The sequence below is a fragment of the Podarcis liolepis genome, assembly GCF_965112155.1.
Source record: "Podarcis liolepis genome assembly, chromosome: 1".
NCBI lineage: Eukaryota > Metazoa > Chordata > Lepidosauria > Squamata > Lacertidae > Podarcis > Podarcis liolepis.
The window spans coordinates 35,207,828-35,784,543 of NC_139554.1; the positions used below are offsets into that span (position 1 = coordinate 35,207,828).

Consider the following 576,716-nt stretch of genomic DNA (forward strand, 5'->3'; position numbering starts at 1 on the left):
TAAAAGTTACATGGCAGTATAAAGTCTAGAGTGATAGTAAAATCTCTATAGATGTGAAATCAGTCTTCAAGTTCATGGCCAGGTAGGAGTGCAGTTCAGATGCTTTTCGCAACCTAAAAATTTTCAGGAAACATAAAAAATCATTCAAAAGCAGCAGCTACAGAATGAATATCAATAAAGTCAAAACAAGTATTTCCCTCCCTAGAAACTGACTTATTTCTGCTCATACAATAACTAGGCACTCACACTTCTAGACCATACCATGCTGTAGCCTATTGTTTATCTTTTAGCATCCTCTATTGCTGATAAATCCTCTCTTGGGGTTTGTAAGTTTAACAACCACATGTCAAGAAAAAATATCTATTCAAATGATACCACATTATGAAAACAACAGATAGCAAAGCACAGCCAATGGGAATTTAGAGTTCCACTGGTGGGATTGTAGCCATTTTGAAAGGTTGTACATGCAATCCCAGCTGCACTCCCTTGGACAGGATCCAAAGAGGATTAAAAATTGTTAACTTTGACTAAATTGAGACATATTTTAATTACTAAAGCATTTTAAAATGAAGCTTGGGTTGTAAAATACTAGAGTGGAGGGGGAAACCCAGCCAGATGGGTGTGATATAAATAGTAACACAACCACCAGCACCACAAAAAATTACAGGTTTAACATTTTTCAGATTTAGGAAAAATGAGGATAATGTGTTATTTTCAACCTGTGAAACACTGTTCTAATACTTTATTGAGTTTAAATTGTAATTAACTCTTCCATTTTAAATCAGGGGAACTCAAATGGATTTCACCATGGATGGATTGTGGCCTCATTTTTTACGTAACTATAGGATATTAGTTTAATAGGGCCTGATTCTTCCCAGCACATACTTAGCATCTTCATACAGAAGGGTATAAGACAGTCCTGTTGTCCACCCTCAGTATATGTGTCTAAGTGCACACAGAGACACCTTACTCAACTATTACATGGAAAATGAGGTCTGTGTGTGCTTCTCATCTTTCTAGCCAATCTTTCCCCACTGCTCAATTTAACTGAAGGGAATATGGGAGGCACAAACACAAAACCCTTGCATTCCCTGTAATGACCTGTGAGTGTGTGAGTCTGTGCCTACACACCAAGGGGAGCAATGGGCAGAAACAGAGTATATCCTACTTTTTTACCCCCCTCCTCCCAAAAAAACCCCTACACAAACCCCCTACAGGGTATCTCCACACTTACATTTCGCAACATTTTCTGTTTTTTTAAAGAAATGCTGCATATTTGCAATTCCAAAAATTTAAAAAAGATAAATAAGAATAATGTCCTGCAGATTAGGAAAGGTAGCTTGAAAAATATAAAACAAACATGCTGCAAATAACACTGAGTTTTAAATATTTTGTTTCAGTGTAATACTGAGACATGATCCGATAAAGATGAAAGTGAAGAATTTTGCCAGCAGAGGTTCTTATGAACATTTCTCAGTTATGCCTTTCAGCTGGTATATATATATATATATATGAAGGATATCTTGTTAAAACAACCGTTGAAGGCAAGTCATGTCATATCAGCCCACACACCATCCCCTATGGGGCTCAAATGTTTCAAAGTCTATGTTAATATAATCCTGCTGCACATTTCAACAGGGGGACTGACGTCTTGGTTGTTTTTTCCCTCCCTCCCAGTGACACATAAGGCTTCTATAAGTACCACATTATCTATATGTCTTCCAGAAATGAGGTTAAGGCTGCAGTAAGGATTAAACTGAATCAATTTAGGAAGGATAGCATTGTTAACAAGTACCATAAAATAGCCCAGCAAATTATTCTAATCTCCATTTATCAACTAACAAAAAGCATGTGCTTTTCTCAGTAAAGATTTCAGCAGTATATCTATAGGGCAGGAGCATTTTCCAAAACCCAGGCAACAGTTCAGCAAGGTGCTTGCTACTGCTTTCAGACGCAAGATTTACTATACAATACCATTCACTTCTAGACATGAAGGGGGGGGTAGGGTTCCATATATATATGCATGAGGATCTTTGGCTACCTAAATCTTGTGAATGTGGTTTCTCCTGGCATAAAAAACTTAAGCATAACATGTTGCAGGATGTCCAGAGGCTCTGCTGCATTTCTCCCTATAAAGAGATGCAGAACTGTTTGCAGAGCAAAAGAACTGCCTTACATCTGAACAACAAAAGTAATCTAATAGGCTTAGAGGGAGACTGTACTATATCTGGCATTTTATACAGCAATTTCCGTAACCCTTTAAACCTTTACTGGAGACATACAGAACAATGATGGAACTGCCAGTATTTACAGAGCATAATCGCAGAGTTTTCATCACACCTGACAGACCAATCCAGATTTATAAAGAACTGAGAGGTAAATATAGACACAGGAGTAGAAATATTTCTAGCCAGATGGATGTCCAGGACAATAAAAAAAGTTTTGTGTTTTATTTGAGGTAAGCTAATCAGACCACTTTAAAGGGTTCACATAAAATGGAAACAACTATCTTTCTGATTAACAGCGCTTCAAGGATGTATTTCCCCAACAATTTTGCCCCAAACCAGCAAGAAGAATCCACATGCCAAATCTGGCTTTCCAAAGGTAAGTGACCCTTTGCATCAGGTCCTATCTCTGCAAAGCGACTGTGCAGAGCAATTAACAATTGAACAAAAAAATGCCCACATCAAGCACGAATAGATATGTGCAACGCATACTAGTTTGCACTGAAAGGTCTGTAGGTGCACTTGAAATGGATGGGTGATACGGTCTGAGCCAGGAAACTGATCTGTTTTTGAGGTAAGGGGGTCAAATGCAAGCTCCTCTGTCATCCCATTCCCAGCGAGCACCTTACGCAGTCCAAGCAGGCCACATCCACTATCTCATTATCAGGTGAGCACAAACACAAATGTCCACAGCAAGGTATACATAGACTGGCTCAGTTTAGAAGTATGTGGACCAGTGACTGGGGCAGCTTCCTGGTGGAAGCTACTGTCCCCCCCAACAACTAGGCACAAATGTATTCCTTGCCGACCCTACCTCTGCGGTTTCCATAGCCTATGCAGCCCATTAGGTTCCCCGTCACTTTCTTTCCTGCTTTCCAAAAGTTACCAGCATGGGGAAGAGAAAAACAAATAGCATGGAATGCTAGGAACAGCAGAAGGCACATCTATCAGTTTCCAGTTTGTTAACATATTTATGCTACAAAGTTGTCGTATTTGCAGTGTTGTTGAACTGTGTCATAGAGTTTTGCAGCAGCTTAAAGATAAGCATGCTACAGCAAAAGACTTTATGAGCCAGAACCTACTCTTTTAGGTACATAAAATGTTGTTGATTCTTTTGTTGACAATTTTGTTTTATTTTATTTTTTGTAAATGCTTTGAAATTTGTTTTTTACAATCAAACTGTGTATAAATTTAATGAAATAAATAAAAATAAGTAAGTGGTGAGTATACTCTGCATACAGAGAGGATAATGGTCCATATAGTAATTTGATGCTGCAATCTCTCCCATTACTGAGGTTTTCCCCGCCCTGAAATCATGAATAAATATCCCTTCCCTCTGTATGAAGGGAATATATATCTAGCCAAAAGTGACCATTTAATGCAACTAATGTAGTGGGCCTTGGACCACAAAAATGTATGGCACAATTTATTTGCTAGTATTTAGGATGCTACAAAATACGCTGTTGTTTCTGTTGGCTACAGAGTTCAGTAGCCGGAAGCCACATTTTAGCAAACTACAAAGCAAGACAAGTGTCTGAAATAACAAAATTAGTTGTCTGGTAGACAGTCAATAAAAACCATACACAATGTTTCACTTCCCTACCAAATGTAAAATAAGTAAAAAAGGATATATAGAACTATGAAGTAGCTGAATTCACAAAGCACAGTGAGTATAAAACAGTACTTTTCTGAAATGCTCTCACACTATGTGAAAAATGGCTACTCTTAAGTGCAATGTGAACCAGTGTGTGTGTCCCAGTGTATTTGTGGTTGCTGATCCCCATTAAATAACATACATCCTTTCTTGTACCCAGAATATTTCAAACAAGGCTTAGTTGGATTTTTCCAGGGATGCATCAAATTCTATCTTATATTCAGCAAGGGTGCTTATTCTAAAAAGGATGGTGAAAAGGCTGAAAAAGCTGCTCATGTGAATGCATTGGGTGAAAATCAATGTCACATGAGCAGACTTCCACCTGCATCATGGGGTTTCCTCTCCCTCACCTCCTCTCTGTTGCCCCCCCCCCCCGACCCTGAATCTGCTCTGGGTGGCCTACCAACCATCAGGAAAGCTGCTAGCCATGACAGCTACTGCTCTGCCTCCATAGTTGGAGGCAGTAATACTTCTGAATACTAGTTTCTAGAAACCACAAGAGAGGAAAGTGCTCACAGATTTATTGACAGCTGCACAAGTTATTATAGCTAGAAGGTGGAAGGGGCAAGGTGAATATAAAATGGAATAATGGTATGAAGAGGTGTGGGATATAGCTATTAATGATAAATTAACATGTGCTATAAAGGTAAGACAGAGAATATGCAGGAGAAATTATTCTGAGGAGATATGGAAGGTATTTGTAGAATTTGTACGGTTAAAATGGAAAGGGGTCAAACCATAGCAAGAGGTGCTGAAATTTTGGGAGTCTTGAGTTTGGATAACCTCATAGCAATAAATAAGTCACCCCACAATGAAATCAACTTTTTTGAATAAATTTTACTATGCTTTTTTTCAAAGTCAGATAGTGTAGAAGCCAATTATATAGTATAGGTGTAGTGGTTGGGAGTTATTCGTGCGTAATCCTGCCCCGTTCGGGCGTTAGGTTGCCTGGTTAACCCTTCGGACTGCACAGCCCATCTCCGCGTGGCTGCCCTTAGTCACTCGTAGAATCTGTCTGTGGGCGTTTCTTAAAACGCTGCCAACATAAGAGCTGTTTGACGCCCAATCGTCTCCGAACTCTCACTGCGCGGGAGTCTCCTGCGCAGGGTGGGCGTGGGTAGCGGGGTCCCTGGGCTTTCCTCACTGACTTCCAGAGAAGAGTCCTGGACCCCCTCCACCTCCTCGTCCCGTTGCTCTCCTGGATCTCTGGTGTTACACTTATTTCCTTCCCCTTCTCCCAAGCTGAGTCTCCCCCTGGTGCTGGGACCTTCGCCTGCAGAATCAGAGACCCTCTCCTTCTCCCGTGTCTCTGATGTCAGTTCCCTGACAATAGGTTTAAATATTTCTGGTCCAATGTCTCAAAACCCCCCACAAAACTATACACTAGGTAAATATCACCCTAGACATAGAGCTTCAGTATGCTGATGACAACATAGTGTGTGCACACTCAAAGGAGGACCTCCAAACCATCCTAAATATCTTTGAAGCATACAAAAAGCTTGGCCTATCACTCAACATCCAGAAAACCAAAGTGCTGCACCAACATGCACAAAACAACCCCTCTGCAGTGCCACAATTTCAACTCAATGGTGTAACATTGGAAATTGTTGATCACGTCTCCTACCTGGGCAGTTATCTTTCCACAAGGGCCAACATTGATGCCGAAATTCAGCATCAACTGAGTTCTAAGAGTGCAGCTTTCTCCCGATTGAAGTACAGAGTTTTTGAGGATGGAGACATTTGCAGGGAAACCAAAATGCTTGTTTACAAAGCTATTGTACTCCCAACCTTACTGTATGCTTGTGGAACGTGGACCACTTATAAACGCCATCTCCAGCTCCTTGAAAGATTCCATTAACGGTGTCTCCGAAAAATGTTACACATCACTTGGGAAGACAGGTGAACTAATGCCAGTGTACTGGAAGAAGCAAAGATTACCAGTGTTGAAGCAATGATTCTTCAACATCAACTTTGTTGGACTGGTTATGTTGTTTGGATGCCTGATTATCGTCTTCCAAATCAACTACTTCATTCCCAACTTAAGAGGTTTAAAAATTTTCTTAAGGCAAATCTAAAAAAATGTAGTATAAGCTATGATAACTGAGAAACACTGGCCTGCAAGTGCTCCAATTGGAGAAGTCTTTACCAAAGGTGTCAAGGACTTTGAAGACGCTTAAACTCAGGACCAAAGGGAGAAACGTGCTAAGAGGAAGGAAACCTATGTCCCCACTGTGGAAGGATGTATGAATCCAGAATTAGCTTCCACAGTCACTTACGGACTCACTGTTAAAATCGTGTTTGTGGAAGACAAGATTACTTGGCCACAAGTGATCGCCAAAGAAGAGACATGTTAACACAACCTGTTACCTTGATTTTTTTTACTATGAAAAACCAAGTTAGAAGTTTGCTTTCAGGATGTTTTAATTATTTTTTAATAATAATAATTAAAAATACTGAAGAAGCAGAAGCAGAAGAATGCATTTTCAATGTATTCAGTACCTTACAAAGTAGCACAGGTCCCTGCTCTGAAAAGCTCACAGTTAAATCTGAACTTTCCTCTTATGTTTTGTTCTTGTTTAACATTTTCAAAGGCTTGTTGTAAGGCATGCCTTCGAACTGGGGAGCATAAGGCTCAACTCTGCTTCTGAATATAAATGACTCACAATATTTTATAATATTTGTAACAAAATTCCCTGTGGATTTTTGTTTTTATTCCAAACACATCCTCCCACCAAGGGTTTATGAGAGTGAGTCATAGTTATGTCATGAAAAACCACTTCAGATTTAAATAAGGGAAAATTAATAACTTTTGCCTATTTAAGGTCTAAATATATCACCAGTGCAATCAACTGTTTTGACTACTGATGTGCTGAAATGGTTTTGTTTCAAAATTATTCCATCTCAACTTTAAGTGAAGTATATTAATCCACAGTGTGTGTTGTGAACATCAAAGTTATATGGCATACTGGTGGCCCTTGCAAACAAAGGCTGCAATGTAAGGTAAGGTAAAGGACCCCTGGACAGTTAAGTTCAGTCAAAGGTGACTATGAGGTTGTAGCATTCTTCTCATTTCAGGCTGAGGAAGCCGATGTTTGTCCACAGACAGATTTCCGGGTCATGTGGCCAGCATGACTAAACCGCTTCTGGCGCAACGGAGCACCGTGACAGAAACCAGAGCACACAGAAATGCAGTTTACCTTCCTGTCACAGTGGTACCTATTTATCCACTTGCACTGGTGTGCTTTTGAACTGCTAGGTTGGCAGGAGCTGGGACAGAGCAACGGGAGCTCACCCCATCACAGGGATTCAAACTGCCGACCTTCCAATCAGCAAGCCCCAGAGGCTCAGTGGTTTAGACCACAGCGCCACCTGCTCCCCATGCTGCAGTGTAACCCCACCCCCTAATGGAGGTGCTCTTGTTCAGCAAGCCAGGTGGCTCTCCTCCAGGACATTGTAAGCAGGAAAGGGTTCAAGCAGGACAATTTGCTCTTCCCCTCCTCTCCCCATTACGCCTTTGAATTCCAGTTGATGGGAACTGCAGGTGAGCACAGTGCTACTCAACACATCAAGTATCTCATTGGCAACTAAGCACACTCATCAACCACTGAGCATGTTCGATCCTCCATCAGGCTTTCTGTGGAAGAGTGCCCCCTTTTGGAGTTTTAAAACCTGTCTCTTTTGTTTTCTCACACACACACACACACACACACACACACACACACACACACACACATTGCCCACTCTGGTAAAATACCAATGTGGTGTGTACAACAGTATCTACAAATACAGTAAAGCATAAGGTAGCATCAGAAGAAGGAAAAAATAATCATATAAATGATTGGCTCATCTTGGGTGGTGATGGCAACAAATAAGCAACTGAATAGGCCTGTCAGTATGAAAAAGGCTATGAGAAAGTTACCAGCAAGGATGTCTGCCAAATCTCTGCTGGAAAAATATTCCACAGCGTTGAGATTGGTGGCACAAAATGCTCAACTCCTAGTTGGCGCCAGGCAGATTTTCGAGAATTGAAGGCAGCACATGAATTTTCTGAATATATAAGTTAACAAAATAATGTATTTCCCCGGTTCTTCTGCAAGCTTTGGGGTTCCCCTAACCAAGCTGATACTTCTCCCTTGTTCTTGTTGGCTCTGTTTCTGTTGGCAAGGTGAGGCTGCTTCGTGGCAAGTTTCAAAACCAGTATTTGGGATTTAAAAAACCAGTTTGGGTACCTTAAAATCCTTAACCCAAGATGCTAAGAATCTAACCTGAGGCCTCATGGCCATGGAATGTGCTCTCTCCCTGGAAAAGCTACACCAAACATGCTGCTGGTCTCACTCATTTACATATCAGGCATACCCTGCCATGGCTACATTATGCATGTAGACATACGCATGCTGTTGATGTTGATATACAATACCTTTCCTTAGCAGATATTTATACATTTTTAACAATCTCTTGGTATGCTAATCCATATTCAAATTGCATGTTGCAGCTCTCCGATTACCCTTCTGGTTCATTATATTTACCTGTAAGTCACTGACAGACATTGTTTGCACTGCCATCTGGAATGCATACTGTGGTCTCCAGAACACAAGCCTCAAGCTAGTGGAAACTAACTACATCATGAAAGTGACAGGCACATTAAAAGCGTATTGAATGCTGTCCTGCCTTACCCATACTGACATACAACTACAAAACAGCTTTTACGTGGGTCCTGTAAGATGCTGCAAGCACCGTCCTTCTTCCTATGGCTCAAGGTTAAGTATTGCTGCAAATAACGGATAATAAAACGGGGCAAGAGAATAACAATAAAGAATAGGGAAGGAGATATTTTGTATTACTCTAAATATAAACATGGACAGTGGGAGGAACAGTAATTTCCTGTTTACACTATTTGGGGAACAAAATAATATTCTGGTCTCGATGTGATCTCTCTGGCATTATGCAATAGGAGCATCCGCAGCGACTCTCAAAATCTATTTTGTAGTTATAATGCAGATATAACGCTTGCCTTAAAAAACAACAACCCACCAATAATAAAGGCCTAGTATTTGCATGCTTGGGATCACCTTCAAGTCGAGTTTACTAGCATGTTATCAATAAACAGTACCTATGCACAGCAGCAATCAACACATTCACGCTGATTTTGGCCAGACTGAAAAGCAACTGGCCCGGCAGGAGAAACGGAAGCTTTCCTGCAGTGTGAATAAGAAAATATCAACAACAGATCTCTCTCTGGTTTAATGCACCCTCTCACTCAGCTACAAGTGATCACCAAAGAAGAAGAAGCGGGGGAGATAACATGAGAAGGGGGAGAACCATGTAGACCACAATGTGTGTTGCTCTTAGGAGCTCCTTTTCCCACTTACTGCTCTGATCACTGTTTCTCTTCAGTTCATCACCATTTATTATTTGTAAAACTGCACAAAATACACTAGGGTTTGGGTAACAACATTTTGCTAACACTATCCTCTAAAGCATTCCAAGGTCACTCTGTTCCATCAGAATGTCACCCCTTGCTTCTATGTCAGGAGGTCTTCAATGTTCTTGATATTGGTGCAATCTAAACATGTCAAGTTCTACATCAGATTCCACATAAATCACTTCAATGCCCGCCTCAGTGAAAAACTCCCAAAAGAAGGTTGGAAACTTTTGTCAGTTTTGTGATTTTCAGTACCCCTGATAAGAGCTCCTCCTTATCACCAAAATAGGTTGGCTGAATCCCAGAGACTTATATCCTGTTAGCATGTGTGAAGTATACTTATGGGAGACAAGGTGAGTGTTAGAGCAGATGTGCTTGCTGTGAATATCACCAAAGCTCTAGACTGATAAACTGTGTTAAGATCCAGAAGCACACATGAGCCTGTTTTCAAGGCATGCACAGAACTCTGGAACGTGTGGAGATCACCATTCATTTAAAATAAAGTGTATAATCTGCACGCTCATTCCTTTTACATGCATGGAGCTGTAACATTTAATAAAACAAGTGGGAAGATCCTTGTAAATGGAATTCAGCTAATGTGTCCCTGGCAAATGCTATAGAATTGTTATATGAATTTAATAAAAAAATATTTTAAATGTTTGAAAATAGGTATCACTCAATATCCAATGATAATCACGAAGGTATTATAATAATTAACCCCTTTGGAATGTGGAGAAAGGGGGGGCGCATTAAACTAATATTTTTCCCCCTAACAAATTTAAATTGTGTTCAAAACCAGCCTGATAAAGAGCCTAGACTTTACAAAAGAGCAAATGCACAGCACAAATGTTGCTTAGGTGTATTGCATGGGATGCTGGTGTCTTATCCTGTTCTTCAAACTAACTCTGAACTATTTCACACACCAAGCACAATCCAATTGATGTTCTTGCTGTTCAACATCCATTCATTTAAAAGAGGCTTGCACAGGCTTCGTATGCGCGGTGCTGGAATGAAGAGCGAAGCAGTGGACTGCACTCTTTTGTCTTTATATACGACAAAGGCATGACTGTGAATCTGAGAACAGCTCAGCTGCCATTCTTTTGTGGATGTTTATCTGATGCTATTCCTGTTCTTGCAGATTTCCACACAGCCATTTGTTACAGATGCAGATGCTTGGTCTACATGCATTATTATCCCCAGGGTGATATGCATCAAAACGGCTTCTGTTGGTTTTCACTGGGTCCACCATGTGACATAATTATCAGCAGTAATCAGTCAGCAGTGCAACATCTTTTAAAGCACGCTGCTGTCCCTGAAAGCAAGGATCCTCCCACAGTTAACCATTAAGATGTTATCTGTACGGTGCAAACCTAAAATCACTGCAGATTCGAGGAGGAGCAGGCTTTGGCTGTAAAACAGAGGTGTTTCCCTCATGAGAAAGGAACGTCTTCAACCAGTCTGAGCTATGATGACTGGATTGTTCACCCTTATCATATGTATAGTGGGTGACATTTGTCGTAAACTGCTATGATTAATCATTTCACTGTATCCAACGCAACACAAGTGCAAGGAGGCTTGTGAAAAGACATTTGTGTCAGGGCAATTCCCCCCTGCAGCCCCTGAGCCTCCTGAAATCTACTAAATCTAAAAGCCATGATTCAAAGCAGGTTCCAGATTCTGGGTTAAGGTGAAATTTCATTCATTTAACTATGGGTTAATGTTGATCCAAAGTACTATGCGGTAAAGGAAATTCACTCCAATCAAGGGAGAGGGTGCTGGCGAACAGCACACATCCTCAAAACTGGCTTCCGATTTGTTGAACCAAAGGCTATCATCACATCAGCAATGGCTGCAGAGGTATTTATTGTCAGTCCATTGTTTTCAATGGGGAAAAAGCTAAGAAGCAAACACCTAAGGATGCAATATTTTGACAACTTGTATATTCATTCAAGTGATTCAATTCTCTCCTGGGGTTACACAATATCAGAAGGCATGGAAGAATCACTTGTTTGAAAGTGTCTGTACTTCACATTCTCCCTGAACAAGGAAAGCTTGTCTGTCATGGAAAACACTATTCACATACAGTGGTACCTCGGGTTAAGTACTTAATTCGTTCCGGAGGTCTGTTCTTAACCTGAAACTGTTCTTAACCTGAAGCACCACTTTAGCTTATGGGGCCTCCTGCTGCTGCCGCGCCGCCAAAGCCTGATTTCTGTTCTTATCCTGAAGCAAAGTTCTTAACCTGAAGCACTATTTCTGGCTTAGCGGAGTGTGTAACCTGAAGCGTATGTAACCTGAAGCGTATGTAACCCAAGGTACCACTGTATAGAGAACTATAAGTTCGGACAGAGAAGTAACAGGTAGGCAAATATTAAATCAGCAAAAATTTAAAAAATGTTTTGCTCCAAATCCCTATGGAAAATTTGGATGGATGCCCTAGGAACAATGTCATAAATGTTGTCATAACATCGCTAATGTTATTTATTCATTGACAAGATTTATTCACCGCCTTTAAGCCCTTGCAAGGGTTCCCTTGGTTGTCTATACTCATGCCTAAAAATTAAACAGCAAATAAACAAAATCTAGGATCATAAAAATGAAACGCCAACCAAACTATTAAAATTGGAGCCACCTAATTAAACAATGGTGGTGGGAAAATCAGCACAGACAAAATTTTGCCTGGCAAAATAAAACAGGATTAACAGTGTGTCTAACAGTACAGTGCAATCCTCTACATGTCTACTCATAAGTAAGTTTCAATGAGTTCAATATCGTTACTTCCAGGTAAGTGGGCAGAGGACTGCAGCTGAAACATTGTGAGACAGGCAGCCAAGCAAGTCTCACTGGGATGTAGGATCCATAGGTTGGTGATGCAACCCAAATTGCCACGGCTGAGTCTTCACCAACCATGCCTCCAAATATTGTGGAATACCAAAACGGGTTGTACATGTAAATGCACAAATAATAACTTACATTCGTTTTTTATTTGATAATATGTCATAATTTTAGCTATCAGATAATGAGAGGGAGTCACACATTGCCCAATGTTGTTCCCTTGCAGAAAACAGTCTATAGAACAGGTTCTAAAAACAAAGAAATATTTACCGTATTTTTCAGTGTATAAGACACCCCCATGTATTAGAAGACCCATATTTTTAAAACCCTAAATTAAGAAATCAGTATTTTAAACACCAGAGATCGCCCAAACGTTTTGAACTACTTTTGGGGGAAATTCGTTCAAACTTGTTGAGCTGAGAGAGGCAGGCAAGCAAGGCAGGGCGAGGAGGTGAGTGATAGCTAGCAATAGGGAGCAGGAGCAGGAGCAGGAACCAGAGCCAAGCAGAGCATGAAGATGGCGGACGCCACAGAAGCGGAACAAGCAGTTGAAGCGCTGAACAATATTTTTCCATGTATAAGACGACCCCCTATTTTGGACTACAAAGAGAGAGAGCAAAAAAACATCGTCTTATACATGGAAAAACATAGTAATTGTTTTACTATCTTTCTAAACTATGACCTTTGTCAAAATTAACACCAGATATGGAAAGATCCTCATTTGTGAATAATAATATTCAATTTCTTTTTATTCAATCATCAATACTTCCCCCAAAAAACTAAAAATGTCATCAGCAAGAGTCAACTAGTTTGTAGTTTAATTACATCGCTCTACAAAGATCCAGAATCTCTTTTTAATAAAAATAAACCTTTATAATGTTGAATTCACGTGAAAGCTTTTTTAAAGGATCATATAAGGAAAAGTCAGTATCTGAGCAGTTTTAGGAGAAATGTTCTTGAAATGAATAGAATGATCTACTTTCTTGAGCTCATCCTGTTCTTAAGGAGGCAAGTATGACCGAAGTCATATTATACCAGTGAGGTGATATACTGGATAAATAAATTTTCTCTCAGGAAATTAGTGAAATAGAAAATAATGGGCCCGTGGGCTTCTCTTTTTATTCCTGCCTCTCTGAGCAGGACACTGGCTTAATGAGAAACTGGAATAATGTCATATGAAATATTGCCACCTCTAACTCCATTTACACTGTAGCCCTTTGTAGTAAGCCCCACTGAACAAAGCGGGACTTACTTATGAGTAAACATTCACAGGACTACATTGTTGGTATTTTAAATTTAACACTGGAATCACTGACCAAGAAAATAAAAACAAGGAGTATAGTACCTCTTCCTTTAAGCTCCACTCCTAATCAAAGGAACGGTTTCCCAGTCCCCTCTTAAATTCTGGGGAAAGGGAGGCAGTTTCTATCAGAGTGAGTATTCAAGACCTACTGACAGTACAGCGTTTTTTAAAAAGCATTTTCACAGCTGGGAGCCATGTCACAGGCATCTTACGATATGATGGCGACTTCGTAATACTCAAGGGCAAAAGCAAGAAGACTTCCCCAAAATAGAATAAAACACACACAAGATAAACTAGATTACTCTCAAAGCATTGCTTTTTCATAGAAACTGTGTATTTCCAGTTAACTACCTATCATTTGTAAATTTTGCAAAGTTTGCACCAAAAGAAATGCCCCTTCAATTGTCACAGGATACATCCTGTTTGCAGCTGCTTATGACATGGTATCCAGCTGCGAACGTGCTTCATTCAACAACATGCTGCCTGTAGGGTTTGATTTCTTTCTCTCCCTGTTTGGCAAAGCTGCCTCCTTTCATTGCAAAGGGGAGCAAAAAGGAAAAAGGAACACAGTGTGGGATTGTTCCCTTTTATTAGAGAAGCATTCTCTCTTTGGGATGGGAAAGAATGTTAAACAGCAAAATTAGAATCTTGCATGCAGATTTACACATGTAAAAGGAGGAATGTTGGCAATGAATTAAAAAACCTAGGTGAACCCTCTGTCCTTGGGTAACTGGAGAACTGCGTGCCCTTTCCATAATATTTAAGGATGTTAGGCATCATTTTGGGGGCCCAATTTTCTAACATAACATCCAGCCTGAATATATACAAAGCTTGCTGTAGCTTCCTTTGGTCCTAATAAAAGTATTATCCTTATACTGTCTTCTTATTGTTCACTTATAGGTCAGCTGGGTGCAATTCAAAGTGCAGTGCTAGTAAGACCCTGGACACCCACCGTCTTAACTTCACAGAGCCATCTATACATATAAATTAGCATTTGCAAATTATATGCAAATTTGTGTCATGGGTGTGTGCCCATAGTCCTTTCCATGCCTGAAACCACCCTTGCTTTGATTTTATTTATTTTCTGGCATTTCCCATTGCAAAATCATGAATTATTTCCCCAAAATCAATTTCTCTTACAAGGTCACACTCGGGGGGGGGGGGGGACTAGCTAGGTGGCTTAACCCCACAGGATAACGCCTGCACTTTTTTGATGAGTGATAGCTTGCTAAAACTTCTTTTAGCTTCTGCCACTGGCAGTGTGCAAAAATTCCATAGGCCTATTTCACACTTCACTGAAACTAAGATGAAGTTGTTTTTTTGTAAATCACATTTAATACTGTAAGGGGGTTGGTAGTTAACTCTTATGCAAAACTAGACTTGGAATTATTTTTATATCTTGAAGCAAGATATAAGGTAACACCAAGCAATCGTTCCAACATTTCTTTCCATCTGGTAGCATCTGTTAATATTTGTTTCTTTTTCTTTTATTTCACTGTCCACACCATGTCTACCTGACAGTGATTGCTGTAATTCTTTCTACTGGTACTAGAAAGTTTTCACTTTCCAGAAGCTTAGTACAGTATAGGGTTCACAAAATTTTGTTTCATAACTGGTGAATGCCCTTCATTTTTCACATATGTTTCCCTTGCAGAAAAAGTCAACATGGGAAACAGTACAAATCATATCTGCTAAGAAATTCAGGAAAACTATGCCTACCACCATCTTTTGGGAGTGACTTTGGGAATAAATTCTGCGTCTACACGTCCGGTCTACATGCCCGTCCATATTTTGTCTGTCAGACTTTTTTTAATGTGTGTGGCCACTCGTTTATTTTTGGGCCACCCACTTGACATGCAAAATAAGATGCTAATTTTCATATGACACTCAACATACATATCTTAAGCAAATCTGTGTCTTTTTAGCTAGTGGGTTGGAAGGCCCAATCCACATAGTGAAATAGGCCCAGAAAATCCTCTTGGCACACCTGGATCCTGTCTCTATATTGAAATAATTTCCACATTCTTTTTGTTCAAAATCTGCTTTGCTAATTAATGTATAGGCCGAACCTGGCTGCAGAAAACCCTTGTCTGTTTTGCAAAATTAGATGACTGATTGGTGCCCTTTAGCTTCTTTTGGTTCCCTATCTTTAACCTCCTTACATTTCTTTCCACCTTATTTGTGTTTATAGCCTGACATGGCAGTATGCTGGGAGCAGACAGAGAACTAGACATTCATTCACTTTGGGGTCTGTAAAGCCAATCAGCAACATTACTATCTCCGACTATCTCTGAAATCAGTGTCCCTGTCTGATTATTATGGTGCTTTGTCCCTCCTACTATCCGTCCCTTCTGCCTGTACACAAGGAACTCTTGAACTGGTAGCTCTTAGAATCAACCATAGAAACACAGAATCATCTAGTCCAACCCCCTGCAATGCAGCAATCCCAGCTTAAAGCATCCATCAGAGATGGCCATCCAACCTTTGCTGGAGTGAACATGTTCTATAGTAGAGAAGTCTCTTGTCTTTCAAAGCACAAGCTCTCTTTGTTTTAAGAGAACAGTCTGGGTCAGAAATTTGCTGTTCTGCTCTGATTGGTCAGCAAATCTCACAGAATTTGAACAAGGAGAAAATACTTACAGGAAATAAGTTTCCATAAACAACCTCAAGCATGACCTACAAATGAACTTAATTGTCCACCTTATGAAAATAGGGTTTCAGTCTGCCAATCCTGTTAAATGTGTACAGGATTGCAGCATAAGGCAACCTCCGCTGAAAACAATTAGACTACTTCTGAGTTGATAGTTAGCTGTTAGCCATTATTAGCTAACTCGGTCCTGCTACATTGCACCCACTATGATTAAGCCATGTTAAGGGAGTCTGGGTCTCCGCAACTAGGAGAGTCACTCCCCAGTATCTCAAGATGCAGGGAATGCAGGGAGGAAAGGAAGCACAAATCCTGTTGTGCAAGAGCCACTCTGTTCATGCATGTAGAATTTAATCAGTGGTCTAGGCCAGGGGTCTGCAACCTTTAAGACAAAAAGAGCCACTTGGACCCGTTTCCGAAGGGGAAAAAAACCTGGGAGCCGCAAAACCATTGCGACATTTAAAACAAATATATCTCCAGAGCCGCGATCTGACAGCGGGCGGGAAGGTGACGTCAGGACTAACGCATGCACCGCCCCCATGCGACGTCACAGCCAGTACAGCGCCTGCCACAGTGGGGAGTGTCGAGGCGCATAATGCGCCTCCTCCCCTCGCTAGTATCCGCCCCGGAGCCGCGGTAAAGGTGTAAAAGAGCCACATGCGGCTCCGGAGCCGCGGGTTGCAGACCCCTGGTCTAGAGCAAGGTTTCCTAAACTTGGGTCTCCAGCTGTTTTGGGACTACAATGCCCATTATCCCTGACCACTGGACCTTCTAGCTAGGAATGATGGGAGTTGGAGTCCAACAACAGCTAGAGACCCAAGTTTAGTGAATCCTGCTCTACAGTATAGCCAAGAAGTGCAGCTTGGGATTATTTTTGCTGTTATTTTGAGTGGTCTAAAGGCGCAGGAAGATAGGCAGTTTAGGGTCTGGTGACGATGGGAGTCTGTCTGCAAATTGTATGTAGATTGCCTTCAGTATTGTTACAGAACAAAGTGGGATAGAAATGTACTAAATAATAAATTAATTGACAATATGTTAACAGCTGCACAATCTGCAAGACCAGAAAAATTTTAAACCCATCCAAACACCTATAGAATGTGCAGGAGTTCAGAAAAATTGTGCTATGCTAATAATAGACAAATGAATACAGCAAATTAGGACTCAACCGGAAGACAGAAATCTCATTGTTTTATAGCAAAATCATGGCCAGTAATAAAAATATTTGGAAATGAAACCTGTGAAATGGGACAAGCCCAAAAAATACAAAACTCAAAAGACATTGCTTTCTGGGTTTTTTATGCTACTAGGTAGGGGGAGGGCAATTCTAACTGTAATTCTAACTTTCCTTTTTTCTTTGGAAGGAATTGTTTTCTGAAAGCTTGATAAAACAATGTTACAAAAAGAGAGGCTGACAGACAGGGGCAGCAAGGTTTCTCTGCAGACATTTGCCCAATGCCATCTCTGTACCTCCCTGTGGTCTGGATCACTGAAATGGATAAAGCAATGTCCTCTGGATGAAGACCTCCCTGTGACATTTTGCAGTTGCCTTACTCCTACAGTCAAGTAAGTTCTAGGAGAGGGGGTAGTGGTAGAGAAAAGGAAGGAAGCCTGGAGGTAGTAGCAGGGTTAAACCCCAAAGCAAAGAAAGCCAAAACCGCCTGTTCTGAATTTGGATCTGGCTCCTTCTGGATCAGCGATTTAATCAAATTGGATGGTCAATTAAGATTTGTTTAACTGGATCTTAGCCTTATTTATTGACAGATGTTATATGCTTCTTAATATAAAAATAAATCCCTATGTAGTTTTCATGCTTAGTTTATGCCACAACCCACCTTAGGTTAGTTATAACAAAGTCTAACTGAAAGCAATGCAACCAGAGTCCATTTCACCAAAATTGTTCCATTAGGTGTAATGTAGCCTAATCCCATTTGTTTTCATGGGAAAGACAAATTTGCTGACCAGCATTGTTTAACTGTGGGTGTTTATATTTTAATATTTGTGTAGCTGATTTTTATTCTTTGTAAACTGCTTAAAAGCCTATTTTGGCACTAAGCTGTATAGCACTGAATGAACAACAACAATTTACAGTGAAATCCTACAGATAACTTTACTGGAAGCAATATCAATAAGTTCAATGGGACATTCTCCTTGTTAAATGTGTACAGGATTGCAGCATAAGGCAACCTCCACTGAAAACAATTAGACTACTTCCGAGTAGATAGTTAGCTGTTAGCCTTTATTAGCTTTAGCTGAATTGTGGTTACTGCATGGGCATTTTACATAATTTAAATTTACTACTTTAATCTAATTTCACACTTGAAAATTCAAATGTCATCACAGAAGATCTCTTCATATCCGATCTAAAGCAATTAAAGTAAAACTCATTTATATAAATATTTTATATACTGATTTTTAATAAATGTTCTGTCAATCAGTGCATTTATCAATTAAAAACACTTCAACAAAAGAGTGCCGACCATCGAATGAGACATTTGCACAAATGAATGACAATTCCAGTTGCAGGGGACAAACAATTCAGAGCTGTATTCCAGGTACATTCCCCAATGCAACATCGCGTTACCCATGATGGTTACTAGACCCTTGGATGTGACAATTCAGTGTCTGGAGGACACTTTTGTCCACCACTGTACAAGAGTCCACAGTTCTTTGAATCCAAACTAGATTTTTATGGACAGTTCACAGTTTGCCATTTTTTCACTTGTTGGCATCCATCTGTCTCAAGTGACAATGGACTGCCTCCAGAGGTGAATCGCTGCATTAGTAGCCCCAAACGCCTCTGGAACACGAGCCAGGGAAGAGCGTATGGAGGCCTGGACGAAGAGACCCCCCTCTCAGCCTTGCTGATATGGTCCAAAGGAAAGCAGAGAAATACTTTGACACCAGCTTGGCTGAAGGACTTGCCAGAAGGAGGTGTACAAGGTACTATCCAAGCGTCTTAAGGACTCCACTCCAGATTTGTGTAGTTTACTCCTTAGCCTTTTCTTCTCCCAAATATATCCTGCAAAGCAGGGGAGGTTTAGGATCAGAGTCTTCCTTCTCTTAGATGGGTTGCCTTCCCAGGTTGCTAAGCCCCATCTGCCCCTTGCTTCCCTCTACAGCACGTGCAAAAAACCACCTTCTTAACCATTCAACCCACTATTGGTTTTATCTGCACAATCTGCTAGAGCCTGTTTAACATGCAGGGGAAGTCCCTAACTCACCAAGGCTTTGGGACCCATCGGCTACTTGTACCTGGTTTAGCCTGTCAGTTGAAGCCATTCCCAGGATGTGGTTGTTGTCACATGATGACAGCTTCTAGGAGCCACAGTTGAGAGCTGAGTACAGGGTAGGGACCAACTATCTCAGAAGGAGCATAATGTGTTCCCCACTACCAAGTGATTAATTAATGCTTAGTAATTAGGGACGTGGGTGGCACTATGGTGTAAACCACTGAGCCTTGGGCTTGCTGATCGGAAGGTCAGCAGTTCGAATCCCCGCGACCGGGTGAGCTCCACTTGTTCACGTCAAAGTGCAAGTAGATAAATAGGTAAATGGCGTTTCCGTGCACTGCTCAGGTTTCGCCAGAAGCGGCTTAGTCATGCTGGCCACATGACCCGGAAATCTGTATGCGGACAAACGTCGGCTCCCTCAGCCAGTAAAGCAAGATGAGCGCCGCAACCCCAGAGTCGTTCGCTGCTGGACTTAACTGTCAGGGGTCCTTTACCTTTTTTTTTTAATTCTAAAGTTCTACACTTAATAGTTCTTTATACAACCCCATATTTAATATAACACTGATACCTAAAGGACATCTTCCTCCTCCCCCCACCACTGGTGATCACCCCAGCCCGCTCCACAGCATCTCCCAATCCTTTGGAGTAGATGTGGCGACTGCAAAGGAGAGGAGGAGAAGGGAAAGTGCTGTTCCATGAGTGGAAGCCTGTTCCACTAGCAAACACAATTGGATGCAAGCCTCCAGAATAAATACTATTTGTATTAGGACACAACCTCACATTGACCACTTTTCTTACGGATCACAACACAGTAGGGATATGTTTATCATGCTGATATGCAATAGTTAAAACCGATGCTTAATGTGAAATTTATGTTGCAATTTAATTAAATGATAGTGTTTTATTTCATTGTATTGGCTGTCAAATGTTGCTGCACACAGCTCTGGAATGAGACTTGCTGAAATGTTTATATAGAAATGTTCCAAATGCATGAGGTGGGGAGTTGTTTAGGGTTTTTTGTTGGGGTGGGGTTGTTGCTGTTAATGTTATTAATTTTTTGTATCTTCATTTTAGCTTATTATGACTTATGTAGAAATTAATTAAGTTTGGTTGTGTACTTTCTGATATTTCATTTATGGTTTATGACTACTTTTGTTATGTTTGTAATTTGATCTTGCTCAGAGGACCTTATTTGACATAACTTTTAAATCTGTTGTCATTTTATGCACCCTGTATTACTGTAAGTGATGTATCCTGAAATGTTGGTAAAGCTTTGGAAACTTCAGGTTGTCCATATTTATAATGAAGTGTTTTAGGATAGGTTTGTATATTAGGGAAATAAACTCCACAATGCAAGTCTATATGGAGAAAACAATTATCAAACAACTAGCCTACATCTGAAATACTGCAAGGAGTAGGAGGCAACCAATAAATGACTAAAGCACAAAACAGAAACCTATTAATACAACAGTCCTATAGCAAAATCTGCCAGGCTGAGCAGGTTAGGATCCAACAGATCTCTGGCTGAGCTGGGAGATTTGTGGCACAGCTTCCTTATCCTCAGCTCAGCCAAAGATATGACAGTGTATATCTGCCATCCCAGTTCAGTCAGGACCCAGCTGGATGAGCCAAGTCTGGCGGATCTTAAGATGACACCGAAAGAAGGGTGCTGTTGAAGCATGGTGTGGGTGGGACTAGAGAGAGGGGTATTAGGATGGATCTTATGCCTCTTGTGACATAAGTAAAACTAGCAAAAGGGTGGCGTAACTCAAACACTATTTTAAAGGCTTATTTTCCCTTCTCTAGGCTTAGGCTGACTCAGCCAACCATAACCCTTCTGCTGAGCCGAGTCTGAATCGGATGCAACTTTATACCAGCTTCATCTACTCCAGCTTGCTTTACGCCAGCTTCCTGTTTGTAGGATTGCTCCTAAATTATGCAAATCTTGTGTTAATTTGTCTGCCGCCAGTAACAGTGGTGCAGTGCTGATTTAGCAGCGTTAATTCATCAGGCTTATCCCGTTACACTGTACATCTTATCTTTGGCACTTATTTCTTAGTACATCAAGTTTCATAATATGAAGGCAGAAGGTTGTTTTGCAATCAAACAATGATCATCAAAATCAGATATGGATACATAAATCTGTATTTATCCAAATAGATAAGGACATGCGGACACGCACGTACACACATGCAAACTAACTTAACTATTAGTTGTTTACCAGCTGTATACATGCTTGTAGTCATATCCAGGAAATGTAGTACTCAATGAGACGCTATTGCAATGGGAACTGAACAAGACATGGGATGGAGTTTTGCATGCATTTCCCCACCACTAGGTACATTTTCTGCATGCATTAGCCTGCTCTTGCATCTGATACAGATGACACATGTATAGACCTATTTCTGAGCATAAACTGCAGCAACTGGACTATTGTTAAATTTATTCATGAAATAAAGGAATATTCATCCACGGTGAAAAAGTTAAAAGAAAAAGAAAAACTTGTCTTACTATAAGATATATTTAAACCCAAACTCTATTACATTTTCTTGCTTAGGCCAATATCTGCCTATAATGACTTTCTGCAATACACTTGTAACATTGTCTAGTCACTAACAAATTCAGATACTGTTAGGCAAGGGACAAAGCCAAATGACTGAAAAAGGAAAAGGACTCAACTTCAAATTAACTGTCCTGTAAGGTACATACTAATTAGCTTCAAAGCTATGAAATCCTAGCTAGCATGTTAAGTCTGCTACATGACAGTATAATTTGCCTTCTTAAAGGATTATGCAAATTACAACTCATCATTCCATTACACGACTGAAAAAAGTGACAGCTAATTTATACATAACACACCTTTCAAATCCCTAAGATGTGAAGCACCTGTGCAATATACTTTGCCTAGGTTTTTCTGGGTTTAAGTACTTGTTTACTGCAATATACAGAAGCATACCTAAGAGATTTAATAAAGTCCTAGAGGTTTATTTATTTCCCTTTTAACTTCAAGAGCACAATTCCCAAGTATGAAAACAACATATATCTGCCCCCAATTTCAAAGGTATTTCATTCAAACAGAAGTGTAAGTGTTCAATACATGTTTAACTTCTGAACAGAGGGACAGCACTGACGCCACGAGCCAGGAGAAAGACTCACACAGATTTCAACATACTTCTGGTAGGTAGATTCACAGTAGATTCCGTCATATCTGTAGATTTTCCTACATTCTGATTGGTTGGGCAGAGGATGCTGGACAGTTATTCTGTAGAGGTATCAAAAACAGATATACATGACTAGAGATTCTCTACAGTCAACTGTAATGCAGGACAATTAGTATTTTGAAAGGTACTATTATTATATGTTACATCTATCTCATCTTGTTACAGCAACTACATTATAGCTATATATATATATATATCTACATATATGCTTTCGTAGATTTTCACGGGTACAGGAATGCAGGTTTTGGTGTCTTCGGGTGTCTTCCCGTGTAAGAGTTGGGGTGTCTAGGCGACGTTTCGACGAGGTCTCACTCGTCATCTTCAGGCTGGTGCTTTCGGCTTCTTGTTACTGGAACAGAGCAGGATCTCAGTGTTTGAGTTCCTATAAATACTGTTGATATACCACACCCCCTCAACAGTATTTATAGGAACTCAAACACTGAGATCCTGCTCTGTTCCAGTAACAAGAAGCCGAAAGCACCAGCCTGAAGATGACGAGTGAGACCTCGTCGAAACGTCGCCTAGACACCCCAACTCTTACACGGGAAGACACCCGAAGACACCAAAACCTGCATCTACATATATATATCTACATTATAGGACAAGTTCCACTTCTGGAATGTAGCTCTGAAAGTAAACTAAAATATAATTCTGTATAAGAGAAAATTTCTCTTCTCCTCAAAATAGAGACAAAATGGGACACACATAAAAAAACCCTATTTGGAGTAATTAAACTTTAATGCTCCCCCCCCCCAAATAAAGAACATCACACTTAACTAGCAAAAACTGTCTACATCTGTTAAGGATTCCAATCTGTACCCATGGATGTTCAGAATTATTGAAAACTTTTAAAACTGGGGCTTACCACCTAATTTTATAATCTAGAATTAAGCATTACATTCAATGCTGTTTTTATGTTAAGGAATACAACAAATTGCATGTAATATTCATTTTAGATTTTAACCTTTTTTGGAATAAAATTCCTTTTTGTGATATTGCATAAAACCTATGTAATTAACCTGCAATCTGAGTAATTCCCTTTCATTCCTAATGGGCTACTCTTAATATGCCCATCAGAGGAGAAATCAGCTCAGAAGATTGTCTGTTACCAAAATATTTATTCATATAAAATTACCTGTTAGCTAATGTTTCCAGCCTTAACCTTTATAAAGCACTGTACCTAGATAGCTCAACAAAACTGCTTTTTATATGTATTTATTTTAATAGTAAAATGTGTGACCTGGGTTTCCTAACAACTGTCACATGATTTACTCTAGATGATGGAACTATTATGGAAATGGGAACTATTCTGAATTCAATTTCTATGTATTTTCCTAAAGTTATAACAATGGTCTTATTTCTTTCCCTCTTTTATCCATCTTTCTTTATAAAACTACAATAATAAAATAAACTGCCACCTACAAAAGCAATAGTCTACAGTGATTCATCCACATGAAATTCTTGTGAAACTGCTTGGGAATGATAAGGCATAGCACTAAAATTAACAAAGAAACTGCACTACTCTAATTTGTCAAAAAGTGTTTATTCTCAACATGCTATGGATCATGCAAGCATACTGCAGAATTTAATCAATGAAGAAATCACACCTGGAACCTTCTAAACTTAGTTTTTAAATAGTACCTGCTTTGTATGCCTCTACAATGTCTTATTTGAAGACATTATTTAAGTACACCAAGCGAATCCATTAGCATGGAATCCATAGCACTAAACACTTTTGCTATAATCCCATACCTACCTACCTTGGCGTGAGCTCAACCGAAAGCAATGAGATTTACATCAGAGTAAACATGTACAGGACTTCTGTGTTTGATATTTAATATACACATAAACTATAGCCCTGTATTATAAATTATGAACCAACGCCTGATAATTAGGGGAAGGGTCATAGCTTGATAGTAAAGAACACACTTTGCATGTAGAAGGTCTCAGATTTAATCCCCAGCATCTCTAGAAAGGGTTGGGGAAGATCCCTGCCTGAAACCCTGGATCACTGCTACCTGTCAGTGTAGACAATGCTGAGCTAGTTGGACCAGCGTCTGACTTGGTATAAGGCAGATTCCTATGATTCAATCATAATATACAGATTTTTAGCTGGTTGACTGACCCAACCTAAAGAATGCTCACTAACGGTTCGTCATCCTGGAAAAAATGATAGCTGGGGTGCTGCAGGATTCTGTCCCACGTCTGTTGTTGTTCAACATCTTTATAAACAGCTTGGACGAAGGAATTGAGGGGATGTTCGTCAAATTTGCAGATGACACCAAGCTGGGATTCAAGATGACCTTAACAGATTGGATAACTGGGCCAAAACTAACAAAATGAATTTCAATAGGAACTAATGTAAGCTTCTACACTTAGGCAAGAAGAACCAGCTGCCCCAGTATAAGATGGGGGACACCTGGCTTGCCAATAGTACATGTGAAAAGGACCTAGGGGACTTTGTGGACCACAAGTTAAACATGAGTCAACAGGTGTTATGCAGCAGCAAAAAATGGCTAATGCTGCATCAACAGATATCCTGATCGAGGGAAGTAATAGTACTGCTCTATTCTGTCTTGGTCTGACCACACCTGGTGTCCAGCTCTGGGCACCACTATTTAAGAAGGGTACTGACAAGCTGGAAAGTGTGCAGAGGAGGGCAACCAAGATGATCAAGGGTCTGCAAACCTAACCTTATGAGGAACGGTTGTGGGAGTTGGGTATGTTTAGCCTGGGAAAAAGGAGACAGAGAGGCCATATGATAGCAAACTTCAGATATCTAAAGGGCTGTCACATGGAGGATGGAGAAGCCTGTTTTCTCTTGTTCTGGAGGACTTGAACCAATGGATTCAAGTTACAAGAAAGGAGATTCTAACTAAACATCAAGAAGAAACAAACAAGATGAATTTTAACAGGGAGAAATGTAAAGTATTGCACTTGGGCAAAAAAAATGAGAGGCACAAATACAAGATGGGTGACACCTGGCTTGAGAGCAGTACATGTGAAAAGGATCTAGGAGTCTTGGTTGACCACAAACTTGACATGAGCCAACAGTGTGACGCGGCAGCTAAAAAAGCCAATGCAATTCTGGGCCTCATCAATAGGAGTATAGCATCTAAATCAAGGGAAGTAATAGTGCCACTGTATTTTGCTCTGGTCAGACCTCACCTGGAGTACTGTGTCCAGTTCTGGGCACCACAATTCAAGAAGGACACTGACAAACTGGAACGTGTCCAGAGGAGGGCAACCAAAATGGTCAAAGGCCTGGAAACGATGCCTTATGAGGAACGGCTAAGGGAGCTGGGCATGTTTAGCCTGGAGAAGAGGAGGTTAAGGGGTGATATGATAGCCATGTTCAAATATATAAAAGGATGTCACATAGAGGAGGGAGAAAGGTTGTTTTCTGCTGCTCTAGAGAAGCGGACACGGAGCAATGGAGCCAAACTACAAGAAAGAAGATTCCACCTAAACATTAGGAAGAACTTCCTGACAGTAAGAGCTGTTCAACAGTGGAATTTGCTGCCAAGGAGTGTGGTGGAGTCTCCTCCTTTGGAGGTCTTTAAGCAGAGGCTTGACAACCATATGTCAGGAGTGCTCTGATGGTGTTTCCTGCTTGGCAGGGGGTTGGACTCGATGACCCTTGTGGTCTCTTCCAACTCTATGATTCTATGATTCTCTGATTCTATGATTCTCTGATTCTAAGAACTTTCTGACAGTAAGAGCTGTTCAGCAGTGTAACAGACTCCCTCAGAAGGTGGTTTGCTCTCCTTCAATTAAGGTTTTCAAGCAGAGGCATGAATGCTATAGTTGAGATTCCTGCATTGCAGGGGGTTGGACTAGATGACCTTCAGTGTCCCTTCCAACTCCATAATTCTACGATTCTAGAAGTTACAAAAAAGGAGATTCCAACTAAACATCGGGAAGAACTTTCTGTGCTCAACAGTGGAACAGACTCCCATGAAAGGTGGTGGCCTCTCGTTTCTTGGAGGTTTTTAAGCAGAGGTTGGGTGGTATGATCTAGCTGAGATTCCTGCATTGCAAGAGGTTGTATTAGCTGGCCATTGGGATCTCTTCCAACTCTACAATTCTAGGTGCCAGAAATTAAGAATTATCTAGTAGATGGATTTCAATCAATCCTGTAAATTACAGTGAATCCAGTCAGATAGCAGGTAATCAGCAAGGGGGTTGCTGGTTAGGAATAACAAGCTTTCCCATGTAAGCTCTTTCTTTGGAACCATCTTGCAGACACCCTACCCAAATTAATTTTGATCACTCGTTCTTCAACACGTTATGTTGACATGGAGGGTTGATCTCATATGTTCCATATAAAAACTGATTTTGCCCAAGATCAAACTGTATATTGGCTATTTACTCTGGGTACTGTATATCCCTGTTCCATTTTATGCTTTAAAATTGATTTCTTGTATATATTTTCTCTGAATTGAAAATTAAAGAACTGAATAGCATTCGAGCCTAATCAATTCGCACTGGTTAACTGAAATCACTTTCCACTCGGTTTTGAAATGTTTGTAGAATGAAAATCCTAATTCTCACATAACATTTTTGGCACAACCCCACTGTTGCTTCACTTGTGACAGCAAGAGGTTAATGTTTTTAAAATGTACTATGGAAGAATACAGCTGCAGTCCCTCCCTACAAAATGCTAGCAGCATAACTCAACACCCTGTTAGAATCAAACGAACAAAACCCCACTTAATATTTGTATCTCCCTTGCTATAAGTGTTATATTTTCAATAAAAAATAAAAAATCCTGCCCATTCTATGACCTGCTTCTCTTTTAAAAAAATTATATGCTTTTACTGAAAAGTTTCAGAAGAAGCTTTCAAATACAGCTAGATTTCTCCTCCCACTTTGACATGTCACTTCAACTCAAGATGGACCCATCATATAACTCAAGGTGGAACTTTAAGTGAATTTACATACATGTGAAACATGTAAAGCTATGACTAATTTTAACTCACAGGGCAGAATTTAAATAATTAGTTACAAGAAGTCAAACTAAAGGAAGAAAGGAGGAAAGAGATGGTTAGAGGCAGAGTAGTAAATTGTTCCATTTTTGCAGGTAATCTAAATGCAAACTAGAAGCAACTTATCATGAGAATGGATTTTCCACCATCTGGTCAAATAACAGGGGATTTGTCTAGTGGCAAGCAAAGAATGGAATGATGTGAGAAAGATTAGCGGGCAAGTCCTACAGTTGGCTAAAATGTATTTTGTGCAAACAAGAACAGATGACGCCTTAACAATTACACCTGTCAAAAACTCCAGAAAGCAATCCATCTCTGAACAGCCCAGTTGAAAACAGGCTAGTTCATAACAAAATGAATTTTTTTAAACAATTGCCAGCCATAACAGTTTGATGCATGACAAGCTTAGGAAGTCATGTTCCACGTTCAAGTGAAACCTTAACTAACTGGACCCTGGGTTTTTGTGATAAGTAAGATATTAAACTGGGGAAAATCCTTTTCTGCAGTAATGCAAATAACAGGCAGCCTCTCTGAGGCAAACGAATTCAGAGTTAAACCATAGCTTTTACCTATGCTACCATGCACAGGTATTTTAACATTCTCAGAATGAGAGAAATGGTTTGGGGGCATGTTTCCATGTCTGTGAATATATGTAAAATTCAGCACTGGGTCCCCCCCCCCTTCAGGATATTAGGTCTTACCAGCAACTAGAGAACTCCCTAGAATTTTTCGTGAGTAATAAAATGCAGTATAATTATGTAGGGTTAATGTTTTACCTGGCCTTCAAGAGCTAACCTACTGAATTTCTGCAGAAGAGACATTACCTTTTAGAAGAATATGTGGAATTAGATGAATAAATTATATTTTCCTTTATGTAATCTGTTTTTGTTTTGTTTTGTTTTGTTTTGTTTTGTTTTGTTTTGTTATACAACTGACCAGTTCTACTAACTTATGGGTAAGATCAGGATTTGGAGCCAGAACAGAGTGAAAATGCTGCACATATTCTGAAGGTTGCAGTTGACTGAGCATCCCAAACCAATTTCCTGTCTTTGTCTGGAACAATGGTCTTCATACTGTCCTCCCCAAGCAAAGGGAAAAGTCAGTTTTAAAGCTAAATTAATATTATCAAGAGGGGGTGGTGCATCCTGTTTTGCCATTTGAGGTGAAACAGGAAGTGTCACCCACCCTACTGCAGAAGTAAGATCTCACTATTAATCAGTGCTGGTGTCAATTCTCCAGCAACAGGGCACCTGAGACGGTTGCTCCACCCCTACCTTGTGGTTGGGCCAGGTCTTAATATCAGCTGTAAGCAATGCTTTGAATCTGCACTCCCTTTCAGTGCCAAAATAATAGCCTCCAGTCTTTTGTCCGTGTTAGCTGTGAGAGAAGACAACAGAGGAGCTCGCTCCAAATGCAAAGGGCCCTGTTCAGCACTTCAGGGAAACGTACTGTGCCACCCTCTTTTAGGGGGTAAGGGGTAAGGATGTGACTAGGAAGTGGGAAGCAGTTATTCCCAGCACATTTTTATGTCTGCAGGACCCTGATTCTCCTTCTTCCCCTATACCTGAACGAGCGTCTCCACCCCCATCGTTCAACCCAAACACTGAGGTCCAGTGCTGAGGGCCTTCTGGCAGTTCCCTCACTGCGAGAACCAAAGCTACAGGGAACCAGGCAGAGGGCTTTTTCGGTAGTGGCGCCCGCCCTGTGGAACGCCCTCCCATCAGATGTCAAAGCAATAAACAACTACCTGACATTCAGAAGACATCTTAAGGCAGCCCTGTTCAGGGAAGTTTTTAATGTGTGACATTTTAATGTATTTTTCATCTTTGTTGGAAGCTGCCCAGAGTGGCTGGGGAAACCCAGCCAGGTGGGCGGGGTACAAATCATCATCATCATCATTATTTGTGGACCTGGGTTGTTTCCACCTAAGCATTTCACTTCATTGATATATCTATTGTATTCCAGAATGTATTGGCTCGCCTAAGAGTGCTCAGTTTTGCATCAGGAACCAAACTAAAAATTAAAAAATAGGGCTTTTAGAGATCTATGACCAAGTGGGAGTAATATGGTGTAGCTCATAAAGACTTAGAATTCTGAAATCTTGAGATATTGATCAGAATTCAAATTACTAGTCCCACTAGGAACCCTGTGCAAGGACCTCCGCAAGCACAACGGGGCTTTCCCCCTTTCCCAAGCTCCCCTAAAATTGGCTCAGGGAGAATTTAGGAGAGCCCCCAAAACAGCATGTAAGTGGCAGATGGGGGGATGTCATTCTGTCTGGCAAGCTGAATAGCTTGTGCTGATGGAATTATTTGCATAGATGTTTTAACTTCTTTACACACACAAAAAAATACAGCTCACTATTTCAGTTCACAATTAGAGGACTATGAAACAGGGTACATAGGGAACGTGTCTGTGGCACAGTAGCATGGAAAACATAACCATGCAAAACGTATTTCCAGAATTCAGGACTCTTGTCAGTTTGTTGTAACTTTTAACCTTTTAAGCATTTATGTCGTATGTATCACTCAAACAGGGGCAATCACTTGCTCCTATGGGGGGGATGTTATCACCAGTTGGAAATCTGATGGCCATCACTATTGTGCTTGCCTTTTCCAGCAATGGATAAGCACCAAACTCAATGGCTAAAAATCTTTTATCATCCACTTGGCATTTGTTCCCATTGATCTTGAAGCATTGTTGCCATGCCTGCAGACCATGGCAGTGACAGACAGAGATTTGCACGAATGACTCTTTTCTTCCCCTTCTGAAAGGAGACAGGGGGGTAGCTTTGAGATACTTGCTTGTGTGCCCTGCTTGCTTTCTCTTTCAGAAAAGCTGCAAGGTTGCAGTCAGGTAAATTTTGTGTTCATTAGGAGAGATATGTAGCAAATGACACTCAGTATGCATTTCCATCCATTTGTCTCACATAGAGAAGCCATCCGGGTTTCCTCTGCCTACAGAAATGCATAACTAGCTTGGCAATATTTATATAATTTTAAGTAACAAATTGAACTAAAAATACAGTCTTTACTGGTGGATCATGTGAAAGGCCCATCTAGCAGAGCATCTTGTTTTCCAGTTGCCAACTGAAAGCCCACAAGGAGGGCATGACGGCAACTGCGTTCTTTTGCTTATGTTCCCAGCAACTGGTATGCTGAGGCATGCTGCCACTGATCCCAGGACTAACAGCTATGGATAGCTCTATATTCTGCCAATTTGTCTAAACACCTTTTAAAGCCATCTAAAAGAAAGGATTTTTTCCCCCCTGCTAAAATTAAGAAAGGACGGCTCTTTCTGCTCTCCATTTTTCACCTTTGAAAAAGATTTGCAGACTTTTCTATTCTCCATCTGCTTCCAGAGGATCCATCCGAACAGGACTTTTTCAGCTAGACATTTCTGAAAAGCTAATAATTAAAAAAACCACAACCTGTTCATACCATTAGTGATTCTTCATGAATCCTTGCTTACTTCTAAAAACAAAGGCACCTCTAAACGTAAAGGAAAACCAAAAGACTGAAAGACTTTGCTGTCATCTAAAAATCTATTTTATAAACATACACCTCAAAATACTATTGGGATAATTCAGTTTTTAAAACTGTGTTGTTTTGTTTTATCATATTGTATTGTTAGCTTGCTATTTTTGCCCAGGAGCCACCCAGGGAACCTTTTTTTTATAGGGCACCCTATAAAGAACAGAATAGAAAGAAAGATGGATAGGCAAGGAGGTAGATCTTTGTTCTGATCATGCAAGGTCCTATTATTATCATCACTATTAGTATACCCACTTCTGTCATCAATACTCAAGGCAAATGATAATCCAGTAAAAAACAAATATCTGCAACAATAATGGTCTTGGTAACTGAAACAATATTTCAGACATGTGAATTATAACAATTTGTGAACATTCAAAGGGAGGTTATACTTATTTATTTATTTATTTATTTATTCATACATAAATACAAACATACATACAAGGAGTAAATGAAAGCCATAAAGGCACAACAATAGCAGAGCAAACAATAAACAATTGAACCATTTAAGCAATTATCAATTAAATGAAACACTCAAGTGATAAGCCAGCTAAATAGGCAGAACAAAAATAAGGCATATATAGATATATAGCTGCAGCTGTCATTGCCTTTAGAACTATTAGGGACAAATGTTTAAATCAGCTTGCTGACTTTGCATTTTCTGGGTTTGAATTTTTGCTTTATAGCTTGATTTAGAATTTGAGGAAGACCATAGACCTCTTATAAGACTGTAAAAGGATTTTAGGTAGTCATCCTTTGCTTGCTATTCCAAAGTTCTAAAAGCACTGCCCATTCTTGTTCAAAGCTATTTATTTTTTCTCTTGCCAGACCTATAAAATCTAGGTGATTTTCCTCGAAGTTGCCAGTTTGCTACAGTTTAATGTACTATTCCCTCAAGTGGGTACATTTTTTGTCATTCCCTCTCAGTATTTTGCATTCAAGATTCTTGCTGCTAGATTCATATTAAATAATAATTTATCTCTGTCTTTACATAGGTTTAATAAAAAAAATTGGTCTAGTTGAACAGTGTTTACCAAATTGTTTCTTTTATTAGATACAATTTCCTGGCAGTTTTTCTTTCTTGAGGATGAATGAATCATGGAAATCATGAAATCAGTACTAATACAAGGTAGATCTTGGCCAGGAAAGTCCTGTGATTGTTTTCCCATAATCGAATGCTCTGAAGCATCAACGGACAAAACCTCAATATAAACAATTAACAATGTGGAAAAGATTCTGAAATGTATTAGTAACTTAAGAAATGGAACAAATTGCCTCTTGAAGTTGTAGAATCTCTTCAGAAGGGATACCAGGAAAGAGGATGTAAGTGTATAACTGATTCTCCAGTACAAATTTAGGCTACTTTAGTGCAATGGCTTGAACAAGGCAACTCTTCAATTCTATGACTGCCTGAAAATGAATAGTCATGAGCTCAAAATCCTCTGGATAGCTTAAGATATACTATTTATAACCATGGCCTCCTGGAAAGGGAAGAATAACATTCCTTTCCACACTTGGGGAAGAAATGAAAACCTAAAGAGGTTGTTTATTATTTTCACATCTGTGAATAAATGTGACTAGGCAAAACTAAAAGATACAATTTATGGCAAAACTGCAAGCCGCAATTTGAATTCTTTGACATTTTCCTGGACTACACACCACATTTTAGCTATCTATTGGGAAAATACTGTAACAATGCTGGCATCTCCAGCTAACAATGTTTTTTGTGACACCAAATAGGGATTCATGGGGTTTCCTTGAGGTACAGATTTGGGATATAAGCATACCCCAGTGTTCGGCTAATAACGGAACCTGAGCATAGGCTCAGGTTTTATCCTGACAAGTCCGCTTAGTCCTCATGCAATGCATACATTTAGAGCATCCATTATTGAGGAATTCCTCAGGAGGTGCGGAGAAAACACTTCAGTTCCCAGAAATCAGTCAGCTGAGGCACAGAGCATGCTATCTACCTTATCACAGATAGGAATCATAGAACATAAGATGAATTCTCAGCTTTTGACAGCTTTGCTTCTCTTCCCCTGCAATTTCATCAAGTGGGGGAAAGGAATGGGGAGGGAACCACCAGCAGCAGAGGGTTGGCAAAAGCATAACAGCTTAACCTTGTTTTTTTCTGAACTTCACATAAATGGTGGAATTCAACACAGCGTGGTTATGCGTATGAGGAAGGAGGTCCCTAGTGTTTGAAACTCCCATTGTTCTAGGCGCATTTTGCAACAGGGAATTTCATTAGCACAAGCAGTTTCTGAATTCTGGGCCTAACATTTCAGATTGAAACTGCACAGTGGCAGGAAATGAAGACCTTTTCCTGCCTGCCCACTTCCAGCTGCTCTCTTAAGACTGGAGAAGAGACCCTCTTAAGAATATGGGGGGGGGGCATGGGAAGGACTAGACTAGGCTTCCTCAACCTCAGCCCTCCAGCTATTTTGAGACTACAATTCCCATCATCCCTGACCACTGGTCTTGATAGCTAGGGATCATGGGAGTTGTAGGCCAAAAACATCTGGAGGCCTGACCTGAGGTTGAGGAAGCCTGGACTAGATCATGTGAAAAATGAACATAATGTTTTAGCAGCAGTTCATTCATTTTCAGCTTTGTTTGGGTTTTTTTAAAAAAGTGTGCCTAGACATTCATATCACAGTGTCTAACACTGGGTCCACTTATGTAATGGAACTTTCCAACATCTCCTCCCACTGCATGGCCCCTACAGAGCCTATTTGGGGGCACATGGGGGTGTGCGCAACTGTGCAAGTGGACCTTGTCCTGCACACACAACAATTTAGTTGAATTCCACCCAAACCCTTCAGTAATCGGGGTGGGGAGATAAGCTTCCACTGATAGTTATTCAAAGAGTTCATAAAAACAAGTTAATTACAAATCAAGATAAGGAGCTTCACCCATTACTGAAGGTAAGGGAGCTGGGCTGTGACAATTTGCCTTCATTGCCACCATCTATTACTCTGCTGCACATGTGCACGATCTTCATATGATATGGAACCGTGCACATTCAGTGCTCCTAAGCATGTACAACAGCCTTCACTTTCCAAACATTTCCCCAGATGTGCAGATGCTGAGGTTGAAAGTATGGCAACCATGAAAGGAAAAGCAGTGTAAATTCTGAAACAAATGGTGCACTCGCATATATTTTTTGGAGGAATTATGGACAGATTTATGGTTTGCCAAATAGTGTTGAACTGGTGGATAACTATTTTGCAATACTGAAATACAGTGTTATTTTATATTCAAATAAAAATATAAAAAAATAATATATTATGCCACATGTTGGGATAGAAGGTCACTTCTGCTTGCACCACAACAGCTGAAGGGCAGCAACCACCCATTAAAGTCACCAACTAATTACTACCTGTTGTCTACTACTGCTACTACCGCATTCACAAAGGTTCTTCAGTCCTGAGTACTGCAAAGTATCGTGTATGGAAGTCATGGGGGGGGGGAGATTCAGCATGTACAGAGCATGTTAGTGCAGGGTACATCTGCATGTTTACTTGAATCTTAGTAATTGCAACAGATGAATGTATTCAACATAAACCTATGGAATGTAAAGGTACCTGTCTTTCCTTTACCTTAATCCAGGGGTGGGTAATCTTTCAGGAGTGAAGAACCACATGGGTGGTCAACCTTTTTTCTCTCCTTTCTCCTCCATACATCTATTAATTTCCTCTTTGTCTGTCTCACACACATACATTATCCATTCTCTCTCATATTCATTCTCCCTCTCCCTCCCTCCTGCACAATCATAGAAGCACACATGGCTGCCCCCCAAGCCATCCAGCTTGCTTCCTTTACATTTGAGTACTTCCCTTTCTCCCCCCTTGCTAATATCTTCTAGGCAACCAGCCGCCAATTCACTGCCATTTCAGCACTTGCCCCCCAAGCCTTCTAACGCTCTATGAAGCTTTCTGCAAGTGCCGGAAGAGGCATGGGTAAATGAAGGCCATGCTAGAAGCAGTGTGTGAATCTTGCATGGTTCTGCTGAATTTTAGTGGGCAATTATTTTTGGTTCTAAGAAATATGAACTAGGGTGATCCAAAATACTCTTCAACAGACACATTAATATACTGAGTCTTTCCTGCACAATTTTGCTCCTGTTCTCTAATCTCAGCAGCTATTAATCTATCTAATTGAAGAGTGCTCTTCCAGCCTCCATAGATTCTTTGCCATTTCAGCCTTGCTTTGTTCCTAGCCCTTGTCGTAGTCCTGTGCTGCCAGCCACGGCAGAACTCAGTGGAGGGAGAAACTAGCCAACCAGCCGAGTCTCAGGGGGGTACTTGCCTGGAGGCAGAGCCCGTATGCAAGGTTCAGTTCAGTCCTAAGGTCAGGAGTATCTCAGTTCACATAATCAGACGGTCCGGGGGTCAAGAAAGCCAAGGATCACAGGAAGCAAAACACAGCATGGTCTGGCCAGGAACTACAAATACTATTTCCAGCAACTGACTGAGGCTGGAAATCCTGCTCAAGAAAGTTGGTGCCAGCTGGTTCTTATCAGGATCAAGAAGGCTGATCAGCAGCAGGTGGAGTCACTTTGCCTTTTGCTCCTTCAGGCTCCTGCTCCGCAGGTGAAAAGCTGACTCCTGGCCCATGAGAGCCGTGAACCCAGCTCTACTCTCTCTGTTGCGCACATTCAATAAATTTAAAAAGCCAGGAGCAGCTCAAAGATGCAAACTGACTTCATGAACTGGAATTCTATTCATTGACGTGGGGTGGGGTGGAGATGTACAAGTGCACCCAAACCTTTAAAAGCTTAACTGGTCCTAGAACAGCAAAGGCAAGGAGACCTTTTAGAAGCATGGAACTGGCAGGATCCATATTTCCAATTTGCTGTTCTCTCACCGACTGAGCAGAATTGGGGAACAGATCCAACACTCTTCTTTTCCTGCAGGGACATCTCTTGCAGGTAAAACCGCAACACAGCAGGGAATTTGGGGTTTGTGGGTCGCGCTGAAGGCCTTCAAGGGCTGCTTGCAGCTCATGCGTCATAAGTTGTCCATGTTTACTTTAAAGAAACACATACAAGAACACGTTCCCCATTCAACAAGCTACCTACCATCTCAATATGTTACTGGATCTGTTTTTATAGTGAGTGCCTAAAATAACTTCAAAACAATATCTATTTGGTAATGGAGATTTGTTTCAGGAAAACAAGTAAACATAAACAGGCAGCACTACAAGTAATCCTGACACGTGTACACTATTTATTAAAACAATCACATTTATGGAGTTGGGGAAATGCTCCTGAGAATCAGCTTCTTGAAGTTTGACTTGGGCTGATGCCAGAATGTTTCAGGTTTAGTACTCGGGAGTATTGTTTAGAAGATAAATTGCCTGATATCAGATTTTGGGAAAGGTAGAATTACCATCAAGTCTTGTTGCATAACAATTCATTGGAGAGAACAAACCCTGTATTACTCATTCATGCTTATAATGAAGTAGTAATATGACTTAGGGGGATTTGATTTTAATACAAATTTTAGAAAATGTTGTTCATGTCAAGAGTAATCTACTGTATTACAAGTTTGAGATACAGTTTCAAAAAGATCCAGAGTAATATGTAGTATTTAGTTCTTTTACCATGAAAGAGTGATAGTTTCCACTAATTATAAAATATTTGCACAGATCTTCTATTTTTCACTGAATGAGCATAGCTCAATGGTTCAGTTTGGAGGTACATTTTCTGGTTTCTAAACCACAGTTTGACAGCTAGGAACTAGAGTAGAGACCACAAGCTTCCCCACACTTGCTTGGTGAGTGTGTCAAAATACAGATTTTCTGTTTTTTCACAGTAAGGCTATCAAGATATTGAGAAGACTTGCCACTTTCTTAATAGCACTACCATACACCTGAGTCAAATTTAGTAAGGCAAATGCATAAGATTCTACTGGAAAAACCTGACTAGTTCAATTATTTCAGTTTTATTTTTGTAAGTTTTATTTGTTATGGTTAATAGTTACTTATCTTCTTTATTTAAAGAAAGGATTTTCAATCTAGGTACATAACTGTTTGATCTGAAGATAGTAGTTATTTTTTTCATTGGGTATGCTGACATATTTAATTCATCTGGCTTTTATCTCTTTATGCTTAATTTATGTATCATGCCCAGTTCCCTTGTATTAAACAGTGATGATCAATGGTTACAATCAAGAAATGTGAGATTAACAGAACCTTATTTTGCTGCTACCACACAGAGTGGCAGCAGCAGTGGCAGTGCAGTTCCCCTTTAGGAGGCCTGTCCCCCACTCAATATTTTAATCTCAAAATGGCTTGGACCATCATTCCAGGGTTATTTGGGAAAGGAAACATGGCAGCCGTCACATAAACTAATATAAATGTGACTGGAAATAAATAATAAGAAATCTTCAAATGAGTTGTGTTTACTGTTAAAGATAATACTGTAATACAACAGTTCTCCCTTAGTCACATCAGTGATTCACAACCACACACAAGTTTCTTTACGTTATGGAAAATCACTTGTTACCAGACCTTTAAAAAAAAAGTTCTCTAGTGCATCAGAAATGAAGCTATGCTGATAACAGCTGGAATGAATGAAAGAAACAGAGGGGTGTGGGTTTTATATAGTAGTTATTATAGTGGAGTTTGTCAGAAGCAATATTCGTCTTGCTGTTTGACAGAAAAGACAATTTCCGTGTACATCACACCATAAATGAAATGTAAAAGTAAGCTGGTATTATTCCATGTAATTTCGATTAGTTATGCTGTGTTGTTAAAAATGCTTTTTAAGCAACTCATAGCTTCAGCAATATTTATTGATGTATTCATTTTTTTAAAATCACAGGTGTGAAAAGTCTCAAAAGACAGATATTTAAAACTGTCCCTCTGCATTTTATTCCTTACCAATACATTTTGTAAGGAACAATAACTTCAGCATAACACCAGACAGTTTCTCAATTTCAAAGCCAGTAACAGCTATTAGCCTAATCTACCTAATTGAACAATGGATTTCTTGATGCAAATGTAAATGCCAATTATAACTTCAATAATTCCCCCACATCTTAATGTAAATGTCTAAAATATTTTAAAATACTATTTACATATACTCTGTATATGTAAGTTCAAATTTACAGAAATAGTTGATTATTTTCAGTGCCCATTTTTAACTTTCGTTTAGTTTAAGACTGTGGTTAGGAAACCTGGGAAATTAAATTGTGTCCAACCTACTTTTCTTCTCTGGCAGTGGTGTGAAAATTACATTTCAGGGTTTACAAAATTCAACAGGAATATAAAATTCCACTTAACTACCCCCCACAATATGTTTTATTATTACACCTGCTGTTTTCCACCAGCAACGTAAACTTTAGCAGGAAAAAAAATTCAGGACAGAAATCCTGCGTTGTCCCAGTATGAAGCAATTTCGCTTATATACCCACTGTATCTGCTGTTGAAACGGTTTAATAATAGAAGAGCATGCACTTTCATGTAATTCATAATTAGAAAACGACTACAACTGCATTATTTAAAATCATTCCTTTGTTATCAGCATCAGTTTTAGACAAAAGCAGGGAATCATTTGTGAGCCTTGGCAGACCCAGGCTGTTCAAAGCAATTGCTGTTCAGCATGAAAGCTGCAATGGAGGTCACAGAACAGGTCAGGAGGAAAGATAGTGTATCGATTTCACACCAGGAATAGAGGCGAAGCAAGGGCCCACTGTTGCTGCATGTGATGTATTTCACTACAGTTTAAGGCACATTTCATTCCAATTCAGGAGGGGGGTGGGGAGCAAAGGGCGAGTGGATTTCACACAGAATCATGATGAATTCTGAACTTGTGTATTTCAGTAAATACTGCCTTCCTGACATTAAGTATTTCTATATAACACAGTGAATATAATGGAAATTAGGCTGCAAGCATGTAGCAAACAGGACTAGCGGATAGGGTGTTATATTAAGCCTGCTTCCACAGGTAACAGCACAAAATAAATATCGAAGACAAAACAGACAATTGTTCGAAACTACGAACCTTCTGACACGTGGCAATACTTCGTTCCAATGATCGGCATGTCCTAACACATGTTTGATTGTTTTGAAGTATTTTTACTCTGCTCGTCAGCCAAAAAAGGGGTTTGCAGAGCAGCTTACAAATATCAGTAAGAAGCCAGTCCCTGCACTCAGGTGTACATATTAAAAGTTGTGACAACAACAAAAAAACTAACTGGGAGGCTAAGAGGGAATAGCAAATCTGGACCCAGTTTTTACTTACAGGATTCCTGTAACAATGAGGTAGAAATGGAAGGAGCTCAAGAAGATGAGGGGCCAAAAGTTGCTAGTCTCTCAGCTAAGCCGATGGAAAGATCCTGCCTCTGCTATCGCCTGATGGAATGGATGCTCCAAGTTGACAACAGAGGGAGGAGCCTGATAAAGCAGGTTTTTTTAGCAGAACACTGGACAGCCCATAAATCCCATTTTCCCCCTCCTATAGCCTGATATGCAGACATATCTCAAGAATTTAAGATCAGATCTTTCTTGCACAGGTGGTAAATGTTTGTTAGTTAGTGCAGTCAGTGACTGATTGGTTGAATAGCTTTCTCAAATAATATTTCATACACGAAGCAGCAAACATCGGTTACTTCAGATGTCTTGTAAATACTTTGTCCAGGCTTTCCCTGACCCATAGGATCAGACATTTTTTATATGAACTCCAGTTTTTAGTTGTTTTCATGAACTTTTATACAACTGTTTTGCTGGCTTTATGTTGTCTTTTTGTTTTAACTATACTGTTGCTGTTTTGATTTTGTTTGTGTGTCTGGAAGGCGGTTTGCGGATGGCTGGCGAATGACAGATTGAGATTGAATCCTGACAAGACAGAAGTACTGTTCTTGAGGGACAGGGGGTGGGAAGGTGTGGGGAACTGCCTGGTCCTGAACAGAGTAACCGTGCCCCTGAAAGACCAGGTACACAGCCTGGGAGTCATTTTGGACTCATAGCTGTCCATGGGGGCGCAGGTCAATTCTGTGTCCAGGACAGCCGTTTACCAGCTCCATCTGGTACGCAGGCTGAGACCCTACTTGCCTCAGACTGTCTTGCCAGAGTGGTGCATTCCCTGGTTATCTCTTGCTTGGACTACTGCAGTGCGCTCTACGTGGGGCTACCTTTGAAGCTGACTCGCAAACTACAACTAATCCAGAATGTGGCAGCTAGACTGCTAACTGGGAGTGGTAGCCGGGGCCGTATTAACACCGGTTGTAAAGGATCTTCACTAGCTCCCAGTACATCTCTGAGAACAATTCAAAGTGATGGTGCTTATCTTTAAAATCCTAAACAGCCTCGGTCCAGTACACCTGAAGGAGCATCTCCACCCCCATTGTTCAGCCAGGACACTGAAGTCCAGTGTCGAGGGCCTTCTGGCAGTTCCCTCACTGCGAGAAGCAAAGCTACAAGGAACCAGGCAGAGTGCCTTCTCAGTAGTGGTGCCCTCCCTGTGGAACACATTCCCTTCAATTGTCAAAGAAATAAACAACTATATGACTTTTAGAAGACAACTGAAGGCCGCCCTGTATAGCGAAGTTTTTAAGGATTGATGTTTTTATTATAAAAAAAATTCCTTCCAGTAGCACCTTAAAGACCAACTAAGTTAGTTCTTGGTATGAGCTTTCGTGTGCATGCACACTTCTTCAGATACACTGAAACAGAAGTTGCCAGATCCTTCTATATAGAGAGAAGGTGGGGAGGGGTATTACTCAGAAGGGTAGTGGGAATGGGTGATTGGCAGATAGCTGAGATGAGCCTGTTGACGACTCTTAACGACTGCTTTTTTTTATTATGTTTTCTATATACGTGGTAAGCCGTCCAGATATGTTGTAAGCCACCTAATAACAATAATGATGATAATGATAATTTATGCTGCTTAGAAATTTTTATTATATATTAATCAATTTGTATATATTTTAAACAATACAATCAGTGTTAATAGTCAAAACAGAAACACAATGACATATTTGCGAAACCTTCATAACAGGCTTCCCAAGTTCACATTGAGGTATTTCACTCGTATCCAGAAGCCACCAGTTTAGGGATATGTGACACAGTAATGTACTGACTAGGATCTCTGCGATCTTCAGCCTTCAATAAAATAATTTGCTGAGGTAATTACAGCAATGGGCCTTTCCTGCTCCAGTGATTGAATGATGTAAAAACAAGGCTTTAAAGTTTTTACTACTGTTTGTGAAATATTAGCTTCAGTTGAAAAGGAAATGAGATCAGAGCAACATATTTTCTACTTATGCTGAACTAGCATGGTAATAGTAATAATCTCTCTCTATAGATGCCTAAAAATATTTGCTATTGGGCTGTATAAAACTATTGTAAACAAAAAAGGCAGAGACATTAGCAATTCAGTATGTAATCTGAATTGATCTGAATTTAGCCTACTGAAAATGCCAAATATACATCTCCACTCCGCAAATAAAATTGACACTTCTGACCCTTAAGGCCAGGGAGATGAGCCTGAAATAATAACCATGTTTGCCCATCACACTAATTCAGGGTTTTGGGCGGGCATAGGCAAACTTGGCCCTCCAGATGTTTTTGGCCTACAACTTCCATGATCCCTAGCTAGCAGGAGCAGTGGTCAGGGATGATGGGAATTGTAGTCCCAAAGCATATCGAGGACCAAGTTTGCTATGCCTGGTTTAGGGTGAGATGTACAAATAACAGCAAGCTCAGACTCTCTTGCTCCCTTCTGCATGGACAAGAGAAATTTGGAAGCTTTTCCTTCTGCTTTTAATTGATCAGAATTTGTCAAATTGTCCAGACCCAGATTTGTCAAATTGTGGTTAAGAGTAACCGTAATGAATTTCAACAAGCCAGCTTTAGAAACCATGGTTTACGCAAATGAAAGTACAAGCTTCTAAACTAGTCTCTTGGCAGGGTGGAATTCAAGATTAAGCACCCAAGTCCAAGGCTTACTGTGGGTTGTTGCCACTTTTGCGCATCACCCTAAAGCAGAGTTTAAAATAACATGTTATTGTAGGCAGTGTGGGTGGGTCTCAGTGACACTGCAGTAACCAGAGGGGAGTTGAGCAACACTTCTACTGGTAAGCAGCAGGTCATAGTGCAAACTCATATGTTTGCATTATAATAATAATTTTATTGTTTATACCCCACACCATCTGGCTGGGTTTCCCCAGCATACTCCTGCACCAACAAAAGTTGGTCCAATTAAAAGATAGTTTTAAATAATGGTTGTGTTATTTACCTCTACCTGGTATGTCATACTGAAAACTGGGGGAAGGGCCACAACTCAGTGTTAGAGTACCTGTTTTGAATGAAGGTCCCAGATTCCATCTCTAGGTAAGAATGGAGAAGACCTTTTGCTGTATGAAATCACAGAGTCACTGCCTGCCAATGTCTGCAGTACTGAGCTGAATATCCACATGCTGATTTTGGCACCGATAGGGTATGGGGCAGGGGCAGAACAGGGCAGAACTTGTGTGTATGGTGGCCCGGAATGGAACCCCTGCATTAGTGGGGATTCCCCTGTAAGCCAATTGTCTGACTTGGTATAAGGTCCTATGATCTTATGTGTACACAGAGGAGCAGCTGTATATAGTTTTGCTTTCTTAGAAAACTTGAGCTCTCGAAACCTACTGGTATCTTAGCATAATCCACCCTCCTCGACGTCCTCCATTTTTAAGTGTTTTGCTTTTGAAATTCAAATGAAGTCATGGTTTGTAATCATTGTTTGGAGAGAGAGCTCACACAAATCATAGCTGCTAGTTCAGATATCATGTCAAGCTATGGTTTCTTTGAAAGCAAAAATAACTCATTAAAACGGAGCCCATGAGGAGGAGAAGGCGCACAGGGCTTGTTTAGTTATAGTTTAGTTTAGTTAAGAATGAAATAACGACACAAAACACACATTTCATTTGAAATCAAAGTTACTACAACTCCCATAATTTTCTTACTATTTTCTCCTCTCTCAGAATACCTTTAAATTTGTGATGGAGTAATTCTCGGAACATCACAAAAGAAATAGAAAACGATCATGCAGCAGCACTTGAGCTAATTTATACAAGCCCTTATCTAAAAAAGAAAACTATACCAAGTGGACATGCTTTTAGCGAAAGTCAGGTGGCAAGTGGGCGTGTTCATGGGAATGTAACGCAGTTTCCTTTATGCCTGAAAAAATGAAGTTCAATCAAGTGCACAGCATTAAATTGCAACTTCAGCTGGTAAGATGCTTTTACCAAAACATTCAGCAACAATTTCATTCAAGCGACAATATTTGGGGTAAATGGTGTGAACAGAAACTCTTAGTTCTACACAAGACATTTTCAGATTGGTTTAAAAATACAGTTAACTGCTTTAGAGTCAGTTTAGCCTGTACTTAATGAATATCTGCTACAGGCATAGCTGCCATAAGTAAGTGATCCTCACTCTCGTGCCTGTGTAAGGTTGACAGGCAATTTGGTCCAGGCAATTAATGGCATTTCCTTGAGGAACCTGGAAGACAGATACTCTTTCAACCAGAACAGGACAGAAACTCTTTTCTGTTTCTGGGTGTGCTACTAAGACAAGGGAAGGTTCAAAGTCCTAGCATATTGTTCATAAGTATCATTGTACATCTGACCTTTTCTTTCAAGCAAAGAGACAGGCCCTCATCATTCCAGTTCACAGTAACTGTGTACGGCAAGGGTAGTCAATGTGATGCCTCCCGTAAGTTGTTGCACTACAACCCCAATAATCCTTGACCACTTGGCCATTATGGCCGGGGTTGATGGGAGTCGTAGTTCAGAAACATCTGGTCTAAGTTACGGTGACTCAACTAGGGAGAGCAAATATTTATCATTAAGTCTGGACATGGCATCTCCAAAACTACCTGCCCTATATTTAAGACTTCTGATTATTAAGGTAAAAGCATTCCCTCAATGGCAGCTGCTGAGTTTTGCAGTATTGAAGGCAACTGCGTGGTTTTGTCATTAAAGGAATTAGCAAACCTGTGCAAATACTCATTCTCTTGGTTAGAGTTTTGCCAAGGCTATTGATATACTTTATAATGCCAACTGTGATAATTTCAGCATTCATTTTTATGTATTAAAATGTTTTCCAAAAGTTCAGTGATGTAGAAGTGGAGTTGAGCTTCTGAAGTCAGGCAAATAATTATCTTGACTTTCCCACATGCAATTTGGACAAAGAGAAATTACTTCCCTGATTGTCAAAATAAAAAAATTCCTTCCAGTAGCACCTTAAAGACCAACTAAGTTAGTTCTTGGTATGAGCTTTTGCATGCACACGAAAGCTCATACCAAGAACTAACTTAGTTGGTCTTTAAGGTGCTACTGGAAGGAATTTTTTTATTTTGACTATGGCAGACCAACACGGCTACCTATCTGTTCCCTGATTGTGCTCACTTTGATTTCAGCCCAGGAACAAGCAAGATAGGAAAAACAAGAAAAGAGGGTGATAGGACTACAGTGTATATTTCCAAGATCCCTATGTGATGAGGGAAGTGGAAGGAAGCAATGAACTAGTAAATAAATAGTTGTGCCACTGACCTCCAGCATGACAATAAAAAACAGCGGGTGGAACACCATCTTGTTTATTCCAAGCTTGTCAACAGCCACTTGCCTGGTCACCAGTGGCAACGAATTCTTTGCTCTAGGCAGCCATGAGGGAACCATTTATAAACTGGCACAGAGAGATCTTTCCCCCCCTTTCAGGTAGCCAATTTGTCTCAAAGGAGTAAACTAGCAATGTAGGGATAAACAGGGCAGGCTAGTAATTTTTGAGGACTTACACGCAAGGCTGGTTTATCCCACTGGGGCTTTGGCACTCTGCCTCCTACTGGAACCTCAAGGGGAGTGTGTGCCTTGCATGGCAATCGTCCACACCTTCCTAAGAAAGCCTGTCTCATTCTTTGAAAATCATCAAACAGAAGCATTTATTCATTACTGATATGCCCAAAAATATAGTGCAAATTATTCAGAATATTTGTAACTATAAACTCTCTGTGAAGCATGGGTGAACAAATAATTTAAAATTAAGGGGATCTGTATGCATCAAAAATTATTTTAATTGCCTTTTTCTGCTTTATTGATTCACATTTTTTTTTAATTTTCCTTCATCAACTTTCAACATGATTCACAAATAAGACACTTAGAAAATGAAGAAATGCTCTCTTTACATCTTTCCAAATGTAATTTACATATAAGAACTAGGTTCCAAAAAACCTGGTCTGTCAGTTTATACTTTCTGGGTAGAAACAGAATGGAAAACATGCACTTAAACATTAGCTTTCTCAATTCAAAAGAATATCAACTCATATCTCTATTAGCCGAAGAGATTTTGTCTTCCACGCTGCTCTAAAATAAAACAAGCTAAAGGAAGATGTACAACGAGCAATGCTGAGGAGGAGAATTCTGTTGCTCCAGAGGTAAATATATTCTTTTTCTTTCAGTAAGCCATGATTATTAAAATGTAATGTTGGGGTAGGAACAGCAGAACTTGGGGAATTCTACATCAGCCGTTAGAAAGATAAACATGTTTAGCCAGAAACAAGGAAGAACAGGCCTAGCTCAGGAGCTACCTGAGGCAGGTTTGGGATCTGGGACTAGCCAGGTTGAGTAGCTGGATATGGGAGTAAAGTGAAGGTATGCAAGGTGTAAACTGGTTGGGTTGAGGTTAAAGTACACTTTAGGCTACATTTTTTTCCAAAAAATATGCACAGTCTTTTTATTTTGGAAACATTTCAAAGGCTTAGCGTTCAAAACTTGAAACTATTGAACTGACTAAATAATCCTATGAGCCTCACACTTTATCTTATGTCTCCCTTATTTAATTATGACCACAATAATAAGGAAGGAATTATAATGTACCACATATTTTTCCATGTATCTTGGTATGTTTTATCTCATTTAATGGGTAGGAAATACATATATAAATCAAAGAATCATAGAATTGTAGAGTAGGAAGAGACCCCAAGGTTCATGTTGATTACAGCTTATCCTATTCGGTTTTTTTAAATTGCACAATGAAGAATACCAGATTACTAGAAAACGTTTTAGATGAACATTTAAGAGAAAATATCTGCTTGGCTGCTAAGGCACAAGTAGCAGAATTTTTGAAAAAGAAAAACTATACAGGTATTCTAACATACACACAGACAAAGAGAGAATATTTCTTCTCATTTTGTATCTTAAGTAAGTTTTAAGTACAGCCATTGCTTGACACAAATTCAACTGCAAGTAGAAACTTTCCAGGCTGACGTGCTGGGGCAAAGGAAGGTCACTCTTTAAAGCACATGCTCTCCTGGGAGGAAAACCTGGAAGGATGCTGTTTGAGCAGCAATTTATACTAGGCACAGTAAGTCATTAGATGACAGTCAACATTGCAGGCCTTTGCCACAAGTCTGCCATGATCCTGTTTCTGCAGCTGTGAGGAGTTATCATGCAGGAAAATAGTTCTGAAAATGTAACAGGTCAGAAGGAAAAACTCACAATACAGTATTTTCTCTATAAATGTGCAAAATGATTTTTTTTTAAATGCTGCAACACATTGATACATTAACAAACAGGGCTAAGAAACGAAAACCAGTAATCAAAGCTAATAGGCAAATTCAAGAAATACAAATAATCTTTTTAATAATAAAAAATTGTCAAGATTGACTTGCAACCCATCGATGTAAGTCTCATGCCACTAAATAAAGACATGATCAGGTGAAAGTGATCTATAGCTCACCAAAATTCGGTTTCTGAAAGAGCACAGATCACCGTTGATAGACTATCCCCAAGTAACCTCCTATGTAGATTACTGTGATGCACTGGTGGGGAGACTGCCCTTGAAGATGACTTAGAAATGTCAATTACTGCAGAAAGCAGCTGCTGGAATTTGAACTGGTCCAGCCAAATAGAATCACTTTGACATTGACAATACTTTTGACTGGGCTTCTGAACCCATTCCAAGATTCCAGTGCCTACATTTAAAATCATACATGGTTTGGGACCCTTTGGGAAGGATATGATATATATAAATGATTTGTTAGCTTGACTTTATTACTGCCATGGTGTTTATGACTTAAGTGTGATGGCTGGGCCTTATGTTCTATAAATATGAATATTGCATTTAAATGTATATAATATTTTATTATGATTTATAGGTAACCCTCTCCCCCTGGTACTATTGGTGAAGTATGTTCATAGGCATTTAATCAATGAAATAACTAAAGGAGCACCTCTCTCTCTATCACAGCTTGCCTGAACTTTTTTTATGCTGATTATTGTTTTAGTCTGTTCTGGCATTAGCTGCATGCATTTGTTTTTGCTGTTGTAGATTAATATGTATACTATATGATTTGCTTGGTTGTTTTATCTTATCTGCCCTAATATCTATATAGATAAAGAGTGTGTTACAGATACTTTTGTTAATAGTTAAATAAACAAACTAAAATTAAAGAGAAAATATAATAGATTAGAGAATAAACGTAAAGGAAAACAAGTGCAGGGGAAAAACCCAAAGATACAAAAAGTTGAGTTGTAGCACTTACAAAAAATAAAAAATAAAATCTCCATTGATAGCAAAATAGTAGTTTTTATGTTTCTAACGAGAATATTTTAACAAAAATGCACCTGTAGGGTGAACGTGATGGCAATAAGAAACCTAACAGAGATCCACGAGCCCAGATCCAAATACAGTGGTACCTCGGAAGTCTAATGCCTTGTGAGACAAATGTTTTGGCTCCCGAATGCCGCAAACCCAGAAGTGACTGTTCCAGTTTGTGAAAGTTCTTTGGAACCCGAACGTCTGCCGCATCTTCTGATTGGCTGCAGGAAGCTGCGCCTTAGTTCCAGACTGTTTTGGAAGTTGAACGGACTTCCAGAACTGATTCCGTTTGACTTCCGAAGTACGACTGTAAATACTTTATTATTTGCCACTACTAGGTAAAGGATTACAGAATACCGTTCTTGCCCATTTTTCCTGCCACTGTGTCCTAAACTCTTCATGGTTGTAAAGAACTGACCTGTGCAAGCTTAATACCTGGGTGGTATACAGCAAAGTTTTGCTCAAATTAGACCCACTGAAATTAAGTAACATGACTACAATTGATCCATTAATTTCAAAAAGTCTACTCTTACTTGAGTATTATCCATGGAAACTGGCTTGAAACAGATCATTTTGATTCCAGAACTGTTTGATTCCAGAACTAAGATCCTGCCAGGGAAACTCTCCAACTATCCATGAATGTTTAAGCTTACCCAGAAAGTTCTTCATTGAAATAGGAATATATGGATTGTCTCCAAAGGTGTGCTACATTAAATAACTTTTAAATGATGGCAGGGAATGCTTTACAAAGTGAAATTTAGCATACATGGGTATGTGTGAGAATTCTGCAACATGTCAATTTCTCCACAATTACACATGCTCAGAAGCTGTTGTACACATTGCTCATTGCGGGCAGGATTCAACTAAGTCATTGTGGGTGTGAAACAAGTTCCACTTGTGCAATACTTATTTTCCCTCTCTCCTCCTACTGCATGTCTCCACCCCCCCTAAATCTACTCTCAAGGGGTTGGGGAGCCCACAGAACAGGTTTAGGGGTTGCACAGGGGTAAGAGGGGGAGAGGAAATCCCATTGCATGATTGGACCTCATTTCTGCACACATATCCCACTTGTTTAATTCTGCATAACATAAGGAAAAGTACTGTCCTATGTGAAGGTCATGTATGAATATTTCACCATGCCTTTGGGAAAGAGAAACACAAGGGTTTGGTTGTTCTTTGTCTAACTTACTAACTGCAGTCAAAGTTTCCAAAGGCTAAGCTACCACCTTCCATCAATGGAGGAAGAGAAAGCAAAGCTCAGGGCTCCAATGAGGAAGCCTTGGTAGCTCAACCAAGGCCAGAGTTGGCTTTCCTTACATTCCACTATTCCCAGCCCATTCAGGGCCAAATGTAACAGATAAATTACATTACAAATATCACCAGTTAATGTTTGCCACATAATAAACAAAATGGAAACCTTTCACTTTCAAGATCTGAACACCGAGAACAAAATTCTCATGTCAGGCTTTGCACAGAGACATGCATGCAAAAACAAAAGGCTTCCTGTACAAAACAAATATTAGAGAAAATACATACACATGCCTACATCAGCAGCACATATGCAGATAACCCCTTAAAATTCATTTCAGGCTTGACTTTCAATATTTTTTTAAGCAGCTGCTTGCATATGTGTAACTTGTTGTCCAGAGTGACAGCTGTATTTTCGCCTGTTTTGACATTGAGTCTGATTTGGGTGAATAGCTCATATCCATTAAAGTGCTTTTACAACACTGAATGACTGCCAGAATACTTCCTGATCAATTTTAAAAGCCAGCTAGCTGTCATCATCTAATCGCAACAGCAGAAAACAAATCTCTGGGGAATAAAACAAGATTTTAAAGCTTTTTTAAAAGCATGATATTAATTCTGAAACCTACGAGCTATTTAAATAAGAATCCAAAGCTGCTGGAGCTATATCTATGTAAAATAAAAATAAAAAAGCAGCAGCAAATCTTTCAGCACTTTGGAAAAATCTAAATACTTGTTAATATTGCAAGCATCCTAAAATACCCTTTCTAGTCACCATCTTAATAGTACCATTTCCAGAATACATTTCTGTGTTCATCATTAAACTCAAGTTTCTAAAGTTTTTGACAAAACGAGTGCTTCAACTACACACAAGAGAGTCATGTGTGGGTGCATCTCACACATATTTTCATGTGTGCTGGGGAGGAATGTACATGACTCCATCCCATTATAGTTCCCTTTTTCAGCCCTTGCAAACAGCAGCCAACAAATTAAAGCAAGAGCAGCAAATATTTCTGCAATTAGACACCAATTTTTTTCAACCACACATTAGCAGAGAGATTCATTTTGGTGGTGCCCAGCTATCTCCTGCAACTTGCAAGTGAATTGCACATTCGCCTGGTTTGCACATCACGGTAAGGCAAACTATGGTTTACCAGCACAATGCAAACATGTAGGCTCAGAGATGCTTTGCTCATCCTCAGTCTTTTTCACTCCCATGCCATGTTGAGCTAAACCAAAGCTTGGGCTTAATGTATTGTCCGAACCCAGACTTGCAGTTAAGCGCTCTTCTCACTAACCACAAGCTTTCATCGGTTTGTTCTTCAGATGGGAACGAGGCCAGTGTGAGTCAATTTTTGTGCTGGTAGTTGATTTCACCGCATAAAAGTTTATTTTGTTTCACAACACACAGGTTTCCAAGGACAATTATAAAGATCAAATTGAATTTATCAAGTTTATCTGCAGAAAATTGACCTGACAAACAGCACTATGATAAGTAGAGTCAGTCTGGTATAGTGGTAAGAGTGCTGTACTTGGACCTGGGAGACCAGGGTTCAAATCCTGCTCAGTCATGAAGCTCAGTGGGTGACCTTGGGGTAGCCACTCACTCTCGGCCTAACATGCTAGCGGAAAGCTAGCGGAATTACTAAGCACCATTATCAAAAGTGCCTCATTTATTTGCATAGCCTAACGTGAACACCAGCATCTGCTACAGCATGTCCAACTGAGAGTCTTTGAAAGCTATCTGGCAAACTCCAGTAGAATTAGCTGAATCAAGAGTGTTGGTAACAGAAATACTGCCTAAAATTTAGGGTAATTTCTGTGTTCCCCTAAAAACTCCCCACCCGTTTTAAAAACTGTTAACATTGATGGACCCCAACTAAGTGCTACTCAAAGTAGCCACACTGAAAATAATGAACCTAAGTTAGTCACATCCAATAGCTTCAATGGGTCTACTCAGAGTAGAACCAGCATTGAATACCACCTAATATCTTCACAGAATTGTAGAGTTGGAAGGTACCACATGGGTCATCTAGTCTAACCCCAGCAATACAGGAAACACAGCATCTTTATTATTGGAAACATAATCTTATTAACTGGAACATGAATCTCACTGGCATAGAACGTGCCATAAATTTGTACATATGCACAATGGAAGAACTTTTAATATATAATTTGATATATAATAATATTGCAAGTTAAGCAACTAATATTTTTGAACTCTCACCGTCACAAACAGATAATTAATATATGTTTGCACAACACAAACAAAAAGTAAACACAAAGACTGGCTGTAATCCAGAGCCTCTATAGACATGTGAAAAGAGCTTCTAAGTTCTCAGTAAGACATTTGCCTTCTATTAAGTAAGATAGCCTTCCTCCACCCCTTCTGGGTAACATCTCTAACTGCTTTTGAAATTCATTCTTAAGTGGATAGATTGGTGTGCCATTTTTTTATATTATGGCCTCTTAACTTATCTTTGTTATGAATCTTCTATGCTAATTGTGTCTGATTGTGACTTTAAGCTAGTTGCTATCAAGATGGTGCCTTACTAAAATGTATGCTTGTCGCTTTTGCTTTCCCAAAACAGATCTTCCTAAACATATTTGCTTTTCCAAAACAGAAGTTAAAACTACAGGCACACCAACGCTTACAGGAGGATTGCAGTTGCAAGAAGTATTGACTTGTTACTCATTTGTTGCAATAAGTATTGATTTCAATCTTGGAATGCTATGAAAGGGCTTGCATCAATTACACTGTACATCAGGGTCCTGATACAATTTACCTAATAGTTCCTAGGATGCACAGAGCATAACAACCATCTATTATCACACACCTCCCTAACACACGATGACTCCAAGACTTCCTTTCATTTGAACTTTTAAAGGTTATGTGCATATTTTGGTGGGGCATCATAGCCCTACTAAAAAGATAAAATGGAAAGTGTGAGCTAATATTCAACTATTATTTTTTTTTATTTTTTTTATTTATTTATATATTGCATTAGCCATGTGGCCATAGCATGATATACATTAAAAGGACAACATAAAATGGGAGGTGGGGAGGTAAAGGTAGATATCGTCCTGGGCGATTACTTAGAGAAGGGGGGGGGGACTGCTGAGGCTGGAGGAGGACCGTTAAAGGGTCCTTCGGCTCCTCAGATTTGTCCTAACTCGATTGTCCTTGTACAATAAGGCTACTTGGAATTTCGTTCGATTGTGCGGTGTGTCGCCTGCAGCTGTGGTGTTAAGGAAGAAGTTAGTGCCGCTTTCCTCTTCATCACACTAAGCAGGAAGTTAGCTGTCATCTCGGTTATCCAACAATCAGAATCCTGCAAAAAGACTCAACTATTATAATCACCTCTGCTCTAAATTGTCATGTGTATTTTAAAACATTATAAATATGTTAAAAGAGCCCTTAATGACAACAACATGATGGTGGTGAGGTTTCTCTTTTACATTATCTATCTACTCAAACAGAAAATTATTTGGCAACTGTGATAAGGCAGCAAGAGTACAATGACTTTCCTTTAATCGCTCATTAAAATGCTGATTGCCTGTGGAGTGAGCCTGCAGTTATGGTCAAACACCAAGTCCTATTGTGTGGGTAACAGCTTGGGCTGTCCTTGGGCTGGGTGGGGTTGAATCACTGCAAAGTAAACAAACATTCTAATGCTGGAAAATACAAATACGCGGACTCAATAAAGCCCTTAAGTAACTTTTAATTTCGCTGCCTTAGGGAAGCTAATATTGCAGAGCACAAAAGTTCAGAGATAAAGAGACCTACCAGGTGCTGGAATAAACATTTACGGTTTATAGAAGAACAGAACTTGGCACATATGAAATTATTTATTCTAACGTACAAGCTGAGAGGGAAATTAATTTCACATGGCTGTGCTGAAAGGACCATAGGGACACTAAGGGCATTAGCAATCTTTCTACCTCTATGTAAGGTATATGTAACTGCACTTATACAGTCATATTTAGGGGGCACTGAAAGCAGATAATCTGGCTGATATATCATTGCGGAAACTAGATGAGTTCAACACCCCACTTCTGTTGTTTTGGTTGTGTGAGGCTGAACTTCATGCTAGGAATAGATGTCTAAGACCAGCCCCTTTATTTTCTAGGACATTTGCAACTTCCTCTCAATCCCTCATGGCATGCTTGGAATACTTTCTGCAGTGCAGATAAATGATTTTTTGCAATGCAGATCCAAGTAATTGTTGCAAATCTCTTATATGTTATTACCCAAAAGAAGCTTAACTGTGCGTTACCTTCTGCATCTGATTGCCCCTCCCGCCCAACCGAAGAATAATATGCTCAAACACTTATAATAGCAAGTACATGGGCAATGCAAAGTTGGGCAGGTGCCAAGAGGGCTGCCTGATTCTTGTGTAATAACTACTATGAACCAGCACCATTATACAAGCACTTAGCAAAAGGTAGGAGGTTATTAGCAAAGCTGACCAGTGAACTTTTATTAAGGGAAAGAAGGAAAGATATATTAAATTACAGTCTTAAAAACTCTCAAGTACAGGCAACCCCCAATTTGCATGGGGTTACGTTACGAGGCACTGCACATTTAAGCGCAATCGCTTATATTTGAAACACCATTGAAAAAGCCTGCAAACACCCTCTAAACCTCTGGGAACACTTCAAAAACTCTTTTAAAAAAACGGCAACAACTACCAGACTGGCACAAATAGTGGCAATCATTTCCTCCAAACCTCCTTGCTCAAACTCCCAACTCTCCACAGTCCTCAAAGTTTGGTGCAAAGTTTCATGGGATTGTATTTGCAAAGGCTCATGGGATTGTTTGGTGCTGTTTTTGCCCTTTTTGCTCTTCTAGGGCTATTTTTGCAATTTTTTAATTCACTTCCAGGTGTGACGTGATGCGCATGGTCACACATCAATTGGACACATGTCAATGGGGAGTTGCCTGTATCGACTTTAATTAACTAAAACTGCAGTTTTCCAACAAACTTTGAATCTGCATGCCCATGAATAGAAAATTTTGTTTCTTCTAACTCCGGCTTGTTCATGTTCTAAGGAATCGATTCAACCCATAAAGTTAACATGGTATAAGTGAAAACCTCTTAAACACAGAGCATTTTTCATCAGTAAATTCATTCCTTTAAAAGGCAGCGTCCTTCATCAGATACACATTTATGACAGTTTCATCACATAAATGAATGAGAGAAAGGAGTGGGTCGGCTGCGCTCTAGATCAACAGATTTATCCACTAAAACGACGACAAATATGATGCACTGTTTAAATGCACTATGCTTTTATCACATCCGAAGTAATCAGTTAAGAGGTTTTCATATACAGCGCCATACATGGGATGATCTGAATACATTACAGTTAACAATATATTCTCCTGGGTTATTTATGGTTTATGAAGAACCAATGCTTAGAAAAGTTCAATTAAAAATGACTTCAGTACTCCATCGTCTACTTACATCCGGGGGATTCATAGCACAACATCCAAAAATTGGCTACAGTCAACTTATCAGCTTGTACATGTCACTGACTTCATTTGACCTTTGTGGATAAGCTGCATTCATAATCATCATCCTTTATTTGCCTAGAAGCATAGGTCATCATAAAATGTTAGGAAATATATTGTTTCACAAAATAGGATGCTACAACATAATAAAATTCTATAAAACTGGGGAAGGGTAATATATGTTATAGGCTGGCATGACACAGTTGAACCGATCCCAGAACTGTTAGGTCAATTTGCAGTGCAAATTTGTATCTACAACTCTGGCTGGAAAAATTATAGCTCAAAATCCCTTACAACCTCTTCTCCCCTCCTTTCCCCCTAATGTACATGTCCCATGGATTGTTCTTAGTTCTTTGGGGTTTTTTGTTTCATTTTGTTTTTTCATTGCGCATATATATATATATATATATATGAAATGCTGGTGATTTTCATATCCAGATACATTATGGGCATCATAGAGTGCACTTTGTAGAAGAATGCCCTGTGCTTCATTGGTATAAACAATAAAGCTGAGAAGAATTCACAACCATACTTTAAAACATACGAAAGTTAAAATACTAAAACAGATTAAAATTACTTTAACTTTCTAAGCATCGGGGTAGGATTATCGAAACAAGAATGTTTTTAGCAGGTGCCGGAAAAAGTACAGTGGTACCTAGGGTTACATACGCTTCAGGTTACAGACTCCGCTACCCCAGAAATAGTACCTCGGGTTAATAACTTTGCTTCAGGATGAGAACAGAAATTGTGCTCCGGCGGCGCGGCAGCAGCAGGAGCCCCCATTAGCTAAAGTGGTGCTTCAGGTTAGTTTCAGGTTAAGAATGGACCTCCCGAACGGATTAAGTATATAACCAGAGGTACCACTGTACCGTGAAGATGCCTGCTTGATCTCAATAGGCAGGGGGTTTCAAAAGGAGCCTAGGTACACCTTTGGTAACATAGGTGTTTTCTGGCATGATAGGTGTTTGGTAACATAGGTGTTTTCTGCCTGTATAGCCAGAGAAAAAGAGCATGATTGAGATGGCTGGAGATATGCCACTCCCATAACGCCTTCATTTCTCTGACGCATCCACAGAAATGGCAGAACTCCATGCCAGCCTTGGCTTGTTACCAGGGCCACTTCAGGACATTTGTTGTCTGAGGTGAGAGACCCGATGGCTCTTCCCCTCATACCCTATACAGTACAAAGTCAACCAGACTCACAGCAGAATCTTATTTTGATCCTGACGATGCGACAACATTCTCCACTTTACCTGAGGGTGGCAGGTTAGCCTAGGGGACACATGGCAGGCCGCATAGTATACACATTTCTTTCTACTCTCTGCTCCTCAGCATTTGTTGCCTGAGGTGGCTGCCTAACTTTGCCTTGGCAAACTGCTAAATTGTGTTCATAAAGGTGCTATGAAGGTCTTGTATCAAATTTGCTTGTGATAAGAAGATGGGAGGCGTATTTAATGTTAGAAAACACAGAATCAAAATTCAAAATAATCTTGACAGGTTGGAATGGGCTGAAACTACCAATATGATATTCAGCAGAGATGAACATAAAGTCTTGCATTTTTGGTATTAAGAATCAAATGTACAAACTTAGGAAGAGGGGAGTTCTGGCTTGGCAACAGTACAGTGGTACCTCGGGTTACATACGCTTCAGGTTACAGACTCTGCTATCCCAGAAATAGTACCTTGGGTTAAGAACTTTGCTTCAGGATGAGAACAGAAATTGTGCTCTGGCGGCGTGGCAGCAGCAGGAGGCCCCATTAGCTAAAGTGGTACCTCAGGTTAAAAACAGTTTCAGGTTAAGAATGGACCTCCAGAACGAATTAAGTTCTTAACCCGAGGTACCACTGTTAAGCGAAAAGAACCAGGCGTCTTAGTTGATCATAAACTGCACACAAACCAGCATCACAAGAAGCTAGTGTGATCTTAGGCCACATTAACAGAAGCATAATATCCAGAGAAATAATAGTTCCACGCTATTTTGGAACTATCAGGCCGCATCTATCTATCCACGCTACCTATCAGGCCGCATCTGGATTACTCTGTCCCGTTCTGAATACCACATTTTAAGAACGACATTGACAAATTGAGTATGTCTAGAGCACGCCTCTGGAAACCAAGTCCTACAAGGAACGTTTTTAGCTCGAAGATTAAATTGGGACGTGATAGTAGCTTTCGCCACACACAATATGGAGTAGACCTGTTCTCTGTTGTTTCAGGAAAGTAGGTTTTTCTTAAATGTTAGGAGAAACTTAAGTGTAAGAGCTGTTCAACCTTGGAGCCAACTGCCTTGGCAGGTAGTGGAACCTCTTTGCTGGCCAGTCATTTGCCAAGGATGCTGTAGTTTCATTCTGCATTGTAGATCCTTGCTCTGAGTGGAGTGGAGAGGTGCAATTTTGGCCATCCCTTGGGCCTGCACCCTTGCATTGCACGCTGTATGGCAATGAAGGTTTCCACTGGTATAGCTCCATCTCCGCCAGCAGAACAACACTCATGTTGCTTCCCAACGCCCCTCAGCCAGATTTACTGCAGGGTTATACTTGCCTCCCAAATTCTCCTTAAAATTAGGAAAATAAAATTCTAAAAAAGCTTTGAAAACAATATGTTACTAGTGCTAACTCCCACCACATATTTATGTTTTTCTCAGAAATTTTTTTCCTGATTCTAAAGTCTACCAAAAAGATATACTGCACGTGATATATACCTCCAGGATCATAATCTTATGTTATAGCAAAATATTTCACTAGATAAGCATACACAGGAAAATGTAAAAAATATTTGGTTTACCTCATTACTATTAAAATATTATTATTAAATAGTTGTTTGCCTATTGGAACACAACTGATTAAGTTTCATGTTGTTTACAAGTATATTGTTCCCTAAACATCACAGATTATTAGAAAGTTTAAGACCAAGCTCACTGAAAACAAAAAAAGCTCCAAGTGATCTGTTGGCACCATCTTAGAGCTCTTATGATGATTTCTGTATGGCTTGGGCCAAATAATTGCATATTATAAGCAGGATTGCTCAGCTGGTTGTCAGACAGGTCATATTGATTTGTAGGGTCATATTGATTTTTTAATAATACATCTGCCAAGTCAGACTTTCTAAACAAGGGAGGAAAGGACTTTGCTTTAGAACCAGTTTGTCAGGCACATGAGAGGAGGCGGGTGTGTGTGCAAAAAGCCTTCCCCAAATTTACAGGTATTTGTACAGTGGGCCAATTCTAAAGACAGAAGAAGGGTTTCACAACATACCGTATTTTTCGCCCCATAGGACGCACCGCCCCATAGGACGCACCTAGTTTTTTGGGGGGGAAATAAAGGGGGGGAAATGTATTTCCCCCCCAGGCGCGGGAAGCCCGAGCTTCCCCCGACCCCAGCCCCCAGAACAGGCTACTGCCTGCAAGCCTTGTGAGCCGGCAGGACCTACCACTGGGCGTGCAAGGCTTGCGGACATCTGCCCGAAGCATGGGCCGTGCTCCGCAGCGCGCCCCGTGCTTCTGGCTGCAGGCTGCCGCCCCAAGCCTTGCGCGCCCGGCGGGACCTCCCGCCGGGCGCGTGAGGCTTACGGACACCTTCCTGAAGCACGGGGAGTCCTCCGGAGGGGTCGGTGTGCACCGATGCCTCTCGCTCTCCAGGCTTCAGCGAAAGCCTGCATTCGCCCCATAGGGCGCACACACATTTCCCCTTCATTTTTGTAGGGGAAAAAGTGCATCCTATAGGGCGAAAAATACGGTACATATTGCAAGGAGCAACAGAAAAGAAAAAAGCAAGAGAAAGACTTAACAAGCCTATTCTCAAATCCCACTTGCTGAGCCAGATCTCTTCTCTTCTAAAGCACCTTGCACAGAAGGGGAAAATAAATACACAAAAAGCTGTGCTTTTAAAAAACGTATTTATAAAACAGATTAACTGTTCAAAAAAAAAAAAAGTAGTAACAATATAAAGTAACTGTCAATAATAGACAGATAAAATCAGAAAACAAAAAGCATATTCAATTACTTATATGGAAAGCATTTTTTAATAAACACCTTTAGCCGGCATCTAAAACAGTATAGTGAGAGTCCCTGCCTAATGTTAATGGGATACCGCTTCTTATCTTCCACCTGTTCTGCCATTGAGGACTTCTTGGATCATTCTTTGTCTAGCTCCTCCCCCTTGACCTGTACGCACTGAAAGACTGACAACCCTAACAGACACATAACAATTTTTGTAAAAGTGCAAGCTCCGTAGATCGATGCCAACGGGACTCCACCAGCTAAGCGGTAAGAGGCAAGGGGAGGCAGAGTTGGTGGAACAATAGGAAGGAAAAGATCTTAGTTGGAATCTCATGCTTCCTCAAGAGGTTGGTTATGCCTATATATACCAAAAGAGGTGGTATATATAAAAAAACTACCTATGATAGCAATATTTATAGAACCCATCATCTCCTGGAAAACCCCAAGATACTGGTTTGTTTATATTTTTATGTTATGTACGGCTCTGTGATCTTAAGATATACAAATGTAATAAACAATAATAATAACATAACTATAACTGAACATTACCTTAATCATGTGTTAATCAAACAGTAAGAATATTGAAACTCTTAAGGCATTGCACTTCCACACTAGAACACTGTGACTATCATCTCACCACACGATTAACTCAACAGCATCTTACAGCACCTCCTTCAAACACGCTAAGGACAGTTGCCAGCTGTGAAGATTTCTGGAAGGCGGAAGCTCATCATGATAATCTGAGCAGTGCTGGCTTTGATCCGGATGTGGTTCCAGTGGAGTAGATATGGAATCTTCACTGTTTTCATGAACAGAAACTTTAATCCTTGTAGGAAACTTACTAGCACCATATGGAATTATATTATGTGGGGCTTTGTATTAGTTCCTCTTGCATTTTGCATCCTTTTATAGGACGTTATTAGTACACCTATTTAATATTTAGCCATGTTTTATTGTTCACTGGCTTATGTCAGACAGATTTGGGGTGGGGCTGGGGCTGCCTTCAATGACAAGTATCCCACATAGGATACCTACCTGAAAACCGGTAAGTAGTTTTGGCTAAACACTTACAGTATTCTCCACCCACCCCCACCCCCACCCCCGTAACCATTTATAGATTTCTCTCCTGAATCTTTTTCTCCAGTACTTTTTTGTACCACCTCTTCTTATATATTTTTCTTCCTGTTAGATCATTCCTGTTTCTCATCTCTCTGAAGGAGACAAGCTGAGAAGGAACCATCCTACAGAGACTGTCCTCTGCGTCCACTGTTATGTGTGGTGAGACAAGCATAGCCATGAAAAGGGATTTCTCCATTATGGGACCTGGTAACTAAAGTTTTAAATTCTTTGTTTTTTTCCATTTTTTAATTATCTGTATTATGTTTTATATTCTATTTCTGTACACTGCTCAGTTTATTTGTAGAATGGTTGATAAGTTCTTATACAAGCAAGCAAGAAAAGAAACAAACAAACAAACAGTATCTGGAATGCTCTCCACAGGGAAGTTCACCGGGCACCTACTCTGGTGTGTTTTGAGAGCCAGTGTGGTGTAGTGGTTAAGAGCGGTAGTCTCGTAATCTGGGGAACCGGGTTCGTGTCTCCACTCCTCCACATGCAGCTGCTGGGTGACCTTGGGCCAGTCAGACTTCTTTGAAGTCTCTCAGCCCCACTCACCTCACAGAGTGTTTGTTGTGGGGGAGGAAGGGAAAGGAGAATGTGAGCCGCTTTGAGACTCCTTAAAGGGAGTGAAAGGCGGGATATCAAATCCAAACTCTTCTCTTCTTCTCTTCTTTCAGCAGGAAGTCACCGGAACTTGGTTCTGGTACCTCACTGCCCTTTTAAGAGAACAAGGGACACTGTCAGGGAACTGACATCGGAACAGAGTGGAGAGGCTAGGCTCCCAGATTCTGCAGGAGAGGGAATGAGTAAGGGAAGAGAGAGAACGTCCTCTGGGGAAAGAAGTCCCGGTGACACCAGGAAGAAGGGAGAGGCAGAGAGCATCTCAGAGGTGAGGCTCCGAGACTCTTCCAGTGAAGTCAGCGAGGAGAGTGGAGGACCACCGCTAGGCACGCCCACTCTGCGCAGAAGGCTTCCGCGCAGAGAGGCGAGGCGAAGGTTGTCCGTTAAGGAACTCTTATGCTGGAGGAAATTTAGGAGACACCCACTGACGGATTCTGCCAGCGACTGAGCAGCAGCGCAAAAGGGCTGCTCAGCCGGGGAAAGACGCAACCACCCCAAGCAGTTGGGAACGGCTGGAGGTTTACACACAAGCAACCCCAATTCCCATGATAGACGCATTCATGGTGAGTTTCGGCACCTCTTTTTCTAGACAAATAGAACTGGTTTTTGGTGCCAGTCAAAAATATTAGTAAGATAGTAACGCTTTTTAAACACTATTTCAAAAATCTTGGGCTAGAACAGTCAGAGGGAAGATAGGGAAGAGCACTAATAATAATAATAATAATAATAATAATAATAATAATAATAATAATAATAATAATTTATATCCCTCCGATCTGGGCAGCTCCCAATAGAATATTAAAAACATAATAAAACATCAAACATTAAAAACTTCCCTAAACAATGATGCCTTCAGATATCTTTTAAAAGTCAGGTAGTTGTTTACTTCCTTGACATCTGATGTGAGGGTGTTCCACAGAGAGGGCGCCACCACTGAGAAGGCCCTCTGCCTGGTTCCCTGTAGCTTTACTTCTCGCTATGAGGGAACCACCAGAAGGGCCTCAGAGCTGAACAATGGGGGTGCAGATGCTCCTTCAGATATACAGCACTGAGACCATTTAGGGCTTTAAAGGTCAGCACCAACACTCTGAATTGTAGGTAGCCAGTGGTTCCTTGTGCAGTTTGTACAGCTATATGGTGCCCTGCGGTACACACTCTACTCCTTCACATATGGTGCTTTTGATCACAGTATTTTGCCGACTTTCCTCATGGGCTTAGCGGAAAACATTCATTATCCTGATACAAATACTGGTTAATTTTTACTATATGCTTCAATTGTTTCAACGCTGGGTGTGATATATGCTTTGATTTTCCCGAAAAGTCAACGTTATTTATGCTTCCATACTTTGGAAAACAATTACTGTTTAGGGCAAAGAATCTCTGAAGTGTGCATGTAGCAAATTCTGTGGCCAAATTAAAAAGACACAGTAGATGATCTTGAGGGCTTTTTAAGTGCTTTTAAATTAAGAAGAAACTTACATGTTCTGAAAGAAATATTACCAAATTTTAAGAGAGAACAATGCATTGAGACCCAGATCTTGCAATATGTTGTCACTTAATAGAAACATACTTGAATTCTGGTCATTTCCCTCCTCCCCAAATGATACGTACAAAGAGAAACAAATACTGTATAACAGTAAATGCAAAGTGGATGCAAGTAGATAGATATATGTTCTACAAATTTCTCGCAGCACCATCTCATAGGTCAAAACAAGGTCAATCCCCTATCAGACGGGGATCCTTCATTTCAGCCTGGAATACTTGACAAAATATCCCTTTCAAACCAAATGCCACAATATACTGGGTATCTTACTATAGTCCCTTGTTTCTTCTGGTAAGGAAAAGAATAACTCCAATCTTTTCTCAGCTGCTACAAAGCTTATACAGAGGAAATCCTACTAGGATTTCTTTTAAACTAGAATAACTCGCTGAAATATTCAGGGAAAAGAGCTCATGATAACGCTATATTCCTTTCTGAAAGCTTCATTTAGACAACTGCTAGCAGATCCCTTCATGGGCACAGCAAAATCTTAAACTGTCTCTATTTGACTCTGCTTGCCTAAGGCATTAAGTTCAATCCACCATGTCGCACCTCAGTAACTCGACACAGACTAGAAAATTCTTACAGTCAGCTTCCCCAAGGGATTTGTTAAGTTTCACATGCATTTAGTTGTGCAGTTGGCCTGCTCAAATTGATAAACTTGTTGCTCACTGCTTTCTGCTGTACTCCCCCCCCCCTTTATCACCAAGATAATAAATATGGTGAGGGAAAAGCTGTTACTGTGTTTGAAAAAGGCTCATTCAATTAAAAATTATTGCACAAGCATCACTGTTTCTTCCTCCATTCAAGAGGGGGCAATTTATTTTGTATTTGCGACAAAAATACTACTACATTTATGAGCCCAGCAAAGTGAATGGGTGAAACAGAGAGAATGGATTAATGAGTGAATGAACGAATAATAAAGGAAAAGTGCATCAGACAGATTTTTGAGAAGAGGGAATTCCTGTTTTTGTTAGTTTTTTTACAATAGCTCTCCAGCTAATGAAGTACTGAATGTTCTGGGGTATATAAACAGGCTGGCAATTTCTAGACCACTGTGGGAAGACGTGAAAGCCTCTCACATTAGGTTTGTCTTAACATTATCTCAGGGGAAAACTACATTATATTTAAATATACAGAACTGCATCTCAGATGGGTATTTATTTCTGTTTTTTACTTAAAATAAGGGAAAGCAACGTGGATTAGGACTTAATTATACGAAGAGGTTTGAGCATTCCCTAACCAGAGTGATCCCACCAAAAAAACCCCCACTCACATTGGTGCCAACGGGAGTTTTTCATTTTTTCCCCTTTTACTATTTGACACTTGGGGTGCTTTTATGGGGGAGAATCACTGTAGTCGCAGCCTCAGTTGGCAACCCCATGCTTACTTTTATTGGATTCTTTTAAAATCTCATGCAGGTCTATACACAATTTATTTAAATGCAGCATATAGCTATTCAGTCAACAGCTGCACCCCACTGGTCTAGGGAACAGAGTTCCTGCTTAGTACCTTCTTGCACACTGTTTCTTCTCACAATATAGAAAAGTTAAAACAAAGTGCAGCTATAATTCAGGGAAATGACACTGAGCCAACAAATGCATACATACAAAGCTGGTTCTGATATATAGCATAGTTTGGCACTCAGACGTTCTACTGAATTCATTGGGTTCACTCCCCTGAAAGTGTGTATAGGATTGCAACCTTCATTTGGAAGCAAGCAGGGTGTGTGGGGGAAGGAACGTGAGAAAGTGTAACATGCTGCTATAATTGAACAGCAAAGTGGGAGAAGTTAATTTTCCATTTCAAACATTTTTTGGTGATTGTCTTAACTTGCTCTGATCAGATATATACCAATAAAAAATGAGGGATCAGCATTTAGAGACTGTCATCCAGCTGTACAGAAAAGCAAACAGGCTCTGTATCGACAACCGCCAATTATTTATTTATTATTTATATCTCTATCCCTATCCCATCTCCCACTCAGAATATGACCCCCTATGTAACACCACTTAATCCATTTGATTTAAGTTGCCCATCGCTCTTACAGATTTGAAAGGCGGGCACACATTTCCCTTTCTCTTTCATTTCCAATCCCTTTGACTTCAAGATAATTACAGCAAGGCTCAAGTAAAAGATATTGAGGATTTGGGTAATAATAGGGCCATATCTTGGGAGAAGTGCACAGGCTATATAGATTCATTTTCAGCAAAGGCACTACCACCAACCATTTAAGCTAAGCCATCAAAGATATCCATGCTTTCGACTCTTCATTTCCTTCATGCAGATAATGCCGTTACCAAGTTAAAAGAAATAATCCAACTTTTGCTCACAAATGTAGGTCTTCTCTAAGAGCTAAGCAACAGCAGCACTAGAAGTTCACTCACCACTGCCTGTAAACCAATAAATGTGAATTATCTAAAGGAAGTTATCTCTCACATTGAATGTATTTTCCCCATTCAAAACCCAAAACACTTAGTCAGACGTGTTACGAACAAAGTACATGCTACTTAAATCGTGAAATCCTCTAAGAGACACATTATATTACACATTGCAAGGGTAATAAATGCTTCATGTAAATTGTGAAGAGGTAGGCAAACTATGCCAGAGCTGGTGTTTCAAAACATTCCAATTCTGACTTTCCAATACATTTCAAATAGCTCTGTCAATGTTTGCTCTTCAAACATGAGAACCTTTATTTTATGACAAGGAAATTCTCAAACACTGGCTGGAAGTGTTCCAAGTCCATTGTTTCACAATGCAGTTAAGACACACTGCTAACTTTCCAAGACGCCCCCAACTATGTTTGTAAGTAAGAGTCTTTTAAATGTGTTCCTATGTAATATATAAAGGCTGTATGCAGTGCAGTTGTTTTAAGACTTTTATTAGATGTGCAGTAAGACCTGCACCAGCAGCTGATACTTGCAGGTGGCTGAGGAAAAGACTGACCATGGCTGCCCTCCCCAACATCTGCCTTTTGCTGCTGCCAGCCTCCTCTAGAGTTAAGGATAATGGGAGCTGGCTTTATGTCATCTAGCCTGCTAAGCGTGCTCCTCCCCTCTGAACTGTATTTAAGCCAGGCTCGTTGGCATGCAAATACACCAGTATCAGAAACTTTATTATCAGTTAACGATTGCTTTGTTTTTTATCTATGTACTTAATTTTTGTAATACTGAATTTATTCTGTGTTTGTTAAATTGTTGTTGTTTTCTGAATTCAACTGACATGCTCCATATTTTGTATAGTATTCTAAGGTTCTGTAGTAAGTCACTTTGGACACAGCCCATTGTGGAAAAGCAGCATATAAGTAAACCTAAGCAATAATTAATTAATCAAAATAGAAAAAAACAAAGTCAAAAAATAAACTTAGAAATAACATTAAAACATAAAGTATGATAATTGCTTATCAACTTTCAGACAACCAAGTATGATTAGGATAATGTTAGAAGACAAATTTTGATCATAGCACAAGGCATGGTTTTCTTATTAATTTGCCCATAATATTTCTATATTTCTGTGGATTGGATATATTTTTGTAACAAAACATTTTAGCGACCAATAGCGACCAATTAGTATGCATATTTGTTTAAGAAATACGATAAACACAATCTGGAAAACTTGAGTTAAATTAATGATTTAAACCAAGTATCTTCATGTGGTGACTAAAATAATGATTTAGATCATGTTGACTAGAATAAATCCACTCTGTGCAGTCACCTTGATTAAAATTTATCAACATAATAAAAAGCATAACAATGATTAAAATTTAGTGTTTCACTTAAAAATTTGGCAGCTTGAAACAACTTCACGTTTGTGTCTTAGCACACATTTTGGGACAAGATTTGAATGAATGCAAGATTCACGTTGCATGTTTCTCAGTTGTACTTTCTGCATCCGTCAAGTAGCGGCAGGCTCATGGCCATAAATCACTGGGGAAGAGAAGGAGGGTGTGTTTCAACAGCAACAGACATGCAAATTACAAGTTAAAAATTATGTACATCAGTACCACTGAAGCAAATTTGTTACTTTTGCTTAGTGTAATTGAGTATGCGTGTTCTACTCTGAACTATTCCACTTCCTGCAGAAATCCGGTGGTTATTGGCAAAGAGCAAAGCATTATCAGCAAGAGAAATATCTGAGTGTATATAGGATGTGTGGCTAGGGAATTATGACTTAAGACCATGAGGGACGAACTAGCAACCATTCAGGTTAACGAACCTTGAATGCAGTACCACAACATAGCAGGAGAGAAATTTTGTTTTAATTAAAGCCAAGATTCACAGGAAGGCACACTCTAAACGAAATGCTAGATTATTTAAAGAACCTTGAGCATGTGAATGTAGAGATGAGCAATCCTGCTTAAATGCAACTTAAATGGACATATTACTAGTGTAGAAAAGGCATTACATCTATGCTACACTTTTTCTCTGTCATAACATTAAAAAAAATGTAAATATTTTGTAGTTTTGTGCTTCTGTCCTTTCATTTTTTTATTTTTTCCACTTATGAATGATAGCCTGTTTTATCAAATAAATCAGCCATAAGAGAAGAAACCTGGAAAAGTTTTAAGAATGTAATGCGATTCCTCCCCTTTTTGTATTGTTAATTTTAATTATGCATTGTAGAAATAAATACCTAAGTGGCAAGAAAGGTACCAGCAGGCAGCCAGCAAGAAGGCAGAGCAGCAGGAGGGGGAACAGCACTTGTACACCTGCTCTGCTCACTTTAAATAAATAAGGCAGTCAAGAAAATTTGGCAATTTCTGAATGACATTCACTTTCTGGAGTTTACCTATTTTTTAAGGAAGGACACAAAAAAAAGAGGAAAGGAAATGATTGCACAAAAATTGTGAGATTTCCTGGGAACTGATTGCTTTTGAATATCTGGCCACTTAATTTAAGTCACTTGCACAGAAGCAGAGACTTTCTGAAAATGTGGTGCTTTGCTACTCGAGCATTAAAGGATTAAGAGGTTCCCCCTCCTCTTTTTTGGAAGCCTAATTTTAAAGGGATGTTTAGTCAGATTAGGCCATGGCATACTGAGTGTGTGTGTGTGTGTGTGTGTGTGTGTGTGTAATTTTGTGGATGTTAGACATTTATAAAGATTGATTCTCTCATTTGCTTCACTTTGTTCTTGTAAGTCAAACCGATACTTGCAATTTATTAAAAATAGCATGTGTCAAAGGTATTTTGTTATGTTCAGACCAAATGGGATAGGGGCTGGGGTAAGGGCTAGAAGTATCACTGCCACAGAAATCTGGGTTACTGAAATAAAGGAAAAGTGGTTCTTCAGGAGTGGTCCTGTAGGAGATACTTGTTGCAGGCATATTTCATGTGTTTCAACAGGTTAACTTGTATGAACTTCTTAAAATAAGTCTCTCTTACGAACTTAATGCACAACTTAGAAATCAAAGAGCGTTTTGTTGGTAAAGAATAATCAAAATGCTTGGCCAAATTGACAAGGCAAGCATCTTCGGGAACAGTCCTAAATTAAAAGGAAGAAGCCTATTTCAATTCCTTGTCTGTGAGGTAAAGAACTAATAGCTTCAAACTGAATATGAATACAGTCATATCTTGAAAGTCAAACAGCTTAGTTCCTGGACGTTTTGGCTCCCGAATGTCACAAACCCAGAAATGGCTGTTCCAGTTTACAAACTATTTTTGGAAGCCGAACGTCTGACTAGGCTTCTGATTGGCTGCAGGAGCTTCCTGCAGCCAATCAGAAGCCACACTTCGGTTTTTGAACTTTTTGGAAGTTGAACTGACTTCCGGAAGGGATTCAGTTCGACTTCCAAGGTACGACTGTACAACTTTGATAGGAAATATGAAAAAGGTTTATAAATAGTACACCTGCAAAATTCCAGAACAGTCTCTCTGCAGCACATTGTGATATCAAGGAATCTCTTAAATATAAGTCAGCTAGAAAATTCATCCCTTCCACTGCAGCATCCCACAACACAATGTAAACCGTTCAGGAAGGCCATTTAAGCCTCTAAAAGGGCTTTTTGGGAGTACAGGGGGCTATGGTTGAGAAGGAAAGATTAACTGCACAAGTGGCCTTCAGCTCACACAACCCTTGTACCTAACCCAGTATTATTGTAAATTAATCATTAATATAAAGCACTTTAAAATTCAATTTCAATATGACAGATGTAACCATGTGACCATGCCCTAACTCTCCAACTGGAATTAATAGGATGCAAAAGTGTTAATTGTGGATCAAGAGCAGACTACATGATACCTTGATACACATATGCTTTGCACATGAGGAACAGCCATTCCACACTTTTTCCACAAAAAGCTGAAACTAAATCTGTGTTGTGCAAAGACCCAGACCTGAAAATCTACCATTTGTGCAGATAAGAGAACTGATTTTTTAAAAATCCAAGGCTGAGGCATATTTTATGTGCTGGACTGATTAGAAGGTGCTTTGGCAGACGCAGGTACAGTGAAGCTGGGGTTTGGTGGGTGGGCATTGTACACACAGTTAACAAATAAAATAAGGCACAAGACACCAGTGCTGGGATCAAAGAAGGCCACAACTTTATTGATTACAGATGTACGCAAGTTTTGGTACTGGGTGGACAGCAGGAGTTGACCACTGTCAGGGGTCACCCTACAATGTGCATCATATCTGGGAGTCACCCCCCGCTGACCACTGGTAGTGGGTGCTAAGGCCCTTCTGCCCCTGAGTTGGGAGCCTGGAGAGGAAGCATCTCCCCAGGCTCCTCTAAGTGGATAACCCTTTCTGGCAGGATGGGGCCAACCCCCTACCCACCTGGATCCAACCCAATGCCTCATCTGCCAGAAAGTTGGGACAATTGCTGTGAGGTAGGCAAAACCCACAGATGGGCCCAATTAGTCCTGGCCCCAAATATGGTGACTGATTACATCCTACTAACTGAGCAAGCCTACTAACCACCTTACCCCATTAATGGCCATCATAAAGGGTGGGCGGGGAATTCAGTGAAGACTGCCTATCTGTCACTCCATGTGGCTGGCTTAAAAAGCCAGGGAGCAGACCACCCCAAAGCCACACCCCTCTGCTTGCTCATGATTGGCTCTGGAAGCCTTTGAGCATTTCCCAACTTCCAATGCAACAGAAGAGGCCAAGAATGGCCCCTCCTTCCGCACTATAGCTGAGAAGGAGGAAGAAACCCCAGCCCACCATAGCCAAGCCACAAGCTGAACTCCCTGCAATGCTATGGGCAACGGGTATTCCCAGAGTGACTCAGTTCACACTTAGTGTGAATGAGGAAACAAGCAGGTCTCAGCTGCTTTGCTTCTTCCCAATCGTTTTGCTACTGCACTTTGCTAAATTAAACCATGGTTTGGCTTAGAGCTTAATCTGAACTGAGGCTTGTGGTTTGCTCTCCAGACAAATCATGAGCTGCATCGAAGATTTGTGAACTAGGTCTTTCTCTCTTAATGAGGATGTGAGGACAGCGTCTGGTATCTGTGCTATTGTTTATAATGTTTTCCCCCACAGGAGATTAGTTGCATATGAGATATGTTGATCATGGCCATTCATAGGTAGTTTTCACAAGTTTCTTTCATCTACAGTCCCAAGATTCATAGCCTTTCACATAGCAGATCAACTTACTTACTTAAAGTAGCATTTCATATCACAACAAATACAACAAAAGTCTTCCAAATCACCTTCTCACAAATAGAAAAATGTTGATGAAAACGACTTGTTGCGTTTTCTTTCTGAACCTTTGCTTCTAACTTGGTTGTTTTTTTAAAACAACAACATTATTCTAAACCAGCAGTACTGTTAATACACTGCATTGTGGGGAGCATTCCTTTATTCTGATGTCATGCTCAAAGCCTTCCTTCTCAGAAGACTTCTTTTGTGTACTTACAACCAAGAAGCACCAAAAGAGAATTCAGAACAAGCAGAGTTATAAATGCCCAATTTAGTAAAAAAAAATTTCATTTAGTGAAGACAGTAGAGAGAGAAAGACAACTTTATTTTTTAGATGTGATCAGTTAATATCGTCCAATTAAAAGTAAATACTTCCCCCGAAGTTTAAAAGTATTGTGTTTATTTTCACACATTAGTTGGATTTGAAATTCTTTGCATTATTGTACTGTATCACAAGGAAGTCAGCTATCGTTTCATGAAAGACTTTTTCATTCCTGACTGGCATCTTCTCAATAGTAGGGGCCCAGGCACACCGCTCTCTTCCAAGCAAACCTTTCTACTCTTGAACAGTACTGCATTCATAACTTACTTTCAGCTCTGCAGGGCAGCAGCACCACGGAAAAACTACTCCATCTAAAAAAGTTACATCATTGCAAACAAGTACTTGGCCTAGGTAGATGAATGCCTCATGCACTTTTCACACACAAAACACATCCAGAAATCCCTACCGCAGACACTCGTTTCTACAACCATGTGTTATCACAGATAGTCATTTTCCTGCTATTCACATTTTGATACGACTCCAGCCCTGTTTTAGGGCTGCTATAAGAAAATATTTTAAGGCCGAAACGAATTAAATGGGGGAGGGGAATCAGTTTGGAACAAAAGTACAGAACTACAGTGGTACCTCGGATTAAGTACTTAATTCGTTCCGGAGGTCTGTTCTTAACCTGAAACTGTTCTTAACCTGAAGCACCACTTTAGCTAATGGGGCCTCTTGATGCTGCTGCGCTGCCAGAGCACAATTTCTGTTCATATCCTGAAGCAAAGTTCTTAACCTGAAGCACTATTTCTGGGTTAGCAGAGTCTGTAACCTGAAGCGTATGTAACCTGAGGTACCACTGTATTAGTGTGCTCCAACACCAGGGGAAGGAATTCAGCGCCACACTCCTCCGATCATTCCATCAACGCAAGGATTTTGGCTTGACAAAAGGAATGATCACTCTCTCCTGCTCACAACATGCTGTTTCAGTGGTTCTCTCAGGCCTCCCAGAGCCAATGGTAAAGGGGCACATGGGGGGGGGATGAGGAGAGGAAATCCTCACTGCACAAGTGGAAGTCCTTGCACAGGGCTTCTGCTGATGGGATTAATTAGCTGAATCCCACTCTGGGGTTCTAGACTTGATTCTGAAACATTAGGCCTTAATGAGTAATATCACATAGCTGAGCCAGGAACTTGGCAGGTGGTTCCAAGCAAATTACTAGCTCTGGGAACAGTAATCATTAATTGCACTGGGCTATTGTGGGAATGAAGAAGATAGATGTTACAGGCAATGCTAAAAATGTATATATATTTTTATGGTGCATTTTTAATAATATTGTGTTTCCAACTGTCTGATGAGCTGCACATGAAACAAACTTTGTCCTTTAACTGAGAAAATATTTTAATTGTGGTGGTAGTGGGGAAATCACTCACTATACAAGATTAGACTTAACGGCTCATCAGTTTAATTTTATGAATCCTGAGGTGCTAACCCAATAATCTAGACTACTAGCAACTGAGTGACGACAATAAATGTTGACATATTTTGTCCCCCAATGTAACCTTTTGGAAATAATTTAACTCCTTTTTTAGAACTTTATATTAATCCTATAGTATTCACTTTAGTTTTTTCCATTTTTTAAAAAACACTCAACCTCAGTGTTGTCCGTGCTATTTTTAAAGCATGGAAGTTTCACAAAATGGTTTGAGCCCTGGGGCGTTTCAAATTGAAGACATTCCTTTAAAAAAAATCATTTTAAGTTTCAACTCTGGCCTACCTGCCCAGAGGATATGCTCAGTATTACCATGCCACAGATGTAGGTTAAATTTCCAGTCTGTCTCTAGCCTCTCAGGCTGGCACAACCTGGGGTGAGAGGGACGACTCTTGTTATCATACAGACACCACTTCAACTGATTAAGGAGAAGCACTGATAGGTTCCAAAGAGATTCCCATCCTCCACGCCAAGGAGTCTGCCTCTTTGAGCATGGCAAAAGGTTAAAGCAGGTTGAGATGGAGTATATCCTCAGGGCTCCATCAGGGACATGAAAGACAACCCAAGAAAGCATGTTATATTACAACAAAGACATCAAATAATTTGAGTTGGTTAGCTACTTTCTGGGTCTCCAAATTTCATCAGCCATTTAAAATGTCTACTGCATTTATTTCCTTCCTTCTTCCAAAGCTGGAAGCAGAGCGATCCTTGGGGACGTTAATAAAAGCTGTATTTAAAACCAGAAGTGTAGGACCAGGATGCTGATGAATTCACATAATGGATGAAAAATCCGCCCTTCTTAAATTGAACTGAAACTAGAAACTCCAGGTAAAAATTCTAACAAGAAGATGCTCCTCGTTTCATCACAGCACACTTTTAGCAGTTTCTTTAGCACTCTAAAAGCTGGTATATCAAATCAATCTACAGTACAAGAGTTTAATATTTAACCATTCAAAGCTTTTAGCACAAATCAGTTGTGCATCCTCTACTGTTCTGACCCATTCTAGGATGTTACAGTTCTGTATTAGCCTGTATGCTCTCTGTCATCACATTTGCCTGAAACAGAACCAAGTGGCTGTCACAGAGCAGCTCTGCCTACATTGCCAGGCGGAGCAAAGGCAATACATGCAATTCAAGACTCCAGACCTATTAACATCTTGTCAAAACTGCTCACTCAGAATCAGGTAGCATACTGAGTAAAGCTCAGAAGCAAGCAAGCCAATTCCTGGTACACCTGTTCACTATACAGACTGACTCCTGGTCTAGCTGTAGCCAAAACTTCCTTGCTGCTTCTCTTATTTACCTGCCTTGCCACATCTGCCTGAGTCTATTGATCACCAAAACTAGCATCTTTATTTTGGGTGTCTCTGTCTCATGAAGACTGGCAGGTGATTCCATATTGTCTACTGGATTATCTTTGATCTTGCTTGATCTTACTACTACTTCTGCACAAGGTACCAACTTCTGCTCAGAGTACCTTGATATATGCCTTTCTTCTTGGACAGACCTGCCAGTTTCTGATTTGACCAGAGTTTTCACTGTTTCCACACATAAACACATTTTGATTTGAGACAGTACAATTCTCAAATAGTGCCCGACCCTTTAACTGTACTTTAAGCATGAATCAGTGTCCATATTTCAAAGTTCTTGGTCTGCATGCTGCAGAGGAAAGAAAAACGGGTGGAGAGGGATGAGTGTGGATGTAGATCAGACAAGCAAGTCAAAAGACTGTGATGTGGTTCCATAGCAACAACCAGTCAAGTGCCTTTCCTCCTCATAAGGGCTAGCACAAGACACTGTGCCACCTGAAGCAGACAGCTCCACCGCTGAGCTCCTGCCAATCCTCCTCCTCTCCCCCACCACTTGCTTTTAAATAGAAAGGCATTCTGATCAAAGTTGTTCTTAGACAGTGGGACAAGCACCATTGTCACTTTTGCAAGGCAGCAAAAATCCTCTTTTAAATGTCATTGAAAGAACTTCTAGCTAGCCACAGAAAAGTAGGGCAACCAAAATGGTCAAAGGCCTGGAAACGATGCCTTATGAGGAACGGCTAAGGGAGCTGGGCATGTTTAGCCTGGAGAAGAGGAGGTTAAGGGGTGATATGATAGCCATGTTCAAATATATAAAAGGATGTCACATAGAGGAGGGAGAAAGGTTGTTTTCTGCTGCTCCAGAGAAGCGGACACGGAGCAATGGAGCCAAACTACAAGAAAGAAGATTCCACCTAAACATTAGGAAGAACTTCCTGACAGTAAGAGCTGTTCGACAGTGGAATTTGCTGCCAAGGAGTGTGGTGGAGTCTCCTTCTTTGGAGGTCTTTAAGCAGAGGCTTGACAACCATATGTCAGGAGTGCTCTGATGGTGTTTCCTGCTTGGCAGGGGGTTGGACTCGATGGCCCTTGTGGTCTCTTCCAACTCTATGATTCTATGATTCTAAGTAGTGGTGGTGGCGCCATTCTCTCAGGCATAGGAATGAGGCTGGTACTCTAGAGAGTCCCACAAGAGATGGCTGGGTGGTGGCAACAAGAGATGGATTGGTGTGCCCGTCAGTGAGACAAACAAGCTAATCTGCTGCTGCCTGCCCCCCTGTCTGTGCCAATTGGCTCAGTTTGCCAAATGAAAGCAAAATATGAGACAGCAGCAAACAAGAAGCATTATTCCCAATAAGCGAGATACATGAATAGAAACTGCTTTGCAGTCATCCACTGGGATATATACCAGTGTAATCTCTCTTAAAGCAGTCATGAACAAAACGGATGAAGTACTGAGGTCTGTGGAAGGCGACTGGGATGGCAGAATGACAGGAGAACACTTGTGGACTGTCACAGAACCACAGCCAAACAGCAGCAGAATGGGTGCAAATGTACTGTTACTTCAAAAACCAGTGGGGTTTACATTTTGTGCAGGGAGAATCACACAACTGCATATTGTATGAATCTGCTTTGAAACTGACCCATGATGGCTGTAATGACAGAAAGACTGTCATTTTATAGCCCAGCCGCTAAGTGGTTACTTGATGCTGAGGACAAACCACAACAGAAATCTGTAAGGGCCTTGTGAATATCCGCAATTATCCCTATTTATTAAGCTGTTGCTAGAATCAGAATGCTGAAGTAGACAAACAACTGGTTGTCAAAGAAGACAGTTCTGAGAGAATGGGAAGGGGCGGGTGTGGTAATGGCTGAGGTCTGCACCATTACATGGTTCCACACAGACATTTAAAGCACATGACTTCCCCCACAGAATCCTAGGGACTGCAGTTTCACCCTTAAAAAACTACAATTCTCAGCACTCTTAACAAACTACAGCTCCCATGATTCTTTGGGGGGAAGTCATGTGCTTTAAATCTGCACTGGATGTGTTTTAAGCATCTGGTGTGGCTTCACCCAAATACCTCCCCAAGGCCAAAGCTACCACAGATTCGAGCTTTAAAGCGGCTACCATACACTACATGAGAGAGAGAGAAAGATTTATTTCCCATTGCCAAAGAGCAACTACAATAGTCTCTTGTTGAGGCTCACAGCGACAGTGATTAGAAATATCTGCTTCTCTTTGAAACCCAAAGATCATGCTTTGGGGTGGGGCTGGATTTTGCCAAGGTGAAACTCAGACCTCAGAACCCATATCCTGGAAAGCAGAGACACTGCCTTACCACCACTTTAGCACGAATTCTTATTCTTGCCATCTGTGCAGTAACAAAATGAAAGGGAGAAAAAGACATTCTGGTAGAATGGCTGCACAGTGACAGTGGGGGTATAAACTGGAACCGGTGGTTGTGTGAAAATCACTGCTTGTTTAGGGCTGTTGTGCTGATAATAAATGGCTTTGGGGCAAAACATTCTCATCTATATATACACCTCTATCAGAAAAGAGCAAAACAGGCCAGGGTGTTAATAATGTGAAATATATATACTGCTAAAAATTAAATTGAAATACTATTTTCTAAATACCTTCCCACACATAAGTGGCCTATTTTTTTCTCTCCCTCAAGACAGTATCAGTTTATTTCAAATTTAGAGATACTGGCCTTGATTCAAATTCATGGCAGTTATAGAAACCAATGTTCCATGGCTTGATTCAGGTGGCAAGCATTAAATCTTTTTCCTGCTGTCATGCAACAACAACTTTAATACAAATTAGCACTGCCAAACTCAGTTTTCTGAGCTCCAAAGTCCTTGATGCTACTCCCTGAATTTTATTCATTCTTTCACACGGATTGTGCTCTTTTGAAATTGTTGTAGCTGACAACAACAAGAAGAACAACAACAAAACCCACCTTTTAATAACAATGGATTCTGCACTATAATTCACCATGCTGGAAAAAATTTAACAGGCAATCTTCATTATTTTAGCTGAGGTAAAACTCAATCAAAACCATGCACCGTAATTTCTTATTTGGAAATTGGTTTTCTCAGAGTCAGATCCTCTCCTCAGCCTGATTGTTTACACTGCCTCCAACCTGTCAGTCAATAATGATTTCATAAATTTCATGCTACCAAGTCAGCTTTCATGTCAACTTCTCTTTGGGCTTTTCGGCACAATCCGTCAAAGTATGTTCCAAACTCATTTTAACCTTTGAATGATATTCCCATAAGACCATTTTCAGTGACAATAGTGTAATATCTGATTTGCACACAACAGATGGGGGATGGTAGCCCTACTGCTGTGCCTGTTCCATTAAAAAAAACAAAAACCTGGCTAGAGGGGCACTTGTACACATGAAATGGGGAGCACATAAGATCTATTTTATTTATTTAATATCTTAAATTTGTATACAGTGATATATTGGGTTAAGAACTTAATTCGTTCTGGAGGTCCGTTCTTAACCTAAAACTGTTCTTAACCTGAGGTACCACTTTAGCTAATGGGGCCTGCTGCGCCACTGCTGCACGATTTCTGCTCTCATCTTGAAGCAAAATTCTTAACCCGAGGTACTATTTCTGGGTTAGCGGAGTCTGTAACCTGAAGCATCTGTGTGTGTAACCTGAAGTGTGTGTAAACTGATGTACCACTGTACTGCTTTTCATCCGAAGATCTCAGGGTGAATCATAGCATAAAAATACAAAATTAAAATAAAGTATACATAACAAAAACAAGAAAACAAAACAAACCAGTAACACACACCGCTCCCACAAGCACATTTAAAAGCACATAGAATGTTAATCAGCTAAAGTCCTGGTTAAAGAGAAACTATTTCACCCGGTGCCTCAAAATGTATAATGATGGTGGCCAGGCGAGCCTCCCTGGGGAGAGCATTCCAGAAACAGGGAGCCACTGCAGAAAAAGCCTGTTATTGTGTTGCCACCCTCTGGACCTCATGTGGAGCTGGCACACACAGAAGAACCTCAGACGATCGCAGGGTCCGGGTCAGTTCATATGGGAAAATATGATCCTTGAGGTCTTGAACAGCTTATGGCTCTTAGGTCAAAACCAGCACTTTAAGTTTAGTTCAGAAAGGGTGCAACCTAAGCAGAGCCCAGCACATGCTGAAGCCTTCTATGAAACTGGTACCCATGATTTTGAGAGATGATGAGCAGACAGATCAAATATAGCTCCAATGCTAGGTGGGGTTGGAGAGGAGGCACGGTTTCAATTCCCCCACCATACACCAAATTGGGAAGACCTGCTTTTAAACTCTTGAATATTTTACCAGAACAATCTCGCACTGTGCGGAGAGTGGGGTGGCGGTGCAACACTGGTGTCTGAAGCGGAATTTGTGTTTCCTGGAGGGGGGCTTGTGAGTGAGGTGTGCCTGAGCTGAAATGAAGGGAGGGTCAGCAACACTCCTTGGTTGGCTTGACCCAATGGAGCAGTGACAAAGCCTGAAGTGGAACTAGCGGTTTGGTAGAACTGACCAGCTGCTAACGGTGTGTGTGTGTGTGTGTGTGTGTGTGTGTGTGTGAAGAGGTGTGACTCCATGCGAGGTGGGAGGCCTGTGTGACTTAGGTGCTACAGGGAGTTTAAAGTCACCCAGGAGCCCAGGTGCAAGACAACCGGACAGAAGGGGTGGCCAAAGTGATCCAGAGTGTGGATGGGCAGTAAAGGGGCTTGGACTGCAAAGAGATGGAGTGTCTCCCAATTCTTGGACACCTAAGCTTTAGTTTCCTTTATACAGCATCCATGTTCCTTACTACATCGAGTGAAACTGGAAGAAATATATTATCCATCGTAAGCATTTCTTCCTTTTGTCTTTTTTTAAAATATCAATTAGTCATTTCTTCAGCAGTAACACATTTGAAAAATGTCAATTTTAAAACACATGCTCAGGGATAACAGTTCATTTTTCACCCCCTCTGCTTTTTGTGTGGAAAGAGAACAGGAAGTATTTTTACAATATTCAAAAAGCCACAAGCATCTAGGCACATAATCTTATTTCGGTTTTTTAAAAACCCACAAAATCAACTTAATAAAACACTTCTCCTGTTATTAACTTAATGAAACACTTCTCCTGTTTTCAAAGTACCAGGTTAGGCTATGTGGCTGAGTATTTTAGCCCATCTTTCCCTGTACTTCCTACTCAGACAGACAGAGGCTCTTCCAGGATCTGAGGTGAAAAGAAATCAAGCTGGACATGCCAGGCATTTAGGCTTGGACTTTGAGCATGCCAAACATGTGCCACCCCTCAACTAAGGATCTTTCCCAAATCCTTGTTAGATATTCATGACTATTCAATTTTGAAGGCAGAAACTGGTGGTGCTCTCTCAAAGAAGCACAACTGCTCCTTCCACTCTCTCTCACATGTTGTTTTGGACTGGGGGCAAAGAAAAAACTTGTATCACCTAGATGTCAAGGCAAAAGTAATGAATACAGGGTGGAAGGTGAAATAAATGTTTGTTTCATAAACTCATGTGTTACCAAGTCTCCTAGGTGGTGAAAATGGTTAGCTATCCTTTAGTAGCAGGTACATACAACATATTAGAGTAAAATGGTTTTCAGACATGCACTTCTGTGTTCAATGTACAACAACATCTAGAGACTGTTCTGAAAGTAAGTTTGACTGAAATCAATGAGGCCTAATTCCAAATAAAATGGATAGCATTGAGCTGCATGATGGTCACAATGCTGCACTCATTTTAACACTTCTGTGATTTTTCTGAAGCCCTGCGCATGAATTCAGACGCATCTGTTTACCTTGGCCTTGGACACATGATATATTTTTAGGACCCACCCTATTCTTTTGACTGTATTTGTTTTAAGCTGATTTTAATCCTACATTTTAAATTCTTGTAGCCTGTCTTGTGGTGTAGGTTGGGCAAGAAATCAAATAAATAATATGAAGCAACTGAAGTTTATGGGGAACTCCGTAAATCTCAAATAGATAGCTTGAATGTTGAACTATCATAGTGTTAGCTCATCCACAGATATTAACACTTTAAAGAGAGTGCCTTTGCTTTAAACTTGATCTCACTAGTTAACAAATATATCAAAGTTATTCTAATTTTCTTTCGCCTACCATTGGGATCAGACCTCAAAAGCAATTGACTGGATTGACATCATCTGTTTTCGTTTTATTCCATATATATCAATACAAATTTTGACTATTATGGGCAAAATGCTGTAAGCGTCTCAAAATGCATCTCAATCACATTTTATATTTTTGGGATACTCCTCACAATTTAAAAGCAACAGTGTGATGGCCTGTTCACACATTCTAAATGCTGCAGGATATACAACCTTATTCTGGGGTGGGGAAAATGAATTTCCACACTGCTGACTCCCTTTTTTTTATTTAAGGCAGAATTATATGCTTTCCAGAGCATGAAAGGGGGGAAATGTTTGCAACCCAATCCTAACCATATTTATTAGGAAGTAAATTTCAGTGACACCAATGAGATTTATGTCCAAATAAATTTGTTTGGAACTGCACCCTTAGTCTAACAAACACAAGGGAGCTGAAATCAACTACTCTGAAGATGATTCTGAAGAAGCCTTGTCATTTTCATCTCAGCAATGAAGCCAGCTAAAATCTCAAGGTGAAGTAAGAAATCTCATTGCTGGAGGGGTAGGTGTGAAACTGACAATTGACTTCTGTAGACTTAATCAACTGTCAGGGAAATGAATCACACATTTTTTTTCTCTGTGAAATTATTGTATTTTGGGTGTAATGTTTTTTAAAAATATATGCAACCTCAAGAGAAACTGTCTACATCCCATGCATCAATTGAGAAAGAGTTGAGCATTTATCTCTCTCTAAAGTGACCACCTGGAAAAGACCTGAACTGAGCAGCAAGATACAAGTTTAAGCCAGGTATGTCATACACTGAGCATTGCCTTCCTTCCTGATTGGTGTGCTTACAATCTGAGGTTCCTGTATGCTTTTAGAAGGAGACACAATTTGTGGGAAATAAGAAATAATAAATAATTTAGCAAGCTCTAATTCATATGAATTTAACTGAAAATCTATCACAAGTTTTACCCTCTGAAGCAACAGAAAATAAATTTGGCCCATCAACTATGCAACAACTCTTAAAATATTCAAACATAGCTGTCATATTGCCTCTTCTTCAGGCTAATCATAATCAACTCTTTTAACCTTCCATCATACAACCATTCCCAGGCCCCAACCATCTCTGTTGCCTTTCTCTGCACACATTCCATTTTGTTGGTATATGTCTTAATCTACAGCACCATCAACTAGGAACATTTGTTTGAAATGGGAAGAAGTTTAGTCTCGGCTGTTGGAAAGTTCCAAATATTCAGTGAGGCTGAACACCACTTGATGCAAAGTTTGGTAAAAATTAGCAAGCAGTTTTCAGAGAGGTATGGTCCTAAATCTATGAATCTTTGTGGCCTCTGCTGCCTCACAAATCAATTCCGCAGCTGCTCAACCCATCATCTGAGAATACTAGCCAACTCTCTTTTGTTAAGATGAGTATTCCGACCAGTTTTAATTTGAGTGCTTGAAAAACAGTAGCTTGAAGAACATCCTCCAACATTTTTTTTCTTTAGCGTTTTCAAAACAGTTGGTCAATATTTTATTATTTTTTGTTCAGATCCTTCTGTTGCTGTGGTGCAGAAGGTTTCTTCTTTAAAAGGCGGAATGCAGTATTGTAAAAAATGTCAATGTTGTTGTAAATTGACTGTTCTTCTTATTGAAAATGACAATTAAAAAAAACATTTTAAAGGGAGTGAAATGGCTGTCAGCGCCAAGTATCCACTACGATAGCTACCTTTGTGAGTGCTATACTATTCCATTCCACAATGGCCTGAGACTCATCAGAAAACCATCTAACACTCCTGATAGGGCTGAAAATTCACATGTCCAAGACTATGACTTGGAACATCTTTTGTGTCCTTGGATTCTGATGTGCCAGACCGAAGGGGTTGGCTTTAAAGCCCAATCATGTAATTAGGGCTGATAACTAAGGGCTTCACTAAGCAAGGAACCCACCTTCAGTCAAACATTGCTCAGTTTCCAAACTATGTGATAACAACAGGCTCCTCAAAGTGCATTTCCATTTGGTGATCCATTTGGCACAGTGAGATGCTATAGTTTCACTGCCACTTCCTGTGTTGCTCAAACAAATCGAACAAAATAAAAGAGAAATTGAATTCTGAAAAAAAAAAAATTCTCTCCTCTGATGTTTCTGCCTCTTGCAGACTTGAGAATAAGCATAGGAATCATTTGGAGGGCAGCTCTCTCTTCAGCCACTCAGCCCTAAATTCCTTGACAGGTAATTCTTCACAGAATAAACTATTCACTCTAACCCATGAAGAGCAAAAGCAGAAAGTTTGGATAGGAAGTTTTATTCCACTGCCTTATAATCTATACGCATATATTTTCTGTGGAAGAAGATATCACCCTCCTTTAACTTCCCAGACTACAAGCTTTCAAGATAATGCCTTTCATTTGGCCACTCCACATACTGTGGTTCTAAACCTATGGTGGAATAATTGACCTCTGACATTATATCTGGGTCTAGTGAGGAAGTCGTGAATCAAACACCCTTTGATGGGGAAGGCCTTCTTCAGCACTCAATGTGAAAACACAGCAGAAATGATTTAAAAAGAATAAATCCTTTCAACAATCAGGTTTTTTTTCTAAATAAGCCTTTTACAACCTCCTGTAAAAGTTTTGGACTATAACTACCATCATCCTTGATCATTGGCCATACTGGGTGAGGCTGACAGAAGTTGTACTCTAGAACATCTGGACAGGACAAGGTTGCTCTAACCTGCACATATGCTCATTTGCTTTTAATACGAGCTTTCCATTCCCAAACAGCATCAGACCCTTTTACATTCACTTGTACCTCAGATACTCCAAGACTAAGCCTCTTCTTAGTCTCAGTCCTTCTAGAAGTTTCAGGCAGCTGCTCACAACATCTGGAAAATGTAAGTTTCTATTTCCATCTCTCTTATCAGTGCTAGGATGTGATGATGCTTAAGAAGTGGTTCAGGGCAGGATAATCTACAGCAGAAAGAAAACTGTCGGCTACTTAACTTTCATGATACTACTGCTGAAGTATCAAAATTTAGAACAAGAGGGAAATCCCAGTTGTCAGTCTGTGAATAGAAATATTGAGGAAAGGTTGGAGTTCAGAACCTTTAAACAAAAGACTTTTCTTCCTGTTCCGGCAAGCAGAACAGAAGATTCACAAGCGACTGAAATTAACCCCAAGAGGCTGAGCTAGCGGAGACGACTGGTCAGTTTTCAGTAAAATGTGCTGGCCTCCAATAACTGCATAGGTTTTCAGATTCCACATAAGTTCTTCGGCGAAGGATACCAAATTGTGCTGTTGAAGTGGGAATTTCTAAGAAGGAAGCAAAACCAAATGCAAGAATGCTATCCAGAGCTAGCAAAAAACGGAACACCACTTTCAGATACCTCAGCATCACATCCTAATACCACTAAATAATTAATTTAAATACATTTGTTTACCTAACCTTATAGCCCATTTATAGGCTTTTGATGCAGTTTACAACCATAGCTACTTCTGCCATGAAACTATCATATGCAGTACAATAATTAAAACAAACAATTCTACGCCTAAGAACAAGGCAGCACTACCAGAAGACGATAATACAGCCTTGTCAATGTTAATACACCACCACCAAGTATCTGCCAGTGCAAATACCAGAACAAGATGAGTCCATGCGTTTATGTCACAGCTAAAAACCTTTTTGACTTGCAGGATAGCTAGCACCTCTTTCTGAACTTCCTTAATGATATATATGTACAGTTGTGATGAAATCAGGCAATATTTGGACATGTGGTAGTCCTTGTTTATATAAAATGATGAGGCCATAAAGATCCAGTACAAGGTGTTGCCTGGCCTGCTAATATGATTGATATATGGACAAAAAAGCATACTTGAGAAAAAATACAAATATCTGAGATATGTATTATGTATCTGTGATATGTATTCTCTCTCAGCTGAAAACTATCTGGCTTTTTTGTTCAGGAAAGCAGCCTTTTAATAACAGAATACTCAGTTTCCTGTCCTACAGTTCAACAATTGCAAACTAATGTATAGTCTAAGTCCCCTATAAATCATGTTCTCATTTATGCCGCCACATACAGTATTTTCCCCCCTTGCCTCACAATGAAAGCAGAGAGGATGTCTATTAAGCCTATTTGTTCATGTTAAGTAATTTCACACAGAAAATAGGAACTGACCAAGACATAAAACTGAGCTGGAAGATTCTTGGCCAGAAAGGGGTATGGGATAGCTACAATGCTGCAAAATCAGCTTATACCCAACAGTTTACATATATTTATAGTCCAAAACCACACATTTGACAGTCACAGAAAAGACATCACATTGGTGCCTGAGCTTGAGGTAACTCATGTTCAAGATGGTGCAGTGGTAAGGGTGCTTTAAAGCAATTTCCTCAATACACAACAAATGCTAGTATGGATCCTTAAACTGAGAGGTGGAGATGGGATAATAGCTCAGTAGTATAACATATGCTTTCCTTGTAGAATAAGACAGAGGCAGACAGAAACCGTGGAGAACCACTGCCAGTAGTGATCTTAGGTAGGTCAGGCGTCTGACTCCACAATTTCATATATTCCTATATGAAATTTCATTTCATATATTCCTAATCTTGCACAATTTTCAGTCTTGGAGACTTGCAGCATTGCACTTGGACTCAAATCAATGTTGTCTTTTAACGCTATCAAAGCAACCAATTCACTGGTTGGTGGTTTACTGTAGTTATTTCTTATCAAGGCATCTTCTACATAAGATTACAGATAATGTGAAGGGTGAGATTTTAAAAAATATTTCTCTAATACTGCACTGATGGTGTTACACTGAATTGCGGGGGAAGTATAAAACAATAGGTACATTGCAACCCTCATCTTCTCCTTTGCCACAAGACCACCACGGGATCAGTGATACTCATTGAAATCACTGAGTAAAAACACTTGGGGAAAGTTTTATGCCAGACCTGCCTGCACAACTTGTTACCCATCAAAGCACATCAAATCAACCATGGAGAGCGAGTCACCAAGGGCACAGAATACCACCTGGTTTTGCAGGGTGCCTGGAACTGCAAAAATAAGGCAGCTGTTAAGGAACGGGCAGGCCACAATATATTGCCAGTGGGCGAAGTTGGCAGGCTACAGATTATGCAGCCTGTTGAATGTAAATAGCTTCTCCGGGGCTGTATGTCATGTTGCATAATTAAGTGATTGTCTTAAGCAGGGTTAGATCCAAGATTTGGGGAACCCCAGGCAAGAAGCTATTAACCAGTAGGAATAGGGGAGAGAGAGCAAAAAAAACCAACCCTGCAAGAAGTATCACCAGAATCCTTGGGACACGCTCTCACTCCACGTGCAGGTAACTCCTGCCTATAACATACACCTTGACCTTCCAGGTAAGAATAATATCATGCTTGGATCAGGGAGCCTTTTACCAAATGAAGGCCTTACTGGGCTAGAAAAAGGACTGGCCAGCCAGAATCTGTGTGAAATATGATGCCTATGCTTGCACTTAATGCCAGAAAGGCATCTGTGATGTACTGTGGGTTAGTGACATGTTGACAAGCTGGAATTAGTTGAACTAGAAGGGCTGTGAAGAATTGGCAGAACTTGAAAGGAACTGTAAGGGAAAAACTGTCCTGGCTGCCACTCAGACCACAACAGCGGGGCTCTTTATTGACATCAAGGAAGGGATCTATATTGATGCAGAGTAGAAAGCACATGCACAGCAACAGGTAGTAAGTCACAACAGCCTCAATGCTCAGGCACTCCCCATCTAATCCAGAGCACCCATATCTTGGGAGTGAGAAGTACCTGCCTCCTTCAGCCTCCATTTCCTGCTTGCAGACATGCACACACCCCATTTCACCTTCCTCTTCTGTCTCTGCCACTCCATGCCTGAGCCCAGCGATGCCTCAAGGCTCATGATAAAAAGGATGTGAGAGTGTTATGGAGGGTGTGATGGGGTAGTGGAACATTGCCACTGGATGGCCTGAGATTCAAGAAAAATGGTAAGTGAAATTAATACTGTGGCCTTCGTTTGATATTACAAGCTTCCACTTTCACAGAAATGCATGTCTTATGTAAACAAACATAGCACTTAGATACGAGCCCATTTTGAAGGATGGCCACATTTTTCTTAAGGAAATGCAAAACAGATACGCTCACCTTTTAAATGTGAATTGAATCAAATCTCTCCCTGTTCCAACACCTATCACAGACTGCAACATTCAGTATCTACAAAGTGAATGGGGTTTCTTCCAAAGCAGACACACTTCTAACTTTCAACATAATGCCACCCACATTTGACTGTAACAGTGCTAGACTGGACAAGACAATTGTGTCATACTACACTGTAAGCTGCACATAACTCTGGTAAGTGTGATGTGGCCACACCTGCAGTTTTCCTTAAAGACATTTCCTCTGCAACCATTCTTATGTAATGGTTCAAAAACTATTTGGCTGTAATCATGCATTATTAGTACAGCCTTCCTTAAATAAACCTTTAGCCCCTGTGGGACCGACAAAAACCAACTTTTTGGAAAACAACAAATGCAAACTGCATTAAAAAGTATTTGTTTTTAATTCCAAGATAGATTACATGTTTAAAATGTGCTTGACTCACCTATCGTTAGAAATACATTTTTGATTTATCTCTTTTTTAAAATGTTTACTAGCAACATTTATTTTTTTTAAAGGCCAGGAAATTGGCATTTATTGATTCTGAAGAGCTATGTACCTGAAAACTAGATAATCAGTTCTATTTTATTGAACTTTTCATCCTGAAAAATTCCAGTGTAAATGTAAAGAGAACATTACAATTTTAAAAAAATTATTGCCCGAAGCCCTTATCAATCACATTTTATGCACCTATCTTCTTCCCACAAAGAATATCATGTAGTTACAAGCTTAGAATTCTTCAAATGAGTTCAAGCTCTTCAAATGTATTTGTTGTTTTTATTTATTCTTATGTTAACTGGAATCTATTACATGAATGTTTAATATTTAACCATGTATCTTGCCTTCTTTCATCACAAGATTCAAGACATTACTGAAGTTTCACATCAAGGAAACTTCTCTAGCAAAAATGGCACATAAATGCCAAATGTAAAGTTAAACCATGTTTGATGCTAGAAAATTACCGTGGCAAAATACAAATCTACAGTAAAATGAATACATTTTAAAACAGACTTACTAGCCAGCAAAATATGGCAACAATTTGAGTGCAAGCTCCTCAAAGCATGAAATTATTTATGCCTCTCTAGAGAGTGTGTTCTCACTGGATACTACTACAACTTGAACAGTAAATTTGAGCCAGTTCAGTCCCAGCCAAATGAAAATCCCAGTTAATGAGTTTGGGTTTAGCTTTAATAACTAGGTAAAATGCAACATTTAAGAACCAGATTAGCACTTAAATTATAGTGATCTTATAGCCGTGGCATTTTATCACACATTGTACGTATCCCTATCATTATTTTTCCCCTGTTCCATATGGTTTTCTATGGTGATCAAACTCTGTGCGCTAGGTCTATGGAAGGGGGAAAGAAGTAAAGCAAGCTCTTCAAGCATAAATGTCAAGCTGAGATTCCCATCTTCCTCTCTGCAGTTCTTATTCACCCATCCTCACCTTGAGTCACTCCTCCTCCACATCATCTTATCACCACCTATCTTCTCTGTCCACTTCCACTACTTGTGAACATGTCTATAACCTGCAAGTAAATCTACAAATATATTGTCCAGAGTCTCATTAAAAACTCTCTCATCTACAAAAGTGCCAACATAAAATCTGCATTGCTCATGAGCGACTAGATTGTGTCTGTGTGTTTTAATGACTTACTCACTCAGAATTTCTAATAAGTATCAGTGAAATGATTACTGAGCAGTATCTCTGGATCATGCTCCACTTGACTCCATGTTAGCTGGCCTGTGGCTGGAGTATGTATTAGTAATATTCTACACAGCAGAAGTGTCCAATCTGAAGGTTAGGCTCTGGTTCAGAAACATCTACAGTGATCACTAACTTCTAGCACTTGTGAAAATTACGGCAGGGACTTCACAATAGTGCACAAAGGCATTGCATTCATCTCCAAACCAGGTATATTATAGGAGGTGCCAGACTCTCCTTCCCCCACAAGGGATAAATTAACAAAAAATGTCAAAGTACTCATTACATTTTCATGTGGTATGGATTACATCAACTGCTGTACTGAACTAATTTAGTTAACATGAATTTGCTCATAACTTTGGTACCATAAGACACAGGTTCTGTGTAAAAAGTGTGCAGCTGAAACCAAGCCAGGTACTCTGATCTCATTCCATATATGACACACAGCTCTCTATCGCTCTCACTTGTTTATAATGTTAATTATTTTACCTTTCTTTGTAGAGATTGTGTGTGTGTGTGATATAAAGAATGAGACAGGAGTATGAGTCTTACTTTCAGTCTCAACCTGTCCCACCTGACATCATATAGGGTGTCAGGTGTAAGTAGATGTGGCTTGGCTGAAATGGAATTCCTAGTCAACTGAAGATTGTGGTAGCCTGAGGGTTCTCTCCACACCCACCCACACCCCCGGTGCTCTATATGAGTAAAGGTGTCCCATATGCCAAAATGGGCCCAGGGTGGAAAATGAAATGAATCTGGGCATACCTGGACCTCTACCCAATGACAGGGGGACCAGTCAGCCGCTTTCTGTTTAGAGCACTCCTTCCAGCAGTTCCATCGATCCAAAATAAATATATGTGATGTGTATGTAATAATCACAGGAACAGGAGGTTTTAGAAAGTTCAATGTATATGTAAACATGTAATCAAGTGCAAATGCTGCCTACAACCATTTATTTCAGTGTACCACACATCTGAAATATATTGCCTATTAAAAATAATGCTGTAGGCTTCCACGCTTCCTGGTGCATTTGGATACAGATCAAGTTTACACCCAAGTTATTCATCCAACAGAAGTGATACATATGAAGATTGCTTTAACACAAGTATCCCTGGTTGAAGAAGCATTTGAGACGGGAGAAAGCAAGTGGCCCTTGTGAGTGTGGATGATGCAAGTATTACACCAATAGGCAGATGGTGCTCTGCTGCCTTTAAAAACTACTGCTGCCTTTGAATTAGTTCAGTGGAGAGGTATTGCTGTTTGTTACCTATCTGATGTTTATTGCTCTTTCCTTCTTGGCAGGTTTGCCTCACTCGATTTGGATACACATCTGTGGTCATTCTACCCTATTCTGGGCACAATGGAGGGCAAGTTGCTGCAGTGTGGGACCATAGCTGCAAATGAGTAGATGGGCATCTCTTCACTGGATGGGCAAAAGTGGCATGATGTGAGTTGTTGTCTACCCTTTGCTAGTTGCTTTCCACACTAGTGTCCAACATCTTGCTTTTACACCTTAAGGAGAATGATTTGGTTCAGCAGATTGAATTGTCCTTGAGCCACACTATTCAGCAGGATTTGGAATGGGTGAGAGCTTGGGTGCCTCAGCTCTTGGCTGTGATTCCAGGAACACCTGCTCCCTGTCCTGCAGGTTTTTTCCCACCTGGCCTGTGAAGATGGGGCCCTGAGTGACTCCAGCTACTTAAAAAAAAATCACTGTAACTTATCTATGGTCATACTACCCACAGCCTCCAAAATATAAATCAACAAGAGAAGCTTGACATCTATAGCTGAAAATCAAAGTCAAAAACTATCTGTTGGGATAATGTGTCCTCATATAATGCCCTTCTCCTGTGTTATTTGTGTTGCTAACTATAGCTCTTGCATATATAATCCCATTATACTTTTCTAAATCAGCGTTTTGAGAAATGGTTTTGAACCATTAATATATTTTCCTGGTTAAAATTCTTTGAGATGTTCTTAACAAGAGTCTTAGATAATGAATTTGGGCAAACTCTGGAACAGTCTTTACAGTATTATCATTCTCATTAATTTTCAGAACTACCCACTGTGTTGAGATGATTGTCATGGGCCTAAGACTTCAATTTGGCTAAATATTTTTGCATATATTTCAACATATAAGTAACTAACAGATGTTTAAATATCAAGTAGGCACCCTGGAAATGGTTAAATATTTACTATCATGCTATAATTTATTTTGCTGAACTCATCTTCACCTCACTTTTTCTGCCTTTAAAACATTCCTTTACTGTGCTCATCAACAGTAGACAAAAAGCTTTCATACGATGACAAAACATACTGGATTTAGTAAATACAGCTGTGTTAAAATCTATATATATAAAGATTCTAGAAATATGGAACATACCACAAATAAAAAATAAAAACAAATGGAAATGCTTAATGCACAGCAGTTATATAAACTTCAGACTACGTAAAATATTTCTAATTATTTGCATAAGATCTTTCAAACTTATGATTTCTTAAGGCTAGATGTTTGTTTTCTCTTAGACATGCAACCATTTCTAAAATTATTAGAAGCTGCAGTACTCAAAATAATATTACTTTTGAAAGTTAACACTGACAATATGCACAATCCCACTTTAGTTCTACTTTTAAAAAATGCCTTTTTGTTATCTTTGAAGACTGCTTGTTTCCAATTGTTTCCTCCTTTAGCATCCTCATATCAGAGCAATAAGTATTTCATTACTGGTTTATCTGTCCAGAGGCTTGAGAAGCAGTAACAATTAACCCTCCCTTCACAGTGATTGATACAGGCTTTGCTTTCAATTTGTTCCACTACACAGATCATGAAATTCAGAATGCGATCATCCTTATTGACCTGTACCTTCAAACACATTGCTACAATGAGATGAAAGTAATTATTTAAAAAAGGAACACAGAACTATTCAATGCTAAAACAAGGCCTTCAAAAATCTTCTCTGATGACAGTCTAAGAAACTGGCAATATCAAGAAATGAAATCTAAAGATGGATCTCTTTCTCAGTCTAGCAGTACTCACATTGGATGAAAGAATACTTTATTATCACCATCACTCAGCAATCTAACTCCTCCACCAACAAGGTACCAAGTGGACTGCAGGAAGATGGGAACGCCTGTGCAGAGCAGTTACTTAATACAAATCTTTCCAATTCCAACATAATGTCTTGATCCAAACACATGGTCCTAATCCACAGAATGACTTCCATTTAAATTAAGCTTATGTGCAACTGACTTTCTCTGGATGGGGGCCATTCAGCCCAACCTGTATGTTAAAACACACGATACCCTTTCCCTTTCCATTTACTAGAAAGCTGTCCAGCAGCAAATGAAAGGGTGACATGGAACGTATGCTGTCATTACTCTTATATTCCACCTTCCCTTAAGACAGTGTACATAACTATCCCCATCACTTTTATATTCACAACAGCACTTTGAGGTGGTTAGGCTAAGAGATAGTGATTGACCCAAGGTCACCCAGTGAGCTTGAAAGCTGACTACCTGGCTACCACAACGTTGCTCTTCCCCAGTTGGGAATGGGGGGCAGGGGGGTAAGTGCAGCAATAAGCCGTCAGTGACTACGTGCTCTGCAAAACCACCCACCCCAAACCCACCTGCTTAAGGGGAGGAATCCCAACCTTCCTCCTGCTGCTGCTGCTGCCTTGCTTGTTCACAGACCCCTTTCTAATTGGGGCCAATTATACCTCGTCTCTCCATTAAGGGTTTGAGGTGACTTGCAAGAAAAGTTAAGATTAATGTGTAATTTTATACTGAAGGGTATGGAGAACATATCCATACCTCACTAGTAATCACAGAGCTTGTCTGCAGAAGGTTCCATGTAAGAATGATCCAGTAAGGATCATAGCAGGCAACGTGGAAGACCTCTCTGCCTGAGAAACTGAAGAGCCCCTGCGCATCCACGTAGATTGAGGTACACAGGCAAATAGCCTGGAATTGAGTACAAGGCAGATACCCAAGACTCCAATCCTAAGCAGAATTACTCAGTAAATATACTGAGTTCAGTGAGATTTACTTCTGCGTAAACAAGCTTAGGATTGCACCACTGAAAAGCAACAGATTTTACATACTCAAATTCTAATCCAAGGAATGTTGCTCATGCAAATATAAAAATGAATAGGAACTATAATTTTAAAAATTTTGTAAAATGTCACGTTTTGTATTTAATATAAGGATTAATGTGAAAGAAGCTAGAGCTGAAAATGGCATAGAATGATACTCTTTGAAGGCCCTGAATCACAAAATAGTGATGAAGATGAACCAATACTGCATGGATTAGTAATGAATTATTTTGAACTAGAATCATGGACAAGCACAAAGGGGAGGTAAAAACTAGCCATTACTCAGAAGATGACCCACAGATAAAGTGGGGGGTGGGGAGAGTTAAAATGTGAAAAAATGTAAAGTAGGCTAGTACTGGAGTATTGTTACACCTTAAGCAACATTCTATTTATGTTTTTGGTGTATTGTACATTACGAGGCATTCACACAGTATAATCCACAAGTGCCTGGGTGACAGTAGGGTTAAATCAGGCAGCTTCTATGCAAACCAGCATAAAACAACAACACAACATTAGCTGTCAAAGGAAGTCTTTGTAGGCTTAAAATCATAACAAAGGGAGTTCTGTTGATATACTTAACTTTATAAGAAAGTACATTGTCAATAGTTTTAATTTTTATAATTCCACTAACTCCCATTGGAGGGGGGAAAAGAGCTACTACCAAATTAGTATAGAAATTATTATTTTTTCTTTAACTCAGGGGATGGGGAGTTAAAACTAATTGTAAGGGGATGGGAAAAAGGAAAGTAAGAAAGAGCTATTCACAGAAATTCCTGAGATTCTTATGAACAGACTGTTTAAATGAAGAGCACTTTAATCAGTAGAGGAATCCTCACGTTCCTAATGTCTTGCTGTGCATTCTGCAGGTTAGAGTAGCAGCTGGTAGAGGTCATATATCTTTTGTGAGCATCCCAAAAAGGCTCACTGCCAGACTGTTAAATTATGAATAAGCAATGAACAAAAGAATGCAGATACGGTACTGACAAGATAATCCAAGCAAATTTATCTATGACAAATTTCACAGGATTAACAAATTACATTTACACAGAACAATAAAAATCTGCAAAAAAAGGAAAAAGAAAAGAAAAGAAGATGAGCCTACTTTACCTTAACATCAGGAAAGAAAGAAAAAAAATCAAAAAGTGATTTCACAGCAGGTATTTAAATTATAACATTACTTAAAAAATAAAGACATGTGCAGCACATTCCTATGTATATTTACTTGGAAATAAGTCCAACTGTGTTTAATGGAACCTAGTATGGGGAAGCTATTTTTTCTCTTAAACAGAGTGTAACAAATAAAGTGCACAGAATGCTTCATCAGATAAAGTTTATCTATCTATTATTTGTTTCATACTGTATAACACTTAAATTATTAGTGTTCCTCATAACTAAAATTAAGTTAGAAGCGCCAACAGCATTGTATGGCAAAAAAGAGAAAAACCAGAACTGTTACTTTATCGTCTTTTATTTATTTCTTCTGTCAGTACAACCAACGTTAAACAGGAAAGCTTTAGCTATGAAAAAATAAATTCTAGCTGCCTTCCCCAGAAGTAAAAAATAATAATACTTTTTTAAGGCTACCAAATACAGAATACAAATTAGAGAAGCATCTTAGTCGTTTCAATTTCTTTTCATAGATTGCCAACACTGGATTTGTTAAAAGTTACTGCAGACACTACTTGCAAAGGAATTGTTTGATCCTGAATTGTTTGATCCTGAAAAGTTTGCCTTGCTGGAAATGGACGCAATAATGCAAGGATCTGGGAAAGGTGTTCTGGGAAAGATGTTCACCCCACTTCAGTTGCAGTTGTTTGCATGGTTGCTTATGACTGATTACACCAGATGTAGAGGCACATTCAGATGTGTATTCAGTTGAAAGTACTGAAGTGAAGACAAGACAACATCAGCATTTGGGTATGGATCTAGATAAATATCTAATTTATTACCATGGTTCTTGATCTAAGAAACAACACAGTACAGTACGGATCTTCCAATCTTCAGCATGGGGAGGAATATATGATATAACACACACACAACATTGAACAATAAAGTATCTATTTAGTCCAGAATTCTGTTGCAATCAATGGCCATGCATATGCTTCCAGGATATTAAGGCAACAGGAACTCCAGTTGTACAGTATGACCATAGCAACTAGAATACAAAGGTATACTCAGATTACGGTTGCAGCTGGCTACAATTAAGCACCAATAAGTCTTCATGCTAATTGGATTCCACCCTTAACTGGTATCTTGTCTTTAAAACTTGTATACCATTATTCCATCATACAAATGCAGAATTCAAGCCAGAATATGACAACCTGGATTCTAAATAGATTAACCACTTCCTGCAACAGAATTTGGGCACTGAAACCCACTGCAATTAGTGGACTTACATGAAGTTAGATCTGAGTTTGATTTTGGCTATTATGTGGAAGTAATTTTCATTTATATCAATAGGACACACTTCTGTGGTGTGTGTGTGTGTGTGTGTGTGTGTGTATACTGTACAAAAGTAGTTTGATTCAGAAAGGGTGTTACATAAGGAAAGCCCAGCATAAAAGCAGTCTATGAAACGGGCACTCGTTATTTTGAGGGATGGTGAGCACACAGATCAAATATGGCTCCAATGCTCGGGAGCAATTTCAATTTCCCACCACACAGAAAATTGGGAAGATCTGCTTTTAAACTCTAGAGTATTCGACCAGAACAATTTTTAAGCGCCTGGGAAAAGCAAAGTTAAACCAGACAGCTTATGTTAGTGCTTAATTTTTTATCTCTAATGTGTCATTTATTTCTAGCGGGATTTCAGCATAGCTTGTTTTCTCTGCGTTGTGCATATCACACAAACTCCCTGGCTCTCGTTCATACACAATGGGTTCACTGAAACCAACAGTTCTTACTTTAGTAATGACAAGCCCCACTGATTTCAAAAGATCTGCTTTAAGTATAACTGAGTCTTGATCCAACATAGTTTCTGCAATCCTGAATAGCATTTCCTTACAGTAAATAACTGGTGCACTGAGTGCCATATGTACATCTGAGCCCCCATGGAACTCAGATTACAGCAATCCACTTTAAATTACAGAATTTATCAACTATCCCTTCCCCTACTGATTTATATACAGTGGTACCTCGCAAGACGAATGCCTCGCAAGACAAAAAACTCGCTAGACGAAAGGGTTTTTTGTTTTTTGAGCTGCTTCGCAAGAAGATTTTCCCTATGGGCTTGCTTCGCAAGACGGAAACATCTTGCAAGTTTGTTTCCTTTTTCTTAACACCGTTAATACAGTTGCGACTTGACTTCGAAGAGCAACTCATAGAACGCGGTGTGGTAGCCTTTTTTGAGGTTTTTAAAGACTGGTGATTTTTGAAGCTTTTCCAAAACTTTCCTGACACCGTGCTTCGCAAGACGAAAAAAATTGCAAGACGACAAAACTCGCGGAACGAATTAATTTTGTCTTGCGAGGCACCACTGTACTGGTATAAACTAAAACTACTTGCTTTTATTTCAAATATTTTCTCTTTACAAGAGGATACATGTTCTTGCATATTCACTTTTTAAAGTAATATCTTTAAAATATATATTAATGTAAAGATCTACCGTATTTACTTGAGTCTAATGCGCCATCGAATCTAATGCGCACCTTAATTTTTGCAACATAATTTGGCCAAAAAAGGTGAGCATTAGATTCAAGTAAATACAGTAATAAAAATAATCCTCTTCAGCACAAGTAAATGTTGCTTACATAGCAAACATGTTTCTTACAAAGTAACCATGAAACATTATGGTTATTAAAGTGAACATCCAGTCAACTAAAATGCTTTTAATATAAACTTTGTATCTTCAAATAATAGCATTTGAATGCAATTATTTCATTTATGCTGCCAAAATGTAGGGTAGGAAACAAAGTGATTGGGTGTCATACCAGAAACATATGCTTTGTTAAATATTAAAGACAGTGAAAAAAATATATGAAGAATGCAAATATATTGACATTAAAATTAATTTGGCAGGTTTATGGTCCTCTCTGTTTCCTACAAACAAAGCATTAATTCATTAATACCAGTTTTCAGAATCTCTTTGTGAACCTGTAGTTTATACAGAACTGAAGCATAGCAGCCAATTCTGTATCCAGTGATACTTTTCACAAATAGGATCAGCCACTTTGTGCCATTATGAAGGTTAAGGGATAAACAACACACTCTACAAAAGTCCTTTTTTTATCCCACAGCCAATATTGTAAACATTCAGTCGTTCAGCCCTTTCCACTGACCTCCACCTTGACCTATAAAGACTATTACCTACAAGTGGTTGAGTATTTTGTGTTTCTCTACAATGCTGCAAGCCTATTCTTTCCTTGGGGAAAAAAAGACTTTTATTCCAAAACTTAGCAAATTATACAGTTATGCTGAAATGGCATTCAAACTTAAAAGGGTAATTCTACAACAAACTGTATCATTTAAGCTAGTGCACCAGAAACGTGAACTTTAATCCAAGTGAGATTCAAAAGCTTAAGCGGCATGAATAGACAAGGGTGTGAAATGAAGCAATGAAAACCTCTGGTTTATATAAAGTACAATGTCAATGTTGCGTTCTCGTTCTCAAGCATATATTAACCATTACCAGCAATTTGAATGACAAATCTGTACTTTTCAATTTACACAAATACACAATTCCACAAAAGCCACAATTTTAGCAAGTTGGGGGAGCCTCCAATCCTCTGTTTAAGTCTTCCTTTCCTTGTTCAGAAACTGAACAGTGTTTATTAAGTTGTTGCAGCAGAATACAGGCTTCCCTGCACAAGCTAGTGTATCTGATGTGATTATTAGCTCTCCTGCTCTCAAGTAGAGGACCTAATATATCTCCAGATCCCTTGCCCAGCATTGCAGAATTAGCCACCGGTTGGAACATAACCAGAGAAGAGACTGTCTCTTCTCTAGATGCAAAAACCTAGCAGGCCTCTATATAAAGCATTAGTAAACTGATTGGTCTCTATAATCCTGCCAAGCGCTAAAGAGATTTTTAAAAATAAAATAAACTTTAGGGAAGATTATTCACAATAAATGAAATATATACTACAAATAGTGGACAACAATTTATTTTCTTCAGGATTTTGAAACTGTAAAGGCAACCTAACCTTCTACTGATATGATTGTGATTTTTTTTTCATGTAAAGGGACCTACCAGCCCTACAAATAAGTTCACATAATCACTGACCTCCAAAAATATTAGTCACTTGCTATGGATACATATGCAGATTTTTAAAGCACCGGGGGCGGGGGGGTAGGGAACCTCATTGGTTAAAAATACAGGTTACTAAAACCAAGCTGTTCCACAATTTACATTTTTTTAATTTGAAAAAAAAGCCCAAAAGAAACAAGATTTTTAAAATATTGATGTAACATCAAAGGATCACAAAGATAGATAGATAGACAGACAGACAGACAGACAGACAGACAGACAGACAGATAGATAGATAGATAGATAGATATATCAAGCCCAGCAATGCATATGAGTGTTTCACTTATCATTCCCCTTCACTGTATCTAACTGATTAAAGATAAATAATGTTTTTTTCCAAATTTGCTCCTATTTACAGCAAAACTATTTGGGAATTTTCAGGTAAGTATCTACATCTCTCCTCTCATCCTTTAATTTGACAAGGTTTAATTGTGAGGTCTCAGTGTCTGAAAAGGGGATTCAAGCAAGAGATGGTTTATGAGGAATAGCAACAGAATTCTCCCATACCATGAAATAGTACAGTCTACAGCCCTCTAACACCATATAGAAACAATTAATTCATAAGGGAGCTGCTGCAAACGTGATCAGCTATTTTATTTATTAAAATATATATGAATTGCTTTTTTGCCCACGAGGCCCTCTTCAGTGAAATACAAGATAACAAAATATAAGGCAGCAATTTAAATATAACAAACCATTATTAAAACAAAAGCAGAATTTAAAACCCATCAAAAGCCATGTAAAATAAAACAATTTTTAGCTGGGGCCAGCATGACCTTCCTCTGGTGCTACCACAAAAAAGGCCCTACCTAGTCTCTAGTGGGAAATACAGTAAGGTTTCTGATAAATATCAAAAGCACTGATTAGACTCACATGAGAGGAGGGACTTCAGACATCCTTCTCCCATATTGGTTAGACCTTTGTTCAAATGGGCACAATTCAGATAACATTAGGGTGGCACCATGGTAAACCTCTCATTGGTGCCATGCTTTTCATAAAAGCCAATAAATGGGGAAAAAACAGAAGGTAAGTATTTTATTTATGGGGAATAAACGTGGACCCAGTCTGTGTGCTGTATATTTTTGTTGAAACCTCAATTTTTAATACCTTGATTACGGTGAAGTTCACCTTCTGCATAAATGTATGCATGCCTGCAGCCAATATATATATTTCCCTACCCCTAGCTGCATATGAACTGGGTATTATGATAGTCATACACAATGGATACAACTACATTTTGGGTTGGGAGGATAAAATGAGATTGTGGTGATGCTACCTTGAGCACCCTAGGAGAAAAGGCAGGATTTACATATGATTAACTGTATTTTGATTTATTTAGTCTCAGATTTGTATACAATATTACTGAAGAAACATACATTATATCTAGAGGGTGGGAAATGTAAATAGTAGGTCACATGGTAACAAAATGCAAAAAATATAGTGTGTAAAAAGTTTAATTGTATATAAAATAAACACAGGGACTTCACAGCAGCTGTAATTGATAACACAACACAAACATCCTAGCTAAGTGAATGAACACCAGCAGTTGGATAAAAGCCCAGTATCTCAATTCAATCCAGAGGTGATATAACTGAACTTCTTGCTAAGTTGTAATTCAGCAATTTCACACAGTAATACCTCTTCAAGGTTTCGTTCTTCAAGAACAACCACTTTAAGATCAGCAATTACAGGTCCTGGGAAATGTTCCCCTGCTGGGGGTTTCAGTTGAATCCAAACAGTACCAGGTCTAATTGTTTTCTGTTGAAGAGGCATAGCAGTGAACAGAGAAAATAGTACAAGTTGATTCCCCGGTCCTATGTCATGCCACTAACTGGGGACAATTAGTACTCCATCTTCCTACAAGGAATATTAACTTTCCAGTAAGCATCCATTAAATTTGATCAAAATATCCCTCATCTTGGCTTCCCTCATCTTAACTTCTCTCCCTCACGACCAGATACTTTCTCATTTAACCAAATCAATTAATTTTCTGTATATTTATTTCAGTTTGATTTATAATGATTTGTAATGATTTTCAGCCCTAAAATGTGCCCCCAAAACTGTTTACCTAAGAAAGCAAAACCATGCAATTCAACGTTATCCAACAACGAAACCTTCTAATCAAAACAGAATTAAAACCTTCCATCATATATTTAAAAACCACATAAAACCTAGTCTTCACGTTATTAGTGGCTGCCAGATTAGTTATTGCCCATTATTGCAAGTCTCCTGACACTTTACCATTTGAGGCATGGCTCTCCAATGTCTGGAGCATCACTTTGTTGGAACGCTTGACCAGACACAGTGGTCTGGGGAGAGGCTAAATCTGACAATTTTGATGCAGATTGGTTTCCCTTCCTTGAATATATTAACAGGGAGGGATCTTCCCATATCCCTTTGGCTTCTCATTCTTCATTAAGGTTGGGCTATTTAAATAGCATCTGATATTCAGTGAAGTATGATTGCAATTTGGTATACCGGTTTGCTGTTGTTATTTCAGTCTGCAACACTGTATTACTTTGTTATTGGCTGCTTGCTTTTTTTGGTGTCTGTATGTTTTTGTATGTCACAAAAATTCAATGAAAAGTTGGAATGCATACATTGAAAACCTGTAAAATCCACATGGAATAAGAACACTTTTGCTGCCTACCTAAGTGTCATCAGAGACGGAACTAGTCTCACCTGTGGGGGGAGGGGAGAATTCCACAATCAGGGAGCTGCCCCCACACCCACCTTGCATATCTATGGTTGGTGAGACTTATAACGTGCAGTTTCCATTCAAACGCACATTTTGGCGCCAAGCCCAGTGAGGCTGAAAGGGGAGCTGCTGGGTGTCCCACCCATGGTTGCAGGGGGAAAGAAAATGGCGCTTTGGACCAAGCCACGGCTGTGTTATTTAATAAACGCCACTTCCTAGAGCCCCAGGTAAGCGGAGATTATTTTCTGCCCTGTGCAGACAGAATTCGGTTGATCCAGACCACAAGTAGGCCTCTTCTGTCTAATACTGTAATGTGCCCTAAACAGGAATGTGAGAGTTCTGTTTTTAATGACTCTTACTTTGTGAATAATTTACTCCTGTATTCGTTTTAATCACTGATGTAACTGCATTGCTTATCTTTTGTTATACATTGCCCTGGACTCTGTTCAAGGGAGGATAAGTCATAAACAAAATAAATGATGATAATGATAATATTATGATAACAACAAAACAAACTTAAATCATTCTTTCTATTTAAAAAAAAGGTAGAGAATCCTGAAGTAGCTCTAAAGAACTCTGGGTGCCTCTGATCATCGGTTAGATTAAATAAGGAATTTATTCACGCAGTATCATAGAAGTTTTGCTCTATGCAAAAATGGAACAAATGTGAACTTTCATAAGAAAATTAAATCTCTTCCTTTAAATGAACCAGCACTCCATCTTTTTTAAAAGTTCCGTTACAAATTTGAGTTTAAATGCATACACAGTGGCTGCAGCAAACAAGAATTTTGAAATCAACCGTATGAAAGAAGTAAAATATAGGAAGCTAAAGAACAAAAATGTGATATATGTAAACAGTTTATTCCTACCAAACGTGTGCACTCAATTAGTTATGGCTTTTCTTTAACGACAACAGAGCTTAAATGTATAGTCCCAGCAAGAGGGCCTATATTTTTCATGTTTAAAAGAAGACGCTATTCCCAGTATAGTGTATATTTCAGTGTAATGCACACCATATCATAAATTATTAACAAATACTTTCACTCAAAGTCCTGTTAAAATAAAGGGCACAGGAGGACTATTCATTCAAAAGCACTTTATATATTGTGAAACTACTGATCATACTGGTCACAAAACAATGTTGCAGTCACATCTGATACAGCAGCTTTCATATCCATACGGTGTTATCCTCCTGCAAATTTATATGGTATTACAACAAATTATGATTACCCTATCAAGGTCTTTAGGCATCAATAGTTCAAGCATCTCATTCTAACTATAAGCAATCTATATCAAAGCAAAAGGTGTTACAAAATATCCTATTCTATACGGGTTACATTTCATTTTAATTATCAGTTTTAAGCCCTTATCAACTATTAAGTATCCAGTTGTATTTTGCAAATACTTAAGAAAAGTACTGATGAGCTCTACTGAATTTGTTGCTATTTAGTTCCAAGGGAATGGGTTATAAAACAGCAACTTGTGGTATAATATTCAGATTGATTGACCATAGGCGAAAGTCTCATGTGTTATCATACATGCAAAATATTCCACTGGAGCACCTCATGCTTATCCCCTCCTCCACACTTGAAATTAGATGGATATAATCAAAACGGCTCCTAACCAACACTAACATCAAAAAACTTTCCATTATGCAATGGACAATTTTCTTATATCAATGTTGGCTAAAAAGAAGTCTAAACGTTAACTAACAGGTGAAAAGTAATTTCTAATTATTGTGCATCTAGCAGTTCACAGTCTACTAATAAAATGGCTCCATCACATACAGAATTTTACCAAAATTACTGTGAAGGATATGAAATTCCAGGGCAAATTAAAATATTTCAGGATATAGACTTTCCTACATGCAAACCACCAGTTTTAAAAACTACATAGGGCATAATAGTTTTACAATTTTACTTTTCTAATAAAACATTGACAGTATTTTTATTTGCTTAACAAAATGTATATATAGCTCAATTGCAGCAAAACCTCTAAGCATTTTATAAAACAATAGGTTACACTTAAAGCAGATGGATGGAAGCAGTGGCAAAACGATATTCCAGCAATGCCTATGTTTGAAGTGGCTCTGCTTTATAATTTAATAATGAAGCAGAACACCAAATTCTTAAAAGGTAAAAGTATTATTATAGCAACCGAGCAAGAAACTTCAAAGGAAGTTTAACTTGCTCACCATCTCACACCATGATGCCATGAAATAGCTTAGGATCTAGCATGCAACTTGCCCATAGGGAATTTTTATTCCCAGGTGGGATGCTAACTACTATATTCCAATATGCCCTGAAATTTCTGTATCAAGATTTAAAAACAACAACCACATGCTATATAGCTGTAACTTTTTTTGTTATAGAACCTTGGGATATGAAAAATACAGACAAAAACCTGTATGATTAAATCTCATTAGCTGCTAAAATCACATACTATATGTTGATCAATGCTCATACAAATAGTATGTGAACCCAAGTATGAATGCAGTAAACAAAATATATAGGCAGCATGTTTCAAAATGTGCAACTGCTAATCCATAAATCAGGAATCAGAGATATTGTGGCAATGTGGGAGGTTCTATTTAATAAAGGTCATTATAACTCCTAGCTCTAGAGCTATATGATCTAATATCCTCTCTGGTACCTCTATGATATGCCCATGCATTACTGTTCTTGTTGACAGTCTGTTGCCTTGGAAATATTTCATTATTTCAGTTTTTCCATTTGTAGACCCTTGGCCTTGTGATATGAAGGCCACCCTATTTCATATTTTCGATTATCATTTAAGCAATCTTCTGGAGCTATTTATATAAAAGCAAGTGTTAGACAATGCATATCATCATTTATCACTGCTGTGTTTAAGCATATACTCTAGCAAGAAATATAAAAAAATGAAGGGAGCTTTTTTTTAGTCTTTACTTTACAGCATAACACAGTGATATGCTTTACAAATCACTGTTGGCATATCACATGCATTACAATTGTGTGAATTTAACATCCTTGGTCATTTCCACAGGGCTGGATAATCCTAGGTTCTTTTGAATCATTTTCTGCCTATAAGACTGTAGAAGTAAATGCAACAAGTTCAATAACTTTTTCTCAAATAATGACCAAAAAATGTTGAAAATTATCCATAGTTACTAAATAACAAAGAATTTATTCTTTGTTTTTTTAAAAAAATCTCTAGCTCACCAATTATAATATCCTGATATTTGTGAATATTGGACTTTTGCATAATGAATTCATTTTTAATATCTTAGCAGCAGAGTCCTAACCACACTTACGAGTAAACCCTACTGATTGTGAAGGGACTTACTTCCAAGCAAGTGTGCATTAAACTGAGGCTTACCCTACAGTTCTTTACACGGAGACCTCCTTATTTCAGTGGCGTGAGCAGCCCAATTCTATTCGTGTAAGTAGCACTATCTCCAGTGGAGCTTCCAGTTAAGCGTGGATTGATAAAACTGCAGCATTGATGCATATAACAATGTGCAGGATGAGGTCGTACAGTTTCAGAGAAACTGGACTTTAGCTTCTGCATGCAAAACCCAAGTAAAGTATGGACTGTGTACTAAGAAAATACTATGCATTTGCTTAATTGAAAACAACTGCATTTTTAACTTATCTTACATTAAGAGCCAATAGCCTGACATATCATATCTTAAGCAGAGCCTCTCCCCCCACTGCAAAGAAACAACTCAGGTTCCCTTAAATCCTAAAATAGCTGGAGCGCCGTACACAGTGACAACAAGTTAAGCCTCAAGGCATAAAACAATGTTGTGGACACTAGGCCAAGCTTTGGGTTATTGGCGTTTCATGCATGTAGGCTACTTCCCTTGCTGGAATTATTACTCCTCCCACTCCCTACAGGATATAACTACTCTGATCCAACCTTTAAGATGACAGCATCAGAGCTGAACAAGAATATGCTATTAAAGGGCATTAAATTAAATACAGTATATCCTCCTACAACTTCAATCAGAATTTCAGACCAAGTGTTATTTAGTACAGCTCTCAAGTGGAGCAGAATAACAAATCGCACACTTTGATTTACCTTCTCCGAATGCCAAATGGAGACAGGTGATAAAGAAAGCACTCATGCACAGGCTATGAAGTTTTCCCTAGAAATTAATTCTATCTTCAAGATTCCTATCTTGAAAAAAAATCCCAAAATGGCACACAAATATGCCTCTGCTGGAGAGATTACTGAAGCTGTCCCGGCAAATACACTTCTTACTAATATAGTACTAGGCTCATAAAGGGGGGGGGAGAGAACAGGACTCTCTGGTAAGGGGGGTGCTTGAAAGGATGACAGCATATATTGGTATTTATGTGTTGGCTTTCCCTCCTCTCAAATGTACAACTCTATGTGCAGGAAACCAGCATGCTGCTAAAGACATTATTAGTAATACACAAATGCTTTTACAGTCACTGGAGGGAAAACACAGAATTTTCATAGCTAAAGAGAAGTAAAGGGACGTTAAACCTCTGATTTCCATAAATTTCAACAAGATGATGTATTTCCATCATGAGCATATCCAAATATAGCTTGAGGTACAAGATGCAACAGCTTATACTATGAACAAAGCACTAAGTACAGAATGAACAAAAGCAGAATGTTTGTATTTAAACCTATTTAGAAAATAATATGAAATCGGCTCAATTCCAAGCACTAGCTCAGCTGATACAGATGGCACCCTCAAATACCCATTTTAATCCAAGGAACGGACATATTTACATTTATACTCTCCTGATAAGTACACATTTTTTAAGCCAAATGGTACATTGTATCAGCATAAAGCAACAACTACAATTCTTCACATTCACCTGATCAATCATTATGCATCCCATAATATCCATAGACATTTTTAAAAGCAACTCAGGGGGGCGGTTTTCATTTTATATCTCAAATGGGAACCTTCCTCAGCAAGCAGAACTGGAAAATCAAAGGGAGCAAAAGAGGAAACCATTATGTACTATGGTCTACTATGGTCTCCATTTGGTCATATAGGATTGAAACGATGCTCTGCAGATTTTTCAAAGCATTGTTCAGTAACATCAGGTGAACTTGTAAACTTTGCAATATGTTGCTTAGTGGAGGAGGTACCGTGGAAGCTGTCCTTCCTTGCAGTGGTGGGTGCTATCATTCCACAACTATTCTGCTCTGAGTAACCAAGCCTCTCAGTACCCATGGCAACCTCTATACCATTCCCAATTGTCCTCCCTGGATTCCCTGCATCAGCACCCCTCCACCTTCCCTTGTGCAGGAATTGTTCTGCATAAAGAGAAGTGATGAGTCTCAACCCTGGCTGGAATTCACACCTTATGCTCCAGAAGCCCTGTCCCTGTTTCTAGGAAGGCTGATTGTTCTTACCCAAAACGTGCTCTGCACATGCTCAGAAACAACAGACTCAAGGCTAAAACTTTATGAGCTCGGACAAAACCTATCAACATGCTCTTGCGGAAAGGTCATGGGTGGCTTGCCCTGAAAGCTCACCTGCTTTCAAAGGTCTTTCATACCTCAATTAGCCCACTCATTCCTTGTTTCCAGTGGCTCAGCCACACGCACCCGTTACTTTCCAAACGGGGCTGCCCCATGTGCCCATTAATTTTCATTGGGCCGGGAATTCCCTTGTCCATCGAGAGGGAGCCCTTCTCTAAAGACACACTTTACTTGGAGACTCGGATGACAGCTGCGCAGACATGTCACCGACAATACGCGGAGCCGACCAGCAACGGCAGTAAAAGTATATGGGAAGAAGCGGGAAGGGGGGGGAAGAGAGCGCGCGACGCAAACAGGAGTGTGGAGACTTGCAAAGGCGAGCCTACTTCTAGCCTCGGCCGCCACAGCAAACTCTGCCAGAGCATCTCCCCTGACCGCGCATTAGAGCAAACAACTTCGACAGACTAAACGCCAACCTCGGGATTGGTTCCGCGCCCCCCACAAAAAAAAACCCGCGGGAGGAGAGAGAAGGGCTAAGCGGAATTGTCGCCAGGCGCCTCCGACTAAAGTTGCCCCAGCAGTTGCGAAGAAGAGCCCGGCCAGTTCCGTTTCGGCCTAGCCGCACCAGCCCAGCCGGCCCTTCGACGAGGCAACGCTGGGCCTGGCGAAAGCTCCCCGCCTCTCCCCCTTCCGCCCCGCCGCCGCCTCCTCCTCCTCCTCGCCGAGACCATCCAGCCGAAAAGTTGCCTCCCGGGAATTCCGCCTCACTCCCCCTTCCTTCCTTCCTTCCTTCCCTCCCTCCCGCCAAACACCGACTCCTGCAATGTGCGGGGAGGCGCAGGATCGCTGCTGCTGCCGCTGCCAGACTAGCCAAGTGTGCTGCTGTGTCTGTGTGAGGAGCAGCAGCAGCAGACAAATATGCATGCACCAAGAGGAACTCCCGAGCAGCGCGAGCGGGGCTTTGCAGGCTGAGAGTCGCCGCCGCCGCCGCCGCCGCCTGCCTGCCTCTCCTCTCCTCCTCCTCCTCCTCCACCGCCAACCCCCTCCCTCCGCTTCTCCTTTTCCCGGGCATGGAAGCCGACCAAACCAGACCCGAGGCTGCAAGCGGCGGCGGCGGCGCCCCAGACGCAGGCAGGCGCTGCCGCCTCAGGTTCAATACAGAGAAAGTGTTACCGTTCTCGCCTGGAAGGATCCTGCTGAAAGCTTGGCTTGGTGGGCGCCATCTTCCTGGGCTTTTTTTTTTCCTTTCCTTTCCCCCTCTCTCCCCTTTCCTCTCTCTCTCTCTCTCTCTCCCTTACTTTTCCCCCTCCTGGTGTGTGGTGTTGTGTCTAGCAGGAGCGGCGGCGGCGGCGGCAATGGCCCTGCTCAGGCAGGCAGGCTGAGGAAAAGTACGGAGGCCAATGCATTGCGGGCTCCCGCTCCCCGGCGCAGCGGTCCTGGCGCAGGTTGTTGCTTCGCTGCTCGGCTCGCTCGCTAGCGCCGCTGGGGCCCGGGCCGCCGCCGTCCAGAAGCCGACGAGCCTCCGAGAGAGCCCAGGCTCCGCCGCCTCCGAAGGCATGTCAGGCGCGGCGACGAGCGGCCGGCCGCGGCTGGCGGAGAAAGGCGCGCAGCCCCGGCGGGCACCCCGGCCACTGGCATCGCCCGGCAGGTGTGGGAGAGAGAGAGAGAGAGAGAGCCCGCGGGACCGGCTCAAGCACGGAGCCAGGCCATGGCCAGGGGAGGGGGGCGGGAAAGTGAGAAGTCAGGGCTCCCCGCGCTTGGCCGCTGTGAAAGTATTTCTGGGCATTTTCCAGCTGCTGCTCCGCCGGCTCCGACCGCTCTGACTCCTTGCGTGCAAAGGGACGCGAGAGCCTCCGCTGCCGGCGCAACAACGCCACTCAGTTGCAGTTTCGCAGACTTTCCTTCTCTGGAGCAGCGCAGGCGGCGGCGGCAGCAGGAGAGGGAGACAGAGAGGGAGGCTGGAGAGCCGCAGACAGGCACTCGCTTGGCGGCTGGGAACGGATTCTGGCAACAGGCTGCGCGCATTCGCGGAATGGCAGGGTCAAAAGAAGGGATAGGAAGAGTGTACTTTGCATGGTACATAGTGCACACGTTATATCTGTGTGTGTGCACTACTTACATGCATATGCACATGCAGAGGGGGGTGTTATTCGTGTGCACAGATCTGGGTGCCTATGCGTCTATTAGCATACGTGCGTGTCTTTATGTACACAGCATGTGCGCGTGTGTGTGCACGGAGGATGGAATGACATCTTTCAGCTACGCAGGCTGGCTGCACATGCGTCTGACTCTTGTCCTCCGTCCAACTACCGTAATACTACGGAGCGGACGCGAGACTGCGCGGAAATGGGTGCAAAAGCAATCCATCGCGAGGTACAGTTTACCGTATTTCTCGTGGCACAGCGATCGCCCGGCCTCCTAGGGAAAGTTCACACTCTGTGCTTAATACGGACTGCTATTGTGTCAGTTTATAAACTTGAAAAGGAAATGTGTGAAATAAAGGGTGGGAGTGAGCATAGTTGAGGAAATGGTGTGGTTATTTTTAATTTTTTTTAAGTTAAGAGCCCGAGGGAGGGGGCACTTGTCGAATGCATTTTCCGAATGTCAGCTGAAAAGCAGTTCCATGTCAGTAATGTGTTAAGCCCCCTGCTTTTGTTCCTGGAGTAACAAAAAGTTAAGTTTTCAAGCAAAAGCAGGGCAATCAGACCATTTAAAATCTAAGGTGTTCCAGCTGGATTTTGAAGGCAATTAAAAGGAATGCAACTAATCCACACATGCGTAGGTAAGAGGATGGCTGCATAAGGAGTTTGCAAAGTGCTGGAAAGTTTGGCTGCAGGGCGCAGCCAGTGACCCCAAAAATACGATCTCTGCCACAGGAGGCAGCGGGTTTGACCTGCCTGACGTCCCTCAGGACTCCGAGAAGCAGATTCAACCAGCCTGAGTAGCTTGCATCCTGGAACTCTACAAACTGCTTCTGTCTCTCCCCCCGAAACACTATTCATTCACCTTCTTCTGATTCAAACCCATCAGAAGGAGTCCTTCCTTTGCATTACGGCACACAAAAATCATTAGAGATAAACAGTTGTAAGGAAGTACATCTGCGTAGAAAGGGACCTGCTAATTATTTTGTCACAGAATATAAATGCTGTTCCTATAAACTCAGGTTTGGAGGATTCTGATCTTACAGGATTCCATGGAGGCATTCTGAACACCCTTTAACTTCCCCTATCCTACTAAAAAGCAATAAAGTTAACAGGTGTCATTTGGGTTTTGTAATGAGTGTGGAAGAAGTAGCAATACCCTCCTTATTGGAACAATTTCACAGAATCACATGGAAGAGTATTTTTAATAGCTCAAATGAAAGAATACAACTTGCTTTTCATCTGCATGTGCAGAGTTAATATTCTGAACTTTTTAAGGGTTTTATTTTACTGTGCATTTTGAAAGGGAAGAATCTTGGAATATAAATTTGAATTGCAAAAGAATGAACCTATACTAACTAAATTAAGCTCTTGGAAGTAGGTCCCACACAGTATAATAGGACTAATTCCCACGAAAGTGTGCGTAGGACTGCAGCCTTACAGTGCAGTCCTCATCGTGTCTACTCAGAAGTAAATCCTTATAAATTCAATGAGGCTTACTCCCAGGTAAATAGGCATCAGCTGGGATAAATAGCTGCAGGTTAGAGGTAACTATATCCCTTTAACTCCTTACAGCTTAGGCAATTTTACATTTTAATACTATAAACTGATATGGTGCATATATTCTTTCCAATGCATAATAATTTCTCAGGAAGTATCTTGCACTTGTGTAAAAATTAATCTGCTATTTCTGACCCCTGACTTGCCCCTTCAGAGGCAAAACTATTTTGATTCTTACACTGTGCTTCCTATTTAAAGAGGTTTCCTCTGTAATTTTAAGAATTCTCCAAGTGACAAAAAATTGTAATTCGGAAACCAAGGAAGGCTAGAGCTACACCAACTTTTATCTATCTTTTATATCTGTCACGCAGCACTTACTTTATATAAAGAATTCCTGTGTTTGCTTTAAGCAAAACAACACTGATTCTGAATTTCAGACATTCACAGGCTCTGAGCATGCTTTAGCGTCTCTTGAGATGACTTCAAGAATCTCAGGAGTTTATCCTAAATGTGCAGAAGTATCAGCATCACACAGTTTACTAAAAGCAAACTGTGTTCCCCAAACTTGGCCCTAACAGCTGTCTGTCTCAATAATGATGGACAGAGTGGGGTCATAGTCTAAACTTTAATGGTTGAAATATAAACATTGGTGGTTCTAAAGAGTTCCCAAACCAGTGAACTTCAAAATTTAAGTTTAAAGTATGAGTTGTTTATGTTTGCACACATCCTTGAGCTTCTCATCTAATATTTCATTTATTGTGACACTTAACAGTTGGAGCAACTTAGAAGGCACCAAAAAGAATAAAATAATGTTGCAGGGTGCAGTCTAAAATTAGTCTCTTGCTCCCTTTTTATCATTGCATCTTTGCTGTGATCTTCTAGTGACAAAGAAAAGCAAACAAAAGCATTATTGTTTATTAGGAAAAAAGGACTGGAATGCCATTTAATTATAGGTCCTGTTGACATTACCACCTGTCTGTGAATGGTTGAGGGAGAGTGAAAAGGTGAGCAAGGTCCTTAAACTTCACTATGACTTATTGCCTAAGCCAACTTGGTTATGTTTCCTTCCTAAAGGAGCTGTCTGTGAACCTCAGAAATTTGCATTAGAATGCATTTCAGTTGAATACTCCACAGTGCTGAGCCCGCTTAAGGTTTCCTGATAGATTTTCCCCTAGTAACAGGTGACATGCTAATACTGTTGTAATAAAAGTGTGGAATTGCAAAGGGTGAAACGCCAAGTGAAAACTCTATCTTGTTCAATTGAAAACAAATTATCAATCCCCGTAGGGTGATCAATTATACCTCTTGGCTGCCATGCTGTGGGGTTTGCACAAGGCATTGACATTGAGAAATCCCTACTTGAGGAAGGAGGCTAAGCAGACAGGATCCCAAACTTTGCAGCAGGAGTGGGAGGAAGATCCTCAGCCCTTGAGCTGCCATGAATCTCACTTTCCCCCTTTTTTGTTATTGTTGCTTTCGAAGCTCCAGGAACATTTCTGGGCACCGCTTTTAAAAGATCCTTTTTTGTTTTAAGTGTCTGGGTACCCCCCTCAAAAAGAAAAAGCAAGCAAGACGTGATTTCTTAAAATTTAAAAACAAACGAGCACAGAAAGACACACAAGACACGCAGAAAAACAAGTGAGGAAGCCTAATCCACACGCACACTTTGGGGGCTGTGTACTTACCGTTGTTGGTAGGAAGTGATGCCCTGGACGTTTTGCGGGTTCCCGTTGGCTGCGGAACTGGCTCTCCCCATGCCCGGACCGGCCGGCACTCCTCCCGCCGCCCCGCCGGCCGCAGCTGCAGTCACCTGCACGCTGAAATCCGGGAAGATCCGGATCATCCCCGCGGCTCAGCACCCAGCGAGTGTCGGCGAAGAGGTACAGCAGCAGCTCCTCTCCCTCCGGCGGCTGCAGCAGCAGAGCCAGGCACACTGCAATCCCATTAGTGAGCGGCGGCCACTGGGAGGGAGGCACGGCGCTTTGATCTGAGCGGCTGGGCTGAGATTGAGTTGAGGCGGGCGGGGGGGGGGCTGGGAGTGAAAAGCGGGGTGGGGGGGAGAGAAGGAGAGGGAAGGTATTTTCACCAATCTGCAAACATGCAACGTGTCAGGATTCGGCGGGAAGGGAAGGCTGCAAAAATTTAAAAATGGGGGGGGGGGGGAATCAAGAAGGGAAATCTCTACAGTCCAGGAACGAGGAATCCGAGCGGAGAAGGGACAGCGCAGAGAGAGAGAGGAGGGAGCGCGCGATTACTTTCGCGTGGCCGTGAAAATGATGGGCAGCAAATATTGCCTCCCGCTCCTCTCTTCCTCCTCCGCCCCCCAAACGCAAAAGTCTTGGAGGGTTTCCTCTGTTGCTCAAGAAAGACGCTGACCGCAGAGCGATGGGCCAGAACCAAGAGGGCTGGGGCGGGGGAGAGAAAGAAGTGGCGGCGAGGAGAATAGCCCCCTCTCAAAAAAAAGAAAGAAAAGACGAGTGGAGGAGGAAGCAGCCTGCCGTTAGCTCAAGTTCTTGGGAACTAGCGTTGCTTTCCCCCTCCCTCCCTCTCTCCTCTTCTTCTTCTCCTCCTCTCCCCCCCCCCCGCCGCCTTCTGTCTTTGCTCTCTATGAAGGGCTGATTTGCACCCAGGAGAAAACGCGCGGCTTTTGTGCAACGGCAGAGTTGCTTCTCTATTATAGGGAAGTGACTCTCCTGCCCTCCTAGTGTGCGCCACTGTTATTGCTACTCAAACTTGGGAAGGTGGGGTGGGTGTGCGCGCCGGCGCGCGCGCGCCTGCCTGCCTCTTGCCTAGCTGCCTGCTGGACGCACCGGTCCGCGTTGTCGCTTCTGCCAACATATCAATTATACCTCTCGGCGCGGCGCAAAGAAAGGCCTGGCCAAACGCAAGGAGCCCGGTGACGAGCGAGGCAGCTTGCTGCTTGGGCTGCCTGCAGCCGTGACGGAGCCCGCCGCCGTCCCCTTAACCCGGGCCGATCCACACCAGCCACTGGACACGGGCACTTCTCTGCATGCCGGGCAGCCTCAGTGACTCACGTAGGCATCCTACACCGGGACAAAGAAAAGTTCCGCGTTTTTGGACACCGCCAAGGAGTTTGGGGCTTTGGCGAAAGAGTGCGAGTGCAAAGTCAAATTCCTCTTCCCGCCCCCTGAAAGCTTGTTCTGGTTTGCCGCTTTGCAGACAAAAAACTCACGCCACAAATCGCAGCGGGCCGGGGGGGGGGGGACTGATTGAATGGCGGGTTGCCCGGCCGGCGCCGCGCGCGGAGCTTTCGCAAAGGCGCTTTAGGGGGCAGCACCTCTGGAATGCGCCGCGCTCGCAGCCCCACGCTTCGTGCCTTTCCCACTCTGCCCTTCGCGGGGAGCCAAGGGATGTCAAAGGGAGAAAGGTCCTCCTCGCAAAGCTGCGGAGAGACTCCCCTGGCGTTGACCAGAAGCACTGCAGTCCCGGGTCTTTCTCCGAGCCCTTCCGTTTTCTTCCTTCCTTCCTTCTCTGCGCTTGCACTTTGCTTAGCCCATTCAGTCCATCCGTGCAATTGTGCCAAAGCATTTGCACGGAGAAGGAAGACTATCCACACGGACGGTCATTTGGGGAAGTCTTGTTTCGCCCAAGCAGGCGGGATTTGATTTATTTGATTTATTTTTATTGTCTGCGTGCACAATCTGTGGCTCCTGGCCGGTCAGTCTGTGCATATCGCTGGAGTAGAGTTGTTTTAGTTTACTCGCCCACGCAACGCTTGTGGTAGCTAATTTTCTCTCTAATTGCCAAATGTGTGCCTGCTGTTTCCAGGAGAGGAGATCACAACTTGTGTGCTCCCCGCCTACCCAGTCCTCCTGCTGTGAGCTAAGCCATGGTTTGGTTTAGCATGTGGTCTGAACTTTGGCACGTGATTTAGATAAACCATCTTTACGTCCAAGAACAAACTTTGATTAGAGTTGGTGGTTTTTCAAGGAGCCCAAGCTTGAACAAAACAATGAGCCAAACTATGGTTAATGATAGAAAATATAGACATTGTTTATATTTATTTGTTTTAAGGAAAGCTAAACAAGTCACTTCAGAGTCTTGAATGAGAATGGGGCAATGGAAGTGTTTGATTTTGCAGACACATGCCTATCCAATGTGGAAACTCCCATTTACAGTAGCATTACCATTGCAGATGGGAGTTTTTGGCCAAGGTAACCTGGATGCTTGTAAATTTTATTGCAATTTGCCATAAAACTTCTCTCAAAAACATTTTTGTATTTCATGCTTTAGTGTAAAGTAATAAGAACAAACATTCAGCAAGACACAATTCTCCTAGGAATGCACCACCTCAGATCTTCATGGGAGGGGAAGCTATATGTTTGTATATTCCCCACATTTCAGTTGTGGGAAATCTGAGAGTCATGAGAATCTGAGTTGGTACCTTCAACTGATGCATTTGTCTTTCAGCCTATGCACATTTCTTCTCTTGCACTGCACTCCTTCCTAATTTTCACCAGAACTCATGTGCAATGGTCTGTATCCAAAGACCCATTTTGGTTTAAAGAATGAACTTCTATTGACAATAATAACAATAAATTAATAAATTTAATTCTCTCCAACTGCTAGGCAAAGCTACCTAATTTGGCTGTTGTTTCCCTAGTGCTCCACCTAAAATGAATCTGTGCCTTTGTTTATACAAGGACTACTTCAAGTATCTTGTTTCCTGTTGCCCATCTATAAAAAAACCCTGTATGTTTTGCCTCAGGATAGAGGACAGACTTTGGTAACAGCTGGCTTTTGTGTTTGCAAACCTCAGTGCAACTTGATACCCAAACAGCACCTAATACAGCTTCATTTGAATGTCTGCTGCCTCATCCCTCATTCCAGCCTAACACACTTACAAGATGTAGACTTTGGCTGTGTATACATCACCATTTACTGTGGCTCCTGTGGGCTCTCACGGTTGGTGTCTGAAGCCATGTTCACATGATGTTAACCACAGTGCAGTCGTTTCTTAAGAAACGCTGCTGTTTGATGCACTTTCCCTCAAACCAGCCTCCATCCAATTTGAAAACATAAGCCACATTCACTTCACAGTTAAACTGAGACAGCTGTTGCACACGCACAGATGACAGCTTTGTGGATAAGAGTCCAGAAGCTGCAGATCCAGAGAAACCAAATAAGCAATGCACAGGTGCAAACATCCCCACCCACTCTCTGGTGTTTACAGCAATATAAAAATGCAGCTTAAAATGCCAGGGTGGAGTGGAGTGGAGACAACCTCACTGTGTTTTCAGCCACTAATGTGTGCATAGCCAGAGATGGCTTCATCACCTCTCCCCTGCCCCTACAGCCCCACATTTGCTCAGTTTACCATCTAGACTGAAGAAGAGTTATGGTGAACTCGAAAGCTTGCATAGGATGCTGTGACATTTTGATTGTCAAATGAAGGTATTGCCCTGGAGTGGATTTTTTAATTGTGCCTGTGAGCCATCTGAGGCCCTTTGTCATGTGCCCCCTTCATGACAGGTTCAGAGGGTGGCAACATGAGAACGGGTCTTTTCTGCAGTGGCTCCCCATTTATGGAATACTTTCCCCAGGGAGTCTTGCCTGGCACCTTCATTACATATCTTTAGGCACCATCCAAAAACATTTCCCTTCTCCTAGGCCTTTGGCTAAGTAAACAATCTATGTCCTTTTAAACTGGAGGGGGCATTGTGTTTGTTTGTATTATGTATTTTTGTGTTTTTATATTGTAAATTACCCTGTGATCCTTGGATAAAGGCCAGTATGGAAATTTAATTTAGACTCATAATGGTGTTTTCTTACTGTGCTAGGGTGATTTACAAATAATAGGAGAGGCAGGATAGGATATTATTATTATTGTTGTTGTTGTTGTTATATATTTATTTATTTCCCACCTTTTCCCCTGTTGGGGCTCAAGGCAACTTACAGATAAAATCAAGAACTGCTAAAACATAGAAAACTTAATCATTGAAATATAGTTAGATATTGATTTAAAACAATATGCATATATAAAATCAGTTTTAAACATACCAGTAATTCCAGTGAAAGCAGCACAGCACCAGACATTTGATTAAAGGCAGTCAATTCTCCAAAGCCTGATGGAACAAGAAAGGAAGGACAGCAAAGAGGGAGCCAGTCTAGCTTCTCTAGGGAAGGAGTTCCAATGTCTGGGAGTGGCCACCGAGAAGGCCTTTTCCTGTGTCCCCACCAAACATGTGTGTGAGGGTAGTGGGACCTAGAGAAGCGCCTCCCCCAAAGATCTCAAAACCTAGGCAGGTTCATATGAGGGAACACAACTAAGCAGATAGCTTAGAATTAAGGGTTTTATAGGTGATAACTAGCACTTTGAATTGTGCCTGGAAACAAACTGATAGCCAGTCGAGCTGTTCTAGCACGGGAATTGTATGTTCTCCATAGGATAGAATAGGATGTAATGATAGAATGGAGTTTTTTAAGGGAGCTATCCAAACCCAACTTCGTTGGGCTGAGCAGAGTTTGTAGTAGTCAGATCTCAGGTTGAGCCTGGCCTTAGCCAGAACTATGCTGGGTAAAGTCTCTCATTCCAGCTCAGCTCAAGGGTGTAGCTACGATTTTGTTGGGGGGGGGCAGGACTTCTTGGAGGGCAGAACCAACCTGATTGGTCAGTCAGTTAAGTATTTCTATTGTTTTACTTGATCGGGGGAGCAGCTGCCCCCCTGCCCCCCCTTGACTATGCCCATGGCTCAGCTGGAGATATGCTGGCTGAAATTCTCCATCCCAGTGCAGACAGGGTAAGTCTCCAAAAGTGGCATTCCATTGGAGGGGCGTGATGGGGGAGCGGAAGATGTACCCTATTCCAAACTCTGTTGAGCTGAGTGATGTGGCCTAGCAACCTAGCAAAAGCTAACCCTGCAAGAAGGGTGGTGTAAGTCAAACTCAATTCTAAAGGCTCATTTCTCCCCTGGCAGGCTCAACCGGCAGCAGCCCTGCTCCTGAACAGAGTTTGGAACAGGGCTAAATTATACCAGCATCTATTACGCAGGTTGAGTGCTCACTGGAAGAACAGATCCTGAAGCTGAGGCTCCAATACTTTGGCCACCTCATGAGAAGAGAAGACTCCCTGGAAAAGACCCTGATGTTGGGAAAGATGGAGGGCACAAGGAGAAGGGGACGACAGAGGACGAGATGGTTGGATACTGTTCTCGAAGATACCAGCATGAGTTTGACCAAACTGCGGGAGGCAGTGGAAGACAGGAGTGCCTGGCATGCTCTGGTCCATGGGGTCACGAAGAGTCGGACACGACTAAACGACTAAACAACAACATTACGCAGGCTTCCTTTAGTTTGGATTCTTCTGCCCGACTTTGTCCTGGAAGAAAAGAGCTTTGAGAGAAACTTTTCAGTTGTCAACATTCATTCTTTTCCTAGGCATCCCTCTTAGATTCAGGTACTGCTGACAAAACTAAAGATATTATATTGAGTTGCATGCTCTCCTCCCTGAGACTTCCTTATGGAGAATTTAGAACGGCATCTGCCAGTCTAAACAGACAGCGGAAGAGGAAAACATAGTAAGTTGTGCTTTTCTCTTGTTTCTTATGTAATGTTGGGGTGGGGAAGAAACAACTTGTGTTTGAGGAATACACAAGCTGTCTCTGCATCTGGAGCCTTTACATCAGAAGAACTGCAGAGAAAGAAAGTACAACCTACCCTTCTGGTTCCTTGGAATGTTCAAAGCCATCGCAGTGGAGATGTTTTGCTCATGCAAAACGGCCCGCTTGTGCAGGTGACAGTCACGTTGGGTTTTAGTTTAATCTTGCTTTGTCTCCTTTAGGCATGGGCAAATATATCCTTTTCGGTTTCTCTCCGTTACCCGTTTCCCCAGTGTTAAATGCAGTTCTCCACATTTCCACATCAGTTTGCAATTGGGGAAAAAAAAAGTTCCAATGAATATTCGTCAGCATCTTAGCGTGAATTTTTCCTAATATACACATTTTTGCAAAACAATTTTCCCCAATGTAATGCATTTTGGCATGCTATTTTCACCAATGTATATGCATTTTATTTTATTTTTTGCACTTTACGTGGCTGAAGAAATGCACTGCAAAATTTAGAGAACTGTGAATTTCAAACAATGGCTGTGCTTCCATTTGTGTACTGAAAGCACAAATTATTAGGTGTGAACTGATTCAGATTTCTGCCCCCACCCCCAGTCTCCCCTTTGTGTCACCAGAAGGAACTTTCTGAGGTCCACCTGCTCTTCCTGGACTTTAGGTCCTTTGCAATTCTAATTCTAAGCAGGGCCTTTTTTCCAGCCGGAACTCACCAGAGCACAGTTCTGGCACCTCTCAGGTGGGCACTATGCCAATATAAAAGAACAAGGGAGGTGTTCATGGTGAGTTCAGGAACCTCTTTTTCTGGAAACATAGTACTGGTTCTAAGACACAAAGAGGACCCTAGCCCATTTTCTAGTCTGAACTTGGCCCAATTAACATAAATCTAAATAATTGGCTAGAACAGGTATAGAATGACTTGTTCTTCCCTTAGCAATTAGAATCATCTCTTTAAAGCAAGTGTGTTTGTGGGGGGGGGTTAATTCTGCACCCGCAGTGAGGGTGGGTGCAAGCTGTTCAGAAGCTTTGTGGATGCCAACGAAACGCCCCCAAGGTGCTATTGCATCCAGAGACACCACAGCAGCAAACCCCTAGGAAAAATTTTGACCCTCAGACTTTTCAACAGCTTTGATAGGAGCATAATCTTTCTTGGTCAAGGTTCCAGATATTGCTTACTGTGAAATAGGCATTCTAAATGTAGCATTATAAACCATCTCAAAAGGGCTAAGCAGAGATTTCTAACTGGCAAATATCTTGATCCCCATTGTAGCACACTAAAGGGCATTGTGTCGATGATAGGCCAAACTAGAGCGCACATTTTTTCCTCATGCAGCTCTGTAACAAGAAATCAATAATATCCTTTTTTATTTTTACTTTAACAGGGATTTTTTTTTGTTCTAAACCAAATTAAGATAAATAATTCAACATTAAACAGAGTCTGCATTCAAATCCTTTGTATTAAATAGCATGTGTGTTTGCATTCCACTTTAATACAAAATGCTTTGGACTACCACTGATACCAAGAGATATGAAACTAGTTAGTCCCCACATGTTGCACATAAAAAGAATTCATAATGAGCATCCATGGGATGTAGAATGGATCCCATGCGTTAGCTGAAGACCTCATAACGTAAGAGCCGAGAAGCCTAAGTGAATTATGACTGTCTCTTTCCTCACAAGTAGGATTAATTTTCTATCCCACTTATATTCATTATCTATCCTGTTCATACCATAGGGACACCAATTGTTTCAGTGTTAAATATAAAGTCTTCGCAGAAAAATATGGGATAGCTAGCTAATCATCCCCATCCCCCCGCCCCCGTTCACTAACCAAAATGCTACTCAAATTCCATGTCTCATGAACGATATCAAATAGAGACATTCACAAGTAGTTTAAACCAGTTTATTTTCTCTCTAATTGACATCTTTTATAAGTCTCCTAACGATATCAATAGGAATTCTGCATGCAGATCAAGAAGTGTATATAGCCTTTAGAGAGCAGGTCAATAAATGGCTGGAGGAATGATTAAAGACTTCTTAACAGCACCCTTCCTTTTCCTTAGGAAGCTGTACAAGAACGGCATGAATATAGGGTTGAATAAAAAGAATAATGCTGGAAGGAATTATATATATATATCTCCTGCCTTTCCAACAACTTCCAAGGTGTATCAGGATAAAACCCAGTCAAAACCTCAAAGACCGCCTCTCCCCGTATGAACCAACCTGGATCCTGAGATCATCATATGAGGCCCTTCTTAATGTGTGTTTCCAGGCACTGAGGTTGTCTGCAAGGGATTCCCACACTGCAGGTTTGAGGTTGCCAGCCGTCATATCATGTTTGCAGACATCTTTATTATGGAGAGCTGGTTTGCCAACAGGCCTGGGGCTTGAAGCCAGCCCCCTGTAAATCACATCCCTGGGGATCCTGCCATGTTCCATTCTTTGTAGATGACCAAGTCAGCATAGACGTTGCTGAGACGAAGTGTGAACATTCTGGGAATGTGGGCTTGGAATAGCACATCATTGCTTGAGATTCTGTCCTGCCATTTGATGCCCCACGTCTTCCTGACACAGCACCTATGGAAGACATTGAGCCACCGCTCCTGGTTGGTGCAAGTTGCCCACTGCTCACTTCCATAAAGCAGGGTGCTCAACACACAAGCCTGGTAGACCTTCATCTTGGTATTGGTTGTTAGCATCACATTCTCCCATACCCTTTTGGAAAGGTGAGCCATTGCCATTGCTGCCTTACCAATACGCTTGTCCAGCTTAGCATCAATGAAAAGGTTGCTGGCTATGGTGGAGCCCAGGTAGACAAAACATCTGGTCCCCAAAGCTGATGCATGAAGTTCAGGTGATGTCCTGACCCAATATGTTGGTCTTTGTCAAGATGATGGTGAGGCTGAATGCCTAGCAGGCTTGGGCAAAACAGTTGATGGGTCTCTGTAGAACTTCTTTGGAGTGTGCTGTCAAGGCTGCATCATCTGCAAACAACATCTTGCAGATAAAAACCTGCCACACTTTTGTCTTGGCATGGCAAGATAGATATCCTGTATCTAACAGCTCAGGTTGAATGCCTACATCCATTTATTGACTTTTCATTTACATGTGATGCTCTGTAGCTCAGCTGAACAAGATTGCCATGGAAATCTAATTAATTAATAATAGAAAAAAAATTAAAAAATAGAAGTTTAATAAATGCATAAATATTATTAGGGTGGCATCTTACAGAAGCTAATGGGAATTTGCTCTTGACCGAAACGTACAAAATCTATGGGGTTCATAATTCATTGATTGCCTTCAATTATTGAAATGCAAAATGTGGACTAGAAAAAAAGAGAGGTGTGTGCGTGTGGATCTGATAATCTATGGCAGCAGGAAGGGAAATGAAATTAATACTGTATGGAAGCTACAGGTATCTTAGACTGGAACAGTAAGATCATCAGCCTTCCCCAACCTCATACCCTACAGATGTTGTTGGACTCCCAGCAGCACCAACCAACCTGGCCAGTGATGATAGAAGCTCTAGTCAAAAACACCCTTAGGAAGCCTGGTTGGGGAAGGGTAACCTAAGTTCTCTTCACTTGTTATTTATAGCAGTTTCTGGAAAACACAAGTGAAGAGAGTGCTATTGTGCTCATTCCCTGCTTGTGGCCTTCTCGTGGGCATCTAGCTGGCCAGTGTGGGAATAAGATACTGAACTAGATGAGACTTTGGTTCAATCTAGCAGAGCTGTCCTTAGGAAAATGTAGTTTTCTGCAATTTTCTGTGCCAGTCTCTGACTGAAAATGGCTATCTCTTTTTCCCCCTACACACATGACACCTTGATTACAACCTCAGCTACGAGTGAAGAAGGGGAGGTGGTGAAGTCAGAGAAAGGCCTGTCCATTGGCCAAAATGAAAATAAACATGCTTGGCAACAATCTGGCTTGTTGAACTTTAAGAAACATTTGCAGCCATCCTGGCCTCATTAACTCTCTGCTGCTCAGTCTTACAGCAAATATTGATAGCCTGCTTTTCTATATAAAATGCCCAAGGCAGCTAGCAAAATCATTTTCCAGAGGCAGCCTGTTGAAGCAAAAACAAAGTGGTGTGGTATCTTATAGATTAACACATGTAACATTGCGTACGTGCCCACGGACTTTTATCAGTCTTTTATTACAACAACAACAACAACAACAACAACAACAACAATTTATTTATACCCCGCCCATCTGGCTGGGCTTCCCCAGACACTCTGGGCGGCTTTCAACAAAATATTAAAATACAGTAATGCATCAAACATTAAAAGCTTCCTTAAATCTTGCTTTCCCCCACACTCAAAGTGGCTTATAAATAACATGGAGATAGAAAAAGCTAAAAACATAGGGAAAAAATCATTAAAAACGTAATCAAACACTAATAGAATTAAAACTCGCTCAGTGTCTTTGGGTGTCTTTGTAAAAAGATCTATCAAAAATAGAAATAATAACAATAAAAACATCACAGCAGCAGCTCTTTCCTTCAAAACAGTTGCTTCCTAATAGCCTGTTGGAATAAGAAGGTCTTCACCTGCCAGTGGAAGGACAACAAGGAGTAAGCCAGTTGTTTCAACAAAATCATTGTGCATGTTTGAATATTCTCCCATACAGAAAAAATAAAATGAAATGCCTGTAGCATACAAAATTAGCATACAGGGGAAATGTTCAGCCTAGCATTCTTCCCGACACGCTAGGAAGGAATATGATAGAAACACTAACATCTCAATCCAGTGATTTTCTGGGTACATGGAGGCGCATGGAGTTTTCTCACTTACAACCGTGTTTCTGTTCACTGAAACAGAAAGGACAACTTCACACTCACCCATCCCTGTTCTTGAATAGAGCTGTCCCTCTATAGAAATGGTGGCTTCGAGACTGAATTACCACAGTGCACTCTATGCAGGCTTTCCTCATGCTTGACCCAGAAACTGCAGTTAACGCAGAAGGCTGTGCCACAATTGCTCAGAGATCTGCACCAATTGCCCATTTATTAGCAGACCGTGTTCAAGGTCTTACTATTAGTAAATAAAGTCCTTAACAGCTTGGGTCTAGTTTACTTGCAAGATCAATATACCCACTGACTACTTCAATCTGACACTGTTACAGATGCCATATAATGCACTTATAAGAAATCAGTATTTTAGTGTCTCCACACCTATACGTTGGAACTCCCTGCCTATTGATATCAGGCAGCTGCCTTCTCTGTATTCTTTTTGGCACCTGCACAAAACATTTCTGTCTAGGCAAGCCTATTCGGAGATGTAGATGCTAGATGTACAGTGGTGCCTCGCAAGACAAAAAGAATCCGTTCTGTGATTCTCTTTGTCTAGCGGTTTTTTCGTCTTGCGAAGCAAGCCCATTGACGGATTAGCGCTATTAGCAGCTTTTAGAGGCTTATCGGCTTATTGGATCAGCTGATAAGCGGCTTAGCGGCTTAGAAAAGGGGGGGAAGGGGAAAAACCCGCAGGAACTCGCAATACATTTTGGTCTTGCGAAGCAAGCCCATAGGAGATTCGTTTTGCGAAGCACTTCCAAAACGGAAAACTCTTTCGTCTAGCGAGTTTTCCGTCTTGCGAGGCATTCGTCTTGCGGGGCACCACTGTACTTTAATTCCTTTTAGCTGCAGTTGATTTCAACCATCTTTTGAATATGTTAATTTCCTGTTTTTAACTTTTGCTTATCAATGATTTAATGTATCTTTTCATAGGGTTGACTGACCGAACCCAATAGTACAGTGGTACCTCTGGTTACAAACTTAATCCGTTTTGGAGGTCTGTTCGTAACCGGAAACCACTTGTAACATGAGGTGCGCTTTTGCTAATGGTGCCTCCCACTGCTGCCACGCCACCGAAGCGCGACTTCGTGGGGCAAAGTTCGCAACAATGGGCATCTACTTCCGGGTTAGGGGAGCGCGTAACCTGAAGCATTCATAAGGGGGACGGTACATAACACAAGGTACCACTGTACAGTGTGGTACCTTTGGTTACAGACGCTTCAGGTTACAGACACTTCAGGTTACAGGCTCCGCTAACCCGGAAGTAGTACCTCGGGTTAAGAACTTTGCTTCAGGATGAGAACAGAAATTGTGCGGCAGCGGTGCAGCGGCAGTGGGAGGCCCCATTAGCTACAGTGGTACCTCAGGTTAAGAATGGACCTCCAGAATGAATTAAGTTTTTAACCCGAGGTACCACTGTACTCATTAATGGTTCCTTGTCATCCTGGAAAAAAGTGACAAGTGGGGAGCAACAGGGTTCTGTCCTGGGCCCGTTGTTGTTCAATGTCTTTATAAATGCCTTGGATGAAGGAATTGAGGGGATTGTTGTCAAATTTGCAGATGACACCAAACTGGGAGGGGTAGCCAGAAGACAGAAGAAGAATTCAAAATGACCTTAACAGATTGGAGAACTGGGCACAAATCAACAAAATGAATTTCAATAGGGACAAATGTAAAGTTCTTCACTTAGGCAAGAAGAACCAGATGCACAAATATAGGATAGGGGATACCTGGCTTAGTAGGAGTACATGTGAAAAGGATCTAGGGGTCTTAGTCGACCTCAAGCTTAACATGAGTCAGCAGTGTGATGCAGCAGTAAAAAAAGCTAATGCTATTCTAGGCTGCATCAACAGAAGTTTAGTGTCTAGAACAAGGGAAGTAATAGTACCACTCTATTCTGCCTTGGTCAGAACACATCTGGGATACTGTGTCCAATTCTGGGTACCACGGTTTAAGCAGAATGTTGACAATCTGGAACATGTGCAGAGGAGGGCAACCGAGATGATCAAGGACCTGGAAACAGCCTATGAGGAGTGCTTGAAGGAGCTGGGTATGTTTAGCCTGGAAAAGGGGAGACTGGGAGGAGATACAAAAATCATCTTCAAATATCTTAAGGGCTGTCACATGGAGGAGGGAGCATGCTTGTTTTCTCCTGCTCAGGAGGGTATGACTTGAACCAATGACCTCAAGTTGCAAGAAAGGAGATTCCGCCTAAACATTTGAAAAAACTTTCTGACAGTAAGAGCTGTTCAGCAGTGGACAGACTCCCATGAGAGGGGGTGGACTCTTCCTTAGAAGTTTTTAAACAGAGGTTGGATGGCCATGTGTCATGCATGCTTTAGCTGAGATTCCTGCATTGCAGGGGTTGGACTAGATGACCCTTGGGTCCCTTCCAACTCTAAGATTCTATGATTCTATAATATTTTGTAAACCACTTAGAGGTTCTTTTACAATCAAGCAGTATAATAACTTTGTTAAATAAATGGAGCAGTGTTCATCTCCTTTCTGGGCATACATTGAGGAGTTCCATGTATGTGTTGGAACACACACGGGCATGAGGATCAGAATGCAAATGTTAGATTCCACCTTTCAGATTTTTTTTTTTACACAGTTGTTATCGTATTACAGGATTTTCTGCAAATTGTTTCATCTGAGCTCAAAGCATTTCTAATAATGTAATGTATTTTCTTACAATGCACCATATTGCATCCAAAGTCTTATGGGGAAAAACTCAGTGATGCTAAAAAAATTTTTTTTAACGCATACACCCACACCCACAGGTTGTGTAATATAATAACACTTAATATTTATACATTATATTATCACAATTATATGTGGTATCTTTATATTAACTGCCAGTGAACTTCTATTCCTTTCTCTCACAAGTGAAAGAAAATCTCTTCTCTAGAAATTCATTTCCATTTACTTAAAGTTAAATGGTTTGACTTTGAATTTTCATTATCTGCTGTTGGAAGGAGCCTGTGACAGATACTAGAGAGAATGCCTCAAACCTTCATTGTATCATCTAATTTTTGCTTCACTTTAGTCAGATATCATTTAGGTGGAAAGTGAAACAGTATTCATAGAGCAGGATGAGATAGAACAAAATAGAACAGAAATAAATACAAGGCTGTGATCCCATATACACTTACCTTAGAGCAGGGGTCGCCAATGTGGTGCCCTGCAGATGCTGTTGGAATATGATTCCCATCACTCCTAGCAAGTATGGCCAAATATCAGGGATGATGGGAATTGTAGTTCAGCAATTCTCATGAGGGCATGTTCGGTATGCCAATGTTAGAATAAGTCACCTTGAACACAAAGCAGTACTTCCAAGTAGACATGTATGGAATTGCACCATGTAGACAGGATATATAAAATCCTTTTTCGCCATAACATTAGGATTTTTTAAATGATTATTTTTTATTATATTTTTTTGCCACTAAGATGATTGGCCTAATTTCATATACATGGAAAATAATTTAAAGGATTGTGGTGTTTATAGATTGTGGTGGGCCTCCTCCCTGAGAGGTCCAGAGGGTGGCAACACGAGAATGGGCCTTTCTGGAGTGGCTCCCCAGTTGTGGAAAGCTCTCCCCAAAGAGGCTCACCTGTGCCTTCATTAGATATCTTTAGACACCAAGCAAAAACATTTCTCTTCAATTAGTTCTTGGGCTGATTCACATTCTATGGCCTTCTAAATGTGTTTTTGAAAGCAGGGTAATTGGTTTGATGTTATTTTTCTTTTATTATATATTTTGTGTTATCATTTTGTATTTTTATGTTGTGAACCACACTGTGATCTTTGGATAAATTTAATTAAACAACAACAACAATACAGTTTGTATTGTGTGTTATTACTGGATGTGGATTACTAAATATCTGATGAGTCTTGTTGCTCCCCTATCCTGCAGTGACTTTATGCAAATCCAGATGTGGCACTACAGATCCTCCCTGGTGGCTCCTGACGATGCTCTTACATTTGTATTACATAGAGCAGGGGTCGGCAAACTAAGGTCCGCGGGCCGGATCAGGCCCAATTGCCTTCAGGATCCGGCCCGTGGACTGTCCATGGATTGGCGTGGGGATTCTGTTCGTTTGGACTGCGCCATTTCCCCCCTGCTCCATTCCATCCCCCCCCCTCTCCCTCACACACACTGTGGCGGCGCCTCCTCCCTCCCTCCTCCTGGCTTCTCCCCGCCCTGCCTAGAGGAGGAAGGGGGCTGGGCTGAGCTGGCTGAGCACCATTTTAAGCAGCCCCTCTCCGGAGCCAGCCCTTTCACACCGCTCATCTTCCCTCCGCCTCTGCCCTCGTGCTCCTGTGGGCCAGAGAGCGGAACGGACAAGCTCACTCTGCCTACCTTCAAGCAGCAGCAGTGGTGGTGGTGGCAGCCCCGGCAGCCCCTAGGAAGGTAAGCTCTGGGGCTGGGGGTGGGGAGGAGGACTACTTGCCTCCCTTGCCTCTTCATCCAGCTCCCCCCCCTCGGTGCCACCTCTCCGGCCTGCCACAAGGTCTGAGGGACAGTGGACCGGCCCACGGCAAAAAAAAATGGCCGACCACTGACATAAAGAGATATTCACTACCCTGGTAGCCTACAGTTGAGGAGCATTCAACAATGTAAATTATAAAGGAAGGAAGGAAGGAAGGAAGGAAGGAAGGAAGGAAGGAAGGAAGGAAGGAAGGAAGGAAGCTTGTAAAATAGATGACAAAATGCAGCTAATGACGAGGTTGCAAAATTATCATTCTGTTATTGTTTAAGATTTAAATACTGCCAACAACACAGTAGACAGCGGCATGAATTAGAACATACATAGTTAGAAATTGAATGAATTTCTCTTTAGTGTTGAATCAGAAAAGGCCTATACCTCACCATCTATTTTTATTATATGTATTGCATTATTCATATTAACAATTGATTCCCGTTCATGAGTAAAAGTAGCATCTTGGGTAAGTTGGCATGCTGCTGCAAACTTTGGACAATGCTTCTTAAATCTTCAGCTCTGTGTATACTTTTGCGGAAGTTAATTCCATTAAATTGACAGTGTTTGCTGTGCTTTAGACTGCCATGTATAGCTACTGATGTATCAGGTGAGTCTCAAGGCATGGTAGAATTCCATTAGCAATTCTGGGAACCACTGAATTGAGGGCTGAGGCATTTTTTATTTTTTTTTAATGATATCTCAACACACTCACATTAGTGCCAGGAACTAAAATGACTTTGCTTAAGTACAATTAATTGGAAGTAAATTCCATTTAAATTATAATAGAACTTGCTTCCAAATATTTAGAAAACGGTTGTAATGGAAATGCCCTTCAAGGACAAATTATATGATTATTATTTTTTAAACTATTTAATTCACATTATACTAGTATTATAATTTGCTTGGGTAGACTATTACCATTAACTGTGTAGCTTTGTTCTGCAAAAGATTTGGACTTGGGGATAAAATGAGCTTAAAGAGTATACTTTAAATATTCTGAAACTGTCCCACTGACTTCAGTGGCACACTGTTTTCAATTAGGTTGCTGATTGTGTTGGCCAACTTACTTAGTCCTCCCTTGAGTTAATAGAAACGGCCTACAAAAGGGACGCAGGTGGCGCTGTGGGTAAAACCGCAGTGCCTAGGACTTGCCGATCGTATGGTCGGCGGTTCGAATCCCCGCAGCGGGGTGAGCTCCCGTCGTTCGGTCCCAGCTGCTGCCCACCTAGCAGTTCGAAAGCACCCTTAAGTGCAAGTAGATAAATAGGTACCGCTTTATAGCGGGAAGGTAAACGGCGTTTCCGTGTGCTGCGCTGGTGCCAGCTCGCCAGAGCAGCTTTGTCACGCTGGCCACGTGACCCGGAAGTGTCCTCGGACGGCGCCGGCTCCCGGCCTCTAGAGTGAGATGAGCGCACAACCCTAGAGTCGGACACGACTGGCCTTCGGGCAGGGGTACCTTTACCTTTTTACAAAAGGGATAGCTCATACGATATGACTTTCATGAGGGTTATCAAGGAAACAATGTGCCTCAGTGTGCCTAACAGTAGGGCTGGCCCTATGCTTTGGGAGCGAGGGAGGAAATCTGTGCAAACACAAAGCCATACTTTCAAATCTCTTGTGCAATTCCGCACTATTTGCAGACAGTGTTCCCCATCTGTTCCCCGTCTGCACCATTTTAGAAAACTACTTTATTGTGTGATGTCAGCCAATAAAGGACCATCAATAAACACAAGGCTGTAGGCAGTTCAGTTTTGTTAAGCGGTAGCATCTCTGAGGTCAGACTAAACTCTCCAATAAGTGTGTGGAGGGAAGGAAGGACTATACACTGAATTCCCACGATACACTGTGTGACTGCACTGCTTTGGCTGTTCCCTCACCCACAAAGACTTACGCTGTGATCTGGCTCTAGTCATATCTGGTTATGCGAGATTAATTAGGGCAGAATATAGATGAGGATGCACATTCAGATGTGCATACCAAAAGTAATGCAGGCCAGATGGATGACAGCCACATGTGGATACACATCTGGATCTGGATTTGCATCTTAGTATTGTCCATCTGTACTGGATTACCTGCAAAGGAATGTGCATGCAGATGCTCTTCCAAATGGATGTCCACATTCACATTCTGGCCAAAGAAGTCAGCTGTCTGCAACTGGACTGAGGCGAGAAAGCAACAGCCTGGTTCCCCCAGCATCTGCCTCACTGAAAAAAGTTTAGCACAGTTTCACGAAGGATTATGAAAAAACGCTCATAAGAGGCTTCCGTTGTGCAAGGAACGAAAATATTTGTGAAATGTGCCCACTCTTTCAGCTCACCTTGTCGGGATTGTATAGTTTGTGAATCTTAGTTTATATTCATCATAATATTAATCCATAATAAATAGCATTATATATAACGCCCCCATTTTATTGTTTTATAGTTTGATTTTAATTATATATAGTGATTGCTTACAGCTTTAAGCAACAAATTTGAGTTGATTGACAATAAGTTATTACAAAACCATTTACAGTAAAACCCCAATAGAACAAATAGCTAAAGTAATCCATTACCTTCATCAATTCATATGAAATATTCTTAACTTTAATTCTTCTAGCATAGCATTTCCAGTCAATAAATTTTAGATGAGCCTTAAGGAGAAAAGTATATTTATTTGAAATTAAAACTGAGATTTTCAGTAAGTAAAGAGGTAAAACCTAAGAGTCTACTACCACAAGTTGGCAGGGTTGAATGAAAATGGATGGGGGCAGTTTTCATGAACATTATAACTCCTTGTAAAAAGTGCTTGCTCTTTCACTGATGGAGAGGGTTGTAAATTGTTTTAATTGATTTTAATATTGTATTTTTTTATATTGTTGCAAACTGCCCTAGTACCTTATGGTGAATGACAAGTAAAAAATCCAATATAATGTTGTTGTCGTTGCTGCTGCTGTTGTTATTAAACAGGGGCAAAAGTGTTTCGGCACTGTTCCTTCCCTGGCATGCAAGTGAGAGCGGTGCTTTCTGGCTTTCAATTAATGAGCTGTGTGATGTCAGCCACATAGCCGAACATCATGTTTGCAATGTGATCCCTGAATGGTTGGGATTATATTACAGTGGTGCCCTGCAAGACGAATGCCTCGCAAGACGGAAAACCCGCTAGACAAAAGGGTTTTCCGTTTTGGAGGTGCTTCGCAAAACGAATTTCCTATGGGCTTGCTTCACAAGATGAAAATGTCTTGCGAGTTCCTGCGGGTTTTCCCCCCTTCCCCCCCTTTTCCCAAGCCGCTAAGCCGCTTATCAGCTGATCCTAAGCCGCTAAGCCGCTTAACAGCTGATCCACTAAGCCGCTTATCAGCTGATCCGCTAAGCTGCTAAACCGCTTATCAGCTGATCTGCTAAATCCGCTAAGCCGCTAATAGCGCTAATCCACTAAGGCACTAATGGGCTTGCTTCGCAAGACGAAAAAACCGCAAGACGAAGAGACTCGCGGAACGGATTCTTTTCGTCTTGCGAGGCATCACTGTATCAGGTTGTTGAACTCCCCCCCCCCTAAAGGTAGTAGTGAGCAGATCAGCAAAACGAAACAAACAGTGGCAACTTGGTGTTGAACAAGTGGCAAATAAGGTGATGTAAGGAAGTGGCTTGTGAAGTTTTCCATGCCTCACAAAAGACCTCCCTTTTACAATAAAATGTTTGCTTGGGAACATTCAGCACAACCATATTATTAGCTTCCGTGTAAGGTAGAGAAAGATAATGTTTGCTAAGATTTCACTCACCCCTGTACTCTTTGAAAAGTGCCTCTAGTATAACTTCTGCCTAGATAGCCATCAAATACTGGCTGAATGGATCTCTGTTTAATGTCCTTTCCAAAGTTTAGCACTTGTGAAAACATATTTACCCCTAGGCTGAAGTATAAAGACAGTGGAAATCAGCTAAGCTCAGGTAAGGGGATAGAATCCACAGTCTTTTAGCCTGTAGGCTAGACTGTCTTCACATTACTTAATCAGACAATACATTTTTGAGCTCTCTGTATTAACTCGTGGTGAAAATGATTCACTGCCCCCGTCAGAGAACAACAACCCTTAACACTTCTTCCCACTGTTAAAGGAACTCGGAGATTTATTCAGCTAATAGCATAAGGACATACACTGAGAGGGAAAGGGTACCATTAAGAGGCACATTTTTTCTCACGTCTCTGACTTCATGAAATCATTCCTCAGGACCATCTGTATCTATTTCATTGCAGGAGCCAAACCAATGGATTCAAGTTCCAAGAAAGGAGATTCTGACTAAACATTAGGAAGAACTTTCTGATGGTAAGAGCTGTCTGACAGTGGAATGGTCTTCCTTGGAAGGTGGTGGACTTTCTTCCCTTGGATGTTTTTTAAGCAGAGGTTGGATGGTCATCTGTCATGGATGTTTTAGTTGAGATTCCTGCATCGCAAATAGTTGAACTAGATTGTCAGCATTTTCTTTCTCCCGTTGCTGGATATGTGATCGTTACATCTCATGTCTGTGTTTACTTTCCAGGCTTGGAAAGTGTGAGAACAGAAGTCAGTCCTATCTCTTCTGCTGTATTGTACTTTTGTACTTTTTACTTTCTCTCTCTCTCTTGGAGAAGATGTGAGAAGACGCCACAATTGCTTTGTCCTGTACATATTGCTTAATAAATTACTTAGAATGCCACACCTAAGCTCCACATGGTTTCTGCTATACAGTGGTACCTCGGGTTACATACGCTTCAGGTTACATACGCTTCAGGTTACAGACTCCACTAACCCAGAAATAGTGCTTCAGGTTAAGAACTTTGCTTCAGGATGAGAACAGAAATCGTGCTCTGGTGGCGCGGTGGCAGCAGGAGGCCCCATTAGCTAAAGTGGTGCTTCAGGTTAAGAACAGTTTCAGGTTAAGTACGGACCTCCGGAACGAATTAAGTACTTAACCTGAGGTACCACTGTACTCTGCTGTGCACTGTACTCTGTGTGCACATATCTCTGGATATGTGTCGCTGGTGTGCACCGGGATTGAAGATTTATGTATGGCAGCCTATGTCGGCAGTGTTGTTTTTGCCAATTTCCCTCAGAAAACGTCCAATTTCTTTGCAATTTTGCCATTATGTCAACCCTAACCTAGCATTCATTTATTTTTGTTAGATTTTAATCCAGTGTTTTCCTCTCATCTTATTCTCACACAAACTCTGAGAGTTAATAAGGCTAGGAGACACTGGATTGTATCCAGGGCTGTAGCTCCACTGATGCAATGAACTTCTGTGCATGCAATGGAGCTTCCACTTCCTCTCCTGCTCCCCCCACCCCAGCATGCCCTCAAAGCCACCTCTGAAGAGTTGTGGCTTCCTCTAGAGGGGAGTTGCATCTGCTAGTTGCATCAGCAGAACTGAGCACACGGAACATTGAATAAAACCCATTGTCTGGCTCAAGGTCATTCAGGGAGTTTCATGAAGAGGGTTTTGAACCTGGGCTGCCTCCACCAGCCCTAGTTGAACACTCCAAATACTGCAGTATACTGGCTCATGACATGCACCCTCCTAGAATGCATTTGTTCTCTCATTATTTCTCCATGAGAGTAGAGGACACAAAGTGTTTGGTGCTGAATTGAAAAATGAACCGTGTGGCATGGGAGTATCATGTTTGGCAACACACTTTGTTTCCATGGACTTGGCAGCCCTACAGCAATTGCAATTAGGGACTATGTTGGTCTGTGTCTGGTTTCTGCTCCATCTTTCTTCTCTGGAGCAGTTGCAAAACTGATGCACAGCCACTCCAGGGTTGCTCACGGATATCCTGCCATATTCCATCCCTCAATCTCAGGAGGACGGTAACCTTCATCCACTTTCGTTTGCTCTCTATTTGTTTTACGAGGAAAGCAGCCAGAGTTGGCCATACATTGAGCTACATAAAATATGGCAAATGAGATAGTTCTGAACTTTACCTGATAACATCAGTTTCTATTCATGTAGCTATTCCAGGGTACTTATGACTCATTGCAATTCTACAGGAGCCACGGGAAAAGGACATAATATTCTAATTTTGAGCACAAAAAGCCTATCCATCACAGAGATATATGAAACCAGAATTTTTGGAGGTCTTGGAGAAGCTGATTTACCAGAGTTTCATACTCTGGTAAATGACTTTCCTCCTCTTATTGTTTGGCAATTGTCCAGACCACAAGTGTTCTCCTGCTATAGTCACTAGGAGGCAGAATACTGTTTCTGTGTTGTGTGTGCCGAAAAAGGAGGCAAACTCTGCTGTCTGACTTGCTGCTCAGCCTTTGAGTATGAGCAACTTCAGTTCCAAAGAGCTACCACTGGTCCATTGCAGTCTCTTTCCATGTGCCTAGGAGTCTCTGGACCCCAAGCTAAGAAGCATCAGGAAACTGATTTATTCTTTTCTTACTCTAGCTGTAGGGCTTAGGGCTGATCTGAAACTAAACTTTAACTTGGCGATGTTGTTTGTTGGTTACAAATCTGCACACCTCTCCCCACCTTGGTTCAGCTGCTAATGGAGAGCAGAAATTCCCATGTTGTGCTGTCTAAACCCACAATTACCTTCGCTCAGTTTCTTCTGTGGCTTTTTATAGGCACAATGATCAAACCATTTCCCCTTTCCAGCACTATGCTGAGGAGCTGGAGTGTTGTGTTTAGACCCTCCAGATGTTGCTGCACTCAAATCCCATTATCTCCTAATCAATTACTATGCTGGCTGGGAATGATGGGAGCTGTGATCCAACAACATTGAAAGGGCACACATTTCTCCCTGTCCATACACTCCACCAAGCATGCATGTAACCACAGAGGTGTGATATTCAAGATCTTTGGACCAGTATCATAGTGCATCACACAGAAGGTGCATTATACTTGGAGGAATTAGGAGGAACCACTGAGTCCCAATCGGGGTTCAAAAGAAAGTTGCTTGTCACTACAAACACCAATATGGCATTAAAATATAAAATGGTCCATGCTATGTCTCAACAAAATGCAAGAAACGTGTTTTTATTGTTATAAACATCAAAATGGCATTAAAGAGTTTGAATCACCCGGACACAATGATTACAGAATAACAACATGGTTATTTCAAGTATGACATATGCAAGTTTCACAAGTCCACTTTGCCTGGACCAACCACTGACGCTTGGCTTGTTTCCTTGACAAAGAGAGTCAGGGGTGGGGAATCTTACTGTTGCCATATAAGAAATGGTGAATGGTGCTAGGGATATGGCAGGCTGCCAAGGAGGTGCAGGTGCATCAGGGAAAGCTTGACTGAAAATAGCATGGGTTTGGACCACAGAAGGGCAGAAAAGACAGCAAAGTTGAATAGGCAAATGGAGGCGATAGAGGGAAGTTGAAAGATTGAAATGTGAACAGTTTCCTGTTCTGAGCAGTAAAGAATGAGTGTGTTTCCTGAATTTTGCAGTGACTTAGGAGTCTGAGGTCACGACCATTTAGTGCAAGCCTTGAAGAGATTAAGGACGAGACTTTGGATGTAAACCACAACCTACCTTTCAATATTTGCAGATGGTTCTCTATCCTAACATAAAACTAAAGAATTCCGAGGGGCAACCTGAGTTCCTTTGAACCCTCCCAATATGCTTCTCCAATGTTTGTTTGTTTGTTTCATGTATATCCTGCACCTCTTTCCAGATAGCTTTGAAGGACAACATATGGCTTCATGTCCCTTTAAAGTTCCTGATAAATTCAAGGAAAAACAACAAACATGGCAACAAGACCAGGTATTCAAGTAGAGTAGGAAAGGATTGGTCCTTGAGGACAGAAGTTTAAAAACTTGTGATCCTGAGTGGAGGACAAACCTGAGACAAAACAATGAACTAGGGTTGGTCAGGTGCTGAAGGAGGGAGGGGTTTGCCCTATCCGAGTGGACATGCTAAATAGCGTGAGATATGATTATACATGTGTCCTGCCACAGAGCAAAGAGGGCCGTCTTAGGGAGATCCAAGGTGAGGGTTGTGGGCCCATCAAGCAAAGCATTCCTGATCCAAATTGTATTTGGCAAGATAGCTAGGTGCAAAACATTGGTGGAGGATCCTGTTCTTGAGGAATGCAGTTAGGTTACCAGTGGAGGCAGTGCTCATTGGAAAAGAGGGCTAAATAGAGTTGTGTGCTTGTGCTGGCAAATAACAAAAAGATTAGGTGCAGAGCCAGGCATTATCATTTATCTGGAGTGTCTGGCCCCTTCCAGTCACTGAGGACAAGTTTGTTTCCTTATAATGAGGGCAGCTGGTGTAGGCCAAGGACTGCTTCCTCCCTACACTTCTCAAAGCCTCCCAATTTTCGCAGCCATCTGTAGAACGAAACCAAGGAGCCAAGGAGTTTGAGGATGAAACCAACCTGGGCAACTGGGTACCAAATCCCCCTAGAGGAGCTTTTTACATAACACCTATCAAGTTGCAAATGGGTGTTTGGAACCAGTTTCTCTCTCCACAACTAAAGTGCCCACCTGCCCCAAAAATATCTAGAAATATACAGCACTGTATAAATGATATGACTGATTTATAAGTTCCTCTTAATGGGTTCATAATTCTCGCATACTTCAATAAATACAAATGGCGATCTGATTGAAACTAGACTTTTAAAAAAGAAAAAGAAAGAGAGGCTCAAACAGAATTGGGTTCTTGAAATTAATTACCTTCTCCTAAATATTGCAATTGGCTTCTCTTGGAGGAACACATTTTCGTCTTTGCAACAGAAGTGATAAATGAAGAACCTCATCAATCTACCTCTTTACCCTTGGAATGGAACTTCTCTCTATATGCATACAAATCTTTTTCTCTTCTTCATCTGCTTTTTGCTGCACAGAACAAAATATCATTATCAGGGGTGGGGGGAGGACAGATTTTGCATGGAATGCAGTCAAAGATCCAGGTGTTGAATGATTTTGGTTAAGGCCTATATGGTAAAATGCTGTTCCATCAAGCCAGGGATGGGGAACCTGCAGTCCTTCAGATATGTTTGTTTTTTTTAAAAAAAGAAAGCAGTAGTGACTGAAGAGGGTCTGGTGGGGGAAGGAGGATGTAAATTAATCACTCTCCAGTCCTTAAATGTGGATACTATTGTTGTTTGAATTGCTGCTCTATAAAGTTTCTGCAGTGGCAAAATGCAAAGAGAAAGAGAGGTGCTACACTCAGGGAGCGGGATAAACTGTGACTCCTGAATTTTCCTTGAAGCAATAAGGCTTTGGCGGAATGTTAATATAAAATGTGCAGATGCTGCTGCTGCTACTGTGCAGTTTATAATATAACAAATGGGTCCCTCCAACAAAATGTTGCAGTGCAGCCCTGGGATTTGTGTTATCTGAGCCTGTGTAAGGGGACTGAAAAACAAGCTAGTCTCAAAGATGGAAGTTCCTGCTCTGATGTGAGTCTTAGTTCATGGTATTGTTAGTATTTTCATTGATCACATATAAAAGTGCAGCCAGTCTGCATGCAAGTCACTGGATCATGTGGCTTCTGCCTGCAGTTGATTGCTTGATCTGACTTGAGAGGAACTTAAGTACATTGACATTTGCTTCAGCTTGAGAGATATGGAGGACTTTTAACTGGGAATCCAAACTTGCCTCATCCTCACCTTTGAACTGCAATATTAACAGTAAACAACATTGCGAGGCTCCTGTGTGCTGCTTTCTTACATCACCTCTGACCTGCAATTGTGGTATATCAGTGAAATACATTAAAGGGTTGTGGGGTGCTACTCTGTCAGCAAGCTGTGGATAAAAGTAACTGGGCTGTTGCACTCTCTCAACTTCAGACCAGCCCTTCATTAGCGTACAGTCTAATACCACTGGACGACACTGCAGGATTGTTAAAAGCAGCTCAAAGCCTGGCCAGCATTTTGCAATGTAAAGCACACTGCAATCTCTGAGTCACAGCCACTTCAAACATACAGTAAGGAGTAGGAACTGTGTTTGCTTTGTGCTTTCTGATCCCTTATATACCGGCTCAATCACTGATATCAGCTGTAGATACTTGGTTGGTTGTCCCCAGAGTTAGTGAGGCTCACTCAGCATCAACATGAAACGGAGCCTTCAGCCTGAAACTGAGATTCAGCTGGTACCTCCTGTATTGACTTTCAAGTGTTTGCTGAAGAATTTGCTTTGCCACCACTGGTTTGTACAGATTTTGTTTTTCAACATGTTCCATAATAGTCAGCTGGTAATCTGTTTTATTTTTTTGTATTGTCCTTATTGTGTTTTAATTGGTGCAAACTGCTTTTGTTTGTTTTTTTAATGAAATTGCAATATACAGATATCTTGATAAATAAATAAATAAATTCTAAATAATCAGGGTAGGGGTTAACATGCTTTGAAATAAGAACCAGGTTATAAACAGCAGAATTCTTGGCTTTGCTGCTACCTTTTTGGGGTCTCTTTGGAGAAAGGTAGGAGGTGAGGCATCTCCCACTTCAATATCTGGGAACATTTTAAAAGGGTTTCTTAATGTGAACCAGAAAGTAATCTATTGAGGCAATGAGGTGATTCATTCAATATTCCCTTAAAAAACAAACAAACAGAACCCTTCTGTGTGTTCCTCCTTCTCATCCAATGCCATATCCCATGGAGAAGGAAGCAAGCCAGCCAGCAAGTTGCAGGACCACGGATAGCTCCAAGTGAGCAACTTGTTTCAATAAAAGTTGAGAGCTGAGGAAGCCTGAGAGCTCCTGCTCTCAGACAGCCTCTTTCAGTCTCCACCCCCTTGTGACTAGTTCTAGATGACCAAACCTCTGGCCTGAAGATTGGCACTCCTCTTCCATTCCCTGCCTGGTGTGTGTGCCCTGTGTCACTGGACAGGTGATGTCCTGGGGGAGGCATTTGGTTCCTCAGGCAGAAATGCCCATGGAGTTCAAGGGTCTGGCCCTACAGATAAAGGAGAGGTTTTTTTGTAGGTGGCTGATGTTCTGCAGCCTCACTTGTCTCCTGATCTCCAGCCATAGGCTGGCTACTTAGCTGGAAAGTTGGCAGCCTCTGATTACCTTTTTATTCCTGCTGGACTCTGGGGTCATGACACCCTCTTTCTGCCCTTTCCAACCACTGAATTCCCCCCACCCAGCTCTCAGTCTCCCCCATCCTGGATCATGGAACATTCCAGGCCATTAAGTTCTTATGGGGCTGTTTTCAGACTCCCCCCCACACCAAGTATGCTTGTTTCATACTTGTGTATATCTTAGGTTCTCTTGAGTCTGCAGATACCTTCCTCTTACGTGTAGATGTTGTGGATAATGATGGGCACTTTTTCCTGAACTTCAGAAATAGAATATAAGATTATATATTATTATTTCTGCTTTAACAATGGCCACTTCAGTTAAGGAGCTCTACAATATCACCAGTATTTAATTATGGGCTTTTAAAGGGACAGGACTGAACCTTTTCATTCTCTTTGTGGGTTTAAATTAGGCGTAAGCAGAGTTTAGATAAATAATTCACATTGTTTGTCTGCAGAGGTGTAGAGATCACCCCTTGGGAAAAGGCAATATGTAGGAATTACATTAGCCATATGTCCTGCTGTACTGCAGACTGGTTATGCATGACAATCCCAGTAGTGCAATCACCTACTGAGAAATTTACTGTCATCCTATAACCATTTAATATGCTAATTAGTTATTTGCTTGTCTATGGCCTTCTCTAGCCAGCAAAGTGGTGGTGAGATTGGCTTTCTAAGCACTGCAAGAGTGGAAGTGGTCAAAGCAGCAGTACTGCACTGGCAACAGCCCCATGTCATCAAATGTTCCAGACATGGTACATAGCATTGAATGGTGAGGATGCATCTCATGTATGCAACATTCTACAGGCATATCAGCCATCATTGGACATTGGTCTATATTTATGTACCTGATTTGTGAAATGTAGCGAATGGGCTGTAGGATATGGATCCATCTCTGAAGCTGTTTTGGGCCCTGCTAGTACTCTAAAGAACATTTTTCATATGTGAAGTTTACATTGCTTTTGAGCCGAATAATTATGTAAGCATTTTATAATTAATGCTGCTGAGAATACACAAAAGACACATTTCTAATGTCAAAGTGTGCTTAGATTAATGTAGGTTTCACATTCACATAAGTCGATTTGAACTCAGTGGGGCTTCATTCTGAATAGACTATCTGATCTACTAGGCAGTTTACTTGAATTTAAGCTGATTTTATCTCCATTGACTTGAACGTGATTTCTGCCCAGTCATAATCCCTTTTAATAGCAAGGTGCGGAAAGGATTGCAGCCCAAAGGACCATTGAGAAGTGTGAAGTGTCACTGTGCTCAAGAAAGCTTGAGAGTTACAGAAGTACAACAACAACAAAAAACAAGCCTAGGAGGTCGAAAAGAGCAGGCTCAGTAGCTACAGAATTTATAGGGACAGTTGGGCAGAGGGATGGAACATGGGGTGCAAAAGAGGGACAGAGGCATTGCTAGGTTCATGGGGCACTGGCTCAAGACAAAAAAAATTGCATAAAATATGCATGCTAACTTTTATGTATAGATGCCTCTGGGGAATGAAAATGGTTGTGTGGTTTGGATCTTGCCAGTGCTGCAATTTGAAGGTCACCCAGTAAAAAGGAGGTGGTGGGGGGGGGGATAAAGAAGGAAAGGACAGGAGATCTGGGCCCAACCACAAAAGATCTGGAGGGATGAGTGGAATGCCCTGCCTGTGGGGAGTGATGGCCTAAAACCTTAGCTGGGGATACGGTTTGTTGGAACTGTTTCACTTGTATCTCACTAGACTCTTTCTCAAATACCATCCATTAATTACTAAAGAGAAATTTGTTATAAACATTTTATTCCCATAGCAAATTGCATTCCTAATAAGTGCCTTAACAATTGTTTATTCTGAATTAACATTCTGTATATTCTCTTTCCTACAGGCCATTGATTAAAGTGTCAAATAAAACCAAATGTTTCACTAAGTCCTGGGGTAATTTGCTATAGACTTCCCAAATCCCCATAGACTTCTCCAATGTAGTATATGTTACTAGCACCTAGAATTTACAAATATATATCAGATTCCATTGCTATATTCTTAGCCAAGGTGTGTGATTATTTACAGCTGAATACGTTACTAAATTTTAACGCCTAATCCTATGGATTGATTTAAATTGCAGAATCTTAATTATGGGAAAGGAATCAGCTCCAAATAGCCTAGACAATACGGGGGATTTGTCCATCCAATGCAAAATTCGCCTGGGTTGTGGCTGGCATATTTCATATGAAACTTCTTTGGGTCTAAAAGCTTATTTGGGGCTAAAAAGGCCCTCTCAAAGCTCAGGGTCAAGGGTAGCATTAGCATTAAAGATAGCTGTCCTTCCACTGGCAGACTCAAATTCTTGTACCAGATATGAATAAACCTTTGCAGTGGCATTTGGATTTTTAAGCCGGTTCCTCCAAGCTACTGCCTCAGCACAGCGGCCATTAGTACCAGCCCATGAATATAATTCACAGCGCAACCCTCAGTGCAATTACTCTGGAGCAAATCCTATTGAGTGGAATGGACGGACTCCTAGAAACAGTGTAGGACTGTGACCTTAGTTTCCTTTCTTTGTCTGAAATGCTGACCATTTAGGTATACAGATAGCTAACTTTACAAAGCAATTAGTACCACTGCAAAAAAATAAAATAAATGATCTGTTTGTTTTTAGTAATTTATCATGGTTCAACACACAATCTTGCAAGCAGTTACAAAAAAATTTAAATTACAACTTTGTTACTGTGGAATGAGGAAGTCAACTTGTTTAAATAAACCATGCAAACCCTTTTGCTGTTGGCTTGTTCACTTATTTAGACACACACACGCACACAGAGTTACCTTTCTGTGAGCATACTTCCCCCCACTCTCCTCCCTGCACTGTTTCCTCCCTGAAACAACTCTTTGCCCTCAACTATTCCCATGCGCAGTATATGGCGCTTTTAGAGACAGATACCAGCTTGAGGGGGTTTTCAGCAGGAAATGGCACCAGGAGGAGGGCCAATGCTTCTCCCCACAAATTTGACAGTTTTCTCCGCACATCCTCTAACAGCCAGTCAGCATTCTGCATCCAGCAAGCACACTCATTCCTGATTGGGCTATTTGGGGGGATTTCCCCTCCTTAGCACACCCTCCCCCTAAAAGTGTTTTGTACTTCTGCAAACTTCACTGTGGACCTGCTAACACCTCTCCCTTCCTTGTACGTGAATGGTGCTGTTTTGTCTACATAAGGAGTGACAATTGGATAATTGGTATATAGGATTTATTGCCTGCACGAAGCTTGGATTGTTCCTTTCTATGTAATTGGGTGGAATTACACAGGGTGCCTTATTGTGAGGTCTCCGACTTGCAGTCTATCTTTGCTTTCATCAGGGGATGGGGGGGAGTAGGGAAGAAACTCCAGGAAGCAATTTTTCCCCCTAGTCTTCCAGCACCAGCATCTCATTTACTAAAAGTGATGACCCAGGGCGATGCCATTAAACTTACATTTCAAAAATAGCTTTTTTAAACCCTATGAACAATGGAGTAAATTTATAGAAAGATAGTCTCAACTGTGGAGATAAAAACAGTGGCCTGGAATCAGATATAATCGATATAGCATATAAAATGCATATGAATAAACTGATAGAATATATAGTGAAATGGCTATTATTCAGTCCTTGCAGGGACTAGATTAGGAAATGATTGAGGGCATGCATATCCTGGAAGTATGTGGAGTTTAAGCTACTTGTCTGGTATCTCCAAAGCTGCCTTAAAAATGTCAAGAGGTCACAGAACTTGCACACAGCCCCACCTTCCATTACAGACCTGAACTATTAGCTAAACTTTGTGTCGCATCTGATGTGCACATAAAGCAGCATAATCACTTTAATCATACTTTATTTATTTTGGGGTGTATACTCCATGGTCGCTGTTTTGAGGGAGATATATCCAAATGTATCTCAGACTTGTTTGGAACTCAAAAGCCTTGAGCTATGTGCCTTCTAGATCCCAGCTTCCTAGGTCATAGGCAAGTATCCTAAGAATCTTGAAATACTGTGAATCAATGAATAAGGTGGTCCCAAGCATCTTTACTGTATGTGGTGCATGCTACCTTTGTGATGCCCCAGTTGATATTTACAAAGAGGTCATGAAGAGTGATTTACTTAGTATGAAGCCTCAGATAGATGTATCAACACTTCTTTGCTTAGTTGTTCTTGACTCTTCCTTCCTTGGACTCTATTCAGGAGTCAGAAGAAGTCTGGTTCTTTGACTTGACATTGTCTTGCTTACTTTACAGTCCTGAGAAAACCAGCTAAAAATGTTTTGGTGTAGTAAACCATTAAACCATCTATAATTTGGGGAATTACATGTGGCAAAAGAACATAAAAATATATGCTAATAGCCTAAAGAACAGAAGAGAACAAAACAGAAAAAAGAAAAGAAAAGAACCAGCTCTGGTCATAGCCTATGAGAAATATATTTACATAAGCATACATTAAAATACATTATAATATAAACAAAGATAGTAAAGGTAAAGGGACCCCTGACCATTAGGTGACCAACTCTGGGGTTGCGGCGCTCATCTCACTTTATTGGCCGAGGGAGCCGGCGTACAGCTCCCTCCCGTGTGGCCAGCATGACAAACCTGCTTCTGGCGAACCAGAACAGCACATGGAAACGCTATTTACCTTCCTGCCGGAGCGGTACCTATTTATCTACTTGCACTTTGATGTGCTTTCAAACTGCTAGGTTGGCAGGAGCAGGGACCAAGCAACGGGAGCTCACCCCATCGCGGGGATTCGAACCGCCGACCTTCTGATCGGCAAGTCCTAGGCTCTGTGGTTTAACCCACAGCGCCACCCGCGTCCATAAACAAAGATACTTTCACATAAAAGCACGTGTGAGTCATTAAAAAACCACAAAGCAACCCTCTGCTCCCCATAACAACAGTAAAAAAGATTCAGTGGAATGCTAACAACATATAATATCACCATCATTTATCAAAATGAGGAAAAAGGTAAGTTTTTACCTGGTGCCAAAAAGATATCAGCAAAGGTGGGAGGCAGACGTCACCGAGGGGAGCATTCTCCCTCTAGCTGAAGAGCAGGGAAAGGCGCGTGTGCCCTTTGCTGTTTTTTGCCAGGCAGCAAAATATGTCAGGCCAGCCTTGAATTTCAGTTTTGCCATTGGAATCAAAGGGCTGCCAATATGTTTAACTTTTGCTGATGATGCTCTTAAACTTTAAGGCGCCATATGACCCTTAGCCTAAGACTAAGACTATTTTTGCTGCAACAGATTATCATTCCTACTTCTCTAGGATGCCATTCTTTGTAAGGGCTCCACCCTGCTCACCACCACTATAACCAGCTTTGGCTTGTTATGGTTGGTCTTGCGCCCAATGTAGAAACACATGAAGAGGACACCTATGGAAACATCATTCATTTGCATCACTTTTGGCAGTCAAATAGATTTGGAAACTTTCTTGAATTATCAAGGGAGGGGTGGCTCCTGGGGATGGGGAGGCTAATGCAGTAGCAGCGAGGATATTGACAGGAGTGAGGGGAAGGGAGGTGGGCGGGCGATACCAACCAATGAACTGGACCCACCCTCTGCCCTGCCCATGCAAATTCTCCACCGGACCCACTCTCTGCCCATGCAGTGTGGAGGAGAAGGAATTATAGAATTGTACAGTTGGGACCCTGAGGATCATCTAGTCCAGGCATGGCCAAACTTGACCCTCCAGCTGTTTTGGGACTACAACTCCCATCATTCCCTAGCTAACAGGAGCAGTGGTCAGGGATGATGGGAACTGTAGTCCCAAAACAGCTGGAGGGCCTGATTCTAGTCCAACCACCTGTGATGCAAGAATATGCAGCTGTCACATATGGGGTTTGAATGTGTGACCTTGCTGTTATTAGCACCACGCTCTAACTAACTGAGCTATCCAGTTGGTCATGAACTCAAATACAGGACAAAAGGCATCCCATTTGAAGTCCAAATGGGACAGGGAACACTCCCCCCCCCCAAACAGAATAATCTCATTTTTCTATGGTAGGGACCGGTGTCATCCCTATCTTGAATTCTGTGGGGTTTGCTCTCAAGTAAGTATGGTTACGATTTCAGCCTTACTCATAGACATTTGACTACTTTTTGTTTTCCTGTAAAACAATCTGTTGATTCTGTTTAAGGATAATAATATTCTCACATCTAGGATATTCATATACATTCCCAAAGATGTTCTGTCATAAATACCAATAGGCCTTCACACCTCCAGTGTTTCCCTCAACAAGAAAAATGCATTTTTGTATTCCAGTCTAATTAAAACATATGGTGAACGATCAAGTTCTGAGGTAAAAAGCTGAGTAGTTATGTTGGACTTCCATGTGGGAAAATGCGGCAGGAGAGTTGTTGGGCATTTCCAAATCAATTAACCCTCTGTGGGTGATAGCTGCCCCTCAGAAATACAGTCAGTGACATACAAAATGGCTGAACCCTTTTGGGCAGACGTTAGCCACAAGCCTGCAATCCTGTCCCACCCAACTTCCGCTTGGTTTGAGAACATCAGTTTAAATTACATTTTCAGGAAGAAGGTCACCTGAACCTATTTAATTTCCAGTGCTTGCAGCATTTTTCATCTCACTTATACTTTGGGAATAAAACTCTTATTCCAGCTGCAAAATTTTACATTAGCCAAGGGAATAAGCATGAGGTATAAATCTGCTTAGATTCCAATAATTTATCCTCTGAGGCACCCAATGGATGGTGAGACTGGCCACCTAGCTTGAGGTAATGTTTAAACAGAACTGTTCCACATATTACACAAACAGTTACAGCTGCAAGTAAGACATAAATTAAAGTCATAACCAAAATAACCACAGGACTATTTTCTAAATCAGAGCAATTATGGCAATTTTCTGGAAACTGGTTTCAAGTTAAATAATGTCATCTGCCATGGTTATCGGATTCTTCTTTCTCATCTAGACTTCTTGTTGATGTCATTGGTACTATGTAAGTCAGCTAGTTTTTGTCTTCTCAGCCTTCCTATAATAGGTGCACATTTCTTTCAAACTATAGTATGGAAATAATTTTCCTACTACATTTTGGGCTGTTGAATCTGCAGCTTGGTGAAGAGGCACATAATCCCATCACCACAAAGTAGAGCTTTACACTTTGGTCTTAAAAACAAAACAAAACTGGATCGTGGATTAATTTACCCTTTGTTGAAGGGATTGATTTTGATCCAAAATTATCATTGGTTTTTTTTTAAAATAAAAATAAAAATTATTTAATTTTTATAAGGGTTTTATGCAATGTGTTTTTTTTCTAAATAAAAGGTTTAGGGGTACTCTCATTTTCCTAATCATATTGAAATACTGCCCCTCAATGTGGCCAAACTTAGATTCACAAAATGTTTAGGGGTATGTGTACCCCTGCGTCCCCCCAGAAAAAGCACTGGTTTTATGTTAAGAGGTATCTGCTAATTTGTCAGACTACTTTAGTCAGCTCAGGATTGCCTGTGATAAGGTGGCAACTTCCGAGACTGTTGTTTCTATTTCAAAATATCCCGGTGATTAGAGGAACGGCAATTTTTAAGGATTGGCAAAAAACCCTTTCCAAATTTATTTGGCAGGGGAAAAGAGCAAGAATTAAATTCAAATTACTCACAGATCGAAGGGATAGAGGAGGATTCGCTGTCCCGAATCTGAAATTATACTATGAAGCCTCGTGCCTTTGCTGGATCAAAGAATGGATTGTCTTGAAAAACACAGATTTGTTAGATTTAGAGGGATTTAACACCAGATTCGGTTGGCACGCATATCTGTGGCATAATAAAGGCTTTTCTAACCACATCATCAGAGGATCGTTGCTCGAGGTATGGGACAGAAATAAAAGACTTATTGGGGGGGAAACACCCCCTGGTGGCTTTCACCAATTGACATCTTAACAATCAAAAAACTAAACATGGAAAGTGAAAGATGGACCTACAAAGACCTCCTGGTAAGATCAGAAAAAGGATGGAAAGTCAGAACATATGAAGAGTTAAAGGATAAATTAACAGGATGGCTACAATTTCACCAAATTAATGCCTTATGGAACGAAGATAAAAAAAATAGGGATGAATGAAAAAAAGTCCAGATATCAGGTTGAAATATTAGACGGTAATTCCAAACTTCTATCCAAAATGTATAACCAACTGTTAGAATGGGATACTAAGGACGAAGAGATAAAGGAAGTTATGGTCAAATGGGCAATAGATCTTGGATACAACCTAGAGTATGACAGTTGGGTGAAACTTTGGAACAAGGGTATGAAATTCACAGCATGTGTTGGACTCCAAGAAAATATGGAAAAAATGATGTACCGATGGCACATCACACCTGTGAAATTGGAAAAAATGTATAAGACCCAAGACAAAAAATGCTGGAAATGCAAAACTAAAGAGGGTAATTTCCACCACATGTGGTGGACCTGTGAAGAAGTGAAAAGGTTTTGGGGACTCATATATGATGAATTAAAAAAAATATTGAAATACACTTTCCCCCCCAAACCCAAAGCTTTTCTCTTGGGAATGATCGGAGAAGAGATTAAGAAAGAAGACCAAACATTGTTCCAATACGCAACGGTAGCTGCCAGGATATTGTTAGCGCAAAATTGGAAAACCCCTAATATCTCAACTGTTGTTGTTGTTTAGTCGTTTAGTCGTGTCCGACTCTTCGTGACCCCATGGACCAGAGCACGCCAGGCACTTCTGTCCTCCACTGCCTCCCGCAGTTTGATCAAACTCATGCTAGTAGCTTCAAGAACACCATCCAACCATCTCATTCTCTGTCGTCCCCTTCTCCTTGTGCCCTCCATCTTTCCCAACATCAGGGTCTTTTCCAGGGAGTCTTCTCTTCTCATGAGGTGGCCAAAGTATTGGAGCCTCAGCTTCACGATCTGTCCTTCCAGTGAGCGCTCAGGGCTGATTTCCTTCAGAATGGAGAGGTTTGATCTTCTTGCAGTCCATGGGACTCTCAAGAGTCTCCTCCAGCACCATAATTCAAAAGCATCAATTCTTCGGCGATCAGCCTTCTTTATGGTCCAGCTCTCACTTCCATACATCATTACTGGGAAAACCATGGCTTTTACTATACGGACCTTTGTTGGCAAGGTGATGTCTCTGCTTTTTAAGATGTTGTCTAGGTTTGCCATCGCCTTTCTCCCAAGGAGCAGGCGTCTTTTAATTTCGTGACTGCTGTCACCATCTGCACTGATCATGGAGCCCAAGAAAGTAAAATCTCTCACTGCCTCCATTTCTTCCCCATCTATTTGCCAGGAGGTGATGGGCCCAGTGGCCATGATCTTCGTTTTTTTTGATGTTGAGCTTCAGACCATATTTTGCGCTCTCCTCTTTCACCCTCAATAAAAGGTTCTTTAATTCCTCTTCACTTTCTGCCATCAAGGTTGTGTCATCTGCATATCTGAGGTTGTTGATATTTCTTCCGGCAATCTTAATTCCGGCTTGGGATTCATCCAGCCCAGCCTTTCGCATGATGAATTCTGCATATAAGTTAAATAAGCAGGGAGACAATATACAGCCTTACCGTACTCCTTTCCCAATTTGGAACCAATCAGTTGTTCCATATCCAGTTCTAACTGTAGCTTCTTGTCCCACATAGAGATTTCGCAGGAGACAGATGAGGTGATCAGGCACTCCCATTTCTTTAAGAACTTGCCATAGTTTGCTGTGGTCAACACAGTCAAAGGCTTTTGCATAGTCAATGAAGCAGAAGTAGATGTCTTTCTGGAACTCTCTAGCTTTCTCCATAATCCAGCGCATGTTTGCAATTTGGTCTCTGGTTCCTCTGCCTCTTCTAAATCCAGCTTGCACTTCTGGGAGTTCTCGGTCCACATACTGCTTGAGCCTTCCTTGTAGAATTTTAAGCATAACCTTGCTAGCATGTGAAATGAGTGCAATTGTGCGGTAGTTGGAGCATTCTTTGGCACTGCCTTTCTTTGGGATTGGGATGTAGACTGATCTTCTCCAATCCTCTGGCCACTGCTGAGTTTTCCAAACTTGCTGGCATATTGAGTGTAGCACCTTAACAGCATCATCTTTTAAAATTTTAAACAGTTCAGCTGGAATACCATCACTTCCACTGGCCTTGTTATTTGCAGTGCTTTCTAAGGCCCATTTGACTTCACTCTCCAGGATGTCTGGCTCAAGGTCAGCAACCACACTACCTGGGGTGTACGAGACATCCATATCTTTCTGGTATAATTCCTCTGTGTATTCTTGCCACCTCTTCTTGATGTCTTCTGCTTCAGTTAGATCTTTACCACTTTTGTCCTTTATTATGGTAATCTTTGTACGAAATGTTCCTTTCATATTTCCGATTTTCTTGAACAGATCTCTGGTTCTTCCCATTCTGTTGCTTTCCTCTATTTCTTTGCATTGCTCGTTTAAGAAGGCCTTCTTGTCTCTCCTTGCTATTCTTTGGAAATCTGCATTCAATTTCCTGTATCTTTCACTGTCTCCCTCGCATTTTGCTTGCCTTCTCTCCCCCGCTATTTGTAAGGCCTCGTTGGACAGCCACTTTGCTTTCTTGCATTTCTTTTTCATTGGGATGGTTTTAGTTGCTACCTCCTGTATAATGTTGCGAGCCTCCACCCATAGTTCTTCAGGCACTCTGTCCAGCAAATCTAAATCCTTAAACCTGTTCCTCACTTCCACTGTGTATTCATAAGGGATTTGGTTTAGATTGTATCTTACCTGTCCAGTGGTTTTTCCTACTTTCTTCAGTTTAAGCTTGAATTTTGCTATAAGGAGCTGATGATCTGAGCCACAGTCAGCTCCAGGTCTTGTTTTTGCTGACTGTATAGAGCTTCTCCATCTTTGGCTGCAGAGAATATAATCAATCTGATTTCGATGTTGCCCATCTGGGGATGTCCATGTGTAGAGTCGTCTCTTGTGTTGTTGGAAAAGCGTGTTTGTGATGACCAGCTTGTTCTCTTGACAGAACTCTATTAGCCTTTGCCCTGCTTCATTTTGATCTCCAAGGCCAAACTTGCCAGTTGTTCCTTTTATCTCTTGATTCCCTACTTTAGCATTCCAATCCCCTATAATGAGCAGAACATCCTTCTTTGGTGTTACGTCTATAAGGTCTTGTAAGTCTTCATAGAATTGGTCAATTTCAGTTTCTTCAGCACCAGTAGTTGGTGCATAAACTTGGATTACTGTGATGTTAAAAGGTCTGCCTTGGATTCGTATCGAGATCATTCTATCATTTTTGAGACTGCATCCCAGTACAGCTTTCGCCACTCTTTTGTTGACTATGAGGGCCACTCCATTTCTCTTACGGGTTTCTTGCCCACAGTAGTAGATATGATAGTCATCCGAACTGAATTCGCCCATTCCCGTCCATTTTAGCTCACTGATGCCCAGGATGTCAATATTTATTCTTGCCATCTCATTTTTGACCACATCCAACTTACCCAGGTTCATGGTTCTTACATTCCAGGTTCCTATGCAATATTTTTCTTTACAGCATTGGACTTTCCTTTCGCTTCCATGCATATCCACAACTGAGCGTCCTTTCGGCTTTGGCCCAGCCGCTTCATCAGCTCTGGATCTACTTGTACTTGTCCTCCGCTCTTCCCCAGTAGCATGTTGGACACCTTCCGACCTGAGGGGCTCATCTTCCAGCGTCATAACTTTTATATGCCTGTTGTCTTTGTCCATGGAGTTTTCTTGGCAGGGATACTGGAGTGGCTTGCCGGTTCCTACTCCAGGTGGATCACGTTTGGTCAAAACTCTCCACTATGACCTGTTCATCTTGGGTGCCCTGCTCGGCGTAGTTCATAGCTTCTCTGAGTTCTTCAAGCCCCTTCGCCACGGCAAGGCAGTGATCCATGAAGGGGATCTCAACTGTTAGAGATTGGCAAATTAAATTATTTGAGTATATAGAATTAGCAAAGATGACACAAAAAATCAGACATCAAAAAGGTATAAAGTTTATTAACGATTGGAACAAATTTATAACATACATTGAAGCAAATTTAGGAAATATTAAAATCACAGTAGGTGTAACATAAAGCCTGCGATGTACAGATGTTGTAAAATGAAACTGCAGAAAGGAACCTTGGTTATATAGTCCAAAACCGAGATGGAGGGAAGTCAATTAGTGTTATGTTATGAATTAGTGTTGGTTTGTTTTGTGTTGGTTTTCTTTTTGTATGTGCTGTTTTGCTTTCTTTGTATGCTTTTTATGTTTTAGGTTTGTTTCTGTTTGGTCAAAAGAATTCAATAAAAAGACATTATAAAAAAAAGGATTGCCTGTGATAAGGTGGTATCTTCAGTGGTGTTGTCACACTAAGAAAACAATTATGATAGAAGCTCCGCATTTCATGAATTAGGAGAAAGCCAATAATGGGTGTCAACAATAGAAAGCGTGAAAGGATAATCAGAGAGTTGCTTTGATTCATCATGGGAAATTGATATGTGCAACTAATGCAGATGCGCACTAAAAGATGTGATTCTCCCATTGCATCCCAATGCTTTCTACATTCCGAGGGCAGCCCGGAAGGGTTGAGCGCCATGAGAGAGGCAGGAACATCTCCTTCTTTTTAAATCTAAGGGCTTATCCACACTTAAATCTTGCCCTGTTCTTTCCAGGTCTGTGCTTTAAATCCCCACCTCTGAGTGTGTTCAGGGGGAGGGGTGGCTTTCCCTGCTAAAACCTGCTCTTTTAGGCCAGAAGGTTTGAGGCCTAGTTTTCCAAATGTCACTCCTCATTGGCATGACACTCCTCCAACTGTCACTTCCTTATTGAGAATGCCTGCTGGAAGGAGAAAACGAGGTGCAAAGAGCCAGAAGAGCATTATTGGGACTCAAAATTCCTCTAAAACAAAGAATCGGCAGAGAGCCAATGCCATCTTCCCTGACTCAGAAACAGAGCAGGTTGAGGAAGCCAATAAAACAGAGCAAATAGAACAAACACTGAGTAACAATGTTAGGGGAACCTCACCCCCCCTTAAGGAGGATGACAATGACACGACCCCCCTCCTCCCAGAAAAAGCTAATCCGTCCAAGAGGGCAAGAGCAGGAGCAGGAGGGATTCCTCCCACTCCTAACGCTGACCCACCCATGCCTCTAGAACAAGATATCAGAGGAGCCTGCTTTCAACCGATTCCAGATACGCTCCCCTACCAAGAGATTTGCATGTTGTCTGCAGAAACTATGGTTCTGGTTCTCCAAAGACTGAATGAAATCCTCACCAAAATAGTTAACATTGAGAAACAATTGGATACTAGTTCCTCCCCTTTAAATGCCCAAGGGCTTAAAAGGATGATAAGAAATGACTTTGTTAACAACTCACCAACTCAAACTATGGATGAAGTGAGGTCCTGTCAAGTCTTACAAGCGAACCAGATAATGCTTGAGATTCACCGATACACTCATAGATGGATGAACCGCAGACAAATTACTATGTCCTTGTCTCAGCTCCTGAATTACCATTACCGAAATGTAGATCTAGAAAATTTCCACCTCCTGCCTACCTTGAGAAACACCACGCGTGTATTTATGACCTTTAGGTCATCAGCCCTCCCATCTCGACTCATGGAGATAAAGGATACTCTATGGTGGTTCCATTCTCTCCGCCCAGTGAGGGTATTTAAGGACGAAACAAGGAGGCAATTGGTCCCTTGTATAGAGTCAAAGCTAATGCGGATAAAGGAAACCAAGCTCAACACTAGAAACACTAATTGCCCAAAGGAAGAAAAGAACCCTGTAAGCCTAGAATTACAAGACCTGAAGAAGAGGCTAATGTGTATAAAGACTGAGATTTCTACCCAAAATACAAGGACAACAGAGCCTAGAGCACAATATTTAAAGATGGCCAACAGCTCTTTATCCCATAGAAAGACATCAGTGCAACTCCCTGTTCCCTTTTCAAATGACACCGAATTAGATGAGGAATTTGGCGCCTCCAACATTTCTATGGCAACAACACCTAAAGAACTCTATGTTGCTGACAATCTAGAGATATCCAGCACCAAATCTACATCTGGACCTTTGCCTAATGTTCCAAAAACTTATCAGAATGATCAACCTTCTCTACTGTACTCCTGGCGAGACAGGATGGACAGATCTTCCGTATTCAAAGCTGGCTCTTTGTTAGCCAGTGATCCACATTTTATAGCACATACTTCATTAATACTCCCACAGCCACAGATAGAACCAACAATCCTCCAATCAACCCAGCAGGGAGAGGGGGACTGACAGTTAACGAAACACCATGGGACTGTCCTCCCTGCTTGGGGTGCGGTTGGTTGGGTTTTATCTTCTAGGGATACTTACCCTATCAAACCTCCACCCACCTCTTCCCCAAACCATTTTGACCCAGGAGTCCTGGCCCAAGGATGATTTGTTATTGAGGGGATGTTACCCCTCTGTTGGGGAGGCTAGTATGGGGTCTGGGATTTCCACTATTGAAGGGCTAGGGAGGAATGGCAGTGGGGCTAGAAATCTCTATCGGCGAAGGGTTTCGAGATGCAGTGATCCTCGAACCCCTTCCAATCTATGCCCCATCCCAAGGGATGAGGGTAGGGAGAGCAAGGATTACCCACCTCCATCATTAGTGCTGTGCAATGCCAGGTCCATAGGCAACAAAACCGCCACCATACGTGACTTTTTTGTCTCACAGGGGATTGACCTGGCTTGAGTGACGGAGACCTGGGTACGGGAAGGCGAAGTAGTCTCCCTACATGAGATAACACCACCAGGTTTCTCTGTCCTCCATCAATCGCAGACTGTGGGTCGGGGGGGGGGAGTAGCGTTGTTAATCCGGGAGGATTGCTCTTTCAGAGCTCTGCCATCACCGGTGATCTCCGGCATTGAATGTGTTGGTCTCGTGTGGGGCACCAAGGAGAGCTTGGCTGTCTGGCTGGTGTACCGACCACCCAGCACACCGGCAGCCACCCTGTCAGACCTGCTGGAGGTGGTGGCAGGCTGGGCCTTGGAGTTCCCAAGCCTACTGGTTTTGGGAGACTTCAACGTCCATGCCAATGCCGCTCCCTCCTCACAGGCTCTGGACCTAGTGACTTCCATGGCAACACTAGGGCTCTCCCAGTTTGTTTTGGGTCCCACTCATCAAGCAGGCCACACGCTGGATCTGATCTTTGGGGCTGGCATAGATGTGATCATGCTCCCCCCTGTGGAAGTGCCATGGTCTGATCACTATGCTCTGAAAGCCAAGATTGACTTCCCGCTCCTCCCCTGCTCGGGTGGCGAACCTATTTGGGCTCGTCCGTGAAAACTGATGGATCCTGATAGATTCCGACAAGCCTTGCGGGACCCTGCTCCTCATGGCGACTCATTAGATGACCTTGTTGAGGACTGGAATAACCAGCTCTTGGCAGCCATTGATGAGATCGCACCTAAGCGCCCTCTGTGACCCCGTCGAAACCGGGCCCCTTGGTTTACTGAGGAGCTCCAGAAAATGAAGCGGGATCTCAGACGGCTAGAGCGAGTATGGCAACGGACTCGTGATGGAGCCTCAAGAACATCTTATAGGACGCTTATGAAAGCCTATGAGATGGCTATGAAAGCTGCTAAGAAATCTTACTTTGCAGCTTCCATTGCATCCGCTAGCTCTGGCTCGGCACAACTTTTTAGAATAATTAGATCAATAACGTCCTTAGGAGGACAACCAAATTTAAGCACAAATTCGACCCACAGCTGTGAGGCATTTGTGAGCTTTTTTGCGGAAAAAGTCCTGTTGCTCCGCCGTGACCTCCCTGCCAATTTAGATACAGTGACTGAACTGGAGGCCCCTCGACTGACTTCAGGTCCAGTGTTGGACCATTTCGATCGAATACTCCCTGCTGATGTGGATAGATTCCTCCAAGTTGGTAGGCCCACCACCTGCCTCCTTGATCCGTGCCCATCTTGGCTGATTAGGGAGTGTCCAGATGTTGCGCGGACCCCCCTGGTTGAAATTATCCATTTGTCCCTTGACACGGGGACATTCCCAGGGGAACTGAAGGAAGCAGTGGTATGTCCACTCTTAAGGAAAACTTCATTAGATCCCTTAAAGGTAAAGGTAAAGGTACCCCTGCCCGTACGGGCCAGTCTTGCCAGACTCTAGGGTTGTGCGCCCATCTCACTCAAGAGGCCGTGGGCCAGCGCTGTCCGAAGACACTTCCGGGTCACGTGGCCAGCGTGACATCGCTGCTCTGGCGAACCGGAGCCGCACACGGAAACGCCGTTTACCTTCCCGCTGGTAAGCGGTCCCTATTTATCTACTTGCACCCGGAGGTGCTTTCGAACTGCTAGGTTGGCAGACGCTGGGACCGAACGACGGGAGCGCACCCCGCCGCAGGGATTCGAACCGCCGACCTTTCGATCGGCAAGCCCTAGGCGCTGAGGCTTTTACCCACAGCGCCACCTGCGTCCCATTAGATCCCTTAGACCTATCCAATTACCGCCCAGTTTCAAATCTTCCATATCTGGGTAAGGTAATTGAGAGAGCGGTTGCTGAACAGCTTGGTAGGTTTCTGGAGGAAACATCGGCTTTAGATCCATTTCAGTCCGGTTTCCGTCCTGGTTTTGGGACCGAGACGGCTCTGGTTGCCCTAACAGACAATCTCCGTAGACAGCTGGATCGAGGCAGGTCAGGACTGGTGATCCTTTTAGATTTGTCAGCAGCCTTTGACATGGTCGATCATGATTTTCTAGACCACCGCCTCGCAGACGTGGGGATACAGGGCATAGCCCATAACTGGCTGTGCTCTTTTATCTCTGGTCGGGGACAGAGGGTGGCACTAGGGAGGGAAATGTCGTCACGCCGCTCCTTGGTGTGTGGAGTGCGCAGGGCACAATCCTCTCCCCAATGCTTTTTAACATCTTTATGCGCCCCCTTGCCCAGATTATCCGGAGCTTTGGGCTGGGTTGTCACCAATATGCTGATGACACTCAGCTCTATCTGCTGATGGATAGCCACACCAACTCGGCCCCGAACGCACTGACGAGATGCTTGGAAGCTGTGGCTGGATGGTTTCGTGGCAGCCGATTGAAACTAAATCCTTCGAAGACAGAGGTCCTGTGGCTGGGTCGGGATGGCATGGGGATGAGGGACCAACTCTCTTCTCTTGCGGGGGCCCAATTAGTGCCATTGCCTTCCGTTAAGAGTTTGGGTGTAATCTTTGACGCCTCTCTTTCCATGGAGGCGCAAGTTACAGCAACAGCCAAGGCGACATTTTTCCACCTTCGCCGCATCAAGCAGTTGGTCCCTTACCTTTCCCGCCCCGACCTGGCCACAGTGATCCATGCGACGGTCATCTCCAGGCTTGACTACTGTAATTCGCTCTATGTGGGGCTGCCCTTGAAGCTGTCCCAGAAACTCCAGCGGGTGCAGAATGCTGCAGCGAGGCTCCTCACGGGGTGTCTGCCATGGGAGCATATTCACCCAGTGCTTTTCAAGCTGCACTGGCTCCCGGTGGAGTACAGGATCAGATTTAAGGTGCTGCTTTTGACCTTTAAAACCCTTCACGGCCTAGGACCCTCGTACTTACGGGACCGCCTCTCCCAGTATGCCCCACGGAGAGCCTCAAGGTCCATAAATAGCAACACCCTAGTGGTCCTGGGCCCTAAGGAAATTAGATTGGCTTCAACCAGAGCCAGGGCCTTTTCAACTCTGGCTCTGGTCTGGTGGAACGCTCTGCCTCATGAGACCAGGGCCCTGCAGGATCTGATTTCTTTCCGCAGGGCCTGTAAGACAGAGTTGTTCCGCCTGCCCTTTGGCTTGGAGCCAATTTGATTCCCTCCCTCTCTTTCTTTTTTCTTTTGCTTCTCCTCCTGCGATGAGGCTACATTTTAATATTTTAATGTTTCAATATTTTAATGTTGTATTTTTAATTTTGTTTTTAAGTTGTAATCATTTAACTTGTTTTTATTATTGCTTGTAAGCCGCTCTGAGCCCGGCCTTGGCTGGGGAGGGCAGGGTATAAATAAAAATTATTATTATTATAGAGGCCTCTACTGAACTTGATGGAAACATGATAGTTACACATCCCCATCTAGATACATGAAACATTTGCAACAGGCATGACTGCCAGTGAACGGCTAGTCTTTGATTGTGTACAGAGCACATGCTACTCAGCCCTAAGGACACTTCTAAACTGTCACTATTTTTACCTGAGATTCAGTCACATACAGTGGTGCCCCGCAAGACGAATGCCTCGCAAGACGGAAAACCCGCTAGACGAAAGCGTTTTCCATTTTTCAATGCGCTTCGCAGGACAAATTTCCCTATGGGCTTGCTTCGCAAGACAAAAATGTCTTGCGAGTCTTGAGATTTTTTTCCGCTCCCCCCCCTTTTTTCTAAGCCGCTAAGCCTTTAATAGCCTTTTAGCAGCTAAGCCGCTAAGCCGCTAAGCCTTTAATAGCCGCTAAACCGCTAATAGCGCTAATCCGCTAAGTCACTAATAGGGTTGCTTCGCAAGACGAAAAAACCGCTAGACGAAGATACTCGCAGAACGGATTAATTTTGTCTTGCGAGGCACCACTGTACTACCAAATTCAGATTGCCCAATTAAAGTTGATTTGACGCACTTGCACAACAAACCCATTCCTCTACCTTAGACTTTTTGCAATAAGGAAAGGAGGATACCAGTTCTGTGATACAGTTTCCCTTCTATCAAATCAGAATGAATGCTCAATAACTAAGCAACATCTTCTAACTTCCCTGTAAACTTTTTCCAACCCAATCAGGATGAATATTCAATTAAACAAGTTGTCTCAAAGGACAAAGGACATCCAAGGACAGAAACATGTCTGAGTTTCGCAGAATCTCTCTGTGTATGTGTGTGCACTTTCCTCTTCTATTTCTCCATATGTACCCTTCAAATAACACAAATAGGAACCGATTGGTTGCACCTTCTCTCTCCATTGCAGCTCCATTCGTGTTCATTTCCACCTTCATGCTCTCTCTCTAGGCCCCAGCCCCACCCTTTGGCTTATTTTATTATTATTCCCCTGAGCAGCTGATCTCCCTCAAACACACAGTTGAAGGAAAAGTGAGTCCCAGAGGGCTGATCTGGAGAACATCAATGAGTCTGCAGCATCTATGAGGCTGCAAGTTCTTCACCACTGTTTGAAAGTAAAATATGAACCACAGCTGAAATAGATCAGTTATGACCATTTGAAGATCCTAAAATATGTTTAACATGTAAAAATGTAGGTGTGTGACACTGGCCTTTTAGTTTTTTAATGTGATTTCACTAGGGTTTTATGATGTATGTGGGTGTGGGAGGAAATGAGAAGAGAGACCCTAACCAGCTGGAAGACTGACAGTAGAAAGAAGTGAGAGGCAGAATTCCTTTCTTTGCAGGTCTGCTTTGTTACAGAACATTCTCACTGCTTTTCTTGCAAATCTTGAGAGAGGTCAGAGAAGAAGAACAAATTTGACCCCTGGAAATAATCTCTTTCATCTGCCTTGCTCGGCAAAGGACACACTTGTCTTGCAAATGGAGCCGTTTGACAATCATTGGTCCACGAATCTGGTTAAACTTAATCTTTGGTGCTAACAACAAGTGCACTTTTGACCTCCCTACGGTGCAGTAGAGATACAGTGCCAGAAAAAGGTCAAAGAGAAGTAGCTAACAACCTTTCCCTTTGGCCAACCCCAGAACCTGAAGGTTGGTCATGCAGGAGTTGACTTTTATAAATTCATTCAAGGCAAGTTATGTAGCACCAGAGAGACTTGTGGCAATCATGTACTACACTGAAGTTTTGTGCCCAATACGAAGTTTTAAAATCTATTCCTAAATGTTTATATTGCCCATCTCACACAATATCCTCATTCTCATGTATGGTTAATGTTGTTGTTGTTGTTGTTGTTGTTGTTGTTGTTGTTGTTGTTGTTGTTGTTGTTGTTGTTGTTCTGTTTCTGTCTGTTTCTTCAGATAGTCTAGACCATAACCCTCCAAACAGCTGAAGTCCACCATGTTATTTTCTCACCCCTAATATACCCAACCAATCACTGCAATCTGAAGGAGAGGGTCTTCTGCAGATACCATCGCATCAAGACACCCATTCCATATTACATAAGAATTGGGTCTTGGAGTCTCCCATTGCCCTGGCTATCTCTTGGGTCTCTCCTTAAGATCTTTATTTTCCAACAAGTCATTGGAGATATTTTAAAATCATCATCATCATCATCATCATCATCATCATCATCATCTCAGTTTGTACCTCAGTTGACTTGAAATTGTTTTTAAGTAGGTTTTTAATTGTTTAACTTTTTATTATTAAATTACTTTAAAAAAATCACTTCAGGATGTTTCATGGGAAGTAATTCACAAATGAAATGAAATAAATAATAAAATCACCATTAGCAAACATTTTATAAGTCTTTGAGCTTATCTGTCTGTGTCTGCAAAAGGCAATGTGCAACACTGAAGAAACTGGTAGAAAAATAAATATATAAATACATGTTCAGCTGCTGCAATTTCTCATACATGCTTTGATACATATTCTGTGTTCCCTCAAGGGTTTCCCCATTCATCTTAATGGAGGAAATAGATTTAGACACACTTTTCCTTTCCACACACAAATATGTCTCCCCATTGACTATAAAGAACCCTAAATTCTGGGTCTGGGCAACATTTTGTAGAATAAGCAAAATAAATAAAATTAATATTTTCAGAAGCTACCCAGAAGTGGCAGCCAAATTAATAAACTGAATAATAGGGCTATGCAAAAGCCTTGACAAGGCACAAATCAATACAAATTGACCAGCATTGGAGGTATTTGGTGTGCTTCAGAATCCAAAGTGATCCACATATACCTGACCTGTCCTGAATATTCAGAACTACCTGAGAGGTCTGAAAGAGGTTTTTTTTAAAAAAAAGAACAAACATTTCCCGTCCAATTTTGTGTATTTTTGTACCTCTCTCCATATATGGTAAACATCAAGGAGAGTGGAGGGAAAGGATGCCATTTTGAAACCCATTCTTCTAGCTTCCAGTCAAAGAACGTCCTCCCACCAGATGTCAAAGAGAATAACAACTACCAGGCTTTTAGAAGACATCTGAAGGCAGCCCTGTTTAGGGAAGCTTTTAATGTTTGATGTATTACAGTATTTTAATATTTTTTTGGAAGCCGCCCAGAGTGGCTGGGGAAGCCCAGCCAGATGGGTGGGGTCTAAATAATAAATGATGATGATGATGATGATGATGATGATGATGAAAGCTTTTACCAAGGCTCTCCTTTTCTTGCTGCCAATCACTGTTTTGTGGGAGGAGGTGAGGGACTGTATCAAAGCTGCTCTTTGCTCTTTGTCTGGCAGAAGCAGTGACAGTACTCTCAGGGGCTCTGTGGCTCCAAGAGGTGCCCTACCTGCTACTCAGCATGCATGGACAAGTCTTTGCCTCCTACTACAATGTTGTCCTGATTAAGTGCAACATTCTATTAATGCCCCACAGAATTAAATGGGAGCCCTTAGAGAGTGTGCTCATAAGCAGAGGCTAAATCGTTTTCTGCCCTGGTGACATCAGCCATCAAGAAGAATATCTTCTAGAAGTACACCCCATCCTAGGTTCTTTTTCCTGGTCATACTAGAGTATCATGGAATAATGCAAACTATTTTTTTTATAATACATATGCTAACTATAGAACAGATTTGTAGTCAGTTTTGCAATTCTAGTGGAACTTAAAAATCTCTGTTGCTCTAAACCAAGAATTCTCTCATAATTTGAACATGGAATTAGGTATCTATGCAATACTATTTGATGGACTGCTGCTTTTTGGGAGGTGTGTGTCCTGGTGTGAAAGCTTAGCATCATTCAATATCTATATTGAAGCCAACCTCCACTGGACTTTGCCCTGCAAAAAAAGGATAGAAAGAGCTGTGCTTTTATTACTCACCTTGGCAGATTTACTATTTAACTGACGTAACTGCAATTGGGATAATACATTTGTGTCTATTTTAGGATGGGTGACATAATATGCATGCAATTCCTGCTGATGCTGGAACAGCTTTTTTAACTAGAATAACTCTGGAAGAGAATAATTCATAGGATCATAGAATTGTAGAGTTGGAAGGGATCCCACTGGTCTTCTAGTTCAACCCCCTGCAATGCAGAAATCTCAACAGGTGGTTCCCCATCCAATTCGACACCATATCGGACCTTGCTTACCTTTGCAAATGCGCTGGCGGTTTTATTGCTGCACCACTAGGAATATGGCTTGAAGCTGCAGCTACACATCAAAAGCTCTAGTGAAATATATACATATAACACTTATATACTCCTATTCCTATATGATTTTTAGGCAGCCTGATTAAAAATCAATAAGGCAACGTACTTTAATTCAATTTGCTTTGCGTCCATGTCAATGGAACTTTCTGACATTATAAAGTCCTAAGATATTTCATCCCTGAGTTTCTTTGGAATAAGGCTGGAGGAAAAAAATGTGACAACTGTATGAAACAATTGAATAATATTCTTGTCAATCTAGTTTCTATTCTATCTAGGTTGGTGGGAAGAAGTGCGTTCTGTGCTACAACCATGAACTTTGTTGAAATTCAATGTGAAGAGTTATTTAGACAGCAGTTCTGTAGTCCTTGTGGGGCAGAGGGAGTGGGACATCCTGGGGGCCATAGGGCAGGACTAGATCTACCCCTCGAGAGCTCTGTCTCTGCTGATACTGAAGCCTCCTTTTCTGATGCACCCAGTTTCTCCAATGCCCTGACCCAATGGATGTAAAAACTCCAGTGTTGCCAGGGCCAAAAGTAGGTCGTGATGCGTGTTCCGTGAAGTTGCTTGGATCTGAAGGCTCCAGAATAATGTATGAAGCAACCCACTGCTGACTGCAATCCCATTCTCTTTGTGAGAGATCAGAAGTCACTTGTTTCCCTGTCCGATATCTCAAATCGAAAAGAACTGAATATAGCAGAGCTTACAAACACTTCTGTCCTGAGGAGACAGTACTGTACTGGGTGAGCTTTAAATCGATTGATTTATGGGTAATAGATAATGCCAAAAATGAAGATTAATCGCCCATAATTAACTACTGTTTCTGTTCCATCTTTATTTACCCAGTGACAGTATAATCCTATTCACAAAAGTAAGTCCCACTATATTCAGTGACAGAGCCGGCCCTAACATTAGACAGAGTGAGACAATCCACTCAGCCAGCAGTTGCTGGAAGGATCCAGCTGTTGCTCCTGAACCTCCTGGGCATTCCCACTGTTGCCACAGGACCTCTCCTGGACCCTTCAACCGGCCTACTGTTTCAGGTGCAATGTGGGGTGCTATCCTGGCACTAGTGCTGAAGTAAGATTCATTTGCCAGTCCAGATGGCTTCTAGTTGTGGAATGGGGAAGGGGCGCAATCTTGTCCACCTCAGGCGGAAAATGTCTTGGGCAAGCCCTGTCCAGTGAAGCTTACTCCCTCGTAAATGTCTTTAGGATTGCCTCTTATTTCTAAACCTTAATGTCATGGGCACATTTCTTTCAAAACATTTGACATGCATTTAGGAAGCACAAATCTGGTAAGAATTGTGTTACCATGCACAATCTTTCTAGTTGTATATTCCACCTTTCATTCAAGCTGGAGTGTTGAAAAGGTTTGCAACAGAAAAATATTGCACAAGGTAAAAAGGTAAAGGACCTCTGGATGGTCAAGTCCAGTCACAGGCGACTATGGGGTTGCGGCGCTCATCTTGCTTTCAGGCTGAGGGAGCCACTGTTTGTCCACAGACAGCTTTCCTGGTCATGTGGCCAGCATAACTAAACCACTTCAGGTGCAACGGGACACCATGATGGAAACCAGAGCACACAGAAACGCCGTTTACTCTCCCACCGCAGCAGTACCTATTTATCTACTTGCACTGGCATGCTTTCAAACTGCTAGGTTGGCAGGAGCTGGGACAGAGCAATGGGAGCTCACCCCATTGCGGGGATTTGAACCACCGACCTCTTGATCGACAAGCCCAAGAGGCTCAGTTGTTTAGACTCTAGGGGCTCCAGGTGCTTACCCAGGGTTTGATTTTCTCAGAAAGAGGGACAGTGGAAACTTTATGATATCTTTATGATATATGGCTTATTTACATTTATATACAACCTGAGCCTATGATGGAGGGGCTCACAGTGTTAACACTCTAAGAAGGTCTAGCTTTCCCCATTGATATAGTCTTGTATTCCAGCAGAAATCAATCATGTCTCTCTTTCACAGGCTTCTGCCTGCCGTCTGCTTCTATCCTTTAGCTCTCACACACAACTCTAGCTTTTTTCCAGTTGAGGGAGGCAGGACCCATTTGTTCTTTGGCACAGAGCTACTTCCTTTTTCACCTTAATGACCCATGCAGTTCAAAAGTACGTCAAAGTGCAAGTAGATAAATAGGTACCACTCCGGCGGGAAGGTAAACGACGTTTCTGTGCACTGCTCTGTTTCACCACATGAACCGGAAGCTGTACGCCGGCTCCCTCGGCCAGTAAAACAAGATGAGCACCGCAACCGCAGAGTCGTTCGCAACTGGACCTTATGGTCAGGGGTCCCTTTACCCTTTACCTTTAAGGCATACAGCCTAACTCCCCCAGCTGCAAACTCACAACTACACACACACACACACACGTGTGTGTGTGTGTGTGTGTATATAGTTGTGAGTTTATATTTTATATATATATATAATATTCAGTACTTGAACAGACCTTTACTCAAAATTCTGCTTGAGATATGTAACTAATCAAGGCATGTTGACAGATGATGAACTATATCACTAATTGTGCTGCTAAGTAGCAAAACGATCTCTACTCACCTTGTAAGGTACAGTACATATCACAATGTTTGGACTGAGATGACATGCTAATAGAGGATAACTGTGATGACTAGATAAAAATTTAAAACAGCACCTTTTCCGTCAATTTCTCAGCTTGATGTTTCACATTTGCGGTGCAGATGTAATGATTTATTCCAAGAAATCCATAACCTTAAGATTTGCACATTGCCATTTTCAGTCTCATTCTCTTCACATGCTGGTTCTTCATTAGTGTATGACTTTTAAGAATTTATGTTGATTTAGATTGCTTAGGCATTGCGTGCATCTGAATTTTTAGTATCACAGTACTTCTGGCAAATTTTCCCTTTGTCCCTTTGCCATCTATTTTGCTATGTTGTTGCTTTTGAGTAGTTCAGATAATGGTTTAAAGTGAAGTACATAAGAACATGAAAAGAGCCTGGGGGATCGGGCCAATGGCCGATCTAGTCCAGTATCCTGTTCTCAAAGTAACAGACTGGATGCCTATGGGTACCAGCAAGGAGCAAGCAAGCAATTGTTTCTGCGTTGTTCAGCTAAAGACAGAGGTACAACCCCATGGAATTGACTATATTTATTCATTAGTGTTTTCTGATTTGTGGAGGGCACAGACTACTTCTTCTTCTTCTTCTTCTTCTTCTTCTTCTTCTTCTTCTTCTTCTTCTTCTTCTTCTTCTTATTTCAGTTTGAGTCACTTCCCATAAAAGTCACAAAATAACTTAAAATCCAATTGGAACATAGGAAATATCTTATATGGATTCAGACCACCTAGCTTAGTCAACACAGCATTGTGAAGAAAAAAAATTCCTCCATATTTGTTAATTGACGTTTGGGACAATGCTGGTTTACATTCTAGAGAAAGTTGGAATCTCTGAACTCAATGGAGCTTAGATGCTTTGTAAACTTTTCTCATTTGATCCCAAAGAGATTAAGGAGAGCTGTCCTAAACAGCTTCTCTCAGAGGTCCGCAGTGGTCTGGGTCACTTCCAGCTCTTTAGGCCCCTTAGCTATAATGAAAACATTATTTTAGAACCCTTTAATATGACAGCACCCATATTAACCCCCCAAAATTAGACTTCTACTAAATCACATGTCCTATTTGCTCACTCGAGGTGGAACAGATTATGGAGCTGTAGGACTATAAGCCTCCTCAACCCCCAGAGGTCCCTCTCCACAAAAGGCCCTGTATATATGCCAGCCCATAAGATGCTGTACTTCATGCCCTTAATGGGAGGGATTAGGGGATGAGGGAAACAGGTGGCCCTGTTTGGAACTGCAGGCAACCAGACTTCAAATGGTAGTATGATCAACAGGGCCTTCCTGCAGGAATTCAGGACAGTATATGGAGAGGCTGTCTTTCTCAAAGCTGAGTCCAAGCCATTCAGGGCTGTATACATTAAAGTTAGCACCTTGAATACGGCTTGGTGAAAAACAAGCAGCCAGAGCAGATGCTTCAGAAGTGGTGTTATATGCTTATCGGCAAATGAAATAGTCCGAACCCATACTGCGACACTCTGTCCTGGTTGTAGTTTCTGCACTGTTTTCAAGTCAAGCTGGGAGCTTACCAAAGCAAGGATTACAGTTCCTGTCTAGGAATGGCTATAGCTACTGAACCAGCTCGTGGTGAAAGTAGCCACTGGACACCCAGCAACAAATTAGAATCAAGGAGTACCCCAGACTACATACATGAGCCTTCAGGTGGAGAGCAATGCCATCCTGTACATGCTGCCTGCCTAATTCATAGACTTAGGTCTATGGGGGTCTGAAATACAGGCCGCAGCAGTTCTGCCCTGGCTGGGCTTGCTGAATGCAAGTCATTATGAAACAATTGTTGTTGTTTAGTCGTTTAGTCGTTTCTGACTCTTCGTGACCCCATGGACCAGAGCACGCCAGGCACTCCTGTCTTCCACTGCCTCCCGCAGTTTGGTCAAACTCATGCTGGTAGCTTCGAGAACACTGTCCAACCATCTTGTCCTCTGTCGTCCCCTTCTCCTTGTGCCCTCCATCTTTCCCAACATCAGGGTCTTTTCCAGGGCGTCTTCTCTTCTCATGAGGTGGCCAAAGTATTGGAGCCTCAGCTTCAGGATCTGTCCTTCCAGTGAGCACTCAGGGCCGATTTCCTTAAGAATGGATAGGTCCATGGGACTCTCAAGAGTCTCCTCCAGCACCATAATATGAAACAATAGACAGTAGTTATCACCTCAAGAGGAATATCCCCAGGTCTGTGCAAAACAGAGGTTACCAAGGTGATGGGGAGGGTTGTGAGGTGACAGGAAGGAAGCTTGGGTTTACTGGTGAAGAAGAAAGCAAGCAGCTAGAACTCCACAGGGGGAAGGGGGAAAGCTGAAGGGCATAACCATCTTGCCAGGATGGGAAAGAGGTACGGGAAAGGTGTTCAGGATGCTGTAGTCTGTGTTGCTGTGGGGAAGAATGTAATGCTGTGAACTCCCTCCCTGCCCATGGAAAACTCTAGGTGGATATAGGTGCAAAATAAACCATATATTTTAAAACACCATGACTGCTGGCCAGGGCTTCTTTTTCTCGAAAAAGAGGTGCCAAAGCTGGAACTCACAAAAGAGGTTCCGGTGAGTTTTGGCTGAAAAAAAGCCCTGCCTGTGGCAGAGATTGGGGTGGCATATAACAGTATGCTAATAACATTATGTATGGCCTATACCTTTTAAGACTTAAAGGATGGAAGCAAGGATACAAGGCAAGGCTAGTCAGCTGAATTTTAAGTATAGCTTACATGTTCATTAAGAGTCTAAAATGCCAAAAATTAAAATGCCAAACTGTAACATTTCCGTGAGGAAAAAAGTGTATGATTGTATAAAACTTTCCGACTACAATGAAAGTCTAAACGAAATATAATTATTATTGTCGGTTTATCACCTCAAACATGTTGTTGTAAATGTCATTATATCAGATGAGTCTGGTAACAGTTTTCCATTTTGTACTTTATTTGACAAGGTGATTCATTGTCTAGTGCAGTTTAAGATGTCAGGCCTTCTGGAAGGAAATGAGCGGTGCTGATTCACATGTGACTATTTCTCTATTGAAATATATGATTAAGGAAGGCTTATTATTTAGAAATGGGCCTTACCCAACTGGCCTGAAATATGAGTGTTTTTACTTTATTGGACTATAATTTATCATAACAGCATCCATGGTAGCTGCATACGTTTCCTATCCCCTATGGGATTCCTACTTCAGACAACCAAAGTGTCAGAGTAGAGATAATTTTAATACTGCTCCCCCATAGCATGCCAGGTAATTGGAATGATTTGTTTCTTGCTGATCACATCAGTTCTTCCAACAGCATACAAAAGTACCTAATAGCTTAGTATTTAGTAACAGAATGGTAGTTCCTTTACATGTCAACCAAACATTTTACTTTGAAGTGTGCTCTATTGATTTCACCAGAATTAACCTATGGATATTAACTTCATTTTATTTTTTAATATTTTTTTTGTAATGCTCACATCCAGAAAATCAACAATAATGTTAGCCTTTATAATGTTGGATGGGTCAGAATATGAACTCTGGAGAAGTTTCTGGGAACTTTGCCTAGATCTTATACACCTGACCTTCCAACATTATCAAGATATGTATGTCTCATCTATATCTAGAGGAGCCCATAGTATCTTGAACTCTGAAGTATGAGAATAAACATTTCCTTTTGAACTGAACAAATATTTGATGCCTATTATCATTGTAATAATTATTCAGGGCAAAGCTGTGGCACTTTTCTCTCTATGTTCCTGCTCAGAATTGACCCTTTCTATGTGGCCTTTGTTTTATCCTCTTAATCCTCATTCCCAACTGTAACAAAGCTGTATGTATGTACATGACTGTGTTTGCCTTTTGCTCATTTGCTATTTCCCATTCCTCTCTCCATTGTTTTCCACATTCTGTTTCATATTGTAAGCTCTTTAGAAGCTCCTAGAGAACTGTCTCTGCCTATATAACTTTGTAAGGGTCCAGGTATGCTGAGAGGGAGAGGAGTGGTGGGGAGGTCAGCATGGTGTGGGCACTGTGGTGGAGCCAACCTGCCACAGCAGACTCTGCACCCACACTGTGCCAACCTTCCCCACTGTCTCATTCCCCTCAGTTACCAGCAGTAACCTCCGTGTGGGTAAGCCAGTTAAGTAATGCTGCACCACCTGGTTCCACCCCACCAGATGCTACTACAGAACAGACAATACCGATCTAAATGGAGAAATAGTCCGACTTTTAACATGACAACCTCCTTGTTTCCTATATGTGGCCATATTGTTGAGGAAGAGAATTGGTTTCCATTGCCACACTTTTGGCTGCTTTCATAGCTCAGCTGCTTATGTAGTTCCATCCACAGTCCCACCAGGCTTTCTGATCCTGCCATTCGCCATGGCAGTGAAAACCCACAGATTAATTACATGTCATGGAAAGGACTGCGGTATCTTTGTTCATCCCTTCTAAATTCACAACTAGTCCATTTCACTGCAGTGGGGCTATGAAAAAAATGGTGAATGACAGATCAGCCTTAAGTAACCTTTCATTAATTTCAATACTTTTTCGTATCCGTCATGTTATGATAGGGAAAAAAGGTTCAAACTTATTCCACAAAAGTGTCTCTTTGGAAGATCCCCCACATGCCCATTTTTAAAGAGAAATACAGTGGTACCTCGTAATTCGTTCTGGAGGTCTGTTCTTAACCTGAAACTGTTCTTAACATAAAGAACCACTTTAGCTAATGGGGCCTCCTGCTGCCGCCATGCCACCAGAGCACGATTTCTGTTCTCATCCTGAAGCAAAGTTCTTAACCTGAAGCACTATTTCTGGGTTAGCGGAGTCTGTAACCTGAAGCGTATGTAACCTGAAGCATATGTAACCCAAAGTACCACTGTAGATCAAATTCTGCAAGCTACCAGTCTAGGGCCTAGTCGAGCACCCTATACTAAAACGAATACCACATAAATAAAGGCATAAAAATATTTTAAGAATGACTCCAGTGAGAGTTCATCTTGCATGGTCAATTTTACACCTTACTCAAATACTTGGCCCTTGTGAGAAAATCTGTCATCTTCTTTACTCTCCAGGAACTTATGCCAAAATCAAAATGCCCATGATACATTTTGCAGTACATTTGTGTAGCTGACATTTAAAGTAGGAGAAAGAATGATGACTGGTAAAAAGGTAAAGGACCCCTGACAGTTAAGTCCAGTCGTGGACGACTCTGGGGTTGCGGCGCTCATATCGCTCTATAGGCCGAGGGAACTGGCGTTTGTCCGCAGACAGCTTCCGGGTCATGTGGCCAGCATGACTAAGCTGCTTCTGGCGAACCAGAGCAGCACATGGAAACAGTGTTTACCTTCCCGCCAGAGCGGTACCTATTTATCTACTTGCACTTTGATGTGCTTTCAAGCTGCTAGGTGGGCAGGAGCTGGGACCGAACAATGGGAGCTCACTCCATCGTGGGGATTTGAACCGCCGACCTTCTGATCGGCAAGCCCTGGGCTCTGTGGTTTAGTGGTACGGAATGATGACTGGTATGAACCCAATGTTCCACCTCCAGACTTTATCCCTCCTGTGTGCATGCATCACAGATGGTTTTACATGAAACTCAATAATAGAAAACAGTATCCTTCACACTGGAAAAGTGGAACAAGTAAGACAGTTCACTCTTGAGTAAGTTAATGAATGATGAGCTTCATTCGTATCATTATTCTATAATGACAACAGCAGCAAATAATGTTCATGTGAAGTGAGTGTAGGGCCTGCAATTTCCCCCCACAAATGGGAACAACAGCAGCCTCAGCATGTTTGTAATTGAGTCAGATGAAACAGCACCAGGATTGGGGAGAAAAAGCTAAATGGCTCCTCCCTCAATGGTGCTATACCAATTAAGAAAGCACTTCTTCAAACTACTTTGAATGAGGGAAAATTGATGACAGATCTCCCTATTGTGTTGAAGAGGATATAGTAGAGTTGGAAAAGATTCAGGAAAAGGGCAATCAAAATGGTTAGGGGAATGGAGTAACTTCCTTATGAGGAAAGGTTGTGGCGTTTGAGACTTTTTAGTTTAGAGAAAAGCTGAGCAAAGCTGACGTGGTAGAAGTTTATAAAATTGTATGGCATGAAGAAAGTGGATAACATTGTACTCCCTCTCTCGTAACACTAGCGTTCATGGAAATCCGGTGAAGTTGAGCGTTAGAGGATTGATGACAAACAAATGAAAATAACTATGGGCCTCGCTCCCACAGGAGGCTGTGATGGCCTGCAACTTGGATGGCTTTAGGAGACAAATTCATGGAGGACCAGGCTATCAGTGGCTACTCGCCACAATGCTACCCTCTATCTCCACTGTCAAAGGCATCATGCCTCTGAATTCCAGTTGCTGGGAATCACAAGTGGAAAGAGGGCTGTTGCTCTCATGTCCAGTTTGCAAGCTTTCCACAGGCATCTGGTCAGTCACTGTGAGAACAGGATGCTGGACTAGATGGGTAATTGGCCTGATCCAGATTCTTCTTATGCCTGTTTGGTCCAATATGTCACATATCCTAAGACCCCCTCATCTGCTCCTTCTTAACTTTGCGTCTGCACAATGGTGCCTGCAAATTGTTATAGCTCTGCATCTAGACATTAAATGTCATATGGGGACTTAAGGGCCAGGTATTGCCTTTGTATACAATGGAGGAAAAGAAAGCAGAACAAAGGCTAACTGGGGAAGTTGGATTCCCTTTTGGAGGAACAGATTTGTGTTCACTGTTGCATCCAGAGTTGCAAACAAGTCGGTGTGCGCTACCTGAAGCAAAGTGTACCGTTGTAAACTGTGGTTGCAAAAAGCTGTTAAAAGTAAAATAAAAATAAATAGCAGGGCAGCCTGATATTTACTGGCACAGAACACAGATAAAAATATTCTTTTGTAATCAGATTAGCACATGAAAACAGTCCCTGTGCATAAGGGGGAAACACTTCTAAAAGACTTCTAGTGAGATATTGCCAAACGCAGCACTAATCAATTGGGACTGGCATGAATGTGAGAACCTAAGGGGACTAAGGGGCATTCTTTGATTCTTGCCACAATGTCAGCAGCTGGAAAATGCATCTCTTGTGTCCTGTTTGCCATGTTAAAAAACAATCCACTTTGGATTAAGTGCAATAGTCTCATCATCATAATACAAACAATAGTTAGAACACATTTGATTGCACTATTAGGACAATTAGGATGCAAGGATATTTTTGTGATTAATATCCAGTGGTGCCAGTTATTTATCATATGTGCAGAGAAAATCAACCTGGTGTATATTATTTTCGAAGCATATATAGATGCTTTCTGGCTCAAAGCAGCCCCTCCCCAACCACATTTCTAAAATGGCAAGCTTTGTATTGGTATTTGAAGCCAAATGACATTATTTTCCTCAGGGCTCAATACAAGGCAGGGCTCAATCCACCTTTCTGGGACCTTTTGTAAAAGCCTGGGGCCAGACTTGGACCATGCCAACTAAACAGCAAAGCTGAAAGGTGATCTGAGGACGCACAAACATATTTTCACTCCACCCTTTTACCACATGATAAACCCTTGCAAGCTGACAGGTTTCTGCTGGTTGCTTTCATGGACATAAGAAATCTCTGACATTTCTACCATCAACAGTGGCCAAACCTGCATCAGAAATGGCACTTCGGCACGAAAGGAGCTGTCCTGTTTTAGCTGAACCCATGAGGGTTGCAACAGTAGGAAACCATTTTGCCGCCTTAGTTTCAAGTATGAACAAGTAGCAGACTTGACCCATATTTGAGGTAATGCTGCTAAGGTTTAAAGAAGGGACTGATGTAAGTGGTGAGAGAAGAGAGAGGCAGGTCTTCTAAGGCCATCATTTCTGGACGGATCCACCCGTTTTAGTTAATTGATCAGCACAGGGGTTAGAACAAAAGAAGTTCCCTAAAGGATTCAGGAGCCCCTACCCTGTTCTCCCACCCTCAAAATGTTTTTCAGGATCTTATTTAGTCAGCACTAGTAGAAGGTATCTTCCTCCATGGGGCTGAAAATGCCTCCAAGTGGGTTTGGAAATTTTGGAACAAGGGATCAACACATGGTGATGTTAAGTACTATATATATAACTATATATATATACTATATAACATGGTGATGTGTATATAGTACATTTTCTACGTTCCTGCAACTAATAAACATTCCAGCACTGAACATTAACCCTAATGTGATGTACATATTTATATATTCTTCATTTTCTAGCAGCAAGATCTCTGGTCTCCATCATATCTGCATCTTAAAGGCCAGTGGGGTGTAGTAGTTCTAGCTATTCTAGGACCTGGGAGTCCAGGGTTCGGATCCCCACTCAGCCATGACAGGTGACCTTGGGCCAGTCACATTCTCTCAGCCTAACCTATCTCACAGGGTTGGTGTTGGGATAACCATGAGGAGAAGGAGAATGGGAACCATGTATACCACCATGAACTCCTTGGAGGAAAGGCGAGATAGAAATGCAATAACAATAATAAATAAAACAACTTTTTTTGAATGCAATGGCCAAGATCTTCAGTGTTTGGTCTGCACATAGACTTAGGTGTCCTCATTATACATTCTTATATTGCCTAAACAGAACTGACCAGGACTGTATAAGTAAATAGATACCTATTAGAAACTGTATGCATTGCTTGCTTTTAAACAGGATTCAGGTAAATGAGAGCCAATTCCAAATTTTTCCCAGTAAACTACATTTATTATGCCAGTTCTAATTATCATGCAATCTAGTGGTTTTAAGGCTTATGTTTTCCACACCACTGGGCATCACAAACATTAAAGCATTTTATACTGTAATTATACATCAATGTTTACACTTGGTTATACATATATACAGAAATTATTCACACCTTGCTATTTCCTTCCTTCAAACCAACATAATTTTACTATGAAAGCAGCTTTTTAATAAATGTTATAAGAAATACAGCAAGGCACAATTTTTAAAAATGTGGGGTTTTTTCTGATTACCACCTCAAGAAGCATTGTAGAAAACCAAAATGTTGTACTTAATTCAGTAGAATGTTAACAGTTCTTAATATACAACACTGTGTAGTTGTTTCTTGAAGTGTTGCATAGATTAATCTTGTAAAATTAAAATGAAAGGATGCATTTGTATTTCTTTTGTGTAACTTCCACTGTGTTGATTCAAGAGCACGAGGGACTTTTCCTTTCGCTGCAATCAAACAAAATTCCCATTCTATAACATAAAATACTTTCAATAAACAATATGCATTATACACATAAAATATCAAATTTAATACATAAAATAGGATAATAACTGACATTTACAATTAAGAAATGGTGATCCAGAATAATAATACATTCTGTGGAACTGCAAAATCATTTTAAAAAAACCAAAAAGTTTGTGGCTGAAAAGAAAATACAGAGACATACAAATTTGGAAGCGTAAGTTGTTAAGAGGTAGCTTGGGAAAGAAATCCATATGAAAGCAAATGGTTTTGTTACAAAGCAAAAGTGAAAATTGAAACAAGACCAGCATATGCATCCTGGTCACAAAACCAACATGGACAGATCACAGTTGGAAGGAAAATTTATCTTGGGAGTCAAGTGTAACAAAAGGCAGTGATACAATGGAATTAGAGGTCATCCCAGAGTTTAGAGGATGAGCCTGCACTTGAAATGCAGCCAAGTTTCTAAAAGAAAAAGAAAAAGGTAATAGCAGGTTACATGAAGTACATTTTCATTTACAAAACACAAGCCTGTTTCAGACCAACCAAAAATAGCTACTCCATGACCTCATACCAATGTACTTATATGCAAAAAAACAAGAAATGACAGGATACAAGCAACAATTTTTCACAGCCTGAGGTTTAAGTCACTATCAGAGAGATGTCTTTTTATTGATGTAGAAACCTCATTGATTTTTATAAAACAAGATTTAGTTTCAAAAGGCACAGGGGAAATAATCAAGCCTGACCTTTTCCCTCCATCCTGTCCTTTCAGGTGCCTGTGAACTTACCTTCTCTGCCTTTTGCAAGTGTACCAATCAATAGGAATGCACGACTCAATAAAGGCCAACCAACCAAAATAATCTCCAGCCCTAAACCCATTACATGGAAGTAAGTCCCATTAAAATCAGGGGAACTTACTTCCAAGTAATCTGTTTAGGCTTGGGGTGTAAGTAGGTTACACGAACTATTTAAGTTATCATTTATAGTTCCCTGAAGAATAAAACAAGCGAGTCAACAAAGTGAGAGGACTCACACAAACAGTTTGTAAATATAAGATGCTGCATTAATATATCGTGAGAGAAATGAGTGCTTTTTCATTAAGTAGAACTTTCATGGCCTGGAGTTTAGGGTTAACCTATGCAACAAAGAGTCAAAGCTTATGATGAGGATTATGAAGAAATAACTGTCAGAATACAGCTAAGAGATTAGTACAAAGTACCTCTCTCAAGCATTTCCGAGGTGGCACTCCAGGCTTGCATTATATGCCTTCCAAATTAAGTGGAAATAGCTGCTTCTATCCAGGTACCTTCAGCTTTGATCTTATTTGCTGTAACTGACCTCTCTATCTTTTATAGAAAATGGTGCACAAAATTGTAAAAAAAAAAAAGCAAAGCAAAGCACAGGCATGTGGTTTGAACTGGAACCTAATGCATCATTGGGAAGTTTGTAGCATGCCTGTTCTTAAAACTTGTAGTAGTGGGCTTTCAATTAAAAAAGCCTCACTCTAGGACTCTATGCATTTCAAACATCTAAACTTACATCGATATCAGGGAATTAAAAAACAACAACTGGTGGGCTAGTTGTGACTAACATGCATAAATTAACTTCAGTGGGTCTGAGTACAACTCAGTCGGGTACTACCCAGTATTTCTGCCTGGAATCAGGCATCCTGGAACAAATTTGCTGTGATATGTGATTGTCTGAGGATACAGGAAAACCCCCCACATATGAACCGGAATCAGTCACCCAAGAGGATGATCTTTGAGTGGGATCCGGCTTATGCAAATGCTCCATATGTACAAATGGTGGCCAGTTCTAGCACTGTTGCAGGAAAAGAGGGGTCTCTACCACAGGGAAGGGGAGATGGCTCAGTGGAAGAGCACATTCTTGCATGTAGAAGGCTCCACCTTCAATCTGTGGCATCTCCAGCTCAAAAGATGAAGTAGCAGGCAATGGGAAAGACTTCTGCCAGAGTCAGAGGAAACCATGCTAGACAAAGGGGCACAAATATTCTGACTCGGTATAAGGCATGTTCCTTAAAAAATTCTACAGGTGGGGAGGGTCATGGGTCATACTCAACGCAACAACAGAAGAGTGTGAGATCTCATCTGCTTTGTATATTTATTCTTTGGAAGCTTTCACCTCCATGAGGAAATTAAAAACAACAACAGCAGTGCAGTATTAAACCACACCAGATGACAGGATAGAATTATCACTCCTGATATAGAACTTTTCAAAGCTGCTATTACTTTTGCTTAATGGTCAATTTTATAGCACGGTGCTAAAAGAATGAGATTACAACTTAGATACATTCAGTGGCAAAACAGATTTGCTCACAACAGCTTTATTCTGGCTTGCAGCTGGAGCAAAAATCATGTGAAATTAGTTGAGCTACGTTGGTAAATATGCATACTGTCACCTTTGCGAACTGAGTTTATTTTTAGGGTACACATATACCATAGATAATTTTTTCTCTTAAGTATCACAGCTCCACATAAAATCACACATTTTAATGAGCTTAGCAGCACAGGTGCTCCAGGAGGAAAAAAAATGGTGTTTGCCATTTATCTTTCAAATTAAATAATGTGTTTTTAAATAGTAACTTTTTTCATAATACACTTATGGGAACAACATTTATCTGTCACATTTTAAGAGATGTATTAGTAATAAATGTAAATTACCTTTGGAAAATCAGTAATTAGGCTCATCAAAAAAATAAACAATCTGCCACCAAAAAGATAATCTTTAGCATAGTTAAGTATAATAACTGTTATTTGAATAAGTTAACAAATTAGGATAGATTGCCTCTAATTCATTTCCCATAGCATGAGAGATGAAGTTAAAGTATCGACTAAGCTCTTACAGTGGGGGGAAGGGACTTCTAGAATCCATTGAAAATACAGATACCAGAGCCTTTGGCAGAGAGTTTCCTTTCACTGTAACATAAACAGTACTCTGACCCAGAGTTCCCCAGCAAAATGCGCCTGGACTTCCACACATAAAGCCATCTTGAGGCTGCAATCCCACAAACAAGGGCAGTCTTAGTGATCTGCAAGTGTTGTTGAATTATGACTCCAAGTATTCCTGAACACTGGCAGTGATGGCTTGGGCTGATGAGGTTCTTAGTTCAACAATATCTGGAGGGCAGTATGTTGGCTAACCTTGCTATACAGACTAACCTGGGAGTATGCCCCATTGAACTCAGTGGGTCTTACTCTGAGTGAACAGGCAACGGTAGTTCACTTGAATGTTAACGTTATGCTGCTCACGCCTTTGCACAATTCACACAAGCGGGTGTTTTCAGAGGTTGAGCTGGCCTTAGCAGTGACTGCACTGTCTCTTAATCTCAGGAGTTCACAAGCAGTTGCCGTGTTGGAATTTCTCCAGAATAAATGGTGCTTGTGTAAAAACTGCAAAACTGTTTTCGCTACACAGAGTGTTGTTAAAATACAGTGTGAATAAATAGTAGTGTTCTGATCACAGATAATGAGGTGGAAAAATGGGCCCATGGGATGGTACTTTGTCAATGCTGGATAGCACAAGAAATGAAATAAGTTCACAGGAGCAGAGGTTGCACTGGAAATACCAATTTTCTATGGACATGTTCCCCAATCCAGCTCAAATTGCACTTTAAAAGGCATTTATGAAATACTAAATTCAAATGGGGGTGCACATCAGGATGTGTATCCCAATGAAAGAAATTTAATGCATATAAAATATCCTCCTTTAGATGTACATGTAGTTTATGCTCAGAGTTCCTGAACCAGCAAGTAATCCACACAGGGAACTCCGAAGCTGGACTAGGGCATATAACATAGATTTATCATCAAAACACTGTCTATCTTTGCAGAAACAAATGATAAAAAGAGAAACCTGTGTTTGTCTTTGGCAGGGAAAAAAGAATCACAGAGACCTGTGGCACTTCAAAAATCATTATGTTTATTGTGACATAAGCTTTTGTAGTCCAAGAAATATTAAACCACAATAACAATAGAATCAGATTACATATGTCTACTCAAAAAATAAGCCTGTTGAGTTAAATGAGGCTTATTCCCAAACAAGCATGTATAGGATTGTAGCCCAGAGGTACTAGTCCTTAAACTGCCGCAGACTCTTTCAACACAATCCTTTGCAGAGTTAGGCCAATGAAATTAATATTCCTCTCTGCATTTGATCAGGGCTTTACTTGATTCCACTGTGGTAGAGTGTTATGTATATATCCCGTGTTACAGAAATGGTAAACATTGTAGTTCTGTTGGAACTCTCATGAAATTGCTGTGAGTGCTTCTCCCTTAACTGTGTCATCCTCCTGTTGTTTCTACAGCTCAGGGCAATGGGGGTGCAGGATCACATCATACTTGGGCACCTGCGAAAGATACCACTATCCTCTTCCAAGCTGCCCATACAGTACTTCAATAGAGAAGGGTGATTTTTCTATTTCAGTAGGGCAGTTTGCATTCCCATATAGCAATCACCGGAAAGGAATAGCTTTAGATAGTGCATTTGCATGTGCTGTTCCTTTCTCCTGTCTTACATGTTTTCTCCAGGCATTTAAGAAACTGGCTAATCTAATGTGTGTGACAGAGCAGAGAACAGTAACAAGTGTACAGTGGTGCCTCGCAAGAAGAAATTAATTCGTTCCGTGAGTTTTTCCGTCTAGCGAATTTTTTGTCTTGCGAAGCACGGTGTCGGAAAAGTTTTGGAAAAGCTCCAAAAATCACCAAAAACCTCAAAAAAGGCTACCACACCCCGTTCTATGAGTTGCTCCTCAAAGTCAAGTCACAACTGTATTAACGGTGTTAAGAAAAAGGAAACAAACTTGCAAGACGTTTTCGTCTTGCGAAGCAAGCCCATAGGGAAATTCGTCTTGCGAAGCAGTTCAAAAACCGCAAAACCCTTTCGTCTAGCGAGTTTTCCGTCTTGCGAGGCATTCGTCTTGCGGGGCACCACTGTACTTGCTGAGTTGCAGAGTGCTTCCACTTATGTAGGCTTCCTGTGTGATGTGGAACCCTGCTTTTTACAGTGATCTACATCACACAGGAAGCCTCCAAGTTACAGGAAACACTCCAACATAGACAGCCACAATCCAACTCACAGATGGGGATGGGGATGAGGGTGGGGGCCTAGTGCACTCATTGCTGTCCCCTGCCCTCCGCAAATGTGTTAAGCCATTTTCCTGAATGCCTACAGAAGGCTGTAGTGAGTTGAGTAACCTAGAACCAAGAGAGCAAGTGGAGATCCTCTCATCTTAACTTTCCTTCCCCATCAACAGAGGCAGGATCAGCTATATTCACCCTCATGTTGTGGACTAGTTTGCTGTCTCTCAGCAGAGTTACCCAGATAGGAAGCAAAGGGCTGTTGAGGAAAGCCCAGAATATACTAGGTGTAACACTCAGTTTCTCCCATCTTCCTTTTCCCCAACATAGTGGGACAGTATTGCATCTCTTTTGAATCTGCTTCCACTGATAACTGCTGCATTGCAGAAAGAAGATTGCTACTGATTTCTCTTGGATTCATTGGGTAATTTTGCATAGTACAAATATCTGAGGAAATGCAACCAAGAAGTCTGAATCACACAAGGGCTAGTTCTTTCTTTCTTTCTTTTTTGAGCACAGATTGAGCCAAAGTACAAAATGAATGCTGTTCACATCAGCTGAAAATAGTATTTAACTAGCTGCTTTTCACAGGGAAGGAAATATGTGAAGTGATCAGCTAGGGATCAGCTCCTGCTTTTGTGAATCTTGACAAATAAAGGTAGTGATTTGAACGCATATTTGCCATTCTCAGCTGATGCTTGTTTATCTGAGTCTGTATCTGTATCTTAAACATAAAAGAAGTGGCCTGGAATGGTTTTTAATTCAAGAGACACAATGCTATGATCTACTCGAAAACTCTGAAAGGCCACACATTTCCTGCTTCATCATAGTCATGTCAGCAATAAGCAAAGCTCGTAGTGTTTAGTACCTACCTCTTTATGAAACAACGTGTGTGTCCATGGAGGAATACATTCTACCTCTGTGTATTTATGTGCCTTTCTTTGTGAAGATGCAGGAGGTTTTCTTCACGTGTAAGAGTTTTAGTGTCCTGGTGCAAAACATCCTTCTCTTTCAAGTGATCAGGCGTTAATTGAATGGCTTCAGCTGAGGCCTTTATAGAGGAAGCAAAACCTTCTTCAGACCTTGCGATCCCAAGTGGCTCTCCGAGATGATTTTCTTTAGAGTTATTTGGTAAGGAATTCAAGACTGGACATTCATTAGGGATGTCCAGACTCAAAGATTCACTAGCATAACTTAAATTATCTGATATCATCTGGCTAAGAGAGCCAGGCATGCTGATGTCCATCTCCTCACTTAAGAAAGAAAAGCCACTACATTCAGCAGATGTTTTAGGTTCATCTATTAAATCCAGGGCTTCGTATTTTACTTCCACTTCACTGTCAGGAAGATATCCCTGCTGTTCCACTCGTTCATCTTCAGGACAGGCTTCAAAAAAGCATTCAATATTTTCTGCAAAGTCTAGAGGGACTGGAGTGCTGGTCTTTTCTTCAACATATTTAGTTACCTCCCCACAGTCACTGTCATGAGAAGAAAGTGAGAGGTACGAATAAAAATCACCTTTTCTAAGTTGAATGGGCCTGTGAGAATGTTCTAGAACCTTTTCCCTGATCTGGGCTAATGAATGTGGAACAGCTGGTTGTTCACTTTCAGGCTGAGACTTGTTCTTTAAGGCTGTTGAGGCCATGTCAATTATCTCCATCACAAAGTTGTGCACTGAACAATCCTCCTCATTTCTTTTATCAAAAGCAGCAGTTTCACAGCTACAACAGGAATCACTACAGCCAGCTGATACATTTCCTTCTGCTTCATTTGATTTTAAAGATGCACAGCAATCTCCACCATGTTCACTAATTCCTGTTCTGCTTTGTTGATCATTTGGTAGCGATTTTGGTAATGCCATATCTGAACCTTTCATATCCGAGTCAAATTCTGTAAAAGGTTTTATAATAGAATGGCCTTCAAACTGAGTATGTTTTTTATATTCTTTCTGAGAGCTGGATATTTTTGACAATTGAGCTGGCTCTTTACCATCCATATGTGAATCATCCGAACTATCAGTAAATGCTTCACAGATACAACATTCATTTTCACTTCCTTTACTAAGTGGGCTAACATTCATGGCAGCAGTTGAAATTTGAATATGTTCTTCCTTTGGACTTTCTTGAGTAATAGTAACATTTCCATTCTCCATGTCATCCACAAAGTGATCTTTGGAAACTTGAAAGCCATCATTTTTCATTTGCCTTTTTGTCCCTGACTCATCATGGCTCTCTGATGTGTTCTTACTGTTGCCATTATTTTTTGAAAGCTTGCGTATGGAATCATTCAAGAATTTTTCAATGCTCAATGAATCTTTTGCTTTCAAAGTCTCATTACTTCTTAAATTCTTACAGCCCTGGATTTCATCATCCAGATTGCACTTTCTCTTCTCCTTTGTCAGATTAAATTTTGGTCTGATCCAAGTGTAGAGTTCATTCTTTATGTAGTCAAGTCCTGAAATTAAATTGCAGTCTTCATAAATATCCTCATCAGTTGCAATACTAGAATCATCATCTTCATCTTTAATGCCTAGCTCTTCCTCAGTCAAGGTGAGAGTAGAACTTGATAGCAAATCACTATCATCTTCATCATCAGTGCAAGCGGAGGTACAGGAAACATTAACAATCATGCTAACGTTGACATCGCTCTCATCAGCTACCGACCGACTGAGGTGTTTTCTGAATGATGCATTTGAATCTGGTGCTTTATTTCTGTGCAGTACAATATCTTCAGAGCACAAAGACAGGTCATCACTGCTGCTTAGCTCAGTGAGAGAAGCCGGCGAATCTTCATTGATAGAGGACGCAATATCCAATGACAACTGGCCAGCCAAGGACATTCTTTGAGAAGTGCTTTGGAGTGTGATATCGGAGATGCTACGCTTTATTTTTTGGTCTAAAGGGCTCTGGATATTTTCTAGACGATTCAGAAGGTCTAAGGTCCTTTTGCTAAGTTCCCCAACTGAATCACTACTTCCACTTAGGTCTCCAGAGCCATTGCAACTAAAAAGATCTTCATTGCTTTTGTAGGGTGTTAGACAACTCTCCAAGGATGTGCTACGATGAAGCCCATCTCCACTTCTAAAAACAGTGGGGCCAAACAACTCATTTGTCACCGAAAGGGAGTCTAAAGAAGAGCTATGAGATAAAGTTGGGCACAGCTTTGCATTTGTTGGGTCGCTCAGTTTCTTCAAATCCTCCACAAATTCACAGTGTTTGGGGTCTCCATCATCCAAGTTGGTTGAGAAAGCAATCTCATCTGTAGATACAAGTGGCTTGAACTCTAAAGGTTGATGTTCCGATTTCAAGGGGACTTTATCAAAATAAAAGCCATGAAGCAAACTACCCTGCTTATGTGCTTTTTCTGAGTTTGATTGTTTCATTATCATTGGTAGCTTGAATTTGGAACCCTGAAGGTAAGAATAGTCATAAAATGTAAAGACATTGTGTTTTGCTTGTTGCAACTCTTCTGAAGCCTCAGAACCCTGATGGGCGATGCTGCCCAGGCTTTTAGCTCTGTCGCTGGACTTTGACTGGGAAGTATTTAAGAAATTAAAATGGATCTCCCCATCCGCTTGCTTTAAATTTTGTTTTATCACATCAACTATATTCCCTAACTGGGAATCTGAAATGCTAGTCACAGAATTACCCTGCTTTCTATCAGTATCATTTTGCAAATGGACATCAGGATTTGGGATAGCTTCTGCCTCACTTCCATTGACTGTTTTATTCTGACTGTCAGAATGCCTACTTACATTTCCACTGTGATACATATAATTCTGTGGGCTTGTCAAAGTGGTCCTGCCCATTAGTTCTGGCAAATTTTTGGTTGGTGACAAGAAAGAGTTCTTATTCACATGCTTCTTTAACGTGTCCAAGTGTGTAAGTGTGGAGGATTTGGATGTCTTTTTCATTAGAGATATATGATTTTCCCCTGATAGCTCTACATTGTGAAGGCTGTACACTTGGTAGACTTGTGGACCTGGAGATGCTGTAATGCTTGGGCTGCTGAGGCAATTTTCATGTACAGTGGGATTTTCCTCCTGTTTGGGACAGTCATTATTACCACATGCTTCATAGGGAGAGTTCAGTTTTGTGTCATCTTGCTTCAGTTCTTGATCAAGCTCATTGAATTCCTCATTAACGCTAATCAACGTATTACTTATATCCATTTCATCCCATTCTAGTGCATCTTCATTTGTGCCATTCAGCTCCATTAAGCTTGGATCGATAACATTCAGGGATTCCTGTTAAAAACAGTGAAATAGAATAATCAGTTAAATCACAAACAGTACATCCCACCTCCATAACTGAAAGTCAATACATAGTTCCTTACTCCTTGTAAAAAGCTCATTTCTCATCAGTTTTGCTATGCTGCATAAAACAAGAGATAAATTACTGAAATACAATAAATAACAGTAAAGAGCAATAGGAAAAGTTCAGAGTGTGGACATAGAAAAGCCCATTCAGATTTTATCTTAGCTATGAAGTTCACTGGGCATTGGGCTGCTAAACTAGAAATCTAGCAATAGTGGTGAGTTCAACAGAATCCCTCATACCTGCTTAACCAAGGATGAACCACATTAAAAACAGCAGTTCCTTCTTTCTCTAGAATCTAGGGATCACCATGCACCATGCATCTCGTCTAAGCTTCAGCCTATTCTGTCTCGTCCAATTAATGGTTCCCAAACTCAAGGTGCTGGTATTGGATCTGGTGAGGTGCCAATCTGCAGTGTATTTCAAGGACTCAACTGTCTGTCCCCCCACCCATAGCCACAAACAGGATCAGCACCACAAACTCCTCAGGAAACTGGTGCTAGTTTTAGGATGCCTTGGATTATCTGTGTAGAAGACAAGATGAGGTGGGGGTTTTTTTTGGTTACAATTGCAGCTGGAGAGCCAAGGTTAAACTTCCCCTACTGCAGGCTGTGGTCCCACTCAATGCCCCTCCAACCCAGTATGCTTCAAAGTGATAAATTTAGTGCCATATCTAGTTTGGCTTTTAGAGACAGGGAGTGACTATTCTAACTATAACCATATAACAATCTGACAATGACAGAGGAGACTGTACAATCATGCTCAAATACTAGGCCGGTACTGAACAGTCAACCCAATGTATAACCTACATGTTTTTGGTTTGTAATACAATATGGTGGTAATAGTACAATGCTTCTCATGGCAACCATGATGTCCTGAGCAACACCACACTAAAAGAGGAAGTCTCAGCATGATTGCTGATGTCCTGAGATATGTGGCCACCTCTGTCAGTTTAGCCAGGAAGTCTGTCACCCCTCAGGCAGTGACAAAATGCCAGGCGGCACTCACCGCAGGGCCTGAAGCACACCCAAGCCACACATCTCTCCTGGGAGTGACGCGGTGGCTTGGGCACCTGCAGGCTCCATGCTGCCCAAATGGTCTGCCTGCCGCCTCCCCATCAGCTGTAGGGCGGCTGAGTGGGAGGAGGCAGGCAGACTCCTTGGAGGCCCCACGGAGCATCCTGCCCCAGCTTGCCCTGCCCCGCAGGTGGTTGGTCCCGCCCCTGGGCACAGGGCATGTGCGCCACCCAATCGGCTTGCTCCGCCACTGCAGAGGTGTCTTCAAGGGATTTGCCAGCCAAGGCACCAGAAACATCCTGCTAAGCTATCAGGAAAGCACCTGGCATTACCTTAGCATCTGCTTTGCATTGCATGTGGAAGTTCTTCAGTTCAACCCCGTTTCTAGGCTGGGCTAGGAATGTTGCCTACCTGAAACCCTGGAGAGCTTCTGCTAGTCAATTTGGACAGTACTGACTTATATGGACCTACTGTCTGACTCAGAATAAGCAGGTCTCTGTGGCTAATGCACCATCCTGTTATCTGCCCTTGACAAAGGAACTACACCAGGTTTCTAACACAAAACACCAAATTCAGAGTGTTCTGTATTATGTGGGCGGGTCCAGATATAAACTGAGACAGACCCGTGGTTGTGAGGGAGGCATGAAAATCATAAGCCACTCCCAACAAGGGACCTTAGCGTGGATGAGATTCCTGAGGACACCCAACCTGGGCGTTAATGTTCATCTGTTATACAAGTCAACAGCTCCTTTGTATAGAGTATACCCAACTCTGCTGAATTTTTATATGAATTTCCATTTGTTTGCTTGCTGATAAAAGCAGTATTAATGACTGGTTAGTATGACTAATGAATGTGAAAGACTTTAGTTGTAAAAGCAATCCATCAGTCGTCTAATCAAATACTACATTAATTTCATATATTGCCTGTGCTGACATTGCTCTGGGAAACTGCTGAATAATGAAGCAAGACGGTAGGGGAAAAATTGTTGCCTTCCTATGAAATTGTCGGTTTTATGTATACAACATTTAAAGCTAATCTGACGAAGCCTCCCCCTCTTTTTTTAAGATGTATATTCAACTGTGAAAGAAAAGAAGATAGGCATTGGGGGGGGGGACTTTTCAAAGGATGTGGTGCAATGCAATAGAAAAGATGGGAAGTTGCTCCTATCCAATTTCCCTATCTGACCTTTTAACTGGACACTTTGCAGTAGTTGGGACTGCATGACACATGAGATGTCTTCTAATTCTGGGATACTGGAATTCTATTGTTTAGTGAAGCAAAGCTCCAAAGGGCTCTAAGTTCTTAAACCTTCTACATAAAACCTCCATGCATACAGAGACATCACTGAAGTTTTCTCCATATTTCAAAGTGCATACCAAGAGTAACTAATGTCTTCTTTAAGATTTGAAGGGACAGAAAACTAGCTACAGACTCCATAATTTTGTGAACCTGCAGAACCCACCCGCTTCTTAAATATAAAATGCTTGTCACTTTCTGGCAAGGAAGATAACATTCCTGCTGTAAATCAGCTTTTGCCTGCTTCATTTATTCTGTACATCATGCAGATTCCACAGCAGAACAGAAACAATGACATAACCTCAACTCATTTATTTTAATTGTGGGATCACTTATTTCAAAACTTACTTCTTGTCACTTAACTGCTCAGAGTTTCACATGGGAAATTAATTAATTTCAGTAGCTCTACCCTGAGTAAAAATTAGTTGAACACCACCCACTGGGTTGTAGGTCCCAGGATCTGCTGAAAGAAAGGTTTTCCTCCTTCTGCAGCCAGCTGAAAATTTTCTCCATAGTGTTGAGCAAAGCAGGGGCTTCCAGAATGGTGTGGCAGGTTGCAGGTGGGACAAGGAATAGGTAAAAACTTCCTCTTCATGTAATATTCCAATAAAGATGCTTTTATGTCTTGACAGAACAGACCTGTAGCATAAGCACCTCATATGCTTTTACAGGACAATTAACAAAGAGTTTTGGTGGTTGGAGCAACTACCTTTTCTTTCGCTTACACTAGTTGACAGCTCTGAACGACTGGATAAACCATTGTGGAAATGAAGCAAAATGAATGAAAGAAGCCATCCCCCACTTCTAAGAATGTATGAACCACAATGAAAAACAAAAATGATTTTGTATTTGAAAAATGCCAGCATGCCAGTTACTTCTTCTGAGGGAAGTAATCATGTTTACAGTGCCCGTTTCACCTCTGCAGCCCTCATGTTTTTGTTCTAAATGGGTCTCCTTGTGTTGCAGCCAAACAGAGAGCTATCCTCTTTGCACAACACCTACACCTCATCATTAATAAGCAGCAACAACTGTAAAAGGACATTCACGCTGCAACATTTTTGGGTCCACAAATGTGTATAAATACAGCGCTTTACTATGGCTCTCTAGAGGCAAGAGCAATTAGATTCATATACTTACTGTAATTAAAGTTAAAGCAGAAGCTAATTAGCAATGTTGTGTTTACTTTTCTTTAAAGAAAATAAAGATCCTAGAGTCAGACACACAATATATATATTTTTAAATTTAATGATTGCAGGTACCCACAACAATAATTCAGTCCTTATATTAGTTTCTTCGCTTGTTCATAGCCCTTCCTAGCATCTGTTGGTAGAAAATGTGATGGAAATCACTCTAGCTTTAAAGGGAAGTAGAGGAGTCATTTTTATGCTGTGAGATACGACAAGGTATATGTTCTCCATTTCCCCCCTAAATCAATTTTCTTATTGAAAATAATTAGCCTTTTGAGCTCATGACAAAGCATGGCTCCAAACTTGTATTGAGCTTTAAGACAGGACAGTGGTCTGTCTAGGGCAGGGGTCTGCAACCTTTAAGACAAAAAGAGCCACTTGGACCCGTTTCCGAAGAAAAAAAAAACACCTGGGAGCCGCAAAACCATTGTGACATTTAAAGCATGCGCGCCGCTGCCCTCTGATCTGACAGCGGGCGGGAAGGTGACGTTGGGACGGTGCGTGACTAACGCACGCACCGTCCCCATGCGACATCACAGCCAGTACAGCGCCCGCCACAGTGGGGAGTGTCGGGGCGCACAATGCACCTCCTCCCCTCGCTAGTATCCGCCCCGGAGCCGCAGCAAAGGTGTAAAAGAGCCACATGCGGCTCCGGAGCCGCAGGTTGCAGACCCCTGGTCTAGGGTCAGTGTTGTCTGTACTATACTAGTTAGGTTTCAGACAGGAGTCTTTCCTAGTCCAAGGATTAAGCTTTGGGCTTCCTTCATCCTAAGTATGTGTTCCACCCCCAAACTATACCCACATCCTTGTGAAAGGTCAATTAAGAATGCTAGGGTCAGATGTCTGTAAACATAGTTGGATAGCACCATCAACCACAGCAGGGTGTCCACAACCCATGTGGTCTCAGTAAAGGATCTGATTTTGTGCAACTAATAGTGATCCTTCATCCATTGCATTGAGGCACATCTTATAATAAGAAACACAAAGATAAAAGGGCATTTGAGCAGCAACTGGAAATGCTGTGATGTTCAATATGCAAACCTAAGGAAGAGAAAATCCCATTTCCTTGTCTATTTGGAAAGAATTTGATGGGCCATTAGCTGGGTTCCCTGTTCCATTGATTGTCCGTCCCCCACTCCTCAACATCCCCAATATCCACAGTTGAAAAAGCAAAGGCAGCTTAATTTTCAACTTATATTTCTTTCACATGAATCAAGAGAAAACCTGGGACATTAAAACACCATTTATAGTATTGTAACCAGTGCTGGAGGAAGGGTAAGGTTATCAGACGTCCACGTTCCCCGGGGACAGTCCCCGGATTTACAAATCAGTCCCCTGACAAAATCCATCTATTTAATAGGAAGTTGAAAAGTGTCCCTGGATTCATTGAAAAAAATCTGGTAACCTTAAGGAAGAGGGTGTGGGGTGTATGGTCTGCCCCGGGTGTCATCACTGAGGGGGGAGGTGACAAAATGACAAAAATATGAGTTTTAAATAATAATAATAATAATAAAAATTTGGGTTCATGAAACTTTTTAGTTCAGTCAACAAATGTAATGAAATGCGGCTGGCACTGGGTTCCACACTGCGGGGGCCAGCACTTACTGCGGGGCCTGCAGCGTGCCCAAGCCATGTGTCTCTCCTGGGAGTGATGTGGAGGAGGAGGAGTTGGGATTGGATATCCCGCTTTATCACTACCCTAAGGAGTCTCAAAGCGGCTAACATTCTCCTTTCCCTTCCTCCCCCACAACAAACACTCTGTGAGGTGAGTGGGGCTGAGAGACTTCAAAGAAGTGTGACTGGCCCAAGGTCACCCAGCAGCTGCATGTGGAGGAGCGGAGACGTGAACTCGGTTCACCAGATTACGAGACTACCGCTCTTAACCACTACACCACACTTGTGTGGTGGTCTGGGCGCCTGCAGGCTCCGCAGTGTGGGGCTTGTGTCTGCTCACCGCCTCTTTCTCAGCTGCTCTCCAGCTGAGGGGGAGGTGGCGGAGAGGCTTGATGCAGTGCGCCCTGCCCCCATGGGTGGCTCACCCCACCCCCAGCTGCAGGACGCACGTGCCGCACTGGGCACCCAAGCGGCTAGCTACACCACTGATTGTAACCCCCATTGACTAAAACACAGCAACCCACATCTGGCTAAAATGGAAGAATAGGGAGCTTCCTGTTTGATTGCAGAATTTGTTTGATACTGCTGTAAACTGATTTTTCAGGGGCACATGGAGCTGTACAGGAAAGGTATGGGTAGAAAACCCTTTTTGCATGAAAAGAACTCTGCTCATGCTTCTCTGATTCCAACTAGTAATTTCTTGCAAGATACAGTTTGTCACCAGAATGATTCATTCCAGGGCTCCAAGCATAAAGGTCTGAACTGGGAATTATGTGGCGCGATGACAAAATCAATTTATCCATCTACTACCCTTTTTGGATCCTAGCCCATGTCAGAGACTCATTTGGTTAAGCTTTAAAGCCCCTTGCAAATGTTCAAGGGAAGGAACTTTCATAATTGCCTACTGCAGAAAAAAACACCACACATGGGTGTACTGTTTAAAATTTTGGTCACTTAAACAATTCAAAGAAAACTTCACAATTTCCACAAATTGCGTGGGGCGTACCCATTTAAGTAAGTACTGGGTCTTAAGCACTGTTAACACTCTGACTTCAAAAAAGGAAGGACTGTGGAAAACAGTGGTTACTTTCTGGTCTATCACATTTTAAATCACTTTAAGTGACAATCACTGGTTTACGCGTCAAATCGTATAGGAAGAGGGGATTTATTTGTGTTGATAACATCTGGAAACACAGCACATTTTATTGGAAGTTGCTTTTGCTGCTCTATAGTTTGCTTTTCATCTGTCAAGGGGTTACATGACAGGTATGTATGCGTTTGTGTGTTCAAGCTTCAATGTCATTTTGGTCTCAACATTGCTTCAGGTGCAATATATTCATTCCCCCTTCTAAACAAGTACAATAAAGGATATTCACAGGAAGAAAATGCAACAACAAAAAACAACCACCACCAAACAAGATAGCTAGATGTGCCTTAAAAACACATTTATGAATGACCAGTTGTTCAAGAATGTGAAGGGGGTATATCGTATTCAAATGTGTATCCTATCAACAGGTAGGTAGCCGTGTTGGTCTGTCGTAGTCGAAATAAAATAATAATAATAAAAATTCTTCCAGTAGCACCTTAGAGACCAACTAAGTTTGTTATTGGTATGAACTTATATCTGAAGAAGTGTGCATGCACACGAAAGCTCATACCAATAACAAACTTAGTTGGTCTCTAAGGTGCTACTGGAAGGATTTTTAAAATTTTTAAATTTTGTTTATCCTATCAACAGCAATGCAACACGTAAATATCCTCACACGGGGATGGATTCAGACTTTGCTTTCTGTGAAAATAAAAATCTACAAAGGAGCCTGCTTATGTACCCCAATCTCCTTGGTGGAACAAAAGAGGGTCAGTTGTATGACTAAGATAGTATTCTGAGGCCAGTTATCATAGTTCTTTCTTTTTCCATGTTATCTTAATTACCTTGTAAGCCTGAAGGCAGAGCCATATTGCTTGTTTCAGGTGCTTGCCGTATTGCTTATAGAAACTGCTTGTATATATATTTTTTAAGGTTGCCTTCCATCTTGCAATTGCTCTAAGTGTGCTCTAAGTGTGGAACTGCAAAATATAGGGGCCAGGAGCTAACACTACTTATGAAAAAAAACTGACGAGCAACAAGAGCTTGGGCTTGAATACATCCCTCTGCTTGCAAGCAAGTGATTTTGGTCATAGAAATGACCAAAATCGCACAGCAGTTCCAGCACTTCAACCCCCAATGCTATAATTGTAGCGAAACACACACACACACACACACACACACACACACACACACACACACACACGGCCTATGAGGTGCAATATGTCTATAGCAAATGAGGCACTAACAGCTAATAGCAACAGGGGAGACAAATATCAGTATTAATGGCACTGATACAATTTCCCACTATCTAAGTGTATCAGGTCTGTGTGTGCACTAAATGCGATGTATTTTTGTACAATCTGTAGCATTCTGGCGATATGTTCATGGCTCCTAGTTCCACGATGAATTACAGCGTTTCCCCCCCCTAATAGTAATAATAACAGTACTACTACTAATAATTTTGAACTGCAAAATTTCGGCATCTTTCAACATTGCTGAGTAAACTGACTGCATAAGCGATGACTCCATAAACTTTAGGAACTCATTTATTATGTTGCTAGATCAGACACTGCATTTATTCACACAGTGCATCTATAAAACTGAGCTTTCATTAGAGTCATGGGGAGGCCCAAGCCTCTTTCTCTTCACTTGAGAAGGTGAAGCTCAAGAAGATAATTAAGCATGAAACAATGAGGAGGCTTGCTGGGTAAGCAGTAGTGTGAAAACAGTTACTCCTCACAAAAGAGGGGAAATTAGCTGGCTGGATAAAAGAGGAAGTGTCAGACTGGAAGACTGGAAGGAGGACTCTGCCAGCATAAGCGGGGAGAGCTCGATGCATCATTAATGCCATTTTTTTAACACAAGCTCCACAGCTGTCCAAGTCCAAACACATTCAAATGCCACACATTCAGAGAAATGAATATGCCGGGTTGAAATTATTTCCCTTAAACTTCCCATGTTCATCTTTCACTCGTTGCAGCCAACTGCCAAATGTAGCAGGCTCTCAGTGGAGCATCTTTGTTTACAGAGTCAGTGCAAACAGAGCCTTCTAAAGAGATTCAGTGTCCTCATTATATTATAACAAACACATCATTTTTTTACATTGTAAACACCAATATTTCCAGGAACAGAAAGTTTGGTTTGATTTTGATGCTTTCAAACTGTGCAGTTTCATTTGTGATGTGCTGTTTCCTTTCAAAACTTCCCTTCTCCAGAACAGTGTTCCCTGAAGCAGCCAGGGTTTTTTTTTCTTTTTTTGGCAGAGGTTCAGGTGCACACAGTGCCAAAAGAAATAGAATAAACAAACACTGCTTAATGCAGCTGGCTAGGTAATTTACATATTACTGCACACCAAATATGGAGACCTGAATATGGATTAGAACTCCTGTGATGATACAAATGCTGTATAGATAAAGAAAATGAAAAATTCTACATAACCATCAATTTACCTTTCTCGGGAGTGACATTTTTCTGTGAAATATATATAGAAACACATAGGCACATTAAAATATATATGGGGAAATAGGTAAACTGTAGATGTTTCTGTATATGCTTATGTCAGTCCATCCATCTAATTACACACACACACACACACACACACACACACTTAGGCAACAATACACAATTCTTATTTAGGCATCCTCTCTCAAAAGTGTCTTTTTTCCATAGACAAATGCTAAAGTGCAAAGAAAATAAATATCAAATTAGCTAACATATGCTGGACTGTTTTGGCATATTATAATGTCACAATAATTCTAAGTGTTTACTTGATGCAAACTTAGCTAGATGCTAAGATGTCCTACTATGCTAGGCAATGGAAGTGAAAATACAGGAACCATTTACTCATGTTTTAGTACACTGGTATCTGCTTTCAGAAGTAAGAGCTTCAAAGTATCCTCAATTTTGTTGTTTATGTTTAAACATACTGTGAGCATACCCCTTGGCACAGATTAAAATCAAAACTGAAGTTATACAACTGAGATCAATAGAACTCACTCCAAAGCAAGTGTGTGGGAAGGTAGCAGTTTTTCTAGCAAAATTCAAAATCAGAGACATTCAAAACTGTAATTCAAAACAGTTAAACTGAAAATTAGAACCTATGACCTTTTATGCAGGTATTGCTATCTAACGGACTCTCTCACAGTATTAACAAACAATAGACTACAAAAACAGAGACTCCTACAGTCTAAATAAATGCAGTGAAGTCTCATTTATAGATAAATCATTGTCAGCATTATAGAGAAATGTCATTGTTATTTAGGCTGCAATCCTAACCCCACTTATCTAGGAGTAAATACATTAGAATTCAATAGGATTTAGTTCTGAGTAGACTTGGTCAGAACTGTGCTGTTAATTTAGTATATGTGTGTATATATAGATATATAAATTGAATCAATTTTATCTTCCTGCTTATTTAAAAATGTAACACCCTGTACTGTTTTCTCCATAAAAACTGAAAGTAACAGGTATACCAATGGGATAATTCAGCATTTTAAATCCAGTTAGGATTAACAATAATTGGTGAAACTGGTACACCTGCATCAGGACCACCGGACACCTTCATCTGCCCCACCTGCAACAAAACATCTCTCTCTCATATCGGTCTCTACAGCCATAGCAGGCGCTGTAACTCTCCAATGGTTTGACTTAGCCCCAAAGGTGCACTCTTCTTCCATTGTCTCCCAAGACAGACAGATGCCAACAAAATATACTTAAAATGTGGGATAGTAGTCATTGCAGTAGTAGCAGTAGTCAAAGGTTTAAAATAAGGTCACAAAAAGGTAAATGAAAAGAATTCAAACATTTTATAGACAAACATTCTGATCCAGAATGATATATAAATTAATAGAAAAAAGTTTCTTGTGGATCAACTCTACTGTGGGCAAAACAGGGTTCTGAGGTTAGAAAGAAACCGCTCTCTCATATTTAAAGTGTTTCTTTGCCCCTCCCTGAAAAAATCCTGTGGACACACATGCTCGCGGAAGGCTTATATCAAGTATCTGGTATTAATGAAACATAAATGGAGCAAGTAATTTCCACAGGATGCTGACTGTGTTTTCTTTCCTGGTTTTCACACCAGCTTGCAGAATGAGGTCTATAGTAAATTCTTATGCTACTTCTTTTGCCATTTGTTCTTGCCTCACAAAATAATTATTTAGTTCACAATTAGGCCATTTCAGATGCCAAGTGCTGTTAGTATTGAGTGGTGATGTGTATCAAAACAACAATGTGATAACTTCTGCATCATTCTTCTATAGGTGATTTTTCAACATGTGTAATGAGCATCATGCTATTGATTATTTTTTTAAGGCATTTCACCAATGGGAAAGGCAGAGAACAAGGACACTTCATTGAGGGCCAACTTTATGAACAACTGTTTTCTTTCCCTAAAAGTGTCAGGGAAGCACAAAAGAAGAAGTGGATGAGGATATCAGCTTAGCAGGAATGCAGCATTTTAGCACATTTTTGTTTCCAGGTTTGCTTTCCATTCATTAAAAAGAATCTGGATTTTTTCCCAACCTCCTCTCAAATGGTACTTTCAGCAACCTCTTTGACTCCTAAGAATAAGCATCCAAGAAAAAGGCTTCTGGAAAGCAAATGCTTGGTGTTTTGTTTTTTTTAAAGTGAGCTGTCTCACCACTGTAGATTTTTCCAAGTTCTTACAACTCTAATTAAAATGTGGTAATTGGTTATGTTACCTCAATTACCATGATGCATGGACATTGATGCAGAGTGACACCAATTGAATCCCTTGGGTGTTATACCCTAAGGCCATCCCATTTATTGTGGCCTTATTATTTTCAATTATGTGGCTGGATGTACAGCATACTTTCAAAGCCAATGCACATGGGAATTGAGCTGGACACATAGTACAGTGTACTTACAGAAGCGTTCGGCAGCAGAGGAAAATTTGCATGATGGAAAGGAAGCATTTCTCAAATCCACATGAATAATCTAAGTCAGAAATATTGCAGAGAGCCAGGAACAGACTTCAATCAGGCAGGCATCCCAAACCTAAATTACAGTGGTGCCCCGCAAGAAGAATGCCTCGCAAGACAAAAAACTCGCTAGACGAAAGGTTTTTCCGTTCGCGATTTGCCTCGCAAGACGAATTTCCCCTATGGGCTTGCTTCGCAAGACGAAAACGTCTCGCGACTTTTTTTTCTTTGACTAAAAACAAAGACATGTTTTGTTTATAAAGTTAATTTATTTTCCCTTAAATTTTTGAACTGCTCTTTACAGTATGTGTGACTTTAAAGAGCAGTTAATAAACTGTTGTTGTACCAAATTTGGCTTTGTTTGGACTTTTTTTGACCATAGGAACGCATTAATTGATTTTCAATGCATTCCTATGGGATTTCGTGCTTCGCAAGACGAAAAATTCGCTAAACAACAAAAATTGCGGAACGAATTAATTTCGTCTTGCGGGGCACCACTGTATACCAACTCAAAATGTGGCAACTAACAGCTTCTTCAGTTGTGGGGGGGGGGGGAACAGTGGCCTCTTATATGTGACAGATTTCAAGGCAAGGACAGTGAAATCACAGATAATGAATTGAAAAGAACAACAGCCTGTCTTTTGGAAGAGCTGTTTTGCCTAAACCCTCATTTGTAGCCCTGGCAATTCTGCTTATATGAGCAGCTTCTACAAGGAGAAGGTTTTTCCTGGGAATGGAGCGGGGCCAGGGGAAACCACTCAGACCTGGGTCTAGAAAGCATTGATCAAGTGGAAAACTGCTTGGACCTGAGCTTCCTAGGTATGGGACAAGCAGAACTGTGGACGAGCTGTCAATCTTTTTGTTGGCAGCTGTGACCATGAGTGTATTTTTACTAGCTTAGGTTGGTTAACCAACTGCTTCTGTTCCTAGGGATGAATACTATGGTTACATCCAAACTGGATGACTATAACAAGCACTAAACAGGGCCGCCTTTGAAAAGGGTCTGGACACTTCTGCTGGGACAGAATTTGGGTAGAGCCGCTACTAGGAGAACATTACACCAAAACCACATCCATGCCATACATTTAAAGCACTATTATACAGCTTTCCCACCATGGCTTTCCCCAATGAATTCTGGGAACTTTAGTTTGTTTAGGATACTGATAGCTGTTAGGCGAGCCCTATTTCCCTCTCTGAGTTACAGTTCCCAAAGTTCCCTGGGAAGAAGGATTGATTGTTAAACCACTCCTGGAATTCCATTTCAGTCTGAATTATTCACAAATCCTTTTCACTTAATCAAATGAATGAATTAAATGAAATAAACTTTATGCAAATAGACTTGACACATGACTGGATGGGGAAAGTGTATTGGGGATTGCTCTAGAATTTTAAGGAAAAACCACAGCAATTCACTGCCAGATTTCATATTGACATACACCGACACTTTGAGAAACAATCTTCTGCTATCAGTCCTAGAGAAACTTTATGTTTTGGGGGAAACTGTGGATATTGTAAAAAGGCAGCAAAAAGTTCTTTTAAAAGGCTACTAAAAATATATATCTCCAAGCTCTTTACAAATAATTTCAACATAACCCCCGATCATTAATAATAGGTTGCCATTAGGGACCAAGAAAAGGAAAATGGTCAAAGGAAAATGTTGATAGATGTATTAAAAGAACAGAAGATGGAAGCAACTCCTGAACTTCCGTAACACATCTAATCAACCAGGCAAGCATTTGCACTGTCAATGACTCTTGCCAACACCGAGTCTGATGCCATCAGAGATGTAAACACATCCCATTTGTTTTCATATATTACAGTATATTGTGGACAACCTCAAATAAAAAAAAACTATATACTTGTTTCCCGGGGATACCATTCATGTGCCAAGACTGGCACACCATCAAGTGCAGAGAGATAGGCAAAGAAGAGAAAGCAATCTTGGGATCGGCCCAAGAAATGACTACACAGGAACTGAATGAAAGGAAATGTTGTAGCATGCCAGCTTGGAATTGGGAGACGGCAGGGGAGGGAGAGAAAAAGAATGCAAGAGAGACTAGCTAATTTCAGTTCCAACTACAGCATCCTGATTCTAAGAACTCTTTTTATCATCTAAGAAAATGGTAGATTTGGAAACTAGCCCTGTTTTCATATGGAATGCATATGTTCGTAGTAAGAGGCCTCCCCAAAATGAAAAATAAAACCTATATGGAGAGTTCTTAATGGCTGCCATTTCTCACCAGTTGCATTCCCTACCAGGTGAAATGTAATTCAGTCCAGCAAAGAAGTCTAGGTTACCCCAGGCAAAGTGGGAACAAAGCAGTGTGGAGCTTGTGAAGTTCTCTGGCATCCTGACATCAAGAAAACACACAGTGCTTTTACACTCCCCCTACCTCACCTCCCGATCGATTCCGATCCAAATAGAGCCACAAGACTACTTCACTCCTGCTGCAAGAGCAGCACTAGCCTTTAATTAGCACGTAGCAGCTTATTTAGAGGAACTGCAGCTAAACCCAGCAGCAGCAGCTCGCATGGCAAAGATGAGAGTAGCTCCGGCTGCAGTGGCGCTTTTACACGTGTGTTCAGCAGCCTGCAGAGCTTTTTCACAGTTGTCACTTGCCTCTGCTTCAGGCAAAAGAGAACAGTCGGCACCAGAAGGTGAAAAAGTGAGAGCACAACACAAGAAAAACAATACAGCTTTTTGCCAACTGCTGCTATTTTAAGAGGAATAAAGCTTCTGGATCAGATGGGCAGTCTCTGCACCACTACCCTGTAAAGAAAGGACCAGGGCAAGGTCCTGATTTGGCTCTAATAGAGGGATGGGGCCCAACAAAGGCACCAACACCCTGTGGTGTTCTATTTATGTCATGAGCTCCTTTAGGAATGCTGCTAAAAAGCGAGACACTTTTCAATCTGTCTGTTGCAAGCAATGTCAGAATTCCACAGGTCTTCAACGAAAGGTTGGACGAGCATGTATTGAGGATGCTTTAAATATTGGATAGCTTGTCTCAGGACAGGCTGAAGTAGATTACATGTGGAACAATTCCAACTTTAATATTTTGAACCCATACAAAACACTTATTTCCATAATAAAAAAATTCCTTCCAATAGCTCCTTAGAGACCAACTAATTTTGTTATTGGTATGAGCTTTCGTGTGCATGCACACTTCTTCAGGTACCATTATTTCCATAGTACTTATTCCATGCTCTCTAACTTTGTTTGGCAATAAGGTTGGAATTGATGGGCTAAAGCACATAGATGCAGACTAGTGCTGGACAAACGGGATGTTCAGAATAAGTCCAGGGGCTGCTTTATAGAGATCTAGACAAATGATTGAAGTGTATCATATTACAAACAACAATACATGTTTTGGTCTAATTCAGAAAACCACTGACTACCCTTATCTGCCATTTATTTCAATTCCACAAAATCCATTCAGTGCCTTAAAAGGGTCAGAATCTATGTGTTTAAAAACAGAACTCGAGTTTGTGCAACGTGTTCATAGCCCATTAATCAGTTGGTTCCATTGACAGGATCATTATATGTTTGGGGAGAAAGGTTCAGAAGCACCTTCAGTGAAGATATCAAGAGGAACAAGGAAGGATTTTAAGGTGCTGGGAAAATGCCCCACGTGAATGCATTGGAAGGGAAGGAACATCAAGTAGGTGTCACTTACGGAATGCTTTGCCAACTTCTTCTGCAGTCTAGTTTGCCACTGGACAGCTTGCATGACGATGGCTTCCCACCTCCTTTCAAGATTTACAATTATCAGCTGCATTGACTGGTGATCTGCGTTCAGGTTACAGGTATCCTGGTCATTAAGGAGGTGCTGGCACAAACGCAACACTGAGCCCACGCCTCGGCGTCTCTGTTTAATTTCGCAGCAGAGGGACTGTGGACAGAAGAATGGTCAGTGTCAATGCACTTTATAAGTATAAGTATAGGTATAAGTATAAGTATAAGAATTCAGCAGTCACTTGCAGAGTCCAGTGTTGTTGCTGCTTTAAGAATATTATGCAACACCATACCTTATAGCAGGGGTTCCAAAACTGTGGTCCATGGAGCACCAGTTCATGAACTTCATTCAGGTGCTCTGCAGCGCATGAGCATTCAAATTCATATTTGTATTTGTACTGCTTATTTATTATCACCCCTCCCCCCAAAAAGCCCCTCCATGAACAAACCAGGTAGGCAGTCAAGAGCCCCAGCACTTCCCTAATTCAACAAACAAACAAACAAACAAACAAACAAACAAACAAACAAACAAACAGGATGAGAACTAAACGGCCTCGGCCCTGTATACCTGAAGGAGCGTCTCCACCCCCATCGTTCAGCCTGGACACTGAGACCCAGCGCCGAGGGCCTTCTGGCAGTTCCCTCATTGTGAAAAGTGAGATTACAGGGAACCAGACATAGGGCCTTCTTGGTAGTGGCACCCGCCCTGTGGAACGCCTTCCCTTCATATGTGAAGGAAATAAGTAGCTATCTTATCTTTAAAAGACATCTGAAGGCAGCCCTGTTTAGGGAAGTTTTTAATATTTAATGCTGTATTGTTTTTAACATTTGATTGGAAGCCGCCCAGAGTGGCTGGGGAAACTCAGCCAGATGGGCGGGGTATAAATAAATTATTATTATTATTATTATTATTATTATTATTATTATTATTATTATTATTATTATTATTATTAATCCCTCTCCTCTCCCAATTTTCTCACAATGTGCAACAGCCCAGATTTAGCCTTCCTACAAAGAGAAGTTAACACTGCAGCCAATGCCAGAGCAGGAAAAGACAGCAAAATCAATGCAACAGCAAATGTATCTTCCTACACCACTACCACACACACACACACACACACTTTCCAGCAGACAGCAAAGCAAGCCAAGAGGAAGCCCCAGCACTTCTTCCCTTCCCCCTTTCCAAAAGGCAAGTTGTCAAACGTATTGAATGCCAAAAATACAAGTGTCTAAAAATAAAATAAAATCTGAGCCCCCTCTTGAGCTTGAGGCTCCAGGCCAAATGGTCTTCCCCACCCCTGATAAGTCCTCTCCATATGAAACACATATAGTACTGAAATTTAGAAACTATCAGTAGAATTTACCAAGACACCTTTTTAAAATCAACACCGCAAACATATAGGAATATTGAAACACTACCATATATAAAAGACAAAGGGTTGGCAAAACATGGGCCATATTAGGATCAACCAAGGTTCACAAGGCAGGGTACCAGCTTTTGAATTACCGGTACATGCAACTCTTCCCTGGTCTGAGTGTTTGTAGGCTCTAATAAAGGTATGATTTCAGCACTTCCACAACTCTCTGAATTTTGGTATAACGGGCCAGCAAAACTTTTGAACAGTTCCATATGTTATAGATTTAAATATTTTGAAGTTGATTGCATCGGAAAGATGTGGGATAACAGAGACATTTCAACTTGTAATTGAACCAAGGAAACATTTTCTTTCTTTCTTACAGTTTTCACACACCCGTGTCCCTCTGTTGCAAAAAAAGAACACAAGAAGAGCCCTGCTGGAACAATCCAAAACGCTATCTAGTTCATCATCCGTGTCATGGGCCCTTTGGCTCCATCAGGATCTGGCATGGTTTGGCAGCTCAAGATGAAGACGGTGGAGAAGCAGGTGGAGGGCTGGAAGTGTGGCAACCAGGGATGGAGGTGGGAGGTCCTCCCTGCTAACTGTTGGAACATTTTTGTAGCTTCCATTAAAATATGAACCTCTTGGCCTACTCATGTACCTTAGAATCTGGATTTTTGGACCTTATGCTTGCTGCTGAGCCTGAATAAAGATCTCTTTCTTACTTGCAAGTTGCATTTTGTTTTTGTTGTGTTTTGGGACCTGACAATCCTGTTCTTACAGTGACCAGCCAGATGTTTATAGAGAGTCCAAAAGGAGGACCTTAGTTCAGCAGTGTTTGCCCCACTTGTGACCCCCCCCAGCAACAGGTAGCCAACAATGGAGGTAGAACAAAGCCACCATGACGAGTAGCTAGTTCTCTTTATTCTGATCTGTCTGCCCTATGGTTTCCTTTGTTTCTGTGCTGTTCTGAGCAAATCTGCAGTCAACATTACAGTGTGTTAAGTGCTTTTTGAAGAGAGACACCAAAGGGAAAATGCCACCACAAGTGTCTAGGAAGATGTATTCTTCAGCCTAGCCCCCCTCCCCTGCTCCCACACACTGTGTTTCCTTCACTGAGTTGCTGTGGATCTAGTATCTTCTACCATATTAGAGCACGGAAGACTTCTTCACATTCAGGAGCTTACTAGGCAATTTAAATTGTGCACCGTGAAAACATCTGTTTCTCTCTGCAGGATGCTACAGATGAAAGTACATAACCCCATGAGAAAAATCTAAGCTATCACCCTAGCATTTTAGGTTTCCTTTTAGGGAAAATTTGGTAGCAGCGGGATGGGGGTAGGGAATTACAGTTAATAAGAAAAGCCTTGTGAAAAATATCTGAGCTGTTTAGAGATGCTGGTAACTGAAAAACATGGACTTCTTTAGGTGCAACCTCATAACTGACACTGCTGTTTCCAAGAGGAAAAGCTAAATATTGCCATTGTTTAAAAATAATAGTAAGATTGCACTTAAATACATTTTCTGCATAAGAAAAGTAGCTCTCCCTCTGAAAGTTTTCTGTTTCCTAACCAGTGGAAAGCTGAATTCCTAAAGCAAAACAATGGTGTTAATGTCTAATATCTATATGTATACATACCTTTTTATGCCTTTGGGTAAAGGGGAAGTTGATTGTTAAACTGAAAGTCTTCAACAACAAAAATATGATTATATCCATAATATAGCTGGATTGCTTACTAATCAGCTTGCACTTCCACAATTTGAGTGTTCTAGCAGTTAACAGATTGCTTATTAATGAACAAGGGTAAACAAGACAATGCAATCTCATTTAAAATGGGTGTTTTAATGCCTAAAAGTATTTGTGTTCAAAATGTTAATCCCAATAAGATGTCATTAGAAGATGTCTTAAAATGATTAAGTGCATTTCATTGTAAAGTAACACTGCACAGTTTATCAGCAGGTGGACATTTTATACAGATGTTCTACTTATTAATAAAATGTGTCCTATAACTGTTTCAATTGCCTAACTCTTATAATAGCCAAAATCCCATTATTTCTGGAATGAGGGAACACTCTCCCCTTAATATCTCTGAATTTTAAGTAAGTTGAATGATAAATTTCAAAACCACTATTTATGCCAAAATATACCCACAAACTATTATTCAATTTATAGCTGGAATGCATTTTCTAATGTTTCTTAAACCTGCCTGTATTTACTTTCCTGAAGTGTATTGCTAAAAATTCTCCAGGAACACAAAGGTAATATCAAAGGTAGAAGCGACTGCAACTTCCTCATTCAGCATTTTACATCACAAATTTGCATACTAGCAAATCAAATGTTGCTTCAACCAATGAAACGTTGGCGATACTTCCAAGCTCCCCAATCAACACATGCAAGGCTGCCCCATTCTTCCTAATTTTTCTGCCTTGCACAGAGCTGTGTTCACTTCAGAACTGAAAATGTTGCTAAAACCTTACTGAGACTGGGACCTCCTGACCTGTAACAAAGCTGCTTGAGGGGATTGTGGGCAAGGGGTTCATAAATGGTTCCAACAAGTGATTTTTTCTGGGGGGGGGAATACAGGGGTTCGCATACCCCTAAACATTTCGTGAATCTAAGTTTGGCCTCACTGAGGGGCAATATTTCAATATGAATAGGAAAATGAGAGTACCCCTAAACATTTTTTTAAAAGAAAAAAAGCACTGGTTCCAACCAACCAATGCTGTCCATCATCAGCTTCTACTGTGAGTCTTTTCAGAATCAGACACTGGAGAGGTAGAGATGCGCCTGAGTAAAAAAGTTGCATTCTCACCTGGACATTAGAAGATTTAATATAGAGGTAAATTTCTGTAAGACTGCAGCCTAAGGCTGTTTCATAGTCTCTAATAGACTGGTCCCTGTACGAAGTCTAGAAATGATTTTTTAGGAGACTGGACAGTGCAGTTAGAAAACCAGGATGTATAGGTTCCATACTAATTCCATGTTCTTTTATGACCAGTTATCTTGATAACATCTACATCTATAAAACTGACTGTTAATGAAAGCTTTCCATAAGATTCTTGAGCATGTTTCTAATTCTTCCTGCTGGCTTGGTGAGCCCCATGTATTAAAAATTACTGTAGATGCACTCTGTAAATGATGAAAAAATAAAGTTTTCCATTAGAGACTTGAAAAGAACAACTAGCAATAAGTTATCTCTCATAATAATAATACGACCAAATGCCACATACTAGAAGTGAATGATGGCTTATAATCTTCTAAAGAAAACACTGACAAATCTGGCTGTTTTTTTAAACTGATTCCAAACTTAAAAGAAAATGTTGCCTAAAATAATCGCTGAGCTCAGTTTCTGGTGGTGGAACCTAATCTATATAAAGCTAAATATTCTATAAGCATGCAGTGAAGTGCAAAAAACAGCCACTGAAAAATGACATGATTAAATGGCACAACATGCAATCATTTGCTTTCAATTATATCAATGTATCTTCTTCCTTCCGAGGAGTCAGGCAGAAATATTGTTTTTTAAATGCCTCTATTAAATTGGGCACCAATAATAAAATAGATGAGAGTCCTAATAAGCTCATTTGCGTAACATACATCATACACTACAAAACTATTCTCTCCAAACAGCTTTGCTCCTACATTTGTCTCCTGATTGTCATCCATCTTGCCTATATTACAAGGGTGTTTTTAAAGGCATACTGCTGCTTTCATGGCCATTCATTGGAAACCCTTTGTACAACTTTCCTGATTAACCTTAGTGAGGATCTTTGATGCTAATTATGGGTGGGGGGGGGAGTTTGGATATAATACACTTGCCGTCAGATTTTATTAGGGTGACGGTCGAAGGAAAATCTCAGACTGACATTTTGGAAATATCATCTAATTGCAAGTCAGAAACATAGAATGACAGTTTAAAATAGATTATGAGTTCTTTCAAAATAGGGCACTGGTTCCCTTCATTTAAAAACAATACCTTTTATACTATTATCCACCCAATTGCTGCAATGAGCATCTCCCTTGCCAAGATTCCTTTTTAAGAGTGTGGCATCTCACTGACAAGTTTGGAAATGGCATGTGACATTTATTATTAAAAATATCCACACTTCTAATCAAGAACTTATTTTCCTTTTCACTCTACTTACATGTGAAAAATACAAGTGCCATCAAACAAATTTCTTTTAAGTACGTTTCGATTGTTTAGGAAATTCTGCTTGACTCATTGGTATGCAACCTGACTGACTTTGGCATAACTACTCCTGTCAAATTATGGGCTTTGAAATATACATACAAATACATTATCTTTAAATTACTTGAAAACAATTAAATTTCTCGCCTTGCTAGCCAATGAGTAGCACCTGTATTTATTCCAGCTTGACTCCAGCAGTACAGTATAATAAATAAGTCAAATAATAAGCGCAGAATTTATGCCTCTTTACATGTTTTTTGCCTATAAAGCTATGATTATCTAAGCATGACATTTTTTAATTTCTTGGTGCCACTCCTTATGCTGGGTTAAGAACTTTAAAAAATGTTTGTTCTTTTAAAAATGTGGTTCAGGGTGCTGCTATTTAATCCCTGTCCCTGTGTAATTAGTAATGCATAGTATACTTCTTTTCCTAAATTAAAAACACTATTAAAATTCCAGTCATATAAAACAATATGAAAATTAAGTTATTCTGAAAGGAAATTATAATAGGTTACAGATTGCTTATATCATTACTGAAATGCTGGCATCTATCACAATGCCTCCCTGGAATAAAAAATGTGGGTTTGGCAATAATCTCTTAAAACATAGCCATTATTTTAAAGCTTCTGCTATCCCAAGTCGAAACTAGCTGGCAGATACAGGAAGATTTTAGGAGAATGGAAAGTATTGGGGTAAGGGATTAAAACAACAACAACTATTTAGATCCATCTTACTACTTGATAAACAAATTGTATGTATTGTTCTACCAGGTGTAACATTCCAGTTTTCTCCACAGGTTTCTTTTTATAAAATTAATATTTGGTAGGCACCTTCATTGTACTGTTTTTGATATCTGCAAAAAAACTTTTTTGTTTAAACAAGCTGGGTGGCACTGTGGGTTAAACCACAGAGCCTAGGACTTGCTGATCAGAAGGTTGGCGGTTTGAATCCCCGCGACGGGCTGAGCTCCTGTTGCTTGGTCCCTGCTCCTGCCAACCTAGCAGTTCGAAAGCACGCCAAAAAGTGCAAGTAGATAAATAGGTACCACTCCGGCGGGTAGGTAAACGGCCTTTCCGTGTGCTGCTCTGGTTCACCAGAAGCGGCTTAGTCATGCTGGCCACATGACCCGGAAGCTGTACGCGGCTCCCTCGGCTAGTAAAGCGAGATGAGCACCGCAACCCCAGAGTCAGCCATGACTGGACCTAACGGTCAGGGGTCCCTTTATCTTTACCTACTCAAGACATGTAATTTCATTATGTACATTTGCTTTACAACTGTTGATTTTATCTATTTTTAAATTTGTGTCTTCTTGTTTTTAAATTTTGACTCTAACAGTATGTTCTTATGGATACTTTTCATTGTTTTATGAGGTTTTTCTGATTAAACAGTCTATAAAACTTGTTAAATAAAAAATAAAAATAAAATTATGTTCCTCTCACCACATGACAGGACAATATAGACAAATGGGTTGCTTAGTGACTAGAGTAACTACTTAACAATCTGTCATCTTTAAACCCCATAGCATTGCTCAGTAAGCAATCTCACATTGACATAACTGCTATAATATGTAATTTCAAAATTTGAAATGCTTGAATCTTCTTGATTCAGAGAAAAGTGAATTTTATTTCAAATATTTGTGCATGATTGCAAGTGACCATAAACGCCTTGCCTTGCTTTGAAGATATTGTTGGAGAGCTCACCAGGCATGTTATCAAGATTCCCTGATTCTGGGAGTCAACTGGAAATAAGAGACTGGAGATCACTAAACAGTTTCTACTTTTTCATGAGAGGGCTAGAGAAAGGAGCCTCCAGTCAAAGAGTTTATTAGTAGGAACTGCAGGCTATTACTGTGTAGAGTTCAGTGACCCTTTCCCTTACCTGAAACCTTTTGGAGATGGCAGGATGTGACCTTCATCTAGAAGCAAACATGCAACTGTTGACTGGTTCGCCACTCCCATTGTTCTCAGCAGCCTGTACCATTAACAGGAGCATTTAACTAGTCCACAACCACATATGGTGCTGGTTGAAGCATCTCCTGCCTTCACTGCAGCCCTCCAACTCTCTCTCTCTCTGTGTGTGTTGATGTTCAATCTGCCTGCTCAATGGGACCAGATGCCCTCAGCAGGGTAGAGTGAGGTGTTATCAACATACCAGTGATGAGGCAATCCAAATCTCCAGATGACTTTTCCTTATGATTCCATGTTGATGTTAAATATCATGGCGGGGAGTGGGGGGAACATGAACTCTTGTGGTTTCCCATAAGCTAGTGGCCATGAGAGATGTCCTGCCCTTCCCACACCATAGTCTGAAAACACTTGTCCAGGAAATACCAGAATCATTGTAAAACCAAGCTTTCCATGCTCAGCCCAGACAAGTGATCCAGAAGAATACGACAACTGCTGAGAGGTCCAGGAGAACTAAAAAAGTAGTAGTCCCTGTGACCATCCTCTGACTGAAGGAGTGTCTCCACCCCCATCGTTCAGCCCAGACACTGAGGTCCACCTCCGAAGGCCTTCTGGTGGTTCCCTCACTGCGAGATGTGAGGTTATAGGGAACCAGGCAGAGGGCCTTCTCGGTAGTGGTGCCTGCCCTGTGGAACACCTTCTCATCAAGGAAATAAAACAACTGTCTGACTTTTAGAAGACATCTGAAGGCAGCCCTGTTTAGGGAAGTTTTTAATATTTGATGTTTTATTCTGTTTTTGATCTGTTTTTAATTAGGAGCCACTCAGAGTGGTTGGGGAAACCCACCTGGATGGGCGGGGTATAAATAATAATGATAATGATACTGATAATGATAATTGTCATCCACTAGAGCAACCAAGGCTCCTTCTGTCCTAAGACCAGGCCTAAAACCAGACTTGAATGGATTGAAATAATAGGCATCATCCCAAACCACCTGGAGCTGAGATGCTACCACTTATCCCAGCACTGTGTATTATGAGTGGCAGGCAGAAGGGTCTTTCACTTCATCAGTTGCCTTATTAATTCAATAATTGCTTTACCCTTTATTTCCACAGCACGTTATAGTAAGGTTTCCAGATTTTTTTCAATGAATCTGGGGACACTTTTCAACTTCAATGGATTTTGTATGGGGACTGATTTGTAAATCTGGGGACTGTCCCCCCCAGATGCTACATTATAGCATCTAAATCTAAATCATTACCTGGTTGGGGGGGGACATTTGGTTGGCTGAGATAGCTTTGGATCCAAGGAATCCCAGCCTTTCCCCTGTTCTAACTCAACCTGCCCACAAACTTGCTGCTGACCCGCTTTCTCTCCCCCCCCCCCGCCCGCCCGCTATCAGCATTGGAATCTGTTGGGCCAGGGCATTGGAGGTTTCTCTGACCCGACATTAGATACCTGTGCCTGACATTGGAGAGGGAGACCCTGATATATTGTATGGTCCCTGGGGCAGCTTCCCAGGAGCCTTAGCATTGCAGCCTTAACCTTCAGAATGTCATAGGAACTTTTTTGGGGGGCGGGTTGCATGCACTGCACGCTCATATATTGTGATGTGTGCTGATTCTTGTTGCTAGTGCTAAAAGATAAAACTTTTAGTGATAAAATTTTTTAATGATAAAACTTTATAGCATATAGTTTATTATTGCTGCATCCTGATTTATTAGTTTACTGCTTACTTTTGATCTGTTTATATGATTAGACTATAGGGACAATTAGGTCTAAAAATGAATGTGCAGGGATGCTTTTGCAGTTGGGTGGTCAGCCAGCTGTGATTCATTTAAAGAGTCTCAGGGCCACTTCAAATGCTACATGTTAGTGAAGAACATGGGTAGGCAAACTAAGGCTCGGGGGCCGGATCCGGCCCAATCGCCTTCTAAATCCGGCCCGCAGACAGTCTTGGAACCAGTGTGTTTTTACATGAGTAGAATGTGTCTTTTTATTTAAAATGCATCTCTGGGTTATTTGTGGGACATAGGAATTCGTTCATACCCCCCACATAGTCCGGCCCCCCACAAGGTCTGAGAGACAGTGGACCGCCCCCCTGCTGAAAAAGTTTGCTGACCCCTGGTGAAGAAGGAAGTCTGGGAAACCATAGACAGACATGCAAGAGTGACAGTCATGAATGCACCCATATTTTCCTGCTGCTTTTTTGTACTTGTTAAGTTTTAAAAACTGTTTTTAATATTGTATTTTACAATATTGTAACCCACCCTGGGACTTCAGAGTGAAGGGTGGGCAATAAACAACAACAATAAAGACAACAAAAATGAACCTGCTTTAAGTCTACGATGTGCATTTCATCCACCAGATGAAATTATGTGTCTGACAACAAGGGAGAAAGCCTTGTCAGTGCTGGCATTCCTATTGCGGAATGATTTCCAATAAGTAAGGGAGGCACCAATTCTTTTATAATTTAGGAGGCCAGTGAAAACCAAATTGGTCACTGAGTAGCTCTTAGAGTTTCATAAGTTTATAACTGTGGAGATAAGTGGCCCTTCGCTAACCCTGGTCCCAATCAGTGAAGATCAGAACTACCGTCCTTCCTCCCATCATTCCATTCACCAAATTCCGCAAAAGCCCAAAGAGTCAACCTAGCAAAGCAAGGCATCCAACATTCAGATGGCAAGATAAATTAATATTATGTGACAAGTTATGAGTCTCCCCCCTTAAAGTGATTCATATCTCAGTGTACTGAAAAATTAGGTTTGTGTGATTTAAAACAGAGTGTGTGGTCATGCGTTTGTCTGAAAAAAATGGTTATGTGAATATGCCACAGATGAAGTTAAATTCCACCTCAGTCACCTTCTTTGAAGTCAAGGCATATTGGGGGATTTGATCCAAGTCATACTCAGAGTACACCCAATTAAATTAGCAGACTTAATTGATGTCAGTAGTTCTACTATGAGTATGACTAATGTTGGGTACCATCCACAGTTGTAATCAAGATCCAGATTGGCTACTGTAGCTCTATCCACACTGGCATATTGACTATGGTATAGGAAGCATCGTCTGCGCTGCAACAGTTAACGGAGCAACTTGACTCATATCGCAAAGGGACATCTCAGAGCGCTTGCTTGCTAGATCTGACAGCTCAAAAAGAGGCCATGACTGTATCAAAATATTAGAGCAAAGGTGTTGCCATAGCACAAAGCATAGGAACACAGAGCTGCTTGCTCCCTCCCCCATTTCCCTCTTATGTATGCTAAACTTATGCAACAGTAATTCATGACTTTAGTTCCTAAAATCACACAATGAGTCTTCATTAAGCTGGATGTTGTATACGGAATTCAGCAATGAATACAATGAGACAGTTATAAGGAGTTAAGACGTAAGGCTGGAATTATTCCGATCCTTGTAAATGCTTATGTACAGAAAGATTTATCCGTAAAATTAAGTTCTACGATTGAAAAAAGCAGCGTCTCCATACAAATGTGCCGGAAGTCTTTACAGTGCCCCAGAATTCTTTGTTGTTTTTGCTGCAACACAGACTAACATGGCTACAAATGGAAAGAAATGTGTGCATGGCACACGGGCATAAGACATACACTTGCTTAATATTTTAGTTTACTCTAGAAAAGCAGCCCTAGTACCAATGCTGTGGTGTTGTTGTTGTGGTGTGTGTTTTATTACCTTAAAGTATTGCAGTTGTTTCTCAGCATTCATTGTTCCTTCGCTTTCTTGCCTCAGACAGGAATTGAAGATAAAAAGCTCGGTATCTCTCAGCCACCCTTTCAGCTCTTTGATCCTGACCTCCAGCTGCCTTACCAGGCTTCCGCTTTCAGGCGAAAGCAGGTCACGTGCACCTAGCCCACTGTGTCCTACCATTGTGTCTTGCATCTTCTCTCCTAGGGTTTTCTAATGCAACAGAGAAAGAAACCGTAGATTAATCTTATGTTCCAAAGCATACACACCTGATACCTGACCATCTATATCATTAACTCTATGTAACCAATATTACAATTGCTTTTTATTTACAGTGCAATCCTACACATGTCAACTCAAAAGTAAGTCCTTTGGAGATTAGTGTTTACAAGAAAACAGGTATAGAATTGTAGCTTAAGCATCTTACTTATTCTGGGTGGACACAGGCAACCCCTTAGCTAACATATATAACCTCTTGATAATCCAGTTGTATGAGTCCATAGAGAGAACTAAATTAACATGGGATGAGTACTCTCACTCAAAGGTGGATTGGTCAGGAATATTAGTCTGACCAAGTTTTAGCAAGAATTCTGCACCATATAGGGTGCATTTGTGTGGTCAAATGGTCATTGCAACCTATGCTCTGCTATCTTAATATATGACAAAAGACTTCATTTGGATTTGTCCGACAGATCGTAAGATTCTTTGGATCAGCATAGAATTCCTGCTTTCTCCTTCCCACTGCAGATCCCTGTCACCCCTGAAAGGGCTGGAAGACCTTCCAAAGTGGTGTGGGATGTGCTGTAGGTGGCTGTAGCACTAGGGAACAACAGGCGAAAATTGGGAAACCACACAAGTGCTGTCCCTGCAAAAGCATTTTGTATCTAAGACTGCAATCCTAACCCCCCTGGGACTAAGACTATTGAATTCAATAGGATTTATTTCTGAGTAGACATGGTTGGATTTGGGCTGTTTAAGCCGATAATTTCTTAGCAGCACATATAAACAAGACGTTGCAAATTGTTTAGTGACAATGACTTCACTTGGTTCACTCGGCATTAATCTGAGTTTGATGTAATTGGTGGGGATATGAGCAGGTGGGAGAAGGAATTTTTGGGAGAGGAGTCCTTTCCTTCTGTAGGGCACTTTGGAACTGAGAAGTTGCCATTGGGTTAATATTTTATGTAGCTGCAGTATAATGTATAGTTTAGTTCTGCGCATATAGAATCACTGGAGTCTTTGGTAGTTACTGGCAATTTTGGATTGAGTTGAAATGCTATTACAGTCGTACCTTGGTTGTCAAACGCCCTGGAACTTGGACGTTTCGGCTCCCAAATGCCGCAAACCCAGAAGTGATTGTTTTGGTTTGCAAACGTTCTTTCGGAACCTGAACGTCCGACGGGGCTTCCGCAGCTTCTGACTGGCTGCAGGAGCTTCCTGCAGCCAATCAGAAGCTGCAATTTGGTTTCCGAATGTTTTGGAAGTCGAACGGACTTCCAGAACAGATTTTGTTCGACTTCCAAGGTACAACTGTATTCTCATATGGATGTAGGTTTGTTGCCAACACAGCCCGAAGCAACTGTTTCATTAATGCCATGTTTCTCACTTGGACAGCCAGGCCTTCCTCCTCTCCTCTTCCTCCTCCTGCACACAAGTGGCACCCTCCTCAAATCTGCTCCTAAAGGTTGGGGGAGGAGGGGGAAGTCCTGTCGCACAAGTGGAAATCCTTGCGCTAATGGAATGATTACTTAGTCCCACATTAGATACAAGTCATAGTATTTTGCAGGTATCTCCTCATACTATCCACAGATCCCTGGTTTATGATGTTGAGATGGAAGACATGGGAGTGTAGCAAAGTAGAGTACAGCTGGCACTCACCTTGTGCCAAAGTTGGCTAACTGTGGCCTGGATCATTTTAAAACAGCTGTGTCAAGACAACGATGTTACAAAAGAAAACTTTCATCTTTGCTGTCATTGTATATGCAAAGCAGAGTCTGGCACAGATTTTTTTTGTGTGTGTGTTGTGAGTAAGTGAAGTCTGGTGCAGATTTTATGCACCTGACTGACTATTTTTTTCTTTGCTTACTGTAATAAATTTGTTATTTATTTTGCAGATAAAATTGCTTGCCTTTAGCTGGACTTGGAGCTAGCTTAGATAATAGCTGGAATATGAGGTAAAGGGTCAGTTTTCCTTTGTTTTGTTTTGCCTACAGAGGGAAGAGGTTATGACTGTTACGTGTTGGGGCTGTGCGAGCAATTACTTTGGAACAGGACCTACGTCTGCCAAGGAGGCAGATTCTTATCTGGCTGCATTAATCAATACATCTCTAAAGGATGGCAGGGTTAGGATTAGCTCCGTTCAAGTCAGTGGGATGGCTGTGGACTAAGTGTGTTGATAATTTACAGCCTTAAAATAAGCTTTGAAACACACACTGAATTAAATCAACAGATACTCATCTATTCTAAAGCATTGTGTAAACAGTGTGTTGGGTAGATCATAACAGAGGAAAACAACATATTCTTGGCAACACCCTTCTATTTTGATGGTTCAAATATTGATAATTTGAAGGCTCTCAGTGGAATCCAGCTTTAGCTATTGTTTTTATGCTGTAACAAAAGTAGCAGCAGGAGGTGAAATCAGTGCCCTTGGAGGGTAGGGTCACAAAAAAGAATTTATTGCCACTTTTTTGTTCTGGAACAGTTTGCAATCATAAATTCTTCATAAACAGAATACTTCAGAGAATGGTCCGTCTTCATAAATATACGACAGAGGACATCAATTTCATTTAATTCACAATTTGTGTCAGCACAGCAGATGCCAATGCCTGCCTTGATAGGGTTGTTTAATATGCAATTGAGACAGAGTAATATTCAGCACAGGGGACAAAATTTCACAGATTAAACTGTACGCACCACTGACATTTCATTCTAATGTATTTCCATTCCACACTGTTCACCTTAGATGAAAGTAATATTAAAAACCATATCTCTCTATTTTACCATTGTTAGAAGTTAAAATCCTTGTCTTAAATTTTTTTCCATGCCAATTAAAATGTAATCATGCCAATTAAAACAGTATGCCTAGTGTTGTTAGTTTCTGCACAGTTTTGTAAATTAAATTAAAGAAAACTCAATCAGAAACTTCTTATTATACATGAAATTTCATTTAAGAGGGAAAAAACAACTTTTGGCTAAATGCAGAAATTAATTTGAGAAAGTGGTATAGAATTGCATCTTGATCTTAACATGCAAAAAAAAGAAAGGGCCTTTGAAATCCATTTTAAATGTCAGGGTAATGTTTTATTTATGTTTAAAAAATCTGGTAACTGGGTGATGAAGAAATGTTGATTAGTTGGTCATCCAGCTGATCATCTACGATACAACAGTATGCAGAAGTTCAGCATTGTGCTTGAAGTTAAGTTGATCAAACACTCGACAAGATACCAAAAGAGATGATTCCATATGCCTAGGGGGATTTGAGCCTGAGGGCACTGCCATACTTTCACTTGGCCCGTATTTTTAATGGTTTGTGCACCAATTAATTCCCCCATGTCTGAGAGCTTTTTATACTGGCCTCTGGCTTTGCCATAGGTTTCTTGCGGAAATCCGATCTGGCTAGAGGCACAGAAAATCTGAAGAGAAATTTATCCCTCTTGATAAACATATTTTGGAAGGGCTCGTGAACAGCTTTTTTCAAAGTTTACAAGGGTCTGCTGGCAGGAGGCGGTCTCCTCACTTCTCCTTTCTCTCCACCCCATCCCCTGGCAGTTTTTCATTACGGACTGTTGAACTGCACATTTCTGGTTGATATTGCCTTGGCTTGGACATGGGGTTTTCCTCTCATTCCCCAAATAACCCTGTTGTGGGGAGGGGGGAGAGAAAGTTCACACCTAGCTTCTGATTGTATGACATCTCTGCATAATCACAAAACCTGTCCTGTAAAAAGTAAAAGGACCTGGCATCTGCAGGGAATGAAGCGGGAAGGGAGAAGGAAGGACTAAGCTCAGAGCACCTTTAGCAACCTCTCCTAACAACAAGAAGAGATGAGGCAGCAACAAGTCCTGGAAGCCTAGAGGAGGGTTAGGCAACCTAAGGCCCATGGGCCACAAGTGGCCCACAGGGGTCATTTAACCAGCCCATGAGCTACCCCCGAACCAAGCCGCCCACTCGGCGAGTCCCCCCATGCTGTGTTAAACTGGCGCGGGGACTAGCTCCCACGGCACCAAAAATTGCGTCTGCACATGCGCAGACACTGGAAATCAAAGGCGCACGCGCTAACACGCACACGCAATCCAGCCAACAGAGGGATCTCCACTGGAGTGAACTGGCCCAGGTGAGGTAAACCTTGCTGACCCCTGGCCTAGAACATCCTTAGCAGCCCCTCTTAGCTATACAGTAGCTTCTTTGAGAGCCCCGGGAAGCACAGAGGGCAGAGCAAGGCAGACACTCTCAGAAAAATCAGACAAAGCACAACCCAAGAGCGGGCAAAGAAACATGGGTTTTGTGAAGAGGGCTCCAAGTTAAAAAATATAAAATGTTAATTTTTCAATTTGATTATTGTGCATTTTTTGTTTTCTTCTCTCTCTCTCTCTCTCTCTCTCTCTCTCTTTATTTCCTTTATATAACATACATCTATTCCAGATTTTTTGACAATTTGATTATGTATACTGTAATAATGATCTTAAGTCTAGCAATATCTAATGTAAGATTAGTTTGTTTTTTGTTTGGCTTTTGTATATAATGTTTGTTTAATAAAATATTTTTAAAAAATAGAAAATGCACAAGGCATGGGTCCACTAAACACAGGCAGAATTAGGGCAACACAGCTAGTTTGATTGCACTGGGCATGGAACTTTGGGGTTGCCACAAGTACGATGTAGAATGGAAGGCAAAGGGTGATGGGGTGCTGAATTTTGCCGTCGCACTGGGTGCCAAGTGAGACCCCAAGGTCTGCCACTGCACTAAGCAACAAAAGTCAACATTTTGCTGGCAAGTGTGGATGAACTCAGACTTTCAGGAACCAGCCACCTCCCATGTCACATGGCAAACCCCTTTTGAAATGGAAAGGGCTTCTGTGCACACAGTTCCTTTTGAGGGTATATGTGCGCAAGCTGGAAGTCCACTTCTGTGCAGGCATTACCCTCTCTGAATCAATGCCTTTTTCTAAAAATCACATATTTAGACTAAGGAAGGGATGGGGAACCTATGGCCCTTCGGTTGTTGTTGCACTATGACTACAACTCATTCCTGATCATTGGCCATGTTGGCTCAGTTGATGGGAGCTTAATTCATCAACAGCTGGAGGGACACATGTTGCAATCTTTTTACAGTGTGCTAATCTATTACCTCTATTAAAAATACTCCTTATGCCTGAATAATTATTATTTATTATTTATGCAGGATTCATGACTGTTTATTGTTTAAAATATCACATTCTTCTTATTATTTCACTCGATTATTATTTAAGCAATTTTGGCACCTTTGATTATGAATGAAAACAATTAAGAAAACAAGGATAGTCGAAATAATCTAATGCACAACAATGTTTCTTGCATCATGCATTATTGGAGTCTGGGTAAGAGAATCACTATACTGCATCTTCTCCCAGATTCTTGTATCTCATGTTTGGTTGAGACTGAACTCATCATAGCATGAAATGAATTATGGGAAACTTATTTTGTTGCTTTTGTCAAATACGAGCTGAATACAGCAGAATGAAACTTACCCAGACTGCATTCTTACTCAGATCCAGGACTTCAGATTTGTACTAAATTTGCATATTTGTTTTTCAGCCATCAGTGTGACCTGAAATATGTAGTGACATCCCCACTTTTCATCTTAAGGGTATAGTAAATAGTTAAAGAGTAGATGTCTCTAACATGTACCTTCAGAATAAATTCTATTAACATTCACTCAAGCATGACAGTCAGTGTATATCAGATATACTGTATTAGAGTTGACTTGGTGCATACCCATAATACATGGCATATTTTACTTACATTTTTTTCTGCATTAAAGAACTAAAATTATTAAAGTCAGACAAGAGACAAGCAGGGAATAAAAAAATCAACAGACAAGGGAAAATACTATGTGTGTATTTTTTTTTGTAATAGCATGAGTGGCTTGTTTGAAATGTATGTAGTGAATTGAATGAAAGAGATATTTGTGCTTCAAATTAGAAATCAGGCAGACAGCATACTTCAAGACACAAAAAGTACACACAACCCACGAACAGTAATAAAAATGCAAATACCCCAAGCAGTTCCCATTTTTCATTAATTGAATCCACTTTTTCAAGGAGATCGCTGGGTAGTAAAACACCACTTCTCTTCAAAGCTTCAACTTTACTCAGCAATTCCATCTTTTTGGGGTGTCTGATTGACATTTCTACACTGTACCTCTAAAATGAGAATTAAAAAAAGTTGAGTTAGCTATTGAAAAAGAAAAAAGAGTCAATTAGCATATAATCTGAAAAAGCAAGATGCTTAAAGACGGTGGCAATCTCTTCTGTTAATACTGTATATTGATATGGCTCCTAAGTGATCTTTAACATTAGGCTAACAAAATAATAGTCATTGTCATAGACATGGGCTGGTGAGGGTCTCCTACCTGCATCAACAATCTGCTTCAACAATGTCCTTGGATGCATCAGTTTAGCTTCTCCCTTTCAAATCATGCCAGGGAGAAAATGGCAACTGTTCACTTGCACCAAAGAAAGAAGATGAGGTCAGGGAGGGGCACCTTTGGGACAGGACCTGGATGTTCTCCAGTCCCTTGAAAGCCCAGTATTTGGGGGAAAGCAGATTTCGCCGTACCCCCTAATAAACTTTCCATTTGCAATCTGTTTCCTTGGCTGGAATTCAAAGAGAGACTTTAGCGTGGTATTTCCCAACCTTGTAGCCCTCTAGATATTTTGGACTACAAATTCCATCAACCCTGTGGCTGTGCTGGCTTGGTCTGATGGAAGACATTGTTGAAAACACTGCTTTTCCCCCAGAAAAATAGGTGCTGGTACCCACTGTGAAGTTCTTACAGTAAGTGCCACACTTTTTAACAACAACAAAAGAGGTTCTGGTACTGAATAATAATAATAATAATAATAATAATAATAATAATAATAATAATAATAATAAATTTTATTTATACCCCACCCTCCCCAGCCAAGACCGGGTTCAGGGCGGCTAACACCCAATATAAAAACAAATTGATTGAAATACAACTTAAAAACAAGATTAAAATACAACATTAAAACATTAAAATACAGCCTCATTTCAATGGAAACTCAAATAAAAAACTATTTTGGGGATGAAAACATCAAGTCTTCACCAAGGCTAACTTTCCAGACTGATCCTACATGGGCCAGAAAAAAGCCAGGGAAGTCCCCAAATAGGAGTTCCATCACAGGAGGAGAAAGGAAAAAAGAAGAGGGGGAGGGAATCAAATTGATTCCAAGCTGAAGGCCAGGCGGAACAACTCTGTCTTACAGGCCCTGCAGAAAGAAATCAGATCCTGCAGTGCCCTGGTCTCATGAGATAGAGCGTTCCACCAGGCTGGAGCCAGTGTTGAAAAGGCCCTGGCTCTGGTTGAGGCTAATCTGACTTCCTTAGGGCCTGGGGCCTCTAGGGTGTTGCTATTTATGGATCTTAAGGTCCTCCATAGGGCATACCGGGAGAGGTGGTCCCGTAGGTACGAGGGTCCTAGGCCATGAAGGGCTTTAAAGGCCAAAACCAGCACCTTGAACCTGACCCTGTACTCCACCGGGAGCCAGTGCAGCTGGAAAAGCACTGGGTGAATATGGTCCCATGGCAGAGACCCCGTGAGGAGCCTCGCTGCAGCATTCTGCACCCACGTATGATTTGAATATCTCTTGAAAAAAGCACTGGTTGAAAACGTCAAGAGGGCACCAGATTGTGGAAAGCATTTTGGCCCATAGATCTCATTTCATATAAGAATCTCCCTTTGGAAGTGCTCTGAGATTAACAAATGGTTTGCTAAGTGATACTGTGGATAGGGACGGCTCAGTTGCTGTCTGAGAAAATCAAACCAAAGTTGGTTACAACATGGTACTGATTCTGCCAATCCCAATAAGTGACAGTGGCATATTCCTGCACTGCATTGGGTTGGACTACATGATCCTCAGGGTGCCTTCCAACTCTACAAGTCTATGAAGAACTAGCTGTGCACTTATTTCAATCTTAGGTTTTGTCTGAGAGAATCCAATAAGGGCCTATGACCCCCAAGTGACCCCCCCAGCACAGACCCGCATCATCATCTGCATATAATGGCTCTTGGTTCTATTTCTTGGTCACACTAGAATGTGAGAAAGAGGGAGAATCCAGGAACTGGTTGGTTGGTTGTTTAACACAGTATTATTCAATATCGAGTCCTCAGATTTGTTGGACTACACCTCCTATCATTGCAGATCCCTGATAGGGATGGCGTATGTTGTGGAGTCCCGCAATATTTGGGGGCACAAGGCTGACAAAGGCACATTTTGCTCTGCCTTTCCTACAGGGATAGCAATAAAAGGAAATGCAAAATAGATAGAGAGAAAAACCAAATGCAGAAAATATCTTATATGCAATTGTTTGAAACAAAATAAAACATAAAACATCATCATTAAAAACCACCAGCAGAAAACATTCACAGTAAAACCAACTGCGAAACAAAACAATATAATGAAAGGTAATTAAGAGTCAAAGGCTTTCCTAAGAAAGGAATTGTTTGCCATTTGGCTGAAAGCCAGGAAAGAGGGGACAATTAGCTTCTCTCAGGAGGGAGTTCCACAACCTAAGCAGGGGTTCCAAGATGGCATTCTCCAGATGGACAAACAGGAGAAATGGACAGAACCAAAGGAGGGTCAGGGGCTGCCGCTTGCTGTGAGAGACGGGAGGAAAAAAACACAGCCCTCCTTCTGTGGCTCCCAGTGGCAGTGGCAACATGGGGAGAGCAGGAAGGCTTGCAAAGCCCATCTCAACCTTCTCATTTGCAGTCCACCTGCTGGGGCCAAGGAAAGAAAGCTGATTTGGGGTGATCTGTGAGGGAGGAGGTGGGTTTGGCGTGATCTCTGAGGAGAGGTGATCTCAGACTCATAATACATTGACCACTACAACAAGAAATGGGTGAAGAAAGAGGCTTGCATACTGCAAGGGACCTCTGGGCATTGCAAGAAAGAGCCATAACTCAGCAGTGGAGAAACACATTGCACCCACTCCATGCCCTCTGGGAAGGCCTGAGCTTTCCAGGTCTGGGAGGAAAACAGGTTGCATCCCCTATTAGGTATAGAACTTAATATTTTCACCATAGTACTTAGTAGAAGCTATTATTTGATAGAAAGAAAACATATTTACTCAGGGTCAGGGACACTGTTGCGCTTTGAAGGGACTGAGCAGGGTCACCCCGACAGATTTTTGCTGCCTCAAATGGCATCCACCCCACCCCCAATTGAGGTGCATAGTATCACAAGACTAGGTAAATTATTCTGACACCTGAAGCAGAAAATGCCTCTTCCTAGCAGTAAAAATTTAATGTTGGATGTGGTGCAACACTAAGGAAAAATTTCTCCCCACTCCTACCACGCAACCCCAGACTATCCTGGGTTTTCCCCAACCCTCTGCAGTAGTTTTGGGGATGGCACAGAGGTCACACGGGGAAGAGAAAATCCCATTGTGCCAGCGCTAATCCTTGCACTAGTACAACTATTTAGTTGCAAACACTTCATAAGAAGAATAAAAACATAACAATTTGCTGCTCTTTTCTGACACCCCAAATTAGCTGCCTGGGGTGACCAACTTGCTTTGCCTTGGGATATGGCTAATCCTAGGGCTGGCTTGTTTTATGGTGTGTGTGTGTGTGTGTGTGTGTGTGTGTGTGTGTGTGTGTGTGTGTGTTCCGCTTTTGCCAACAGTCCTGTTAATCACAGCCAGTTTAGTTTGTCTCATAGAACTCCTGTGTGCGCTCTCTCTCTCCCTTTTCCTCACATTTCTTCCTGTTCTATATTTAAAATGGGCTTCAAGAAACTGTGCCAATATGTATTTGAATACTAGTATGAAGCACAATTATCCCAAAAGCATTTAGAAGGCCTACATAAATCACACGTAGCTATTAGCAAATTGCATGCTAAACATTATGCTTCCTTCCCTTGAAACTCATTGAAGTAAGCTACTCCTGTTGCTGTTGCAAGGGAGGGGGGGCGCGGTGTTGAAAAAGGCTAACTCTAACAAAGTCAGACTAGAATAAAGAATGTTTAAAACATGGGCGCTTTTGCCAGATCCATGAACAGTACTCTGACAAAACAAAACAAAACAAAACTACAATTGGAGAGTACTTAACAGAAAACAAGAAAGGTGTGAAATCACTGTTTCAGCTAATAGATCCCCGGCATTTGCATGAATATGTTTGCATATTGTTAGTTTCATATTTTAATCTTTCATTTGCACTGCACATGAACACCATTTATATTTTGCCAACTTCAAATATTAGTCATTTGTGGATCACAGAGCAAAATGTTTTAAATGAGGTGATTTAACGCATTACTCATTATTAATGAACACTGATCAGGTGTTGGTGTATCCAAAATAAGCATGAATATGCATAGCAAGCAAGCAAGGGATTGTCTAGATTTATACCAGGAAGTTGTCTTTCTGATATGTGAAAAGAAACCAGGAGATGTCGTTTCTCATAACGTGCGTTAACAAGAGGCAATCAGGTTTGGAATTATGGGACTGGATCACACAGCAGATAACCGTTTCCCTTGGCTAAAATTGCCAACAAGTACGCTTGTTGGCTCTATATGATTGCCTTTTCAGCTGGAAAGGGTGACTAGAGGAGATTACAATCTGCTTTATGTAATCTGATTTCTATTTAAAGATGATATAGCTGAAAAGGATTTACATAATTATTTCTGTAAGTATGCATAATATCATGGGAAATCCAAGTCCATTTCAGTGAGGCACTGAAACCCAGTTGGTTTTGCTTCTTTTGTGGGGGTTTTTTGTATGTTTTTGTTCTGGAAAGTGGATTAATAGACTAAGGGAGTCCTAGCTGCCTGATACTGTTGTGGACTTGGCTAGTTAATATTTTTCACCTGCGATAGGCTGGGTTCAGCTGCTGTTGACTAAAAAAAAGCATTTTTGGCGACGCTCTTTGAGTTGGAGAAGATCAATAACAGAACAAAATGGCTAGCATATGCTTCCTAACAATAATGTTCTAGTTATCCTAAAGACTTAATACGTATATCATTTAATTTTTCTGCTAAACAAACTGGTTCTGCTATGCAGCGTAGCAGCAAGTCTCGGTGACAGATGCTATGAAAGATGATTACATTAAAAAATAAATAAGTTAGGCTTTCTGTATGCTTTCAGCCTTCCTCACTATGTAACCTACTGTATAAACAGCATGATGAAAGATGGTGATTGATAGAAAATGTATTATACAGTGGCAGGAAGGAAAAGCTGGAGAGAAAAAATCCATTTGATTGCAAGACATACCGGTTACGAAAAGAACAGCAAGTATTTTGTTTCAAGGTACAGAAATTAAAAGCAAAGTTATTTGTGACAATGTGGAGAAAGAGGTTACTGCACTGCTGAGCTGAGGTTCTGATAGCACTATGTGGCCTTGCTAATGTCTGTTGCCTTTCCCTGCCTCCTTCACACTCAGGAAAAATTAGCTACCCACCCTCTATCAGTGCTGCACAACCCTAGTCTAGTAGGACTTCTTTATGCTGTGGTGAGAAGATAATTTAATCTTCATATTCATTCTAGCCTCGGTATTAAGTGAGCAAAGGCTGCTCCATTGTGACAGGCTGTGGATGTTATGATATAGATTGCTGTTCAATAGCTTAAAAAAAAAAAGATTAAGAATTTAAAAAGTCACAGGATTTCCCCTTTCTTTTCTTCCCTCTCACTCCAGCCAACAATGGCTGCAATAAAAAAAAAAGATTAATATTTAATTTTCTACTGCACCTGCCTGAGGGGAGATTTTAATGCCTTAAATGTTTTTCACATTGCAGTTAACTGGATGTATCTATGCACAAACAGATACTTGTTATTGATTTGTGTGGAAAGAAAAAGGCAGCAACAGTATTTGAGTTCAAGAATTTCGACTTCCCCGTTCCCTTACCTCTGCCTCCTCTTCTCCCTCCCCCCTCCCAATACTTTACTTTAATTAAAGAACAGTACCTCATTCATATTGGTTAACTCCACAAAAAGTTTTTTTTTTTAAAAAAAGAAACTCTTTGTGTCAGAATATAATTAAGAAATTTGTAAAAGGTTATCTATAAAAACTTATACGGCCTGCTTCCTGAAGTTTTCTGGTTCTGCTTTTTAAAAGTGTGTGTGTGTGTGTGTGTGTGTGTAAAATCACACCCCAAAATTCTGTCCAAATAGAGACTGGAACAATGCCTTGAAACAGCATTAATTGTCACCATGGAAACCAGAAGAATAAGCCATTTTGAAACTGGCCTAGAAGGCGCTCATTGAGCAACGAAAGCTTTTTCCCCCTGCCTCCCTCAGTGTTAAGAAACGAGATGCCTAGTCACTGAGAGGTCAAAGAAAGAAATCATCGCGTAAGGTTTGGAGGTGCCAGCTTCCTGGCAAACGGTATTAATTATAATAATAATTAATAATAAACATGATCAACTCTATGCCTTCCATAAAGATACTAAGACTTCATTGCATAGGCTTCCCGAAAGAGAAATGTCGCAAAAATGCTCAGGGCCAGGATACATATTCCCTCCCTGGAGTGAAACGTTAGGGCAATATTATGCACCCCTTGCTCCTAAATCTCCCTGGGAATGCTGTTGTAATAAAACTTCAGAAGAGGAAAGGGGGGTGGGGAGAGGAAGGCTGCGCGATGGAATTCAAAATAATGCTCTAAAAGCACACACAGAGATTAAGACATCCATTGTAAGACTTTTGTATGGTGCTTCTGTTGGTTATAGTGAAAAGAGACGAGACATACTGAACACACAGGGATAGAAGAATTAAGCCAATGACCATTTCTCCATTACTGGAAGCAGGATATATATTATTTGGATGGTGCCTCCTCTTTTTGACATTTTATGCATTTACCCAACGCATTTAGCAATTAACTCAGATGCTTTAGGTTTCACTCAGACCTTTATACTTCAAAAGTTTTTAAAGAGTTTCTCCTGCAGGAAAGCAAGTGCCAAACATAAACACACACGCACATATTATTTGAAAAAAACAAAAACCCCCAAAACAAACAACAAACAAACAAACAACTACCCTCATCTCTACTGGCAATAAAAATGTCTGTTTGTGGATGCCATGTGGATACACTCTCTAATTATATTCATAAATGTACATTGCATTAGAGCATACACATGCACGATATTGTGGTCTGTCATCTGTCTACATATACACTCATACTGTGCTTTCTGGCTAGTGTTTGTACGCTTCATGCCTAGGCTTCATGGTGGCCCCTTAGGAAGCCCATGCCTAATGCCATTCATTGATGAACAAAGACTCCCTTTATTCCAAAGTCCAGGGTCCAAAGCTCAGCTGTATACATGCAGAGAGTGAAGGAATCTGCTAGAGGCCAGACTACCCTTCACAACGGCTCTTAGACATTCACCTTTTTCGCAGTACCAAAGCGAGACATTTACAAACAGTCCGGAGGCTTGGTTATATTTCATACACAGTCAATACAAGCGGAGTGTCTGGATGGTGTTCAGCTCCTTGGATTAGTGTTTCGTCTAGACAAATAGCAGCCATTAGTTCTTGCAAACTTCTTGCCTTCTCTTACTATCAATTTATGGCAAATAATTGCACAGGAAAATTATAAAGACTCCTACAGTTGTCCTTGTAAATTAATAATAAGTTTCCTTGATTGGGATAAATTTGCTGCTGAGCCCTGAGAAGAAAAAAAATTATAATAAAAAAGTGCAATGTCATTTAAAATTGCCAGAACTCACACAGCAAATTACATCTGAGGCTAAGAATTCGTTTTCCTCTTCCAGTTTATTCCATTCACATGATCTAAAAATCACATTACTTTGGCCATGTATTGTTAATTGGACATAGATTGCATTATTTTTAATATAAATCAAACTACAAATATTAAAATGAATTGCAAATCCCCTAATAGAAGATCATAAAACAATCTTTTTTTAAAGTATCTCTCATTAATAATTTAATTCCAATTATATCACTCTGAAAACTCGAGGAGACCAGTAACTTATTCCTATTTAGGTTCTCTTTTGAGAACAAATAATAATAAGGACCAAAACAAAACAAAACAAAAAGAAAAACCCACAGCCTTATGTAAATAACCAAAGCTCAGTGATCCTGCTATTTATTGCAAAAATAAATAAATAAATAAAAGAAATGATTTTGTTTCAAGACCAATCCTTCCTGTTTTTCATCTTAGCGCCCCTGCCCCCCCCCCCGGTTATGTCACCAATATAATTCTAGGGAAGAAAAGCTCTTCTGATAACTTGATGGACTCATTTTTATCTATAATAAAATATAAGATTTATACCAATCGCTCTGCTTTTTTGAAAGAAGGTGATCCAACCATTTAAATTTTTACTGTAACTGTAATATCTTTTGTGCCCTTTAATGAGTTTATATTAAATATTTAATACTGTTTAGGGCATATCCAGTACCACCAAAAACAGTTATATTCCCAGCAGTCCCACTGTTTCAGGCAGAAGGCTTGATTGATCCTCCTAGCCTGAATTGAGTAGAATGAAAAGAAGCAGTTGGAAAATAGCTGCAATCATTTAATGCAGATGACCTCTGACAGGCTCACAGCTCTTCTATCTGAGCAGAAATTTGCATGGGGTCTCTGTGCAGAGGAACAATGTAACCTAAATGGTAGACAATCTTTATTCTAATGAAGTGGGTGTCAAGGTCAATGTAAAACTGCAATGATAAATGGTGCACCACTAGGCAAGAGAAGTTGCATAGGCATTGTACTGCTTTCACGTTAATTGAAGGCTGAAAATGCATGGAGCGAAGGCACAGGACTCTTCTCACCATAATGTGTTAATGCAAAAAAATGTTTTCTTCAGAACTCTGGAGCACTGATATGAATCTTATTGCAACAACAGCAGCAGCAGCAGCACAAATAACAGTGGATTTTAGCCAACAGCGGTGGGGGTGGGGGTGGGGGAGAAGGGACAGGAGTTTTATTAGGATTCTTTATTTCTAGACTAACAACTTCAACAATCCACTCAGAGTGCCAAAAGAATAACAAGTCTCCAGACACCTAATGTAATTCCCATGATCCTTTTGCTATTTAGGAGATCTGTCTTTAATTAGTTCCAAACAAGCAGCCTTTTAGACAACTCTTCATTAGATACCATTGCTCCTGAAATAACTGTACCAAAAAAACACAAAAAAACCCCCAGTTGTACTCCAGTGTTATTATTTTCCCCTAGCTTCGAAGTTTCCTTGTTAGTATACAGTTAACATCTCCAGGTGCCTTTTGTTCTGAATAAGAATTAGACCAGTAAAACTGGGTTTTGTTATGCAAAGGGTGGTATGCCTGGAGTGGGAACTAAAGTACAATCTGTTATTGCGGCTTTGTCAAAATGGCAACGCAGCTATAATTATGGCACTTCATCAGTCAATCAAGTAATTTGTAGAAGGCAGTACATTTTGGCCCATAAAAGATGAGAAAGACAGTAAGCCGCTTTTTAAAAACCCTTAACCGCTTGAGCCTGTTAAGGGTATATTATTGTTAGCTAATATGCTCATTAGAAGCCAAAAAATTCAGCTTCTTTTATTCGTACAGGAAATTAAGTTGTACAACTAGATTTACAATATCCTAAAGTTTATGCACTATTTCCAAATGCACGCCACACAAATGTTGAACTATTTAAACTATTTAAACTGTAAAACTATTTAAAAATTGGATCACCACCCCCACTCCATTCACGGAAATGTCCTCCAAATTTTCAAGCTGTTTGTTCATCTGTCAGCTTGAAATACACACATGCAAAAGCAATACTATGGAAGCATATGCATTTCTTAACACAGAGATACATTTCGACCCCATTAGTCTTTAAAGTAGCCCAAATGAGGCCAATAAAAATTGCCTCTGCAAACCACCATGACACATGAAACTGGCCATAAACTTTGAGTATTTACCTGTCTTTATTAACTTAGGCTCTGTTCTTTTCCTACAGGTGTTAATAATGTCATTAATCACTCAATTAATTAGGTTCCAAATATTTATACATTTAACACATATTCTTAGGGTGGCCACTGGAGTCGTGCCCTGCTGTCATTGTTATATAGCAATTTTGCATGTTCAAATCAGTTCACAAATACTACCTTAGAAATTATTACAACACCCCTGCAAGACATGTATCCATTATTATCATCATAGTGTGGAAAGCGGTGGTTAAACTGGGACTGGGTGGGAGATTGCAGCATATCTCAGCAAGGCACTTGAGGACGGATTTGAAAGAGAGATCTCTGAACTCACATTATTACCCCAGCTCTTTTTTCCCCTTTTAAGAATCGGGGAAGTATAACAGAGCTGGAAACCCCGCCCCCATTTCCCCCAATCTAGAATGTATTTACACATGAGTAAACCACATATGTTCCCCTGGCACTTGCCTCTGAGTAAATGCAATTTAATTCCAGCCATTCTGTTCAGTTCCTCAAATTTAGCAAGTTCGATATGGAACAGTGATTTGCATACAGAAATCTATTTCCATGATACTGCAATCAAGAGAATATACTTCTGTATATTTAAAAAAAGTATATTGTATAGAAAAACGTTACTGATGAAACTGTTTAAAAAACTGTACAGCTTCATCTGTGTGTGATTTGTCAGGTCTGAAGCTTTGACGTGCCCAAGGGGCAGACCCCAGCGGGGAGTAGGCTGCAGAGCTAAATAGCTGTGAAAGAAGTCTTAATGTAGGATGGAATTCAAACTAACCTTGACATGACCTCAGGAAAAATATGCAAAAAGTAAAATGAATGCACTCTGCAAGATACATCCTAATTTTGTGGCCAGGCTGGTTAGTTTCACAAACATAACTGAGACTTTAAAAGCAAAATAAGATATGAGGCAAGAAAGGGGACAGGAATTCAGAGTAAAAACTTAAGCAGGCATGATGCGTTACTGTGGAGGCATGTGAGCAATTTGGGAGCAATCCAAATAAAAACCAACACTGAGCAATATTGTTGTCAGCCTGTCTATTCAGGAAAATTGTTTTTTTTAGGTTGAATATAAATGACACAAAGCCAAGATTACATCATTGTGGCTTTTAGCTGAACAAGCCTCACAGACCTACTGGCTGATGGTAGTTATTCAGCAACACGGTTTTTAAATGCTTTCACCCAGCTTTATCACTATAAATACAGATTTTAAGCAAATTCACTTGTACAAATCTACACTCCCGCTTTATTCCGGAGGCTGCCCACTTGAAGCAAATAAACCAACTTTATTTACAGTATAAATGGATATAGTGTTTTGGTTTAGTTTTGATATCTGTATTTGTTCAATGTAAGAGGGAGAGGAAATCTATCCCAGCAGAACAATTATAAATTGTCTATTTGCCTAGATGCGTGGGAATTTTAATTGATCGCTAATTTATGTTGAGATCCGACTTCATGATCTTCAGGAAGACCGTTTTTGTTGCGCTAATAACTAATAAGGACATATTGCCAAAACACCATTTTGATCAGTGGGCTGGTTTGGATCCTTGAGCAAGTCTATATAGATGCTCTGGTGCCCAAGATGGCTCTCATTGTACCCAGCACTGCAAGTACCGCTTCTTGGCAGTGACATATGCATGTGCAGTTAAACAAAGAATGTGCCTCCATGTTGATGTGAATCATTGCCAGGAAGTAGCACCTGTAACCATGGATATGCTAGTTCAAAGGTTACTTCCTCTACGCAGCTCCCCCCTACAGTGCTACTTGCATGGAGCAATTTCAATCATCCGAACAAGCCCAAAGACATGAGACAGTTTAATAATACTTTCATCAGAGGAGACGGACTCATACTTTACCTGCAATGGCACAAACCACAGGTTGTGCTATCACAAGTGGCACAGGCCTGGAGCGTATTCTCATGAGTTTAAAAGGTTTTTATTGCTTTGTAATGCGAATGTAAAACCCATACTGGCCAAACTGTTCCTTCGCATTACAAATCTGTTTTCTTCTTTGCATTACCAATGGTCACACATTCACATAAATGGGGTGAGTGGGGCAAGGAAGGACAGGAAAGGCACAGAGGCAATTTAAAGCTCACATATGAAAACGTTCTCAGAGATTGATCCATTAGATTCCACAAATCTCTGCATTTTGTATTAATTCTCTGCAAATATTACTACCAAAGAATATCACCTCTATTTTCCACCCATTACACAGGCAGATTTTGCATGTTTCAAACACATACACAATATTCCTTATACCTTATTCAAATTGCCTGCATACATTTGCATGGTTTATGCAAATGTATGTATTTCTTAACCTAGCTGCTGTGCGAGAGAAAATATATTTAAATAAGAAATAAAATAAATAATATGTGCATAGGGCATCCTGACCCAAACTGAGCAATAAGCATTTAGGCCTACCCCAAAGAAGCTACGTATTATGTCACATGCAGAGACCACTTGGGAATCATTGCTAACTATGGAAGTCACTTTATCCACAATTCACCTGAGTGGCTTGTAGGTTTTTCAAACAACCTATTCCAATGGAATGCTATGGAATGAGATATTTCTGCTACACTAGCATCTATTTAAAATATTACAATTTTAAGGCTCTTGTGTTTTAAAAAAACAACACCTTGAACTTTTTCTTACCACCAAGATGTTTGCAACTAGGCATCCAGATGTTTGGCTTTCAGTAACATTCATATTTGCAGAAACATGAAACTTTTGAGAAAGAAAATACATGCAATATGGATTATATTAGTGGCTTTTTACCACTGAATTGATATGTTTTCCAAAAGAAGAAAATGTTAAAAGTGAGACACAATATGATGCAGATCTCAACATTATAAAATAATCACAGTGTTTAGTACCAAAAATCTGGTTTCCTGACTTGCTGGAACAGACCCAAAGACAGCAGCACTAGGTACAAGAGTCCTAACACTTTGGGGCGATAACATATTATTTTCCCCTGGCGCTGACAGCCAACCACAGCCCAAGTGATGACATAATAGATTCTTATCTATGCATTGGTGGTGCGATAGATTACATAGACAATCATCGCATGCCTGTTCACATGTGGGGTGGGATTGGTTGTGCAATCTGCTACAACACAAATGCAGTAGGGCAAAATATAAATATTGCCTTCCATCCACCTGTAGAACATTACCAGGCTTCCTCATGACTGTATTTTTCTGCCTATGCCATTAAGAAAATAAAAGCTAGAATTTTCCAATAGTCAATATTGTATGAAAACCAGCATCTATCCCACTCACCCTAAAATGAAGATGTTCATAATCTGGGGATTAAAAAGCAAGCTCATTAATGTTCTTGCAACAGGTTATAATAGGAATGACAACCTGAAAAGACAGCCTGTAATGCAGATCAGTTTCGTGCAAAAGCATTTCTCTCCATCAGATAGAGAGGTGGGGTAAGACTGTATGCATACATGTTGAAGTTGTAAGGAACTGACTCCCCAGGGATGAGTCTTGGTGCCATAAGATAGACCATAGGATAGGAAACAATGGGTGTATATTGAATTGCTGCATCCTATTTGTGCAGCAGGCTTCCTGTTGTGCAAATGGGACACAACCCTTCCTCTCCTCTTCTCTGCAGCCACCCACATGCCCCGAAAATCTGCTCTGGACGGCTAGCCTGTCAGAGAAATTTCAGAAATTATAAAATAAAAACCAACACGTATTGAGAAGGGCTGAGCAAGTGAAGGCTGGAGTGTGAATGCTGTGTTTGCAAGAGAACCACAAGAGAAGGACAAAGTAGCCCATAAGCAGGAGAAACCATTGGAGGAGGAAGGAGATGACAATGAAGGATAAAGGCTGTTGCCATGTCAGAAGGCTGTTGCTATACCACATGACTTAGCCAGACAGAATAGCTGTTACTTCCTCGCTGTCTAAAGCTGGGATGGGGGTGGGCTTAAGTGGCGTCCATTGCAATGATAAGTAAACATCCCTCCAGATGGAACCCACAGATTATTGGGTAAGGTAAAGGTAAAGGAGACCCCTGACCATTAGGTCCAATCGTGGCTGACTCTGGGGTTGCGGTGCTCATCTCGCTTTATTGGCCAAGGGAGTCAGCGTATAGCTTCCGGGTCATGTGGCCAGCATGACTAAGCCGCTTCTGGCGAACCAGAGCAGCGCACGGAAACGCCATTTACCTTCCCGCCGGAGCGGTACCTATTTATCTACTTGCACTTTGACATGCTTTCGAACTGCTAGGTTGGCAGGAGCAGGGACCAAGCAACGGGAACTCACCCTGTCACAGGGATTCAAACCGGCGACCTTCTGATCGGCAAGTCCTAGGCTCTGTGGTTTAACCCACAGTGCCACCCACATCCCGACTGAACTCACAGATTATTATTATCCAGACTGAACCCACAGATTATTGGGTATTGAACCCCAATATGACACCAACAGGGGGAACCTTTGGATCACATGGTGTTTGTGTGGGTGTTTGCAGGAGGGAGGAGAGGAAAGGGAGTCTGCTGGTGAGACACTGAATGTTGCCCATTAAAATTTACTACATCTAGTTAAGAACTGCCAGGTCTGGAATCTGCATGCCAGTTTGGACTCATGATGTGGACTCAGTTCATGTGGACACAATCTGAATTTGCAGCAGATACTCATAATTAGGGCTTAAGGCTGAAACTCATGCACAGGAGCTCATCTTGAGGAGTTTCAAGGTAAGACGATGACAAACTGACAACATGCAATGGCAGGAAAGATTCAGGACAGGACAGATTAAGCATGAAGGCTTCCCAAATGCCAAGCAGAAAGAAGTACTTTATAGGCCAAAATGGAAGAAAGGAAGGAAGAGCTGGAAGACAACTTCAAACTGGAAGAATAGAATTGTAGAGTTGGAAGGGAAGGATGCCAGATTTAAATCTCTGTTGTAGAAGCAGACCCAGATGAGTTCAGCAAGCAGAGGAAGAAATAGTGGTATAGCGAACTCCCCTCAGATTCCAGCAGCTGTACTGCAAACAAGCAACAGCAGTGATTTTAGTTAAATTAGGACTCTCACCCATGGTACATGACATGAGGCAGTTCTGCAGTATTTCAGTACAAAGAATATGCCTAGACTTGCATATGTCACACCATTTTAAGATGACAGGTAAACTAGAAATCAGTATGATTTGTGTCTTAATGCTATACTAATACCATCTGAATATCTTAGTGGAGGCACACCTGTTTCTTTGTTTTAAGTATGCAGTGTGTGTTTGGGCCAAACGAGCAGTGACATAAAACATGTGATTGTATTTAATATATCTAGTTTATTTCTTCTAAATAAAAGCAGGGGCGGAGAGGCCAGGATTGGGGATGTGGTACGTGGGGAATGGAGGTGTAATCTGTCCCCCTCGCTGCAGACCTGATAAATATCCCTCACTCAAAGATGTGATTAGCCCTGGGAGGGAAGCTCCCATTAGCCTCTCCTCCCTCCCATAATGGCTGTTATAATAAAAATAACAGGCATGTTAAATGCACCTTGAAAGTCTCAACTACCTGGGCCCTTTGTGGTTATGCTTCTGACAGGTATAAGAGGTAAGAGAAAACAGATACATCTATGGAGGCAACTAGGAGAATCTGAACATCCATCAGTTGCTCATGTAACATTGATAAAGTTCACAAAACAAACACAACGCATGAGCCAACCAAAGTTAAGCGTTTCAAAGTCCCCATCCCACATTTATTCCAAATGATACGAATTTAAGGACATGATTAACATTCTAATGGAAATCAATGGGACTTCATAGCATTTGATTCTAACGGCACAGTGCCCCAATGGAGGGGGGGGGGAAGGCTGAGAATGATGCTTTTTACTCCAATTTGACAGTTATGAGTCTTTCAATAAGGTTGCAGTCTTAATACTTTCCAGGGAATAAGCCCTATGGAAAACAGTGGGACTTACTTCTAAGTGAGCATGCACAGGATTGTACTCCATTCGTACAGAAAAGCAAAATAGCATCACTCTTCAATCATTTTCCATCCGCTGATCCAACAGTCCCTTAAAATATCGAGATATTTTTGTACTACTGCAAATATTGGGACACCCTTGAGCTTGCTGATGCCTCCGCTTTGTGCTTGGGTTTTGGCTACATAAGGATCAGAACTTACCTGAAACAAAATCGTAATCCCAATCCTATGTGTGTATTGCATACCATGAATACACTGGTTCAAAAGGGCACACCCCCCAGTAACTGCTTAGGATTGCAGTATAAAGCTGAACTATTTTAGATTTTTCAGTAAGGGTTATAGTATAAAGTATTAATATGGCATACATTTAAAAAATGAGAGCAAGATATAAATATTTCAGGAGAATCTACAGTACTTTATACATTAATAGGCCACACTGGTAATACACTGACCCTATTAAATGCAATTTTTCAGGCCAATGGTGATTGGCATTAGATACTGACATTTGAAGAATTGCCATTATATTGATTTTGCTCTTTGCATTTTAAATAATCGGCTGGACAAAGTAACACTGGCAGAAGTTAGCTGTCATTTGGTAAAGCAATTAAGTACTTAAGGGGGGAAAAAGCCAGAATATTGAAACCATTCAGTAATCTTTAAGGACATTACAACTGTAATCAGTTTTGCAGCCCTTAACTTAACAGGCAGATAAATTCCATCAGTAGGAACACAGAGACTGGCTCAAAAGGGACTATAGAGCCTGGAGTGAACATTGCAAATTCCATGATGTTACGCCCACAAAGAAATTCCAGCAGGCAGCAGATGTTTTAATAAATATTGTTGCATTATGGAAGTTTTAAGATTTGAGTAGAATTATACAACACACAATACAAGTAAGAGAGGCCACCTGGTGGTCAAAGGAATCAATTAAACTTGAAAGAGAGATGAGCAAAATATGTTCAGGGCTGATGAATTAAAAACATACAAATATAACCTCAGCTGGAATTCAGGAATCAGCTGGAACTATAAGAAACAAGCTATCCTTAGGAACAGATCCTTCAAGCAGGAGGAAATCAGGCTTGGTGGACAATTAATGCAATAAGCTAAACAAATCCCTAATACAGTAATTAAAGTTTCTTGGGCTGTGCAGACATTTGGCTGATATGTCAGCAGACGAGACAGATGCACATTTAAAGTTAATACAGAATTTCTTAGACCTGGCAGCACCTCCAAAAGGCTCAAAGCAAGCAAAGAAGGTGTGGACACTCTTCACAGCAGTGACATTGAACTGGTTTTGGGATAGAAAAGGGAATTTCACCAGGTGAAGCCTTTCTTATCCCTGTGTGGCAAGCTGCACTTGCAAAAATTCAATTTCTTCACAGGTATTAAAGGTAAACCACCCTCGTTGTCACCATCCAGGTTGAAGCGAGTCGTCATGGAATGAAATATAATCAAACCACATCCATTCTGCTCTCTTTATACAGCTTTGTTATATGTGATATTAGAAAACAAGGACTGTTTGTTCTTTATTTCTTGCTATTGGAATTTTTTGGGGGGAGGGCGGAGATTTATAGACTGCTTAGTCATGAAATTCTCTAAGTGGTAGACACTACAAAATTACCGACAAAACACAGCTAAAATCCACAAAACTTTTTTTTTAAAAAAGTATAAGATTACTAGCAGCAAAACTAAAAAAACAACAACAGAAAAGTAAATAATATATCTGGGTGGGCTTGCTAAAATAAGGAAGTTTTCTGCAGACATCTAAAACAATAGAGTGAGGTTGCCTTCCTAATGGCAAATTGATGTAGATGCTCAGTTTCTCATGCATCCATATTGTCATTATGATGGTTTTCTGGCCGCTATTGTACTATTTAGATATGTTTTTTTATTGCAACTTGGGTCACTTAACTTCTCTGCAGCTGTAGGACTTACCCTTGACTAATTACGCCCTACTGAATCAGGGCCACTCTTTTTCCAACTGGGTCACTCCCAGGCATGATCTCAAAAATATTTCGTTCGGATGTCCCAGTGCTTTGAAGGCCAATCCTTTTGGATGCCAGCTGGGTGATTATATATGTTGTGGAAAAGATAACAAAACTTGCTATAGTAATATGATTGTTAGTATGTGTCCATGATATCATCTACTGTAACAGATGCAAATTTAATTAAAAACAATATTAGTTTTCAGAGTTTCTGGATGAGATATATTTAATGTCTCTGCTACAATGTGTGCAGCGTTTTTCTTAAGGTTTGTGTTATATTTAACGTGGAAGCTGGCTGTTGCATCCTCCTATATAAAGTCAACAGAATTCAGGAAGGATATTTAAATCTGTGTGGAGTAACTGAAGGCTGTCTATAGAGGTTGGGTCATTTTCTATTATTTCTTTACTTCATATACTGTGAATTCTCATGTTAACTTGGAAGAAGACAAATGAAGTGCAGCAGAACAGACTTTTTGGTTGGGCTTTTAAAAAGCACAGCTTGATTAAAGTTTTCTAATGTTGGCTAGTTATTAAGTATTTTGTCATTTGCATCAATTTTGTTACATTTGTATCCATTTACAGGCTACAGCCTGAGCTATTTACTGTCATTTACAAGACATCTTTGTGCACCTTCTCAAATTTGTTGTATGGTATTTCTTAGTTTCTGAAAGTATTTAAAATGAAACAAAACAAAAACCTAACATTTTTAGTTATGGGGGAAATGTATGTTGGGAGTTCTAGATATACATAAATTATATAGACCATAAATCCTCATGAGATTTACACTAACCCTACTTAAATTTTCAGTTTTCTTCTGCTAGAGACTATTGTAGAAGGGGAATTGATTTGAACAGTATGAGTGTGTGTCTATCTAAACACACACACACACACACACACACACACACACACACACACACTGTTCCAACTTTCGCATACTTATCCCTGGCTGAATGGGAAATCAATGCACGCTCCCAATCCAGCTGCTAAGACTCCCATGTATTGCTCTTTTAAAAAGCTGAAATCTTATCAGCTCCTTGGAAAGATCAGGGGTGGGGATCATTTTCTGAAAGAAATTGCTCACCCAGAGTCCCACCTAGAGGTCTAGAGCAGGGGTGACTGCCCCTTTTTGGCCCAAAGGCAGCACTAAGAATCAGCCACCCTTCCCAGGGTTGCTTGCTAGCAGCGGGAATGGCCACCTTTTGCACACATCACATTCATATGCCACACCTACCCATTCATGATACATAAAGCACACCTGGAGACAAACAACACACTCTCCAGGGCCATGGCACCCATGCGGCAAGGTGAGGTTACTGGCTCAGGTGGCAGGATCCACAGGGGCAGCATATCCCAATGTAAATATTTATCCCCCCCCCCCCAGTCCACCCCTGTTCCTGATGTAGATATTCATTCACCCTTTCTTCCCTTGCAGTGAGGGTGACACTATTTTGTGGTTCGCCTCAGGTGTCAAAATGCCTTTGGCTGGCCCTGAAACTCTCACATACACACATGTGGGCACATGCCATACTCAGTCACACAGTGGCCCAGCCCATATATCCCCATTGCAGCTGAGTTGAGAAGACTAAATCTCTCCTCTTAGCTGTTGGTGGTGCAATGGAGAAACCAAGTCCACAGGAGCTCTGTAAAGAGAGGAGAGGTTTAAACAGAAGAGCAATTCTAATCTCTTATTAATTTAAATATTTCCATCCAGTTCAGCCCTGCAATGGTAAAAAAAGTCCCATCTGCTTACCTTGCAAACGCACCCTTCTCTCTTCTGCAACACCATTCTTCTTCCTGTTGCTTTCTGTTCCCTAACCAGTAAGACTGCCTAACAATGGCACCAAGTAAGAGGAAGGAGCGGTGCTTTGCAGAGGGAGAAGAGGACCTGATTTTGGGAAGGGCTGCTGGCCACCTACAGTGGTTTGCCAGGCCAGATCTGGCCCACAGGGACACCGTTTCACCACCCCGATCTAGAGGAGCTTTGGGTAAGATAATCTCTTGTGGTATTGACATTACCAGTTAAAGTTCTAATCAGTGAAACAGTGGCTTCAATAATTATAATAACAATAACCACAGCCACAACCTCGAGAAAGGCAATATTTTCGAAGATCAAAACCCAGTCAGGTCGAAGTAGCTTATCTAATCTGTTAAGTGATGAGAATGAAGCCCACAGCTTATGTTGCAAGGATATGTAGTCTTGCAAGTTGGGGGAAAACCCTACGTGATGTTTCAGATGTCTCAGTTCTCTCAACATTGATACACACATAAAAATACCTTGTGGGAATTCCAGTGGTCATACAGACAGAGTATAAGCAGGGAAGGGAGAAATACGATAACATATTTTGTATAGCTTTTCCTGCCAGTAACATACACTTCTATTTAGGGAGGAAAGCGACAGATAAAATGGCTTAGAGTGTTATTGCTATGCTAGTCGCAGGTAATGGGGGAAACTGAGGACACTTTATGATAATATTTTATGATACTGCTGTTTGTTTTACGGTTATATTTGTTTTTAGTTTTATTGTGATTTATATTTTTTATGTATAAGTCACCTAGAGTTTGATTGTATCATAGAAAGGCAGAATGTAAATCCAAATAAATAAAGCACATGAGCTTTTTATGCCACTGCAAGACACACAGAGTCCATGCCCAGCTAACATTATTCAGCTGATAGCCGATCATGAACCATGAATTCTGCGCAGGTGTAGAGACCATTTTCTTGCTCTTTTGGCACAATGCTAAAAGCAAGCGCCAAGCCAGGAGCATTACAAATATGTGCAAAGGACCTCAGCCCTATTTGTTTATTTGGTATCTGTAGGTTTCAAACAAATGATTTGGTGCTGTAGAAAGTGTGGCCTAGACTTGTACCTGGAAATCAATATGCACACTGGCCTCTTCCAGTTCACACAACATCAGTTTGAAAGGGGTCTATGTGCTTTTTAATGTGTGAAAGTCCCAAACACCTGTCAGCTGGGGAGGAGGTCATGGTTGTGACTAGAGGTAGGGCTAGCCTAGGCATTACAGAGAACCCTTTCAAGTGGTGTGGAACCCACAGGCACGTAATACATTAGTGGTGGGGAGCCCGCTCCACTTGACAGGCCAGACCCTTACCTTCTGACCTCTAGAGGGCCAAATCTGACATTTGGACAGGGCTACCCAGCTGTCAATCACCTGATGTCTGGTGACACTGCACTTTGAAGTCCCAGCTGTCGGGACTTCAAAGCACAGTGCTGGGTAATTGAAAGCCCTTTTGCAAGCAGCCTGGAAGTTTAAAGAGCAACACGGGGCTGTTTGAAAAGGGGCTGGGAACTGGTACATGCAACCAAAGTGATCAGGATTTAATCTCCATTCACCAAGTGCACCAAGGGCTGCATCCTATTGCTTTGGCTATGTGTGTCTGTTCCCAGAAAGGAACAGGTGTGTGTAGCCAAACTGAACAGGACTGAACCTCCCTCTGCATCGTGCTCAGTTTGGCTGCATTGGCCCCAGCAGGAGAACTGGTGTACACAGCCAAAACAGAATCAAACCCTGCTCTCCACTGTCCACCAGCTGATGTCACCTCTCATCAGAATGATGTCAGTTGATTGGAAGGGTGTTGTTTTTAAAATAGCCTTACAGTCCTGATTTGACCCGCTGTTAGGTGAAGATTGGCCCATGGGCTTGAGGATCCTCACCCCTGGAATACATGAATAGGGCTGTAGATGACTCAGTTTCTTGAACCATGTGTCAGAAAGCATATCTGCCACCAGAAATATTAGTTCAATAAGAAGGTATCACTTTTCCTACTTTGTTTTTCTGAGAAAATGAAATATCTTTGAAAACCGATGTGATAAATTACATCTGATGTGTGGTTTTTCTTCTTCATTGCTGAAAATGACATGTTGTGGAGAGGGTCAGACAAATTCATCCTATTACTCAAAAAAGTATTTTGGAGGTTTTTGGTGTGTGTGTTTGTTTTTTTAGCAAGAAGCAATGATAGCAGTTAACCCATTTTCTTTTTTCCTGGATAATATAGTTTACCTTCAACAGCCCAGAGATGGGGCTGCTGAAATAAGAATACACTTTAAAACCACACAAGAAGCCCTGCTGGAATAGCCATCCATTATAGCATCCTCTTGTTTGTTTGAGGGAATTAGACCAATAAAATATGGTGAGTTTCCAATGTCCCTTCTTGGGCAAAGCACTTGAGTGGCTAGTCATGAACCAGATCCAGGTGTTCGTGAAGAAAACCAAATTTCTAGTTCCACTTCAATCAGGGTTAAGGCCCTGTTTTGGCACAGAAACTGCTTTGGTCGCCCTACATGATTACTTCTGTCAGGAGAGAGACAGGGGAAATGTTTCCCTGTTACTTCTCCTCGACCTCTCTGTGGCTTTTGATTTCCATTGACCATGATATGCTACTGGAGCGGCTGTCCAAGTTAGGGGTGAGTGGCCCCACTTTGCATTGATTCCGGTCCTCCTTGGGTGGTTGCTTGGGGAGTGTTCTTCAGCCCTGTGGAGTGGTCAGGTTGCTCACTGGGACAAGGCAGCTTGAACATCAATCCTGACCCAACTGTACTGGCTGCCCATTATTTTCTGGACCCAATTCAAAACGCTGGTTTTTACCTATAAAGCTTTAAATGGCTCAGGATTGCAATACCTTTCCTTCTTTGAACTGGCCCAGATTTTGTGATCACATCCCCTGTGGCCTTCTTTGTGTCTCCTCTGCAAGAGGTCCAGAGGGTGGCAACGTATGAATGGGCCTTATCTGCAGTGGGTTCTTGCTTGTGGCATGCTCTCCTCAGGGACGCTCACTTGGTGCCTTTATTACATATCTTAAGGCATTAGGCAAAAACAGGCTGATCCAGCATATTTCCTGTCTTTCCAACTCACTCATCCATTCTTACTTTTGTTCATCACTCACAGATGTCCACACTTGGGCACAGATTTCTGGATTCAGCACGGCACCAGTCATTATGGTTGAGGGAGGCTGTGAGGAGTGGCCAAAGGTCTTTGATAATTTATTTTTATGACAAATCATGGCCAGCGTTCGCCTGGTATGGAATACTATTTGATGCAAGTATGCACTGTGTTTATGTTAGAAAAACTAACACCATTTAACAGTGTCTTTGTTAGCATTTCTGAATTTAAAAAACATTTTATTTTATTTTTTGCAAAAAGAGATATTCAAATTTGTCCCAGAGAAATGTGCTTTTAACTTGCAGCACACCCTTTTCAATCAGCATTAGAAGCTGAAGTCATATTTTACAAAAAGCTGAAGGCTGCAATTTTTGCCATTTAGGCTAAAAGTTTATTAGCAAACCATAATCACTATCCTGATTGCAATTAAAAAGGCTCCCAAATGGGTCAACATGCTTAAGTGCGATATGCAATCATTTAGATTTTAACATGATGGTTATTACTTATTACCAGGATGCACAATGAGATATTGATTACTTTTAACCTTTAGATCTAAGGATTCAAGAAAGGTCAAGGCAGTAGAGTAGTCTACCTTTCCTGTCTAGTAAACTTATGGCCTTTAACAGAATTCTAATGATTCTAGTTGGCAAGGCAGATCTGAAATTAGTTTATTCTCTTGGCAGACAGGAATTATGACATATTTTTAAAAAGTCTGCGCGGAGAGCATATTTTGTACTTTCTGTTACAAGCCAAGTCATAGAATCATAGAATATTGAAGTTGGACGGGGTCCCAAGGGTCATCTAGTCCAACCCCCTGCAATACAGGAATCTCAGCTAAAGCATCCATGACAGATGGCCATCCAACCTCTGCTTGAAAACCTCCAAGGAAGGAGAGCCCACCACCTCTCATGGGAGCTGTCCTCAAAGCTGTTGAGAGCATATAGAGGCTATGTCATTAATTTCAGCTTCTGTTAGTGTTAACTGTTTTAAACCCATGCTTAGTCAACAGAATAGAGTGTGGGGAACACTTATTTGTAACATTCTTTTTTTTTTCTTTTTTTTTGCAGGGATATAGTTTACACCAGAGATGGGGAACCTGTGGTTCTCCAAATGTTGCTGCATATAACTGCCACCATCCCAGATCATTGGTCATGCTGGTTGGGGCTGATGGGAGTTGGAGTCCAGCAACATCTGGAGGGCCACATGTTCCCAGTTCTGCTACATACACAGACATTAGCCCTCTTCAGGCACCCAAATTCTATGTACTGCATTCTACTGCATTCATGTGAAGGGAGTGACTGCTGGGATGAACCTGCTAGGTCTGTCCCCTTTGAAATTGTCCTCCATCAGCTGATGGGTAACTGTGGAGAGCAGGAAGCCTCCTGTACTTGTGAGTGCTCCCCACAGGAATGTAGCATGGGGGTGCCAGGGGGCTGTGGCCCCGGGCACGCAATTTTTGAGGGGGCACAAACCAGGTCCCCCCCCCCCACAGGTGCCCCCAGCCCGTTGCTGTTCTCTGCTCGCCAATAACCATGCTGGCTGGTCGGGTTCCCCACTGTGTCGGTGTACAGGCAGCTCAGTGTGGCCCCACTTTGCTCTGGTGGGGAGTATAGCACCACAGTGTTGAACCATGCCTTCTCTGGGTGCCAGTAATCAACGCTATGCCACTGGCTCCCCACATGGTTGTTCTAAAATGCAGAGAGATTCCACAACCACAGGAGGCTCCCCAGTTCACCCAGTCACTCAGCTAGTATCCATGAAGTGTGAGTTAGTGTTCTCATTTCCGAAGCCTCCGACCCATGTAATTACAGCACACAGAAGCATCAGAAAACACAGGCGACTATAGTCAGCTCTCAAATGCACAAAAGCATGCACAATTTATGTTGCAATCTTTACCCACTTACCTAGAAGTTAGCCCCATTGAACTCAGTGGGACTTACTTCTCAGGAGGCTGCATAGGATTGCACAGGAGATGAATCAAGCCTAAGAACCGAATATTTTGTATGTGCACTGAAGGCACAAACCTTCAATGATTTTAACCATTTCATACAGCATTTGCTACACAGTTTGTAATCTGGGATGGCGACTAGTCCTGCACTTACACTTTATCCTCCATCCCTCCAATCAGAATAAATAGTCTAATCAAACGAATCTGTCGTATGTACAAGATAAAATAATGTGCCCGATGCTAGTTGAGCTACTGGTATTTCCGCTTTCATTCGTTTCACTAACATTTGGGGTGGCTTCTTGCCCTCAGATCCACAAACCGAACAGAGCTCACACTTCAACTTCAGAAGAATTATGGGCAAGAGAAACATATAACTGTTGTGTTACATTAATTTGCAGAACACTTGGCATTATCACTGCCAAGTAGTCAAATTGTTCCAGGTTGTTCCGGAAGGTTGTTATTAATAGCATGTTTTCTGAGGAAAGTTCTGTCTACTTTTGGAACTGCATTTCTGTTGCCAAGGAAACTCCTCTAAGCACAGCATTCTAGGAGCACACTACTGCTTTTGTTTGGCAGGATCCTATTCATATCATCTAAGTAAGCACTTTACACACACTTCAGCCTGCAGTTTCAAACCTTTAAGTATATTATAGCTGACGGTTTTCCTCTCCCCTTTGCACAGACTTTGCGCCCCCCCCTTTTACTTTCCCTAAATTATTTTAACAACGAAGAGCCCGGTACTACTCCCTCCCCTAAGCGCGTTTTCATTAATATGAATTATAGCTTCATAGCTTACAACATTAGTCTTTTAAGTGTTAATTATCTTTTCACTCAGAAATTAATGTAGTCATTTCCTCCTGACTCCAGCCTACAGTGTTGTTATTGGAGTTCGGAGCAAAACATGTCACTGAATCCTGAGCCAGGATTCTTGTTGTTGTTGTTGTGATTAATCCTGGTCACATGGACTATCTCTGCCAAAAGGAGATCACTGAAGAAAGGTGACAAAGACAGTGATTTCCTGACAGCAAAGAGTAAGACGGGGCTGTCTAGAAGTGATGCAAATGAGGGAAACTTTCACCATGGTTTGTTTGATCCAGGAGGCCGCAGCTCTGCACAGAGCCAGAGCGAAAAGCTCATGGAGCACCAGCACACCCAGAGGAGGAAATGAATGGCATCTTCAGAAGTAAAGCAGTGCCATTTCCCTCAACAATTTGCCCGTGAAAATATAGTCAATCTTATTTCCTCACAAATGATCACCACTGTTAAGCCCTACCCACCAACTTACTATCCTGCTACTGAAAGCTCTGCTTTGAACGAACCATTTAACTCTGCAGTGGTCTAGCCTGTACTGATTAGTAAAGTTTGTGTTTGGTTAAAGATATACAAGAAATAGGCACCTCAGAAATGATTTTAAGGGTGGTGGTGGCAGCTTAAGATGGTCAGACTGCAATTAATGTTGCCTAACTCCAGGTTCATTTGTTTTTACATTATTATTTTTAATGGGAAAATAATAAAGTTATAAGCTAATACACTGCATATTGTTGTGTGCTTCTGACAGTTTCCAAAAGAAATGCAAGAAACACACATAATCTGATGCATGTTTACTCTGTTTACCTATGAGATTCCTCAAGGGAAATGGTTCTTAGGGAAAACAGAATTGCAGGAATTAAGAGCATTTCGTTACACAGATCTCAATTTTCCAAAAAGCAACAGATGTATTTTTGGGTTTTTGTTTTTTAAAAAGCACGTTCCCTCTTTGAAAATCACTATCATTAGAGGCAGGGATGGAGAGAAGAAACCGCTTTCCCCCTTACTCACTAACACCAGCTGCAACATTTAGCTTTTACAACATAAACCACCTATATAGAGCCTTCAAACCACAATCCCCCCCCCCATTAAAGAATTCTGGGCACTGTAGGTTGTTAATGCTTGCTGGGAATTGTAACTCTGTGGCGGATACAGTGCCCAGAATTCTTTGAGCTGGGAAAATGTGCTCTGAATATGCTTTAAAGATGTAGTGTCCATGCAGTTTGTGAAGAAGGCTGGTGGGCAGGTTTATGTGGGAGCAGGCACTCCTTCGGATATATGGGTCTCAAACTATATAGGGCTTTAAAGTCTTCAAAAATATTTTCCCTGATCTAAATCTCTCTTCCCGCCCACCTTCCCCAGCTGCTATTAGTCCCACCTAGGATAAATGGAGGTTCCTGTCCCCCACCCACCTCCAACTTTCCTTAGGAAGCATTCACTTCTGATGAACATTTGAATGCCATTTAGTCAAGTGTATTACCCCCTCTTTGATTGGACAGCCTCGTATTTAAGCTTTCCTGTTGCTAAATCAACACATTTACTCACAAATCATTGCGCCAGGATCAGTATTTCTTGTACCCGCCATGGCACACACATCCTTCTTGAAGATTTAATCAGGGCACATTTTATGCAGTATGTATTTCAAGCACCTTAAATGCTTTTATAATCAACCCTCCAAATGTCAAAGGAGATGCCAACATTTTTATATTTGTAAAGAAATGTTTGGTTAATTTTACTCCCTACATGCTAACAATTTTAACAATCATATCTTACTCAATTTAATGGGGTTTTAATCTAACGCACAATTAATCTTCTGGGGAAAATGTAAGGAATTATCATTAACTTTCTCTGTCTAGTACATTCATTTCTAATCTCCACAGCTCCAATAAACCCTGATTTGCTTAATTTTTGAACACTCCAGGAAGAAATCTTGCATCAATACAGAGGTTTCTATTAAAGGATTAATGAGAGGAGTTTAGACGCTTGGGCCAGATCCTATAAATCCTATGTAGGATAATTATCTGTGGATCTTTAAAGAATGCTTGAGAGATCAGGTCCAGGTATTATAATGACAAAAGAAGGATGAAGCCAAAATGAACCAGGCAGAAACTTAAGGGGGTCCTTGGCATGGTACGACTGATGTCCCTTCAAACTCACATACCCCAATATCCCATGCAGTATTTTGTTTTTCTGCTGCCACCAGTGTTATAGCAGTGGCAGCAACACCACACACCACCATGTGAGCACCTGGCAGAAAGGGCAGTGAGTGGCAGCCCAGGTAAGTTTGGCTGGGAAGGGTCTTTCTGAGTCTCCTGAGCCCCTTGGCCAATGCTTGACCTGGCTGACAGCTGGTGCCAAGCCTGACCAAGCATACTCAAAAGATCTAGATACTCTATTCCTAAAGTAACTTAAAAGTAGGTTAGCTAGAGTGAGGATAACTATGCAACAGGAGTAGAGTTTAAGACTGAAGACAGACACATTTCTTACATTAATATTTCACGCTTCTTTCCATCATGGAACCTGAGCAGACATACTTATAGTTCCTAAGTGGTCCCCCATCCAGGCACTGACCGGACCTACTAGCTTCAGCAAGATAGTGGTCTCTTGTGCCTTCAGAAAATGAGTAAGCTCACAGCATGGTATATGTGCTGACAGCTCCCTTGTATTAGTAGCATCAGGCCATAATATTGAATGATGAAATGTTATTCTTGCCTCTCCTACCTTGCCCACCCATCCAATTGCTATTAATGGAGGCTCCTCCTCCTCTGCCAGCAAGCAAAGTGTCCAGAATCCAGGTGCCTGAGAGGCAAGTTGAATGACCTCCCTCTGCCTCCGCCACCGGCTGCAGGGAGCTTTTGTTTCCTAGGCTGAGGAGGAGATGGTGGTAGCAGTATTGATCAGGCAGCTGAGCAAGTAGGGAGGGTCAAGAATTACATATCAGCATTCAATTCACCGGCACACAAGAGAAAGACATCAATATAAAAAGAAGGTTGACGGAGTATTGACAGCCCTGTGGCTCACTTTCCATACTACGTCAGCCTTTAGCCTAATATCGTATAAACTGAGATTTCAAAATGATTGCAGGTTTGTTTGGAGGCAGAAGGAGGAGAATTCTTCTTTGATATAAGATTACATTAAAGGCTTGAACCAACTGAGAACAAAAAACTACAGCTCTGCTCTATGTCAATTTTACCAAGGCCTCCTATCGTCATCTATCAGGATCAAATCAGGGGAAGAAAGGCTTGGCTTGAATCGGTATGGAATTAGAGAAAAACATCACTGGGGATACATGCTGAACTGTGAATATACAGATAATTTTCTCATACCTAGTTCTGGCATCGCTATATTGTTATTATGCATTTAATGTATGCTCTTGCCTTGCAATGTACTTGTTTTATTATAGATCTTTCCCACTTATAGACTCCTTAGAGGCAAAGATTACTGCTGCCAATAGTGAAAACACAGCAGGTAACCTGGCAGAGGAGGTTTGCTGAGCTAGCTCAGCGGTGCAATTACTTATCAATTCAATAACTAGGAGGAAGATTCTGTAGATTTAAGAAATCTACCCCTAGAAAAGAGAAAGTGCAATGAACTGGTGTCTGTACAGTATAGTTGTTAGTGGAGCAGCATGAATTAAAGCAAGAGAGAAACGGGATTCCAATCTTCCCATGATTTATTTCCTGTAGTTTCTGCACGAGGAACGACCAAATTCAACAGCTCAACATTCAGTCGATGTGGTTCAACACTATGGCACTATACTGTCAATGATATATGCATTCTACACACAATCTGTAAATGGAAACTCAAATTCTGCCTACTCAAATGAGCCCTCATGTGGTGGCAGCTAGCATATACCACATCACTAGAAAGGCTTCTGAAGGAAGAGCCTTTCCATTGTGATATATACCGGCCATCACTACATAGGGATGCCTCCACCAGAAGCATTCACCATGAGACACAGACACAATAAAATCATCCTGTGGTGTCTTTATCACTACTTTACCAAAGGATGTGTGAAATGACCCTAGGAAATTTATTCAGGTATCAACCACATGTTCCTGGGAACTTGTTGAAACCGTTAAAAAACCTATACTTAGGAACATAGGAAGCTGCCTTATATTGAGTCAGACCAGTGGTCCATTGACCTCAGTATTGTCTGCACTGACTGACAGCAGCCAGTTTCAGAAAGAAGTGTCTCCCAACTGAAGCTTGAGAGGCCTCAGGTTAGATCTGAGACAGGCATGCAAAGCAGATGCTTTATCACTGAGCTATGGTCATTCCCGAGGGAAACTGCTAATATTAGAAAACTTAAAAAAAAACACAGGCTGTTATTGTTTTTTGCACCATTGCTTCTTAAAAAGCTAGTTGGAAGTCTATTGTTTCGTTTGGGGGGAAATGTTTCTAGGGCCAAATGAAACCTGGGTGAAGAATTGCTTTCGCCTGGCTCACACATTTTAATTTCCACCACTTTGTTCACTCACAGGAGATAACTACAGTGTGGTGTAGTGGTTAAGAGCGGTAGTCTCGTAATCTGGGGAACCGGGTTCGCGTCTCCACTCTTCCACATGCAGCTGCTGGGTGACCTTGGGCCAGTCAGACTTCTCTGAAGTCTCTCAGCCTCACTCACCTCACAGAGTGTTTGTTGTGGGGGAGGAAGGGAAAGGAGATTGTTAGCCGCTTTGAGACTCCTTCGGGTAGTGGTAAAGCGGGATATCAAATCCAAACTCTTCTTAAATCAACAGTGGACCCAAAGCTTACAGATCTCAGGGCCCTTGCAGACATTATTTTCATTGCGCATTCATGATGGTTTGCTTTCATGATGCTGTTAGGGTGGCCATATGCAATCCAAAGGCAATTTGAGGATGGATTGTTAACGGGGGGGGGGGGGGAACTTACCAGAGAGGGAAAGGATTAAGCACAATCACACACTGCTCTTCCGCAGCTGATTGCAGCCTTTGCAGCTGTACTGCATTCTGGGGTGGGGAAATTATTGGGTTAACTGGTGTGTCATGTAAACTGGTCTGCCTTCAGAATTTGTGGAAAACCACATAACAAAGTTGCCTCTATGAAATGTTGTAATGACCACAGCTTTGTTTCTTTCTCATGTTTCACGTTAAGCTCCATGTCAGCTTCCCCATTTGTACAATGGAACAAGAAGAACAGCTATTCAAGGTTACAAATTATACACACGGGTCAGAACGATGCAAACACGGGAATCCTTATTATACATTGGGTGTAACCACTTACAGCCTTATCTTAGATATAGCTGCTATGGATGGTTGAAGCTTGTTGGTGTGGCACTTGAAGAATGCATACAGTATACCTCGGGTTAAGTACTTAATTCGTTCCAGAGGTCCGTACTTAACCTGAAACTGTTCTTAACCTGAAGCACCACTTTAGCTAATGGGGCCTCCTGCTGCTGCCACGCTGCCAGAGCCCGATTTCTGTTCTCATCCTGAAGCAAAGTTCTTAACCTGAAGCACTATTTCTGGGTTAGTGGAGTCTGTAACCTGAAGCGTATGTAACCTGAAGCGTATGTACCCTGAGGTACCACTGTTACAGATGCTGCAGGTTACAGACGCTTCAGGTTACAGACTCTGCTAACCCAGAAATAGTGCTTCAGGTTAAGAACTTTGCTTCAGGATAAGAACAGAAATTGCGTGGTGGCGGTGCAGCGGCAGCGGGAGGCCCCATTAGCTAAAGTGGTACCTCAGGTTAAAAACAGTTTCAGGTTAAGAACAGACCTCCAGAACGAATTAAGTTCTTAACCCGAGGTACCACTGTATATCTATCTTATCATGCTTTCTTTTTTCTCAATTGCCTCATTTTGTAGAGGGTTTGGACAAAATCCCTATTCTACAAAAGGCAATGGTGTAATATATAGTGCTCAACACTATATATTAAGCTATACTGCTATTTATTTATTTAATAAACTTTATATACCACTTGACTGTAGAAAAAACCTCAAAGTGGTTTACAAGAAAGATAAAGCAATAAAATTATCAGTAAGAAGAATTTACAACTGTAATGTAAAACTTACAGAAGGTTAAAACTGCAATAAAATAGACTAAAACAAATTAAACACCTACAAACTTTATAACCATTTGGGCAGGCTTGCCTGAATAAGAAAGTCTTCAGCAGGTGTCAAAAGGAGTACCGGTATGATGAATCCTGCTATGATGTCCTGTGTCAGTAAAGCAATACTCTTTATGGGTGATCAAATGTACTCATTTGCTCAGTCAATGGTTTCTCAAATCAGACTAAGTGAATAAGCTTTCCTCGGAATTTACTAATGTAGAGAGTGAAATGCTTGTGCATGGATTTTTAATTTTTCTCCGCTGTATAAAAAGTCCACAGAGGAACTGGCACATCTGAACTGGCTTTCCAAATTTCCTGAATGTACAAGTATTTAAGTATTCCGTATAGGAAGTTCTTACAGAAACTAAAAAAGGAATCTTAGAGTTGGACGGGGTCCCAAGGGTCATCTAGTCCAACCCCCTGCAATACAGGAATCTCAGCTAAAGCATCCATGACACATGGCCATCCAACCTCTGTTTAAAGACATCTAAGAAAGGAGAATCGGAATCTCCTTTCTTGCAGCTTGAAGCCATTTCACAGCTTTAAAAGCCTACCTTCCACAGCAGGAGAAAACAAGCAGTCTCCTGTGACAGCCCTTAAGATATTTGAAGATGGCTATCATATTTCCTCTCAGCCTCCTCTTTTCCAGGCTAGACATATCCAGCTCCTTCAAGTGCTCCTCATAAGGCTTAGTTTCCAGACCCTTGATCATCTTGGTTGCCCTCCTCTGTACACGCTCCAGCTTGTCAACATCCTTCTTAAATTGTGGTGCCCAGAACTAGACACAGTATTCCAAGTGTGGTCTGACTAAGGCAGAATAGAGTGATACTATAACTTCCCTTGATATGGACACTATACTTCAGTGATCACAGCCTAGAATAGCATTACCTTTTTTTGCTGGTACATCACACTGTTGTGTGGCTTGTGGTTTTTTATTTTAAAAAAACACTCACGTTTGATTAAATTATATATATAAAAATAAACAGAGAAGAAAGAAAACAACTTCTATTTGACCTTGAGTGTGCCATTTCTTGCATAAGAAATAAAAAAAGGCTAGAGGGTAGTTGTTCCTTGTCGTTATACTGTTGCTGATTCTGTTGTTAGTTATTAATTTTATTTTTTATGATTCACAATCTGCTCTTTGAGATATGCCATATGCTCAAAGCAATTCAAGGATGACAACTGTCAAAATTAGTCCAATAAAAATTGCCTAAATGAGGAAGATTTACTACATCCTGATAAGTCTGTAGAAAGCCCCTCCTCCGCTCTCAAAATGCTCCCCCCCATCTCCACATCACATACAAAAGTCCAGAATGAGAGTTAAAAGTGAAATTATTGCTTTTGAGTAAGTTATCTTAATTTTTTTTTTAAGCAAAAGTTATCAGAAACAGAAAACAGCTCTTTTCCCCCTTTCTCTTTCTTTGTAAGGCACAAGGGGTTGTATCCTACTCAGAGTAGACCCATTGAAATTAATGGCACAAGTTAACTATGTCCATTCACTTCAGCAGGTCTACTCTGAGGTATGGCTAACATTGGCTGCAATCCAAGATTTGCAACCAATGCACAAGTTTACCATTACTGTACTTAATTCATTAAAGGCACATTGTATTAATAAAATAATACTTGCATTATGCAAAGTAGATGGGAAAAATCCTATATCCTGAAACAATAAGCTAAATCAAGGCACCCCCACCCTCGCCTTTACTAACATGGCATGAAAGGTAGATAAAACCAGACGAAAGCTCCAATCAAAACACATTTTCTAAATGCTACTATCATCCCCCCTCTTCATTTTGTTTCAGTCTACTTATGAATGCGGTTTCATCTATTTCTATTCACACCAAAGGCAAATCTTTGTCCTCCCATAGAATTGCACCAAATGGAATGTGATAAAGGGAACTTTCTCACAATTATGATGTTGGTGCAGGCTGTCAGCACAGAGGGGATGGAAATGAGGTTGGGGACAGGGAAGGGAATTCTAATAGACACCATGATATATACAATGAACGCAGGGCTATCCTGTGAGAGAAAGACTTGTCAAACTAATCAGATCTTCTATAGCTAGGTAAAGGCAGTAACGGAAGCGCTAACCTTGTAAAGATGCAGCTGCTGCTCCTCTGACATCATCAGGTCATGGCTGTCTATCACTATGGATTCCATGTCAATCAGCCAATCCCAGAGCTCCTGGTATTCTGAATCAAAGTCCAAAAGGCTGCAGATAAGGAATAAAATGTATTATGCATACTAGGGTATAGCTGTTAAGACCTTGTATTAGAATATAAGATATTCTCAAAAACGCATGATATCCCTAGCTCTGTTGCGGAAGAGATTCTTTATTTCAACAGGATAAATGAGAATTCAACTCCAGTATAAGCCGTGACCTAAATCTCAGCAAACGATACTAGATTCTGTCAACAACAGCAGACATATTTCTCTTCCTTCAAAAACTTTAAAAGAGATGGGAATTACATACAGGGCTGCTTAATGGTTTTTAAAGTGCTAACATATTTAGCAAACTTCTCCGCGATGAGCATTATGTGCTATTATTTGCACCAAAAACACTACTTTCACAGAAAAAAATGACTCAATCCATTTAGCCATTCCTCTGCTGTCTATCTGCCTATCTCTGCAAATATATATCCTACGTTTATTTTCATGCATGAGTAGCTAGCATTTCAACATAACACTTTAAGATAGGCTTGAGTGAATATGGTAAGCCAGTGAGAACCAAGGCCAGATACAGTATTAGACAGGTGTTCCCTACAGACATGTTGGAAACAAAGGTAAGGACAGGAAGTCAAAACAATGAATCCTTGAATAGCCAGCAATCATTAAAATTCAAAGGAGGATCACAACGGTTTCCAAGAAAATAAATCATTAGAATAAGGAGCTTAAAAGGATTAATGTTATTCTCTATTGAAAGCCTAGTGAATAAGTAAAACACTGTGATACAAAAAAAAGAAAAAAGAAAAAAGTAACAGAAGGTGCACACGAAAAAACTGCAGAAATGTCTGAAGAGTGACTCGTAAAAGAAAGAAAAAATCATTTAGACTTGCTAAACTGCTGTCACTCTCCAAACCCTTACCTTTGGCTTTGAAGTACAATTATGAATCTAAGGACCATATGATAGTGTGTAGCATTATCGCTTACCAAAACTAATTAACTTAGTATATTTAGATTTAAATTATGTTATTTGCAGTCCACAAGGGAATCAGTGTATCCTGCAAGCAAAGCAATATTAATACTTGGGATATAAGTATTTGGTGCCATCAATTGATGCTAAACCAGATTAAAACAAAGTCAGCACTCATATAACGCTTCTATTACGATCACACTTAGGGTTAGTTCTGCAATAATGATTGAAGCTATGGGATCATTTGTGATTCAACTCCCATGCATATAAAGTAAAATCTATTCTGGAATGCATCACAGTAATCCAAACAACTAGTTTAAGGTTGAACCCAGATACTGGATTCCTGGTCCATCCAGGTCACAGGATTGCCCTTGAACAAGCTAGATGGGCGAGGCATTGCAAAATAGCAAATCATAGAATTGTAGAATTGGAAGGGACTCTGATAATCATCTAGTCCCCTGCATTGCAGAAATCTCAACTAGAGCATCCATGGCCAACAGATGGCCATCCAACCTCTGCTTAAAAACCTCCAAGGAAGGAGAGTCCACCACCTTCCAAGGGAGTCTAAACAGCTGTTACCATCAGAAAGCTCTTCCTGATGTTTAGTTGGAGTATCCTCTTACGTACAAAGGTAAGAATCACACCTGCTGCCCCACCCACTTTTGCCATCCACCACTAGCACACACAAACCCCAAAAATTGTCCGCAGAACTATTCTCCTATAGAACACAGCAGCATCTAAGACCAATCAAGAAGATGGCAGCAAAAGAGCCCTATTGGCCAAGCTCATAAAGTCATGGCATTTTGAGTAGCATTCTCAATAGCAGACCCACCATTGTGAAACTCCGCCACTCCTTACAAATGCAGACTTAAAATGATCGATGTTAGGGGTGCAACTCAGTGAAAGAGCAGATGTGTTGGCACCTCCAGGTAGGACTGGGAAAGACCCCATCTCAAACCTGGGTGATCCACTGCCAATCAGTGTAGGCATTGCTGAACTAGATGTGCCAATATTCAGACAAGGTATAAATTCCTGTGTTCCGAAAACAATCACTGCAACCATAAAAACTGTGAAGCCAGCGAATGTGGTTTAAGTTTATTTAGTTCCACCAGCCGGATTGCAGGATTGAGTTGTAAGGAATGTATTTTAATTTGGTGGACAGGTAATCATAAATGCAGAGTTGCACACCTAATCCTCTGAATGCAAACATATTTCTTAAGGTGTGGACATTAATTCACTGTATAAAATGAAAATTCATGAGAGTCTTTCTCATGAGAAAATCATCTTGTGAGTACCATTAACAAACAAAAAATTAATGTGGAATTATTTTCACCAGCCAATTGTTCAAGTTTAACATTCTGTATAATTTCTAGTATTGTTATTCAGCTTGCATAATTTCTTTGTTAAAGTGCATATCCCATTTAGAAGTACTAAGGAAAGGCTGCATTCCATCAAAAATAATCCATTCATGGACAGAAAAAAACCCATCCTTTTCTAGTAATCATCTGCTATATCTTTTTTTTATATCATCCTTTTTGAAACCTTCACACAGCATCATATAACTAACCAGAATGATTTCATAAAATGATCAAAGGTCTTTCAATTCCACAAATTTTGATCTTTCTTCACTTTGGTAAGTTGCCCCATGCAAAACTAGATATAAGCTATGCTTATTACCTAAACATTCCTGCAATCAGCTGTTCTTCAAAAAATTGTTATGAAAGAGAGTTGCAAGAAATTAGTTGACTATTAGCCACGTATGGTCTAAACTTCTAGCGATAAATGAAGGCATGAGCGCATGGTCATATGCATAAGCAGGGGACTTTGGACAAAAATTAAGAACTTGGGGGAAATGGCTGTTGGTCTTAAGGACGTGTGCCCATTCACGACCACTAGAGGCTTTGATTCAATTTGCATGCATGCTAAGCATGGCTTAGCATGAATGAACAGAGCAAAGGTAGTAGTTACTGTGCTCTTCCCATGATCCTCCTGCTGCCATCCTACCCAGAATGGCACCTAGATTTATGTCTGAACCTGGGCTTGCAATTTGACTCACTCTAGACAAACTGCAAGCTGTAACCATGTTTTGTTTGTGACTTAATGCTCATGGTTTATCTGGTGAGACAAACCATGAACTCTAGTTCAGATGTAATGCTAAACCCTGTGTAGAGCAGCAGCAGCAGCAGCAGCAGCAGCAAAACCAGGGAGGAGCATGCACAATCTTCACTCTGGGAAACAGCAAACTTGCTTGCTTGCACTAAGCCATGGTTTGGTTTAGCGTTACCTGATGTTACTGGCCACCCCAAACTCTGCCGAGTGGTGTTAGAATATTCTGTTCCACCTTAAGAACAGACGTGTGGAATTGTTGTATGTCACATGTCTGTTTACACTCCAGCACAGCTTGCTGGGAACTTCCATTTGTGTATAGCTTTTGTTTATGCTGCTTGCTTTGGATACGAAGGAGATCAGACATGTTTCCTTTTGTCCTGATGTATGCTGAATAAACTGCTCGTAAATATACTCACACAGCCTCTCCTGCTAATTCTGTTGCGCAGCGTTTCTCTGCTGAGTAGTGTGCCCTAGCTTCTGAAGCTCGGGTAGCAGATTCATGCACCAAGATCTGGAGATCGCCTGGCACATTGGCCGGTGGGCTGGAGCCAGCTGGGGGCCAGCTGGAGCCAGCTTGGTTGCATGCCAACAAGTGGTGCATGAGGTTTCAAGGGGTCTTGACACTCAACTAGGGTCTGTGTTCCTTTGGGGTAAATGAGGTGTGGTGGAGTCTGTCTGCAGTGTCTTTGAAATATGATTTATTTAAACATATTTACATTGGAAGCGTTCAATGGAGAAAGATTTCACAGTATTCATATCTCAGGAGAAACCCGACCTTCACACGGGTGCAGCACTGGAGTCCAAAGAATCTTGCACATTATCTCTGTGCCTCTGTCCCAGCCTGCCAAGATGGTTCTACCCCTGAAGCACTAGCCCCAGCCTTCTCCTTCCCAAAGATCCTTGTCAGGGGAAAAAAAATCCAAGCCTCGTGTAAAACAACACTTTTTTTCCTGTGGGCACAGCCTGCCCCCTCCCCTGTTTTCGTACGTCATGGAAGCTGAAATCCTAAACCTTTCTCTTCCCATGGTAACCATGGGAACTCCTCCCTCTGTCCACCAGACAAAAAAATGTCTTGCCCTGATGATGGTTTTCATTGACGGGTTAATGACTTGCTTCCAGAACCTTTTGCCATTCTTTCCGACCCCTATCCGGGTGAGGTCTTGGCCTGGAAAAAGATGCTTAGCCTTCAATACTTCAAATATTATCTAAACTCTTCCACTTATTATTTTCAAACATTTACTAACTCTGTTACCTGTTGTCTGTAAACTGAGCCTCTGTGAAAGAAAGGGCAGCTTATTAACAACAGACCAACTTCTGATCGTAAGAAGGGAAACAGTGGCATAAAGGAGGCAATATTGTACTGGGAAGAAAAGAATCATACAAAGAGAGAAAAGGCAGCAATCAATTTTTTTAAAATGAGTAAAAGTGGGAAGGAAAACTAGAAGAAATAAAAGTGTTGGCATCAACAAAACAGTAGTGGAAGAAAACATATTGAAAGAACATTTAAAAAGAGAAATGACTGAAATTCCGGAACAATTTCTGTGAGCAAAAAGAAAGAAAGAAATATCTATATATATCTATAGTTGGGGGTGGGGGAAGTAACAAAGTGAAAGACAGCGACATTTGTATAAAAGATATAAAGAAGTGGGCAGAGTATACAAAATTCATTTATTTAGATTTTTGTTCCAACTTTCCACAAAACAGCTCAAGGTATACAGAGTTCTGAAACAAGGTTTTTCACATAACAATACAAAAGAGAGAGAAAGTGGCAGAAAGTTGAGCTGGCCTGAACAATCTATACTTTCCTTATGCTGGGTGAAAATATATGCTGCTACTATACAATGACCAGTGAATTGTATACCAGCTATGCCTGGGAAGAATGGAGGGAAAACACACTTCCAGAAAATGAAAAGGCAGCAGAAAGGCCAGCAGATAAGATTCAGGTATTCCAGGAAAAACCACCAGAACCCACCAATTACATGTCCACATGTCACATGGTTGCACTGGTGCCAATGTACACAAGCTGACCAGAGACTATGTCTGTCACGTTTACATGCTCCAAATGTGGAACCAACACAATCAGGTAGGAACAGTAGGTGGTGCCAATGGAACCCCATGGTGCGCTCTGCTAAAACACCAGCGCATGAGGTGACGTGAATCCCACCATGGGTTCCCCCTTTTCCAATGGAAGAAAGATATGGAATTATGTAGTCGCCATGGGAATCTCATGGTGTGCTCTGTCAAAGTCCAAGCGGACGTTCTCAAACATGCAACTCCTTGGCCACAGCTGCTTCTGCAACTATGTATTATGGCTGTCCTGGTTGACTGCCAGTCACATGTTGACACTTCCCCTTTGTTAATGGCTGCCCACCTCCTTTCCCTGGCTGGTTGCATTGCTCCTTTTCAAGCTGCCCCATCCTCCTTGGTGAATGACTGCCCATGGCTACCCAACAAGCAGGGCTTCCTGCACAGCCCCAGCATTCCCTTCCCTTAGCTTATGCTGGGTTGTCCAGGAGGGCTCCTCCCCTCACTAGTATCCGCCCCGGAGCCGCGGCAAAGGTGTAAAAGAGCCACATGCGGCTCCGGAGCCACGGGTTGCAGACCCGTGCCCTAGTGGAACAGAAACAATCTATGTGGTAAATACAGGTGACTAGGGGTGGCAACAATTCACATCATTGAGGATGTTGTGGAGGACAGAGAGGCAAAGAGCAGGTGTGGTGCCCTTCGTGGCTTCATCTCCCTGTTGGGAATGCCCATCGCTGGTCTGGCATGGAGCTTCTCAGGCTGCCTGGTGTGAGTAGATGGACTTTTCTCAATTGGCTGTATGCAGGTCGGTTTTGTTGGATATGGGGTGGAGCTCCTCATGGTCTGCACAGGAAAATGGGCTGTGTAGAGCAAAGGCAGGTGGAAGAGAGAGCAAGCAACAAACAAACAATGATCAGCAGCTGGAAAACACAGTTCCTGGAGCCAGGTACACACAGGTGGCTGTAACAGAGCAGAGGAAACAGTGAAGGTGGTGCCACCGCTCATAGCCTTCCCTCCCATTGGTGGCAAGGGTTTAGAATAGACCACCTGGCCTTGGCCAATCGAGAGTTCACCTGTATGCAGTGTTAGCCCTCTGTGGAAGGCACTGCTCCCTGCTACTTGACAGGAAGAGCACTAGGAGCAATATAGTTGAGGCAAGACCCAGTTTTCATTTATAGCAATCCAGGATATACATGAGAGGCAATCACAGGGCAGTCATCCTTTGTAGCACACTTCTTCCTCTTCCCTTGTTTACCTGTGTGGGGTGCTCCTGGTACCAGAGTGGGGCTTACCTGTAAGTGGGGCTGAGTGCCTCTCCTGGGTATCAGGAACACTTTTTCTCTCTGTTGGTGGAGGGAATGGGAGTTCCATGAGACAAGAGTATTCATAAAGGAATAAGGAAGAGATGTGAGAAAGTTGCAACAGATATGCATTACAGCAAATGTTCCCCCTTCCCTTGCTCACCTGAGTGTGGTGCTCTGCCTGGCCCATCCAGTTGTTGGAGTGGAGTTTGCTGATAGGCGTTTGCATCTGGTCCAGAGGTGAGGTCCTGTTCTGGTTCTAGGCCAATGACATGACTGTTGTGTGCAAGTCCCTAGGGGCGCTCTTGTCCAAAGTACTCTTTCTTCACAGTTTCCCCTCACCAAAAGTTCCCCCTTGTGAGGAAACAGTGTGAGTGACATGGGGTCAGGGAGATGTAACTCTATAACGCATGCCTTGTCATCTGACCTGTAGTATCCCTATGTGAAGTTTATACACTGGTGGTGGTGTGGTGCAACAGGGACCATATGTTCTGTCATGGTAATGTGTCTGGGGCGAGAGGCAGGAGGGCTATTTATAATCCCACCTCCCTCCACTGAAGTCAATCACTGGAGTTTGGGAATACCACCAAAAGGTGGTATTCAACTAAGTTTTACTCAAAGTACAGTGGTACCCCACAAGACGAACGCCTCAGAAGACGAAAAACTCGCTAGACGAAGGAGTTTTTCGTTTTCTTAGCCGCTTCGCAAGACGCATTTCCCTATGGGCTTGCTTCGCAAAACAAAACTTGCCCCACAAGCTCCGGGGATAGCGGGGAAGCGCAAAGCGTCTTCCCCACTGTCCCCGGACCTCTTTTGAAGCAAGAGGCAGCGGGGAGAAGATCGCTTCTCCCCGTTGCCAGCCCCGCAATCTCCGGGGACAGAGGGGAAGGCACGCGCGCCTTCCCCTCTCTTCCCGGACTCCTTTTGAACCAAGGGGCGGCAACGGGGAGAAGCGATTCTCCCCGCTGCCCCTTCCCTTGCTTTAAAACAGGTCTGGGGACAGAGGAGAAGGTGCGCGCGCCTTCCCCTCTGTCCCCGGAAATTGCGGGGCAGGCAACAGGGAGAAGCAATCTTCTCCCCGCCGCCCCTTGCTTTAAACAGGTCCGGGGACAGAGGGGAAGGCGCGCGGCGCTTCCCCTCTGTCCCCGGACGGTCTCCATAGGAACGCATTGATTGATTTTCAATGCATTCCTATGGGAAACCATGCTTCACAAGACGAAAAACTCGCAAGAAGAAAAAACTTGCGGAACGAATTAATTTCGTCTTGCGAGGCACCACTGTAGATTGAAATGAATAGCTCTTCGTAATGTTTACTAATTTCAGTGGGCCAAGACGCAGTAAATTTTAGCTGAATAGCATCCTAATTATTTTGGGTTTTATAAAGTCTGATGTTTTCCATACGAATTGTTTTTGTGATTTTTAATTGTTTTACTTACATGCATTGTTTAGAGATATTAACCAGGTTTCTTAAAATGTAAAAAACCCCAAAACCCTCACTTGTCTTTTTTTGGCGTTGACACAACTCCTCATCCAAGTGGCACTCTACTTTCCCCCACTAAATCCAGAAACACTAAAACACATTGTGGGCAGTTGTGTTTCAAACAAGAAAGAAAAAGTGCTGTTTTTTTATTGGGCACCATCTATCGTCATTTATTAGCACATATAATTGAATGTATATATAATGCATGTGCTGTTGAGGGAAATGAGAGGCAGATGGGGAAGGTCCTCAACCTGGGAAGGTAGAGCATGTAGCAGAAGGGAAAATCTGATCCTAAACCTCTGCTGCCTTGCAGCCATACTCATTCGTGAGAAAGCCTTTGGGGGTAAACTCAGAGGAACAATCCATATTTGCTGTCATGTGGGACACCTTTGGGAGAAGAAAAGGGTAAGGAGAAAACCCTACACAATTCTGGAGTGGAGTCCCTCCTTCCAGCAACTCCTGCAGCCAAGTTGGTGCCAAAGGTATTCCTTTCCTTTCGACTACAACAGCTAGATGGAGGAGATGAGGTTCTGTTGTCTGGGCAGCCCAAGACCTCCAAACACACTGCCCTGGTTTGCACCCTGGAGAGGTCACGTTGGTGATGCTAATGCAAAACAATGCTGGATGCAACAGTTATGAGTTATAAGCTCAACCTGATTGGCATAAGGTACAAGCGTTACGGGTTGCTTTTGTCAGTAGAAGTGGTCATCAAGCCAGGCAGCCCCAGGTCAATACATTGCTGACCCGCACACAGGTCAGTGACTAATGGAACACAGCCATCGTTAACTGTGAGAGGGAAACACTCAACACTGACATTGCCACTCTGCAGGAGACTAGACTCACATCAAATGGCTGTTTCTGAGAGAAGAACTACACCCTTTTCTGGCAAGGAGGGAATCCATGGCATAGGTTTCACAGTGAGGAACCCTCTTCTGTCTGCGAAAGAACTGCTGACCAAGGGCTCAGAACACTTGCTTTCCTCTGGTCCGGTTAAGATCTTGAGCGTCTGTGCTCCCATTATGTGCTCTGACGTACAGACCGAAGACCAATTCTACGAGGAACTAGGCACATTCTTCTCTATCAAGGCAAAACAGCAAATGTCCTGGAGGCATCCAAGGTCAGGCCAATGACACCAGCTGAACTTGATTGTCATCAGGCTATCAGCCCTGAACTGTGTTCATGTTGCATGGAGCTACCAAGGTGCCGACTGCAACATGGATCAGTCCCTGTTGACAAGCAAGATCCCTCTCCAGCCAAATAGGTTCCAAAGCACAAAGCAGGAAGTGTGGACACGAATCAACACTGCTAGAACAGCCAACTTTGTGAATGTTTCTCCAATTCCGATGAACAGGTACTAGAGAGCCAGTATGGTGTACTGGTTAAGAGCGGTAGACTTGTAATCTGGTGAACCGGGTTCGCGTCTCCGCTCCTCCACATGCAGCTGCTGGGTGACCTTCGGGTAGTCACACTTCTCTGAAGTATCTCAGCCTCACTCACCTCACAGAGTGTTTGTTGTGGGGGAGGAAGGGAAAGGAGATTGCTAGCTGATTTGAGACTCATGAAGGGGAGTGATAAAGCAGGATATCAAATCCAAACTCTTCTTCTTCTACTGAACTTCCCAAGAGACAGCACTGAAGTAAGGTGGAACTACATCAAAGAGGCAACCTACAACACGGTGATGTCCTCCTTTGGCAAAAGAGAGCAGCAGGTCCCTGGCTGGTTTGAGGCTGGCATTAAGGACACAGATCCTGTTATTGCTGCAAAGCATGAGGGCCTTGTGAACTACAAGTGCACACCCTTCAAGAAGTTGCTTGCTGCACTGAGAAAGGCAAGGAGCGATGCATAGAGGATTGCCAGACGATGTGCCAATGACTACTGGCTAAAGATGGACCAGACCATTCAACTCGCTGCTGACAGTGGCAACTTTCACAAAATGTATGTAGGCATGAAGGAAGCCTTCAGGAAAACTGCACCACTGAAAACCTAATCTGGAGAGATTATCACAGACTGCAGCAAGCAGATTAAGTGATGGGAAGAGCACTATCAAGAACTGTACTTGCAGGAAAACATGGTTGCTGACACAGCAGTTGACAGCATCCAGACTTGGAAAAGCTGGGTGCTCCTCCCTTCCTTGACAAGCTGAAGAACGCCATCAACTCCATGGTTATGTGGTTAAGTCTCAGGACAGGACAAAATGCCAACAGCACTGTTAAAAGCCAGCCTCAACTCCTTCCTCGTGACACACCTCCACGGACTTCTCTCGCAGTGTTGGGAAACTGGACACCTTCATTTGCCCCAGCTGCAACAAAATAAATCTCTCCCATATTGGTCTCTACAGCCACAGCAGGCGCTGTAACGCCCCAACAATTTGACTTTACCCTCAAAGGCGCACTCTTCCATTGTCTACCAAAACAGATAGATGCCAACAAAATATACTTAAAATGTGGAATAGTGGTCAGTACAGTAGTGGCAGTAGTCATTGTAGTAGTAGTAGTAGTAGTAGTAGTAGTAGTAGTAGTAGTAGTAGCAGCAGCAGCAGCAGCTGTATTTGGTTTTGAATGTGGAATTTGTAGGGCATTTGTTATATTGATTCCTTTTTGTTTGAGATCTGTCAACGGCTTAGAGATTCATGTTGGAAGATGCAGCGGTATAAAAAATAAATAAATAGCTGAACACCCTCTGTCAGTTTTGAGTGTTAGCTGGCCTGGCCTGCGACTCCGAGGATTTAAAAAGAAAGAGGCAAGCATGTATGTTGGAAACTGAGGAAACGCAAATGCTCAAGGAGGAAACTGCACATATTCACAGTTTCCGTTTTTGTTTTAAAATTATCTTGCTCCCTTGGGGCTGGGGGAATAATTTAAAAGGAAATGCACTTTCGCATACTCAGGATGTTTGCTGAGTTATGTAGCAACCTGTTTTCTTTGTTTATTTCGAGATGGGCCTGTTTTGCTTCCAAAGTGAATGGCTCAGGGGCCCCACTCACTTCACAGTTGCAAGGAAATTATAGGTTGCTGATGAATTGCCTGGTGCTACGAAGCAACATGTCTGGATGAGAGTTTCTCAGGAGCGTCAGATTGGCCACCGATAGAGGGAAAAGTTCTGGAGAAGACAGGCATTTTGTGTGATCCAGGAAAGCAATCCTTGTGGGTTTTTTTTTTATGTCTTTGATAAAATGCTGTTAGAGAACCTTGGGGAATCCAAAGAAATAAAGAGCCAAGGCTGTATATGTACCATACGCAGAAAGTCTGAGGATATTCTGTGCATTCTCCTTGAAATAATGAGCAGTTCTGGTTAGCCTGTCCATACAGTGATCAATTGATGTCGGGCAATGAGTCACAACACATTGATCTTTGTGTGTGTGTGTGTGTGTGTGTGTGTGTGTGTGTGTGTGTATTTGGGAGAGAAAGAATCTTGGCTTAGCAGGAAAAATCCTCCTGAATAACATAGGAGCAAGGAAGAGAAGATAATCTTTTTTAAAAAGATAACAGATCACTGAGAATAAAACAACAAAAAGAATAGTTCCCTACCCATTACTTCCCACTGTGTGAACTTTTGACATATCCGCAAACTCTTCCTTTCGCTTGCTACTGCTGTTGTACTGCTCGCTGTACAGCTTTAAGGACATCTGTTCAACAGCATCTCTTTGTGCTTCCAGATAGCATAGCTGAACCTCAGCCTAGAAAAAGACAACAATAAGAAATAAAATCCTTTGTTTTCATTCACAAGGAATACATGTATAAAGTCGCTGCTTTGGGGCCCAATGAGCACTCAATCCAAAGTTATAATGCATAGTGGTATTAAACATTATCCTAATATTGATTAGGTGGCTCTTTATGCATTAAATTGGTGTAAAATTAAAAGGGCAATATCCTACAAAACACTCCTGATCATCTGATGTGGTATTGTTTAGAATTATTATTATTATTAATTACCCGCCCTTCGCCATAAAATCGGGGAGGTGGGGGTGTTACAACAATTTAAAATACAATATTATTATTTTTAAAAAAAGAAAATTACAAAAAACCACAAAACAGAGTAATCATCAACACCATCAAAAGTTCATACATGCTTATATTATATTTTGATTTCCAATCACCTTGCATTATAAATCTTCAAGACCATTTTCTAAAAGGAGATTCTTGGAAACAAATAGCAATTGGCTTTGGCATAACCCCCACTACACCACAGTGGTGTTTTTTTCTAGGAACAGAGATGCTATCAAGCAGCTATGGTACATGACGATGTCACAGTTCCTGAGAAGAAGGTGACTAATTTGAAAAGAAATGGTACCATAAAGAGTCATTGCTGCTCAAATGACACACACAAAAATAAATAGCTTTAAAAAATAAAGAGTTAAAAATAGTTCAAAACAAAACACAACAATGCACCCTCCCACAAACACATTTAAAAGGCTGTAGACTATTAATCAGCCTAAGGCCTGGTTGAAGAGGAATGTTTTTGCCTGGTGCCTAAAGATGTATATTGAAGGTGCCAGCCGAACCTCCCTGCAGAAAAGGCCCCCTCTGGACCTCTCATGCGCACATAGAAGGGCCTCAGTTGATTATTGCAGAGTTCAGGTGGGTTTATATGGGGAGAGGCAGTCCTTGAGGTAATGCTATCCTGAGCCATATCATCCAGATTTCAGTTATTTCTGGCTTACAATTTACTCAGATTCATTTGTCCCGAGCCAACATATTTTTGCACTGTGGGATTTCTGGCACACACTCAATATCACTTGTCCACAAGTCCTTCCCAATTTGGGTCAAAGGAAGGGCAGACTGAACTCGCAAAGGGGTGTACGTACAAAGACACCCTCTCTACTGAAGTGAATAAGGAAGATTCATGAAAAAAGTTCTGTGTATTATCAGACTGCACATGAGGATTTGAACTGGAGAACACTGTCCTCTGTCCTCCTACAAAACCAGCTACATAGGTAAACACTTTTCTCTTCATCCATTGTTTCAATATTCCAGATATTCCAAATGTACAAAGACACATAACAGGACTCAGCAAAGAGGCAGATTTACAGCAAGGGCTTAGCTTTGAATTGTCCTTCCCAATGGCTTCTTGGAAATACAGAGTATTTGTGGGGACACAGGCAATGTTTATCTTCATTTCAGTGTATATATAATTTTGTTCTGCCCTGGAGAGCTGCTGCCAGTCCATGTAGACAATATTAGGTTACACAGACTAATGCTCAGCCTGTGTTCCCAAGACTTACTTATTCAACCTGTGGAATTTATGTTCTGTTTAGCACTTGCCTAATGCTTCACATGCCATTCTTTCTGCTCAAGTGTTTGTTTGACTAATGGCGTAAATAAAAACAAAGGCATAGCATTCTCACTGCACCAATCAAACCTTCCCAAAGATTACTCAGCAACCTGAACTTTAAGCAAGATGAAGTCGATTAGCGCTGGTGTTTTCTTTTAGACTATTTCCTGGTCAAAAGAATGTGGAATAACATCTGGCTTCAGAACCTATTGAATAAAGTACTTTATCTATTGCAGCTGTGTTGATGAGCTGGATTCTTGAGCTCAGAGCACCAGATGACATGGGGATGGGTTTGGCCATTTGCCGTAACTGCCCCTGGATTGCTGGGAGGACTACAGAAGCGAAGTTGTGCTCAAGAGCACTTTGGGGCCAATATGGTGTTGTTACAACACACTCCACTAAAATGCAAACACGCCAATTAAAATGACAGCAAGCTTCAACTCCCCCCACACACACTCTGTGTCCCTTTTCCCTTGTGTGTAGTGGGGTGTTTTTTTAAAGAGTGTAAGCCTGCTGGCAGGGACTGTCTTTTTTTTAATTGATTGTATGTAAGCCTCTCCAGGAGCCTGAAGAGTGAGGTACAAATTCAACAAATAAATAAATAAAGGGATTCAGAGGTGTAGAACCGACTAAGAACCTAATGGGCTACAAGGCAGGCTGAGAAGGGGCTGTGATTATTCAAAAATGTCCCAAACTGTCCAAAGTTGCAGGCAGCTATGTTGATCTATTGCCACACAGAAATGCAAACACACACACCAAAGAAAAGCGGTACATAGCACAACAACCAATTTATTAGGATCAGCATTTCTGAGATCCTATGTATAGTTTCCAGGGAGTAAGTTCTGCTGAACTCAGTGATGCTTGCTTCTGACTGCAGCATGCAAACCCACTGAGCTTTAACCAAAGGTCTTCAGTCACCTGAAATGCAGTCTTTAGATTTTAATTACAAAATGCAAACAATCATGCAAAGAAGTGTCTCCATTTAAACTGGCAGTGTGAAGAAGGAACCCCGTCAAAAAAAGAAAAAGAAAAAAGAAATAAAAGACTCAACCTCTACTTGATTGCTATTCTCATTCTCTGACTTATGCTAATATGTCACAAGCAAACTTGAAAACTTCATTAGCACCTGATTCAGTTACCAGAGCATGGAAGGTCCCCGCCACATTACCCTGATGCTCTGACAGATGACCTCAATGTCCAGAAGCTGGGCTCCTCTGCATTCCCTGTCCACTTCACCATTGCCTAAAGTAGCAGTTTGTTACATGCAAAGCCTGTGGTAGAGCACAAGCCTTGTATGCAAAAGGTCCCAGGTTCAGTCCCTGGTGTTGTTGTTGTTTAGTCATTTAGTCGTGTCCGACTCTTCGTGACCCCATGGACCAGAGCACGCCAGGCACTTCTGTCTTCCACTGCCTCCCGCAGTTTGGTCAGACTCATGTTTGTAGCTTCGAGAACACTGTCCAACCATCTCGTCCTCTGTCGTCCCCTTCTCCTTGTGCCCTCCATCTTTCCCAACATCAGGGTCTTTTCCAGGGAATCTTCTCTTCTCATGAGGTGACCAAAGTATTAGAGCCTCAGCTTCAGGATCTGTCCTTCCAGTGAGCACTCAGGGCTGATTTCCTTAAGAATGGAGAGGTTTGATCTTCTTGCAGTCCATGGGATTCTCAAGAGTCTCCTCCAAGTACATTCAGGTAAATCTGGAGAAGACCTCTGCCTGAGAACCCTAGAAAACAGCTGCCAATCAGTGAAGGATACTGAGCTAGATGGATAAATGATCTGACTTGGTATCCCACTGTTTCTAAGGCCACAACTTATGCCATCAGCTGCAATGCACACAGAGAATGCGACCTTCTCTTCTATAATAAGGAAACACCTGTGCACATAGGGTTGGCAGCACTGCCCAAGGCTCCAATCGTAACTACAGTTGTTCAGAGATGGTAATATAAATTGGAAGTGATGGCAGTTAGGAACGGGGCCCATATATGTTAAAAGGCACCAGTCCTCACAGTTCCCTTTTAGTTCAAAGTGCTGGTTTTCTTCTCTAAAGCTCTAAATGGTTTAGGATCCCTGTACCTAAAGGGACACCTCTACCATACGAACCTTTCCACACTCTTTGGTCTTCAGAGAGGGGGAGGAGCTGCTATGTGAACATAGGAAGAACCCGAAACAGCCCATTGGATCTGCCTACAGCCAATCTAGTCCAGCATCCTGTTCTCACAGTGCCCAACCACATGCCAGTGCGAAACCTGCAAGCAGGATCTGAGCATAACAGCACTCTCACCTCCTGTGGTTTCCAGCAGCTAGCAGTCAGAAGAATTACTGCCTCCAACTGTGGAGGCAGGGCATAGCAGCCAATAGCCTTTTCCTCCATGAATTTTAATTATAAGCCACATTTCTAGAGAAAGGGATATCCACTCAAGTGTCTTAGACTGTGTGCACGTCCTCCTTTCATCTAAGGTGGGACTGAGGGTCAGAGAGGACAGGGCCCTCTTGGCAGTCAGGTTATGGAATATCTGTTTCTTTGAGACGTTCTCCTAGCTACCTCCTGATATTCTTTCAGGCACCAATTGAAACCTGTATGTACATGTGTGTGTGTGTGTACGCAGGTATGCTTTTCAATAATGTATCCAAAGTTTACATCTGTGGCTTTGATGGTTGCTGCCTGTTTTAAATCATTTGCTGCTGCTGCTCACTACTCTTGCATTTTGTCTTTCTGGGGTTGCCTGCTTGCTTTTCAGCATTTTAACTGGTGTTAGCTGCCTTGTGGCCTCCAATGTGGAGCTGAAAAGCGGGGTAGAAATAAGCCAATAAATAAGCCAATAAATAAATATTTATTTATTTCTCCACAATGTGGAGAACTTGGAAGAAAGAGTGACTCCTGCTGTAGAAGTATGCTATAGAAATAATCAAACCAAATAATATGAGGGTTCCAACATACTTTTAATTTAGTGCAGCATCATTCATTGTCAAGGAATGATGTAACTAATTAAAAGGGTAAGACTATAGATAGATCATGTGTGCATATGAATACACACATGCACATTCCATGGCTGGAACAGACTCATGTCTACAGATTCCAAAAAACTCCATTAATGAGTACAAAGAAAGGAAAATCAGATGCTCCCTTAGCGAGCCAGGTAATTTCTCTTCCGTGGAAAACAAATTAAATTTCTTTCTCAAAGAAGTGTCTCACAAATCACCAGTGTTTATTGGTCTGATAGTTTTGGCTATCTGGCATTGTTCGCAACATACTTTGCGGCTTCTGATTTATGCCTGTCAGAAATACTCTGCATTTGTATTTTAGATATCGTCATTATTATTAACATGTTGTCAGTAGCTGAAAACTTTCCAAAATTAAGTATCTTCTGGAATAAAGTTTTCTATTGCTGTTGTCAATATGCAACTAGCAAATGGCTCTTGCATTCTACAAAAACTGATACATCTTCTTAGCTGCCGGCAGTGCCTCATCCTGAAATAGCTGGAGAGAGTAAGTCTGACACAGGGGACTGATGCTGCCATTTGCATCTGAGAAGACCTGACTGAGATAAATGTTGGAACAGCTACCTTCCATCTTCTCTGGGTCCACGTACATCACTATGCCCTCAGGGAAGGCAGAAGACAAAAAGCCTAAGTCAGGGAGTTCATGTCCTCAGCTCCTGAGAAAACAGTGTTTCTAAATATTTGGTAACGTTTTTTTCTTTTTAGTATATTTTGTAAAATGCCTCAGGGATCTTAGCAACATGGTGGCACATGCTTGCAATCAATCAATCAATCAATCAATCAATCAATCAATAGCTAGCTCCCATAGTATTAGGCCCTGATTGAAGCTTGACTTCTTCTGGATTGGATGATTGGCTTCACATCCCTCCTTCAGAATTTTATAATAATTATATTATTTATATACAGCCCCAATATTCTGAATGATCTGAAAATACTATAACCATTTGGAGGTACACTTATGTCTAAAGAGAGGGCATAACTATTCCTTTAAATGTTTTCTCATATTCAAGGTGTCTTGGACTGTGTGTTTGTTTGTATGTGTCTGAAATTTCATATCTGTGGTGTAGAACTACCTTCTATACATTTTAATCCCCATTCTCTTTTCAAGGTACACACAGTATCTCTCCCCTTTTAACTTTTCTCCTAATCTCTACATTTCTCTCTCTCTAGAAGCGAGGCCTGGAAAATCCAATCAGAAATTGGTTCGCTTTATTTGGTACGAGGTGTAGCTCCCAAACCTTCATCAAGGAAAATTCACCTCAACCAATCAATCTTTCTAAGTTCACAGAAAGCAGGCTACAGTAGTAGTCTAGACCCAAGTGGTCTCAAAGGCAGACTTCATATGTTTCCAGGCCTGAATGTGAAGGAATACATAATGCCTTAGAATTTTCCATTCTGCTACAGACCCACTGGCTGGCTGCTTCTGGCCCCAGTTCAAATGCTGATGCTGACTTTGAAAAACTGGAATATTCTAAAGCCTGCATGCCTTTGGGCAGCTTTCCCTAACCTGATGCCCTCTAATTCTTTGGGATGCCATCATGCCTGACTATTGGTAATGCTGCCTGGGGCTGATGGGAACTGTAGTCCTAAACATCCAGGTTGGAGAAGGCTGCCTTAGGGGCTCCATCCTCCCATGTTTCCCATTCCCTTCCATTTACGATGATGTTCTGCTCTTATTTCTCAAATGTTAGCCTGTAAGGGTGCATAGCTAGGCTTTCTATGTGACTTCCTTTGTAGATTCATCTGACCTTCACACTGAGCATTTTTGGACTGCCAGGTGAAGTCCTGGCCTTTTCAAAGGCTTTCTTTGCTTACTAACTTGCAGCCAGCTGATCGTGGCTATTCTAACTTGTAGATTTTTATGTTGTTGCTCTGCCTGTGTTTTATTGATTGTTTTAATGATGATTGAAGCTTTATTGATGCTCCTTCAGGAATTACAGGCAAAGCGTGGTTTTGGGTGACATCCAAGGGTTCCTATCTACCAGCAGAATGGACTTCTGCTCATGCTGTGGGAATTGTTTTTCCTCTTGTTCCCCTGTCCAGCCCTCATCAGGAGGGCTGAGGGACCCTCATAACAGAAGGGGATTGGGGGGGATGGTACAATGTGGGGGAGAGGAATGGGAACTCTTGTTATGTGTACAGAAGTCAGTTTACATGGCATTGAATGTAACCCATTGTTTGTTCACTGTACCACATGCTATTCCCCCCAAAAAATTTAAGAATTCAACCTATAGGTGCTGAAACAAAATAAACAAAACCTTTAAGATACTGGTGGGGAGGGGAGGGAGAAGATACCTACACTCACCAGAATTCCAGATATCTTCATAATACCTAAATTTGAGTGCAGCATATCATATCATATCATTCATATCAGCATATCATTCTCTATATTTATTGTATGGGAGCTCTTAACCTTATTTTTCTTTTTCTTTTTTGCATCCTAGGACTGCCCAAACATACTTGCTTTGGTACACTTTTGTGGGTTGTTATTTTCCTGCTTCCCCTATAGATGCCAAATCCTTATTTCACTCACTTCCATGAGCTCCAGTGAAAGTACACAACTGCCCTTAGGAAAAATGTCCCATTTTATCATTTTACACTATGTTTTCCCCCCTTCTCTCTCTCCATCAACTATTTTTAAATGTAACTCTTGTGTTCAACTACTGCAAACATTTTCAGCATGCACAAATCCAGGAAGATACGCGCTTCAAACAGATATTTCTGATTTCTATATGCAGTCATCTATCACAGAGCGGCTGTACATAAGACTTCCCTCACCCCCTCCAACAGTTCATGTTCTACTGATATTGCAATTCCAGAGGGGCTTTGAAAACCTCAAGTAGGTATTGATTGGTTTAAATTTCAAAAAAATAAAAATAAATCCTATATTCTTCAGAGGCCACTGTAGGATACAAAAAGTCAAGAAAATTTGCGCTGCCAAAAAAAGAGATGTGAGTAAATCTACTGAAGATGATTTACATTATTATTTTTTTTAAAAAGGGCAAAGATGTTTTAGATCACTCATCAGTCCTATATATTGGTTGGTTAATAAAAATGTTTAGGCAATCAGCATAGCAACAAATGAAATAGTTTGCTCGATGTTGTTCTTTGACAGAGAGGAACATGAAGACTGGATTTTGAGGAGAGCAGCCCATAAGCAGGGAGCCATCGCAGAAAAGGCCGCCTTCTGATCTTCTCACAAAGGAGGCACACAAAGAAGGGCCTCTGGTGATGATTGCAGGGTCTGGGTCATTCCTTATGGGGAGAGGCAGTCCTTGAGATATTATAATCCTGAGCCATTTAAGGCTTCATAGGTTAAAACCAGCACTTTGAATTGAGTCCAGAAACTCACTGCAGCCAGTGCACTTGGGCCAGGGTTGGTGTTATATGCTCAGACCGCCTGGACACTGAATTCTGCACCAGCTGAAGTTTCTGAACCACCTCCAGAGGCAGCCCTATGTATAACATACCGCAGTAGTATAACCTAGAGCAGGCATGTCCAACTCCCAAGAGACTGCGATTTACTCCCATTATTAAAAAAAAAACTGGCAGTGATCTACCCATTGGATTGACCAGAGTTGTTGAGCTTTTTGGGGGGAGCCTGACCTAGAGGTTACCAGAGCATAGACTGCAGATGTTAGGCTATCCCTGTCCAGATAGGGACACCAGCTGAAGCTGATGGAAGGTACTCTGCACTACTGAGGCCACCTGACCCTCAGGTGACAGTATTCACTTCCTGAAGCATTGATCAGAAATAGATGTGGGGGAAATTCACAGCACACCTTCAGATGAGCTACAAGAAGTGCTGCCTGTCAGTAGGCTAGTGACTTGTCCAATCAAGGGGCAGCAATTTTTTGCAACACCCAAAGGAAACTCCCAGAGGGAGGGGGGGTGCTCAGGTTGTTTCCACACTAGAAACTTGTGGTGTCCTGCATACTGTTGGCTGTCACAAATATATGCCACTCCCACCCATGTCAGGCAGGGGCAAAGCTTTCTGTAACATCCAGACCCACTTTAGAAAACATAACTTTCTATACATAAACGATTTGTGTTGTTGAGAGGTCAGCATCCCTGCTGCTGCTGAATTCCTGGCAATTTGCATACCATTAAAGCATTAGCCATAATGTTTGGAAAATTTAATTTTAAAGCTGTGCTGTTAAAAGATGTTTGCTGAATTGTAAGCATCTATGACAGCTGGGAAATTTGTTAACACTCTGATAGTTACACTATTTGTGCCTTAGTCTGGAAGGCAGTAAACAAAATCCCTTTTCACTTTACAACAATGAAGGAGATTTTAATGCAAGAGGAGGTGTTTAAAGACAACAACAATTTTTATCACAGCAATGCAGTGATGAAGGCAGCATGTCTTTTTATTTTCAATATTTCCCATCCATTAAGTTATCACTTTTATGCATTTATTTGCTTATTTTTGGCTCGGGGGTGCAGTTTTGTGTGTGTTAATACATGAGAGAAGGGAAGCACACAATTCTGATATAATTCAAAAAACCATTTTCCTTATTGAATTGTTTTTCTTACTATTCCTCGACCTATCATGTGTGAGTCTAGGTCACCTCCGTGTTATTGCCCTTCTACAATATTCCATCACTTCAGTATGTAGTCATGTACAAAACGAGGAATCAAGAATGAAAGGTGTATAATGAGAAGAAATAGAAGCTTGTTTCTCTTATCTGCCCAGATTACTGCCCATGTCAATGATAAGATTCATAATGGTGAAATGGCTCAGGATGCTTCCAGACTGTAGGATTCACACACCAACAAATCCAGGTGCGAAACTAAAGGTGACCTGAAGCAAACTTGCTCCCCCCCCCCAAAAAAATGGACTTCTTGTGATGAGCAAAGTGAGAGGGAAATGCACTGGAAAGTGTGGGATAACACTTTCTTAATTTAATGTTGTGTAACTTCCCAGCAATAAGAACAGAAAGAATGCTGAATAAACAGCCAGCTTCATCTACCCTCCACGCAAACATTGTGGGAACAAATAATGATGAATGCTCAGTAAACATGTCTGGAAGCAACAGTCCATATACTATCAGTATTACTGAGAAACTGTAGCACTATTTGGGCATTTGACTCAGTTAAGGACAGCATAGGGACGCAGGTGACGCTGTGGTCTAAACCACTGAGCCTCTTGGGTTTGCCGATCAGAAAGTTGGCGGTTCGAATCCCTGCGGCGGGGTGAGCTCCCATTGTTCGGTCCCAGCTCCTGCCAACCTAGCAATTCGAAAGCATGTCAAAGTGCAAGTAGATAAATAGGTACCGCTCTGGCAGGAAGGTAAACGGCGTTTCCGTGCACTGCTCTGGTTTTGCCAGAAGTGGCTCAGTCATGCTGGCCACATGATCCAGAGAAACAGTCTGCGGACAAACGCTGGCTCCCTCGGCCTGTAAAGCGAGATGAGCGCCGCAACCCCAGTCGTCTGCGACTGGACTTAACTGTCAGGGTTCCTTTACCATTTTTTTTTAAAAGGACAACATGGGTATGGGAAATGGAGTAACCCCTCTCTCCACCACTGACACCTAGCCATACAATGCAAACACCTGAATGGAGAGAGGGAGACTTCAAGTGTAGAGACTTCCACACAATCTGGGATCCAACGAAGCCTGTCCGAGAGAAGGCTTCCTTCAGAGATCTGCACTGCTTATTGGGACACCAGGGCTGTACTTGGTGAAGACCGGCTTTCATGTTCTCTTTAATAATGACTAGAAAGCCCAAAGGCAGCTTCTGTGAAACAGCCACCCCCTGGCTAATGGAGGAACGGAAGGAACAAGGTAGGAACAACAAGAATCGCTTTACATATGAATAACAACAATTTAGTTATCAAAACAGTAGCGAACAAGCATGACTTTATACAGTTCTTTTCAAAAAATTTAGCCTCCTACGGTCTTAATAGTCTTTTTCCTGTGGTTCAGGAAAGCACAGCAACACTCTGCCCACTGCCTGTATCCTTATTTCAAAGAGAATCATTCAAGCCGACATCTACCCTGTCAAGAATCTTGACTTTGAGCTGCTAATGCAGAATAAAAATCAATATATATTTTGATCATTTGATGAATATTTACTTCTTTCTTTAGCGCTCGGGGATTTCAAAATGAAAACTGCTGAATCAAGTCATTTTATTTTTCTGTGTTTGTGCCAACACCAATTTACTACCCTCCAGAAAGTTCCTGAACAAGACATCCCAAGTGGCGTACTTGTTGGTTTTCCCTGTCAGTCATAACAGGGTGCCAGCAGGGAGCCATAATCATTTCCCTTTCATACTGTTAGTGCTCCAGAAAGCAGTAGCTTGATTTACTTCCCCAGAAAAAGTAAACTTGTCTTATTTAGACATACTGTAGAATGCTAGAATACTTATTCCTTTCAGGGTGTGCCTGAACTGATACTATCCATTAAAAGTTAAACACTTGGGGTTTTTTTGTGGGGGTTTTTTGATCTCACAAGAAACAGAATTTATAGTTGCGTTTCAACGTAAGGAATTCCTGGGAACACTAAGAAAACAAAAAGCTTTGAAAAGGCATTTTCTGAAAAATGACAGTAAAATTCTAGCCGACTGCTATAATAAGCCCTTAGACTTCGTAGCATTACTGAGTATGAAAATGCATGCTGCTCCAAGAAAGCCTGGCACTTAAGATACTGTGAGTTTTATAAGAAATTTATGCTCATTTTTAATATAATGGATTTTTTTATTTTTTAAAAAAATGCATATCTAAAGTCTACCAAGATCCGGTATTTCCACTTGGGTTTTGTTTTTTTTTAACCCCCAAAATTTGAAATAGAACTAGATTGCTTTAACAAGAACTGTAAATGCAAGCAATTTTGGTCTTGCAAAATAATTTTATACTGACTCAGTAGAAAGGCTTTAAATCAAACAGCATTTCTGTTGGTTCCTTCTTATAAATTAAATAAAAGTGGCAGTAGATGACTTACAGAAGGCTGATATGTGCTAGTACAGTTATGAGATATTATGCAAACATATGTTTTAAATAAAATAAAATATTTAGATTGCTGAATACAAAGGCAATTATGGAACGTCTTTGTTAAATTACATTTTTCATTCCCGCCCCCCCTTCCTCTTTCTTTTGGGAGGGGACCTGGAGATGGGGAGGGGGATTGTCCTGGAAACAGAACCAACAGGAAATGATGCTATATCTAAAACAGCTGGAGACTGTAGCTAATATAAATTTACTTGAAAATAAAAATGCTTTATGCCTCTAGAGACAGGCTGTAACATGCAGTAAAATAAAAGATGAGAATATAAACTTATTGTTAAATCCTTACTTTATGTCTGCATATTGTTCTAAGATGGTATTCACCACCAGAGAAAGAGTTGAGGGCTGGTTTTAAAACTCACACACACAAACACGCACACAACAATTAAATACATGTAAGGAATCTGAGGGAATAAGTCCTTTGCTTACAATAAAAAAAAACTGACAATTTTTACCTCCCTTCATATAGGCCAGTCACTTTAGCAGTGATGGTTATGTGATTCGACGATTATTGCATTATTCTAGATCGTCCAAATCTAACAGAAACCTTCTATAGTTTCACTTTAAGTGAATATTGACTCGGACTTTTCCACTTTACCTAAGAGGTAAAAACAAATGAAAATGACCTTTCTTTTAAAAAATCAATAATTAAGAATCTAAATATTTATTTTTTCTTGTGCCTAATTATGTATCTTTCATTTTTTATTCAGATTCATATTTCCTTGTCTCAAAGCTGAGTTCTGCTAATGGAGACTCCCTAATTATTTTTGTTTAGTATCACAAAATTATTAATTCTTCTAGAAATCTGCAGCCACCACTCCTCATCGTCCCCTTAGCCCAGTCCCCGTGCTTGCTAAACTCTCTTCTTTTACCTTTCTTCCTCCTCTGTTGCTAATCTCCCCAGTCTTTCATTCTTCCTGACATCTACTTTCTCCTATGGGTGAAGGTGAAATTCAATTCTATTAGCATTTAAAACTGAATTTATCATATTTGCACTCTCCAAAATGACATGTGAATCAAAATAAAGCCACCCTTTAATCTGCACTTACTCTATTTTGCGATGCAGTTATCCAACAAATGTTTACAAAAAACGCATATGTTAAGTGAAACTGTGCATAAAAATGAAGATATTCGTGAAAACAACATTCAAAAATGCATTGCATTTGGGGAAATTGTTTGCAAAAATGTGTATATTAGTAAAAAGTGCATATAAAATGTTTTTATTAGGAGTAATTTGTAAAATGCTAATGTTCAGCTCCTCTGAACACATGATGCCCCCTCATGCCCCTCATGTGTGAAGGAGGCTAAGATAAAGTGTACATCCATGTCTTATGACAAATATGGGGGAACAGTTGCTAACAGAGTGCTGTACAGTGGTACCTCTGGTTGCAAATGGGATCCGTTCCAGAGGTCCGGCCAGATCCCAAGGTTTTCACAACCTGAGGATTACTGTTATACACATGTGTGCGGCGGTTGACTGCTTCTGCGCATGCACGCACAGCAAAACATTTCCGGGTTTGCCGCTTTCGCAACCTGGAGTTTACGTTACCCGAGGTTAACGTAACCTGAGGTGCTACTGTATTGTTGAAGCAGCATTGTTTGATCAATGGTGCCTCCAAAAATTTTTACACATCACTTGTGAAGACAGGCAAAATAATGCTAGTGTACTGTAATAAGCAAAGTTCACCAGTGTTGGAGAAATGATTCTTCAACATCAACTTCATTGGATGTTGTTCGGATGCCTGATTATAGTCTTCCAAAGCAACTACTCTATTCCCAACTTAAGAATGGAAAGTGAAATACTGGTGGACAACAAAAGAGGTTCAAAGATGCTCTCAAGGCTAATCTTAAAAATTGTAGTATAAGCATGGATAACTGGGAAACACATAGAACTCTCTGAATTACGATCATCTGCTATTTGCTTTGCTAATCAGTACAGCTCTGTTACTGCTTTATAAAAAAGTTGATTATAATTGATATTTATGGTTGCTTCTCCCGCATACGACAATCACAGTATGTCTTCTACCCAGTGAATAATATTTCACTCTCTGAACCCCATAGTTTACAGGACTCTCTCTAGACCACATCTCCCTACCAGACTCCATGATACGCCACTCTCCTTTTGCTCTAACACAGACCTGAACTCCTTTGGCCACTTATGCCTCTCTTTTGCTTTCTGTACCTAGTACCATTCTCCATTCGTTCTGTTTCATCACAGGCCTTAGGACCCCATCTCTTTGTCAAGGGTGCTGGGATCTGTAAGAGGGAAGCTGCAGTTTCCAGGTTTCTCTGGTGAAAGCCATATTCATTGAACATGCTTTAAATGTATGGTGTGAATCTCCCCCACCCCCACCAAAAAAGGGTCCCCTCTTTTTTCTTCCTACAAAGTCCACCCTCCCTCTGTTTCAGTGTTTCCCGCCTAATCTCTTCAACTCTTTGTGTGGGGTAGAAATAGCACAGCTTTTATTTTCTGAGCAATTTGCACATCAAGGAAGTCTCAAATGCAGATGGTGTAGTGTGGCAACGTCGCCACATGCCCCTGAATCCAGGGAGAAGAGGGGCAATTATTCTGTCCTTACCACCCACATTGGTTGGTCTCATCTGTTCCCAGAAAGAGATGGAAAAAGGGCTGCAAATGATAGGCGTCTAAAATCTTTGCAGTTGACTACTATTTGGCTATTTGCAGTATAGTAGTGCTGCAGAGAGCTTGCTGGGGAGACCATGCATTAAAAAGGGACTCAAAAATAACTTAAACAAGGTTTTAATAACAAAAACTCCTTATACACTAAATACATCAACAACAAACATGACCCAACCACCAACCCACCCCCCAGGGTAATGGGAGAGCTAGGTGCTGCTCCTTATATACTATACCCGATTGCTGACACAGCTTAATCAATACAACTCAGCAGCACCTGCTATGTTTCACAGCTGTAAAGCTGAGTCTCGTTATTTTGCTCTGGCCCTTGTTCTGGCCCCTTAAAGACATACACATCTGGTGGAACAATGATGAACCTTTACAGTTAAAGAGACCATTCAGCAATAGTCAGAGAGGGGGAACAGTCGGAGAGGCGGCTGCAATCAGCCCATGGGTCTTAAGTTCTGTCCTGCTCTAGAATGTAATTGTATGCTTGGCTTTGCTAAAAGGAAAACTGGCACATGGAGCCCTGTCAAAGATCAAGCTTTTTTGAATTGATAAATGACTTTGCACCCCAATCCTATATACTTTTATGTGAAAGTAAGGTCCATTGATTTTATTCTTCCCCATTAAATCTCTCACATTGCTATATATGCAGTAGAGCTCTCATCACCATCAACGCCAATGAAATATTTAACACCCCTCTTGAAACAGCCATTGAGATGGCAACGGACCTAGATTATATTCACATGCCAGTATTATGGCCTTCACCTACTGACTGCGAAAGCTTTCACAGCCCTACTCACTAATTGAACCGACCAATTCTGCAGTGCTGCTGCATGTGATTTGTGATATTATGCCTTTAAGTGTGTTATTTAAGTTTGCAATGCAGTTAATTGAAACCCTACTAGATGCAAATCAAAAGTTTCAGCCTTAATTGAGATATTTTGAAAATTGAACCCATTGCTTCAGGCAGGTGCTACATGAGATTCCATTAATATAGGTAATTAACATTAGCCTCTGCTTTAATTAACATGCACACTTTAATTAGTAAAGCATTAACCAACATTAAAAAATCTGATCTTCATGCATCACAAAACCCGCAAAGTTATGACTTCTATGTTATTTTTTTCCCCCAAGGCTGTAAATCACATAGCACATTGACGGTTTTAAGAAGCATTTTATTCAATAAATAAGTTACTTGAAATCCTTTAAATTTAAATATTTCAAACAGTATTGAACTAAGAATTGTACATTACAGATTTTTATATTAAAAATAGTTTCCTGAGATTAGTTCTGGAAACAGTAAGAAAAAGATAAGGCAAAGTGCTATGTCTTTGTAAGTTATGCTTACATAAATATTTAACTTTTGGGCTATACAGAAATCATCCTACGCTATATTTCCTTTTTTCCTGGTCAATAATTCTGTGTCACTATAAAGCTTGCATAGTTCCCAAACAACAAGAGCTGTTCTGAATTTCATCTTGTAAGAACCCAAACTCACAGCTACTGACTGTACCAATACCTGACAACAACCATGGCAATTCCAAATTCACCTCAAGTAACTCTACAATTGGAAAGAAAGGGGGGGGGAATGCAATCTCTTTACCCACTGAGCTCTAATCATAACATTTAACCCCAGGTAAAAAAACAGAGTCTCGTTTTTGCACATAGTATGAACAATTGCCATTTGTCTAATGGAGAAAAACATACAGTTATCACAGTCCCTGAAACAACCACCTTCTTTGAAAAATGTAATTCTTATGAGGTTGTGAACTCTAAATGCTGTTCTTTTGGAGGTTTCCGATTGCACTGATGCTTTTATAGGTTAGAACAATGCATTCAATGGATCTGCAAAGGTGCTATTCCTTTATCCTCAGCTTTTGTTGATTCATGAAACCTTTTACGGTTTTAAACTTACCTAACTACCTGTTGTTTTCTGATTGTAATCATATTGCATATGTTGCATTTGTTTGTATTCTTAATTACTGTACATTGCCTAGAGAGGCTTGCATGACAGGCAATATATAATGATAAATGTAATACATTTACATTAAATAAATATATTTTTGTTGATATATTGGTTGGGGTATTGTTTAGGGAGGTTTTTTGTGGGGTTGTTGCTATTATTGCTATTAATTTTTTGTATCTTTATTTTAGATCTTACGATTTATGTGGATTTATTGTTCAGTTTCCCCTTCATGGATCACTACCTTGCCATGGCGAAGGGGCTTGAATAACTCAGAGAAGCTATGCACTATGCCAAGCAGGGCACCCAAGATGAACAGGTCATAGTGGAGAGTTTTGACCTGGAGCTGACTGTGGCTCAGATCATCAGCTTCTTATAGCAAAATTCAAGCTTAAACTGAAGAAAGTAGGAGAAGCCACTGGGCCGGTAAGATACAATCTAAACCAAATCCCTTATGAATACACAGTGGAAGTGAGGAACAGGTTTAAGGATTTAGATTTGCTGGACAGAGTGCCTGAAGAGCTATGGGTGGAGGCTCGCAACATTATACAGGAGGCAGCAACTAAAACCATCCCAATGAAAAAGAAATGCAAGAAAGCAAAGTGGCTGTCCAACGAGGCCTTACAAATAGCGGGGGAGAGAAGGCAAGCAAAATGTGCGGGAGATAGTGAAAGATACAGGAAATTGAATGCAGACTTCCAAAGAATAGCAAAGAGAGACAAGAAGGCCTTCTTAAACGAGCAATGCAAAGAAATAGAGGAAAACAACAGAATGGGAAGAACCAGAGATCTGTTTAAGAAAATCGGAAATATGAAAGGAACATTTCGTACAAATATTACCATAATAAAGGACAAAAGTGGTAAGGACCTAACAGAAGCAGAAGACATCAAAAAGAGGTGGCAAGAATACACAGAGGAATTATACCAGAAAGATATGGATGTCTCGTACACCCCAGGTAGTGTGGTTGCTGACCTTGAGCCAGACATCCTGGAGAGTGAAGTCAAATGGGCCTTAGAAAGCACTGCAAATAACAAGGCCAGTGGAAGTGATGGTATTCCAGCTGAACTATTTAAAATTTTAAAAGATGATGCTGTTAAGGTGCTACACTCAATATGCCAGCAAGTTTGGAAAACCCAGCAGTGGCCAGAGGATTGGAGAAGATCAGTCTACATCCCAATCCCAAAGAAGGGCAGTGCCAAAGAATGCTCCAACTACTGCACAATTGCACTCATTTCACACGCTAGCAAGGTTATGCTTAAAATTCTACAAGGAAGGCTCAAGCAGTATGTGGACCGAGAACTCCCAGAAGTGCAAGCTGGATTTAGAAGATGCAGAGGAACCAGAGACCAAATTGCAAACATGCGCTGGATTATGGAGAAAGCTAGAGAGTTCCAGAAAGACATCTACTTCTGCTTCATTGACTATGCAAAAGCCTTTGACTGTGTCAACCACAGCAAACTATGGCAAGTTCTTAAAGAAATGGGAGTGCCTGATCACCTCATCTGTCTCCTGAGAAATCTCTATGTGGGACAAGAAGCTACAGTTAGAACTGAATATGGAACAACCGATTGGTTCAAAATTGGGAAAGGAGTACGACAAGGCTGTATATTGTCTCCCTTCTTATTTAACTTATATGCAGAATTCATCATGCGAAAGGCTGGGCTGGATGAATCCGAAGCCAGAATTAAGATTGCCGGAAGAAATATCAACAACCTCAGATATGCAGATGACACAACCTTGATGGCAGAAAGTGAGGAGGAATTAAATAACCTTTTATTGAGGGTGAAAGAGGAGAGCACAAAATATGGTCTGAAGCTCAACATCAAAAAAACGAAGATCATGGCCACTGGTCCCATCACCTCCTGGCAAATAGAAGGGGAAGAAATGGAGGCAGTAAGAGATTTTACTTTCTTGGGCTCCATGATCACTGCAGATGGTGACAGCAGTCACGAAATTAAAAGACGCCTGCTTCTTGGGAGAAAAGCGATGACAAACCTAGACAGCATCTTAAAAAGCAGAGACATCACCTTGCCAACAAAGGTCCGTATAGTAAAAGCTATGGTTTTCCCAGTAGTGATGCATGGAAGTGAGAGCTGGACCATAAAGAAGGCTGATTGCCAAAGAATTGATGCTTTTGAATTATGGTGCTGGAGGAGACTCTTGAGAGTCCCATGGACTGCAAGAAGATCAAACGTATCCATTCTTAAGAAAATCAGCCCTGAGTGCTCACTGGAAGGACAGATCGTGAAGTTGAGGCTCCAATACTTTGGCCACCTCATGAGAAGAGAAGACTCCCTGGAAAAGACCCTGATGTTGGGAAAGATGGAGGACATAAGGAGAAGGGGACGACAGAGGATGAGATGGTTGGATGGTGTTCTTGAAGCTACCAGCATGAGTTTGATCTGTGGGAAGCAGTGGAGGACAGAAGTGCCTGGCGTGCTCTGGTCCATGGAGTCACGAAGAGTCAGACATGACTAAACGACTAAACAACAACAATTGTTCAGTTTAGTTGTGTATGTTATAATGTTTTATCTCTCGTTCATGACGACTTTTGTTGTGTTGGAATTATGCATGTTTTCACGTCGTAAGATGGTTTGAGTATGGTTTCAACTATGAAATGGCAGTATACAAATAAAAGTATCTCTGTGTGTATAAATATAATTTTTTTTTTAAATGTCAATTTAGAGAACACCAGTGCAAATCCATTCTTGCATCTGAGCTATTTAACTGGCTGGTAACCACAAAATACAACTGCCCAGTGCATGCTCAACTGAAAAGGAAACACACAAATTGGTGTTACGTGTGAGTCAGTCCCTTGGAAAAAGACACCAGATGATTATTCTGCATCCAGTTAAGTGGAACCCTGGAGGCTAGATTTCATATAGAGCTTGAAGGAACAGCACCTGCTAAAGCAAGAGGCAACAACATGCATGGACTGAGAGCAGAACTACTCTTTGATTTAAGTCCCTGGAGGTACCAAGTCAATTTCCCCTCTGAAACACACATTTCAGGGGGTGGGGGGAAGACCCACAGAAGAGAAGCAAAGAAGAAAGGCCTGATTTACTACCAAAAGGATTGTCTCCAGGGCAAAATGTCTTCAATGCACATGGTGAAATTAGTATGTCGGGCTAAGTTCTACATTATTTGGGGGCTGTGCTTTTTGCTGGATTTCATATTCACAGTGCACACGCACACATGCACATACATAAACCTGCACACCAATGAGATCTACAAAACTGCCAGTTTTTCAAACCCCAACTGCAGTTTGTTAGTATATGTGTTGCTGCAGGATGTTTTGTGAGATGTTGTAAAATGGCGTACAAAACTCAAAACACTGAAAATATTGTCCAGAACAGTTTTCCCAACCAAATTCTTCTGTGAAAGATGGGCTTTATTGTGTAACCTTTTCCTGGTTCTCAGAAGAAATTGCTCCTAGTATTTCTTTGTTTACTGAAATCAGAGCCAAGCATGATTTCCTTTCTTTGATGGGAGGCAAATAAAGTCTTTGACAGGATAAGTAAAGCCTCCCACAATCCCATAACTATAAGCTTTGGGCAAAATAGGATAAATCTGAGGTATACAGCATTCAGGGTTGGCTAGACTTGCAATTATGTTGAGTTGCATCCGTTATCGGCCTAAACTACACCCACATAAAACTTTAAACATGTGTAAAGCATTGCCAGCATGGGATTATCCATGCAGCTGTGAGTGAGCCATGTGTTTTTGAAATTGTAATCCAACTAAAGAACCTGATATTTTGTATCCTGCGAATCTCAATCCTCATTCTGAAGAAAAAGCTACTTTCTAGACCACTTATCTCAGAATTCAATAGTCATCTCTCTTTCCATTATTTCTATTGTTCTATTTTATTTTATTTTGAGGGTCAAAAAGATTCTGATCAACAGCTGGTGGAAACCACAGGGAAGAGTGCTTTTGTGCTTGGGCCCTGCTTGAGGTTTGTTAGGGCAAAATGTTGGACGAAATGGGCTGTTGTTCTTAAATTCTTTCAAAATCCAAATATTCTCAGCAGAAAAACAACAACCTGAAAATGTAGAAATACAGGCATTTGCTCTTACTCTGATGGCACTAACTGGATTTCTGAGACCAAGTTTGAATCTCACTGGCTGCAGAATTTGAGGGGTGGGGTACAGAATAGCAAAATGACTGATTGCTGAAAACAAGTCTTATTGAAATGATCTGCCTGTGATGTCATTCCCAAAATGTATGTATGCATTTGTTTGTTTTCCAGCCCATCCTTTGTCCTGAAGTAGCCCAGGGGCAAATAGCAAAACAATTCAATTCAATATAAACAAACATTGTTTTTTAAAAAAATTAAAAATGCAAAAAGGAGGCACATAAGTACACACAATAGTGCACTAGGGATCAAGATGTAAGTTTTCTGTCCTGGGAAATTTCTACCCTACTATTCCTTGGAAGTCAAAATTGCTTTTGGTTTTAGCAAGTTTATAGTATGATATAATTTGGATGTTGAGGAGAAGCAAATGTTTAAGAAGCTTGAGAATCTCTGGGCTCAAGTGCATATATTTCACAATGAATCCCATTTCTCATTCTACATTACTTACATAATATTGACCTTACTAAAACTATAGGGGCATATACTTCTGAAATCCTCAATTTTCTCTGAATTACCAAAAAAATTCTTCAAATCGCTACTCACTGCCTGTTCCTAGTAGTCACTTTCTGCTATGTTTACAGTATTTGAAAGCTGTCTACATATCCTTCTGCTTTTGTGTTAAGAATATCCAGCTGCTTCAACCTTTCCCGATATGGTCCTTTCACATTTATCCTTTGTTTCCTGGTGCTTAGACCATTCTAGCAACATGGTAGGCTTTTCCTATCCCCACCTTTTTAAAAAAACAACGATACTTTTGAATTGGAGGAAAACACCTTTAAGTAGTAGCACCATGGAAACTGGCATCTCAAAACAACCTACGCAAAATGATTTTTTAAAGAAATGTATCGTCTTTTTTAGTTTCTGCTTTGTGTCTTGTATATTTGATGGGCATGTTGTGCATATGAAGCTGAGACAGAGTTATTGGCTCCGCTAGCCTAGCGCTTCCCACTTGGGATTGACATAGGTCGCCCAAAGTCTCAAAGCTTTTCAAGTCCTTGATTCAATCAACGCTTGAGATTTTTTATTAACCTGAGAGGCAAAGCAGCTTGGAAACATCTTCATGTAAAGTATGGCTTGCATCCAACAATGTTCTTCTGCTGACAGAAGGGACTTTGAACCAGCAGCGGCTTCTGTTGGCAGAATGGGAGGGGGGCGCTGATTTCTGGTGGTTCCCCATCATCTTGCAGTTCCTGCTCCAGAGGATTAGGTGGCCCTTCAGAACAGAGTGGAAGGTGGGAAGAGAGACTTCCAGCAGAGGGGAAATCACAGAAAATGATCTTCTTCCTTGTTTGCTGACATAAGCCCTTACTGGATCAAAGAGCCTTTCATCTGCCAATGGTGTCACCACTGGATGCAACCCTATTCTTCCCCTCTGCACTGAGCAATGGTCCCTCTCCTTGCATGAAGGGAAATATGGCCATAGTTTCTTGCATCAGTTTTGTTTAAAATAAATGGCACTATCTATATTTGGACTGCGCTATCATGACAGCATTTACTTTTCCTTCTTCTCCCACTCAGAAAGACAAGGAATGAAACTGTAAAAACTTAACAGAAACTTTGGAGGCAAATTAAATGTAAGATAAGTTTTGATCATGTATTTCCTCTTCCCAATTTGCATACATAATAGAAAAATGGTAGAGAATAGGTTAAACAGTCTAAAAGGATTTTAACCTTAAATTTGACAGAAGCTAAATGGCTGTGACATTGGGTGCGTCTACTTTATTCCAGCTAGTAATCCACCTTCAAAGTTCCTGTCAGGTAAATGACCTTGTATTTCATTAACTGATAATTAAATGGATTTATTCCACTAACGGTTTTAATTAAAATGCTAGAAATATTGATTACCCCTCTCATCCTTATTCCCCCAGATGAAAAAAAGGTTTTAGGAATGTTTATTTAGAGAAGACAGAGAATTAAATTAGATTGAATCTCTATGAGACCTGAAGACTGGTTCTTTCATTTCTGCTGCTCAAGCAGAAAAAGGTTTCAATTTTTTGATGTTTGATTAATTATTTTGAAATCCATTTATGCTTACCTTGGTGTTTAATTAAAAATGTCATTTTTAGCATAATTAAATTGGCTATCTGTGGAAGACTAACTTCGAACTTATATTTTATTTTTTATATTTGGGGTAAAAGAAACTTTTTACTTATTTGCTTTTGTCGTAAAGATGTCGCCTCATGAATGAAGAAGTACGAAAGGTTGGAGCTTAATTGGATTTTGTACATTTGAATATGCGAATACATATGCTTATGACTAATGCAGGTTTATTTGGCTGTACATTTGGAATTCATCCCATACGCTTTCAGAAACATTAACCTAACAAACATGGAGTATGCTTTTCCAAATATGCTGTATAAATTAATAACACACACATCACTATCTTTGGCAAGCTCGAATATATTTTTACTTGGGCAATGTGCCTTTTACATTAGGGAACCAAATGCAACTTGTATTACTGTCATAGTCCATCTGATCTGTTTTAAAAAGCTGCTTTAGAGTCTCAACAGGCATCAAAACTGATGATGTTAAATTGGACGTTACGATGAAATAACAGGAAAGACAACACAGGTATTTTCCCCCTCACCCAACGCACACACATATCTAAGCACTCACACAGGAATGTAAAGATAATGCACAGAGGCAGATATCCAATGTTTGTCACACACAAAGTAGACCTACCGATATCTGTGGTCTTAAGTCTACCCTGAGTTTAATTTAGTTGGATATCACCTAGAGTTGTCACTAAATATTTATAAAACTTGTTTATTAAGAAGTTCATACCTCCACTTACACAGAAGCCTCACTGAACAGAATAGGACTTACTTTTGAGCGGACATGGTTAGGGCTGTACTGTTAAACATTATTCCTGCATAAGCTAATAATTCATGGAGAGCTACAGTTTATTAACCGAAACCAGAACAACAACAACAAAATCACAGAAGATTCTTCATGAATGTGTTCCAGTCTCTAGAATGCTTCAAATTATCCTCCTCAGAAGCACAATGGAAATAAAATATATATTTGAAAAGATATATTCAGCAAAACACATTGTTAGTGCAGCCTTGTGCGTTCCTTCTCAGATGTAAGCTCTGTGGGGTTCAGAGGGGCTTACTCACAGGTACGTGTGGGTAGATTAGGCATGTGTTCCCATGTATTTTTCTTTATTTCTTATTTTTAAAAATTGGTGGGATTTGCAGGGATACTTGTGATGAGATGACAGACACACTTCAATATCACTGCTTCCCTGTGCACAGCTGCCACTGATTGTGGCTTGTGGGTCTTTACACACTGGCTCTCGGTGAGTCACTGCATTTTAGGCCCCATGCATTTTCTGAGGAGATTTCTGAGTACAGTCAGACACAGCAGACTTGGGCACATATTGTTGCAGTGGTTTATCAGTGGTGGCGGGGGACCCTCCTTTGATGTAGCCGTGCAAATTTACGACGGGCAGTATCACTTTCCCTACACTCGGTTGTAAATAATTATTTGCTGGTAGAGTGGCTCGCCGAATTATGCTGTAAATGGGATACCTTATCACATTCCTTTAATTGAAGCCTGGTGCGCTCTTTAAGTAGGTTAGGAAATTAATATTCTGGCCACCGGTAGCCCTTGGATCAAATCTGTCATCCAAAGGGGTGTTGCCTGGCTTTATAATCCATGGATTATAAAGTTCTCTCTGCAGTAGGTTTTTTAAACAGCTCAGGTGTGGAGTAGCGGGGGGCAGGGGGAGAAGAAGGAAAGAAAGACAAAAGGGAAAGGGAAAAGCAAAGGGAGGTGAGGGGTGTCTTCATTTTTCTTGCCTGGCGCACTGAATTGGTACGCATCTAAGTAGCTGCTCCTGTTCTGGAGGAGCGAAGAGGAACAGGGAAAGAGAAATGGACAAAGTGCAGGAAAGGCTGGTGAATGGCAAGCCTATTTTGGCAGATGGGTGGGTGAGGGCTTGGCTTCCATCTCCTATTCCCACGGGCTTAATTAATTGCTGGCCATGGACTGTTTTTTCATGCTGGACTCCTGTCATGTGAAAGGGGAGAAAGTAAAACGAGGGGGTGGGGAACTACTGAAAGTACTCGGGGAAATTTGGCACCCAGCACACTGCTGGCATTAATAAATGTTAAGTAGTAATAGTTGTTGTAGCAGTTTTAATGGTGAGACATTACAATCTGCCACCTTCCCCATTTCTTTCGGTTTGAGATGCTGAACATATTTGTTTTTCGGAGAGATGTCAAATAATTTACAAACGTATCCATTGCAGAGTTTTTATTGCCAAGTCTCTGAACTTTGAGAAACTAGCCAAGATGAATAACGTTATTTTTTTTAACACTGATGTGACATATTTTAACCTGTCTACATATAAAAGTAGTGCTGTTAACAATGGCAACTTTCTTCAAGTATGCTATGAATCACTGTATTCCTTTTTCCTTTTTGCATGCGCCATTGCCACTATCTTACCTTCAGCGGTTTTGCTAGATTTCAATGAAGATGGAACCAGAGGGCACACATTAGAATTTTATATCAGTTCAAGAAGGGGGAAGAAGAAAGACATATGAAGCTGGAATGACATTCATTGAAGGCTCCCTAGGGAAGATAACACATGTTTTTGTCTTTCACCTGCTAGGCATGCTAAATCAGTGCAATGATAAGCTAATTTATGAAATATATTTCATTGAAACCTGGACATCTTTATTGTTGCTAGTTCAGCTATTACATTTTGGGAAATAATGGAAGTTAAAACAATATTAAAAGACTTGGATTTTTCTTAGGTAATGATTACCATATATCTCTTTCTAAGGCTCTGCCTTTCAGCCTACAAAAATGTATTTTGAAACGATTTAGAATTAGTCAAAAATTGAAATATACATTCATTTCCTATGCAATACTAGTTATGCTGATGCCATTTGTTACCCTATCAAGCAGTGTAAGGCATTCTTGCCAGTAATATTTCTTTATATTTATACATGCTAAAATGCAAAAAAAGGTAACTCTTGGGAGACACTTCCCTGCCACAGGGCTTTGAACTTCAAATCACTCTGCTGCCTAGTATACCTGCCTGGTGGGGCTATGCCATTATGACCCAATGATGCACCAGTTTTGATGGTGTCAACTTCGACCCACAAGTAGATTATGCCGGCAAAACAGCAGTGGTCTATATAACTGGGTCACAAATGCCGGCATCTCTACTTGCAATATGCTGGTGGTACCAAAGCTATTGTTTGACAGGCTATGCAGAGGGAAGATGAAGGCAGAAAAGGCAATGTCACATACGTGGCATCTATTCAGCCACAAGGAAGTCAGGCGCACCCATCAATATACTGAACTTGCAGTTGACAGGCAGCACAGCAGGAGCACACACTCCAGAAGAGCTCGCTGCTTTAGTTGTGTCAGTGCAAGCCACTTAGCATGATGTCGCAGCTATGTTCTTCCATAGGATCCAAGAGAGAGTTATCAAAACAAGAAGCTCAGTGATCTTTCCTGTGTAACAGCACACGGAATTAACATCTCCACTGTTTCATCTAAATCAAGAAGCTGTTTGGTTACACCGGTTACCTTCACAGTCTGAAATCTTATTTAAGGGAAATCGCAAGGCACATGAGATCTCTAGGAGAAACTTGCAGTGTTACAGATAGGCATTCTTGTATCCAATGACAAAAACTGAAAGCAAAGTGAAATTGCATATTTACTTTATAACAAAGCTTGAAACTTTGGGACGTTCTGTAAGTAATTTAGTATGACAAGAGTACTACAATTCCAATACAATCTAATCTTAGAACGCTTAATAAAAACAAAAAACAAAAACACTCTGATACAGATTAGTCCAGAAAAAACATGCATCCTTACATAAAGACTCACCACTTCTATAATAACAATATCCAAAGCTGTTTAAATCCGCAGCAGCAAAAATAACCAAGAGTCTCACGGCACCTCAAAGTCTAATGTTAAGCTTGTTCCATAATAAAACTTGTGAGTCTTTAAGACTCTTTGGTTTTGTTTCGATTTCAACTTTAATACCTTCTGTGAAGGTTAGCAAATAATGGCTTATTCAGGCATCTTCTCTGATATACCCCTTAGCTTAAGTAAACATTACTCACCCTTTATGTTGGGCTGGAGTGAGGATGGGTTAGATTACATCCTAAGGGTTCAGTTCTATCACTTAGGTCCTATTGTAATTAATGAACCTCCGCATATACATGTATGCCTGCGCTATAACTCTCCCATCATGCATGACCCTGTCTGAAATTTGAGATGTCCCCACCGTCACAGGTTAGGCAAGTGGTGGTGGATCATATTTCAAAGGTATATGGGGTCACCACTGAAAAGGCCCTTCCTCAGCTACCCATCAACCACACCTCTCTTATTAATGGAGCAGATAGCAGAACTTATTAGGCTGCTTATAGAGCTTGGGCAGACATACAGGTGCAGGTGCTCCTTCAGGTGATGTGATCCCAAACCATTTAGGGCTTTAAATGCTAAATCTAGCTCTTTAATTTGGGTGTGGCAGCAAACAGGAAGGCAATATAAATTTTACAGAATAGACGCAATATCCTCTGGTTGCTTAGTTCCTGCAAGTTCTTGCTGCTGCACTCTGTACCAATGTGAGTTTCTGAATTGTGATTAAAGGCAGGCCCCCACATACAGCAATTTACAGTAATCTAGCTGTGATATAATGTGTCACGAGAGTACGTGTCACTAAGGCAAGGTCTACTTGTAACTGAAACAGACTTAAAATCCATTGTACCATGTGTGCAAGTCACACATTTCAGGACAAGCAATCAACATTTGCTTCTAGTGGCATTTCAAAAACTGGAAATTACAGTGGTGGGAAGAGTACAAAGATTTTTGTCAATGTGATAACAGTTGCAAAAGAAGGGACATTTCTCAGTGTGCTAGAGTGGGAATGGCAGAATGCAATTGTGATGATTATTCCGGCAGAGAACATATCCACTGCCTTAGTCACCAGAAATTCTTTACCAAAGGTCCAATCCTGTACTCAAGAACTTCGGAGAAAGTCCCATTGAACTCAACAGGGGCCTACTTCTGAACAGGCTTGCATAAAATTGTTCTTGCTTCTCCACAGGCATCTTTAGCATGTTTTTGATAGTAGTAAAACTAGAGTTTTATGGGATAGCAGAAGTCACTGTTGGGGACTGGACTGGTCAATTTACAGAGAGAGTCCATCGTCAATTCTCTATTTTTGTTTCTTCACACTAGATGCATGAAAAAGTCGCATTTGTCTCATACACTCATACACACACACACACACACACACACACACACACACTTTAGATAATCTGGTGTATATTTCCTTGTCACAACAAAACTGTTATCTGCCTCTGAAAGGAGAAAGTGATAATGGAAATAACAGGACCTTTCCAAGACTTTACATGGCTGAATTTCAGCAAATCTCTTTTGGTGACAAAAAACGCCTGATGAAATAAACAAGTAAGAAGAATCTTTGTCAGCTTCCTGAATCATCCAGTGCCTTCTTCAAAACCTCCATACCCCGATAAGGTGGGTATTTAGACAATATCAAGGGCATTTTCACACATGAACCTTCAAGTGAGTTTTGCTTAACTAGTACAGGCAACGACTGATTTGCACAAGGGCTATGTTCTGGACCCCAGAGTACATTGATGGGGCACATGTAAGGTCACCCCACCTGTTATGCCTCATTTTGTGAGTTTTGGGGTCACTTCTGGGTTCAGCGCAATGCACATGTGCACGGTTGCAAACATATCTGACGCATCTAAAACGGTCACTGCCTATACTGTAATATAATTGGTCGCAATGCTCATTCAAATTACAAATGCTTTTCCTTGACTTCCTGTTCTGCTTTTAAATATACACACATTCACATAAAGAGCTCAAAGGACTCAATATAGATTTAAACTTAGAAACATAAGAAGAGCCTTGCTGGATCAGACCACAGATCCAACTAGTCCAGCATCTTGTTCTCACAGTGGCCAACCAGATAATAACTACTAGTACTAGTAAAGGTAAAGGTAAAGGTACCCCTGCCCGTACGGGCCAGTCGTGTCCGACTCTAGGGTTGTGCGCCCATCTCACTTAAGAGGCCGGGGGCCAGCGCTGTCTGGAGACACTTCTGGGTCACGTGGCCAGCGTGACGAAGCTGCACTGGTGAGCCAGCACCAGCGCAGCACACGGAAACGCCGTTCACCTTCCCGCTAGAAAGTGGTACCTATTTATCTACTTACACTTAGGGGTGCTTTCGAACTGCTAGGTGGGCAGGAGCTGGGACCGAAAGACAGGAGCTCACCCCGCCGCGGGGATTCGAACCGCCGACCATACGATCGGCAAGCCCTAGGCGCTGAGGTTTTACCCACAGCGCCACCCGCGTCCCTTCACTAGTAGTAGTATTTTATTTGCCCACTGCCCATCTGACTAGGTTGCCCCAGCCACTCTGGGCAGCTGTCAACAAATATAAAAGCATAATAAAACATCAAACATTAAAAACTTCCCAATACATGACTGCCTTCAGATGTCTTCTAAACAATGTATAGTTATTTATCTCCTTGACATCTGATGGGAGGGCATTCCACAGGGCAGGCGCCACTACCGAGAAGGCCTTCTGCCTGGTTCCCTGTAACCTCACTTCTCGCAATGAGAGAACTGGCAGAAGGCTCCCAGAGCTAGATCTCAGTATACCGGATGAATGATGCCTCTGGGAAGCCCATAAGAAGGACTCAAGCACAACAGCACAGTTCCCAGTCATGTTCCTCAGCCACTAACAGTCAGATACACCACCTCTGATACTGGGGGGTAGTATATAGTCATCATGACTATAGTAGCCATTGGTAGCCATATCCTCCATGACTAATCCCCTTTTAAAGCCATCCAATGTAGCAGCCATCACTACATTTTATGGAGGCTTCACATTTTATGGGAGCTACCTTTGAAGGTGACCCGGAAACTGCAACTAATCCAGAATGCAGCAGCTAGACTGGTGACTGGGGGCAGCTGCCGAGACCACATAACACCAGTCTTGAAAGACCTACATTGGCTCCCAGTATGTTTCCAAGCACAATTCAAAGTGTTGGTGTTGACCTTTAAAGCCCTAAACAGCCTCAGCCCAGTATACCTGAAGGAGTGTCTCCACCCCCATCATTCTGCCCGGACGCCAGTACTGAGGTCCAGTACTGAGGGCCTTCTCGATAGTGGCGCCCACCCTGTGGCACGCCCTCCCATCAGATGTCAAAGAGATCAACAACTAACTGACATTTAGAAGACATCTGAAGGGAAGTTTTTAATGTGTAACATTTGAATATATTTTTAATCTTTGTTGGAAGCCGCCCAGAGTGGTTGGGGAAACCAATCCAGATGGGCGGAGTACAAATAATATATTATTATTATTATATAGTATATCAAGGGTGCTGTTGCTGTTATTGTTGACATCCGTCTGTCTCCAGAGACAATGGAGTGTGCCTCTGGGGGTCAAACTGCTGGAGAATCACAGCGCCTTCTCTTGTGACCTGAAATGGGAATACTTACTAAATAGGGTAATGGGAGGTAAATACATGGAGCATTAATGCTCTGGTCTGGGTTAAAAGGCTCCAGGTTTGAACATCAAAATCTGCATTCACCATTTTGGGGGAGAAACAACTCCTACCCCCCTTTCCTATATTATCTAGGAATGCATCTGCATGATAGCCCTATAATTAATTCCCCCACCTGATAATTTTAGCTTCATAATTGCCCAGAAATGTTATGCTAGTCTTTTAGGGCCACCTGAAGCTCTAATGATTTTAAAAGTAGGTGTCAAAACTAGCTTTTTTAAAACAAAGCAACAACAACAAAAACCTGAACACCACTTTGCAGCCTATGGTTAAATATAAATGAATAAATATTACAGTTCTGTCTCATGAATAATAATGTTTGTACAGTGCAATCCAAGCTATGTCTACTCAGAAGCAAGTGTTGCTGAGTTCAATGGCACCTACGCCCTGCTACATGTGTGCAGGACAGAAACCTTACTCTCTCATACAGTTTTTCTATATTTGCATGTATAGTTTATAAAGAGCCTACCAAGTATGAATGATGTATTTTGCTTCTTCCGGTGAAGCTGTGTCTTGAAAGTGTGTGTTCAATTACTTCCTTTTTTGCCGTAGAGCAATCTAGCAGCCAGACTCTGCTCACCTCATACTTGGGATGTATAGATTCTCCCAGACTACTAAACAATGGGCATGCCATGTACAATCCTAGTCAGGATTGTGTCCTGGTGCATAAATGTGGAAGGAGCAAATAAACAAAATTTAAGCATCTGTTGTGAAAAAAGCCAAAGAATTATATGAAGGAACTGGACTTTCTAGATTTTTTTCTGGAAATTAGGAATATCTATGTCTGGGGCTTTATTGTTGTTAGCCGCCCTGAGCCCGGCTTTGGCTGGGGAGGGCGGGATACAAATAAAATTTATTATTATTATTATTATTCTGGCTTCTGGCATTTGGCTGGGGTGGGGTGTTGAGGGAGAGGAGATACATACAGTGCTCACAATCACTGAGCAGGCTCTAAATAAAGTATGACATTTCTGCACAGCTTGCCAGATGTTGCCATTGCTTTAAAATCTCCTCCAGTTGGTACTTTTCAATAATGTGCTCAGCTTTTATGTCTAAAAATTATTAACAGCTTTTTATGATCTAATTATTTTCCGTATGCACATCAAGGCAGGATGGTATTGACTTCGCCTGACCTTTTAACAGAAAAGGTCTTCTAGTTAAAGGAAACATTTCTCTTTTACAGGAGCACTGTGCAAATATGCTCACAAACATTTTATAGCAAAGATAATAATACCATAGGATTTAGGTTCACTTCTCAGCTGAGAAAGCAAATCTTTTTTAACTGAGATGCTTGGTCTGTATCAACACATTGCACTAAATATCACATTCAAAGCTCGGAGTATTTATAACTAGCAGAGGAGCAAGGAAGATTGTGCAACAACAACAATTGCCATTTGATACTACTGGAGAATTGCAGGAATTGGCAGATGATGTGCAGGAGGTGGAAAATGAAGATTTTCCTATATTTCTGGGTGGCTATGATTCTGCATTTTTCCAAGTTCTGATTTCCTATGGCATTGTATTTATGACTGGTACAAGAGATGCTGGTTGTCACAATAAAAAAAACGGGATCCCCCCCCCCCAATTTTCCATTGACGAGCTGAAATCCTTATTTAATTTAATTATTTTAAAGATTTAGAAATCTGACTTCACAGCCAGAAGCTATCAAAGTGGCATACAATAAGATAAAATGATAAAGAATATGAAATATTAAATTATAAAAAACAATGAAACATTGAAACAATTGCACAATTAAAATTCCATAATATAGCTGGATCACACTTCCAGGAAAGCCTTAAACAAAAAACATATTCAACAGCCACAAAAAGCTGGCTAATTTCATCTGGTAGCAGATTCCTGGGGATTGGAGCTCCAGCACTAAAAATCTGGTTTCTAGTGCATACTAAGCACTCCTCTGGGGCATGAGATACTCTTAGCCGTGACCCATCAGACAAGGATATATGGGATGATGGTATGATTTGTGAGATGGGTATGGGGTTGTTGACATCCATCCATCCATCTCAAGAGACAATGGAGTGTGCCTCCATGGGTGAAGTCAAACTGCTGGAGAATCGCAGCAACTGCTGTGGCTGCAGAGACTGGTAACTTGTAATTGCTGCCTCCCATGCTATTTTTGCTGCAATGGCAGCACTGAAGTGGCTTCTATGGGGTGCAAACACTGGCAAAACTGAGATTTTTGGGTGTTCATATTGAGGTGTGTGTGCTAATTGGTTGCTGAACAATGGAAGTTTACGTGATCCTGAGCGATCCAACCCCCTCCCCCGAAAAGCTCAACAACTTTGGCTCCCCAAAATAGCGCAACAACTTTGGTCAATCCAATGGGTAGATTACTGCCAGTTTGCTTTTTTTATAGTGGGAGTAGATTGCAGTCTCTTGGAAGTTGAACATGCCTGCTATACTACACTGGCAGAAAGTCCCATGAATTTAGCAGGGCTTCCTTTTGACTAGACTTATGTAGGGTTGCACTGTAAGTGCTCAAAAGTTCCAGAAGCAAGGAATCATAGTTACTGGGCAGAAGTCTGTTTCTTCAAAAGATGGACAGTAAATTTACGTTGTTCAAATGGCCAGACTTGGCCCAGCACCATCAACTGATAATCTCTACTTCAGCTCATATCTGTAAGTCCACTTCAACTTTAAAAATATATAATACAGTGTATGAGAGGGTGGGATTTCTATTAACATTGTGAAAAATCCATATATTTCATCTATTCTACCAGCAGCTTTCAAAGTATTGCTGATATACTCTAATTTGAGTAAATAGTAGCCTTGCTTTAAAACAAATTTGACAGTCTTATTTCTAATAGAGAAAATAAATGTAGAGTAAATTAGAAAAAGAATACATGGCTTTGTTGTTTGGGGTTTTTTATTATAAGGCTTTAGAGAGTTCACTAGTAAATCCCATGGTAATATTTGAAAATGGCATTGTAATATTTTGACAGTAATTTCCATGTTTCATTGATGGGCTTTATTTCAGTTTATTGCCATCCACAATGCCCATTAAAAATATAACTCATTGCAACTCACCCCACACACATTTTCATTAAATCTAATCAATATTGCAAAATAGAAAAAAGAAACAGACAGATGCCAAAAAAATGTCAGCACAAGTTTTGCTATTGCCTGAAATAGGATGAAATTATATTAACTTTTAAGTAGAAACAAAAGTTTTCAGCTGATGCAGATAAACATCTATTAGATAAAATGGTTTTTTAAACCAAAAATAAAAAAAATAAAACTCCACCCACCACCCTGAATAAACACAGTCACACAGGCAAGCGGCCCTGTTATTGAATTTAAGTGGAAAATACATGCAGAACTCCAACCAAGATAAAACTAAATGAACAAGATGTAGCAATTGCAATATAATTTTACACATTAATTATGTACTCTTATCATAGTTGTATAACTAGCTGAGAATAACAAAAAGAGCAAGATAGCACCAAAGTTATTTTCCAAAGAGGAAATAAACAAACAAAAAAAATACAGATATGCTAGTTATTAGATTACTAGAATTTTGCCTTGCAGAATAGCTTTCTTGAGGACAAAGATTTTTTAATCATCTCTGTTCTTGGAAAATGATACCCTGTGTCTGGAAGAGTATTGTTGACATTTTCTTTTCTTCTTTAAAGTATCTTAATCCATTATCAGGTTTGACTTGTGTAATGTGTCAGAAACACATCTCCTCATTTAAGTACTTTAATAAGATTGTATCTGTTCACGCAAACAGATTATAAAGCTCGTTCTCACCTATTAGGGCTCCATCCTCTGAAAAAGTTTTACACAGGCCTTGAATTCATGTCGTTTCAAATACCACATTTAGGATGCGTTGGGATGCATAAGGCTCTTTTCTCCTGAAATCTGGACTGCCATTGATATGACAACAGTTTTAAGTTGCACTCTAGATATTACCTATTATTATAATCCCCTACCCTCCAACATTTCACAGGGGCAAGCAGAGGCACATTTATAACACCCATATTCTCAAAACAAATATCACTGTTTGAGCACTACTGAAGATACTACTTCATCCATTGAATTTTGTATTAATTAATTTTGCCACAGCCTGTCACATTAAGGAGGTGTTCTGGTTAAAGATATCCCAGAAGGACACCAGTACTTTACTCAGCTGATAGACTGTTTTCCTGGTGTTGGGTACATTTCTGCATCTTGAGATCCACAGATTAGTGAGGGCATCTGCAATGTAGATGCCAACACATTAACAGGTGCTTGCAATTGCATCCATGTGACTGGGACATGCAGCTGGGCTGGTGTCTTGATTGTGTGAAAACCTCTACATTAGCTGCTGTTCATGTGTAGGTTTCTTTAGCGCGGATGACAGCACTCATATGTGGACATTTGTGTTAATTTATTTGAATTTGATCTTTTTGGATTTTTCAAAAATAAATATCACCAGAATCAACTTATATCCTGTATTTTCCCCTGACAACATTTAAGGTAGCTAACAGATAAAAATAAGAAACGCTAAAAACAAAGAAAAACATAATCATTAAAAACCCCCACTAAATATTGATAAGAGCTAAAACTATATACATATATATAATCTATTAAAACCATATCAATAGCTACAATAAAAGCTGCACTAATTTATCAGGGAGCGGTATGAGAAAATTGGGGTTGCTTGTGGTAAATAGGAACATTTGAAGTCTATGTAACTGAGGTGTTTTCGGACAGGTATTTACTGATGAACAGGACATGTTGCAACTTTTGTAGAGTTCATATTTATTTATACAGTTTCTATCCCATGCTTCCTCCCAAGGAAGTCAAGGGCAGCAAACACCAAAATGTTAAAACAACAGAATTTACTATATTATCGACACATTTTTAATTACTTAAAAAAAAAACATTTTAAAACAATCATGCAGCCTCACAGTTAATAATCGCAAGGTTGACAGGAAGACTATCTTTCAACCATCAGATGTCCTGCAAAACAGGAACGCTTGAAAATTCTTCTTGAAAATTAATAATGATGGCATTCTATTTCACCACCAATAGTATGTGGAAGCCAATATCACAGTGGTTGAGGATAAGTTTTGTATATAGACACTCTTAATGTTTTAGTTCCCAGACTCTCCATTTGCTTCCTATTACGTTACACCAGGCTTCCTCAACCTTGGCCCTCCAGATGTTTTGAGACTACAATTCCCATCATCCCTGACCACTGGTCCTGCTAATTAGGGATCATAAGAGTTGTAGGCCAAAAACATCGGGAGGGCCGAGGTTGGGGAAGCCTGCCTTACACAATGACAGCAGAAGTTTAATTTCTACCGAGGTGGCAGTGGGTACCACTCAGTACTGTTCTATAAGATAATGTGTGAGATACAGGCACAAACACCACCATCCTTTTGGCAAACTTTCTCTTATCAACTTGGAGAAGCATGCATTAGCGTAAAGGTCAGGAATACTTCCTGCACCATTTCAGGTCAATAATAATTTCAATGCCAGCTTGAAATAGAAAGTGAATGTTCCTTAGGCTAAATTTCATGTGATAGAAGGAGCAAAGAATTTGTCACTATTTACAACTGCTTGATGTGGCTACATCTATTAAGTCCTTTGGTCTTCCAGGGAGAAAAGAACAGGTCATTTCCCTCTTCTGAACTCCAAACCCAAGGCCTTACGGTAATTTTAAAAATGTTCTTTAACCTGATTTAATATATTGAGTTGAGATACATTCCATTAGATATAATTAGATCTAGACAGGAAAGGTAGTTCTGAGAAGCTAATGAAATATCATTAAAACTGAATCTAAGATTGTTGATTAGGGTAAAGCTAATCCTGATTAGGATAAACAAGCTGGGTGAGAAAAATCTTATTTCCCCCCTCTTTTAAGGTTGTTTTTTTTAAAAAAAAAATATAAATAAATTATGTGAGAGTAAGAAGCATAAGAAATGGGAAACATTTCAAGATGTTAAAGACCATTTTCTGGTACTCTGAAATTTAGGCACTTCACTGCCCTGTCATTAATATCTGTATTTCCATCTCACAGCAATGGTTGTATGCCCTGCTCCAGAGCTATGTGTACACTGAAGTGTGCACTCAGAATTTCTGCACAGCCAGGCTACCCTTTTCCTGTTTTATGAATAGGGATGACAGCATTTCAGGAGCAAAGTGAATCTGGAAACTTCCATGGGTGGGTACACTCCATTCGCACATCATTTGTGCACATCAAAGTGCCATTGTGAGGGTGGTATATAAAGCACTTGTAGCGTGTTCAATACATTCAAGACACATTATTTTGTAATCCTTTTAACTATCTTATAAGGCAGGGGCTCTCAAACTTTCTAGCATCAGGTTAAAAAATCCAGAGGTTAAAAAAAATTACTGAGGCCTTCCAGACCCCAAAAGACAATTCAAGAAGCAGAGACAGTCACAAAATGGTGGGAGACTGAGGTGGACTTTTGCACAATCTGCTGGCAGTTACAAACATAATTTCCTATTGATATCTAATCCCAGCTTAGAAATAGCTTCTCATTTTTGTTATTCCTTTGTCTATCCACCCCCTTCCCTTCTTCCCATTCATCCTTACACATCTCCAAAAAGAGGAAACACATTACTCCAAAAAAATTAATAAAGATTTGTAAATAAATTGTGCTATTGTTGTAAGCCAAAAATGGCTTATCTTCTGAGTTTATGCCAATAAAACTCAGAGATGTAAGGAGTTAGGAGTCCATCATTGTTTATTGCAAAGCAATAGGTTACAGTCAGATTATTCTGTGAAACTGCACCCATGCCCATTGGTTCAGGCAGTGATATTTATAAGGTTTCAAACCAAAGGATTCAAATTTTCACCAGTCATGTACATCATTACCTCATTTTATGTTTAATACGCATGCGCAATAAGCGCTGGCAATTTCTGCTGATTCAGTTCTGATTCCCATCGTTCTGTTACATTGTGTTAGTATGCATTTTGGGAACCTGTGTTACGTGTAGCCATTTGCACAATGTAGCAACTGTTCTGTTCTAGCTTTAGGCTGTATCTTTGTGATCCACATATTAGCTGTATTCCTCCCCCAGTTGGGGTGGGGGCAGCAACTTGCAAAACCATCAGTTTCATAAAGCAACAGGTTACCATAACTTCTCTATTAGAAGTGCACTGAGGGATTTCCAGGGGTACACATTATCACATTTATTGTGGCCCTTTGGCCCACCACCACACTATGACACAAAAGTGTTTCCTCAGCAGTCAGGGAAGAAAGCTGCTGGGCCCAAAAGTGGACTGACACAATGGGACAGAGTCTTCCTACACTTGAACCTGAAGAGGGCAAGAGGGAGAAGGAACTTACAAAGAGGTACTACAAAGAAGGACAACAAAACCAGAAGAACTTTGTGGCCTACCAGATGTTGCTGAACTCCCATCAGCCCAAGACAGCATGGCCAGTGGTCAGGGATTGATGGGGACTGTAGTCCAGCAACACCTGGAAGGCCATAGGCTCCCCATCTTTGTTCTAGATTTCCCCTTATCTCCTATCTGAATTCCCCAGCGTTGGTCAACTGTTATGTCAATGTCAGTGCATACACTAACAATGGCTTTTTCACTTGGTGCTTATTATTGCTGTTGTTGTTATTTATGAAATTTATATACAGTGGTACCTCAGGTTCTCCTGCCAACCTAGCAGTTCGAAAGCATGTCAAAGTGCAAGTAGATAAATAGGTACTGCTCCGGCGGGAAGGTAAACGGCGTTTCCATGTGCTGCTCAGGTTCGCCAGAAGTGGCTTAGTCATGCTGGCCACATGACATGGAAGCTGTCTGCGGACAAACGCCAGCTCCCTCGGCTTATAGAGCGAGATGAGCGCACAACCCCAGAGTCGGTCATGACTGAACCTAATGGTCAGGGGTCCCTTTACCTTTACCTCAGGTTACATACATTTCAGGTTACAGACTCTGCTAACCCAGAAATTGTACCTCGGGTTAAGAACTTTGCTTCAGGATGAGAGCAGAAATCGGGCTCCGGCGGCGCGGCAGCAGTGGGAGGCCCATTAGCTAAAGTGGTGCTTCAGGTTAAGAACAGTTTCAGGTTAAGAACGGACCTCCGGAACGAGTTAAGTACTTAACCCGAGGTACCACTGTACTGTGCTTCAGCCAAAGATCACTGGGTGGTTTACAACATAAAACCACAAAAATACAAAGTATAATAACAAACCAAAGCAATATTTCCAACATACACAGTTTAAAATACCACAGATTGTTTAATTAGTCCAAGGCCTGAGAGAAGAGGACTGCTTTTGCCTGGTGCTTAAATGTAACAGAGATGCCCCGTGAGCATTCCACAAACGGGGAGCCACTTCAAAAAAGGCCAATTCTTGCGTTGCCGCCCTCCAAACCTCACACAGAGGAGGCATAAAAAGATGGAAGCCAGGTGCTTGCTTCAAACTGGTGATGGGGCTGTATTTTTAACTGGTGATGGGCTTTAAAAAATGTTTGTTTTACTATTTTAATTTCATTGTTTAATGTTTTTATTTGTAGATGGTATTGTTTTAGGTACTGCTTGTAGATAGCATTGAACTTACAGAAACATAGGCTGTAATTATCACTACCCTCCACAACAACAAAAACTGAGAATTATTTTATTAAAACTGCAAGCTTCTAAGGTAGCAGTACTCTTTGGGCCACAAGGTTATTTGTTTTTAGAGGCTAAGATGACCATTATTTTGGAATGTGTTTAAAAAGCAGATTGGCCTGAATTTCCCAAGTTACTTTCATTTTTCAGGATAAAATAATGAAATCTCATTTTTGCTTCAGCCGCCCGCATAGAAACTTTTTGCACAGAAACACAAGTATTTTATATATATAGCCAAGCCAGCATCTTAAAAAAGCTCATTATTATATTGTGTTATGATGCATGGCTTTTTTATATATATAATAAAGTGGCATGTCTAAATGGCAAAAAGCAGGCTTTCTACCAAAAATGTAAAGTCTTTTATATCATTATCTCTTTTTTGCACAGGAGAAAAGCCATTATCGGTTGATATACCAAATATGCATGCTTAGAAATAGAAGCAGATCAATTTAACACAAAATATTCACATATATTTTATATTGCCATAATAGTCAAAGACATTTCATAGGATGTTGGGAACAGAAGTCAGATAAGATTTTCATGAAATTATGCCCTACCCTGCAGAAGAAACTATAGGGACGCTCAACAAAAAATGCAGTAGTTATCTACATATTGCATCTCTGCAGCACAGTGCATAAGGAGTCGGATTTAATCACTTTAAATCTGTCAGTTCTTTTGCTGAACAATTCTGGTATACGATTGTTGCACGATTGTTCAGGAATAATCTACCCTTTGTTTTTGTGATGAATTTTGTGATAGTACTAAACCAGCAACTTGCCTTTCATGCTCTGAGAAACTAGACTTTGCAAACCTGGAGTCAAATTGACAGAGTGGGAACGCATTTTGGCACACTGACATGAAACATCCGATTTGGTGACAGCAGTAAATGAATGTTCATGCTTCCTCTTGGTATGTGGGAATTAGAATCACATGCTAAAACATTGCTTGACTCCTTGCTAGCACCAACTTCCAAAAGAAGGCATTGGTAAGATAACTTATAATAAAAACATCCCATCAGCTTTGCCTCTAACCATGCCATCCAAACTCTTCTGCATTTGTTCCGAAAAGGAACAGACTTTAAGTTGGAACAGGTTACCAGCTTTCTGGATACATAAGCTTTGAACACTTAACAATTAAAATTAAGAATGTGATCCCTCTGTTACAGGGGAAAGAATGGCTGCACAGTTTCACATCCAGCTACATAAGGACATGCATGAGCTATAAGCATGACAAGCTTGTGTGAGTGGCTGGCGTAAGAAGAACAGCTATGCTGTATCATGTGCCAGAAAATCCATGGATTTGAGACACAGTTCACCCAGAAATAAATAAATGATAAATAATCAATTCCTCCCTACTTAAGATACAGAAGCTGAGCTTGTACTGTGTATAGATTGTTGCACCCTAAACTTTGAAGGCTGGTTCTTTTTTTACTGCATCAAACTTGGGTGTGCATGCCACACACCAACACACACACACACACACACACCCCTTCTAAATTATGAACAGCGTATACATTGCGTGTGTGAAATTATTCCCCTTTAAACAAAATTTGGTGGATGAACGGATCAGGGCACCCTTCGTTGTTTATGTTAAAGCAAAAAAAGGGACAGGGAGAAGTGTGCACATAGATCAAACGTACTTGGCAAAGAGAATGTGTGTTTTGTACCCAGAAAGCCAACTGAGAATTGGCTCTGTGAGTCTCTTCAGTTGCTATTCTTGCCTGTGTGGCGAGAAGGAGACACTGAAGGAAATATGGGACACACTATTCAAGTCAGTCAGAAGTAAAGAAGTATATTTCACTCAAGTTTCAAGAATGATTATATATAAACAACAGTTCCAATAGTGTCAGCAATATTTCGGCCTGACTTCCAAGCTAGTTCAAAATAAGCCTCAAGGACCTCTATTCATCCTCTGCCATTTATCCCCTTGAGTGGAAAACCCTCTAGGAGAAAACCAGCAGTTCTATCTCTTGTATCAAATTGGTCTAAGGCACAACGAACCAGAGCAATTAAAAAACAAGCAGGCTTGGAATAAGTGTGGATTTTATTAATACCTTTTTATGCTTTGTTAAATACTGCATACATGTTAAGGTTTCTATCCTGACTGCCATCATGGTAGGTGGAATATATATATATATTTAATTGTATACATATATGGATCTTTTTTCCGCTAGCATAGAAAACACATGACCTGCTTTTTGACTAGGATTCATTCACTGATCAGCCACCCAGCCCAAATTTTAATAGAAAGTCTCTGAATAGCTTATAATCGCAGCTAATATGTACTAATAACAGCTCTGAGGATATGCCTAAGATTATAATATATTAAAAGACCCATCAGCTTTTCAGAAGAACATGTAATTTTATGTTCATTGCTTCTTGGTTTCTGACTCGTGAATTTGGATGGTTGCACCTCAATTTAAAGTTGAATCAAAGCTAATATAATATTAATAAAAACTCCAATAAAAAGTTAAAGTTGTGTTCCCAATAGCATTAATGACCGCTACGGTTATTACCATGAGATAATTGACCTTCCTGAACCTCTTTTCACATGGAAACTTCCACCCAGTACAGCCAATTATTTAACCGTAATGAGTGCTCTATAAGAGATTACTGTTTAACCAGGTATCCTGGCTTCTGAATTCTCTAACAAACGTTGCAATGTATATGTTATACCTTTCTCATTTCCTAAGGAATATTTCCAAGACTTGCTTTCTTTTTTTCCTATGAAGCTGGCACAACTTCATACAATATTAAATACACTAGCGTCTCAAAAAATAAATATGTGGGAATTCCTGTAGCTACATTTTGTGGAAAAGAAATAGAAGGTAAGATGAATGGGAGAGGAAGCCTGAACTTTTGCTTAGAGAAAATGTAAGCTGAGATTATTGGGCGGAAAGATGTCATGGATATTGGTCCAGTTTAACTATTCACCTAGAACAGGGAACCAATTAATCTGGTCCTACATATTTGGATGCAAATCCCCATGTGATGTGTTCAGTTTAAGCACTGAAATCTTGTAGGCTCTATAAACCACAGCTGATTTCACTTATGGGATCAGAATGATATGGCTTGATTTGGATCTCAGTGGTCGTCATAATCCTTGTACTGAAACTCTACCTGGAGCACTCTATCTCGACTCCAAAGTAATTTCCAAATTGAAAGGTGGTTTCTGAGCAGGGCGTTCTCTAACATGACATAAATACAGTATATACAAGTAAACACAAAAATAGTGTGAGTGGTATGCATAACATAACATGTATTTAGACCAGGGTCGGATTTAGGTTTGATGAGGCCCTAAACTACTGAAGGTAGTCCAGCTGTCCTTGATCAACAACAAATTGTCACTGTTTTTTGTGTTGAATATATGCTAATTTATGGACCTAATAGGTATCTAAAGCCATTTGCACATAACAAAACACTGTTGCTCTATATAGGTTTTATTTTATTTGTTTTTTATCTAATAATTTGGAAATGTACATCCAGGTGGTTTTCCCCCCCTTTATTTGTTTTTTATCTAATAATTTGGAAATGTACATCCAGGTGGTTTTTTTCCCTTTAATTTTTTGGGGGGTCCCCAAGAGAGTGGGGCCCTAAGCTATAGCTTGTTTAGCTTATACGTAAATCTGGCACTGATTTAGACACAAGGTGTTTCCAGATTGCTGTTGATTACACAGTTAGAGATGACTTGGTGCTCTTGCGCAACAAATCCATTCCAGCCTCTAGCCTGCAATATCGGACGTTTTGTGATCAGGAAAGTGATGGGAAAATGCACTAGAAAATGTGGGATAATGCTGGCTGGATGCAATGTTACCTAACCTCCCTGCAAGCATATCAGAATGAATGCTCAGGGAACAGTTGCTATTGTCCACGCAGCCTGCAAACTATGTGGAAACAAATCATTATGACAGCTCAATAAACAGGTCGTCTGGAAGCAACCACACTGGATATCAGATACAAGGGCTCTTCGCCTATTTTTTCCTGGGGAAAAATCTCAACCTGACGCGGGTCGTTTAAAAATTGGGGTGAGCAGAAAGGAACAAGTGAACCAGGCTATACCATTTTTATTTGAAAAGTGTAATTTACCAACTCCAAACCAACTTGATATAGACTAGTTTTTACTTTTCTTTTCTTTTCCCTCCTCTTTACTGAGGGGAGGGGCAGAAGGTTGTGTGAGAACTCATGATTTGTACTCATGTGAGATATTTCACATCAGAAAGGAACTTATTAATATTTCTACAATATGTTGAAACTATACTGAAGGTTTGGACAAGGAAAGCAAAAGTTGAAAGAAGTGGAAATCTCAACGAAATCTTAGTGTTAAATGCAGAGAAATTGTGTATCTAATGATTTGTAGACTGTCCTAAAATTCATTGTTTGTCCCCAAACTGAGAATTTAAACTTGCAGTTGACTCTTCAGAGCAAAATTTTCAAAATGGCTGCAGCTAATTTTACCCCACTCTGACAAATAGTAAAATTGGAAAAAAGAATCACAAAACTTACAGATGGCCCCATTGGAAAATGGTCTTTGAAAGGCTTCTTTATTCAGAATGTCATTGAGTAAACTCAGTACTATACCAACAAAGCAAAACAAAAAGTAAGTTTTTTTATTATTTGTATAAAATATATTATTCTTTCCGGCTGTACTGAAATAGTTCCTATTTAATTGCACAGAAACCCTAAGAAGGTTACAGCAGTGAAACATTAAAATTCTAAGGGCAACTAATAACATTAAAACTTTATAGCCCCAGATAGAATAATTTAGACAAAAACAACATGAACATATGTTTTGTGTAATAATAACAAACATTTATAGCTGTCAAGAGAGAAAAACACAGGTTTATGCACACCTTAATGGCGTGCATGGCTGAGCATGAGTATATTTAAAACATAATATATTACAAAATTGACAGCAGGCATGACTCTTCTGGGTACTATGTTAAATCAATGAATAAATTACCAAAAGTGTGCTGTGGCTGTTTGGATGTGTAATTGAGCTTAACGTATGTAGTGTTATTTCAAAAGAAACTGTTCAAGGAGTTTCTAGACCAATCCACTATGCATCTTTTTTAAGCTGTTTGCAAATAGCAATAAATGAAACTGTCTCACAGTAGGAAGGAAGTTTAGTTATATACACATTAGGCAAATGGGGGGAAAAGTTAATTTTAATATGCTTTTCAAGAATTAAAAACAAACTAACAACAGCAACAGTACTTGATGCTTTCCAAAAAAAAAAAAAATAAGCATTTTCATACTGTGATTTAAATTTATTTTAATTAAGGATTATTCTCTATTCCAAAGCACTTATGCCAAAGTAAATCAAGAAGAAATTCACTGAATACATTGCAGGTGTGCCATGTTGAAAACCTTGCAGTAAGGTCAAAACTAAGGCCAAAGTCTATTACATCCCTAAATCCTGGGCATTAAAATATCATCCATTCAATTTAAAAGCATCCTAAGTTTGCAGCAGGGGAGTATTTTATTTTTTAAAGCATTTATATTTTAAAATATGAATTAATAGTTAAACTTGATTTTGCAAAATGAAGCAGCAGGAAACCTAGAAGTACAAAAAACAGCCCATAAATATGGTATCTAGGAAAACAATTTCTGCATACATATTTCCATTTTAAATTACTAAGCAATTCATCTTATTCGCTGAATTCGTTTAATCAGAAAGTGAACACATTTGATATCTTATTTTGGCTATTTTGCTGCCCAGTCTTATTTTTTTGGTTAGCAATGTGGTGATATTTTTAAGTTTGAAACAATGGTAGTTTCAAGTTAGATGAGATATTGAGGCTGAACTGAAGGAGAAATTGAAGCTGTGGGAGGAAGAAAGGAAGGCTAGACCTGTTGGACTTTCTGCTGAATTCTGTTAACAAAAGAAATACCTGGCCCTGCTAAATCTTGATCTTACATTTAGACAAGGAAAGACTAAACGTGTGGGGTGGTCAGTGTCAAGGGATGAGTGCTCTTATGCGCTGGAAAGGAAACATGTGTATCAGTGAAATGATGTAAAATAGGTGGTTGTGAGTAGAAAGGAAGACTTAAATAGGCCCAGGTGGCTTGGTAAACACTTTTTAGAACCTGTTCTATGACATTCTGTTAATAGCTGAAATCTTCAGTAGGCATGTCTGTGCTAAGCTGGACAGTTATTTTATTAAGTCATGCACTGTCTATTTGCCTTGACATTCTTTCCATATTCCTTGCATATGGAAAGGCATGTGTTGGTGTGTGTGTGCTTGGAGTCCAGAGTCTTCCAAGGTATGTCTCATGCCTACGGTGAAAGAATGAGCTGGCAAGGTACAGTGGTACCTCGGTTTTTGAATGCAATACGTTCCGGAAAACCGTTTGAGTTCTGAAACATTCGTAAACCAATAACTCAATACTGAAAACTCAGTATGGAAGCTTTTACTCCTGGGTTTATGGCGTTTGAAAACCGAAATGTTTGTCAACGGAAACGTTCGAAAAGCGAGGTACCACTGTATATGGTAGGAGCTTAAGATGAGGCCAAATGGATGCTAAATAAGTCGTGGAGAGAGTACCTTCTCATTATATTCCTCATATTGAAAAGGGACTGTCATTAATGGAGACCTGGGCCCTTCCCGTTTCCAGCATTAAAAAATCTTTCACCACAAAGTCTACTTGTCAATTCTACCACAGCACAAAAACATTTTGAAGTCTGCCAGATATAAAATTCAGGATGTCCAAATAGATTTTGTCTTCAAACATTGTTTTACCTGTTTTTCCCTTTGTGCCCACCCTGGTGGAGAATAGTTGTGTTTTATGTATTCTGCTGGGAGCAGAACTAAAAGATTCTACAGATAAAAAGGTTGCTATAAGATGTTGTGCTGAAAGACTAAAACAGGCAAGTACTGCAAAAAAAGAAAGAAAGAGAGAAAATATGCTACACAACCCAGCAGAGTATGAAAGTAATTAAAATAGTTTAAAGAGAATGCTAACATGCAGAACCTAAAATTTGCCTTTATCTAACAGTATCTTTGTTCATATCAACGTTCCTTTTGTTCTGTATTACATAGATAGTAATTCTTCAACATCAACCGTAACAGCAAAAATTCAAATACTGAACTACTAATTAAGCACAGTAATATTTATAAGGTGTTAGTTTATTCTGCAGATATGAACACTTAATTTAACACACAAATACAATAAAAGTATGAAATGCTTTTCGTAGGGGGGAGGAGACAACAGAGCAGTGAATAGTGAACCATAGTCAATGGAATGAAGAAATGTTTTTCATTTCCAGAAGTAGCATACTATTTCAATAATATGACAGACACTGTATGCTTGTAAGAGAAAGCTAATTTTTAAAACAAAAATCATGATGGCTGCTGTATAAATATGCATGTAAAGAGTTTTTAAGGCTAATATTTTTTAATGCCTTTTTTTAATTGAATAAAGACACAGTGACTGGTGTGGAACAGAATTGATTCAAGAGATATTTCCTGAACCATTTAAAAAAAAAAAAGGAAAACTCAGTGCCTACTCAGAACAAAACATTTCCCTTTGTTATTGGCTCAGCCATGAAAAACCACAACACAACAATGAACAAATGGATTAAAAATGCCCATTGAGACACATAAATTTGTGACCAGGGTGAAGCTAGCCATTAGAGAAGTAAATTTCTATGGATAAAATTGTCTCTCCAGTTTATTCGTGGGAGAAAATAGATCTGTTTTAAAATAAATAAATCTGTTTTAAAATAAGATGCTCAGGAGAGAGGGAGTACAAAAGACTTCAAAGCTTTCATTCCACCTATTACACAAATTCAAAATACTTAAGCTGATGAGAAAAAGAGCCCCAGAAAGGAATATTCAGGCATATTTACAAACTTCACTTGGCCTTTAAGGTGGCAATCCCATACCTATTTACCAGGGAGTAAACCCTATTGTGCTCAATGGGAATGACTTCTGAGTAGACATGCAGAAGATCACGCTGTTAGCTTGGGAACCTAATATTTAACTAATGCCTATCTACTTTTCACTGCTGTTGGAGTTGTGTCACTTCAGACTGCAGGTGGGAGCCCACATCACTTAAATGGTCTTTCATACAATAATGGGGTGGGGGACCCTTTGACATCCACTAGATAACTGGGGGGGAAATAGCCTTAAATGAATAGTCAGTCATGTGAACCCACGCCTACAATTTGAAATGATTCAGCCCAGCGCCTTCTGGTGACACAGTGTTATAATGCATATACAACACATACAAAAAAAGGACTTTTTCTTTGTCAATGTAGCTGAGTCCATGGGCTCACCAAATCAGTGACATGTTCTATTTATTTATCAAATTTATACCCCACCCTTCCTCCCAAAGGATCTAACTGGTTTCCAGAACCTTCTGGTTATTGAACTTAACAGACTGAACTGTGGAACAAAAATAATAATAACTTTCACTATTGCTATTATTTTCTGGTACACCGCCCTGAAATCCTCATTTGATATTTTAATTAAGTACATACATATTGATACTGGTTTTATCTAATTATCTATTGCAGTTACCATGGCAACACATATTCCCCTGACATAAGGGGTGGAGTTGGGAGTGGGACAAAGTTTGCTGACACTAGACAGCAATTAGTCAGGAGTTGATGCGGTGCTTAATTTGTGTACAGGCTGACTGACAGTGACATAGATCACTTTCTATACTGTGACACTGACAAGCAGCAAAATTACACTCCAACTCACAAGGGTTCTCTGAAAAAAAAAACAAAACTGGTAATTCTCTAAGCTGGGTGTTGATTTTATAAATTTATCTGTACCTCAGCCATGCAGTGAGTGAATTGCTCTCAGTTTGTATATGCTGTGAGGAACTTCAAAAATATTCACACTCCCCACTTTTTAGAAGCTCCCATATAATTAAACTGTTTTCCAGCTTATCTGAAACCCTGAACAATAGACAGCATAGATCCTGTTTTGAAAAAGGTACAAAAGCAAGCACCAGGCACCCAGCTCAGTCAGTAGAGCATGAGACTCTTAATCTCAAGGTTGTGGGTTCAACCCTTGTCCACTTTCCTCAAAGATTGGTCTTTTTGCGATAATGGGGAAATGCACTGATCTAACCTGCCCTGCAAGCAAATCAGAATGAATCCGTATTAAAAGCCAATGTGATCTAATTTCCCTGCAAATAAATCAGGATGGCTGCTCAACAAACAGGTCATATAAAATTGTGCTCTTTCTTTGCGCTCTCTCTCTCTCTCTCTCTCTCTCTCACACACACACACACACTGCTATAACTGAATTGCAGTTTGAAAACTTCCATCTTTCATAGCTTTTGTTCTTGGTAAAGGGGTGAGCTCCTGTTGCTCTGTCCCAGCTCCTGCCAACCTAGCAGTTTGAAAGCACACCAGTGCAAGTAGATGAATAGGTATTGCTATTTATCCAGGGGTCCTTTACCTACCTTTTACCTCTTGGTAAACCATGATGGCTATATTAAACATAACAATGAATTTTAAGCCACTGTTCCCTTTTACTGTATGATGAAAGATTATTATGAGAAATGCTATATCTGTTTCTTTAATTGTACAATTAACCGTGCAACCCTATACGTGTCTACTCAGAAGTAATCCCATCTGAGTTCACTGGCGCTTACTCCCAGGCCAAGTGTGTACAGGATTGCAGCTTTAGTTACAAACCACTGCTGCGATAACTTTCTTTCAACAGGAGATTCAAAACATGAATCTTTAGAGATTAGAAACCTAGAGCTGAAAAGCCCTTTAAATGAACTTAGGAAAAAGCAACATATCTGCTCACGTATATGACATTTCTCTGTATTGATCTGAAGACCCAAATCAATTCACTTGTACTTTTTCAGTATCATAATACTAATCTTAAACATTACAGGAAAAGCAGGGTGGCTCGAACCATCAAGATGCATTAGAATTTCCAACCATAGACTTACAATTTGTAGCTACCATTCAACCTTTCTTTTCCTTTCGGCTTGCTCAGGCATTTCACAACTGCCTCCTCAGACTTTCCAATCAAGTTTTGCTTTTCTGTGTCAGGAATAGGGATTAGTATTTTGGACCTACTTTTACTGTACTGTGAATTAGACTTCTCAGGTAAACATATTAGGAAATTTTTTATATGGTGCAAATTATGTTTTTCACCTCCCTCTCGTAGTATATAAACCCTTCCATTTTATTTAGCAACAAACCCATGTGGATTTTTGACTGTGCAAGCCCACCTCATCATAAAATTTAGTACGTGAATGAGAGTTCATTGGTGTGTCAATGGGAGCTTTGCCCCCAATTTTCTTATGTGAGATTTTCAGTAGCTTTTGCCTTGGAACAAAATTAAACACCTAGAATAAAATTAATCCTAGCTATTGCCTGAATACATCTGGCCCTTCAGATGTTGTTGGACGACAGCTTCCACCATTCCTTATTGTTGTCCATCCTGGCTGGGACCCAAGGGATTGGGGTCCAGCACCATGGTTTCCCTGATCCTGCTTCAGTTATTATTATTATTTACATTTATATCCTACCTTTCCTTCAAGGAACTCAAGGCGGTAGACGTGGTTTTCCTGCTTCCCTAATTTTATCACCACAAGAACCCTGTGAAGTAATTTAGGCTGAAAGACAGTGACTGGCCCATAATAATGTAAATATGGGGGAGTGGAGTTATTGTTTTGTTTTTATTATGTATTTTGGATTGTTTATCTTGTATTTTTATGTTGTGAACCCTGAGATCTGAGGATGAAGGGTGGTATACAAATTCAATAAGTAGAAATTAAAATATAATAAATAACATGTGTAATTTCAAGGAGAACTAAACATTATTCTCTCTCTCTCTCTCTCTCTCTCTCTCTCTCTGTGTGTGTGTGTGTGTGTGTGTGTGTGTGTGTGTTAGTAACTGGGGTTTATTCAAAGAACAGTTTCAGTAAACCTTGATACAGTGGTACTTTGAGTTAAGTACTTAATTAGTTCCAGAGGTCCATTCTTAACCTGAAACTGTTCTTAACCTGAAGCACCACTTTAGCTAATGGTGCCTCCCGCTGCCGCCGCGCTGCCAGAGAATGATTTCTGTTCTCATCCTGAAGTAAAGTTCTTAACCTGAGGTACTATTTCTGGGTTAGTGGAGTCTGTAACCTGAAGCGTCTGTAACCTGAAGTGTCTGTAACCCGAGGTACCACTGTACTACTTTTGTAGCCATAAACTAGCACCCCAGTCCAATGTCTACATTCATATTTAAAGGTCAAGGACAAGGATGCATTGCTATTGCTTAACTATTAAACATGGTTGGAAGAATTCCTATTTTCCACATTGAGTACTTCCTAAACTGTATTTCTAGTTGTGAAAAAGCAAAAACACCTGTCACATAATAAAAGGCATAATAGCATATGCAAAGTCTGAGTTCCTGAATGTGAATGCTTACGATATAGTTCTAAAACTGCCGTTTTCCGCCCTCCCTGTATGCTTATAAAAAAGTCCCCCATGGTAGTGTGGAAAACACTTTTAAAAAGTCCTAGGGGGAAGGTTTCCTAGAGACTTTGAAATCCTTCCTATTTCTGGTTTCTTTGGAGGTTTGTAAAATCAGCTCTCTTCTGCTGTCTCTCAACAAGGTAAAAAAGAAAAAGAAAAATACCCCCTAGATATATTCCTTAGATTTTCTATTATGCTTCACAGGTTTTATACAGTTTCTGAAGTCAGTCTTATTTTTTTATTGTCTTTTTTATTTTGATCACTTTCTCAACCTCCCAAAAAGGGAGAGAATTAATATTTTTGAAACACTTTTGTGGGCATTATCAATTTAAAGGTCATGACTCAGGTACAACGATAAACTGAAATAAAGAAGAATTGCATTAAATTAGGGAGATTATACCTATGGAATTCCTAAATTAAGTAAGGGAAGGGAATTACATATGGAATCACCCTTTTGTCTAAGTTTCATACCTTTTGTCGAAGTTTCATAACTAGCAGAGTAAAATTCTACAATGAAAAGACTAAGAGAGTTTGTGTACTGGTCCAGTAAACGCTTCCGCTGCGCCACCAGCAACAGCTCTCTTTGCAGAGCATTAAGTAAGTCCAGTGCAGAGATTCTTATTGCAGCACAAGCTTCAGAGTCTCAGCAGCAAAGAAATAACGACACAGGGAAGCCTGTCTTTCCAAAGACAGGTTTATTGCAGAAAGATAACAGAAACACCTCCGGAGCTTTCGGACATTTTTGCTTCACGCCCCACAGGCAGAGAAAACAAACACTCTTTATATACTGAGCAACTCGTTAACAACTTAACGAGCTTGACTACTTAAAGTCACATGACATTGCTAACTTGCCAGCGTCTTAGGTTTCACACCCTAACACCCCCTCTCGCTGGCAATACAAAAACAAAATTACTTCAGACCCATTTCTTCACAAAAGTTTTCATGTCGCTGAAACCCAAGTGGTTTTGTAAAACCATCAGCTTGATTTGGATGACTGGGACAGTAATTTAATTTAACAATTCCTGCTTTTACCGTTTGACAAACATTTTGAAAGCGGATATCCAAATGTTTTGTACGACCTTTAAACTGCCCATTTTGTGCTAACTTAAGACACGGTTGATTATCACCCCATACAGTGATTGGAGTGATGGCCTTTTCATACATCTCTTGTGCCAAGCATTTGTAAAATTCTAGATCTCTACATAACTCAGATAAGGCACAGAACTCAGCTTCTGTTGACGACAAAGCAATTAGGTTCTGTTTCTTGGATCTCCACCCAATCAGAGAGTTACCAAATTTTATTACACAGCCAGACACTGATTTTCTATCCTTTAAATTTGCCCAATCACTATCTGCCCAACAAGTAATCTGTGCTTGTCCTTCCGAAGATAATTCAAGGCAAAAATCTTTGGTGTATTGTAAATATCTTAACACTCTTTGAATTCCTTTCCATGCATTTACACTAGGTTTTGAAGCTTCTCTGCTGAGTAAGTTAACAGCGTAAGCAATATCTGGTCTACTCCATTGCGAAAGATGAAGTAAGCTTCCCAGTGCTGACTGAAAGATTTCAGCACGCTTGAATTCAGCACTATCCTTGAACTCATTGTCTTTTACAAAACCCATTTCCATTGGTGTTCTAACACCTGCACACTCCGTCATGTTAAACTTTTTCAACATTTGCAATATCTTGCCTTTTTGATTCAGTAGAAAACTGCCATTTTTGGTCCTATCTATCTGAACACCAAGATAGACCTTCACATCACCAAGACTCTTAACTTTGAAGTGTTTACTTAACTCTTTGGCTAGTTTTTTTACTTGTTCTTGTGTCTTTGAAGTATAAATCAGGTCATCTACATAAACAAGCAAAGATTCTTGAGCATCTCCTGAACTCCTGAAATATAAGCAATTGTCAGCCTTGCTCCTGCTAAAACCAATGCCTACCAAAACGTCATTCAAACACTCATTCCAGTTATGAGCAGATTGCTTGAGTCCATAAATAGATTTGTGTAGTTTCCATACCTGATTTGATTTACCAACTTTCAATCCTGGCGGTAGCTCCATATAGAGCTCTTCAGCCAAGTCTGAATGAAGATAAGCTGTAGAGACATCAAATTGATTCACTTTGAACCCTTTCTGAGCAGCAACTGCTAATAGTGCCCGTAGGGTTTCACTCCTTGAAGTGGGTGCATAGACTTTGGAATAATGTAACCCCTTTCTTTGCGTAAAACCTCGAGCTACAAGCCTTGCTTTGTACTCTGGTTTCCCCATCGCTGTTGTCTTTATCCTGTACACCCACCTACAACTTACTGCCTTGGTACCTTCTGGCAGTTTGGTGATGGAAAACACACCCAGTTCTTTCATAGAATTCAACTCCTTTTGCATGGCCTCACGCCACCTACTGGCCTCCTCCTGGGGTAATTGCTCAACCTCCTCAAAACTTTCAGGTTCACAATTTGCCAAACCAGCCCAAACACTAATAGCTTGGTACCTTTCAGGAGGTTTACCTTTGTTGGTACGCTGAGAACGCCTTAACAGTTCCTGCGATGTTCCTTCAGTTTCCCCCTCTGACCCAGAATCACTAGTCGTCACCTGTTTGTCACTAGTAGTTGAAGAACTTTCTGATTCTGACTTTACACGTCTCTCTTGCTGTACAGGTGAACTTTTAGAGCTAGAGGATTCTGACTTTACAGACTTGGGTGAACTAGGCGATTTCTCACCCTTGTCCTCAGACTCAAATTCCTCAGCCTGTTCTGGAACTAATACCTGCCCTGGGGCCTGAGTTTCATTGTTACTGTTCACCACATCAAATAGTATGTCAGAATTTCCATGAATTTTATTCCAACCATCCTGTTCACAAAATTCCGCACTTCTGCTGATTGTGATTTTCGTTTGATTGCCTTCTACATTCACAAATCTCCAACCTTTTGTGTTTGCTTGATAACCACAGAAAAACATTTCTTTAGACCTAGGATCGCCTTTCCTACGTTGTGCCCTAGGCACCAGCACATAAGCACGACATCCAAAAACTCTTAGATGATCAATTTTTGGTTTTTTCCCAAATAGCATGAAGTAAGGAGTGTTGCCTACTGTGCTATTGTACACTCTGTTAAAAGTATAATTCGCATACAGTGCAGCCTCAGCCCAAAAACGCTGTGGAAGTCCAGAATCAAACAGCAAAGCAGCAATGGCTTCCTGTAATGTTCGAAATTTTCTTTCGGCAACTGCATTCTCCTGTGGTGAATAGGGATTGGTAAGTCTATGAACTATACCTTTCCTTTTTAACCACGTCTCCAGCGTGTGGTTCACATATTCCCCACCACGATCTGATTGTATTTTACGTACCCTGGTGTCAAATTTACATTCGACTTCTTCAATCCAATCCATCAGGATGGAAGCTGCTTGTGATTTTTCTTTCAGAAAGAAAACCCAACTAGCCCTTGAAAAGTCATCCACCAAAATTTGCATAAATCTCGCACCTCCAAGCGATTTGACTGGCATAGGGCCACACACGTCTGTGTGCACAAGTTCAAAGGGTTTCTTGCTTACTCTATCAGATCTAGGATAGTTACATGTCTTAACCTTAGCATGTTTACAAGCACAACAATCCAGAAAATTTGGACAGGGTTTAATGTTACACTCCTCAGCTAAATCTGGCATCTTGCTTACATACTTAAAGCATATATGAGCTAACCTTCTGTGTAGTAGATGTGCACAACCTGTATGAGGAGCCTTATTTACACACTTAGCTTGCACTTCACCTGTTGAACATCTACCTGCTGCTAACTGCTCTTCAACCAAAACAAAAAGCCCATCCTCACAGGGAATTTTAACTAGCTCCTTCCCCTGTTTCGAAATGGTGCACACATCATTTTCAAACTCAACCTTAAAACCATTTTTTACCAGGCATGACACACTCAAAAGTCCATTCTTCATTCCTGGAAGAACAAAAACAGGAAGGTTAGTTTGCAAACAGTTAACATAAATTGTGCCTTTAAGGTTCATTTCTCGTTTACTATTGTCTGCTATAGTCACGGTTTTTGCAACTGGCAATGTCTTGCAGTTCATCAAGCGGCCCCTAGATGTCGCTGGAACTAAACTGTGACTTGCTCCACTGTCAATTATCCACTTCAAGGTTTGTTGGCTCCTTTTAGGACTCTGTTGTGCTGCCATTGCAGATAGTCCCTTATCAGCACCTGCTCCCCCTCTGGATCGTTGATTCTTGTAGTTCTCACGTCGTCTTCCCCTGTAGCTCCGGAAACTGGCCTTGGACTGTTGAAATTCCTGTTGCTTTTCTGGACACTTTGCTATCAAATGAAACCTGCTGCCACATCGAAAACATGACTTGCTGGCCATAGCAGACACTTGTGAGGCTTCCTTACAGCTCTGCCTGCTAGTTTCCCCACGCTGGGAATTATCTGAACATCCAACCCTTGGGGTATTTAAATTATCAATACGTTTTCGATGATGTTGATATTCTTGCTCACACAATCTACCAGTCACATAATTCATATTCAGCTGGTCCTCTGGCAAAACTTGTAAAGTTAGTACTAAGTTTTCAAACCCTGCATGCAGGCTGCTAAGCAGAGTATAAACTTTAATATTTTCAGGAAAATTCACACCTAAAGATGACAGTTGGTTGAAATACTCAGTCATCTGTGACGTGTGTTCAACCACACTATCCTCTGGCTTCAGTTTCAACTCATACAAAGCACGTATAATGTTCACCTTCTCTCCGGGCGTGGCTCTGTGGTGAATTCGCCTAAGAGCTTCCCAAATTTCAAATGCAGACCTTAAATTTTCCACATGAGGTAATTGGGAATCGTCTATCGATACCATCAACATGCATCTAGCTTTAGTGTCCATTTTATCATGTTCCCTGTTCTGAGCATGTGCAGCAGCCTGTTGCTCTGCTGTGGCATCTGCTGCAACAGCCACAAAGGGCTTTCGCCTCTGGACATAGTCAGCCCACACTTCTTTGGTTTCCAACCAGACTTGAGCCCTCTTAGACCACTGCACGTAATTAGCAGAGTTCAACTTTGTAAAGGGAACCTGGAAATTTTCCACTGCCATTCTTGGGGTCTGCTGCTACTCCGTGTGCCCTTGCTTCTCTTTCCCCTTGGGATTTGTCTTACTCACTTTTCAGACGCCTCCAGCCTCCTCTGAAGCCTTTAAGAGCTGGATTTATGACCAAGCTGGTCTTCTCTCATCCAAAAGTTGCTTTCACTTTCTCTGCACACAATACAGCTGTAGAAATGTAGAAGGATCCATAACCTAAGAGAGTTTGTGTACTGGTCCAGTAAACGCTTCCGCTGCGCCACCAGCAACAGCTCTCTTTGCAGAGCATTAAGTAAGTCCAGTGCAGAGATTCTTATTGCAGCACAAGCTTCAGAGTCTCAGCAGCAAAGAAATAACGACACAGGGAAGCCTGTCTTTCCAAAGACAGGTTTATTGCAGAAAGATAACAGAAACACCTCCGGAGCTTTCGGACATTTTTGCTTCACGCCCCACAGGCAGAGAAAACAAACACTCTTTATATACTGAGCAACTCGTTAACAACTTAACGAGCTTGACTACTTAAAGTCACATGACATTGCTAACTTGCCAGCGTCTTAGGTTTCACACCCTAACAAAGACTAGCTACTTAATTCAGATCAATTAGGGCTGCCATTTCAAAAAGTAAAAACCAGGGCATTCTCAAAGTTTTTGAGCTTCCCCCCACCAAAAAAATAAAATAAAATAAAATACAAAATGCCCCCAAAACACGATTTTTCGCTTGACTTGTCTAAGATCCAGGACAAGGCACCACCTTTTGGAAATCCCCTGGATATCAATTCCACCTTTGAAATCCTGGTAGTGTATGGCAGCCCTAGACCAATACAGACAATTTAGCTCACAGCCCTGCTAGTAGGCTCTCATTGTTTACTTGGGGTTGTTAGGTTGCTATGTGTGACTGTGCAGAAGTCACAACTGGCTGAATCCTGCTAACATGGTCTAGACCAGGGCTGGGGAATATGTGGCTCTCCAAAAGTTGTTGGGCTACAATTCCCATCATCCCTGATTATTGGCCATGTTTGGTAGGGCTGATGGGATTTGCAGTACAATGATATCTGAAAGGTTTCTCTGTTTCTTCAGAGTCCCTTCTCCAAGGGATGATCTACATGTAACTCTAAACAAATAATGTCCTGTTGTGTCTTAAATAAATACTAACAGCAGTTGCAGGAGAGCCTAATTTTCAGCAGAACCATGGCATGTAGGGAAGGAAGGTTTAATTCTCCCTCCCTGCTGTGGTCATGATAAAAAGACGCAACAGCAAGATTGGACTACTGCAAAGCACTCTATATGGGATTTCCCTTGCACATGCTCCTGGAAACTTCAGCTATTGCAGAATGCTGCAGCATAGTTGCTTACAGGAGTGAGACCCTGTCAGCATGTAACACCATTCTGTGGGGATTTTAAATGAAATTAATTCTTAGATCTGGTGGACAAAGAAGCTATATTTTTAACACCTCCTTTCTGCTATTCGATTTGGTTTTCAGGATGTGGTGAATTTGGAAAGTGCTTCTGTTTTAATTATGTTTCTCATGGGATAGTATTTACATTATGCAATTGTGCTTTATTTTAATTTCTTGTTGTGAAAATTTGTGGGGTAGATTTGCATGAAGGTCAATGTGCAAATATTTTAAAGAAATACATTAACGCTTGCCTTCCTAATCCTTAACTCAAACTGCTCATTCTTCCTCCAGGTTCCTCTTTGTCAGTCGTTCTTAGTCTTGAATCATTGCCTTTTCCCATTTTGTTTCCAACATTTTAGGACCTGCCGCCAGTGTTCACTCTGCCCTGTGTGAAGTTTTAATCCCAACCCAACTAACAACTTTCCCTCTCCTCACAGAAGATGACCTGCAACCTGTTTAGGTTCCTGAGAAACTGAAGGTTTTTCAACCATAGCATCACAGACATATGGAAGCTTCACCTCTTTAAAAAAAAATAAAAATGTTTTCCTGCTTCCTGTAATAGTGTGTGAATTTTACTTTCTAGAACTAAGTGTTTTGAAATTGACTAGTCCAATTGATTTGGCATCTGCTTTCCTCCTCCTCATTTATGATTCAACATTGCCCAGACTTTGCGTCTATGTTATATTTTAGAGCCTAGTTAACATAGTAGTAGCATTCATATGGAAAGAGGACACTGAGGGAGAACTGTTTAAAGGATAATTAACATGCATTAAGCGTATCGTATTCTGGCTTGCCTCACTCTTACAGATGTGTACATACAACTTGCTCTGCTCTTAGGCTTTCCTCACTACTACAACCAACAACAAAAGAACTGAGTGTGGCGACTGCTAAATTGTTAGGCTTGCATAAAAATGTGAATTTGAAAAAAGAAAGCTAAGGCTGCACTCAAATTCAGTGTAAACAGCAAATAATAATAATAATAATAATAATAATAATAATAATAATAATAATAATAATTTAAAAAATTAAGCCACCAATGTAAATTGTCACCGTTCTCTCAACACAGCTTTAAACAACCAAGATTGTCGTGAAATATTTGCGGTTAGAACAGGGGGTGGGATACCTTAGGCCTAAGGACCAAATGAGGTCCTATTTAACCCTTGGGACTCTCCACAAACCACACCTGCTCCCCAGTTACAACACCTGTACTTAGGTCACACTCCCCAACAGTCCTGCTTCACAAGCTCCTTGAGTGTTTTTGCCTAGCTGGAACATGTCCTTGAATTCTGATTATGTCTTTTGCCTGCTTGGGTGGAAGATAGTGCTATGTATACAAAAGTAAAATATACATTTCAATGCTATGCCCACTTTTTGGCTCTGGTTCCATCTTACCACTGGCAAGTAGTCCCTGGAATGCTGCCCAGAAGGGAACACAGCCCTTGGGTTGCAAAAGGTCCCCCATCTCTGAACGTGAGAAGTTGAATGCCCTCCATAAAGGATAATACATGTCACTCTGTAGAGTAATCAAGAAGAGCTGAAGAAACGACTTCTTTGCGATACAAATTGCAATCTGCATAGAGGAAGAATATGCTAACTCTGGAAACAAGTGTTTTAAATGTCTAGTCAAACGGAATCTACTATCTTTCTGGAACTTCCTGAGATGTATTGATGACATTTACATAATCCGAGCAAGGAAGAAAATGCTTGTCACGTTCCGCTGAGACTTCAGCGACTTCTCCCTCACTATTCATCTGAATCCACAGCAGGTTTGCTTTCTGGACACTACAGCAACTAAGCAATTGGCATATAAATGCCACCTTACACCAGACACATACCCTCCAACATTATTCCAATGAAAATAGGGATGTTCCATTCCATAATAATAACTTTACTATTTATACCCCACACATCTTATTGGGTTGCCCCAGCACTCTGGGCAGCTTCCAACATATATAAAAACATAATAAAACATTAAACATTTTTTTAAAAAAACTTCTCTATACAGGATTGCCTTCAGATGGCTCAGGGGTTGGATAACCCCATACCCTCCAACATTTCTCCAATGAAAATAGGGACATACTAAGGAAAAGTGGGGCATTCTGGGATCAAATCAGGAACTAGGATGGCTTCTCTCAATCAGGGACGTCCCTGGAAAATAGGGACACTTGGTGGGTCTGTAGACAGCTACTAACTAATACACATAGCTGCATGCATTTCCCCAGAGAACACTGAATGATTTATCTTCTATAGTCAGCTAAGGATACTGTGCCTAACAGGTTTATATCAGGCATTCATGAAACAAGAAATCCCCATTCAGTTAAGGGAAGTGACAGCTTGACAAGGACCAACTTGTGGGCAGGGCATGACCAGTCAGTGGTCTACTACAAGGCAGTGGTCTACTGTTGGCCAGACCTATAAACCTGGCATGGGATTTTCCCACTGCAAGGGCCTGACTTTCCTTCATTTGTGTATCAAGAGCTTTGTTTGCTTATTTTTGGAATATACTTTTTATTCATTTTCATCTTTACATGAGAGGTTGCTTTGTGTACATTAGAGCATATGACATGCACAATTACATAAAATAAAAAATAAGCAGTCAGATAAACGTTTCTGAATAGCAAAGTTGAGTTGAAGTATATATACTAAAATTATTACAGTTATTACAGGTTGCTTAGATTGGTGACCATAGAAGTTATAGGAATTTATAGGAACGCAGTGCTGTAAACAAAGAGTAGTGTTCTGCCATATGCCTCATTATTTGTATAGCCAATAAAGCCACACCAGACTGCATTAAAATAGTTGTGTTTCTTTTGACCTCTTACTACTTTTAATTTTTGTTTCAGTTTTCCCCATAATGTTGTTTGCCCAGTTGCATTCTACCATTCCTCCATAGTTAATAATTGTAATGATTTCCATGTCCTAGTAATAATTGTTCTTGCAGTGGTTAATAGATGGTTATGAGTTCTTTGTTTCTAATTTGCAACATATTGTGACTATACATGTTAAGTAGAGCCGTCCTGGGGTCACGGGGACTGTCTGCCTTGTAATCAAAAGTATTTCTGCAAATACATTTCCCCGTAACTTTTCTCTCTTTGGACACCTCCACAACATGTGCTGATATGTCCTTATAGTGGAACATCCTCTGCAACACATGGAAGAACTGTTTGGTTTTCTATACGCTAGGTGTCTAGGGGTTAAGTACCTGCCATGCAATTTTAATGGCTCTTTCTCTGGTTGTTGTCCAGGGGTCATTTACCTTTAACTTTACCTGCCAATATGAATTTGCTACCTATATGGACTGTAGTTTTTGTCCACAGTCTGCTCCATGCCTCAACGGTTCGAATCTGCATGATGAGGTGAGCTCCCATTGCTCTGTCCCAGCTTCTGCCAACCTCGCAGTTCGAAAGCACACCAGTGCAAGTAGATAAAAAGGTATTGCTACAGCGGGAAGATAAACGGCGCTTCTGTGTGCTCTGGCTTCCATCACTGTCCTCCGTGTGCCAGTAGCAGTTTAGTCATGCTGGCCACATGACCCAGAAAGCTGTCTGTGGACAAACGCCAACTCCCTCGGCCTGAAAAGCGAGATGAGCGCCGCAACCCCATAGTTGCCTTTGACTGGACTTAACCGTCCAGGGGTCTTTTACCTATACCTTACCTTACCTTACCATGTCTCTTTTTCATTTTCTAAATCCCAATTCAGATCCCACAACCTTTTCAAATTTTGCTGAGGACAAAATTGTACACCTATAGTAGATTTAGATGAAGTTGATTTTAGTCCTTTTGTTATTATATTTTCTTCCACTATTATTTTTTTCATATTTTCTTAATTGTATTGTGACTTTGTTTTTAACCTCAGAATTTGTTTTAAAGGACCTTAATTGGTAGCCTAATAGCCATGATATTCAAACATTCCCCAACTGAATTTGCATCCCATTAATGGTAAGTGGTCCATCTTTGTAAATATCTTTCAAATAATAGCATTGCTTTTCTTTCCACATATCTATATTATAGGCTCTATATTTATTTTTGAAAATAAATTCTGAAAATTATTCTGAAAATAATGAGACAGAGGCCTTGGACCAGAACCTTTGCCCATTTGTTCAAATCTTGAAAGTTGTGTGAATGGATTTGTAAGCCAATGTAAAGAGTGGATTTTTTTAAAGGTGTTACTTTTATATATAACCATCTATTTCCAAGTTTTCCATTGAGTTGCCTTATTTCCAGACGTTTGGTATGTCATGTTGCTGAGTTGAGGTGTGTCGCAGTAGCTGTTTAAATTTGGGAGTCCCCATCCTCCAACGCTTGGGTAAAGGTACAGCAAAATTTTTTAATATGTGGTCTGTCTGATTGAAATATGAGTTTGTTAAGTTTTCTTTGTCATCTGGACATATGGGCTGGACAGCTTTGCTTGTTTTATCTTCTCCTTCTCTTCCTACCAACCTAAGCACCTGTTGGTGGAGTCTGTCCAATCGGAAGGAAAGGGAGAGGGTGCATTCTATGACAACTAGGTAATGAGGAGCTGGGCCCTGCATCAGAGCGTATCAAAGCAACAGAGAGGTGGCTTGGTATGCAATCTGTCTTGTAAGAGAGCAGGGTCCCTGGTGGGCACTGTAACATGCCTCTGATAGAAACAAGATGCCTATAGACTAAGGTTACCAGACGTCACCGTTTCCCGGGGACAGTCCCTGGATTTACAGTCCCCATACAAAGTCCATTGAAGTTGAAAAGTGTCCCCGGATTCATTGAAAAAAAATCTGGTAACCTTACTGTGGACATCATACTTGCAACTCTAGTGACAGTCATGGTCAACTATTGACACTACTGTTCATGAATTACAAAATTTTGCATGGTATTTTATTTTCTAAAAGAAAACAAAAATAGTCCCCATCCAGCCACTTTTGCAGAAATACTTTCACCATTTTGGATGGTTAACCCGAAGTGTATATTGTGTGTGTGTGTGTGTTTTAAGAGTACAAAAATGTTTTCTCTCCACAGCAAGATTATTCACTTCGCAGCAAGGCTCTGCTTTCCTTCATTAGCACACTGCTAAGGGAGAAGCAGCTTTCATTGCTCCAAATAAAGTCCTCAGCAAATAGATATGGATATCAATACTTTATTTGCAAAGTGCTTGACGTATTCAACACATGCACCATTATGGAAGGCTTTAACTCCAAGCAAAAAAGATTTGTGGCAAAGCATATGACCTTCTCCCCACTACAATGGCCATCCCCTAATTAGGCAATGCATCTGATAGTCATTAACAGGAATGAGATAATGAATCACTTTCTCTCTTCTTTGTTAATTTGCTGTAACCAAGCGGCTAATGGATGTCAGAGCTGAGTGATTGCACTGATTATAGTGATTTATAGTTGCAACAAAACAATTTAAAACCATTCTGATTATTCATGTTAAAGATAGTTTATGTTTTGTTTACTAAATATTTTACATCCTTTTTTCCTGTCCCCCTTGCAGACTTCTGTGTGCAGAGCAAAATAATTCTTTCCGGAATTTTTAAAAAGTTTCAGTCTGGGGATTCTTTCTGTCTTTTTTCCTTTCTGGTATTGTTTCAGAGTAAGACATTTTATTTTGTTTATAGAAAAATTTACCCAGTAGAAATGAAAAGCCTTAGGGTGGAAAGGAAACTTCAGTGGTGCCTAGTTCAAAAGGAGGAGGAAATAAGAGGAAATAAGACAAACTTCAAGCCACTTTACCTTGGGGCTCTCAGTCCCTTCCTCATCCTCTGCAGACACATCAGTAGCAAGTATCTCTGCTTTGATGATACCCAGAGCCCTCAGAATCCAGCTGTGTTGTCGTTTGATTTGCCTCTGTAGTTCCTTCCACTGACTCGCAATCATCTGCAGCATGTCCTTCAGTCCTTCTCGCAGAAAAAAATAAATAAAATGAGAGGGAAACAAATTAAGTCATGCATTCGACTTCATCTTTTAATAACATTATTTATACTAAAGGCAGCAAAGAATTTCCCAGGGGTACAAAAAGAACAAGGTGTTGAGGGGGGGATGAAATCCCCTTGACCTTAACTATTTCATCACACTTTACTGAGAAATCTGAGCTGGAATTCTAACCTATTGATATTGCAAATGACTGGATAGGACCAAAATGTGACACATGTGGCAAAACGTGATCTGCTATAAGTTCTGACTGAAAACAGAAAAATAAAGCAATATATGTTGAAGAAGGGACGTAGGTGGCACTGTGGTGTAAACCACTGAGCCTTGGGCTTGCCGATCGGAAGGTCGGCGGTTTGAATCCCTGCAATGGGGTGAGCTCCTGTTGCTCAGTCCCTTCTCCTGCCCACCTAGCAGTTTGAAAGCACATCAAAGTGCAAGTAGATAAAGAGGTACTGCTCCGGCAGGAAGGTAAACGGCATTTCCGCATTTCCATGCGCTGCTCTGGTTTCGCCAGAAGCGGCTTAGTCATGCTGGTCACATGACCCAGAAAAACTGTCTGCGGACAAACGCTGGCTCCCTCGGCCTGTAAAGCGAGATGAGCGCAGCAACCCCAGAGTCGTTCATGACTGGACTTAACTGTTAGGGGTCCTTTACCTTTACCTTTTATGTTGAAGAAACAAGCGAGAAATTCATACTTCAGCCCTGTTCACTGAACAAAATGCTGTTCCAAATATATATTAGCTATTGCCCTCATTTTCTTTTCACTCTTTTTTTTTTTAAAAAAAAAACAAAACCACAACCATATTTAACAGATATGCAATGACCTATCAGGCTGGTTTTTTGAGACTGATACATTCAGGAAATTATGCAAATCAGCCAACTGGCTTAACATAGCATGAATGTTTTGAGAGAAAAGTCTGTTTCATGTTCTAACAGAGTGTATGCAGGTAGAGAAGTAATAGATGTAAAAACTCAAATAATAATCACACTAAAACCCAGAGGACAACTTCATCTTGGGGGGAGATACCTTTTTCCAACCAGACCAAAATAAAGTCTCAAATTTCTAGGCATCCTATTAAACCATCCTATTAAACTAGTCATGCAAAGTTCCAAAAACATGACAAAAGTTATTATTCATTCTGACTTAAGGCTTTTACTGAAAAGGACAAGCGTAACTAAAGGAAATAATATTCCTAATCTTAAAATCTTTCCTAATAAATACTTTAAAATTGCAGTAAGAATTAGCTTAAATGGCAAAGGAGCATTTAGCAATGCGATTACTCATGCTGACTATGTAAAATATATATATGTGTATAGATATGAAATCCTAATTTATCATCTTAATGTTATTTCCATAGCACCTACATCAAAGAATATGTCAGCGTGAAGTTTTCAGTGATGTAATTTCAATTGAAACTCAGCTGAGCATTGAGACCAAAATAAAATGAACAGACTATTTGCTGGCAGTATTTCATTTTGTAAGTATCACAGCATTGTATGCAGTATATGAAACATTTATAAATCTTGAAGGTCAAACTGATAATGTAAATATTAATAATACATAAGGAAGTGAATATATGCAGTAATTTACAGCAATGCTTCTTTATTCTTTAATAGTCTGGAGACATAAAGACTTGCAATAATTCAGAAGGATTTACCTGATTTGTGAGATACTATAAGATCAAGAAGTTGGCGTCCTTCTTCTACAACAGCTTCCTTCAAAGCACAGTGGCTGTCTACATTCAGCTTAAAACTCTGCAAGGGAAATTATATATATGTATATGTATATATATTTATATATAGACTGAAATGGTAGAGAGGCATTCTAAAGCATACGTACTAAATTACTTGCTATTTTTATCAAGAACCGCAGTGCCATTTACCCAACAGCCACATACATTTGCAATACTGAAAGCTATTGATATTTCAGAACGGAGCTCAAAATGTTTCCATTAGATTAGCAAAGTGCATCTGTGTTGAAACAGCTGACAAATCTAGAAATTCATTAAGTTTTATGAAAACATGTAACCTGTAGGCAATATGTGGAATAACAGTGTCCTATAAAATACACTGAACTGGAGCCATCAGTTCATGAATGCTCTTTTTTCTAAATAAATAAATAAATAAATAAATAAATAAATAAATAAATTCAAATATTGGAGAATGAATGATTTCTATAAATATATGAAGCGTACATTTTTATCCAGTAAATAAAAATATTGCAACAAATTAGTTTTGTTGTTCAGGTTCACGATAGTCCACTATTGTATTTATTTTGGTGGTAATCAATTTCCTTTTGACAACTAGGCATAGGAAGAACAACAAAGGAACTTGAGGAACTCTGTGTGAACTTGTGCACCTCTGAGTATTTGATATATGTCGCACAGCAGTCTTTACAAGGGAAGACCTGCAAAGTTTAATGGAAAGAATCTTACATTTATACATGGAACACAACATACTCATTCTTGCACACTTATAGCACTCAGCCCTGGGGTAAACCCACCCCCTTACGACTCCCTTTCCCTTCCTTTACTCCTAACTTCACTAGAAATGATAGGAACAATCTCTCCACCTGTCAAGGCAGAAAGTCCGGCAAGCTGCCTCGCTCCTACATTCAAAACAGCTGGGCACAGGAGAAGTGGATGGCTAAAAGATTTTTGGAATGTTTTGGAAGGGGCTAAAAATTGTAAGGGACGTGGGTGGCACTGTGGGTTAAACCACAGAGCATAGGACTTGCCGATCAGAAGGTCGGCGGTTCGAATCCCCGGGATGGGGTGAGCTCCCGTTGCTCGGTCCCAGCTCCTGCCCACCTAGCAGTTCGAAAGCACCTCAAAGTGCAAGTAGATAAATAGGTACCACTCCGGCGGGAAGGTAAACAACGTTTCCGTGCACTGCTCTGGTTCGCCAGAAGCGGCTTAGTCATGGTGGCCACATGACCCGGAAGGTGTACGCCAGCTCCCTTGGCCAGGAAAGCGAGATGAGCGCCGCAACCCCAGAGTCGCCCACAACTGGACCTAATGGTCGGGGTCCTTAAAAAATTGTAAAATATGCTGACAGCTAAGGTAAAATGACAAATCCTAGCAATATAATTTTGCAGTGTAATGCCATGCACATTAGTCTCATTGTATATATAAATTTCAGTCAGTGTTTTATTGTGGGCGGTGGGTTGCCTTGGAAGGACTTTCCCCGAAAGGTGGCACAGAAACACTGGAAACAAACAAACAAACAAACAAACAAACAAACAAAGAAAGCCATTTGATATCCAACCACCATATTGATTCTTCACTACAGTATTTCAACTGTACACCAGGGTGAGGATTCACTTTGGACCAGCTGGATGGATGCAAAAGTGCCCACTCCTCCACAGGCCACTTTGGGCAGATGGTTGGGTCGGCCCATGTGGCATCATATGACATCAGAGGAATCTGTGCCTGCTTTCAGCCGTGATTGGCTCCACTTCGGAGCTTCTGAATGGCAATTCCGAGCAGAGCCAATTCCATCATGGCTTGCATTCAGCACTGAATTTAATCTATAGGTGTCTTGTGAAACTTTCAAAGCAATCTGCCTGCTCACCTTTGTCCCCTGGTATGTCAGTGAGGAGTAGGCTGATAAAACACAATTGTGGAATGGCACACAAGGCTCTTGTGCCTTTAAAAGCAGCACAAAGGTTGGCATTTGGGTGGCTACAGTTTGCTGTATCATGTGAGACACTCACTGTCAAATTCTATAAAGAAATTAAAGATGGAAGACCTCTCCCTGTCTTTGTATCATTAGATAACGCTAATGAATGATCATAGAAAGCCCCTCCCGAAGCCTCCAACACAAATTTCATGCTGTGCTATTTATTTATTTTTTATGGCATTCAGTTTGTCATCTAGAAATCTTTTTAAAACAAATATTATATATTTTAGGATCCTAAGGAACCCAATTTAAACATTTTGATCTTCTACAAAGATGCTCACATTTAAAAACCGAGATGGCCCACAAAAATAACTTTTATATATATTATTAGGCAAGTAATGCTAAAACCGGAATGAAAATGAGATGGAGCCAAAAATATAAACTGGGTCAAGCATCCAGAAGATAAGAAGAAGAAAAACATCAATTTTTGTGCAGCTCCTTTTCGTAAAGCTTCACTTTCCATGAAACCTTTTCTGGAAGTTCCTTTCATGAAAGTGAGCTCAGACAATATTTAATTTACTGTTTACTTAAAACAGGCTTGTGTTGAATAGTTTGTAATCATGCACTTCACAAGAGATGTACCATGCGGGTGCCTCATATAGCAAAAGAAAACCTAAAGGGCCCGAGAGTAGGTTGGATAATTTCATGTAATTGAAGCGGAGCATCGATGCAGCTGGATGTGGCGCTGCCTCAAGATGATGGGGATGCGTTTGATAGGAAAATTGGAAAAGATGAGGTATTCTTCTTCATTAGAAAAAATAGACTTGCTGCCCTAGAAAAGATTCATTTAACATAACATATCAAGTATACAATGCAGCTTGATTTACAGGTGCACCTATTAACCAGTAATAATGTTGACTGAAGAAGTAAAATATGATGAATAAAGATGGGCCAAAACTCTGGGGCTTGATTTGCAATTTTACAGTTGCACAGAATTTAGACTTCGGTGTCTTAATTTGCTGCAAAGCACAAATAGCGAAATCTGGCAACAGATTAACCAATAACACATTGGTCTTAAGGGGGAAACTCTTTTCACTAACTGCAAGCATCGTAGCAAACAAGAGCAAAATAGATGGTAGTCAGTGGCACGTTACATTATCTCCATTCAGGTGTGTGTCTTTTTCTTCTTCTGCAGCGCTAAAGCTTGCTGCTTCCCAGAGAAAATAACGCCGACAGACTAGGCAGATCTGGCATCAACAGCACAGTTTTACAAGTAGGAGCATGAGCAGGTGGGCATCTAGGAGCAGTAAAGGTAAAGGTAAGGTAAAGGACCCCTGGACGGTTAAGTCCAGTCAAAGGCGACTATGGGGTTGCAGCGCTCATCTTGCTTTCAAGCCGAGGGAGAATTCCTTCATAATCCAAATGCCTAGCTAAATAAAAATATATGTAGCCTTTTCTTAAATATTGCTGCAGTGTATATATGAAGCTTCCTGCATGCTAATGCTGAGGTCCTATGTCATATTCAACAAAGTGTTAAGCAGATCATTTTGTCAGTCCAAGGATTTCTCCTTGTGCAATAACAACAACAACAACAACAACAACAACAACAACAATAATTTATTTATACCCCTCACATCTGGCTGGGTTTCCCCAGCCACTCTGGACGGCTTCCAACAAAATATTATAATACAATAGTCCTTAGATATCAAAAGCTTCCCTAAACAGGGCTGCTTTCAGATGTCTTCTAAAAGTCAGGTAGTTGTTTATTTCCTTGAGATGTGGTGGGAGGGCGTTCCACAGGGAGGGTGCCATCACTGAGAAGGCCCTCTGCCTGGTTCCCTGTAACTTCACTTCTCGCAGTGAGGGAACCCCCAGAAGGCCCTCGGGCCTGGACCTCAGTGTCTGGTCAGAACAATGCAACAGAACAATCACCTGCTCTCCTCTCCCTGTGCACCTCCTAAATCTGTTCCAGCCCCCCCCCCAACCCTTCAGAGCAGATTTGGAGATGGAACATGCAGGTGGAAGAGACAGGGAACAACCCACTGAGCTAGTGCAATTTTGCAGTTGAATACTGTACTGCCTACTGTTTCTAAGCCAAAGTACATTGTTCTTTTCTTCTTTTCTCAGCCAGCAAAATCTATGGTATACTTAACACAGCATTGGGTGAAGCTGACTGTATCTCTGTCTCTAACACTGGGTATATTGGTAGTTATTGTTTTAATAAAATCCAGACCTTTATGTGGTTATGAATATATTTTGAAAATATTTCAGACAGTATGGTTGCATACTGCAATACTAATAGATGTGTGGTTGTTTGTGTTCTGAATTACACCCAGTGCATGTCATGTTACTAAAACAGCAAAGTGAAGAATAGAAAGGAAGGAAGCATGCTTTGTAAGTCTGTCTTGGACCCATTGCTGTACGGCTTCAGAACTGGTCCTGAGACTGAAACTGCCTTGGTCACCATGGCTGATGACATTTATTGAGAGAGATATGGGGAAACCTTGCTTATTCTCCTTGAACTCTCAGTGGATTTTGACACTGTCGATACTGTTGACCATAGTACCCTTCTGGAGCATCTCAAGTGGTTTGGGGGAGCTGTGCTTCAGTGGTCCCACTCCTACCTCCAGGGATTTCTCCAAAAAGCAGTCATGGGAGGCTACTGCAGCCCCATGGGAGTTGTTGGCAAAGGCTGCTCAAGTCTCTACATGTGTTGTCTACTATGTAAATATTCTGTGTGCAAATGTCAGATGGAATCAGATAGCAATGACGGTCATGCAAGATCCCCCAATTCAAAAAGTCCCACTCCATTTTGAGTACAGCCCTGGCATCTGCACACTTGAGTTTGCCTCTATTTCTAGCCAGCCTTCCCTCAATGGCGGATTTAGGAAAACACTACTGGTTCGGTCACACAGGGTGCCAAGCCTTGGGGGCGCTTCAACTATTATGTCCAACGGAAGGTGAGAAATGTGTGTATGTGTGTGTGTGTGTGTATGTGAGAGAGAGATTCTGACATCACACAGGGCGCTGCCGAAATTTGAGGCACCAAGGTCTGCCGCTACCTAATTTTCCTCCCCCTCCCCAATAAAACTTTTATTTTGAGAAAGTTAACTCATGGCATCAACAAAGAAACTGTGTTTAAGTGCACAATTGCTGGCATTATTTTCCGTTGGGAAGCAGGGATTCTAGAAAAAAAAAACACCACTCACTTTTTCTAGTGTTTAAAATAAAAGTTTGGTTTTTAATCTTTTGAGACAACCTATGTACCTTGTGGGAGGGACGCGGGTGGGGCTGTGGGTTAAACCACAGAGCCTAGGACTTGCCGATCAGAAGGTCGGTGGTTCGAATCCCCGTGACGGGGTGAGCTCCCGTTGCTCAGTCCCTGCTCCTGCCAACCTAGCAGTTCGAAAGCACATCAAAGTGCAAGTAGATAAATAGGTACCGCTCTGGCGGGAAGGTAAACGGTGTTTCCGTGCGCTGCTCTGATTCGCCAGAAGTGGCTTAGTCATGCTGGCCACATGACCCGGAAGCTGTACGCCGGCTCCCTCGGCCAATAAAGCAAGATAAGCGTCGCAACCCCAGAGTCGGCCACGACTGGACCTAATGGTCAGGGGCCCCTTTACCTTTACCCTTTCATGTACTTTGTGAGTCTGTCTATCACTGGGAGTGGGGCAGGCCAGTATATGGAATCCCTTGCTCCTACCTAGAGATGGGAAGGCCTGAAAAAACCCTGGAAAAATTGAAATAAACCAGTCCCCCCCGCCCCGTTTTTCCCAAAGCTGGGTTTTTTTTTGCAGAAAAATGGCGGGGGGACTGGACCTGTGTGGAATAATCAAACTATATCAAACTGTTTTTTTCACTTTTTCCAGGGGGAAAACGGCTTTGGAAAAAGACAGAAAAAATGGTGTGCCCCTCCCCCTGGGATTTTTCCAGGTCTTGCCATCTCTATTCCTACTCTTTTAGATTCTTTCCAGCAAATGCAATGTCTCCAGAAGACTAGAAAATCATTGGGTTGATTAACATAGTTTACTGCTGCAGCAGATATGTGCAGCACATTGTCCCTCCATGTAGATTTATGATTCCTTGTCCCCTCACCCCCTATCAAGATCCTGATTTGCTGCTATTATTCATATTTCTATTCCACACCCCAGGTTCACTTCCACCTGCAGCTTGCTGCTGTTGCTGTGATCCTTTGCCTATTGCTAGTACCGCTCTTTCTTCCTAATAGTATAAAGACTTTCTTTCCTCTCCACTACCTAACTACCTACTTATATCCCTCTCATTCACTCACTCACTCACTCACTCACTCACACACACACACAGCACATAGACAAAGCAAATCTACTCTTTCGGGGGGGGGGGAGAGAATCGTGTAAATTTACCTAAAAATATATGAGCTGTAATCCCTCGCCTTCTCCCCCTGATATGACACCACGGAACTAGCCAGCGCCATCACTGTGCATGTGTTTTAAAACTTGTGATTTCCACAAATCTGTGTTCTGAAATGCTCCAGCCCTGGGAGGGCAGAACAACATGATCGCCCCCCCCCCACCGCTTAACATAGATCAGTTCTGCCACACACACATTAACCCATTCTTCAATAATTATTAAAACAATTTTTTTAGCAGACTTCCCTTGAGGGTTTTTCTATTGTTAGCATTATCCAAAGCAGCTTCTGCCCATGACAATATACTTTACACAGTCTGAAGGTGAAATGAAATCCTTCTTTTAGAAATGTGTTTGGAAAAGTTGTTTCAGATCTCCAAATAAATGAATGCGTACGTCATCATTTAAAAAAATGCAAATAAATGTTTTTTGAAACAGAAATGGGAAAGTTCTTTTGCATTGGCAAAAGAGCAACAAAAACAGGACAAAGCAGGAGTGGGGAACTTTTGACCCTCCATCTGTTGCTGCGCTACATTCTTGACCATTGGCCATGCTGGCTGGGAATGATGGGAGATAGAGTACAATAATATCTGGAGGGTCACAGGTTACTCACAACAGAGGTATAAGTTCTAGTTTGAATCCGAGAAGGCTGAAGGCCTTGGCAAAGCACTGGAAACAGAACTGAATTGTGCAAAAAGTAATTATTTGTAAATTGTGAGAGTGTATAAACTCACAGTGTTTATGGAGATAGTCCTCTTTTGTTCTTTAAAAATATTTAGCTTGCACATATTTGGGTTTGACGCACACACAAAACACACACACACACACACAATTTCCATTCTGTGAGCACTGATATGTTCCTCCTGGGCACTACTGACACCTCTCTTCCCCCAGTTTGATGCTCAACAGTGTGAAGAGGGCATTTGCACATCTTTTTGCTCAAAGAAGAAAGTCCTAACACATGGGTAGGCAAACTAAGGCCTGGGGGCCGGATCCGGCCCAATCTCCTTCTAAATCCGGCCCACGGACGGTCCAGGAATCAGCGTGTTTTTACATGAATAGAATGTGTGCTTTTATTTAAAATGCATCTCTGGGTTTTTTGTGGGGCATAGGAATTCGTTCATTCTCTCCCCCCCCCCAAATATAGTCTGGCCCCCCACAAGGTCTGAGGGACAATGGACCGGCCCCCGGCTGAAAAAGTTTGCTGACCCCTGGACCTAACAGGTGAACACACATGGAACTTTTTCCACAGCAAGATGGCTTGAGACTTAAACCCAGGGCTTGCTGTCGGAAGCTGTGTGAGGAGTGTCATGGGACAGATGATTTGGGGGCAGCCAGGCTTTTGCCATTTCCACTCCTTCAGTTAGTGCCAAATGCAAATACGATATCCAGATCATTTTGTCACTGCCCTTAATGGGAACTTAATTTCTTAGACTTCTGTTTAAACACAGATTAGCGTTTCTGCCAGGCCATGAGCAAATGCAAAGTTGACATTCTAATTAATAAAATATAGATCACAAAGCAATGACTAGTTCTGTCTTCCAATAAAACAATGCCCCTTCATTAACGTTCAGTCCAATCCTATGTATGTGTAATCAAGAAGTAAGTTTCAGAAGGCTAGGTGACAGAAACTTAGTGTGTGCATGTAATTTGGGAATATATAAACCCGCATACCATTCAAACTGAAACTGCAGGTTCCCTGCCCCCACATTATATTAACCCCTTGATTAAACATGTAGGTGACACTTAAACAACTAGCTCTGATCTTTTTTTGGACAGCATTCCTCAATATTAAACTCAGTTTCAAAGGTCCAGCAGAATGAAGAAAGTCTCTGCAGACTATAATGCACATATGGATGTGAACTGGCCACACCAACAGAGGGGGATTGGCCACTGTTTGTGATGCACAAGGCTGTGCGCACCTTGCTTCAGGTAGAGCTTGGAGATTTTGATTGCACTACAAGCCTCCAGGGCCCCTTTGCCTGCAACAACCTTGACAATTACTCTACCGGTGCAAAACTGTGCTGTGATTTTCAATGTACGTTAATGAATCGTCCGGTCACCAACTTTAGCTCAATGACATTCAGAATGATGCCACTATGATGTGCCAGTGTATTGACAACTGAGGAATTATTCAACCCAGGAGGAATAAGACCAGCACAGAGAAAACTCTCACCCCAGTCTCCTAAATCCTGAATTCCTTGAATTGTTTCTTTTCCTGTATGTTGCGGTGTGCTTGCTGACTGTAGCACTGTTAGTGGGCGGTTCCCTAGACTGAATGGATGGGGTTCAACCTGTTGTGGAAGGCGTTGAACTCCTACATGGGAGCAGGTGTGCAGCTTGGGGGCAGAAAGCTAATTGTTGCTGGTCAAATGTTGGGCTGTTACTCGTTCTTTTTACATTGTTGTGGTTTTATGTATTTTAACAAAATATGTAAACTTTTGCTAAAGGTCTAGTAATAAGCTAAATAAAGAGGAAAGGGGGAAATCATTGTCAGCTTCAATCAATAATCTTGTCTTACCAAGTGTGTTTCCAGGTAGAGCTTAAGGCTGTCTGTCTCGGCTTTAGGAGGAGTCCAGTTTTCTGTCGTTTCCATGGCTTCATTCAACCAGTGGATGAATTCGTCTAGCTTGCTTACAAATCCCTTCCACAAAAAGAAAAGGGGGGGGGGGGGCAACGGCATGGCTGTTAGTAAAATGACAATCAGGTAAAAACAATAATTTTATATCTTTATTTTAATTAAAGGAATATGGCACTGCTCTGAACGTAGCAACTAGCTACACTAAAAGAATGTGGCTGTTCTTGCTTATGAAGATGGAAGAAGGTTGGGCATAGCATCTGCCAGCCTGGTTTGCACATCAGACTGAAATTCTGACATTGACAGATCTGTCCATCTCTCAGTCAAGAACTGCCTTCTCCCAGATGTTGGGTTCTAGCCCCAATCTTCCCCAGCCAGCATGGCCAATAGGGTGCTGGCGGGGCACAGGTTCCCCATTCCTTATCCAGCTGTTTGTATTCCATCAAATATTTGAACTCTTTTGCATTTTCTTCCTGCTGGTACAACTGGCTTTAGCTTTGCTGTAGTTTTTCCATTCTCAGTTCTTCTCTGTGTGTGTGTGTGTGTGTGTGTGTGAGAGAGAGAGAGAGAGAGAGAGAGAGAGAGAGAGAGATTTTATGGAATACTTTTGTATTTGCTTTTAAATATGTGGCAAGTTGCTTTAAGGGTTCCTCTAGCTGTAGGATAATGAATAAATTAGCAAAAGCAAATAAAGATACTGTAGAAGCTTCAGTGGGAGAACAAAGGGAAGGTTTTTGCAGAGGTCCTTGTTGCTGAACTTCCCGAGGAAAGTGTTGTGTTTGTAAAAGATTTGAGACAATTGCCCTGATCCAGCCCTGCATGGGTGTAGCTAACATCACCCTTCATGCACATCCTTATAAAATAAGCAGCAGCTGAAACACAGGGAACCACCTTATGCTGAGTCAGACCATTGAGCCTGCTTCCTCAGTATAGCCTACACCACAAAGAGGAAACCTGTGGCCTTCAAGGGTATTGGTCTAGATTTCCTATCAGTCACAGCCATGAGTATGTCCAATGGTCAGGAATGGTGGGGAGTTGTGGTCCAACAAACACTGGAGGGCCAGAGGTTTCCCACCCCTGATGTATACTGACTGGCATCAGCTCTCCATGTCTTCAGACAATTGTGCCCACCCCTCTCCCAGTCCTTCCTGGAGAGGCTAAGGATTGCACTTGTGTCTTCTGTGTGCAAAAACACATGCTCTGCCACTGAACTATGGCAATGTTCCCTCACTAACGCTTTGGATGGGAAACTGAAAGAGGGGACAGACAGATTGAATCGAGCCCCTTCTTCCCCTTCCAAATAATTTGTCAGTGCAACGGTCGCTTCTTTTGCAATGCTACACACATGCGGTCCCAGCCCCTACTGCTTGGCAGAATCACACAAAACACAGCAGCTGTTTTGTGTCTATGGCTCTCGATCTGTGAGCCAAGAGCTGCTTCTCATTGGTGCATATGACTTCTAGATAGATCAGGGGCACGTGATGAGAAGGAAGTACGGTCATAATCTAGGAATGTGAAACCTCTGTGAAATATCCTGCAAAGTTATTCCTAACAATAGCAGTAAAAAGGATAGTTACGTTCAACATATAAATGTTTTATACCGCATGATCTTATTTAAAAACATCCTAACACCAGCAATTTATATCTCATTTTCTTGCATATGTATAGCCACAAAATGACACAATGAAAAACAGTGGCAGAGAATATTTAACCTGTGATATTGAGACATATGCACTAATATGGCACAAAGAGGTGATAAGCGGAACTCATCTGTAAAAAATAATGTAATTGTTCCCCTTGCAACAACACTTTACAAAGCAGCCATGCTTCTGGTAAACAACAGTCAAGGATAAGATAAAATATAGAAGTAGTGGCATAAGAAGAGGTGGCTATCCCTCTTTCCAGAAAAAGGCCCTTTTCTGGTGTAAAGCACAAATCACTATAATCCCACTATTTTTCAGATGATGTCTGTAAAATTTTATGGAGACTGTTCAAAAGAAAACAACTGTAGAGATTGAAAATTATTTAGAATACTAAAAGCCTGACACTGAAAATTACTGTCAGAAGATAGATAACACTGTCCAGTTCCTAAATCTCATTATTCAAGCAGACAGCACCACCTGGAGGCTAAAGTGCAGTATACCAGGTATTGCCAGCAGTTATTTCAGACAAAGGTGTTTTACGATAACACACGATGGAGCATTCTTCTAGTGATCTTCTAGTGCCAATATGGATGGCCTTTCGGCACTTATTACAAACATACCTGTGCTCCCAGGCTCCTGCAGGTACTTATTTTTCAACTGGCTGGTTATTGACTTTAACCCTGCTCTGGGCTTTCAGCTACATTTCATTTATTGTAATTTTAATGTCAATGTTTGTACTTTTAAAATTGCTGCTCGCCACATGATGTGAAAGGTGTTGCAGGAATGCCTTAATAAATAAAACAGAACCCCGCCTCCCCAGTATCAGTCCAACTTTCGCTTGTTCTGGGCCCAGGTGTGGTAAGAGTCAACAACTGATGCTGACTACATCAGAAATACGTGACCTCGGCAAACACAGTAAATTTGGAGCAACTGCTGTTGTTGGTTTCAAAATAGGTATCTCACCTCTGGTCATGCTTGGAATGACAATCATAATTTAAGGGGCAAGCATTGTTGGATGCTAGTATCTGTCTGTCTTGGGAGACAATGGAAAAGTGCACCTTTGGGGGTGAATTGCATTATTTATTTCCAGGTATAGTCTAATAATGACTTCTCTACCCAATGTGGCTGGGTTATGGCTGGGATAGCTCAAGTTGGTAGAGCATGAGACTCTTAATCTCTGGGTCACAGATTCAAGCCCCACATTGTGCAAAAAAATCCTGCATTGTAGGGAATTGGGACAAGATGCCTCTCGTAAAGGTAAAGGGTAAAGGGACCCCTGACCATTAGGTCCAGTCATGACCGACTCTGGGGTTGCGGCGCTCATTTCGCCTTATTGGCCGAGGGAGCCAGCATTCAGCTTCTGGGTCATGTGGCCAGCATGACTAAGCCGCTTCTGGCAAACCAGAACAGCACATGGAAACACCGTTCACCTTCCCGCCAGAGTGGTACCTGTTTATCTACTTGCACTTTGACATGCTTTCAAACTGTTAGGTGGGCAGGAGCAGGGACCGAGCAACGGGAACTCACCCCGTCGTGGGGATTCGAACCGCTGACCTTCTGATCGGCAAGCCCTAGGCTCTGTGGTTTAACCCACAGCGCCACCCGCGTCCCTTAGATGCCTCTCGTACTCCCTTCCAACTCTACAGTTCTTAAATTCTATGATCCAACTGCAACTAAGATCTATTTCTTTGATCTTCCCACTCTATGTGATCAGTGGGCATGAGTCTGTTGCCTCTCCCCATCCCCATTATCATCCCAAAGCCCTACATGGGTTGGTTGCGGCAGTGGAGAGCTTTTTCTAGTCCAGTAAGTTCCCATATGATTTGGAACCCTAGAAAATCAGAGTTCTAAATCATGCAGGGAGCATATCGGAGTGATGCAGACGTTCAGCCCCACAATATCGGAGTGATGCAGACGTTCAGCCCCATGTGGTGGGACTGGTTCAGTGGCTTCACGCCTTTTTGCCTTTGCCTTCTGCCTAATGGTAAACAAGGAGTGGGAAACATCTGAATAGGGCTTAAGTCTACCTGTGACTGAAATAACCACATACTCTTCTCCTTATTTACCCTGTCTCACTTCTCTTCCTGCCTCTGTTCTCTGCATTGCCTCTAGGATTCTCCAATGGTGTGCTGGATGGGGCTGATGGAAGTTATAAAGTCTAAAACATCTGGAGGGCATCAGGTTGGCAAAGGCAGTGGTAACCAGTGTTAGATGTTACAATGGGTGAGAAGGGATCATAGAATTGTAGAGTTGGAAGGGACCATGAGGGTATGTATGTATGTATGTATGTATGTACTTAATATACCACCCTATACCCGCAGATCTTACTTTCTTGGGCTCCATGATCACTGCAGATGGTGACAGCAGTCACGAAATTAAAAGACGCCTGCTTCTTGGGAGAAAAGCAGTGACAAACCTAGACAGCATCTTAAAAAGCAGAGACATCACCTCGCCAACAAAGGTCCGTATAGTTAAAGCTATGGTTTTCCCAGTAGAACGACTAAACAACAACAATACCTGCAGGTCTCAGAGTGGTTCGCAATCTAATCCATCCCTCCTGAAATGAACGAATCTTTCACCCAACGTGAGGCTCAAACCTAAGATTAAGAGTCTCATGCTCTACCAACTGAGCAATCCCTCATACCCCCTGTGAAAATTACCAGAAACAAGCACCTCCAGAATAGAACAAAAATGTATACCAGCTCAGAGGTTGCTCTATGTCCATTATCTACAATTTTTCACTCCACATTCCAAATTTACTTCCATCCCATCCCAAAGTATGTTTATGTTGGACTAGATGCGAGCAATGTTTTGTGGTATTTGAATGGGATGCTGTACTAAGGAATATGACATACGAACTACCCTGCAATACTAAATAATTTGCTAGCTTTTTGTTGGTTATTATTTCCAAAAATTGGAAAAACAACAACCTGAAAAGCGTTGCTTGAGACTTGATTTTGGGAATATCCATAAGAGAGTGCTCAGATTCATATTATTCTCGGCAACAACTAGCTGCGGAAGCCAATAAGCAATGAACATGCATGCCTGGACTGACCCTTAGATTCCAGCCAAAGAGGCCATTAAGAATAGACTGTTCTGATAACAGCTTCCTGTCTTGAATTCCTTCATGTTTTGGTGTGTGTTAGGGATGAGCCGAAAACAGGAAGCCCTTTTCAAAGTGAAAAAACCTCCCTTTCAGTGATTAATCAATTACCTCGTCAAAAGGAGGCAATTGTGTCCCGTCTATAGTTATGTGGCCATACTGACTCTGAGGAATGTGTTTGTGCCCCTGCTCAGCCATTACGCTCAACAGATTCCCCCCCCCCCAAGCTAGTTATTATCTTTCAATTTAATCCACCCCACGTGATAGCTGTGAGGCTAAAAAAAGGGGCGAGGAAGAAATGGGATTACGGCCTTCAATCTGATAAATTAAAAACAATCAAATAGTCTGGAATTATGAAGGCAGCTACAACTAACCAAACCATGGTTGGAATTTGGTATGGTATTTGGTATTTGGTCTGAGCAGTTATGCCTGGGAAATGAATGAATCAATGAACGAATGAATGAATAAAGAAGCTAAAACTGTTTTCGAAATCTAACTGTATTTCCTTAGTTCACGTGTGGCGTTCTGCCTGTTTTTCCTCAAAGGTGTTTCATGACTTCAATCAGGATGCTCTCGTGCTGGTTGAAATTAGTCCCACTGCACTCAACTGAGCTACAGTATTTGGACCTGATTTAAAAACGACAACAGAACAAATCTGTGAAAGAGATGCAGTAGCCCTAGTTGGCCTCAGGAGGGTGCCAAGTAGCCATGTCTGAGAAGGATATTAAATGCAGTAGCAGCAGATGCAAAAGAGTAGAAAACAACCTCCCCTACGTTTTGCTACATCAACTCCCAAGCATCACTGTGGAAAAGCATTAGAAAAATGTGAGATGAGGATTGCCTACAATGTATTTGTGGATCAGCCTTAAATATCTCAATATGCAGCTATTACTCTTAGAGATGTCAGAGAAAACAGAAGCAGAAGGCTACTCCTGTTTGCTTATTTGTCCTATGTCTGGAATGGAAATCAGTCCAGTGAATGCTATTGCTATTTCCTGTGTTTTGGCTTTCAGTCCACAAACAATACAGAATTGATTACATTTCCCCGTCTGTTTGCATTGTGTGTCCTTTGCACTGAAACAAATGGGGTGGAATTACGTAAGGACAACAGGATTTGCATGGTTAATTACATAAGTTATGTCATTTCACCATAGCGGATAGTGAGATGAATAAGGCAGTTTTTGGCAGAAGACAAACTGCAGCGGAACAGAAGCAGCGCTGCATGCAACAAAAACAAAGCAGAATGGAAAACAGTACCTTCTTACATCCCTGATTATGCCAGAGATTGTTCATTATGTTGTACCGTTTACAAAAACTTTATTCTTTCATGGCAGGGATGAATGGATCAGTTTACTTCCAGTTCCTGTCAATTTCATGTGTGTTCCTTCACAAATCTGTCCTGTCCTGTATATACGTGTCTGTCTGTCTCTCTCTCTCTGTGTATACATATCTATATCTATCTATCATCTATCTATCTATCTATCTATCTATCTATCTATCTATCTATCTATCTATCTATCTCTATCATCTATCTATCTATCTATCTATCTATCTATCTATCTATCTATCTATCTATCATCTATCTATCTATCTATCTATCTATCATCGATAGATGATATATAGATAGATAATAGATAGATGATAGAGATAGATAGATAGATAGATCGATAGATAGATAGATAGATAGATAGATGATAGATAGATAGATGATAGATAGATAGATAGATAGATAGATAGATAGATAGATGTATACACACAGAGAGAGACAGACAGACAGACAGACAGACAGACAGACATCGATAGATGATAGCTAGCTAGCTAGCTAGATAGATGATAGATAGATAGATAGATGATTGATAGATAGATAGATAGATGATAGATAGATAGATAGATAGATGATAGATGATAGATGATAGATGATAGATGATAGATGATAGATGATAGATGATAGATGATAGATGATAGATGATAGATGATAGATGATAGATGATAGATGATAGATCAGTGTTTCCCAACCGGTGTTCCGCGGCACACTAGTGTGCCGCGAGACGTTGGCTGGTGTGCCACCACCACAACAGCCGCCGGCCACCTCGGCCCCGCCGCCGCCCCCTCCTCCGCCCGCTATCGCCGCCACCACCACAACAGCCGCCGCCGCCTCAGCTGCCACCGTCCCTCAGTCCCTCGCTTTGCTGCCTCCTTCACCCCCAAAGCTTGGAGGTTCCCCGGCAAGGGGGAGGGAAAAAATTGAAACTTTCACTTTCGTGTGTCCCTCCCGGCGTGACACTGCGCGCTGACGTCACGGGGCTGTAATGGTGGTGAGCCTCGAGATTTTTTTCATCAAACAAGTGTGCCTTTGCCCAAAAAAGGTTGGGGAACACTGTGATAGATGATAGATGATAGATGATAGATGATAGATGATAGATGATAGATGATAGATGATAGATGATAGATGATAGATGATAGATGATAGATGATAGATGATAGATAGAATTTGCATGAAAATTTGTGAATGCACTTGAACTCATATATTTTGATGTATTTTCTCTGGGGTGTATATCATTGGACATATATTGCTGTTAGCTGCTTTGGGCATTTCCATTTTGAAATGGTATAAAAGGGAGGCAAAAATGCATTCATAACTTCTTGACACTCTTGGTACTTGCCCACCCCTCACCAACCTTTGTTTCCCGCTGCAGGAAAAATATAAAAGAAGCAGTACAGATGTAAATGCTGTTAATTTCTTCCTTACCTCCATTTTTTCCCATATAATTTCATAATTATCCTGATCTTGTATATCCTGCATCAGCTGTTGAATTAAAGCCGATTTATTTGTGGCAGACAAGTCATTTATATCGGCGGGCTGAGTGACTGACGGCTTTCGCGGCCTCTCTTCCAGGTATTTTTTGATGCTTGGTGAGGATGTGCAAAGCTCTTCATCTGACAGAATGTCACTAAGAGGCCCCGATTCAATGCTGTCCCCTACCGAGGAGATTATGTCACTCGAAGAGCTGGGTGAAACTCTGCCTAACCTTTTGTGCTTCTTTTTGATCTGATAGGTCGGGAAAAGCTCAGAGTCCGAGTTCATTTCTGAGAGTTCCCAGTCGTCGATGTTTTGAATGGTCTCCGCTTGAGGTTTCTGAGGAAGCAGTTTTGTCAAATTTTCTAATTTCAAAGCTAACACTTCAGTCTGTTTGAGGTGTGAGGGAAGCGCTAAGTATTCGTCGGAACCATACCAGGCATCAGCAGCTTTGCTGTCCGTATTGACGTAGCTGGGTGCAGATGAATGGGCCTTTTTGCCCTGACTTCTGGGAAGAACGGGAGATGAGGACACCGCAGAATCTGAACCCGCTGAAGAGCCACTCACTTGGCTATGAGCAGGTGAAGCAGAGTGATCTCTTTCACTGCAATACTGGCCATTCAGTTCTTGCCGTTTACAAGGATCAGAAGACGCAGAGGTCGAATCACTTTCGGTTCCTTCTATGGACTGCAAGCTACCAAAGGGAATTCCATTTTGCAAAGCAGCGAGGCCTCTTTTCGCCAAATGATTCGTCGGCGCAGCATTGGATCCAATCCTCGATATCCTGCACGATGCCACCTCCTCGGGAATGTCGTGGGACTTTTTGCATCGCAGCTTCTCCCTTCTAGTGCTGTCACTGGGCTTCCCCAGGCCAATGGAATTTTCCTTCAGGTGGTTTTGAATTGTGTACTTGAGATTCTGATCACTTATGTTGTGTAAGCAATCACACGACTGGCTGATGGAAGAGGGGCAGTTGTTGTACGCCGCTTGCAAAGCCAGGCAAAGTTTGGATCTGTCTGGTGGATCCAACAGCGAGGGTGTGCTCCTGCTCATTTCAGTCTTAAACATCAGGGAGATCTGGTTTTTTATATCATTGATCACCATATCTGTTCTAAATATGTCTTCTTTTAGAAACAAACCGCGTTTGGGCAAAGTGGGTTGTGTAGGAGAATCCTCGTTGTAGTCAAAGCAGTCTCTAATTGATCTCTTGGGAGTGGAGTTTTCACTATGAGGATACTGTTGGCTTTTTGCACCGTCGGAGGTTAATGGATCAAGCTCCTGTTTTACTAATTCAAAGACAGTCTTGCCATCAAGTGAGTTCACAGAATCCTCTGGGCCCGATACTTTACAAAGAGGCAAGTTCCCAGAAATATGAGAGAGTGAAAGTTCAGGGGACAGAGTCGATGATGGTTTGTAACTTTGGCCTTCCTCCTGGTGGTCTGTTGACATGGGTAAATGGATTTCTTTTGCATTAATGGTTTCATTGCATTTGGAAGCAATCGAATCAGTTGCTACTGCCAGTAATCCAACACTTCTGATAAGCTCTGGGAAATCTTTTTCCATTTCACTGCAGCTCCAAGACTCAAATGGTTTTACTTTAGCCTGACCGGAGGTCATGTCACCAAGCGCACCAAGAAAGTCTTCGCTGGGGCTGTAGTCAGATAGTTCAAATGCAGTAATTCCACAATCCAGCGACAAGTAATTCTGAGAACATTTGATAGTTAGCTGTCCTGAGTCATCCACTTCTGTTAAAGAGTCAAGGCGGTCCTGTGACAAAACAGAAATAGGAAAGCTTTTAGCGTGGTGTGTGTGCGTTATATGCATGCATGTGTGTGTAAATATAGCATCAATCCTATGAGTTTAACACCGATCCCATGAATCACACATCTTCCCACAAAGCATGAAAAAATACAGACTCAGGGGCAGTTTGCTTCTGTAATCTTTAGAAATAGAACATTACTGAATGTTAACAGAAAGCAGCCTTGCCACATTGCTGTGAAATGGGATTAGACTTGTAGTAGAAATTCAACGTTTTCACTTTAGTTTCTGGCTTTCATTTCTTAAAACGTAAATTTACTAGACATCAAGATTCAGGTCTATTTCACAGGATATGGACATCAATGTTACGCCAGGAAAACAGTACATACATAATTATTATTACTAATAGTCATAAACTGATCTATACACTTCTAAGATGGTTTCTGAGGAGAATATTATCAGCTGATCACCATTCAGGGTCTGCCTATATAAGCTGGGTCTCAGAACCAGTTTCTCATTCTGAGCAACTCATCTAAGAGAGCAACTGAGACTCCTGGTAGCTTGCCTCACTTGCTGTATTCTCCCAACTTAACCTTTGGCACAGCTCTGCCTGTACACTGATGGGCTTGGCTGCTATGGCGCCCTATGTGAGGGCAAAATTTGGCACCCCCACCAGCCCTCGCACTGCCTTCCCTAAGGTGGGCGAGGACGCACCTGGCTTTGGGAAGGAGTCACAAGGGCTCTGGCAGGGTTCTAGACCACTTCTACCACCTTCCCAAAGCTGTGAAAGCAGTAACTAGGCTTTGGGAAGGAGATGGGAGGACTCTAAGACCCTGTCAGGGCCCTCATGCCTCCTTCCCAAAGCCCATCACCTTGATTACTGAGCTCATCTCAGAGTATGCACACCACTCACAAAGCCCTAAATTTGCTCCTGGTATGTGGCTTCTTGGATCTAATTTGTATTTCCCAGAATTTGAATGATCTGGGCCTGACCATATCTTTGCTTCTGCCCTTTGGGCTCTGGTCCATGGGGTCACGAAGAGTCGGACATGACTAAACGACTAAACAACAACAACAAGATCTTAGCAGTGCTTTTTTTCTGGGGGTACACAGGGGTACACATATGCCTAAATAATTTGTGAATCTAAGTTTGGCCTCACTGAGGGGCAATATTTCAATATGAGTAGGAAAATGAGAGTACCCCTAAACATATTTTTTTAAGGAAAAAAGCACTGGATCTTAGAACCTAACACCTAACATAACAAGATTGCTGTCCGAGGCCTGGGACCAGGGCATGGAAAAAAGAGACAGTGGGTAGATAAGAAGCCAGCTGTTCAGCTCCCAAGTCAGAGCTAAAGAACAGGTTATGTTTTCCACCAATGTATCATTTTTAAGCGCACTGTGTGTGGGGACCCTAGATTGTGACTCCATGCCACATCATTCCAGATCACTGGCAATGTGAAGGAGGACGGTGAGATTTGTGGAATGAGATTTGTGGTGAGGAGATAGATCAGACACCATTCACATGACCAGGAGGGGCTCACCTGGCAGGAAACAGCCCCAGCAATAACATCCCATCAAAGGAATCGTTGCCACTTATCAGGAGGAAGAGGGGCGCGGCAGCAGTAAGGTCAGGGTGGTGCAGGAACACCAGCAGAGCCAATATGAAGCACCTCCCAGTTTCATCACACAGTCCTAACCTTGTTGATGCCTTGTTCCTACCTCTCCTAAAAAGCAACGGCGACAGCCCTGTGGCTTTAGTGTGGATCTGACCCCCTACCCACTGACAAACCATTCCCCCACTCCCCCATGCATTTTCTGGTCCTAAGTGAATCAAAAATCTCCCAGAACAGGTCTTCTTATGGCCAAAGGTAGCCATCCAATCAGGCTGGTCTGTGAACAGCTGGTCTGAGGCCCGAGTTGGGAGTCTTGTAAGAAAAAAGTTACAAATTCAAACAGCATACTGTATTTTTCGCCCTATAGGACGCACCGTCCCATAAGGCGCACCTAGTTTTTTGGGGGGGAAATAAAGGGAAAAATTATTTTTCCCCCAGGCGCGGGGCTGGGGCGGGGGAGGCCCGAGCTTCCCCTGACCCCAGCCCCCAAACAGGCAGCTCTCTGCAAGCCGTGGGAGCCCAGCGCTGGTTCCCGCTGCTTGCAGAGAGGTCCGCGAAGCCTGGACGCGCTGATCTCAGCGCGCGCAGGCTTCTGCATGCAGGCAACTCTCCCCAAGCAGCGGGAGCGCTCCCGCTGCTTGCGGAGAGGTCCGCGAAGCCTGGAGAGCGAGAGGGGTCAGTGCACACCGACCCCTCTTGCTCTCCAGGCTTCAGCGAAAGCCTGCATTTCCCCTTCATTTTTGGAGGGAAAAAGGTGCGTCCTATAGGGCGAAAAATACGGTAAGTCTAGCAGACTGGGGGACTGTGCCAGCTTAGCCCTCTGAGGTCTGGGGCAAGTGTACCTGGCTGTGCCCCCCCCCCCCGCTGCATGGGCCTGCATTCAACTAGGAGCTGCAGCACCACAGCATGTGGAATCATGGAAGACAAAAGCCTTTGTGAGCTTTGTTGCCCTTGGGCTAGGCCCAGAATCTTCACAAATGGCTTTTGCAAAGAATGCAATGAATCAGAAAAAAATGAGTATTTGTGTCTGCCAGATCTTGCTCGTATCTGGAAAGTAGGTATGTGGGTTTAGGGACATACTTGGCACAAAAGATCAATTTTTATTCCTCTAGGAAGGTTCATTTTGCCAGTGCTGGCTTAGAGATGCTCCCTGGCAAACTCTCTTTAACCTGCCAGTCACAACCAGATCTGAAGAAGCAGTGGGCAAAAGGCAGGTGTAGACAGGAAACGGAGGTGGGAGAGGAAAGGACTGAGCTTCTGCCTGTCTGCTGGTCTCAATTTCAGAGCCACCCACTCTCTTCAGATCGCCTTCTTCAGTGAGAAGCCATTGTTATTTTTAGCATATTTACTAAGCCTCTGCAAGGAAACTTGCTGAAAAATTGGTAGCTTATAGCAGCAGCAACTAAAATCATTCTGGTAAAATTAAAAAATAATAATGTCAAGGGTCGTAACTAGCTATGCCATGGATAAACTTATTGTACAAAGGGCTTCTGCAAAGCATAGAACAAAGTGTGTGTGAAAACAACTTGGACTTTTAAGTTTGTGCAAGTATTGTGCTCGCAGTTTCCGTGGAATAGAACCAGGCTCTTGTTCATTCGCGAGCCAATGAACTATACAGTGTCAAATCTGAAGATGAGTCTCAGCTCGCCAAACTTTTGCCTGGAGACAGGATTTAAATTTTGGGAACTGAACAAGATACATCTTTGATGTTGTCTTAGGAGTTGATCCTGTCAAACCACAGCATCCTTCTAATTCTGCTCCATGCCAGGGAAAATCCAAATCTCTGACTGCAGCCTTAGGCGGCAGCAATTGGCCCTGCCCACATTCTGCCACTGCAGCAAGGCATTCAGTTAGTTGGGACCAAGCAGGGAAAGTGCATCTTTTAGAATTCCCTGATTAAGAGCTCAGAAAGGGCAGTAGATTGGGGGAAAGGGCCTGTAGCCCTTCAGATGCTTTGGGACTCAAGCTCCCATTGGAAAGGACCCTATGGGTCATCTAGTCTGCAATGCAGGAATATGCAATGCAGGAATATGCAGCTGTCCCATACGGGGATCAAACCTGCAACCTTGGCGTTATCAGCACTATGCTCTAACCAACTATCCATGCCAGGGATGACAGGAGATGAGGTTCCCAGCAACATCTGGAGAGCCACAGGTTCCCTATCCCTGCCTTAGCTGATACTAAGGTGATTCTTACTAAAGTCTTTTGGTAGTATCTTTGGAGGCAGCCCCTTCTGCTTTCTGCACACATCACCCCAGCCAGCACCATGCAAGGGTCACAGAAACACAGCAAGCTGCCTCCTGGTCCATATAGCTCAGCAATAGTTGCATTGGTTGGCTGTGGCTCCCTAGGATTTCAAAAAGGTGGCATTCTCAGTCCTACCTGGAAATCCCAGGGATTGAATCTGGGACCTTCTGCAGGTAAAGCAAATGCACTATCAACCAGCTAATTTAAACATGAAGATTGCCACAAGGAAGCCACCAAGAAGCCCTCCTTTAATTCCCATTGGGCACCCTGTGGCCCTTGTCTGCCAGAGCCACTACACAATCAGATCTCCATCATAACATCTAAAATCTTGCTTTACTTGGCAGCATTTCCAATGATCTATAGTCTCTGCACACAGCCTACATCCCCCCACAAACTCATAACAATATTTTTTTTAAGTTATAATGAAAATTCACCAGCATCTTAGCGTGTGTGTTTCTCCTAACATGCGTAATTTCCTACGTAATTTTTCCTGATACACACTTTTTTTTTGCAAAGCAATTTTCTCCTAATATAATGAATTTGTTTGTGTTATTTTCACTAACATGCATTTATAGGCAAACTTTATCCAACTTTATGCATTTCTGTACATGTCAGTGGAAAATATCACTGCAAAATTCAGTGAAGTGCACATTTTGAAGGGAGGCAGTCTTTCCGTACTCGTATGGAAACTTGATTTAGGTAGAGTGGCCTTTCAGTGATAAGTGGCTTGAGTTTCTCCCCTGTCCTTCGTCTCCACACTGCAGTCGTCAAACTGGCCCTAAGACAACAAGGTCCATCAATAGTGGCAAACTATGCATTGTGGTGGTAAACAGGCAGGAATGGACTGTGCTTGACCCTAAGCACTCCAGGAATTAAGCATATCTAGCTACGGAAGACTGTGGCACAAAACACACTCCATTCCAAATAGATAATACTGATTTAAATGAGACTTAGGGCACCTTTTTTTTTTTTAGGATTGCAGGAGAATTCTGCCAATAAGGCATGTACATTTGTGCAATCATGGGCCAAATATTAGCTGTAAATCTAAAAGATTCTTCCAACAGTGGTGCTAAAGTGAACCGATAACTTTCCACTGGAAAAAAAAAATTATGATGGATGTATTTGGTCTCTTTGCTAATCACATAATGTAAGTCATCCACATGCTCTATGTGTCTTTGGCATGTAGGTTATATAGAGGCATCTGCCTTTAGCTCTGTATTCATTTGGTTTTATCCCTGGCACAGCAGCTTCGAAGCAAACATGACAGACCTACACTTTATTTTTGCTACTTCAGTCATTCTGAATGGATGACTACAGCATTCATTTAAAATTTACTGCATCACACTAAAATTGATTGACAACCCTGGGCAGGAATTAGCTGGAATTGGCTGAACTAAGCACATTTTGCAGTAGTAGCCGAAGTAACTGTATTCGTTCAAATGAGCTTGAAACACAACTAAGGGGTTAGAGTTCAAAAAGTAAATTCTTACATTTACTTGCCATACCTCCTTTGTTTCCTCTGAAAAGGCTTGCAGAATATCAGTCTGCCTGGTGTAATTCCCATTGGCATCCTGCAGTCCCTGTAGAATTCTCTCTCGTAGAACCAGGACAGAAACTCGAAGCTGGTGCCAAAGAAGTTGTACTGTATGGATGTCAACAATCACGTTGACGGAGTAAGACAAGAGCTTCAGGGAAAATTCAGTCTCCAGAAGAGCATGGATTTGTTCAACGTGATCAGAGATATCTTCACATATATCCTGTAAGAAAGGTGGGGGAAGACTATTAGCCAAAGTTATACAGTAATTTGATTTTACATTTTAAATTGCAGATTTAATTTTCATAATCTAAAGATTATATATAGCACTCTGTCTATCTGTCAGGCGGCAGAGGAACCAACCCCCACGGCAGGTTGCCAGGAATGGAAAAGACAAGGAAAGGTTCTTACCATCTGCTTTTTATTCAACATTTACAGAGAGAGGCTTGGGAATGCAGCCTCTTGGAATAATGGCATTGCCCCAAGTGATTCTCCACCCCCTTTTCTCCCACTTCCTCATTCGCCATCTTTTCCCCTATGGGTGGCGCTGAGGGCCCTTTGCTTTTGAGCCCTTTGCACTACTACTTTCAAGGCTCACTGGGTTCTGGGAGAGGGGGGTCTGGAATGCTTTCTAAAGACACTGTGTCCATCAGCTGTTGGCCTCCTGGTGCTTCCTCTTCCTCTCCCATTATTTCCCAACTTTTCCCCTCATCTGCCTCTGAGCTGTGACCTCCCTCAAACCCCTGTTGTAATTCTCAACTATCTTCTTCTCTGGAAGGTCAGGCTGGGGAGGTGGTCTCCACCATTCCTCCTCTGCCCAGTCCTTGATTCTCTCTTTTATGATGCACACATCATCTGAGACCATTTCTGATGCTCCTACAAACTTCCACAAAAGCTATCCTCTTGGCATTGAGAAGGCATTTCCCTATGGGTTGTATTTGAGGGGTGGTGCCTTTGCTTCAAGCATATAATCTGGTTTACTTGACTGAACAATCTGTAGCTATTTGCCCTGTGTACCTGAACTCTGCGGCATATTAGGATCTGGCTTGCAAGACTGATCTACAGCAGAGCAGGGGGGGGGGGACTTTTCCAGTTTAAGGGCCACATTCCTTTCTGGGCAGCCTTCCAGAGGCCACATCCTAGTGGTTGATGGGGACAAAATGGGGCAAAAAGAACAACAAATGTGAATTTTGCTTTTATGCATTAGGCTAGTTTCTATACACGCTGACACGCTCCGCTCCATCCAGGAAAACAAGAGACATTATCAGAATTCAGGGACAAGTTCCATGGGTCATGGGTGGCTGGGAATGTCACCCAGACACAGCTCTGAAGTACTGTAATGTCCAGCTGAAGTTTCTGAACTCTATTCAGAGGAGTATCTATCCTATAGATATATAAAATACCTCTCAGGAAAACTCAGTGTTGTATGTTAAGTAACTTGGTTGGAGGGTAATTTGGACATTACTTCAGAGCTGTGTACATATGTCGGGGTGACATTCCCAGCCACACCTCCTTCCCCATGACTCCACCCCTTACTAGTGCTGCTTTGCACCCTCCTTGAGAGGGCCAGGGTGGTGCAGTGGTTAAGAGCGGTAGATTCGTAATCTGGGGAACCGGGTTCGCTTCCCTGCTCCTCCACATGCAGCTGCTGGGTGACCTTGGGCTAGTCACACTTCTCTGAAGTCCCTCAGCCCAACTCACCACACAGAGTGTTTGTTGTGGGGGAGGAAGGGAAAGGAGAATGTTAGCCGCTTTGAGACTCCTTCAGGTAGTGATAAAGCGGGATATCAAATCCAAACTCTTCTTCTTCTTCCTTGGCTGTTTTCCCCTGGGCTGAAATTTGTCCCTGAATTCTGATAATGCCTCTTGTTTTCCTCGATGGAGTGGAGAGTGTATGGGTGACACTGGAAAGGCTTTGGAAAACCACATACCCCAATAACAGTAACAGTTGCTACTGGCTGTAGGCCTCACTATGTCATACACACAGCAGGAGTCAGCTGGTGTTGCACATTAACAGAACAATCAACAGCCTCAGCCTGCTTTCTCTTGAGTTCTTTCATTGCTTCGAGGGTATGCCAAATATCTCAAATATGACCTGACACCAAGTGAGCATTCTCAAGAATGAAAAGAGGGAAGCAGGAGGCAAAACTTCTATGACATTTCCTATGCAATGTTTAATGGAAGAGCATTTAGGTTCAAAAGGGTAATCTATTTCAAATACAGTACAAAGAAAGCAACAGTTATTTCCAGAAATCAACCAATACCAATGTTGTATCTCAGTCACTACTGGAATCTAACTATAGGGAGAATCTCAGGAACATCTGAGATCATTCTACATGTAATATCATGAATCCAATACACTACATTTAAAAGAGGAATTAACCACCACTGGTCATTGTCACAATATTATGAGTTATGTTATGAGTTTGTAGATGCCAGGCCTCTCTAATCCTTGGATGCAGTAAGGAGAGATGGGACCCAGAAGGAAAGCAGCAGGGAGTGGGGAAGCTTGTTTCTCCCAAAATAAACCATGAACGATAACCACGAACAAACCTTTGCTTCAGATAGGATCAAAGTGGGGGAGTTTGAGCTGTGTGTGCACACTTCATCCACAAGCTAATTTGCTTAGCCATTGTTTTTGGCTTGGAATTGTGTTGAAATGCGGGCACCGTCCCCAAACCTGCTTCTGTTCTCTTCACACACAATTCTGACTTACATAATCCTAACTGTGGGAAGCAGGAAGTGTGTTACCCCAGGGAGATCTTTATATCACTTCCGTTGAGAAAATATCAACCAGCCATCCTGAGACATTCACCTGCAATTTCCCAAACAACTGAGGTGTATGGCAAGCCTAGCCACTGACTATTAAGCAGACATTTTGTCCTTCCTCCAATACTTAACATGTGTCCTTCACAGCAGTCAACTAGTAATCCTATTGCATGGGACGTGGGTGGCGCTGTGGTCTAAGCCATTGAGCTTCTTGGACTTGCCGATCAGAAGGTTGACGGGGTGAGCTCCCATTGCTCTGTCCCAGCTCCTGCCAACCTAGCAGTTTGAAAGCACACCAGTGCAAGTAGATAAATAGGTACTGCTGTGGCAGGAAAGTAAACAGCGTTTCCATGCGCTCTGGTTTCCGTCACGGTGTTCCATTGCACCAGAAGTGGTTTAGTCACGCTGGCCACATTACCTGGAAAGTTGTCTGTGAACAAATGCTGGCTCCCTCAGCCTGAAAGCGAGATGAGTGCTACAACCCCATAGTCGCCTTTGACTGGACTTAACTTTCCAGGGGTCCTCTACCTTTTTTACCTAGTAATCCTATTGCACTGAGGATTTTATATAGATAGATAGATAGATAGATAGATAGATAGATAGATAGATAGATATAAGTTCTTTATTAGAATTATTTTTAGAGCTGATATTGATACTAAGGCATTCCTAAATGAGAAGTAAAAATTATATCACATGCTCCAACCACAGACAGAAAAAACATCCCACATACCACTTAACATCAGGATGCCTGCTATGCAAATAGGGATGTTTTTCACAAAAACAAACAATGAAACGTTAACACCAGATGGGGTTATAAACTGTTAAGGTAGGCAGACCATACAGCTCCATACCCAGTGCCAGATTAAACCCTGTGGAGGCCCCTAGGCAGCTGAAATCTGGAAGGGGAGAGTGAGGGGCTCGTGCATGCACTCTAGTGGAATAGCATTGAACTAAGAAAGCTTGGTTTTAATTATCTTCCAAGATCAAATCAAAATTATTTTGATCTGTTGTCGCTAGGCCCCTAAAAGGAGTGGGGCCCATAGGCTGGTGCCTATTCTGCTTATTTGTTAACCTGGCACTGTTCATACCATTTCACAAGGGGCAATTGAAGTCTGTGCAATTAATGACTCTGAAATAAGGCAGACCAGCATGCCATATGAGAGTCTGGAAGGCCATTTGTGCTGTCATCCCTGTTATCATATTGCAAGAGAGGCCATCAAGAACAGGGTTGTTGTTATTTTTTAAATAGAGCTCTGAAGACTTGAGCACTTTAGTAGACTTGTTTTTATCTAAAACCTAAGTCAGGCACATGCTTACAAAACCATGTGGTTTCCTGCATTGAGTTGATAGGCTGTACAGAAGCATCTTTGAGCATGGAATTTCTCAGAGTGTAGAGGCTGCATCTGTACAAGACCAACTGTCCATTTATCTCCATCCAAAGGACAGCTGATCCAATAAGTTACAGCTGCTACTATCTGTCAGCCAAAGTCGGAGCCCTCCATGTTCATTAAACAAAAATCCAGTATAAACACTGCAGCCTGCAGACTGACAATCTTAAGTGTGTTTACTTGGAAGCAAGTCTCTATGAATTCAATGGGATTGACTCTCAGTTAAGCGTACATAGGAATGCAGCTAGACATTCCTAGGATCTGCTCGAATCTAGCTTTTTCTAACAAGTTTTAAACCGAAACACTGGTAGTGTTTTCCCTAGAGATAGATACAACACGGCTGAGACATATGTGAAGTCTAGTGGGAGATGAAAGGTTCTAGTGCGCCACAGTTAACAACAGTGACAGAAGCAAATGTACTTTGGTTTATGTTCTTTGATCTTGTGGTAAACCCCCTGCAAGAAATAAGCCTTTACTCATTGCATATGACAAGCTTACATGCAAAACAAATTCATGGTTTAAGAGTGTGTCTGCCTTGTTGAAGTTTATTTTAATAATATTATAGATTCCTCCAGGGACTGAAATTCCAGGCTAAACTTAAGAGATATCATAGAACGTTTAAAAAAACACTTTCATTTTCAGATGGAGTTAGAACGCTATAATACCGTTGCTTTACTGACCCAGAGAGAAAAGTTATTAACCCAGTTATCTGTCAGTGAAAATCGGGTTGGTGCTGTTGCTGTATAATAAGGAATTGATTCCTTTCAGAAAATAACAAGAGTAATGCTTAGCACTTGTACAGCAACTTCTGGGTGTTCAAAGCAATTTGTAAATATTACATCAATAATCCCTACAACAGCCCAGTAAAGTTGGTCAGTGTTATTATTCCCATATTGCAAATGGGGAGCTGAAGCCAAGAAACAAGCCCTTTTTCCCAGGGCAAACTAATGGATGGAGTTGGTGGTGGGATTCAGAATCATGTCCACTAATTTTCCATGTGACCATCTGAACCTGTCCAAAGATCAGACCAGCCACATGGCCTTCTGACTGAACACAAAATTATTCTTTCCCACTGGTTATCTTGCCACCAGGCTCCACCCTGAGAAGGAGCCATAATTTACACCAGGGTAGTTCTTAGTGGGGAGAAGTGCTAGGCCCGTCATCAAGCACAGGGAATCATTCGTCCATTGCAATGTACATAGCAAGGCACAAGCCATACGCACAAGGGCTCTGACTGGACGATCTGTGCCCGGGTTTTTCTTGCTAACACAGTTTGTTTGGGTGCAGACTCTCTGCACGTGTTCAGAAAAACACACTCTTTTTGCCTCCACTTTTTGCCATTCACTATTGATTGTTGGGTGGGAAAAGTGATGGTGGCTTACTAAGGCAACATAGTAAGTGTTGATAGAATGGAGATCTGAGCCAGGAGGGGCTTCCCTAGTTCAGTCTATGAGTCACGATGTTACATGTGCTCTTGTCCTTCCTTTTGTCATTATGAGTGTATGGCAAACATGCTGCGACCAGCCACTAGTTAGTAAAACCTGTGATGACAAGTAAGTTTGGTGTGTATGAGCAAGTTGTTTAACGAACACGCTGCGACCACATTCTCATGATCGGAATTGCCTGCCTCTTGTGAAAATGAAACACTTAGTGTCGTTCACATGGCTTGCATTCCAGAGGAACAACATGGAAGGCAGCAGTTATGAGTTACAGGTCTCTGCATCTACTGCAGGCGGTTTCCAACCACCTTAATCCAGCCTTGGGTTAGGACTGCAAGCTAAAATAATCACAGAGAGTGCATAAACTTGCTGGTCAGGCATGATCATAATATCAGTTGCATACAAAATAACAAACTGTGAGAAGCTTTTAAGTGTTTGCTCCAGTGTTGGCTTGTAGGTGTTATTTCCAAAAGGAGAGCCACCAAGGGGTTGGGCAAGCCATCTTCCTATACAAGTAAATCCAATAGAACTAGATAGGCATTCCTTTGGATGTCAGCTGCCCCGAGAGGAAACGTGCCAAGTTGGTGGAATGAGAGATATTTCCGGGTGAGGCAACTATGGCCCTTGAAATAATGAGGTTTCAAGTAACAAACAGAAAATAAAAACCTACTCAAATAAAAATAAATAGCCACACTAGTAAAGAGCAAACTATACATATATACTGGAAGCAACAACAAGTTTGGCAATTTTCTAATCAATATAAATTTAATTCCAATGGGTTGAGAACACTCTTCAACATATTAAGTTATATATGATCCTATAGTCTTTAGAATGCATTAAAACCATACACTATATTTCTAAGGTCAACTCTTGTTTGTGAAAAGGCAAAGAGATTTTGAACGTAAACCTGATTGTTCCCACATTCCATTAATATTGCATTTTAAAATATCTAATGCACAGCAATGTCTCTTTACTGGATTTGTTCTAGACCTACCCTAGTCCCCCCCCCCCAGGTTATTAATTCAAGAAGAATCAATTTTATTCAATTTCTGTACTTGGTAGGTTCACAAACATGCTCTACTCCAGTACAAACATGCCCAGGGAGAAAGGATCACATCAGGCCAACTCTAAATGGCATACTTGACAACTATATGGAAAAGCAACTATAGAATGATCTTAATTTATTAGCAAAGGTCATCCCTCCTTTTACAAACAAAAAAGATAGGGGAAAATATTTTGACTAATAAATTTGATTCTCCCAGTGCAAATCTTGTATTCCAAAGTAAAGTTTCCACTAGTGCATATGTAAGCTTCCCTGGAAATGTAAATAAATACAGGAAGACAATTGTTGGTGGGAATATGGAAGAGAAAGAGTTAAATTTCCCCTTTCCAACTTCATGGTTCTGTGGCTACTCAAGGCTTCTCAGTGGCTGCTGTTTTCAGTAACAAAAACATGCACATTAACTGCATGAATGCAATGCCTTAGTTGTGTGAAATGCATTTACAGTAAATGAAATCATGAAGAAAACATGGGCAGCTTGCAAAGCCACTGACGTATCCAGGTTGAGTGAAATGGTACCCAATGCCTACATATGTGGAACAAACTGCTGCTGGATAAGGCAGTGCCTGCAATATCCACTACTAAGGGTGATTAAATATAAAACTCAAGCCTACTGATATCAAAGGAATAACCATACAATTTCCCCCAAAATAAAATAAGGGTGCAAGTCAATGGAACACAGCCTCTTCTATTAAAATAATTGGCCATTATGAAAATATATATTTCTCTTTTTTACATCTCATTGCCTCTAGACTGTTACTATTTTGCAGGAGGGGTTCAAGTACATACTGGAAACGTAAGCTTGTGCAATGAAAGTGGATTAAAGAGTTCTGTCACTATAGCACAACAAATCCGCTGCTTTTTTTTTAAGGACTTTTTGCAGTTAGGAAAGTGACAGGGAAATGCACTGAAAAGTCTGGGATGGATGAATGGTGAATGGGAATATAATCAGAATGAATGCACAGTCATATAGCAGCCACCCCGCAAAGGAATCAGAATGAACGCTCAGTAAAGAACAGACATAGACTATTGCCTGCACACATCAGAGTAAAGATCCACAAGACATGTATTTATTTAGCATAAAGATCACTGCTGTATACCGACTTGGACCTTTCCAAAGAATACTGTTAGAATTAAAAAGGCATAGCACTCTTATCAAAAACACGAAAGCAGCACTTGGATCTGACAGCAAGCATTTAAGCAAATTATAGTGCTGCTTCCATCCCTTCACACATACCTAATCACACAAATGATCAAAGAGCATGCTGAAGAGTTATCACAGAAGCTTGATGTAAAAGTTATTAAATCAGAAACAACAAATGGGGTGGTGGACCTAGCCTTCAACAAGGTAGTCTAAATATAGAGTAATTAAGCACCTAGACTTGGCAGAAATCACAGCATGCAAAGGAATGAGGTACACTCTTCCAGACCAAAGTAAAAGTTCATAGACATGAAACATGATCCCCACTTAAAAGGTACAGTACAAGAAAGCATTTGCAGAGGCTAAACTCTGAAATCTGGCATTCTTAGATCGTGCCAAAGCCCACGTTTTGTTAATTATTTCCCACTACATCGCGTCCTACCTTAATTGTTTCCAAAGGAGGGTTTTCATTCACCCATTTAGCAGAAAATTCACAGTCCCCCCATTTTTTTTTTCTTCCTCTCGGTCAAAGCAGAGCTAGTAATTCAGGAAACATGCCAATATAAAATCCAGACAAGTCACAGCCAGATCCATTTTCAGTTCTCCGGCAACTGCTTTTGCTTTGCGATGAACAAATTTAAAACATAGCAAATGATTAAAAAAAAAAAAGTTTCTGCACAAGGTTATTTCCCAGATTAAATTAAGGCCTCTTTCCTTCTCCTGAAGTTTCCGAGCTACAATAATGTTTTCTCAGACAAATGGATCTCAGACTGGTAACTCACTAGACACTTGCCGCTTGAAATTAGTTGGGTTATTTTAGTCACTGACATAAGTTCCAGCAGAATGTTAGCTGAGCACCAAGATGGCAAAAGGGAATCTAATATAAGTCGGTCACTTGGTTACAGTACAAAGCTGATAATAAAGTTTCAGATTTGGATATATTTATGGACCTACAAGTACTACATTTCTTTTCTCCCCACCCCCACTAACATGATTTAGGCTGCAGTGCTATGCACACTTACTTGGAAGTAAACCCCTTTGAACTCAGTGGGACTTGCTTCTGAGTAAATGTACAGAAAGAAGCTTGTGCTATTATGCTGCAGTCCTAAACACCCTGGGGTATTTTTTATATATTATTATTATTATTATTATTATTATTATTATTATTATTATTATTACATTTATATTCCACCTTTCCTCCAAGGTGGCACGCATGATTCTCCCTCTTCCCATTTTAACCTCACAACAACCCGGTGAAGTAGATTAGGCTGAGAAACAGTGATTGGCTCAAGTTCACTCAGGGAGCTTCATGGCTGAGTGGGGATTTGAACCCCAGTCTCCCAGGTCTTAGTCTTACACTCTAACCACTGCACCACGCTGGCTCTCTGGGTAAAGTGCTCTTGTAAACCTGGGGATTTACATGAAAAGCCAACTTGCATAGGATTGGGCTACAAGTCTTTAAAAGTTCCAGTGATGTAAAACTAAGGTCAGTAGACTTAAAATCAGATCCTTTAGATTCTTTCAGGACGCGGTCGATCATAAGATCGGAAGAGTTTGTTCACAGCAGACTTGACTTCCCCAGTGCAGTGACTCACAAGAGGGCACTCAAATAATAAATGGACACTCGTGACAGCTGGCTTTTGGAGCAATATGAAATACTGTGGTGAGTTCTGAGTGGGGCAGGAGTGGGAGTTACATATTGCTGGAGAAATCCTCAGCTTAGAAGCTCCTAAAACTTTATTACAAGAGGACCTTGTGGGTGCCCCCAAAGTTAACTCCAATGTGGTACAATTATATTTGTACATACATAAATAGCACAGGGTTGTAGCTAACAGTGTGTCTTTTGATACAGATGGGGCTGCAAGGAACAGAAAGGGCTGTTTGGGCACCATTCCAGCTGCAGCCCCGCGTACCCTCCCACAAGTCTGCTCCAGATGGCCAGATGAGCATGGGAACAGCTTGGGAGGCAGGAGCGCTGACTTGGCCCCACCACTGTGGATGCCCAGGGCTGTGGGTGCCATGCAGCGTGCATAGCCCTGGCACTGGAATTTGTGGGTGTCCATCTCCTCCATGGGGGATTTTGTGGGTGCTTGGGCACCTAGGGCCCCAGGGAGTTGGCACCTATGATGGGAGGAAGTGCATGGATGGATTGCAGGTTAACTGTAAATAATGTGTTGGGATACTGCCAGGGAGACGGAGGCATCAGGCAGGCCCCCAGTCACCTCCGGACAATCACCGGTCTTCCGTGGAACAGCATCAGTCAATTAGTGGCACGAGCCTCAGAGACATTCCAAGACCCGTGCACACCCTTTCAGCAGAGTCTCCACAACGAAAGGATGCGGACAGGAGAGCATGTTTACAGCTTTATTCAACATAGTTCAGAACAAAGGAAAAACATGACTGCTTGCCTCCGTGTCCAGGAAAATAGTCAGAGCAAAAGCTATATACAAAATGGAAGTTCCCAGCAGAGCTGGAAGTAAACAGGCATGTGATACACAACAATCATGCCTGATCCTTTAAGGTGGAACTCAACTATATCCTAACATAATGTAGATAAAAGTACATTGCAGGATAAATGGGGAATAGGCAATAATCGCCTCTCCCTCTTTCTACTCCTGGAAGCCCAGGCTCAGAAAGTTCTCAGAAAGGATGTGCCTAGATCTAACAGTTATAAAGACAGGGTGACAGTAGATATCACAAGCTCGAATTAGATGTAGTTTGTCATATTATATGTACAAGCTTCAGCAAGCTTTGGGTCTGTGCATTGCCTCTCCCCTTCTTCCTCCTTCACAGTTTCCTGGGGGAAATCAAAAGCTTAAGAATATAAGAGCCCTGCTTGGTCAGGTCCATTCTTGCCCTGCATGAGATTCTCACTGTGGCCAACCAGATGGCCATAGGAATCTTGCAGGCAGGACCTGAGTACAACAACACTCTCTCCACTTGCAATTCCTAGCATTCTGCCTTGAACAATGAAGGCAGACCATATGGTCAGTAACCATGGACAGCCTTAGCTTCTGATTATGGTTTGTCTGAAGATGGGAATTGTACAAACTGTTGTGAGTTAACCAACCAGGGTTCCAAATCAGGTCCCATGGCTTGTGATCCTGGTTTCTTAATTAACGATGGTTTGTACAATCTTCAGAATGTGTTCAGAGATAATGGGTCACAATCAGAGACTGATGCCCCAGAAGCCACCCAAGGATGCTGGATTCTGACACTGGCCCTGGTCCACTTTCACATGGTAGTAAAGCATATGGTTGTAACAATGCGCACAATTACAAGCGATCCTTTACCAAACTCTCATTTGTCAAATTACAGGAGACATATAAATGACCCCCATGGGCACCACTATCAAATCACCTCCAGACATTCTTGGACTCCAGCTTCCATTAGCCTCAGCAAGCATGGTCAATGCTCATGGATGGCCAACATTCAGGAATGATGGGAGTTGTACTCTCAGTAACTTCTCAAGGGACACAGGTTGCCCATCCCTGCCCAGGGCTGAGCTGGTGCTAGAGATACAGAAACCTTGGACTGATCTTGTCGTTAAAACTGCAACGTTATTCATTTGTTGGGAAATTGACTGGTGTTTAGGCAACACCGAAAGGAGGAAAAAACACCCTAGCATTAATACTTTTTAAAAAGCAGCACTAAATCAGCTACTGAAGCATCCAGATGAAGTAACTGGAGGGAGTGAACAGCGTGGCTGGCATTGCACACAGTAGACCACCTCAGCATGAATGCGCACACGTGTTTTGAAATCTGAGATTTACAGCAGAACTGTTACTGTAACCGGGGCCGAGTTTCATAATACACCATCTTGATTGTGAGCATTTTTCTACCCTGAACTTTCTAAGTGATATATAGCGATAAAAGTGTAAAACATATTGTTACATGCCACCCTAGTCTCCAAGCGGTGAGAGGTTCTAGTACTTTCTCAGTGCTCTTTTTTCCCCCTTGGAGTGAAGGTCGGCACACTGCGGTGTCTCTAGGATACATGGTTTTATTTACACACATATATAAGCTGAACATAAGATGGAGCAGCTCACAGCATTAACAGATCTCCCAGCTTGGGATTCAGAACAGAACAAGCATGCCTCTATGTCTTGGCCTTTCAGTCTGCTTCCAGCTCAGCTCACACACACAGCTCTGGATTTTGTTCTCTTGTGTAGCAGCTAGGTAAGGGGGGAGAGGAAAGGCCCACCCATTAGCCTAGAGCAGGCATATAGGCAAACACGGCCCTCCAGATGTTTTGGGACTACAACTCCCATGATCCCTAGCTAACAGGACCAGTGGTCAGAGATGAGGGGAATTGTAGTCTCAAAACATCTAGAGAGCCAAGTTTGCCTATGCCTGGCCTAGAGGGGCCCCTGCTGTGCTGGTGGAGGTTCCCTGCAGTGGCGGACTTTGGGCTTTCAAATTTCAGCGGTGCCCTGTGCTACACCAAAATTTGGCGCCCCTGCCTCTCACCTTCCATTGCTGCCACGGCCCCTGCAGTGTCCTCTCGGCTTGGTGCCCAGTGCAGACAAACTGTTCGCGCTTCCCTAAGTCTGCCTCTATTCCCGGCAAAGTTTAGAACTCTGCATGGTTATGAGGAAATCAACCTCTCCGGTGCTGACATTCGTCCTTGCCTCGAGGGCACTAGGACTAACAAAGGAGGTGCAGCAGAGGAGGAAAAGCTTGGTTAGCATGTCTCCGTATGAGAAGAACGCATGTGCACAGCATCAGTTTTAAAGCCAGGCTGCATATGGTGCTAAACACATCACTGCAAGCATCACTATAATATCAGTTAATACCAATTAATATCTATGAGGTGATAGATGACTTTTGCCAAAGCATTGTTGAACAAGTGAGGAGTGAATTCTCCCGGGTGCAAGGGTCCTCTCATGGTATGAAACCACTAGCCCAAACTATCTTTTTATCATTTATCAAAGGAAAATCTGTGGTGATACACTTTGCCTCATGCGTAGTTTGGGCTCTTGGCGATCCATCAGGCTGATTCACAGGCTGTCATTTAAACATATGTATGTTTCAGGAATGTAAAATGTTTGATTAATTAATAGGCTTAAAATATGTTTAATAGCTTCATTTATTATTCGCTTGATAAAAATGAGATGAGAGATGTCTCCACTTTGCTGGGCACAGCAGACTTAGAGGAAGTCATCTATTTCAGGGCTGGCCGAAGACAGTTTGCTGCAAACAATGTTCCCCTCAAGACAAGGTGCAGTATCATAATGATGTTACAATGTAGCCGCACTTATATGTACTATATATGGCTCTGGTCTCCTCACCTCAAAAAAGATGTTATAGAGCTGGAGAAAGTTCAGGAAGGAGCAACCAAAATGACCAAGGGGATGGAGCAACTCCCCTGGGAGAGAAAAGGTACAATATCTGGGGCTTTTTAGTTTAGAGAAAAGGCAAGTGAGAGGGAACATGGTAGAAGTGTATAAAATTATGCATTTTGTGGAGAAAGTGGAAGGAGAGTAAAGTTTTTCCTCTACTTCTCACTATACTAAAATTGCAATAAATATGAATGAAGGGAGATTCAGGTCAGACAAGAGGAAGTACTTCTAAACACAGCATATGGTTTAACTATGGAACTCACTTCCACAAGACGTGATGACCACCTGTTTACATGGAGCTTAGTCAAATCCACAGTGGATAAAGCTGTTAATTGCCACTAATCATGTCCAAAGGTGGTATGCGTCCATTTCTAAACTTCAGCTGCTGGGGAACAACAGTGGAAGAGGCTATTGCCTTCACGTTCTGCTTCTGGGATTCTCATAAGTATTGAGTTGAACACTGAGGGAAAGAAGATGCTTCATTAGATAAGCCTTTGATGTGACCCAACAAGGTTCTTATAAAGGGTTGTAACAAACCCTCACCATGACCAGAAACCTATGTCCTCGCTGTGGAAGGATGTGTGGATCCAGAATTGGCTTCCACTATCACTTACGGACTTATTTTTAAAACCGTGTTTATGGAAGGCAATCTTACTCGGCTACGAGTGATAGCCAAAGAAGATCATTTGCACAAGGCCTCAACTAGAAACCTTGGGTGGAAAGGACAAATGAAAACCTGCAAATATAATATTCTAAACAAAGACTATTCATAATTTCTGCAGCTATGCTTACTTTTTATTTTTTGAAAGCGAGAGAAACCCAGAGCACAGAATAGATTCCATCTGCAGCTTTCAAGTTTGGAATTATGCGTTTTGAGCTCCTCAGTTCTATTATCATAAGATCTGAGCTGACATTTCACATGTATGTTGTAATTGATTAAGTAAAGCCAGATCCCTGTGCTATACCATTTTCATCATTCCTTTTAACAAAGTAAGCTCAGCAAGGCCTGCTGCAAAGAAATTTCATTTTGAAGTCTCGTTTCTAACATTTCTGAGAGATTAAACAGCCAGACAGATATGGCAGTTTAGCTTTTACCCTTAAGGATTTAATCAAGCAATGCTTTAAAGTATGGAGTCTCCTATATAAAAAAAAAAAGGTGAGGAGACAGGCTCAAACTGGTTCCTCCCCACCAATCCTTCTTAAAGCAATGGTCACATTCCAGACATTTCTAGGCACTGTGGTTACATCACTCCAAATGTCCTATATGAAAACAGCTGCTATGTCCCATATTCGTGACCTTTAGGCTTTCTAGATCAAATTATTCAGCTGTCCTTTTCAGACTCTTTGGGTTGCTATGAAATGGAGCCCTGAAGACCAAACTATCCGAGTTTGTGTACGATTCAAAATACCCAGGGTTTGCAGCCAATGTTAAATACTCAGGAGAAATATGCCATCTGCTTGGCACTCAGGACTTCTGAAAAACAGTTGAACATTTTGAAAGGAGTCTGTTTATTTACTTACTATACTTATATCCTGCATTTCTTCCAAGGCAGTCAAGGCAGTATACATAGTTTTCTCCTCTCCTCCCCTTAAAGGTAAAGGGACCCCTGACCATTAGGTCTAGTCATGGCCGACTCTGGGGTTGCGGTGCTCATCTCGCTTTATTGGCCGAGGGAGCCGGCGTACAGCTTCCGGGTCATGTGGCCAGCATGACTAAGCTGCTGAAAACACCGTTTACCTTCCTGCTGGAGCGGTGCCTATTTATCTACCTGCACTTCGGCACACTTTTGAACTGCTAGGTTGGGCAGGAGCAGGGACTGAACAACAGGAGCTCACCCTGTTGCGGGGATTCGAACCGCCAACCTTCTGATTGGCAAGTCTTAGGCTCTGTGGTTTAACCCACAGCACCACCCATGTCCCTTAGCCTCACAATAACTCTGAGGTACACTAGGCTAAGAGAATGTGACTGGCCCAATGTCACCCAATGAGCTTCATTGATTGAATGAGGATTTAAACCAGGATCTCCCTAGTCCATACACTCTAAACATTACATCACCACACAAATGTATACTTGTTCACATAGAATCGTAGAGTTGGACCTGAGGGTCTTCTAGTCCAACCCTCTGCAATATAGGAATCTCAACTAAAGCATGACAGATGGCCATCCAGCCTCTGCTTGAAAACCTTGAGGGAAGAAGAGTCCACCACCTTCTGAGGGAGTCCGTTCCACTGTCAAAACAGCTCTTACTGTCAAAGTGCTTCCTGATGTTTAGTTTGGAATCTCCTTTCTTGTAACTTGAAGCCATTGGTTTGGACCCTACCCTCCGGAGCAGGAGAAAACAAGCTTGCTCCATCTTCCATGTGACGGCCCTTTAGATATTTGAAGATGGCTATTTTATCTCCTCTCAGTCTCCTCTTTACCAGGCTAAACATACCCAATTCCTTCAACCGTTCTCAGTCTATTGTTAACTGCACTGGAAAAAAAGAACACACAAAATGTGTGTCTCAAAAGAAAATGTTTATGCTGTTTGGTGGGACTTTATTTCTCATGTTTCAGACACAGAAGTACAAAATTCCCTGTCTGTAGCACAAATGGAAATTTAATTGTCATAATATTTTTTTTTGTTATTCGTATGATGCACTTTTTACCCAACTAACCAGATATGTCCTGCTCTGCCTAGAGATAGCTTTATGTAGGAAGTGATTAAGATGTTTGAGGTAGTGGAGAGAGATTTAAATTTTTTTAAAAAAATGAATTCACATTTACAGTAGAAGTCAGAGTGATGTGGTAGTTAACATCTAGACTAAGGTCAGGAATACCTGGGTTGAAATCTCCACTCAGCCACGAATCGTGCTGGCTACACAAGGACTGCCATCCTTGTCAGCCTAACTTACCTCAGGGGTTGTTCCTGTGAGGATAAATGAGAGGGGAAAACCACGTATGGCATCATGAGCTCCATGGACGAATGGGGAGATAAACATGTACTTAATAAAATAAGAAGACTGCACAGGTATTGCAGTGGGCAAGGCATTGTGGCGTGACTTTTGCAAGATGTTCTCTAGAAACAGAAAATCCTCTGTACCCTCCTAAAGGCACTAGATGGTGCTGTGATACAGCTGCAATGGAAAACCTGGCTTCATGCATAGCTGTAGAAAACTGCTTTTTCTCCATTACCAATAAAAGAGGCTTAATTCTGTGCATCTAAGAGAGAAAACTGGAGATGCATGTTTTTGATGCAAGCTAAGAAGCAATGGAATTAGTAGCACAAGCCTCCAGGCATTGACTTCGAAGTAGCTCCTTTGATTGCAATCCACGGAGCAAAGAGTTATATAGGAACACTGAAACACACGCTTAAGGTTTAGAGAATCTTCTACAAAGATAGTCTGCTTTGCTGATCAGAGGACTGAAAGTCTATTATATATCTGTTACAACTTCTGTTTCTTGCTATTTATTATTAATACTGGGAGGAATCCAATATTGTGCTATGTTAATTGCTGCATCAGTGCAAAAACGTCAGCTTGCCAGGCAGAACAACCTTCCCTCACTCCCTTGTGCATTGTTCGGGGGGGGGGTGTCCTCTGACCCCCCCCCAGCTGATTTCAGGAAGTAAAAGGGGAAGGATTAGGGAGAAAGCCCTTGAGGTCAAAGCCCTGTAGCATCAGCAGAAGTCCTTGCGCTTCCACTGACAGGACTTGTTTGTTCACTAAAGGACAACCAAAATGATCAAGGGGATGGATGGAGCAGCTTTCCCTGCGAGAGAAACTTGCAGCATTTGGGGTACTTCTTAGTTGAGAGGGAAAAAATGAAAGTAAGAAGTGACACGACAGAATGGGGCATGGAATGGGGAAAAATGGGTATCAAAACTGCCCATATCAAAACCACACCTCTTAAAAAGAGATGGATGAGAAACACTAAGGGCATCCACGGCTGCAGAAACTTCATCCCTTCTACAGCCTTTTAGATGACAGAAAACATGGGGGGGGGGTTAAAAATGGTTTGTGGCGTCATTTTCCCACTCCCCATGTACATAGCCAGGGGGGCAGGGGGTCAGCTGCCTCCCTAAATTAAGTAAGTAAATAAAAATACTTAACTAAATGTAGGATCTGGTCTCTGCCCCAAATTCTTACACTGCTTCCTTTTCAACACTCTTTGCCTGTTGCTAAAACCTCACTAAGCCAGTTTCAGGGTCCATAGTGGACAAAGGATTATTTACTGTGATCACTTGTCCATAAACGTCTGCTATATACTCATTACCAAAAAAATACCAAAGTCTAAAGGAAGAGCTATTTTGCATGATATAACACAGTGGCGCTCAGAGCAACTGCTGAAAGTACTGAGAAAACTTGGGGGGGGGGAGGGATTATTGGAGGGGTAGTAAATGTAATGCATTATCTAATAAGCTGAGCTATATTTTATTTGAAAATATTTTTCTATAACATCAAGTATTTTAAAAAATATCAAGGAGGTGAACAACACAGCACCATCAATATACTTACATCAATAAAACAAAATAGAAATAACAAACCAATGAATTATTAGATTAATAACTCGACTGGACTCTTGGGCCATCTTGTGGTACTATGGAGTGCTGCAATCGCCTTGAGGGAAAAATGAAGTCCTCTCAGTGGTGACTGTCAGCCTATATCTATAAAATAGCTGAGCTAATGCCAGTTTTTCTAGAAAAAGAGGTGACAGAACTCACCAGGAACATCTCCCTTGTTCTCTTCTAATGGCAATGGTGCCCACCTGAGAGGTGTCAGAACTGAGTTCCAGGCAGGAAAAAAAGACCTGACCCTGCCTATATGCTTACTGAGATTTTCAGTCATTTCCAGCATAGTACTGCAAAAGCAACTGTGTTCCAATTTAAGGTTTCTCAAGAAATCAATAGTTTTAAGGTAGAAAGAGACAAGAAGGCAATAGTACCTGGTTCATTCCAAATGAAAAATCTCATTAAGCTGTTTGCCCTAAAGTGTTGGTGTTGAACTTCAAAGCCCTAAACGGCCTCAGCCCTGTATACCTGAAAGAGTGTCTCCACCCCTGTCATTCAGCCCGGACACTGAGGTCCAGCGCCGAGGGCCTTCTGGCGAGCAATGAGGTTACAAGGAACCAGGCAGAGGGCCTTCTTGGTAGTGCTGCTCTTGTGGAACGCCCTCCCATCAGATGTCAAGGAAATAAACACCTGACTTTCAGAAGACATATGAAGGCTGTCTTCAGGGAAGTTTTTAATGGCTGATGTTTCATTGTGTTTTAATTATTTTGTTGTGAGCCAGCCAGAGTAGCTGGGAAAACTCAGTCAGATGGATGGCATATAAATACCCATTGTGCAAACACAAAAAGGCTTGTTCACATGTTACTGGAAGCATGGGGGGGGCACACACCAGCCCCACAGGTTCATCTGATGGGAGCATTTGTGGGTCTGGCCCCAGGCGCCCTTCTCTTTCAGGTTTTGTCTTTGCCTCCATCATCAGTGAAGATGAATCTAAGCCCTGATCCCTGGCAGACAAGATTTATAGAATTAAACCCACTGCTTTGGGTTTTGAACAACAGGAATACTGAAAGGTGTTCTGCAGTTTGGATAGGCATGTCATTATTTTGCTGCATTCTGGCATGCACCCGACCAGCAAGCTAGAAGAGGTATAACATGATACGTCCTCTCAGCCTGCGCTTTCTGTTGTGCTTGGCTGTTTTTTCTGCTCCCATCCACTCCCACTGCAGCAAATTTTCTTCCCAGCATTCATCCTCCCCACTGTTCTTCCCTCAATAGGTGGCACAGGCCCAACAGGAGGAGGGAGGACCTGCTCTGTGAAGCGGCCCAGTCAGCAGAGATGGAGAGAAAGTCATCGGCATCAAAGACACGGTACGCTGGTAAAGGTCAAACTCAGATGAGAAGAGGAGGCAGGCGGGAATTGGCTTGAGGAAGTATCAAGAGTCGAGAAATGTGCACATCAAAGGCAAGCTTTAAATAGCTGCTTGTGGCAAAGAGTTCTACACTAGCTCACTAGGGCATCGCAGCATTTTAAGCATGGCATCACAAAATGAAGGTGGTACCTTTTGGCCGCCGAAAAATGGAAAGAGAAAATAGGGAACCGCAATTAAAAACTCTGCACACTCAAGTGTTATTTAAACACTAGGAAAGTGAGAAATAAGGAAAAAGCAGGAGGAGCTGAACATGCAATATCAAAGGCCAAAGACCTTTTATTTCAAGGGTATAAACTATTGGTTCACTGTGACAACTGCATGCAGGAGACACTGATACAGCTAGAATTGGGCCTTGAGGATGAAGACAAAGACTTCAGATCTTTGAGGGGTCCCGTATGACGGTGTAGAGAGGAGCAGTAATGATGGGGCAGCAGTAAAGACCACAGCATCTTTCTCCTCATGGGGTCAGCTGTGCAACATTACACTTCACTACAAATGATCATTTTATTATTTATTATTTATTATTACTTTTAACATTCATAGTCAGAGATTGTGGGAGTTACAGCCCAACAACAACTTGAGGTAACCAGGTTGGAGGTGCCTGCTATAAAAGAATGATAACACTTTGGTTAATCACTCAGGAACACTTTGCTCTTGAAAGTCCATCAGTGAACATGGTGCTTCACAGAGGAAAGGATGGACTGCAGTCCTCCGGTCGTTGTTCCAACTCCCACTAGCCTCACCCAACAAAGCCAACGGTTGGTGAGTTGTAGTCCAACAACTTATTTTCAGAGGTTCTCCATGCCTGCTTTAGAGTTTCATAGGCAAAAGATATTTTTTTAAAACACCTTTCCATGACCCAAGGAATTTCCCTGTCCACATAATTTAGAAATAGGTGAGAGGAAAAGTGTAAACTGAATGCATTTACATTTATTAAAAAGGAAACCAGAACTTTTGAAGAACAGTCCAAAAATAGGACACAGCAGAAGTGGTTTTTAAAAGAGACATTATTCCCCATACATCTAAGGTGGTGGAAAGAAAGGTGGAAGAAAAAGATTACTCCCAATACAGGTAACATTAAAAACTTTGTTTCCTGTATTGTACATGTCAGTGCATTGTACGTAATCACTCAGCCGCAAGTGTTTGCATCCTCAAAAAGGATTATCTGCCCACGAATACTTTCCTTATTTATCCCTGCCTTAATCTTAAAAGCTCAACTGCTGGCTAAGATTTTGAAGCCATTGAGGAAACTAGATTAGCCTATGGGAGGAGAAAGATAAATTATACCATGTGTATTTGGGTATATATGAGTATACTGTGACTTTAAACACCCACAAAGATTAACTAGGGCAACATTAACCAGTACTAGGATAAACAGAAGAACATTCATGTAAAAAGACAAAAATGTTAGTTATGCTACTAGGCTGCATAAAGGAATGGAAAACTGGAGAAAAATGGCAAAAATAGAAACTATTAATTTAAGGAAAAGTGGGAAGGAGAGTTGGCATGGCTTCGTGATTTTCTTAAAAATGTAGCCCCCAATGACATAATAAATGACATATTTATTGATTTGAGCTTACAGACATATGCTACTAATGAAACATTTCCAAAGTGGAAGTATAATGAAATCAGCAATCATAGCTCTGGATAGTGAGCAAAAACTAAAAGTGCTTACTAGGCTGGGAAACACAGGGCAGTATCCAATCAAGTAGTTTTGAAAAGGTAAAGATTTCCATTTGCACAAATGAAACAAAACCTCTCCGCCCTCCTCTTTTCATGTACCCCTGATACCTCATCATATTTGCTCTGGAGGGTAAGGGGTACACCCAGAGCAGATTTAGGGGACAGGCAGTAAGAAGAAGGGTATGGGAAATTCCACTGAGCAGCTGGAAGTCATTGTGTCAATGGAACTACTTGGCTGGATACCTCCCAAGCAATCTATTTATTTCTTAGCACATTTGACAAGCTTAGCAGTGAACCACACACTGTTTAAAATTATATTTAGGAACACACAAAGTTGCTTAGACAACGTGCACTCCGAATTCATCCTTTGCATCTCCAGACCAACTTAATTTCAACAAGATTAGTATATCAGGTGCCTTCACACACTCTGATCTGAAACACAATTACTCTACAGACAAATTTAGCTGCAGCTTAAAGTTTCAAGCCACAGCTTTGAGTTTCTCATACCTGATGCCATATATAGTGTCAAACAGGAAAATATGGGTGTGGTTAGCTCAAAATGTTCTGGTGAGCCTATTTGGCCCACAGGCTGAAGGCGCTCTACTCTTGCTATTTATCTAAAGCATGTGCTCTGCCAGCAATCACTTGACTTCACCATGGGAATACATCATTTCTGCTACTACTTGCATGCATCGCCTTTGGAGAATGGAGGCCCCACATTTCACAACATTACAACATTTTCACAGATGCCGATGTTGTTCCACATCCAAATTATATACTTGTTCTCTGGCCCTTCAGACCCTGAGACTGTGTCACTGAGAACAATGGTACTGAATCAGTCACAAAATAGGTGGAAATGCTGATGGGAGACAAAAACATTTTAGATCACCCAAGGCTAACTGGCTGCCTAAACACAAATTCCAAAAAGAAACTAGTGAGTCAGCCTGATGCAATGAGACTGGCTGCTTACAGACCATACTTTTGAAGCATATCAAAGCACAGTTCTCCACCTCGAAGAGTGCCCTGAAAACCTCAGTTTTCAAACGTAATCTGTTCTGGAAGACCGTTCGAGTTCTGAAACATTCGAAAACTGAAAACATGCCATGTGGCATGTTCAACTTCCGAGGCGTGTTCGAAAACCAAAGTGTTCGTCAACAGAGACATTTGAAAACCAAGGTACCACTGTAATGTGCTCCTAATATGCTTTAAAGGTTATAATGTAAACACGGCCATTGCTTTCCCTCCTCCATTGCATTTGCTGGCCACTAGACATCTCACAAGGGACGCCAGTGGCGCTGTGGGTTAAACCACAGTGCCTAGGACTTGCCGATCAGAAGGTTGGTGGTTCAAATCCCCGCGACAGGGTGAGCTCCCATTGCTTGGTCCCTGCTCCTGCCAACCTAGCAGTTCGAAAGCACGTCAAAGTGCAAGTAGATAAATAGGTACCGCTCCGGTGGGAAGGTAAACTGTGTTTCTGTGCACTGCTCTGGTTCGCTAGAAGTGGCTTAGTCATGCTGGCCACATGACCTGGAAACTGTACGCCGGCTCCCTCAGCCAAAAAAGTGAGATGAGTGCCGCAACCCCAGAGTCAGCCACGACTGGACCTAATGGTCAGGGGTCCCCTTACCCTTTACCTAGACATCTCACAACAGCAGTGTCTGAGAGCATCCTCTGTATGAAAACTGCATCTGCAGCAGCCCAACTTCCCATGTTCTCATCCAGCAGCATCAGAATGGCATAGCTACACGTATTTTGAGTGATAACTGCAGAGGTGGCTGTAGGCCAATTGCATTTAAGGTCAGAAGGTGTGAAGGCACATGCCATACCAGCGTTGCTGAAACTAGGTGGGTCTGGCTAGTGCCTAGATGGCAGTTCTTGAAGATCCTACTGTGGCTGGAACTAGACAATACATTTCTCATGTGACCATCTTTCCAGTTAAAGACTGGAAAGGAGAGCCATGATCTGAATCAGGGCTGTAGCACATGAGGACAAAGTATTGCCCCTTTCCCCTATGCAGGTTTTCTGCCAAAACTGCCCTCCCCCTGAAGCAGCTATTTACTCTGCCCTTCTATTTTTTTAAAAGCCATTTCCTGCATTTTCCACTTAGTTAATTCGTGGCTGAGATGCGATTCAGACCAGAGAGTGCCAGGATCATGCTCTTAATCACTAGTTTGCAAACTTCTAGATTAATTCACAAAATGCTGTTGGCCTGAGGAGGAGGAGTTGCTGCAATGGCAATGTCTGAACAAGAGCCTGACGCTGGCTCCACATTCCAGGATGATCCCCTCCCCATGCATTCAAATCCAGTTGCTGCATGTAGCAATTAAAAGTGCAGTGTCACCCTCACTTGGCAGGACTCAGCTTCACTTTGCTCACTTGATAGCTTTGGACTCGGACTCCCCTGCAGTCTAGGACAGAGCTGCCAGCCAAGCAGATCAGATTTCAGACTTGCCTTCCAGAGGTGATACTGAGGCTTATGCTCTGTGTGCCTGAAACTCTTCAAATTTAACAACTCTGTATCTGGCTTCCTACACTGTCAGATACCTGCTTGGCAACTCTGGACAAGCCTCTCTCAATTTGTCTTACTAGAAAATTATGCATCTGGCTTGCTGGATCAAAGCCTTCTGCGAAAATTCGCAACCTTGCACAACAGGAACTGTAGAACAGGAGCATGCTGCATGCAGGTCTGCAAACAGGGTGAAACAGAGTGCTAAAACAAATTTGCACATTCAGCACAGGCACTGTGGGCTTAGCTGCACAGTCTCAAAAACCGCCTTGCATGTTGCCTGACACTGTATTTGGGGGGTATAACCCATGTGACATTACCACCGTCTGGATTTTCATCTTAGCTTTCCTGAAAGTAAATCCAGATTTTTGCCTAACCAATAATAATGAAAAAAGGTTTCCTAAAATGATTACATTGCACTGTGACATGCAATGTGCATTTCATATATCACAGTTTTTTGCTTATTCCATTTTTCCTTGTCTCTTTAATCCTCCTGTGCTCCACTGCCCGTGCTCACCTCATTCCTTTTTCATTGTTTCTACTGTTCATTTCTGGGTGCAACTTTCTCTCCTTTCCAGGTGGATTTACCTGCAAGTCCCTTTGCACTCAATGCAGCTTACTTTCGAACAGGAGTGCCTGAGACTTAGTTGCTGGCACCCAAAGCCCCATCTTCTCTCCCTACTTCTCCAGCCTGCAAAAGCATTGCTGCTCACTCTTGTTTCAATGTGTGTCACTAGCCTCCAGCAGCCCAGACCCCTGCTTGCAAGAGACAAAGTTGTGAAGTGTGCAAGGAGGAACAAACACATTTGCCTGGGGAAAGTCCCTTTGCACTCAGTACAGCTTACTTCTGAATAGAAGTGGATCATGTTGTGTTAGTAAGGAATGCAGGCTAGATTTTCCTTTATTCATGGAGGGATTCAGACTGTTGTGAGGGAATGCCCCCTAAAACACATAATGTGACATTACCCCTTCTATGACTGGGTCTCCCAATCTGGCAAAAACTTTACCACCAGAAAGCAACCTATGGCAGATCCACTGGTGCCCATTTCTCTATCTGTGGAGCAACATGAGGTTTCACTGGAGCATAGTAACCATCTAATGATGCCTCAAAAATACCTGGGGTGGGGTGGGGGAATTAAGAGAGTGCATGTGGTTTCCTTATTTCTGGCAGAAACAGGAAGTGTCATTGGGTTTATGGTCTGACGGTGAAGAGTCCATGGGCAAGTATTTAAATTAGCAACAGGACTCTAGATTTGAGAAACAAATAAGTAGGATGTGTAGTCCTGCTACAATGGAATGTGAGGACAGTGAACAACCAGCATTGGTATGGGACTGGGGAATGCTGCACTGAACAAAATGGATTTGGAAAAGGTGAATTTTCAAAGGTGGTGCAGGAAAGCCCTGTGTGTCCCTCCCCACTCACAATTAGATCATTGCTCCAAGCGGCTTCCTATCTGTTAGGTGAGTACAGAAAGAGCTTGGACTCTGTTCAACTGCTCCTTTCCCCGCTGTCTAATGTGCAAGAAGCACTGTGAAGATACACTGATCATATCCCTCACCGCTTAAATGTTAGCTTTCCAACAGTGCAATCCTATAAATGCTCACCCATATGTTCCGTGCTCCCCCCCAAAAAAAAAATGTTTAGGGGCACTCTCATTTTGAATCAAGAAAATCACCATTTTATAGTTCAAATCGGGAAAAATAAGTACAGTAAATGGACAAAAGTACAAAGATTCACAAAGTGTTTAGGGGTATGCGTACCCCTGCATTGTCGTCGTCCCCCCAAAAGCACTGCATATGTTTAATGGGACTTACTTGCAGGTAAGTAAGCATAGGATTGAAAGTTTCATCTCATAACTAGCTAGCTATCCAGCATATACATTAATATATATATATATATATATATATATATATATATATATATATATGCACACATGTGCTTACATGGCTATGTAAGCAAGTAGCTTCTTCCATTGTCTGCCCTCACGCCCCTAAATTCTATTCAGTACAAAAAGAAAACCCTGTTTGTCATGCAGTACAGAACAAATGTCCCTTCAGCTAGGACTATGCTCCCTTTTCCCCTTTCCCTGAGAGTGCCAAAATCATCCCTGGTATATATGGTTACATTCACAGCATTGCAGTGGTCTGACTTCACTTTACACCCAAGAAGTATAGCAAGGCAGGAACTATACAGTTACATTCATTTCTGTGTTCTGCTCAACATCTATAGCACTTTCTATGGTATGTAACAGTTTAACAGAAGCTGTTGCAATCCTTTGCAAATGTTGAATAGCAGTGCATCATTACCCAGGTGTCACTATTTCTGCAACCCATATCTTTGAGGAGAGCAAACATGCTCTAATTGTGTAACACAACTGTTTTCTGGATGCAACAACCTCCAAGTATGGCGAACATTTTGTTGCTATATTAAAACACTGTGCAAGTTAATTAACCCGTCTAATATGGGCTGTTAATAGCTGTTTGGAATGTTGAAGTAATAGCTCTTTGTATTTTGTCGGAATTTGCTGACACAAAACTATCAGCACCAACATCCCCCCCCCCAATTAAAGCTCATCAAAATTATATTGTTGATTTTAATCTGAGGGAGACTGTGTTAACAAGAGAGCTGGGGTAGAGACCTCAGTTTGACTCTCTTAAGTTTGAGGATCTCTTCAAATCCAAACAAAGCTTGGATACCAAATGTTTTCTATTTCTAGTCATCTATGAGGACTTCTATATTTACAGGATTTCTCCATTGCTTTGCCTGATCCAAGTTGCCTACAGTAAAAATGGGTCATTAGTACTTACACATCACTGGTAAGAAGGCAACATAGCACACAAGGGAGCTCTCAAAAACAAGTACTAAAAATTAAATTCCCCATTTCATTTTCTTTGTAAAGTAATATATAATTGGACAAATTATTGTCAAAGCTCCCTGCAGGGATGCTTATCTTCTTTTATTTCTCTAAAGTTCACAGAGGAATTCTCAGGGTATATAAAACAGTCCAGCTATTAGGCAGAAATATAATGACTCTCTTTTACTGTTTTGCTTATATGAAAACTATATCTTGTGGGAGAAAATGCCACAGTTTAACTTTGCTCTGTGTGAAGAAGTACTTTCTTTTGTCTGTCCTTAATATTTCAACATCCTGCTTCATCGAATGGCCCCTAGTCCTTGTGTTAAGAGAGAGGGAGAAGGCATCTCAGAAGCCTTTCTCACATGGTCTTTCAACTGTACACAATGAACATGTGGAGATGAAGCAGGTGTTAGGAAATCTTGCCTCATTCAGGAGAAACTGGCCACTCTCCAGGCACCCGGCTTGATCTCCTATTGACCTCCCTGTCTGCATTCCCGAGCAGGGTACAGGCTAGGTCACGATCGGCGATCCTCCTCAAGCGTGAGAAGAACACACCACTCTTCCCTGCCCCCAGGCAGGGGAAAGAGATAGACAGAAATGTATTTACATGCCTTTATTTCTGTCTTTGCAGCGTTACAGAGAAACGCGTCTGCTCTCTTCAAACTCCAACGGCAGAGAGACAAACTCCACCTCCTGCACTTCCTGTACAGGTCAAATTACACTCTGAGCTAAATCCGGTGCTCAGCACTGTGAATAGACTGTCCCTCTGTTCCCATGGTACAGTCCCAACATTCCCATCATGTTTTGCTTTCCAGCCAGCTGCAGCTCGCTGCCGCATTGCATCCATATCGTAACAGCAGGATCATGCCCACTGTACACGCCCCGGACCTTCATACATTGACTGTGCCTTATGTCCACAGAGCTTACACACATACAGAGTAACAACTCTGCCACTAGGAATTAAGGTAGTAACAACTAGTCAATTGTATCCACCAGTTAAGAAAAAACAAAATTACCATCCTAAACAAAGTTGGGAAATGCCTTTAAAATCAATGAGCCCGCTCAAACGCTTAGCTGCAGTTATTCACTTCAACTGGAATGAAAATAAACCATAAATCTCCAGTGGACTCCAAACATTGTTACATAATTGAAAAACAGCTGTTGTAACAGGATGCTAGATAACCTCTCACTACTTCTTCAAAAAAAAAAAGAGGGTGAGAGCTGGGAAATGGGTCTTCTACTTGCACTTGCAACTGGTGATTATTGGTAGGTTATGCTGGCCTTTTATCTTCCTATTTCTCACAGTGCACATTTTAAAACCTTTTGTGTGAAGATGTCTTCTTTCATGGGAAAAGTATGATTCATTTTTTAAACAAAATAAGTTGGATGCTTGAAAAACTGGGAGGTGGACCATATTCTATTTAATTGTGTAGACAAACAGAAAACCAAGCATAGCTACTTCGCTTTGGGTCGGAAAGCAGAGGCCACATGTAAATTGAGATTTACATATATGTCTTTCTATTGAATTCTCCAAAGAAGCTCATGCACATCACGGAAAGCTTGTAAAGCAGAGGTGGCAGACTGTCTTCACAACATTGGGAAGGTGTGTGAGATGAATACCAATCATCTGTCTGCAGGTTGCTTTCTGTGCAAAGCATTTACTCACACAGAAGTGGTTGTTCTGAGGAAAACCATTTCTATAATTATGACCAGTTACCGAATCCATTATCTGTTCCCGTAACGAAGTGTATTACGTACTCATGTCGGAGTTCTAAGCCTTTTTAAAAAAAATGGTAGTGCTTATTTATTTATTGTGTTATTTTGCTGTATAGAGCCGGACTGACCATTAGGCAGAGTGAGGAAACACGTCAGGCAACAGATGCTAAGGGCAGCCCATTTCCTCAACTGTTCCGCCTGAGCCTCTACCACATGGGTAGGCAATCTAAGGCCCAGGGGCCAGATCTGGCCCAATCGCCTTCTAAATCCGGCCAACAGACGGTACGGGAATCAGGGTGTTTTTACATGAGTAGAATGTGCCGTTTTATTTAAAATGCATCTCTGGGTTATTTGTGGGGTATAGGAATCCGTTCATTCCCCCCCCCCCATATAGTCCGGCCCCCCACAAGGTCTGAGGGACAGTGGACCGGCCCCCTGCTGAAAAAGTTTGCTGACCCTTGCTCTACCACCTTCACCATTCCCATCTGTTGACACCTCAGAACCAGTTTGAAGAGGTTCAGCAAAGGACAGCCACAAGGATGAAGGGGCTGGAGCAATTTCACTATGAGGGAGGGTTGCAGCATTTGGAACTTTTTAGGTCACATGGCAGAAGTTTGTAAGATTATGCATAGCATGGAGAAAGTAGACAAGAGAAAAGTATTTCTCCCTCTCTCATAATACCAGGACTCATGGACATCCAATGAAGCTAAGTGTTGGAAGATTCAGGACAAATAAAAGAAAATACTTCTTCACACTGCCCATAGGTAAACTGTGGAAATCACTCCCACAGAAGGCCAGCAACTTGGATAGCTTTGAAAGAGGATTAGACAAATTCAGGAAAGAGAAGGCTACCAGCCACAATGGCCATGTTTTACCTGCACTGAATACCAGTTGCTGGGAATCACTGGTGGGCAGAGAGCATGCAAGTCCATTTTGCAGGCCTCCCACAGGCACCAGGTTTGCCACTGTGAGAACAAGATGCTGGACTCAATGGAGCACTGACTTGATCCAGCAGGCTTATCGTATGCTATACAGCTGCTCCTGGGGCCCCTAATCGGGCTTGCTGCCTCAGGTGTGGTGGAGGACATGATCCTGTCATAAGTGTTGAAGGAAGATTCAACTGCCTGTCCAGTCTGCTGGAATGTGAAAGGGGCACCATCTGGTCCTTCGCCACAGGTAGCAAAATTATTTGTTCTGGAACTCTTGCTGTACATACACTCAGATGCCAGACTATCGGGGCGAACCTTGGTAATATGGTGCCATGTGCAAGGCCAAAATTTAATGCTCTCTGGCAGGGTTCTAGAGGTCCCAGCTCCTTCCCAAAGCTGGGCAAGCGCTAACTGGGTTTTGGGAAGGAGGTGGGAGGATTCTAGCACCCTTCCAGAACCTTTGCACCTCCTTCCTGAAGCAATCGCTTACTAGGCCTTGGGAAGGAGATGGGGAAGCAACTCCTTGGCCCTGGTGTGAGGGAACCTGTCCTAAATCCACTTCTACAAACTACCAGTCAGTAAAAGACCGAGGAAGGCTGATTAAAAATGTTTCCAAATGATGAGCAGTTTCTTCTCTCTCTCTCTCTCTCTCTCTCTCTCTCTCTCTCTCTCTCTCTTTCTTTCTAGGACATAAACACCCTTAATCAAATTTTCTAATCACTATCACAGTTTTTATCTGCCCTTTCCCATATTAGAGCCTGCCAGCACTGAGCCTGGTATGTACAAGCAGAAGGGCCAAATCCATCAGAATTCAAACTCGAGTTACATGGGAAGAACAACAAGAAGGGTAATGCAGAAGCTAGGTCATGAGGCATACAGGTGGGGTGGAGTCATGGACCTGCCTCATGACACTAGCATCACAGCCACTTCTTCGGGTTGGGCTGGTATGGGACAGTACAGGGCAACAGTGAGACCAGAGCTGCTCAGTTGTATCAGAAGGAATGCTGGATTGGTCTTTCTGGTGCAGGAGGATGGCTCTATCCATCACCACATGTGCCACCACACATGTCCTCATGAAAATTCATTAGCATTTTAATTAGACTATCTCCCAATATACACATTTTATTGACAAATTTGACAAATATACACATTTTGCTAAGCATATTTTCCTGTCTGGAGCCAGAGTCGGGGCAGGTGAGCACCTAGTGTCAGTAACGTTAACTCTTCATTCACAGAAACCAAACCAGTGCAGGCCTAGTGATTACAGCAACCCTTCCCAGTGGGTCTTGGTCCAATGAGGCAGTTGTGAGGACTGCAGGTCCCCGCCTTCCCACCGCTCCCTAAGGCTCCTCTGCTGGTTTCTTCCCTAGTAGCCTAAGGTTCTGGCTTCTTGCCTCTCTTTGCTCTGCCCTCTCCATTTCTCTGTGGGTTCTGGAAGACCAGGGAGGGAGGGGAGCTAGTCACAGCAGGAAGGGGAGATTCCCTGGCTTCTTCAGCAGCCTGCCTCATCTCTGCCTCTTGACCCCTCTCTGCTTCTGCCTCAGAATCTGAACTGCTCTTTGCCACAGCCTCCTCCTTCTCACTAAACCCTGTTGCCTCTTTAGCTTCCGACACCTCCTCCCCCCAGTCTGTTCTCTCTTCTCCCTCTGACCATGTATCATCGTCCCACCACCAATCTCCTGGCTCTGAGCCTTCTTCCCCTGCGGGGTCCCTTGAGGGGGTCCCCAGCTGGTGCCTCCCACCACTCCTTTGCATCCAGCCAATCCATTACATTTCCCTCTTACAATGCATTTGCTTAGGTTACTTTCACTACTACATGCATCTATATGCCTGCTTTACCTCAGCAGATGCATTTGGGTACACATTACCCCCCACATTGCAAAATTCAGAGAGATGTGAATTTTGAAGGATAGCTGTGTTTTGGTTCGCATATTGTTGTTTGAAGAAGAGTTTGGCTTTGATATCCCGCTTTATCACCACCCGAAGGAGTCTCAAAGCGGCTAACATTCTCCTTTCCCTTCCTCCCCCACAACAAACACTCTGTGAGGTGAGTGGGGCTGAGAGACTTCAGAGAAGTGTGACTGGCCCAAGGTCACCCAGCAGCTGCATGTGGAGGAGCGGAGACGCGAACCCGGTTCCCCAGATTACAAGTCTATCGCTCGTGAACTGGTGTAAACTCACATTTCAAGATGACCTGAACCAAATCCCTCCCCCATGCCTAGTGGTACCCTCTCCCTCACACGTAACATGTAGAGAGAAATACTTCTGCTTACTTTCAGCTGCACCAAATGCACATCCACATGCTTGCTTTCCGAGTCCTGCTGCACCGAGTAAGTCAGATCCCTGACCCTTTCTGATGTCATCCGCAGCCATGTCTCAATCTCAGGCAAGTGGAGAACGATTTTCCAGTCAGCTCCCGTGTGAAGTGGAGGGGGCTTTTCATACTGTTGTCCGGAATCAAGATCTTTCATGGCGTCTTCTCCGCCATCTTGCTCGGTGGTGGGAGTCATGTTAATGACCATGGGAGATGCATCTGCAGCTACAGAATCCAGTTCCTGAGACCTGATGGGAGATAGTGCTACTTCCATGGCTAATGTCGGGAGCTCTAGACCATAATTCTTCCTGCTGTGTATACAAAAGAGAAGAAAGGCAATTGTTTTAAAAGTGAAAACTTGGATTATAGGTGTTCTGCCCACTCCACCCAAAATGCACATCAGTTTGGATTGTTAATAATATATCTGCTTAAGCTCAGGAAGCATTCCACCTTAGCCTCAAAAGCATGAAAAGCAGCCCATGTCCACCGCAAGCTAAAAAAAATTAAATTAAATTAAAATTCTGCAGAAACACAACCCCAGTTCAGCACTGAGGATAGCTGCAATCTGCATAAACCTTGCAAATCAAGTAGGTTTCCATACTTTATTTTGTTTCTGCTGGTTGTGAGTTGGCATAAGAATTTATAGACAGCAATACAGCCTCTGACCACTAGAAATTCCCATTAGCACCCCACCCTCCGGTTTCTGATATTACAGTATTCATTGTTTATACATTTTCAAGCACATTTTTATTGCCAAAAGACACATAAACTTGCAAGGGATGTGTAGAGTTAATGAAAACTGAGGTTTTAGTAAAACCTGAGCATAAGTTGAGTTACCAACAGCATGCAAAGCTGGCTTTGGAAAATAAAAGTGAAACAATAAAAAACCCCAAGAGTATAATGGGATGGGAAATGGCTGCCAGTCTGATAGCAAGCAAGAAAGAAAATTTTAGGAGGGGAAACACCCCCCTCTGGTACTGCCATTGCTAATGGTGATCACCAACCCTGCAGAAACATTGGATAATTTATTTTCCCTTTTGAAGAAATTCAATGAAACGGACCCCAATTTCTCTGCCCACAAATACAGTGGGGAATTTTATGGGGCCATTTGCACACAGCTCCAGTGATAGGTAGAGATAAAGGTCATACAGTTTACTCTCCCGTCTTCTTCCCAGTCGAAGACAGCAGTGCAATATTCAGTCGACACATAAATGTTTGGGACTGAGGGCTGAATAGCCTTGCTGTGATGGGCTACGTTTCTATCTGGTCCTTTAAAAAATAATCAGTGTAGTTTTATGCTTCAGCAGTGGAGGGGGGGGCGCCTTCAAAGCACTAAATAAATTCATGGCAAACAGAAATAGCATGTCAGGGTTCTGCTAGGAGAGACAATAGCCTTGTTTCATCCTTCCTTATCACTTTTATTAAAGGTTAGATGCCTGAGCACCTCTATGCTGCAATGAACACTTTATAGCCATAATAAATACATAAATAGCAATAATCACAAACACTTTTTAAAAAATCTCGCATGGGTGTGTATTGCTTATCCTCATGAACATGACTGATATTGCTGTCATTGACATGTCGGCAATCACATTTTGGCAATGAGCACCATTTGTGGAGGAAGAAGTTAGGTTTTTAAAAATAGTCTAAGATACACTGCATCATGCTAGGCAAAAAAAATCAACACTGCTGAAGCTGAAGCTGAACCTCAAGGAAAGGAAACGTGCCACATGCAACAATCAGGCAGCAAACACCTGCACTTTTTATTGTGCTAAAAACTGCTAATCTGGAAAGGTTTTACATGTTCCTAATGTAGTAATGCAACAACTCCCAACACAAAACGTGTGTGTGTGTGTGTGTGTGTGTGTGTGTGTGTGTACTTTATGGTTGTAATATTAAACACACTTTCTTAGGAGTAACTCTCATTGGATTCGGTGGGACTTACTTCTGTGTAAACGTACACAGGATGGAACTATAAGGATGCAATCCTATGCACATACGTCTACTCCAAGAAAGTTTCGTTGAACACACTCAGCGCTTACTTACAAGGAAACATGTCTAGGATTGTGTTGCATATGTGATTTTGACAAGTATGCCACAATGTCCTATCTAATGGTGACAAAAGCAGCCAAATAGTCCCCACTGAGTGTCACGGTTGCATGGTGCCCTTTTGTAATTTGAGAAAACCTTCCCCACTTGAGAACAAAGAACCACACCTATCTTAATTATTATTTGAACCCAGTCTTAACTGTGCCATTTCAATGAATTTTATGAATTTTATTACGGTTCCTAAATTACTCTCAGCAGCATTACATTCTGAATGCTGGATTCTGATTAGGCCCACAAAATTCACCATTGCCAATCTGAGCATTGCTCACAGGCAAACTAATTACTTCCTACTGATCAATATCTAGTACAACCCCAGGAAGCACAACACACAGCACTTGCCCAGTGGCTGTTGTATATAAAACTGAGTCCTTGTGAAACTCTCTAAGCTGATCTCTCTCTCTCTCTCTCTCTCTCTCTCTCTCTCTCTCTCTCTCTCTCTCTCCACCCCCTCTCTCTGTGTACTGTATGTGTATTTCAACAAGCAAAATAACACTTAACCACTAACATACACCTTTAGAGCATGTTTCTGTATAAACACATTAAGGAAACCTCTCCCGGGTTGAAAAGAGAATGTTGGAGGAAGATATTCTGGCGACTCTCATTGGCATGAGTAACTGCTGGTCTGCTTCCTCTCATTGCACTCTTGAGTCTGCACAGCACTCCTCCAGCACTGCAGATACTACTGCTGTCATACTGGCAGCTATTAAAATTAAGACAAATCCTTTCTCCTATTACCCATAACAAAGTCACCATGAATCACTGCCAGTTACCACATATATTCTCTCTCTCTCTCTCTCTCTCTCTCTCTCTCTCTCTCACACACACACACACACACACACACACACACACACACGAAGGCTGAAAGTCTATCACATTTCCACACTGTCAAATTTCTTACAAACATAATCAAAACATCCCAGGCCAGAGCTTTCCAGCCCGTCCCTCCCCGTTCCTTAAAAGCTCACACTTGCTTGCGGCATGTAGAAATCACTGAATAATTGCACCTAATTCACTACATGGTTTCCCAGAAGAACAAAAAGCTGCCCTAATCCAGCTCCCTAGGTACAAAAGGAAAGCAAAGATCTCACACACATTCCCAAGAGAAATGGCATCATCAGGCAGTGTCCTCCCCGGGTTGTCATTCTTCCTACTAATCTAGGAACGCCAGGCTCCTCCTCCCTGTCCTTCTCTTCGTCCACTAGCGTTCTGCTTGGCAGAGCAAGGCAACTGTCGTGTCATCTCTACACCAACCTATAAACCAGGCAGGCAAGATAGCCGAAACAAAATGAGCTTGATGCACGTGGCAAAGTGGGGGGAAAGGCAGGGGACTTGCTGAGAGCCTTATTGCTCTCATGAAGTCAGAAAAGTAGCTAAAATGCCACCACAGGGTTTAAAGAAAAGGTTAACAAATCCAGCTAGGAAATTTTTAGTCTGAGCTAGAGAGTGTTTTGGTCAAGGCTACAGACTGTTCCAGCTGCTATCCGCCCTAATAAACTAAGTGACCACTCAACAGGATAATTCAGCCGTTTCTGGTAGTCTCCTAATGCACTATTATCTCCTGCAGCTAAATGGATTTAAGGATCCATATTGCTCTGCTGAGAGACTGCATTTCCAGAGTCAGAACTCTGCTGACTGATTCACCATTTGTCTGACTCAGTAATAAGGCATTTCCACATATCGCTACTGCATGATAAGGCTGCATTGGAAGTGAATTATACATGATATAAATATATGGCACCTTTAAATAGTGAATAAAACAGTTAGAGGTGTGATATAACCAGTGTAAAAAAGAAAAAGAAAGAAAAGAAAAAGGAAAAGTGGGCATTTCTTAGGATCGCCATACGTCCCGAATTTCCTGGACATACCTGGAATACTGTAGTCGGAAGCAGTGTCCAGGCGAAAATGTCCAGGAACCCATGTCGGCAGTGTTGTTTTTGCTGATTTAAAAAAGCTCAAAACAATTGCAACCCTACATTTCTCCTTCTACATCTTAGAGGACACAGAAGCTTGACAGAGCATTTTTATACCTGCATTTTGGATCTTCACAATCTATCATATATTTAGTTGTGCATCAGATGGTCACAGTCCAATCCATGAGTCTCTGGTATCAGAAGTATCGAATTAAAGGATTACAGCATAGCAACATGCCACAGCTGTTCCATGCTGGCCTATTCACCTACCGAGCTGACCTGGAACACTGGCAGTGCCTGAATGCCCACACCACAGGGGCACACCACAAATACAATGAAAGAAACAGCTGGGCAAATGTCCCTTTAATACAGTGCTCACAAAAACACATCCCGTTCAAACGTAAGGTACAGATGATAACTGCTTTATCTGTGCCTCTTTCTTCCTCCTGGCTTTCTGTGCAGCTAGATGCAAAGCCTTTTATGCAATGTCTGAGATCTGTGCCTCACCCTTAGTGCGTAAGCCAATAGGCTTTGGGAGTTTCTCACAGAACTTGGTCCTCAGATCATGCTGACTCAGCAACCCATCAGTGCACCCATCAGTAACAGTAATTGGTCCATGTCAGACAAAAACTCATTAAGCATGTTAGGGTACAGAGAGGGGACATGTATCAATCAATGTTGTGTCCCCAGGATAGTGTGTTTCCTAATAAGCTCTTAATTCCCTCCCCCCACTGACCCATATTGTTAAAGCCAGCCTCCGTTCATTACGCAGCCATCTGCCAATCATGAAAGCAATTCAGTTTCAATTCCAGAGATCTTAAAAATAAAGGCTGAGGAAAGGTATTTCGTTAACCATGCTCTCTTGCTGAATTTTAAATCAAGTTACGTAACAGCTCATGCTGTTGCGTAAGAGCTGTTCGACAGTGGAATTTGCTGCCAAGGAGTGTGGTGGAGTCTCCTACTTTGGAGGTCTTTAAGCAGAGGCTTGACAACCATATGTCAGGAGTGCTCTGATGGTGTTTCCTGCTTGGCAGGGGGTTGGACTCGATGGCCCTGGTGGTCTCTTCCAACTCTATGATTCTATGATTCTATGCTGGAGGAAACTATTTTTGTCCAGATCGGATCTATCCCTCATTCAGCTGCAATGCAACTAATCTCTTTTCCTCTTTATAAAATCTAAAAAGAAGCTAAACCAGCTAACTTTGATAAAAAGAGGGAGAGAATGAGAAAACCGATCTCTTTATTAGGTAAAACAAAACATTGGTCTGGTTCCTATGTCACGCTAAGCCAAGCCATGGCTTGCCACAAACACGCATGCTGCCAGAGATGAGACCATGGTTACTGTGCTCTTCCTTGGTCAGTCCGCTGCTGTGTAATGCTGAGCTAAGCCATGGTTTACTTTAGCATGCGTCCCCTGGGCAAACCATGAGCTCATGATTAGTATGGAGAGAGCTAAACCACAAGCCTGGATTTGGACGGCATGCAGCTAAGTCGAACTATTGCTTGGGTCAGCACAGCAGCCAGAACAACAGGAGAGGGAAGAACAGCCATGATCTCTTCTCCCAGAGTCCATGTGTTCACATTAACCCATGGTTTGGCTTAGCATGACATGCAAACCAGGTCATTATGCAACATACAGAATATAGAAATAGAGGCTTGGATGGTATTTCCCAGCTTCACAAGGCATAGTTTATGAAGCCAGATATAACTGTCAGGCTTCAGTACTCGTCTGTCACCCCTCTCCTCCTTCACTCAAATGCTGGCTTTGAAACTGCATTCCTCACTTGCACATATATCTGAGTCACTGTTAGGCCTGAACCAGGGTACTCTGCGTGGTCTTCAAATGAGTTTTACTCAAAGCAGACCTACTGAAACAAATAACCCTAACTTAGTCATGTTAATTAATTCCAATGGGTAAACTGAGTGGAAAAAAGTTGAAGACCTCACCCTGTTTTCATCTTTGCTCAACTAACCACGGTAATAAGTCTGAATTATTATGTTTGGTTTGGGCATGATGTGTAATTCTGGTGTAATTCAAGTGTAAAAGGAAATTGAAATTGAATTGTGTATGAGGAGAAGTGTGGGGAGGGGTGACGGAGGAGCTGGCAAACCCTATGCTTGTTCCTGGCTTCATAAACCATGGTTAATGAAGCCAGGAAAGAACACCCAAACCCGGTCATACGGTTGATCCTTAGAATAATCTACCACAGGTACAGAATATTATTTACTGACATGAACATTCCACTACAAAAACCACTTCTTGAGTTGCTATATCGGCTGCTGGATAATAGTGTTGTAGTGAGAAGGACAATAACCGGGGAGTTGTGTGAGAGACCTGGGCGAGAGGCAGCCAGCGGCCAGAGAGGAAGAATCGTGCTTGATTCCTGTTTGCTTCAAAGGCTGGGACTACGGGAGAAGCAAGACCTTATGGGGTGTGAGTGCTGTTTTCACCTTCATCTTAGGCTCAGGTTGTATATATGTGTAAATAAACCATATATCCTACAGACAACACAGTCTCCATTGTCCTTCATTCCAAGGAAACTGAACCCCTGCCAAGCGCATGGAACCTCAGGAATCTCACACCACTCAGAGACTGGGATTGTGTGCAACATTATCTATCTGTAATTTATAGCCAAACACAAAGGAACACCACTACCACCGCAAGATAACTGGGTAAAAAGCAAATTAAATACCATGTATTTTGATATGCAGTTTCAAGAGGAAATTCCATCACATATAGAATCTTAAACATTTTAAGAGTAGTTTAAGCATATCAAGTGATGTGGAATTCATAAACACAGGAGGCAGTGGTGAGTGGGTTGTTAATTTTTATATTCAAGTGAATTCTCATTCTCATATTGAATAATAACTCTTTTTTTATGAAGCGGCTTCAGAATTAAAGAACTTAATTCAGATAATCCTCATCTTCCTGTACTCATTCCTCACAAGCATTCAAGCACAACGACTTATTTAACTGGCTTTTAAAAATCATCATCATCGTTATTATTACTACGAGTTGATTCTGGCCTTATGATGGCCTTCCTATTTTTGTTTATTGCTGTTTTTAAAGTAGGTTTTATGTATGTATGTATGTGAAGAAGATGACTGCTAAATGCTAGTAAATGCAATTTGATCTACCTGGGCAGAAGAACATTTTCAGTTCAAGACTGGATGAGCTAGAGTTTTAGGGGACAAAAGTAAGTTTTCTTACTTATTCATTTTTTAATTTATCCATTTATTAAATTTATATCCTGCCCTTCTTCCCAAAGGAGTTCAGGGCAGTAAACAACAAACAGTAAAACAACAATGATAAAAAAATCTTTAAAACATGACACCAAAAGGAAAGCAGTAGGAGAAAAGGAAGTGTGGGTGACCCCAGGGTGGATATCACAAGAGAAGTCAAGGAAGCTGTGCTGCTCTGCTGCTCCTTTCTGCTCATTTACTCTCTTCACACAAATGGCATGTAATAATAATAACAACAATAATTTATTATTTATACCCCGCCCATCTGTCTGGGTTTCCCAAGCCACTCTGAGCGCCTCCCAACAGAATATTAAAAACACAATAAAACACCAAACATTAAAAACTTCCCTAAACATGGCTTCCTTCAGGTGTCTTCTAAAAGTCAGATAGTTGTTTATTCCTTTGACATCTGGTGGGAGGGTGTTCCACAGGGCAGGTGCCACTACCGAGCAGACCCTCTGCCTTGTTCCCTGTAACCTCACTTCTCGCAGTGAGGGAACAGCCAGAAGGCCCTCGGCGCTGGACCTCAGTGTCCGAGTTGAACTATGGGGGTGGAGGCGCTCCTTCAGGTAAACTGGGCCGAGGCCATTTAGGGCTCTAAAGGTCAGCACCAACCCATGTAAAGAAGACTTTCATGGTGGGTGCCTTTATACACTTCCATATTTTACTTATGTTATTACCCTGATATCCCGCATTTCCTCCAAGGAGTTGAAGGTGGCCTAAGGGGTTCTCCCCGCTTCCTCTTCTATCCTCACAACAACTGTGTGAGGTAATTTAGGTTAAGAGTCTGACTGGCCCAAGGTGCTTCACGGCTGAGTGGGGATTTGAACCCAGATCTCCCAGGTCCTGGTCCAAAACTCTAACCACTTCGCCACACTGGCTCTCATATGATGTCCCTATTGTAATACCCCACAAATGTCCCAGAAAAACTGAGACATCCTGTTTTCCCCATGAGAGCACAGCAGCCATCTTGGGTACCACAATATCTCGTGATTTCATGCTCAAAATGCACATTTTTTAATGCATGAAAGCGCAAAGTGTGTCTTGTGGGCTCCGTGATCTCTCACGTGTCATGTGACTTTCATGGGAGCATGAACAGGAAGTGGCACATCCCAGTTTGGGACTCAATGCGTTGGAGGGTATGCTGTGTGTTGGATTGCCTTGTAGACAGGGCACGTGGTCAAACTATGTAGCCTTTTGGTGTCTTCCAGCTCAATCATTCCAGGAAGGATTTTGATTATTTATACCTCTCCTTGATGACCACCTATGAGAAACCTTTGCCAATCACAAAATGCAAGAGGGCCACAAAGCACAGTTTTAGAGAGTTAAACTGAATGGACCAGGGAGCTTATCTCCCATACCCCTCAGGCAGATGTAAAGTGCAATGTGCAATAGTTGGTGCAAATCTATCATTACAAAAGACACACCACCGTTGGAGGAAAGTGTGTGCATTTTATAACAAGCCAATGGAACCGGAACAGCTGTAATAAAAAGTGATCTGCACAGAATGTGTACTCTGCTGGAAGGCTTTACCGTGAAAAAAGGTTTTAAGTATCAGGGCTCACTCATTTCTCAGGAGAAGAGACCTGTTGAGATGAGAGGATTTCCCATCCATTTCCCCTTGTAACACAAGCTGCTGTTACTCTCTGTGTCTTTCAAAAACAGAGCAATTGGGAAATGGCACAAAGAGAGAGAACAGCTTTAGGCAAGCAAAGACAAATTAGCAGCTTCTCGTGAAATTGACAAGAATACACCATGATTTTTAACAGCTAATTAATTATACCCTGACTTTGTCACCTTCAAGGCTGTGTTGTCCACATTGCCAGTCCAAAACCTTGAGAACCAATTAAACAATTAATGCCGTGGCTTGTTAATATATTATGCCAAGGGTGGGATGACACTCTTTTATTATGTATTTATTTATTTATTTTACAAATGTGTACATCACCCTCAATCTCCAAGAAGTGTTTCAAGAGTGTGAGATTCCTTTCAGCACCAGACTCTGCTTTCTAAACCAGCTTTTTATCTTTTTAAACTTTCAGGCTACAGGAACTGGATGTTGCACACTATAACTGGCTCTTAGGATCTCTCCTGCGCACACACTCAAATTGAAAAATCCACCGGGGTCACCATCTATACATGGGTTTGTGGGTAATCTTGTCATCTGTGCATCCCAGGACCTCCATATACACATCCCAGCAAGTGATCACAGACCCTCCAAGTGTCCCTATTTTCCAGGGACAGGCCTGGATTTACAGAAGCTGTCCCAGTTTCTGATCTGATCCCAGAATATTCTGCTTTTATTTAGGATGTCCCTATTTTCATTGGAGAAAATGTTGGTGAGTATGGAGTTATGCAAAGGAGATAACTATACAACCTTTAAAGGACAGTCCTGTATAGGGGTTTTTAAATGTTTGTGTTTTTATATATGTTGCAATATATAGGTTTATATATGCACAGAGTGGCTGGGGCAACACAGTCAGATGGGTGGGGTATTTATTATTATTATTATTATTATTATTATTATTATTATTATTATTATTATTATTATTTAGGACATCCCTATTTCCATCAGAGAAATGTTGGAGAGTATGTGATCACCAAATTAAAATGAGTATTTTCTTCAAGTAGGAAATGCTTACTGATACACACGAAAATTTATTCAACCAAATCAGTGTTTTAAGGAACAGTTTTCTTGTTCCAGTACAGAAATCTGTGACTGTTTCTACACCACTCCATGAAGCTAAAACAATTTAAGTATATCATCTCAAGGAGCTGGTGGAACAAAACCATATGGCTGTAATGATACAAAGCATTAAATGTAATCAGGCCAAGTTAAATTTCCCTGTCTTCTGTATAGCTCAAGTTATTTAAACAAAAGTAACAGTGGGTGGCTTGAGTCAAATTACATTCACTGTAGGACATCAAATGATACTATAATTAACCACAAGATTTTGTACAGTTCTGGTTTTTCCTTTGAATAAATGATACTAACCAATCTATTGACTTGCACCTATTCGCATTTTTCCTCCCTTGACATCCGGGTGAACTTCATCAGTGACAGGACATCAAGAAAAATTAATCAACCTTGCATAATTAATTAGTTAAACAAGATATCTCAAGTACACTTTGAATGCCCCAGTCATTTAGATTAAACAATATTTTCAGTAAACTGTTCTCACTGTGTTTACAATGGCAAGGGATTATCACACACACAAACCCCCTTTTAATGACCAAGATATCAAGGAATCCTATTTGTGTATTCATGAACTTATGGGCTATATAATAGCTTTCCTCCCCGTTTTGGCATTTTAATGTGCTAAGAAGCAGGCCTACGATGCATCACAGACAGTACCAGATTTACATATAAGCTAAACAAGCTATAGCTTAAGGTCCCACTCTCTTGGGGGCCAGAAAAAAATTCAAAGGGGGAAAAAACCTGCATGTACATTTCCAAAATATAAGATAAAAAAGAAATAAAATGGCTTTAGATACCTATTAGGTCCATAAATTACCATATAGCAGGCTTCCTCAACCTCAGCCCTCCAGGTGTTTTGAGACTACAATTCCCAGCATCCCTAACCACTGGTCCTGCTAGCTAGGGATCATGGGAGTTGTAGGCCAAAAACATCTGGAGGGCTGAAGTTGAGGAAGCCTGCCATATAGCATATATTCAACACAAAAACAGCGACAATTTGTTGTTGACAAAGGACAGCTGGACATATAAAGGGCCCCATTACCTTTAGTAGCTTAGGGCCTCATCAAACCTAATTCCAGCCCTGAGCACAGAGAGCAGGATCGCAGGGAGGCAGAGAGTTGGTGCCCCATGAAGTGATGGCTGGTGCCCACTGGGACCAGAAGGGCAGAATGCTGGGAGTTCAAACAGTAGGTGGAACCAGAGCCAATGGCAGGCATGACCAACTCATTTGAGTTTTGCTTCCATCTTCTCCCCTGGAGGCTGGCTGAAGGCAGAATGAGGTTGGTGGTGCAGTGCCCTATTTGCCCAAATGGGCCAGCTCCCCGGTCCCCTGTGAAATGCCCCTGATTGTTTGTTTATAAGGGTTCTCATTTGTTTATTACTTTCTTGATACGGTACTTCCCCTAGATGGAAAGACAGCCTCTGGTTGATTGAGCAGGTGAGGGAGCAGACCAATCATGGGTCCAAGGGTCAAGAAGGCAGTAGAGGGAAAGGAGGGGCAGATGGGACTTGTCAGCCTTGGAAGGTGGCCCATCTAGGAGAAGGAAAACTCTGATCCTAAACCTTGCTGCCTTGTGGGATATCCTCAGGAGAAGAAAGGGCTAAGGAATACAAGCCCACACAAATCCATGATGGTTGGATGGCACTTTGTACACCACCTTCTGGCAACTCCTGCAACCAAGCTGGTGTGAAACTTATTGGTCTTCTTTCCTTGGACCACATAAGCAAGGCCGAGAGGTAGGTCTTGTTGTCTGGGCAACCAGGACGTCTTTACACACTGCCCAGGCTTACACCCTGGGGAGGTCACTTCAGTGCTGCTAACAAAGCAGTTTGACAATGGAGGTGCACTCCATTGTCTCTTGAAACAGACAGATGCCAGCAAGTTAGGGCCCCTAAAGGTCTTGCTCTGGCCAGTGAGCTCATTTTGGTGCTGATAGCACAGTGGTTTGACTTCTCCCTGGAGACGCACTCACACTTGAGACAGGAGAATGCTAGCAATTCTGATAGCTAATGTGGGGGAAATTGAGGTACTCTTGACATCACTAAAGGGTTATTTTCTATGAAACATATGTCCTAGATTTTTTTAGTCTGCATGGCATGGGCATTTTTAGAAAAGGCTTTTCTCTAAATGAGCAAGCTCCTGTAGTGATGATACTGCTGTTAAAACATGTGAAATGTTTGATCTGCCAAAGTTGAAAAAAAATATCACGCAGAAGAGGGTCATTTTATTTTTGCTTCTTATGTCGGAGGAGAAAATAGTTCTAAAAAATTATGTATAGATTACAAAACATACTTTGTTCTAGCCAAAACTGCATAAGGGAGGAAAAGTCATTTAGCGGAACAAATGTAGCTCACTGGTTGAGCATCTGCTTTGTGTACAGGTCATTGGTTCAGTCCTTGACATCTCTAGGTAGGTAAAGAAAAGTATCCTGTCGGAAACCCTGCAGAACTACTTCCAGTGTAGACAACACTGAGCTAAAAGAACCAATGGTCTTACTTGGTGTGATGTGGCTTCCTATGCAGGCAGTAATGGATGGTTTGTTGACACTGGGTCTACTCACAGACAATAAATTTCACTTATAGCAATCAGCAAGGCTGCACTTGATGCAATGATTCAGCAACTTTCTTCTGATGAATGGATCTAGACACAGAAAGGCTTGCAATGGAAATCAAAACCACCAGAGCACAGGATTGTGCTATCACTCTAAGCCAGGGGTTGCCAACTTTTTGGGACCAGTGGGTCCATTCCAAATTTTGGGAGAGGATGCTGTGAAAGCCATTCCCAAAAAGGTTGCCATGGGGGTGCGACATAACACAAAACTAGAGTACAGTCGTTGCTTCTCTCCACTCTCCCAATGTCCTGCTGGCCCTCATTATGGAGATGCAGCTGTTAATGGCATGAATCCTGCTTTCTCCAATGCCAAGAAGCAAGCTCAGAGCCTGGCAAGGCTGCCTGGGGGTGCCAATGCAGGCTTTCATAGGCACCAGTGACCACAGATGCTGTGTTGGCACTCCTGCTCTAAGTCACCTGTAACCTCTCTCTGCTTCTGAAAGCATATGAGCAACATGTTCTGCGACGGCACCTTATATAGCAACCATGCTGAAGCGTAGCAAAATTAGGTCTGGTCAGTAGCCTGGAATCTCCAGCTATGCCATACTGAGGTTATCACAGAAGATCAAGATCTAAATTTAATTAACAAATAAGCAATTGGAGACTGTGCTCCCTTGTGCCTAACTTGGAGGGAAGAGAACCTCTCTGGCCCATGGACCTAACTAAGCCTGGCAGAGGTCTTAGTTTTTGACCCATGAGGCCATTTCTTCTATGTTTCCTCTCTATTCCATTTCTTAGGAGATGGGGCATTTGATCTGCTTTCTTCCAGATAGAACACTGTACAGTAGTCTTCAAACACATGCTGTTACCTATCTACAGTACCCATCTGCCCACATAGAACACATATGAAATGATTATTATTTTTTTTGCAAGGCATAGTTGAGGCAGGGATAGATGGAGTGCTCCAGAAGGAAATAATTTTTAAAATCTCAACACTGTCCAAAGCAAACAAGATGGCAGCAATGTCTGTGATGGACAAATAAAATGAAAGTGTGCTGCTATGGTCCATGGATGGCTTATTTGTGCACAGTTTAAACAGCCAATGGGAGTAGCGTAAAAAGAAAGCGTATGTCTCATACTTGACGTCTAGAGGAGCTGGCAGTTCCATAAAGGAACAAACTCATATGCACAGCAGCAAATCTGACAGGAAAGCTATTTGTAGATCCAGTTGTAACACCCTGGAAAGAATTTAGTAGTGCCAAAGCAGCTAAAGCTGCTAAAGCAGAAATTGTGTGCACGTTTAACCTGGGAGTGCGGTAAGTCCCACTGAGCTGAATAGGATTTACTTCTGAGCATGCATGCCTGCCTAGGATTGCACCATAAAGGTACAAGGAGTAGAGATCAAGTCCTAGGGAACCAAGGAAGATGTACTTATGAGCAAATATGCTCAAGATTGCACTGCATGTAGATACAGTAATAAATATTGATATTGAAATAATGCTTTCCCCAAATATCCTATTTTTAATATACACATAATACAAACCTTCCATTTGACATTTTAATGATGATCATTTAATCAGTACCTATATTGATGAAGATTTCTATGTCCATTTGCTGATTATTCAGGATGTGTAGAGAACTTGCCCAGGATAATTCCAATGTGGAATGCACATGGTTGATTGTACACAGCAGTTCTTTGCTATGCAATCATCTGGATCGTTTTAGAAGAACTTTTGATGGATACGTTAAAGAATGTAAATGGTACATATCTCAATTTCAGCCATCTTGAAGTTTGCTCTAGACTAGATTCTGCTTAAGCGTGCTCTCCTGTTTCCTAGAGCCTCAAACAGACAGAATGCCACCTTATGGGTGTCTGTCATAGCAAATTATTGTCTCCAATGGAGGTGCCCACAGCCAGCCAGTCAGTAAAAATAGACCCTGCTGCTTCCAAAATGCAAATTCAGAGTGGCAGGATTGGATTTGTCCTTAAGGCACATTCTTTGTAGATCTATGCAACATGACAGAAAATGAGTATAATAGAAAATATATGTAATGCTGGGGAATAAAAATATGAAAAGGGAAGGGAAGAGGGGAGAAAAGTAAATATTCCAGAATAAAGGGCCTATTATTTTAAGAAATGTCTCTTAACAACTAGAGAACTGTGGCTTTTAAGCAGGTTTGCGCTGAGAGAGCTCTATCCCATGCTGAGAAATGAATCTATCCTTTAAAAAAGGGCTGCTAAATGTGACTGCCCAGGGAACACTGACTTCAATATTTTCAACAAAAGAGAGAACAGCATTGCACACGATTAAATTGGTGGATATTCTCATAGAACATTTTCATTGCATTTAAGGCTGCAAATGATAGAATGAAAAATGTCCATTTGACCTAGAAATAAACAGCAGATTCGGTCACTCACCAAGCTGTTTCTCGCGTCCTGCTGTTAACGTCAAAAGCAGCAGAGGCGCCTCTCTGATATATGTATGCTCTGGGATCTGGGAGCTCCAGGGCTGCCTACAGTCAGCTACAAACCTACAGCCATCTTCCATGTGATTGCTGACAAACAATGGCTGGCACAAGCCAGATGCAATTCCATTTCTGGATGAGGAAACAGCAAGCAATGCTTCTCTACTTTGTGGATTCATTTCACAATGCCTCACAATGCAATAACTAGTTGCTTAGGATGTCGGCGGTGAAAGACTACAGTTCTGCCTCAGGCGTGAAAGAAGTTGTATTTCATATACTACATAGCATATAGTGACTACTTATCAAGAAATCATTTTACTGCAGAAAGCTCTAATCTTACACCTGGCTATCCTCTTCCTCTTCCTGCATATACCTCTCTCCCTACCCATCCTGGTTTCTTCTCTCAAGAGTAAAAAACAAAACACAGCAGAAATGTCGTCCCTCATGCAACCCAGCTTATGTCAGAGGGGCTCTGATTCCTGGCTCAGGCTGTGTAAAAAACTATACCTTTACTTTCACTTTTTTTGACAGGCCATAAGTGGGTGGCGCTGTGGGTTAAACCATAGAGCCTAGGGCTTGTCGATCAGAAGGTCGGCAGTTCGAATCCCCGCGATGGGGTGAACTCCCATTGCTTGGTCCCAGCTCCTGCCAACCTAGTAGTTTGAAAGCACGTCAAAGTGCAAGTAGATAAATAGGTACCGCTCCGGCGGGAAGGTAAATGGGATTTCCATGCACTGCTCTGGTTCGCCAGAAGCGGCTTAGTCATGCTGGCCACATGACTCGGAAGCTGTACGCCGGCTCGCTCGGCCAGTAAAGCGAGATGAGCGCCGCAACCCCAGAGTCGGCCATGACTAGATCTAATGGTCAGGGGTCCCTTTACCTTTACCTTTAAGTGGCCTCTCTAGAGTTGATGCAACAAATAAAAGTGGAAATGAGGGGATAGAACTAGGTGTGTGGTAGCAGGGAAGGGGCATGGGGTCAGCAAACTCCTACAGATCCTGAGGTGCATCTATTAGGCAGAAGACAACATAAGAGAGCACAATAGCCCATGCAACGTGTGGGCAGGAGACTGGATCTCTGGTTGGTTTTATTAAGGGTTCATAATACCAAAACAAACCCCCTTTCTAATTTGGATTAGGGCTGCAGCTTGCAATGCTGGGTGAAGGAACTAACCTTTACTCTGTTCTGGCTTCTTGGTGCTGCTATTTGCCCTGTGGGGAAAGATATACAGGTACCCTCAGCACAGCACAACACAACGGCTTTTCTGTGTGCTGCTCTCGTTCGCCAGAAGCGGCTTAGTCATGCTGGCTACATGACCTGGAAGCTGTCTGCGGACAAACGCCAGCTCCCTCGGCCTATAGAGCCAGATGAGCACGCAAGGCCAGAGTCGTCCGCAACTGGACCTAAGAGTCAGGAGTACCTTTACCTTTATAGCACAACACAACCTGAAAATCTTAATCCACCCCTACAAGAAGATATTAGGTGTGAAGATATTCCACTGTCAGGGCCAGCCTAAGCTATTTTGCTGCCTGAGGCAAAGGTCAACATGGTGCCTTTCCCCCATTTCATTTTCCAAGGCTGAATGGACCATTGGCAATGGAGCATTCTCTACCGCACCTGAAGGCAGCAGGCTAGCTTGGAGAGCACTGGATAAGGTGAATGGTTTACAAAGCTCCAGCAACTGGCTACCATTGTTCATTGACCTCCAGCACTCACTGCCTGAGATGGCCACCTCCCTCTGTCTTCACCACTATCTCATCTAGCAGGCCCCAACCCTGGCAGCACACAGATAAATACTTTGGCAACTTGAGTGCTTCATCAGCCATCTGTTCTGTCCCTTGTGCATGAAGCAAATCACCCACCTTTTCTTTAAAGTGACTCATTAACTTAATTTGACCCATAACGTGTTTTAAGAATTAAAAGAAGATTTTATGTGGAGCAGAGACAAATACAGTACAGTCGTACCTTGGTTTTTGAACAGCTTAGTTCTCGAACATTTTGGCTCCCAAATGCCACAGACCCGGAAGTGACTGCTCAGGTTTGCGAACTATTTTTGGAAGCCAAATATCCGACGGGGCTTCTGCGGCTTCCAATTAGCTGCAGGAGCTTTCCGAATGTTTTGGAAGTCAAACAGACTTCCAGAATGGCTTCCGTACAACTTACAAGGTATGTTTAAGGACCAGAGTGTAAATACACCGAAAAGTGTGTATTCCAGCCATCAGAAAATAAACATTTTCCCTAGCTTTCATAGCATTCAATGAAACTGGGAGTCAGACAGCCTGAAACACCAAGTGACACTGAAAACAGATTTCAAATGCTGTGGTCAATTTTAATTTTGTCCTCACCATGGAGACTGAAAGTATTTGTCACAATGCCTTGCTGCACGTAATGCAGCCACTATCTACAGAAACAGAGACAAAACTATATAAGTAAATTGGTATTACAGCAATAGTCTTTTAACACCCAGGCAGACCAAAAGGCCAGGAACAATTTCTGCTAGCAGTGAAGTGGAAAAAGCTAAAAAGCATTTCGATGACAGAAGCTAAAATGGTTTGATTTAATAGCAAGTAACATAAAGATGTGACAGAAACATTCGATCAGCAGTTGGTATTACAGGTGCTATGAGAGCCTCGAGTGGTGGGAGAAATAATCAAGGGGGCAAACGGAAGTGCTAAAAAAATGAGAAATCTCAGAATTCCACTTAGCAGGTAACTTGAGTGAAGTTTAGTTTGTCACGTCTGACTCCTGGTCAAAAGCAAGGCAAGATCTGTTCTAGTAGAAACATTAATGCTTTGAAACAAGACACAGGCATACAGATAAGACTTTCAGGGTGTTCACAGCACTTAGTGCAAGGACTGTGACCCTCCAGATATTTTTGGACTACAAGCTTAACATTTATATGAAGCCACAAGGAGTGGTCATTTGAGGATTTGGAGCACAGCATTATTATTATTATTGTTTATTATTTTTACCCCACCCATCTGGCTGGGTTTCCCCAGTCACTCTGGGAGGCTCCCACCAGAATAATAATAATAATAATAATAATAATAATAATAATAATAATAATATAAAACATCAAACATTTAAAACTTCCCTAAATGGGGCTCCCTTCAGGTGTCTTCTAAAAGTCAGATAGTTGTTTATTTCCTTGACATCTGATGGGAGGATGTTCCACAGGGCAGGTACCGCTACTAAGAAGGCCCTCTGCCTGGTTCCCTGTAACTTCACTTCTCACAATAAAAAAATTCCTTCCAGTAGCACCTTAAAGACCAACTAAGTTAGTTCTTGGTATGAGCTTTCGTGTGCATGCACACTTCTTCAGATATCTGAAGAAGTGTATCTGAAGAAGTGTGCATGCACACGAAAGCTCATACCAAGAACTAACTTAGTTGGTCTTTAAGGTGCTACTGGAAGGAATTTTTTTATTTTGCCTATGGCAGACCAACACGGCTACCTATCTGTAACTTCACTTCTCAAAGTGAGGGAACCTCCAGAAGGCCCTCAGCGCTGGACCTCAGTGTCCGGGCTGAACAATGGGGTTGGAGACACTCCTTCAGGGCCGAGGCCGTTTAGGGCTTTAAAGGTCAGCACCAACACTTTGAATTGTGCTTGGAAATGTACCAGGAGCCAATGTACCGTATTTTTCGCTCTATAGGATGCACCGGATCACAAGACGCACCTAGTTTTTAGAGGGGGAAATCAAGGGGGGGAAATATTCCCTCCCCCCAGCCCCAAAGAGCAAAGAAGCCAAGACAGCGAGTGGGATCTATCCCGTTGGCTGTCTTGGCTTCTGCCATAGCCGTGCAACCTCTCCAGCCGGGAGCTAAACCTCTCCAGCGCGGCTAAAGAAGCCAAGGCAGCGAGCACGATCCATCCCACTCACTGCCTTGGCTTCCTCTTTAGCCTTGCGCAACCTCCCCCGGCTGGAGAGGCTGCGCGTGGCTATGGCAATTCCCCCACCTCCCGCAAAAGCCCACAGGAGCCGCGCACCCTTTAAGGAGCGTGTGGCTCCTGCGGGCTTCTCTATGAGGAGGGAGAAGGGACTGACTGGCCGCGTCAATCCCTTCTCCCTCCTGGGGAAAAGCCCAGAAGAGCCACGTAAAGCTTGTGTGCGGCTCTTGGGGGCTTTTCCTGCCTGCCTCCCCCCCCCCCCGCATTCGCTTCATAGGACGCACAGACTTTCCCCCTTAGTTTTTAAGAGGGGAAAAGTGCGTCCTATGGAGCGAAAAATACAGTAGGTCTCGGTGGCCACTCCCAGTCACCAGTCTAGCTGCCACATTCTGGGTTAGTTGCAGTTTCCAGGTCACCTTCAAAGGTAGCCCCATGTAGGGCGTGTTGCTGTAGTCCAAGCGGGAGATAACTAGAGCATGCACCACTCTGGCGAGACAGTCCTCAGGCAGGTAGGGTCTCAGCCTGTGTACCAGATGGAGCTGGTAGACAGCTGCCCTGGACACAGAATTGACCTGCGCCTCCATGGACAGCTCTGAGTCCAGGATGCACACCTGGTCCTTCAGGGCCACAGTTACTCCATTCAGGACTATCAATATGCCAGTGTCACACAGCTCTATTTCTCCACAGCATCTGAATCAGAAGTAGCTGTACAGGCCCCAGAACAGTGTTCTGGCTACCATGGTGGCCTAGATAAGGATCAGGGATGACAGGAGTTGTATCCCAGCACACATTCCTCCATCACTGATTTGGTAGGTTTAAAGGTAAGGTTCATCACAGAAGATACAGGCAAAACAGATATCCAGAAGATATCGAATGCAGACTTGTGGCTGGGCCCATAAGCCTAAAAGCTGCTAAACCAACAGCATTTAATGGTGCTTAAGTAGCATTACTTACTGCTTAGTGATGTCAGACTCTTTTGGATAACTTCATGAGACCTCACTTGCTAGACACAAATTAGTAATTGTCAAAATGGAAACAAGAGCATAGAAATTCTTCCAAAATAAATTCATCACCAACTAAAAAAAAGTGTTGGGTCATTTAAAAAATTGCAAGTTAAGATAACCTGACAAGTAATTTTTAAATGCTGGCGTCTCCAAGAAACATTTCAGAAATTTATATTTAAACTGAAGGATCATGTTGCCATGTTAGCCATGAACAGTAGATGCAATGCTTCACAATGTAACAGCCTAAGCCTGATAGTCTTACGCGGACGAGAAATGATTAATATGCAGTGAAATAAATTAGAATGACTATAATTTAGACTATAATAAATCTTGCACACTTTTGTGACTTTTTGTTGATTGTGTGATAGAAGTATTGCCTAACAGTGGATTTGAGAGGTTTCTTCTTATGAAAAAAGCATTGCTATTTTTGCCTTTTATGTAATAAGGCAGTACGCATTTTAAATATTAAAACCAATAAATAATTTAGTTTCCCACATAGAATACGTTTCTATCCTTTGCCCTGCTCTTCCTACAGTGTTTTCTGCAATGTCTACTCCATCACATTTTTTTGTGTGCAACAAACAATGCCTCAGAAGGAATGCAGAACTCAGTCAACCTACATGTGGCTTTAACTCCTGCCTTCGAAGGCAGCTTCTCTCCCCCCACCCCTCACCGCAATGTGGGAGACCCTATCTGGATTGCATGTAGTTGCAGGGGGCAAAGCACTTTAGAAACAGATTAGGAGGGGTCCACACCTGCAGTTTGCATTTCAAAAAAAGAAGTCCCATTGAAATATGATTTATTTATGCAAATTCCCAAATTTTTGATACAGTCAACATGAACCTAATGCTGATTCTAGGATTCCATTCTAGCCAGGACAGAACAATATCTAGGGAATGAGACTACATGGAATTGGCGGAAATGACTGGCAGAATCCGAGACCAGGGAGAAGAGTCGGTGGAAGAAGATTGGAAGAAATTTAAAGATTATCTACAGAAATATTGCAAAATTAATGAATCTTAGAATGATGTCAGAATGAAGTTAAGTCGTTTAAGCAGCAATGTTATAAAGGTGTATGTAAAAAATGGATTATTAACAGGTGAGAATCCAAAGTTATAATATATTAAGTTAAAGGATTAAGATAAAAGTAAAGAGGGAAAGAAATTGCTGGATTAACTAACTGAATTGGAATACAAAAAAGGGAGGTGTGAGGTCAGGGAAGCAAGGAAATGAATGTAAGGTGAAAAGATTGATGTATTTTTTAAAGTGTTTTTTATCTTTTTGTATTTTGTATTTCTCTTTTATTCTTATTTCTGTCTTTTTTTCTTTTCTTTTTATTTATGTAATTTTTTCTCTTTGAAACCTTAATAAATATCATTTTTTTTAAAAAAAAACAATCTCTAGGGAATGAGAAGTAGGACAAAAAAGAAGCTAATTGGTTCAATTCTACCTGTGCCTCCCACTACCAACAGCGCCCTTCTCAGGCACAGTACCCCGGCTGTGGAATGGCCTCCCCAGTGTCGCTAAAATTCAGTGTCCACCCACCTCTCATGCTCCATTCTACAACACTGCTTTGGCGCCCCCTGCAGGGTGGCGCCCAGGGTGATTACAGAGGTAACGCTACTGTAAAACCGCCCCTGCTTTCTCCTTGCAACTCACTGCATCATCTGGTTCCACCAACGTACATTTCTAACTGAGCACTAAAATGCAGGCTTTCAAGTAGCTCAGTTCCACATCGTAACTAGTAGATGGTTTTTATTTGTGCTCCACTTGCTACAAATTACCAGCCGCATAATGTATCATGCATTTAGCTACACATTGGTTTGACCTACCTGACACTGATTTCAAGCCTCTTGAAAACAATCATTTGGTAAGAGAATGCAAAAAAAAACCCCAACCCACTTTATATTGCAAAAAAAGTAAGTTAACTATAGTATGTGAACTAAAAACAAAACAAATTAAAGCAGGAAAGTCTTCATGCTAAGAAGGAACATTTTGGTTCAGTAAAAATCAGCTGAAAAGAAACTCAGTATGGAACTCTTATCTGACACCACTGAACTCACCTAAGAATTATCATTATTTATTATTATTTATTGAATTTATATACTGGCCTATACCCGGGAGTCTCAGGGCGGTTCACAGAACAAAATCAAGATATAAAAGCACAAAATACATAATAAAAATGAAAACAACAACCCAATAGCCCCCCCCCCCAAAAAAAACACATTTTAAAAGGGCATAGGATGTAAATAAAATCAAACAAATGCCTGGTTAAAAAGGGATGTTTTTTCCTGGCGCCTAAAGGTGAATAATGAAGGCACCAGGCAAACCTCCCTGGGGAGAGCATTCCACAGATCGGGAGCCACTGCAGAGAAGGCCCGTTCTCATGTTGCCACCCTCTGGACCTCTCAAGGAGGAGGCACACGAAGAAGGGCCTCAGAAGATGATCTCAGGGTCCGGGTAGGTTCATATGGAAAGAGGCAGTCCTTGAGGTATTGCAGTCCTATTTCGGTGTGAGCTCCTGCAGTGAATTGGCAAATAATGTGAAAGCCCCAACCCAATTCAAATCAGAGCTCAGCCATGAAGTTGGTGGCTTTAGGCAAGCCGCACACTCAGTATTCTGCAGTATGGCAATAATACTACTGTTCTAATTTACGGGGGGGGGGGGCGGTTTAGGACCCTATTACGACAATGGTAAATATCATTGTGGTTAGCTGATAGACATTACAAAGGACATTTGAGAATACTTCACCTTCACAAAGAATAGTTCTGAGCTCACCACAGAACAGTATTACACAGTTTCTGAGGGTATGCTATGCCATTTAAGTTTCACAAACCTCTTAGAAGCCATCTTGTCATTATGCTGTACATATAAATTGAACATCAGCAATAATGGCACTTAAAATGAGGCAGGTATATATTCAGCGCTGTTACAGTTAATGCAGACATGGCACATGCCAGTCGTAGAACTTAGCTGCAACAGAACTAGGCATTATTAAAGAACAGAACATTTAGGCTACATTCTGCTTTCTGTACCTATCTGTATTTGTACTGTGGCATCATCTGGTGAATACATTGTACATAGTGCACAGTCAGCATGAGCTGCACACATATATACTGTGAAATACAGAGACAGACAGAGAAAAATCTAACTTTAAAGGCAGAACAAAAAGCTCTAGATGCAGCTGTCTTAAATTTGTTGGGGTTAATTCCTTCCCTAGGGGCAATCATGTCTCCAAATTACATGCAGTTATGCAAGTGGAGTACAATATTTGGTTTTCTGGATCCAGGTCCAGATCACATTGGGCCCAGATTGATCCAAACCAAATCAGAGCTGGATCCATATTCCTGAGTCGGTCCCCAAATCAGATCTGGGAAGGGCCTTTTACAGCCCAAATCTGAATTGTTCCATGCCTAAGCGAAGCCAGTTACAGATAGGTAGCCGTGTTGGTCTGCCATAGTCAAAATAAAAAAATTCCTTCCAGTAGCACCTTAAAGACCAACTAAGTTAGTTCTTGGTATGAGCTTTCGTGTGCATGCACACTTCTTCAGATACACTGAAACAGAAGTTGCCAGATCCTTCTATATAGTGAGAAGGTGGGGAGGGGTATTACTCAGAAGGGTGGTGGGAATGGGAGATTGGCAGATAGCTGAGATGAGCCTGTTGATGACTCTTAACGACTGCAATAGGTCTTACAGGAAAAGGCAAGGGGTGAGAAGGTGAAAAATGGCTTAGTCATGTATAATGAGATAAGAATCCAATGTCTTTGTTCAGACCAGGTCTCTCCATGGTTTTAAGTTTGGTAAGCAAAGCCAGTTCATTTTAATCTATTGACTCTTGTCCTTTGTTTTAATAGTTACACTTGCTTGTACGTGAGACCATATTTTGCTTTTTCTACATCTTTTATTCTGGAGGACTGACAGGACACCAAAACGGCATTCGAAAAATACTTCAAAGATGCTGATGCTGCTCTGAGGAATAAGATTAGGGGAATCCCTGGCTTTGAGCCTGACTGTAATTGTTTGTAGCAAGGATTAAGCCAGACCTTTTGGCCTTTTGACTGTTTCCCTGTTAGAATGAACATATGGTGTGTGAGATTTTCTTGTCTGTGACCCATCTGCCACTGACTCCTCTAATTGCAGGGCTTGCCTTTATCACCTACAGAAACTCCCCAGGGTTCTGGAACATACACAGGCAGAAATATTTGCTTTTCAAACCGAGGTTGTTGACTGGGGCTAATTTAACGCTCTTGAAATTAGTGCGATGCTGAAAATGTATTCTGCATTTTTTTTAATCCACCAGTCTTCATCAGTTAAGATAGAAAAGAAATTGGATCTTAAAATTATTGAATGGGAGATAGAGAGACTGTTCTCATTGATGAGGTGCAGGGTTTCTGATGTGCTTACTTTACTTTTGAGCTGGTTGATAGTGTTTGTTGTACAATGATCTCACCAGTGGTTGGCACTCTGCAGCTTCCCTAGGTGCCCACATGTCAATCAAAGCCCAGAAGAAGACATCATGAAATAACTCCTCCCACTGGGCTTTCTTCATATCAGGAAGTGCAGTCATCTGTGGAGGCTGCAGAGTGCTAGATAAATTTTTACTGGAAGGAAAACTACATACAGCATGCTTGGCCACCTCGGAGCAAGAAGGTAAGCTCAAAAATGTGTCTAACATTCTGAAGAAAATTCTGAGGTACCCTGAGAGCAAGGCAGCAAAATGGGAGCCTCTTTTACAGAAAAAGAAACGGATACAGATTTCCACACAAAGCTACTTGAAATATCCTGTAGGCAAAATGAAATAGCTTCCAAATACAACTTTTGGACACAAAAGAATGATTATCCAAGTGTTTTCTTTCATTCTTTTTTTGAATCATCAGGTTTGTCCATGTTGATAATTTAAAGATGAAACATTTTCCATTTTCTCCTGTGGTGTGCTGAAAGGTTTTCCACAATTTTTAATAAAAATAAATAAAACCCACAAGTCTGAACCCCGTTTTACATGTTTGAATCCTGTGATTTTCTGTTTTATTGGTTTGTACATACTTTAATGCATTTACACATTGCTGTTTTATTTGTTTTAGACTGTGCATTATTGTTTTTAATGTTTTAGTAATATATATATTTGGACTATACACTGCTTAGAGATTTTTAAAACATTAAGTGGTTAATCACACATTAATTTGCCCTTTTTTATACTAGCATTTCATTATCACAAAGCAGGTATACACATTGGGCATTATCTCCCAAGCACTGCTGCTTTGCTATTTCCATTCTTTTCAATGGGATTGAAAGGAGGTCATTTGGAAGCAGAACTTGATGGATTGCCTCCATTATGCTTTAACCCCCCCCCCACAAATAATAATAAAAATACTAAAATCATGAACCCTTTTACTGCTTTTTCATTCTCTCTCACTGCAGCCAAATGTCCTCACACAAGCCCTCAGGGTAAGGAAGAGAGCCATAACAATATATTTTATCTCCAACATGTGTAAGTGGCACAATGACCTGCAGTAAGCTGTGCTTGGAAAGGGCCAATAATCTTATTTCATATTCTCTGAATAGGACTGGATTCCAATGATGTATTTTGCAAATACACCAGAGGATTCAAAATGTACTATGATTATTATGCATTGCAAGAAAAAAAACTATGCAGGGGTACCATTGCAAATTGCAAGCGTCCTGGCAAGGTTTAAAGGTCTGTGTTTTGGATGTATTCAAAATTATAGTGCAATATAGATAAGCATTCCTTATTTCCGTGTGTGTGTGTGTGGGTGAGAGAGAGAGAGAGAGAGAGAGAGAGAGATATCTCATAATAATATAGCCATATTACCAACCCACTTCAAAAGTTATTTCCCCCCTTTTAAGTAAGTGGTTCTGTTCCTTTTGTATGTGTACCCAGTACATAAGCCTAGTTTATTGTTTATAACAACAGGCGCTCAATTTGCCCAGACATTTTGTACACCCCATAGATATATATTTTATATGAGTTTATGGTATAAAAAATGAATCAAAATAAAATAAAATTATGGCATTCCTAAGCACTAGTAACTTTGCTTCAAAAATATTTCGTTCAAAATCACAACTCTGGTATCATCTTACTCATTAATCATTTTACCCTTAAGCAACCAGGTTGCAATGAAATGGAAAGCTTTCTATGCATTCTTTAATTCACTGAATGGAGTACAGAAAGGAGCATGAAAGAAAGGATCTATTCTTAGTTTAAGTTGTCTCTATACTAATGCACAGAGTGTGGGAAACAAGCAGGATGAATTTGAGCTCTTAATACAGGGTGGCAAATATGATCTAATAGGTATTACTTAACCTGGATGGAATGTACAATTTCAGGGTTATAATCTATTCAAAATGAATTGATGAAACAGGAAAGGAGGAGTAGCAGCATTATATGTAAAGGATATGCACACTTGTGAACAGATCCATGACTTGAAGCATGGAAGGCACATTGAGTGTATAAGGGTAAAAAGTGTAGGAGAGGGAAACAACAGTGACCTTACTTTAGGTGTCTGCTGTCCAAGCCAGACTGAACACTTGAATGATGTCTTCCTAGAGCAGATTACCAAACATTCAAAAGGAGAAATATAGTAATCATGGGAGACTTCAGCTACCCCAATATATGTTGGAACTCAAGCTCTGCAAGAAATTCCTCAATTGCCTGATTGACAATTTCATTTCCCTTAAGATGAAATAAGCAATAAGGGGACCATTTATCCTGGACCTGGTCCTCACCAACAGGGAGGTGAGGTTCCAGCTTCCCCCCTCCACTGGATTGATGAAGTGGAAGTACTGGCAATCATGATAATGTCATCTTGGTTTTCATTATACAGAGGAAAAGCTGAGTGTAGTTGGACATGCACTCTGGACTTTAAGAAGGCTGATTTCAAGGAGCTTAAGGACCTACTAAGTGAGAGCCCATGGTCAGAAAAGGGATGGGAGTTTCTTAAAGCAGAAACATTGAAGGCCCAAATGCAGACAATTTAAACAACAAAAAGTGGGAAGCATCTAAAGAAACAAATAGCTGCATAAGGAGATTACATATAAGCTGAAATTTAAGAAGGGCATGTACAAGAAATGGAAGAAAGGGGGAAATTGTGAAACAATAGTATACAGGAGTGGCCAGAAATTGCAGGGAGAAGGTCAGGCATGTCAAAGCTCAGAATGATTTCAGGCTTGCAAGATAGATTTAAAATGATTTTTAAAGAGGTTTCTTTGGCTATGTTTGAAGCAAGAGAAAGAACAAGCAAGACGTTGGTCCACTGCATGAATATGGAGAAATGCTAAACCAATAACCCTTCCCTTCCACAGACCCTATTCTGCATTGGCTCAGTTGGTAGAGAATGAGACTCTTAATCTAAGGGTTGAGGGTTCAAGCCCTACATTGGACAAAAAGATTTGACTAGATGACCCTCGTGGTCTCTTCCAGCTTTATGATTCAATGATAAACCTCTTGTTTTTATGTTATTAGCAGCAGCTAAAATCTCCACTGCTAGTCATTGGAAATCCAGCTTCCCCCCTCCACTGGATTATTGGTTTGGAAGGGTATGGACTATCCCTATCCAGATAGGGGCACAGCTAGGCCACCAACCAAAGCTAATGGAAGGTACTCCAGGCCACTTGAGCCTCAAGCGGCAGCAAAAATACAGAAGTACCCCCAAGTACCCCCTCTCCTTTGGAGGGAGTGTAACCCCATCAAGAGGCGGCAACCTCCCTTCCATCCAGTCTAAGGAGCCACCCACCAGCAATGCCTCAGTCTTATCTGGATTGAGCCTCAGTTTTGTGGCTCTCATCCAGTCCATTTCCGAGTCAAGACAACATCCAGCACATCCACTGCCACATCAGCAGATGTAAAGGAGAAGTAGAGCTGTGTGTCATCAGCATATCATGGACAATGTACTCAAAACTCTAATGTACCAGAGAAGGCTTACTGCAGGGCAAGGGGTGGGGGAGAAACAGATATTTTTTATTCAATTTTGTTGCTTTCTCTATCATTTGTTAATGCTGAATCAAATAGACACCAACCCCCAGTAGTCCAAATAAACATGTGCAGAGGTTATATGTCATTCAAATCTGGTACTATATGGTAAACTACTGAACAGTGCATCTACCTTTCAAGTAGCATTCCCTTTCCCTCTTTAGTTGTGGCTGTTGTTGTTTAGTGTCAATGTAGCTTCGTAAGTCTATGATGCAAGTGCCATCCACTTATTAAGAAACAATAGTCTTCTAAAGAAAGCAAACTGCTAATTTAGCAGGTTTTTAGGACTTGCTGGGTGTGTTTGTCTATTTTACAACGCCATGATTTTAACATTTTTGCACTTTTCAAAGGGTGAAACTTGCTGTATGTATCTTTAAGTTTTATTTTTAAGTCATTTGCTTTCCTGTTCTCTCTGTCACATATTCATTAAAATGGCACTTAATAGCACTTTACATCTGTTCCTATGCTGATGTTGATATTGATGACTCTCGGACTCTCATTTTATAGCCATCTGGCACAAATGAGACACTCAGTCAAATCTTCTGACTATTGATGTAATAGCACCAGATTGAGAGCCTCTTGAGAACAAAACTAGTATAGGGTATGGACAGGCAGACTTGAGCCTTTTGGGATCTACTTTGTCTTGTTTATCCTGAGACTCACCAAAGAGAGTCTGTAGCGAAAGACATGCATTTAGAATAAAGTAAGCTGGAGCCCAGGAATTTTATTATCTGCCCACATTAACACCTCCCCTCCACACATACTTCATATTAGATGTATAATTAAGAAAGATGTTTTGTTGTTGTCATTGTTAAACAACTAGAGAATCAGGAATCCTTGCTGATCTACTTCAAATCAACCAGCAATCTGACAGTAGATCCTAATCTTCCTCCGGTTTAGGGTGCCTGTCAAGACATGATGCTAAACTTGAATCCAATTGTTAGGATGGCCAAGGTGTACATTTACATACTTACCACTAGAACTAGTTTAGAAGACAGGAACATGGGAGGTATTCAATAGTGTATGCGTTCATTGCATCTTTGCAAATAAGCAGCATTTGCAGCTTCAACTCCTGGACTGGAGAGATTCCGAGAATAAAACTTGGACCACCCTCTGTTTCAGCTTTCAGACAATGTATGCAATCTCATCCCATTTAAAGCTTTACAAGGTAATGGACCAGACAAAATAAGTAGGAGCAAGTAGATATTAAGGATCCAAGTGTGACCACTGAATGTTTCAGGAGTAGATATAGTCACCCAAGGGTTTTCTAGAGAATTCTGTAGATCAGATGAGCAAAACAGAACAACTCAAGGAAAGGGGAGAAGATTAAGTAATGAAATTTAATGTACAATTAATGTGCTTAAATCCTTCTGGAATTAATGGGAGTACATAGGAGCCAACTCCTAGGGCCAAGCTCCCTTCAGGTCCCCCAATAAAATATTTGACGGGGCCACACCCCAAAGCTGATGGGCACTGCCATTCAAATGGGGGGGTTGCATGTGATCAGTTATGCAGGGCCCACCCCACTTACCTGACCCCCCCACCAATATTTTATTCAAGTTGGCACCCCTGTGGGAGTATGTTACCTGTGTGATTTCTAGACTGTGCCCAGATGCACTTATGAAATGCAGTTACAAGCAATGATCTTTGCAATGCCTATTTGTATTGCTAATGCTGCACTCAGGGATGGGCAAATTTGTCAATTTCAGTTCTCCAAGTTTCATATTTTTCAAACCTTAAATTCAGTTCTCCACATTTCTGCAACAAATTTACGATTGCTCCTTTAAATATCCTCCTGAAAAGCGTTTTCCCTTAACTTCTCCTAATAAACATTTTTGTATGCAGCTTTTACTAATGAGTATATTTTTGCAAGCAATTCTCTGGAATTTCTTCCTCACAGAGGTACATCTGGCATATTCACTATAGAGCTTTTGGCAAATTCTGAAGATGCATCTCTTTCCCCTGGCCTTTGACATCTGAGAGGTGCGTCTTCAGAGCCCAACCTATTCCTGTGCTTGTAATTTCTTTTAATTGTATTAAATTGTATTAAATTCTGAATTTTAAATTGTGACAGGTAATAAATTTAATACTAATAAAAATAGCAATAATAATAATAGTTCACTGAGCTCCAAGCTAATAACTGAGAAGGGGAAATTTCAAGATGTTCAGATTGTGAGATTCTTGATTTGCAGTGTAAGACAAGCTACTATGGATGGAGAATAAATGTAAGAAATTAGCATGAATCACTTCCAGGTAAGGAGTCAAGAATCAGGTTACAGGAAGTCTGGGCTAAAAGCTCCTTCAGGCAAATGTTAACACCGTCATTAGTTGGAACTAGATACCACAGAATCCTTCTTTTTAAAGCATGTGAACTCCCACTAAGCTCGTGGGAGGTGAGAAATCTACTCAGCAGCTGTTTCTAAAATGAGGACCATGGTTCCATGGGTGAAGAATTCCACGGTTCTCCAAGAAAAATATAGCCTTTGGTTCTTTTGAACACAGGCCAAGTAGAATGGATGGAGGCCTACTGAAGCAAGAGCTTGAAATGAAACCATTGCAACTGCAGACAGATCAAAAGAAAAATACATTAAAAAAGAAAGAAAGAAAAAGAAAGAAAGAAAGAAAAGAAAAATGCTGCAAGTCAAAGGAGGAACTTCCACACAGGCTCTGCACTAATGCTGCTGTTCCAGCTGTGCTGCATTCTTTTGAGCCCAGCCCAGCGCTTTCGGCTACCAAAGACAGAGAGTTTGAGTCATTTCTAGTGGATTGACCACATAGCTGAGACAAATGCATCTGTTTCTGCATGTTTTAAATGTCTCAACTACAGCCTAGGGTCTGCCAAAGGAGGAAACTACTAGGTGCACCAGTCATGATCGGGGCAGCAGATGTGTGAGGTTTTGCTCCACCTTTTCTTCAGCAAGCTAAGCTATATGACCCTACCTCAACTGCATATCTACCTAGTGTTTCTTCTGAAGCAAAATGTCATGGATATCTTTACGGGAAAGCTCAGCGGTGGAGCACTTGCTCTGCATGCAGAAAGCCCCAGGCTTAATCCTTGGCATCTCCAGGCAAGAATGGGAAAGACGCCTGTCTGAAACCCTGCCGAGCCTGTTTCAGACAGCGCAGGCAGTATTAAGCTGGATGGACCCAGAGTCTGACTTTGTATAAGGCAGCTTCCTGTGTTCCTAATTTGAGCCAAACATTGGGACAAGGGTCAAAATGAACAATATATATTCTCAATTTTCCCAAAGGTGTGCAATTGTGGGTATGGAGGAATGATTATGTTTCGTCTGGGTTTTTAAATATCTCTCCTCAGTGCTATTTTTCTAGAAAAAGAGGTGTTGTAACTCACCATGAACGCCTCCCTTGTTCTCTTATACAGTAGTACCTCGGGTTAACAACTTAATTCATTCTGGAGGTCTGTTCTTAACCTGAAACTGTTCTTAACCCGAGGCACCACTTTAGCTAATGGGACCTCCTGCTGCCGCCACGCCGCCAGAGCACAATTTCTGTTCTCATCCTGAAGCAAAGTTCTTAACCTGAAGCACTCTTTCTGGGTTAGCGGGGTCTGTAACCTGATGCGTCTGTAACCTGAAGTGTCTGTAACCCCAGGTACCACTGCAATGGCAATGGCACCCACCTGAGAGGTGCCAGAACTCAGTTCCGGTGATTTCTGGCTGGGGGGGGGGGGAGCCTCATTTATCCTCAAAAGTTCAGTGTGTGTAACAACATGTATGTTTTCCAATATCCTGCTGGGGGGAATTTACAAGGAGGCCACACCGCACCCACTCTCATGTCAAAGAAATGCTTACACGTTTTGTGCAATAACTTTATGTCCAGGGAAATCAGGAAAACCCTCCAGAGGCATCATGGCACCCCTGGGTGCCAGGTTTGGAATCCCTGGGTCTACAAGGATTCCAAAACTTTAATTTTCAGTTTTCTGAAAGCATGAAAAAACACTGCAATACTATATGAAAAATCACTGTGATAGCCATGATGGAGAAACACAATGTGATATTAGCAAAATGTGGGGCGTGTACATTTTACTTTTATTAAACATGTTTAGTGTAATTACCATATTGCTGTTTTGTTCTCTCCCCCAGTCCTGCAGTGGCGTAGCGTGGGGGGTGCAGGGGGTGCCAGCCGCACCGGGCGCAACACCTGGGGGTTAGGGTTAGGGGGCGCAAATCCACGGGTTAGGGGGCGCAAATTACTTGCCTTGCCCCGGGTGCTGACAACCCATGCTACGCCACTGCAGTCCTGTATTTAGAATTAAAGCAGATCACAGTTGGGAAAATAGGAGAGGGAGGGAGGGAGAAAGAGGAAGAGTTTTGTCTGAAAAGAGAGAGGATAAAATATTCATTTGGAAAACATACCATATCTATGCAAAACAGACAGTGTTTGTAACGTCTTGTCTGAGAGACAAGATCCAGACATCGTCTGCTGGGTAGCTTGTTCTAACTTACAAGCTCTTTCTTGGACCTTTGAATGATAAAGGGCTGAGTCAGCCTTGCTAAGATTGAAACTGTCCAGGAAAGAGAAGTATTTCATCATTACATGAAAGAGGAACAAGGTACTTTGGTATTCTCTCCCAGAAGCTGATTAGCCAGACTAAGCCACAGCTGCTGCTAATGTGTGTCTGTGTGTCTGTATGTGCACATGCACATGTATGAATGAGAACAGAGGAAAAACACAGTAGGTGACAACTTTTGAAACAGAGAAAGAGCTGGAATCAGCTGGCACTGGGGCTGTAACCTTAGGAGGAATGCATAAATTCTTAGATGATCTGCTGCCTGGTGAAGGAGTACGTGTTTGCTCCCATTATGGTCTAGAGTGGTACCTCGGTTTAAGAACTTAATCCGTTACAGAAGTCCATTCTTAAACCAGGGCATACTTCCCCTAATGAGGCCTCCTGCTGCCAGTGCCCTTCCACCATTTGGATTCCATTCTTAAGCCAAGGTAAAGTTCACAAACTGGGACACTACTTCCGGTTTTGCAGAGTTCGGAAACCGAACTGTTCTTAAACCGAGGTACCACTGTACTTGTAAATTTGTATATAGCACAAATATTACAAAGGATCACCTGCCATCCAGAGAAAACTAAACACCAGAACTACACACTGCTCAGAGGTTGTGTGGGCATGGCCCTATAACTATGACAGACCCTCTAAGTGTCCCTATTTTCCAGGGACATCCCCAATTTAGAGAAGCCATCACAGTTTCTGATTTGATCCCGAAATGTCCCACTTTTCCTTAAAATGTCCCTGTTTTCATTGGATCAGTTTTGGAAGGTATGGAGTTATCCAACCCCCGAGCTGTCTGAAGGCAATCCTGTATAGGGAAGTTTTAAAAAAAATGTTTAATGTTTTATTATGTTTTTATGTATGTTGGAAGCTGCCCAGAGTGCCTGGGGCAACCCAGTAAGATGTGTGGGGTATAAATAGTAAAATTATCATTATGGAATAGGACGTCTCTATTGTCATCATAGAAATGTTGGAGGGTATGCTATGATTTTGGAATCGCCATATTGTTTCTTTAAAGAACCAAGATGAAGAAGATACTCCCTGCTGAAATCACAGCATTTCAGAAGACCTTTGGGGGAGATCTGCAAGCAAGCTTCAAAAGTCTTTAGACTAATTATTCAGGGAAGTTTGGAGGTGAAAACAGGGAAGAGGTGAAAACATCATTTGGTTGGAAGTTACAAGGACTGGAAGCTAGAATGCAGGTTGACTTCCAGCCACTGCAAGTGGTTTCCACATGATGGAAGCCTGCAAGCCCTGGTAGCAAAACTGATAGGGGAGTTACGAGGGCTTACAGGCATGTAGCACGAGTGGCTCCAATCTCCTTTTAATTCATTCTCACTTTTATTGCTTATTTGCTTTTGTTTTGATTTTATTGATTGTTGGGATCCTGAGTTTGCTGTTGTTGGCAAGGCCATCTTCTGAGTAGAATTCTGCTCCTGTGATGATGATGCTGGAGGAAGAAAATAGATCCATCCAAATCTGTTTTGGAGATTGACCCTCTGAAGCAGCAGGAGAGGTGCAGGGGGAGGGGGAGAATTATCTGCCTCTTCTGTCAGGAGCATCCTGTCCATAAATGGGACTGCAAAATGTTTTAAATAAGTATGTTAATCTCATCTGGCAGATTATAGTCCCATATACAGTGGTACCTCGGGTTACAGACTCTGCTAACCTGGAAGTAGTACCTCAGGTTAAGAACTTTACCTCAGGATGAGAACAGAAATCACGCGCCGGCAGCAGCGGGAGGCCCCATTAACTAAAGTGGAACCTCAGGTTAAGAACAGTTTCAGGTTAAGAACGGACCTCTGGAACGAATTAAGTTCGTAACCAGAGGTACCACTGTAATGAACTGAAGCAGGCCTTAAATTAGCAGTTTGGATCCAAACACAAGTCAGCATGGGCCATAAATCAATGCAGGAGTGGGGGAAAAGGAAGAGGCTCTCCACGACTTTCAGCAGATTGAAAGTAGTTTGGGGTCATACCAAGATCATATGATGCAAGCCAGGAGATCCTATGAAAGACACACTTCACCATGAGCTGACTGCCCAGTTCAGATGCCCTCTCAATGCTTGGAAAAGTGTGCAGGATTGTATGCTGTGTTCCCACCCCTGACATCAACATGCCCATCTAGCCCTGAGCTCTGCATGCTGGCTGGGGTTGATGACATCAAACAACATCTACAGGGTGGCAGGTTCCACCTTTAGTTTGGAGCAAACCAAACTTTGAAAACCATAAACCATAGTTTGCCACAAACTAAAAGCAGAGGTTTATAATTTCCTCCACGTACATGAAGGAAAGGGAAGTTGTAGAGCAACATGTGAACCTCACTGTTGCTAGTTCTCGTAACTGTATTTATTTAAACCTGACTCAGATGATACAGAGGAATACAGTACGCTTTGCTGTTATGGCTAAACTAAGATAAAGGCATCAAACATCCCTAAGGAACAATGTATCTTTAAGGGTAACAGTAAATAGATGTTACATAAAGAATGCTAGTGGAATGAGCTAGAAAATTCCAGTTCTGCTATATATCCTTGCATCTTTTTTTTGTAATTATAATTTTCATTACTGAAGGCCTACAAAACTTGTCTAGCCAAATGACACCCATCAAAATATATGGCTGCTTACATAAAACACCTGCTTTTTGCCAACACTCTGGAATTGCAAAAAACTGGCAGGATAGTCATGTCCCAGGCAGGACAAACTGCATTTGGTCTGGTGAGTCATATGCTTGCAGATTTCCATTTAATAGAAAACAGTTTCTAGCTGGACATGCCCAGTCTAGAGAAGATGACAGTTCTCTGGACCGGTAATCCAAGAAATAAATTCCTAGCAAACAAGTTTTTAAGTTAACAGAGGAAACTGCAAGTTGGCCTCTTATTTCAGAGCATCACTGTGTTGCTTTCATGCTGATAGTTGCCAGATGAAGAGATTAAAGCATTTAGGCAATTTTCGCCTTTCCTTTTAATTAATTGGTTAAAATAATTGATTAAAATAAAACAGTGCTATATCTCAATACAGGTGATATGATGATGATTTTTAAAGAAGATAATTCTCATATAATTCTTTTTTGGGGGGGTGGAGGAGACACACAGAATCTTCTATATATTCATAGTCAACAGATGTGCATCACATAGTTCCATCAGGATAGAATAGCTTTTCCCATCTCAGAGGAAATTCCAATTAAAAACCCACACTTTTAGCTTGTGATTAATTCTACTAATTGTGATAATTAGTCCTTTTGGTTCTGCTAACATATGTTAACTTAATACCTACAAAGACAGGCTGCCATTTCTAGAAATTAGCACATCTTTTATCTTGAGCTTACCTGAATTCTTCTTATTTGGCCGTAGGACTCATAACATTTATTTTAATTAAAATTACTGATAACATTCTTACCAAAGTAAAGGTTGAATAACCACAAATGCACCTCATTCTATAATATTTTTATGCTGTCCTTGTGGCCCCAACAATGACTTTTTAACAAGAACACCTCAAGCTTTACTACTGACCACCTGAGTCTTTCCATGTGTAAAAGAAATTGCCTAAGATCAAATACAGCAGTATGAAGAAGAAAAGTGCTACCTTCAGGACCAGTAAGCGATAGGAAAGGACAGGATATCAGACTTGAGATCATTGTGTAAGACTGTTTGATGGCTGCCAGGCTAATGGCTCCAAATAAGAGCCAGTTATTGTTCAGACCTTGTCATTATGCCCCACCCCAGCAGCAGGCAGCAGCAGGTTAGTTCTAGAAACTTTCTACAGAAAGTGGCCAGCAATCACTTTAAATAAAAACAAATGTTTGTTTTAAAATAGACAGAGAAATTAAAGTACTTGGCTCAATACTGGATATGATATCTTGAAGTTATTTTATCACCAATCTATTAACAACGGGAAGCAGTGCCAAGAGAAAGATAATGCTTGAAAAATGAACGTGAATGTGTAGTGAAGACGATTGGCCATTTTATCACAGTCTTCTATAAAGTTTCTAGTGAATTGAGTCAAATAACTGTCTGTAAGTGTAGTGGCATTACGTAGCAATAAGGTCCTTCATGCAAACATGCAACTGTGCTTTCGGTCTATCAAAGTAGAGATGCAGGAAGCTGCCTTATACTGAACCAGACCATAGGTCTAACTAGTTCAGTATTCTCTACACTGACTTATGTGCTCCTTGTTTACAGAAACCTTTTCCTGCCTTGCCTAGAGATGCCAGAGATTTAATCTGGGATCTTCTGAATGCAAAGCGCATGCCCTACCACTGACCTATGACCCCTGTCCATTTGGCTACAAGGTACTTCACAATGGATGCGCTCTGTCTCTGCTATGGGAACCAAATTTATATTTCTGGAAAATGCAGCTTGCGGGGATTCTGTGGGGATGTTCTGTTTCTGACTATCCCCATCTAGACTTACTTTGCTTAGTAGAATTCCAGTACTAAGTAGCATGCACTGGGCATCCTAGTTAATCCTTCCATCTTGCCTGAAATTATTCTCAGCTTCATAAAACTGGATGTACCCAGATGATGCAGGCTTGCTTTTCTCTAGACAATGTCTGCTACTTGCACGTTTCATGTTTTTCCTCTGTCCCAGAGATGCACATTCACTGCTGTCAATGCCGTGGGACCCAGACAACAAGGGCGCTGCTTCCGAGCAGGTGCATATGCTCTAGGAGCCAATTCTCAAATAATAATTTATTTGCCTGGGGTACATAATCCAGCCAGTAGCCAGACATTCCCAGTCTTGCTAACTCATGCCTTTTTTTGCATAGCTGGTGATCACCCGGTAGACCCCAGAGACTTCCATTCTTAGGACAGTACAATGTCCCTTTTAAAACTGTCACAGTAAATAAAGCACTCCCTGATGTCGTTTTCCTGGTTTAAAAGGACAGATGTATACTTAGACCGTGCCAGAAAATGCTTGGAGGTTACAGTGCAGGCTACCCAATTAAGATCAAAAAGATCCATTACAGATAATGCCAGATGAGGCCTTTGTGCTTATTACGATTATGGAAAACAATTAGCTCTTTCCTACGTTTTCTCGCTTATGCTTTGTATTAGTGTCCTCTTGCACTTTCGGCTGTTTGATCAAACAACAAAACTACCAGCAATGTCTATTCTTTAAAAAATAAGAACTATAATAAGCAAAGCAGAAATGGAGACCACTCCCTAATTCCTAGTGGACATATTGGTCAGCTAAACCAACACGTGTCTGGTATTTTCTTTACTTTTAACAGCAATAGATAAAACAATGACTCATCTAAACATTGGGAGACAATGAATTGCTATATCTCACCCACCCAGGTCCTACTGAAAGCTAAATGAAGCCCATGTTTTGGCTCCCAGAAGAGAGAGAGAGGGAGGGAGGGAGGGGGATGATTACGAAGCAAAAACATTTAGATGCCATCAATAAGGACTCAAAATCATCCTGATGTTAAACACACAACTGACATTCTAAGAGAATGTTTTGTTTTACCATTGGTTAAGAGCCAATTAATACAACCATAGTGTATACTTACTATATTTATGTAAGACTAGCAGTACCAAATGGGAACCTGGCTTTGCTGGCTACTCCTTTACTGCAATTGCAGTGGAAGACTTGCTTTCTTTCCTCTAAGGAGTATACCCAAGATTCACTAAATATTCCCTAAATATATAGGTTCACAACAACACTCTTAGATGGGGGGGGAACCATTCTCCTCCACGGATGGGGAACTTTCATTCCTTATGGTTTATAAGCCATTAAAAAATAGCAGCAGAAAATCCTATTTAAAGTCAACGCAGTGCCAAGTGCTTATTCAGCACTGGTTAGCATTTTTTTTAAAACCTCCTCTCCTCCTATCAAAGCCCACCGGAGGTAAATAATGATTCTGCAAAACCCCCAAAGATTTCCAAAGATTAAGAATATAGATGCTCACTTCTCATTTACAGGCAAGTGGCTGTGGACATTTTAAATATTTTTGAATCCACAACATAGGAATAAGCTATCGCTTCCTCACACGAAACCTATTGGAAAAGGTGCGCCACAAATTAAGGTGTGCAATTTACATACATTGTGGTCCGCTTCCGGAAAGCAGCAAGGTCAGTTACTAATATTTTGGGCTTCGTGAGGCTCTTGTAGGCCTTTGTCTAAGCCTTTCTGCCTGAAAAATTATATTTAGACATGCAGCATCTTTCCTCCAAACCCATCCTCAGGAGGCAAAACTCAGACACTCTAAAAATAGGAGAGCCTCGTACAGATAAGGCAAACAGCAGACACAAATAAGAATAGGCGGATGTTTAACACTCACCATCTCCTGCTCACACCATCCTCTTTTGATGTTTACAGCACAATCTGTAGGATGAAATACTAGGAGGTGCCTTGTTTGACCTGCTGCATGATGCTGTGACATCAGTTCAGATGATGCAGCTCATTATGGGAAAGGCTGCTGTTGCCATGGCAACCGAGATGTGATAGGAATCCTTACTGCATTTCCAGGGGAGCCCAAGACAATACAGAAGGTTTTTTAAAGAGACAGTAAAAAGGAAAGGGAAATGCAAGGGAGTATTGGGAAAGTGCAGTGTCACTGTATTATTTTTTTTAACCTAAGTATCGCAACAATATATTTATTATTCAGGGAAAATATTGCCTGAACATTTCTCTCTGTGTGCAGTTGCAAGCTATGTACATGCATACATATTCAACACATTTTTTTTAAAAAAAGGTTTTTAATTGTATTTTTGATCTATACCAACTGTAATCCACCACATTTTTTTTAATGGAGGAAAACATAAAATCCACACATTAATTTAGCATGGCTTATGAAAATCATCTTCTAAACCTCATACCGTGCATAAGTTGTGCAAGCCAATTTGTGGAACACTGTTTACAGTGTTGAGGGCCCTTAACATGAACCAAGGTCTTTTAAATCCTGCCCTACCCAAATGTGTTCCTAAACTCTGATGCTTCTTCGAAATTCTATTTGCCAGTGTCTGCTTGGTGGGGTGTGTTTGTGTGGAAACTGCAACGTACATTTGCCAGCTATTCTGTGCCAGCTATTTTGCGAAGCTCTTTTAAAAATGGGGGCGAGGGGGGAGAGGAGAAGAAAGCTGTTTTCCCCTCTACAAGATGAGAACTTTCTAGCCAGTCAAGGGATGAAAACAAAAAAAACGCCCCATCATTTCTCAGCTGTAAGCTAACCTGCAATATCATCTGCATGCTGAGTAGCCTGCCTTTCATCTGTCTATCAGACAGACACACAAATGAAGATTCAAGGGAGGCTGCAAGCAATCTGTGTGCCTTCTGGGCCACAGTGGCACAGGCCAAGCAGGAGTACAGTAAACAGACCTTCCTTTTAAATTGTTGTGGTTCATGATTGGTGGGGGGTCGAGGAGTGGGGGGGAGAGAGAGGCCCATTACTTTCAGCACCTGGAGTCTATCTTCCATCTGAACATAGAGGGGAATGCAACTCATACTGGCCGTGTTGTGCACAATTAAAATAGAGCAGTGTGACAATTCACACTTAAACAAAGATGACACATTTCTGGCTCTTTGCCAGCGCTACTTAGATTAGAGAGGTTTTGGCAAAACTGCTTTCCCCATGCATGAAAACCCCCTTTCAACACAACAGAAAAGCTCTGGATTTTGTAGGCTTCATAGGCATATGCCCAAGAGAAAAACAAAAGGTCTAGAGAGCCTCTGAGCCTGAAGGATGCCACATAAGTTCATGCACCAATGTCTACAACCCTTGAGCACTTGTACTCCTGCATACTAAATTTGTGTGTGTCTGTGTGTCCTCAATTTGCAACTAAAATGCAAAGTTTCCAGCATAAGCTTAAAAGAGTAACTTCTCTAGGATTTTCATTACTTGTGAAGTAATGGGGTGGTGCTGTGGTCTAAACCACAGAGCCTAGGGCTTGCCAATTGGAAGGTCGGCAGTTTGAATCCCTGCGACGGGGTGAGCTCCCGTTTCTCAATCCCTGCTCCTGCCGACCTAGCAGTTCGAAAGCATGTCAAAGTACAAGTAGATAAATAGGTACCGCTCCGGCGGGAAGGTAAATGGTGTTTCCGTGCGCTGCTCTGGTATCGCCAGAAGCGGCTTAGTCATGCTGGCCACATGACCTGGAAGCTGTCTGTGGACAAACGCCGGCTCCCTCTGCCAGTAAAGTGAGATGAGCGCCGCGACCCCAGATTCGTTTGTGACTGGACTTAACTGTTAGGGGTCCTTTACCTTTTAAGATGTAAGATTAGGATACATTTAGTAGTCCAGACACATTTAAGAGCACTATCAAGGTATAAGAGAAACTGTTGGGAGCAGATATGATCTTGACAGAATCAGGCTGGACACCTCTGGTGCTGTTTTATGGCCAAAAGCAATGTTGCAGCCAAACTCCTTACATATTGTGTGTGTGTGTGGTTGGTTTGTGGCTATATCTTCCTTTAAAGGTTATAGCCAAAGAACTCAAACCACGTAAGAGCAATTTTCAATTACACAGAAGGATTCTTCTCTACTTTAAATGAACTATGGGCATTGTGGCATGTATAAAATATTGCGTAAAAGTCAGGGACAAAAGAAAATTATTTATGTATTTTCATTTATATCCCACCTTTCCTCCGCAGAGCTCAAGGTGGTGTACATCATTCTCATTTAATGCTCAAAACAACTCCATGAGGTAGGTTCAGCCGAGAGTGTCCTGAATCCCTGGCCTACCTGGCAGCAGATCGGTATGTCAAGCCCCCAGTCCAGGATCAATCCATGTATCCAATTCAAAAGTTCAAAATCCAAAGTTCAGGGTCCAAAATTCAAAGTGAAGCACAGTCCCACAGATATCTTGGAACATCCAAATAGAGATCTTTCAACATGGGCAGTTGACCATACCAGTACCTCAGCCCTGCTGCCCTTTTCTACTTTGCCTGCTGATTGCAGCAGCCGGCCTTAATGAGGCAAGTGACCCTCACCTGATGCAAGCCTACTCCAGCTGAGGAATCACATACCCCCTCCCAGAGCTAGCGAGCCCCACCTGGCCAACTAGTGAACTGGGCTGTGAGCCTTTGCCTGACGCAGCCTCCTGGAGTGCCCTGCCCACTGCTCCCTATGCCTCAGAGCCTGCCATGTTTGTGCTGACAGGGCCCCTGTGGCTCTGCTTATAGATCCTGCTGCTCCGTTTCCTGTGCACTGACCCCCCCCATCCCCTTGTCATCCTCCATCACCCTGTGAGTACTTCCAACACCAACCTCTCCTTCCTTGTCCCAGTACGTCCCAGTCCTGGCTACACCCCTCGTGGGGATCCCTTCTTCCTCTTTCCCCTCCCGACAGTCCTGCCAGTTCATGAGAGTTAACAATAGTAGTAAGAACCATCAACAAGTTCAGTTTCATTGTACTCTGCCATGAACTAATATCAAAGTGTAGAACCACCTGTTGCTAATGTAGCAGACTTGCCCTCAGGAGATACCAGGGTGATGCATTCTGAAACAGGTTAAGTATTGTTTATTTGTTCATTCAATTTCTAAACCACTCTTCATCAGTTATGATGCCAGGGTGGGCTACAATACAAACATAAAAGCATTCAAATATTAAAATTCAACTAATAATTTTAAACCAACTTTTTTTAAAAAAATGATTGGAATAGGATGCAGTGCCCATTAAATTATTGTGAATCTTGTCAAATCCACTTCCAAAGACCACGTTGAAATTGCACGTTTAATGAGTGCCTTAATCTCAACAATAACATTGTGAGATGTACCGTATGCAGGGTGTCACTACAGTGAAGGCATTACCCCACATCACCACCCCATGAGCTTTCCTGAACAGTGGGACATTGACAAGGGCCTTCTTTGAATGCAACACTAAACTATGGTTTAGCACACACACTATGAATGCTACTATGGTTTAGCACATGCCTTGGGTTTGCATCATTTGCTTCCCCACTTCTCCAGAGTTACTAGTTATGTCCAAACCTAGATAAATTCTGGTTAGTTTAAACTATAGTTTGAGTTCAAACCAGCATTATAAGCCACCAACCAATTCTTGCCTGCACCAGCTAGAGCTTAGCCAAAGTTCATTGAGTTTGGACATAATGAGGAACTTTAGTCAGTTTAAAAGTGAAAATAAATTCTTTTCATTGCATCTTGGTTACACTGGATGAGGATCAGGTAAGCCCAGGTTTCACTACTGCTTGTGCATGCAATGCTAGTTTAGTATTAGTAAAACATTCGCAAGGCACTTCAAGAACTCTGTGATAAAGCACATGGCAAAGCAAATGTAATAAATAATTGGTTCTAATGTAGTGAATGATCTGATCCAGCAGGTGGTTGTGAAAACCAATCAAATCATCTGAGTTACATTTCGATTTAGAAGAAAAGGCTTTAGAGATTAGTCATTGTGATGAGGAACAAGAGGTGCTAATCATCATTCCTGGGATTTCTTGAGGAGTCATCTGGTTCAATATAAAAAGACAGTGGGTGTTGATTTTCTGGGAAACATCCCTGAACTAAAAACAAGATGGTTCAGGCTAGTCTTTCATAACTTTTGCTTGAGGCAAAATGAGAAGAAAATGGAAATATACAGCCATGCTGAAGGCAGTCTGGGAAATGCTTATTGCATATCAAGCATAGTTTTGTATCTAATGTCATGATCTATGTCAAATGCTTTGGCAGAGTTTAGGTTCTTCTTTAAAGGATCCTCACTTAGCACTTAGCATGATCAGACCAGAGATCATGGCTGCAAACTATGGTTAGTTTCACAACAAGCCAATTTCAAACCATGGGTTATGAACTGACTTGTTAAAGTAGCCATTGATTGTTGCAAACTAGGCTCAACACCTTGCTCAGACTCATTCTGGCTCATCTGTGTAGCACTAAATCACAACTTAGTGTTACATGGGAGTGTTACCATTGTTTGGCCTTTCGTCATGTTCAAACTCAACAAGTCGATGGAAGATAATTTCTAAATAGCTAAATGCTGCCACTGGGGGTATTAACTCAGATTGGGGCCCTAGTGCTGGAGTAAGGTCCAATTCCTTTCCCCAATACCACACTCCCAATATGTGGGCACATTTGGAATTTAGATAAAATGCTATGGGTGCCAGTCACAAAATGGCTGCCATGGGGCTATGGTATAACACAGCATGGCTGCTTTGGGGGGGTGGGTCTTGCATAACACACCACAGAGGGCACTCTTTCCATCAGTGGGGAAAACAGCTACATTATCCCCTGTTGCAGGGGATGTATCTGCTCATCCTTTTTTGTATAACGTTCCTTGCATAAATGAGGGTGTGTGTTTTGCAAAAATAAAAAGAAGAAGAAGGGCATTCTGCTCCTCACTCCTGCTTACATTATGCCCAGACACAGGTTGGGTGTAAAATGAAGAGAGGGGGAAGCAAGGGAAGTTGGAGCAGGCAGAGAATGCTAGCCCAATAACTTGCTGAAAGCTCCTCAAGGGAAAGGAACTTGGAGCCTTCCAGATGTGGGATTCCTGCTCCCATCAGCCCCAGCCAACAGGGCCAGTGGGTGGAGAGGATGGAAGTTTTAATCCATCAACATCTGGAGGGTGTCAAGTTCCCCATCCCTGCTCTATATGCACAGCATTGCAATAAGCAGCAGCACATGCACACAGAGAGAGTATCAAATGTCCAGTAGCTTATCCATTATGCTAAGCAGGAGTCGGCTGACAATGTCTTCCTTGAGGCCCAGTTACTGGGAGAGAACTGAGGATGCATCCCAACCCAGAGTGTGTGCTTTTAGCAGCTCCACTGTGCTGTCCATTTCTGTCCAAAGTGCCTGCACCTCCAGACACAACGATGCACAGTTGCTGATGCTCTTTTCTCTCTAGACCTTAGGAAAGGCAGCATGTGGAATTCATTCAAGATGCTCTATAAGCAGCTGAATCAGCAGCAGCATCCACAACAGCAGACAACGGCAAGAAGGGTGAGAGGAATAAGTCACAACCCAAGAATCCTTCAGGGATTGCCGTTGAGCAAACAGTGTTGATCCTTCTTAGAGATCAGCCACTTGTCTCAAAGATTAATTGACTCAGCAGACCATGCAAACTGTTTATTAAACTATTCAAATGAGGCCCTTCTAGTAACAATGGCAACTGTGCCATATGCTTAAACACAAAAGAGAAAAAGACACAAACATTTAATTACTACGCAGCACCTAACTGTTGGTGCGCAGTTTATATTTTGGAAAGCTGTTTGCCTGTTTGCTATGCATTTGAGCACCTATTAAGATATGATAACCAAATTTTTCATGATGCTTCCTGAGATCAAGGAGCAGGTTTTCATCTATGTTTGGATACAATTGAGTGGCATCTTGAATTAAGATGGTAGACTGAACCTTTGAAATTGGTGCTGATTTTAACCCTTGAGCTCAAAACTGCAGTGATTTTTTTGGATTGTAGCGTCCCCAAGCAATGCTGGATACAAGGCTGTGGTTAATAGTAAGTATTAAAACTACCGGTACTTCTTAGTTAAAATGAAGAGATCACCTTTCAAAAAAAAAAATATCTGCAAAGTGATTTATCATACAACAAAGTGTACACAATGTGATGTACAATTAAAAAAAACCCATTAAAAACCAACAAGTTAACAATATTTCAGATTTCAAAACAAAATCATAAACAATATCCACTAACGGGGAGGAACACAGAGAAATTGCAAAAGACACAGCCAGGCTGAACAGATAGCAAAAATTTCAAAAGCTTCAAGGGACATAAATATTTTGATAGGTCACCTAGAACTATACAGTGAAGCAGCTGCATGTGACTCCTGGAGGGAATTCCCAAAATCAGGGGCCACTACTGAGAAGGACAAGTTTTGGGAGCTCAGAAACTGGACCTCCTGGAAGAAAGTAACCCTCAACAGAGCCTCTATCTTAGCAGCTGGGCAGCTTCTAAAAGGAGAAGGTGTTGCAAAAAGTATGCAAGCCAAACCCAGTCCTTATGGGGCCTTTAATGCATGATTCACATTGGCTTTTAAAGTATTCAAGCATTTTATCAGAAAGCTTTCAAAAGCATATTCAATGCCCCTTGCTAGACTGCCATAAAAAATTACTAGGCAAGATGATATATTTGGTTACATACATACACCATTATAACAACGATAATGATTAGAAGTAGAGGCACTTTACATACCTGTCAGATAAAATTATTTATACGCTTGGGCTTTTTTCTCTCTTTCTCTCTACAGATGTCAGCTGGCCAATAGCATCTTTGGTTCTTGCAAGCAGCAACAGCCAACTGCACACCCAGCCCTTTCTATTTGCTGACATTTGCATGTACGATCCATGAGTTCCTTCTTGATGACAGTCCAATTCTGTGGCTTTAACAGCTGCCACCACCATGGGGCAGCTGAGTATTTGGAAGTCACCCACAACTGGACCCCCAATTCACCAAACTAAATAATGGTTAGAATGAGGAGGTGGGATTTTACATATATGGCAAATTAAATCTTCAAGAATGTGACAAAAGGAGAACGGGGTGAAAGATGTCTCACATGCAACAGCAGCCAAATGAGAGACACCTCAATAAATCCATTATCCATATAAATCTAATGCCATCAGAGAAAACCAGGAGTGTAATCATAGGTGCCGACTCCATGGGGCCTGAGGGGGCCCGAGCCCCCTCAAAAATTCATTTGGGGGGGCTCTGCCCCCCCAATAATCTCGGGCGCCCCTCCAGCAGAGCGCCACCGCCGCCCCTCCCCCAGCCCAAAATGCACAGGGTCGGGCTGCATGCCTCCTGCCCTCCCTCCCGAGCAAAAGCTCCACCCAATTTCCTTCGGAGCTGATTAATAGGCGCAGCACGCTCTCCCCTATTCGCTCACGAGGAGGCGGCGCCACTTTATCTGCATATTCATGAGCTTATTTATTATTCATGAGCTTTCCCGGGCCCCCCCCCCAATATTTTTTATAAGTCCGCGCCCCTGAGTGTAATGGTGATAAAACGTTGTCTGATGATAACAGGCGGTATCCTAGACCAGAGGGATGTGGTTCAACCTGTTCTGAAAAGAGTCACACTCCCCATAAATGGAAAGGTGCCTGTCTTGGGGCTACTTCTGAATCTGTTGCTGTTGTTCAAACCACAAGTGGCCTTGGCAGCACAGAGGGCCTTCCACCAGCTTTGGTTGGTAGCATAGTAGCAATTCTATCTGGACAGAGATCACCTAACTTCTGTTGCCTGTGCTCTGGTTACCTCTAAGTCAGTTTACTGCAATGTGTCATCCATGTGTCATCCTTTGAAGATGGTTCAGATTCTTCACCTAGTACAGATAGTGAAGAATCTAGTGGCCAGATAAGGTAATCTGAGCATATAACACCAATTATGGCACCTATGTCCTGCCTACGAATTAGTTTTTGGACTCAATTCATAGTGCTTATGCTAGGGTTGTCATATTTCAAAAAGTGAAAATCCGGACACAAAAGTGGTTGCCGCTTACTGTTTTTGAGCTATTTTGAGCTATTTTTAAAGGAAAATTGGCAAAAATGACAACATGGCTTGCCATATGTCCGCATTTACCCAGACATTTTCCCAATTTCTGCCTGGACACTGCTTCCAGCTACAGTATTCTGGGTATGTCCAGGAAATTCTGGACATATGGCAACCCCACTGAGGGAAGTGTAGGGGATAGGAACATGAAAACAGGCCTTCTCGGTGCTGGCTCCCCATTTACACAATCCTCTCTCTAGTGAAACATGCCTACTGCCATGATCATCTGCTTTGAGGTACCAGTCTAATTCAGGCCTTTAGCTATTAATCTGGAGGGTAGTGAGTTAAGGGTAAGGGGTGTTGAGCCTGTTTTAGTGCACATCTTTTAGTGGGGTTAGCAGGATTACCATTTAATAAATATTTTTGCATGAACGTGTTTAGGTCACATGCTTTATGACGGTTTTATACAGGGTTTTTAAATGTATTTTATGGTTTATGTTGCTTGGGGATGTTCTTCCCTGAGTGAAAAGTGACACATAAATATTCTAAATAAGTCTGATCAAGCCAAAAACCATAAACATATCAAACAGTTTTGGAAAAGATGGTGCAAAAAACATGCCATTTGGTTCCTAGAAAATAAGGACTGTAGTGACGTGGGGTTTGTGATTTCAGCTCTCTTGACATAATATGCTGGAGACAGTTGTCTAGTAACACTTCTTTATTACAGCAAACAAGACTGAAGACTGAGGAGGGGAAAGCTACATTTATAGGGACAGGGGACTGGCTAGAAAGGATACATTTTGGAGGGAACAATATCAGGCAATCACAGGAAAACAATAAGACAGAGGATCCAAATACAGCAGCTTAAATGAACCAATAGTAGCTGTACCCTCTGAAACCAAAAGGCAGTTACTTTACCCTAATGCAAATACAGACAATAATAATACAAATATAAAATCCTTTGACTCAATACACAACACGGACCATGGTGCAACTGAGAAAGGAGGCCTTGTATCACGCCACTCAATTCTCCTCCTGATTGCAAATGAGCAGAAAATGGCATCCTCTCGTTGGTTACTGCTGATGGGAGCTGAGACTGGCTGATGACACCCCAGAATAGTATAAAGGGATTTTACGCATTATAGGAGGAGAGGGAGAACTTGACACAATAATACTTGTTTCAGTAGCAATTACGTTCCCAATCCTAAGATGCTCCTTAGCTTTTATCTCTTTTATCTATGCCTGTACACTACTCTCGTCTTTACTACTAGACGGAGAAAGCAGCAAAAGGCACTCCATTCCCTGAAGATACGATGTGCATCCATCTAGAAGAGCGCAGAGATGTTAACAACAGGCCACTTAAATACCCTTTCCCTCTAGTTCTCCTTTAGATCTTATTTGTTCTCTAGCACTACTCCCTTATAAGGAAAACAACTAGATGAAACATGAAAAGAGAAACACTTAATGATTCAGTGTTTTGGAGCCATTAAATTTGTTGCAACAACTTTCAAGATTTGTCTGGTTATATTACAAGTTTTATTTTTAAAAAAACCACCAGACCTCACATCCCCAGGTCATTTCCTGCACTCCTTTTACAATAAACATTATTTACGCAGTGACACTGAACGCAATTTTGCTCATCAGGTAGCTTTAGGATAACTATTGAATGAAATCCAGGGATTTTTACCTGGAAGACGGATCCCTTTTACTTATTCCCACACAACTCCCTGGACCTATGTGTCTGCAATTTGGCCAGTTGCTTACCCATGGACACTTCTCATTTCTGAAATTTCCATCCAATTGCCCCCCAAACTCCAGGGAAGATTAAATAATTCCTTTATAACTCACTCTAAAATGGTAATGACTACCTTTTCAGGAAAACCAGTGCATCCAAACTTGTGAATTTTGGCAGGATTGGAGGCATGCTCTTACCTGCAAAATTCATCCAGTTCTGCCAAAATTATTTCTTTAAATTAACAAATGAATATTTTAAAGATGACCAGCACAAAAGCCCCTGTGCCTGCTTGCCTATAATTTTGCTGAATGTATTTTCTAGGCCACAAGGCCTACAACTTTCACCCACTTCTGCCAAAGGAAAAAAAATTAAGCTATTTTTTACTTTTCCAGTGGGGGGGGGGGCGCAATGGAATAAAGTACATTTTGACCTCTAAGTCAAATTGGGTTACCGCCAGATTGGCTGAGTAAACTCATATTGAAGGGCTGAAATGGAATCGTGACCAAATTTTATGGCAGACACACATAAATATTTGTATCATCCAAAACTTAGTGACAGCAAAGAACAAAGTGCTGGGTTCAGCAATAAGTCTGATAGTAAGTAGGAACTAAGGCTGCTATCAAAGACTGCTTTCCATCAGTACAGCCTTCCCCAATCTGGTGCCCTCCAAATGTTTGAGACAACAACTCCAGCCAGCTCCAGTCAGCATGGAAAGCACTCATTTGCAATAGGGAGAAACAAGACTCAACACCAGCAGAACTAGATTCACCTCTTTTCAGCACTTCTCAGGGGCTGTTTTGTCCACATGTCTTCTTCAGAGCCCTGGTTGCCTAAAAATGCCTGAGGAGAGGAACTGCAAGGAGATAAGCAGGGGGAGAGTCTGCAATCGTTACCTGTGAATCCCTTTTGCTCCTTAAGACAAACACTCCCCGCTTTCTATGCCTACTTTGGTTCAGACATGCGCATACAATTACATTAGATTTTCATTAGAGTTGACATTGACAAAGCACAGATGACTTTGCAGGCTCCATAGAAAAGACACTGTGAGGAGGGCATAAACATAGGTGACTCAACCCACAGAGAATCTCACTTGCGTTATATACATCGTAGTTGTTCTCTTCCACTGAAAGGAGGGAAAACAGCTATGCTAGAGGGGGAAAGTTACTTATCTTTTGATCAAAAGCATCCTGTGCTTTGCAAGAATTCCAGTGTGCATATGGAACAAGCTGTGAGAAAGGAATGTCACCTGATCTATATATTTGCAGCGAGGGAGGGAGGCCCACTGGATCAACAGGAATAGCAGCAGATCTTTACTTTTCCTGCTAATTTTTAGGAGTTAAGTGACACTTCTCCACAAGGTGGCAGAAAGACCACATGGTCAGCAAGTGATAGTTGTTGCAGCCAGCCAGTCTCTTTTGAGGTGTCCCAGAAAGAGTCTGTAAAGAAATTATCTGTGCTGTGAAACTTTTGAAGCCATTTTCCATTGCACAATTAATGCAATGTAAGGATGAAATGGGGGGGATTCCAATAAAATAAAATAAAACAAGAGTTTAAAGGAGTTGCAAGGTCTTGAATGTCCTCTTCATCTGCATAGACTTTGCTCTCTCATGAGTAGTGCACACACTTTATATTACAGTACTGTTCCTCAAACAAATGATAAAGAAAATTCAAAATTAAATTTGCTTTAATCCCCCCCCTGCAAAAAAATCAGTTTTGCATACATTAAGTATTATTATTATTATTTATGTATTTATCACACCTTTTCCCCAAGGAGCTCAACTGTACATGGTTCTTTCCCTACTCCCAATTTATTCTTTCAACAACCTTCTGAGGTAGGTTAGGCTGACAGTTGATAAATTGCCCAAGATACCATGAACTTCGTGGATGAGAGCAGATTTGAACCTTGGCATCTCCAGTTCTTGCCCAGTACCACCGCCAGATGACATTTACACACAATTTTTTGCAGGTGGTTTTGAAGTCCTACATGAAATTAAGTATTCGTTACATAGTTAGACAACAGACCCATCTGGCCTGGCATTGCCAGCTGGTGCCCTCTATGTACCTTTGTGGAATGCCCTCTTTGGTAAGGTGTCTGTCTCTTATTATTAATGGAAACTAAACACATCCCTTTTTACTGGGGCATTTGGTAGCTGAAAGATACCTGGCACCCTTGAAATAATTAATCATGAGGTCATACAGGTTTTTTAGATGTTTAAAATATTTTTTTAAATTTAGTTTGTATTGCTTTAACTTCGTGGTGTTTGCTGCCCTGGGTTCCTTTGATAGGAAAGGCAGGATACAAATGTAATAGAAAATAAAGAATAAAATATTTATTTCATAGAAATACTTATATAATGCAATGTCATTAAAAAAAAACAAAGCATGGACATGCACCCATACACACACACACACGGTCATCTAGTCTAAACCCATTGAAGGAATCTTTTGTCCAACATGAGGCTCGAACCCACAACCCTGAGATAAGAGTGTCATGATCTACCCACTAAGATACATACAGAGAGAGAGAGAGAGAGAGAGAGAGAGAGAGAGAGAGAGAGAGATCACCAGTTAGCTATTAGAGGAAATAATAATAATAATAATAATAATAATAATAATAATAATAATAGTAATATATTATTTATACCCCACCCATCTGGTTTCCCCAGCCACTCTGGGTGGCTTCCAACAAAATATTAAAATACAATAGTCTGTTAAACATTAAAGGCTTCCCTAAATAGGGCAGCCTTTGGATGTCTTCTAAAAGTCTGGTAGTTGTTTTTCTCTTTGACATCTGGTGGGAGGTCATTCAACAGGGCAGGTACCACTACCAAGAAGGCCCTCTGCCTGGTTCCCTGTAACTTGGCTTCTCGCAGCAAGGGAACCGCCACAAGGCCCTCGGAGCTGGACCTCAGTGTCCGGGCAGAACAATAGGGGTGGAGACGCTCCTTCAGGTATACTGGACCGAGGCCGTTTAGGGCTTTAAAGGTCAGCACCAATGGTTTTTTAAAATACAGTGGTACCTTGGTTTACAACTATAATCCGTTCCGGAGGACCGTTCATAAACCAAAACAGGTTGTAACCCAAGGCGCGCTTTCGCCAATGGGGCCTCCAAAAAAAATGGGTTGTAATCCAAAAAAAAGTTCACAAACCGGAACATGCACTTCCGGGTTTGACGTGTTTGTAATCTAAAATGTTTGCAAAGCAGACTATGCGCAAACCAAGGTACCACTGTAATTTGCATAAGCATAGAGACAAAGAAAAGTTTTCAGCAAAGGTCAATATAGAAGATGCTTGCGGAAACTCTGTTCGAAGAGCATTCCACAAGGCCGGGCTAATGACACTAAAGGCTTGGTTTTGCCTCATTGTCAAATAACCTGCACCAGCTCAAGGGACAACCAGGAAAGGGTCCTGCAGATTATCTCAGTGATCAAGGTGGATTATAAGGGTTCAGGTGGTCCCTGAGATAGACCTAATTACTTCTGAGCTTTGTAAATTAATTCAGGGAACTTGAACCTGGCTTGGTAGGTTGGACCAAAATTCCCATCAGCCCCAACCAACATGACCAATGGTGAGGGATGATGGGAGTTGGTCTCCAGCAATGTCTAGATGGCACCCATGTTGGATACCCCTGATCTAGCCTATTATCATCATTACTTTTTTGTTACCTTGATTGGCAGCAGCTCTCCAATGATGTCCTTCCAATGTCTGATACCTGGCACTTTCATATTTCCCCCCTGAAGACGCCTGGGACTGAACCCAGCCCCTTTTGCATGCAGAAGGCTTTTCACTCAAGCTTTAAAGAATCCTCTATAATCCATGGAAGTCTCTCTGCGAGCACATTATCTTCAACTGAATGCAGTTTAAAATGCATAATGGGAAATATTCTGGAAGGGGTATTATAGCTAATTGGCATAAGTGCATCAGAAAGAATGACTCCAGCAAAGATAAAAATGTGCTCACTCTGCTGAAGTGCGAAAGAACCCTCAAGGCTTGTTTCGTCATTTTCCATATCAATGTTAGTTTAAATAATTCACCCACTCTCGGCAAAGGAAATTAATATTTGTGCTGTCTCCACCTCTCATGCCAAGGCAAGCTGTCATTTAGAATCATACCTACTCAGGATAACACTCTCGTTCATCATTGTCAAGAGTCTCAGAGACTTGATCTTTTCTGAGCTGTTTGATCATCAAGGCTATGTCCCAGAGTAACCCTTCCACTCTGCTTGGAACTCAGTGGAAGAAGAGAAGCTAATTCTCTCTCTCAGGTATATTATTGTTGCCCAATAACTTCCTAACAAATGGAGTGTGTGTGTGTGTGTGTGTGTGTGTGTGTGTGTGTGTGTTGTTAAAGGCAATACCTAAAGGGAAATCCTTGAAATACTGGCATTTATTCTCGTGTTCCAGATGAAGAAAATCAACCGTAAGCTTTTGCAAGGAAACATACAGGCTTTTGAAAGCAAGCCCTTCTCATATGAAGATGCTTTTTCAAGGCTGAACCTGTACTATGCGTGAAATGAAGAGGGCTGCTACACTTAAGGTCTGTTTGCAGTCTTCCAGTATTCACAGCAAGTGCTGAACTAGATGAGCATTTGGCAGAGCTCTTCTTATGTTTAAGATTTAGTGGTATTCTGGACTGTGGGGAGCAATGGTCTACATCAAGGTGGTCCAACACACACACACCCCTCAAGGCTTTGTTGTTGTTGTAGCCCTCACCAACATTTGATGCCCCTTCCCGCAGCCCTCACGCTGCCTTCCCAAAGTCAGGTAAGTGATGCGCTGGGCTCTGGGAAGGTGGTGTGAGGGCTCTGACAGGGTCATAGAGTCCTCCCACCTCTTTCCCAAAGCCTAGTTAGTACTTTTCCAGCTTTGTTGTTGTTTAGTCGTTTAGTCTGTCCGACTCTTCGTGACCCCATGGACCAGAGCACGCCAGGCACTTCTGTCTTCCACTGCCTCCCGCAGTTTGCTCAAACTCATGCTGGTAGCTTCGAGAACACTGTCCAACCATCTCGTCCTATGCCGTCCCCTTCACCTTGTGCCCTCCATCTTTCCCAACATCAGGGTCTTTTCCAGGGAGTCTTCTCTTCTCATGAGGTAGCCAAAGTATTGGAACCTCAGCTTCATGATCTGTCCTTCCAGTGAGCACTCAGGGCTGATTTCCTTAAGAATGGATAGGTTTGATCTTCTTGCAGTCCATGGGACTCTCAAGAGTCTCCTCCAGCACCATAATTCAAAAGCATCAATTCTTCGGCAATCAGCCTTCTTTATGGTCCAGCTCTCACTTCCATATATCACTACTGGGAAAACCATAGCTTTAACTATACGGGCCTTTGTTGGCAAGGTGATGTCTCTTTCCAGCTTTAGGAAGAAGATAGGAGGGCTCTCAGACCTTGGGGCTGCAAGGAGGAGGTGGAATCAGTTGAACAACACCTTTGTTCCTGGGAAAGTCCACTAAACATCTGATCTAGATCCCACTTTTTGTCAGTAACTTCTACTTTCAGTTCGCAGTTCATTTTTGCCCAGAACCTCTGCGGGAAATGGATTCCAGGCACTCTCGAGCCAAATAGGTGAACCATATAATATCCTGGGGAGACATTACTTAACACAAAATACACAGAGGTATTTTTTAGGCTTCAATCACTTACTCTGTCATACACATGTGAAAAACACACTACAGTATTTCCTTATTTAGCTGCATTTGAACAGCTAAGCGCACAGGAATCATTGCAACAGAGGCTGGTTTCTAATCTGTGATGTCATTAAATCTCAGTAAATCCTGCTGGGTGCTGAGCACACATAATGAATCTGCAGCAAGGGAGGAAGATTAGGAAAAGGAGGAAAGGAGTGGTTATTTTTAGCTAAGGAAACCCTTTGTCTTCCAGCATTAAAAGGTGCCAGATTAGTACCTGACAGCAGCAAGCCTGTGCAGGGCTGGCTGTGTTTTTTATTCCTGGTATACATCTGTTAAAAGAGAGAGAGAGATGGAGAAGTACAGTGATACCTCGGGTTAAGTACTTAATTCATTCCAGAGGTCTGTTCTAAACCTTAAGCTGTTCTTAACCTGAAGCACCACTTTAGCTAATGGGGCCTCCTGCCGCTGCCGCAGCGCCAGAGCCCGATTTCTGTTCTTATCCTGAAGCACTATTTCTGGGTTAGCAGAGTGTGTAACCTGAAGCATATGTAACCTGAAGCGCATATAACCCGAGGTACCACTGTATTGAAGACTTCTAGTTTCATTGTCAAACAACCAATGCCTAATTCAATAAATACATTCCTTTTAATCAAAACTTTCCCCTTCTTCTTTTTCTTTTACAGATTTCCATCCCTACCCAGAAATGTTCAGCTGGTGTAGCAGTTTAAGGCTGTAAAATTATGGAGTCTCTGGTTGAAATATCACCTCTGCTGCCACCTCCCATCCCCAAAAGGCCCACCTTAGACTACTCTCCACAACTGCAGTGTGGGGATAGTACTGGCCTCCCTTACAGGAGTGTTATAAAATTATTGAGACAGTGTATATCAAAGTTTCAAACACATAAAATGCCTATGTCAACGTATCAACATTTTCTTTATTTGCAGCACAGCTCAGCAGTCCTCTTAAGTAGTGGAATAGTTGTAACAAGGCAAGTATATCTTGAATAAATATCACAACAAGGGGGATCTAACTCATTTCGATAGACAAAGAAAACTGATTCTCTCGCTGTTCATACGCACAGCGTCAACCCTCAGCAATATAGTCATGTTAAGCCATGGAATAAAATGAGTATCTTTTAAAGCAAATTCAAATTCATTCATTTCAAAATAATTTTATCGTTTTTAGGCCAGGGCGCAGGGGATGTGGGGGAGTACACAGATACACACACACTGTAAGCATGGGAAACTATTCTTATAGTAGCATGTGAAAAGCTTAATCCTGGCTGTTGCTTGGATTTAATTCCCTCTCCAAGATTTTTGTCAGCTTTATTTATCAGCGCAACACCCCCACCAACATTCTCCCTGCCATGTATATTTTTTCTTGATGCTCTGTTCTAAATTCATATCATATATGAGTTTTGAAGAAATTTGTAAAATAAATCTATTAATCCTACATAGAGAGGGCACTTGTACCTTTAAAAAGAAAGACAAAATGTCATTCTGAAATAAAAGAAACAAAAACAAGAAACTAGGAATGATTTGATTTGAATACTTGCACAATTTTATCACATTGATACAGACCCAGAAGAAATTTATTCTATTGAAGTTTTAGTACCACTGCAGACCCGTGGATTAGAAATCTTCAGGTAGTAATGTTTGATGAATTTGATATTTGTAACTTCAGACACCAGCTGAATCTCACAGGCTTATGTGCAGATTGAAATACAGCTTTCCCGACTAATTTTGCAGTTTGTAACATTGTTTTCAGTTAAAAACAACAACAACCAACATCTATTTTTTAAAATACATTTGGAAACACCTACGTTGAGAGAAAAACAATTAAAATAAATATTTAAAATGTATTAAAATGTTAATTTTCATGCCAATTTAACAAAGGATTTGCAGATTAATATGGAATGAATAATAGTGTGAAAGTGACATGAAGTGAAAATAGATGGTTGTGTGAATCCCTATGTTCAGATACTGTTAGAGAGAGACCCCAGTGCCAAACTAAAACTATTTTAGCTGGTGGGGGGAAGTAATCAGCCATTAAAAGAAAATGCCAGGGTGCATACATCTGCACCAGAACAGCCACACTTCACCCTACCCCCCTCTGCCAGGTGTCCATGTTAAATCCCCAAGGAAGGAGAAATGCAATGGAATAATAATAATAAAAATAATAATAATAATTTATTTATACCCCACCCATCAGATGTCTTCTAAATGCCACATAGTTGTTTATTTCTTTGACATCTGGTGGGAGGACGTTCCACAGGGTGGGTGCCACAACCGAGAAGGCCCTGGTTCCCTGTAACCTCATTTCTCGCAGTGAGGGAACCTCCAGAAGGCCCTTGGCACTGGATCTCAGTGTCCGGGCTGAACAATGGGGGAGGAGATGCTCCTTCAGGTATACTGGACCGAGGCCATTTAGGGCTTTAAAGGTCAGCACCAACACTTTGAATTGTGCTCAGAAACAGACTGGGAGCCAATGTACGTATTTCAAGACTGGTGTTGAGAGACTCCATATGCTTTAATTGTATGGTGTTAAAGTGGATTAGCCAAGCATTCTGTACCCACTGTGATATGCCATCCCAATCTTCAAGTGGACAGAGACTTCAGGGGTTCTAAGCAGTTTACCCAGGCCTCTTTTTCCTTAAAATGAAGGTCAGCAAAGACTGGGGTGTCCTTAAGCTATTTGGTTTTATTTGCACATATATACAACCTGAGCATAGTATGCTCACAGCATTAGCAGGTTCATAGATTTCGTTTCCCCTTTAAGTTTCCAGAGAATCTTCCCAAGTCCACCATAAGCTCAGAACAGAGCAAAACATGTCTCTGTGTATCTGATTTTCAGCATCCCGCTTTTACTTTCATAGCAACATAACATCTCTGCCTATTGTTCTTCTGCCTAATAACACAAAGCCACCAGCTAGGTGAGAAAACGAAATGCATACCTCCTTTCCTGGCGATAACAATCACTTAGCTCACTAATTGAGATGCTGAGATACCCTTAAGTAGCCAGCTAAGGCCATTGTCTTATAAAGAAACTTGTCTGGTCGCTTCAGCTACCTCCCTTACTAGTTTCTAAGCCTTCGCAGATACAGGATCACAGGCCTGGAAGGGATCCAACAGTCCCATCCAAACTGACACCCCAAACTCATGACGCTGCAATGACCAACCAGATGCCTATGAGAAGCCCACTACCTCTGATCCTGTAGGTTGTATATAGTCATCATAACCAGCAGAAGCCATTGATGGCCTTATATTTGATTAGAAATAGTTTCTGAACTGCAGGATTGCCATCTGGGGGTGAGGAAGAGGCCAACTAAATTCCAGAATAAATTCTGGGCTAGTTATTTTGGTAGTACACATGAAATCTGTGTAGAGATGCCTGACCTCATCTATTATCTCATTAGCTGATGTGGTCTGAAATGCTAAATAGAATAGATAAATAAGACTATTCAACAGAATTGCAATAATGCACTTGCTAAAAAAGGATAAAGAAAAAAGTTAATTGCTTGTTAACTAACCTTATGGGACATTATGTATTTGCTGACCTTTAGAAGAGTAGCTAAATATACCATACAAAAGAGGCTTGGACAACATCCTGTCAAGGAGAAGGATCTCTGAAATCCACTAATACCTTGAACTTTAGCCATCTGTTAATGAGATACAGACCTGATCTGTTTAGTTAAGGAAGACAGCAAATTCAAACGCTTCTAAAAATACAAACCAAGTATTGCAAATCGCTTTGATCAAATGCTTTCTAAGCATTGCAGCCTCACTGCTACTGAGGCATGGTTTTCTTTGGCCAAGGAGGACACTGACATAAGAACTTAATTAGCAGGCACAGACTAAACAGCAGACATACTAGTCTACCTAAACTGAGATACACCCAAGAATCATAGAACTGACTAGAGCACCAAGAACTTTTGTTTGATGGGGGGAGGTCCAGCCACTTGATGCTTCAGGCAAGCCAGGTCTTTGATGTGAAATCCTGAAATATATTGGAGAATACATTGCGGCAGTGGTTTTCAACCGGAGTGCTGTGGCACCCTGGGGTGCCTTGAATGATGGTCAGGGGTGCCGCGGGCAACACTGTCCATCTTTCCTTTCCTCCCTCCTCTGATGCCCTCACACATCTCTCCCTCCCGAAGCCTTGCACAGCTGTTTATTGTAGCAGCCCTGGCTATAAGCTCCACAGGCAAATGCCTCTTGGAGGAACCTCTCTTTGGGGCAGCGGGGGGGGGGGGGGAGCAGCTGCTGCTGCTGCACAGAGAACTCTCAAGGAGTGGGAAGAGGTGAGGAGGCTGAGGGAACACTCCACAAGGCAGGGTGTTTGAAAATGAGTGAGAGGTTGCCAGCTCTTCAGTCAAGAGGCAACTTAACTGGGCTCCTGAACCCCACAAGGCTGCCACAGAAAGAATGTAGTTGGTCAAGCGAGCCATAGACTAAAAAATGTTGAAAACCTCTGCACTGGGGACTTGAGAAATCTTGCATCCTGTAGGGTTGAGCACCAGACTTGGGGCAAGTTGGCAGAGAGCTTAGCTTCTCCTCTGAAGCTTTGTGCAAACCAAAATTCAGTCCTCACTTCAAGAACCATCTCAAAAATCTCGGACAATACCCTTGTTGCTTCACCACTGGCACATAATGCCACAAAAATGTAATTATATTAATTCATCTTATTTCTCCCTCTCCTTCTGGGCTGACTGCCGAGAGGATGAAGCAGCCTAGCTGAGGTATATTTCCTATATAGAATGTATGTTAATGGATATGCTCTCACAGACGCTTTTGGGCTCTTTCCGGTAAGGCATTGCTGAATAAAACTCTGACTAATTGGGAATTTGGTGTGAGTGGGAATTTGGTCCATACTGAAGTGTAAAGGGGAATTTTCTCTCACATGTGAAAGGCCCTCTCATTTGTTCTACTACAGCACAGAGAAACTTATTTGGTTATGCTAAGTCACGGTAGTTAACTAATAAACCAAATCCATTAACTTGACAAAGGAACTGGTGTGATACAAGATCCCAATAATTGGAAGGGACCCGGGTTACCATCCAGAATGACCTCCCAAAAAACTCACAAATAAACGAATGAACAGGTGCAGGAAATGGGCAGCCAAAGCACTGAAAAAGCCTCCAGGTATTTCCTCCACTTTGGCATATAGAAAAACCAAAGTTATTTCCACAATGAGATTGCCCATTACAAAAATGTGCCAAAACATATACATTTTGTACTGTAACAGCATGATGTCACATTGGCCAGAAACACCAGCCAAATGCTGGTTCGAAGTACATTATTTCCTCATTATGAGTGTTCTATGCATATTGCAGGGAGGGGAACACGAAACTGGATTAAATCAACACACTTTTCCAGGCTTCCAGCTCCTTTTGGAAATTGGGGACGTTTGGATTCCTACAAAAGAAATTGTAATTTCCTTTCTCAGGCAGAATCAAAAGGGAAATCCATTACATATTCTCAGTTTGCTATTTGGTTTCTCGCCAGCAAGCCTGTGAAAAAGCCCTGTCTATCGGCACACAAATTAAACCTCCCATAGCTTTCAAGCCCTTTAAAAATGAAAGGCAAAAAGAGACAAGCCCTTAGCAGAGGGAGGATTAAGCAAACAGAAAACCAGTGTCTGAAAGAGCGCCCCAGTCATGATTTGGGCAGGATAGTTTGTGGAGTAAAGTCTTTGATAGTGACATTTGTTGTTGTTGTTTAAAAACTACTGGCACATGTTTAGCAGCAGGGTTTCCAAAGAAAACACACCCACACAAATATCTTCTTGCTGCAGGAAAACAGAATGAAAGGAATCCATGCAAACATAAGGGAGGAAGATGACATACAAAAGTTGAAGTAATGATGCCTATTCAGCTTGGACCGTAACTGTTCTCTATTAACTGGAGCAAAAGATACTTTTAAGTCTATGAACAGCGGGTTTTTCCTAATACAGTGGTACCTCGGGTTAAGTACTTAATTTGTTCCGGAGGTCCGTTCTTAACCTGAAACTGTTCTTAACCTGAAGCACCACTTCAGCTAATGGGGCCTCCCGCTGCCACCACACAATTTCTGTTCTCATCCTGAAGCAAAGTTCTTAACCCAAGGTACTATTTCTGGGTTAGCGGAGTCTGTAACCTGAAGCGTCTGTAACCTGAAGCGTATGTAACCCGAGGTACCACTGTACTGTTTAACACAGAAACCAGGAGATGGATGTAGAGAAGGACTCTCTTTGTGTAACATGGCTAAATTGGTTTTCTCCCCTTTCCGCCACGCTATAGTCCCTGCACACGCCCCAAAACCACCTCCTGATAAAATGAAACTTACTCTGGTTTCAGAGCATGAGTGTAGCCAGGGTGGTGCAGCTGTTCCCTCAATCAAGGAAATACCATATTTTTCCATGTATAAGATGCCCCCTATTTTGGGGGACTCAAATTTAAGAAAATGGGGGGGAGTTGTTGAACTTTTGGGGGGAGGATTGCCCAAAGTTGTTGAGTTTTTTGGGGGGTGGATTGCCTAAGGTTGTTGAGCTTTAGGGAGGAATGCCGAAAATCAGATTGACAACCGCTGACAACCGCTTGCGTATCCAAAGCACATGTTGTTGTTGTTGTTGTTTAGTCGTGTCCGACTCTTTGTGACCCCATGGACCAGAGCACGCCAGGCACTTCTGTCTTCCACTGCCTCCCGCAGTTTGGTCAAACTCATGCTGGTAGCTTCGAGAACACTATCCAACCCTCTCGTCCTCTGTCGTCCCCTTCTCCTTGTGCCCTCCAGCACGTAGCAGCCGGCAATCACACACCCAACTGACACAGCAGCAGCAAATCTACAGCAGCCCTTGCCGCAGCAACCAATCACCCACCCAATTACCACAGCAGCAGCCAATCCAAAGCAGCCCTTACAGAAGCCACCAATCACACACCAAATCACCGCTGACAGGTTCCTGCAACCAATCACCAGTTCCTCCTATGCACTATCCATGTATAAAACGACCCCCGTTAGAGTAAAAAGAACCCTCGTCTTATACACGGAAAAGTAGGGTAAATAAAAATACTTAACTAACAGACCAACAGCATTGCAGATAACTTGGTTCTGCCCCCCAACACAGAGCCTGCCCTCCTAAAATAAACCTGACTACGCCTATGTTTCGGAGCATGCTTACTTAAAGTTACAACACAACGTTTTCCTGGGAGTAAGTCCTGTTGGACAGTAAGACAAACCTCTGATAGGATTGCACTGCACCTCGTGCTTTTGCATATGCTATTTATGAACAAACAGAGGACACGTTCTCAGTTATCTCAAAGATCATTTTAAGTTGTTCTTAGTGCTCCAAACGTACACTTTAAAAAACTGTGAAAAAATGTTTCGAGGGTGATTTGATAGTCAATCTCTCTGACCAGGGAACTCTGGGAATTGTAATTTGCAAGTGGAACAGGTGACTCCCAACAACTATAGTTCCCGTAATTCTTCAGGAGAAGTTATGACTGTTTAAAAGGGACGCGGGTGGCGCTGTGGGTTAAACCACAGAGCCTAGGACTTGCCGATCAGAAGGTCACCGGTTCGAATCCCCGCGACGGGGTGAGCTCCCATTGCTCAGTCCCTGCTCCTGCCAACCTAGCAGTTCGAAAACACATCAAAGTGCAAGTAGATACATACCTCCAGCGGGAAGGTAAACGGTGTTTCCGTGTGCTGCTCTGGTTCACCAGAAGTGGCTTAGTCATGCTGGCCACATGACCCGGAAGCTGTACGCCGGCTCCCTTGGCCAGTAAAGCGAGATGAGCACCGCAACCCCAGAGTCAGACATGACTGGACCTAATGGTCAGAGTCCCTTTACCCTTTACCTTTTATGACTGTTTAAAGTGGTGTGATATTGCTTTAAATGCATAGTGCAGATGGGGCCTAAGACACCTCTGACTTTAAACAGTAATTTGGTTTGCACGAATGTGACTCTCCATCTTCACTGGACTTGATTTGCCATTGAGATGTTCTGGTATCTGCAGGATAAGGAGTAATACTTCCAAATCTCCTAGAAATGCTAAGTAGCATAATTTATTGAACAACCTGAAAGTCAATGAGAAAATATATGAAAAAGCCCAGCAGGCCTTTCATGTATAGACACACTGTCTGTGTTAGTTATGATATAAATGGAAAAGAAAGCCAGAATAGATTTAAGTCACTGTTTTTCATCAACAATCGAATCCTCTTAAACACCTGATTTTCGTTACTTTTCCAATAAAAGTTACACTCTCGTTAGTTGATAAAACTGGCCAGCCCTAATGTTATTGCTTATTAGCTTTTTGGCTTTCACAAATTTATTTTAAAATGATTCTCTGTTGTTATTAAGGATTCCATCACGTTATGGGATTTTGCTACTTTAAGTAAGATTACTATGGGTACAACAAAGCAGGCAGAATCTGAATAGATTTAAACAAAAATTGGGTTGGGTTTAAGCATTTTTGGCACATCTTTTTCTCCTTTGGAGCACTCCACAACCCCCCAAATTTGCTCCAGAAGGTCCCCCAACATTTCAGGGCTTTGGGACTCTCCAGGGAGAAACGCAGTGACTTGGGTGCGCACAGCCTCCATGCTAGTCAAACGGTCCACCCGCTGCCTCCCCCCATAACTGTAGGGCGACTGAGTGGGAGGAGGCAGGAAGATGCTGGAAGCCCCGCAGTGCGCCCCATCCCTATGGGTGGCTTGGCGCACCTTCACCCCGCCCCTATAGGCAGCTCGCCCTGCTCCTGGGTGCACTGCCCCAGACACCTGAGCAGCTTCCTCCACCGCTGCTGCTGTGGGTGCTAGAAGGAAGACCTGCTCCCTGTTGAAAGGCCCAATTCCATCTGGGCTAGGGGGCAGGGCCCACACTCACCCTGAACAGCTAAAAGGCTCCTGGGAGGCCACCGGGACATTGCTGGAACTCCTCTTGGGTTGGGGCAACTGGCTAAAATGTTTTACAATGCTTTAAATGGTTATGATTTTGGTTCCTCTGTTTTGTTTTTGTTGGGTTGGGGTTCGTTAAATGTTTAGTTGGGGTTGGCAGTTATTTTAAGTTGGGCATAGTTATCTTAAGTTGTTATGTTAAGTTGTTGCTGCTGGTTTCTATTGATTTATTGGTTTGTTTGTTACACACACACACGCAAGACCAGCTGTCCATTGCACAAGGGGCCTGCCACAACTGGATATCACCCAATCTCTTGGTTTTCATCTACTCAACAAATGCATTGCTACGCACTTGTGGATTGCCTTAGAATGCTCAAATCTCGACACATCCATATTGGTATCACACACACACACCCCCCACACCATTAAGATAAAAGGAACTTCAGCAGGGTTGGCATATTTCAAAAAGTGAAAATCTGGACACAAAAGCTTTCGGGGGGGGGGGGAGTTGTTGTTTTGCAAAATCTTGGAATAAATAAAAGCTTTTGGAGCTATTTTTAAGGGAAATCGCCAAAAACAACACCGGACATATGACAATCCTAATTTCAGTTAGTTCTATCTGCTCAATTTAGAACTTAAACTTCATGTGACTTGGTTGCAATACACAGTCACATTTTCTACCCAAAGAACCATGAGAACTCTTCACACATTTGCGCGAAGGCAACTATTAAAGACCATCTGTTCAAGGCAACCTCAAAGCTGCAGTTTCTGGAACAGTGGTTGCCCATAACAGTAAAAAGTGCTAACAGGGTAGAAAGTTCAAATCGCATTGCAAATGCTTTTAATTTTATTTAATTTGCATTTGATTGGTTGGTACGTCCTAGAACCGCTGAATCCTAGTCATTTTCAAAGCAGTACAGGTTACCTGTGGTCTAGTTGTCAGCTTAAGTTTTCACATCAGAATAATAATATTTAAAACTTGGCATCAAGGGCTGATATAGCTAGGCACTTGTCAATGCTCCACATCCCAATGGTGGGGGGTGGGTCACTGACAAGAGCCTCCTGGACCTGATCCTCTTCTTCACCATTGCAACCTGCTTGCTTGCCTGTTGCTTGCATTGACCCAGAGTGAATGAACAAATGAACACCAATGGTGGTAAGGTGGGGAGCTACTACCTGTTTGTTCATAGGGTGTATCTGGAAAACAACCAGGAAGTACAATCATGAGATAGTGGAGCAGGAGCAGCTACCAACAATGGCATGGAAGGGAGAGAATCTGTGGTATAGCCAGCCTCATATAACAAACATTGCTTAAGTCTAAATGCATGAAAGGGTTAAGACCACAGAGTAAGCTCCCTGTCAGTCTTAGCTAGGTCACTCCTCCTTACCATGTGAACTCCTACGAGTAAAGAATTTTGAGTTGGTTTTTCCAAGCTCAGACTGTGTGGCTTACAAACCATGTTTGTGTTTCTATACAAATAATTTAAAACCTTTCCCCACTTTGGAACCTAAGTTTTATTGCCTGTGTTTTCTGACTGCTGTATGGGAAAGCACATGAATCTGACCTTTGAAGAGCTTGTAAGTAAACTGCTTTTAACTTACTAAACATGTGGTCTCTTTCTGTGCTAAGGGAAGAGGAGAACTTTGGAAGCAACTTAGAAAGGGATATTTTAAAGCTCTAGCTGCCTATATTTCCATGCCTTACTTAGCTGCACATCGAGCGATTCTAAATCTCTGCTAGGGTTCTCTCACCAAGGAGTACTTGCCCCAATCTTGGCATCCAGGATTTTCATTTTTCTACCTAGTTTTCCTTTAACCAAAAGGGAAAAAACCCAGCAGAATCCCTGAAGCCATTGAGTATGGCATGCTAAAGACTCGTTCAAATCCTGGTGCTGGGGCTGCCCACAAGTAAACTTCTAAGGCAGGACCCCCCAGATGTTGTTGGGACTCCAGCCCCCCTCAGCTCCAGCCAACATGGCCAATGGGGAACATGCACCCACAGGGCACTTCCATGCTGTCTGTGGGATCTTGTTCCCCCATTCCGCCCCCCCCCCAAATTTATAGGCTTGAAAGAAACCTTTTGTTGTAGACAATAGGTAAAAATAACTCAGAGAGTCCTGGACTGCTGTAAAAACATGGGTAAGTCAATCAGAAACACCGACAAACAAAACAATATGTTTCTGCAATGATTTTTATTTGTTTCATTTTCAGTCTCTGTAAAGCAGACGTCCAGTAATCTCCCCTTTGACATTGCCATCATGATCCTACTTATCCCCTCATTAGACTCAGTTACTCACCATCTGCTTGTGCTCGAAAAATCGCGAGGCAGGCATAAACTCCATTCTAATGTGCAAAGCAAGGTGGCATCCGTAGCTATGCGCACGGGCCAAGAAGCTATCTGGCTGCAACCCTGATATCAATTGTGGTAGAGAAACACACAGCTGGTGCCTCAAACTTGTTAAAAGAAGACAAATAACCTCTCCGTGTTTTTACTGGAGCTTATCATAAAGGCAAGACACACAGAGCAAATTTGCTCCAAAATGCAAAAAGAAGTCAGTAAAAGTGCCTGTTACAAACCCAATGGGCTAAGAATATGAGCGAAATAGATCGGGCATGGTTATTGAATGGCACTCTCTATTGTGTACTCTTTATGTGCATATTAAGAAAAATTAATTAAAAGTATGCTCAGAAGAATTGTGCTGAAATTTCTCAGAAGCTGCTTCGCTCAGAAAATTTGAGGGATTTTTTCCTCCTGGCCTCCCTAGGAAAAATAATATTTTCTGACTTTATTATTGCTGTGCCACTGACCATTCCCATAACGACACTGGCAGAGCAATCCAAACTCTCCTTACTGGGAGGGGCAAGTGGAAGTATCCCTTTGACCAGCTCTCCCATTTCAGCTGCCCTCCACCAACTGCAACCATTTGAGTGGCAATGCCCATCAACTGGGGGAGGGAACACAGGCCCCTCAAATATTTTATGGGGGGGGGTGAAGAACCCCCCAGTCCCTAGAAGTTGTCTCCTATAGTTAGAACAGCCTTTATCAACCTGGTGCTCCCAGCTGTTATCCAACTCCCCTCAACCCCTGCTGACATGGCCAAGTGTCAGCGATGAGGGTAGATGTAGTCTGGAGGTCATCAGGTTTGCTGGTGCTGATGTAGAAGCACGGCTGAGAAATGGGCAGGCTTTTGCTCTCAAGTATTTTAACAGACAAGTGTCCAATATCAGAAATACTAATTATTCACACTTGAGAAACCAGTGTATTTTGACTGAGCTGTTCAATCTGAGAACAAGCAAGAATCGGTTTACAGTAACATTTTTGAAATACCACAGCCTCTGCCAAGGATCTAGGGCTAGCTGACTTGGAGGCAGCCACAGCCAGTCTAGGATGGAGGAATCAGTGGTAATAATTCCCATGTGACATTTTAGGCAGGGGTGTGACTGGCTGAAACATTCTCCATTCTTGGAGTGTTCTTTAAACACTAAAAGGAAAGTGGCGTAAATGCATTTTTTGCATTCCTGACCTGAGCTATTTAAGAGCTAACACTCTCCCTTTCTGTCAGAGAAAAGTGGGGTTATAGACTAAACAAATACACCTTAATTGATGGATTGGACGGCTAAAGAGTAATGGTGCTTGCCTCGAAAGCTTCCATTAAGAGTTTGCTGAAATTTAAAATCTTATCGCAGTTTATAAATTTAACAGCATCACTAAGATACTCCTTGGGTCCAAAATGCTGCAGAATATATATCACAGATTCCCGATCCTTCAGCCAGAAGCGGGGGGGAAACCCTATCATAAGCACACTATTAAAAACTAAGCTGTGATCTCACCATTCCATACATTAAAAGACCCCATATGTAGGAGGTAACTCAGTGTGTGCTCTAGGAAATTTTTGCTGCCCAAAATTCCTTTGGCATCACTTCTCTGGACTGCCTGCATTTCAGAGGGTTAGACGGGAACAGGGTGGAAAACCTCAGGCTTGGTGGCTGAATCCAGTCCTCCAGCTCTATCTGGCCCAGGCCACATTTCTCTCCCTGGCTGTGCTTCATATCCTATGTGCTTTTGCCCAGCTGGAATGTGAACTTCAATTCAGATAAGGCAGGGCTGCCATATGTACGGGGATTGACGCCCAGGGGGAATTTCCAAAAGGTGGTGTTTTAAGGTAGCGCAAGTGTTGCGGCTGCATGGGGTGCCATGCTGCAGGGAACACCACAATGCTGTAAAATGGAGTGCAAGAGGCAAGGGTGCCAAATTTTAGCACTGCACAGGGCGCCACTAAAATTTGAGAGCCAAAAGTCTACCACTGGACCCACCAACCACTGGCATGTGGTACTTGAAAGTTGCCCAGAACCCCCAGTGGGCCAGACAATGTTTCCACTCCTCTGCTAATTGTCTTCACCCACTCCATCACTAATTCTATGAATTTATTTTTCAGCCACGCAGTTCCACAACCTACTGTGTGATGAAGTCCAGACCTGGAACAATTTCACCTCCTCTGTTTGACTGCATTAATTAGTCCTTAACTGTGCAGTTAGCGGAGGTTCACTGATAGAATTTTCCCCATCAGCTTCAGAAAATCCATTTTACCGCAGTGAGCTTCTCAACCCTAACTGCAAGTGAGGTCTTGGGGAGGTGGAGGAAATCATAGTTTTGAAATACTGGAACACAAAGCAATTGTGCTGAAGCTAGAACTGTAACCCTAACCATAGCCATAACATTTATTTTGATGGTCTGCTATACATTGCCCATATGCAGTACTGAAAGCTTTTGCTTAAAAATGGGAACATTTTCAAGAATTCAGCACCACCACCAGCGGTTTTTGGCCGTGTTGCATTACATTAATATCAGTCTTAGCTCTACATATGTAGAATCACATAAGGAATATATGAACTCCAAAAAATGCCCAACAAATGAAGTTCTGATTCAAGCATCTCCAGCATCTGGAGTCATTAATGTGTTACTGCAGTGTGTCTTGACATATTAAGCCTATATGTCATTTCTCATGCATTTTTGACGGGACGAAATGTGGAAGAATGCAAATGTTTGCCTTGAACCCACCGTTTAATACCGGGGTATAATTGTCGCAGTCCTGCACCAGCTGTTCTTTAAAGGCCGTTTTGTGACGAGGACAGTTGGCTCATGTTCCCGTTTCAGAGAAATCCAATGTAATATAAAATGCCAGCAATATTTTTGGTCCACCTAACCTTTATGCTCCTTACCACACTAAAACGGAAGCTAGAAATATTGCAAACCAAGCACTTCCCTTGAAATTCTATTGATGTTACAGAAATGAAACTTTCCTGAACAGGATATATAGTCACTGTAAAGAACATATTCAAGAACTGAACATTTGGGAAGAAATGACATGAGTTTGCATCCATTGAATATATGCCTGTCATGGACAAGACAAATTCATAGTGGAAATAAAACTAGACTGGTAGGTAATCTGCTCATTATTTCTTTGTGGTAGGAGGCAGGGAGAAAAGTATTGGAGTGGCATGATGCCATTTCCAATACCCACACCCACACACTGCAGGTGAATGGAAGCACCATACAGAAACAGGTCTACTATGGCTTGGGCCATTTCTAGACAGCTTCTATTTTGGTGTGGGATTCAGTCATAGTGTCCAATTCCGTTTGCACAATTGAAGTTGATTTGGAGCTCTCACGCAGCAAGCCCGTTTCTCCCAAAAGATCGGGATTTTTGCAAGAAGGAAAGTGATGGGAAAATGCAATGTGAGATATCACTGGCTTTGACACAACATAGCCCTGCAAAGAAATTAAGAGTGGATGCTGATTAAATAGGCAACATCACCTAATCACCCTGCTGACAAATTGGGCTGAATGCTCAGTAAGCAGGTCATCTGGAATGTGGGATGTACTCAGAAGACCATCGTATTTGAAGTCACAGATGTTCTCACAGGACCAAGCTGGCTAGTAAATTTGGGCTAATGTGAGAGGATTTTCCACATGGTTCATCTTTCTCACTTGAGCAATGTGAAATTTTTTGGGGGGGGGAGTACCAAAAAACCTAAAATATTAAAAACTTGTCACAACTGTTTTAAGACACTCTGGTTAAACAAATCTGAAAGATAAGCAGGGTCCAGTTAAAAATAACAGAGCACTGTTAAGTCTCACACTGTATTGTACCTAAGTATTAAGCCCCCTATGGCACAGGGCTGGGTGAAAGAACAAAGCTTGCAAAAAAATAATAATCTCAGACTTGTCAGTAGTGAGATTTTAGCTTACCTGTGTTAGTGTTTTGTGATATAGCCATCTCAATTTAAACCTGCTTCCTGCAAGCCATGTGCTGTCAATATGGAGTCTATCAGCAGTGTGTACTTGACCAGCAGCGTGCTGCCGCTTCCCGACAGTTCACTGCATGCCGTTCGCTCCTTTAAACAAACGCTCTCCACATATCACCAATTTCAAATTGGTCCTTGTGAAAATCTGAAGCCATATCCCTTTTTCTGAAATGGACTAAATCCTGCTCCATTTCCACACACACTCAGTCTCAGACCTACAATAATATTTTAATTTGAGGAACCCTTCTCCCGCCAAGTTGTCTTATTTTGGCCTGTAAGACAACGTTAATCCTGAAGGCAGCATTGCTCCAATGCGCTTGCTGATATACTGTATCAGGGTGAGGTGCTGGCAGATCAATGATTGTAAGTTGGAACACAAAAAGCACAAGCATTCATCCTCTTCCCAAGCGAAATTTAATTGTGTGTTTGTTGTTTTGCATTGACCTACCAAAGCCAGACAGTTCATAATACTTGCTAGTCAAGTGAAGACTTTCATAACTGCTTGTTTACAGTAGCCAATTTGTTATCCTATATATATTATTAGAATGTTTTGGCATGGCATCTCAATAGACTGGGAAGCCATAATGCTTTCTATAGTAACCACTATTCACACCTTTAGAAGGAAAAGGCAAAAATCAGCAGTCAGGGGACAGTTACTGTCAAAGTTGCCACATTTTATAAAAATCTTACAATCATCTAGCACTCATCTAGCACCTTGAAGTCTTGTGCAAAAACTCAAGAGGACACAATCTGCAAATATGACCAGAACCTGGCCAATTAGTTATATCAATATTAGTAGAATTACACAACATATTCCTGGAACAGACTGTGCCTTTTACATGCCAATTCCTTAATATGGTAGCCATCAGCAGCAATATGTAATTGCATGGTTATTCATTATTTTCACCAGCCAATTTCAACATTACATCTGTCACCACAGAATGTATCCTACGAAACTATAGATCAGAGAGCCTCATCCACATAATACCTTCAGGTGTCCTGACCAGCTGTACTTCGGAGCAGCTGAGTTGCAATTTCTTGTCCAGGAATGACCAAACAGTTCCAAATAATAAATTGCTCAAACCAATTCAGTGCATATTTATAACTGCAATTTGAGTCGAAACATCTTATGCCCACTTTTCCAAGGCCACTGTGGTGCAGTAGGGCTGAAAAGCTGGACATAGGTGCCCAATCAACCACGAGGCTCTTTTGTTTGTTTGTTTGTTTGTTTGTTATCACCCACCACTTCACTCTAAGGTCCCAGGGTGGGTATTTACACAATACAGTGGTACCACGGTTTTCAAACAGCTTAGTTCACTTGGAATTCCAACAACGCAAACCCGGAACTAGGTGTCCCGGTTTGCAAACTTTTTTCGGAATCCAAACGTATCCAGTTTGAGTGTTACACTTCCTTTTTCCAGGGGCACACTTCAGTTTTGAGTGCCCCCGCTCCTGCTTGCACTTCTCCACTGCGGGGTGCATAGCTGCGTTCACCTCAACAGAGAAGTTTAAAGGAGCATAGCATGGCAATTTTGAGACAGCTCGACAGCTGCCTCAGCAGCAGTTTAGGGGCTCTCAAATGCAGCTGCCAGCCTGTCTCCACCTTCACCACCCCGGCAACTATTCCACCTGGCTGCCTTCAGGTGGTGCAGGGGCTCTGATGCTGAGGTAGAGGCTCCTTTAAACTTCTCCCTTGAGAGGAGTGCAGCCCCAGACCCCTCAATGGGAAGTGTGAGGGTGCCTGCACTTCTCCCAGGTGAGCTGCCCCATCCAGCTCCTACTCCCATGCAAGCAGGAGCTGGCTGGGATCTCTCCGCTGGGAAGCGGAGGTTTAGCGCTCCCCAGCTGAGTATTCAAAATTAAAATGGAAACTATCCAGAAAACCACAAAGGCAACGAACTTGCAACTCATGAAAAGAAGCAACGCAACAAATTGAAAAAAGCAAACCAACCGCAAATGAATCAGAATCACAAAGCATAAAACAACACTGAGCCTAACCCTAATTCTAATCCTTGCCCTAACACTAACCCAATCCTAAAATTAACCCTAACCCTAACCCAGAAATGTTCTTGTTAGATGGTACAAATCATGCTAAAATGGCTGTTTTAGGGGTTGTTTTTAAAAAGTCTGTAACGGATTAATCCATTTTGCATTACTTTCTATGGGAAAGCGCACCTTGGTTTTGGAACGCTTTGGCTTTAGAACGGACTTCTGGAACAGATTTTGAGAACCAAGGTACCACAGTACTGAGATTTATACCACACTTTTCAATCAATTCCCAGGGCATCTTACAAGGAAGCAAAAATTACATTTCACACACACACAAAAACCTAGCACCATTTTAAAACAGCAGCATGAAAGCAAACAAAGGTAGAAGCATGGAAGAATCAAGATTTCTCTTGGTAAGGCTAAAATGGCATTCCAAGCACCTTAAGGGGACATGAGGGAGTGAACATATGGGGTGGGATTTCCCCTGAAGACACTCAAAGCAGCATAGATCGTGTTCCCTATCTTATTCTCACAATAAACCTATAAGGTAGTTGAGGCAGAGTGCAACTAGTGATCCCCATGGAGGATTTGAACCTTGGTCTCCATTGTCTGTCCAAGACTCTAAACCACAATAGCTGTCTTGTATAGCATTACGTGTAAGTTCAATGTATGTGAAGATGCAGATCAACAAAATTCTGAGTGCACTGACATTCTAGCCACTATCGACACGTTTTCATTAAGAAAAAGGGTTTGAGAATTATATCACATCTTAGTAGTTCAGCCAATGTCTATGAGTTTTTTAGATTGGAAAGTAGCAGTCAATCTTTTTTTCAGTAACGGCTACTCACACATTTTTGTGAACATCTGTACAGTGGTACCTCAGGTTACAAACACTTCAGGTTACAGACTCTGCTAACCCAGAAATAGTACCTTGGTTAAGAACTTTGCTTCAGGATGAGAACAAAAATTGTGTGGTGGCGGCGCGGCAGGCCACATTAGCTAAAGTGGTACCTCAGGTTAAGAACAGTTTCAGGTTAAGAATGGACCTCCAGAACGAATTAAGTTCTTAACCAGAGGTACCACTGTACACATAAGCGTTCTGTACACATCAGATGCATGTGTTGAGTGCACCCTCCTACGACAGCATGTCATGTTCACCCAAATGACCCAATGTAAGGTTGGACGGTGGCGAGAACTCAGTAATTGCCCCCCCCCCCCCCGTGCTTAAACAGAGAGGAAATTATATAGTACTTTTGATGAAGTGGAATTCAGGGCATACATTTCTTCAGTACATGCTGTAGTGAGCTTTCACAATTTTATGAAGAATGGTTTTTTCATGTTTTTATGAGACCAGAAAAGGGTTCCAACAAATAGCTTTTAACTATCAACAAGAAAACTACTGTGAGGTAATTTAGTCCACATGCATTTTCCAGTTGCTTGGGTTTGCACCCATTGTTGGCAACTACCAGGAAGTTGCAGGCAAACCTGAGTGCCCTGGGTTCAACCAAAGCAATAATTCATTCCTTCTGTCCATTCAGATGAGTGAACTTTTGATATTACATAATATGACTGAGGGTACCAAACACAAAGTAATAACCCAGCGAAAGTAATAACTAGGGAACTTGAGACTGATTTTCCTACTCAAAAAGACAAAGAGGGTAGGTCAGATTTGAAGGGACAGCCCTCCCTATTCCAGCCAATGTCAATTTGCAGTTTCCTAAGTCCAGAGAAGGGAAAGCTGCCCAAGACAAGTGCATTTCTGCCATGAAAATTTGGGGGAAATAGCATGAGTTAGGCTAACACAGAATGCCAGAGAAAAATAAATAAATAGTGGCCAAACATGCAAAAGCTTATAAGCCCATGAGCTCCAACGACAAATTTAAAAAATGACATTTTTGGTTTACGTATCTATCAATGGAGCCACTACTTGCTTTGTGTATAAAAAATTCAATTATAAAAGTCAAATTATCTTCAAAAGTCTGCTGATTTTTGTATCATGGTTATTTCACGAATTAAAATTAAATGAGTGGAAATAATTTCTTTTTGATGGGCGCCTCACATATTGCAGCCTTAACAGAAAACAAATCTTCAGCAATGTGAAGTTTCAGTAGAAGTGTAAGAAACACATGCATAGAAGTCCTATCTTAGTTAACAAGAATGGCAAATTTAAAGGATTTATGTCTGTCATGTTTTTTCAACAAGTTATCAGGGTAGCATATAACCAAAAATAAATCATATTTAGCCTGTAACCTATTGGGTTGGATCCAGACTTGCATAGAGCCAAACAGGTGTTTCTGTGGGTCAAATGCTATTTTCTGGCTGTTCTGCAGGGGCCTTCTATCTGCCAAAAGCCTGCTATGGAGGGTTGGGGAACACTCAAGAAAGTATGTGAGATGGTGCTGATAGCTGCTATAAGGAAGTGATTTCACAAAAAGCAGCCCCTTTCCTCCAGCGGCAGGAAGATCCACTAGATCTCAAATGCTTTTATTTGTGGAAGGGCAAGTCTGGATCCACTCCACTGTGTTCTCCTCTTCATCAATGTACATATAAATCTTGCTCATCTATATTAAAAAGTAGATGTTCCTCTCTCCCAAATTGTCATACTACATTTAAATATGGTAGCCTAAAACTAATGCTTTACAATTTGTTAAAAGTAAATTTCAAAAACACCCATTGCAGAATTTCACCATTGTTTGCCCTTCAGAAGTTGAATATGCAACTAAACATTATACACAGTAGGCATCTTAATGTTTTATTCATTGCATTCTGCATACAGATAAGCTTCACCGATATTTAATTCACTGTAGCATTCTGTAGGTGGTGTGACAAGATTACATGAATTATAAAGAACTTTAAAAGTATATATATATTCAGCTGATATAGCATCACAGTTACTGTAAAAAAAAAAAAATCACAATGGAAGCTAAGGCCTAATTTTTAAAGTTCTCCAATTAGTTCATTTCTTTACCATTTTAAAGAGAGATTAGAAACTAAACTCCAGTACCTCAAAAATAAACAAGTCAATGGTAGTTTCTAGCGACCAGTATTCAAGTAATGCAGAAAACATACAATGAGAAAAATTGTTGCTCTTCATTAAAGTTGTATACCTATTTACACTATGTTAAAATCCTTAAAGTTGAGTGTAATGTAAAAATAATCTGTAAAACATCATTTAATATAAAATACCACTTATAATGTATTATGTGTGAGACTAAACATACTCATAAAATGTTCAAATACGCATTAGACACACAACAGAATGATGCTAAGCACAGCTATTTAGAAATAAGTCCCACCAACTTCAATGGGCCTGACTCCCTAGTAACTAAGCTCAGGATCATAGACTAAGGCTATAATCCATGTCACTGATTCTCAATGGAATTTGCTCAAGCACAACTGTGCCAAGGACTGCAGCCCAAACTGTTTATTTCAGAAACACACAGAAAATAACAAAGGTCAGTATGAAGCATGAGGAAATCAAACTGACAACTGTTGAGCACTGTTCACATTACTGTAACTGACCAAATTCACAATATCAACAAATTGTCTAGGACCTGAAACATGGGGGCAGGGAGTAAGCGATAAAGGATTGTTTCACTAGCCAAAATGAGCAAGCCAAACTGCGGGATGAGTAATCATTCTGTGTAGGACAGCTGTTTGTAACATCTATGACATGCATAGGATTCTCACAGATTATGAGGGGCACTTGGCCTCCAAAGACCACGTGTGTCTGATTTGCCTCCTGTTTTCACTTAACAACCAAATGTTTTAAGCGGGTATGTGTGTATGAAAAGCTGCTAAAGCAAAAAAACGACAGGCAAAAGAAAAGTGGGTTGCTGAAAGCCTTCTGAGTAGCATCTGTAGTGCTTTAATTTCAACGTAAAGATCACAGAAGGAGCAAGTAGGTGACACATGCAAGTATTTTCTGAAGTGTTAACAAAGCTTGCAACCTAGGGGCACCATTGAGTTTTACATAGCAGCAGGGAGTGCTAAAGTTGCCTTCAGATTATGGGATATGCAGATACAGACATACTTGTGCATTGTTGTATGCCCTGTGCATTGCTGTAAGGCTGCCTTCTCCACCCCAATGCCCTGCAGGTATTTTGGACTACAGCGAGCGCGCACCATCCCTCATCGTGCTGGATGGAGTTGATGGAAACTGGAACCCAAAACATCCTGGCAGGCACAAGGTTGTGAAAGGCTGCTTTGATGTGACAGCCATGACGGTGGATCATATTCTAGGCCAACTAAAGAACAGCAATCTAACTGGTTATAGGATAAGCAGAAATTCCTAACAAAAATAGGTTGTTTCAAATAGTTGTCTATAACGACTTGAAAACAAGTTCTGCAAACCTATCTGATAGGTAATAAAATAGTTTATCAACACGGTGAACTAAAATACACTAGCTTACAAAAAAATTGAATTCTAAGTGGAAAAACGAATCTCAACTCTCATTCTGTTAGACAAATTCTTTAAATGGATATGAATGAAAAATGTAAGCCTACTTGAAATAGAAATAAGCTTTTTCTGTACAGTTTGATGCTTTTGTTTAAACCATCTATAGTAGAAAAATAAATTCTTTAGCAACCTAGAAACAGTTTATAAAACTCTTGAAGTTTAATTTTTTTTCTTAACATGCCTATGTTAAACTGATAGCTATAAATAAAAGCTATTTAGACAACAGATGTAATGTAAAACAAGTTAATGCTACTACGTTTATAGGACGAAATTTTATTCTTGTATTTATATCCTGTGTGCTTTGAATTTGAATAGGGGGTTTTTGTGGTTGTTATTTAAAAAAGATAGTTGCAAGAATATAACACAAATATCAAGATAATTTATAATATACAAATACTTAACAGCAGCCTGTTTAAGGAATCTTAGCTAGAATGATAAGCCAAGTCATAATTGGAAGTACAATACCTAGGACATAACAATTGAAAAAGGCAATTTTTATTTTTGAGAAATGGAGCAAAACTCTTAAGAAACTTAATTCTTAAAATGAAAATGCAGATCAATTCTTAAGAAGGTTGAAATTCAAAATTGTTCTACTTGCTATATTAGATAGCAAACTGAATGAAAATTACAATAGTGTCTACAAGGTTTTCCCATCTACTCAAGATATCTCAGCAGCTGAAGAAATCAGGGGTTGTTGATTTTTTGAGCAAGAAAGAAACTCAAAAAATAATTTTAGGATCTGCAATAATTTGTTGCATGATAATTAGCCTTCTATCACATTTACTGAACACCAAAGATTAACCAAGGATGTTTAAATTAAGCAGCATTCTTTTACAGCAAAACTTGTACCAATGTAAAAGAAAAATAATTTTAAAATGGTGCAAAAACAGTAATTTTGAATTTTAGTACAACAGATCACAGAAAGAAAACCACATGAATACAAGTATCATTTTATGTACATATTAAGATGCTTCAGTACCCAAAGTATTTATTGCTATATATTAGCAATGCTTTTTTATACCTTTAAAGGGCCACAGAAAAATATATATAGCGTATATGTTAAATTTAAGTCCTAAATCGTTTGGTTTAGCAAGTTTACACTACAACAAAATTTTCATTTATGTATGAAAAGTTATATAGCCTTATATGAAAATGTCAAACTATTTTCTATATACTAGATGAATTCCCAATGGGAAAAATTAAAATTTCTAAAATATATTAGATTAGGTTTACAAGACCATCAATGATCTTTCAAACATGCAGCTGTTTACAGAATTAACAGTATTACAAAATAAGGGAAAAATAGGTAATAGCAACATTTTTGCACAATGGTTAAACTCACTTTTACAATAAGCATGTCCTTGGTATTGTGCTGTAAGAAAAAATAATTTTATCAACCCCTCAAACAAAAATGTCCACAGGTTTCTTGAAGAGAAATGGAAGGTACAAGAGTGTGGTATTTATAACAGTACAGCTTATGTTCTTTCTGAAACAAATTGTACTGTAGCAGAAGTAGTTTGAAATTTACAAATAAGATACAACTCTATTTTAGCTGTCCACAGCAAAGGGTTAAATGGGAATGAAACTGCCAGGAAAAAAGGACATTAAATAACAAAAACAGCCCTAAAGCAGGCTGTAAGCATTGAATGTTCCATAAATGATTTATTTAATCATTACATTTCTATAGAAAAGTTTTATTCACAATATATTGTGACAAACTGTCACAGGAATGATAGTGATTGCAATAAATGTTCATGCAACAGCAGCTTTGCACTTTAGTTATTTCTGGTTCTGTTTTTTTAAATTAAACCGCTCCAGTCATGCTAATCAGATAATTTTGACCTGCAGTGTTTAAGAAACAAGGAGTATAGTATGACTATAACAGAAAGGTCTGAGCTTGAATCCAGATGTTGTCATAAGTACTATCGTTGCTTTTGTATCTTGAAACATGCATGTCTAGTTTTCCTTTTCTATCCAATGCCAAGCTGCCTACAATCATCTTCTTTTTGCTATCAGTTGTTATATTTAAATAATCCCAAGAGGATCTGCTTGCAACTGGGGTTGTATCAACTGAGGTTGTAGAGGTGGCGGTAACTGTAGTGGTATGATGGGATCCACCATCTGCACTGGGTTGGAAGGTGGAGGCTGGTGTGCCACACTGTCAGAGGTTTCTAAAATTTCTCCATTATAGAAGAAAAACTGGCACTGTTGAATGAATGTCTCTATTACGGATTGAAGGATCTTGGTGGTTGATAGAAACTCTCTGTTTTCAAAATCAGGTCTCATTAATGTTGGCCAGAAACAGATAGATAAGTTATCTGCAGTCATAAGATTGGTTCTGCTTTGTTGACTAACCCTACAACAAGAATAAAAATGTTGAAAGCATTAATCGTTCATAAATCAAAATTAAGAAGATAAAAGTAAGTGCATTTAAAAATACTCCACACAATTTCTTTAAAACATCCAGCAACAGCAACTTTTAGATATAGGATCTGGTTAAACATTACATCCAGAATGCAGGATGAAAGAGAATTAGTCTTGGACTTGTGTCTACCCACACCCATTCTCCCCAAGTGAACATTACTACCACATACAGTTTTATACAAGAACTCCATGGATCTGCTTTGTATCTGCATGGATTGCTAGATCGCAGAGATCTATTAACATCTACCCAGAAAGAATGGGTTGGTGTTAATAAAACATGGGAATGTTTTTATCATGCATGTTAAGTTTACCCATCAAAACCCATAGCTCAAAAATAGAAGTAACATTTACTTACTACAATATGCATCCACATACATCCATACAGAACACTAGACACTAACAATGTGTTAAAGGAATACTGCAGACAAAGCTTTCTAGTGGCGTTATCAGTTTTCAAACCAATGTTGCATGTGGTCATGGGTGTCATTGGCATAAATACCATTGTACATATCACAGAACAGCAGTTTAAACAGGGCAAAATGGTATAACTAACTATTCCTTATAAATATTAACAAACAGTGAAATCCTCTGCATGTATAGTCAAAAGTAAGGTATGCTAAGGCCAATGGGATTCACAACAAGGTATATGTGTATAGGATTGCAGCCTAAATTCTATTACCAATCATTTAAATGGATAATTTGAAAAACAAATACCTGTTCAGATGAGTTATTACATATCTGAAGACATCGTAGTTCACTGGATGGAATTTCTTCACAATTTCTTTTAATTCATAGAGCCTCTCTGTTTTATCAAGGATTTCTGCAGAAGAAAGGATTTTTTTTGCCAAATATTGAAAAAGGCTTTGAATGTGAACAGTATTAACAAAACTGTGAAGTTAAACAATGGCCCTCTGTTGATCAAGTATTCTGTGCTGTCAGCTTCTCACCCTCCTTCCTCATACAGTGGTACCTCGGTTTAAGAACAGCCCTATTTACGAACTATTTGGTATATGAGCTCTGCAAAACCAGAAATAGTGTTCCGGTTAGTGAACTTTACCTTGGTCTATGAACGGAAGCCAAATAGTGGAAGGGCACCAGCAGCAGGAGGCCTCATTAGGGGAAGCGCGCCTCGGTTTAAGAACGGTTTCAGTTTAAGAACCGACTTCCGGAACGGATTAAGTTCATAAACTGAGATACCATTGTATAGGCTAATTTTGAGAGAGTTGAGAGAGAAAGAGAGGCAGCAAAAAATGCTAGGGACTGTTTCAATTTGAAAATGCTCAAAAGTAGAGTCCCTCTCTCAGAGACTTCTAAAAACACAGCAAAGCAGTGTACACCATACAGAAGATACAATGAAATAAAAATATCAATAAAACGTTTTAAAAATCCTTAAGTACTGGTTGCTGTAAAATAAATTCACTTTTCAAAGGCATATCTACTAAACAACACTGTTTTTAGGTGATTTCTTAAATAAAGGCAGGAATGATTCCTGTTGAATCTGTACTGGCAGGGAGTTTGACAGTACAGGGCCTGCCACATTATAGGTCCTTAAAAGTATTTTGGGCCCAAGTTGTTTGGGGTTTTGTGCATTAACACAAGAACTCTGAACCTGGCCCAGTAGCAAACTGGCAACCAGTGCAGCTCTCTCAGCAACTGGGTAACATGTTGCCAATTGCCTCCTCCTGTGTGCAGTCTGGCTGCTACATTCTGCACTAGCTGCAGCTTCTGTAAAAGATACAAGGATAGTCCCACATAAAGAGCATTACAGTAGTCAATCTTGAGATTACAAATGCATGAATGAACATGTATTAAATGCTTTTATTGATTTATAGGAAGGCAGTACTGAAGCCACAAAATATTCTTACAGCATATTTTTTAGAGAACAAGCATATAGACAAGCGAGTGGATTCTCAAATGCAGGTAGCAACCTGGGTTCTTGCCTAGGGATTGGTGGGGCTGAGAAAGAAGATGCTCAACTGGTACTCCAAATAATGTTGATAGGTTTTTGTGAGTATATCCAGGCAAGGGGGCAGGCAAGTTTCATAAAGTTTGAAACTATGTGTACAGAATTTTAGAACACTTATTCACAGTGGAAAGTTCCACAAATGTGATTCTTATTCATAGATGAATGTATTAATTTGTTCAGATGATAAACACTACAAAACCTATTAGAAATCTCTCTAATTACCACACTCACTATTATAAAATGGCGGCATAAGTTATCTTTACAGATAAATTACAGGGAACTGTAAAATTCAGCTTTGTGGAAGAGCTGCTAGCAATATTTTTAAATGCTTTAGTAGGATGCGTTTTACTAACTCTTGTTTTCAGTAAAATCCCTGGAAAGTGAAGTCAGCAGTAAGTTATAAAGGATGTTGCTTCCTCATGTAATTCTACATTTAGCTATAAAATGGCAAAGATCTGTGCTTTTAAACAGCATGCATGGTTTTTTGCATGGGTGGCAGAAGTTTTCACATATATTCACAAGCACCAATCTTTGCTTTTCAGAGAAGACAGCTGGGAATGTTACATGCTTATGGTTTTCTGAAGTGCAGCAACTATGTGTTATGTAGCCATAATAGACAGACAACTATCACCAATGAATTTTACTTCAATATTTATCACTATAAGCAGATTTTCCTATTTATTGGAATTTTCCAAAGATATTCAGAAACAAAATATATTCCAGAAGACTGGGAGTGGGTTCCACTCACTGAACACTCCTGCTAATGGAAAGACAATTTTAACCAATTTTTGTTTCCCTCATGAGCTACTTGCACCCACAGAAGTAAAAAATCTGCTCTGCAGTGGAGTGGGGGCCTTTGGAACAACATGGAAGATGGCTTGGAAGGCTGCCAAGCGAATAGAAATCAGCAAAAATAAATCTCCTGACTTCTATGTGCCACAAAAGAAAAAAAAAGAATTGCTTACTTGATGCTTCAACTAATTCTGGATGTAGTGAATAAGGAATTAAAGGATCTGGTAGATCTGCAAAGAAAGCTTTCAGAGCTCCTGCCACAGCATTTACTGTCACATCCATAGATTCCAGACTGATATTATGATCTGTAAAACAACACAAAACAGTATTTTATTAATGAGAGCCATAACTACACATTTCTAAAAATGACGTACTGAACTATAAATACAAATCAGCCATTGACCACTCAATTTAAATTACCCTGGAATAATGGGCTATTGTAGACTTGTCTGCCATAAGCACTGATCATAATTATCAATATTATAAATCATCTATTCAGATGTTATGAAAATGACAGACTGCCCTGGGATTTTATACACTCACACACCAACCATAATCAGCATTATCAGAATTTATCCCCTTTCACAGTTAGGAATGGGGACTATATATTCTTATACCATGCTATCAGCAGCCAAGATTATTCCTCACAAGAGAACTGTACAGACTAAGGCTGAAATCCAACATTGTGCAAGCAGACATCTGCTTAAGCAATGGTACTTTGCATATAGATTGCTGTTCCACAACCCTACTGGATCTAATTTTGTGGGGAGGGGGCATGGGAGGGAGGCAGAGAGGAACACTAACTCCCATCACATGAGCAGAAGTTCATTTGCTGAGGCATGGACACCACTGGATGTTAGCCTAATTTATTTCCAAAGTTACACAATTTATTTATTGTGCAAGTAAACTCTAACCTGGTACTTGAGAAGAAAAACCTTGTGTTAAGGTAGCAATGGATTATTTATCACATCATCCACCTTCACACTTAAAACTGGTTAAGGAGGAGGAACCCACATATTCCAAAGTTATAGGATAACTTTTAAATAAATAATAAAGTATACAGGACTAAAGCACTGCTTTCTCTCCAATTCAAACCTTCTCCTTTGCAAGCATTACAAAAAGTATATTTGTGCTAAATTACAAAAAAAATCACTTTTTCAAAATGTGACACTAAGTTACAATTTTTTTTATACCAGAACTGTTGCATCAGCAAAGTAAAATATTTAGGATACACATATTTGCAGGAGAGTTAAACCACAAACCTGTGCATCATTAGCAGAAGTGCAAAGTTTTGAGACAACATGAAATAATTAAATTTTTTTGGTAAAATGGAAAATCTGGAATAAATTACTGATTTACTCATCAAATCAGGAGTCCACAAATTAAATGTCCCCAACGGCCAACTATGATTTGTATTAACTAATAACTCTGCCCCACTCCATATTCAAGGGTGGAAGTTTTGACTGAAACACTTAAATAAAGCTCAAAACAAATCTAATGTCATGTTAAGTTTTGTAGGCACTCGGAAGCAGAAAGTCTTCCTAATCTTCTGAGCTCAGTAACAGAGAACAATGGTTTGAATGCAGAAGGTTCCATGCCCAATTTCTGGCATTTTGAGAGGCCTGGGGAAAACTCCTGTCTGAAAGTTTGGAAATCTCATTTCCAAAGAATGAATCCGCTTCACTGTTAGAACCAAATTGACAGTTGTTACAGTAAAATTATGCTTTACTACCTGTACAGCTCAGTTACAGATCAACCACTCAGAATTTTGGGGGAACAAGTAGGAAACGGAAGGGGCGGGGTTTTATTTAGATGTTGTTGTTTTTGATAAATTATTGTGACTTTCAAATTGAATTGGCTAATTTTACTGTAATCAACTTTACTGTAATCAACTTGTAGAAAAGCAGGCTACTGATCTAAACAGTAAATGAACAAATTATACAATTACCACACTGCTTACCACTGCATGTTCTCAATACATTAACACGCAAATCATAATTTGTACTTCATATAACTATACAAATGCACACTCTCCAGCTTCTATGATTATCTGTTTGGAATGCAAAAATTAGACTGCAGGGTTTGATAGACCAAAAATTATTTGTGATATGCATCATATCTCCCATTACCTTGATCAAATTGCTTCTGAATGTTGTCTTGATCAGTTTTATTCCCACTAACACGATAGAGACCTTCAGTACATAGACCTTTGGGGGTGGAAAGCAAATGTCACATGGTTATATTTTGCAAACGAAAAGTTATTATTTAAGCATAAGCAAAATTCGTATTAAAATATCTATCACACTCTTGAACATAAGTTCAACAAGTAGCCTGCCGAATGCTTTACTAGACGGCCTCTGCTATAGAGCAGCCTTCCTATTCTGATACAGAGGAGGGGTCCATTTGGTTATTATGCCAGATGTAGATGAGAGATAGAACACTCCATCCCTCTTAGAGCACTCTATGCCTGTATGAAACTCCATCTTCATATTTGCATGTAATTCCTTGTTGCCTGCAGCTAACAGGCTAGGGCTTAAAAAAAGATTTGCACTATTGATTTCTTCAATTAATATGGGGTGATTTCTTGTTTATTTGCAATCCTAAGAATGCTTTAAGGAAAGCAACCCTCAGCTTCAATTCAGCGGGCATTACTTCAGAGTAAACAATGGTTGTAAAAATAGTAAGCTAATTCTAATTCATAGTGTGATTAATCATCACTCTTTTAAAAACGAAACATGCACTACTACTTGCTCTCACAAAGTTTTATATTTTAATCACAATTAAAAAAGGAAATGCATACATAATTACATAATCTTACATAATCTTAACAACTGTTATGAATAAGCCCTCATGCCAATGTATGTGATCTGAATTCCCATAATCCCTCTTCACTTCTTCAATCCCACCCACACCCTCACTCATATAAACCTAGTCAAAGGTTTGATACAAGAAAAAATAATTGTCAGCATTTACTGGAATCTACAAAGTCTTTTTAGCAAAAACTTAACTAGCACTGACAGGTGCTGGCATTGCAATGTCCCACAAGCAACACTCTTGTCACATGATTTGGTCTTCTCCTAAAGCCACAGTCTTTTGGTCAGAGGTCAGCAGCCACATAAATATGGCTTTTGATACCTCCTTGCAAATTACAGATGTTAATGTTCTACTGAATCATGTGTACCAGTCCTTTGGATCCTGACAAACAGACAATATGGTGGCTAAATGTCTAATGCTTCAATACTGGAAGAAGTCACAGATAGTGTCTATGAGAAAGTGGTCTTCTATAAACATAAGATGGGAAATTTTCTGATATCTGAAATGTCTGAGCACCGTGTTGGTCCGGACCACCAACTTTTCTGCCCCACACTTCACATTCTCTCCCTTGTACACAAATAACATGTTGTATTGGTTTATAATGATTTTGTTTGTCTTGTTTAACTGTATTTGGTTATGCGTCATTTTGAAAAATTCTATTAATTAGAAGAACTACTAAAAGAATAAGCCACCTCACTTTACAAATGCTCCTAACTCAACACATATCATATGCACTGAATCACAAAAGGAAATACAAGCTTCATGGGGAAGAAAAGCTGTCAAAAACTGAACACAGGATAGATAAAAAGATGCTTTTTAAAAAAGACTTTTCTTAAATAATTACTAGGTGAAATATTCCAGATATAAAAATGTTTGCCAGATAGTTAACCTCTAATTTGAGTCACAGTATTACAGAACTGTAGAGTTGGAAAGGATCCCAATGATCATCTAGTCTAACCCCTGAGAGTGGAGGGAACTCCTAGCATTGGAAGGAGATGGGGGGCATTCCACTGAACAAGACTAAATTCTTCCACAAATGGAATGCATTACTTGGTATATCATCCTTAGAAAACTTCAGAATTGGTAGCTATTTAAACGTTAGCTATTATTGCAAGTGTAATAATATAAATGCTAGTTTTCATGCATTCTGAATGTTATTAAAATTACTGACTCTACTTAAAAATAAAACAATGGAGATAAAGGTTGCTGTTAAAACACTGCTACATAAGTTAGTAAAAAGGTAAAGGTAAAGGGACCCCTGACCATTAGGTCCAGTTGTGACTGACTCTGGGGTTGCAGCACTCATCTCGCTTTATTGGCCGAGGGAGCCAGCGTACAGCTTCCAGGTCATATGGCCAGCATGACTAAGCCACTTCTGGAGAACCAGAGCAGCGCATGGAAACACCGCTTACTTTCCTGCCAGAGCGGTACCTATTTATCTACTTGCACTTTGACATGCTTTTGAACTGCTAGGTTGGCAGGAGCAGGGACCGAGCAACGGGAGCTCACCCCGTCAAGGGGATTCGAACTGCCAACCTTCTGATCAGCAAGTCCTAGGCTCTGTGGTTTAACCCACAGCGCCACCCGCGTCCCCCACATAAGTTAGTATATGCTATCATATTGAAAAAGTTTGCAAGGAAATCTTGTCCAAAACCAACAAAGTGCGATCAGCACCTAAGCAGCTTGAATTCTCAAAATCTAAATTAGCACCTGGGTCAATTGATGACTACAGCTTAATCCCAAATAAAAACTGATCCTACAGAACACTGTTAGAATCACTGGGTTACTTTTTGCTCAGGCCTAGAAGCCAACAAACTGAGTCCTGGGCTGTATAAACCATGCTACCTATGAGTAGTGTAATATATTACATACAACAAGTGTACAATCTTTGCTCCTGTACACAGAAATAGTTGAGCTGCCCACTCATTCAGTTATTCAAACGTAACATTTAACGAGTGCACAATGCAGCGTACTCAGGTTTACTGCCAGCTAAAGGAAACTATTTCAGCAACACTTATTAAACGAGTCATTGAAGCAATTCCCTTTTACTGGCAACAAGGCAAGACATGCTGGGTCTGCTTTACTTCCTAAAACAGTTTCCTACCAAGGTTTACAATCAATGGAATGAGCTGTGACTGAAAGAGGAATGTTAAGTTTGTTCATTTTGGCCTCTGTTATTCTTAGAGAAGGTATTGTTTAATTTGATGTAGACATTCACATCACAACTCCATACATGTTTACTCTGAAGTAAGTCCTATTGAGTTCAATGAGACTTACTTCTAGGTAGGTCTGTATACTGGTATCCATAAATGTATTGAATGTTTATATATGAAATAAATGGGGGTTGGGAAGGAACAAAATCTAAGCCACTTAAAAGATTATTTCAGCTGATTTTTTTCAAACCTGCAGCACCTGCTTCAGTCTTGAAGGCATTGTACAGTACTGATATAATTTATTAAGCAGGGTTGCACAAAAGGGGAATGCTGTTTGTGCAATGGGGCTTGCCACCCCTTCTCCAACTTTAGCATAATGTCCGTCCGTCCCCGAGCCTTTCTTAGGTTTTGGGGAATACTCGGGAAAGATCTGGGCTGCAGCACAAAGGGTGGGGGAAGCTGCTGCTTCATGAAGTGGGGCTGAATTGCATTATTTTTGTTGTTTTTCAATGGAAATGCATGCAGAGCAGGATCAAAAAGTTCATCAGTAACATCTCTTCATTTCACATTATTTAGCTTTTATATAGCACTTTAGAACAAAGGTAGGCAGAAGATAGAAATCACACTAATCCTATAGATCCCAATTCAAGTTTCGTTGGAATCTTGCATGCTTACATTTGTATTAACAACATGTTTTAAAAGTGATTTTTCTGTATGTTAGATTTCAGTTTTTTCAGCAAACCTAAGTCTGTGGTTGAGGCCAACTGAGTAAAGTCAGGGAAATGTAGTCAGGTAGGGAGAGGAGACCACAAGACAACAGAGAAAAGACCATCAGCAGCATGTACAGGAGTAGAAGAAATCTGCTCTCCTCCCAGTTCCATATTCCAGGCGTCATAAGAACATTAGACGATCCTGCTGGATGAGGCCCATGGCCCATCCAGTTTAACATCCTGCTCTCACAGTGGCCAACCAGATGCCTAAGGGAAGCATACAAGTGGGACAGAAGCACACTGCCACCAATAGTGGAGGCAAAAAGTATCAGATTTAGTTCAGGTTATTTTTCATGAATTTGTCTTATCCTCTTTTAAAGTCATCCACGCTGGTGACCATCACTGCCCCCAGTAGAGCTAATGTCCATAATGTACTGCATAAGAAATGTACTGCATTTAATATTCTCTATCCACTTTCCCTACGCCATGCATAATTTTACCCACTGCTGCTCCAATCAAACCCTTGATCATTTTGGTTGGCCTTTTCTGAACCTTTTCCAAATGTACAATATCCAGTTTGTGTTGAGGCAACTAGAACTGTACACAGTATTCTAAACAGTCGCATAGTAGGTTTGCACAACAGCATTGTTATATTGGCAGTTTTATTTTCAATTCCTTTCCTAAGATCCCTAGCATCGAATTTGTCATTTTTTACATCTGTTGCACACTGGGTGAACATCTTCATAAAGCTATCTACTCTAACCCCAAAGTCCTGTCCAGAGTCAATATGATTTCAGACCCCATGAGCGTATATGTGAAATTAAGGGGTTGTTGTTTTTTAAGTCCAGATATGTATCACTTTACACTTGTTTACAATAAATTGCATTTCCCATTTTACCACCCATTCCCTGAGTTTGGAGCACTCCACGATCTTTATTTTTGTTTTAGTGACCCTAAAATTGTTTTAGTGACAATTCAGTAGCATTAGCAAACTTGGCTACGACATTACTTACCCCAACTCTACAATATTTATGAACAAATTAAAAAGCACTGATCCTTCAAGGGTTTGCTTTGGTAAATATGTGAAAGTATACAGTCCTCAGCACACACTTGTTATTTCTGTTACCACATAGTATAAAATGATGAGAAGCTAACAAGACTTTTATAGTTAGCTACCAAGAAATAGTAAAATGTTATTGATGCTCCAACTTGTGTCCTACCTGTGTCTTCAATGAAATCCACACACTTCTCAACAAAGAGTGGTATAGGTTTTTCAGGTGTAACCAGATCCTGCAGGGGCATTCCAAAGTAATTACTTTCCCAATTTCTACGAGTTGGTGGATTAAATGTCTTGGTTTTCTTTTTTTGCTACAAGAAAACAACAGCATTCTTAGCCAAGTATGTCACTAATGAAAGTAAAAAATTAATAATATCTACATAAAATCATACCTGTAACAAAAGAATCTTAGTAACAGAACTAATTTTGAATATATTAATTTATAATTATTCAATAAAGAGAGCAAACAAGCTTTTCAACATTGTTAAAATCTTTCTGCACTCAAATTCATATAACATGATAAAAAGTTAAGCAACATATGGGAGGCTATCTTTGATTGTGTTGTTTTCTGAAATTCCTTTTTTTTAAAAGCTCCTTTGTAATATATGGAATATTACCTAGATATATATATATATATACATGGAAAGACTGGTAAATTTCTATATTATGGTTCAGTGTAAGTATTTTCTTCTTTTAATAAGAAAACAATAAAACAATAAAGGGTAAATTAAATGTCCAAGAGTAGGCAGAAATGCCCCCACCCTCTAGCTGCAGGCATCTCATGACTGTCTTATCTAAGTTGCTGGGCAACCTAGCAGGTAACACTAGGTAGAAAAGGGCTCAATCTCAGATTACAGCATTCATTGTTGAACAGTACAGGAGAATCTGTGCGAAACGTGGAGAAGACTATAGGAACAATCCTGTGAAAATGTGGAACACTTTGTGAAGAGCTCGCTTGAGGGAAGCTGGATAACTTCCAAGACTTCTGGGCTTGGAGAACTCTGGCACTTGCAGGATTCTGTTAGAAACTGGACTTTGCACTTGCTACGTGGACTTTGTTTCACTAAGGACTTTGTAAACTAGAACCATCTCTGGGCTCAGAGAGTGAAAACATCTTATAGCAACTGCAAATAGTGTGTGTATATCATGTGCATGTGTGTGTTTGCCCAGTAAAAGCAATCTCAATTATACAGTTTCTTCCTGTGCTGAGCCTAACTGCTCAACTGAACATCCACAACACATAGCACTATATGGTTTGGAATACCATATTAAACTTAAGGGTTTATACAACTGTGGCTTAAATATCAAGTCGCAATCCATTTTTTGCCAGTTTCCATTTCCAACTGAAGCCCAACAGGCCACTTCTTAAGATGTTTATGACATATCTTTCCTTCTGTGGCATGCTCTGGCATGGCCTTTCAGGACACAAACAAGCAACAGTGGGGAATCTCCCCTTGTGCAAGCAGAACTTCACTTGTGTGCCTTTGGATCCAAGCTCCTATTTCTCAAGACCTACAATGCTGAGCCTGTGCTGAGCCTAACTGCTCAACTGAACATCCACAACACATAGCACTATATGGTTTGGAATACCATATTAAACTTAAGGGTTTATACAACTGTGGCTTAAATATCAAGTCGCAATCCATTTTTTGCCAGTTTCCATTTCCAACTGAAGCCCAACAGGCCACTTCTTAAGATGTTTATGACATATCTTTCCTTCTGTGGCATGCTCTGGCATGGCCTTTCAGGACACAAACAAGCAACAGTGGGGAATCTCCCCTTGTGCAAGCAGAACTTCACTTGTGTGCCTTTGGATCCAAGCTCCTATTTCTCAAGACCTACAATGCAAAACACTAAATAGTATGTTTCTATGAGGTGTGATAGCTCCATTCAGACAGGAAATACTTTAAACTGGTGAAGATTAACTATGGTTCCACCTTTTTTCTTTCCCACACTGTACAAAATTAAGTGTCCTCAAATAAATTAACAAAATGACAAGACAATATTAAGCTGTTTATAGTTAACCACAATGATAGCTATTTTAGAGCAAAAAACTATTTACAAAATTTCCTGAGTTCTCTATAATAATACTGTAAAGCAAGCCAACACTATATCCATTGCACAGACCTGAGGTTAATAAATGATGCCTTGCATTTAGACCAACATGCTATTCACCAGCTCACATTGGCTTTTTAAAATGTGAAAGTTTACAAGGAGTAGTAATACACCAGGTTGACTCCATTTCTTAGGCAGCCAATAACCAGTGGCTGCTTTTTCCACTGCTTGAGCTGAAGCAATTTCTGCAAGTAGTGTAACAGCTGTAAAGGTTAATTTCTTGCTTACTCAGTATTTTATACAGATGTCCTTCTAGTATCTCCTACTCTATCAATGATGCCCATAAAACTTTGCCCAAATAACTTCTTTTATATAAAGATATAATCAGTACCAAGACATAGCAATTCTATAAAGCAATTCTAAAATCTGACAGTTTGCCTGCACTATATATACTTTTAGAATTATTACCCTAAACAATATTTAATCTTTTTTAAACTGCTTCTCCGTGCACAGGAAATATTAGAAAAACCAGAACTAATCCCCACGAAAGTCCTTCAGGGCCAATATCTTTTCAAAACTAACCATACAAGCTACTAAAACATGTAGAAAGCTGGCAAAACGTTTTATCTGCAATGCACACTTTTATTCAGTAAAGTTCTTCAACTGCCTGTGTCAAATAATTATCTGAAGAGAAAGCTAAATAGTGTCATAGGCAGGTTTTGATGCAGGGGTTCCTCCCTGCACAGTACTCTTTTGCATACAACACTCTTTCCAAAAGTGCAATCACAGAAGAGTTTCACAAGTTGATTGCCCAAAGATTGCACAACAACCTACTATGCCCAATGACAATATACATCTATATAACAACACTGTATCCTGGTTATGTATAAGACTCACAGCTGGCCACTGCCAGGACAACGCAACACTGGACTAGATCTGATCTAACACAGCACAAGACCATAAAGCAATAGCTGATAATTCACAAATAACTGTATTACAATTTGAAGGGAACAATTTCTCCTCCCACCCTTTCCACATTCAGCACACAAAGTTCACAAAACAGTTATTTCAAATGTTGACCTCACTGACATCTGAAACGCTACATATTTATTATCTTTACAATGGCCAGTAATAAAGCACTGACTATGCTAAACCTGCTGTGCACTGAATACATGCCACTTTCTAATTAAAAAACAAATCAAAAACCTGAGCCCAACAACAGCAGTGCATTCACCAATAGGAGTAACATTATCCTAGTCACTAAAATATGCCAGTCTGAATCGCCTTCTATATAAATTTGTCAAATCTAACCAGAAATATAGCTGACATTCCTAGAAAGATTCTGCGATATGAAACAAAGGCATTGGGTTGTAATCAAAACTGCATGAGCTGAAACAATCTATCCCTCCTCCCCACTCCCCTTTATACCTCTGAAAAGCTTCTTCAGGCATCAAGGGGACCTACCAAACAAAGAGCTCTGAATCATCCAAGGAAGAGAAGGGAAATCACCCCAAATCAGACTGAGGAATCTTGTGTCCCTTTGATGCAAGATCCCTCCATCCAATTTTCCTTGGGGCCTTTTCTCAGCCAGACAATGCAATCAACATTTGATAAGGCCAACTTGCACAACTCCAAAAAGAACTTAATGCATAGTTAAAATAAAAAAAGTTAGTTTAAAAAATGTCTTACTTTTTTGTCTTCTTTTACTTTCTGAGTTTTCTTCTTCATCTTTTTGTCATCCAACTCTTGATCTGATGTAATAGCAGGGTTATCAATGCCACCTTTCCATGTTTCCACTGGGGACAGAAGGGGATCTTCTTCACTGCCACGATGTCTTCCTTTTCTTTTAGTTTTAGATGTTGTAAAAGCTTCATCATCACTTGCATCTGAATGTGCTCTCCTATAATAAGATTTGGCTTTGATGAACAGTGTTTTAGATTTGTATTTGTATTTTGAAGGTCTTCTTTCACCGTGGGTCTTTGACATTCTGTCAGGAAATCCATTTTCTTCATCTCCTTGGGTATTATTTATAGTAAATGAGTTTCGAATTTTAATCATGCGATTCTGACTATCATCTGGAATTGCGTAGATATCATCAGTAACACCTCTGTGCTTGAAAATGGTGTCTATAGGTTCTGCATAATTATCAGATTGATCTAGATCATCAGATGGTGCCAGAGTTGTTCTAGTTTTTCTTGGTTTGCCAATACCTGCCTCAATAGTTTTTAACAGGTTTGGATCTAGTTTTTTCACATTGGGCTTGAGTGCAACTGGTTTTGGCTTTATTGGAGGAGGCACTTTATGGTTGCGTTCATGATCGTGACAGTTAAGTGGTGTGCTATGAACAGGGTATTCATTACCTTCCAAATCGAATCGATCTTTTGGGATAAGCTGTACATCATCCCCCATAGGGCTGTAAGGAGGTGGGGCTTCAGTATCATCTTCTGAATCCGGATAGTAATTGTACGTAAGAGCACCTCCTCTGGGAGAATGCAGGAAAACATCCTCACTTGTATGTGTTGCCTCTCTTGTACTATCAGACATATAAGAATTTTCAATCATGTTTTTCTTCTCTAAAACATCACTAAAGAACAAGGTGAAAACCTCAGTCTGACGATGATATTGAGACAAAGAATACAGAGCTGTAAATTTAGCTGTAATCTCAGTAGCTATATGTTCACCTTCCGTCATTAATTCTTTGATAGCCTCAATCTCAAAAAAGTCTGCCTGACTATCAGTAACAGCCACCAATTGGACAGGAATCGTATCTTGTACTTCTGAAAGAAATGCTCGAAGCATTCCCATAGATGCCTTCCGTTTAGCAGAGTAAACTAGTATATACCCATGAACAAGTTCATCTTTTCTTACACCGATTGAAGAATGATATGATAATATTGTTATCTGTATTCGCCTCCGTTTTTCACCTATAATTTTATCCAGCATGAGGGAATTATTCTGGCCAGCCTGAGCAGCACTACAGGAATGAGAGTCAAGAAAGGGTGAAAGAATAAGATCTATACTGAATGGATCTCCACACATGGCACACATGACAATTCTCAAATCAGCTTCCGAAAGGTCTTTAATTGTAGGAGCGGGACTTACAACATCAAAATTGTGTTTAACTGCTTCCAAAACTCCCCGCAAAGCTTGTTTTATTTGAGCCTCATTAAATTTGCGTGGGTAAGTACCAGCAGGCACATCTATAAAAGGACACTGCAACTTGTTTGCCAATTGCTGTCCTTGGTGTCTCAGAATCGGCAAGTGCTTGCTAGCACTGTCTCTTTGATTAGCCAGTATTAATGTAAATGGAAGACTGGCCATATATTTGTCTCTTCTTATCTGAGATGCTTCGGTCCTGATTTTAGTGATCGACTCTCCAATAAAAGCGAGTGATTCAATTGAATTAAACACACAGAAACATCCATGTGGTTTGAAGGCAGAAGCCCATAAGTGACTTAGAAGATAAGGTGACTTTGCATCAACTGGCCTAAGATCAAGTTCATATATCTTTCCATCTAAGGCATACTCGTCATCCGTGGATTGAGTCCGAATCTCATTTGCCAGCTCTTGCGCCAGACCATCTTTACCCAAAATGAAAATATTAACTTTATCAATATTGGCACTATCGTGATACAAATTTAAGCGGCCGTGGTCCAATTGCAAGAGACTTCTGGCAAGCAACTGTTCTACTTTAATGTCCATACAGTTTTGGCCACTGAGACAGGTTTCTTTAGTGGGATGATACACAAACCCTATGTGTTTTAATAGAAGAGATTCTCTATCAGGTGCAAGTTTCTGTAAAGCTTTGTATCTAGGCTCTTCACTCAGAACTGCATGAATTTCACTCATTTTATCAGAACTAGGTGTTGCATTCAAATCCAGGTCATAAAACAGTTCTGAATGCTCAAAAAGCATTTCCTGAAATTCCTCTTTGGCTTTTTCAACAATTTCCCGTTGATGTCTACTATATACTTCTCTACTATCTGCCTCTGTAATATATTTAAAAGCTTCATCCTCCATTACAAAACACATAACTTCTTCCCAGGGTTGCCCAGGAGAAATGAACTGTATTTTTTCAAGTGTTTTTTTGAACTTCTCCTTCATTTCAACTCTCCTTTTTTCTGATATTAGATGCTGCACGTGGTTTTGATAGACTTTTTCCGCTTCTAGCGTGCTCAAAAGGTCAAATGGAATTCTCCTGTCATTCACTTTATCTATGTGATCAGTTTCATCCCAGGGTGTTTTCTCCAGCACCACAAAACATAGTTGGAAATCTGGCCTTTTTTCCATTAATTTCAAAGCTTCAGACCAGCTCAAATGCTCAATCTCTTCAAGATTTGACAGAAGTGTGTTAAAAGCTCTTGGTAATGTATTGATGTATTCATCTCTTCTTTTTCTTATATGCTCTTGCTTAAGCTGCTCTATGTGTTTTGAAAATGTATTTTTGGCCTTTTTTGTTCCCTCTAAATTAATGTATTCTTCATAATCTGGGTGATTTTTCAGTTTATTACTAACCGTTTTCCAAGTGGCATGATAGTCTCTCACAGTCTGAACAAGTTTCTCAAATTTATCCGTTGAAGTCACAACAAGTTGCCTCTGTGTTTTATAGGCATCCAGATAGGGAATTATTTTAGGCTTACCCCGGGTTTTATCCATCATTTGTACCAGTGCAGTAAAACACGTCTCAACATTGACATTGAATCTTGCTGATGTTTCTACTACCAGAAGGTTCTTCTTATTTGAAGCAAATGCCTGAACCTCTCGTAAATAGTGTTCCACACATTCATCACATTTAGTTGCTGCTATTATTATAGGCTTTTTAGATTTTGAAAGCTGAACATAGAGGTTATTCACAAATTTAAGTTGGTCATCAAACTTCCTATTGCATCCTTGACTTACATCAATGCATAATAAAAATCCATCAATGTTTAGCTTCCCTTCAGGCATTTGCTTTTGCTCAAAGTCTTGCTCCAATCCAAGCTGATCTGTGCAAATATACATAAGTTTTTCTGCTGACTGCAATTTGGTTGCAGCTGCACGCTTTATATATGGTTGTAAGTTCGTACTCCGATGAGGCAGAAAAGTCTGATCATCAATGAACTCAGTCTGTTCAATAACATGAATCTTGCAATCTATTCCATCCTCTCCACATTGTATTACGTCACCCCAGTACAAAAAGTGATCATTATTAACAACTCGTCCACCAAAGTCAATTGTGCTAAGCACAGAGGTATGTTCGGGGTAATATTCATCTGCTTTTGAACGCACAAATCTATTGCACAAACACGATTTCCCAACTCCACAGTTCCCCTTATCCTTTTCAGTCCCCGAAAGTCCAATCACACTAATAGCATAGGAAGGGGGACGAGGCTCTTTGTTCTTTGCCATCATAGTGTTCTTCTCATCCTTCTGTAGTTACCAACACAACCAGCTGTAGTGTTCATTCTTAAAAGTGCTTCTACACACTAAAAATTTATCTCCAATTTTTTAAAGGTATTTTCAGTTCTTCTTGGATTCTCATGCTTGCAATAAACTTATATGTTCAGATCAAGTGGTGCATATTTCTGAAAGGGAAAGAAGAAACACTCTGTTAATTACAGTTACCTATAGGTCTACTTTCAATGTTTCAATAAATTCAAACACACACACCTGATGCTTTTAACCAAGTTAGATATATAAAAATGGGTATGTAGCTCACATGTCCACACTTAAATGCACCTTACATGCATTTAGTGCTCTTATTTTAAGCACATTTACATAAAGAACATGTTCCATCAACATCAATGGCACTTGCTACCAGTTAAGATCCCTGATCAAACAAAGGCAATTCAAGGAAACATACATGCAATTATATGTGGTCCAGTGTACTGGGGTCCAAGTAGGATTCTGCTGCTCAGAAAGAGCAGTCAATACTCATCAGTGCACTTATAATGCTTATACAATAATAACATGAACCCTATCCTCCAATAATTAGATAACCAATGTAAAGCTAACCATCCACTATAAACTTGTCTGGGAAGATAGTCACATAAAGCAGAATGAATGCAGACAGTTTCAACACACAAAGCTCTTTCTACTGCAATATTGCACTGATTTCAACTGAACTTATTTCTAATTAACGGCATTTAGAAACGGAACCTAAAATATGTTTAAAACGCATATGTTTCAGCATGGGTGATTTTTCTCTCCTTTCCAAACAATGAGGTTTCAAAAGGCAGAAAGTTAGCAAAATAAAATTATTATTTTTTAAAAAAATACACTTCAAACAGAAACCTGGGGAATATATGAATAATTACAAACATTTAATAAATCTAACTTCCAAGTGTTACCAAATAAACAGTATGATGACCAATGACATCATTCGATCAAAGTATAAACCTCCACAGGAAGTGTGTGAGGGGAATGGAGTTGCAGTGATAACCTCCTAGCAGTGGTGCTACATTAACAGGGCAGGGAAACGCAGACAGGGCAGGAAAACGCGGACACAAGGTTGGGGGAACTCTGGGTGGAGATGGTGATACCATAAACCTTGTTAACACCTCAGCCCACCTACTGCCATTCTACTCCCATCCCCATGTGCCTCTGCAAGACCTCACATAACTGACTCCATAAATAACAGATTATGAAAAGATTCTGATGTTTATGGAATGAAGATGCTAATATTGATAATGATATCCAATACCTCAGTGTGTATATTCATCTAAGTGGTAACTGTTTCCACATACTGGCACAATCCACAACGTGTGTTTACACAGGGGCCCCTTGTCAACAATGACATTTGAGAAGCTCTACTGTTCATTGAATTGCTTCTCCAAACTATATTTAAGGTAATAATCAGATTGTCAGTCCTTTCCCCCATAAATTCAGAAGATATTACAATTTTCTGTAAATAGTTCTCAAGAAATGTTTTCTCTTTCCTGCTCCTCTACCCTTAAAAAGAAAAGTTAACTAATATACAATGTAGAGAATAATTAATATATAGGATGCTTATATGAATTAGCAATAAATATTTTCCATATCACAGGGACGCAGGTGGCGCTGTGGGTTAAACCACAGAGCCTAGGATTTGCTGATCAGAAGGTCGGAGGTTCGAATCCCCGCAACGGGGTGAGCTCCCGTTGCTCGGTCCCTGCTCCTGACAACCTAGCAGTTCAAAAGCATGTCAAAGTGCAAGTAGATAAATAGGGACCGCTCTGGTGGGAAGGTAAACGGCGTTTCCGTGTGCTGCTCTGGTTCACCAGAAGCGGCTTAGTCATGCTGGCCACATGACCTGGAAGCTGTCTGAGGACAAACGCTGGCTCCCTCGGCCTATAGAGTGAGATGAGCACGAAACCCCAGAGTCGGTCACGACTGGACCTAATGGTCAGGGATCCCTTTACCTTTACCTTTCCATATCACTGAAAACAATTACAAGGAAGTATTTATAATAGCACAGAGCAGCAATTTTTAAAACTATTGTACTGTAGACCACTGTCCAAGTTTGCTTGCTCTTACTAATCACAGAACCTATGTAATGGCACTTGACAACTATTCCAAGCTTCTTCCTAATTAAAATTCAGGCTCCTCTGCATTCTGATGCAGCTGTACTGCACTCTAAATGCAAAAGAATGAACACAAAGGGGACAAGAAAAGGGGTGAAATTATTCTAAGCAGAGGATAGGTACTGTTAGTGACAGAGAAAGGGACAAATCTGAGAAGTTTTAGCATTCAAAACATTACTCAATGTAGATTCCTATAATACAGCCATAGCACTGAAGGTTGAATGAGAGACTGAAGGACAGTGACTGCTCCCCAAGGCAGCTGCAAAGAGAGCCACTATTCAACTTTTACTAACCCTGCTGAGGGCCAACTAGCTCATTCTTTTATTAAAACTGATCATTCATGAATCAATTATGGAAACCCATACCCAAACAATCTGTTCTATCTGCTGATTTTATTATAATGCACCATAGATAAGAGAATGAATGAACAACCAAGCACTGCTTAATATATCAGTGGGTCCAATGGACCCCAGTTCCCATGAGCAAGATTCCATTCACACGGCACTCCAACTGGAGTGAGGAATGGGAGGTACACCTTGCATATTCCTCTTTCCCCCTAGAGTCCTCTGTATCTCCTGAAAATCTTCTCCGGAAGGTTTTGAACCACTCCTGAAAAGTGTGAGGAGTGGTGCCAGTATGTTGAGGGGAGGGGGCTACTGGTCCCTTCCATTTGCAAAGAGCAACCCTAAATCCAACCCTCTATGCTTAGCAGCTTTGAGCGACCTTAGAAGTAGGAAAGCAGGACAGAAATGTTGAAAATAGAATCTTCATGTGTGACTTTTAATTTTTTTAAAAAAATGCTGAGTATCCACATACGATAGGATCCAGAAAAGTACACGCAGAGCTCTTCCAATCCTTTCCCTGTTGTAGACTCCCATGTTTCACAGCTATCTGAATTTAAGAATCAGTGGACCTTCTGGACAGAACATGGGATGCTGCAGTGGAAGGAAGGGAATCAGCAGAATTCAAGAGTCCCCCTGCACAAGTAGAAATACTTTTCTGATCACACATGGTACCTCAGCATCCAACCCAAGGAGTTGCTGTTTTTTAAGTTTAATTTAGTACATGTGTTAATTACTTATAGTGGACATAAGCAAAGATAAGTCGTAAGATTGAAACACCAAATTGGGGTTTTAATTTGGCAACCTGACTCCAATAATATACGGTACCTATGCATATATGCCATAAACAAAAACTTGGAGCAAGTCTCTAATTGACTGAGAGCATACACCCATCAAAACCAATGTCCTAAATTGTAAATATTTTGCCTGCAATACAATAAAGCTAGAGTCAAGAATTCAATATGTATCTCAAGTTTTCTTTAATTTCACCACAGCAATTCCCACTGCCAAGGCAGGAAAATATTGCTCAGTTTAAAAAGCATCTTGCCTCTGTGGCTGCATAAACCACTGCACAGAAAACATACACTAATGAGTACTCAGTGCTCATCTGCACAAACATGTAACTTCTTTTGATTGGGGCCTTTATGTGACCCACATTTTGGTTCATTCTCTCCTCTCCTAAAATATACTGAGTCACTGGCATAATAATAGTTTGCAATCAAGACTATCCTTTGTATTAATGATATACATGGTTAATTTTAATCTAGTGCCTCAGCAGTTGTCTACTGGGGTACTCAAAGGCTTTTTTTCTTCTGAAACAAATATTTGGAGAACAGTTACTGTTCTGCTTGAATCTACATTTGAAATACTTTTTTTCCTAGAGAAACTTGCTTGATATTGTGTTTTCATGGTTCAGAGACTAATTGCCATATTTGTAGTGAGGAAGGACAGATGTAGTTTCCTGCGTGACAGATGGCCTGGTGACCACGGAGGACTGTTTTGTCTTCCTCTGCAGAATGGAGTGTTTTTACTGAAACATATTCCTCAGCCTCCAGCAAGGCATAATTTACTCATTCCTGCTCTCCTGTTGTAGCACACAATCTGGATTATGTTGGTTAATCTGCTCAGAATATCTGAAAGCATTCCAGTCTGGCACAGTTGTGATATGCAGTTTTCTTCTTAACCCTCTGACCTTGAAAGCTTAAGGGATGCTCCATATATACCACCCCAAACTTGGTAACATAAAAAATGCAAATATCCTTTAACTATCACACATGATTTGCTCCTTTAGCAAGCATCCTCTTTGGCCAGTCTAGTGTGATGCAGCTGCTACTCCCTTTCATTTCTCAATTTGTTTGGACCTTGCCCTCTATACACATGTTGTGGGGAGAACCCAGAGGCACTGGGCATAAAGAAGAGGCAGTAGATGTATCTGCCTCACATCCAGTACTGTAAAGAAGCAAGCTGGGACACACAACCATCACAAATTTCCTTATTCTTAATCAGAAGAACTGACACTCAAGTAGTCAGTGGCAGCTGTCTCACATACAGTGTTCTATTTACAGAACAGGGTACAACTAAAGCTGCAACTCATGTCCTTATTTTTTATATCTCAAGGACAAGGCCCAGAAGAACTGAGAATAAGGAAATGAGTGCCAGCTGAATCTGCCTCACAATTACTGCTGGGCTCCTGAGGGATTATCAGGTAGTTAGAATGGCTGCCCTTGCTACTTGCCAACACCAGTCCCCTGTGCTGTTTGCCAATGCTATTGGTCACCCATCAGGGCCTAACCAAGATCCAGGGGAGACTTTCTTGGAAGAAGAAACATGGAACTCCATGGAGAAATCCAGCACAGCTAGGGACTAGGACAGGCATAGGCAAACTCTGCCCTCTAGATGTTTTGGGACTACATCTCCCATCATCCCTAGCTAACAGGACCAGGGGTCAGGGATGTTGGGAATTGTAGTCCCAAAACATCTGGAGGGCCGAGTTTGCCTATGCCTGGACTAGGATGAGCCCCACAGTCATAAGAGAGCCCAAAATTTCAAGTACTATGGACATCTCTCCTGGGCTTCTGGCAACCCCTCCAATCACATCCAAATCCTGCCTTTGATTCTCCACCACAAGCTGAACAGCAAAGTCAGCAGTGGACCCAATGCGAAGTCCAGAGTAAGAGTGCACATTTGACTGCCAGGAGGAGGGTCAAAGAAGATTTACCTGAGAGCAATAATCTAGCAGAAGTCTGTGAAAACGGACTGGTAATGAGGATGTAAAATATAATGAGGAAATGAGAATCAGTGTAGAGTAGTGGTCAGAATGCTAGACTAGAACCTGGAAGATCAGGGTTCAAATCCTCACTCAACCATGAAGCCCACTGGGTGACTTTGGGCCAGCTGCTGTTTCTCAGCCTAACCTACCTCAGAGGGTTGTTGGGAGGTTAAAAAGGAAAGGAGGGAAAGTGTCATATCAGTGCCACATAAGCTCTTTGGAGAAAAGATGGTATATACATGTATGTATGTATAAATAACTATAATGATCTCCATCTCTCCTACATTCTTCCTAGTATGATAAGTCCTGAGCAAGCTCCATCTCCCCCTCTTGTTCTACTCCAGCACTAGGTGCTGGTCACAGACATCACATCATTGGTACCCATCTACCCCAATAAATCTTTATAGTAAGGGGAATGTTCTAGGGAAACTACTAGGGAACCTTGCCCAAGACACTATCAAACCAGGTGCTGTCTATCACCCATAAAAATGGGGCTGGTGAAGGAGTGAGTTTCATTTCCTAGCCTACTGGGTTTCTAACCTTCAAAATGTTTTTCTAGCCTGTTTTTTACTCATAAGAAGGATTTGGCAAAGGAGGGATGAAGCACTTGGTCCATCCTTTGTCAGCTTCTCTTATGAGTAAAAAGCAGGCGTGTAAAATCTTTTGTAGACTAGTAATAAGGCTGAAATACGCAAGAAAACATAAGTTTAAGGATGGGGCGGTAGTGGCAAAGAATAGTCGGATATCTTGGTTTGACTAAGTACAGCTAAAATAAACTGTAATTTCATACATAACAGGAAACTTTAGATGAAATCAATTCTGAATGAAAGCCGAATTTTTTGCTCTTTTCTCTTATGCCTAGAGAGGGAGAAGGAATGTGACTCTAAGACTCACCATGGCTCATTTGTGATAATTTAAACCATGATGTAGATGCTTGGCTGGTTTAGATTTCAATTTATTTTATAACATTTGGGGGGTTTTTTGCTGCAGCAAAAAATCTCAAACAATGTGGCTTTCACCAGTGCAGACAATGAGACTACTTGTGACCACAAGAGGGCACTTTCGCAAAAAACAAAAAAACACCACAGCATGTCCTTCAGGAGGCACTATTACAGCATGTAAAAGCAGCTTTGGGGACAAGAAAGACAGGCATATAATCAACATGTCAAGCAGCACACTGGTACTGAAAATGTGTTGGAGACTATTCTCTTGTGAGATATAGGTACAGAAATAGAAAGAAGTCATGAAGGATGGCATATTCCAGCATGAGTAATCAGTAGAATGATGTTTGAAAAAAGCAGACATAGATAAGGAAAAAGAGAGTAAAGTCGGTAGTAAAGCTCCAAGACTGGGCATCTTGAGTGAGGAATACACAACAGGGATACAGAACAAAAAGTCTGTGGTCTAAACCATAAACTAATCACTTTTAAAATAGGTAACAATTCTGCTTTTTCTGAATGAAAAGCAGTCATCATTTGAATCAGGGCCCAGTTATCCCTGCTCCTGACTGATATTTGCCACCAAAGGTTCTATTTACTCTCAACAGCACAGAAACCAACTGGAAGTGATATTCAAGCACTTCTCTTATGTTCCCAAAACAGCAGGTAGCGGTTATTTTGGATAAAATGCAATTTTTGAATACTTTTCAACAACCCCAACCCCAAGTACATTGCAATAATCTTCTTTCTATCATGGTTGACACGGGCCACTTAAATACTGGCTCCTCGCTGCTGCTTTGCTCCTTCCCTTGTGCAGCTGGCGAAACAAACCAAGAAAGTTGGCTTGCAATAAACATTAGCAAGACATGGGTGACAATTGCAAATCAGCTATGCATCCAATAAGAGAGCTTGATCTAGGAGTACTCCTAAATATTTAACTGATTGTTAAAAGCAAGTGTTTATCTAATCCAGAAAGGACATCAACTACAGAGTCAACAGACCTCCCCATCATCAATATATTCAACTTCTCTGGACTGAGTTTCAGTTTACAGTGGTGCCTCGCAAGACGAAAAGAATCCGTTCTGATTCTCTTCGTCTAGCGGTTTTTTTGTCTTGCGAAGCAAGCCCATTGAAGGATTAGCGGATTAGCGCTATTAGCGGCTTTTAGCGGCTTATCTGCTGATCGGATCAGCTGATAAGCGGCTTAGCGGCTTAGATAAAGGGGGGGGGAGGAAAAAAACCAGCAGGAACTCACAAGACATTGTCGTCTTGCGAAGCAAGCCCATAGGAAATTCGTTTTGCGAAGCACCTCCAAAACGGAAAACTCTTTCGTCTAGCGAGTTTTCCGTCTTGCGAGGCATTCGTCTTGCGGGGCACCACTGTATTCACCCAAATCCAGTTCAACAGTGACCTCAGACATCAGATTAGAACAATTACTTCATCTGGACTAGATGAAAAGGTGTTATCAAAATACCAGTTACTAATGTCACTAGCTTTTAAACCCATATGAGTGTATCTAATGTTATGCGAGCAGAAGGGCAAGGTCATGAAACTGACCTTTCCCCACCTCTTCTTCTCCCTGTAACCCCCTGATCTGCCTCATCTGTAAATTTGGGAAGGGGCTACCAAACATTGTGGGCTGTTTTATAGGATTGCAGTGCCTAGCGTGCTCTGGTCCATGGGGTAACGAAGAGTCGGACACGACTAAACAACAACAAGTGGGAGGCAGAATCATCCGATACCTGAAACCTAGTGAAAGTGGTGCAAGATTCATCCACATGATTTAGGGCAGGATTGTCCCTCACCTTATCATATCCCAAGGGGGGTTGAGTTTGCAGCTCTGCATCCATACACTTAAAAGTTCCTCTGGTAGCCCTCTTTTTAACCATACATTTTGGAGAAACAGTTTATGGGCGAAAGGCTTGATTATCAATTGTTTCATCAACATTTTGTTGCCCATGCTGTTGTATTTGGATCAACCTGGACTGTAACTTAGCTAGTTTGGTGAGAATGTCACTTTGCTCATTAACAGGAGATGCTACACTAGAATTTGTCGTCTTGGTTGCCAATGGAGTTTTACAGAAGCCACTTGTTAAATTCCCAACTCCTCACATTCAAAGTCTCTAAAATAAGTCTCAGTTGTTAGTAATGTGTATTAAGCATATAGGATGGGCATATGAGCACAATCATAGTTAGCAAGGAAGCAGCATCCACTGAAAACAGGTCAAAGGCTTTCCAAAGGCCAGTTTCCTTAGGAGCCTTTATTGATTGAATCCTTCTGAAAAAAAGTTACTGAGTCCTCCCTCCAAGGTGACCTGTAGAAATCTAAAGAAATTAATTGTCATAGATAATTCAGTCACTAATTAAAAATTCCCCCCTTTCCTTATGATATACTGCAAGTTGATGAGAGTTGCAACAATTATCTGAATATGATAGCTGATGCAAAAATTGTTTTCTAACCAAACTCTAGCCATATTTTAAACTGACCATATAAAACTTAGGGCAACATCACCTTCACAAGAAAAGAAGTGTGATATATGAATACTAATTGCCCAGTTCCTCGGGGGAGGTCAGAACCCCGAGAACTGCATGCAAGGGGAGGAGAGTAGGATGCTTCCATCTGGAAAGCTGTGATGTTGCTTGCATAGGCAGAAAGGCTGGAAGAGTGTGACACTGAATTCCACCCATAAATGCAAATCCATGCAAAGACCACCATGAGCAAGTGAAAAACTTGAACATTAAAGCTGCACTCACACAATCAAAGCCCTGCTACCTGCCCCTTTGCTGCAGCTTTTCTCTTCACACAAGCTGCAAAGCAGACTAGGAGGCCAGAGTTAACTAGAGCAGTGTTTCCCAAACGTTTTTGGGCAACGGCACACCTGTTTACTGAAGAAAAATCTCGCGGCACACCACCATTAAAGCCCCGCCCCGTGACGTCAGCGCGCAGCGTCACGCCGGGAGGGACGCACAAAAGTGAAAGTTTTTTCCCTCGGCAGCTCCTCTCAGCTGCGCTCAATCCGCCTCGGAGCGCAGGAGCGATGCCTCTCTCTGGCTCTCCCTCCGCGCAGGCTGAGGGAGGGAGGGAGGGGCGCGTGTGACCCGTCTCTGCTGGGAGACCAAACCCAGCGAGGCAGAGTCGCGCGGAGGCGCCCAGGCAGCACTGCCGGCTGCGAGGAGGAGCGCCAGGCAGCAGCAGGAGGCGCGGCCTCTCCTCGCCGCCGCCGCCCCGCCTCTCGCCGCCCGACTTGCCCGCCTCCCTCCAGGCATCTCGCGGCACACCAGCCGATGTCTCACGGCACACTCGTGTGCCGCGGAACACCGGTTGGGAAACACTGAACTAGAGCTTCCTGTTACATGAGTAGCAGGAATTATGGTTAATGGCTTCTAAAGAAGATTTGCAAGCCAACTTTCTTGGTTTGTTTCGCCAGCTGCACAAGGGAAGGAGCAAAGCAGCAGCAAGGAGCCAGTATTTAAGTGGCCCTGTGGCAACCATGCTAGAAAGAAGCCAAGAATATAAAATGTTGAAATGAACACATACTTCACTAACCATCTTCCTCCTATGCATTACTTACTGAGTAAAATAGGGAATAATTTCTTAGAATTTATCAATCAGAGTGACATTAATTGTTCACCAACACTGATTTTTTTATTAAAAAACCTTAGATGCCACTAAATAATTCCTAGGTATAAGTTAGCAACCAGGTAGAAGGACTCAGTTATACAGCTATTGCAAATATGATGCTTAATGAAGCCTAAGCAATTGGGAGGAAACTGCAGAACTGCATGCTGTTTCACTTATCCTACTCTTCTGAAGAACAATTTTTCCCTACCAAGCTTAACCACAGTTAATCATTATATCAGCAGCAATGTTAGCTGTGAAGAAGACTAACCAGATTCCTTCTTAACCCAAGATGTAGATCTACATACTAAGACATTACTGTATGTTTTATTCAAGCAGACCACAAATACTGACCGATCCATGTTAACTTTTTCAGGCATTAACATGATTGATAGGAGAGTTCTAGTGTCAAAAAATGCAGTTTGGGAAACAGGCATTTTGCATTTATAAATATGCTGATGATTTTTGCTTTGTATTAAATAAAGTTTTATTGGCTTAACAGGGAGAATGTGAATGGCTAGACCCAGATTAAATTGGGTCATGGTTTAGTCTCACAGAAATCAATGGTGTTTAAGTTTGTTATAACTAACTTGTCCCATTGATTTTAATAAAACTAAAACGTGACTAACTTCCTCTGAATCAAGCACTACAATATTTAACCGGATAGCTTAATCAGAAGCTACTCTTTTATTTTAAGATGAATGACCCATATTTGAGCTGCTGGGTATTTCAAACATTCAGTTTTCAAATGAAACAACAGCCACGTTCAGGCATGCAAACTCTGTATCAATAGACAAGGGCACACATGCAAGTCCCATCCCTAACAAACCCAACTGCATCAACTCTTAATGCTTAATTCTCTGCAGAGAAGCTGAATGAATTCTTTGCAACAGTCCTCACAGCAGAAGATGGAGGACAGATCTCTGTGCGTCAACTAACTTTTTATAGGAATGGAATCCGAAGAACTGAGGCCAAGGGTGGTGACAATATACATGTTCCTGGCCTTAATGTTAAATTACAAACTTACAAATCACCATGTCTGAATGGCATTCACCTTAAAGAACTCAAATGTGAAACTGCTGATCTTCTAACAAAAATATGTAACTTGTCTCCTATATCAGCCTCCACACCAGAGGACTGAAGAGTGTATAATTTAACTCTTTTTTAAAAAGAGGATGTAGGAAATTACAATCCAGGTATCTTAACATCTGTTCCAAGAAACAAATATGTAAAGCATAATTATAGAGTTACCAGGCATATCAAAGAACAAGTCATGCTAAAGCAGAACTAGCATGGCTTCTGCAAGGAAAAGCTCTGCATCATTTTTAGAGTTCTATAGATAGGAGTGAGCCCATTGATACTGTATACTGTACTTAAGACTTTCAAAAAGCTTTTGATAAAGCACCTCACCGAAGACTCCTAAGTAATAGACTTAATAAAGGTGTTTAAAATTATGCATGATTCTAATACTAGAACCTGGGGCCATCCTATGAAGGTGAAAGTTGAAACATTCAAGACAGAACTAAGAAAATACTACTTCAAAGAAGCACTATGGCTTCACTCCAATGAGATTAAGTGATGGCCACCAATTTTGGCAGTTTTAAAATATTAGACCAATTCATGGAGAATAGAGCTATCAATGATGACCATGGTATACCTCCACGGTCAGAAGCAGTGTTCCTTTGAATACTAATTCCTGAAAACTGAAAAATAGGGAGAGTGCTCTCTTGCCTGCAGACTTCCCATAGGCGTCTGGTTGGTCACTATCAGAACAGTATGCTGGACTAGATGTGTCTTTGGTCTGATCCAACAGGGCTCTGTCTTAATCAAAATCTCCCTACATCAAGATATAGTTGTCAGGTTTCCATTGAAAGGAAGAATGCAACTTTTAAGTTGTGGCTATAGCCATAAAATCATCTAGGGCTTTTACTACTGATTCCCAGTTGCCTGTTTGAGTAGCTTGGGATTACAGTCTCCCTACCACCCCGATCGCAAAAAGAAAAAAACCCTTGATGGAAGCTGGGTTCTTGGATTCGCTGCATGCTGGGTCATGTAGTTTCGTTCCTCCTGTTTGCACAGCAATGAAGCATTCCCCCAGTGTTACATTGTGAATCCTTGCTCGTGACACCTATGGACAACACCATACCCCCACCAGCAATACGGCTGAGTGGCATTATGTGTTTATTTAGTTTGTGCAAATTCAACTCCAAAGCAGAATATCTGTCGTTCCTGCAAGAGTGGCAAGGAACCCTTTTGTTTTCCTTATTCCTCCGCCCCTCTGCTAGGATCCCGTCCACCCATCCAAAGGTCCATTCCAACCCTTTTCTTCTCATCTCTAGGACCTGCCAGCCTTCATCTCCCTCCCCCCACCCCACTGCCTCTTCTTCCTTGTTGTTTTTTAATCATTTCCTGGATTCTTCCCCTTGAGGAAAGCTCTTTCCCCCAGCCAGAGAGGAGCTCTCTAGGCTCATACATGGAGGAGTGGGGTGGGGGGAGGCAGCAGAGAGACTGACGAATGATATGACCCAGTGGGAACCCAGGCCACCCACTGGCACTTCCACATCTTTGCCAACAAGTGGTGATGCCTCACAGCCAGAACAGGGAAAGGTGGGGAGTTAGTCACACACATAAATCACTTTATGTGTGATTTAAGGAAATGCTGGCTATACCTGATGTAAGATTTGACTGTAACATATTCCATATCCTTAGTAATCAGCTGTGGCTGCCTTCCACTGTGCAAGCCCCCATCCCATCCCACTCCTAGAACTTGTGCTGGTTAAGAAGATGACAGGGTGACAGAGCCAAACAGGCCCACTACACAGCATACTGTGAGCTGTAGAGCAGGGGACTTTTCTTGCCACCCTTCTCTATCTCTATTTGGTGTCCTCCTATCACAGAGAGTTGGTAGGGGAATAAGAAGCAGGGAGAAGAAAGGTGCCGCAGGATGCTGACTCCCACCAAGATTGTAGTGTATTTCTGATATGAGGAGCCCAAAGCTTATAGGTGTGAAGGGCCTAAATCAGAGATGGGGAACCTGTCACCCTCCAGACATTGCTTTGATCAGTCCTGACCTTTGGTCATGTTGGCTAGGGCTGATCGGAGTCCTGCACATCTGAAAGGTGACAGGTTCCTAACCCCTGGCCTAAGCAGTATGTACACATTGAACATAATTGCCATCAAGCATAATAAAATGTCTATTATTAACAAATGCATTCACGGGCCTTTGACCTGATCAAGTAGGGCTCTTCGTATTTTCTTCCCTGTGTGGAGGTCTGTGGGCTTTTATTCACATTTGTTTAAATGCAAGAAGAATATCTCACACTATGAGGGAGCCTGGTAAAGCAGGATCCTTATTCATGCAAGGCATTTAAGCAAGCCTAAAAAGAAATCCTCACATATCTTGCCCATTTAACATGGAGGAAGATAGAAACAGAGCACCAAGGGCTGCTGGAACACTGGGAGCAGGGTTTGCATGCCCTTGCTCTCTATCTACACATACAGCATTCACCTGTTGAGGCAAATGTCTGAACACACCTAGTGTACAGACACAGTTTTTGACAGCAAGTACATGCAGAACAGAGTCAGAGTTAACTAATGATGCAGACCACAGCCAAAGTTAATGAACTGCAGTAAATGCTGCAATTCATGAGCAGTTCAGGAGCACATATATGACTAAATATGTTTGTACACAGTAATGTTGGGATCCAAAATGTTGTTCCCAGGTCCATCAGGGCTAACCACTACTGGTAATTTGCTGGCTGCTCATCCATTTTCTGAATGCACTGCACAAGATGAGACAGCCCCTCACTCTTTTCATAACTTTCCCCTGCAATGAAGGTAATTTGAAGGGAGAAATTTTGTGTCTGGCATGAGAACTCAGCCTACCCTACTCCATGTGTTTTTCCACACAGAGAATTTAGGAGGGGGTAGTCTCATCTTTCACTTATCAGGCTTTGGATTTAAAAACAACTAAAAAAACCAACCCCTCTGTTTGAGTTGCTCTTGCTGCTTCCAACCTTCCACCTAAGCCTAGCAAGAATAATCATATCCTTCTTCACACTAGATATTGATGAAAGTTGGAAGTAGCAAGGAGAAAGCCTAACAACATGCTGGGAAGTAAAATCCTGACAAGTCTACAGTGCAGAATGCCCCCAAAAGACAAAATACTCAAGCTCACACACTGACTTCTGTGACCTCAACAGGTTACAGATTTCATTACTCAGTTTCTAAGCTTCAAAATATTTGTACAGCAGATTCACAATGGAAAAGACTCAATCCTTTCCCAACTACTGCTTCCATATCTAATGCAGGGAAACCAGGTCACTTAATCATGTGTGAGCCACACATGATTAATAGTGTTGTGCAAATATTATGGGAGTTTTTTTGCTTTTTAAAAGTTTGAATCAACTCTTAAAATAAGGAGTCCATATGTTCAAAGATACTGATAATTAGTATAGTTTCAAATGTTTTGCTTATATCAAGTAAAAAAATAAAAATCAACAAATGAATTATTTGGATTAAAAGTAGCTTTTCAAAATAAATATTATCAGTTTCAATGACTACATATTGCCAATGTAAAATGTTTGAGCATATTGTCCTATTAAATATTTCATGACACATTGTCAAAGTCCTTACAACAATATAAGTACTCCCTGGAGAAATTTGTTGTGTCATTTGATTTACTGTGGATATATATACATTGTTGTCAAATATACAAAGAATCAAAGTAGTTATTTCCTCCTTTCATAAAGTTAGGGTTTAAAATAATTAAGGCAACCAACTAAGTTATAAATATTAAACACCTCATATTACAAACACCAGCTAACTTAAATAATGGGCCAGCTCATTTGATAATATTAAATAAATTTTGGTAAGCCTGACTATTTCAAACCTATCTTCTAATGAAACAGATATTAGAAGTGAACATGAACAGCAAGGTTCCAAGGTGTTTCACAAACCCATCACAAACTTTACTTATACCAGTGTTCCATAAAGTGTACAGACTTCTTATAATAGTATCAGAGAAGCAATGCAACAAATCCTTAGTAAATACACCAGAACAACTATTTAAGAACTTTTTGATGAAGCTTTGTGTGTATGTGTGAGTGTGTGTACATGTGCATTATATATAAAACATGCACATGCTTAGGGAGTGAAATCTTATTACATTCCTTAAGATCATGATCTGTTAAAAAGTCACACTAGACTATTAGCAGACTAAAAATAAAGAACTCATCTAGAAATAACAATACTGAATCTTCAATACAGGTCTTTCGCTAAACTGTTCTGAAGTTAGTGGTTTATGGACTACAGAGTATATTATTACTGATTAAAATAGGCTCAGTGGGGGGAAAGATGTGATGAGTTATAAACAGAAAAGAAACAAAAGAATTCAATAAAATTTTACAACCTGGAGATTGAATAAATTCTTGAAACCTATTTAAGATGCTGAATGGTTGTATTTGCACTACTCTACTAGAACTCACAGGGTCACAGGTGGCGCTGTGGGTTAAACCACAGAGCCTAGGACTTGCCGATCAGAAGGTCGGTGGTTCGAATCCCTGTGACGGGGTGAGCTCCCGTTGCTCGGTCCCAGCTCCTGCCAACCTAGCAGTTCGAAAGCACATCAAAGTGCAAGTAGATAAATAGGAACCGCTCTGGCGGGAAGGTAAACGGTGTTTCCGTATGCTGCTCTGGTTCGCCTGAAGCGGCTTAGTCATGCTGGCCACATGACCCAGAAGCTGTCTGCGAACAAACGCCGGTCTCTCGGCCCATAGAGCGAGATGAGCGCCGCAACCCCAGAGTCGGTCACGACTGGACCTAATGATGAGGGGTCCCTTTAGAACTCACAGAAGGAAAATCTTGTACAAAGAAAAATGCTAAAATGGTCTTGCAAGTTGTAAATAGCATTTGCAAACCAATCCACAAATGAAGGCTGAATACCTGGATTAAGCTTTAAATCATACTTATATATGTATGTATGTATGTATGTATGTATATGTAAAAACAACTATTTCCTCTAAAAATGTGAAATCTAATGTTGCCCAGGTAGATCACTAATGCAGCGAGACCTCTTCCTCTCCCCAACAGCCCCACTTTCTTCACTCTGCTCCTCAATTCTGGAAGTGGATTTTGATAGTGAGCAGAGGGCTGCAGGAGGGAGGGGAGGAATAGGTCCTCTTGCACAAGCGGAAGTCCACTCTGCTGGTGAATGAACACGATTAATTATCACTCATAATAACCATTTACTTAGCTCATTACATGCCAAACAGCTAATGATTTTTAACATTAAGTTAGAATTAACTAGTGAAGCTTAGAATTAACTAGTGTTTACTCCAAATTTGGGGCATATGACAGAGTAGCATTTTAAGAGTTGAAGGCTACAAACCTACACATACTTGCCTGAAAGTAAGTCCCATTGAATTTAGGGTGACTTCTGAGTAAACATTACAGGATTGCATTGCAAGGGGGCAATCCCAAGCATTCTTAAGATTTTTTTAACTCAATGGGACTTTGTAGAAACCATGCTTAGGCCTGCACTATAAGTGATGTATTATGGCACTTTCACAGGCAATAGTCTTTATAAGGTACTCACAACGAACTTTACCAATTAAAAACTTGTGGACTAAAATCGTTAATATTCTGAAACAAATATATACTACATAAAAGAAAATAAATACATATACTCGATTGTAAAAAAATACATAGTTGTCCATGCCAGAGAGATTCTATTATGAACTCTCCATTCATTTTTAAATGGTGATCACAAATATGAATTCCATAATTCCTTTCAATGAAAACTGTCTAAACAGGCAGCTAAAATGAATGTGCAATTGATCCACAAATGTTTGGATCAATTGTACTGCCTTTTTTATTGTGCAGTGTAGACTTAAGAAATCTCTGCCAATTGCAGTATCTAAGCAAGAGGGAAAATACACTAATTATCTCCAAAAGCCTAAACTTAACATGCACACCCACCCACTGGCCTATTTTAGTCTGGATTTAAAACATTTCCCACCTACTTTTCGGGCAAATCTGCGGCACTGGAGTTGCTGAAAAACCTCATGCACAAAAGGACATATGGGAAGGTTTCCACACTTTCCCCTTCTCTTTACCCTCCCACTGAAGTTATTGTGCATCTTTCCCACGTCGAACTGTCACTCCCAGACTCCCATCTAGAGCTTTTCCTTGACAAGAGGAAATCCGGGGTGGGGGTTGGGGTTTTTTTTTTGTTTTTTGTTTTTTACAGAGGCAAGAAAGAACACGAAAGAACTGCAACCAGCAACACACTCAGCCCCCGCCTCCTACCGTCGTTTCCAAAAGTCCTCCTATCCACCCTATGGAGTTGGGAAGAGGAGCAGGCCACTCGCGCCTGAGAGGAAAGTTTGCTATGACGAGATGGGGGGGGGAGGAAGAGGGAGAAAGAGAGAGACGACCAGAAAGAAGAGAAACGGGGGGGTGGGGTGCTGGAGAGAAAGGCAAGAACGGAAGACCTACGGTTATTATTATTTTTAAAAAAGCAGAAATAATGGAAGGGGGGGTCAGACAGAGAAAGAAAGGAGGTGTTAGGTTGCCCCTTTCCTTGCCGCCTCATCTCCTCCTCCTCCCTCGCTGGGGGGGCCGTGACCAGCTGGCAGCCGCCGCCGCCGCCGCCACCAGAGCCTGGTAGAGCAGGCTCCGATCCTCCCCGCCGGCTCAGGCCTTCATCACCTGTCTGGGACCAAAGCAAGCAAGCAAGCAGGGGAGGCGTCCGGCCATTTCCCCTCCCCCTCCTCCTCCGCGGGGTGTGTAGGTATGGAGCAGACTCGGACGAGGCAGGAAGGAAGGAAGCGAGGAAGGAGAAAAGAAAAGGCAGCTCCGGTCTTCCCAGTTCACTCACTCATTCACTCACTCACTCAGCAGTTCCTGCTGCTGCTGCTGCTGGCGGCGGCCCCATCCCTCCTCGGAACTGGCGGCAGCCTTCACCTCTCCGGCGGCTGCAGCAGCAGCAGTAGCAACCGCCCCGACTCCCGAGCCCTAGCGCTGCTGCTGGCGGCGACGGTGCGGCAGCTGATGGGGCTGGGTGTAGTTGTGTGTGGGGAGGGGGGGTGGGAGTTGGGAAGGAGGAGCGGTTTCTTCCTCCTCACCTCAGTCTCCGGCTCTCCCGCGGCACCATTCCCGGGACTCTCGCTCAGCGCCGGCGGCTCGTCGTCGTCGTCCCTTTCCCGGACCCGCAGCTCCCTCAGAAGAACTCCCGGCGGCCTGGCCCCATCTCTCCTCCTCCTCTTTCCTCCTCCCTCCCTCCCTCCCCGGTGATCTGGGCTTAGTAATGGCGGCGGCCGAGCCTCCCCGGCACTGGCTTCGCCGACGGAGCCGCTCGCCCGCCCGCTCCCTCGCGCTTACGCTCCGCCGCCGCCCCCCTCCTTTCCTCGCTCCCTCGTTTCCCCCGCCCCCACCTCTAACTTTACCTCAGCAGCTTTCCCCTGCCTTTCCCTCCCTCCCCCCTCCTCCCAGTTCTCGCCCCGCTGCCGCGGCTCAGCGCGCGCGCCCCCGAGGCCTTACCCGGGCTTTTGCGCGTGCGCGGCAGAAGGACCTTGTGTAGAGAGAGACGTTTCCGTTCCTTCCACGGGGCGGACGTCGCGAGGCTCCTCCGGTGAAGCCCTGCCCACGCGCCGCCGCCGCCGCCATGCGCGCGACACAGCAGCCTCTCGGGCGCGAGCCTGGCCGGGTTGTATGTGTGTGTGTGTGTTTCTCTGTGTTTTCCTTCTTCCCTTTCCCTTCTGCTGGCCGAAAGCGCCGTCAGGAGGAGGAGGAAGGGAGAAAGGAGGCGGTCCATAGTCCCCGCCTCAGCCCCTGGGATTTTTAAAGGAGTGTGTGGAAGTGAAGAAGGAACATTTTGGGACATGCACACACACCGCGCGCGCGGTTTATGCCCCTAGCCGTGGTCCTTGGAAAACCTGTGGTGGCACCCTCGGCTCTTTTTAAGGGAAGGAGTGGGCGAGCGCATCGCCTGCGAAATGTGCCCGCGACTGAAGAGAGAAAAATCCAAGTGGGCAGTTAACTAAAACTCCATACTTGAAACTCCAGTTGCTCCGAATTAATACCTTTTTTATTATTATTAATCTAGCCATCCACCCAAGGGTTCAGGACAGCAACTGCAACGAGAGAAGTGACTTAAACAAGGCTAGCCGATAAACTGTAACCAAAATGGAAAGGGGAGTTGAACCTTCCCATCTGAGCTGAGCTCGAGAAAGGTTAGCAACAAGTGTATGAGGACTTTGGGCAAAGTGCCCTCTGGCATCTCCCCTCCTTTATGGGGGGGGGTGGCACATTAACCTGGCAGGAAGAGGAGGTGGAGTCAGCCATGGGCATAGCCAGGATTGAGGGGGGCATAACCTCAGCTTTATATTTTTAATGATTTTGTTATTTGGGGGGCAGCTGCCCCCCTAGACTACACCCATAGAGTCAGCAGTGTACCAGGTGGCCAGGATGTGTGCATTCTTAAGCAGTTCTGTTCTGAAACTGAAACTGCGTGCCCCAAGACTGTACAGTATGTGTGATTTAATTTGCAAGGAGAGCAACAGGGAAAGCCCCCTGTCTTGCCCTGTAGGCATTTGCCACCCACAAACTCCCAATTAATTCTGGAGTCCAATGCCATGTCTAATACAAGTAACACCTACTTGGCCACTAATCTCCCACTGAGAGTATATGGTTCCTAGGCAGATAACAATTTATTTGTAAATTTTCTTGCACATTAAATTCTTGGATTTCTCCGCTGATTTCTATGCATTGGCTTTCACTTCCTTTCTTGTGGCCATTAAAAAAAACCAAAAAACTTCTGTCTGTGAACCACAGTAACCTATCCAAACAATGAGAGAGTTCTTTCTTCCCATTTTATATTTGTGTTTCTTCCTCTTTCATTTTCTTGACATGCTATTCCATTCCCACCCACCACCCACAGTTACTCTACATTTCATGCTCACTGAGCATGCATGCTCAGTTGGGGGGGGGGGGAGGGTTCTACCTTAGGGTTTTCCTGCTTATGTTTTTTGTACTTCTGCAAACCTTGTCGTTCCTCAGAGTCTGTCAATCCCCCTTGTGTTGGGATAGTGTTGTTTTGGCTACATAAGCACTGACACTGTCTCCTGAAGATCAGAAATAGAATATTAGGTGGAATAACTGCATTCCATGGACAGTGTTTCAGCCTAGCCTTCTCCTGACACACTAACTCCTCATGTGCAGATAATATTTAACATGACAGAATGTTCAAATACATTAAATGTACATTTATAAGCAACAGGTCTTCCTGCGTGCCAGAGAGTAGCATGCAAAGTTCTCCTTCAACTAGATGGTTTGTGTTGTCAGCTTGTTTCCCAGGGAGAGATGGAAGAAAAATTCTTTAAAAAGTCCCTCCGCCACCCAGCATTATTGGAACTACAATATAATAATAAGTGCATTGGATACTACAGTCCTGTGTATGCACATCTTAGTTCTGGATTCAAGGAAGTGGAGTTGATATATATCAACCATGTATGAACAGAGAAACCAATACAAAACACCTTCACTTGCAGATTTCTTTTGCTAAATCGCTATTAGATTATTGAAATTAAACTGATCAATGGGAAATATGTGTTGTTCCCTTTGCTGCTAGAGGCAAAATAGCACATGGCACCCTGTCCCCTCCACCAGCTGCATACATACCATGCATTGAAAGTACATTTCCCTCCCACAAAGAATCCTGGGAACTGAAGTGTGTTAAGGGTGCTGGGAATTGTAGTTCTGTGAAGGGTAAGTGACAGTACCCAGCCGCATTATTTTGGAACCTAGGGCAAAAAAATACTAGAGGTATGTAAGTGGAGATGTTTCCTGATGTTACTGCCCCCACCACCAGTAAAAATGCAGTAATAACAAATTAACAATTTGCTGACATTTCATGACATGCATAATTGCTGCCTCATTCTGCCTAATGGTAGGACCACCCTGTCTCTGAGAAAGATATGACAATTCATGGTGAAATGTTTCAACAGCAGTCATAATTAAAATTAGATTAATGTGTTTAATGTTGTGCTTCAAAGATGGTGCAGAATAAATTTGAAATTCCCTATCCATTATTTGTAACACCAATGTTATTCTATTGTGCTTCCTTCAGTTGCATGGGCTGTGTCCTTTACCTGTTTGTTCTACTGTTTTTGATTTATTTACTTTGTATTTTCATTTTAATTGTAAGTTGCTGCAGGAAGAGTGTTCTCTTGAAGGTATGAGATACAAATAATGTAAACAATTAAATCCAAGGGTGCACCAGTGGGATAGGATAATTATCTCTGGAATTGGTGCTACCTAGTCAGTGCCAGCATTGCACATGATGGAGGTGTGGAAGTATAACTAGCTGGGTACAAGCTACTCAAGTGCAATGGGCAAGGCCTTAGTTGCCATGTAGGAGACAGGCAAGGCTGGAAGGGAGAGGATGGAGCTATAGAATACTGGTAGCATTTGCTCCCATGAAAGGATGTTTGCCAAAAATCCAAGTGGCAACTCCAGACACATGGAGCTAACATCAGGGAATATCTCCACAGAGAAAACAGTGATCACAATCCACAGCCATGCAGACACCACCCCACAACATCAAAGTGTTATGTGCAATGATACTCTTCTCTGCAGTGTGTAGGGAAATCAATGCAATATTGATGGGATTGATCTACAATGTCACCTTGGCATTCTCCCAGCATTATTACGGTGGGCCCCCAGTTCCTTCACTGCTCTTCCAATCTATGGGGAAAGGCCCCTGAACACCAAGGAGAGAATACAATTTGAATGGCCAACACTGACCATATGAGAGCATATTATAGGATCTTGACTAGATAGGTTGAAATATGCAAAGTTCCAAGAATAATCTTAGTAGCACATATTTTAGATGGACTTCCCAAATGAATAGTATTGGGATCCATGCTTTTTAGCTTGCTTATTCACAATCTAGAGCTAGAGATGACTAGTGATGTAGCCAAGCTTGCTGGTGAAGAACTCCATAAAGTTCTCTTAGTAAAGTGGTAAATGCAATTCAATGTAAGCAAGTGAAAAGGGTGCACAATGCAATAGGGCAAAAAAATAAATAAAAAATAAATAAACATACACTACTTGGATGTGAAGGCTGACTAGGAAAAAGATTGTCGGGTCATAGAAGATAGATAAATGAAGATGCCAACCCAGTGTGTGGCAGCTTTGAAAAAGTATAATGTCGTGCTAGGGATCATTAGGAAAGGGATTGAAAATAAAACTGCCTATGGTAAGTTAAAGATAAAAGACCCCGGATGGTTAAGTCCAGTCAAAGGTGACTGGTGTGCGGTGCTTATCTCGCTTCTCAGGCCGAGGGATCTGGCACTTGTCCACATACAGCTTTCTGGGTCACGTGGCCAGCATGACTCAACCACCTCTGGCACAATGGGACACTGTGACAAGTGCTAGAGCACACAAAACACCGTTTACCTTTCTGCCGCAGCAGTACCTATTTATCTACTCGCACTGTTGTGCTTTCGAACTGCCAGGTTGGCAGAAGCTGGGACAGAGCAATGGGAGATCACCCTGTTGTGTGGATTCAAACCTCAGTGGTTTAGACCACAGCACCACCCGCATCCCCATAAAACTACCTATATCATAACACCGTTATCTATGGTGCAGCTCCACTTGGAATACTGTATGCAGTTCTGGTCTCCTCAAAAAATATTGTAGAGTCAGAAAAGGTTCAGAAAAGGGCAAGCTAAATGATCATGAGACAGGAACAATTCAATTATAAGGAAAGGTTGTGGCATTTAGTTTAGAGGGAAAAGTAAGATGATACAGGTGTACAAGATTTTACATGTTGTGGAAAAAGTACATAGGGACCCCTCATAATACTAAGAAAAAGCTGCCAATAAAGCTGAATGTTGGCTGATTCAGTACTTCGTACAGCTTGAAATTTGTTCCCATAAGATATGATTGCCACCAACTTGGTTTTAAAAGGAAATTAGACCAATTTGTAGAGGATAAGGCTATCCATGATTAGTGTCCATCGCTTGTCAGAGGTAGTATGTCTCTGAATAGCAGTAGCTGGCTATCATAAAAGGGGAGCGTGGTTACACTCAGGCCCTGCTTGGCGGCTTCTGGTTGGACACTGCAAGAATAGAATACTGGACTAGATAGGCCTTTGATCTGACCCAGCAGAGCTCCAGATCAGACTGTAAGGTGCTGAATTTTTTTGAATAAAGTTATCTTTCTCATATTTTGACCTAACACTGTTGAGGGCATAGGTCAAGAGAATACCTTTCACCATTTATAGCACAGGAAAATATGCAATATACACCTTGCTTCATAACAGTGATTTACAAGAGAAGATCACTGCCATCATTTAATCACTGAATGATTTACTTTTCCAATGTACTGCTTCACAATGATTTTGGCAACTGTGATAACAGAATGATGATCACTCTTTCTCCATCATTAATCTTTCTAGAAGAAGAGTCAATATTTGCTCAGATAAAACCCATGGCTGTAACCTTATTTAGGCATCAGTGGTGTGGAGGCACACTTCAACACAGAAAATGAAAGGATGGAAAGAAAGTGTCTGAAAAAAGCAACTTCAGTTTTATGGAGGTTCAGACAAAATGCTAAATGGTATAAAGAAAAGTTCACCTGTATTGCTGATTCTCAGGCATGGATTATGGTTGCAGCAAAACTGTATTACTGACCTCATGCTTGTATTCCACCACTTATTAGAGGTCTCTGCTATCAAAGCCCAGAATATGAAGTAACAGAACCATTCAATTATTTTACGACTCTGTCTAGACTAGATTTTGCTGCCAGTCAGAGCTCTTGATGGAGTTCCTCGATTGTGTGCTACTGTGGTACCTCAGGTTACATACGCTTCAGGTTACATACGCTTCAGGTTACAGACTCTGCTAACCCAGAAATAGTACCTCGGGTTAAGAACTTTGCTTCAGGATGAGAACAGAAATCGTGCTCTGGCGGCGCAGCAGCAGCAGGAGGCCCCATTAGCTAAAGTGGTGCTTCAGGTTAAGAACAGTTTCAGGTAAAGAACGGACCTCTGGAACGAATTAAGTACATAACCAGAGGTAGCACTGTACTAAGCTTCTACCAGATCTATTGAGCAGAGGATTATTTTCTTTATTTATGTAGTGATATCTATGCACATGGCACTTGACAAAAAACAACAACAGGCTCAACAGATCCCTCCCCCAGGAGGCATACAAATGGAGGAAGGAAAGAAACAGAGGCATGGATAGGTCGGCAGGGGAGGAATTACCTCAGCTACACATACTTTGGCTTAGTTACAATATGGAATTGGGGAATGATCTAAAGGCTTCCGAGAAAAGGTGTGTGTTGAGGAAATAAGAGTGATCACATGGAGATTTACAGCCCTACTTTCCAGATACAGCTGCATCTAAGCATATGCTAATAGTTCACGGGGCATCCGAAGCATTCTTTCCAACCACTTGGTGAAAACGCAATTGGACTCAGCCAGCCCCACAGAAGTAGCGCTCCATTCCTCATGCTAAGCCCTTGGGAACGTAAAACAACTTCCTGTGGGCAGGCTGCCAAATGTTATGACATATCCAGCCAATACACGAAAGAATTAAATTGGAGAAGTTATTACACATTTGTCATTCAGATTTTGTAAATTTTGCAGGAACTAGAATGGCCCTTTACGATTGTGTAATGCCCTTCCGCCCCCTAAGCAGGGCTTGTACAGACAATCCCTTTTCCCAAAACACTACCATAGCTGTAGCTTTGATCTTACAGCAATTGTGTTAAAACTGTTCAAAGTGATGGAGGGGAAGGAGATAGCCTTGCTATTGGGGGTATAGGTGGGGAGAAACAGAAGTAAAAAACAAAAAACCTATGGAAATGGTGGGGCGTTGCTGCGGGAGGGGAGAGTGGTAGCCTAGCTTGCAATAGCAGCTTTCTTTCAAAGAACTATATGAAGAACTAAACCAGTTTAAAATCAAATCTTAAAACTCCTTTTATATACCAGAGATGTACAGGCATGGCAAGTGCACGTTGTGTCTCTCGTCAGTGACAGCATGGGCACTATCCAATACATGCCTGCAGCCATGTACAGATAGCATTTTAGCAGCAGCAGAGGCACTGGGTTGAGGAGAGAATTGCATTCAGTCTTAGCAATGCCAATTTGCTGTGTGAGGGCTAAGAACAGGAAAACAGAGGCACACCTGTGGGAAGGACTTTTCATTTCATGTAGCCTCATTACCCTGAAAAGGAATAGACGTGCAAGCCAAACACGGGTGTGGCAGTGACGATGCATTAATATCAATTAAACTGGAGACCTTGCAGTCGTGTTAGCATAAGGAAATCCCAACAGCAACAGCCTTGTAATCTGGGAACAGGAAGATCCTTGAGCACAGTAAAGTTGTATGCATGTAAGACATTTGCTCACCCAACATTAGATCACTCATATATCAGCAGAGTCATGCATCTTTACCAAAACCTTGCAAAGGCCTCTTGCGGAGACCTTGCTGCAATTATTTGGATGCAAACTCATAAATATGCTAGGTGTACTAATTTTTATAGAGAGAATAGTCTCAGAGGCAGAAAGCTTTGCAAATAAACCTTTCGTTTGTTATTGAATCGATCAATGAGACACTATGGGAGCTGCTAGAGGGGAGATTAGATTTATCACATGAACACAAAAGGGGCTTGTGAGAGGCAGATGCCAGCAAAAAGTCTCGGAGACAGAGCATGAAGGAGGAGGCTGACTGGTGCTGCGCCTGTTACCATTCATGCTCCTCCTTCCCTCACTGCTCTCAAGCCATTCTGCTTTGAAATGCATTGATCTGCTTGGGGCAGCACCGAGGGGAGAGGTTGGGGAGGAGATTATTTCTATGATGGCTTTTTGTAAAATAATTGGACGGTGCCAGAACACTTCAGCGCCAGATGCCTCAGGGATATTCGAGTGTATGGAAAATGGGGGGGGGGGGAGAGAAAGCAGATTCCTGGTTATTTTAAGGCTACAATAGATTTCTCTTTCTAAAAGGGAAAGGTGCGAAACGTCTTGGCAGAAGTGGTGAAAAATATTTTGACACTAGTGAAGATGATTGCAAACAATATGAAGCAGCAACAAGTGTATCTAACATTAGTAAGCGCCCATGGTGACAAAAATTCCTCAATTTGACACACACTTTGTGGATTAAAAATCTGCATAAACTTGAAGGGGGATCTTTAGAATTTATGAGAATTTGTTGGCAGCTGGAAGTTTGCCAGACATAAAAAGAATACACACACACAAATATGTTAATATAAGTTTGATTTGAGTATTTTCCTGTGGTGGTGTTTTTTTTTTTAATAATAAAAAGTTACACAATCAGCTATTCAATAGGTTAAGGGTTGCACCTTTTATGTGAGGGGTTGTTTTGGAGCACTGAGGAAAACAGCATGAGGATTTTCTTCGCTGATATTGAGGTGCTCCACTTGCAACAGGACTTTGTGGAATCTGCACCACTGAACTGAGCAGGATCTCTCAGTAAACTGCATGTTTATGGACTAAACAACATCAAAATTCCCTGAATTAGCAAACATACCATTTTCACTTATCTCTTTTCAATTGAAATTAAATCAATTTGACCATAATTGGAATGATTTTTCAAGGTTAAATTTTGCAATTTCACATTTTGGAGCTAAGGAGAAGGCTAAACGTCACGTTAGTTTCCCTATCATATCACAGCAGCATCACAATCCTAGTTATGATCTTCTGCCCAATCAGTAGCAAAGTTAACGGTACAACAAAAGCTATTGAAACCACAGCTAATGTAGCATCTGGCAAACCTGGTACCACCAATTAATCACAGCATTGCACACCAACAATACATGTAATTGCCACACACAGAAAGCACTGGCCTCAATGCACAACAACAGCCAAGGAACCTCCTGCTATCATCTAACCAAAAATACACACTGACACAATGCACAACCATGCTGCCAGAAAGGAGACTGAAACACCTTCCTACCTGCACAAACTGCTACAGATCTGAGGCGTGCAGTGAGAATCCAGAGGCAGAATCTCTGTATTATATTATAGTCTCCCACACACACATTATAGTCTCCCTATCCCACACACTCACTTCTCTCCCTCCCTGTTCCTTTGTGGAAGGACTTCAGACATATAGCCCAGTCCAAGGGAAGTCATGTGGAATCATAGCTCAGTGGAATAGCACCACTTTCACATACAAGAGGTCCAAAATTCAAAGGGTTTGTATCGTCAACTTCTTTTATACCATTCAGCCACAGGCCCTTATGTTCATTAGGATAATTCCCAGTTTCCAGTGGTTACTGCCTCAAAACATATCAATTTTCCCAGCTCCACTCCACTTGATTTTGGCTCATCATACCTACAGTAACCAGAAGGAAAGAGTCAGAAATATGTTGAATATTGGGAACCCCTCCCTTCCTGCTGGTCCTCCTCCAGAGGAGAGGCCAATCTTATACGCCAACTTGGGTGGAGAAGGATGAGGGGGAATGTGTAGGACTCTTCAAGAGCTTGGACCCTAACATTCCTTGAGCCCTGCAGCCCCCATTCCTCCAAAAACCTTCTGCAGGGAACCCTCCAGAGCAACATGGGGGCTGCAGGGGGAATTGGCAGAAATCTCCTCCACCTCCCACCAGTGGAAGCATCTATTGGGCTGGTGCCCATTCCTTGAACAGAAGAACTTCTTCCATTCACAAAAGGGCAACTCGGGACTCAAGCCGTCCATTTGGATGGAAATGTTAAAACAATGCCCTATCCTTTGCAGGATTAACATGCTGTCATTAGAGGCAGAACCACAATAATTTGGAAGGCGGCTCCACTGCACTCAGCGGGACTGCTTTCCAACTAAATGTGTTTAGCATTGAGTTATTAAGCATTTTAGGCACCATTACATCATATCTTTATTTAAGAAGCTTGGAGGCCTTGGAAAATGCCTGGCCATAAGACCAAAAGCATGCTTCCCAGCATGCAGGCATCACTATTCTTTTTAAGTGGAGAAGTGCTGGAGCTGGCCAGATGTTCAGCATTCTTTCTGTTTCTCCCTGATAGGTCATGGAATGAGTAACTCTCCCCCCCCCCCCCCGGCCTCTCAGTTCCCTGGAAAACAGGGGGGGAAAGGTAAAATGTGTAAAACATTGGTTTTGTCTTTCATGAAATGCCTATATTAAATCAGATAGTCTTTCCCCAATCAGCACTTCTATAAAGCAAGGGAACAGTCCCACACATGTATAGCTTGTTCCATTTTCACTTTTCAGACTTTCTGCCACAGCAAGTCTTTCTTCCCCAATTTGAGACTGTTTCAGGTGTGGGAAGGGAGTTTCCACAGCCCAGACTCCGTCCCAGAAATTGCTGAAGTGTAGGCTGATGTAATGACATGAACTTCACGTCCTGGGTTTCAAGGGACGTAACGTTTTCAGACTTGCCTGGTAATTGATCAGAATGTGTTGGAATACATGCTGCGATCCTATGTGTATTTGCTTGGAGTTAAATCCCGCTCCATTTAGCCAGATTCAATTTTCCCAAGCAATCATAGAATTCTGCTGTACAAAGAGAACATTCAGACCGCTTTCCCAGCTTCTTCCCAATGGTCCGGCCAACATGCCACCACTGTTGCGCTCTGTTACTCTACATGGCCTGTAACATCCAAAAATGATGTGGCTGGAAACTTTCTGCGATGTTTAAATGTACGAATTTAAACCACTGCATAGAGACTTTAGCTTTACATCAAGATGCAAAGTCCAGTTAAGTTTCTTCCTTTGTCAAAATTATTTGGAAGCAAATTATTCTTTTGGTAATAATTTGCATTAAAATTCCCAAGGTGGATAAATTTCCCACTTTTATTTTAGTGATTAGTTCTATTTATGACGCAATCCATCAATTGGTAAAAAGCACAATTTTGCTCTTAAATATTGACTGCTTCAGCGCAGTTTAGAGTCAGGGAAGCATAACAGATTTTTATAAGCTAAATCTGCATCCAAACGATGTACAACTGTGCTTCACACATTCCTTACCAAAGCTATCATCACCTTTTCTGCTTCATTCCTTTGCTTCCTATTATGCTGGAAGGGAAAGATGATTAGTTCAGAAATGAAATACATTATACAGTAAGAGAGGTTCCGCGAAGTCAGAACAACAAGGAACCTTTATTTTCTTTTAAGAAAAATATTTAGCAATGTTGCAGCACAGCAGGAAGTGCAAATTAGAACAACCTTGGAGTGATTTATTAGTAAATGCATTCCAAGATATAAATGAATCATGCATATCCTTCTCTGGAACTCATGATGTCATTTTATTTTCATGTTGTTTTAAAGAGGAACTTCTTTGCTTTTTTTTTTGTTACGAAAGCACTCTTGCTGCACAGTAATAATTTATTTTTCAAATGGGCCAAATAGTCCTAAACCCCAGATCAACTGGATGGAGGAGATTAGAACTGAGTGCAAGTGTTCCTCAACCAGGAAAGAGTTCCACCACTGAGAGGGTCATGTCTGCTGCAGAAGGTCCTACTGGACCAACAGAAAGCTCTATGAGCATACAGCAGATCTATAACTGGAAGTGTTCCTGCTGGTGGTAGTTAGCACTGGGCCCCCAAAATAGGACATTCTTGGGGCAAGGCTCAAGGGGGGGGGAGGCAACTGTGCAACATAAAAAAGAGGTTTGTCTGCCCTTCCACTTCCTGCCCAGACCAGTGCAGTTCAACAAGGTGTTGGGGTAGAGTTGCCAGAACCCTTAGGGTCGACTTTGGGTTAGATTGAGGGCACAAGGAGAAGGGGACGACAGAGGACGAGATGGTTGGGCGGTGTTCTCAAGGCTACCAGCATGAGTTTGACCAAGCTGCAGGAGGCGGTGGAGGACAGGGGTGCCTGGCGTGCTCTGGTCCATGGGGTCACGAAGAGTCAGACACAACTAAACAACAACAACAGCAACCATTGCCAGGCAGCGGGGGGGGGGGGGGGGCTTGAATCTCCCAATAGACAAAAACACCTTTAAAAAAAGTTTTTTAAAAAAGTTTTTTTAAGAAGACTGTGTGTGTAGCTTTCAATCTTCAGTTCATCAGAAGGCAGCTGCAAATTATTGCATGGACTCTCTGGGGTGTCTGCCCTCTTCCTCTCCTGCAATTAGCCTCCATCTCCAGGGCTCAGTGGTAGGAGGGAGTGCAGAGAAAGACAAAGAACTGGGCCAGGCTAAAGAGGAAGAGACTATGCCTGCATGCCTGACTCATGTGTTAGACTTTGTGCTTTTTATCTGAATGACATGCTCTCACTGACTGATTAATGCTTAATGTGCCATGCTTAATGGCATCACCGGGGCCTGCCCCCTGTGACTTCACCACCCCAAGACATCACCAGAAGCTGCCCCTAAGTCTCAGGTTTGGGCCCTAAAATCTCAGGGTCTAGGCCACTCCTGACCTGGCAACCCTATTTTGGGTGGAAGGGAATCAATTGTTGGTGTTTATTTCTGTTTTCGTAATAGGACCGCAAAATACTTTAGTCTCAACTCGCTCTGTCACACTCTCACACACAAACTGGATGGCTGAATCTCCCTAACCCTACAAAAAAATAAAACAAGACACACACACATTGGGACTGGGGATTCTATAAGCATCTTAGAAATCTGCTAGAGATCCCCTTCAGAACTTCAGAACTTCAATTGATTGCCCGGGGGGACACTGTTATGGACTATTTCATACACATCCTTGTTCTATGGGAATGGGAATGGGTTTGGGTGTCATGTTTCTCCACACTGATACATAAAGCCATTTAAGCAGGGCTGGGGAACCTTAGGCCCAAAGGTCAGGTGTGGCCCTTCAGGCCACTCTATCCAACCCCCAGAATGGTCTGGAGGCCACACCACTCACCAGTCCTGTTCCAGGCACTCCTGAAGTGCTTTTATTCTTGCATGTGTCCTTGAATTGTGACAATACCTTTTGCTTGCTGGACAAATAGAGAGGTGTGCACATGGGCTTTTGTTTGGCGGGAATGTTTGTAGAGGAAGCCAACTAAGTCACCCAGCCTTTCTCAAACTTGGCTTTCCAGATGTTGCTGGACTACAACTCCCACCATCCCTAGCTACCAGGATCAGTGGTCAGGGATGATGGGAGTTGTAGTCCAACATCTGGGGAGCCAAGTTTGAGAAAGGGTGAACTCACCACATGACGATGATTAAACTGGTTTAAGTCTGTGCTGATTACATATTAAGCCGAAAGCTCACACCATCTTTCATCATAGGGATATAAGTCTATAACTTAGACTGCTGAATAAAACAAGAGTTGTTCAAAATGTTTATTGTAGAAAATATGTCAAACTCTGTCATAGCAGGGTTTTGTGTGTGTGTACAGTGGAGGAAAATCTACCAAAATGTTCCAGTATTTCTGGCTTCACTCCAGAAAAAACAAACAAAAACAAAACAAGCACCACAACTGCAACTGGTGGGTTTGATGCCATAGTTCATATTATAACTAAAATGAGTCCAGGGAATGGTGTAGGGCAGTTAAACTGAAAACTAATAAAGCTAAGCTGTCTGTCTCAGAGACTCTTCTCACGTTATCTCTGTGGTGAAGGAGCAGCTGCTACATGTTCCTTCCAGCAGCCAGATGACATCAGAAGCCACAAGTCGCATGTCAAAAGTCTACACTGCAGCTCCTTCTCACCCCTGTGATGTTTAGCTGCTGTAGGCAAAGCATCCCAATACTGCCCATGCCCACACATCACCACCCCCACGCATATCCGGATGTCCACCCTGCCTCCGCTATTGTGTCCATGCTGCTGCCAGCCCCATCACCACAATTGCACTGCAAGGGTGCAGTGGTGAGGGTGCAGTGGCAGGGATGAGGGCAACAGGGCAGTGTTGGTGGTGTGGGTGAAGACCCAGCAGGTCAGGCAGCAGCACAATGAGGGGGGGGGCGTTTGGATCTGCCACCTGAGGCAAACGGTTTCACCTCGCTTAATGCATGGGTCACCCTTGATGATGATCATGTGGGTGGGGAAGAACCATTTTGTGAACTCTGGGACCCTGAGAAAGTTCTAACATAAGCTTCAAAGACATCGGCCGCACACAGACTCCTGTTTACCATGCTTTACATCTATTGCACTCCCTCCCACTGGTTTTTGAATTGGCACTGCATATTAAGCTAATAATATGTACACAGCTCTATTCTGGAAAGGCTATCCATACCACAATGTTGCATCTGAAGAAACACTCAGTGGAGAAGTTGGGTTGTAAGTGGGAGAATTCTTGAAAGTTCTGGGTAAGTTGCTCAGAGTTCCCCAAAGAAGAGCAGGATACAAGTACAATAAAGGACTCGGTAAGATAATCAATTATGAAAAATAATCTTTTTTCCTCAGAGATGATAATTTTCTAATTATTGGTGAATATTGTCAATAATATACAGCCAGTGTGATTAGATATGAAATTTCAGAGGTTTCAGGTAATTCTTTAATTCGTTTGCTTTACTTAATCTGCCTTGTTCTGCATATAAATCATGTTTCTTTTCCAAGTTGTTTTTCTTTACACTGGTAAGTGATCATTACAAATTTGGCAACATGATAGCTCTGGAGGATTCCCACAAGATAATAATTATGTCATTGTAACACAATTTCCTCAGATGTTCATTTTTATGTCAACATCCCTGTTTAATTGCAATGATTTTTTTATTACAGTAACAGAAGTCCATGTGTGTGGTTTCTCTGCTTGATTACTTATTGTCTGCAGTTGCGGATTCTTTGAAATAAAACAACCGAGTGTCACATTAGTGGAGACTCATGGTTCACAAAGTGTAATGAACCTTTTCTTCCTTTTTGAAGTGTCACCTAACCCTAGAAGCCCTTGTGCAGAAATCAAGTAGCATTAACACCATTATAGTTAATATATGGGGACAAACCTCGGTGTTCTAATATTATAATGCTTTTAAAAAGCTTTCGTGCAATTCACTAATGTCAGTTAGGAGCTAACTACATTCTTAGGGAGTATTAAGCCTTCATCCCATCACAAACCATTAGCATTATCCCATTTACTGTGTCTGCACAGAGTCTTGCACTAAATCCAAATCATCTCAAGATAGTGAATGAATCAGCCCCCTCTGTTTCTTCAGGCTACCTGGTCAGGTGTGAGAAGGGCCAGGACACTTCCCCAAGCTGAGAGAACAATGCTGGCTACCGGTACTTCCATTAACTGAGCTGGTGGCAGTTGATCGCCCAAAGCTGATAGGACCTGGAGCAACTGGCTATTAGATTGTACAATTTACTTGGAAACTACAACTAATCCAGAATGCGGCAGCTAGACTGATGACTGGGAGCACATAACACTGGTCTTGAAAGACCTACGTTGGCTCCCAATACGTTTCCGAGCACAATTCAAAGTGTTGGTGCTGACCTTTAAAGCCCTAAACAGCCTCGGTCCAATATATCTGAAAGAGCGTCTCCACCTCCATCGTTCTACCCGGACACTGAGGTCCAGCTCTAAGGGCCTTCTGGCAGTTCCCTCACTGTGAGAAGCCAAGTTACAGGGAACCAGGCAGACGGCCTTCTCGGTAGTGGCACCCACCCTGTGGAATTCCCTCCCACCAGATGTCAAAGAGAAGGACAACTACTAGACTTTTAGACAACATCTGAAGGCAGCCCTGTTTAGGGAAGCTTTTAATGTTTGAGACAGTACTGTATTTTAATATTGTGTTGGAAGCCACCCAGAGTGGCTGGGAAAACCCAGCTAGATGGGCAGGGTATAAATAATAAATTATTATTATTATTATTATTATTATTATGCTGGAGATTTGTTGCCTCTTAGATAGACCTGGGCTCTCTTGGTAGTGCTCCTACATAATGTTGAAGCTATAGGGTCTAGGAAATGGATTTCTCTACCTGACATTCACCTTCATCTAACAATATGTCATCCTTGTGTAACAATGTTTTTCAGGGCCTCATGCAAGGAACATGCCATAACGCCCAACCTAAAAAATAGTCCTGAAGACATGTCACTTATTTCTCCACCAGTGTAGATTGGGGAATAGCCAGGAAACTAAGGAGCTGATGCTCAATAAGACAGGCATAGAGACCATTTTACAAGAAGATGCGCGCTATTCCTGAGGTCTGCCTGGGGCTCTGGAAAAAGGAAAGGCTAAGCCAGCCCTGATCCAAACAAGATTAGAGCCATTTCTGCAGCCTACAAAAGTACTGAATCAATGTGGTCAGACTCACTCAATATGGTCACATTTATTCCCCTACTCCTTCAGCTACGACTCCGATGCTGCAGTCTCTTTTGGAGAAGCAAGAACTTGTTGCAACAGTTGACTGCATTGTAGATTTTTTTCAAGGAGCTTCAAAGTGGGGTGAGGGGGATTCTTAAAATATTGTGGAAAAGGTAGCCCTTTCATGAAAATACTACAAAATGGAATGCTATGCCTTCAGGTTGCAACTGATCACTGCCTCCATTCAACACTTTCAAATTAGTGTCGGAATATAGCTTCTTCTAGTTAATACTGTTGTAACATACATTTGGCAATGGTGAGTCCAGTCCCCCAGGAGGTTCTCTTGCACTCATTCCCTTACTGGCTATGTTCTCCCTCTTCTATCCTAGGCAGTATGTCGTGCTTCTGGGAATCACAAGTGGGAAGGGGGATATTAGGTTCATGTCCTGTTTCCATAGACATCTGGTTGGCTACTATGATGATTATTTAACAGTACACAATACCAAACAATTACTAACAGTACAAGTCATGTAATCAGAGAATGCTTGCATTCTGTGGACCGGTGCATAGCTTGCTATGCTCCTATTTTAGTGGTATTTTTGAAAGCCACAGTTAACGATGGCCTTGCCTTCAACCATCTCATTCCCATTGTCCCTTTCACTTTACCACAATCTTTGGTGTGAGTCAGGCAAGCAGAATTTGACCCCCTAGTTCTAAGGCTGACATGATGAATTTCCAGGAAAGAGAATGTAGTACACATTTCTTACGCTATTCAATCCTGGCTGAGACATAGCCAGCCATTATGACGTCCATCTCCATGTACATTCATTCCCTTACCAGTACATCCCAAACAAACAGGCTTTCTGTTAGCGTTTGTTAGCAAATGAAGGCAGAAATGTGCACACGAAAGTAAACAGAGGACCTTATGGCACAACATTTCAGTGGTATTTAAAAGATCCTAAGCATAAGGCAAACCTTATGCTACAACATGTATAAAACTGGGGTTCAGATGTGCCACTTTCTGCGTGAGTCTCTCTTAACCCTACATCCCAAGGTTTGTTAATACGATGTTTTCCATAGTGGGTGGGGGGGGGGAACCTGAGCTTTTTTAAAAAGAAAAGAAAAACCTGAGCTTCTAAACCAGGATAATGCTAGCTCTGACAACCCAGAAAACAACAATTTATGTGAAACCAATGCATTTAGAACCTTTCACAGTAGATATATTCTGCCTGGAGAAAGCACACATTTTGAGCAGGATTGACAATATACTGAAGGACCGAACTCTCTTTTCTTATTGGATTTCTTGCAGTTCCTGTAACTTACAGAATTCATCAACTTAAATTCATCTTTCTCAGGGTATAGAGATGGCTGGAATGATATCGATACATCTGTCCTCAGTATTCCAAGTGTAAAGCATTATTGCTAAAGCATAACTGAGTGTGCAAACCTTTTCATGCTAATCTTTTAAACTGTGCATTATCAACACTGTAATGCTCATAAATGAATGTATACATTAGAACTCAGCCAAATGTCTTTTGGAATTTTATTTTATTTTTGCTCTGAACGTGGCAGAGCAAAAGGTGGGAAGGCAAAAGGAAATGCGGGGGAGGGGAGAAAAGTCTCACATTCTTGGGATATGATGGACTTACTAGGAAAATGACAGGACCTGACACCATCTGCCTTGTGGGAAGGAAGATGAGAGTGAGGCAGGCAGGCAAAGAAAAGATCAGAGTCCATTCCACTTGTATTGTGCCCCCCGCTGCAAACTTTACATTGCATATCGTTGATATGCTTTGGTATTTTGAAATTGTAAGCTGCCTTTGGTGCCTTGACAGAAAGGCAGCATAATACATTAAATTTAAAGAAAAGAAGGCTTTTTAATTTTAATTTGCTTATTTCACTGCTCTACCACCCCACACAACAGCAAAACTGCAACACTAAGTGGCTGGAGGACTGCAATTTCCCTCCACAATCCTTTCTTTGAAACAACACACTGTCATTTCCAGAAGCATTTGTGGTGGGGAGAAGGTAGAAGACTCTACTTTAGTAGAGCCATAAAGGGGGGGCATTCTTGCTTGACTCTAATTTTTACCTCCTCTTGGGGTGCTGATTGGATGGGGAAACCTCAACTATTGGTTCTGCCTACATGGAATGGGTAACATGGGTTCTGCCCGGACACTGAGGTCCAGCGCCGAGGGCCTTCTAGTGGTTCCCTCGCTGTGAGAAGCCAAGTTACAGGGAGCCAGGGAGAGGGCCTTCTCGGTAGTGGCACCCGCCCTGTGGAATGCCCCCCAACCAGATGTCAAAGAGAAGCAGTGGCGTAGCGTGGGGGGTGCAGGGGGGGCCGGATGCACCGGGTGCAACATCTGGGGGGGTGCTCGCACTCGCAGCTCTAAAATCCATGGGTTGGGGGTGCAAATTACTTGCCTTGCCCTGGGTGCTGACAACCCACGCTATGCCACTGAAGAGAAGAACAACTACTAGACTTTTAGAAGACATCTGAAGGCAGCCCTGTTTAGGGAAGCTTTTAATGTTTAATAGGTTGTTGTATTTTAGTGTTTTGTTGGAAGCCGCCCAGAGTGGCTGGGGAAAATTATAAATCATCATCATCATTATTAACACAAGGTTGCCATGTGAGTTATCGTGACAGGAAAACAGCTCCCCTGTACATGTGAAAAGGGCAGTCTGAACTCTGCAGTCATTTCTCTCCTGCCCCAAGGGTTTAAATTCATATACCTGATTTGAAAATGGCTCCACACCAACCACGTTGGTTTGCTCTGAAACCATTTTAGGCCAGGTCAACATCACTCATGTGCCACAGAGAATGGAAATGTGAGCAAATGAGACCAAGGGAAAAGAGCAGGAAAAAAAAGTACAAAAGTGTAACTAGACAGTACACACTGGAAGTAAGATGACCTAGAGAGCAAGGAACTAAAGTAGGCCAAATATGAGATAGAACAATGAGGATTATAATATGCAGCAGTTCTGCCAAGAGAAAGCTGCCACCGCAGAAAGATACATCTGCCCACACACCCTTTATTTTTCACGTCTATTTGCTTCTAGGCAGTATAGCTTCTTGCTTTTTTACTCTTGTTGCTTCTTAGTGACAAGGATTACCATAAAAACAGAAGCTCTTCCCTCTATAATCATCCTTTTCTAACTGACTGGTGCTTTCAGTAGTGCTATAATCCACTGGCTTTTTGTATCTGAGAAATATGATACAATATCATCATTCAGTAAGCACCACAGAGGAGGAGGCAGAAAAATATTCCAGAGTCTAATGCGGGAAGGGGAGGGTAACACATAAATAGGTGGTTTTTTAAAAGAAAGAAACATTCACTACAAGATATAAAGGATGTCACCCCTCTCTCATTGGAAGCAAAGGAGGAAACCTCCTGCAGATTTAAGTGGAACCAGGCTTGAGGCTCACAGCCTCATCTATCTTTAATACACATTTGTTCAACTGCGGTGACATCCATTTTATCATCTGCTCAATGGCGATTGGCTGTTTTTGAACCTCTGGTCAGATTAAGAAGTTTGACAGATGGCACTTTCAATTTAAATGGATTTATATGCCATTAAAAGAAATATTTGTGCTGGCTAAGAAGAATATTGACTGTGAAAGTCACGGTACTGTAGATCATCTCCACTGAGGTTTTAGTCAGTATCCTTCCAATTAGTCCGTCAATACGATGCCCTTATAAACATGATCTTTTATTTTTCGCCTCTGTTGTAGGTATCTAGGATGTGCCTACAAAAGCAGCAGAGCTTTCTCAAAGCTCTTGCTTCTGCAAAACAGCATTTTTTACAGTTAACGTACTGCGTTATACTCGACAAATAAGCATGCACACAGTTGTACAGAAGCATATTCCTTTTACTTTTGCATGTATGTAAAATGACTCAGATTGGGCTGAATTTATTTATTTATTAAGGCCCCATCTGAACTATCATATATGACTTTGAATGGTCATGACTTCCCCCAAATAAATTTGGGAAGTGTAGTTGTTAGGAGACCCCCTATTCCCCTCACAGAGCTACAGTTCTCAAGAGTTCCCTGTGAAGAGGAATTGATCCTTAAACCACTCCAGGAACTGAAGCTCTGTAAGGGGAATAGGGGCCTCCATAACACTTCCCAGCATCCTTTGCAGGAAGCCATGACTGTTTAAAGTGGTATGATCCATGTATAGTGCAGACAAGGCCTTATTGTTTTGGTTCTTTGCTCTCGCTATGCTGACAAGTAACAACTTTTAAGGCCTAGGACTGTCCCAAAAGTATGTCGTAGTTCAAGTGGGAGAACAGGTGGCAAGATTGTGACAAGGGAGAAACTGGGGATTGGTTAAAATGGGAAGTATAGCAAATCAGGTACAGTGCAGACATAAGATTATCTTCCTGCAAACTGCCATTTGCACATTGATAACCAGCCAGATTCTGAATGTGTGCTCCCCATTTCTCCTATCTACACAAACAACAACTAATGCAAGCCATGGTTCCCTCACGAACTGGAGGTTATCATCATGGTTTTAAGTGGGTTTGAAAACCATACTTACACAGTAAGTATGCTTGAAACATTGTGTCAGGGCACATATAATGAAAAACCACAGTTATCATTAGAAAGGAAGGGAAATGAGAAATTGAACCAGAGAGTGGAGGAACAAGGGGGACTAACTGCATTCAGGAGTACTCGATTAGAAAGTGCCCAAGTGGACCTGATCCCTGGTGAAAGCAGAGTTTGTTTCCGTGCTTAATTTATTAAATCCAGCGCCTAACACAAGCCTCACTTTTGAGAGGAATTATTGCAGTCCCATTATGAATTTAAGCCACGCTGCGGAGATTCTTCTTTTCCAACCCCAGCTTAAATTAAGGCAGAACTGCAAAGGAACAACTGGAAGTGCGCCCTAAGAGTAAGCTCCCAATTCTTCCTTTGAAGTTTGAATCATTTGGCATAATATGATGTCAGGTGACTGGCAAGTTGGCAGCCTTGTCCACTTGTCAAAAGTGGCCCAGGGAGGATGGAGAAGATTTGGATCTGGTCTGTGAGCCAAATCCAGTTCAGTATAGTCTGTAACCAGTTTATAGTCTGTTTTTAAAAGAAGAAAGGAATGATGCTAGAGATACAACTTGCAGTGTCTGGTGGGACATGGCATACCTCACAACTGTCCCATTTTAAGCGGGACACCCTGGAATCGCAGAAGCCAATCCTGTCTTGTTTGCATCCCAGAATGTCCCCATGTCATATCCTCCATCATTCTCACCTCCAAAATCAGGGTGCAGGAGGGGCACACCTTCCAGTCCAGCACTTGTCAGCAGGGTCACGTCAGAGCACCAGACTGGAAGGTACATCCCTCCTGCTTCCTGACTGGGTGGGGGAATGACAAAAAGGTTAGAGGGTGTGACATGGAGTCTGCTTGCTGCTGTCCCGATGACTTACTGCGTTGTCGGTGGTCATTTTATTTAGGACGTTTTAACTGTTTTATGATGTTTTTGTTTTGTTTTAAATTGTGGATCTGTTTGCCATCCTGGGGTTCTTCGAGAGGCAGGGTGGGATATACATTCAATCCTAATAAATAAACACATACATTGGGGGCAGGGGGAACTGCCAGACCCTGGAATTCAGACCTGAGGTCTAGTTGTAACTGTATTGCTGAGCTGAAAGGGAATTAAGCTGTGTTTTTTTTCCTGAAGGACAGTTTATGTTTCCTCACTAAACTAGTTCCAGACAGTCCTAACCAGCGGATGGTTGGACAAGCTGGTTTGGCGTATATTGTTATGCTGTTGTAGCTTGAATAAAATCAGTTTTTAAAGAGTCCCTCTAGCTCAGTTAATCCGAATGAAGCGGAACATAACATAGGAATTGTCTTTTTCTAAGGAGGGCTAGAAATCTCTGCAAAAGAATTCTCAGGCATCCCAAAGAAATGAAACTCCCAGGATTCCTAGGGGGAAGTAATATTAAACCTTTTTGAGTATACTGTTGTTGTATCCCTTGAAACAAGTAATGAACACACTAATTACTTTCAGAAGACGTTTAAAGCTCTTAGAAGAAGGAAATTCAAGCGCTGGAAAGCAGCCACAAAGAATACCTCTCCAAATGTTGTCTGTTCTTGGCGCATATTCTAACAATAATTACACATTAGTTATGAATAATATTAATATAAATACCTGCACTCACAACTTTCCGTAAGGTAGTTAGGCAGCTGATATTTAAACATATATTCAGTTCCATATAGTTATTTGTTGTAATGTTTTCCACATAGAAACTCAGGCTTTAGTCAGAGAAACATCATCATTGTCTGTTTGCTTTCAAAAACTAGTTTCATACTTAATGGTTTGTATTGTGCAATCAATGTCTACAATATTTCATTTGGTAAGAAAGCAATTCTGTACTGAACAGTCTTCCTAAACAAGCACATAAATTTATTGCACTAAAAAAAACTTCCAGTTGCTAAATGAAAGAGCAATCTACACAAAATTCCTATACAAATAAAAGGAAATGTGGTGTTACACTGTTAAACATTAAATGTGACTGGTTTTTGTACAGTCAAACCTCGGTTCCCGAACGCTCTGTTATCATACGATTCGGCTCCTGTATGCCGAAAACCCGGAAGTCAATGCTTTGGTTTTCGAACATTTTTTGGAACCCAAACATCTGACACATCTTCCACATGAGTGAAAGAAGCTCTTGCAACCAATCAGAAGCTGTGCCTCAGTTGTTGAACATTTTGGAAGTCGAACGGTCTTCCAGAACAGATTACGTTCAACAACCAAGGTTTGACTGTATTTGTAAAAGGCTTCGGAGAGAATTTTGGCATTATGTGATGTATAAATTAATAAATAATAATCATACAAAACATTTCAGAAGTCCCTCATGTGTATCAACATGCCAATGTTTTCCCAGCAGCTTTGCATGTAAAAGGTATACCGTCAGACTCAGCTCTGAGTCAAACCATACAGAAACGAAGAAAAATCCAACTGTCCTGTTCTGTGGACTAGCTGCTACACAGGGCTAATTCTGGTATCCAAGTGCCATTCAAATCTCCAAGTGCTTACTTTAAAAGCCCTGCATGGCTTGGGATGTGTGTACCTGAAAGAATGCTTGGACCCGTATCAATTTGTCTGTGCACCAGCTTCATCTACAAAGGCTCTCCTCCAAGTTACCCTGCCATCTTCCGTGAAGTGGAAAATGACTGGAAAGGGAGCTTTCTCAGTTTGGCCTTGACTACAACAGGAGTCTCTTTTCTGCCCTGACTCAGCTTCTCCCTGACCTATCAAAAAGGAGGCTTTAGCCCAGCGGTTCTCAACCTGCGGGTCCCCAGGTGTTGTTGGACTAAAACTCCCACCATCCCTTGCTAGCTAGGGGTGATGGGAGTTGTAGTTCAACAACATCTGGGGACCCACAGGTTGAGAAAGGCTGCTCTAGCCCCTTTTGCCCTCCTCTTCTGGGGTCCCTGGCTGCAGACAGAATTCATGTTACTCCCTAGATGAAAGTTACTTCAGATGGTGAGTTTGTAAGAAGCAGGTCTGGAGTTCAGATTCTGGCATGTCTGCATGGAAAGGAGACTCAATTTCAATTCAATTCCTTACTGCGGAAAGGAGTCTTGTCAGAAGGAGAGCACTACCGGTCGATCCTACTGCTCGGGTCTATAAGGGATCATCCACACTTTCATTTGACCCCCGTTGAACAGGATTCTTGTACCTTTCCCAGAGCTGCAATCAAGGGGCGGTCCACTCTCACATCACCTCCTATCCCTCAAGGATCTGTCCCCCTGCCCCTGACTCCCTGACTCTCTGCCATGGCAGGGCAGAGCTGAAGCTGGAGGTAACCCAGACTATTCATTGTAGGAAGAATGAACAGGAAATATTCTAGGAAGAATGAACAGGGTTACAGGGGTCTTTCCCCAAGGAAAATCTGAGGCAAAAATTACAAGTGGGAACGCCCAAATTGAAAACAGGTGAAAGAGGTGCAGACTTAAGGAGAAGTGTGGCTGGGCCTATAGTCACTTCGCTCTGAAAGTTGCCTCATTTCTTTCATCTACAAAATAATTACAGCAGCAGCAAAATGCAACAAGAATCAGCCGAAGCATGTCTCTATTCTCTTGGTGTCTGTAACTTTCCCCCAGAGGTTTGCTGGAATTTATGCATGTTCTCCCAGACACAAACATATCCCGAAGTCTCCCACTTCCTTCTGAAAGGGAGAGTAGACCCTTAAGGTTAACAAATGTGAAACTGCCTGCTAAAAGGAAGCAAAACCCTCTTAAAATAGTGTTTTAGAAGCATCATTCAGCAGGGAGCTTTTGATAGCTTGTAATAGTTCAGAAACTATTCCAAAGGGCGGGGAGGTGGGGAGGGGGAGAGAATGATTTGCTTTGAAACTAGAGATAGTAGTGACACACAGCTGAAGGGTACTTTTAATATTTCAGGTCCTTTACAACTGCTCCAGTTCTGGAAAAAAAATATTTATTGAACACTCAAAGTTTTATAGGTAGTTTTAAAGCTAGGAAAAACAATTAGTGGTGAGGTTTATGCAGAGTAAAAAGCCACTGGGAATGAAAGAGGGCGGGAAATGCTCAAATTTATGTTTATATCCTTCTAGGTGGCTGGGGGGAAAGCCTTTTCAAATGAATATAGACTGTTTATTCACTCTAAACAGAAATCTTAGGATTACTACCTGGGCAATAATTATTCCATCTAAGAGGTGAGCGTCAAGCTTGTAAATTTGTCATCACCTGCAGCCTTATATAACTGTCATAAGGAGTTCCAGATTGTGTCTGCTCTGGGTTACAATGCGGATTTGGAAGAAACGAGTGGGACCTGCAACCAAATGTTGCAATGCATTCTTGCCTCCTATTTGAAGAGCTCCTGTTCAGGGTTACAGCCAGCTGGCCATGTATTCTCCCATTTTGTTCCTCTCCTCGTGGTTTTTCCTTTGGTTTTTCCACATCCATGTTTCATGGCTAAGCATGCTCTTTTGGCTTTTTGTGGTGAGCAGAGAAGGTACCCCTTTATGTTTTGAACACATTTTATTTCTACTGCAAACATGCTTATACCTCTTACTTCTCAATATCCATTCCTGTTAGCAGCACTTACCACTCAAGTTCAGTATTAGAGGAAGTGCTTCTTACCTCTCATAGTCTCTTGTTCTCTTACTTGCTCTCTGAAAACTGCTTTGATTGAGGATTTCTTTTTCTTACAATCAAGTGGTATACAGCCGTACCTTGGAAGCTGAACAGAATCCGTTCTGGAAGTCCGTTCGACTTCCAAAACTTTTGAAAACCAAATAACAGCTTCTGATTGGCTGCAGGAAGCTCCGATGGATGTTCGAGTTCCAAAAGAACATTCACAAACCAGAACAATCGCTTCTGGGTTTGCGGCGTTTGGGAGCGAAAACATCCGAGTTCCAGGGTGTTCAGGATCCAAGGTACGACAGTATGTAAGTTTTATGAAATAAATAAATAAAACTATCCACAAAACGTAGATGAGCCCTGATAAATCTGTAACTTTTAAAATGTTTATTCAACTAAAACATTAATACCCTAAAGGTAACGGTAAAGGGACCCCTGACCATTAGGTCCAATCATGACCAACTCTGGGGTTGCGGCACTCATCTCCCTTTATTGGCCGAGGGAGCCGGCGTACAGCTTCCGGGTCATGTGGCCAGCATGACTAAGCCACTTCTGGCAAACCAGAGCAGCGCACGGAAACGCCGTTTACCTTCCCGCCAGAGTGGTACCTATTTATCTACTTGCACTTTGACGTACTTTCGAACTGCTAGGTTGGCAGGAGCAGGGACCGAGCAATGGGAGCTCACCCCATCGCAGGGATTCGAACCGCTGACCTTCTGATTGGCAAGTCCTAGGCTCTGAGGTTTAACCCACAGCGCCACCCGCGCCCCATTAATTAATTAACACCCTACCATACTACAAATAGACAGGGACACCAAAACAAGGCCTTGAATGCAAATCTTAATGGGTGGATAGGTTCCTGTGGGAGAAAGCAGTTCTTCAGGTACTCTGGCTGTACCTGAAAGGCTCAGGGCCCTTTCCGGCCTTCTCAACCACCTGCCTGTCTGCCTTTGGTTTCCTCAGAATCATTTTTCTGCTCACTCATGCCACTCCCTTCCCCTTCTGTTTAAGTTGGTCTGACTGTGGCCCAAGTCAGCCATGGAGGAACAGGCAGGGTAGTGCAGTTCCCTAGCAACCGCCCTGTTCTGCTGCTTTCTTCTTCCTCAGTCTCCTGCACTGCTGAGGCCGAAATACCACCATCAGTATGAGGACAGCAGGGCAGGACAATTGCGGAGGAGCTGCCCCGGCCTGTCCAGGCTGTTCCAGTAGGCAGCTATGCAAACTGCAGCATGTCAACATTCTTACAATTTTATTATATAGTAAGACAAAAATCCCAACAAAATGCTGTCTAAAAGCAAAAAAAAAGAGTGTCTCTCTCTCCCCCCTGCCCCCACATCATAGATGCCCAACCTGAAGTATAAGTTCAAGTGGCAGAAGTCATAGAATTGAATCATTGAGTTGGAAGGGACAATGAGGATCATCTAGTCCAAGCCTCTGCAGTGCAGGAATGCTGCCCACAACTGTCCCTGGGTAGGCTCAAACCACCAACCTTCTGGTTAACAGCCAGACACACTGACCCATTGCACCACCTGGCAATAGCATCAGAGGTTACCAGCTCTCCTGGGCAAAGCAGTTCTGGCTATGTGTACTGGGAGCCAAGCTTCATTTTCACAAGTTGTAAACCAGGGTAGGAAACCATCTTTGTCACTCCAAGGACAGTATTCCTTCTTAGCCAGTCTTCCAGAGGCAGCATGCACATGCTGGATGTGGCCAGGCTAAAATAGGCATGGCCACTGCCCAATAACATTTCGCATGCATATATACTGCACACACTGCAGTAATTAGAAACAAGCAAAAAAAAAAAAAAACCCAAACATTTAGCTTTCCCCCACAAGCCTAATTGCCCCAAGCCTAATATTTCTGGAAAGCGCCGCTAGCAAGGGGTTAACCTTTTTCACCCCAGCTGCACTCTCTCCAGGAAGATCACCCCACCTGGAAGCAATTAGTTTCCAAATAGGGGTGTGTGTGTGTTTTTCAAGCCTAAATTGTGGTATGGGTGGAGGGATGAGACAGGGACACTGGTCCAGATGAGAAAACCTAAGGGTAACTCCTGGCCCACAGTCGAGGGTCTTCCACCATGCCCTGTAGTCTGACATCAGGATGCCAGTTGTCATTTAAGACACACCCAAGGAAGAACTCCTTTCAAAAACACATGGCGGGGGGGGGGGGGGGCTTAATACAAACATTCTGTTTTGTGCACCTGGAAGTTTCTTCCCTTCCTTTCCCTGCAATCGGTGCCTTCCTGTATGTCTTTCCTAGTTCCCACAAAGAGCAGGTGAGCTGGTAAAGTACTTCAGATTGCAGGTAGCTGCTAAGAAGATTGAATGCTCCACTATTAAAACAAAACAAAACACCTTAGCCGGGGGGGGGGGGGACTAGATGTCAAGGACAAGGCTTCTGAATTGAAAGGCTAGTATGAGGGAGGCGGGGCGGAGGGGATTCAGTTCAGTTTGTATTCAAAGCCAAGAAAAGTGTTCAGAAATGCATACAGCAGTGTAAAGTATAAACCTAAACGTGCATATATTGATGAAAATAAAACACAAAAGGCATAATATAGGGCAAAACTATGTACAAAATTGTGAATAATAGGATCAATTCGCACAAAAACGCTGATGAATTTTCATGGGGACTATTTTTTTTTTTAAAAAAATACAAACTTCTATCAAGATGTGGAGAACTGAATTTACAATTGGAAAAATGAAAAACTGAGAGAAAGCAAAATTGATAGATTCGCTCACCCCTAGCAAATATATACATATTTACTTTCCTCCATAGTGGAGCAGCATTCCATCAGGTGAGCTTGCACCTGCTGTCTGAAATGATGGAGCCCAGACACAGGCCCACCAGCTTATCTGCTATGATGAAAAACTAGTTTTCAGTTCAGAGGTCCATTTTGAAACCTCTGGTGACAGAGCCACTCGCAGCCAACCATGCATGAGGCACTTAAAATATTCAATACGGTCATACCTTGAGTTACAGACGCTTCAGGTTGCGTTTTTTCAGGTTACGGACGTGCCGAAACCAGGAAGTACCAGAACAGGTTACTTCAGGGTTTCGGCGGTCGCACATGCGCAGAAGTGCTGAATCACAACCCGTGCATGCACAGATACGGCGTTGCGTGTTGCGAATGTGCCTCCCGCATGGATCACGTTCACAACTCTTAGCCAAAGTCACCTCCCTTCATAGGAGTCAACTCCTAGGGGCTGAGGTCCCTTTGCCCTTCATAAAATATTTGAGGGACCACCCCTCCAAGTTAATGGACATTCTCATTCAAATGGTGTGCAGGCGCTGCATCTTGTGATCAATTGTCCAGGGTGAGGCTCCCCCCACCGGCAATATTTTATTCACGTTAACACCCTGGTCTTCCTTACCTATTAAGTTGTAGCTATCCAAACACACTCACTTACACAAGAAAATTATTTACACAAAGCACAGCTAGGCCAGATGAGTGTGCTCCCATAAAAACCCTGAGCCCATTTGAGGAGCTATATTAGTTTGGGAAGCACTTATATCAACGACTTGTATCGTAATTAGAGTTCAAATAATGTAAATGATACTAATTCACAAGGCTGAGTAAAGTTTAATGGGACTATTACTGTGGTTCAGAGCTCCACAATCAGGCTGGGAGTTTGTAGAATCATTTGCAGAAGAGCCAAGTAATTTACTGCTGGAGCTTGGGACAATTATGCCGTTCCATTGATGGTAGGGTGAATGGCACATTCACTGGTTTTCTCAATGCCCCTTCTCGAGGCTTCCATTTGCATAAAACTATTCATGAGCTTTTGTCTTAAATATACAAAAGGGCTCAAATCCTATCCCCACCCACTTCACCCCACCTCCCGCCAAACCAAACACAAATAGCATTCAAAGAAAGCAAAGAATGCTTGCATTTATCGGGAAGATTGCAAAATGTGCAAAGGGTGATTGGTTACCAAATAAGTTTTTTTGGCATTTATTTTTCAATTTCCTTTAATAAATGATTAAATTAGCAGAAGACCCGACAGTGCATGTTCGCTTTTACCAGGCGCATTCCAATGACACAATCTATAGTAATTTTTGAATAGCCCCCTTGATCATTAGAACAGCAGTGAAACAAGCGAGGTCGGTGGGGTCACGAAGGAGCCAGATGGGGTTCTACCTGCAACATAATTATGTGAGCAGCTGAAGGCATTTTGCAAGGTCCTAAAGCACCTCCAGTCACACTGCAGTCAAGGGAAGCAGGCTTTTAATTTTATTTTTAAGGTAGCGCATACAAATAGGTCCTTGCTTCTCAGTTTATAATGCTTCCAGCTACATCAGCAACTTTCACTCTAGTGACTTCCTTGACAGAATGGGAGCATTAGTCTAGCCACGCTGCAGAAAATTTGCCCTCCTGTTAGTCTTTATGTTGACATTTTGATAAACTCCAGCTCTGATAAGAAATAGCAAGATCTTTGGCAAACATTCGCAAATTATAAAGAGAGAATGTGTATATGCACAGATATGGGCCACGTAATGTATTCCTCCTGAGCACCCCAAACGGGGTCTATTAAGCAGTTCCAACTAACCAACCTATCTTTCTGTCACTTAGAACCCAAATGAAATGTAAACACATCACGGAGCCGACAGCACTCAAATGAGTTCCATCTTGTGGTTAGAAGGAGTTTAGGAACCCGATATAGAGGCCTAAAACCGATGACCCATCGAGTGAGCCACTGCACTGAAGCAACAGCTCACAGAGCCCAGTGTCAGAGCCTAGCACCTGGTGCCAGGGCCTTATATTGTGAATGTCAGGAGTCAGTGTCACGCATAGGTCAGCAATAAAACACGGTGTCAGTAAATTTGGCTCTTTGTCCAAAGCAACCAGCGCAGGCCACTAATCCCAGCAACTCTTCCCCGGAGGTCTTGTTCCACTGAGGCAGTTGTGAGGAGTGAAGGGCCCTGCCTTTCCACTGCTGTATAAGTCCCCTCCTCTCCAGGGCTTCTTCCAAGCTTTCATAGACTGCATCTGCACACAACCATTCTCTGCTCTGCTCTTTTCATTTCTCTGCATGTTCTAAGAGACCGGGGCAGGGGGAACCGGCTGCAGCAGGAAGAGGGGACTCCCTAGATTCTTCAGCAGCCTGCCTCATTGCTGCCTCTTGGCCCCTCTCCTCTGCTTCTGAGTCTGCACTGCTCTCTGCCCCAGTTTCTCCCTGCTCACTAAATCCTGTTACCTCTTCAGCTTCTGATACCTCCTCCTCCCTTTGATATTTTTAACAAATCAAAATATTATTAAAATCAACAATTATATAAAAAAGCAGAATATACAGATTCACCCATCCCTACCCATAGGTAATAGAAGCTTTCCGTGGGGATTATGACTGTGGAACGAAAAATTAAACTTCCCTTCCTAAAGCACTTTAGTCTGCTGTAAAATTGCCCCTCCTCCCCATATCAAAAAATACAGCACTGATAACACCACACACTTAATGTAATGTGTAGTTAGGCCCTCAGAATGTCTTTTATCCTAACAAGATTTTTATGTTCTTTTTGCTGTAGCTGCAAAAGGACCACCATGATATCAATAGTAAACAAACACAGGGAGGGCAGGGAACTGTTGGACATTTTTACACGATCAAAACAACTCCTTGCAATGTTTTCTCATCAATGATACATACAGTACATATTTCAAAAGGAACACCACTATCTTCTATTATTCAATAGAGAACACTACACATCTTAACATCTTTCATCTCTCTTCCTGCCATCTTGGTTGTGTGGCGCTGCACACCTACTTTCAAGCTTCTTCTTTTTTTAAAAAAAAAATCAATATCTTTCCATATATGGAATGTTGAATAAGTGGCATTTTAATTTCCTGTCACTATACATAAATTTTCAGTCTAAACTGTACTGTAGTGTTAAGGGTGTGTGTGTGTGTGTGTGTGTGTGTGTGTGTGTGTGTCAGGCTGGATCATGCCCTGAGTCCCTTCCAATTATTGGGATCCTCCATCTGTGGGGGCAAAATGCATGACAGCAAGTGTACCAAACCAGTTCCTTTGTCTCTAGGTGATGGTTTTGGCTGACTAGTTAAGTTTTGGCTGGTTAGCATAACCAAAAGTCATTCTGAGACAAATAGGTGGGCCTTTCCCCTCCCCTCCCCTAGCTGCCAGGTAGGAGAACAAAAGCCAGTATAGTGTGTGAGAGATGGATGAAGGCTGGAAGCTGGAGACACAGAGATATCCTTGATCCATATCTATGACTAATGGAGAAGCAAGATCTTTCGGGCTGTTAATGCCATGAGCCCCTTCATCAAGCTGTATATATGTGTAAAGAAAACTATATATCCTAGAGACACCAAAGTCTCCACTGACCTTCATTCCAAGGAAACCGAACCTGGGTAAGCGCCTGGAATCTCCCACTGTTCAGAGATCGGGGTGACACATAACAGTATTTCTTGCACGAAAATTCAACATCTTGGAGCAATGTGCCCCAGCAGGCAGCACCTAGAGAAAGCCTCTGTAGCCTCAGCATCAATAAAGTGATGTGAGACATGAAGGAATCATAAAATTAAATGTTGCTATTTGCATATGCTGTCTTGATTGGACTGCTGCTCTTACCTGTAAACTCCTCTCTGCTGAGGCATCTTAAGAATTGCCACTGCCTGCCTTAATGCAGTCTTCCCTAAAGGATGGATGGAGAGATGGAGTGATCACTACTGAGCACAAAGCCCACGATTTGCTTCAGAAGACATGACAAAATGCACCCTTGAAATATGTACATAGATGCTGCACAGGCAATTGAACAAAAGCAGCATTCTCACAGCATAACCAGATTGGTGCCCCTACATGCATATTTCATGTTTCTTTGACATCTTGTCATTTCCCTTGTTCTGCCTTTTCTTTTGGAGATGCACTCCTGGCTAACCTCTCGAAAACTGAATTTAAGTCCTTCAGGGCAGGGATTCTCCCGCCACCCCCTCCTCTTAATCCTCACAATGCCAGCCCCACTCGAGACACATTATATACTCACCAGCAAATATTAATAACAGCCTCTGAAGATATATTATCTTTTCTGCTGAATGGTGGAATCCCAGCCTTGAATAATGTTGACTGGATGAAGATAGGATTGCAACTAAACCCCCTTACGACAGTGTAGCTGTAAGGTATGCCGGCATAGTGAAGTTATTATGATATAACAATATTAGAGATGGGGGAGAATTTTATTCAATTCACATTTAAAGGTGAGCCTGTCTAATCTGCACTTTCCCAAACAAGGTGTGAACCAAAATACAACCACCATTTAAAATCTGCACTTCTGCAATGCACTTTTCCAGACAAGCAGTGTATACAGAAATGCAGAGCTGCCAAGGAGTCTTTGACAATGGCCATAACCAGTGTTGTTTTTCTAGAAAAAGAGGTGCCGGAATTCACCATGAACACCACTCTTGTTCTCTTATAATGCCAATGGCACCCAACTGAGAGGTGCTGGAACTGAGTTCTAGCTGCAAAAAAAGCCTTGGCCATAACTGTGCTTTGGTTGTTGCTCCTTGAAGAACATTGGACACCAACTAGGTAGCTTTGCTGTGCATTTAACATGCATCTCTTGTGTTATTTTAATTATGTTTTTATTAATCCTTTCAGTGTCCCACAGAAAGATTCCACTGAAACAAATTGGGCAACTGACATTTTTATAAGCTCTGGCATTGCCATTTTAGATTGCCCATAAGACTGTCCTGACCAGTATATGTGTATGTGCTTCAGGAACGTACAGAATTACAGCCACTGAGTCAAATGATGAAGGTGAGCCAGTAAATGTTGGCCTTTCTTTCTGAGGATTGTATATTGGGTAAAGATGTTGGTGGCAAGATAACAATGCTTCAGTCAAAAATATTCACATTGAATTATTCATTACATTTTAATAGAGTATAATCATATGCAACAGGTGTTTTTCCTCCAGCTTGCTGAATTTCACTATAACTAGCTCCTAGATAATAGCCTGGGGGGGGGGATGCTGCAGTAGAACAAATCAGTCTTATTTTAAATTAATTACTGCAATGCTACAGTGCCTATCAGTTGTTGTGCTGCTTTTTTGTCTCAGTGTTCAGTGCACGTATTAATACTCTAGAACTAAGGAAAGAAATATCCCATGCAATCAGGTTTGCAAAAACATTGCACTGATGTATAAATAAAGATTCCAGGGACAAAGTTGTGCCTTAAAAAAAATGCATTATTAAAATTTGGTTAATTGCATGATTGGTGGTAAAAAGCACAAGTGTTGATTTAATTTTCACATCAAAGAACTATTAAAACAGAAATCAGCAACCAGTGGTGCTTCTATTAAAAACATTTAAGTATGATTAATGTTTTATAGAACTTCTTAGCATAACCTTTTCACTTCAAGAACCAGAGTTGAATATATTTTATTTAATTACCTTTTGAGGTGTATTGATTAATCGTTGCTCTTTTCTGTACACAGAAAAGTTATGATTTCATTTCTTGGTATGGATGTTAAAATGTTGACACCGCTTTTCTATATTTAAAGTAATCTTCAACAAATTTTTACACACCCTGAGACCTTAGGGTGAAGGGCAGGTAATAAATAATAATAATAATAATGTCAGATAAAACGTCAACAATCCATAAAAACCTGGACACCGTGAAAACATCAAGAACAGATGGATAAGAAATTTCTGAAGGCCAGCTCCAAAAGATGGACTTTCCCTTTCTTTCTAAATGTTAGGACAGAGAGGAATAATCACGCTTCCTTGGGACAACCACCTTGAAAAAACCCAACCAGAAATTTATGCAAGGGATGGAGAAATGGATAGAGAAAAAATAGTCTTCCTTTCTCAAAACACTAACATTAATGAACAACCAATGAAGCTGAATTTTAGAGGACTCGTGACAGACGAAAGAAAGCACTTCTTCAGGCAGCACATGGTTACATTGGAATTTGCTGTGATAGCCCCCACCTTGGATAGATTTAAGAGAGGAGCAAATTCATGAAGGATAAGGTTATCCATGGCTACTAGCCATGATGGCGATGCTCTGCCTTCACAGCTGGAGGCAGTATGCATCTGAACGCCAGTTCCTGCAAACCACAGGAGGAGAAACTGCTTTTGTGCTCAGGTCCTGTTTATGGGTTTCCCATAAACATCTGGTTAGCCCCTGTGAGAACAGGATGCTGGACTAGATGTGTCATGCTTGGGGGATTCTGCCCCTCCTCCTGTGGCAGCAAGAAGCAAAGGGAAAACAAGGAAGAGTTCTTACTACGTGAGTTTATTCAATCATCGCAGCGAGAGACGAAGGAATGCAGCCAGTCTCCCATTAATGGCGTTGCTCCAACTGAGCTCCTCCCCCTCCCTTCCTAGCAACAGCACTTCTCCTTACGATGGCCACCAGGGGCTAATTGTCTCTGAGCCCTTTGCTCTTGCACACTCAGTGAACCCTGGGTTCCGGGAGAAAGGGGGGGTCAGAAATACTCTCCAGTGATAACCTGTTAGCCTGCTCTGCCTCCTCCTTATCTTCTCCCAACATCTCCCAACTCTTCTGTTTGCCTGTCTTCCTCAAACCACTGCTGTAATTCAATACTGCCTTCCTCTCCTTTGGACGCCTCAGGATGAGAAAGGGGGAGGGGTGATTTTCACCATTCCTCCTCCTCAATCTCAGCCTCTTCAGTCCAGTCCCTGACAAGATGACCTGGTCCAGCAGACCCTTCTTATATTCTGAAAAGTACAAGTAATGAGGGTAATTACTCATCACTCTGCAGGTACTCTCACATATATTTTTTTTTACATGCCTCAATTGCCCTAGTAACTAAATCAGGGATGGGGAATCTGTAGCACCACCTTCCAGATATTACTGGTACAGCCCCCATCGTCTCTGACCACTGGCTGCAGCTGATGAGAGTTAAGAGTTCAATGTCATCTGCAGCGTCGCACGTTCCCTACCAAGGATTTAAATGGCGGAAGCAAATCTGGAAACATTCAAAGTATATGCATGAAGTCCTATTTCCTCCACAGAAATGAATGTGGGATTACTGAATATACATATCATTCGGGTGAAAATCTTAGCTGCCAAAACTTTTACATTTTAAAGCCCATTTCAATCAGGATAGGAATGATGGGATTGGGTTGTAGCTTCCCTTTCACAGCTTCATGCATAGACTTGGGAGACAATCAATACCATCCATGATTCACAGAGGGAAATATACCTTTTGTTCAGATGATGCATGCTGGCAGTTAGGACAATGAATCCAATCATTAAGTAGCAGACTCCCCTCCCCCCTTTCATTTTCTCTCTTTGGTACAGTCTTTCCACAAATCACATACTTAAAACATATGCTCAGAGGATGTGCTTTTGTCTTTCCTTGGTGCTCCCTGTCAGATACTTTTATGCAAAGAAGAAGTCATGTAACACTTTGAGTCCTTTTTTTAACAGTTGCGTTCAAGGCATGAAAAATTGTAATGATTTTCTCATATTTAGTAGCACGAAGAAGTAAAATACACCCTGATTTTATTTTAAAAAGTCCAAGGCTGCTTCTCTTATCATCACTTGGCTCTTCACAATTCACTTGCACCATGCTTTTCTGGAACACCTTTCCCTACTCAAATATTTCTACTACCTTCCCCACACCAAACATTCCTCCTCTGAAATAATAATTAAAAAATCACTAAAACAGGAAATATGTAGCTTACCAAACACTGATGGTTCGGCACCTCATTTGCTTACTTTTAAATTACATACCCACTACCTAGATAACAGGAGAAAGACAGTCTTACATTGTTGCACATCCTTGATGAAATGGAGTTAATTTTTCCAATGATATTGTATTCCAATGATACTGTGGGCTCAACATGATTACTGCTCGTGTATAAAAGAGTCATATACAATCTATAATATTTTTTATAGGGAGGAACCTTCATGGACGATTTGCAATTACTAGGTCAGTAATGAAAGGAGGAAGGATGGCGGAGCTGGAGCATTCAATGGGTGGTATATATATGAGTTGAGTGGTTAATGTGCATAACAACTGGCTATTGTGTACATTCCTCAGGCCTCATGGAGAATGTGCACATAATCTTTCCATGAAGAGGGAATTCTGCACATTTCCTGGTCAATATACATAGGGATGAATTCAATGTTGCAGTAAGGCAATAGTTCCATTTTGGCTTGCCAGGCCGAAACCCCCTCACTGTCAGGCTTCAGGGAAACCGATCCCCCTCCCTCACAGCAGGCTGCCAGCAATGGAAAGACAAGAAACTCTTACCAAGGTCTTTTATTCAATATTCACAGAAAGAGACGTAGAAATGCCGTCTCTCTTGGATAATGGTGTTGCACCGAGTAATCTCCTCCCTGCTTCCCTTCTCAGTTGTCAACAGCCCCACGGTGTCTGCTTAGGGACAATTACCTCTGGGCTCTTTGTTCTCCTATTTTCATTGCTCGCCGTATTCTGGGAGAAGGGGGCCTGGAATGCTCTCTAGTGATAACGTGTCAGCCAGCTGTTCCTGCTCTGCTTCTCCCATTTTTTCCCCGGCTTTGCCCCTCTTCTCTCTCCCTCTGCAAATCACCATTGTAAATCTTCTCGGGAAGGTTCAAGAGAAGGGGGAGGCTGTCTCCACCATTCCTCCTCCGATGTCCAGTTCCTGACACCCACTCTTCTCCCACCATGTGCTGCCCTAGGGGTTCTCCTAACCACCCCCAGTGCCAATTTTATGAGATGGGGGGCATGAGGGGAGTGGAGGGGAGGTTTGTTGTGCAAACAGAAGTCCTTTCGCTAAACTTCCATTCAGTGGTGGACTTTTGGCTTTCAGATTTCAGCAGTGCCCTGTGCAATGCCTCAATTAGTGACCCTGCCAGTCGTTTTCTATTATTGTGGTGCCCCTGTGGAACCCTCCTGGCTTGGTACCCAGTGCAGGCAAACCAGTCACACTCCCCTAAATCCACCTATGTTCCATTGATGGAATTCATTCATTGAATCCCACTCATAATAACAACTTAAGGGCACAAGAAGAGTGAAAAGTAGTGATACGAACCACCTACAGTAACTTTAAAAACATTTTTAATCATGCTTTGTAATAAGCTGCTTTGCAAGCTCTGTCTCATCAACGCTGCAGTATTCCTGCAGGGGGATAGACATCTAGTCTGAAAGTTAAAAGTAGCAAGCAGTGCCATGGATATTTCCTCTTTTATACATAGAGATGGAATACAGAACACTTCGCAATTTGTCTCTGAAAGTCACTCGAGGATGCATTCAAGAGTCACACAGAAAGGCCCTGCAAAAGAGCCTTAAAGATGCTGTGATGAGGAAGAAGGTTTCATCGATGGGGTTTTAACAAATACAAAGTGGCATTGTAAAAAGTTCAGGCTGCACAGAAGCATCTTATGCACGAACCTTCGTTTGCCAGAAATATCTCTAATCTTATTCCCAGCTTTTGGCAGAAGTCAGGAACATGTAGGCCAGATCTTGGTCATGCTGAGGTATTATGACCTTTTACAAGGCTATTATTCCTATGACCTTTCACGATGCTATTATTCATAAATGTCCTATACTGAATTGTTTATTATTAGTCTCTGGTTCTGCATTCTACCCTGCCAAAGTCCAACTAAAAAAGCCCCAATAAAATATTCATTCAATGTATTACTGTGCTGAAAAACAGGTTTTGCAATATTCTGTGGTGGAGGCTACCCTGATGACAAAGAAATTGGCTTATATTCCAGGATTGATACTGCACAAGAAGACTTCCACTGGTGTGTTGGGACCGCTCCTTCCTCTCCTCTTCCAACACCCCTCCAGACTCCCATGGAAATGCCCCCCAAGCTTCCAGAGCAGATTTGGGGGACATGCTGCATGTGTGTGCAGAAGAGAGAGGAAAAGGAAATTCCATTGCACCACATCCATTCCACAAGTGGTGTGACACCATTGTAGGTCACCCTGTATGTTTTCCTGGATTCAAAATACATGCTAAAGCCTGTAGCTGTGTCAGTAGAGCATGAGGCTCTTAATTTCAGGGCCACGGGTTCATGTCCCAAGTTGGGGAAAGATTCCTGCATCACAGGAGGTTGAACTAGATGACTCCCATGTGTTGTCGTTTAATTGTTTAGTTGTGTCCGACTCTTCATGACCCCATGGACCAGAGCACGCCAGGCACTCCTGTCTTCCACTGCCTCCCGCAGTTTGCTCAAACTCATGTTAGTAGCTTCAAGAACACTGCCCAACCATCTCGGCCTCCATCGTCCCCTTCTCCTTGTGCCCTCAGTCTTTCCTAACACCAGGGTCTTTTGCAGGGAGTCTTCTCTTCCCATGAGGTGGCCAAAGTATTGGAGCCTCAGCTTCAGGATCTGTCCTTCCAGTGAGCACTCAAGGCTGATTTCCTTCAGAATGGATAGGTTTGATCTTCTTGCAGCCCATGGGACTCTCAAGAGTCTCCTCCAGACCATAATTCAAAAGCATCAATTCTTTGGCGACCAGCCTTCTTTATGGTCCAGCTCTCACTTCCATACATCACTACTGGGAAAACCAAAGCTTTAACTATACAGTGGTACCTCAGGTTACATACGCTTCAGGTTACATACGCTTCAGGTTACAGACTCCGCTAACCCAGAAATAGTGCTTCAGGTTAAGAACTTTGCTTCAGGATGAGAACAGAAATCATGCTCCAGCAGCGCAGTGGCAGCAGCAGGCCCCATTAGCTAAAGTGGTGTCTCAGGTTAAAAACAGTTTCAGGTTAAGAACAGACCTCCGGAACGAATTAAGTACTTAACCCGAGGTACCACTGTATTCCTTGGTCACCACTTTTGACCATCAAAGGATGCTGCATGCTAAATCTATATTGGATGACACTTGTGGGTATTGAATATTAGGACTCTCTGTAATAGTCTTCTATAGGATAGCTAGTTTCTGAATGTTTGTTAATTTTTCTTCTTAAAGCATTGTTCTGCTTTCCCTTGTTTTTTAGGACCTACCCTTTGTTAAAAAAAAACTTGCTTTAATTTTGAATTTGGGTTAGGAGTGAGTTTTCTGACAGGTCCAAGGGATTTTGCCCCCCCCCATCAAATCTGCTAAGCTGCTTGGTGTTACGCTATCTATTTATGCCTAAGAGGAACTTCAAGGAAATAAAAAGGGAAATACTTGGTCCTGGGGAGATAAAAGGGAACTATTTTTATCCTTCCCTTCTGAAACTAATCATTAACCAGTCTTTTACTATTAAACTGAAATGGCCAATTGAGACAAACAGTTCTGAGACGAGAAAAGACAAGGAAGAGGTGGCATGGGTAGAAGTTTATGAAATAATGCATGGCATGGAGAAAAGGAATAGAGAAAAGTCATCATTCCCCCCACCCCCACCCCAGCATTAGAACTCGTGGGCCTCCAATGACGCGGAATGTTGGGAAGATACTTCTTCCAAAGCATTGCTGAATTTTAGAACTTGCTCCCACAGGAGGCAGTGATGGCCACCGACTTGGATGGCTTTGAAAGAGGATTAGTCGAATTTGTGAAGGCTACCAAGAGCTACTAGGCATGATGGCTATGTTCCACCTCCTCTATGAGAGAAAGTATGCCTCTGAATAATAGTAGCTGGGAATTGCAGGAGGGCAGAATGCTGTGGCACTCATGCCCAGCTTGCAGGCTTCCCATAGGCACCTGGTGGGCCACTGTGAGAACAGGAAGCTGGGCTAGATGGGCCTGATCCCGCAGGCTTTTTTATGTTCTTATGTAGTTAGTAGTGCTGTACACTAGATTTGGCCAAATCCTGAACAAAATTTGGCCAATTGGGGCTTACCCAGATAAATGAAGCAGCTACAAATCACCAGAGTGCGGATCAGCTTGTCCCAGTGGCGTAGCGTGGGGGGTGCAGGGGGGGCCGGCCGCACCGGGCGCAACATCTGGGGGTTAGGGTTAGGGGGCGCAAATCCACGGGTTAGGGGGCGCAAATCCACGGGTTAGGGGGCGCAAATTACTTGCCTTGCCCCGGGTGCTGACAACCCATGCTACGCCACTGGCTTGTCCTGAATCAATTTGTAGTGATTTGTGCCAATCTAATAATAATAATAATAATAATAATAATAATAATAATAATAATAATAATATTTTCCTTATATCCCCACCTTTCCCCCCAACAAGTCTGGCTGCTAATCTTTTTACAGTCTTCAAAGTCTTGTCGTTTCAACTCACTTGACAAGCCATAAGGCAACCTGCATTGATATTCCTAAATTTCTTAGCCAAACATTGTCAGCATGGATGAAAGAGATATAAAATTGTTTTAATCCACCTCTCCACTAGTGTCACTATTGTTCTGCTTGAGTTGGAGGGTGACTGACTGCAGCAGCAGCAGGGAGCCTGTTGTGTATGGTCCACGTGCATTTTTCAAACCCTGGAAAATCAAAGTTTAACTATTTGTAGGGAAATGAGTAGGACAGGCTGCCCCTGCAGGTGGTCAGCCCCTGACTCATGGAGGGTAGCAGGGATGATGACAGAGAAGGCAGGATGACAATCTCACCACCACTTCTTCCTCCACTCAGTGGATAAACAAAAACTCAAAAGCATTTGTCAAGACAGGTCTCTTGGAAATTCTTAGGCTATATCCACACCACACATGACTTTCTCAAAAGAATCATGAGAACTGTAATTTACTCCTCCCAGAGATCCAATGCACAACACCTACCATTCCCAGAATTCTTTGGAGGAATTTAAGTACATTAAATGTGATTTAAGTGCTTGGTGTGTTTGCGGCCTTAATTTGTCTGTGATTTCCCTATGGTTTTTATGCTATTAATGATGTCTTAATTGATGGCAATGTTTTGGTTTTGATACGTGTGTTGTGCTTTCTGGCCTTCTTCTGGCTTTATGTTTTCATTTTGTTTGGCTTAGGAGGGGTTTTTTTTGGGGGGGGGGAATCATACAATAAAAAATTCTTTTAACGAAAAAGAATGTGGTGGTGAAGTACTTGCAGAAAACCTGGCATGCATCCCAGCTATAAGATAAAATTCCCTCAAAACATAATGCCAAGATTGGGTGGTGCTTTGTAAGTAGATGTTACCAGTTAACAAGACAAGGCAACTGCCAAATGTAGCACATAAAATAAAATTAAAAAACAGTGAAAAGCCAGCTTCATTTCTTGTGAAGACAAAATACCTTCTGAGGAACAGTTGAAGGAGCTGGGTATGTTTAGCCTGGAAAAAAGGAGACTGAGAGGAGATATGATAGCCATCTTCAAATATCTTAACATGGGAGATGGAGCAAGCTTGTTTCTTCCTGCTCCAGAGTGTAGGACTCGAACCAATGGATTCAAGTTACAGTGGTACCTCGAGTTAAGTACTTAATTTGTTCCGGAGGTCCGTTCTTAACCTGAAACTGTTCTTAACCTGAAGCACCACTTTAGCTAATGGGGCCTCCTGCTGCACCATGCCGTCGCTGCACGATTTGTGTTCTCATCCTGAAGCAAAGTTCTTAACCCGAGGTACTATTTCTGGGTTACTGGAGTTTGTAACCTGAAGCATATGTAACCTGAGGTACCACTGTACAAAAAAGGAGATTCTGACTAAATATCAGTAAGAACTTTCTGTTCAACAGTAAGAGCTGTTCAACAGTGGAACAGACTCCCTTGGGAGGTTGTGTACTCTCCTTCATTGGAGGTTTTTAAGCAGAGGTTGGATGGCCATCAGTTGTGGAAGCTTTAGTTGAGATTCCTGCTTTACAAGAGGATGGACTAGAGGACCCTTCAGGTCCCTTCCAACTCTACGATTCTATGAAGATACAACCGGCAAAATTGCATAGCCACCTAGGGACTGTTAGGAGTGTCCTACTCTCGTCTAGGACCCTGACAGAGACACATGCCCGACTGGCATGTTCTCTCCCTCCTGGGTGATTGTTCGGGCCATGGCATCAGGTCCTAGGTTGGCCTTCCTGACGTGATGCAATGCAGATGCCACCCCCATTCGCTGATCAGCTAAGGATCTTTCTTGATGCCCCAGAGCCAAGAGTAGCAGATAGCAACAGTTATGACAAAGAACTTAAATCCCCCCAAGAAAGGGAGAGTAGAAAATATAGTAGTTGTGGGATAGCTATGAGGAAGGCGAAGATCCCAGGGTCAAGACAGTCAAAATTCCTTCCCTACTGCATCAACCAGTGGCTAAACTGGGTCTACAACAATGTGCAAAAATCTTAATGCACCAATAATAAGACAAATATAAGGAGGCATGTAGGCTGGTAGGTCATAACCAATTGCTAGGTCTGTGGAAGGTCATCCTCATATCCGTAATGAGTGAACCTCATGAGTGGAGAGATCCCCCCTCAGTCAACCCAAGTCAGATGTTGTTCCCACTGAAAAACAAAATGTGCTAATGAACATTCACACCAGCAGTAACTGCAGAGAATTAATGAGTATTTTTTACTTATCAGATACTTTACAGTAAGGGAAGCTGGGACTAAATGCAAACAACAACAACCAAAACCTATGGGCTGCAATTTTGAGGACAACCACATTGTGTGGGTACTGGGGAGCGGGAGGGGAACCCTGCACGCATGAGCAGCACCAATTTCACAATAAATACCTCAAAGCACCCCTAGATAGCAAGAAAGCAAACTTGTGAGCCTGTAAGAAAACTCCTTGGAGATGCAGTGAGGTTCTTTCCCTTTTTCTGGCAGAGCTGCATGAGAAAATAACAGAAGGGCAGGCCTTACCTTGCCCCTGCTTTATGCTCCAGGAAATGGGAAGTGGATTAGAGTTGCCTTGTTCGATCATCGTGATCTAACTACTTAAGTTGCCCCACCCCACCTCAGTACAACTGCAGAGCACAGCGCAGCATTCCTCACAGAGCTGTTATCTTCTTTAAAGCATGCCCAAGTGTCTTTCCTTGTCCTTGACAGTTTGCATAAAGCACAGGCTTTATCACCAGCGAGAGAAACAACTGGACACATTTCCTGTTTTGAAGGACATTCCTATTGCTTTAGGTTTTAAACATTTATGCAGAACAGTTATGCTCCGGTATGCTCAAGTCAACGTTCGGTATTTGCTCAATTACCCAGAGTAGGCAGGGTCAAATGTAGTCTTAACTATCTGCCAAGGTATCATGGGGAAAGGAACAATAATGCAAGGTTGGTTTGGAAACAAATCTGAGAGTAATTTCCCTCAGCTTTGAAATGTAACCTCTTGAACCAATGCAAAAAAAAAGATACAGTTGTCATCAAACCCAACTTAGAAACAGATAACGCACACCAACACTATTACAATGGTGCAAAGTTCAGGAGAAAATGGCCACTAGGGCTCAATACTACAATGGTACCTCAGGTTAAGTACTTAATTCGTTCCAGAGGTCCGTTCATAACCTGAAACTGTTCTTAACCTGAGACACCACTTTAGCTAATGGGGTCTCCCGCTGCCACTGCGCCGCCGCCATGCAATTTCTGTTCTCATCCTGAAGCAAAGTTCTTAACCCGAGGTACTGTTTCTGGGTTAGAGGAGTCTGTAACCTGAAGCTTCTGTAACCCGAGGTACCACTGTATTTATTATACTATTTTTTGGATTCTCAGTTATTCCTCTTTTTTATGATAGAATCAGTAGTCTTAAAAAGCAATTATACAATGCATTCATTTGCATGCAGCTCAGGAGCGATTCTTGTTTAGTTCAATGGTTCCTTCTCTTGCATAAATACAGTGGTACCTCAGTTTTCAAACGTAATCCTTTCTGGAAGACTGTTTGAGTTCTGAAACGTTTGAAAACCGAAAACTCAATAGCCAACAGCTAGGCCTCAGGATCTTGCACTCAGCGGAAGCCGTGTGGCATGTTCGACTTCCGAGACGTGTTATAAAACCAAAGCATTTACTTCCAGGTTTACAGTGTTTGAAAACCAAAATGTTTGTCAGTGGAGACATTCGAAAACTGAGGTATAACTGTATGTATATTATTGTATGCAGAGACAGCAATCCCATCTTTATACACTTAGCTAGGAGTCTCATTGAACTCAATAGGGCTTATGACTGAGCAGACATGTATAGGATAGTCCTGTAAAAGACAGAACTGGTGGTGGGTGACTAGGAACGAGACCTTGGGGTTGTAGTGGAGAGCCTGATGAAGATGTTGACCCACTGTGCGGCAGCTATGAAACAGGCAAAGTCCTCATAACTCAGTTGCTAAAGCATGAGACTCTTAATCTCAAGGTTGTGGGGTCTTATACTCAGACTAGACCCATTAAAATCAATGTGTTAAGTTAGTCATTTGTCAACTATTTTCAATGAATCTACTCTAAGTGTGACTCGCTCAGATACAGCCCAATAGTTTCAGTGTCAGAACTGCTCCTTCTGCGCTCAGGAGGATTTACCATTGGCAAGGCTGATTCCAGGATTAGTTGCGACTTGAGTGGCAGACATTCAGTCAGTCCTTGCAAATTCCATTTCAGCTATGGAAGGTGGGGCCTGGCTGCAATCTTACACACACACACACACACACGGTAGCAGCAAGTGCTCAAAGTCTCCAAGTGCTAACTTTTGACTGCTTACACAGCATACTTTTAAAGCACCTGGCATCCTTGGGAACCGTAGTTTACCCCTCATTGCTGTTACTGCTGAATTCAGGTTCATGCAACACATGACCTATGATCTTTTCCAAGGTTCAGGAAAAGCCTAAAAGCAATGGCAGGCAGTATAAGAATATATTTCGGTTGTGGCTATAAAGAGTTGCAGGGTCCTATTTGGGGGGATTTTTCCTGTGTACTCGCCATACATTTAAAGCACACTGAAAGAATATTATTTCCCCTCAGAGAATCTTGGGAACTGTAGTTTTACCTCTCACATACATAAAAACCCCGGCACCTTTTAGCAAACTACAGTTCCTAGGGTTCTCTGGGAGAGAGTCATGTGCTTTAAAGGTGCTGTGAGTGTTTGGTGTGTACACAGCCTTATTTTTAGAAGGGGGCTGCTTGCACTGTCAAGAGGTGAAATAGTCCCTCAACAATAGGATCCTTGGGAAGGTTTAGGACACAAGCCACTACAGAGGTTGTTGACTCAGAATTCTGGAGTCTTTTCTTTTGGTTCTCCTCGTTGATTTTATGGCCATTCATTCAATATCAATATTTTTTTCATTTCAGGCAAGAAGTAGACAGAGACATCAAGTCGCAACAATTCAGTTTTCATGCTAAGGTGCATGGGGAAGAGAGTTAGGTAGAACGAAACACAGTAAAGAGATACTTAAGCACGATTACTGTTTGTTCTGCATGGTTTTTCCTCAGGCAGCACCAGCAGCAAAAAGACAGTTACGAAAAGGTCAGCTCCTACCCCTTTTCCTAAACTGTAGCATGACTCAGAAGAACAAGCAACTGAAGAGACTTCATGGAAGCCTGAAGGCAAACTTTGCCTTTAATACCTGCTGACTGATTCTACTTTCTTGCATGATCTAAACAGTGGAGGAGGAGGGCGTAAAGGGTGTTTTTAAAAAAGAGAGCAACAATATTTTGAATGCATTTAGCAAAAGCTGATTTCATTCCAAAGCATTTCAAACGTTTATTTCTGCCCCAACTGTAATGTTATTTGGGGTGGACTTTATCTCCAGGGTAATTTCCGAAGTTAATCATTAGCCAGATTGGAATATGACTATTAACAAGGCTTTGTAGCATTCCAGATCTTTCAGGTATGCCGTTAGCAAACCCTAGCACCTTGTTCCATTGAAACACAGCGGGTAATCTGAAGATGTCTCAGGGGGTTGTGACCTACATCTATTTTTCTCCTAGATCTTTATTACAACATATATCAGTTATCTTCTAGTAAGTCCCTATAGAAACGGAAAAGAAACAAAAGAAACAATGTATCCAGATACATGGAAGCAGGTCAGAACAATAACTGAGACAGGGCCTGAAGTTACTTTAAATGAATTCAAACTCCAGGGCCTGATGAGCTGCACCCAAGGGTACTAAAGGAGCTTGCAGATGTAATCTCAGAGTCTCTGGCGGCAATCTTTGAGAATTTTTGGAGTACTGGTGTGGTCCCTACGGACTGGAGGTGGGCAAATGTTGTCCCGATATTAAAAAGTGGGGGAGAAGACCAAGGTAACTACTGACTGGTGAGCTTGACATTGAAAACCAGGAAAGGTCCTAGAACAGATTAAACAGTTGGTCTGTGAGCACTTAGAAAAGGATGATGTGATTATTAAGACCCAGCATGGATTTCTCAAAAAGAAGTCATGCCAGACAAATATTTATTTATTTTTTATAGAGTTACAGGCTTGGTGGATCAGGAGAATGCAGTGGATGTAGTGTATCTTGATTGCAATAAGGCTTTGAACAAAGTCCCACATGGCATTCTTGCAGAGAAGCTAGTAAAAGGTGGACTGGACAAGGTAACTTAGGTGGATTTGGGGCTGGTTGACTGACCAAACTCAAAGAGTACTTATTAATGTCCCCTCATCATCCTGGGGGAAAAGTGAAAAATGGGATGCTGCAGGGTTCTGTCTTAGCTGACCACAAGTTTAACATGAGTCAACAGTGTGATGCACCAGCAAAAAAAAGGCAATGCTATTCTAGGCTGCATCAGTAGAAGTATAGTGTCCAGGTCAAGGAAAGTACCGTAGATTCCGGCGTATAAGGCGACTTTTAAACCCCAGAAAATCTTCTCCAAAGTCGGAGGTCACCTTATACGCTGGGTATGGGTGGCGTGGAGCAGAGCCCACCCACCCCCACTGCTGCTGCTGTGACTTCGAAACAGCAGCAGCAGCAGGCAGCAGGCTCAGCTCCGTGCCGGGCGGCTTTATCCCAGCTCAGAGCTGAGCCTGCCCCCTGTTGCTGCCCAGCGTATTGGGCAACTGGGCTTATAAGATGAACCCCCAAATTGCAGCTGCCAATTTGGGGGGGTCGCCTAATACACCCAGTCGCCTAATACGCTGGAATCTACGGTAATAGTACCACTCTATTCTGCCTTGGTCAGACCACACCTGAAATATCGTATCCAGTTCTGGGCACCACAATTTAAGAAATGAATTGACAAGCTGGAACATGTGCAGAGGAGGACCACCAAGATGATCAAGGGTCTGCAAACCAAGCCTTATGAGGAACGGTAGAGGGAGCTGGATATGATAGCCACCTTCAAATATCTCAAGGGCTTTCATATGGAAGATTGAGCAAACTTTTTTTCCCTGCTCCAGAGGGCAGGACTCGAACCAATGGCTTCAAGTTACAAGATAGGAGGTCCCAACTAAACACCAGGGAGAATTTTCTGACAGTAAGAGCTCTTCAGTAGTGGAACAGACCCCTTCAGGAGGTTGTGAGCTCTTCTTCCTTGGAGGTTTTTAAGCAGAGGTTGAATGGTCATCTGTCATGGAAGCTTTGGTTGAGATTTCTGCAATGCAGGGGGTTAGATTAGATGACCCTTGTCATCTATGATTCTATAATATGGTGTTCTCCCCCTCCCCCCAAGCCACTTCTCCATTCTCAATGCCAAATGAAGTGCAACGTAAGAGTTCCATCTCAGGAGCTCCTGAAATGTCCCTTCCCACAAAAATAAAAAATGCTGCATGTTGGATGATTTGGTTATGGGCCAGAGCACAGGGGAGGCAGTTTAACGTTTAGGCCCTGCAGTGCTCTGATACAAATAGTCTCCAAGAACTGATATGAGGTCAAAGAAGAAGTGGATCACAGGTGAGGTGGGGCCACTATGCTAGCTCCCCGGCAGATGGGTTGCTATTGCCTCCTGGGAGGAGGAGAGTTAGGCAGCGGGGAGGATGTGGCACTCCTGCTGGTGTGTTTGCACTGCATCAACCTTCCGGCCAACTTACTCCTCCCTATCAGTCAGTAAGATAGCATAGTGGTTCCATCCCAGCAAGTGAGCTGCTGTTGGGGCAATGGGTTAACTCCTCCTGCACAGTCTCTTGTATTAATTAAGAACATATGAAGAGCCTGATGGATAAGACCAATGGCCCATCTAGCCTAGCACCCTGTTCTCACAATGAATGGAATTTATATGCCAGTCTCTTTCTATCCATGCCTCCATCTTCTTACCTATCCATTACTACAACTACTGGAAAAGAGCACAGCCCCACCACAACGTGAAAAGGCTATTACAAATGTTACAAGGTCACTTGACACTAGGGATGGGGGAAGAAATTAATTTCAATTAGCAGCTAAATGTGGATCTCCTTATTTTGCACTTTCCAAAACAATATGAGAACCACCCTTCAAAATCCACACTTCTGAATTTTTCAGTATTCACCAGCAAATTAAGGTGTCCCAAAATGCATTACCTCTGCAGTAAAATGTGCACAAAAATGAATATACTGGTGAACAAAGCGTACCAAAATGCATTATATAACGGGAATAGCTTTGTAAAGGATGCATATCCTTTTAGATCATTTCTCCCGAGACAGACGGATGCCAACAAACATGCCACTTCAATTTTTTTAAAACAAATCTCAAAGGAGTTTACAACTTAAAGCATCCATTAAACATTACAACATATCAAAATATAAAAAACTGCAGATGTAGATCAAATATAACAAGCACTCTTAAAGCAGCATCATTAACAGGGAAATAAAATATTCTCTAAAGCATCAGAACGTTACAGATAAAAATCAAATGCAAAAATCAAAGAAAAAAACTCCACAGAACAGCTTCATTAGTAATGAAATGCAGTAACTGAAATAGAAGCTGCACCCACAATGCCCTCACCCAACACAGCAACCTCTTCCATTTACATCCTTAGTCATCTTCCTACATGCAAGTGTCATTTTCATGTATTTCCACCAGCTATGCAGATAACTAATCCTCAAGCAACCAGTCATTAAAGAACAAACATTTGGTCTACTAAAATACATACCAGCGTTAAGCATAGTTTACAACCAGCTCATTCACCCACTTCCGTCTAGGGCCATGCAGTGTCATATAAACAACAACAGAACCACTCCCTCCCAGGTTCCCACCCAGGAGTAGATCAGTTCAGTCTCTCACACCAAACCATGACAACACAGACTCTTACTCTGTGCAGCCAAAACACAAGTCCAATCACTTCACAACAATACACCGCTCACTTTATCCTACTGGGTAACACATTCCACAGTACAAAATTAAAAGAGGAAGTGCCGTCATGGAGATCTCAAAAGATCGGTTTCATAGCAACTTTATCTAGCCTGCAGGCCAGAAAGAAGCCATGTAGCAGATGAGCATTTAGGACAGTGTAGTGGCACTGGATGTGGAAAGCACCTTCTCAAAGTCTGGTAAGCGCTTGCCCAGCTTCAGGGAGGAGGTGTGAGGACTCTGACAGTGTCCTAGAGTCATCCTTCCTCCTTCCCAAAGCTGGGCAAGCACTTACTAGGCCTTGTCGGAGGACTCTAGGACCCTGCCAGAGCCTTGAACCTCCTTCCCAAAGCTGGGCTTAAGCCAGAACTGCAAGGCTGAGGGGTGGGCGTTAAATGTTGACCTTGCACAGGGTGGCATATTACTAAGGTTCACCCCTGCATGTAGCCACTGGGATTTACACTCTTCTCCTCTGGAATCAGCAACAGTGATTCACTGGCTGTCTAGGCAAGCAGAGAGAAAGGATTCTTCCTCGTCCCAGGACCTCTAATCAACAGAAGTGGGGAGGGGAAGCAGAACGGACAAGGGGATTGAACAAGTTCTTCCCTGTCCCAGGTATACAAATGTGTATGAAAGGAAAAACTCACAAATTTTCATGAGGATTCCACTGATGTGGAAATGTAGAATTCAGGAAGTGGAAAATGAGAAACTGAAAGAAACCAAAACTGGCAGATTCACCCATTATGGAGAGGTCCTTTCCTATGTTATATCATTAGTATCCATCACATGTGATCCAGGCCTAAGGATCCCCTGCCAGCGAAATGCAAAGGCTGAAGAAAAAATTGGCTCTCGTGGTTCCTTGGAGTCTCAAGCATTACTGCAACAAAATGTAAGAACCCCTGTTCAAGGGCATTCTCTTAGAGGTGACTCAGAAAAAAATGATGATGTCTGCTAAGATCTAACGTGGCCAGCAAAGCCTTCTTTTGAAGCGTGTGTGCTCTTTGGATCCCACCCCCACCCCCACGTCATTCTGTTTTGTAATGACCTTGCTAGTTTCTAGACTTTGATGAGATCACAGTCCAGCTGCATCCAGAAATTCAATGAACAATTTCTCTGCTTCCCAACATAATAGATCATTAGCAGTTTGTCACAAAAGGTTTCTGTATACTTGAGCTTATACGGTCTGAGGAAGTATCTTGTCTTCTCACTCCTGCTCCCCACTAGACATTATGCATGGCAATTTTATTGTGTACCAAAGCCCCCTGGACCTGAAATGGAACTTACCAGATTTCAGTAGATTCCTGCCCCACCAATATTCAGACACACGCAAAAATTGAGATGCACCACCAACTGAATTCAGGTGCATTTCTGCTGTGTTAGAGCTAATCTTCTGTGAGCAGAGGCTTATACATTTCAATCTTATAGTCTGACCCTAAACAGTTTTCCTGACCTATTTGCTTACAAAGCTGGAGTAATGTTAACCTAATGTCATGGTTTGCAGTTCTTTAAACTTGGTGATACAGTAGCCTTTCCCTTCTCTAAGGACCTATTTGCTACCATATTGAATTATTACGCTATGAGACTAGGTGTTTACCTACCAAGCAACAAGTCACCCATAGGAGCCAACTCCTAGGGGTTGTGGTCCCTTCGCTTGCCGCCCAATAAAATATTTGAGATCCTCCCAAAGTTAATGGACATTACCATTCAAATGGTGTGCATGCACCACATCATGTGATCAATTTTGTGGGGTGAGGCTTACCTGCCCCCCCAGTTGACATCCCTGATCTCAGCTCAAATGCTACAATTTTCCTTGTGAAATAATCGTTTGGAAATTCAAACCATCTAGCATCAATCTCTTTACTATCAGCCAAAACCATACACCTGGGGAAATAAATGTGTCTTAATCTGATTCCTATAAACTCCCCATAGAGTGAGAGGGCACCCCCTCTCACTCTATGGGGAGGTTGTTCTGTGTCCAGGGTACCACAACAGAGAAAACTCTGCCCCACATCAGCCAAGAAGAATCATGGTAAGAACAGGCATAGCAACTTATGTGCCATCTCAATAGCCTTTGAGACACATGAAATACAGTAATTAATTGAAGTGGGATCTCAGGATAGACCCACCTCATTTGTCTCACCACTGGTGATTTTGAGCCACTGTTTATTAGTGCCAGCTGCATGGTCCAATAGGAACACAGCACCTAATTATGTTTCCTAATTATGGAACCATGGGAGAAAATATGAGGGTCAGGTGGTATTATGATACCCTAGTCTGTATTGGCATTCTAGTAGAGTGGATTTGCCCTTTTTATGTTATTGCAGGATGAGCACTTTTAGCCAATTATTGCTCATTTGTCATTTTGGTGCAATTAAATGTTGTATTACATATGCTTTTATAATTGTAAGTCACTCAGAGACATTGTGGTAGTAAGCGACAAATAAATGCAATAAATAATTGTGGTAGTAAGCGACAAATAAATGCAATAAATAATTGTGGTAGTAAGCGACAAATAAATGCAATAAATAATCAATAAATAATGACCATAATTTCATTATTGTATAGAAAATGTATAGGCTGATGTTCACATCTGAGACCTGACTGTTGGTTTCTTTCTTTCCTCTGTTCTTAGGATAAAGTGTTACATGGAATTTTAGTGGCGCCCGTCAGCTTTCATTGAATTTAAACCTCGTGAGTTGCTTTGACAACATGTCCCTAAGGGTTTCTATGTTCCATTACCTCTTACTTTAACCTCTCTCCCTTTTTTTGCATTTACCTTTTGGTTTGGGGTGAAGTGGATTTTTCCTTTTTAAAACTGAAGCCAACTTGGAATAAGTCCCCCCCCCCCTATTCAACCTTTGATCTTGCTGTTTTCTGGTTGCTATATATTACTTTGTTTTGCCTCATGCAAAGCGGTACATCTATTATCTTGTGGTCAAATATAGACGTCTTTCTGGTGAACGGTTTTATATAACATAAATGTGACTATAAACATTGACTGTACAAGATCTGCTCCCTAAATGTGTTTATATAAGATAATATCACCCAAGGAGAGCTTTTATATATTTGCTTTCCTGACAAAAATGTCAGGAATTTTTTAACCTTTAAAAAAGCAAAATTTTAAAAGCACTTCAGTGCAACCTTTTTTAAAAAATGAATACTGTAATATTTTAATCATTTCTGAAATTCTGTTCTGTAATACTTTACCATCCAAATTGCTGACTCCCTTAAAATATTACATGTGTCACTGGAAAGTTGCTGTAGGGGTTCTGTAACAAAAAAGCACTGAAATGGCTTACTTCTCTTCAAGTGGAGTAAACAAGATGTATATATGTTATCTGTGAATAATAATAATAATAATAATAATAATAATAATAATAATACTTTTATCCCCAGCCATCTGACTGGGTTGTCCCAGCCACTCTGGGCAGCTTCCAACAGCTTTCAAAACATAAAGAAACATCAAACATTAAAAACTTCCCTATACACTATAGAGGTGCACAGGCTGGTGAAATGAGAGCAGACCTTCTCAATGGTGTCCCCCAAACTGTGCAGTGCTCTCCCCAGGCAAAAATATTCTCATTCACCCAAGCTTGGGTGCCTAAATTTTCTGCTCATATTTTAATAGGGTGGGTTGAGCTGGACCTGCTCTTGAATATATATTATTGGTGAGCATTTTTAGGTTATTGTTCTCTTGTTTTTAATGTTTGTTTCTCCAGGTTCACCTTTGTGAAAAAAGTGACTCAACAACAACAACATTTTAGTCACACATACTCATGCTGAAAAGTGGTGCCTTGCTTGCCTGACTCCAGACAGAAATAACAACAACATTTTGGTCATACATACTTATGTTTAAAAGTAGTGCTTTGCTTGCCCGGCTCCAGGCTTTTTCCTAAACCTTCCACTGCTAACGCAGGAACAACTAAAATTAATTATATGCATCCAACAAAGCCCTCTCATTGAACTTTTCCTTATGATCTTATGTTATTACTTGTATATTTGTTTATAGAAGGTATACAAGGCAGTATACATACCCAAATATTGCAGTGTATATCCCCAGTCCCTAACCTGATTGCTAATGTTACGTACATATAATTATATGTGTACAGTATATATCCTTAAGAGAGCCTGCATTTTTCTGTTGGAGCTCACTGTCTCTCAGTGCAGGCCTTGTGGCTGAGGCAGTGTGTCCCATGGAACCAGTGTGGTGTAGTGGTTAAGAGCAGTAGACTCGTAATCTGGGGAACCGGGTTTGCTTCCCCGCTCCTCCACATGCAGCTGCTGGGTGACCTTGGGCTAGTCACACTTCTCTGAAGTCTCTCAGCCCCACTCACCTGACAGAGTGTTTGTTGTGGGGGAGGAAGGGAAAGGAGATTGTTAGCCGCTTTGAGACTCCTTAGGGTATTGATAAAGTGGGATATCAAATTCAAACTCTTCTTCTTTTCTTCTTCTTCCTCAGAATATATGTAGGGTAGTAAAAAAAAACACCAACTGTGTCATGAAGGCACCTGAATCTCCTGTGTGTTGCCTGGGGAGCAGAGCCTAAGGGTAGGGTGCAAGCTGAGAAGGCAAGTTCATCCATATGAATAATGTTCAGTGGCCATTACACCGGAAGGTTTGGAACAGACTCCTGTAGAGGTCAATCTCAGGTATTGAACTATAAACAGTAAAGGCATCAAGCAAGCCAATGTCCTCATTTCCTCCAATTCCCCGCTTTGACTGACTCACTTAGCAGTAACTCAACTGCTGTCAACATTCCACAAGTCCTAGGAGCTCTCAGGTCCTTGATGGGACCTTTGGGGAAAGTTAATTTATATTTAATTTAACTCACAAACTAATATAGGGAGTTTACCATCCCTGTGGAATTCCGTACCTTATTTTTGAATATCAAACTGATGGGCATTTAACCGCCTCTGAAGTCACCACAAGCCATCAGAGCAGTTTACAACACCAAATATAGAGCAATAAAATGTATTAGTTCAAGGACAAACCCCTACCAAGGACTCTCTCTCTCACTGCTTATATACAACCCACCCTTTAAGCATCTTCTCAACCCTGTGAGATAGGTGAGAGACCATGATGTGCCCAACACTACCTCGTGGGTTTAATGTCTGAGAAGGATGTAGAACTTTAGCCACTGCACGACACCTCACTGGCTATCGTGAGGGAGAAGAAGGAGACCAGAGCCCCTGCGACAGCTTCTGCCACCTTCTCAGCTGTGTTTGCCGCTCCCATTTGTTCTCTTCCACTGTCCTCTGCCCGCCACATCCACTTCCGGCCTGAGAGGTTCTGTGCAATCTTGCTTATATTTAAGTGAGCAATTAGTCATTCAATCACGATAAGCCTTACTGTATGAGTAATGCTTGTCCAAACGAGTTTTCAGTGAGTTATATCCCTAAGCATTTTTTTTGTTTGATCTGATATTTCTAGCAGTCATTCAAAGAGAGGAGGAGATGACGCAATGTTTGTTTGTATGCCTGCACTTATTCATGTGATCGCTTCCACGAAAGTCAGCAGAACTGCTTGCATGTTTAAGGGGTTAGCATGTACGAAGCCAGGGCAGATTTGTCAGTCAGGTTTTGACATTTTCTGAGCATAAAATGTCCCAAGTTAGGAAAGGCCAAGCTCAGCTATACAACATCTGTGTCTTATGTGGAAGGTATCAGGTTCAATTAATGGAATCTCCAGGTAGGACTGCAACTGGGAGAGACCTCTGTCTGAAATCTTGGAGAGCAGCTAACAGCCAATGTAGACAATATGATTGAACTCAGTATAAGACAGCTTCTTATGTTCCTACATGCTGCTAGTTCAGATCCATGTAACTGTAGAGAAATTCTGCATGCAAATGGCATGATGGTGTGTAAAATTTCAGAACCTAGGGTGGGGAAGGATAACACTGGACAAAATTCCTAATAGGGTTGCCAATCCCCCAGGTTTGGCCTGTATTCCTCAGGAATCAACCTGCATCTTCAGGAATCTCCTGAGGTCAGTCCTAGAGAACCGACAAGCCACCTTTACTGTCTCACACCAAGGAGTGCTAGTCAGAAGCATGTACCAGGTGCTCTTGCCCGGCCGTCACTAGTTGGCTGAGCCTTTAAGAAAAGGTCAGGGACCAGGGTAGTGGAAAAACAAGCCACGGAAACCACTCATGAGCAAATGTTTTATAAATGGAATTTGAGCTGGAAGGTGCAGGAGATGGGGAAGGAGAGCTTTGTCAGTAAAGAGAGGAAAAAATCATGGAAACCAGTTCAAGGTAAACATTACAAAATGGAGTTACAAGACTAGAAGAGGATTCAGGGCAACCTAAGGAGGGACAGGGAGGAGATAGGCATTCAGACAGACTCCAGCATGGTGCAGAGAGGCTTTCTTTAAAGAACAACAAAATGACAGACAGTGGCGATGGTGAAGGACATTACAGTGACATGATAAATAAGGAAATGTGTGTGGTTTTAATGATGAGTGGTATGAGGAAGAGCCATTCAGAAACTGGCTTCACAGCAGAATGCACTTTATGCCACCAATAGTTTTCAGTTAAATACGAGAGAAGAAAAGCAGTAAGAAGCTATGCAGGAAGCATGTAACTGTGCTATTTTTATGTGACAGAGGGAATTAAGTATGACTTGCTTGATTTTTACAATGGCAATGATGGGACAAGTGAGGTAATTGCGACATGGATCTCTAGCATTCTACAGGAGAACGACTGCAGCATTAGAAGTGTGTCTTCTTACGTGGCTGACGATGCAAGTCAACGCGCCAGAAATTAAAGCAGCTAAATGATCACCAGATACAAGGGGGATGCAAATATCATGTAATGCACAATTGACATAAACATGGGATGGAGGCTTTGAGTTTTGATGTAGAAACACTTACCCTCCAAGTACATACTGAGTTTTCTTCCTTGGCCAAAAAGGTAGAATCAACCTCTTTGCCCTTTCTTGAGTGTGTAGAAATGAAATACAAAGTTGTGCTTCAGCTCATACAAACAAGGTCGCTGCCACTTCTACCAGCTACTGAACAGCTACTGCCACATGGGCAAGTAATGACAGCATACATCTTCTCAGAGAGGGCAGAAGAATGTGTGAAGATTGCGTGGGCAGCATTCAGTGAGGAAGAACATGAATCTCTCCCTCTTTGTTAGGTTTACATTCTGCACCGCCCGATAGGATTCTTTCAGGGTGCTGTGAAGAAACTGAAATGTAACAATGACTGCTACACAAAACTCCACAGTGTCATGGAAAGCCTCCATTCAAAACTGAAGAGAATAAGAAAGTTCAAAATCAGTTGAAGGCATTTTGGAGAATGTCTCCTCATCTGACAACAGAACATTGAGAGGAGAAGCAAGCAAGATTTTGTTACAGTAGTACATTGAATACCTGGAGAAATGGTATGGTGCTGAAACACAACTAAAAAAAAAAAAGGCGGTGCTCTCACTTCACAACAGTGCAAAATGGGCAAACTGAGAACCTCTTGCTATAGCACTCCACATTGAGATGATCACTGACAAGCTGTATGATTGCACAAATGAAATAAGAGATTGTATTGAAGGAGCAGAAATGGGCGAATGTTTACAGACGAATGCCAGAGGGTAATGGCCACCAAATGAAGGAACTGGTCTATTTAATACTTTCTGCACCTGTGTCTGTGATAAAGTTTTCAATTTAACGGTACAGCTGTGGAACAAGGCTGAGTGACAGTGTTATGAAGACTGAGCTGCAGGTACAACTGAACATTAACATGACCTGTGCAGAGATTTTTCTTAAAAGAGAACCCAGCTCTGCTAAAAACAGCAAGATTTAAATACAAATACAAATTTAAAAGGGAGGAAGCTGAGGGCAACCCAGTTTTAAGGTGAAAGCATCACATTTAATTTCAAATATTTCAATGTGAAGATGTCATGTCAGGGAGGTGTAGGGAGCTGTAGGGAGGGAGAATGCAACAAGTTTAGGGTGACAGAAGTGGCCCCAGAGAATAAGTGGTTGTCTGGGGCTGGATCTACGCTGATAAAAAAGCCCTCTATAAAAAAGCTATAAAAGCTCTTAATGCAAAATTCCATTGGCAATGGGTCACTGCTCTATAGCGCCATCTGGTGTCACATTTTTATAACGCTCTTATAACAATATAATTGACAAGTGTAGCCGCGTCCTGGAATGATCCACTACTCTCCTCAGGACTTAATGTTTAAAGGTGAATTGAAGGAATAAGATTGGGTCTTTGGATTCCAGCCAACATTTTGAGGGGTAAAGCAACACGTAGAAATTTGATCTCTGTTCGAAAAAATTATTCAGGAATTTCTTCAGCCAGAGTTGGCAACCTTAATTCTAAATGATGAATGCTTCCATAGGCAGCATAGGTCTTTCTCATCCCCTGGCTATCAGAAGCATGTTAATTTAACTAAGTAAATAGTGTATTTTGGATTTAAAACTTCGGTTTAACAGAAGATTCCAGGCAATTGTGCATCCCTCAGGTACTAAATTGCATGGAAATGGTAAGTTAAGGAGCCCACATTACATAATACATGTTGTGCAGTCTCAAATGTTGTACTCATTTACAACTTAGTCTACCTTGGTCTTTCAGCTCCAATCCACTTCCAACTTTGAAGCTGGATATTCTGCTAAAGTGACAGCAGCCACGAAATTAAAAGGTGCCTGCTTCTTGGGAGAAAAGCAATGGCAAACCTCAACAGCATCTTAAAAAGCAGAGACATCACCTTGCCGACAAAGGTCCGTATAGTTAAAGCTATGGTTTTCCCAGTAGTGATGTATGGAAGTGAGAGCTGGACCATAAAGAAGGCTGATTGCCAAAGAATTGATGCTTTTGAATTATGGTGCTGGAGGAGACTCTTGAGAGTCCCATGGACTGCAAGAAGATCAAACCTCTCCATTCTGAAGGAAATCAGCCCTGAGTGCTCACTGGAAGGCCAGATCGTGAAGCTGAGGCTTCAATACTTTGGCCACCTCATGAGAAGAGAAGACTCCCTGGAAAAGAGCCTGATGTTGGGAAAGATTGAGGGCACAAGGAGAAGGGGACGACAGAGGACGAGATGGTTGGACGGTGTTCTCGAAGCGACTAACATGAGTCTGACCAAACTGCGGGAGGCAGTGGAAGACAGGAGTGCCTGGTGTGCTCTGGTCCATGGGGTCATGAAGAGTCGGACACGACTAAACGACTAAACAACAACAACAACATTCTGCTAAAACTTTTAAGATATGTGTTTTCAAACTCTGAACTCTGACAACCAATCAATTGCATACTTTATCTAGAGCTGCAAAGCACAAGCTTGTGGACGCAAAGGAAACAGCAGAAGCAGAAAAGGAGGCATTTGAGCTTATCGGAACATCATGCTTGCAGGCTTGCTCTGCAGTGCTTGAAATTCTAATGATTAAATTCATTCAGTGTATACAAAACCTACTTGTTGAAAAGGCCAGTCTTCTGCATGCTTAGTCATAAATGCACAGCTCACTTCCTTTCTCTGCTCGACTTCTGCTGTCTCATGACAAAACAGACAGTTGCAATTTGCACCAATACCCATCTGCAACTCTGCCTTACATCCCTCTCTGCTGCAACCTCCATTTACCAACCTTGTTCCTCTACCCACAAATATACAACCCATCACTACTGAACTATGCCATTTTACCTAAATGTAAGCATATAAGGAAAGCAGGGGTTTAATATGCCACTGTCCCCATAGTGTCCAGAGCTTTAATATTTTTCCAGCCTTCAGAGAAAGAAGATGGAGGCTGAAAGACAGACATAGCAGCATTTCACTCAAATGCACATGCAGCAACACAACATATGTAAACACACAGTAAGACACTACACATAAACACAACCAGCAATGCACCATATGTAGCAACATGTACCAGCAGTGGTGCCGGATTTACGTATAAGCTAAACAATCAACAGTGGCCAAAGTGCTGGTTCTGACATATAAAACCCTAAATGACTTAAGACCCAGCTCTCTGGTGTAACATATCTCCCTGTACGGTTCTGCCTTTGACTTAAGGCCAACCCAGGAGACCCTGTTGATTATATCATTGCCTAATGAAGCCCGAACTTCTTGGAACACCTTCCCCCACAAAAGTTAAGCTGGCACCATCATTTAATTCCTGGCATAAGCCGAAAACATTCCTGTTCTGCATTAGCTCATTTAATATGCTGGGACAGACATAGGGTTTTAGGGTATCTATCTTGGAGTTTGCAGTAGTTTGTTTAATTGGTGTGGGTGTGTGGGTGTGGGTGTGGGTGTGGGTGTGTGGGGGAGAGAGAGAGAGAGAGAGAGACAGAGAGAGAGAGAGAGAGAGAAACCCACCTTGAAACCATTTTATGATGAAGAGCATGAAATGAATTTTATAAAATAACTTCTTCACAAGATTTTTGTGGAATTTGATTGGATTATATCCCTAACAAGTGAGATTCTTCATGACAAGTTTCCTATTGATAAGACAAACTATTTTGATTTTATGAGCAATAGATTTTTCAGCCTTCTTAATGACACAGACTACTTTTTTAAACAAAATGCTCACTTTAACTATACAGATGCTTCCACAGCTCTATAATATCCAGAGTTCATTTTGGAGCAAATCTGATTACAAGTAATATTCGTATTCATTTTGTAGCAGTCAAAATGTATCATTTATTTTGGGGGAGTGCATGCTGCATTTGCCAATATTTGATAACGCCATTATGATATCTCTGTCTTTCTTTTTGAAGCACCTAAACTGCCTTTGCCATACTATAGCTCAAGGCTTTGAACAAAATAATACAATAAAATCAATTCAGTTGCTAGAAATACATCCATCAATTAAAATGAGATAAGCAATTGGGGAGGGGGGGACAGCAGCAGAGATTATAGTTCATACATAGCCACAGCAGCGAGCAACTCAATCTATTGTATAAAAAAAGACATATCCAAACCCACAAAACTCAGTTACAGTTTTGCAGCTGTTTACAGCTTCTTCTTTTTAATATCTACTCACATAAATCATTATCTTGTATTGTTTCTAATGGAGTTTTATTATATACATTTTGATGTAAACTTCTCTGATATTTTATGTGATGATGGTATAAAAATATGTAAATAAATAAATAAATATACAGAATTAATTCACATAAAAGTTTGATGCAATATTGATTGGATCATCAACATATCAGATTCTGATATAAGCAAATCATTGGAAGCAAAAGGCATTGCTCTGTCAGCCTTGGCAAACACCATTTACTATGGAAATTGGACTTTCTCTTTTCCACGGTGAAATGGGGAAACTTTACTTTAGACCTTTAAGTATTTAAAATATGGAACTGAGACCTAGTTTCAGGTATACGAGAGTTAACTTTATGTACTTTGGAACAGTGTACAGGCGATTCCCTGGCCCTGAAATGTAACCTTTTTTTTGGAGGCAATTATTATCAGCAATATTGTAATTATAAATCAGTGTTAATTTCCCCACAGAGTCTGCCCATCTCGAAAGAAAGTTCAGGCCTTTTGATTTGTTCTTAGTGCTGCACAATGATGCTCTTATTTTATCTGACATTCACTAAAAATAAATGTGTGCGAATGAAGGAATTAGGTCACCTAGTGACATGACTGGTAAGAAAGAATGTTCTGGAGGAGAAAAAAAAAAGTTCCTGTGTGTGTACTGAGAAGCCCACAGTGTCTCATAAAAGGAGAATGGCAGGATGGCCACATTTAATTGGTTCCAGTGCTGAAACAGGGCGAGAATAATGCCAAGGTTAGCATAATCATTGTTTTTGGTCTTAAGATACACTAAGGGAGTATGCTAATGAAGACTGGAAGGACACTGCGGCCAGAACCAACTTAACTCAGCACAAAGGTGGCTCTTGTATTGTTTTTATGTAACATCTCATCTTACTGAGCTCTTATTGTGGTTAACAAGCAGCTAGGCACCATTCAATAGAAATCATAACTAGATTTAGATTTGCAAGGTATTAGAATGTATCAACCATCTTTCCATACAATTGTAAGCCAAAATTTAGCTTTAGAGATCACTGTCGATCGCAAACTCTGGTTCATTTCAAAATAAGCCAGTTTCAAAATATGGTTTGCTAAACTAACCCGGGTTTGTGATAAATCACAATCTCTGGTTCATACACAATATGCCAAGGTTAAGAAAAGGGAAATGACATCCTGGAAAAGTCCTTGTCCCAGCTATGCAGAGGAAGAGGAAGGCTTTGTTCTGGCCCATTCTAGCTCAATTACATAGTGGTAAACCATTGTTTAGTGTGACTTGCAAACTGGACCACTGGCTGCTGCAAATACAGACATGCATATATCATTTCATTTGTATACTGCCTTTCTACTATGGAAGATAATGATTCCTGTTAGCTTGTGTGTGGCGTTTTAGCTTCTAGAGGTGACTTTTATGTTAATGACACCTATGATATGTATCCATAGCTGTCAACTTACAGATTTGAAAATAAGGGACCAGCAGCCAAAATAAGGGACCTGCAGCCTCACCTGTTCCAGGCGCTCCAGTCTTCCTGTCCTCCTGCAGTCTGGTCAAACTCATGCTGGGTAGCTTCGAGAACACTGTCCAACCAACTTTGTAACCACGGGTTCAACTGAATAGAATCTGAATCACATGCACCACAAGGCCTATGCAGCCTCAACTTAAGATGGCTCCCCGGCCTGGCTTTGCACTGCAAAGTTTGCAGCAGCACATGCAACAAAATGGCGTCCAGCATTCAAAAACCTCCTCAGCTTGCATTAACTAGCCACACACAAGGCATGCAAGCTCCACCCCCCAGTCGTTCTTAGACTTCTTATTGGGTGAGCAACACAGCCAAGCAACACAGTTGGAGCCTCCCTCCTCCCTGGCTGGCAGGGAGGGAGGGAGAGGAGCTGCTTCCTTTGAAATTTAAGGGACATCATTTAAGGGACATTTAAGGGACATCCATCAATAAGAGACAGCAGCGGGACATGGCGCTGGAATAAGGGACTGTCCCTTCAAATAAGGGACACTTGACAGCTATGTATGTATCCCAAACCCAAAGCTTCCAGCATTTCTGTACATATGACATCTTTATTACTGGAATCCGAGTATTAGGGCAGACCATTAGTTTTTTTTAAAAAAGTTCTAAGAAAAAGGCCATTAAAAATAAATAAGATTTGAGTAATTATAAATGAGCCAAGATGGTCAAAATCCAGCAAGTCTATGTAAATCCATGTTTACTGCTAATCATAAATCATTTTTAATTGTCAGGAGATCAGAAACTGCAATTTTCATGCCACATGATGTACATATTATGTTACTTCCTGTTTCATGCAGTCCTGCCTATCTTTGCTTTGCCCTTTTTACCTAGAAAGTGTCAGAAACTGCTTCAAAAACAGGAAATGACATCATATCTATATGAAAAAGTCCTTCCAGCTTCCCCGACCAACTCAGGCGGCCTGACTTTAATACTTACAGATGTGGGGTTTGGTATATTAATAACTGTGGAAACCAGAACACCAAATGAAAAGTGACAGTAAAGGAATACTGCACGTTTTTATGTATCTGTTGAGAAAGAGGAAGAAAATCTCCACTATGTGATGAAAATAGCTTAAAGTGTTCCACCTTTTGGAAATAAATTACTTCTGTGTTCTCTCTTTGCAAGGTTGTATAAAAGCTTCAAGGACACTGTAAGGAACCTGTTCTTTATTTTCCTTTAATAATGCTATTTCAGAAGCTTGAAGATAAAATGCCTCACCTTTTGTCCTTTTCCATTGCAGAACATTGCTCTTTTGCCTTTTTCTCAAACGCAGATGACTCTGCTGTAACCCGCTACGACACTGACACAATTTTGAGACACGAATACAACATCCCTGGTTAATGTTTTTATATATGCATTTTCTCTAGTCGAAAGCTGATATAGACGGCGGAAGAAGAATGGAAGAAATTTAAAATCTACCTTAAGGATCATTATAAACTTGCTGAATGTTAGAATGTCGAGGTTTGAGTAAGAAAGGGTTACAGCGATATAAGACTAGATTGAAGGAAAGATTAAGAGGACAGAGGACTGACAGACATATTCAGAGTTGCTAAAAACTTTTGGATATTGGGATGCAGAAAGGGGAGGTATGGGGAAGTCCGAGAAACACGGTTTAGGGAAAAAAGGTTATGAAATTATACGTGTTTGTATGTCTTTATATATGTTTGTATTGTCTTAAAAAAATTGTAAAACCAATAAAAATTTTTGGAAAAAAAAAGAAAGCTGATATACAAAGGATGGATGAAAGCTTTCTTTGGTACAGTGGGGCATTCTGAACAAAATTAATTTGGCAATTCAGTTGTAGTATGAATTTGCAAACAGAGCTGTCGTGTAGATCAAAGCAACCTATATTGCAACCTGGTAACAAAGGGGAGGGACCATAAGTTTGGTGATAGAACTCGTTTTGCATGCAAAAGGTGTCGAGTTCAGCAGGTGAGAGGAAACCGCCCTATCTGAGGACATGGAGGGCAGCTGCTAGTCAGAGTAGGGAGAACCATGAGCAACACCTTCTGCTCCTTGGATAGTGGGATATCAGTGTAAGAAGAAAAAGAAAGGAAGTCAAGTAGTTCATATAATGTGATAAGAAAATTTACTGCGTGCAGAATGTGGACCACCATCTCCCTACACCTGGGATTCGGGCATGACTTCTGAATAGACTTCAGGCTAGGCTATGCTTTGCTCTCTTCCCCTGAAGTCAACCATCACTGCTAAAGAGTGCACATTGGTTCTGCTGGTCTGAAGGAAGCATTTGATTAAGTACAATATCATTATAGATTACATCTCGTTACCATAGAAACTTTAGAGAAGAAAGGTTTGGTGTGGGTTGTTTTTTAACCCTTAGGAGGTGGGATCTTTGCCACCAAATGAAATGACGTTCCTGACAAGATAATTTCTCCCAGCAATTCTATTCCATTAATTGGATTAAATGCTTATGTTTAGAAACCAAGATGCAGATGACATTTCACAGGGAGAGGGAAGCTGTGAAACATTTGTATTACAGTACATATTAGCCAAGACATTCATAATTGGACAATTTGTTTACTGGTAAAATCCTAGGGGAGTCATTTTGAGAGGCATAATATAATAGTTGTAATAGAGATATTTGAACAGAGGTCAACCTGGGGCAAAGGCAGATGGTAAACAATGCTACTCCTCCTTCAAGATCAACCAACCCAAGTACTTAAAATTCAAACTTTTATTTTAGAAAATGTCGAGTGTGCACCTGGCACTCTACAGACAAACAATAATACAACAGATGGTTTCATGGGCCCCTTTCATTCAGTTTGATTCAAATCATAATACTTTGACCTAAACAATGTTGTGGATCTCTCACCCTGTTGTGTAAACATTAGATGTCCTCCACCACTGGATATTTAAGATGTAAAGGTAAAGGTAAAAGGACCCCTGACCATTAGGTCCAGATGTGGCCGACTCTGGGGTTGCGGCACTCATCTCACTTTATTGGCCGAGGGAGCCGGCGTACAGCTTCCGGGTCATGTGGCCAGCATGACTAAGCCGCTTCTGGCGAACCAGAGCAGTGCATGGAAACGCCGTTTACCTTTCCGCCGGAGCGGTACCTATTTATCTACTTGCACTTTAGTGTGCTTTTGAACTGCTAGGTTGGCAGGAGCTGGGACTGAGCAATGGGAGGTCACCCCGTCGTGTGGATTCGAACCGCCAACCTTCTGATCGGCAAGTCCTAGGCTCTGTGGTTTAACCCACAGCGCCACCTAAACATCTACATGAAGAAATTAGCAGTGGAAATATCTGATTGACTCCTGAAATGCTAGAAGCACTTACCTAGGACTAAGTGAACTCAGTGGGGCTTACTTCTGAGTAATCATGTTTATGATTGCACTCTGTGTTACTGAGATAAATATATGACATGAAGGGAACATACTTCACAATTAGATTTAGAGTAAAGTCCTCATAGAAGTAAAAGCTATGAGTAACTGGTGTGTTATTCTAAAAAGAGGAGTAGGTCCAAAGAATCCATTCTAGTCAAGAGTACTCCACAGGCACAAACATACTACCAAATATTCCAGCGCTTCCTTCCTTTCTTACAGACTTTTTACACAGAAAAAGTGAAACATTGTCTTTTGTAAAACAGTGATGCCCATGAATTCCAGCACATAGACTCTTTGCCACCTAAGGACAAGATAAAACAGTGAACAATTTAGAATGTGGTTAAATTATAAACTGTCATGCACTCAGATGATTTTTTACTAAATGTCAAAAGGAATTAAAATATTCACCCCAAAAGAACCTGAAATGTGCTCTCAATGGGGCAGAGAATAAAACAACAAAAATCACACTGGAATAATTTATCCAATTCCTCTTTACTAGACAACCTGCTTAGTTCTTCTTTTTCAGAAGACTGAGGGGGTAAAGGCTTTTTCCCCTTGCATGACGCTTTTGGAAAAATTGCATAACAGTTGTCAAATTGTATATTGCTCTACAACATTTGTTGGCAATGACTCTTCCGGGAGTGCCGGTGACTATTTGTTTTGAAGTTTATTGTGACAGTTGGTAAAGCACATAGAAATTAGAGGTGCGCAAAAGATTTATACAGCTCCTAAATAACAAACCAAGGAGGGATTCCACAGAGGGATTTTGTGCTTCTATAAGGTGAGCCAGGATCTCTACAATACAGGCAAGAGTTGAAGCAAAGCCTTTGTGGCCTTGGTGATCTAAACATTAGAAAAAAAGAAGCTATGGACAGGTATCTGTGAAAAGCTGAATGATCAAGACCGGAGGTAGCAGCTTTGCAAAATTGAAGCGTACACCTCTCGGGATAACACTGTTGAGGATGAGGGGGGTCTCTCTTTTTGTAAATAAGGTTTTTTATATGCCAGCTGTCCTAAATAATAGTCGCAGCAGCTCTGGCAACACTCCTGAGGCTCCACGCACAGTGCAAAGGAAATGGTCACAGTCCAGTCCCCTAAATCCGCCTCTGCCAATTTGCTTGCATGGTTCAAAATTTCGTTGGTTATGCCTCCTACATATATCATCCCTGCCACAGGGCTCCAACTGTGAGGCAGTTCACTTGCATAATAGCCCAGAATTCTCCTGGTCCAGGGAATCTGCATGCTATATGTACAGAATTTGTAACCCCATCATCTCCAATTAAAAGAATCGGATAGTAGGTGATGCAGAGATCCCAGAGAAGTGCCAGTAGTCTCAATAGACAACACTGAGCTAAACTATCTTAAAAAGCAGAGACATCACCTTGCCAACAAAGGTCTGTATAGTTAAAGCTATGGTTTTCCCAGTAGTAATGTATGGAAGTGAGAGCTGGAACATAAAGAAGGCTGGTCGCCAAAGAATTGATGCTTTTGAATTATGGTGCTGGAGGAGACTCTTGAGAGAGCCATGGACTGCAAGAAGATCAAACATATCCATTTTTAAGGAAATCAGCCCTGAGTGCTCACTGGAAGGACAGATCCTGAAGCTGAGGCTTCAATACTTTGGCCACCTCATGAGAAGAGAAGACTCCCTGGAAAAGACCCTGATGTTGGGAAAGATGGAGGGCACAAGGTGAAGGGGACGGCAGAGGACAAGATGGTTGGATAGTGTTCTCGAAGCTACCAGCATGAGTTTGACCAAACTGCGGGAGGCAGTGGAAGACAGAAGTGCCTGGCGTGCTCTGGTCCATGGGGTCACGAAGAGTCAGACACGACTAAACAAACAACAAAGAGCTAAACTATAAGGCACTTTTGCATGTTCATAAGACAGAAGATGGCCAATCCTGGGCCAGTTTCTGATATAAAGTGCCTTGATCTGCTGCACTCCGTTGGTGTGCTGCTGTTAGTATGATTACCCTGGGTCTGCCTGCAAGGAACGTTGACCCACTGCTCCTTCCTTGCCGAGTGCTTTTTACACAATGGAACCTCTTTTCAAATATCAATTGTCACGAGAAGGGAGATGGGTGAGTGACTGCGTTTGGTTCTTGTGACTATCCATGGCATAGTAGGGATGTGTTTAACTTGGGAACAGAGCATTTGTTATTAAGATTCCTTCGGCTACACTGTGTGCATTTACTCAGACAAACAGTTCCAGTGGAGTCAATGTGCTTGCTGAGCCTTATTATTTCCAGTCCTGTAACATTTACTGCAATGAATCACTTTAATTTTAAATTCACTGGCGCAAGTACTCACCAGTGCCAGGAAGGTCAACACAATCCAGCTCAGTGTGTACCGTTTTCCCTGCATTCAACTGATTGGCATTCTCAGACGAGAGGATCTTATAAACCAGTGTTAATAATATGTCTCCTACAAGAGCTTCACAAAGATTCTAATGTGTCTAAGTAGCATGTGCCACCCCTTTCCACCTTGAATGTTTAACTATTAGACCAAGGACTTGATTAGAATGAATTGGAAGCTCCTGTCTGATTTAGAGGCAAGTCTGAATGTGGATTTGCGTCCTTGGAACATGTTGCCTATGAATGGTGGTACTTAATTTGCAGTGTCTCCTAACCTTCCAATAGTCCATGAGTGACAATACATATACACCTGTAAGAGGTTCTTTGTGGCAACATCCCTTATCACCAAAAATTACACTTTTGAAATAAGCTATTGTACGGTGAAGCATCTTTCTGTGAATAGAAATACTTTAAAGCTGTCAGAGCCATTTCATTCAGGTATTTGCTGTGTAGAGTCTGAGAGAAGAGCACTTAGCTCATTACCTACTTATAAAGACCCCCCCCCCAGCAGTGCTTGAATAATAGAAAGAAGGGGGGAAAGCGGATAGAGTGGGCTTGGGCTCCTGAACTTCTGTAATGGTCTCCTTGTATACTGCTGTTAGAAAGCTGCACAGGGGAGGCATGAAGTTGGGGTCCAAAACTGGGGAGAATCAGGTATGGGGTTGGTAGATTTCATTAACAGATCCTCAGACACTTCTCCCATAATTTGAGCACCACCATAAAAGCATAACGGAATATTTTGTTTTGATGGGTCTCACTACTCACAAGGATCCAAGGACGTCTGCTCATCCATGTCAGAAGGACAAAGCTGTAACCATCCCAACCCACTTCTAATCATCCCGCAATGGACTTTTCAAGCAACTCTAAACATGCAACTGTGACTTTTTACTACACTCAAGGGATGGAATTTGAATGCTAAGGTGATTGCTGCTTTTCTGATGGAACCATCTCCCCTCTCCTCCCCATGGGCCATTCTGTGGGTTCTCCCAACACCCCCTAGTGCTGGTTAAACTTGTGGTGGGTGCGGTCCACCCCAGGTGTCATCCCTGAGGGGAGGCAACATCGCTGCGCCGCCCCTCAGCACATTCACCACGAGCGGCTAGCCCCGCCCCATGGGTGGCTAACCCTGCCCCCAGGTGCACAGCATGTGCACTGCTCCAGGTGCCAGAGCAGCTAGCCCCACCTCTGGCTGGTTGTGGGGGGCATAGGGGAAGAGAAAGTCCTGTTGCACTATCAGAACTTATTGTGTTGGCTCCTACTACCACAACTATTTAGCTGACTCAATTTACACAATAATCAATTTATTTTAGAACTGAATAAGTGCATACAGAAGTCAAGGAAATCTAGAGATCAAAAAGGGGAGATAAAAAAATTCCTTCCTGTAGCACCTTAAAGACCAACTAAGTTAGTTCTTGGTATGAGCTTTCGTGTGCATGCACACTTCTTCAGATACACTGAAACAGAAGTTGCCAGATCCTTCTATATATTGAGAAGGTGGGGAGGGGTATTACTCAGAAGGGTGGTGGGAATCGGAGATTGGCAGATAGCTGAGATGAGCCTGTTGACGACTCTTAACGACTGTAATAGGTCTTACAGGAAAAGGCAAGGGGTGAGGAGGTGAGAGATGGCTTAGTCATGTATAATGAGATAAGAATCCAATGTCTCTATTCAGACCAGGTCTCTCCATTGTTTTAAGTTTGGTAATGAGTTAAATCTGACATCAAGAATCACAAAACAGAGAAACCAGTAGGAGAACACTTCAATCTCCCAGGACATTCTATACAAGATCTCAAAGTAGCTGTTTTACTACAAAGGAATTTCAGAAATAGACTGGAAAGAGAAGCTGCTGAATTACAACTCATTACCAAACTTAAAACAATGGAGAGACCTGGTCTGAATAGAGACATTGGATTCTTATCTCATTATACATGACTAAGCCATCTCTCACCTCCTCACCCCTTGCCTTTTCCTGTAAGACCTATTACAGTCGTTAAGAGTCGTCAACAGGCTCATCTCAGCTATCTGCCAATCTCCGATTCCCACCACCCTTCTGAGTAATACCCCTCCCCACCTTCTCAATATATAGAAGGATCTGGCAACTTCTGTTTCAGTGTATCTGAAGAAGTGTGCATGCACACGAAAGCTCATACCAAGAACTAACTTAGTTGGTCTTTAAGGTGCTACAGGAAGGAATTTTTTTATTTTGACTATGGCAGACCAACACGGCTACCCATCTGTAAAAAGGGGAGAGAAACTGAAGAAAGAAGAAAACAATTTTACATATAAAGCAAGAAGGAACTAATGTAAAATTTCAAATATTAGATTGTCCAACAGATTATGAATGGACTCCAGTGGTCTAAAATTTGGAAGGTGTGTTCTCCTACAATCTTTTGAATTGTGTCAACTAGAGCATTGTCACCATTTGCCAAACTCTTTTGTTACCAGTTTCCCTGGGGATTGATCTTTTAACTGTTTCCAGCAGGGCAGTTCTCATATTCTTAACCCTATGCATGTTTGCTCACATCAGCTGGGAAGGAAGGCGGGGGAAGAATCTGGAGGTGACACAGCAGTGGGACCTGAGTTGGGCCCAATGATATCAAGTGGGTCAAGTTCCAGTTGATTCCAAGCCAGTTCAGCCCTTGCCCAACCCTTGGCCTCCCCATTTGGAGCCTTTCCAATGGTGGCACTTCTGCCCTTTGGCATGTTCAGCACAGGGAGCGCCACTGTGGCACAAGTGGCTCCAGCCCAGCCCAGCCCAGCCCTGCACAAAGGAAGCTTGGAGTGCAGCCGTTGTCTCCTAAGTGCAACATGGAATTTAAGGCAGATGCATCTCATCTTGCTCATCTTCTTGCCAAGTCCCTTGATAGCAAAGCTGTGTAATGTGTGATATAATGAAGAGCGGAAAAGCAGAATTAACACTTAAAATAGTGCTCAAGTATTTTGTCCTGGAGGCTCCATTAATCAGATTTTAATGGTGTGAAGCTTATTTTGGAAGAGAGATGAAAAGCCAAGCAACGGGAATTAGATGGCACTTGAGTTCACCTCAGCTTCAAGATGGATATTATTTGTTGATGCTGTTTGATTTAAATACCAGAAAATGCTTCTCCTTGAACCATCATTGCCATCCCATAGAAGCTTCCCAGCAGTAGTTTGACAGCCCAGCTAGACCAGCTTTGATCTCTCTCATAGCTGCATCTGTCCCTATGCAGTAAATGACCAGACCAGACACCACTAAAATAAATAACTCCCTAGCTAGAAACGTCTATTTAATCCTAAATCTTTCCAGTATGTTATTCTTTATTTTGGAATGATTAGTATCTCATCTTTAGCTGCTCAAACCCAGGGAAAAAATGATTTGTTAGTTTTCCGATCATAATAGTTCTGCAGAATAGATTGCCCTGTGTTTTCAAAGTCTCTTTAATCGTCATGTTGCATTTTAAATATGTAGCAGCAACATTTATATTAACCACTATTTATAGCTCCATATATCTGGTATTCCTCATAACGCTCTAACTTTATGAAGCAGAGCAGTGCCCAAACTACTGTGACTGATGTATTTTCACAGCAATCCCATCTGCAGATAGCCAGTTTCAAAGAAACTAGATGTCAGTTCTTCAGCAAACAGAAAACAAGAAGTACACTTAATATGGGGCGAAAGAGCATTCAGCTAAGGTCTGCATGCGAAAGCCAAGGAGACCAAAAATATGCAGGAAAATGATCCTAAGCACTATAGTGGCATCAGCCAAGATTATAATAATGCAAATTAACACCCACATACCTCAAGGACCATGTCTCCCAATATGATCCTGTGATGTTAGAGGCCCTTCTTCATGTGTCTCCCCCACAAGAAGTCCAGAGGGTGGCAACATGAGACTGGGCCTTTTCTGCAGTTGCTCACTGTTTGTGGAATGCTCTGCCCAAGGGAGCTCGCCTGGCACTGTTGTGACGTGGGGTTTGTGATTTCAGCTCTCTTGATATAACATGCTGGAGACAGTTCTCTAGTAACACTTCTTTATTAAAGCAACAAGACTAAAGACTGGGGAGAGGAAAGCTACATTTATAGGGACAGGGAACTAGCAAGAAAGGATACATTTTGGAGGGAACAATATCAGGCAATCACAGTCCTGCCTTTTGGAGGGAACCAATAAGACAGAGGATCCAAATACAGCAGCTTAAATGAACCAATAGTAGCTGTACCCTCTGGAACCAAAAGGCAGTTACTTTACCCTAATGCAAATACAGACAATACAGATATAAAATCCTTTGACTCAATACACAACACCCCTCCCCCCCTAGTGAGCACAGCAGATGTAATCTCTCAGGTACTGTGGGGTCCTACAACTTCTACTAGATCTCCTGACAACAGGTGTTGCAGGTTCTGGATTGGGTGTTACCTGTGGTAGAGGGGCTGCTCTAGGGGTTTCGTCAGGAACAGATGGAGTCCCAGACATCTCAGGGTCCCCTATCTGTACCTCGTCATCGTGAGGACTAGCAGACCCTGGTTCATTTGTTAAAGCCCCTGGTGACTGCACCTCTGGGCCATTTTCACTCTGGTCTTGCAGCTCTGCGTCGTTAGCCAGGGATGAATTATCTGGCTCCTCCCTGCTGAGCGCCCGGCGCCTCAGCTGATCTATATGTCTCTTCCACACTTGCCCATTTTCCAAGGTCACATAATAGGACACAGGTCCACTAGCCCGGGTGGCCACACCAGCCACCCACCGCGAACCTCGTGAATAGTTCCTCACCCAGACCAGATCTTCAGGGGCGAGATACCTTGTTGTGTCAGTCTCAGCCTGGGGGGTTGCTCTTGAATTACGGTTTGGCATTTTATCCGGGTGGACATAATCCAGCACCGTTACCAGTCTCCTACCCAAGAGCAGCTCAGCTGGCGACTTGCCCGTCGCGGTACACGGCGTCGCATGCTGCAAAAATAACATTCGCGCGATGCGAGCTGACCAGTTACCCTCCATTAAGCGCGCAATGGATTCTTTGGCTGTTCTTACCATGCGCTCAGCCTGGCCATTGGAGGATGGGTGAAAGGGCGCGGATGTGACCCCTCTTATGAAGTTATCAGCCAAGAATGCCCTGAATTCTTGGGATACAAAAGCTGCCCCATTATCTGATACAATGGTCTCAGGTAACCCGTGGGTTGCAAACAGCTGCCTCAACACCTTGATTACGGCAGCTGATGCCATGCTAGGGACCATCGCCACTTCTAACCATTTGGAATATGCATCAACGATAACCAAAAAGACCTTTCCTTGGAATGGCCCAGCAAAATCTAAGTGCAGCCGGCTCCAGGGAGATCTGGACTGCTCCCACCAGTGGACTGGTGCTCTGGCCACTTCTGGCCGCACCTCTTGGCATGCCTTGCATGTTCGTACCCATTGTTCTATGTTCTGGTCCATTCCAGGCCACCACACATAACATCGGGCTAGCGACTTCATCCTGACCATTCCCGGGTGTCCCATGTGAAGCGTCTCAAGAACCCTGTTTCTCAGTGGCGCTGGGATGATCACCCTATCTCCCCACAGGAGACAACCCTTATGCATGGACAACTCGTGCTGCCTAGTCGCATAAGGCCTGAATTTGTCTTCATGCGGACCACCTGGCCACCCCCTCCCCACCCAAGTGAGCACACGGGAGAGAACAGCATCTTTCCTCGTTTTCTCAGCTATATCAGTAGCTGTTACAGGAGCCCCCGGAAGTGTTTCCAGCATCATTATGTGCTCCGCCGGAGCAGGATCCTCAGTGCTCCCGCCAGGAAGGGGCAATTGACTCAGCACATCAGCGTGGCACAACTGTTTCCCTGGCACATGGGTCAAGGTGTACTGGAACCCGTTCAGGAATATAGACCAACGTAACATTCTGGGGGAGAGAATTTGTGGCGTTTGTTTGTTCGGGTTGAACAACCCTAACAGTGGCTTGTGGTCCGTTTCAATGTAGAAATGGCGACCGCACACATAATCATGGAACTTTTTGATTCCTGCCACAATTGCAAGCACCTCTTTGTCAATTTGAGCATAGTTGCGCTCCGTGGGCGACAACGTACGGGAATAGAAAGAGATGGGCTTTTCCGACCCATCCAGTTCCCTATGACTTAGCACCGCCCGCAGGCCGTATTGAGAGGCATCACATGCCAGGACCAGAGGCTTTGACTCGTCATAATGAGCAAGGACGCTCCTGCTACTCAGCATTCCTCGCAAGGAGTCAAAAGCCTTCTGCTGCCCCTGCCCCCATCGCCACACATTCTTTTTCTGCAACAGTCTATGTAATGGTTCAGCTACCGAAGCTTTCTGGGGTAAGAACGAATGATAAAAGTTAATAAGTCCCAGGAATGACTGCAACTCCGTCTTGTTCTGTGGTCGTGGCGCCTCGATGATGGCCTTAATCTTAGCATCTGTGGGGTGGATGCCTGATGCATCAATTTTAAACCCCAAGAAATCCACAGTTGGCACCCCAAAACTGCATTTTTCCTTTTTCAGTTGCAACCCCACCTCCTTGAACTTGAGCAACACTGCACGAACACGCGCAACCAGTTCCTGTGGGTCTTTTCCAGCAATCAAAACGTCATCAAAAAATGGCAAGACCCCCGGCAGACCTCTTAACAGGCGTTCCATGAGCCCTTGAAAAATCCCTGGGGCCACACAAACTCCAAATTGTAATCTGTTAACTCTGAACGCCCCTTTATGTGTGACAATAGTCTGTGCTTCCGCGGATTGTGGGGTTACTGGCAGCTGTTGGTAAGCTTGTGCCAGGTCAATTTTGGCGAACACCTTGCCCCCAGCCAGTTTAGCCAACAGATGTGATACGACTGGAATGGGGTATGAGTTTCCCTTGAGTGCCTTATTGATAGTGCATTTGTAATCTGCACAGATCCTGACTTCCCCATTTGCTTTAAGGGGTGTGACGATTGGAGTCTCCCACTTAGCAGAGTCCACGGGTGAGAGAACTCCCTGCTTGACCAATTTATCCAGCTCTGCTTCGATCTTGGGTTGCAGTGCAAATGGCACTCGCCTTGGTTTGAGTCGGATTGGGGCCACCCCAGGGTCCAACTCGAAGTCAACTGGGGGCCCTTTATAACAACCCAGTTTTCCATTAAAGAGACCAGCAAATTCTTTGCATAATGCCTCGCTCATCTCAGGGCAGGTTTGGATTGAATTAAGCCCTGATATACTCAGTCCCAGGGCGGGGAACCAGTCAGTGCCCAGGAGACTGGGGCGACTGCCCTTCGCAATCACCAGTTTGAGTACAGCCTGTTTGTCCCGGAACTGTACTCTCACGGCACACATTCCCATAACATGGATGCGGCCCGCTGAGTATGACTGCAAGGTTGCCGGGAAGGGCTCCAGAGGGGGCAACTTACCCCTGGGGAAGAATGTCCTCGCGGTCTGGTCCGACACGATAGTGAATCCAGATCCGGAGTCCACCTCCATGTCGCACTGCTGACCCTCAATCTTCACCTTGACATGTGCCTTGCCTTGCGCTGGGAACTGCACGACCCTCCCATTGATCTCCGTTATGTAGTGGCAGTCCTTTAGAAAATGGGTTGCTGTGGGCGGTCTGCAATGCTCCGGTCTAGGTGCTCCTGTCGCTCCCAACACCGCCGATCTACAGACCCTGGCGATGTGACCTGTCTTCCCGCACGTCCGGCACATAGCATCCCGGAAACGACAACTCTTCCGCTCATGGTTTCCGCCACAACCTGGGCACCTGCCTCGGTGATCTTTGTGCACTGTGCAGGCCTGACGCACTGACTCGACCCCACGGACTGGGCTCTGGCTCGGAGTAGCCTCTAGCTCGTCCATGGCATGCGCAACTTCTATCTGTGGCTTAGGGGCCTTGCGACTGGCATCAAGCTCCTCTCTTTCATAATTCTCCGTGGCGGTGGCCTCCTTCAAGGCTGAAGCAAGGGTAACCTCTTCTTTAGCCACGATGCGTCTTCTGGCTTTCTTGCTGCTCAGACCACCGATAAACCGATCCAGGAGAGTCTCTTCCAGATTTTGGAAGTCGCAGTGCTGAGCGAGCTTCCGCAGTTCAGCCAGAAATGCAGATACAGGCTCCCCAGCATGCTGCTGCCTCTTATGAAACTCCATCCGCCGAGCCATCTTGGTCTCAGTAGGCGCCAAGTGGCTTTTTAGGCAGGCAAGAATATCTTTGAGAGATGTCTCACTTAGCTTCGCTGGAGCAAGCAATGCCTTGGCCAGCTTGAAGGTCTCAGGCCCACAGTAGCTCAGGAATGTGGCCCTTCTTTTGCTGGCATCGGTGATCCCTTGAGCCTCTGCGAAGAACTCGAAGCGTTCGACGTAGTCTTCCCACGTGTGGGGCTCTGATGGCTGGAAGGGCTCCAATACCCTTGGACTCTCCATTGTCCTGTGGCAGGGTCGACTTCTCAGCTGGCCAGTGAGTCTTGTTCTTAGCTGCAATCCGGACTCTGAGGCAGGGCTGCGTTTAACCGCTCCTCAGCATTCTGGATCCCATCCTCGTCGCCAGTTGTTGTGACGTGGGGTTTGTGATTTCAGCTCTCTTGATATAACATGCTGGAGACAGTTCTCTAGTAACACTTCTTTATTAAAGCAACAAGACTAAAGACTGGGGAGAGGAAAGCTACATTTATAGGGACAGGGAACTAGCAAGAAAGGATACATTTTGGAGGGAACAATATCAGGCAATCACAGTCCTGCCTTTTGGAGGGAACCAATAAGACAGAGGATCCAAATACAGCAGCTTAAATGAACCAATAGTAGCTGTACCCTCTGGAACCAAAAGGCAGTTACTTTACCCTAATGCAAATACAGACAATACAGATATAAAATCCTTTGACTCAATACACAACAGGCACCTTCAATATAAGTGCCATATTTAAGTGCCAGGCAGAAATGGCCTTTGGCTGATGAACATGGTATATCCATTTATTATGTGTCTTTGCTTTGTTTCTTTCTCCTCTCTGTGTTGGTGTAACCAATCCCATATGGTGGATGTTCTGGTCCAAAACATCTGGAAGGTGAAGGAAGGCTGGTTTTATCACTGCAAATAGACCTGAACCTCTTTTTCCTCTACCTAGCAACAGTTCAAGACATGAGTATTCAACCAATTCCCATTCCTAGGGTTGTGCGTTGTTGTTGTTGTGTGTGCTATGCGAGGGTGGAGGTGCTAGAAAAGGTTTCCTCTCTATCCCAATGGCAGAGCAATCATTTCAGAGGTACCCAGTCTCTAGAGTAAAGTAATACTAATAATACTACAGTAATACTAATACTACAGTAAAACTAATAATAAAACAACAATACAGTTCCCTCTCTTCAGGTGTCCTTATGCATATCTTAAAACAGAGCCATATCAAATAGGTAAATTCTGAGGTGTGCTTAAAGGTAAGGTACATTTTCTCTTTTGATGAAGGCTTTGAGTTTGTTAATCTGTCAATGTACATCTCAGTCTCTCACTGTTGTTTAATGAACATTTGGTGATTCTCACTTGGATGTGTGAAATGCCTCCCTTAGCGATTGTTGTGTCTAAGATAATGAAAACTGTGACACGTTTCACAGTTAAAGGATATGGATGTTGAAGCTGCCCTGCAGTATCTAGACCACGGGTAGGCAAACTAAGGCCCAGGGTCTGGATCTGGCCAATTGCCTTCTCAATCCGGCCTGCAGACGGTCCAGGAATCGGCGTGTTTTTACATTAGTAGAATGTGTCCTTTCATTTAAAATGCATCTCTGAGTTATTTGTGGGGCATAGGAATTCATTCTTTTTTCTCTCCAAAATATAGTTCGCCCCCCCCCCCACAAGGTCTGAGGGACAGTGGACCGGCCCCTGCTGAAAAAGTTTGCTGACTTCCAGCAGGGGGCCAGTCCACTGTCTGTCAGACCTTGTGGGGAGCCAAACTATATATTTTTTTGGGGGGGTGAACGAATTCCAACACCCCACAAATAACCCAGAGATGCATTTTAAATAAAAGGACACATTCTACTCATGTAAAAACACGCTGATTCCCGGACCGTCCGTGGGCCTAATTTAGAAGGCAATTGGGCCAGAACTGGGCCCCGGGCCTTAGTTTGCCTACCCATGGTCTAGACAGTAGCTTCTCATACTACTGGCATGGGCATAGCCAGGATTTTTTGTTGGGCAGGCATGCCTTTTGTTGGGGAGGGCAGAGCCTCGGTTTGTTATGTATTTTTATTGATTTTTATTGATGGGGGGCAGCTGCCCCCTGCCCCCCCCCTAGGCTACACCCATGTCTGCTGGTCATGCAGTTGTACCTAATCAGAAGTACAGGAAGCAGTTCCCACCCCCAAAAAGAAGAACCTTGTGCGTGCATAAGGTTCCTGGGTGATCTTCCACCTAGATAATGTCCATCACTCGCTGGTTCATCACATTACACATCACTTGGGCAGACAGGCAAACTAATGTCAGTGTATTGGAAGAAGCAAAGATCACCAGTGTTGAAGCAATGATTCTTCAACATCAACTTTGTTGGACTGGTCATGTGGTGTAGATGCCTGATTATAGTCTTCCAAAGCAACTATTCTATTCCCAACTTAAGAATGGAAAGCGAAATACTAGTGGACAACAAAAGAGGTTAAAAAATGTTCTCAAGGCAAGGCTAAAAAAATGTAGTATAAGCACTGATAACCAGGAAACACTGGCCTGCGAGCGCTCCAATTGGAGAACAGCCTTTTCCAAAGGTGTCGTGGACTTTGAAGTACAAACTCAAGGCGAAAAGGAGAAACAAACTAAGAGGAAGGCACGTTTGGCAAACCCTCACCGTGATCAACTCCCACCCGGAAACCTATGTCTCCACTGCGGAAGGATGTATGGATCCAGAATTGGCTTCCACAGTCACTTATGGACTCACTGTTAAAACCGTGTTTGTGGAATTGCCAAAGAAGAGATAATGTCCAGACCTAGTTCTGCTTAGCTTCAACTCTGGCAAGGTTGCTACTTCATGTGCCCCAAGTTCCATAGAATGGGTGTTCAATGACATCTCTTTTGCAGTCCCTTGTTGGATTGCCTCACACCTTGAAGCCCATTAATCACCTGCCTTGATGCCTGGACTACAAAGGATCAGAACATGAGTTGTCACCATATTGCTGTTTCTTGGACAGGTAGATGTCCCAAATCAATGCCATGCTATATCCCAGACATGAACTCGAATATTATTTCGGAGCATATGCTAAGTTCCTAGACTTTTAGCAGCAGTGACATTTGACGACACACTCTGGAATCAGGCAAGGCAATTTAAAATTGTTTTTATGCCCCTCAAAATACATAGCAGATATTTTCAATCAGCTTGAAGTCTCAGCAGCTTATCCCTGGCAAATATCCAAATGATGAGTGGAACAAGGCTGACACCTGGCACCACAGCAAGTAAATTCTTGAAAGATGGGAACTTTTTTCTTTTCTTTTTTTTAGGGCTTGAAAAAATAAATGTTAAAAGTGAAAGCACTTTTTGTTCATGTTGCCCAGATTCTAGCTCCAATGTAACTCAGATATCCAGCTGCTCTTTGTTAATGATAAACAGCAAGAGCCCGAAAAATACAGAATATAGTCTCTCTTCCCTACAAAGACATGCTGCGAGGCCAAGTGACTGCTTAGAAGACAGGAAAACCCTTGTAATAACATTTGGGCACATGAAATAATAAGACATTATTCAGACAAAGAACATGAAACTTGAGTTAATTTGCGCTGGATGGACACCAATGAGAAAAATTCAGAAAGCTGAGGTTTACCTAAAGGCGGCAAGGCTGTGGTGCTTAGATTTAAGGACATTTTGACTGCTCGCTGAAACCATCTGAGATGGCGAGGCTGGAGGTGGGGAAGAGGCAGACATGCTGAAAACCAACATCTCTGCTGATCAGTGTTAACTGCAGGACATGTACTAACTTGTACCACTGCAACTGAAGCCAGCTACATTTGCCTTGCTACCCACTAAATAACTGTTGCTTCCTTGAGTCAGTTCACATTGTGCCCGCCTCCACAATTCTAATTAAAGCTCAGGGGGTGCTGCTAGGTTAGGGGTAGACAACATGGGGCACTCCAGATTTTGCTGGATTACAGCTCCCATAATGCCAAATCATTGGCTGTACTGGCACAGACTGATGGGAGTAGCCCAACAACATCTGAAGGGTTGTCCTTGTTCAAGGTTGTAAGCTTATCCTTTGGTCTGCTTGGCTTCTCTGACACATTATACCCTGATACCATTCTATCTGATTATCAGATGTGTTAATTGGAAGGGGACATATCTGTCAGTACAGATAGATCCTTTCTAGCACTGTAAATGTATTACAAAACCCATGCCACTTGTGTCTAAATTTCCCATTTCTTTCTGAATCTTGTATTGCTCTGTTTGCTTTTGGTTCTGATGCATTGCCCTGGTCTAAGAAATCTGGGAAAACTTTTCTCCTATTGTGGTTCGAGGACCGATCCCCGCATAGTGGAATGAAAACACAAGGACATGTGATATAAGGTTAATGGGCAGGAAAAGGCCACAACTTTATTGATTACAGCAAGTGAAAAGGTATTGGCTTAGGCATTGGATTACGTCAGCTGACTCCACCCCCTCAGAGAGGGGTGGATCTAAAACAAGGGGGGTTTATTCACCAGTAGGTGGAGCCTGTTGATGCTAATCCAACTATAAGCTCTCCCCTGATGTCACCGAGGGTCGTGCCATGGCCTCCCGCCACGCAGGACATCGGACAGAATACACGACCGTCGGATTCCTTTAACAGAATACCCAAAAATTGAAGGGGTAGGCGATGGCCACACCTAGCCCTTCGACACACCACAACAGATTATTCCAATGCCTAACCTACCCACCAATACCACAAAAGTTGTGACGATTGCTACGAGGTAGGCGAAAAAACCAAAAAGCCTAATGCCAAATGGAAAAATTCCTACCAGGCCCCCCGGACAACCAACCTAAGGTCCATAGCAAGGCCAGAAGAAAACTGAGACCCTGAGCTCTAAGGGAGTGGAGGGTGGGTGACTCGCGATGGGACGACGAAAAGTGAGGCCGGGAGGCTGGCGCCGCAGCAATTTAGGCTGCTATACACGCCCCCTCGCAGGCACCTGGTTGGGTGCCTGCCTGTGGGCATGGGCGCCAGCCAGGTGAGTGGAAGGCAGGGGGCTAACACCCCCTGCTTGAGGCGGAGTCCGGCTCCTGACCACAATCACTCCCCTCTCTTGCAGGAGGAGAGTCTTTGCTAAAGCAAAGGTATTGAGATTACAGTGATACCTCGGGTTACAGGTGCTTTAGGTTACAGACTCCGCTAACCCAGAAATAGTACCTCAGGTTAAGAACTTTGCTTCAGGATGAGAACAGAAATCGTGCAGCGGTGGCAGCGGGAGGCCCCATTAGCTAAAGTGGTACCTCAGGTTAAGAACAGTTTCAGGTTAAGAACGGACCTCCAGAATGAATTAAGGTACCACTGTACTACAGTGACAATTCATATGCATCGTTTCAAAGATGATGGTTCTTTATTTCATGTGTACTTCAGCTAAGTTGCGGCCTAATAAGAAACAAGCTAGGAAGAGCCATCTTACAACAAAGGATTGTAAGGGTATTAGGATTGTGTGGTATGTGTCAACAGACTCAGGCAAGAATGCATTTTGTACCTCCCAGCTACCTATAGTCACACATAGTCTTAAAGCAGGAGCTCTTCTCTTTTAGTGAGTTTGTAATAAAATAGACAGGAATATTGGCCAAGAGGCATATTTGCATTACAAATGACTCTCCTCCAGTCTTTCTTCAGTATGCTCAACAATCAAGCACTAACATAAACAGTGTGAAAAATACTCAAAGTTCATATAAGGCTTACATACTAACAAAGGAAGGCACTTGTGGAAAGATAACTGCCTAGGTAGGAGAAGTGATCACAAATGCAAAAAAAATGAGTAAGGTACCTGGAGCTCTTAGATCTTGTTGGATTACAACTACCACCAGGCCTGTGCAGGTGGGGAGGCAGCCAGGTGCACCTGTCCTGGGCCTTGGGGGCCCAGAGTCCTGCCCCAGGCCTCAGACAAGCTCCGCATGGGCCTGACCACCACCATTGTTCACTATTGGCCATGCTGGCTGGGGCTGATGGGAGCTGGAGTCCATCAGCATCTGGAGTCTGCCACAGGTTCCCCATTCCTGTGCTGAAGCATTTTGTCTACAGAGAAGCCATGATTAATACTGGTCAGTTGCATATCCCCACATCAATTGCACCTGCATGTAAAATGAATGGTTCCAAGGGTGTCATTTCATTCATGGAAGAGGTTTGTATCTAGTGGAGGCTTCTATCAATTGAAGGAAGAGAGTTGCCTCTTTTAGATTCTAGAGTGGGAGGTGGCAACCCTAATATTTCAGAGCAGATATCTGGAGGCTGCATAGAAAATAGGGAGTGGAGATGACCCCGTCCTGTTGTTCTTCTTTTTAAAAATCATCACCACCACCACTACCACCATCGGCATCACCCAGTTTTGGCCTGCAGCACATATGAGCTGTGCAAGTATGATGTCAAATGTGCCAACCTGCTCTTCACACCAGCAACGTCCTATAGGTTTTGACTATCACTTGATACTTGCTGGGAAGTCTCACCAAGGCTTGGGTCTGGGAAGCTAATTGTGATTGCCCATGTATAGGTAGAAATATGTGTGATCAGTTTCTTTGTAAGGAATTATTACTGCTGCTCACATTGAGTGAAGGCAGTTCACGTTAATTATTCTACACCACAAAGGCAATTAGCATTTCCAAGCAATATCATGGCTGTGCTTCGTAGATTCATTAGCTATAAATTAATTCTGTGTGCCGATGCTGACAACAAAAATACTAAAATTAATGTTAACACTTTTATTCAGTCTTCCCCAAGACACTAAACTGAACATCCATGACTGTTTCATTTTATTATGGCTGTTTGTACTCACAAGTTGTTTTAATATAAATGATTAACTCGCCCTTTAATACTTCTGCCATTCTTCTGTTTATCCAACCCACTGTGGGCTGAAAGCAAAGAGCTGCTGGAAATCTGTTTCTTTTTCGGTCCCCATCCTGGTACCCACAGGTGCAGTGACACATGCACTTTGCTGTCCACAGTCCAGGATTGGCTGAAGCCTACAGGAAAGGAGGGCTGCTTGACCCAGCAGCTTTACCTATGGTTTGTTTACTGCTAACAAACCATGATCTGAAGCCAGAATTTGTGGCTTGCAAACCTTGGCTTGTTATAACTATAGCTTGACATCATGCATGAAACCAGCACCCTTCCTTAACCATCCTTTGTTCAGCCACCCCACCCCACCCCACTCATCACCAAATACAAAGGGGGAAGAGAAAGAGTCATAGAGTCATCTGAGCTTTAGAAGACTAGAAGGCCATCTGCTGTGGAATGGTGCTAAGCTGTGTATCTCTGCCTATGCTCAGCTTGTATAGTTGTAAATAAACAAAAATGACATAGTCTTCGGTCAGATCCATTTCCCAAAGGAACTGCCCCTGGAACTTCTCACCACTTGAGGTAGTGCAAAACACAACACACAGCCAGCTGAGACCCTACCTGCCCGCAGACTGTCTCGCTAGAGTGGTACATGCTCTGGTTATCTCCTGCTTGGACTACAGCAATGCGCTCTATGTGGGGCTACCTTTGAAGGTGACCCAAAAACTACAACTAATCCAGAATGCAGCAGATAGACTGGTGACTGGGAGTGGCCGCGAAGACCATATAACACTGGTCCTGAAAGACCTACATTAGCTCCCAGTATGTTTTCGAGTACAATTCAAAGTGTTGGTGCTGACCTTTAAAGCCCTAAACATCCTCGGCCCAGTATACCTGAAGGAGCGCCTCCACCCCCATAGTTCAACTTGGACTCTGAGGTCCAGCAGTGAGGACCTTCCGGCAGTTCCCTCACTGTGAGAAGTGAGGTTACAGGGAACCAGGCAGAGGGGCTTCTCGGTAGTGGCACCCGCCCTGTGGAACACCCTCCCACCAGATGTCAAGGAAATAAGCAACTATCTGACTTTTAGAAGGCATCTGAAGGCAGCCTGTTTAGGGAAGTTTTTAATGACTGATGTTTTAGCGTGTTTTTGATATTCTGTTGGGAGCGGCCCTGAGTGACTGGGGAAACCCAGCCAGATGGGCAGGGTATAAATAATAAATTATTATAAATTATTATTATTATATGAAGCTGTATTATACCAAGCTGGATCATAGTCCAGTATTGTCGGACTGAGAGCAGCTTCTCAGACTGTGGTTTCCCCCAAGCCTGCTACATGGTACTACATGGTACCCCCTTATCTTGAAATACAAGGGACTGTGCCTGGGATTTTTTGCCTGAAGCACATTTACTCTACTATTGAACTGTGGACCTTCTCATCTGATAGAAATGAAAACATGGTGATGTGGGACTCCCAAATTTCTATCTCTTCTAAGAGTTCCAGCAGCATCTGATTGTGTCAAGATGCTGCAGAAAAGCCAAAGAGAATAAAACAAAGTTATGCTCTCTCTGTCTAAAATTGAACAGATTCCGAACAGACATAAATTGCTCTGCTTGCCACATTTAAAGTTATCCATCTTCCTGGTGAATATTTATATTTTGCTACTGTCAAACAGAAATCTTTCTTATACGAACTGTGAAACAGTTTAAAGGGGGAACATTTGCCACTTGCTGTTGCACTGTGCCTAGCAGATAACAATATATTAGCTGCTCTTCACGCTTGGGCTTTGCTCAATTTTGAGTGCCTTCCATGCTGCACAATATCTTGTCCTTTCAGAGCCTTGCTTCTTGATCTTTTTTTTCTTTGAAGAAGCATTCATTTGGTTAAGATTTTTTCCCCTGTAAGTCTTACCCATTTACCATACGCAAATGCTTTTAAATAATGTTGTTAACAATATGTTTTCTAGGGACACTTGGAAATAATGAGAAGTACCTCACAACATATCTTGTTTTCTGCCCAGCAATGTATCTGCTACCTTTTAGTATTGCTGGTTGTTAAACCAACGCCTCTTGACTCCCCTTCATACAAATGCATTTCCCCCCTGCCTATTTGATCATTTTAGGGACGCAGGTGGAGCTGTGGGTTAAACCACAGAGCCTAGGACTTGCCAATCAGAAGGTCGGCGGTTCGAACCCCCGCGACGGGGTGAGCTCCCGTTGCCTGATCCCAGCTCCTGCCAACCTAGCAGTTCGAAAGCATGTCAAAGTGCAAGTAGATAAATAGGTACCGCTCCGGCGGGAAGGTAAACGGCGTTTCCGTGCGCTGCTCTGGTTCGCCAGAAGCGGCTTAGTCATGCTGGCCACATGACCCGGAAGCTGTACACCGGCTCCCTCGGCCAATAAAGCGAGATAAGCGCCGCAACCCCAGAGTCTGTCACGACTGGACCTAATGGTCAGGGGTCCCTTTACATTTACCTTTATTTATTCAAATTTAATTGCCGTTTTCTACTGGCCCTTACTGTAAGGCGAGGAACCTCTACTTGACAGAGTCAAAAGAAGAACCCTCAGGAAACATTATGGTTTACAATGGCCCACTTCTCATGTACCTCTAAGCCAAAACGTGACTTAGCACAAACATGTGGCTTCCGAGGCTTAGCATTGTGTCCGAAGCCAGACTCGTAAGTTTATCTCCTAAAAACAAACTACAGGTGGTAAGCCTTAGATTTAGCCTTCACTTACAGCTTGTGGTTTGTCTGGAATGAAATAAATCTTGAGCCTGCATTTGGACCTCTCTCTATGCCAGGCATAGGCAAACTCCAGGTGTTTGGGACTACAATTCCCATCATCCCTAGCTAAGAGGACAAGTAGTCAGGGATGATGGGAACTGTAGTCCCAAACATCTGGCAGGCCAGAGTTTGCCTATGCCTGCTCTAAGCCAAACCATGGCTTAGTTCATTGCAGCATAGTAGCAGCAGGACCAGAGGAAGAGATAACTGGCTGCAATCTTTTCTCCAGGAACCCGCGTGTTTGCACTAAGCCATGGTTTAGCTTAGTGTTATGTGTCAACCAGGTCAATGTGTAACAATGCAAACATGACACCCTCTTTCTGCCCACTCCTTAAAAAAAACCCATTCATTAAATAAATATGATTAAATTTCAATTACAAATCCACTACTAAAGGCTTTATAAAATCCCTTTGCAGTCATTCTTCACTCCTGACTGATCTCGGGTGCATTCTGATCCGAAGTGTTTATTGTGGGACTGGTGCTCCTCATGAATACATACTTTAATTTAAAGTCATCATTTATTAAATATATATCCTGACATCCCAGCATCCACATGATGTAATGGGCATAAAAATGACATTCCATGTTTTCTTTCCCCTTTCTGGGGAAATTCTGATGTTAAAAAAAACCTGTGGCCAACTAACAATTTTTTGTGATATCTCAATGACCCTATTGCAATATTAAACCGCCATCTGGAAGCACCCATGAAGGCGACTGCTGTTGTTTGTCCTCAGGACCCCTGATATTCAGAAGCATATCACTACTTTTCAATATTCCCCTCGAACATGAAAACCTATTATCTTTGCTGCATCACCCCACAGATACTGGGACTGCAGAGCGAACCAAGCAAAAGCAAGGAATATTCATCTCTGTTTTGTGTCATCTTTTTTATAACAAGCTCCAGTATCATTGATTTTCAAGGCAGCAAGGAATTTATGCAATTAATAGTCCTGTCCCCAAGCAGAACTGCTAAAACTGGAAAATGCCTCACTATATTATTATTTCGTATCTGCTTCCTATTGATTTTTCTGGTATATGTGTTATTCGTATGGCGGAATTAATGAATTTTGGGGAGATATATATGTAAATGTTCATCAAATCTCCCATTTACAAGACAACTGCAATATACTTCTTTGGCTATTGTAACTCATAATTGTACTGGATACAAATATGATGGAAATCCATTAGCCTAGCCATAATCATCAATGATGAATGAACAAATTACTACTCTGTTTTCTCAGAGTGAGTCTATCATTGTTTTCTTATTAATTTCAATTAATTTCATTGGGATTTGCGTAGGTCAATGTTACAGTGGATTGTGTCCTATAATAATAAACTTGATCAACTAGTAGCTGAAGTTGTTTAAATCCAGCAGAATATAGTTCAAACATCTCACTATTGCATAAACTCTAGCCCTGAACCCACTATTTGCATACCTAACTGTTAGGGCTGTGGGTGCAATTTTGTTAGATTGGAATAGAGAGCTTTTGCTGGCTTTGGTTTTTTTTTGTTTGTTTGTTTTTTAATATAACTATGTGTGACTATGCACAGGCAGCACCCATTTCCACATGTGTTGGCATCCAAAGAGTAGTGCTTGTGTAGACACCTACCAAAAAAGCACAGAATTAAAATGTATAAAAAGTTGGAATGATCCATTGGAAGCCAGCCAGCCCAGGGCATGCATTTTTGAATGGCATGAATGGTGTTTGAGAAAGATAGGATGGCTTTTTCAAAAGCAGGACTAACATTGCATTTCTTACGAAAGAAATTCCATGAGAAGATAGGGGACTCCCTAATCTGTTAAATTTCACATGTATTACCAGGGAAACTGGAGATCTGGCTGGAGAAAAAGATCTCAGCATTTGATTACTGGATTCCTGGGTTTTGGGGTCTAAATTTTCAGGGGTCTACTCTTGTGTTTCTCCCCACCCCCACTCACATTATCAGGCACTCATATAGAAAATGAAAAAGAAAAGGCAGAACAATAGGAGATACATGGTTTTGGATCATGGATCAGATGCAAAATGATATCCCAATGTGACTTTAAAGTGCTGCATAGCATAGGTTTTTTTCAATTTTAAAAATCATAATGTGTAATTTAAACAGTTCTAAAAACAAAATAAATTGCCAGCAGGATATATAAAAATTACCCAATTATCTATTTGTGCTTTGGGTAACAGCCATATGTTTCCTGCTTTTCGTTTGCATGTGTTACTATTCAAATTTCCTTGGGCTAATTGGCAGTTGTTAAATTTCTGCACCATATTATTTATTTGCTATGTGTCTTTTTCTAAATGCACGTGTACAAAGTGTGTGCCCGCATTGCTGCTGTTCATCATGATGACACCCTAGTGTTATGCCGCTGAATGCTAGGTGCTGGGAATCACAGCTGGGTATCGCAGTGCTGTTGTGCTTGTGTTCAGCTTGTAGGCTTCCCACAGGCCTCTGGTCGGCCACTGTGAGATCAGGATACTAGACTACTTGACCCAGAAGAGTAAAGGAGCCACTGTTAAAATGTTCGAGTCTTGTGGAACCTTAAAAACTGGTAGCTCCATCCTATGCCTGCCTATTCAGAACTATTGAGTCCAATGGAACTTACTCTCAGGGAACTGTCACAGGAATGCAGGCCTGTTGAATTCAATGGGACTTACTCTTAGCTTTAAGATTGCAGCCTCAGTTCATTTTTTTTCAGGCCTTTAAACTGGCAATAAATTCCCTTTTACAATACGATACGATAAACTTTATTGTCATTGTCCCATACAGAACAACGAAATTGAAAATCTACATCAGACATGCCCAGTTTTAAATACCTGGGCATTTATATCTCGGAGGACCTCTCATGGACTGCAAATATTAATATGGTTGTGAGGAAGGTGCAGGGGAGGTTGTATTTCCTGAGAATGCTCAGGGGACTGAATCTATCCCAGCACCTACTTCTGTCCTATTATCATAGTACCATCAAGAGTGTCTTAACCTATAGTATATTATCGTGGTATGGGAGCAGCTCTGAAACGGATAAAAAAGCTTTACAGAGAACAATTAAAATTGCCCAGAATGTTATTGGGCTCCGACTACCAACCCTGGATGAGATCTTCACGTCTCGCATCTTGAAGAAGTCACATAATATTCTGAGAGATCCCACCCACCCTGCTCACAATTTCTTTGAACTATTGCCTTCGGGCAGAAGATATAGGACAATGAAAACACGAACCACACGCCTTCTGAATAGTTTCTATCCAAGAGCTCTGATTGCACTAAATAATGATCTCAGGGCCAGTTGCAAGGTTTAGTAAGCAGGGAGTAGAAGGAATGAGATAGGTTTTAGGTTATGTTATGCCTTTAATAGGTCATGCTATATTCTGGATTATGTTATGTTTTATAGATTATGTCTAAATAGGATGAGAGTGTCGGAGATACGTGCAAATGTATATGTGAACCCGGTCTTTGGGTGGGTGTTTGATTTTCGTTGTTGTGTATACTGTGTATATACGGACAATGACAATAAATTTATCTAATCTAATCTAATCTAAAAGAAACCAACAAGCCTGCTATCCCAGCTATCCCAGCCTGGTTAGCCCCCTAAAAACTCTGATACCCCATAATTAAATACAATATACTCCCATAGAGACTACCTTATACTGCGTTTAAAACCAAAATCGCATTTGAATACAAACTTTTTTCTCATGCAGCTAGTC

The 576,716-nt window shown here is 41.6% G+C and overlaps 4 protein-coding genes and 1 long non-coding RNA gene across 23 annotated transcripts in view; 1 reads left to right on the plus strand and 4 right to left on the minus strand.

Moving 5' to 3' along the window:
- Positions 1-109,550, minus strand: part of NPAS3 (neuronal PAS domain protein 3) — a 625,716-nt gene extending 516,166 nt beyond the window's left edge. For 2 of the 11 annotated variants that reach the window (XM_083506522.1, XM_083506519.1), the window contains exons 1-2: positions 109,213-109,550; positions 22,489-22,578 (exon numbers count right to left, since the gene is read on the minus strand). In XM_083506522.1, coding sequence (XP_083362648.1) covers positions 22,489-22,578; positions 109,213-109,370 — 248 coding nt within the window. In that variant the 5' untranslated portion in view covers positions 109,371-109,550. Of the gene's footprint in view, positions 1-22,472; positions 22,579-105,059; positions 106,438-109,212 lie in introns of those variants that run through there. The other 9 variants (XM_083506521.1, XM_083506528.1, XM_083506525.1 and 6 more) reach the window with 8 other exon arrangements.
- LOC310710650 lies at positions 45,135-76,954 on the minus strand. 2 transcript variants are annotated; one of them, XR_014528170.1, is made up of 3 exons: positions 76,284-76,954; positions 54,359-54,483; positions 45,135-46,509 (listed from the first exon to the last, which is right to left on the minus strand). It is a non-coding gene; the product is annotated as an uncharacterized lncRNA (long non-coding RNA). The 2 variants fall into 2 exon arrangements; XR_014528171.1 differs by lacking the exon at positions 76,284-76,954 and adding an exon at positions 55,659-56,279.
- Positions 109,551-147,889: 38,339 nt separating the features above from the next.
- LOC310709400 (uncharacterized protein) lies at positions 147,890-153,332 on the plus strand. 2 transcript variants are annotated; one of them, XR_014527492.1, is made up of 2 exons: positions 147,890-151,400; positions 151,775-153,332. XR_014527492.1 is itself a non-coding variant. In XM_083509030.1 (2 exons), the coding sequence occupies exon 2, from the start codon at positions 152,196-152,198 to the stop codon at positions 153,120-153,122; it is 927 nt and encodes a 308-aa protein (XP_083365156.1). In that variant the 5' UTR covers positions 148,918-151,400; positions 151,775-152,195; the 3' UTR covers positions 153,123-153,332. The 2 variants fall into 2 exon arrangements, 1 of the variants encoding a protein (XP_083365156.1); XM_083509030.1 differs by having other exon boundaries at positions 148,918-151,400.
- A 15,483-nt stretch (positions 153,333-168,815) lies between these two features.
- AKAP6 (A-kinase anchoring protein 6) lies at positions 168,816-413,715 on the minus strand. Of its 6 annotated transcripts, none has more exons than XM_083505275.1 (14): positions 413,605-413,715; positions 374,898-375,249; positions 343,845-344,096; positions 336,671-338,485; positions 329,119-329,241; positions 320,249-320,345; positions 318,393-318,556; positions 256,131-256,279; positions 244,647-244,767; positions 211,027-211,173; positions 204,762-204,986; positions 193,561-193,776; positions 175,299-178,672; positions 168,816-169,792 (listed from the first exon to the last, which is right to left on the minus strand). In XM_083505275.1, the coding sequence occupies exons 2-13, from the start codon at positions 375,210-375,212 to the stop codon at positions 175,340-175,342; spliced, it is 6,957 nt and encodes a 2,318-aa protein (XP_083361401.1). In that variant the 5' UTR covers positions 375,213-375,249; positions 413,605-413,715; the 3' UTR covers positions 168,816-169,792; positions 175,299-175,339. The 6 variants fall into 6 exon arrangements, with proteins under 6 accessions (XP_083361401.1, XP_083361400.1, XP_083361399.1 ...); XM_083505274.1 differs by having other exon boundaries at positions 343,830-344,096; XM_083505273.1 differs by lacking the exon at positions 413,605-413,715 and adding an exon at positions 378,140-378,216.
- Positions 413,716-448,988: 35,273 nt separating this feature from the next.
- Positions 448,989-488,661, minus strand: ARHGAP5 (Rho GTPase activating protein 5). 2 transcript variants are annotated; one of them, XM_083506090.1, is made up of 7 exons: positions 488,431-488,661; positions 466,370-470,244; positions 462,789-462,936; positions 458,021-458,098; positions 456,065-456,196; positions 453,848-453,953; positions 448,989-453,065 (listed from the first exon to the last, which is right to left on the minus strand). In XM_083506090.1, exons 2-7 carry the CDS (start codon positions 470,069-470,071, stop codon positions 452,735-452,737), a joined length of 4,497 nt encoding a protein of 1,498 aa, XP_083362216.1. In that variant the 5' UTR covers positions 470,072-470,244; positions 488,431-488,661; the 3' UTR covers positions 448,989-452,734. The 2 variants fall into 2 exon arrangements, with proteins under 2 accessions (XP_083362216.1, XP_083362215.1); XM_083506089.1 differs by having other exon boundaries at positions 488,016-488,442.
- Between the last annotated feature and the right edge of the window lie 88,055 nt (positions 488,662-576,716).

Coding starts and splice junctions, on each gene's coding strand:
- LOC310709400 (XM_083509030.1), top strand. CDS start 152,196: ATGCTTTTTAACATCTTTATGCGCCCCCTTGCCCAGATTATCCGGAGC.
- AKAP6 (XM_083505272.1), bottom strand. CDS start 378,189: ATGACAACCCGGGGAGGACACTGCCTGATGATGCCATTTCTCTTGGGA. Junction 329,242..336,670: donor TTATATGGGAAAAAATGGAG/GTAAGGAAGAAA, acceptor TTTTTGTGGAAG/GGATTTGTAAGCAAGCTAGA. Junction 211,174..244,646: donor AGCAGCTGCATCTTTACAAG/GTTAGCGCTTCC, acceptor TTCTCATTTTAG/AGGTACAGTGTAGAAATGTC.
- ARHGAP5 (XM_083506090.1), bottom strand. CDS start 470,071: ATGATGGCAAAGAACAAAGAGCCTCGTCCCCCTTCCTATGCTATTAGT. Junction 458,099..462,788: donor GGATTTCATTGAAGACACAG/GTAGGACACAAG, acceptor CCACCCCCAAAG/GTCTATGTACTGAAGGTCTC. Junction 456,197..458,020: donor TCAGAAGCAATTTGATCAAG/GTAATGGGAGAT, acceptor GTTGTTTTACAG/ATCATAATATCAGTCTGGAA.